Genomic DNA, 530,326 nt, shown 5'->3' with positions numbered 1-530,326 from the left:
TTAATTTTTGCCAATCTGGTGAATGTGTAATGAAACCTCAGTGTAAACCAGGGTTATTTTCATTTCCTGTCCCTCATTACTAATGACGTTGGGCATTTTTACATGTATTTATAAGCCATTTGGATTTTCCCTTTTGTGAAATGCCTCTTAAAATCTTTGCTTATTTTCCTATTGACTTGTCTGACTTTTTCTTGCTAAAGATATAACGAGATTTTACAAATCCTATTACAGATTGTGTTTTATTTTACATCTTCCACACAATAACTTCTAAAGGGTTTGTTTTATTTTTTGTGAAAATATACACAACAAAACATACACCCGTCCAATAATTTCTACATGTACAATTCAATGACATTGGTTACATTCTTCATATTGTGTCACCATTCTCATCTTCTCTACCCGTATTGTTTCAACACCATTAACTTAGACTCTCTGCCCCTTAAACTTTTCATCTGTGCTTTACAGTTACTGTTATCAATTTGATCTCATATAGATAATTCTTTATAGAAGTCTCAATTTTCAAGGCAAACATTCTTTACTAATTTACTAACTTGTTTAAAGATGACTTCAGGGAATAGTTTTAGTTCAAGGTTTAATGATTATCTTAGGGCAATAGATTCAGGGGTTTCCCCCAGTCTCAATGGGTCCAGTAAATCTGGTTTTCATAAGAATTTGAAATTGTTTCACATTTTCCTCCTTTTGACCAGGATCCATCTAGTAGGTCCTTGATCAAAATGTTAAGCAATGGTAGCCAGATATCATCCAGTTCTACTGGTTTAATGGCAAAGGAGGCAGTTGTTCATGGAGGCAATTAGACCTGAAATCTATTTCCTTTTCCGATTCCTAGGTCTCCTACTTCCTCTGCTGCTTCAGACAAATAGAGACCAATTGTTGTATATTTGATGGTAGTTTGCAAGTTTTTAAGACCCCAGCCACTACTCCCGAACTAGGAGGTAGAACACAAACTCTAAAAACATTAACAAACCAACTGGCTGGATAGACCCACAAAACAATGACCCTAGACCTTCAAACCGAGGAAACTAATCCCAGGAGGTGCTCGTTGTTGTTGTGTGCCATTGAGTCAATTCTGACTCATAGCAACCCTGTGGGACAGAGTAGAACTGCCCCATAGAGATGCCTAGGCTGTAATCTTTACAGGAGAAAGAAAATGAAGAATGTAAAATGATGTTGAAGAACAATAAAGTAGGAGAAATCAGTCTATCCCAATTTCATGACTGATATATCAACAGTGGAGTCCTGGTGGAGCAGTGGTTAAGAGCTTGGCTGCTAACCATAAGACTGGCAGTTTGATTCTACTAGCTGCTCCTTGGAAACCCTATGGGGCAGTTCTACTCTGTTCTATAGGATCACTATGAGTTGGAATTGACTCAATGGCAATTTTTTTTTTGTAGCAAAAAAAAAAATCAAGATCCTGTGATATTGACAGAGAGATAGACATATAGATCAATGAAACAAAATAGAGAACCCAGAAAACGACCCACACAAATATGCCCAATTAGTTTGTTACAAAGGTACAAAAGCAATTCAGTAGCATTTATTCTGTAGATCAAGTTGGGGAGAATTGACATCTTAATAATATTGAGTCTTCTTATCCATGAATATGGAATATTTCTCCATTTATTTATATCTTCTCTGATTTCATTCATCAGAGTTTTGTAATTTTCCTCATATAGATCTTGTACATATTTTGTTAGATTTACACTTAAGTCTCTTTTTTTGATGCTAATGTAATGGTGTTTTTTTTTTATTTCAAATTCCAATACTTTATTATTAGTATATAGGAAAGAAAGTAGAAAGCTAAAATACCAGAAAGATGTTTACCTGTGTTTTTGACTATGCAAAGGCTGTGTGGACTATAACAAATTATGGATAACATTGTGAAAAATGGGAATTCCAGAACACTTAATTGTGCTCACGAGAAACCTGTAACCAGATCAAGAGGCAGCCGTTTGAACAGAACTGCGTGATTTAAAGTCAGGAAAGGTGTGCGTCAGGGTTATATCCTTTTACCGTACTTATTCAATCTGTATGCTGAGCAAATAATCCAAGAAGCTGGGCTATATGGAGAATAACAGGGCATCAGGATTGGAGGAAGACTCATTAGCAACCTGTGTTACACAGGTGATACAACCTTGCTTGCTGAAAGTAGAGGACTTGAAGCACTTACTGATGAAGAGCAAAGACCACAGCCTTCAGTATGGATTACACCTCAACATAAAGAAAACAAAAATCCTCGCAACTGGACCAATAACCAATATCATGATAAACCGAAAAAATATTTAAGCTGCCAAGGATTTCATTTTACCTAGATCCACAATCAATGCCCCTGGAAGCAGTAGTTAAGAAATCAAATGACACATTGCATTGGGCAAATCTGCTGGAAAAGATCTCTTTCAAGTGTTAAAAAGCAGAGATGTCACCTTGAAGACTAAGGTGCTGACCCAAGCCATGGTGTTCTCAATTGCCTCATATGCATGTGAAAGTTAGACAATGAATAAGGAAGACCAAAGAAAAATTGACACCTTTGAACTGTGGTGTTGGTGAAGAATATTGAATATACCATGGACTGCCAAAAGAACAGACAAATCTGTCTTGGAAGAAGTATAACCAGAATGCTCCTTAGAAGCAAGAATGGTGAGACTATGTCTCACATACTTTGAACATGTTATCAGGACAGATCAGTCCCTGGAGAAGGACATCATGCTTGGTAAAGTAGTGGGTCAGCAAAAAAGAGATGGATTGACACAGTGTCTGCAACAACGGGCTCAAGCATAACGATGATTGTGAGGATGGTGCAGGGGACCAGGCAGTATTTTGTTCTGTTGTGCTCATAGTTGCTGTGAGTCAGAACTGATTCTACAGCATCTAACAACATAGGAAAGAAATTGACCTTTGTATATTAACATTATATTCTGCTACCTTGCTATAATTTCTTATTAATTCCAGGAGGTTTTTTTGTTCTTTGGGATTTTGTACATAGTTAATCATGTCATCTGTGAACAAAGACAGTTTATTTCTTTCTTTCCAATCTATATACCTTTTGCTTATTTATTTTTTTCTTGTCTTGTTCCATTAGCTAGGATTTCCAGTATGATGTTGAAGAGGAGTGATTAGAGGAGATATCCTTGCCTTGTTCCTGATCTTAGATTAAAACATCTATTTTCTTACCCTTAAGTATGATGTTAGCTGTAGATTTTGATAAGTGTTATCAAGTTGAGAAAGTTCCCCACTATTCCTAGTTTAAGGCGAGTTTTTGTTATAGAATGGGTGTTGGTTTTTGTTGAATGCTTTTTCATCAATTGATATAAGCATGTGATTTTTCTTTTTTAGCCTGTTAATGCGGTGGATTACATTGGTTGAGTTTCAGAAATTTAATCAGCCTTTCATCTTTGGTTATGGTGTATAATTCTTTTTATATATTGATGAATTCTATTTGCTAATTTTAAAGGATTGTTTTGTATCTATATTCATGAGAGATACTGGTTTGTAGTTTTCTTTTTAATACTATCTTTGTCTGGTTTTGGAATTAGGGTAATACTAGCTTCATAAAATGAATGGGGAAGTGTTTTCTTCCTTCAGTTTTCTAAGACAGATTGTGTAGAATTGGTGCTACTTCTTTAAACATTCATCCCGCCCTAGAGTGTAGCTCCCAACCCAAAGCGGGGGTAGTTTACCAGGATTCCTTTAATGAACCATGGATTCCAACTTTTGACATGTAACCAGGATTACCAAATGCCTCCAGTGAACCCAAATACAAGGCTCATCTCTTTGGATTTCTATGCTTTCTTGGGTCTTAAAGCTAGCAATTCCTTATTATCATGTTAGCTCTTTGATGCTTCAGAGATTTTTAACATATCTTATCCAACTTTTTAGTTATCTTCAGCATGCCCTTTAGAGGGATTTTTATGAATTACTTAATCTGACATTATCAGAAGTAGGAATTCTCCAGTTGTGTGTAGGTATGTGGTGTTGTTGTTTAATCTGGGAGAACGTATTTTGGGTGAAAAATGACTTTTTACTAAAAGGCCTAAAGGGCTACATCAAGGGAAAAACAACCCATATCCCTTGCTTACCTAGGGGTGTTCTAGCAAAGTAATTTATAAAGTCAATATTTTTTTATTTACATTCATTACAAAATCAAACGATCATTCAGACAAGGGTCATATTACTTAAAAGAAATGAGATAAAACTCAAACCTCATCCTAGTCTCCTTCACCAGGGGAAGCAGCTCTTCCCCCCTTACATGTAGAGGCTGTTTGTTCTTTTCCAAGGCAGTTTTGATGCTGTCACTAAAACTGAAGAAAAACGTTATTTTTCCTTAAAGACAGGTTCTTCTGGTGGGAGCTTCCTGAGATATCAAAAGGAGTTTAATTTCCTCCACATGGCCAACTTTGCCATCTGGCATTCAAGCCACGTATGGAATCAGAGCTAGGATTTAAGTTTTTCTTTTTAAAGATGTTGAGGACTGGTTAATTCCTGATTTAAGACCGCAGCTTCCTGTAGAGAAGAGCCAGATTACAAAGCCTAGCTCAGTACTATTCTTCTGTACAGGTCCACAATCCTTTATCCATAATCGTGAAATTAAAAAATCTCTGAAAATAAAGTTTTAAAAATATCTCATTTTGAGTATAAAACCTGAGTTAAGCTGAACTTATTTGGTAGCAAAACTTGACCTTGAGTAAGGCTATTTAAAGTCTTTATTTCTCTCACTTGGTGTCAATGCTTACTCATTTTGCTGCAAAAACATGAATGTGTTTAATCATTGAGTACTGCCTTAGACCCTGTTGAGGGTGTTAGCTAAGGGACAGGAAAGGCAGCAGATTACCTTTCTAAAATCAGGGGGTAAATATTGATTTTCAAAAAACTGTTCTCCATGAAGCAAAGGAGAGACTTTGTCATTCCTGGGATATAAAGGACAAGGAGGAGAAGAGGAAGAGAGTGGCTGTGGCAGATGACTTTGAGCTTTTACAATGTCACTCCTCCTGTGACTGCTTCTCCCGAACCTTCAGCAGAGTTTCTAAGCTAACAATATGCTTCTTTGTGAGTAAGCCTGCAGGTGTGTGGGAGCAGGTCAAGAGGGTTGGCTTTGTGCCTGCTTGGACATGGGTCTTCTTTCCTAAGAACGAGCAGGTGTGGATGCACAAACCCAGAGGCTGAAAAAAGAGTGAGAAAGGGAGTTCTGAGAACTCCAGGAGTTATAGGGGTAGGGTGGAGGGCACTCTTTTCTCACAAGGCAACGGAATTTGGGCTCTGGTAAAGTGTTACCAGTTATCTAAGGGGGCTGCTAACTAAGTGAAGATCTGATTTTCATCTGTATTTAAATTAAGTTTATTTAGTTTTATATTTTCTTCTGTAATTTCCTCCCTTTCATGTTCTCACTAGTGGAAGTAAAGCTTCTATCCTCTCTTGGACTTAATTTATAACCATTTCTTGGAAATAGGGAATTATTTATTTTAGTTGTATTTCAAACAATCATACTGCAAAAACAGATAGTATAGTCAAATGATTAAGAGCATGGACCTTACAATCAGACAAACTGGGTTTGAATCCTTTCTTAGCCAGAGCGCCCTTAGAAAAGTTACTTAATCTTTCTTAGACTTAGTTCTTCATCCGCAAAATGAAGGATAAATATCCCTACTTCTTTGTTGCTGTTCGCTGCCATCAAGCTGTCCCCTAACTCATGCGTGAAAGAACAAAATGCTGCCTGCTTCTGTGCTATTCCCATGATGGGGACTGTTGTGATCTGTAGAGTTTTCACTGGCTGATTTTCCGAAGTAGATCTTCAGGCCTTTCTTCCTAATCCCTCTTGGTCTGAAAGCTCTCCTGAAACCTGTTCGATATCACAGCAACACGCAAACCTCCAGTAACAGATGGTTGGTGGCTGTGCATGAGGCGTGTTGGCTGAGAATCAACGTGGGTCTCCTGCCTGGAAGGTGAGAATTCTACCACTGAACCACCACTGCCTCTACCTCTACCTTTCAAGCCTTCACACGTGGAGAGTGCTTAGCCCAGTTCTTAAGCACAGCTGTTGAAGTCAGTTTCAACTCATGGAGACCTCATGTGTGCAGGGTAGAACTGCCCCATAGAGTTTTCAAGGCTGGGACTTTCTGGAAGCCAATTGCCAGGGCCTATCTTCTGAGGCGATCCTAGGTGGGTTCAAACCATCAACCTTTTGGCTAGTAGTGGAGCATTTAACCTTTTGTGCCACCCAGGGACTCCTTTAAGCACAGTACATACACAATAAATGATAGCTTTAAAAATATTTAGAGGTTGCCCGAGTACCTGAATCCTGTGGGTGTGCTTCACATTCACATTACTAATCAAGGATACCTTTTTGCTTCTCACTCTGTAGATAGCCTTTCTGAGCAGGTCTCTGTTCACATCCTGTCTCTGGGCTCTTCTCACCTACCCTTGTGGCCAGGACTGGCTGATGCACACAACTAAACCAGTTTAAAGCCAGGGTAGTTGCTCTCACAATTGAATGTGGTCAGTCTCTTCTCTTGTGAGTATACAGGTATTAAAGAACACTGTGCTGAAAATTATTGTAAGTATCATGAAGTACTTTCTCATGATTGAGTTAAATAAATTGGCACAGCAAACTGGGGATAAAAAGTGAGTAGCTATTTGGGGACATAGCACCAGTGCCCACACCAAATACAGCTCCACCCAGGGCTGAAGAGCTTGAGGACATCTATGTTTCCATATAAAGTGAAGTTGACATCTAATTCCAGTTTTGGCATCGGTCACCAGAAAAGATGTAAGAATGAATCAGTTCTTGAACAAAAAGTCATGAAAGAGCTATGGGGTAATTCAGTGAGTGAGCAAAGAGCAGTTCCTTATTCAGATTTGTAGCTTCTCTAAGAGGTTCCTGCAATGGCTGAAAAACCTTGAATCAAAGGAGATTGTTTTAAAGACATGGAATTAGTTGGCCTTTGTTAGATCTTTAACCACCCAAAACACAGGCAAGCCATTGCTATTTTTATCTTTCTCAACACAATTACATATTTAACAATTAATTCTTGTGGTTGGGGCCTTTTTCAAGTCCTTGAGAACTGGGATTATTAGCCCCTTTTACACATGGGGATACAGTATATATGTGATTTACTCAAGATTATGCAGAATGACATGAATAAACCTAGGAACTCTGTCATTAACACGATGGTCTCTTTGCCATCAAAGATGTAATGATATTCTCCCTCTATAAAAGAAGCTATATAGTATATTTGTAAACAGTTGAGCACAAGGAAGAGAAATAGTTTTCTACTTGTAGGCAAAGTGCATGAAGACACAGGAATCATGATAGGGCCATTCTAAATACTGCAGTTTGTACCATGCTTAGTCTAGCTGGAATATTTTCTTTCTGCATCAGAAGTAATAGTTAAAAATCCACCATGTAAATTTACCTGTTGTCTAATATTTCATGTCTTACAAACTGCCCTATTCCCCAGAAATTTCTTTCGATTGCTCTTGTGCTGTTATCATTGCTGCCTGGACCTTAAATCATTGTTCTCACTTCAGTGTTGCCCCGAAGGCTCTCACATGAAAAACGATTTTCTTCTCAACATTCACTGCCACTTCAGCCCTTCCTTTGCTACTTCACATCAAGTGCACGTTGTAGCTTTTCATGGCATAAAAACCCATTGCCTTTGAGTGGGTTCTGACTCATAGCAACCCTATAGGACAGGGTAGAACTGCCCTGTAGGGTTTCCAAGGCTGTAATCTTTACCGAAGCAGACTGCTGCATCTTTCTCCTGCACAGTGGCTGGTGGGTTCGAACTGCTGACCTTTCGGTTAGTAGCAGGGCTCCTGATGTACACATAGTACTAAAAAATCATTGTTTCAACTTAATGAAGGAAGCACAATTAACCAGTTCAAAAAAATGGGTGTCTTATACTTGTATCACTAAAACCAATGTTGTTGTTAGGTGCCATTAAGTGGATTTTGACTCATAGTGACCCCAAGTGATGTAGTAGAACTGCCCCATGGGTTTTCTAAGCTGTAATCTTTACGGAAGATCAGCAGATCTTTCTCCTGCAAAAGCCACTGGGTGGGTTCGAACCACCAACCTTTCGGTTAGCAGCTGAGCACTTAACCATTGCACCAGCATTAAGATATAACTTTCATTTTTGCAAATTTTAATTTTAATTCCAAATTAAACTAACAGGTATTAAACTAAAAATAAATAAAAATTCCAAATTAAATACCTGACTCGGCAAAGAAACTTCTATATAAGCTTAGAGCTGTCCTCAAAGAAGAAGCGTTTACTTTGACAATTAGCTGTGAAAACAAGGTAGGAAGGAGAAACAACCATAATTTTCCATTTGTTTTTCCTACCAACACTGATTCTGAGAGTTACATTTCATCTATTTTTTCTTTGTTCATTTGTAATATTCAAGGTTTGCTGGATGCACATCAGTGTTTTTTTTGTTTGTTTTTATTTTACAATTAGAGCTCACAGAAAAATATAGATTCTTGTTGTAGATCTAGTACAATAAATAAGTCGAATAGTTGGGCACTTAGTATTTTCTGCTGATGACATCAAAGGTGTTAATTTAAGCCTGAGAAACAAGCACCTCATATAGATTCTTCATACGGCATTGGATTCTCTATCAAATCCAAGGAAAGGGATGCTACTCAGGGGGCAGTTGTGGACTGAATTCTGTCTGCCAAAAATATCTGCCAACTTGGCTAGGTCATGATTCCCAGTATTGTGTGATTGTCTACCATTTTGTCATCTGATGTGATTTCTCTATGTGTTGTAAATCCAATTACTACAATGTATTGAGATGGATTAGTGGCAGTTACATTGATGAGATCTACAAGATTCGATAGTGTCTTAATCCAGTCTCTTTTGAGATATAAAAGAGAGAAGCGAGCACAGAGACATGGAAACCTCATACCACCAAGAAAGTAGTGCCAGGAGCAGAGTGCATCCTTTGGACCTGACATTCCTGTTCTGAGAAGCTCCTAGACCAATGGAAGATTGATGACAAGGACCTTTCCACTAGAGCTGACAGAGAGAAAGGCTTCCACTGGAGCTGATGCCCGGAATTTGGACTTCTAGCCTACTAGACTGTGAAAAATAAATTTCTCTTTGTTAAAGCCACCCACTTGTAGTATTTCTGTTCTAGCAGCACTAGATGACTAAGACAAGGGAGCCTTTTCCTTCCAAGAAACACATTGCCTTCCTCTGAGTCATGAGTCCAAGTGTTGCTTCTGACTCACCAAGGGCACATCAGAGGCCAGATGTGAAGGCTATCTGGCTGCAACATCTGTTACCCCATGATTACCATAGGGTTGATTTGGATGTCTTTGCTTATTTGGCAGGAATTGGGGGTGGGGAGAGAAGATATCCTCCCCTAGCACTATTCTATTCCATTCTTATTCAAAGATATACAAGAGTTACAACCCTGGTGGCGCACTGGTTAAGAACTACAGCTGCTAACCAAAAGGTGGCAGTTCGAAACCACCAGCCACTGCTTGGAAACCCTATGGCAAAGTTCTACTCTGTCCTATAGGGCAGTATGAGTCAGAATTTTAAGTCCCTGGGTGGTGCCAACAGTTAAGTGCTGGGCTACTTACCAAAAGTTTGAACCCACCCAGAGGCATGTTTGCAGAAGAAAGGCCTAGAGATCTATGGAGTGCAGTTCTACTCTGCAAAACATGGGGTTTCAATGAGTTGGAATTGACTCAAGGGCAACTGTGTTTTTTGTTTTGTTTTTATAGAGCCCCAGCCTTGATCTTCTACTGCTGTTTTTAAATCACTTTACAGATGGCAGCTGTTATGGATTGAATCGTGTCTCCCCAAAATATGTATTGGAATACTAACCCCTGGCACGGTGGTTAAGAACTTGGCTGTTAACCGAAATGTTGGTGGTTCGAACCCACCATCTGCTCCGCGGGAGAAAGATGTAGCAGTCTGCTTCTGTAAAGATTTACGGCCTTGGAAACGCTATGGGGTAGTCTGCGCTGTCCTATAGGGTCACTATGAGTTGGAATTGACTAGATGGCAAGGAGTATTGGTATACCTGTAGATATAATCCCATTTGGGAAGAGAGTTTTCCTTTGTTATGTTAACGAGGGCTTTCAACGTAGGGTGTGTTTTAAGCCAATTACTTTTGAAATGTAGAAGAGCAGATTAGGCACAGAAGCAGATAGATGCCACTTGAAGATCATCAAGGAGCCCCAGAACAGAAGTTGTAAACAGACAGGGACCTTCCCCCAGAGCTGACAGAGAGAGAAAGCCTTTCTCTAGAGCCAGTGCCCTGAATTCGGACTTCTAGCCTCCTAAACTGAGAAATTAAATTTCTGTTCATTAAAGACACCCGCTTATAGAAACCACTAGAAAGTTAAGACACTGGGACATGGCATTCCGACGGATTCCCCTAATGGCAGTCAGTGTGTGTAAGTAGAAGAAGTGCCCCAACATGATGTGAATGTGACTGGGCTGCCAGGATGGTGAGTTAGGGCAGGGCTCCTTGCGATCCCTAACCTACCTTTCTTCTTGATTACCAGTCGCAAACATCGTCCTCATTTCAGCCAGGGCTGATGGGAGGCCAGGCCCCAAAGGTAGGAGGCTGATGCTCAAATCTCCTAATGGAGCTTGACAGCGGCAAGATTAAAAGCACAAGTGCAGCACCCAGAAAGGAGCGCAGGAAAGCATGCGCAGCCTCTCCATGCCATTCTCCTGCTATTGCCTTTTTCTTTAAGACAGCTCAACCATAAAGATACATCACTTGGTAGAGACAGAGGTTAAAAAGAAAAGAAAATAGTAATGAAAGAACTTTGGTAAGTGGGAAAAGAAAGAAGTAAACTGCTGTGATATTTTCTAGGAGCCAATAGTGGTGGATTTCAGCGGGGCTTGTTTGTAGAACAAATAAATCCCTTTTGGGAAGCAGAGATTTCAGTGCACTAAAGAAAAAACAACGGCTGCAGTAATGTGACTATGCTAGACTTGTTTATAAAACCAGGCCAAACTTGAAACAGCTCCTGACTATTCTCTCAGGGAAGGTAACAACTGTTATAGGTAAGTAGGCGCTGCCTTAGAGTGGCCCAGCCTGCGTGCTATTCTCTTCCCTGACAGCCTCAGCACAGCACCTCCTGGGTCTATATTTTCACTTTTGGCACTGCCCAGTTATTGAACCGTTTCACCTATGTATCTCTTGCCTCTTGAGGGAAACTCTAAGATGCTGGAGGGGAGAGCAATGCATTAAAAATAATACAAAAATATTTAGAGTGTCTATACTATATGCCTAAGCCCTGGTGGCATAGTGGTTAAGTGCTACGGCTGCTAACCAAAGGGTGGGCAGTTCAAATCCGCCAGGCGCTCCTTGGAAACTCTATGGGGCAGTTCTACTCTGTCCTATAGGGTCACTATGAGTCGTAATTGACTCGACAGCACTGGGTTTGGTTTTTGGTTTGGTATACTATATGCCTAGCTAAAGGGAATTCAAAGAAGTTGAAGGGCTCACGATTCGGAAAGCTAAGACACACATGGCTCATGGCAATGCAAGGCAATAATCGATCAAAGTCACGAATGTTGTTGTTAGGTGCCATGGAGTCGATTCTGACTCATAGCGACCCTATGTACAGCAGAACAAAACACTGACCAGTCCTGCACCACCTTCACAATCGTTGCTGTGTATGGGCCCATTGTTATAGCCACTGTGTCAGTCCATCTCACTGAGGATCTTCCTCTTTTTTGAAACCCTCTACTTTACCAAGCATGATGTCCTCCAGGGAATGGTCCCTCCTGATAATGTGTCCAAAGTACATGAAATGAAGTCTCACCATCCTCACTTCTAGGGAGCATTCTGGCTGTACTTCTTCTAAGACAGATTTGTTCCTTCTTCTGGGAGTCCATGGCATCTTCAGTATTCTCCGCCAACACCATAATTCAAAGGTATCAATTCTTTTGTGGTCTTCTTTATTTGTTGTTCAGCTTTCTCATGCATATGAGGTGATTGAAAACACCATGGCTCCGGTCAAGCACACCGTAGTCCTCAATGCAGCATCTTTGCTTTTTAACACTTTTAAAGAGGTCTTTGGCAGCAGCAGATTTGCCCAATGCAATACATTGTTTGATTTCTCGAATGCTGCTTCCATGGGTGTTGATTATGGATCCAAGAAAATGAAATCCTCAACAACTTAAATTATTTTCTCCGTTTCATCAAGATGTTGCTTACTGCTTCAGTTGTGAGGATTTTCATTTTCTTTCTGTTGAGGTGTAACCCATAGTGAAGGCTGTGGTCTTTGATCTTCATCAGTAAGTGCTTCAAGTCCTCTTAACTTTCAGCAAGCAAGGTTGTGTCATCTGCATATTGCAGGTAATTAATGAGTCCTCCTCCAATTTTGATGTGTGTTCTTCTTTATACAGTCCAGCTTCTCAGATTATTTGTTCAGCATACAGATTGAATAAGTATGGTGAAAGGATACAACCCTGATGCGCACCTTTCCTGATTTTAAACCACGCAGTACCCTCTTGTTCTGTTGGAATGACTGCCTGTTGGTCTATGTACGATTTCCACATGAGCACAATTAAATGTTTTGGAATTCCCATCCTTCACAATGTTATCCATAATTTGTTATGATTCACATAGTCAAATGTCTTTGTGTAGTCAGTAAAACACAGGTAAACATCTTTCTGGTATTCTCTGCTTTCAGCCAAAATCTATCTGACACCAGCAATGATATCCCTCGTTCCAGGTCCTCTTCTGAATTCAGCTTGAATTTCTGGCAGTTTCCTGTCGATGCACTGGTGCAACCGTTGCAAAACTGATCTTGCAAAAATTCTATCATGCCATCTCCAGTGTAGTTTCTATTACAAAGGCCATATTTTGCAACTACCATTCCTTGTTCTTTGTTTCCAACTTTCGCATTCCAATCACCAGTAATTATCAATACATCCTGACTGCATGTTTGATCAATTTCAGACTGCAGAAGTTGGTAAAAATCTTCAATTTCTTCATCTTTGGCATTAGTAGTTGGTGTGTAAGTTTGAAAAACAGTCATATTAACTGGTCTTCCTTATAGGCACATGGATATTATCCTGTCACCGACAGTGTTGTACTTCAGGATAGATCTTGAAAAAAAAATTTTTTTTTTGACAATGCGTGTGACTCCATTTGTCAAATACTTGGGGTATATAATGAATAGAAGTTTCTGAGTGGAGTAAATGGTTAATATGCTTGCTGCTGACCAAAAGGTTGGTGGTTTGAGTGATCTACTTCTGAAAAATCAGCCATTGAAACCCTATGGAGTAAAGTTCTACCCTGACACACCTGGGTTGCCATGACTTGGAATTGACTCGAAGGCAACTGGTAACTGGTACACAATGAATATATACCAAATTGCTTTAGAAAAGGAGACTACGCTTGAGACACAACAAGAGAGGGCTTTGAGGAGCAGCAACTCCATGAGGAGAAGCTTCTGGATGCTGCCTTTCTGCTGGCAGGAAGAGAAACAGAAAAGTGCATTCTGACCCTGTCCCTTTGAAGATGAGAGGAACTGTCTTTGTTATCTAGTGCTGCTGTAATAGAAATGCCACAAGTGGATGGCTTTAACAAACAGATATTTATTTTCTCTCAGTTTAGGGGTCCAAATTCAGAGCGCTGCCTCTAGGGGAAGGCTTTCTCTCTCTGTCAGCTCTGGAGGAAGATTCTTGTCTCTTTAGCTTCTGCTCCTGGGCAGTCTGCATGTGGCATGGCATCTCTCTTCCCCCATCTCTGCTTTTTAATCTCTTCCTTTTATTTTTTCTAAGAGATAGACTCAAGACACACGGTACATTAATCCTTTCTCATTAACATAACAAAGATAACCCAGTCCCAAAAAGGATTATAGCCCCAGGCATAGAGGTTAGGATTTACAACACATATTTTTGGGGGGACACAGTTCAATCCATAACATTTCACTTTTGGCCTCCCAAAATTCATCCCTTTGCCACATGCAAAACATATTCACCCCATCACATCATCCTAAAGTCTGAAATCCACTCCAAGTCCAAAATCTCGCCTTCTGAATCATCTAAATTAAATACTGGTGATACTTTAGGTGTTTTCCATCCTTGGGCAAAATTCCTCTTCATCTGTCAACCTGTGAAACCTAGACTACTAGTTACCTGTTTCTAAAGGTACACATTTTCATTACAAATGGGAGAAATTGCAAGGAAAGAAGGGATAATGGACAGCAAGCAAGTCCAAAACTCAGCAGAAAAATTTACTTTAGCTCTCAAGGTGTGAAAATAATCCCCTGTTCTCTGAGCTCATCTGGGCAGTGGCTTTGCCCTCCATACTCTGGATTGACCATGCTCTCTGGATTCCAGGTTAAGGCCTTTTGGCCCTCGGCTTCAGCTCTGCCTTCCAGGCCCACTGGGACGGCAACTCTGCCCCCTCTGCTTTGGGCGGCCCGATTTTCCTAGACCATTTGAGTGGCTGACCCCATCCCCTCAGCCCTGGCAGGCCCTGTTCATCTGTCTGTTGGGTATGACAGCCCCACCCTTTCAGCTTCGGGTGGTGGCCGTACCCACCCTCCCACCCCCCGCACACCTTAATGGCAGCCCTACACTCCAGAACTAAGTTGGCAAAGATCTGAGTTTTTGAAACCTGTGAGGCTGTGGCCCTACTCTTTGAGAACCAGGAGTCTGTGGCCCCACCCTTTAAAACTGAGACAGTTTTGTTTCCTGTGCTCCTTCCAACAGTTCTGCTGATCTTCGAGCTGCTCCAGGGACGATCCCGTTCTTTTCTTGCAGGACAGAAATAACTCTTTGGCCTGTTTCCTGCCTATAGAATTCCAAGAGGCAGACAGCATTCTTTCCTTTGGTTCTTTCCCTGTCCCCTTCAGTCTAAGCTGATGGGTTTTCTGCCATGGTAGTTGGTTAGGTCCATCAGGCACAGGCTTAATCTCTTTAACCAAAGATTGTGTAGCCGTGTCCTGGGCGAACATTCTAGGACACGTGTCCTTAGTTTGTACAACAGAATTTTCCAAATTTTTCCCAAGTTTTGTTTTCATTTTGCACAGTTCCATCTCTTTTCCTTTTGCATTTTACTATAAATGGCAGGGAGAAACCATGCAGCCCCTTACAGATCTTGCATAGAAATTTCCTTAGCCACATATCCAGGTTCATTACTTCCAAATTCTATCTTCCATCATACATTTGAACATAATTCAGGAACAAGTTCTTTGCCACTACATAGAAAGCACCACCCTTCCTCCATTGTCCAACCACATGTTCATCATTTTCCTTTAAAGCCTCACCCGAAGCCCCTTTAATGTTCAGATTTCTAGCAGTGGTCTGTTGCTGGTGCCATAGGTATTCTCTAAGACAACAGAGACTTTGTTTATAGCTCTCCTCACTTCCTTCTGACTCTCACCAGAATTACCTTTAACGTCCATAATTCTATCAGCAATCCCTTCAGGGCTTTGGTCTCCACCCATTACCCTGTTCCAAAACCGCTTCCACATCTTAGGTGTCTGTTAGAGGAGCTCCCCACTTGTCCAGTACCAAATTCTGTCTTCATTATTTAGTGCTGTTATAACAGAAATATCACAAGTGGATTGGTTTAACACACAGAAATTTATTTTCTCACGGTTTAGGAGGCTAAAAGTCTGAATTCAGAGTGCCAGCTCTAGGGGGATGCTTTCTCTCTGTGTTGGGTCTGGAGGAAGGTCCTTGTCTCTTCAGTTTCTGCTTCCTGGTTCCTTGGAGATCTCTATGTGTCTTGGCATCTATCTTACCTTATCTCTGCTTGCCCTTTGCTTGTTTTAATCTCTTCTATATCTCAAAAGAGATTGACTCAAGATACACACTACATTATTTTCTCATTAACATAACAAAGATGTCTCATTCCCAAATCAGATTATAACCCAAGCATAGAAGTTAGGATTTACAACACATATTTTTTGGGACACAATTCAAGCCATAACAGGAACCCTCTTCTCTTCCCTAAACAACTACTAATCAACCAGATGTGGACATGTATTTACTGAGAAGCTGGGGCTAACTGATTCCTTAACAGGGCTTATATGCTACATATATGCCCAGAATTAGAAACAAACATGGATGTATTGATTGGCAAGTGAGCTGACACCTTGAAGAATGGGACTATAGTGACTTGAGGACAAAAATCACTTAGCCCTCTTTCACTTCTGCTAGAGTATTTTACTTTGTACATTATCGAAGTGATTTGTATTTTTACCCCTGTGACTAACCTTTAGCCATTTAAGTGATTCTAATAGTGACAACCCCCACATGTCTATCATTTTGTCATACCGTGGGGGCTTGCATGTTGCTGTGATGCCGGAAGCTATGCCACTGGTATTCAGATACCAGCAGGGTCACCCATGGAGGACAGATTTCAGCTGAGCTCCCAGACTAAGACAGACTAAGAAGAAGGATCCGGGAGTCTACCTCTGAAAAGCATTAGCCAGTGAAAACCTTATGAATAGCAGTGGAACATTGTCTGATATAGTGCTGGAAGATGAGCCCCCCAGGTTGGAAGGCACACAAAAGATGACTGGGGAAGAGCTGCCTCCTCAAAGTAGAGTCGACCTTAATGATGTGGATGGAGTAAAGCTTTCAGGACCTTCATTTCCTGATGTGGCACGACTCAAAATGAGAAGAAACAGCTGCAAACATCCATTAATAATCAGAACCTGGAATGTATGAAGTATGAATCTAGGAAAATTGGAAATCTTCAAAAATGAAATGGAATTCATAAACATCGATATCCTAGGCATTAAAACAAAATCGTAGGCATTAGTGAGCTGAAATGGACTGGTACTAGCCATTTTGAATCAGACAATCACATAGTCTACTATGCTGGGAACAACAACTTGAAGAGGAATGGTGTTGCATTCATCGTCAAAAAGAGCGTTTCAAGATCTATCCTGAAGTACAAAGCTGTCAGTGATAGGATAATATCCATACGCATACAGAGAAGACCAGTTAATACTACTATTATTCAAATTTACACACCAACCACTAGGGCCAAAGATGAAGAAATAGGAGATTTTTGTCAGCTGCTGCAGTCGGAAATTGGTCAAACATGCAATCAAGGTGCATTGATAATTACCAGCGATTGGAATGCAAAAGTTGGAAACAAAGAAGAAGGATCAGTAGTTGGAAAATATGGCCTTGGTGATAGAAACAATGCTGGAGATCGAATGATAGAATTTTGGAAGACCAACAACTTCTTCATTGCAAATACCTTCTTTCACCAACATAAATGGCGACTATACACATGGACCTTGCCAGATGAAACACACAGAAATCAAATTGACTACATCTGTGGAAAGAGATGATGGAAAAGCTCAATATCATCAGTCAGAAAAAGGCCAGGGGCCGACTGTGGAACAGACCATCAATTGCTCATATGCAAGTTCAAGCTGAAACTGAAGAAAATCAGAGCAAGTCCACGAGAGTCAAAATATGACCTTGAGTATATCCCACCTGAATTTAAAGACCATCTCAAGAATAGATTTGACGCATTGAACACTGGTGACCAAAGACCAGATGAGTTGTGGAACGATATCCAGAACATCATCCATGAAGAAAGCAAGAGGTCATTGAAAAGAAAGGAAAGAAAGAAAAGACCAAGATGGGTGTCAGAGGAGACTCTGAAACTTGCTCTCGAACGTTGAGCAGCTAAAGCAAAAAGAATTGATGAAGTAAAAGAACTGAACAGAAGATTTCAAAGGGCAGCTTGAGAAGACAAAGTAAAGTTTTATAATGACATGTGGAGATGGAAAACCAAAAGGGAAGAATATGCTTGGCTTTTCTCAAGCTGAAAAAACTGAAGAAAAAAATTCAAGCCTCGGGTTGCAATAGTGAAGGTTTCTATGGGGAAAATATTAAGTGACGCAGGAAGCATCAAAAGAAGATGGAAGGAATACACAGAGTCATTATACCAAAAAGAATTAGTCAATATTCAACCATTTCAAGAGGTGGCATATGATCAGGAACCAATGGTGCTGAAGGAAGAAGAGCAAGCTGCTCTGAAGGCACTGGCAAAAAACAAGTCTCCAGGAATTGATGGAATATCAATTGAGATGTTTCAACAAACAGATGCAGCGCTGGAGGTGCTCACTCGTCTATGCCAAGAAATATGGAAGACAGCTTCCTGGCCAACTGACTGGAAGAGATCCATATTTATGCCTATTCCCAAGAAAGGTGATCCAACTGAATGTGGAAATTACAGAACAATATCATTAATATCACACGCAAGCAAAATTTTGCTGAAGATCATTCAAAAACGGCTGTAGCAGTACATCAACAGGGAACTGCCAGAAATTCAGGCTGGTTTCAGAAGAGGTTGTGGAACCAGGGATATCATTGCTGATGTCAGATGGATCCTGGCTGAAAGCAGAGAATACCAGAAGGACGTTTACCTGTGTTTTATTCACTATGCAAAGGCATTTGACTGTGTGGATCATAACAAATTATGGATAACATTGCAAAGAATGGGAATTCCAGAACACTTAATTGTTCTCCTGAGGGATCTTTACATAGATCAAGAAGCAGTTGTTCAGACAGAAGAAGGGGATACTGATTGGTTTAAAGCCAGGAAAGGTGTGCATCAGGGTTATTCTTTCACCATACCTATTTAATCTGTATGCTGAACAAATAATACGAGAAGCTGGACTATATGAAGAAGAACCGGGCATCAGGATTGGAGGAAGACTCATTAACAACCTGCGTTATGCAGATGACACAACCTTAGAAAGTGAAGAGGACTTGAAGCACTTACTAATGAAGATCAAAGACCACAGCCTTCAGTATGGATTGCACCTCAACATGAAGAAAACAAAAATCCTCACAACTGGACCAACGAGATCATGATAAACGGAGAGAAGGTTGAAGTTGTCAAGGATTTCATTTTACTTGGATCCACAATCAACAGCCATGGAAGCAGCAGTCAAGAAATCAAAAGACACATTGCATTGGGTAAATCTGCTGCAAAGGACCTCTTCAAAGTGTTGAAGAGCAAAGATGTCACCCTGAAGACTAAGGTGTGCCTGACCCAAGCCCTGATATTTTCAATCACATCATATGCATGTGAAAGCTGGACAATGAATAAGGAAGACCGAAGAAGAATTGACGTCTTTGAATTGTGGTGTAGGCAAAGAATATTGGATATACCATGGACTGCCAAAAGAATGAACATATCTGTCTTGGAAGAAGTACAACCAGAATGCTCCTTAGAAGCAAGGATGGTGAGACTGCATCTTACATACTTTGGACATGTTGTCAGGAAGGATCAGTCCCTGGAGAAGGACATCATGCTTGGCAGACTACAGGGTCAGCGGAAAAGAGGAAGACCCTCAACGAGATGGATTGACACAGTGGCTGCAACAATGAGCTCAAGCATAACAACAGTTGTAAGGATGGCTCAGGACCAGGCAGTGTTTCATTTTGTTGTGCACAGGGTAGCTATGAGTGAGACCTGACTCGACAGCACCTAACAACAACAACAAATAGTGACAACAGCAGAAACATGTCTATTTTATAGACATTCAGCAAACAAAAGACCAAAAGCAAACAAACCATAAACTCCCAAAAAACGTCCTCCCCCCAAAACTGTCCCTGGAAGATATGGGAATGGTATAAACTTATCTGGAGACTACAAATTCCCTGGGTGTCCTGGCTTCTGTACTACGATCAAGATGAAACCACAGGAAGGTAGGACAGAAGCAGCAGAGAGAAAAAATGAGAAATATCACCTGGCAGCACCCTCCAAAATACTCTTTCAGGTTGCAATGAGCTACTATCTAACCTCATCCTGTCAGCACCAAATGCACTCCAACAGGCACTTAAAACACAAAGCCCTTCCATTTACAATTCCTGGAAAAGTAATTTTTGTCTGCGGTGGCCAAAAATACAATCATTCATAACTCTGGATGACCTCTGCGCTGCCCTATACACACTCCCTGGACTCAAACTAGACAATTATAGTTTGAAAATATTTTTAGGAAAAAATAAATTTGGTATTGACATAGAAGGGACTTGGAAAGGTAATATTAATAATAGCTGTGTGCACACTCTGTGCCAGGCACTGATCTAAGCACTTTATCTGCATTATTTCATTTAACTTGCACAACGACCTTCCAGTACTGCCCCGTTTTCCTCCCCATTACACAGAAAAATCTCTAGAATGAGTTGTCTAACATTGCCTCCACTGTTTCACTCCCATTTGTCTTAGTAATCTAGGGCTGCTATAACAGAAATACCACAAATGAGTGGCTTTAACAAACAGAAGTTTATTTTCTCACAGTTTAGGAGACTAGAAGTTTGAATTCAGTGTGCCAACACTAGGGGAAGGCTTTCTCTCTATTGACTCTGGAGGAAGATCCTTATCTCTTTTGAGCTTCTTCTGCGTGATCTTGATTTGGCTTGGCATCTCTCTTCCCCTATCTCTGCTTGGTCATTGCTTATTTAATTTCTTTTATATCTCAGAAGAGATTGATTTAAGACACATCCTACACTGATACTGTCTCATTAACATAACAAAGAAAACCTATTCACAAATGGGATTATAACCAGAAGTAGAGGGGTTAGGATTTACAACATATTTTGGGGGGACACAATTCAATCCCAAACACCATTCATTCTTTTACCCATTTTAATAGATCTCCTCTCCCTACCCTCCACTGTTAAGGTCACCAGCCGTCTTCATGCTGGCAAATCCAGTGGGCACCATCCCTGCATCTTACTCCATGTTTACTAGCATTTTGGCAGCATTTGGCAAAGATGACTATGGTTTCCTTGAAACCCTCTCTTCTCTAGTCTTCCAACACACCACGCTATTGCTATGCTATTTCCCTGTTTAAAATTCTTCAAAGACTTCCTGGTACTTTTAGAGTAAAATCCTAACTCCTTACTATTGTGTGAGGACACCCTAAAACTGAGGCAGTTGACATAACAAAATGGCTAACTCAGATTTGAATCAAACTTCATTTTGTCCCCAACTCCCGCTTCTGTCTTAAAATAAATGTTACAATCTTGTAAAACTTTAAATGAAGATAAGGCAGGAATGGGGTTGTGGAAGCTCAGCAAATACTTGTCAGAAGACGTTTATCAAGAATGCTTGTGAAGCATGTCCCAGGAAGAATGTATATTTAAAATAGGTTTACTTATGTTAAGAAAGACTGTGATTATGCACACATCTTGTGACTATGGTTATGTGCTCATTCCCCATTTTACTGTATCAAAGGCTTACCCCTTTTTCCAAAAAGTTGAAACACTTTATTACTCCACATTATGTTTCCTAGTTCAAGCTGCCTCGTTGCTCAAATAAAACTGTTTGCTTTCACTTTTAACAATACTTAAGTTTTGTTTAATGCTACAAAATTTCTGGTGTCAGAAGTGGGATACCGAAGGTGTATTATCTTTTGTGACCCCTGAGGCATAGAGGATCCGGGCTCAGATACCAGCAGAGCCACTTGGGCTCTCTGCCTCCATGAGGTTTTGGGATTTGTCTTAAGGTAAATAGCCTCTTGGATCCTAGCTCCACTCCCTTGAGTCGAAGCTCCTGAGTTTTATTTTGAGCATTTGTTTTTGTTCCAGTTTCTGTTTGGTAATTGAAACCTAGTTTTGTATGGTTGTTATGGAGTATTCCCAGAGTCTCTTAAGCTTCAAAGCTGTGGGCACAGCTTCAGGCATTTAAGCGCCTGTTGGGCACTCACCACCAACTCGAAGACACCTGTGAAAATATAAGCTGGGTCATGAGATGGGCCAGAAGCATTAGGCTGCCCACCAGCTGCAAGACAACTCTCACACAAAGAAGGCACTTTGTAAAACAAAACACTGTCCAAAACCCTGTGGCAATCTTCCCATCAGGAATTTTGTTTGACTCTGAGAAACTGAAAGTAACGGCCTTTTTTTTTTTTGACCATATGTGTATTTTGTCTGACTCCTGGAATCATGGGAAATGCTATATCTAAGAGTGACTCAGGACTTCCTTCTGGGATTTCTGCCCACTATATGGACAAACATTTTGGCTCTCTAACGTGCATTTCTGTCCACCTGGCATGACTTCACTAGAGACAGTTCGGAATGTGACCACTTTGGGGATGTTTTGATCTTTCTAAATTGGGTTTTCTGCATAGTAAATTGGAAAATAAAGGCTCTTGAGTCAATCCCTCCATGGGATGCCTATTTCGATTGTTATCTAGAGGTCTCCAAAAGACATCAAGATGTCAAAATTGCTTCCCTGCATGATACTGTTTCCAAATTAACTAAACAAAATAAGGAGCTGCAATGTCAAAACTCTGCTTCTGTTCCTTCTGCCCCTCTGCTGGCAAACTCTCTCTCTCTATCCTTCTTTACCTTCTTATTCCTCTGACAATACTTTAACTGAACTACCTTTCTGTCCAACACAGACAGCTGACAAATCATTGCTAAAATGCCTTTTAAACTTCATCCTGCGGATGCAGAAGACTCCCCACATCACTTTCATTCCCTGGATGTGTTCAGAACTCTGTAGCATTGTGAAATATTTCCCAAACTGCATGATGATCTTTATAAATTTGCTGAGGAATTTAAAATTCTTGTTGAAGCCTATCACTTGGACTTTCTGATTTACATCAATTAATTCATATGATAACTAGACCAGGGGAAACCCAATTATGGTTGGAACAGGCTGAATGGGAAGATCCTGAAAGCAGTTTACCTTTTAAGGAGGATGGCTACCAAGCTGTTGGAGGACCCTTGAGCTGTGAATAAAAGATTACTGGAAACCATCCTGAGAGCATTTCCCCCATTGATTGATTGGACTAAAATACACTCTTGCAAACAAAAAACAATGAGAGTGTCTATGATTCTCAGAATTGTTTGTTTCAGAAATTTTCTGAATATTCTGAGCTTTCTCTAGATGCCCCAGGCACTACTGGAGCCCTTAATGCTGTGTTTATATTGGGTCTTAAACCTGAAATCTTAGCCTTAGTAAAAAGACATTGTTTGACCTGGGAAACAGCTCCCATTGTAGTGCTTACTAATCTCTCTTATAAATGCTCTCAAACTCTTGAAGCCCAAAAGGCCTCAAAGATGAATAACCTAATGGCTCTGTGTCATGGATTGAATTATGTCCCCCCAAAAATGTGTGTATCAACTTGGTTAGGCCATGATTCCCAGTATTGTATGGTTGTCCTCCATTTTGTAATCGTAATTTTTATGTTGAGAGAATTAGAGTGGGATTGTAACACCATCCGTACTCGGGTCACCTCCCTGATCCAATGTGGAGGGAGTTTCCCTGGGACGTGGCCTGTACCACCTTTTATCTCTCAAGAGATAAAAAGGAAAGGGAAACAAGCAGAGAGTTGGGGACCTCATACCACCAAGAAAGCGGCATCAGGAGCAAAGCGCATCTCTTGGACCTGGGGTCCCTGCGCCTGAGGAGCTCCTCGACCAGGAAAAGATTGATGGCAAGGAATCTTCCTGCAGAGATGATAGAGAAAGCCTTCCCCTGGAGATAACACCCTGAAGTTGGACTTGTAACCTACTAGACTGTGAGGGAATAAATTTCTCTTTGTTCAAGCCATTCACTTGTGGTATTTCTGTTATAGCAGCACTAGATAACCAAGACACTCTGCAGCTACAGCAATTACAGTCTCCCACTTAAAATAAAAATGTTAAACCTTCCGATAGCCCTAAGGTTGGCATCTGTCACTATTGCAAGAAACCTAGCCATTGGAAAAATTAATGTTTTAAGTTAAAAAATAAACTCAAAACATTCCAGCAGGCTACCCCTCAATCTGACCAAAAGTGAGGGGACTCGGGCAATACAGGATCTGTCCCTATGGCAGCACTAAATTTTCAAGGAGAAAGTATATATTAATGGACAGCCTTGCCAGTTTTTAATTGATGCCAGAGCCACTTTGTCTACCATAAACTTCACTTGTCTATGAAAGCCTCTGCCCCGGAGTACAAAAACCTCAAAGATAGTGGGGCTTAATAATCAGAAACAGACTTTAATCCATTCTCAACCTGTCCTAATATCTCTTGACCCCGTCGAAGACACTCACCCCTTTTTCTTAGCCCTGACATTCCTGTTAACTTGTTAGGAAGAGATCTTTTGTACCAATGGAATTGCTATTTACAATTTAATAAGAAAGGAGAAATGCTATTAAGTTTACCTGACGTTTCCAGACCAACAGAAGCAGATTTTGAAATCCATGAATGAGAGTAGGCTATCTGTTGCATGCTGGCACTTGTTATGCCTCTTCAAAATTCGGTAGGATCTAGCCTTCTTGCCCTTGATGTTCTTTCCTCAGTTCCTGAAAACCTATGGGCCACTTACCTCAACTGATATAGGCCAAATTTTGTCAGCAGAACTAATTAAAATCCAGATAAATGTATCCAAACCTTTGCCAAAAATTTCCCAATATCCTCCTACATGAGAAGCCAAAGAAAGATTAGTTCTCATTATACAAGATTTCTTTTCTAAAGGCTTAATTGTCCTCTGTACCAGTCTTGTAATACCCTTGATCCTCCTGGGAAGAAATCAAATAATAGAGGCAGGAAATTTGTTCAAGATCTGTGTGAAATCAACTGTATTATTACTCCCAGATATACAGTAGTGCCTAATCCTCACCTATTAGTTTTCAATGTTCCATCAGATGCAATTCATTTTACAGTTGTAGATCTCTGTAGTGCTTTCTTCAGCATTCCAGTACATCCTGAAAGTCAATATTTGTTTGCCTTCACTTGGGAAGGCCAACAATTTACATGGACTTTAATGCCCCAAATGGAGCAGTGGTGGTGCATTGGTTAAGAGCTCAGCTGCTAACAAAAAGGTCAGCAGTTCAAATCCATCAGCCACTTCTTGGAAACCCTGTGGAGCAGTTCTACTCTGTCCTATAGGGTCGCTGTCATGGATTGAATTGTGTCTCCCCCAAATATCTGTCAACTTGGATAGGCCATGATTCCCAGTACTGTGTGATTGTCCACCATTTTGTCATCTGATGTGGTTTCCCTGTGTGTTGTAAATCCTACCTCTATGATGTTAATGAGGCAGGATTAGAGACAGTTATGTTAATGAGGCAGAACTCAATCTACAAGATTAGGTTGTGTCTTGAGTCAATATCTTTTGAGATTTAAATAAGAGAAGAGACACGGGGACCTCATACTATCAAGAAACAAGAGCCAGGAGAATAGCACACCCTTTGGACCTGGGGTCCCTGCACCGAGAACCTCCTTGACTGGGGAAGATCAATGACAAGGACCTTCCCCCAGAGCTGATAGTGACAGAAAGACTTTCCCTAGAGCTGGCATCCTGAATTTGGATATCTAACCTCCTTAACTATAAGAGAATAAACTTCTGTCATTAAAGCCATCCACTTGTTATAGCAGCACTAGATGACTAAGGCAGAATTTGGCACCAAGACAGTGGGGGTGCTGCTTTGACAGATACCTAAAATTCAGAAGCTGTTTTGAACCTGTGAGTGGATAGAGGCTGCAAGATTTTTTTTATTGTGCTTTAAGTGAAAGTTTACAGTTCAAGTTAGTTTCTAAAATTTTAGTTTTGAACATTTATACATACATGGTTATGCGATCCTAGTTGCTCTCCCTATATTGTGACAGCACAGTCCTCCTTTCCACCCTTGTAGCCATCAAAGAATGTTTTCTTCTGTGTATAAACTTTTTCTTGAGTTCTTATAATAGTGGTCTCAAACAATATTTGTCCTTTTGCAACTGACTGATTATTCACTCAGCATAATGCCTTCCAGATTCCTCCATGTAATGAAATGTTCCGAGGACTCATCGTTGTTCTTTATCATTGCATGGTATTCCATTGTGTGGATATACCATAATTTGTTTATCCATTCTTCTGTTGATGGGCACTGTCATGGATTGAATTATGTCCCCCAAAAATGTGTATATCAACTTGGTTAGGCCATGATTCCCAGTATTGTGTGGTTGTTCTCCACTTTGTGATTGTAATTTTATGTTAAGAGGATTAGAGTCGGATTGTAACACCACCCTTACTCAGGTCACCTCCCTGATCCACTGTGAAGGGAGTTTCCCTGGGGTATGGCCTGCAGCACTTTTTATCTCTCAAGACATAAAAGGAAAGGAAAGCAAGCAGAAAGTTGGGGACCTCCTACCACCAAGAAAGCGGCACCAGGAGCAGAGCAGGTCCTTTGGACGTGGGGTCCCTGCACCTGAGAAGCTCCTTGACCATGGGAAGATTGAGGACAAGGACCTTCCTCCGGAGTCTACAGAGAAAGCAAGACTTCCCCCGGAGCCAGCACCCTGAATTCGGACTTTTAGCCTAGTTTACTGTGAGGAAATAAGTTTCTCTTTGTTAAAGCCATCCACTTGTGGCATTTCTGTTATGACAGCCCTAGATGGCTAAGTAAGACAGGCACCTAGGTTGTTTCCATCTTTTGCTATTGTGAGCAGTGCTGCAGTGAACATGGTTGTGCGTATATCTATTTGTGTGAGGGCTCTTATTTCTCTAGGATATATTCCAAGGTGTGGGATTGCTGGATTATATGGTACTTCTATTTCTAGCTTCTTAAGGACGTGCCAAATCGATTTCTAAAGTAGTTGTACCATTTTACATTCTCACCAGCAGTGTATAAGTGTTCCAATCTCTCTACAACCTCGCCAACATTTATTATTTTGTGTTTTTTTTGATTAGTATTAGCCTTGTTGGTGTGAGATGGTATTTCATTGTAGTTTTGATTTGCATTTCTCTGAGGGCTAATGATGTGAGCATTTCCTCATGTGTCTGTTAGCTGCCTCAACGTCTTCTTTGGTGACGTGCCTGTTCATATTCTTTGCTCATTTTTTAATTGGGTTATTTTTCTTTTGTTGTTGAGGTTTTGCAGTATCTTGTAGATCTTAGAGATTAGATGTTGATCAGATTTGTCTTAACCAAAAACTTTTTCCCAGCCTGTAGGTTGTCTGAATTCAGACTCCTAGCCTGCTATACTGTGAGAGAATAAACTTCTCTTTGTTAAAGCCATCCACTTGTGGTATTTCTGTTATAGCAGCACTAGATGACTAAGACAGCATCTAAACAAGACATTGAAACTTTCACTGTAAGACATAAAAACCACTGATAAATTAAAAAGGGCCTTGATAGAAAACCTGCTTTAGATTTTCTAATTACTCTTAGATTTTTCTTTGATTGTACATGAATATCTTCGGTGAACACATGTAAAAGCATGGAGACACCAGAGACCCGTAGGTCATTATAGCCTACAGCTTGACCCTGTAGTCAGGGGTTACCCTCCTTGCCTTCGAGTTGTGGCTGCTACTGTTAAGCTGATAGAGACCACAGCAGATATGTCATTGTTATTGTTATTAGGTGCTACCAAGTCAGTTCTGACTCACAGTGACCCTGTAGAACAGAGAACTGCCCCATAGGGTTTCCAGGGAGCAGCTGGTGGATTTGAACTGCTGACCTTTTGTTTAGCAGCAGCAGCTCTTAACCACTGTGCCACCAGGGCTCCTCAGCCGATATAGTGCTAGGAAATTTTTTAGATATTTATGTGCCCTATGATGTATCTGCTATATTTAATCCTGTTTTGACTCAGCACCTTTCTGCAAGCTGACGTACCTTCTATGAAGTTCTTCTTTTAGCTTCCCCCAAATGTCAGATTAATCCTGTAACTTGTTTAAATCCAGCTGCTCTCCTTCCTGAAGTGGACAGCAATAATTACCGTATGCATGACTGCCTAGGCTTAATTGAACAGCTTTTGACTTCTAAACTCCTTTAACTAACCCAGGTTTGATCTTGTTTGTAGATGGTTCTTCTTGAAACCCAATCCTACTAGCCCTCATTACTAGGCTGAATGTGCTGTTACAACTTCTACTGAGGTTCTTGAAAGCCAGGCGCTTTCTGAAGCTACTTGTGTCCAGCAAGCCAAATTGATTTCCCTTGCAAGCTTGCTGCAGGAAAGTCTGTCAATATTTATACTGAATTTGGGTATTGTTTTGGGGTCGTACATGGTATTGGAATGCTATGGGCACAAAGAGGATTTTTAACCTCTTCTGGGACTGGCATAAAAAATGGAACTTTACTGGAAGACCTTGTGGATGGTTTGCTATTCTCCTCTGAAATTGCTGTAATTAAAATACAACCTCACCAACCAAAAAGAGTGCCCCAAACTGAAGAATTAAGGGGAATGCTCTTGCCAACAGGGCACCCAAGCAAGCTGCCTCTAAAACTATAATTGATCCCATGGTAATTAAGGGAAAGGACCTTTTGAGCCAACTGAATGATGTCCAGACCCTCCTGAAAAGGCCTAAGGAAGGCTTTTAAAACACCAAAGACTAGCTTAAACTAATGAAATTGAGATTGGGAAGAAGGCAGGATGTTATCAAGACCCTTTCACTAAATTAAATAAAGACAAGACCAAATCAAAAGCCCATCTTACCCAAACTTTTTCATATCCCCATGATGTGGACCCTCCATGAAGGAACCCACATGGGATGAGACAAAACAATTGAAATCCTAAAGAAATACTGATGGGAAAAATTGTTTGAAGCTGCTGAGCATGTCGCCTCTCATTGCCCTGTTTGTCCTCATTACATCCCTGGGAAACACCTTAAAGTCTTACCTGGCAAATACCCTTTACCTTCCAGGCTGTCTTAGTTACCTAGCTGTAGCAATAACAGAAATACTGTAAGTGGATAGATTTAACAAAGATAAATTTATTCTTTCACAGTTTAGGAGGTGAGTAGTCCAAATTCAGGGTGCCAGCTCCAGGGGAAAACTTTCTCTCTCTGTTGGCTCTGAACGAAGATCCTTGTCATCAATCTTCCCCTGGTCTAGGAGCTTCTCAGCAAAGGGACCCCAGGTACAAAGATGCACTCCATTCTTATGGCTCTTCTTGATTGGTGGTAATGAGGTCCCTCTTCTCTCTGCTTGAGAATGACCTCAAAATACAACCTAATCCTGCAGATTGTGTCCTGTCTCACTAACATAACTGCCTCTAATCCTGCTTCATTAACATCGTGGAGGTTAGGATTTACAACACATAGGAAAGTTACATCAGATCACCAAATGGTGGAAAACCACATAATACTGGGAATCATGGCCTAGCCAAGTTGACATACATTTCTGGGGGACATAATTCAATACATAACATGGGCCAACGCTTGAATGGCAACTAAATTTCATTCAACTCCCACCTTCAAATTGTTATATATATATTTTTTTATATATTAGTAATGATTTTTAGGTTTTCATATTGTATGGACACTTTTCCTGTTGTCACACTACTGCCACCTTTGTAGCAAAGAAACTCCTTGAAATTATCATCCCCATTTGGGCAGCACAAAAGACACTTTGTAGCAATCAAGGAACTCACTTCGCTGGTCAAGTTATCCAAGAATTATGCCAAGTTCTCCCTATTTACTAAAGATTACATTGTCCCTATCAACTTCTGGTCTAGTACAAAGGACTAATGGAATAAAAAAAATCTCAGCTTGCAAAGCTTTGTGAAACTTTAATTTTATCTTGGACTAAAGTCCTCGTTTTAGTCCTTTTAAATCTGAGGTTCATGCCATTTGGACCTCATAAACTTGCTCTTTGTGAAATAATTACTTGAAGACCTATGGTCATTCCTTACATTACTTACACTCATCCTAACATTGTACAAACTGATTTACTGAAATATTGTCAACCCTTAATGCAATACTCTAAGAAGTATCTTTCACAGGTTAAAGAAGCCATTAATAACCAGGAAACAAGTGCTCCAGTCCTGTCTAATGTTACCCTTGGAGAATGTATATACTCAAAAAGACATCGATTGAAAGACTCATTAGAACTGCATTGGAAAGGAACCTATTTAGTTCTTCTTACTAACCCTTGTGCTGAAAAACTAAAAGGGGTTAAACTCTAGATTCATTTGTTGCAACTTAAAAGAGCTAAGATACCTGTTTTAACTTACCAACAATCTGAAGACTTAAAATTAAAGCTGAAACACCTAGTGGCCAGAAGCAGATGACCTCATAACTAGACAGCTAATCCCAAGATCACAGAACAAGACTCCATGCAAATTGTTGGAATTTTTGGACTTTGCTTGTATAATTATATCTATTCTCATGCTAGTTGTCTTATTTAGACTTGTGGTCTTATTTCCTGGTAACTCTTCTTCTCATGAAGGTTACTGAAACTTGTGGAACATACTTTATTGTCACTATTATTCCTATGCTGTTTGCCTTATTGTATTTATTTTTTTTTTAGTTTTTCTTCATTAGAAGCTCTTCTTAAATTTTATCTTTCTGCTTGTGATAATCCCCACTGATGCTTTAAAAAAAAAGCCTTTGTTAAACTAGCTTAATCAGTGGCTTGCTCTAGTAACCCAACTGACTGTCTTCCTTCCCCAAAGCCTATACATGAAAATTCAGATTCACCAACATTACCTCTATCTAACTACAGCTTTATACCCAGTGGTACTGTTAATTTCCATGCCACTATCAAATGAATGATACATGTCAGACTATGGCATCCCACTGGACCATTAGATCAACTTCAAATACCATGTTTTAACTTGATGCTAAAATGGTATGGCCGATACAGATACAAGATTTCATCGACAGATTATTCCCCTTGATCCCATAGTCCACACTCCCCTTCTTGCACTGAACTACTAAAACAAGCTATCACAATACAGTTAGGATAATTGTCTCCTTGCAACAATTTCTTATCAGAAAACTGGCCTAAACAAGTTAATCGATCCATTTTTCCATTAGTGGCCTTTTCTCCCTGGTCTAAAGGAGAGCTTCACACAATAGTAAAAGAAGACCAACAGAAATTCACTAGAGAATTTAGAATATTAATTGAGACTTATGAGCCTGGAATGCCAGACTTATATCAATTGATAAGTGTGCTAGTTGGGCCTGGAGAAGCCCAATTATGAATGGAAAAGGCAAGTTGGAAAACCCCTGAAAAAGCTCTAACAGTTGATGCTACAGTAACTGGAGCAGTGCTGCTAGAATAAACTAGAGCAGTTGCCAGGTTACTTTTAGATGCTATACCACAAACTTTCCTTTGAAAAATTGATTGGGCAAAAATACAAAATTGCAAGCAAGAAAAAGACAAATCTATATATAATTACAGAGACCATTTGGCTAGCATTTTTGCTGAACATTCAGGATAAAACCCCATGGAAGAAAGGGCTAGGATAGATTTCAATTCCATATTTTACCTGGCTTACACCAGGAATTATTTGAACAAGTTAAATGCCAAAGATTTGTTGGGAAACTGCACCCCTTCCCAAATTGAGAGATTTAGCACATAAACTAGCCCAAATTCAGAGGCAAAAGAAATAGGCCAAACAAAACAAATTAGTAATGTTAGAACTGTAGCAGTTGCAACACACTGATTGGAGAAAGGCTTTTAAACCAGGACCTTCTAGGGTCACAACTAATACCCACCCAAATTTACAACTATTGCAAAAATCCAGTCATTGGAAAAAGGATTGTTTTGAACTAAAAACCAAAGGCAGCATCAATTTATACCTAAATGAAGGGGCCCCAGGGAAAAATCAGAAGCCTTTCCCTATGGTGGCTTTAAATCCTCAAGGATAAACTACCATTATTGGTAATGGAAAACCTTGCAAATTTCTAATTGACACAGGATCCACTTTATCTGTTATTAACCCCATTTGTTTACAAGAGTCTCTTCTCTGAAGTATGGAAACCTCTAAAGCAGTGGAGGTTACTAGCCAAATATAGACTTTGTCTCAGCCAGTACCTATTTCTCTTGGATTTACTGAGGATCTGTACCCTTTCCTCATTAGTGCAGACACCCCTATAAATTTGTTGGGAAGAGATTTTTTATCTAAATGGAAATATATTAGATTGAATGAAAGGGAAAAAATTCTATAAGGTTTACCTGAATCCTATATGCAGTTAGGAACAGAAATAGAAAGAGAGGATGCTGCTTGTTATATGCAAGCTCTTACTCTGTCACTTCAAACTCAGACTGAAGCTGATCTGCCTCCTGGGGAAGTTCTTTCCTCAGTCCCTGAAACTTTATGGGCTACCACATCTACTGATGTTAGATGAGTTCTGTCTGCTGAGGCTCTTAAAATTCAAGTTGATTTATCTAAATAATTGCCAAAGATCCCCCAATGCCCTTTGAAATGAGAAGCTAACGAAGGATTAACACCAATAATCAAGACTTCCTTTCCAAGGGCCTTATTATCCCTTGCATTAGCCCTTGCAACACACCTGTCCTTCCAGTTAGGAAGCCAAACAATAGAGGCTGGAGATTTGTCCAAGATTTACAGGCAATTAATCAAGTAGTTATTCCTCGATTCCAAGTGGTCCCTAATCTTCATTTATTACTTTCTAGTGTCCCACTGGAAGCCACTTACTTTACAGTTATAGATCTTTGCAGTGCATTTTTTAGCATCGCTGTATACTCTGACAATCAGTATTTGTTTGCTTTTTCATGTGAAAAATTTAACAGTTTACTTGGACTGTCATGCCTCAGGGCTTTACTGAGTCCTCCTCCCCCCTTTGTTTTTCTTAGGTTTTGCATTCTGAATTGCAATCTTTGTAATTTAAAAATAGTTCCACGTTATCACAATACATGAATGACTTGTAAATGTATTCCCCTCCCAGGAGGCTTGCTTAAAAAATAGTCTCCTTTTACTTAAACATCTGGCCTATAGAGGTCATAAAGTATCCAAAGATAAATTACAACTGACCCGGTCTATGGCTAAATATTTAGGCCATTTAATATCAGCTTGTTGTTGTTGTTGTCGTTAGGTGCCATCGAGTTGGTTCCGACTTATAGTGACCCTATGCTGGAATCGACTCGATGGCACTGGGTACTGGGTTTGCACAACAAAACGAAACACTGCCTGGTCCTGTGCCATTCTTGCTTAGGGAACTTATACTGATCCTAAGAGAAAGGATGCTGTTCTAGCTTATCCAATTTCAAAAGCAAAGAAACAACAAAGAGGATTCTTGGGGTTATGTGGCTGTTGCCAGACTTGGGTCCCAGATTTCTCTTTGTTAGAACAACCATTATACAAGTATTTAAAGTTCTCAGAACTAAACTGTTTCCAACCTCAGAATTCCCCCAGTATTGTTCCGGGGGGACTATGTATATTGGAAGAGGCACCAACAAAAAAATTCATTAGAGCCTCGCTGGAAAGGGCCTTACTTGGTACTCCTCACTAACTTGTGCAGCCAAATTAGAGGGTATCAAGCCTTGAATTTGCTTGGGTTTGGGCAATTAAAAAAGGACAAATATTTTTGAACTTGTCAACCTACAAAAGGACTGAAACTGACATTCCAATGCGCAGGCAACCAGAAGCAGATGACTGCAGAAATAGACAGCTAACCCAAGAACACAGAACAAGACTTCATGCCAGTCTGGTCTGCCAAAATTCTTGGACTTTGTTTTCTCCTCACTGGATTTTTTTAATGATATTTGTCTTACAACATAAAGTAGATTTTACTGCCTGGTGAATTTGGCAATGCAAGCTCTTGAAATTGTTTCCCTTTGTCTAATAGTTATTACTTTTGAAGTAGCCTTATTTTACAAGTCGGAGCCCTAGTGGTGCAGTGGTTAAGCATTCCCCTGCTAACCAAAAGGCCAACAGTTTGAAACTACGAGCCGTTCCTTGGAAATCCTTTGGAACAGTTCTACTGGATCCTATAGGGTTGCTATCAGTCAGAATCAAGTCAGTAGCAATGGGTTTTGAGTTTTTTGTTTTACAAGTTAAAATTTGTTACCTGGTAAGATTTCCGTGTAAATAACCAAAGGGGTCTACTTTGTGATTGTAGTCATTTTTACAACCTTTACTTTATTGCTTATCTTATTTCATTATGAATCTCTGTTTACATTTTCTCTTTCTATTCTCAATAATATCCACTAACTCCTGGAAAGACAAAGCATTTGTTCAAGTTAGCTCAGTCAGCATCTAGTGCCAGTAATATAACCAAATGTTGGTTTTGCCGCCCTCACCCCAGGTCTGGGCATCCAAACTCAGAACCTTTAGGCATTTCTGTCTTCAATCATAGTCTGGTACCAAAGGCCACAATTAACTTCACTGTCACTTTCAAATGTGTCATACACTTTAGGCTATGGCATCTTCCTGAGTTAGCATTCCAACCTCAAGTTCCTTGTTTTAATCTAACCCTAATCACTGAACAACTAGTAGATTGCTCTGCTCTATCCAATGGTTCTCACTTTCAGAAAATGATATCTCCTTTTTTTCAAGGCCTAGAAAACCATTTAACACATTTCTTGGAGTTCATCTCCTCTCTCCAATTTTATACTGTCCTAAGTAGAGGATTCAACATGTCATCAACCTACCTGAGAAAAAACCCAACCAACACATATCCAAATAATTTGTTTGCTCTTTGTGCTGCCCTGTGGAATACCACTAGGCTCGGACCTTTGTCCATTCATAACAACTCTTCTCACTGAAAATTGGCTTCTAAAAATTAACTGATCCCTTTTCCAACCAAAGGCACTGGAAGACATATAACTTGTGTACCTTGTGGATATGTATTCTTGTATGGAGGATCTGACTGGGTTAGTGTCACAAACTCAGTCCCCACTGACAATAAAATTACTTGGGCATCATTAGCCTGTTTGGACAGTTAGACAATGAGAGGTCAATACACCCTAGGCCTTTTAGGAGTTCCTTTGGGTATCCATTCCTATGATGAAAACACACATTGGACTAGTGATTTAAGGATCATTCAAGGGAACTTACAGAATCTAATGAAAACTGTTTATCAGAAAGACCCAGAGATGGATGGGCATTCCTCTAAGCCCTTTTGCCACTTTATGGCATTCCTGAACTTGAGAAATCTATTCACAGTTTATCTGTCACTGTGGAAAAAATAACCAATGACATTGGTGATGGAATGGCAGTCCAACAAAAATCTTTAGATTCCCTCTACAAAGTTGTTCTAGATAACAGTATGGTTCTTGATTTCCTTCTAGCTGAACAAGGAGGTGTCTGTGCCATTGCCGACGCCTGCTGCTGTACTTGGATAAACTCTTTAGGGGAAATAGAATGAGATATTAAACAAATGCACCAGAAAGCTACTTGGCTTCATTCTATACCTCTTATGCCTGACTCTTCCTTTTTAGACATCTTTAGGTTGTTACCCAAAGGCATAAGATCTGGGCTTTGTTCTATTTTACAAACTGGTTTAATCAAACTCATTGTTTTTGTTATAGTCATTTGTATCATCAAATGCTGTGTGAGATGTTATATGTCTAATACATTCAAACAAGCTACTAACTGCAGTACTATGGGGAAAAAATCATGTATTTAGAAAAAACCAATTACTCACATGACTGACTTCTCACCATAGCCTTGCCCTCCTCATTATGTCAGGTGAGATCTCTTATTTCGGTCCAGCTTCTTACTCTCCCAACCCACTATTTAACATCCGATGGTGCCTGGCTGTCTAATTACAGCGTCTGGGACCTTAAATGTCTGTAGAGACAGACTGGCATCCTACAAGTCACTATTAAACTTCCAGTGGTGCCCGGCTGTCTAATTACAGTGTCTGAGGTCTTAAATGTCTGTGGAGACAGACTGCCATCCAATGAGAAAAGACCTTGCCGAAGATGAGTAACTCCTTTGTGGTGATCAGAAAAATCTGAAAATCAACTCACCCTGAAGATGAAAGTCCTAGCCCAGCAAGACAGATGAGTTAAGATCTGATCTTTCTAATGAGATTCATATCAAAAGGGGTGACTGGGTAAGAACATCCCAAATTAGGACTCCTGACATGAGATGGTGGCTCTGCTAAGGTCTGAGGCTAAAACTCCATCTTGAATCAAAAAATAACTACTGCATTGAAAATGCAGCCTGTCATTTCTGTATCTCTCCACTGTACCCTGAGAAAATTACCTGGTGAACAATTTTAGAGAACAATGTGATTTTGCTAGCTTGCTTAAGAATACACCTGCTTAGGAAACCAGCTCTCAAACAATCCTCAGAACAGATGCTTATTCACGATAAACTTTAGAATTATGCATGTCCTCCCTGCAGTCATGCAAGGAGGATCTCACGGTTGTTTCAAGCTCACATGTACTCAATTTAGCGATTACTCTGTAACTTAAAAAAATTAGAAACATATGTAATCTACCAGTCAGCTGTACCTTCACCCAATTTTGTAACCATTACCTAAATGTCAACCAATTACTGAATTTTTACTGAAGTTTCTTGTATTTTCTTATAAAAACACCCTGAACTCTCTCCTCCTCAGATCACTTAGTTCAGACCCCTATGGACCTTGTGAGTCCCTGTTTGCAAATTACCTTGCCTTTCAATGAAAGCTCTTTACTTTTAATTTCAACCAGACTCTACCGTTTTTGCTGTAAGACAACTGGGGCAATCACCAGTCTGACATTTGGGCTTCTTCATTCAGTTAATAAACATGGACCCTGTAGGTTCCATGAGCATGAATACTGTCAGTACCCTAGATCCTAGGTGTGTGTAATGAGTTTGAGGGAACTTGGGACTAATCAAGAAAAAGAGATATGACCACCAGATATTGTTGCACAACAAGCTACTCATTTATTAAGGCCAACACATTGATAGCTGCATGCAGGGTGGGGTGGGAGGTTGCCCCCCACAGAAGGATGACTGCCAGAGGCATGTGACTGCAGAGAGCCAACAGAAGGGGAAGAGGGCATGAAAAACTTTGGGGAAGAGTGGAAGAGAGTGGGGGAGCTTAGGTGTTCCTAGGTGATGTCCTCCTGGCTTCAAAGACAGTAGCACCTTGTTGTTGTTAGTTGCTTTTGATTTTCTGACTTTTTTTAACAACCCCATGACACAGAGTAGAACTGCGCAGTAGGGTTTTATAGACTGTAATCTTAACAGGAGCAGATTGCCAAATCTTTCTCCCGTGGAGCCCCTGGGTAGGTTCAAGCTGCCAACTTTTCAGTGAGCAGCTGACTGCTTAATCGTTGAGCCACTGAGGCTCCTTAGTAGCACCTTAGGGTTCTTATAACTACAGGATTTTATCTTATCTAGGGCTAGCACTCTATGGGGCAGTTCTACTCTGTCCTACAGGGTCGCTATGAGTCAGAATCGACTCGATGGCACTGGGTTCTGGGTAGGGCTAACAGATGTTAGGTGCAGTTTCACAGGGTCTGAAAAGCAGACAGGTTCTAAGAGGCTAAAAATCTGCTTATTTGGGCTATTTTAAAACAATAAAAAAAAAGATATGGAAAATTTGAGTTTGGCATTCACTGGCTTTTGGGGGGCTTCAGCTTGTTATAAAGTAAACAACTTGGCACCAATACACAGATGCCATTTTTGACTCATTTATAATAGTGTGTTCCAGGCACACGATAAACCCTTAACAAGTATTTGTTGAAGAAAACATTTATTGATAGCCAGCACCTACTCTACTGGGCACAGGCGAGAAAAAGCTGTATATTTGTCATCAAGGAGTTCATATCTGCTATACTTCTCAAAGTGTTTCCCCAAAACCATCAGTGTCAGAATCACTTGGGGTGTTTGTTAAAAATTCAGATTCCTTCAGGCTTAATAGCCTTCTGGATGACTTTTATGTATCCTGAGCTTTAGGAACCACTTATCTTCAGAGGCAGTTATTTAAACAGCATTTACAATAGAGTATGATATTTTCTAAAAAGTTAGCATGGGTTCCTGTCAGACCAAGAAGAAGACACAATCTAGACAGATGGGGGTAGGGTTGGTGGCTGGTTGCTGGAGGTTATGCCATGAGCTGAATGGGTCAGAAGAAGAAAGAGAGGAAAGCCATTCCAGGCAAAGGAAGCAATGTGTATAATGGCAAGGGGGGTGTTGTTGGAGGATAGATTGTGAGGGTGAGTGAAAACAGATGATGTAGCACAAAGAGGACTTGGGGCAAGATTGTGAAGGACCTTCCTTGTATATCATGTAGAGGAGCTTGTATTTACTCCTGAAGGTAGGAGAAAAACATTGAAATATTTTTAGCAGGGGACTGACATGATTAAGTTTGTCTCTGAGAAATATGAACTTGGTGGTAGTATGTAGAATAAATTTGAGCAGTTAAATCTGGAGAGAGGAAAAACAGTTAAGAGGTGATTGTAATAACAAACAAGAAATGGCAGCCGTACCCAAGGCTTTGGTGCTGAAGATGGGGGAGATTCATTAAGAGATATTTATGGGGAATGGACAGGGACTTGAGCAGGAAGTCAGTATCTGAATTTGTATCCCTCCCTCATTCATCACTTTGTATACTTGGTCAAGTTTCTTAGCCTTTTTGAGTTTCAGTTTCTTCAACTGTGAAGTGGAGAGACTAACACTGTTGTGAGGAGTGAGTTCCTGTTTGGTAACTTAAATTTTCTCTGTGAAGCTCGGTGGTTTCTCTAGGCTGGTGTGTTGTTGTGGGAGTGGAGAAGGGGTAGGGAGATTGAGGAAAATGGTAGTCTTAAGTAGCGATTGTGCAGAAAGGGATGTGCAGGTGCCTGGGGGAAAAAATGATTGCCAGACAGTGCTGAGGATCCAGCTAAGTTTGGGATCATTAGTTTGTAGTGGCACCAGTTTGCACCAAATATGATTTTCTCCAGCATCACATGGCATCTTGGCTCTATGAATGGAGAAGGTAGATTCACATTAATCTAGGGCTGGGTTTTGACTCATGAGTGCAGAACAAGACAAAAAGAACAAGAGAATTTAGAGCTGGCCAGAGTGGTTAGAGTGATAGATTGTATGGCTAGAGAGAGAAGGAAGGGAAAGGCAGAAAGAGTTGATGAGAGAAGTTAGGAGGTCAAAAGACCAGAGGCTGGCTGGGTAAAGAAGGTGTGTTGTGGGAATATAGAAGCAAAAGAGCCAGAATAATAGGTTGTAGTCAGAAAGCATGATGGTGGAGTTTCAGACTTCAGAAATTGAACAATTCTGTACGGCAATGAGACTCAATATAGCTGGGGGTATTAGTGGATGGAGTGAAGATGAACATTAATGGAGTCAAAATGAAGACACTGCCAATCTAAGTCATCGGATGAGTCTTCAACATGAATATTTGAGAGGCCCAGGACAATGGTGTGAACTGGGTTGGAGAGAAAGGCTACAAAGCCAGTTGGGTGCAAAGTCTTTCCCAAATATATATATATATACACATATATATGATAAAAATAAAAACCAGCTGCTGTCGAGTTGATTGTGACTCATGGCTACCCCATGTATGTCAGAGTAGAACAGTGCTCCATAGATTTTTGATGGCTGAGATTTTTGGAAGTAGATTGACATACCTTTCTTTAGAGGTACCTCTGAGTGGAGTCAAGCCTCCACACTTGTGGTCAGCAGCCAAACACATTAACTGTTGTGCTGTTTAGGGACTTCTAAATGATAAAGATACCATCATAGGCGTAGCGGTTAAGTGCTACGGCTGCTAACTAAGAGGTAGGCAGTTCAAATCCGCCAGGCGCTCCTTGGAAATTCTATGGGGCAGTTCTACTCCATCCTATACGGTCACTATGAGTCGGAATCGACTTGACGGCAGTGGGTTTCAATAAATATATAAAAGTTATTGGGAATTTGGATAGCCATCAAAAATATTAAGTTGAGTTCCTAAGTTATTTCTTAGTAAAAGTAAGTCCTGAATGGATCAAAGATATAAACTTAAAAACTATATCCTTTGCTTATAATGTTGGAGTAGGTAAGGCCTTTTTTTTGCATGACACAAAACCCAGAAGCCATACAAAAACTGTTAATAGACTACATAAATATTTATAAAATTCTACACATAAAAAATAAAGTATAAAGAGATCCAACAAATTATGTGTTTGCAAAATATGACAAATACAAAGAGTTCCTATAAATTAATTAAAAAAAAAACTCAATAGAAAAATAGGTAAAGGACATGTACAGAAAGTTCACCAAAAAGGAAAAGCAAACAGGCTTTAAACATGAAATGATGCTCAATCTTACATTTAATAAGAGAAATGCAAGTTAATCCTATGAAATACAATTTTTCATCTGTCAGGCTGATAAACATTAAAGTCTGCTTAATACTGACTGGACGAGGCAGAAATATGCACTCTGATATAATTTCGGGAGTATAACTTCATATAAATTGGGCTCAATTTAGCAATAGTTTTCAAAATTAAAAATGTACATACTATTTCTTAGGCAGGGTTCTCTAGAGACACAAAACCAGTGAAGCATATATATATATGGTGTAGTGGTTAAGAGCTTGGCTGCTAACCAAAATGTTGACAGTTCAAATCCACTAGCCACTCCTTGGAAACCCTATGAGGCAGTTCTACTCTGTCCTGTAGGGTCACTGAGTCCGAACTGACTTATCGGCACCTAACAACAACAACAAATATATATATAGAGAGAGAGAGAGAGGAAGAGTGAGTGAAGATGCTAAAGTGTTAAAGTGAAAGGCATGTACCTGTTCCCACCTAAGGCCGAGACCTCCTCTGTGCATTGCTCCCACCTCTCTCATCTTCTCAATGACTTCACTTCTGAAATATTCCTCTTTCTTTCCTGAATTATTAGTTGCTGTTTTCCTTCAAGATTATTTCATTGGCATACAAACATACCTTAATGTCATACATCTTTAAAAAAAGTTCCTTGGTCTACTTTCCCCTTCCCCTGCTGCTCTGCTTCTTTTCCTGTATATTTTCCATCAAAATTCCTCCAAAAAGTTAGTTATAATCCTTCTATCCCCTCTTCAACCCACTTCAATTGAGCTTTTGATCATACCATTCCTTGATAGTTATTAAGATCACCAATGACCTTTGCTTTTGCCAAACTAGTGGTCAATTCTTTGTCCCTGTCTTACTTGACTTTTCAGCAGCATTTGACATGGCTGACCACCCTCTCATTCTTGAAATACTTTCTTCTTTAGACTTTGGGAAGGCACAGGGTTTCCTCCTACCTCCATGGCTGCTCCTTCTCATGCTACTTATTTTTTCTCATAAGATTTATCAGTACTCAAAATTACTTCCTCTCCACACTAGAATGTAAGCTTATTGAGGACAGGGGCTCTGTTTTGTTCATTGCTTTATACCCAGAACCTAGAACAGTGCCTGGCACCATTCTCACTGGGTAAGAAACTGGAGGATTAAGGGAAATGGACAGAAGGGAGTTTTTTTTTTTTTTTACGTAGACCCTTTTGAGTCTTTTAGGTTTTGTTCATTTTGTATGTGTTAGCTATAAAAAAAAAATTACGCAAAATTCCCCAAACATTGGATTTTACAATATGGGAAGCTGAATTTCTAGACCTGTTAAGATTCTTGAGATGTCATTCACTTCTTTCTCCTACCTTTTACAGGGCCACATCAAACTGTTCTACATATTGTTTTACAGGAAAAGGAATAGAGACAGATGGGAAGTGATTTTTGTAGGGTGACCTTGAGAGTTAAGTTTGGCTTTCTTCCCATCTTATCTAAACCTAGATGTATTGTCTTTATCAGACATTGTCAGTAGCCATTCATGAATCTAAAAAAACCTTTTACTTGGGCATACTGGCATCTTTCATCAACCCTAAAGTCCTGGGAAAATATGCAGTGGGATTCCTTGATATTGTCCTTGGAAGCTGTGAGCCAGTTCAAGTTTTATGTAACCTGGCCCTGGTTCCTAGCCACAGTTGCAAACTTCTCCAATCTATAATTAAACAGCTGATAACTTTGCAGGGAAGAAAGGTGTCTTGGTGATTCGTGAGCTCAAGATAGATTCAGGATGGTATATACCCACCTCTTTGCCAGAATGTCAGACATGACCCCTTTGTAGGTTTAGACCAAATGGTGGGAGTCATTACTGAGATAAGGAGATCACAAATCATGGCAACAGATTGAGGCATATTGAGTCACTCCTCAGGATTCTTGTCATGAGTCATTCCTTCTTCTGGGGACCCACTGTTCTTGGGACAACCCTGGAGAGTTCGTGTTCTAATACTTGCCAAGACTAAGGTTGTGAGCAGCAGAGCATTTACATAATGCCGTTCAGTGCTGGAAATTTCTGATTTCCACTAAAATTCTTATTTCCTTTTAGATTAATCAATATTAATCCTTACATAATTTCTTTTATCTTGATGTATTTCATAACTATTATGAAGGAAAACTATTAGTTCCTAAAGGCTCAGATATAAATTGATATAGGGAAAGGAATGTAAATAACACTTTATTGAATACCTCCTGCATGCCTGACATGTTGGCATGAGATTGGAAAAAGAAATATGAGCAACCAATATATTTTGTAAATATTCTTCATGAAACATGAGTGGTGGACAGGAATTATTCCTTGAGTATAGAAGAGAAACCTCTGTATGGAGGGGAAATGACTTACGAGGAGAGGCATCTGGACTTCCAGATTCTGATTTGAGGTGTTGTCCCCTAACATCCAAAAAAAAAAAAAAAAAAAAAAAAAAATCCAGGCAGTCCTAAATATCTGGACTTGGAATATATAACTTCCTCCTTTCAGTATTATCCACACAACAGAGGGATTGTCCTCAACCTGTGGCATAGAGTGGGAATGGGGCACGGAAAATGTTAGAACTGGGAAAGTTCCAAGTTAGGTAAAATAAAACAGCCTTGCTCATAGGGTATTCCAGGGAACCACCAGATAGGTCTAATAATGACAGCTCTCTGATGATGGGGCTTTGAAGAGCCCAAACTCTTCTGTCCCCTTCAGTGGTTACCAGGCTGCTGGTTTTCACTGTGATTGCAGGCTGTTGGTTTTCAAGGCCACTGTGGAACTGGAGAGCAGGGAGTTGGGAATAGAGTAGGTTAAAACACCATAAAACTCACTGTTCTTGCAAAGGATCAACTATTTTTCCCGAATAAACACTCTCTGAAAAAGTTGATTCTGACAATTTTGCCAGTGTTTTCGTTGCTTTTATGGAGGAAAGAATTTTTGGAGATACTTACTCCAACAATTTCCCAGAAGACTTTAGGTCCTGAACTACTCGGTTGTTTTGTTCTCAATCTTAAACAACCAGTTAGGACCACTGCTCCCCTCTAAGAGACCAACTTACCTGTCTTTCCAATGCATGTCAAAGAAAACACCAACTTTAGCAAAAGAAAATGATGTATTTTTTGAGAAAAGGAGTTTCAATTAGTTATAAGTGATTCATTGGAGTTATGAAAATAACATTTTCTGTTTCTTAAGGGCTGGATGGAGATAAGTGAAGTTCAATATTCCTCCCATGTGGTCAGTTCTCAGAGTGTGGGGAATGTGGGGAAAGTCTCATAAACTCTGTGTGCTTAAATATTTGTTTTGATGAGTATTGCAGTGTAAGATATAGCTGGAGAGGCCAAGTGTCAATGGATATTCTCCTCTGAATAGACTCAACAACACATAAATAAAATTCCTGTTTAGAATTTTATTATTATGTCTTCGTGTTTGTACAAATAGAGTGGAGAAAAGGCTTGGAAACGGGTTGCATTTCTCTGATCTTTGGACTGTTTCCTTTTCAAGGGGAGATATTCTGATCCTCTCTATCCACTATGCCCTACTTTAAGCCTTCATTACTTGTGGGTAGATTATGAATTACTGCAATAACCTCTTCACCAGTCTCCCTGTTTTCAGTCTTGTCTCTTCCCAGTCTCTGCTTTGTATTTGGTGCCCAAGGTATCTTTCTAAATTGCATTTAAATCCTTCGATGGCTCCCTATTGCCCTCAAAAATATCATTTTTTTTTTTTTGGTATGGCTTGAAAGGCCCATTTTTATTTGGCTCCTGCCTATTTGGGCAGCCTTATTTCTCCATTACCCTATCTGCACACAATGATATAACCATGTGGATCTACTGGAGCTCCTCAAATACTGTGCCCTTGCTCCTCTCATCTCTGTACTTCTACAGATGTGGATCTCTTTGTCTGGTACATACCCACTGTGATGGTTAAGGTTGTGTGTCAACTTGGCTGGGCCATGATTCTCAGTGGTTTGACAGTTATGATGTAGTTTGGCAGCTATGTAATGATGTGATTACCTCCATAATGAGATCTGGTATAATATAATCACCTCCATGATGAGATCTGCTCTGAACAGACAATCAGTTGAAAGGGAGTTTCCTTTGGAGGTGTGGCCTGCATCCAATACATGTGGACTTTCTGGCAAAGCTAGCTGGCTTCTGCTTTCTCTGGATCCTGCGGCTGGCTCTTCATATGACCTCTATTTCTTGGAACTTGAGCTAGCAGCTTACCTGCCAACCTTGGATTTGTCCGCCTCCACAGCCTGTGAGCCTGCAGCCTGCCGTCTTACCTGCTGATCTTAGGATTTGTCAGCCTCTGCAGCCTGTAAGCCAAAGGTCTGCTGTCTGATCTGCCAGTCTTGAGTTCGCCAGCCCCTGCATCCATATGAGTCAGGAGAAGCCTCCAGCTTGACCCACAGACTTGGGACTTTCCAGCCTTTACAACCACATGAGCCATTTCCCTGATATAAATTTCTCTCTTTCTCTCTATATGTATACAGACTTCACTGATTTTGCTTCTCTAGAGAACCCAGCCTAAGACATTTGGTACTAAGAGTCATCTTATAAAAACCAAACCCACTGCTATTGAGTTGATCCTGACCCACAGTGACCCTACAGGACAAAATATAACTGCCCCATATGGTTTCCAAGGACCACCTGGTGGATTCAAACTGCTGGCCTTTTGGTTAGCAGTCGTAGCTCTTAACCACTACACCACCAGGGTTTCCAGAGTGGTTCTAGAGAAACAAAATTGAAAGGATGAGTTTTCTAAATTGGTCTCAAGTCTGGTTAGTCTTATTGATGACTCTGCTTCCAGTAGTAAAGAGGGCACTGCTAATACATGGCGTGAGGTAGCAATAGAAATGTGCAAAATGTTACCACCAATAGATCAGGTGTTGACGAGCAGTGAGACTCTTGGTGACTGTGTGTTTGATAACTTTCTACAAATATAAGCTGGTTGGTCAGACCTACTTTCAGCAAACAAATTGGTGAAAGAAAGAGACGACCTCCGGGCTTCAGAGTCAAAGCTCAAATCCTGCATAAATGACTTCAAAGTTTCCACTTGTGCCTTGGAAGAAAGCCTTATTTCTTGTAGTAACAGAGCTGATACTGCTGAAAACCAAACCCAGGGTCTTACCATAAGAGTGGCTGAATTACAATGCCAGTTGAATTCCCAACCTCAAATTGTGTCTGAAGTTAAAGTGAGGGCATTGATTGGGAAGAAATGGGATCCTGAAACTTGAGATGGGAACATATGGGTAGTTAATCAGGAATCTGGGGACACTGAGCCCCTAAATTCCAGTGAATCACTTCTGCCAACAGAACCAGTCCTCTCACTCCCATCTGAAGGGATTACTCCATGTTTGTCTGCTAATCCACCTGCCCCAGTAAAAGTGTTAGCCCCTCCACCCCCATCTAATGAGATTAACCCAGATGTGCCTGAAGACCGTTTGTCTGAGTCATCTCCTGGGGAAGCATCTGAGTCATTGCTTGGGGCATCACCTGTGGCAGATGCCTTACAAGATGTTGCTGAATGTTCTCAGAACACATCCCCACCACCCATTTTTGCTTCTAGACTTATAACTAGACTTAAGTACTGGGGAGCTTCAAAAGGTGAAGAACAAAGTGTGATCCAAGAGGAGGTATGCTACACTCCAAAAGAACTCCTTGAGTTTTCTAATATGTACAAACATAAACCTGGGGAGTATGTGTGAGAATGGCTATCAAAGGTGTAGGATAATGGTGCAGGGAACATAAAGTTGGATTAGTTTGAGTTGGTATGGGCCCACTAAGCAGATTCTTCATTCAATATTTCAGCTTAAGAGGTTAGGAAAGGATCTAGTAGGTTATTTGGTTGGTTTGCTGAAGCACGGATTATGTGGTGGCCCACACTAAATCAGGCTGAAGTGCCAGACCTGCCTTGGTATACTGTAGAAGAAGGAATTCAGAGGCTTAGGTAAATTGGCATGTTTGAGTGAATTTATCAGGTTAGACCCATAGACCCACACATGGAGTGCCCAGAGGACACATCTTGTCTTAGGCTGGGTTCTCTAGAGAAGCAAAACCAGTGAAGTGCGTATCTCTCTCTATCTACCTATAAATACATATATATATACATATATATATAGAGAGAGAGATTCATCTCAAGGAAATGGCTTATGTGATTGTAAGAGATGGCAAGACCCAAGTCCGTGAGTCGGGCATTGGGCTGGAGACTCCTCTCGACTCACATAGCTGTGGGAGCTGATGAACCCAAGATCCACAGGTCAAGCACCAGGCCACTGGCTCATAGCTGCAAAGGCTAATGAATCCAACATCAGCAGCTAAGTCAGCAGGCTGCTGGCCCAAGTCCCAAGAACTGGAGGTCAGATACTGATGAGCCAAATCAGGATCCTGAGGACAGCAAAAGCCCACAAGCCTTGCCAAAAAGTTCACCTATATTGAATGCAGGCCACACCCTCAAGAAAACTCCGTTTCAACTATTGGCCACTCACAGCAGATCCCATCATGGAGGTGATCATATTATATCAGATATCATCATGGAGGTGATTACATCATTATACGACTGTCAAACTACATTGTAACTGCCAAACCACTGAGAATCATGGCCCAGACAAGACAACACACAACCTTAATGATTACACACCTTTTACCACAAAATGGTGAGGAACAAATTTGTGAAGAGAGCCTCAGCATCCTTGGAGACAATTGTGATTGCAATTTAATGTAAGTCAGATTTGACAGTGGGAACTGCCCTAACTGAATTAAGACACCTAACTACAATGGGCCTGATTAGACCCCAGAGTGATAGGGGCCAAGTAGCCAAACTGAGTTGACAAAGACAAGGTGGACATGGTTACCGTAATGGGCAGCAAAATCAAAGCAGTAATCAAAATAGCCTGACTAGTATGAATAGACTTTTGGCATTAGCTACTTAGTCATGGTGTTCCTAGGGGTGAAACAGATAGGAAATCTACTAAATATTTACCTGGTCTGTACAAGTGGAATAATTATAGATTAAGTGAATGGCAGTCTAACTTGAATTGCCAGAATAGAGAGTCAGGGACCCCCAGTCAATTCCTAGACTTGAGCCAGTTTACAGATCCAAACCCCCCTGAATGAAGGGGAGCCTGGGTTACGTTGAGGAAGGACCCCACTACACTGCCAAAAATTTATACTGTTAATCTTTCTCTCAGCCTTTCCCAAAGGAATCTATGGCCTTTATGAGAGTTACTGTTCATTGGGAAAAAGGAAACAGACTTTTCAAGGATTACTGGATACTGGCTCTGAACTCACTACTAATTCCGGGGGGCTGAAAACATTACTGTGGCCCACCCATCAGAGTGGGGGCCATATGGAGGTCAGGCTATTATTAGCTCAAGTTCAGCTCACAGTGGGTCCAGTGGGTCCCCAAACCCATCCTGTAGTGATTTCCCCCATTTCAGAATGCATAACTGGAATAGATATAGTCAGCAACTGGTAGAACCCCCACACTGGATCACTGACAAGTGGAGTAAGGATTATTATGGTAGGAAAAGCCAAGTGGAAGCCCTTAGAACTGCCACTACCCAGGAAAATAGTAAACCAAAAGCAATACTGCATTCCTGGAGGAATTGCAGATTACCGCCACCACCAAAGACTTGAAGGATGCAGAGATGTTGATTCCCACTACATCTCCATTCACCTTGCTTATTTGGCCTGCGCAAAAAACAGATGGGTCTTGAAGAATGATGGTGAATTATCAAAAACTTAACCAGGTGGTGACTCCAATTTCAGCTGCCGTTTCAGATGTGGTTTCATTGCTTGAGCAAATTAATACATCTCCTGGTACCTGCTATGCAGCTGTTGATCTGCCTAATGCCCTTTTCTCCATACCTGTTTTGAAGGACCACCAGAAGCAGTTTGCCTTCAGCTGGCAAGGCCAGCAATGCACCTTTTACTGTCCTACCTCAGGGATATATCAACTCTCCAGCCCTATGACATAATTTAGTCATCAGGGGCCTTGATCTCCTTTCCTTTCTACAAGATATCACATTGGTTCATTGCATTGATCATATGCTGATTGGACCTAGTAAGGAAGAAGTTTCAATGACTTTGGACCTAGTGGTAAAACATTTGCATGCTAGAGGGTGGGTGTCCATCTAGTGCTACTGTAACAAATACCAAAAGTGAATAGCTTTAACAAAGAGACATTTATTCTCTCACAGTTTAGGAGGCTAGAAGTCCAAATTCAGTGTACCAGCTCTAGGGGAAGGCCCTCTTTCTCTGTCAGCTCTGGGGGAAGGTCTGTGTCATCAATCTTCCTCTGGTTTAGGAGCTTCTCAGCGCAGGGACCCTGGGTCCAAAGGACATGCTCCACTCCTGGCTCTTCTTTCTTGGTGGTATGCGATCCCTGTCTTCTCTGCTCAATTATCTTGTCTATATCTCAAAAGAGATTGACTCAAGATACAACCTAATTGTCTAGATTGAGTCCTGCCTCATTAACATAACTGCTTCTAATCCTGCCTCATTAACATCATAGAGGTTAGGATTCACAATACATAATATAATTGCATCAGATAACAAAATATTGGGAATCACAGCCTAGCCAAGTTGACACTCATTTTGGGGGGGCATAAGTCAATCCATAGTAGTGGGAAATTAATCTGACAAAAATTCAGGCACCCTCCACCTCAGTGAAATTTCTTGGGGTCCAGTGGTGTGGGGCATGTCGAGACATTCCTTCTAAAGTGAAGGATGAATTATTGCATCTGGCCCCTTCCACAACTAAAAAGGAGGCACAACACCTGGTGGGCCTTTTTGGATTTTGGAGGTAACATATCCCTCATTTTGGGTGTGCTATTCTGATCTGTTTATCAAATGACTTGAAGAGCTGCTAGTTTTGAGTGGGGCCCAGACCAAGAGAAGGCTCTGCAACAGGTTCAAGCTGCCATGTAGCTGCTCTGTTCCTTGAGCCGTATCATCCAATGGTGCTTGAAGTGTCAGTGGCAGATAAAGATGCCATTTGGTGTCTCTGACAGGCCCGTATTGGTGAATCACAGCACAGACCCTTAGGATGTTTGTGCAAAACACTGCCATACTCTGCAGTTAACCACTCTCCTTTTAAGAAACAGATTTTGGCTTGTTACTTGGCCTTAGTAGAGACTGATTGCTTTAACCATGGGGCACCAAGTCACCACATGGACTGAGCTACCCATCATGAACTAGATGTTGTTTGACCCACAGAGTCATAAAGTTGGACATGCAGAGCAGCACTGCATCATTAAATAGAAATGGTGTATATGAGATCGGAGCTAAGTAGGCCGGAAGTCACAAGTAAGTTGCATGAGGAAGTAGCCCAAATCCCCATGGTCTTCACTCCTGTGACATTATCTGCCCTCTCCCAGTCTGCACGTATAGCCTTATGGGGAATATCCTTATGATCAGTTGACTGAAGAAGAAAAAACTTGTGCTTGGTTTACAGATGGTTCTGCACAATATGCAGGCACCACTCTTAAGTGGACATTGGCAGCACTACAGCCCCTTTCTGGGACTTCCCTGAAGGACAGTGGTGAAGGGAGATCCTCCCAAAGGGCAGAAGTTCGAGCAGTGCACCTGGTTGTTCACTTTGCTTGGAAGGAGAAATGGCCAGATGTGCGATTGTATACTGATTCATGGGCTGTGGCCAATGGTTTGGCTGGATGTTCAGGGACTTGGAAAGAATGTGGTTGGAAAATTGGTGACAAGGAGGTATGGGGAAGAGGTATGTGGATAGGGTTCTCTGAATGGGCCAAAGAAGTGAAGATATTTGTGCCTCATGTGAATGCTCACCAAAGGGTGACCTCAGCAGAGAAAGATTTTAACAATCAAGAGGATACGATGACATAATCTGTGGAAACCAGTCATTTTCTTTCCCCATCCACTCCCATCATTGCCCCATAGGCTCATGAACAAAGTGGCCATGGTGGCAGGGATGGAGGTTATGCATGGCTTCAACAACATGGACTTCTACTCAGCAAGGCCTACTTGGCTACAGTCATTGCTGAGTACCCAACCTGCCAGCAGGAGAGACTAACACTGATATGGCACCATTCCTTGAAGCGATCACCCAGCAACTTTGTGGCAGGCTAATTACGCTGGACCACTTCCATCATGGAAAGGGCAGTGTTTTGTTCTTATTGGAATAGACAGTTAACTCTGCATATGGATTTGCCTTCCCTGCACACAATGCTTCTACCAAAACTACCATCTCTGGACTTACAGAATGCCTTATCCACCATCATGTTATCCCACACATCATTGCCTTGGATCAAGGGACCCACTTCACAGCAAATAAAGTGCGGCAGTGGGTCCATGCTCATGGACTTCACTGGTCTTACCATGTTCCCCATTATCCTGAAGCAGCTGGCTTTATACAGTGATGGAATGGCCTTTTAAAGACACAATTACATCACCAGCTAGGAGGCAATATTCTGCTGGGTTGGGGCAATGTTCTCCAGGAGGCTGTATATGCTCTAAATCAGCCTGCAATATATGCTGCTGTTTTTCCCATAGACAGGAGTCATGGGTTCAGGAAATCAAGTAGAGGAAATGGGAGTGGCACCATACACTACTACCTCTAGTGACCCACTTGCAAAATTTTTGCTTCCTGTCCCTGTGACCCTATGCTCTGTGGAGCTAGAGGTCTTAGTTCCAAAGGAAGGAATATTCCCACCAAGAGACACAACACTGATTCCACTGAAGTGGAAGTTAAGAATGCCACCTGACCACTTTGGGTTCCTTATGCCTCTGAATCAACAGGCAAAGAAGGGATTTACTGTATTGGCTGGTGTGAATTATCCTGATTACCAAGAGGAAATCACATTGATATTACCTAGTAAAGAGGAGTGTGTCTGGAATATAGGAAATCCCTTAGGATGTCTCTTAGTACTACCACGCCCTGTGATTAAAGTCAATGGAAAACTACAGCAACCCAATTCTGACATGACTACTAATGGCCCAGACCCTTCAGGAATGAAGGTTTGGGCCCTCCACCAGGCAAAAAACAGCAACCAGCTGAGATGGTTCATGAGGGTAAAGGGAATATGGAATGGGTGGTGGAAGAAGGTAGTTCTAAACATCAGCTATGACCACTTGAGAAGCTACAGAAATGAGGACTGTAATTGTTACAAGTATTTCTTCCTCGTACGTGTGCATCAAATATTTTTGTTTTCATCACTTATAAGATGTAAACAGGGCTAGTGAATTTTTGATTGTATGTGTATTGATTGTATGTTAGGTGTAAATATGACTTCATTATTGTCTTTATTTAGAGATTATGTGTGGTTTAGGGAGATGCATGTGAGTGCCAAGTTGACAAGGGGTGGACTATGATGGTTAAAGTTGTGTGTCAACTTGGCTGGGCCATGATTTTCAATGTTTTGCAGTTATGATGTAGTTTGGCAATGTAATGACATAATCGTCTCCATAATGAGAGCTGATGTAATGTAATCACCTCCATGATGAGTACTAACTATAAGCACCCAATACATGTGGACTTTCTAGCAAAGTTCACTGGCGTTTGCTCACTGGATCCTGTAGCTGGCTTCTCATCAGACTTCAGTTCTTGGGACTTGAGCTAACAGCTTACCTGCCAGTCTTGGGTTTGCCAGACCCTGCAGTTGCATGAGTCAGGAGAAGCCTTCAGTCTGACCCATAGACCTGGGACTTTGCAGCTTCTACAACTGTGTTATGGATTGAATTGTGCCCCCGCCTAAAAAAAAATGTGTGTCAACTTGGCTAGGCCATGATTCCCGGTATTGTGTGACTGTCTACCATTTTGTCATCTGATGTGATTTTTCCTAGTTGTAAATCCTGCCTCTATGATGTTAATGAGGCAGGATTAGGAGCAGTTATGTTAATGAGGCAGGACTCAATCTACAAGATTAGGTTTTGTTTTAAGTCAATCTCTTTGGAGATATAAAAGAGAGAAGTGAGCAGAGAGACAAGGGGATCTCAAACCAACAAGAAAGCAGTGTCAGGAGCAGAGCACATCCTTTGCACCTGCAGTTCCTGCGCTGAGGAGCTTTTAGACCAGGGAAAGATTGATGACAAGGACCTTTCCCCAGAACAGACACAGAGAGAAAGCCTTCTTCTGGAGCTGGTGCCCTGAATTCAGACTTCTAGACTACTAGACTTTTGTTTGTTAAAGCCACTCACTTGTGGTAGCTTTGTTATAGCAGCACTAGATAACTAAGACAAACTGCGTGAGCCATTTCCTTGATATAAATCTCTCTCTCTTTATATATGCTTCACTGATTTTTCCTCTCTAGAGAAGCTAGCCTAAGATACCAACTTTTTGTCTTATTTACCTATATACTCGTCTCTCAATTTATGTGCAATTAACTAAATGCACCTAAATTATAAATAAGTAATAAATTACTGCCTTCAAAATTATACATGCATTAATTTGCAAATTAAACTCATGTCAAAAGTTTTGGATTTTGTGATGGCCAAAGTCAGTAGGAAGTGTCCTCCTCACAGTATGGCAACACTACCAGCAGGATGCAAGGTGATTTCCCGGCAGGTACATACTTTTTCACCTGCCACATGATGCCATATGGTTCTGGTGTTCTCAGATTAATCTCTGTAAGTATACCTTCCTTCTGAGAGAATTTTTAACACACAAGAAAAAGAAATTAATATCCGTAAATCTCCCAGATGAAGTAGTGAAATTCTGTCCCTATTAGTGCACATAGGTAACAGAACAAAAGTTAAGGTTGCTGCCAAGATGAAAGTGCTGAGTCTAGAACATTACTTAATATTTCGATGGAAAAATAGAGGTTAATAGTTAATATAGTTAATGGGTGTTGGGCAATGTCTAAATTAAAACCTTTATTTAATAAACGTTTTGTAATGTATTTGCTTTTTTATAATGAGCTATTCATTTTCTGCTCATACTTATGACATCAAAGAATTCTCAAAATGTTAAAAACATAAATCTTCTTAAAAAGTAGTTCATTTCAGAATTTTTTTTTAAGTCACAGATAATGAACCCAGCAAGACAGCAAATCTGGTTTCAAACAAAATGTGAAAACCTTGGGTAGCACTTAACCACTATGCCACTAGGTTTTCTGAGGAAAAAAAGGAGTGCTGTGATACATTTGCTAAATTAGTTCAAAAACTGGTAAGTGTCCTACAGGTCAATAAACCATAAACTTTGGGGTTACCTTCTTTACATTGACAGAAAAGAAAATCATCTTTATGAACTCTATAGACTTGTAAAATATTTAGGCCATAAAACCTGGGCAAATTAAGTTACATTTACTAGGCAGGCTCCTTAGAAAATGCTCTTAGCATGACACAAAAGGCCATGTAATTATCTTTTACCTTATTTAAAGTTTTGAGTACTTTTTCTTAAACTGTTGACGCCCCCACCCCCACCCAACTGGTATGTATTTCCTTTTCTTATGAGAAGCTTTACTTTGATTTAAAAGTTTTTGAAATAATTTCCATAGACTAAAACTAGAGACAGGTGTCTGATTTTCAAGACTTAATGCCAAGGTGACTACTTTTGAGAAATTTTCCCTGCCGTACACCTTCCTCTCTAACAGTAGGCTGATTTAAAGACACTTTCTGTGCCCCCAAGATTCCGTGTGTGCTCTGTAATAAACTTATCACAGCCTATTGTGATTTCTTCTCTACAAATTCTCTCCACTCCTTCCCCGCCCTCTTACTAAACTGTGAGATCTTTGAAGACAGGAATTATCTTTTGTCTTCAGCATCCAGCACAATGCCTGGTATCCAGGAGGCTCAATCACTTAAACATTTATTCACAACTGGTCTTAATATCTCTTCTTCGAGTCCGTTCCATAGGTTAGTTTGGACTTTAGGAAGAGCTGGAGGCTTGTTTATCTTGGACGGAATCTTTCTCTAACAATCATTCTTCAAATCACATGTGATTAAATGAAGAAATTTAACACCTTTTTATGGGTAAAATAATGCCATGCCATGTTGCCATGTATGTCATTAGAAACAAGAAAAATACTTGCTGACATTTGTGTGAAAAAAGGGAGGATCTATACATACTTGTATTGTCTGTAATGCTAAGGTCAATGTAATGCTTCTCTCTAGCATACATCTCAGAATTATAGCAAATTTCCATATTAATTTGAGGAATATGATCTAAGGTCCTATGTTGTCCTGCACATTTAGAGCCTCATTTTCTTCATTCTTTCATTGGTCCTCCAAAAGGCAAACACGTCAGGAAGGGTTGTCTAAACTACTGTCATCAGCACGTTCCTTTTGATGGCTTTTGTCATATTCCCTGCTAGATCACTATGTGCCCTGGGAATTTTTACAGGGAAGAAGATTGGGGAATAATATTAAACTTTTAAAATGTGAAACTAGGGTCATTGCCACCTAGCGAGGATCTGGGTGGACTGTGGTGGGGAAGGCCAGGGCAGAGCAGGGGAACTTTGTGGCCAGTCATGGGCAGACTCAAATTATGGTCAGAAAATGGAAGTGAGAGGATGTTGAGGCTCAGTAAGGCTCACTTCCCATCTTTGCCAGGGCCAGCTCTGCCTTACAAGATTTGGCCAATCTGTTTAAGATTTCCCTCTCAATCCTCGGAGTATGAGCCAAGATATGCTGAGTTCTAGCATCCAGTTTTTTTTTTTTTTAAACAAGAGAAAAGAATAAGCTCTTGTTACCGGCATTTAGCTGATCCTATGCAAGTAAAATTTTGCTAGAGATAATTCAAAAATGGTTGCAGCAGTACATCAACAGGGAACTGCCAGAAATTCAAGCCAGATTCAGAAGAGGACATGGGATCAGGGATATCATTGCTGATGTCAGATGGATCTTGGCTAAAAGCAGAGAATGCCAGAAAGATGTTTACCTGTGTTTTGCTGACTATTCAAAGGCTTCAACCGTGTGGATTATAGCAAATTATGGATAACATTGTGAAGAATGGGAATTCCAGAACACTTAATTGTGCTCATGAGGAACCTGTACATGGACCAAGAGGTAGTCATTCAAACAAGGGGATAGCACATGATTTAAAATCAGGAAAGGTGTGCATATAGGGTTGCTATGAGTCGGAATCGACTTGATGGCAGTGGGTTTGTTTTTTTTTTGGTTTGGTGCATCAGGGTTGTATCCTTTCACAATACTTATATTCACTGTATGCCGAGCAAATAATCTGAGAAGCTGGACTAGATGAAGAACTGGGCATTAGTATTGGAGGAAGACTCATTAACAACCTGTGTTATGCAGATGACACAACCTTGCTTGCTCAAAGTGAAGAGAACTTGAAGCACTTACTGATGAAGATCAAAGACCATAGCCTTCAGTATGGATTACACTTAAACATATAGAAAACAAAAATCCTCACAACTGGGCCAATAAGCAACATCATGATAAATGGAGAAAATATTGAAGTTGTCGAGGATTTCATTTTACTAGGATCCACAAACAACACCCATGGAAGCAGCAGTCGAGAAATCAAACGTATTGCATTGGGCATATCTGCTGCAAAAAACCTCTTTCAAGTGTTGCAAAGCAAAGATGTCACTTTGAGGACTAAGGTGCGCCTGACCCAAGCCATGATATTTTCAATTGCCTCATATACTTGTGAAGGCTGGACAATGAATAAGGAAGACTGAAGAAGAATTGATACGTTTGAATTATGGTGTTGGCGAATAATGTTGAATATACTGTGAACTGCCAGAAGAACAAACAAGTGTGTCTTGGAAGAAGTACAGCCAAAGTGTTCCTTGGAAGCAAGGATAGCAAGACTTCATTTCACGTACTTTGGACAAGATTATCAGGAGGAACCAGTCCCTAGAGAAGGACATCATGCTTGGTAGAGTAGAGGGTCAGCAAAAAAAAGGAAGACCCTCAATGAGATGGATTGACACAGCGGCTGCAACAATGGGCGCAAACATGGCAACAATCATGAGGATGGCACAGGACTGGGCAGTATTTTGTTCTGTTGTACATAGAGTAGCTATGAGTTGGAACTGACTCAATGGTACCTAACAACAACAAGGGCTACTTTTTTCCTCCGTTAAGTCTGATGATAGCGGCATGAGGGTGCTCTGCCCTTTTAGTAAAGAATGAGCTCTTCAAGTTTCAGATCATGGAACCAGGAGGTTACACAGCCTGTGGCAAACAGGCCCGTAGTAAATTTTCCTTGAGTTAGAAAATGATGGCCCTCTAATTTAGTAACTAGTACTATACACATAGAAACCCTACTGCTGTAGGGGCTAAGTGCTACGGCTGCTAACCAAAAGGTTGGCAGTTCAAATCTACCAGGCACTCCTTGGAAACTCTACAGGGCAGTTCTACTCTGTCCTATAGGGTTGCTATGAATCGGAATTGACTCGACAACAACAGGTTTGATTTGGTTTTTGGTTTTACCATACACATAGGGCCCTGGGTGGTGCAAATGGTTTGTGGTTCGAACCTACCCAGTGGTACTGTGGAAGGAAAGCCTGGCAATCTGCTTCCATAAAAATTAGCCAAAAAAAAAAAAAAAACCACCCTGTTGCCAGTTGACACAATTCGAACTTATGTCAACCCCATGTATTACAGAGCAGAGCTGCCCCAAAGGGTGTTCTTGGCTGTAATCTTAACCAGATTGCCAGGCCTTTCTTCATGGAGCTTCTGGGCGAGTTTGAACCACCAACTTTTAGGTAAATTCAAGTAGTCAAGCGCAAATCGTCTGTGCTATCTAGGGACCTTTCTGTAAAGATTATAGCCAAGAAAACCATGCGGAGCAGCTCTACTCTGTAACACATGGAGTTGCCATGAGTTCGAGTCGACTCTACGGTAACGGGTTTGATTTTGGTTTACCATACACGTGGGCATGGTAAAATGGTTAAGCTGAGTGGCCAAACGATTAAGCTCTCTGCTACTAACTGAAAGGTTAGCAATTTGAGCCCACCCAAAAGCACCTTGGAAGAAAGGCCTGATCGTCTACTTCCAAAAAATCAGCCACTGAAAACGGTATGGACACACATGCGGTCCTCACTAGTCAGAACCAACTCCGTGGCAACTGGTACTGTGGTACCATTAACTACACATGCTAGAGAGTGCACCTGGAGAGAAGAGGGAAAGGGAGAATTAAAAAAAAAAAAAGGGGGCTTTGTAAACTGCCCTCCCCTAAAGATGCTTCTTACTCCATCTTCTGTTTTATGCATTTTAGCCCTGTTGTTCTACGCCTCTGCAATCTGCCAATAGTTTTCTAGTAGCAAGTGCGTGTTAAGACGGTAATTTCTGTAAACAGTAATTGAGGAACATATTTGTGCAGTAATACGTGGTTCAAAAATATATACTCAGCCGTTGAAGAAACATTATCATCCCAGCTGTGATGATTCTTTTCTCCTGGGACAGTCGGGGGTCGGGGGAGAGGATGATTCCTCACCCCTAATTGGCCTCTCCGCGCCCACGCACACTCTCACACACCCTCCCGCGCCGGTCCGCTTTCCTGTTGGCGTCAGTCAATCCACACTGACGCCAACAGGCTTTCTGTGCTTTAATTTATCTTTGCTGAGCTACTGCACTGGGGTCACCGACAGGTTAGAGCAGATGTTTTTCTCACTGCTCATGCTTAATATTCACTTTGTGTTTCTCCTGAGGGTTACCAGAGCAGGAAAAAACGTCGGGGGAGATTATGGGATATAAAGGGCACTTGAGGGCTGTAGTGCTTTCTTAGAAATGGGCAAATGTGGCTTTTTTCAGGGATTCTGGCCAGTCAGGTCCAATTCTCTCTTGTTTTATCATATGAGCAAGAACCTCAACCTCATTTTAAGGTCTTTCTAGGTAGGAGTATTTATTCTCATGTCCTTGGAGTTCAGCATAGAGCCTGGAACAGAGAAAAAAAGTTTTTGGTTAAATAGGGGGTGTCATGGATTGAATTGTATCCCTCAAAAAATGTATCAACTTGGTTAGGCCATGATGCCTGGTATTCTGTGGTTGTCCTCCATTTTGTGATTGTAATTTTATGTTTAGAGGATTAGGGTGGGATTATAATACCACCCTTACCCAGGTCACCTCCTGCCCCAATATAAAGGGAGTTTCCCTGGGGTGTGGCCTGCACTGCTGTTTTCTCTCTCTCTCTCTGGGGCGGGGAGGGGGGGAAGGAAAGCAAGTAGAGTTGGGGACCTCATACCACCAAGAAAGCAACACCGGGAGCAGAGTGCATCCTTTGGACCTAGGGTCCCTGTGCCTGAGAAGCTCCTCGACCAGGGGAAGACTGATGACAAGGAACCTTCCTCCAGAGCTGACAGAGAAAACCTTCCCCTGGAGCTGACACCCTGAATTTGGACTTGTAACCTACTAGCCTGTGAAAGGATAAATTGCTTTGTTAAGACCATCATCCACTTGCGGTATTTCTGTTATAGCAGCACTAGATGACTAAGACAGAGGCAATGCTGAGGGTGTGGGGAACATAGTAATTGCCTGGGCAGAAAGGAGAAGATGGTTGTGTGCCTTGTGCCAGAATGTCCCAGAACAAAGGGATCATTAAGGAGCCGAAAAGGTTGACAGTTTGAATCCACTCAGCAGCTCCACTGAAGGAAGACCTGGTGATCTACTTCCATAAAGATCACAGCCAAGAGAACTCAGTGGGGCAGTTCTCCTCAGGCACAAGAGGTCACCGTGAGTCAGTATCAGCTTGTGGTACCCGGTAACAACACGAAAACTCAGCGGGGCAGTTCTCCTCAGGCACAAGAGGTCGCCGTGAGTCAGAATCAGCTTGTGGTACCCGGTAACAACACAGGTGGGGGTAAGTGCGCTCTCCATCTCGGCCAATAACCTCCTCTCCAGGCTAAATGCTGTCAGTTTCTTGGAACGTTTGTCCTAAGACAAGTTGAAAGAGAGGAAATGTAACACATTGGAAAGGAGAATAGGCTTTCAAAATCATTCATTCATTCAACAAATATTTATTTGTATCTTATGTACTGTTGTTATAGCCTCTTGGGATACAGTAATTATGGACAAAAAGTCCTTCCCTACGAGGTTACGTTCTAGTTGGGGGAGACAGACAATGTGTAACGAAGAGAACGAGTGTTACAGTATGTTAGAAGTTAAGTGCTATGAAAAAAGGAAGTAGAGAAGGGTAAGGGAGGGGTCAGGAGTGCTGGGGTAATTCCTAATTTTAAGAAAGGTGGTCAGAGCCAGCCTCTTTGAGAAGATGTGGATACTGAGGGAAGAATGTGGTTGTTGTTAGCTAACCTTGAGTCAGGCCCCGACTCATGATGACCCCGTGTATTCCAGAGTAAAACTTCTCCATAAGGTATCTTGGCTGTAATCTTTATGGAAGCAGTTCACCAGGTCTTTCTTCTTCAGAGCTGATGGGTGGGTTTGAACTGCCAACCTTTAGGTTGTGCTTGTCCCACCCAGGCTCCTAAGAATAATAAAAAAAAAATAATAGCCAAGGTAAAAACCCCAAAGTGGTACCTGTTTATACTTAAGGAAAGCAACGAGGCCAGTGTGGGTGGGATGGAGCACACCAGGGGGACTTCAGAGATGAGGACAGAGAGGAAATGGGGGGGGGGCACATCATGTGGAGATAAAAATACAGAATCTCAGTTAAATTTGAATTTCAGATAAATAGTAATTTCTTTAGTATAAGTACATCCCAAATATAACATGGGACATATAACTAAAAAAAAATTATTTGAAACTCAAATTTAACTGGGCAGCCTGTATTTTATCTGGTGGCTGTCTTGTCAGCCACTATAAGGACTTCGAGTAAAACTGGGAGTCCTTGGAAGGTCCTGAGCAGAGGAGAAATACCATTCTGACTTACATTTTAAAAGGATCTTTCTGGCTACTTCATGGAGAACGGCGGGGATGGTGGGGGTGGGGGTGGGGCAGGGAACTAGATGAGACTGTTGAAGTGATCCAGGCTAGAGACAGTGATGATTCAGACCAGGGTGGTATGTGTGGAGGTGATGAGAAGTGGTCAGATCCGAGATATATTTTGAAGGTACAGCAAATAGGATTTCCTGGCTGACTGGATACCAAGTATGAGAGAAAGAGAGGAGTCAGTGATAACTCCAAGGATTTTGGCCTGTGTAGCTTGGTGGAGGGAGTTACTGTCAACTAGGTTGGGGAAGACTCTGTAGGTGGTGTGGCTTAGGGGTACAGATGGGGCAAAGATCATGGGTTCTGTTTTGAACATGCTAAACTAGAAATGTCACTTGGATATCTAAGGGAAGTCAAGAAAGCATTTGAGTCTGGAGTTCTAAAGAGAGGCTGAGCTGGAGATATGTGGGTTGCTCAGCTTAATGATGGTAATTAAAGCTGTGAGATTGAAGGACTCATGAAGAGAGTATAGCTAGAGAGTGAGGCCTGGTGTCCTCCAGCACTAAGAGGTTAGGGAAAAGAGGAGGAGCCAGTAAGAGATGCAAAGGATTGTGACCAACAAGGAGGAAAAGTGGATCAAGAGCAATCAAGTGTGCCAAATGCTACTGATCCGTCAAGTGCCATGCAGACTGAGGGCTGACTGTTGAATTCAGCAACATGGAGGTCACTGGAAACCTTGATAGGAACAGTTTTGTTGGAATGGTGGGGGTAGAACTGGAGTGGGCTTAAGAGAGAATAGGAGAAGAGTAATGAGAGACAATAGAGACAGCTCTTTTGAGGAATCAGACGTATTTAAGTTTTGCCACTTACTTGCTGTGATTTTGGATAAATTAATTTTCTGAGTCTCCAGTTTCTGTTCTTTTAAAAAAGGAATAGTAATAAAGGTGCTAGAAAATTAAATAAATATGTAAAGGGTATGGAATACAATACCAACCCACTAAACCCACTGCCGTTGAGTCAATTTCAACTCATAGTGACCCCATAGGGTTTCCGAGACTGTAAACCTTTACATTCTCCTGTGGACCCACTGATGGTTTCGAACCACTGACCTTTCAGTCAGCAGTCGATCACCTTAACCACTGCATCACAGGGCTCCTTATGGAATAGAATAAAAGAAAAAAATTTTTTTATAAGTACTTAGTAAATGGACATTATTATGACATAATATTAATTTCTGCCATAGTATGAGCAAGATTAAGTTGCCTATGCCTCAGTTTCCTTATCTGTAAGATGTGGATAAGAATAGTATCTATTCCATAGTGGTATTGTGGGGATTAAATGAGATAATCTATGTAAATTCCAAACACATTTTGCAAACTTAAATATTAGCTCTTATTAGTCAAGCAATTAATTGTCTTGTGAAGGCTGGTCTATCTCCTGTGTAAATGCAGTGCTGCCTCTGAAGTGAACAGGCACGCTGACTTATAATAAAATATCTCCCTTGTCTTAGATACGATCCTTCTGCTAATGGGATCTAAACTCATTAACTTTTGTTGGCAGCTGTCTCTGCTGCTTTGTGTCTGGTGAAAAAAAAAAAAGCCTTATTGCAAGCGGTGGATATTTATAACTGACGCATGGTCTCATCTTGAGCTATAACCACTCTCTCTGCACCACAGAAGCTGTTTGCCTTCACTTGAGGGTGAAGTCACAAGAGTAAATAGTTGTTTCCATCCCCACCAAGAACCTGGACAGCGAATGGTTTTATATCATAGGATGCAGAATTCCTGCAGACATTCTTAATCTTTTTTGAGAATTGAAGGAGGCCAAGGACCTTTCCACAGAAAAGTACACATACACACAACATTTAACATCCTGGGATGTGAAAATCCTCAAAATGTGCCTAGATTGTAAGAATTTTGCATTTTTCTATAGCATAAATTTATAAAGGAGGTAAAAAAAACACATCTATATAAAGTCCAAAATAAAGGTGGCAAGGTGATTTTTTTTTTCCTTAGGATTTTTCAGTGGAGCAAGATGGAATTAGTAGCTGTAACTTCCAAACGTGATTCAGAGCTTGTTGGTGTTTCCCCACCACCTTCAAGGAATAAAGACAGACACGCAGTATTAAAGCCTAGTTCCATTAGAAGGGAGAGAGAGCTCTATGGCAGCTTCCTGTAGGGTAAAATTACAAGGAAAATTTCTAAACTGTGGGTAGATCATCATATGAGAATTATTCTAAGACCCAGAACACTCACTTATAGAATCACTTAAAGAAAAAAAAAAAAAAAGTAAAAATGGGTTGGAAGAACTGAGCTCCAAGCTCCATTTCTGACACAAAGTATTTCAGTGAAAGGATTCTTAGTTAACTCTCTTGGCAACAGACCTGCTGTCCTAGAGCACCACCTAGCAGTGAGGAAAAAGCAAATTTTAATCTCCAGAGTTGTTGATTGTGGATCCAAGTAAAACGAAATCCTTGACAACTTCAATCTTTTCTCCATTTACCATGATGTTGCTTACTGGTCTAGTTGTGAGGATTTTTGTTGTCTTTTTGTTGAGGTGTAATCCATACCGAAGGCTGTGGTCTTTGATCTTTATCAGTAAATGCTTCAAGTCCTCTTCACTTTCAGTAAGCAAGGCTGTGTCATCTGCATATCACAGGTTGTTAATGAGTCTTCCACCAATCCTGATGCCCTATTCTTCTTCACCTAGTCCAGCTTTTTGGATTATTTGCTCAGCATACAGATTGAGCAGTCAGGAAATCAAAAGACGCATTGCATTGGGCAAATCTGCTGGCCAAAGACCTCTTGGAAGTATTGAAAAGCAAAGATGTCACCTTGAAGACTAAGGTTCATCTGACCCAAGCCATGATATTTTCAGTCACATCATGTGCATTTGAAAGCTGGACAATGAATAAGGAAGAGAGAAGAACTGATGCCTTTAAATTGTGGTGTTGGTAAAGAATACTGAATATACCATGGACTGCCAAAAGACGAACAAATCTGTCTTGGAAGAAGTACAAACAGAATGCTCCTTAGAAGCACGGATGGTGAGACTATATCTTACGTATTTGGGACGTGTTGTCAGGAGAGATCAGTCCCTGGAGAAGGACATAATGCTTGTAAAGTACAGGGTCAACGAAAAAGAGGAAGACCTTCAATGAGATGGATTGACATAGTGGCTACAACCACGGGCTCAAGTGTAACAACAATTGTGGGCATTGTGCAGGACCAGGCAGTGTTTCGTTCTGTTGTACATAGGGTTGCCATGAGTCAGAACAGACTCGACAGTACCTAACAACAACAACAATCTCCAGAGAACACTTCATTTGATTTTTAGAACAAAAAAAAAATTTTTTTTTTTAATCCAGCTTTGGTGAAATATTACCTTCATCAAATCTACTCTGAAGATAATTCAGGTAAAGAAACCCTGGGTTTATAATCCCCAAGTTAAAAATTCTAACCAGGTTTCACACATTGCTTTCACTTTCTCTTTCCCTGAAGCTCATCTGTGTCTAGTTTTTTTTTGTTGTTGTTGTTTCAATTTTTTTTTTTTTAAATAATAGCGTATTGTGTTTTAGGTGAAAGTTTACACAACAAATTAGGTTCCCATTTAAAAATTTTTATACAGATTTTTCCATGACATTTGTTATACTTTCCAAAAATATGCATCTGATTTTGAAGAAAGCTGCTTACGTCTGGGCTGTACTGCCAACAAACCCTCATCTAATGCCATTTGTGACTTCAGACTACCCCCTAACACTCCTGTAGACTCCATTCAGAGTGTCGTCAGTTGCCACTGAGTAGAATCAAACTCATGGCAACCCCAGGTGTGCAGAGCAGACCTGCTCTATAGGGTTTTCAAGGCTGTGATCTTTCCCAAGCATCCCCAGGCCTATCTTCCAAGGTGCCACTGGGTGGGTTCTAACCCAACTAACTGCCAACATTTTGGCTGGTAGTAGAATGCTTAACTGTTTGCACTACTCAGCAGACTTTCAAAGATTATAGGAAGTACAATTTTACTAAGGTTTCTTATCAAGTTTCCAATTGTATCAGTTTATCTTGCCAAATCAGTGTCTTTGCATTAACAAACAGCAGAAGAAGAGAGTCCCCACCAACTCTTGTGGAATGTGGTTTCAGCACTCCCCAGGATACCATAACATCTGGCCGTTCTTTCCCGCAGTGGGGAAAAAGACCCCAGCACAATTCAAGCATATGATACTGCTCACATCAAATCTTAACAACACTTAAGTAGGAAAATGCCAGTAAATGGGAGATGAAAGGGAATGGAATTTAGATATTTGATAATCAGATTAAGGTCAGTTGCAGTAATTAGTCTATGCCACTACCTTGTTTCATTTATTTAAAATAAAAATGACTTTCTAACACAATGGTAAACTTTTTACTCCTACTTCAGTGTTTCTGAGGGATAAAATGCTCCATTCTGTCACAGTGGCTCACTGTCAGTGATCCTCGCGAGATAAGCCGCCCGTGGCTTACATCACAGCGAAGAGCAGGGAAGGAGGGAAGAAGACAGGGAGCAGGGGCAGAAGGAGTAGTTTGAAAAGCTCTCCCCTCACCCACGCAGTGTACTCCTCTAACCCCCTCCTCTGAGGATCACCACTCTGAAGTTTGGAGTTTATGGAAAAAAGATCAGAATGTGTGTGTTTTTTTTTATCTTGTATGTATCTGGGATTATCCTCCAGCCCTAGTTTTCAGCCCTAGCTGCTCATTAGATTCACATGGGACCATTTAAGTCAGGCTCTCTGGGGGTTGGGGTACGGTCCGAACATTTTTTTTTAAAGCTCCCCACGTGATTAAAATGCATGGTCAGGGTTGAAATTTCTGCTGTACGTGCTGCCTTGGTAAGGGCTGGTTAGAAGGCATCTGCATTTCCTTCCCAGTGTGAATCTACAACTTATTCTTTGCCATCTAACAGAAATTTAAAGCTGATGGTAGTTCTCTGCTTGTTCCTTTAATTGCATTAGTAATTAGAAACAAACACGCGCATTTTCTTAATCTACTAGGCTGTTGCATTCAGAACAGAAAACCTCACAATTTTCATCTTTGCAGCGGATATATACTTAAAAGTATTCATGGAAGAAAGGCCACCAAAGAATACAAAGAAGTTTCTTGGTAAGAAGAGCAGATTCTTTGCTTGCTTTTGTTTTGCTTTTGCTCCCAGGGCCCATTATTTTGCGCAGCACAGAGCACTGCCACAGGTGCTACTAGCTCTTGTATTATTACACAACTTGATTCCGCTCTAAACCCAGGGACCAACTTGAAGGTTCACGACAAGCAATTCAAGTCCAAACTAATATGTTCACTCTAAAGGGCATCTTGAAATTAATTTCTTTTGGGTTGTTTACCCACTGAACTGAGATGTGTGGTGCTGGAAAGATTTTTTAAAAATAAACTGGGACGTCAGAGGTGAGCCTTCAAGAATAAAGAATGATAAACAAACTAAAAAGAGCCAAGTGGGTAAATCAAACTTTTCTGAAAGGAGGCTAAGAGATTGCTGTTACTGAGAAGCAGCAAAAATCAAACTGCCTTTATCTGGAGGACATGCTCTTTACATTCAATGCTAAATGCAAAGTTTACATAGGATGCTTGCTCACATTTGATTAGGCTCTTCCCAATAAAAGCTTTCTGTTTTAGAGAACACAGAATTTCAGAACACAGAATTGTAGAAAAAACCAAGATTTCAAATGACCTTATTTATACCCTATTTTCTGTCCCCACTTCTTCATTCACTCAGTAAAATTTATTGAGCATCTACCACATGCCAGGAAAGACATGCTGGCAGCTTGGTCTAGGGTGGTGGCAGTAGGTATAGAGAGAAATAGGCAGACCTTATAATGGATTAAACTTGGGATGAACGGCAAAGTGCAGTCAAGGATGATTCCACTCCCAGGTGTATGTCAGGGGCAACTAACTAGTGGATGATGGTGCCATTTACTGTCAGTGAGCACTGGGGTTAGAAGTTAAGCAGGGGCAGGAAGGTGATTTTCCTAAACTTTTTCTGTTCAAGAAAGTCTAGGGTAGCGTTTCCCATTGATTGGTTTCAGGAGTCACGAACCCCTTAAAATTGAAGGCACAATTTTGTATGGATGTAATGACCCTATAAAGGATTAAGAATCATGGTCTGCAGCATATAGATGTCAAAAAGATGGTTCTACCAAATTACTCAAACAGTCTTAAATGAGGCGGTTTTAAAAGTATTTCATGCTTATCTGGTACAAGGACAAGGTAATATCCGTAAGAGTTAATTTCTTTCGACTTGACAAAAAACTTTAGAAACGACAAAAATGCCATAGGACTTCCTCTTTAGCCTGGATATCAAAAGTTAGACTTGATACCACAAATTGACTTTCGCAATATGTTGGACGACTCTGTAAATCTGAAAAGATCCAAAGACAGGATGCATACTTACTGACAACAAATCACATGACAATTGCTACAACCTGATACCTCGATTTAGCTTTTATTATAAACTTACCATTTTTCCCTTAAATCAAGATTTTGAGGCAACTTTCCTGAACCTCATGAATCTGGGTAAAGTCAACTGTTGGACCAATTCCAAATAGAAACTAGATAAAGCCAAAGAATATGGTGGAGCTCTATTTCTGAGTTAAAAGTTTAGTAGAAATAAATCTGCATCAATTGCTGAAAAGGGTGTGGCAAAACATTATTGCCTGCCTGATTGCAGTGCAGTGAATTACTTGATATGGCCCTTCTAGCTATAGTCTTTGTGACTCCACAAAATGACTGGGTGGGATTATGCAAATATGGTTATTTGTGGCCCACCAAGGGGATTGGACAGACTGCTAAGAATGCAAATAAGGTGTATGGAACACTAACAAGGGGATTGCTCAGTTTTCCCGTCTCACTAGGCTTAAAAAAGAGAGCCAATCCCAGAGTGAGGAGGTTGAACCTCACTACCACCAAGAAGAGATGGAAGCGGAGTGTGTCCTTTGGTCCTGGGGTCCCTGAACCGAGAACCTCCTAGACCCAAGAGACAGAGAGAGCTGTAACACTGCAGATGGCACAAGACAGTAAAGAAGCAGTGTCAGAGAAATGGCAGCAGCAGAACTAGGAGAACGGTGCAAGACAGCGCAGTGGGCCTCCCTGCCCATGGAGCAAGGAGGTTATAGTGAGTGTAGTGACACATAGAGCGAGAGAGCCGAGCACCTTCAGGCCGAGGGCTACTGGTGGAGTGGGGTGCCTCTGGGCACTTATTGGCGGAGCTAAAGAGCTTAATAACACTTACCCAAGCAGGGCAGAGGGGCTGAGGCTAGAGAGAGGCCTGCCTGCAGGCATGGCTGAGAAGGAGCTGTCCCGATTGAAGAACTGAGTTGTTCCTGATCCAAAATTGTAACCTGTTACTTCCCTAATAAAGCCGATAACTATGAGGATGGTATATGCACTCGGTGTGGCCACTGAAAAATTATCGAGCCCAACAGAGAAGTAGAGAGTGCCGTGGGAGGGGCGGCTGGTGTCAGAATTGGTAAAAAGTTTGGAGGGTGGCAGTATGACTGACCTCCACCTCATAGCAATCAGCCTTGGGATGACGCTGATGGTGATTCTCTCTCCCCCTCATGAAGTTAGAGGAGGTCAGACGACTGCCACACCATTTTTACATTGATCATAATCAGACCCTCCACTGCCTAAAATATGATACATAAAAGAATGCTATCACTTAATTGTAGCCAAACTCCCATCTCTGTACTCAGTCTGTTTTAACTGTTATACTTTAGATTGGCATAGGAATACTATTACTCTGAAATTAAGAAAGGATACACTGTTGGCCCCAGTCCATATGCTGTATGTTTGCTTAAGTTTTATCCTTCCAAGCAAAGTGGAAGACAGATATCCATTAGGAGGAAGGTATCATCAGGAGATTTGGCGCATCTGGATATACTTTTCCTAATAGTTATTATCATAAATAGGTACACTCTGATTCTTATTTACCCAAAAGGTGTTTTCACATACATGATATCAAATGAGACTTCTAATCAGAATGTATGAGTCACAACACTGCAGAAACAGGATGCTCTTGTTAGGGACTCATTTGTTCTAGTAAGAAGTGTTTTTGGTTTTTACATATGGTTCAGTGGAATAACAAAGAAAAGTTTGTATCAGAAGTTGCTTAAATGGGGTTTGAGACTCACCTGGCAATAATCTGCTCTAAGTGGAAAAGCTGGCCTGCAGCAAAGGCTCTGTGTGAGGACTCAAGATATCAAGTGGGCAGCTGGAAAAGTGCTGAATTACACCTGTAGGATGGTGCTTGGTCTGGTAAAAGAGGATTTAAGACACTGGATGATGGCTTAGAAGGATTCTACATGTTGTTATAAACAAGAGGAAAAAAAAATGTAGCTGTCAGGTACTTAAGAAGTATCTCCAAAGTGAATGAATTTCCAATTTCATGGAATGAAAGTATTTATCTACACTATAGCAAAAGCTTACAAAGGCCAAACTGCTTAAAAAATAAAGAGGTCATGCCAAAAAACAAAGAAAAATAGTCAAGAAGAATGTCAATTCTGTTTTTACAACTACAAAGGAAAATTTCGTGTATTACTCAACTAAGTTCTTTGGGCCGCATATTTAAGTGACATTTTCATTCCTACAGAAACAACACCACAAAAGCTAATTCCAAAAAAAAATACGTATTTTTGACAAAACAAATTTCAACTTCATAAATATCTAAATAAATTTTAAAAAATGCTGTTTACAAATGCCAAAGATTAGGCTAATCATCACTTCTGAAGTAGCGAAAATGCATTGTCTTTAGTGTTTTAATATTAGAGAGAGAATATATTTTCTCATTTGTTTTAGTATAGCTGTATAAGCTGTGATTAATCTCTAGTCCTTGGAAAATGGTGCAGGCTCTGTTCAAAATACAGCTGAGCAGCCTGTTCCATTCTTAAACATAACACCCTAATACCTTACAACATGTTTTCCCCTATTCAAAATAGGTGATTAAGAGCTTATCATGACTAATGCCATAATGATGCTCTAAGTAATGATGCTCTAAGTAATCTCTAAACATTTTTTAATTGCACCAGCTGCACCAGTCTCTTCCAAAGGGGTGCGGAGCTATCTCAGCTCCTGTGGCCTTGGTCCCTTTTCTTCTTTCTTTCTTCTCTTGAGAAATGGCCTTCAGCCTGCAAACCGACAGGAAGGCTTTCTTTCTTGCTCCCTATCTCTGCCACAGTGGACTTGGCAAAACAGCTAGACTAGCCGAGAGATTCTTATGAGAATTTTTCAGCCTGTTACAAATATATTGATTAGAGTCCATATGCCTGACATGTTTAGTTTAATAAAGAGTTTTTGTATTGTTTTGTGATGTATAAGACCATCTGTGGACTACATGCTCAAAACGTTAGGTAACCCTGACCTTTCCCATATAAAACCCTCCCATCAACCCTTTAGGGCAGACAGAATTTGCGAGGAATTTAATCCCCTCTGTCTCTTGAATACCAGTATTCAATAAAGCCTTCTTACTGCTTACCTCCTCCTGTCTCAGTATTGGCTTTGCGGCAGGCGGCTCGAACCGCAATTTGTGGTAACACTTCTTGATCCCAGCAGCTTTCCATTAATACTGTAACAAAAGTTTAAAGAGCAGGATACGGCCATAAATTCAGTTTCTTCATCAGATTATCTTAATTGCACCAAGAAATAATAATCAAATAAACATTGTTTCTTGATAATTATTTTTTCATTAATAAAACAAACATATACATTTTTTAGAAATATAAAACAAAATTTATACCAAACAGAAAGCTAAAAGCATTTCTTAAAAGCTATGCTTATAAAGAAAATTTAGCTGTGAATAAATGCTCTACTCAGTTTTGGGGTGTGTCCAAGCCCTCTATTTCACATGAAAAGTAGAGCACAAGTTAATTGTGATTCTAAATATTAGGGAAGTCCTTGACTAAGCAGTAAAACATTTTCTGTCTACAGGGTTAAAATAACAAAGTTTAAAAGATCCTGGTTCCAGAAGACCACTGACACCAAAAACTTGCTAAGCTGACTAGTGACTGATTAAATGAGACAAGTTAATACCTACCTGTTAGGAATGGGGCTAAATTCAAAGTACACAGAGAGATGTAGCTGATACAGCTATCCTCATTGGTTGCCATTTTGGCAAAGGTCAAGGGTTACAGGAAATGAACTATTTTCAATATCTTAGTGGTGGCTCCTTCAAAATTATGAATAAGACATAGGGTGACTACGTCCATGGCACAGTATATATAAATGAGTCCTGAAAAGATTTTAGAAAAGCCTTGCTATGTAATATTAATGTTAATAAGAAGCTTCAGAAAGATTTCTCTGTAACACGTTGGTTTCTCATTCCTTATGATGCCGCCTTTTCATATTCTTTGGCTGTAGAACCGTCCCATTGTTCGTTTAAGCTATCTGCACTCAAGAATACAAGATCTTTGTAAAGCAATCCTTCTCCCCTCCAACACCATAGGTTTTTTTTTTCCAGCTATCAGAACAACCATTCTTTTGGATCTGCCAGATCTGTGTCTTCTGGCATCATTAAATAACACAAAATGGAGCTGCAACATTTTCCTATGGAAAGGGCACTGAGCTAGGAATCAGAAGATGTGGAATTCAAGCTGTGTGACCGCAGGCAAGTCAGCCTTTTTAGGCTTCACATTTCCTCGTCTAAGTTCCCTTCTAGATCAAACTTCTATAACTCTTAAGTCTCTAGGTTAGACACAGGCTGAATGTAGGCAGAAACCTCTAGTTATCACCATGCCTAGAAATGGGCAACTGGTTATCTCAAATGTGTGAGATCGATGGGGAAAGGCAAGGCTGGCTGCTTCTGGAACGGCCCATCTTTTTATTCCATGGGGGTACTTTTGGACAGGAGAAGGTATTGGCTACAAGTAACTGGAGTTGAAACCTGAGTGGCTATTAGTAAGCCCCCTCCCTCTTCTATCCCTAAGGAGTTTATAACCAGGATATCCTTACGTTCTTACTCCCATTCCCTCTCACAGGCTCTCGTTTCCCGGTCAGCATTTCTGGGGGACCTCCGCTGACTGCTCCTTAACACCAAAAATGTTAAGGAGGGGAATGTCAATCCATCTTTTAATAATAAAAGCTATTAATTTAGCCCTAAACCACAAAGGAGCTATATATCTTGGATCGTTAAGGTTGTGTGTCAACTTGGCTGGGCCATGACTCATGATTCTCAGTGGTTTGGCAGTTATGATGTGGTTTGGCAGTTGTATAATGACGTACTCATCTCCATGATGATATCTGATATAATGTGATCACCTCCATGATGAGATCCGCTGTGAGCAGTCAATCAGTTGAAAGGGAGTTTTCTTGGGGGTATAGCCTATATCCAATATAGGTGGACTTTCTGGCAAGGCCCATGGGCTTTTGCTTGCCCTAGATCCTACAGCTGGGTCCTGTTTGTCTCACCTTTGGTTCTTGGGACTTGAGCTAGCAACTTACCTACTGTCTTGCCTGGTAATCTTGGAATCTGTTGATCTCCATAGCCTGTGAGCCAGAAGCCTACTGTCTGACCTGCCAGTCTTGGATTTGCCAGCCCCTGCAGCTATCTGAGAGTCGGGAGAAGCCTCCAGACTGACCCAGAGACTTGGGATTTTCCATCTTCTACAATCATGTGAGCCATTTCCTTGATATAAATCTTTATATATATTTATACACTTAACTGGTTTTGCTTCTCTAGAGAACCCAGCCTAAGACATTTTTTGTACATTTCTTTCTTACTGCTGTTCCTGCCCACATACAGAAATGTAAATATGCATTTTCAAATGATCTGTTAAATCTGTCTGATGCTTTGGGCTAATATTTTAGTGGACTAGCAAACAGTCCATCTTTTGGGGAGAAGGTAGACAAACAGATTGTCAGATTGGTTGTCTAAGTCAAAACCAAGTAGTTAAAGGTTCATTTTTTTACTCTGCTGACTCAAATAAGATGTTAACTATTAATTACTAAACAAGCTTCTTTCAAAGTGTGTTGAGACTTATCAGTTTGGGATGGTTCTAAATTATTTCCTATCTGGCCATTTGCAAATGGATAGGATTCTGAAAGCCTTAATTATTTCATAAACCAAAAACCAAACCCACTGCTGTTGAGTCTATTCCAACTCAGTGACCTCATAGGGTTTCCAAGGCTGTAAATCTCCATAGAAGCAGGCTGCCACATCTTTCTCCTGAGAGTTGCTGGTGCTAACCTTTCAGTTAGCAGTTGATGACTTTAACCACTGCACCACCAGGGCTCAATTATTTCATAACCCCCATTTAACTTGCAAATTGTAAAATAAGTCCCTGTCAGGTTACACAGCCAGCTGTCAAACTTAACAAAAAGGCTACCCAGCTTTGGCAGAGTTCCCCTGGCAGCTGGATGGTATAATAAAAGAGTTTAATCTACTTAACATGAACTTCCATCAACCCTTCCACATTACAACATGTTGCTTCTACCAGATTCACCTCACCCCAAATCTAATAATTGTCTCTCTGGAGAAGTGAAGTATATTTCTCAAAGATCCCTTATTGGTTTCTTTTTTAAAAGGAAGAATTCCAAGAGGCATCATTCAAAAAAGAATTTTCTTCTTTAGAAACAAATAGTGGATAATCATATAGAACCATATGGAAAACATAGCTTCTCTAACCCATCATATCACAGTTGGGTTAACTGTCATATATAATATTTACCTGTTGTATGATATTTAAGTTTTTATTGACCAGTATAACTCTCCATCTATATTCTACTCCAATAAAGATGCTTTATATAAAATCGCAAAAGCCCAGATGAGAACCTGTTCTATCCGTTGGGTCAACTATCATCATTCTTATAAATGAAAAAATAAATACATTGTATTTAAAGGTGAATCTAGAGTTTAAAATTTTATCACATTAAACATATTTTCTCTAAGATTTTTAAATGGAAAATTATTAGTATTTATAGACTCTAGGTTTAACTTTGCTTCATGATGACATAATTCTAAAAAAGAAGGTCCAGCCAGCAATATTTCAAATGTAAAATACAAATTGACATTTATATTTACTCCCATCTCTCTCCCTTCCTTAATGGATATTTTATTAAGTAGGTGAGAGGGAAGGAGGAGAAATTCCTTATTAAAGAAAGACAAAGAGGAACTAGGGGACCAGCTCTGTGATTTAATTCTAAAACAGAAAGCCTCTGAAGAATAAGAGCCTAGTTGCATTCAGCATGCCAGCAATTTATCCCTCTTTCTCTGATTTTACTTCTAAGAGATGCGGCTGTATTGGGGGTTAATTCCATGAGGAAAAATGCTGTTGTCTTTAAAATATGGGGATAAGTCTGGTAGTTTACCACAAACAAATTGGTATCATTCAAACTCTTCAATTTTACCTTTCAGTATTTCCTTTTCTCCTGATGTTTTATACCATTAGCTTCAACAGAACATCATGTAATATTTCACACAATTTGACTTCAGAGAACACGTTATATAAATGCTTAAACAATACCACTGTTGAACTACTACTACATTAAGGCTCCTGGGCACTGTGATGACTATAGAGATGGCTCAGCTAAGTTTCAGCAACCAGTCTCTATAATTTAGTCATTAGTCTTCAAGAAATTGCTTTTACTGAAGAAGAAAAAAAAACCTTAATTTTTAAAAATGTGTTTATATGACCAAAGCTCCAGGGTGTGGATTTTCTTACTGATTATAATATTTAAAAGAAATAATAACGATGAGGATAGGAGCCCTGAATTACCATATTTTTACGCAAATAACGTGTGCCTTCTACATTTGTTTGTCAGTCACAACCTCCTCCTGCAAGGTATTTTTGTAAGTGCACTATGCTAATTTTTTACAGCAACATGTTATAAAAAATTGGCATAGCAGCACTTAGGAAAATACCTCCACGTGGAAGACACGGCTGGCAAAAAAACATGGAAGGCATGTGCTGTTCGTGTAAAAATATGGTATATTTCTCTATAATATAAAAGATTTCAAATTAGAATCAGCATCACTGAAATTCAGACATCTTTTTTTCTGGAGATAGAAATGCGAGAATATTTGTCTTGCTAAATATGGATCACAAAAAATTAGTTTTCAAATTTTCATTTATCAATCATGGTAAGAAAAACATTTACAAGAACACAAAAAGCACAGACACAAAAACTTTAAACCACTACATTAAAAACAAGGGTGAATAAAACAATACAGAATAAGAAACATCATCAATAAACATGAAAATTAACATTAAGTATCTATACTTACAAATCGAAGTGGACTCTTAGCATAATAAAGCTAACATAACATATAGTCACACAAAAAGAAAAAAGCATCAACTATCAAAATACTATTTTGCCTGAATACTCCCTTATTTGGGCCCAAGAAATCACCAGGCCCCAACCAGCTGGCTTATTTTTTTCTCCCTTGCTTCATGCTTCCATCCTTTTCATACTGGGGTACCAGTGTAAGAAGCTCCTTGATGTGGCCAGCCGTGCGGCAGCTCCTAAGGCAGCAGTGGCTGTACTCCGTGGAATGTAGAACTTCTGAGAAATCTGGTGCTCAGGAGACAAAATCAAAGAGATCTGTTCCATGGCTCCTTGACTATTGTCTTTGAAAAGTGTAATAGCACGGCTACTAGAAAAATCTTCATTCTCTAGGCTCCCTGGAGAGCTTTCTACTGAAAAAGAGAAAAAAAAATCTTTTCAAGGGATTCTCATACTGCCTTCCGTCTCCCATTCCTAGATCTTTATTAACATGTGTTATAATCCTCTTCTGTTAGGTGATGACATTACCAATGGCAAATCAGAGAGGATAAGCATTTGTGGGGAAAGAGTATCAGAAAGGAGGTAGCTGCAGAAAACAAGGGAGCTGGAGGTCTGCAAAGACCCTTGAGTCTTTGGCTGAGCAAGGATCTGTTCATGTGTGTGAGGAAATTACCGAGGCCAGGAAAAAACCAATTTTACAGGAGTGGACAGAGTAATCATTGGGGCTCACGCTGGGACAGTTAGTGTTCTGTCATGGATTGAATTTTGTCCACCAAAAATATCTGTCAACTTGGCTAGGTCATGATTCCCTTGTATGACTGTCTACCATTTTATCATCCGATATGATTTCCCTATGTGTTGTAAATCCCACCACAATGATTAGCAGCAGTTATACTGATGAGGTCTACAAGATTAGATGGTGTCTTAAGCCAATCTCTTCGAGATATAAAAGACAGAAGGGAGCAGAGAGACAGGGAACCTCACACTACTAAGAAAGCAGCACCAGGAGCAGAGCGTGTCCTTTGGACCTGAGGTTCCTGTGCTGAGATGTTCCCAGACCAAGAGAAGACTGACGACAAGGACCTTCCTCCAGAGCCGACAGAGAAAGAAAGCCCTTCCCTGGAGCTGGCACTCTGAATTAGGACGTCTAGCCTGAGAGAATAAACTTCTCTTTGTTAAAGCCATCCACTTGTGGTATTTCTGTCATAGCAGCACTGGATGACTAAGACACGCTTCCACCAGCTATCGTGTAAAGACCTAACACATGGGGCATCAAATTCCATCGATATCCTCAGAAGGGTATTGCCTAAAGTAGCAGAGCCAAATTAGACCTAGCTAAAGGTTGTTGGGACTTGCCTAATGAAACCTAAAGGAAACTCTGAAAGAATCAAACCAGTTTCAGGTTATTTAATTTCCCTACCTCCCTAGAAAAAAAGAAGGGAGGGAGGAAGGAAAAAAAAAGAAACAACCAACAATGTAAAATTTACAGTGTCTGACATCCAATAAAAATTACCAGGTATGCAAAGAAGCAGAAAAATATGAGAGGAGAAAAATCAATCAATAGAAACAGACTCGGTTATGATACAGATGATAAAACAAAACCCAATGCCGTCAAGTTGATTCTGACTCACAGCAATGCTATGGGACAGAGTAGAACTGGCCCATAGGGTTTCCACGGAGCAGCTAGTGGATTTGAACTGCCAACCTTTTGGTTAGCAGCCAAGCTCTTAACCATGGCACCACCAAATTAAAAAATACTACATAAAATAGAATCACAAGACAAGGGTGTTAAAATAGCTGTTATATAAGAATACTCCATATATTCACAAAGGTAAAGGAAAACGTGACTCTGACAAGAAGAAAAAGGGAAGATTTTTAAAAAGACTCCAATCAAACATCTACAGATCAAAAACACAATACTTGAGATGAAAATTACACTGGATAGAAAAGATTAGTGAACTTAGAGAATTAGTAATTGAAACTATCCAAACTATCCAAAATGAAACACAGACAGCAAAGACTTGTAAAACATAAGTGAACAGAGTATCAGCGAGCTGTGGAACAATATCAAGTGGCCTACCATATATGTAATTGAAGTACAAGAAGAGAGGATAATAGAAAAAAATATTTAAAGATATAAATAATAAATAATATTAAAGGAAAAAATCCAAATTTAATGAATACTACAAATTCAGACCCTAGAAGCTTAACGAACCCCAGGCAGAGGAAATATGAAGAGAACTACACCAAGACACCTTATAATTGAATTGTTGAAAAGCAATGATGGAGAGAAAAATCTTAAAAGCAGACAGAAAAAAAAGACATACAATGACAAGAATGGCAACAGACTTCTTGTCAGAAACAATGAAAGCCAGAGTGACATCTTTTAATGCACTGAAAAATCTGTCAACCTATAATTTTATATCCAGCAAAATAATCTTAAAGAAATGAAGGCAAAATAAAGGCTTTTCCTGATGTACGAAAGCTGAGAGAAAACAGCAGCAAATCAGCACTATGAGAAATGTTAAAATTCTTCAGGCAGAAAGAAAATATTACCAGATGGAAACTTGGATCTACCATGTGATGGCTACTATGGTCTGTGGCCCAGATCTGATCCACCACCTGTTCTTGTAAATAAAGTTTTATTGGAACACAACCATGCTCATTCATTTATGTATTGTCTATGGCTGTTTTCATGCTATGAGGACTGAGATTGAATAGCTGTAACGTAGGCTGCATGGTCTGCAAACCCGAAAATGTTTATTTTTTTAGCTCTGTACAGAAAAATTTTGCCAAACCCTAGTTTACACAATGGAATGAAAAACACCATGGTAAACATGTTGAGTAAACAAAAAAGACTTTTTCTCACTTTTAATTGCTTTAAAAGGTAACTATTTAAAGCATTTGTATACATATGTATGTATGTGTATACATATATATACTAGCATTTACAACATATGCAGATGTAAATGTATAAAAATAATAGCTTAAAGGCTGGGATGAGGGAAATATAAGTATACTATTTTAAGATTTTCATACTCTATGTGAAATGAAGTAGTATTATTTTAAGATGATAATTTGAAGATATAGACTATACACCTGATAGCAACCACTAAAAAGTAAAACAGAGAGGTATAACTACTAAGCAAATGAAGGAGATAAAAATAGGATCCAAAAAAATTATTAAAAAGAAGGTGGAAAAGAGGGAAAAGGGACAAGAACAAATGGAACAAATTGAAAACAAATAGCAAAATGGTAGATTTAAACTCATGCATATTGATTATCACAATAAGATCTAAACACCCCAGTTAAAAGAAGAGAATGTCAGATTGGATACAAAAGCAAGACCACATGATGTGCTATCTATAAGAAATCCCTAGATAGGCTAAAAGTAAGAGGATAAAAAATGATATGCCATGCTAATACAAGTCAAAAGCAGCCTGGAGTGGCTATATTAATATCAACAAAGTAGATTTCAAAGTAAGAATATTACCATGGATAAAGAGTGTAATTTAATAATGATAAATGAGTCAATGTATCAAGGACACATTATAATTCTAATAACAGAGCTTCAAAGTACTTTAAGCAAAAACTAATAGAACCGAAAGAAAAAGACAAATCAACAATTATAATTGGAAATCTCAATAATTCTCTCTCAATAATTTATTGAGGACGTATATAGAAAATTAGTGAGGATACAGAAGGTCCAAATAACACTACTTATCAAACTGGGTTAATTGATATTTACGAATACTTTACCTATCATCCAACTACACATTCTAAAGTGTACATGAAACATTCACAAAAACAGACCATAGGCTAGGCTATAAAACAAGTGTCATAAATTTAAAAGGACTGAAAGTATGTTCTTTGATCACAGTGAAACTAAATTAGAAATCAATAATAGAAAGATCTGAAAAATATCCAAATATGTGAAAATTAAACAACATACTTTTAGATGACCCATGGGCCAAAGAGAAAACTCACAAGGAAATTATAAAATATTTTGAACTGAATGAAAATAAAAGCACAACATATCAAAATTCATGGGATGCAGCTAAAGAGGTGCTTAGAGGGAAATTTATAGCATTAAACACATATTAGAAAAAAAAATTAGAAAAGAAAAACTCTATAAAATGAATGACCTAAGTTTTGACTTGAAAAATTAGGAAGAGAAAATTAAGCCCAAAATAAACAGAAGGAAGGAAGTAATAATAATAATAGAGCAAAAATCAATGAAATAGAAAACAAAAACAATAGAGAAAAATCAACGGAACCAAAAGTTGGTCCTCAGATCAATAAAATGGTAAGCATCCATCTAGTCGATGGATCAGGGGAAAAAAAGATGACACAAATTACAAATAACAGGAAGGAAAGAGTAGACATCACTACAGAATCTAAAATGATGAGAGTATTACAAGAGAAACGAAGATTTTCTGTACCATGGCGAAGCATTGTATTTGTCAACTGAGCATTCACATGTATACCTAAACCTACCTGAGCCAGAGTGTTTTCCTGGGGAATCAACCACTATAGGAGATGAATTGGGTGCTGCTGTGGATAGATGAATTTGCTTTGGGTGAGTCTGAATGCTGTTAGGCTCAAACTGGCTCTCTTCTGTTGACTGCTGTGAGTGGATCAGAGAGATGTAGAACTCTTCCAATGAATTGGGCAGTGTGGAAGAATCCAAAGAACCCTTTAAGTTTGGTTGCTGAAGAATGGGAAAAATGAGGCAAAAGCATGAAAAGTAACTGTTAGTATCATAAGGATAAGTATCATAAGTATCATAAAGCTCTCTTTGTTTCCTTACTTATATGTGAAAGATAAATATTTTCCATATCACGATTAATAAATAAAACTCTTCTAACGACCTAGACACGCTCTAGAAAAACAAGTCCTTCTCTAATTAATGATAATTCATGAAACATTTACTGAATATATACTTTGAGTAGCTATGGTCCTGAGTGCTGCCATACAAAGCTAAGAAAGAACGGCAGGAAATGAGAGAAATGACATTCATTGAGCACTCACTGTTAGGCATAGTGCTAGGTTATTTGCATGTGTTTCTTCATTTAAACATGAAAAACACCGTTCTAGGTAGGTGCTGTTAGGTATGCTTCATTATGACTTCTTTTGCTTAGCATAATGTTCTTTACAAAGTGGGTAATTTATCCAAGGTCAGTCAGTAAAGGGCAGGGCAGAGATGTGAATTCAGGTCAGGGTACATTTTCTGTGCTCCACCACACCACCTTCCAATAAGATCCAATCCCTATCCTTAAGGAGCTCACATCCTCAGTCAGGAAAAAGGCAAAATGCAGCTAGCCATGAAAGAAGGCATTAACTGCATTCTGCAGCATGAGTGACCCTGTAAGACACAGAACTGCCCCACAGGATTTTCAAGGAGTGGCTGGTGAATTTGAACTGCCAATCTTTTGGTTAGCAGCTGAATGCTTAACCACTGCACCACCAGGGGTCCTGAACAAATGCTAGTAGAACACAAATGAGTTAAAGGAAAGGTTCTTGGGTGACAAAATGGAGTATTAAGAACCAGTTTGAGAGAAAAAGATGAACTTCCTGGCTTATAGTTTCTTAGTGCTGCTATAACAAACATACCACAAGTGGGTAGCTTTAACAAACAGTAATCTATTTTCTCACAGTTTATGAGGCTAGAAGTCTGAATTCAGCTCTAGGGAAGGCTTTCTCTGTCCACTCTGGTGGAAAACTCTTGCCTCTTTCAGCTTCTCTTTCTTGGTTCCCTGGTGATCTCCACGTGACATCAGTCTTTCTGCATTTTGTGCTTCCTTACTTCTGTGCTTAATTGGCTCTTTTTATATATCTAAGAAGTGACTGACTTAAGACACACCCTACACTGATATGGCCTCATTAACATAACAAACAAAACCATATTCCTAAATAGGCTTACCTACACAAGAATAACCAAAAGCCAAACCCATTGCTGCTGAATTTATTATGACTCATAGCAACCGTACAGGACACAGCAGAACTGCCCCAAAGGAGTTCCAATGCTGTAAATCTTTACAGAAGCAGACTGCCACATCTTTCTCCCCTTGAGCAGCTGGGGAGTTTGAAACACCGATCTTTAGGTTAGCAGCCAAGCGCTTTAACCACTGTGCCACCAGGGCTCCTCATACAGAAGATTGGGTTTAGAATTTATAACACATATTCTTGGGGGACACAATTCATTCCAAAATACTTCCCAAACAGAGATTTAATTTGGGCTAAGGTGACTAGAAACCCTGGTGGTGTAGTGGTTTAGTGCTATGGCTGCTAACCAAAAGGTCGGCAGTTTGAATCCACCAGGTGCCCCTTAGAAACTCTACGGGGCAGTTCTACTGTCCTATAGGGTTGCTATGAGTTGACTCGACGGCAAGGGGTTTGGTTGTTTTTTTTTTAAGGTGACTGGAGTACCAAATTTAACTATTAGAAGTCAGATCCTACATTTTATCCTACCACAGAGTCATTGCTAAAGTAAGTATGTTGTTGTTGTTAGTGCCATTGAGTCAATTCCAACTCATGCTGACTCTATGTGTGCATAGTAGAACTGCTCCATAGGGTTTTCAAGGTTGTGAAAGTAGGTATCTTATCAGTGTTTATCTTCTGTGATATTAAAAGGTATTAATATGACTAAAGCGGGGCCCATTAGGACCAGACTATAACACACTGACTTAAGTGGCTCACAGTCTGGAATCTGCCTAGAGCAAGCTGAAATAATAATTACATAAACAGAAAATTTGGGTTTGTGTGTCTTTCAGGCTCATGTGTAGTAGGCATTTAATATCATTTGATTTTCTTTCTGTGGCAAAAATCTACAGTGACCCATTTTAAAAATCACTGGCATGACTGTGGCTTGTGTAATTACATAATATACAAATGGCTGTGTGGATACTCTTTTTTTTTTTTTTGGCAACAAAGACAAAACTCTAAAACTCCAGATAGCTATACAATATTATATGCTATTTAAGGAAACCAAAAACCTGATTTCAAATTTTCCCTTAGTCAATACAACTTCCATGTTATGCTTTAGTTACCCTTTAAGTTTATTCTCACTTAAAGTGAGACCAAGCATCAGTGAGCTCTTTCAATAAAGCTGTGATGGCAATTAAGTAAATATTAATATCACAAATTTTTAGAGCCAAGAAAGATCACTAGTCCAAAACAGTATTCGAAGATGGACAAACTGAGGTACCCAAAAGGTAACTTGCTCAAACTTGCAAATTTAGTCAGTGGTAAAGGAACAGTTCCCCCCAGATTATGGAACTCCCAGACCAGTGTCTTTTACACTATGCCTTGCTGCCTATTTTCAGTTGTTTAATAACAATCAAAATTAGAAACAATTTAAAAACTATCATTTTTCTGTCAGGATAAATATTTTAAAGAAAGATACATTGTTAAAACATATACTTAAGATGTATTCTGATAACTTTTCACCCTGAATGCCTTCTAAATTGGTATGACATTTTGAAAGGACATACTTGTGGTCAATTTAAGGAGCCCTGGTGGCACAGTTAAGAGCTCAGCTGCTAACCTAACCAAAAGGTCGGTAGTTAAAATCCACCAGCCACTCCATGGGAGAAAGATTTGGCAGTCTGCTTTCATAAAGATTAAATCAAAACCAAAACCAAACAAACAAACAAACAGGAATTTCCATAAAGATTACAGCCTGGGAAATCCTATGCAGCAGTTTTACTCTGTCCTATAGGGTCACTATGACTTGGGATCGACTTGATAGCAAGCTGTACCAAAAAAATCCATTGCCATCAAGTCAATTCCGATTCATAGTGACCTTACTGGACAGAGTAGAATTGTTCCACAGGGTTTCCAAGAAGCAGCTGGTGGATTTGAACTGCCGACCTTTTGGTTAGTAGCCAAGCTCTTACAGCAACCGGTAGTCAATTTAAGCCCTTAATTAAAAAACAGGAGTCTCTTCCTCTAGACCCTTGCTTCTCAAACAAGTATGGTTTCCAGACTAGCAGCATTGGCATCACCTGGGAGCTTGTTAGACATGGAGAACTTTGGTCCCCATTCCAGATATGCTGAATCAAAATCTGTATTTTAATAGGATTCTCAGGTGATTTATATGCACATTATAATTTGAGTAGCAATAGTTATCAACAGGGGGTAGTGGTGGTTCAGTGGTAGAATTCTTGCCTTCCTTGAGGCAGATCTGGGATCTTTACCTGGCGAGTGCACCTTATGCATAGCTACCATCTGTCTCACAGTGAAGGCTTGTGTGTTGCTATGATGCTGAACAGGTTTCAGTGGAGCTTCAGACTAAGATGGACTAGGAAGAGACGCCTGGCGATCTACTTCTGGATAAAATCAGCCAGTGAAAACCCTATGGAACACAATGATCCAATCTACAACTGATCACGGGGATGGCACAGGCCTGGGCAGTGTTTTGTTCCACTGTGCATGGGGTCACCATGAGTTGGAGGCCAACTTGGCAGCAGCTAACAACACAAAACAGTTATCAATGACTGACCCCCTCATAACTGTTTGGAAGTATACCTTGATGGAACTAGAGGTTAGTGTCAGACCTTTAAGAAAAATGTTCATGATTTCTTGAAATATGAACATATGCTATAAAAAGGATTGCCTGAAACTATAATAAGATACTACTTCACATACAGTAGGATGGCTATAGTAATAATAACAACAGTAATAATAAACAGATAATAACAAGTGTTTACAAGGATGTAGACAAATTGGAACCCTCACACATTACTGGTGGGAATATAAATGTTGCAACTGCTTTGGAAAACAGACTGGCAGTTCTTCAAAAGATTAAAACACAGAATAAGCACATGACCCAGGAATTCCATTCCTAGGTACACACCTAATAGAATTGAAAACATAAGTTCACACAAAAACTTGAGTATGAATATTAACAGCAGCATTATTCACAGTAGCCAAAAGGTGGAAACAACACAAACGTCCATCAACTGACACATGTCTGATGGACATAAAGAGCAGGACTAGCAAGCTCCTCGTTTACTGAACTCTAAGGTTAACTGGCAGCACAATGGTTAAGTGCTCAGCTGCCATCCAAAAGATTGGTGGTTTAAACCCACCCAGCCTCTCCATGAGAGTGAAAAACCTGGTGATCTGCTCTCTTAAAGATTATAGCCTACAAAACCCTATATAAGCTCTACTCTGTCACATGGGGTTGCTATGAGTCAAAATCGACTCAGTGCACACAACGAGATTGCATTAACTTTAAGAGGCATGAACAACATGTTTTTCTTTTTCTGAGCTTACTATTTACTTAAACTTTTCACACATGTTGCTGTTAAATTATGTTGGTTCCTTCTCATACTTTTTCTGGTGGCTTTTATTTATGTAAACTCAGGTGCGAGACCTCAGTTAACCAAACTGAAAAATAGGTTAAGGCAATGAAATGAATAAATATGGTGAAATTTAACATGTTTTATATATGTTGTTAGGTTTCCAACTTAGAGCAACCCTATGTATAACAGAAGTAAACACTGACCCGTCCTGCGACATCCTCACAATGGCTAGCTGTTTGAGCCCATTGTTGCAGCCACTGTGTCAACCCATCTTGTTGAGGGTCTTCCTCTGTTTTGCAGACCATCTACTTCACCAAGCATGATGTCCTTCTCTAGGGACTAGGCCCTCCTGGTAACTTGTCCTAAGTATATGAGATGAAGTCTCGCTTCCTTGCTTGCAAGAAGCACTCCAGCTGTACTTCTTCCAAGACAGGCTTGTTCTTCTTTTAGTATATTCAATATTCTTGCCAACACCGTAATTCAAAGGCATCCATTCTTCTTCGGTCTTCCTTATTGTCCAACTTTCCATGCATATGAGGTAACAGAAAATACCTTTTTTTTTTCCCTTGGGTCAGGTGCACCTTAGTCCTCAAAGTGACATCTTTGCTTTTCAACACTTTAAAGAAGTCTTTTGCAGCAGATCTGCCCAATGCAATACAGTGTTTTATTTTTTATTTTTTTCTTTTAATTTTATTGTGCTTTAGGTGAAAGTTTACAGTGCAAATTAGTTTCTCAAAAATTTATACACAAATTTTGTGACATTGCTTGCAATCTCTGCATTGTGTCAGCACTCTCCCCCCTTCTCTTTCCAGCCCAGGTTCTCTGTGTCCGTATGTCCAGTATTCCTGTCCCTTCCTGCCTTCTCATCTTTGTTTTTGGGCAGTAGTAGCCCATTTGGTCTTGTATACTTGACTGAACTAAAAGGCATGTTCCTCAAGTGTGTTGTTTTATAGGCCTCTCTAATCTTTGGCTAAAAGATGGACTTTGAGAATGGTTTCAGTTCTGAGTTAGCAGGATGTCCGGGGACCATAGTCTTGGGGCTTCCTCCATCTCTGTCAGATCAGTAAGTCTGGTCTTTTTTTGTTTGTGTGTGAATTTGAATTTTGTTCTACATTCTCCTCCTGCTCTGTCTGGGATGCTCCTCTATGTTCCCTGTCAGAGATATTGGTGGTGGTAGCTGGGCACCATCTAGTTCCTCTGGGCTCAGGCTGGTGGAGGCTGTGGTTTACGTGGCCCATTAGTCCTTTGGGCTAATATATTCCTTGTGTCTTTGGTTTTCTTCATTCTTCTTTGCTCCAGATGGGAATGGGACCTATCGATGTACCTTAAACGGCTGCTGGCAAGCTTTTAAGACCCCAGACAATACTCACCAAAAGTAGGATGTAGAACATTTTATATGCCCATTGACCTAGATGTCCCCCAAGACAATGGTCCCCAGCACTCAGCTCCAGTAACTAGGTACTTCAAGGTGTTTGGATGTGTCCAGGAAGCTTCTATGACTTTGCCTTGGTCATAAGTTGTGCTGACTTCCCCTATATTGTGTGTTGTCTTTCCCTTCACACTTGTCTACTATTTAGTGCTTTCCCTCCCTCCCCCCACCTTAACCATCAAAGATTTTTTTGTGTGTAAACATTTTCTTGGGTTTTTATAATAGTGGTCTTATACAGTATTTGTCCTTTTGTGATTAACTTGGCATAATGCCCTCCAGATTCATCCATGTTGTGAGATATTTCGCAGATTCAACATTGTTTTTTATCTTTGCATAGTATTCGATTGTGTATATGCACCATAATTTGTTTATTCACTCATCTATTGATGGGCATTTAGATTGTTTCCATCTTTTGCTATTGTGAATAATGTTGCAGTGAACATGAATGTGCATATGTCTATTCGTGTGACAGCTTATTTCTCTAGGATATATTCCTAGGAATGGGATTGCTGGATTGTATGGTATTTCTATTTCTAGCTTTTTAAGGAAGCACCATGTCATTTTCCATAGTGGTTGCACCATTTTACATTCCCATGAGCAGTGCATAAGAATCCCAATCTTCCCACAACTTCTACAACTTTTTTTTTTTTTTTTATTAGTGTCAGTAATGTCAGGGTGAGTTGGTATCTCACTGTAGTTTTGGTTTGCATTTCTCTAATGGCTAATGATTGCGAGCATTTCCTCATGTGTCTGTTAGCCACCTGAATGTCTTCTTTGGTGAAGTGTCTGTTCATATTCTTTGCCCGTTTTTTAAATGCATTGTCTTTTTGTTGTTGAAGTGTTGGAATAGTCTACAGATTTTAGAGATTAGACCCTTGTCAGATATGTCGTGGCTGAATTTTTTCCCCAGTCTGCAAGTTCTCTTTTTACTTTTTTGGTGACGTCTTTTTATAAGCGTGTTTCGTTTTTAGGAGTTCCCAGTTATCTTCTGGTGTTTATGCATTGTTAGTTATGGTTTATATTCTATTTATGCTATGTATTAGGGCCCCTACCATTGTTCCTATTTTTTTATTCCATGATTTTCATCGTTTAGGTCTTTGATCCATTTTGAGTTAGTTTCTGTGTGTGGTGTGGGTATGGGTCCTGTTTTTTTTTTTTTTTTTACAGATGGACATAGTTTTGCCAGCTCCATTTGTTAAAAAGACTGCCTTTCCCCCATTTAATGGACTTTTGTCAAAATCAGCTGACCATAAGTGGATGGATTTACAACTGAGTTCTTAATTCTGTTCCCTTGGTCTATGTGTCTTTGTTGTACCAGTACCTTGGGCTATACAGTAGGTTCTGAGATGATGTAATATGAGGCTTCCTACTTTATTCTTTTTCTTCAATAATGCTTTGCTTATCTGGGACCTCTTTCCTTTCCATATAAAGTTGGTGATTAGTTTTGTCATCTCATTAAAGAATGCTGTTGGTATTTGGACTGGGATTTTACTGTATCGATAGATGGCTTTAGGTGGAATTAACATTTTCACAATGTTGAGTCTTCCTATACATGAGCATGGTACGTTTTTCCATTTATGTAGGTCTCTTTTGGTTTCTCGCAATAGTGTTTTGTAGGTCTTTTACTTCCCTGCTTAGATTTATTCCTAAGTGTTTTATCTTTTCACTGGCTATTATAAATGGTATTGTTTTCCTGATTCCCTTTTCAGAGTACTCTTTGTTGCTGTAGAGGAATCCAAGTGATTTTTGTGTCAATCTTGTACCCTTCCACTCTGCTGCATTCTTTTATTAGTTCCAGTAGCTTTCTTGTGAAGTCCCTGGGATTTTCTTTCTATAAGATCATATCATCTGCAAATAGGGATAGTTTTACTTCTTCCTTTCCAATTTGGATGTACTTTATTTCTTTTTCTTGCCTTATTGCTCTAGCTAGGACTTCTAGCACAATATTAAATAGGAATGATGAGAAAGGGCATCCTTGTTTTGTTCCTGTTCTCAGGAGGAATGCTTTCAGCCTCTCTCCATTGACAATGATGTTGGCTGTTGGTTTTGTACAGATATCCTTTATACATTGAGGAATTTCCCATCTATTCCTATTTTATTGAGAGTTTTTATCAGGAATGGGTGTTGGATTTTATCAAATGGTTTTTCTGCATTGATTGAGATGATCATGTGATTCTTTTGTTCTATTTATGTGGTAGATTAGGTTGACTGGCTGTCTAATGTTGAACCATCCTTGCATACCTGGTATGAATCCCACTTGGTTATGGTGTATTATTTTTTTGATATGATGCTGAATTTATTGGCTAGAATTTTGTTGAGAATTTTTGCATCTATATTCATGAGAAATATTGATCTGTAATTTTATTTTTTTGTGGTGTCTTTGTCTGGCTTTGTTATTAGGGTTATGCTGCCTTCACAGAATGAATTCAAGGGTATTCCTCCTTTTCTATGCTCTGAAATAGTTTGAGTAGTACTGGTGTGAGCTCTTCTCTGATGATTGGTAGAATTCTTCAGTGAAACTGTCCAGGCCAGGGTTTTTTTTTGTTGTTGTTGGGAGGTTATTTATTTATTTATATCACCTCTTCATTCTCTTCTCGTTATGGATCTGTTCAGATTTTGTATTTCAGTTCATGTTAGTTTAGGTAGGTAGAAATTTGTCTATTTCCTTTTGGTTCTCAACTTTGTTGGAGTACAATTTTTCACAGTGCTGTAATGATACTTCTTGTTTCTGTTGGTTCTGTTGTAATGTCCCTCATCTCCATTTCTTATGTGGGTTATTTGTTTCTTCTCCTGTTTTACTTTTGTCAGTTTGGCCAATGGCTTGTCAATTTTGTTAAAAGTTTCAAAGAATCAACTTTTGGTATTGTTGGTTCTGTTGTTTTTCTGTTCTCTATTTCTGCTCTAATCTTTATTATTTCCTATCTTCTGGTGCCTGTGGGCTTCTTTAGCTGCTCCCTATTTAAGAATTGTAGGGCTAAAGTTTTGATTTTGGCCTGTTCTTTTTTGATGGCTGCATTTATTGCTATAAATTGACCTCTGAGCACTGCTTTTGCTGTGTCCCAAGGGTTTTGGTATGATGTGTTTTCATTCTCCTTTTTGACTCCCTCTTTCATTTCTTCTAATACTCAGTGGTTTTTACACAAAGTGTCTGTTATTCAGTTTCCATGTATTTGTTTTTTTTTTTTTGGTTTATGTTTGCTTGAAATTTTTTTCCATCCTTTGAATTTTAATATATTTATCTTTTTGTATAAAAGGTGTGTCTTTTGTAGATAACATATTGATGGCTCTGTTTTTTTTTTTATCCATTCTGCCACTCTCTGTCTCTTTACTGGTGCCTTTAAACCATTTACATTCAGTGTGATTAGCGAATGGTATGAGTTTATTTGTCATATTGTTGAGCTATTTTTGTGGTGCTGATGTTTTCTTTGTTCTTCCCACTTTCCTGTGCTGCTTTCCTTTTGTTTGTGGATTATCTTTTCTTTCATTATTATATGTTTTGTGTTGACTGAGTCTTTACGTTTTTCTCCATGTTAATTTTGATGAATAGGTTAACTTTCTTTGTAGTTACCTTCCTAAGTTTGAACCAGTCTTTCATTACTTGATATCACTTTGACTTCCTCTCCATTTGCGAGTTCTCTACTTATACTGTTTATTCCCCCTTTTATTGTTTTGACATTTTCATCATTTATAGATTGTTGTCTCTGTTTCCCTGGTTTAAGTCTTTTAGCTTTGTTTTATTATTGAGAGTTCTTTACCTAGGTTGGTATCTGGCTGATGCTATCCTGTGTCCTGGAATCAGGTTGTTGTCCAATGTTGTTGATTCTCTAATCAAAAGACTCCCTTTAATATTTCTTATTAATTTGGTTTGGTTTTCAAGAATTCCCTTAGTTTCTGTTTATCTGGAAATGTCCTAATTTTGCCATCGTAGTTGAGGGAGAATTTTGCAGGATATATTATTCTTGGCTGGCAGCTTTTTTCTTTCAGCCCACTGCCATTGAGTCGATCCTAACTCTTAGCAACCCCCTAGGGATTCCAAGGCTGTAAACCTCTACGGAATTAGATTGCCACATCTTCTCCCGTGGAGCCTCTGGTGGTTTCAAGCCACTGACATTTTGTTTGCCAATCACTTTAGGTTTTATGTATGTCATCCCATTGCCTTCTTGCCTGCATAGTTTCTGCTGAGTAATCATAGTCTTATTGTTTCCCCTTTATATGTGACTTTTTGTTTTTCTCAAGCGGTTCTCAGCATTCTTGTTTTGTCTTTGGTTTTGGCAAATGTGATTATGTCTTGGTGACTTTCTTTTCGGGTCTATCCTGTATGGAGTTCATTGAGCTTCTTGGATGGTCAGCTTTTCATCTATTATGATATTTGGGAAGTTTTCTGCAAAAAAATCTTCAACAATCTTCTCTGTGTTTTCCATTTTCTCCCGTTCTGAAACTCTGATCGCGCACAAATTTGCTCTTGATTGTGTCCCACATAATTCTTAGATTTTCTTCATTCTTTTCTGATTTTTCCTCAAACATGTATTTGTTTTCAATCTGATTCTGTCTTCCATTGTTTCAAATTTGCTCCTAAAACCTTCTATTGAGTTGTCCATTTCTGAAATTTTGCTGTTTATCTTTTGGATTTCTACTTGCTGATCTGTATGATTTCTAATAGTTTATTTTGACATTTTGTTTTTGTATCATTTTCTCGAATTCTATTGCTTTGTCCCTGTTTTCCTTGACTTTGGCCATTTTTTCCTTGGTTTTGTCTGTGTTTTCCTTTATCTCTTTCCTAATCTCTTGGAGAGCCCTAAATATTACTCTTATGAATTCCATCTCAGGTAGTTTCACTGCCTTCTTTTCTACTGGAAGGTTATGAGATTATTTTGTTCACTGCTGGAGCAATCTTTTCCTGCTTTTTTTATGTTTTGGTATTGTCTGGTGCCTCTGAGATATTGACATTATTTTATTTATTGATTGTATGTTTGTTTTTTCATCCTGCTTTTTGTTTTGATATGTCAGGGTGGGTGGGCTGGGCATGCTTTGCTGCTTGCTCATCTGTTTGCACAATAGCTGTTGCCATTTTGTCTGGGATGCAGGGCAGCAGCAGGCAGGGAGAGCCTTCTTTGCTGTACACTGGTTTGGTGAGGTGGCTGAAGATGCACTGGGTGGGTGCTGTCTGCCTCCTGATGTTGGTCCAGTGGTGTGGGAATATGCACAGCCCCTCGCCAGATGGGCGGGGGTGTAGGACTGGGAGTGCTATGGGTTCACCATTCAGCAGTTGGTAAAGGGGTGGGAGGGGAGGTGCAATGGAGGCCCGGTGCGGTGGTGGGCCTAAGCTCCAGAATGCTTTAGCCACGATGGTGTGGCGGGGGCTGGTGGGAAGGGGTGCAGGTACCATACGGGGCTAGGGGGAAGAAAGGAGAGAAAAAAGGAGGTGATGTGGCAGTAGCCAGGGTTTAGGGACTGGGGTGGATCCCGGCCAGCAGGAAGGGGAGTGAGGTGGCATATGAGGCAGAAGGGTGAGGGGTGGGAAAGCATGTTTCTCTGGTTACCAGGTGCTGTCTCCTGTTGGGAGCTCTGTGAAGTTGCCTTCCCATACTCCCTGTCCGGGGTTGTTGTTGGCTGTGCTCCAGGATAGCATCATTATGCCATGTTAGTTGGCAGGGGAGTTTGACTTCATATCTCTCCTTGTTCTCTGTTCTCCTTCAGTTTCTTCCATTCAATGTCTGATCTAGTTCTTTATCCCTTCTTTTGATGGTTAGGGTTCCAGGACTGATATTTGTATCTGTTTTAATTAGTTTTCCAGGTCTTTGCTGCAGAGAGATGGCATGGTGCATCTGTCTAGGGTGCCATTTTGGCTCTGCCCTTCCCCCGGCATTTTATTTCTTAACTGGTGTTTCCAAGGGTGTTGACTGGAACCAAGTAAAATGAAATCCTTCACAACGTCAATATTTTCTCCGTTTATCATGATGTTGTTTACTGGTCCAGTTGTAAGGAAAAGTGGTAAAAGTTGTAATCTGAAAAGGCATTAAAACCAAAAAAAACAAACCCACTGCCGTTGAGTCAATTCCAACTCACAGCAACCCTACAGGGCAGAGTAGAACTGCCCCATAGAGTTTCCAAGGAACGGCTGACCTTTTTGTTAGCAGCGGTAGCACTTAACCACTACACCACCAGAGTTTCCGAAGAGGCATTAAGGACCTGAAAATTTTAGGAAACAAAAAGATGGTAAATTCCTTAGCATCTCAAATGCTTCTCCTACCAACGGACTTCTGCGTTCAGTCTTAGGAATATTCTGGCTGACTCACAGTTTGGAAATTAGTTTTTAAACTAAGATTGAGACTATAGCGTATAAGCAATCAGCCTTAGCTGACATTTCATATGTTTAATTTAGCAATGTCTATCTTTATCAATTTGCTGTGTAATCCATACTGAAGGCTGCAGTTTTTGATCTTCATCAGTAAGTGCTTCAAGTCCTCTTCACTTTCAGAAAACAAGGTTATATTGTCTGCATATTGTAGGTTGTTAATGAGTCTTCTTTGACTCTTGATGCTGCATTCATTCTATATATGCATATATTGTCATGGATTGAACTGTGTCCCTAAAAAATATATGTCAACTTGAATGATTCCCAGTATTGTGTGATTGTCCACCATTTTGTCATCTGATGTAATTTTCCTATGTGTTGTACATCCTACCTCTATGATGTTAATGAGGCATGATTAGAGGCAGTTATGTTAATGAGGTAGAACTCAATCTACAAAATTAGGTTATGTCTTAAGTCAATCTCTTTTGAGATATAAAAGAGAGAAGCAAGCAGAGAGATATGGGGACCTCTTACCATCAAGAAAGTAGTGCCAGGAGTACAGCATGTTCTTTGGACCTGGGGTCCCTGCGTTGAGAAGCTCCTACACCAGAGGAAGATTGATGACAAGGACTTTCTCACAGAACAGACAGAGACAGTCTTCCCCTGGAGTTGGCACCATGAATTTGGACTCCTAGCCTCCTAAACTGTGAGAGAATACATTTCTCTTTGTTAAAGCCACCCACTTGTTGAAGGGTGACTGGAGAGCTTCCATCCAATAGATTCATGTGTTTTTTCCCAACTTCACATCACCTATAATTTTTGTTATAAGTGGACACCTTCTGTAACTTTAAACCAGTAAATGTCAAAATACTAGAAGGATATGGTTGAGAACACAGTACTGTTCCTTCTACTAGAGGTCAAACAGCTCCTCCTCTAAACTGTAACTGTCCACAAAGAAATAATGGGTGACATTCTCAAATGCTTGTTGAAGTCCAGCTATATAGGGTATATTATACATTTCCCTAACACCTGAACCCAGAAATTATTAAAGTAATGATATTAATGTTTATTCTTAGTGAATTCCCTCCAAGATCAGAAATGATGACCGCTGCTTCCTCTTCTAGATTTTCATAAATGATCTCTATAATAATCAATTATAGAACCTCAAGCCTGATGTTACATAAGCCAACTTATTCCCAATTTTTGAAAAATTACAGAAATTTCCCATATTTAATATCTAGGCCTTTCTCCAAATTGTTGCAACACCTCAAAAACAAAGAAAAAACATCGTGAATTCTTTTGAACACCTAGATGAATAATTTTTCAAGCTAGCACTAACCATATTAATAATACTGCCATTACTACTGTTGTTATTATTACTACTTCTATCAGCTGCTGAGTACTTACTATAAGCAAGGCACTACACTAGAGCTTCATCTCACTTAATACACCCAAAAACTCCAAAGGAAGTACATTATTATTACCCATATCACATGAAGTGGTACAACAAAGTTGTAAGACCTCACACTCTGGGACTACTTGAATTCAAATCCTGGCTCTACCACTTACTGTATGACCTGGGGCAAGTTACTTAATCTGTTTGTCTCATTTTTTTCATCTATAATGCTGAGTACAGCACCTTTTGGATTGTGAGGGTTAAATGATCTTACAGATACACATATGTAAAGTGCTCAGAACAGGGGCAGACAAATAATAAGTGCTTAATGTCAGAAATTATTAATATTATCTTATTGACTTGTCAAGATCACAGAGATAACTACTGGAAGCCACGATCTAAACCCAGAAATTTAACTCTAGAGATGTGACTCTTAATTACTACAAACTTCACAACTTCTTATGGGTTAGCAATTGGAAAATTAGCTTTATTAGTTGAAAAGGCCAGAATATATTTATTTAATAGGAATTCAATTACTGAGGATACAGAGAATCAGAGATGGATGTTCTACAAACCTTATGATTCCTGGACTTAAACCTATAAGTTGCTATCAAAAAAATAATGTATACTGAGACTTCCAGTTCCAGTCACGATGCAATAACTTAATCAGACTAACCTTCTCCCCTCAAAAATTATAACACTGGAGAAAAAGTATTTTGAAATGGTTGAAGGCACTGGAGAACAACCAACTCAGGGAGGACTTCGAAACATGAGGTGAGTTCCATAATGACCTCAGCTTTTTAACTGAAGGCATTTTCCAAATCACGGTACGGGGTACAGTCCAAGCAGAAAGCGGCAGTCTTACCAACTGAGGAAACAGAGATCAGAGTTTGAGACTGACAAAACAGCTGGGCCTTAAAGAGTACGATCCCAGAGAAAAGGGAATAGTGGAAGAATCTAAAAACCTGCTTACAAATCCTCTTCAAGTTTTTGACCAACTCCTAAACTGCATATACACAGAGTGAAATTACAAGAAATCAAGAAATCCAACAAAACAAGGCAGCTGGGAGGCTAAAAGATACGAGTAGAAATTTCATCAGCTGTGGTACGGAGGAGACAGGGTGGAGTTTGAGTCCCACCAAGGTGGAGGACCTTTGGCAAACTCTCCAGACTTTCAGCTAAGATCCCAAGAAGGACCATGCTTTAGGAGTCAGAGTCACACCTAAAAGGTAAGAACAAAAGTAACATAGAGCAGTCCTAACAAAGCCTAAAACCAAGTGTGAGATATATGTCAAGTTATTTGCTGGTATCTGTTAGCTAAAAGACAATTTAACCCTCTTTGGAGGAATATAACTCATCCAAGCTTCTATAATTTCCAACATTCAATTTAAAAAACCATGAAGCATGACCCTCCTCCCAAAATAACAGGATCAAATAAAGACAGAGTCAGAGAAAAGACAATAGGTGCAGACCCCAAAATGATTCAAATATTGGCATTATCTGAAAGGGACTTTAAAATAACTATGATTAACATGTTCAAGAAGGTAGGGGAAAATAATGGAAAAAATAGATGAAAATACGGAGAATTTAAACAGAGAATCGGAATCTGTAAAAAAGAATCAAATGGACATTCCAGAACTGAAAAATGGTATGTCTGAAGTCAAGAATTCAATGGATATGTTTAACAGCTGAATGGATCCCAAAGACGACAGAATTAAGGCACTTAGTACAATGGAAGAAGAATCCATGGAAAATCTCCAAACTGAAGCACTTGGCGGGGGGGAGTGGGAATATAAACAAAAGAACACAATCCAATAGGCATTTGGGAATCAACCATAAGTTTTGGCATATGTATAACTGAAATGACAGCAGTTAAGTAGAAAGATGAGGCAGAAGCACTATCTGATGAGATAATGGGGCAGAATTTTCCAAAAATGATGAAGCTTATTAACTTTCTAATTCAATGAGCTTAATGAACCACAACAGGATAAATCCAAATAAAATCACATCTAGATATATTATAATCAAATAGCTGAACACCAAAGCCAAAGAGAAAAATATTAAAAGAAGCTGGGGGCGGGCGAGGGGGGGGGGAGACATTATCTTCAAAGGAGCAGTAACAACACTGATAGCTAACATTTCAGAAGAAGCCAGAAGGCAATGGAATGACATCTTCAAAGGGTTGAAAGAAAAAAGTGCCAGTCTAAAATTCCATACCCATGGAAACACACCCATCAAAAAATAAGATTGTTTTAGTCATCTGGTGCTGCTACAACAGAAGTATCACAAGGGGATGGCTTTAACAAACAGAATTTTATTCTCTCACAGTCTAGTAGGCTAGAAGTCTTAACTCAGGGCGTCAGCTCCAGGGGAGGGCTTTCTTTCTGTGTTGGCTCTGGAGGAAGGTCCTTGTCATCAATCTTCCCTTGGTCTAGGAGCTTTTCTGCGCAGGACCCCCAGGTCCGAAGGCTGCGCTCTGCTCCCGTTGCTGCTTTCTTTGTGGTATGAGGTCCCCATGTCTCTCTGCTATCTTCTCTCTTTTATATCTCAAAAGAGATTGGCTTAAGACAAAACCTAATCTTGTAGATTGAGTCCTGCCTCATTAACACAACTGCCTCTAAGCTCGCCTCATTAACATCATAGAGGTAGGATTTATGACACATGGGAAAATTACACCAGATGACAAAATGATGGACAATCACACAATACTAGGAATCATGGCCTCACCAAGTTTTTTGGGGTACACGATTTAATCCATGACCAAGATTAAATAAACTTGAGCAAAATCTTGTCATCAAGGAGGCCTGCACTATAAGAAACACTAAAGGGAGTCCATCAGGCTGAAAGAAAATGATCCCAGATAGAAGTATGGAACCACAGGAAGGAATGATAAGCACCAGAACAAGTAAATATGTGGTTAAATATAAATGACTACTTACTCTTTAAAACATATGCCATACGTTAGAACACATTACAAATATAAAAAGGGGACATGAATACAGATTCCTCAGAAATTAATACATGATAAGCAACTTCATGCTAGTATTATTGTTTTTGCTTTAAAAAATTAATATTGTTAAGTGATTTTTCAGTTATATTAATTCTCATTAATAATTAAATAATCTTTATCAGTTAGAATTGGAATTGATTCAACGGCAACTGGTTTTGTTATTTTTGGTTTTATCTCTCATGGACATCTACACAAAAATGTTAAAGTTTTAACAAATTGAATCCAGTGATATATAAAAAGCATAACATATAATGATCAAATGGGATTTACTCCAGTAATATAAAGTTGGCCTAACCTTCGAAAGTAAATAAATGCACTTTAGCAGAATAAGGGAGGAAAACTGTATGATCACTGAATAGATTCAGATAAAATTACTCATAATAACCTCTCAGCAATCAAGAAACAAAGAAACAAATACATACAATAACCTATAAGCTAATATTATACTTAACATTAAAATATTAAACTCTCTGCCTTGAATGTCAGGAATAAGACAAGAAGTTCACTATCACCATTTCTAGTCAACATTGTCCTACAAGTTCTAGTAACTGCCATAATGCAAGAAAGAGAGAAACAGATATATAAAGATTAGAAGGGAAGACAAAACACTCATTATTTTCAAAACACATGACTGAATACATAGAACAAAAATCCAAAAGAATTCATATGTATCTACAATAAGAATTAATTAATAAGTAGCAAGGTTGTTAAATACAAGCTAAATATTAAAAACTCAACTGAATTTCTGTATATTAGCAAAAAAAAAAGAAAATGAAAATTTAAAATATCATTTATGGTAACAATAAAAATATTAAATATCTTGGAATATATCTAACAAAAGGTATGCAAAAGCCCAAAACTGACAACCACAAAACACTGCTGAAAGAAAACTTTTTTAAAGATTCAAATAAATGTAGGAGATAATATTATGTTCATGAATTGTAGGAATGAATGTTGTTAGGGCATTAGTTCTCCCCAAATTGGTGTACAGATTCAATCTAATCGCTTTTAAACCCCAGCAGAATTATTTGAGGAAACTGACAAGATTCTTCTATATCCTAAAATTTACACGGATATGCAAAGTCCCTAAAACATCCAATGCAATTTGAAGAAGTTGAAACTCTCATACACTGCTGGTAGGAATAGGAAATGGTGCAGCTACTCTGGAAAATAGTCTGGCAGTTTCTCAAAACGTTAAACATAGAGTTACCACGTGAGCTAGCAATGCCACTCCTAAGTATATACCTCAGAGAAATGGAAATGTACATTCAAACAAAAACTTGTATTTGAATATTCTTAGCAGCATTATTTATAATTGCCAGAAAGTAGAAACTGGCCAAATACCCATCAACTGATGAATAAATAAAATGTGGTATATCCTTACAATGAAATATTATTCAGCAATAAAAAGGAATGAAGTACTGGTACTACAATATGAGTGAACCTTGAAAACATTATGCAAAGTAAAAGAAGCCAATCACAAAAGACCACATATCGTATGACATTTATATGAAATACCTAAAATAGGAAAATATTCTATAAAGACAGAAAGCAGATTAGTGGTTGTCTAGGGCTGGGGGTCGCTATGAGTTGGAATCAACTGGACAACAACAGGTTTGGTTTGGTTTAGGACTGGGGGAGGATACGGAAGGGGAGTGACTGCTAATGGGTATAGGGGTATAGGGGTTTTGGAGGGAGATGATGGAAGTGTTCCAAAATTGTAATGATGGTTGAACAATTCGGTGACTATACTAAAAAATGTTTACTTGTACACTTTAAGTAGGTGAATGGTATGGTATGTAAATTATATCTCAATAAAGCTCTTATTAGAAAAAAACTACACAAGAAACAAAACATAAAAGTCTATTTTATAATAAAACTAAATCCATGCTCTTAAATGACCTACACTTCTGGAACAGGCTATTCTCTGTCATACAGTATGACTTTATCATTGTTACTATACAAAGTAACTGTATTCTATATGGAATATTTCACTCAGGATTCATCTTCCCCAAAGTTGCTTTTTCAACCTATCTCCTACACTTGAGCCCATTATTGAATGTAACACACAAAAGTAAAGAAGCCTGGTAGCCCAGTTTCACAATTCACACAAATTGTCCTGCTGTCTTCAGGATGATCATAATGTGTATTTCAGCAAAACAGATGTACTCTGTGTCAGTTAGTTCTTCTGCCAAAGCAATGTGAGAGAAGTAAACTGGGCTAGATGATACAGCAGATATACAGCTTAAAAATTATGGCTAAATTACAGAAAAATGTTTTCTAATCCTAATACTGAGGTTAAATGAACTTTAATTCTAGGCCCTGGATTTTCTTCTCGAGAGATAACTATATTAATTTAAATTAACTGAAAAATCAACTTACATTTATGTACATGTATTCTACCAAGTGCCAAGAGAAGGATCATTAATCAGAATTTTACTTTCTAAAAATGAAAGTACTTCTCTATGCAAATCTGTCACAATAACATTCATTAAACATTGACCTTTTGAATCCTGGTTGTGCCAGTATTTTTTTCCTGAGCACCCAATCCTTCTTGTTTTTGAACTTCTACTTTCATTCCATTCACAAGGCCTGAAGGCTGCCATGAATCATCCCATATATCATGGGGTGTAGAAAAACACCAATCCTATAGAGGGAAAAAATGCAACAATAGACCAAGACACAGTGCCACATGATCCAAATGGAGGAAAACTTGGGCAAAGTAAAGGCAAAGAGGCAAAGTACATTATATAAGAAAAGATATTTGTTAACTTTTTATATCAGTGCAACTTTTCCCCCTTGCTTTATTGGTCCATGCCCAATCATGAATTCCTTTGAACACCTGGATCTGAAAAACACAAATACAACTCTGTTGGTGGTATTTTCTTTAATATCGTTTTAATGGCCAGATGATTTTTCATTATTATCTAGTATTTAAAGGACACAAATACTAAGGAGCAACTTAACTGCAGGTATTTCTTTGTATTTATAACCAATGGAAAATAAATTAAATTTTAAATATATACTTAGGCCCCATATTAGCAAACATTCTCACTGCAGAGGCCCAGAGGTTATATTACAAGGTTAATTCAACAAAAAGTAAAATTAGTGAAAACAGTTCTTTAGATTATTTATAAATACCTGAAGCTGTGACTAGGGGGTCAAAGATAAAACAAAAATCACAATGACTGATAGGGTAGACAGATACATGGTCAATAAGTCCACGATCTATTCCCTCCTGCTCCATCCAGTCCCCCTCCCTACCATTACTATCTTCCATTAAAAAAAAAAATTCAAGTATTCTGAATTTTAGTCTGATAAATGATTTTGAATTCCAGGATATATAGCTTTCTTGAAGGTTAGTCAATTAAATTTACATTTCCTTCTTTCAGCAATGATTTGTTTTCTGTTTTTCCAAAGAGCTAACCTTCTGTGGTATTTCTTTACATGACGGATATTGTTTCTTTCCACCAAGGCTTGAGGTAAATAGATGTGAGGCAGCATTACCTCCTTTTCCCATTTTAGCCTGCAGAGGTAACCAGTTCTCATCCCAAATATCATCACCTATGGTCACCGACTCCAGGCATGGCATTCCAGTGGGAATCTCATCCTAGAATGTATCAGAAGATAAAAAACTACAATATACAGTTCCTGTAAGGACAAATTTTAAAATTCAGGTTTACAAATTTTTTCTCTTGCCTTCCAGGTAAAGATTGCAGTTTGAATGCACAGATTGGGAGAAAATATTTGCCAACCATGTATCCAAAAAAGGACTAGGATCTAGAATATATAAAGAACCCTCAAAACTCAATAGTAAAAAACCAAACAATCCAATTACAAAATGGGCAAAAGACATGAAGAGACATTTAACCAAACAGGATATACAGATGGCACATAAGCTATGAAAAATAGTACAGCCACTCTGAAAAACAGTTTGGCAGTGTCTTACAAAACCAAATATGCAATTCCTATACAACCCAGCAACTGCACTCTTGAGCACTTATCCCTGAAAACTTATGTTCACACAACAACCAGTACACAAATGTTTATAGCATTTTTATTCATAATAGTTAAAAACTGGAAACAGCCTAGATGTCTTTCAGTGGGTAAATGGTTAAACAAACTTGGTACATACATGCCATGGAATACTACTCAGCAATAAAAAGGAACAAACTACTGATACGTGCAACAACTTGGATGAATCTCCAGGGAATTACATTGAATGAAAAAAGCCAATCTTAGAAGGTTACATACTGTATGATTCCACTTATGTAACATTTTTGAAGTGATAAAATTTTAGAAATGGAGAGAAGATTAGTGGTTGCTAGGGGTTAGTGATGGTAGAGTTGGAAGTGGTAGGAGGGAGATAGGTGTGGTTATAAAAGAGCAACACGAGGGATCCTTGTTCAGTTATCTTGACTATGGTGCTATATGCATAAACCTATTAAAATTGCATAGAACTAAACACACCCACAATTAGTACAAGTAAAACCAGGAAAATCTCAATCAACATCAATATCTTGGTTGTGATATTGTACTATAATTTTGAAAAATGTTCCATCAAGGGAAACAAAGATTGTATGGCATCTCTCTGTATTTCAATTATCTCAATTAAAATTTCAATTATAAAATAAAAAAGAAAGAATACCAATTCTATATAAACTGTTCCAGAAAACAGAAAAGTAGGGAATACTTCTCAACTCATTTTATGAGGCTAGCATTATCCTGGTACTAAAACTAGGCAAAGACCAATATCCTTCATGAAAATAGATGCAAAGATCTTCAACAAAATATTATCAAATGGAATTCAGCAACACATAAAAAGAATATGTGGGACTTATCATAGGAGTGACAGACTAGTTTATATTTGAAAATCTATCAGTGTAATATACCATCTTCACGTACTAAAGGAGAAAAGCCACTTGATCATATAAATATCTGCAGAAAAAGCATTTAACAAAATTCAACATCCATTCATGATAAAACCTCTCAACACAATAGGAATAGATGGTAACTTTCTTTACATGATTTAAAAAAAAAAACCCAAACCTGTTGCCGTCAAGTCGATTCCGACTCATGGCGACCCTATGAGACAGAGTAGAACTGCTCCATAGTGTTTCCATGGAGCAGCTGGTAGATTTCAGCTGCCGACCTTTTAGTTAGCAGCTGACCTCTTAACCACCAGGCCATGAGGGCTCCTACATGATAAAGGGCATCTATATGAAAACTTTCAGCTAACATCATACTTAATGGGAAAAGAATGTTTTTCCTCTAAGATTAGGAACAGGACAAGGATGTCCTCTCACACAATTCCTGTTAAACATCATACTTGAAATTCTTGCCTGTGCAATAAGGCAGGGAAAAATAGAAAAGACAGATTGGAAAGAAAGAACTAAAGCTGTCCCAATTCTGACAACATTATTACCTATGTAGAAAATCTCAAAGGAATTGACAAAAAACCTTCAAGAACTATTAAGTGAATGTAGTTAGTTCACAAGATACAAAGAGAAAACACAAAAATCAGTTGTATTTCTATATTCTAGCGATGAAAACTGGAAATAAATTTTTAAGTACCATTTACAATAGCTCCCAAATTAAATGAAATACTTATGTTAAACCTAATAAAACATGCACAGTTTCTGTATACTCAAAATTATAAAAGAAATAAAAGAAACCCAAAGTATATTGAGAGAGATACTGTGTTCACAGACTGTAAGACTCAACATAGTATGTGTGTCAGTTTTCTCAAATTTGTCTATGGATTTAATGCAATTCCAATTAAATCCCAGCAGGATTTTTTTTAGATATAGACAAGCTGATTCTAAAATTTACATGGGAAGTAAAAGGAACTGGAATGTCAAATATTGTTTCTCAATACTAGTTTCTAATCACTGCATAATTCTTTAAGACTGCCCAAAGCTATGGGATAGTAACTAATACATCAAATCAGACAATGCCTTTTATTTTTTGAGATCAAGGCTATATTACCAACTTCAGTCTTTGTGGTTACTGAAGAAAGAATCTGTAATTCATCTGTGAGAAATGCTCTGGTTACAATGAAAGCTGTAGAATTTAAAGAGCTATTTTAATTAAATGTAATTAATAATATTGCATTAAAAAAAAAACAAACTTTTCCTTCTCCTACCTCATTTTCTTCCTTCAGATCCTTTGGCACTGAGTTGGGCCACTTTGGATCTTCTTCACAGCTTTTATCTTTGGTTTTCAAAGAACTGAATTCGGAATCCTTTAATGGCTTCTCTGACCCAGATTTAAGGTGACTTAAAGCCTTTTCATCATTAATACCCTGCTAATAGTTATGAAAGAGAAATTATTATTATTATTATTTTTTTTTATACTAATGCTGTTTCTAAAATCTACATTCCTTTAAATTTTGGGAGGAATTTTTTACTATGGTTCATACAATTCTACATTATTTTCTAACTTTATGACCCTGTCTTGCCACTCTGCTAGACTAGTTCAGGCAAACAAACATTTATTGAGTACATATTATGAAATGTCTAAAAAGTAGCTCTTTGGATACAAAGACGAATGTAACAGGTCCTAGCTCTAAAGGAATTCCAACTATAGTGGGAAGACATACAATCAGATAATCAGAATACAATATTCAACGTAGAGCCATCAGAGAGATATGACCAAAATATAATTTGGGGAAGAGATATAGTACCTAAGAAGATGTAATGAAGGAGATAACACAACTAACTATTAGGATACTTAAAGGATGAATACGAATTAACAGGTGACTGGGTATATAGAGCCCTGGTGGCACAGTGATTGAGAACTTGGTTGCTAACCAAAAGCTCAGTAGTTTGAATCCATCAGCTGCTCCATGGAAACCCTATAAGGCAGTTCTACTCTGTCCAGTAGGGTTGCTGTGAGTCAAAATCAATTCGACAGCAAAGGTTTGGGGGTATACAGAAGCAGGTGTATGTGTGTGTGTGTGTGTGTCTGTGTCTGTGTGTTTAGTATATAGACTGATGTGTTAAAATACAGACCGGGGTGGGATAAAGGGGTTTTAAGCCTTATCTCTTTGGCAGAAAAGGTGGCTTTATTTCATTTCCAGGACTGAATTTTGACTATTTGAAGACACTAACAGTGATGATAGAATTTTCTACAAAATTTTAAGACTGAATTAAATTCACTATTTAAGAACTAGGAAATACAATTCTTCTAATTCAGTAATAAAAACTAAAAAAAAAAAAAAATCAAGTTTTAAAATTGCTATGGACCAAACAAGGCCAATTAGTTTTAACGTAAACCAGAAATCTGAAATTCATATATTGTTTGAACATGCAGCAGTAAATATTCATACAGGTTAATCTTCAAGTAGTCAAAATAGCCTTTCTTTTCCATTCTTTCTAATAATCAGTAAATGCCCACTAAAAATTAAAATCATCTCTATAGATTGTACTTTAAAAGCCAGATATAAAAAACATTTTTAATTTTTAATATTTTATTCAAAGAAAATAAAAGACCTCAGGATATCCAAAAATATTTTTGTCTATTTGTTAAAATTAAATACAGTTGATCCTCATTATTCATGGATTCTGTATTTGTGTATTTGCTTACTCACTAAAATTTATTTGTAACCCTAGAATCAGTACTTACAGCACTTTGACATTATTTGTAGACAAGCAAGATGGCAAAAAATCTGAGATGCCTGATGCACACATTTCAGCTGAGGTCCAATGAGGCTGGTTCAGTATTGGCTAATTCAATATTTGTGGGAACATTATAGAACATAACTACTGCGAATAATAAGAATCAACTGTACATCCTATATTCTTAAGCCCAATACTTGCTGTCATGAGGAATATAAGATTCAGAGGATATGTTCATTTACTTAAAAAATATTTAAGCTCTTACTATGTACTTCACTTTCCACATTTCTAAAATGGGAATATGAAAGCACTAACCTGGCGAGGCTGTTGTGAAGATTTAAATTAGCTAATATATGTGAGTACTTAGAACAGTGCTTGACGCACAATACAAGTTCGATAAATATTATTATCATTAATACTACTGTGGATTAGAGTAATATACAGTAATATTATTATTACTGTGAACTAGAGTTGCCAAAAGGTTTATAGAGAGAGTAGGAAATGACAATACTTGAAGAAGAACTTGAGTAGTATAGAGGGAAGAAGAATAGCATTTGGATTAGTGTAGGGGAAGTCACAACTGCACAAAGGCAGCAAAAGATTTTACAGTATGAGAGAAGTCACACAGGAGAAATCATACAAGCATGACTGAAGCAAAGGGTTAAACCAGCTAATAATGAGAGACAAGGTAGCTGTTAAGATCACTCTGCAAAATTTCTGAACTTTCCTAAGACTCAGTTTCCTCATCTATAAAATGAAGATAATTATGATAACCATCTCACAGGGATTTTATAAGGATCAAATATCATACTTAAAATTCTTTTTATAGTGCTTGGCAAATAGTGAGTGTTCAATAAATGTTAATAATATTGGCAAAAACCTCTTACCAGGTTGTGTGGTTCACTCTCTTTTGATGGTGGACTTATCTCTCGGTCTTCATTAAAATAGTGCTGCTGGGAAGGATAACTCAGTTCTGTCAAGGCAACATCCTCTGGCCCTGGATTGGATTTAGTGTATAAAGCTAAAGGGTTGAGTTCTCTGAAACCCTAAGATTTAAAAAAAAAAAAAAAAGGAGGAAGGGTTTGATTACATGACAGAGAGAAAAACAAAGTGAAATAGTACTTCATAATTTTCAATTGCTGTGGAATGTATTATCTTCTAAAATTTAATGGTTAGAAAGTTTCTACATATTCATTTTTAATATTTTATTAAAAGAATATAAAAAATCTCAGGGTATCCAAAAATATTTTTGTCTATTTGTTCATATTAAATAGTTGATTCTAGTTACAAAAATTATCAACATCCATATTAATGGTCATACAGACATCACTATAAAATAATTGCAAAAGAATATTTATTCTTCTCTAGTTAGACCTCAGAGAATTAAATACCTTGGTGTAATATAGAATGCTCAACCAATTACTTAAAATAAAAATATTCATATTCTAAAGGACAGTAAGTCGAATGTAGTTTTCTTCTGGTCATCTGAAAATTAAGAGTGTCCTACATTTGGAAGGCAGGAATCTCATGGGTATCTTTTAGGATTAAAGAAAAATCAAATAACTTTCTTCATTAAATTCTCTTATACCCTGAAGTGTTGAGATTGAATAAAATATATTACAAAATACAGACAGCTCCACCTTAGAAGGGACATTTTCTTGGCATACAATTGCATGGCCCTCTGTTCTCAAAATATGATGGAAGTAGACATCTTCATTTGAGGATGTATCACACAGAAAAATGTTAAGGATTCCATCTATGTATTCATCCACTACTCCCACTAATGGTTTCAAACCACACAACTTCTGGAACTGCAGAATAGCTCTGGATGTCCAATGTTCCTGAAATATAATCGAGATATTAGATTTGGGTGACAGATTTAAACATGAATTATAATAACCACATAAAAAATGAATTCATGATGAACTAGAGATTTAAGATGAAAAATGAAACCACAAAAGTATAAGACTAATGCATAGGAGAGTATTCATGATTTGGGGGTGGGGAAAGTAGAATAATGGAAAAATGAGATTATGGGAAAAATTTAAATATCTATGTGGTAGGAAACTTCCATTTTCAGAACTGGTGAGCTAGACCATTGGATCAGCCCTCCCACAGAAAACAACTAAAAATTCTAGATAAAATATGTTAAAAAAAAAGTCCAAAAAAGGATGAAAGAACTGGAAAGATAGTAACAAATTATCAGGCCAAAATTGAAGGGAAAGTAGGAACTAGTTTTGCCTTGTGGTTTTCTGTTAATCCGGGTAAATCTGAATCTTGGTTTTGATGGTCTCAAAGGTCAAAGGGGACAAAAATCAAAGCCAGACTCCACTCAAGGTACAGATTCTAGAGGAGAACTTTCTTTCCTTAGGCTAGGTCCCTATATGGGTACATATTCAGGGTAAGAAAGAAATAAACCACCCTCCCAGGGATTTTCAGCTCAATTTTCACATTACATGGGTAGTTCACATATCCTTAAGTTGTTCATTTAAATTGATACACTAGTAGGACTCCTAGGCACCTGGCAGAAGCAAATACAAATCCTCTCTAAATGAAGGCAACCTCAGCCTATATTATTCAACCATTCTTATTCTCAAAGACAAAGAACAGTACATAGGCAAAGATAAAAAGGATTAAAAAAAAAACCACAATGCATCATGAGTGAGAACAAGCAGAAATGACAGATAACTGAAACAAGCTCTCAAAGACTTTAGATATTTGAATTTTGAGATAAATTATAAAACAAATAAGGTTACTATGCTTAAAGGAAAAAAAAAGATTAGCTTGAAGACTTCTGTAGAGATCAAGAATTTATGAAAATTGATCAGGCAAGATTAAGAAAGAATAAAAATAGAACTGTAAAAATATAATAACCAAAATTAAAAACCTAATAGGTTGATTTGATAGTGAATTAGATAGAAATCAAGAGTAAATTGGTGAAGTGGAAGATAATTCAGAAAAAAATTACCCAGAATGCAGCATGGAAACAGTGAAAGATGTAAAATACAGAAGAATGGTTAAAAGACATGGCAGATAAACTGAGGAGGTTTAATATACTTTTAATTATGGTCTCAGAAAAAGAGAGAGCTAATATAAATAGGAATATGGGAAAAAGGCAATAATTGAAGAGATAATGGCTGGAAATTTGCCAGATCTAGTTTTTTTTAGTGAAAACTAGAAAACTATGGACATAAACATTCCAATGAATAAATCCACACATAAACATACTATACCAAAATTGAAGAACACTAGTGACAAACAGAAAAATCTTAAAAACAGCTAGAGACAAAAAGGACTTTGCCTTCAAAGGAATATGCAGGTGACTTCTCAAAAGCAGTAAGGAAAACCAGAAGCCAGTGTAATGACATCCTCAATGTGCCGAAGATATCACTGCCAACCTAAAATTCTACCCCTAGTGAATATATCTTTCAAGAATAAGGGCAAAATAACGGTATTTTCAGATAAGCATAACTAATTTGGCTGTTAGCAAACCCTAAGGAAACTGTCTTACTTATCTAGTGCTGCTATAACAGAAATACCACAAGTGGATGGTTTTAATAAACAGAAATTTATTCTCTCACAGTTAAGAAGGAAAGAAGTTCAAATTCAGGGTGCCAACTCTAGGGGAAGGGTTTCTCTCTGTGTTGGCTCTTGCGGAAGGTCCTTGTCTCCTTTCAAAATCTGTGGGCCTGGCTTTCATTGGAAATCTCCATGTGTTTTGGTATCAGTCTTCCCCTGGGTATAGGAGGTTCTTAGTGCTGGGACCTCAGGTCCAAAGGACACACTCCATTCCTGGGTCCTCTTTCTTGGTGGTAGTAGGTCCTGCTCTCTCTGCTCGCTTGTCTCTCCTTTTATCTCTTGCAGGCCACGTGCCAGGGAAACTTCCTTTATATCAGATCAGGGCTGTGACGTGAGTAAGGGTCCTGCCTCCCATCCTAATCCTCATTAACATAACCTAATCCTGCCTCATTTACATAACAGACAGCTTGCTCCCAAATGGAACCATACCCACAGGCATTGAGGCTAGGATTTACAATACATCACAAAATGGAGGATAATCAGATCACAAAATGGAGGACAACTACACAATACTGGGTATCATGGCCTAGCCAAGTTGACACATATTTTGGAGGGATACAATTCAATCCATGACACAAATTCTAAATAATACAGTTCAAATAGAAGGAAAATGATCACAGATAAACGGTTTGAGCAGTGAGAAGGGACGAAAAACTAAGAAACTAAGAAATATGTAATTAAAATTAAACGGACATTATTATCTTTGCAGTCAATTTCTTAAGGGGCTAAAAACTATAACATTAATTACACAACAAAAATAAGTCAAATAAAGAGGTTAAAGAAGCTAGAGTGCTCTAATGTCAATTTGCATTGTTATACATATACATGTTGTAATTCCTCAGGTGATCACTAAAATAATATAGTGTATTACTTCTAAACTGATAAAAATGGAAAGATAAAAAAATCTTTTCAAAAGAAGGCATTCAAGATGAGAAGACTATGCATGCCAGATAGTATGCACACAAAAAGACATATTTAAACCCAAATATATCAGTTATTATAATAAATATAATTGGACTAAATGTTCCAGTTGAAAGACAAAAGGTATCAGCTTGGATTTTTTTTTTTTTAATAATTTTTATTGTGTTTTTTCTTTGTATCACCGTATTTTCGTCTCCATATGGAAGGTGTATGACTACATTTCTTAGTCCCTCTTTATTATTTTAATGTTGTCTTCTTTTATATAATAACATCATTGTTACCCTGTTTTGGGCTTTTTTTTTTTTTTTAAATAATCTTGCTTTGTTTTTTGGATTTCCCTGTTTGGGTTGTCTTCTGGTTGTTCTGCCCAGTGTTCTGGTATTGGGTTGATTGATATTATTGATTTTCTAACCAAAGAACTCCCTTCAGTATTTCTTGTAGTTTTGGTTTGGTTTTTACGAATTCCCTCAACTTGTGTTTATCTGAAAATGTCTTAATTTCACCTTCATATTTAAGAGACGGTTTTGATGGCTATATGATTCTTGGCAGGCAATTTTTTTCCTTCAATTTTTTAAATATATCATCCCATTGCCTTCTTGCCTGCATGGTTTCTCCCGAGTAGTCCAAGCTTATTCTTATTGGCTGTCCTTTGTAGGTGACTTTTCGTTTATCCCTCGCTGTTCTTATGATTGTCTCTTTATCTCTGGTTTTGGCAAGCTTAATTATGATATGTCTTGGTGACTTTCTTTTAAGATCTACCTTACGTGGAGTTTGACGAGCATCTTGGATAGATATCTTCTCATCTTTCACAATATCAGGGAAGTTTTCTGCCAACAAATCTTCAACAATTTTCTCTGTATTTTCTGTTATCCCTCCCTGTTCTGGTACTCCAGTCACTCGTAGGTTATTTCTCTTGATAGAGTCCCACATGATTCTTAAGGTTTCTTCATTTTTAAAAATTCTTTTATCTGATTTTTCTTCAACTATATCGTTTGTTGTTGTTAGGTGCCATCGAGTCGGTTCCGACTCATAACGACCCTATGCACAACAGAACGAAACACTGCCTGGTCCTGAGCCATCCTTACAATCGTTGTTATGCTTGAGCTCGTTGTTGCAGCCACTGTGTCAATCCACCTTGTTGAGGATCTTCCTCTTTTCCGCTGACCCTGTACTCTGCCAAGCATGATGTCCTTCTCCAGGGACTGATCCCTCCTGACAACATGTCCAAAGTATGTAAGACGCAGTCTCACCATCCTTGCCTCTAAGGAGCATTCTGGCTGCACTTCTTCCAAAACAGATTTGTTCGTTCTTTTGGCAGTCCATGGTATATTCAATATTCTTTGCCAACACCACAATTCAAAGGCATCAACTCTTCTTCGGTCTTCCTTATTCATCATCCAGCTTTCACATGCATATGATGCAATTGAAAATACCATGGCTTGCGTCAGGCGCACCTTCATCTTCAGGGTAACATCTTTGCTCTTCAACACTTTGAAGAGGTCCTTTGCAGCAGATTTGCCCAATGCAATGCGTCTTTTGATTTCTTGACTGCTGCTTCCATGGCTGTTGATCGTGGATCCAAGTAAAATGAAATCCTTGACAACTTCAATGTTTTCTCCATTTATCAGGATGTTGCTCACTGGTCCAGTTGTGAGGATTTTTGTTTTCTTCATGTTGAGGTGCAATCCATACTGAAGGCCGTGGTCTTTGATCTTCATTAGTAAGTGCTTCAAGTCCTCTTCACTTTCAGCAAGCAAGGTTGTGTCAACTGCATAATGTAGGTTGTTAGTCTTCCTCCAATCCTGACGCCCCATTCTTCTTCATATAGTCCAGCTTCTTGGATTATTTGTTCAGCATACAGATTGAATAGGTATGGTGAAAGAATACAACCCTGACGCATACCTTTCCTGACTTTAAACCAATCAGTATCCCCTTGTTCTGTCCGAACAACTGCCTCTTGATCCATGTAAAGGTTCCTCATGAGCACAATTAAGTGTTCTGGAATTCCCATTCTTCGCAGTGTTATCCATAGTTTGTTATGATCCACACAGTCGAATGCCTTTGCATAGTCAATAAAAGCACTTTTTTTTTTTTTTTAAACATCCTTCTGGTATTCTCTGCTTTCAGCCAGGATCCATTTGACATCAGCAATGATATGCCTGGTTATATGTCCTCTTCTGAAACCAGCCTGAATTTCTGGCAGTTACCTGTCGATATACTGCTACAGCCATTTTTGAACGATCTTCAGCAAAATTTTGCTTGCGTGTGATATTAATGATATTGTTCTATAATTTCCACATTCAGGTGGATCACCGTTCTTGGGGATAGGCATAAATATGGATCTCTTCCAGTCAGTTGGCCAGGAAGCTGTCTTCCATATTTCTTGGCATAGACGAGTGAGCGCCTCCAGCGCTGCATCTGTTGAAACATCCCAACTGATATTCCATCAATTCCTGGAGCCTTGTTTTTCACCAGTGCCTTCAGAGCAGCTTGGACTTCATCCCTCGGTACCATCGGTTCCTGAACATATGCCACCTCTGGAAATGTTTTAATATCGACTAATTCTTTTTGGTATAATGACCCTGTGTATTCCTTCCATCTTCTTTTGATGCTTCCTGCATCGTTTAATATTTTCCACATGGAATCCTTCACTATTGCAACTTGAGTCTTGAGTTTTTTCTTCAGTTCTTTCAGCTTGAGAAAAGCCAAGCGTGTTCTTCCCTTTTGGTTTTCCATCTCCAGCTCTTTGCACATGTCATTATAATACTTTACTTTGTCTTCTCAAGAGGCCCTTTGAAATCTTCTGTTCAATTCTTTTACTTCATTAATTCTTCCTTTTGCTTTAGCTGCTCGACACTCAAGATCAAGTTTCAGAGTCTCCTCTGACATTCACCTTGGTCTTTTTTTCCTTTCCTGTCTTTTCAGTGACCTCTTGCTTTCCTCATGGATGATGTCCTTGATGTCATTGCACAACTCGTCTGGTCTGTGATCACTAGTGCTCAATGCATCAAAACTATTCTTGAGATGGTCTCTAAATTCAGGTGGGATATACTGAAGGTCATATTTTGGCTCTCGTGGACTTGCTCTGATTTTCTTCAGTTTCAGTTTGAACTTGCATATGAGCAATTGATGGTCTGTTCCAGAGTCGGCCCCTGGCCTTGTTCTGACTGATGATATTGAGCTTTTCCATCATCTCTCTCCACAGATGTAGTCAATTTGATTTCTGTGTGTTCCATCTGGTGAGGTCCATGTGTATAGTCGCCGTTTATGTTGGTCAAAGAAGGTATGTGCAATGAAGGAGTCATTTGTCTTGCAAAATTCTATCATTCGATCTCCAGCATTGTTTCTATCATCAAGGCCATATTTTCCAGCTACTGATCCTTCTTCTGTTTCCAACTTTTGCATTCCAATCACCAGTAATTATCAACGCACCTTGATTGCATATTTGATCAATTTCAGACTGTAGCAGCTGATAAAATCTTCTATTTCTTAATCTTTGGCCCTAGTGGTTGGTGCGTAAATTTGAATAATAGTCGTATTAACTGGTCTTCCTTGTAGGCATACGGATAGTAACCTATCACTGATTGCGTTGTACTTCAGGATAGATCTTGAAACGTTCTTTTTGATGATAAATGCAACACTATTCCTCTTCGAGCTGTCATTCCCAGCACAGTAGACTATATGATTGTCCGATTCAAAACGGCCAATACCAGTCCATTTCAGCTCACCAATGCCTAGGATATCGATGTTTATATGTTCCATTTCATTTTTGACGATTTCCAGTTTTCCTAGGTTCATACTTCGTACATTCCAGGTTCCGATTATTAATGGATGTTTGCAGCTGTTTCTTCTCATTTTGAGTCATGCCACATCGGCAAATGAAGGTCCTGAAAGCTTTACTCCAACCACGTCATTAAGGTCAACTCTACTTTGAGGAGGCAGCTCTTCCCTAGTCATCTTTGGAGTGCCTTCGAACCTGGGGGGCTCATCTTCCAGCACTATATCAGACAATGTTCCGCTGCTATTCATGTTTTCACTGGCTAATACTTTTCAGAAGTAGACTGCTGGGTCCTTCTTCCTAGTCTGTCTTAATCTGGAAGCTCAGCTGAAACCTGTCCTCCATGGGTGACCCTGCTAGTATCTGAATACCGGTGGCATAGCTTTCAGCATCACAGCAACACACAAGCCCCCACAGTACGACAAACTGACAGACACGTGGGGGTCGAATATATTAGTGCCCAGTGATTTATCTTCGAGTTCAGAAGTTCTAGCTTCTACTTCCTCAATTCTGTTCTTCTGAAATTCTATTGAGTTGTCTAATTCTGTCATTTTACTGTTAGTCTTTGGAATTTCTGATTGCTGTCTGTCTATGGATTTTTCCAGCTATTAAACTTTTCATTATGTTCCTGACTAATCTTCCTAATTTCTTCAGTTGCTTTATCTGTGTGTTCCTTGGCTTTTTCTGCATATTGCCTCATTTCTTTCCTGAAGGGTTCTGTATATTAAACTTTTGTATTCTGTATCTGGTAATTCCAGGAATGCGCTTTCATGTAGAAGATCCCTGGATTCTTTGTTTTGAGAGCTTATTGAGGTGATCATGGTCTGTTTCTTTACGTGACTTGATATTGACTGTTGTCTCTGAGCCATCTATAAGTTATTGTATTAGTTTATGCTTGCTTACTATGTCATAGCTGGTTGCTTTGTTTTGTTTTGGTATACCCCTATGGGTTGGTTGAGTGAGCTAGCTTGATTATTTTCACCTTTGGAGCTCTGGTGTCCTGCCCCCAGCTGGCTAGAGCTGCTATCAGGTATATCAGTCTAGGAGTCCATTCAGTTTTCTTGTGTGAATTTAGCTCAGGTTTCCAGGTAGCTGGTCATCAAGTGTGTGGTACAGGCTCTGTCCTACAGTCTTAGAGGGGCGGTGATTGGCGTATATACCAGTATCTGACTGCAGCAGGGAGTCATTCTGTGAACGATGCAGGGGGCTGAGAACTGACCCCCAAGTGTCTCTGAGGGAAACACGTATCTGTTCCCTAGAGCATGCTGGTGGGTGGATTCTGCAGAGGGACCACGGGCACCCAAACTTTTGGGTTGTAAGGACTGGGAGGTACCAGTTATCTTTGGACCCCTGTCGGGGGTGGCTAGGTGACCTGAGTGGAGCTACCAGTCCTTAGGTCCCTGATGAGGGTAGGTAAGGACCTCGTTTAATAGGCAAAGCAATGTCAAACGTCAAACACCAACCTCTCCACCGCACTGCTGAAATGGTCGGAGTCTGCCAGCAAGGGCCTATTCTCCCGAAATAGGCCCACACAGGTCCATGCAGAAGGGAAAGGTGCTCAAGGTCCATGGACGGTTTATGCCTGGACAGGAGCCGCTTCTGTCCTGAGCTCCCCCAGTTAATGGAGCTAGCAAATTATCTTTTCCCCCCAATTGCATTTTTTTTTCCTTCCCCAAGGCTGGGAGGATGGCTCTAGGTGCTCACCAGGGTCTATCTCAGGCCCAGGGACTCAGCCGCTGAAGCCTGCTTAGGGGTGGTGGGGGGGCATGGTAAAATATATGCAAGCACTTAGCTTTTGCTGAGAGTGCCGTTCTCCTCAGGTTCCGGAGGTGTGAATGGGCTGTGTGGCTGGCTTCTTCTCCCTAGGAAACTGCGGCCGAACGCTAGTACCAGCCCACCGCCACCGCTGCTGCTGCCGCTCCGGGAATGGTGCTGAGGACTCCCTGCGATTCAGGTCCAGTAACTTTTTCTCCACTTCTGAACGGTCTCTTCCTCTCCCTGCCCCTCAGTTTGTTGTCTAAGCTTGCTTTGATGCTCGGGGCTCCCAGCTTGTCACAAACATACTCATTTCACTTGTTTTTTCAGGTCTTTGTTGTAAAGAGGGCTCGCCAGAAGCGTCGGTCTATTCCGTCATCTTGGCTCCCTCAGCTTGGATGTTTAGAGATACAACTTTGTGCAATTCATAAAAGATACATTTAAAACATAAGGATATGGAAAAGTTGAAAGTAGAATGATGAGAAAACATGTTCCAGGAAAATATTAACTAAATGGAGGGTGATGGAGTTTTAAAATCAAACCAGGTTTTAAGGCAAAAAATTACTAGAGATAAAGAGGGTAAATTTATAATAATAAAATACTCAGTTTGCCAGGAAGCTATAACACTTTTTATATTGTATGCACCTAAATAACATAGCCTCAATGTAAACAAATAAAAAACTGACTGAACTATAGGAAGAAATACGAAAAAATCACACTTCTCTCAATAATTGACAGAAAAGCAACACAGAAAAATCAGTACGGATAAAAAGTTTCACACAATCAACTTGACCAATGGATATATATAGAATACTGCACACAACAGCTACAGATTATACACTTATCAAGCACACATGATCATATACAAAAAATGACTATATACTAGTCCATAAAGGAAATCGCATATATCAGATGGGTGATATTATCTACAGTATGAGCTCAGGTCACAGTGCATTTAAACTAGAAATCAAAAGCAAAACTGTTAATTAGAAAAACCCATATTTTTAAATTAATAAACTTATATATGAGTCAAAAAAGAAAGGAAAACAAATTAGAAAATATCATGAGTTTGGAGAAAGAATAACAAATAACAAAATAAGCCCAAAAAAAGTAGAAATAAGGAAATAATTAAAACAAGATGGAAACTAAAATATAAAACACGCTTATAGTAGACAGGATCAAGAAAGCCAAAATCGGTTCTTTGAAAAAGCTAATCAAAATGGCAAATTTTGGTCATGCAAAAAGAGAGAGAGTACAAATAACATTAGGAGTGTAAAAGGACCCATCACTACGGATGCTGACAGTAAAAAGACAAGAGAATATTATGCACAATTTTATGTCAATAAAATAGTTCAAATAAACTAATTTCTTGAAAAATACAATACCAAAAGAGTTTCAAGAAAAAACAGAAAATGATAATACTATAAATATTGTATTTTAATTTTTGTTTCAGTATTTTTGATCCAAAAGAGCCCCAGTGGCACAGTGGTTAAAGTATTAGGCTGCTAACCAAAAGGCTGGCATTTTGAACCCATCAGCCAAGCTGTGGGAGAAAGGTGTGGCAGTCTGCTTCCATAAAGATTTACAGCCTTGGAAACTCTATGGGGCAGTTCTACTCTGTCCTGTAGGGCCGCTATGAGTTGAAATCAACTCTGATGGCAACGGGTTTGGTTTTTTGGTTTATTTTTGATACAACTGGCAAATGTTGACTGAAACAAAATTTAAAATTGTTCCTCTAAATTCACAAGACTAAACAAGTATATATTGAACTAAAAAACTAAACTTTCAAATGATGTTCTTTGAAGTTTGTAGCCTTTATACTTCTGAAGTTATTAAAACTTTAATCTACACTAAGTCTTTTGGGATACCTCTATATTACAACTACACATTATACACTTCAAAATACAGTATCGTGATTTTACTGTTAAAAGTTCTATGCCTTTTAAAGATGTTTGGAGAATAAACATAGTCTTTTATACTGACCCATCTATTAACCATTTTCCTTAATGTTCATTCTTTCCTGTAGATTTGAGTACTACCTGGTTTCATTTCCCCTCAGACCTGGAAGGAATTCTTGTAGCATTTTTTGTATTTCAAGATTGCTAAGATTGCTAGTGACACATTATCTTGTTTTTTTTTTTTTTTTGGTATATTTTTGTTTATCGTGATCAAGTATGTATGTATGTATATATATATAAAATGAGGCACCTGCCATTTCAACATTTTTCACATGTACAATTCAGTGATATTAATCATGTTCACGCTGTGCAACCATCACCACTATTTGTTTCAGACTTTTCCTTCACCCTTAACGGAAATTCATTGCCGCATAAGAAATGACTCCTTCTTCCTCCCTCCTTCCTTCCTCTGGTAACCACTAATAAATTCCCTCCCTCTCCATTTTTTCCCAATCTGTAGGTTGTCTCTTCACTTTGTCTATGATAAAGTCCTTTGATGTACAAAAGTTTTTAACTTTTTTTTCTTTTTTAATTTTACTGCGCTTCAGGTGAAAGTTTACAGCACAAAATTCTCATTAAAAATTTATACACAAATTGTTTTGTGACATTCGTTGCAATCCCTGCATTGTGTTAGCACTCTCCCCCTTTCTACCCCAGGTTCCCTGAGACCATTCATCCAGTTTTCCTGCCCCTTGCTGCCTTCTCATCTTTGCTTTTGGGCAGGTGTTGCCCATTTGGTCTTGTATACTTGATGGAACTAAGAAGCACTTTCCTCACTTCTGTTATTGTTTGTTTTATAGGCCTACCTAATTTTTGCCTGAAAGGTGGACTTCAGGAGTGGCTTCAGTTCTGAGTTAGCAGGGCATCTGGAGGCCACAGTCTCCAGGGTTCTTCCAGTCTCTGTTGGATAAGTAAATGTGACTTTTTTGTGTGTGTGAATTTAAATTTTGTTCTACATTTTTCTCTTGCTCTGTCAGGTACTGTCTATTGTGATCCCTATCAGAGTGGTTGGTGGTAGTAGCTAGGCACCATCTGGTTCTTCTGGGCAAAAGATTTTAATTTTGATGAAGTCCCATTTGTGTATTTTATCTTTTGTTGCTTGTGCTTTTGTTGTCAGATCTAAGAAACCACTGTTAAATACTAGGTCTCAAAGGAGTACTGCTACATTTTTCTCTAAGAGTTTTATGGCTTTAGTTCTTATATTTAGGTACCTGATCCATTTGGGGCTGATTTTTGTATATGGTGTACGTTATGGGTCCAAAACCAAAAAACCGATTGCCACTGAGTTGATTCCAACTCATAGGGACCCTATAGGACAGAGCAGAATTGCCCCATAGGGTTTTCAAGGAATGCTTGGTGGATGAGAACTGCCCTTTTGGTTAGCAGCTGAGCTCTTAACCACTGTGCCACCAGGGCCCCAACATATGGGTCTAAATTCACTTTTTTGCATGTGGAAATCCAGTTGTCTCATCAGCATTTATTAAAGAGGCTACTCTTCACCCATTGAATGGATTTAGCATCCTTGTCAAAAATGAATTAACCATAAATGTACGTTTGTTAAAACAAAACAAACCCATTGCCATCGAGTCGATTCCATTCATAGTGACCCTACTGGACAGAGCAGAACTGCCCCATAGGGTTTCCAAGGAGTGCCTGATGGATTCGAACTGCTGACCTTTTGATTAGTAGCTGAATCTTAACCACTATGCCACCAGGGTTTTGGACTCCAAATTCTACCCATTGGCCAATGTATCTGTCATTATACCAGTACCAGACTGTTTTGATTACTGTAGCTTTATAGTACATTTTGAGGTAGATGATCTCAACAAATGAATTAGTAATCAGTAATCAGAAACCTCCTCCCCATCCAAAAAAAAAAGTCATTGACCAGATGGCTTCACCAGGGAATTCTACCAAGCATTTATAGAACCCCAATCATTCTTAAATCTTCCAAAAAATAGAAGAGGAGGGAACCCTTCCTAACTCAATTTGTGAGGCTAGCATAACCTTGATACCAAAGCCAGTCAAAGACACCACAAGAAAACTATGGATCAATAATATCCTTTGTGAATATAAATGCAAAAATCCTCAACAAAATACTAGTGAACCAAATCTAAAAGCATATTAAGAGGATAATACATTATGATCAAGTGGGATTTATCTCAGGAATGTAAGGGTGGTTCAACATTAGAAAATCAATCAATGTAATACACCATATTAATAGTACACATGGAAAAGAACCACTTGATCATGTCAATCAATGAGAGGAAGCATTTGACAAAATCCAATACCCTTTCATGATAAAAAAAAAAAAAACAAACAAAACTCAGCAAGCTATAAAACAGAAGGGAAATTCCTTAATATGATAAAGGACATTTTTGGAAAAACCACACCTAACATCATACTTAATGGAGAAAAAACACTGAGAGCTTTCTTCTTATGATCTGGAAGCAATAAAAATGCCCACTCTTATCACTGCTAATCAAAATTGTACTGGAAGTCCTAGTCTGAGAAATTAGGCAAGAAAAAGAAATAAAAGGTATCCAAATGGGGAAGGAAGACGTAAAACTATCTCTGTTTGCAGATAACGTGATCTTTTACACAGAAAACCCCCGAGAATCCACAAGGAAGCTACCAGAGTTAACACATGAATTCAGCCAAGTGGCAGTATACAAAGTCAATACAAAAATCAGTCAGCTTCTATACATTAGCAATGAGCGTTCTGAAAGGAAATTAAGGAAAAAAATTCCATTTACAATAGCATCTAAAAGAATAAAATGCCTAGGAATAAATCTAACCAAGAAAGTGAAAGACTTGTATACTGAAAACTATAAATCAGTACTGAAAGAAATGAAAGAAGACCTAAATAAGTAGAACACTTTGTGTTTATTGATTAGAAGACTTTATATTGTTCAGATGTCAATACTACCCAAAGCAATCTGCAGATAAGATGCAGTCCCCATTAAAATTCCATCAGCCTTCTTTGCAGAAATGGAAAAGCTAATTCTCAAATTTATATGCAACTGCAAGGAGCCCCAAATACCCAAAGCAATCTTGAAAAAGAAGAACAAAGTAGGAGGACTTGCATGATCTCAGTTTTTATTTCAAAATGTCATTCCATTTAATGGGAAGATAGCCATCGTTTATATCATTGTTCCTCTTTATTTTCTCCCCCTATGGTGGTTTCAAAATTTTCTCTTTGGATTTTGGCAGTTTGTTTATGATGTGCCTAGGTATGGTTTTCTTTGTATTTATCCTGTTTGGAGTTTGTTGAGCTTCTTGGATGAATGTTGACATCATTCACCAAATTTTGAAGATTTTCAGCCTTTATGTTTTCTGTCCTAGTCTCTTTTTAGGACCCCAATTATACGCGTATTGAAGTGTGTAATATTTACCCACAATTTACTAAGTCTCTGTTGATTTTCTTTTCAATCTTTATTTTTACGCTCTTCTTTGGCTTGGATAATTTCTTTTGATCTATCTTTGAGTTCACAGGCTTTTTCTTCTGTCATATCCAAATCTGTTATTAAGGCTATCTAGTACATTTTCATTTGCTTTTTCATTTTACAACTCTACAATTTCAACTTATTTTTTACATTGCCTGTCTTTCGGCTGAAATTCCCTATATGATCATTAATTATAAGTACATCTTCCTTCCAGCCTTTGAACATATTCATTATAGCTGCTTTAAAAGTCTTTGTCTGGTAACTGCAACATCTGGGTCATCTCAATGTCAGTTTTTATCAACTACCGTAATTTTACACAAATAACGTGTTTTATATACATATATACGTATTTTTTACCAACTGTGCCCCCCTTGAGAGGTACTTTTGTAAGTGTGTTATGCTTATATTTTACATGTTGCTGTAAAAGATACCTTGTGGGGGGAGAGCACAGCTGGCAAAGAAAAGTATAACACGAGCATTATTTGTGTAAAAATACGGTACTTTTTTCCTTGAGTATGTTAAAATTTCCTGTTTCTTTGCATGTCTAGCGACTTTTAATAGGATAGTAGACATTATCAATATATTGTGGAGATTTTGTATTCTGTTATGCTCTTCTGAAGAGTGACATTTTTCTTTAAGAGTTAGTTAAATTGTCTGGACTCAAATTTCAAACTTTGTCTTTCCTGCAGTCAGTAGCAACTGAAATCTTTGTCCAGTTCCTTCGAATTCTAGCTGTTGATTCTTCACTAGAGCCACTGGGCTCTTCCCAGTGCCTGTGGAAGTTAGTAGTCAGTAAAGCAATTAGACAGATTGTATCCACTGATTTTGGAATTCATTCACTGTGTGACTCCCTGCTCAAGTATTTTCTCCTTCACTTCTAGCTATTCCACCAGCCCCAATCTGTCCTCTAAATTCAAGCCAGCAAGGCTGTAGATTAGGGAGTACTCTCTGAAAAGAAGCTGAAAAATTCCCAGTATACTCACTACCATTTGACTTTCAAGGATAAACAAAAAACTGAACCAGATTCCATCATGAGTTGTCATGATGACCCCATATGTGTTAGAGCAGGACTTTGCTCCATGGGTATTGTAATGGCTGTAGCCTTTGTAAGCAAAGCACCAGGCCTGTCTTCCAGGTTTCTGCTTTTTCAGCAGCTTTTGATTTTGTCTATGTAAGTATTAGTCCCACCATGTTACTTTGCCATTATCAAATGCATTAGTTATTTTTGAAATCATAAAAAAGAAACATAAATAAGGTGAGACACATTCATTTAATTAAAAAAAAAATTATTGAGCACCTACTATGGGTCAAATATTGATCTGGGTAAAGAAGACAATGTCCCTGATCTCAGGGGCTTAAATCTTGTGTGGAAAGAAATAAATGTGTAAACAAATAAATAATATCAGATAGTGATAAGCATTATAAAGATTAAACAAATAAACAAAAAAAGGTGACAAAGAATGACTAAAGTGGAAGAGTATACTTAAATTGGATGGTCAAGGCCATTTTTTCGGAAATAACATTTGGGCTTAGAATTGAATGAGAAGGAGTCAACCACAAGAATACTTTGACAAGCTATTCCAGCTATGAGAATGGGCAAAGGCCCTAATACCAGGAGGAGTTTAAGAAGTAAAGAAGAAAATAAAACAAAGATAGGAACAAAATATGGAAGCCATATGGCTGATATGAGAGTAATGAATATTGGATACAAGTGGGTCACAAATTTAGCCCTAAGCATCCTGATGGTCAAAGTAGTAAAAAGCAACCTAGTCAAGGATAAAATTCACCCTAAAAAACAATCTTGAATGCAGATTTGCACACAAAAAGCATACACTGTGTACATTATTATACTATTAAAAATTAGAAGCAAATTCAATGTTCAACAATAAAGGAATTGTTAAACTATCATGCACGTTTACTCAGTAAGTTACACTGAATCCATTAAAATTTTGAACTGTTATAACTTATCAATGTATTTATGCTACAATGCTATGTGAAAAAAGCAGAATGTAAAATACTATGATTACTATTATGTAACTCTGAAAACCCAACACAACTCTCACCTGCAATATCCAATAGAATAAACTGGAAGAACACACAGACCAAATTTCTAAATGGAATGTTTTGGAGTTTGAACTCTTTAATTATGCACACCATACATATTATGCAATTTTTTTGTCTGTTTAACCTAAATTATTCATCAATTGCTTATATGTAAATGGATTTTTCTTTTTAAAAATGTGTTTTTCATCCTAAAATGAGTATCTATTCCTTAAAATATCTGAAAAATACAGTAAAGAGAAAAGGGAAAAGAATATATAATTCTAATTAAGTGCATATGATAATTATAATTACATAAACAAATGTACCTATATGGATGAAAATGTTTTCTGCTCCATTCTTCTCCAATCAGCTCCCACAATACTAGAGAATTCTTTTATGAAACATACATCTAACTGTAGCAGTTCCCTATGTATACCCTTTGATTGTGTCCCAGCATCTAGAGGACAACGTTCAGACTCTTCAACATAGATCTCCACATTAGGTTCCTTTCCACTTCTCTGATGTCATTTACCACGTGCACAATCCAACCCATCCTATATTCTGTAGCCAAACAGAACTACTTAAATTTGAGATGTTTTATGCTACTCTGCCTTTGCCTGCAATGTCTTTCTTCACTTTTTTGTCCAGTTACATTGCTACTCTTCCACTTAAATGTACTTCTATTATGAGATCTTTCCCAATTACCGTGGACAGAGATGAGCACGCCTCCTTTTTGTACCTCTACCATTAACTATAAAATCTCTATTATAGCAAATTAACATGGTATAGGAATTTTTGTCTATATGTCTATCTTTCAAATATCTACAATGATTTCTTTTGAGGACTAGTTCCATGTTTTATTTTTATATCTGAGAACCCAGAATTATTCCTGGAACATAGAAAGCAGCACTGAAATGCTTGCTAATTAAATGGGAGACAAGCAAACATACCTCTACTGGTCTCACCCAAGCCAAAGAACAAGGGATGGCCTGCGCTGGAAGCTTTGTGTAGCAGCATCTGAAACAGATAATCAAATATACAAACATTAAATCATATTATTAAAACTGCATTTTACAGAATATCTAATCCATTTCTTTATTTCAGTTATTCCATTTTCTTAAAAGAGATGGACATTTAGTCTCATGGTCCATTCAAATTCAGTCATGTGAAAGAAGACAAAGAGGTTATAATCATTTATGAAACTAAGTGACCATTTGCCAAGTCTGTGCTAAGAAGGAAGATGGATGGATAGGAGTGAAAGATGGAGGGAGGGAAGGGAAGAGAAAAGAGAGATCCCAATGCCATAAATTTAAGGATTATGATTCAAAATTTAAATTGTCCATTGTGATTATTAAAATTTTTAACTCACTTGAGAAACCTCAGGGAGGACTTCTGAACGGTTCCAATATTTCCAAAGTCTGGATAGAACACTTCAACTTCCTGTTTCCCAAGGACTTGATGGATAATGACCCGATACCACCACTTATCCTCAGAAATCCTTACACAACAGAGATGTCCTGGTTGGATGAAATATTCTGGCATGACATATCGATCAGAAACCAGCTGATTAGAATAACAGCGCCTGTGGAATTTAAAAAAAAACCCATACAAGAAGCAAAAATTAAAGATCATTTTTATTGGTGTCTCAAAAGGAAGAAAATCTTGGCAAACAACAAAGAAAAAGTCCTGACTTTTCCTGATTTGATTTGTTACTGCTTATTAATTCCAATTAATTTTCTTTTCTTTTTTCTTATGCAAATCTCTTCAACAACAAACTTCTTCAAAGAGAAATTTATACACTCATTTTCTTATCTAACATTCTCTGCTGAACATAGTGTAACTCAACTTTATTCCTAGCACTCCCTGAGATGAACTTTTCTAAGACATCAATGGCCTGTTAATTCCCAAATCCAATAGCCTTTCTTCTCAGCTTTCAATATACTTGATCTCTCTGCAGCATTACCCTGATTCTGTCCTCTTTTAACCTCTATTCTACATTAGTTTCCAAGACACAATTCTCTCCTTCTTCCTTCTCAATAATTATTCCTTTATTGGATCTGTAATACCCTTAGAAGTGTGGGTTCTCTGGGGTCTTATTTTTAGGAAGTATAACACAGGAGCTCAGCCTTTGGAACCAGTAACCTTGGGTTCAAATATTGACTCCATCATTGGGGCCGACTGTGGAACAGATCATCAATTGCTCATATGCAAGTTCAAGTTGAAACTGAGGAAAATCAGAGCAAGTCCACAAGAGCCAAAGTACAACCTTGAGTATATCCCACCTGAATTTAAAGACCATCTCAAGAATAGATCTGACGCATTGAACACTGATGACCGAAGACCAGATGAGTTGTGCAATGACATCAAGGACATTATACATGAAGAAAACAAGAGGTCATTGAAAAGACAGGAAAGAAAGAAAAGACCAAGATGGATGTCAGAGGAGACTCTGAAATTTGCTCTCGAATGTCAAGCAGCTTAAGCAAAAGGAAGAAATGGTGAAGTAAAAGAACTGAACATAAGATTTCAAAGGGTGGCTTGAGAAGACAAAGTATTATAATGACATGTGCAAAGAGCTGGAGATAGAAAACCAAAAGAGAAGAACGCACTTGGCATTTCTCAAGCTGAAAGAACTGAAGAAAAAATTCAAGCCTCAAGTTGCAATACTGAGGGATTCTATGGGGAAAATATTAAATGACACAGAAAGCATCAAAAGAAGATGGAAGGAATACACAAAGTCATTATACCAAAAAGAATTAGTCGACGTTCAACCATTTCGAGAGGTAGCATATGATCAGGAACTGATTGTACTGAAGGAAGAAGTCCAAGCTGCACTGAAGGCACTGGTGAAAAACAAGGCTCCGGGAATTGATGGAGTATCAATTGAGATGTTTCAACAAACGGATGCACTGCTGGAAGTATTCACTCGTCTATGCCAAGAAATTTGGAAGACAGCTACCTGGCCAACCAACTGGAAGAGATCCATATTTATGCCTATTCCTAAGACAGGTGATTCAACCGAATGTGGAAATTATCGAACAATATCATTAATATCTGATGGAGAAGCAAAATTTTGCTGAAGATCAACGGCTGCAGCAGTATATCGAGAGGGAACTGCCAGAAATGCAGGCCGGATTCAGAAGAGAACGTGGAACAAGGGATATTACTGCTCATGTCAGATGAATCCTGGCTGAAAGCAGAGAATACCAGAAGGATGTTTACCTGTGTTTTACTGACTATGCAAAGGCATTCAACCGTGTAGATCATAACAAATTATGGATCACATTGCGATGAATGGGAATTCCAGAACACTTAATTGTGCTCATGAGGAACCTGTAAATAGAGCAAAAGGCAGCTGTTGGGACAGAACAAGGGGATAATGAGTGGTTTAAAGTCAGGAAAGGTGTGCATCAGGGTCTTATCCTTTCACCATACCTATTCAATCTGTATCCTGAGCAAATAACCTGAGAAGCTGGGCTATATGAAGAAGAATGGGGCATCAGGATGACACAATTGTGTCATGCAGATGACACAATCTTGCTTGCTGAAAGTGAAGAGGACTTGAAGCACTTACTGGAGAAGATCAAAGACCACAGCCTTCAGTATGGATTACATCTCGACATAAACAAAAAATCCTCACAACTGGACCAATAAGCAACATGATGATAAACGGAGAAAGGACTGAAGTTGTCAAGGATTTCATTTTGCTTGCATCTACAATCAACACCTATAGAGGCAGTAGTCAAGAAATCAAAAGACGTATTGCATTGGGCAAATATGCGACAAAGGACCTCTTTACAGTGTTGAAAAGCAAAGATGTCACCTTGAAGACTAAGGTGCGCCTGACCCAAGCCATGGTATTTTCAATCGCATCATACGCATGTGAAAGCTGGACAATGAATAAGGAAGCCCAAAGAAGAACTGACACCTTTGAATTGTGGCGTTGGCAAAGAATACTGAATATACGATGGATTGTGAAAAGAACAAACAAATCTGTCTTGGATAAGGACAACCAGAATACTCCTTAGAAGCAAGGATGGTAAGACTACATCTTACATACTTCGGACATATTGTCAGGAGGGATCAGTCCCTGGAGAAGAACATCATGCTTAGTAAAGTACAGGGTCAGCAGAAAGCAAGAAGACCCTCAACGAGATGGACTGACACAGTGGGTGCAACAATGGACTCAAGCATAACAACGACTGTAAGGATGGCACAGGACCGCGCGGTGTTTCGTTCTGTGGTACGTAGGGTCGCTATTAGTCAGAAGTGACTCCATGGCACCTAACAACAACAACATGACTTTAGGCAGGATACTTTATCTTTCTGTGCCCCAGTTTCTTTGTCTGTAAAACAGAGATAATAAAATCTACCTTTTATGGTTTCTGTAAAGGCGACATTAGTTAAAATATATGAAAGTTTAGGACAGTGTCAAAACACAGTAAACACTCAAATACTAGCTATTTATTCCTATGCTTCCTGTATATCTTGTCTCATCCATTTTCATCACCTATGCTACTACTGATAAATTGATGACTCCCAATCTCTCTCTCTAGACTCTCCATCTTTTGAGCTTCCAAACTTTATTTCCAACTGTATAAAGGAGATGCTAGTTGTCCTCCAGTATCCATTCTCTCTTTTTTCCCTAGTAATAGAGTCCCCAAATTTTAACTGGGCATATGGCCATCCAGATTGCCTAGTCTCCTTTGCATCTAAGTGTGGCTATGTAAATACTAAGTTCTGACCAATGGGCTGTGAAAAACAAGTATGCAACTTGAGGTTGTATCTTTCAAAGAAAAGAGCATGTCCTTCTCCCTTCCTTCTTTTTCCCCTTCCCAATGGCTAGAATGTGGATGTGGTGGTGAGCCATCCTTAACGATGTGGATGGGGCAACGCATTATTTGGAGCAGCAAGACAGAAAACACCTTGGTCCCTAGGACCATAGAGCTACTGTATCAGCACTGGACTGCTTATACTTCAACTATTATGAGAAGAAAAAGAAAAAAACGTTTATCTTCTTTATGCTTCTACAGTTAAATTAGGTCTTTGTAACAGTAGCTAAACCTAATCCTAACCAACACTGTCTACTTAACATTGCCAATTGACTATCTCATGGTCACCTTGTCTAAGAGGCACTATATGTCTGCATAACTCAAGGAATTCCAAATAACAAATGCATGATGTTATAAAACCATACATGGGTAAAAGATCCATCCAGGGCTGGCCTTGTTTGAGTCCATGCTTGGAAAAACCCTATTCTTGGTTTAGCACTCCGTTATTGCTGTCTTAAAATTCTTAATAATTTTTAAACAAAGAGTCCCACATTTTCATTTTGCAATTATGTAGCCAGTCCTGGACCCGTTCAAAGTACAAAAGCAATGCATGAAAAGGTCAAATTCCACATTGCAACTAATCTTTAAGAACAACCACTTGTCAAGTTTTGGTATACTATCAAAGAAGAAAATTCATAAATTTCTATAAATGCTACTAAAATACTCCCTTCTCCAACTACACAGCTGTGTGAGGCTAGACTTTTTCATATACTTCAACCAAAACAACTATCTCCATAAATTAAACACAGAAGCAGATATTAAAATCCAGCTGTTTTCTATTAAGCCAGACATTAAAAAAAAATTGCAAAAAATGTTAATGCAATTTTTAAGGCATTAAGTTTTCTAAATATTTTTGGGAAAAAGTTATTTTTCCCAAAAATATGTTATTTATACTAATACACAATGGATTTATTGTTATCCTTAAACAATAAATATTTTTTAAATTTCTATACAATAAATATTGACAAACAAAAGCTCTCTTGGGTCCTTAATTTTTAAGAGTCCTGAGACCAAAATGTTTGAGAACTGCCAGTTTAGAGTAAGATACATGACATATACACTGAAAAAAACAGGCTCCTACCGCATTTCAATCATCATGTCTTCGAGTAACTCTGATGAATCCCTGCTATAGATTCGGATGTAGAATTGACTAGGAGAGATGATATACTCCACAAAGACCCCCACAAGGGTACTGGTATCTAATGGTGGAAGTCTGTGTAATTTCTTGTCTCGTACAGCATCTGGTGGGACATCATGATTTGCCATTGCCAGGTTCAGCTGTGATTTATTTATTCCTACTTGCTACAAGTTAAAAAAAAAAAAAATCAAAGAAACCACTATAAATCTTTGGGTGACATTTCAGACCCTATGACAATATTTCTCAAAGTATATTCCATTAATCAACTTTATCAGAATCACCTGGGAAAGTGTAACAATGCAGACCTTGAGCTCTAACACAGACTTACTGTATCAGAATACCTTCGAGGAAAACTCCCCATGTGAGTCTTACCTATGTTAAAATATGAAAACTACTGACTTAAAATATGAAAACTATTGAAGCAAAGAGTTAAAAAGTATATTACACAACTGCCCTATACAAAATTCAAAACATGATACTTCAAATATTCAGGTTGAACTAAGATGGATTCCTACCAAACCCTACCAACAATCAAAGGTATCTTTAAGGAATGGATTAAAGTTCAGACTATACTTCAAATAAAAAATAGGGTTTCTTAAATACTGTTACTCTAAAATATATTACTTTCCTCTTTGCCATTTTATTGTCTTCTAGGAAATTTTTTTTTTTACAGGGTCTCCAAACAAAAAATTTTCCCCCATGAAAGAAGCCACGTACAGAAGGTAGAAGGAAAGATGCATAAGCAATTAATTACTTAATAACACAAAGTAAGTGATGGGAAATAAGAACACAGAGGGAAGAGTGTGTGGAGATGTAATGAAGGAGAAAAAAATAAAAGACCCTGAGATAACTGAGGATAGGTGTAAAAGCCATTTACAAAAGTTGAGCCATACGGCCAAAACAGAGCTCCTCAATTCTTCCCTTTGAAGCCCTCAAGGTTTTTCCCTCAAACCTACACATCGAAACACAATGATACAGAATCAGCAATGTCATCATGAGAGAGCTGTCAAATCTTCTAAACCATCTGAAAACTTGAAGATGAGACTTGAGGGAAAGTTACTTATATAAAAGATGGAAATCTAGAAGAAATGCGCAGAAGGTGACTTCAGACCAAAGATCTGGATCTCTTCCAAGAAATGGTATATCTAGAAATAAGATTTTTCCTAAAAAGAATCTTGGTTTAAAGACACATTCATCCTGTTACTTTCCATGATGTCAAATCTCCAGGGCACAGTTTGTAAACATCACTCACCAGCTGTAAAGGTTTTACCACAAGATTAGGTTTTTTGTAAATCTTCTGTTCTGGCTCTATAAGGTTCTTCAAAGGACTGTTCCATGTAGACTCCTTGATAGCAGTGGTAGACAGTGAATTTCTAGGGGGACTGGTTTTGGCTTCCGTTTTCTTGTCTGATAGAGCTAAACGCAAACTCCCAACTGATGAAAGAGCTCCGTCTGAAATAGCCAATAGAGTAGCCTATACATATTTGTTAAAATAATTTGTACAACTGTTACTAAGCACCTTTTATGTGCCAGGCACTGGGGAGACAATGATAAATAAGAGATATGATCCTGTCCTCACAGACCTTTCAGTGTGGAGAGATATAATGGAAGCTCTACACGGGGACAAATTTTAAATTATTTGAGTGGGGAGGTGATGTTATGGTCTGGTAAGGCTTCTGAAACTTTGTGCAAGTCTTTATTTTTCAATACCCTGATTTAATTTATTTCTTGTTCAGCTTAAGCAGTGAACATTCAGTGCTACAGTATATCTCTTCTCTTAATTTGACTACTTAATATTCCATAATATGATACTTTAATTCTTAGGGGATTTCCAAATCAATCACAAATTATGTTCAAATTTAAATGTGTATTTACCAGCACATTAAAACAGACTCCAAATAGACCTAAAACCATAGTCGCTCCTCCAGAAATAAACTACTAAGTGTACAAAGATGTAGGTACAAGAATATTTTTCACAATAGTGAAAAGTAGAAACAATCTAAATATCCATCAATAGCAGCCTGGTTACATGAATTATAATATAGCCACATAAAAGAATTCTATGTATTTGAAAAGGATGAAATAAACCTATGCATATTGACATGTAAAAACACCACAATATATGAAGAATAAAAATCAATGGCTTACACAATATTTATATAATACTGTTTTGTGTTACAAAATTTATACATGATTAATAACTGTATTATATAGAAAAGTTCCAAAAAGACACACTCTTAAAACTATTAACACCAGTGTACCTCTGTATTAGTGGAATTTTTTAAATGAGTATATATGTATTTTTTATACTGCTTTTCTAATTAAAAAAAATTCCAGATATGTTTATATATACATTGAAAAAAGTCTGGAAGGCTACATATCAAAACTCTAACAGCAATATTTCTTGTGGGTAAAATGATGGGAAATGTCCACTTTCTACTTTTCTACTCATCTATGCTGTTTGAATATTTTTAGAATGAGCATGAGTTACCTTTAATAATCAGAAAAATCAACAAAACATTTACATTTTTAAAAAACACCTATCATAATTGCTTGTATAACCCACCCACTGCCATCAAGTCGATTCCAACTCATAGCGACTCTACAGGACAGAGTAGAACTGCCCCGTAGAGTTTCCAAGGAGCACCTGGCGGATTCAAACTGCCGACCTTTTCGTTAGCAGCCGTAGTACTTAACCACTAAGCCACCAGGGTTTCCAATTGCTTGTATAGGCTTATAAAAATATAAGTACCATATTATACTATAGTTTTGTGGGAGTTGGATAAAGTTCTCTCTATTATTTATTATAAAACCTGTTGCCGTTGAGTAAATTGCAATTCATAGCAACCCTACAGGACAGGGTAGAACTGCACCATAGCATTTCCAAGGAGCAGCTGGTGGATTCGAACTGCCGACCTTTTGGCTAGTAGCCATAGCTCTTAACCACTGTGCCACCAGGGTTTCCCTTTATTTCTGACAACTGCATGTGAATCTACAATTATCTCAATAAAAATTTCAAAAGAAAATGTTCTACATCCACTTTGATGGGTGGCGTATAGGGTCTTAAGAGCTAGCAAGCAGCCATCTAAGATACATCAATTGGTCCCAACCCACCTGGAGCAAAGGCGAATGAAGAACACCAAAGACACAAGGAAAATATGAGCCCAAGAGACAGAAAGGGCCACATAATCCAGAGTTTCCATCTGCCTGAGATCAGAAGAACTAGATGACTGCCCTGACAGGGAACGTAACATAGAATCCCTGACGGAGCGAGAGAAAGGTGGGATGCAGACCTCAAATTCTAGTGGTCTGACTGAGACTGGAGGGGCCCCAAAGGACAGGACTCTCTGTTACCCCAAAGCTGAAATCATTCCTGAAGCCAACTCTTCAGACAAAGATTAGACTGGACTATAAAAATGATACTGGTGAGGAGTGTGCTTCTTAGCTCAAGGAGACACATGAGACTAGGTCCGCAGCTCCTGTATAGAGGTGAGAGGAGAAGGCAGAGGAGGACAGGAGCTGGTTGAATGGACATGGGAAATACAGGGTGGAGAGGAAGAGTGTGCTGTCACATTACAGGGAAAGCAACTAGGGTCACATAACAATGTATGTATTGGTTTTTGTAGGAGAAACTGACTTGAATTGTAAACTTTCCCTTAAAGCACAATAAAAAAAAAAATTTTTTTTTTTTCCCGAAAGAAAAAATAAACTAAGCCAAAAAACAAAAACCAAGTGCCCTAAATACAATACGGTATCCTGGAGTGGATCCAGAAACAGAATAAGGATATTAGTGGGAAAAGTGGCGAAATCTGAATAAACTCTAGTGCTTAGTTAATAGTAGTGCACCAATGTTAATTTCTTAGTTTCGACAAATGTATCAAGGTAATATAAGACGTTAATATTAGGGAAACTGGGTAAAAAAATATATGGGAATTCTGCACTACTTTTGTAACTTGTCTGTAAACCTAAAATTACCCCAAAATAAAAAGTTTATTAGAAAAAAAGTGCTGAGTCTCAACTCACACACATTTATTCTGAATTTCCAGGTATTTCTAAAAATCTTCTGATGCACAGCCAGGATTAAGAACCATTGAACTATTTAGTGCTTCCCCCTCAGATTACCATTTCAGAAAGCTGGTTTCCTTCAGAATTATCTAAAAATCTGGACAATGAAGAAAGTAAATTTAAAAAGTTCAGATAGTCTTTACTAATAATACAAGTTAACCTTATTACAACTAATATCACAAGAAGGTCATTATATACAAAACATTTTCATAGCTAATGCATGATCTGTTTGGTTGATGTGGTTATAATAAAAAACCCTATGTAACCCATGCCTTCTTTTTCCCTGTCCTTACAAGAGCACATTAAAAATCGGGTTTGCATCATATTGTGGTTCAACTCACCAGGTGGTGGAGACTTCATATCAGCATCAAACACTAGTAAATCTTGTTCTCCTTCCCTGAACTCAACACAGAGAATATCACTAAGAGCTCCAACAAGTTCTGTCACATTTAAGAAGCCCATTTTTTTTGGTGAAAGTTGCTCTTTAAAAGTTTCCTGTCACAAAAATAGAAATAACATTTTTAAAAAGTTAGATAACAGAAATACAACATATACGGGTACCCTCAGACAATGCTTTTAATTTGGACTTAGCCAGACTAAATCTGTAATGGTCAGTGAACACAAGTATTATAGTAAAGGCTTTCTTCCATGCAAGTATAATACAAACCAAGAGGCCTATAAGGAACCCTGGTGGCATAGTATTAAGTGCCTGGCTGCTAACAGAAAAGTCGTTGGTTCGAACCCACCAACTGCTCCATGGGAGAAACACGTGGCAGTCTGCACCTATAAACATTACAGCCTTGGAAACCCTATGGGGCAGTTCTACTCTGTCCTATAGGATCACTATGAGTCAGAACCTACTTGCTGGCAATGGGTAAGAGACCTATAATCCCTTATCATGAAAGTGCACGGCCAACTTCACTTCAAGTTACTTTTAGAGCACGTGGTACACTGAAATGAAAATTAGGAAGCCTTTTTACCTCTCATTTTTAACAATGTATGGTTATAAAGCAAAAGACTAGGAAAAAAGGAGAACCTACAAAATATAAAAATCATAATAAAACGATTGATATTTCTCTAATTTCAGAGAATGAGAATATCCACTGCCATTTCTAACATGCAAAAAGGTATTCCTGTTTAAAAATTTCCTTAAATTTTTTTTATTATTTCACCCTAGAAGTTGGCATAAATAAACAGGTGTCTATCAGTGTATTCCCTACAGAATACTGTTGGGTTTTCTTGCTTTGGAAAAGAAAAGTCATAGATAAGACAGAATATATATCAGAGATACTAAGTATGTTTTGGTTTAAATTGTACAGTGGATTGGTAAGTCTGTCCTTAATTATTAAGACCTAACATTAAAAAGTAACCTTTTATCTCCTTAGTCGAGATAAAACAGTTGAGCTAATTATAATTATGGTTCCCTTCCTCTGACCAGGTTTCCTTAGGAAGAAGATGGAAGGAATATACAGAGTCACTGTACCAAAAATAATCAGTTGACGATCAAACATTTCAAGAGGTAGCATATGACCAGAAACTGCTGGTACTGAAGCAGAAGTTCAAGCTGCTCTGAAGGCACTGACGAAAAACAAGGCTTGAGGAATTGATAGAATATCAATTGAGATGCTTTTACAAAGGTATGTAACCCTGGAAGCGCTTTCTCATCTATGTCAAGAAATTTGGAAGACAGCTACCTGGCCAACTGACTATGTGTACCCATTTCAAAGAAAGGTAATCACAAGGAATGTGGAAATTATTGAACATCATTAGTATCACATGCTAGCAAAATTTTGCTGCAAATAATTCAAACACAACTGTAGTTGTACATTGACAGAGAATTGCCAGATGCTCGAGTTCAGAAGAGGGCATGGAACAAGGGATATCATTACCGATGTCAGGTGGATATTGGCCTAAAGCAGAGAATACCAGAAAGATGTTTGCCTGTGTTTTATTGACTACACAAAGGCATTCAAATGTACAGATCATAACAAATTACAGATATCATTACAAAGAATGGGAACTATAGAACACTTCATTGTGCTCATGTAGAACCTATACATGTATGAAGAAGGAGTCATTCCAACAGAACAGGGGGATACTGCATAGTTCAAAATTGGAAAAAGTGTGCTGCAGGGTTGTATCCTTTAATCTTCCTTATTAAATCTGTATGGCAAACAAAAAATCACAGAAGCTGAACTGTGAAGGACATAGCGTCAGGATTGGAGGAAGACTCACTAACGACCTACGATATGCAGATGACACAACCTTGAATGCGGACAATGAAGAGGACTTGGAGTACATACTGATGAAAGTCAGAGACCACAGCCTTCAGTATGGGTTATGCCACAATATGAAGAAAATGAACATCCTCAAAATTTGATCTATAAACAATATCATGATAAATGGAGAAAAAAATTGAAGTTGTCCACGATTTGATTCTACTTGGATTGACAATCAATGCCCATGGCAGTAGCAATCAAGGAATCAAATGACATACTTCATTGGGCAAATCTGTTGCAAAAAGACCTCTTCAAAGTTTTAAAAAGCAAAGATGTTACTGTTTCATGATTTGCATGTTTATTCAAATTACGTACAGATATAAGCATATACTATTCAAACAAAGATATGGGTAAAATTCACTTTTTTTATTAAACATCTAACATCAACTGTTTGTTTGGTTTTTTGATGAAATTATTGAAACAAATTTCTAAGTCTGTAGCCTTATCAAAAAACTCTTGGTCTCCTTTAACTTTTCCAAATTCCTTCAAAGCCTTCATAGATGAAAACTTGTGTTTGACTTAAAAGCTCAGGCTCCTCTAATGATAGGTCTTTATCATCCACATCATTGTCATCTCTAGATTGTAAGTCTACAATTTCTTGCAGGTTTGTATCATCCATTTCTGTGGCAATTTCTTTGTCAATGTCAATGTAAGATTTTGTGAAACACCACTATAAACGTCACTTACGCTTCCTGAATTAGCATGATGTTACCAGGCACAATAACTTTCGTTTTGCATACTATCGCCACCGACAAATAAGAAACTGCTTAAGTTTGATGACTAAAGCATGCCTAACCTAAGCCATGGTCCTTTTGATTGCCTCATTTGCATGTGAAAGCTAGACAATGAAAAAGAAAGAAGAATTGATGCACTCAAACTGTGGTGTTGGCAAAGAATATTGCAGACTGCCAAAAACACAAGCATGTAAGTCTTAGAAAAAATACAACCAGAATTCTGCTTAAAAGTTAGGATGGCAAAACTTTGGCTCACTTACTTTAGACATGTCATCAGGAAAGACCAATTGCTAGAAAAGGGTATCCTGTTTGGTAAAGTAGTAGAGAGCGAAAACAGGGGAAACCCTAAATGGACATGGATTAAAACAACTGCCAAAACAATGGACTAAGACATACCAACTATCATGAAGATGGCATAGGACCAGGCAATGTTTTGTTCTGTTATACATAAGGTCACCATAAATTGGAGCTGACTGGATGGCAACTAACAACAACAAAGACTGCTTCTGACTTAATTTGCTTGGGAAGACTGACAAGAAGAGAAGTCTAACATACAAAAGGACTGACCTACTGATAGTGGGTGGTACAACTGCAGGGCACACCTTTTTGATCATGTGAGGCTCTGAGATCCAACTCAACTCCTTATGACTTCTCCCATGGAACACTTGTAAAAATGGGGACCCAACGTTAGTCCAGTTATGGCCCAAAAGGGATATTAATATTGTTTCTATAGTCAATCATGAGTATCTCAAGAGAGAAAGACTTGTCAGAGGACAGGGCAGGGGAGGTAGTGAATTGAAATTGGTATCTCTACTTCTTTGTACATTACATATTAAAGCTTCTTTTCTCTTTATCTTCATTAGTCTCTTTAATGGTCTCCTTACCTTCTCTGTAAATAAATGCCTGGTACTATGAAAATGCAATTCAATTGAACCTAAGGCTAAGTTGGGTAGAAATTTTTAAGAATATAAATTACCAATTTTTTAATAGTTAATGGTATTTAAAGGGTTCAAAAAGGTATACAGCAAAAAGAAAATCTCCAGTGCAAATCACCATTACTACAATTTCTTGTGCAACTTCCCAGAATTTGTAAAAACTGAACATGCACCATGAACATTATAAATGATATCTACTATACCTATCTTGCTTATTTTCAGTTCATATAGAAATAATTTCCTATCATGACATCAAACAGTCGAGTTTTGCTTTGTGATCCTGAGAATCAGTTTCATTTAACAGAGTAGTTTAGTCCATTCATTGATATGTCAGTATATTCTATCCTGATTCCTTGTTATGCTTTCTGCTTTATTGACTCCAAGCATGAGCAATGAAGAAACTGGTGTATTTCTCCTCCCATCCTTCCTTACTTCCCTTTCATCCTCAACTCAATTACAGTTATATATTTTTCCTTAGAGTTTAGATTTATACCTTCATATATGTATGATATATATGTATATATCATATATTTATGTATGTATATATAAACATATATATGAATGCATATATATAGCCCTGGTGGCACAGTGGTTAAGAGCTTGGCTGCCAACCAAAAGGTTGGCAGTTTCAATCCACCAGCTATTCCTTGGAACCCAACAGGGCAGTTCTACTCTGTCCTATAGGGTCACTATGAGTTGCAATGGACTTGACGGCAATGAGTTTTTAGTATATATGTATATATTCTATTACATGATTTATCAGTTTTAAATAACTTTTGACTCACTCATACCCCAGGAAGTCAGTAGACTTTTACTATCTTTCTCTCTTTTTTTCTCCTGGCTTCTATTATTTAAACCACTTCCACATTGGCAGAACTTGTACATTTATATTTGGTTCTGCAAATATAATACCTACATTTATTTTAGTCTCTTTCTAACTCAATGCTTAATATCTAGTCTTATCACAAGTTTCTCCATCCACTTCTTGGTTGACTGGAAGTGTTTCTGTAAGATTGGCTCACGGTGAGATTGGACACATTTGCTTTGTTCCTAATTTTAGGGGGAAAGTTCAGTGCTTTACCATTAAGTATGATGTCAGGTATAGGTTTTTCTTAGATGTCCTTTAAATTGAGGAAATTCTCTTCTATATCTAATATCTGAGGAGCCCTGGTGGCACAGTGGTTAAGAGCTCAGCTTTTGATTGCGAATGGGCATTGAATTTTGTAAATTCTTCTTTTTACATGTTTTTAAAATGATCACATGCTTTTTCTTCCTTATTCTGATAACATGGTTAAATTACACTAATTTCTTTTCAAATGTTACACCAAACTTGAATTCCTGGAATAAACCCCTCTTGCTTAAAAAAATACCAAACCCGTCGCTGTGGAGCCAATTCCAACTCATAGTGATCCTATAGGACAGAGCAGGACTGCCCCATAGTATTTTCAAGGCTGTAAATCTTTACGGAAGTAAGTTGCCACATCTTCCTCCCACGGAGCGGCTGGTGGGTTCGAACATAACCTTTCCATTAGCAGCCGAACCCTTTAACCATTGCACCACCAGGGCTCCTTCCTCTCTTGCTTAAGGTATTACTAAATTCAATTTACTAATACTTTGTAATAGTTTTTTGTGTCTATGTTATAAGAAATATTATCTAATTGTTTTTTGTAATATTTATGTCAAGTTTTAGTGTCAGGATACTTTACACATAGAATGAGTTGGAAAGTGTTCTCTCTGCTATTTTCTGGAAGAATTCGTGCATGGTTGTATTATTTCTTCCTTAATTGTTTAATAAAATTCACCAGGGAAATCACCTGAGCAGGAGTTTCTTCCCCCTTCTTGGTGGAACAGTTTTTTTTCCCCCTAAAAATAACAAAATCTATTTCTTTGATACCTATAAGGATATTCAGATTTTCTACTTCAGCTTGCCTCAATCTGGCAATTTGTGTCTCTTAAGAAAATTGTCCATTTCATCTAATTTGTCAAATAACAGGCATAAAGTTGTTCATGATGTTTCCTTATTGCCATTTTATTAACTGCAGGATCTATAATATAACCTCTCTTTCCTGGTAATTTGTATCCTCTCCTTTTCTTGATTTGACTAGCTAGTAGTTTATGAATTTTATTGATCTTTCAAAGAATCAACATCTGGCTTTGTTGATTTTCTCTTGATAATTGTATATTTTATTGATTTCTTTCTTATTTTTATCATTTTCTTTCTTCTACTTGTATTTACTTTGCTCCTCTTTTTTTTTAGCTTCTTTAGGTGGAACCTTAGGTCAATTATGATTTTATACCTTTCTTCTTTTCCAGTGTAAGCATTTAAAGCTATAAATACCCCTCTGAACTTTAGCTGCAGTGCTAACATCTCACACATTTTTCATATGCTGTATTTTCACTATCATTCAGTTAGAAATATTTTCTAATCCCTTGTGATTTCTTCTCTGACCAATAAGTTATTGAGAAGAGTATTGCTTAATTTCCAAATATTTGGTGGATTAGTTTTCAGGTATCTCATTGTGATTGATTTGTAATTTAATTCCATCTTTATCAGAGAACATATTCAGTAAGAGTTTAATATTTTGAAATTTATTGAGACTTATTTTATGGCTAAATACATGGTCTGTCTCCAGGAATTTTCCTTGTGTGTTTAAGTAGAATGTGTTCTCTGCAGTTGTTGGGTATAGTGTTCCATAAATGCAAAATAGGTCAAGATGGTAGAGAGTGTTGTTTAGGTTTTTTATGTCCTTATTTTTCTGACCAGTTATTCTATCAGTTGCTGAAAAGGGGGTGTTAAATTATCTAATTCCATATTTAGTTCTCTCCATTTTTAGATAATTTATTTTAAAGCTTTGTCATCAGGTAAGTGTACATTTATGACTGTTATGTCTTCCTGAAGAAATATCCTTTATGAAATATCCCTCTCTTTTTCTGATAATATTCTTTGTTTTGAAGTCTGCTTTATCTGATATTATTTCAGCTAATTCAGCTCTTTTATCTTACTGTTTATATAAACCAAAATCCATCGGTATTGAATCGATTCCAACTCAGCAATCCTATAGGACAGAGTTAGAACTGCCCGTAGGGTTTCTATGAGTCAGAATTGACTTGATGGCAGTGGGTTTGGTTTGGTTTTCATAGGGTTTCCAAGGCTGCAATATTTACAGAAGCAGACTACCACATCTTTCTCCAGCAGAGCCGCTGGTGGGTCTGAATTGCTGACCTTTCGGTTAGCAGCGAAGCACTTAACCTCTGCATCACCAGGGCTCTTACTGCTTATACAGTATATCTTTTTTATCTTTTACTCTGAATCAATCTTTATATTGTGTCTTTATAGTGTGCATCTTGTGGACAGCATATAGTTTTATCTTGTGGGTAATTTCTGTCTTTTAATTGCAGTATTTAGTCCATTTACATTTATGTAATTATTGATATAATTGGATTTACAACTACCATTTTGCTATTTAATTTCTGTTAGTCTCTATATTTTGTTCTTTATTCTTCCTTTCCTATTTCCCTTTGGGTTTACTGAATATTTTGTACAATTTCATTTTATCTATTGGCTTATTAGCTATAACATTGCCTTTTTTTTCCAGGTATTGCAATATATATCCTTAACTTTTCACAGTCTTCATGACTTCACATAAAATATAAGAACCTTGCAATCCAATAGTTCCATTTACTGCCTTACTTATGCTATGCTTTTCATACGTATTACATCTACGTGTTATAAACCCAACTACACAGTGTTATAAATTTTGCTTTTAAACAGTCACATATTTTCACTGATGAAACAAAAGTCTTTTATACCTGTCCACATATTTAACATTTTCCATGCCCTTCAATTTTTCCTGATGACTCATATTTCTACCTGGTATCATCTTCTTCAGCCTAAAGAACATTCTTAAAACATTTCCTGCAATGCAGATCTGCTTATAAATAACTCTCCATTTTTTATTATCTGATGATGTCTTTATTTTACCTTCATTCTTTTTTTAAATTGTGCTTTAAGTAAAAGTTTATAAATCAAGTCAGTCTCACATACACAAATTTATATACACCTTGCTATGATGTACTCCTAGTTGCTCTCCCCCTAATGAGGAAGCACACTCCTCTCTCCACCCTGTGTTCCCCGTGTCCATTCAGTCAGCTCCTGTCCCCCTCTGGCTTCTCATCTCCCCTCCAGACAGGAGCTGCCCACATAGTCTCATGTGTCTACTTGAGCCAAGAAGCTCACTCCTCACCAGTATCATTTTCTGTTTTATAGCCCAGTCCAATCCCTGTCTGAAAGGTTGGCTTTGGAAATGGTTCCAGCCTTGGGCTAACAGAAGGTCTGAACACCATGACCTCCGGGGTCCTTCTAGTCTCAGTCAGGCCATTAAGTCTGGTCTTTTTATGAGAATTTGAGTTCTGCATCCCACTGTTCTCCTGCTCAATCAGGGATTCTCTGTTGTGTGTTCCCTGTCGGGGCCGCCATTGGGTTATACCCGGGCACCATCTAGTTCTGGTCTCAGGACAATGTAGTCTCTGATTTATGTGGCCCTTTCTGTCTCTAGTTTACCTTCATTCTTGAAAGATAATACATATCACTGGATATAGAAAACTGGGTTAACTGTTTTTCCTTTGAGAACTTTAAAAATGTCATTCAACTATCTTCTGGCCATCATTTTTTTCTGATGAGAACTCAGCTATCATTGTGTGATTGTTCCCCTGTATGCAATGTGCCATTTTTCTTTGGCTGCTTTCATGATTTTCTAATTATCATTGGTTTTCTACAGTTTTGACTATAATATGCCTATATGAAGATTTTCTTCATATTCATTCTGTTTGCAGTTTTCTGAGCTTTTAAAATCTGTAAACCTATTTCTTTCTCAAAATTTGAGAAATTTACAGCCATTACTACTTCAAAAAAAAATTTTTTTCATCTTTGATTCTCTTCTCCTTCTTGGACTTCAATTAGACATACGGTAGATCACTTGAAATTGTCTCTCAGATCTCTCAGGCTCTATTTTTTTCAATTTTTTTCTCTCTGTTCTTCAGACTGGGTAATTTCTATTGACCTGTCTTAAAATTTACTAATGTTTTTCTGCCATTTCCAATCTGTGGTTGACCTTCCAGTGAATTTCTTATTTCATATAGCTTATTTTCAGTTCTAGAAAGTCCCTTAGTTTTTAGTTTTTGTTCCTCTACTGAGACATCCTATCTGTTCATTATTAATATTCTTTTATCTTTTAACATAGTCATAAGAGTTCTTTAAAACCCTCATTTGCTAACATTGATGGTTTTTTCTCTTCACCAGCAGTAACATTTTCTTGTTTCTTAATGTATCTAGGAATTTTTGTTTGTATCCTGGACATCATTGTAGATTAAAAAAAAGCCTCGTTGCCATCAAGTTGATCCTGACTCATAACAACCCTAAAGGACAGAGTTTTAGAACTACCCCATAGGGTTTCCAAGGAGTGGCTGGTGGGTTCAAACTGCCAACCTTTTGGTTAGCAGCCGTAGCTCTTAACCACTGTACCACCAGGTCTCCATCATGGTAGATGTGTCATAGAAACTCTGGAATCTTTTATGCTTCTTTGAAGAGTATTGCTTTTTTTCTTTATATTAGCAAGGAATCAATCTGGATGAATTTTAAACTCAAAATCTGTCTCCCTTGTGGTAGGCAGCAGCTGAAATCCCTTCAGTTCTTTTAGCCTTGGCTGGGCTGCTTTGAGTCTGCCTCAAGCATGCGTAGTACAAGGGTCAGCCAGAGATTTGGGTAATGTTCAGAAATTAGTGTAACTCTATACACTCCAAGATTTATCCTTTCAATTTTCAGCTGCTGTGATAGCCTCAAACTCTATCCTCTGGTTCTTTAAGTCAGTAACTACTGATTGCAATCCAAGTACCAAATGCCCAGCACTGCACAGGGCCTACCCTCAGGCCAAAATACATGTACATGAGAAAGGGAAATTTACCCAGTGTCATTCTCTTCTCCAGTTGCTGACTCCACTTCAGTTTCTGCCTGCTTTTGGTCAATTTCCAGTACCTCCAGATAGTAGTTTTTTATATTTTATCCAGAGTTTGTAACAGTTATCTGCAGGATTCCATTATAGGCTACTCAATAACAATACATCTTAATAATTTATATGCACATCTGAGTCTCTCACTAGACCTCACTAGATCTTTTACCCTTGAATTCACAATGCCTCCATCTCTTCTTGATTTTGAAAATGTTCCTCCTTTTTACCTACTATTTCTCTTTAGGCATTATCTGTTGTATTTTTTTGCTCCTCTCATGGTCTTTGTATTTAGTCTTCATTCCTGAAAATATATTTTTCCTTTATTTCAAATCCCTTCCTGAGTTCTGTCACCTCATTTCCAAATTCTCCTATTTCAGATTTATGTTGTTCTTTAACGTATGTTATCATATTACTAATGTTCTGTCTTTTTGAAATAGTAGGTTTTCAATTTGATCTGTATTGGGGACATGTATTTATGGCATGCTTTCATTGTCTATAGATAAATTATTCTGCTTCTTATTCTCTTTTTTCTTTTAATTATGTATAAGACTTGACCCTGATCCTCTTTTGTTGCTCACTTTATGAGAAATTAGTTTTCCTGGTTAAGGAATATATGGTATCTTTAAGAACTTTTCTGCTTTAGAGTTCCTTCTGTTGTTCAAAAATATAATAGCTTGTTACTGAGATTTTCTGGTTCTTTTCTCTTAACTCCACATATGGACTTCCTCTTTTCAATGTTTCTATCGAGCATCAGGGAGTCTCTGATGCTCTATTTCTCCTTAGTCTGTCTGGAAGGGAGCGCTGGATGGTCAGTCAAGGATTCACAGGGGCCACAGCATTTCCCTATATTTGAGTCCTCGTAGCAGAGTGGTTAAAGCATTTGGCTGCCAACCAAAACTTCAGTAGTTTGAACCCACCAGCAGCTCCATGGCAGAAAGTTGTGGCAGTCTGCTTCCAGAAAGTTTCACAGCCTTGGAAGCCCTAAGGGGCAGTTCTATTCCATCCTATAGGGTCACTATGAGTCAGAATCAACTCGGTAGCAATGAGTTATAGTGCTCCCGTTCCTCCAAGTCTTAATATGTACTTTCTGCAAAGGCGGGCCAACATGGTGCTATAGACGGAAGCACCACACCATCCCTAGACAGCAAAGACCTGAAAAACTGAGTAAAACAGAGACAAACGTCAATCCTGGAACCCTAAGCATCAAACAAAGAGATAAACAACTCAACCAAGCACCAAATGAGATAAGAAACTGAAAGAGAACAGAGAGCGAGGGAAGATACATGTGGAGGTCCCCTATCAGCTAACACAGCACATATTTACCATCTTGTACTCCTGTCAGAGATTGGTGGGCAGGAGTAGAAGAAAGTAGCTTCATGGAGCTCCTACCAGGAGACGGAGCACCCAGAACCCAGCAATACATATTTTCCCATCCCTCACCCTTCTCCCTGGTTGGCCTTTGCTGCTTTCCCAGTGGCCGAGTGACCATGGCTAGGGAGTTACTGGCTCTGTGCTGCTTGGATTCACCTCACCTATACCAGCCAGCTCCTTCAGTACCATTTCGTTGCTGCTAGTGTTGCTCTTGTTGGCTTCTTTTGGTTTCTTCCCTGCCTCTCACCTCCTTGCCCCCCTCCTTTCTCTTGAACACCTAGCACCATGCACCATCTTTGCTTCTTTTCTTAATTTTTTTAATTTATTGTGCTTTAAGTGAAAGTTTACAAATCAAGTCAGCCTCTCATACAAAAACTCATACACACCTTGCTATGCTCTCCTAGCTGCCCTCCCCCTGATGAGACAGCACACTTCTCCTCTCCACCCTGTATTTGCCGTGCCCACTCAACCAGCTCCTATCCCCCTCTGCCCTCTCATCTCCCCTCCAGACAGCAGTTGCCCGCACAGTCTCATGTGTCTACTTGAGCCAAGAAGCTCACTCCTCGCAAGTATCATTTTCTGTCCTATGGTCCAGTCCAATCCCTGTCTAAAGAGTTGGCTTTGGGAATGGTTCCAATCTTGAGTTAACAGAGGGTCTGGGGACCATGACCTCCAGGGTCCCTCTAGTCTCAGTCAGACAATCAACTCTGGTCTTTTTATGAGAATTTGAGGTCTGCATCCCACTGTTTTCCTGCTCCATCAGGGATTCTCCATTGTGTTCCCTGTCAGGGCAATCATCAGTGGTAGCCAGGCACCATCTAGTTCTTCCAGTCTCAGGCTGATGTAGTTTCTGGTTTATGTGGCTCTTTCTGTCTCCTGGGCTCATATTTACCTTGTGTCTTTGATGTTCTTCATTCTCCTTTGCTCCAGGTGGATTCAGACCAATTGATGCATCTTATATGGCCGGACCCCGGACACCAGTCACCGAAGTGTGATGCAGGACATTTTCTTAATACATTTTGTTATGCCACTTGACCTAGATGGCCCCTGAAACCATGGTACCCAAACTCCCTTCCCTGCTACTCTGGCCATTGAAGTGTTCCCTTGTATTCAGGAAACTTCTTTGCTTTTGGTTTAGTCCAGTTGTGTTGACCTTTCCTCTACTGTGTATTGTCTTTCCCTTCACCTAAAATAGTTCTTGTCTACTATCTAATTAGTGAATATCCCTCTCCTTCCCTCCCCACCCTCATAACCATCAAAGAATATTTTCTTCTGTGTTTAAACTTTTTCTTGAGTTCTTGTAATAGTGGTCTCATACAATATTTGTCCTTTTGCAACTGACTAATTTCACTCAGCCTAATGCCCTCCGGACTCCTCCATGTTAGGAGATGTTTCACAGATTCATCGTTGTCCTGAATAGTTGTGTAGTATTCCATTATGTGAATACACCAAAATTTATTCATCCATTCATCCACTGATGGGCACCTTCGTTACTTCCGTCTTTTTGTTATACTGTAAACAGTGCTGCAGTGAACATGGGTGCACATATATCTGTGCCTATGAAGGCTTTTATTTCTCTTGGATATATTCCAAGGAGTGAAATTGCTGGAGAGTATCGTAATTCTATTTCTAGCTTTTTAAGGAAGCGCCAAATTGATTTCCAAAGTGGCTGTACCATTTTACATTCCCACCAGCAGTGTGTAAGCATTCCAGTCTCTCCATAGCCTCTCCAACATTTATTCTTTTGTGTTTTTTGGATTAACGCCAGCCTTGTTGGGGTGAGATGCTATCTCATTGTAGATGTGATTTGCACTTCTCTAATTTTTAATGGCCAATGATCATTTTTTTTTTTTTTTTAATGATCATGAGCATTTTCTCATGTATCTGTTAGCCGTGTCAATGTCTTCTTTGGTGAAGTGCCTGTTCATATCCTTTGCCCATTTTTTAACTGGGTTGTCTTTTTGTTGTTGAGTTTTTGCAGTATCATGTAGATTTTAGAGATCGGATGCTGACCAGATTTGTCGTAGCCAAAAACTTTTTTCCAGTCTGTAGGTAACCTTTTTACTCTTTTGGTGAAGTCTTTGGATGAGAATAAGTGTTTGATTTTTAGTAGCTCCCGGTTACCTAGTTTCTCTTCTGGTGTTTGTGCATTGTTAGTAATGTTTTATATACTCTTTATGCCATGTATTAGGGCTCCTAGCATTGTCCCTATTTTTTCTTCCATGATCTTTATTGTTTTAGATTTTATATTTAAGTGTTTGATCCATTTTCAGTTAGTTTTTGTGCATGGAGTGAGGTATGGGTCTTGTTTCATCTTTTTGCAAATGGATATCCAGTTATGCCAGCACCATTTGTTAAAGACTGTCTTTTCCCCATTTAACAGACTTCGGGCCTTTGTCAAATATCAGCTGCTCATATGTGAATGGATTTATGTCTGGATTCTCAGTTCTGTTCCATTGGTCTATGTATCTGTTGTTGTACCAGTACCAGGATATTCTAAGTACTGTGGTGGTATAATAGGTTCTAAAAATCAGGTAGTGTGAGGCCTCCCATTTTGTTCTTCTTTTTCAGTAATGCTTTACTTATCTGGGGCCTCTTTCCCATCCATATGAAGTTGGTGATTTGTTGGTGATTTGTTTCTCCATCTCTTTAAAAAATCATTGGTATTTGGGTTGGGATTGCATTGTATCTATAGATTGCTTTGGGTAGAATAGACATTTTTACAATGTTGAGTCTTTTGCTTCTTGACAGGCTGTGAAGCACTTTTTGGCTGGCAACTTGTTCCCCGGTCCGTGCCACCATGCTGGTGGGATTCCCCAGGGCCTTTTTTGTTGTTGTTGTTTTGTTTTTTCTTTTCGCAGCTTAGGAGCCCCTTCTAGCCAGACTGCATTCTGTGGCTTGGGAGCCAATTCACCAGTCTGCACAGCGACACCAGTGAGATACCTGGAGGTGTTTTTTTTCTCCTTTCATGTTTCTTCATTTCTCAGTTTCTTGTCTCTCTCTACCTACCTTCTTTTCCTATCTCCTGAATATCTGGCACTCTGTGCCATCTCTGCCCCTTCTAGCCAGGCCATACCACGTGGCTTGGGAGCCACTTTCCTAGTCTGTGCGGCTGTGCCAGTGGGATCACCAGGGGCCTTTTTTTAAAAAAAAATTTAGTTATTTTTTCTTTTTTCCTTTTTGTCTTTCTTCATTTCTCCATTTTTCATCTCTACTTGTCTTCTTTTCCTGTCTCCTGAATATCCAGCACTGTGTGCATCTCTGCCCCTGCTACCCAGGCTGTACTATGCAACTTCAGAGCCACTTCCCCAATCTGTGCATCTGCACTGGTGGGATCCCTGGGGGCATTTCTTTCTTTTTCTTTTATATTATTTTTTCTCTTTTTCCGTTTTTGTTTTTCTTCATTTTTCAGTTTCCTGTGTCTCTCTACTTACCTTCTTTTCCTGTCTCCTGAATACCTGAAGCTGTGTGCCATCTCTGCCTCTTATAGTCGAGCTGTACTGTGCAGCTTGGGAGCCACTTGCCTGGTCTATGTAGCTGCACCAGTGGAATCACTGGGGCCCTCTCTTTTTTTTTCCTTTTTGTTCTTCTTCATTTCTCAGTTTCTCTGCTTTCCTTCTTTCCCTGTCTCCTGAATAGCTGGTGCTGTGTGCCATCTCTGCCCCTTCTAGACAGGCAGTGTCCCAAAGCCTGGGAGCCACTTCCCCAGTTGGCAGTGGGATCCCTGATGGCATTTCTGTTTTTTTTTTTTTTAATTATTTATTTATTTTTTTCTCTTTCCCTTTTTTATTTTTTGGTTTCTCATCCCTCCACTCCAAAAACAAGATGCCTCAGCACTTTTTTTGTTTCTGTTTTTTTGGCTCCTGTTTCCCTCTCCTCTCTCTCTTCTTTCCCTTACCCATCTTAGCTCCACACATCACAACCTCCCCCTTCCCTTCTGACTACCTGCACCGTGCACTCAACATCACACCCTCGAGCAGCACAAGCATGGCCTACAGGAACCTGCCATGTACTGACCCCCAGCCACCCTGTCAGCCCCAGTACATGCCCAAAACAACCCATCCCAGCCCCTCCCTTCAGCTGGGCATGCCCTGATGTACCATAGCTGAGCAACTGGCCCTGCCCATTGGACAAGGAGGTGAAAAGTACTGTGACCACAGAAGAGCAAACAAAAAACACACAGGCAACCTGCTCAGACATAACCCAATAAAACAAAAAAGCAGAATAAACAAATGTATAATCAGTAAGTGAAGAAAATAACTACTGAATGTCCCAAAGACAGCAGAGAGTATCAAAATATATATATAAAAAAAAACAGGAAAATACAGTTGCAGTAGGCATCCAAAATAAAACACCAGATGATTTTCCAGTAGAAGAAAAGGCACTAGAAGTACCTGATGGGGAATTCGAGTCTCTAATATTCAGAGATATCCAAGAACTGAAGCAGAAGGTAGACAAAAATGAGGAAAAAACGGTCAAATTCATGGAAAATATAGACAAAAAATGAAAGAATTCAGGAAAATAATACAGGAACAAAATATCAAAATAAATTCACAACTAAAAATTATACAAAAACAACAATTAGAAATCCAAAAGATAAACAAGATTTCAGAAACGGTCATGTCATAGAAGAACTGAGGAACAGGTGTGAAACAATGGAAGACAGGATCAGCAAACTGAAGACAAATCCCTGGATACAACTTTGTCTTAGGAAAATCAGAAAAAAGAATGAAAAATGAAGAAACCCTGAGAATGACGTGGGATATAATAAAAGCAAAATTTACAAGTGATCAGAGTTCCAGAACAGGGGGAGAAAACAGAAAACACAGACAGGATCATTGAAGAATTGCTGACAGAAAACTTCCATAATATCATGAACGATGAAAAGCTGACCATCCAAGAAGCTCAATGAACCCCATATAGGATAGACGCCAAAAGAAAATCACCAAGGTATATCATAATCACGCTCGCTAAAACCAAAGACGATGAAAGAATCCTGAGAGCACCTTGAGAAAAACGAAGTCACATACAGAGGGGAAACAATAAGACTAAGTTCTCATTACTTGGCACAAACCATGCAGGCAAGAAGGCAAAATGGGATGACGTACATATAAAACTTTGAAAGAAAAAACTGCCAACCAAGAATAATATATCCTGCAATACTCTCATTCAAATATGATGGTGAAATTAGGTCATTTTCAGATAAACAGAAAGTGAAGGAATATGTAAAAATCAAACAAAACTTACAATTATTATTAAAGGGAGTCCTTTGGTTTCAGAACAAACATCAGACCACAGCCTGAATCTAGGATGCAAGATTGCACCAGCCAGATACCAATCTAGGAAATGAACTCTCAAGGACCATTCAGTACCAAAAGATTTACAACACGGAACCAGGGAGATTAATCTAAGTGACAACAACATCAAAACAATAAAAGCAGGAATAAACGGTGTAGGTATAGAACTTTCTAATGGAGAGGAAGGCAAGGCAATATCCAGTAATAATAGACTGGTTCAAACCTAGGAAGATAAGGGTAAATTTCAAAGTAACCACAAAGAAAGTTAATTAACCTACTCATCAAAATAAAGAAGAAAAACATAAAGTCTCAGTAAAAACAAAATCTACAAAAACAAAAGAAATGAAAAAAAATTAACAAACAAAAGGAATTCAGCACAGGAGAATAACAGGAACAAGGAGAATGTCAACACCACAAAGAAAAGCATTACAAAATTACAGCAATAAACTCACACCTGTCAATAATTACACTGAACATAAATGCCCTACGTGCACCCATAAAGACAGAGTGACAGAATGGATAAAAAAACAGGATCCATCAATATGCTGTTTTTTTTAGAGACTCACCTTAGAAACAAAGACATAAATCTATTAAAAATCAAAGGATGGAAAAAAAAGTATCAAGCAAACAGCTACCAAAAAAGAGCAAGAGTGGCAATACTAGTCTCAGATAAAACAGACTTTAAAACAAAACCCAACATAAAAGACAAAGAAGGGAGCTATATAATGATTAAAGGGACACTCCATCATGAAGACATAACCATAATAAATACCTAACCCCCCAATGACAGGGCTCCAAAATACATAAAACAAACTCTAAGAGCACTGAAATGAGAAATTGACAGTTCCACAGTAATAGTAGGAGACTTCAACACTTCACTTTCGATAAAAGGCAGAACATCTAGAAAGAAACTCAGCAAAGATACAGAAGATCTAAAGGACACAATCAGCCAACTTGAACTCATAGAAATATATAGAACAGCCCATCCAACAGCTGCAAAGTACGTATTCTTTTCCAACATACATGGAACATTCTTCAGAACAGACCACATCTTAGGCCACAGAGCAACCCTCAGCAAAATCCAAAGCACTGAGATAATACAAAGTATCTTCTCTGATCACAACACCATCTAAGTAGAAATTAACAACAGGAAGGGCAAGGAAAAAGATCAATTACATGGAAACCGAGTAACACCCTGCTTAAAAACCACTGAGTAATAGAAGTCAGAGATGGAATACAAAAAATTCCTAGAATCAAACGAGAATGAAAACACATCATACCAAAACCTTTGGGACACAGCAAAAGCAGTGCTCAGAGGCAAATTTATAGCAAAAGATGCACACATCAAAAAAGAACGGTCAAAATCAAAACATTAGCTACACAACTTGAGCAAACAGCCCAATCCAGTGCCGTCGAGTCAATCCCAACTCTTGGTGACCCTATAAGACAGAGTAGAACTGCCCCATAGAGTTTCCAAGGAGTGCCTGGTGGATTTGAACTGCCAACCCTTTGGTTAGCAGCCGGAGCACTTAACCACTACGCCGCCAGGGTTTCCTTGAACAAATAGAGAACAGCAAAAGAAGCCCACAGCCACCAGAAGAAGGATATAATAAAGATCAGAGCAAAAATAAATGAAATAAACAAAAACTCAAAAAAACAGAAAATAACAAATGTTGCAGAGGCTGTGGGTAGATTGGAACTCTTATGCACTGCTGGTGTGAATGCAAAATGATACAACCATTTTGGAAAATGATATGGTGCTTCCTTAGAAAGCTAGAAATAGAAATACCATATGATCCAGCAATCTCACTCCTAGGAATATACCCTAGAGAAATAAGAGTCGAATTGACATATGCGTACCCATGTTCATTGCAGCATTGTTCACAATAGCAAAAAGATGGAAACAACCTAGATGACCATCAACAGATGAATGGATAAACAACCTATGGTGCATACACACAATGGAGTATTACACAACTATAAAGAACAATGATGAATCTGCAAAGCATCTCACAACATGGATGAATCTGGAGGGCACTATGCTGAGTGAAATAAGTCAATCTCAAAAGGACAAATATTGTATGAGACCACTACTATAAAAACTCATGAAAAGTTTTACGCACAAAAAGAAACAATCTTTGATGGTTATGAAGGAGGGGGTGGGGTGGGGATGGAAAAACACTAAACAGACAATAGATAAGTGGTAACTTTGATGAAGGGTAAGATGGTATACAATATTGGGGAAGCCAGCACAACTTTTCCAAGACAAGGTCATAGAAGCTCCATAGATACATCCAGGCTCCCTGAGGGACTGAATTGCTGCTCTGAGGGCTGTGGACCATGGTCTCAGGGGACATCTAGCTCAATTGGCATAACATAGTTTATAAAGAAAATGTTCTACATTCTACTTGGGTGAGTAGTGTCTGGGGTCTTAAATGCCTATGAGCAGCCATCTAAGATACTCCATTGTTCTCACCCCTTTGGGAGCAAGGGAGAATGAAGAAAACTAAAGACACAAGGGAAAGATTAGTCCAAAGGACTAACAGACCTCCACCAGACTGAGTCCACTACAACTAGATGGTGCCCAGCTACTACCACTGACTGCTCTGACAGGCATCATAATAGAGGATCCTGGACAGAGCTGGAGAAAAATGTAGGACAAAATTCTAACCCACAAAAAAGACCACATGTACTGGCCTAGTAGAGACTAGGGAAACCCTGAGAATATCGCTCTGGACACCCTTTTAGCTCAGTAATGAAGTCACTCCTGAGGTTCACCCTTCATCCAAAGATTAGACAGGCCCATAAAACAAAATGAGATTGAAGGGGCACATCAGCCCAGGGGAAAGGACTAGAAGGCAGGGGGGAACAGAAAAGCTGGTAATAGGGCACCCAAGGTCGAAAAGGGAGAGTACTGACATGTAGTGGGGTTGTTAACCAATGTCATAAATCAATACGTGTATTAACTGTTTAATGAGAAGCTGGTTTGTTCTGTAAGCCTTCATCTGAAGTATAATTAAAAATAATACGTACTCTCTGCTATTAGATATGTCAAAATGCTATCCAGTTTTAGCTGCTGTTCTCAAAATGGCTTGCTGTACTTTTTATTGAATACATTGGTTATTTTGAATTTCTTTTGTTCCCAGGCCCAATTACTATGTATTAGACACTGTTCTAAGTGCTTTATTTTTAATTCATGTAAACCTTGCAAAATCTACAAGGTAGGTATTATCCCCATTTTATATTATCATCTATAAAAACAGCACAGAGATGTGACATATCTTAACTGCTGTGCTACTCTATCTCACAATATATATGTTTTTATCTGCTATATACCACAGTGAAAGCTGGGAGAGCTGGAAATTGACGGGACTGCCTTGTTTTTCAGGGTCTCACGAGTTTTTTGCCTTTGACAGGGTGCAGTCTTACTGCTTTCCTATGGCTTGTTTTAGTGGAAAATATTTGAGTTTTCCTTCTCTGACAGGTTTCTGCCTTACACATGCTCTGGATTTCGCAGGTTTACTGTATATGCTTCCATGGCACAGCAGTAGAGACTTCTGAAGTCAGACTGCCTAGGTTCAAATCAGGGCCCTATTCATTACTAGCTATCTGGTCCTTAGGCAAGTTACTTCTCTGTGTCTGTTTGTTAAAATAAAATTAATTGCTTTATGAAAGGCCCTCAGAATAGAGCTTGGCACACAGATAACATACGTATAGGTCTTATGAGTGGGACCTGACTCGATGGCAATGGGTTTTGTTTTTTGGTTCACCATTATATTTAAGGAGCTCTGGTGGCACAATGGTTAAAGTGCTCAGCTGCTAACCAAAAAGTTGGTTTGAATCTACCAGCCACTCCGTGGGAGAAAGATGTGGCAATCTGCTTCATAAAGATTATAGCCTTGGAAACACCATGGTGCAGTTCTACTCTGTCCTATAGGCTCGCTATGAGTCGGAATCGACTCCACGGCAATGGGTTTAGTTTGGTACTCTTATTTTTTTAATTGGATATCTGGCCTTATTTGAATTATCCTTCTGCAGCTGGATTTTTTCACTCAAGATTATGGTTTTGAAACTTATCCATGCTGAAATCTAATTAATTTATTTTATCTACTATGTACTATTCCATTATATATCAATCTCAACTTATTTACCCATTCTCCCACTGATGACCATTTATTTTTTTTTTCAGGTTTTTACTATGCTACAGTGAACATCCTTCTGCATGTGCACACATGCTAGAGTTTCTCTAGGGTGCCTCTATAGAGGTGGAACTGCTAGATCACTGGGGATGCAAACCTCCAAGTTTGATACCTGATACTGCCAAAATGCTCTCCAAAGTGGTTTCATCCCATAAGCAGTATATGAAGTATTGCTTTTTCACATCCTCACTGATATGTGGTATTGTCAGACTTTAAAAATAAATTACTGTATTTTTACACAAATAACACACACATTGTATGTTTTCCAACAGCAAAAACCCCGTGGGTTATTTCAGTAAGCATGCTATGCCAAGTTTTTTTTTACATGTTGCTAACTTCAATTTTGATTTCCAATCATACAGAAACTTTACCTAAGGTAGGTATTGATTTTATATTACCTGAAATTTAAGCCAAAAGTCTTTACCAATAGATCAACTATTGAGCTAATGTGCTGTAATTATCAACTTAAATTAACAGAAACAAATGCACAGTTTCAACTGTTTAATTTCCAGTTACTGGGGGACTACTAAACTCGATCCATGACTTCCTGACCATGGCTTATACCTTTATTTATACAATTATGATCAAAAATAACATTTTTGGACTACTTTTATACAAAGAGGCAGGAAATTAAAGAAAATGAGCAGAAGGAAAGGAAAGGAACAGAATGATACGATTTACCTGTAATATGGCGGTACAGGTAATGAGGCTGAAATTCACTTCTGGAAATGTCACAAGACACGTGTGGTACATGCATGGGTGCGGTATGCTAAAATGGTTTCTACTTAGTTTCATCATTTCTGTGAATTATATGTGTGGGTTTGTTATTCATGTGGGCATGTCGTCTGTGAAAAAATGTGGTAATCTTTATTCTAATGATATTATGTGAATAAGTTGTAAAAGTATCCTTCCCGTGCATATTCAAGTATTTTTTAAGGACCATAATTCATAACTTTTAGATTGCAGATTTTAATGTTAAAGAAAAAGAAACTGAAATGCAAAGTAAGATGTTTAAGTAGTGTTAGATCACCGACTTTGAGGATCAATGGAGTACCAACAAAATTTCTGTCTATCACTATAAACATAAGCCACAAAAAGCTACACTTGGTGAAAAAGAATACACTTACCTCAAACTCTCCAAGCAGTTTAGAAATAAGCAAACCCTCTGGAAACTTGGATACAACCTAATAAATACAAAGTTAAATACAATATATACAATTGGAATTCTGAGTGACAAAATATCAACATACAGACAATATAACCTTAAATAGTAACAAGGGCAAAAAATAAACATTATTATAACAAGTGAATTATCATCACAGGATATTTCTTTAAAAAATCAGTTCCCAGTTTTTTAGGTTATAACAACATTAACAAAGAGACAGTGATTTCCAACATTGCCAGAGTTAAGAAATCTAGATTATTATACTTAAAATTTGTATTATTGTAAAATACTGCAATGCCCAACTCTCTAGAAATTCTTACATTTTTTTTTTTAGCTCAGCCCACACATAAAATTAATAAATACTCTATAGCATAATTACAAGCCGTTTCAATGTTAGAGAGAAATACAATGGACATTACAGGAATTCTGGAAAATATAGATAAGCAAAGACAAAACCACTCATAGATGACTATGTGCACATAAAAATATTTACATTTAGTAGAAAAATAAGATCTTTTTTTATAATCAGTTTTTTAATATATCATACCATAGGCATTTTCCAAGTTAGCAAATATGGATCAACTTATCTACTGGCTACATATTTTTAAAAATATTCAATATACCTAAATTTATTTATTCATTCCTCTTTTTTTTTTTCTATTTATGGCTGCTTCCTATTTTCTACCATTATAAATTATTTAACAAATATGCTCATACTTGTATTTTTGAACATTTATCCAATGATTTTTTTTAATGAACTCCTGGAACTGGACTTCCTCTATGCCAATAAAGTATAAAAATCTTTGTGTTTTCTTATATTTTTCTAGGTATTAAACATTTTATAAAAATTATAATCCAAGATTCAGAAAAATATAAAGTAATAATTATTCCAAAATCCCATGACCCAGAGACAATCATTGCTGCATTTCAAAAGATATCCTTTTAGAATCTCTTTATGCATAGACACACTCACATTGTTGAAGGTTTCATATGAAAGGATAATACTAAACATACTAGTCTATAACCTGCTTTTAAAGCCCAGCAAGATATCAAGGAGTTACTTCCCTATGAATTAATGTAGATATATATAAATCCTCTTACCAGCTGCATGATATTCCCTAGTTTGAGTGGATAATTTAACCAATCCTTTATCGAAGAATGCTTAATTTTTTCTGATTTTTTTGTTACATTAAAAAAGGCCATATTGAACATCCTCATACAAATAATCCTTGTGTATCTGCTAAATTATTTCCTTGGGATAAATTTTGTATAACATTATTGGCAGATAAAAAATATATGCAATCTCAATTTTAAATAATATTTCCAAATAGCTCCCCAGAAAGCCATCTCCCCACTTCCTAATATCTATCTCACCAAAGAGGGGAAGGTAACTGTCAGCAGTTCTACTCTTCGCTATGTGCCAGCTCTACTCTGTCCTATAGGGTCACTGTGAGTCAGAATCGACTCGACAGCAAAGGGTTTGATTATTAAAGTATCAGCAGTCTACTAACACGGCAACAGAGAGAAGAAATTTCAACTTCATGCCAAGCAACAAGAGAATAATTTAAAAGTTAAATTTTTCTTACAATATTCCTTTTACCAGAAATTTACTTAGTGCTAAGTCAACAATTCTATACATTTGCTTATTAATTTATTCAAGGCTGAGGAGAATCCTTTCCACAATAATTTAAATAGATTATTTTTTTAAAAAACCTAGGTTAAGAAAGCTGGTAGAAAGGTCATAGGTAAATGCCACAGATCACTAACCTAGGTAGTTATATTGAGGATGAGCATTAATTTATAAGTCAACAATTAAGGAGTGATTCCCAATTGCTGATGTTAAAAATATGTATCATTGGTAATGAAAATAAAAGGCCCATATGAAAAGTTTCCTAATAATCAACATTTTAAAACAAGTAGTCCTACTTTGATAAATATTAAAGTTCAAAATACCTGCAAATCTGATTTAGCAAGGCACCAATATTCATAAGTAAGTCATAGAAAAATCCACTGTTATCGATCTTTCATAAACTTTACCATCAGTAATAGTCAACAACAACAAAAAACCTAGAAGCCATTTAAGAAACAGAACTAATACTACCTCTTCCTTGGAAAGAAGAGCTAACGTTTTAGTTTAAAGGATTAAAAACAAAAAACAGGGCCTGGATGCAGCAAGAATTTTGCATTTTACCCACAGAACTGTGGCAGTTGTAATGGCGCCCTAATTACTTCAATCAGAATTAACTGCTTCCACCAAAATTGTTAGTGTATGTACCATCTGACCTAATACATAATAGCCCCCAACTCTCAGAAATTAGTGAGGCAAAGAGTAAACTCGGCCAAGGACAAGCAATTCAAAGATGAAATATAAATGGCTACTACATATGGCATATTACATATGGTTACTAAACATATGAAAACATGCTTAATGTAATAATGAAGAGGTATAAATGAAAATGATTAGACAGTAACACTGCTTAATACTTGGATGGGGTAGAGATACTTCAGTCTCATTCACTGTCACGGGGAGTATAAATTTGTTTAAACCTTTTAGAGAGCAATTTAGCAATACTCATCATCAGAACTTAAAATATATAATACCTCTGACTGGTAATTCCACTTCTAGGTAAATGTACGAGGACACTGACTGAAGCATTTTTTTTAAATACCCAAAGCTAGAAACCACCCAAACGTTAATGATGGGTCCCATAAATGAAATACGGTACATCAACACAAGCAACTGTTGAGAATAACCTCTGACACACATGTATATAAAATTGCTACTGGAAATATCCTGAACTGCTTATTAACAGTGATTTATTGAGGTGAGGCAAAGAAAAGAGAGAAGAGCACTTATGAAGGAATTTACAATTTCTAAATAATTTTGACACTGTTTAAAAATTATAGGAGTGTGTATTTTATTTATTTTTCTAATCCTAAAAGAATAGCCATTTATTTGCTGTATATCTGAAATGATCAGGTACAAATATAAAGTAAAAAATACTAATAGGCAAATTGAACTTAGCCATAAGTGATAGCTAAATGTATAATCAATTATTCTTATCTGTTTTCTAGAAACAAAATACTTACATATTTTATCTTTTGTTTTATCTCTGGATTAATAGTCCCTCCAGGTCCAAGTTGGGCAATAACTGATTTGAATGTGTTCTCCAACTACAAAAAGAAAAACAAGTTCAAATCATAGTCCCCCTCCTAAATAAAAAGTCAAAGGTAAATATAAACAGTACACAAAAGAAACATCTATCAGAGGAAATGTATTTTAATTAAATGCATAAAATACCATTCTTCAGAGAAATAAAAAAGAAGCACTGCGGCATTTCATACCATATAAAATACATTTAGGGTAGATAGAATCTTTACGAAACTAAATAATCTGAAATTTTCCAGAAGAATTAACATTCTCTAGAACAATTAAATTCTAGTCTTCAATTACTCAATCCCAAGCTCTTATCCAGAGAGGATTATTATTTTCTTCCTTTTTATTAAATGCATATTTAATAAACTGCGGCACTCTTCTTCTGTAAAGATTACAGCCTTGGGAACCCTATGGGGCAGTTATACTCTGTCCCATAGGGTCGCTATGAGTTGGAATTGACTTGTTGGCAACAGGTTTTTAAGCAGGGAAGAGATAAGACAGTGGAAGGGTCCCTGGGAGGTGGGAATGAGTGTGACCCAGGGTGCTGGTGGAAATACTGGTCTTGGGAAGAAAGGAAGGAAAAGCTCTTCTGTTATAATAGGAGCAAAAGAGAAAAGAACCAGCAGGGATATAGAAAGGCTTTGTGAATATGGAAGCAGGAGCGGGGAGAGTTACTATGTGACGGCTTCAATATTCTCTGTGAGTTAAGAAGCAATATTCCCTGTGAGTTACAAGTAGAAGCAAGGAAGAGTGAGGCCGCACATTTGAAAAGGCAGAATAAAGTAGAAAAACAAAGTAGAGGAAATAATGGTTGATAATCTAAGATCAAGAGGTAAGAAGGGAAGATGGGAGTGACCTGCTTTAAGACAGCAAGGGTCTGGGGATTTCAGTAGAGAGAAGCCAGAGACATAGAGATCCCAATAAGGTAAAATGATGATTACATCACTAGCTTTCACAGGCCTCAGCCCTGTGTATGTCATTAGACAATTCCCTAAAGCTCTCCCAGTGAATGACAGAAGAATCTAAAGATACAGGCAGTTCGCAGGTTACAAAAGTCTGACCTACATACAACCCGTAGTTACGAACCAACCCATGCAAAGCCTATTATATTATGCATCTGAGGTATATACAATGGTTCATGATAACCAATGGGAGCTAATTTGCGACACACATCAAAACATTATTATTATTACTACTGTATTATGTTAAAGATGTTTTAGTGTATCTGGAAGTGCTTCTTGAATGTTTTTTATAAGAGAAAGGTACACCATATACTACATACTAACACAAACATTTGACTGACTGATGCTAGATACAAAGTGTACCTAACTGTTCCAATTTACGTACAAATATGAATTAAGACAAACTTTGGAACGGAACTCATTCGTAATCCGGGGACTGTCTGCAACTGATTTTTCATATCCCAATGTACTCCCACCATTCGAAGATCCAATAGGACAACTTATTAAATTCTCATTGTGCTAAGTGTTTTGAGGATTAAAAAGGGTCATTTGTCAGTTTTCTCAAGGCACTTACAATTAAGTAGGGAAATGAGATAAATGCATAAATAGCTATAACCTAAGGCTGACTGTAAGAGTCATTAAAGAGGTACAAAACTACAGAAGGATAAATCACATTAAGTTGTAAATATACAGCAGGCTTCCTCTTAAAAGGACTCGAAGGATGAGGAAAATTTTGCATAAGAGATGGTAGAAGAAACTTCATGAACAAAGGGAAAAAAAATAGTTTGCCTGATGTCATTTAGGGAAGCAGTGGAAAACTGGAAAGATAGATTAAACTAATATTATAACCATTTGCCATCAAGTAGATTCTGACCCATAGCAACCCCATGTGTGTCAGAGTAGAACTGTGCTCCACAGGGTTTTTAGTGGCTAATTTTTTGGAAACAGGTTGGCAGGACTTTCTTCTGAGGTGCTTCTAGGTGGACTAAAATCTCCAGTCTTTCAGGGAGCAGCCAAACGCATTAACCGTGGACACCACGCAGGGTTCCAAACTCATATTACAGAACACCTTAAATGCCAGACTAAGGAGTGCTTATTAGTTGTGTAGACAAAAATGGATACTGATTTTTAGCAAGGGAGAGTACATTATGAGAACTGTAATCCGGCAGCAGAAAATTCGACTGGAAGGGTGGGGTAGCCAGACAACCAGTTAGGAGACCACCGTAACACTCTGGGAAAGAGGTTTTAACTAGAGAGCTGACAGAGTAAAAATAAAAAGGGGACATAACAAAGGTAGAATCTATAGAACTTAGCAAGGGAGGGCAATGGAGAGGAAGGAACTGCTGATTCTACAGGGGTGAACAAGAGACCAGGGAAACTGCCTCAAGGACCTCAAGTCTTCGTCAGGAAACCATTCTGGAGCATAGAAGTAGGCTGTTGATAGTTTTTAATCAATTTCAAGAGTTTGGGGAAACTGGGACATAAAGGGCAAGATGGTAGAAGAGGTAGAGAAGAGCTCTGAGCCAAAAAGATACACTCCTCAAGGAAATGGAATGTGTGACTAACTGCCTCCATGAACAATTGCCTCCTTTCCAATGAGACCAGAAGAACTAGATAGTGCCCAGCTACCATTACTTAACATTTTGATCAAAGATTCTATAGAAGAATCCTGATCAAAAGGGGGACAATGCCGAACAGAATCTAAAAGTCTTATGGAATCCAGATTTTCTGGAGCCATGGAGGCTGGATGAACCCCAAAACTACTGCCCTGAGATAATCTTATAAACTTAAACCAAAAATATCCCCCTGAAGTCTTCTTAAAACCAAAGTTTAGCTTAACAAGTAAAGAATTTCTGCCTTGAGCATCGTACATTTTTAAAATCTATCTATGAGATCAAATTGACAACAGCAACTCAAAAGATTAGATAGGAAACTTAAACTGCTATGTATATTCTCAACAACAAAAATAATTTAAAAAACAAACAAAAAAGAGATATGCTCAGAAAAATGGACAAAGACATGAATAGGCAACTCATAAAAATTAATCCTAAATAGCAAATAAAAGCATAAAGCTCAACTTCTAATAAACACACATTAACAGTCAGATATAGTTGTCTACCAAATTGAAAAAAATTTTTGAAAATATTTTATTTATTCATTCAACAAATAGGTACCGAGAACATACTCTGTGCTTTGTACCATATTGAGTGCATATTGTTGTTCCTATTGTATGCTGTCAAGTCAATTCTGACTTATACTGACCCTACAGGACAGAGTGGAAACCCTGGTAGCATAGTGGTTAAGTGTGATGGCTGCTAACCAAAAGGTCTGCAGTTCGAATCCACCAGGTGCTCCCTGGAAGCTCTATGGGGTAATTCTACTCTGTCTTATAGGGTCTGTAGGAGTCGGAATTGACTCGATGGCAATGGGTACAAAACAGAGTAAAACCACCCCATAGGGTTTCCTAGGCTGTAATCTTTACAGGAGCAGATTGCCAAGTCTTTTCTTACATGGAGGGGCTGGTGGGTTAAACCCTCAATGCAGCCAAGTGTTTAACCACTGCACCACCAGAGCTCCTTTAAGGGCATAACCCACTGCTGTCGAGTTGATTCTGACCCACAGCAACCCTGTAAGACATAGAAGAACTGCCCCATAGAGTTTCCAAGGAGCGCCTGGCGGATTAGAACTGCCGAACTTTTGGTTAGCAGCCGTAGCACTTAACCACTATGCCACCAGGGTTTATGCAGGGCTAAATAAATAAGATATGATCCCTCCCTTCGTGGAACTTGCAGTTTAGTGTAGGAAGACACATGAAACAATCCTACAAATAAACACGTAATTACAATTATGCGGTTATGAAAAACCACAGAATGACATGAACAGATAATATGCCTGAAGGCCGTTAGGAACACAGTGGTAGACCTAACTTAGATTAGGGACTGGGGAGACAGAGAGGTCAGGGAGTGGGACTCTGAAGAATGGTCCATTTATACTGAGCATTAGCAAAGGTGCAATGGACGAAACACACTCATATATATCTTAACATGCAAACTAAAACAACTTTTACAGGGGACCTAACTACGTATATGAAAAGCCATAAAAGTTCCCATTCCTTTCCAGGCAACAATTTTTTCTAGAAATTTACCCTGAGTATTAGTAGAGATTTGTGCAAATTTGAGCGAGGGTTTTCATCACAAGGTTATTTTTAACAGCAAAAATTGGCAACAGTCTAAATGCCTAGCCTAGGATACAAAGTAATTAAGACGCATCCATACTACTATTAAAAAATATGTTCAGAAGAATATTTTAAAGGGTGGAATGTTCGTAATGCATAGTTGTGCATGAAAAAAAGCAGGTCACAAACTGAGGACCAAAATAATTCCATTTCTATAAAAAAAGAAAAAAACTATTTTTCTGGGTGATTAAAAGCATAGGTGATTTTTATTTTCCTCTTTAGGCTTTTCTGTATTTCACATTTTTACCAATCAATCTGTATTACTTTTGTAAGAAGAAAAAGCTATTTTTAAAAACACAGATACCTGGTTGATAGTTTAGAAATGCGAGGGTGAAAGCGTTTTGGAAAGAAGATGCATGAGGCTAAAAGCAGAAAGGAACAGAAGTTCCATCTCAGAAAATCATACTACAGAACTTTTGGCCATATGGAAAAACATTAATACATTCCTGATAAAGATCACAAAACTGCAGAGAGACGTGTGGTAGTGATATTTTCAATTACTTAAATATTTGCTAGGTATCTCAATTGACTAAAAAAGCTAGGCAGTATGGAATCTGACTTGCCATCCTAAAACTTTATCTGAACTACTGGGAAAATAACTAGAAAAGCAGCTACTCTAAGTTGGCCAGAGTATGCAGCTTCCAGAGAATTGCATTAATTAACCCACTGAATTGTTCCTTCTGACTGTCATTGTTTAACATATGCAGTTGCTTATTCAGGATACTTTTGGAAAGATAGTTGAGTCAGGTCATCTGGTGAAATAAAAATGCTTCTCTTCCTATTTGTTCTTAAGCATAGCAATTACTTCATGTAAAAATACTCAGTTGTTTGGGTGCAAATTAAAAGAACGGTGCAAACTAAGACTCAGCCCTGATTTAAGCATTTACGATTGAAGATATTCTTTAAAAAGCTCAAGTTTATCTACTTTAAATCTCATGGTAAATGTTACAATAAAACTTTTCTAATGTGTAATACAGGGGGTGGGGAGAGGGTGAGAACAGAATACTTTTAGATGGTAGTAAGGCCAGAAAAGTTGAGAAATACCAGATTCATCTTTCTTGACCAACCGCTCCGCTTAAAAACAAAAAATCTGTAAATCAGAAGCAAAGTTAACACCATTCTTAGCTGTGGTCTAAGCCTTCTGAATTTGGAGAATTCTGATGAACTGGGCTAGAAACAGCACCTGAGGCTTCATCTACTAGAAAATATAGTTAATCCATATCCCGGACTTGCCCGTTCAAATTTTTACTCCTCCTCTGAACTTCCTCTTGAGAGATCAAAACAAAAGAAATTGAATAGAATTTAGATAAAAAGATTATTCATGTCTTGCCAAAAAAGTCTTAGATTATTCCAACTATTTGCTTTGTGAAAGAAAACATGGCAACGGACAGGGGAAGGATATTAATAACCAAATCTACCTGTTCCCTCTTGCAGGTGAAAAATGAAGAAACTAGACCCTCATTTTACAATGGAAAAACTGATTTTTTTTTAGTAACATATTTTGCTTATGACAAAAATCATGTATTTTTACTGTGGAAAGACTTACAAAATATAGATGGATCAAAAAGAAAATAAGAGTTATAAACAATTAACAATTTAAATTTAATAGTGTTAAACAGTTTTCTAGTCTTTCTCTAGGCATATAAACAAACATATACTTGTGGAGTTTTGAGGGAACATCTAGCAAACTGATATACAATTTTGAAAAAAAATGGAAAGTTGCACTTTTTTATTTGCATTTCGTACTTTTTGTAAATAGAATTGTTGATTATTTAGGGTCTGTACTATTAGAGAATTACACAATTTAACAATCAGCCCACCCCTCAGAATAAGATATAAATAATTCTGGTGGCAAAAGACTTCAACTGGAAATGAAACGTGGTTACTAGTTTCCATCTATGAGGAACTCTTGGAGCTGCAAAACGTAGGACAAAACTCAAAGGAAAATAAACTTAGAAGACGGTGTGTCTGTATCCCTCCCATTCTTCTACCTGGAACTACACCGTGAGCAAAGGCCCTAAACTTTTGAGTTTGTTATTGCCTGGCTCTGGCAGTTAAAAGGCAGTGTCTTCCTACTGAATACTATAGAGTTTTAAGTCTTTGAAAGAGAAATATGCAGTATTGTTATTTAATATTTTTCTGGAAGTTTTAGTCAGTTCAATAAATTTAGAAAATGAAAATGAGAATTCTAAAAACACTGGGAAGAATGAAGCAAAATTATGAATCATCAATGACAGGGCAGTCTACTTGGAAAATCTATGGGAAAATTATTAGAACAAACCAATTCAGCAAGTTAGCCAGTTTCAAAATGATATTTAAAAAAGTTTCTTTCCTTGTGAGCCATAAGCAGTTAGCATCCCATTCTCAATAGCAAGGAATGTCTTATACTATAAAATACCTAAGCATACATTTACAAGAAATGTGCCACACACTAATGAAGAAAACTACACATTTACAATGAAGGACACAAAATAATACCTGAAGAAATTGAGAGCTGCAACGTTACTGAGGGAAGGCATTTAATGTAATGTGTGAAGTCTCTTCAAATTTTTTTTAAACACCTTAACTCTAAGAGAAACCTCATTGTGATTCTGGAACTTAAAGAATAATTCTAAACTTCCAGGAAAAATATATTAGAAAAGAAAAATATGTCAAAAGAAACGAATTAGGGGAGACTTACCTGAACAAACTTTAAGGTGAATATAAACGTAACAAAAATTAAAAAACACTATAGAACTGGCACAGAAACAAGCACATACCCAGAATTATAATCCAGACAGATTAAAATTTTAAGTTTTCTTTTAAATCATAACATTAGTAGAAACATTTTAAACCTCAAAGTGGGGAAGGACTTGTAGGTATGAGATCAGAGACAGAAGTAAAAGGTAAAGACTAATAGATTTGATGGTTTGAGCTTCTGAGTCAAAAAACAAAGAAAAATGACAAACTAGAAAAATATATTTTAACACATGACAGCCAAAATTTCTTCAATTCATTAAGTGAATGTTAACTAAGCAAAGTTTCTTCAATTCATTAAGTAAAGTTCAGCATCTCAAGAGAAAAACAGGCAGAGGAAGAGAATGGATAATCTGAAATGTAAAAATGGCTAGTAAGCATAAAAAAAAATTCAACCTTGTTGGTAACAAAAAATGGATATAAAATGATTAGATTCTATGTGTAGCTTTTTGATCAGAGAAAATATTTTTGTACTTACTCATGTTTTCAAGAATTGACAATTTTTAATAGCCACATAAATGCATAAGGGTTAAATAACTAAAAGCTATGGGAAACAGACACTAATACAATATTAGCTGAAGAGTATATTGATACATTCTGGAGATCAGTTTGGAGGAAACCATTTTAAAAATTTAGATTTTCTTTGATGAAATTAATGAAAAAAGAGACAGTTCATGATGAGCTTCCTGATAAAGATAGGATGTGACAAGTAGGCGGTCAATTAGCTTACCTACAGAAGACGACAAAAAGGCTGGCCTCATGCCTTTCAGGTTCAAGAGAAATCAAAATAACCTAAACTAATGGGGAAATCACTATGACAGGAATAGGAGTAAACTCTATCTGGTAGTAGGACTATGAATAATTTTTTTTTTAGGCTGAGTTTTGATTAACCTTCACCATTCAGAGCAAAGTATGGTTTCCAACTGCCTTTCTTCTGCTATGTCTAATCTGTTAATCCTATTCAGACTACTTTTCATTTTAGACATTGTATTTTTCATCTATAGATGTTTCATTTGGGTTGCCATAAACTAGAAAATCAGAAAAAAGCCAAAAACAAAAAACCAATGATTTCCAGATAAGCAACAGATGGTATACAGCACACTCTCTTCCAGCCTGGGAAGTGTTTTCAGGGCATGGTGCAGAAAGAGGTAACAGAAACAGAGCCTGGTGGTCCAGATGAATGCAGGAGACAGATCAGAGTTTAGGGAGGAGGGGGAGGCTAAAATTTGCAGGACTGAGTATGAAAAAGAGCAAGTGACACAGACAGCAAGCAATGCTCTCGAGTTTCTAGATGAGTATTGAGCTTTGCGTGTATGGGCGAAGTTCTTTGGGGCTGCGGAAACAAACAACAAGAAACAACACACCTAATGATACCCAGAGTTTATATAGGGCTGGCAATAGTTAGTATTCCAAACAGCTACAGTAGAAGGACCTCTTAACACATGGAGTAGAATCCTCAGAAAGGTAATGCTCAATGGGGGGCCAAATTAGGACTAGATTAAAGGCTGTTCTAGAGCTACCCTAACAAAGATTAAAAGCAAGGATCACAATGATCAAACTGATTCCAGTAACTTAACTGTGTAAAGCTCAACAATAAAAAATTCACAACGCCTAACATCCGATCAAAATTTACTGGACATGCAAAGAGGTAGGGAAATATGATTACAACAAAGCTGAAAAATAAATCAGTAGAAATAAATCCAGAAATGACAGCAATTAGAAAAGTAGCAGATGGTCATTAAAGTTTCTTAAAACACTTACAAATATGTTTACATATGTAAGGAAATCACAACCATAACTGTCTTAGTTATCTAGTGCTGCTATAACAGCAATACCATAAATGGATGGCTTTCACAAACAGAAACTTATTTTCTCACAGTTTAGGAGGCTAGACGTCTAAATTCAGGGTGCCGGCTCCAGGGGAATGCTTTCTCTATCAACTCTGGTGGAAGATCCCTGTCTCTTTGAGCTTCTGCTCCTGGGCGAACTTCATGTGGCTTGGCGTATCTCTTCCTCCATCTCTGTTTCTTTAATCTCCTCCTTTTATATTCTGTAAGAGATTGACTTGAGACACACTCTACACTAATCCTGTCTCACCAACAAAAACAACCCATTCCCAAATGGGATTATAACCACAGGCATAGAGGTTAGGATTTAGAACACATATTTTTGGGGGGTCACAATTCAATCCATAACAATAATGAAGAGAGAAATGGAGGCTATAAAAAAGACATACATGGAACATCTAGAGATGAAAAATACAATGCCTAAAATGAAAAATAATCTGGATGGGATTAATAGACTAGACGCTGTAGAAGAAACGACTAGTGAACTTGAAGACAGCAATAAAAACTACCAAAAATGAAGCACACAGTAAAGAAAAAAAAAAAAAAGAGCAGAGCCTCAGTGACCTACAAGAAAATAACAGTAGTCTAACAGATGTAATTGTAATCCTAGAAGGAGAGGAAAAGCGTGAAACATATTTGAAGAAAAAATTTTCCAGATTTATGAAAATTATAAACCCACAGATACAAGAAGCTCAATGAATCCTAACCAGAATAAAGAAAACTACCAAGGAAATCATAATCAAATTTGGAAAACCAATGATAGAGAAACTTTGAAAGAGTGATAAAAATATATATATTATGTATAGAAGAACAAAGATTAAGAATTATTATACATTTAATGTCAGAAACTATGCTGACCAGAAGACGAAGGAACAGTATCTCTGAAGTGCTAAAAAGAAAAAAATACAAACAAAAATTTATCGACCTAGAAATTTATACCTAGCAAAATTATCTTCCAGAGGTGAAGACAAAATAAAGACTTCTTAAAACAAACAAATGCACACAATATTCATCATCAACAGTTAATGTTACAGGAAATGTCAACATTATCAAGGCAGAAGGAAAATAATACCAGAGGGAAATATGGACATAAAGGATGGGGGAAACGATAAATGTGGGTAAACATAAAACATTTTTTTTCATTTAGTCTTTTTAAAAGACTGAATGCTTAAAGCAAAAATAACAATCATTAAGCAGTATGTAACATCGGCAGAATTAAAAAGTATCACAAGAATAGCAGAAATGATGGGAGAAGAGAAATGTAAATCTATGGTTCTAATGTTCTTACATCATACGTGAGATGGTATAATATTATATGACAGTCAATTGGGATACCTTAAAGATGTATGTTGAGAACCCTAAGTCATCGAAAAAACATAAAAGAAGCATAACCATGAAACAAACAGCAGAGACAAATGAAATAAAAAATGCTTAATCCAAAAGAAGACAGGAAAGAATTTAAAAAAACAAAAAAAACCCAGAAGACATAGCAAAATCATACATTTAAATACAATCATATCAGTAACTACATTTAATGTAAATAGTCTAAACCCAGAACAAATATTAAGATGAAAGATTTAAATACAATCATATCAGAAATTAATTTGAAATGAGTAACAGACTAAATATAAAAACTAAAACGCTAAAATTTCTAAAAGAAAACATAGGTAAAAATTTCATAATATTGGGTTAAGTAAATCTTTCTGAAGCAAGAACCATAAAAGAAAAATATGAATAAACTGTTGTTATTAAAAAAAAAAAAAAAAGAAAAAAAAATTTTTTTTTTTAGGTGCTGTCAAATCAGTTCCAACTTATAGCAACCCTATGTAGAACAGAACGAAACACTACCCAGTCCTGCGCCATCCTCACAATTGTTGCTATGTCTGAGCCCATCGTTGCAGCCACTGTGTCAAGCCATCTGCTTGAGGGTCTTCCTCTTCTTTGCTGATTCTTTACCAAGCATGATGTCCTTCTCCAGGGACTGGTCCCCCCTGATAACATGTCCAAAGTACCTAAGACAAAGTCTCACCATCCTTGCTTCTAACTACATTCTGACTGTACTTATTCCAAGACAGATTTATTCGTTCTTCTGGCAGTCCATGGTATATTCAATATACTTCGCCGATACCATAACTCGAAGGCATCAATTCTTCTTTGGTCTTCCTTATTCATTATCCAGCTTTCACGTGCATATGAGGTGATTCAAAATACCATGGCTTGGGTCAGGCGAACACTAGTCCTTAAAGTGACATCTTTGATTTTTAACACTTTAAAGCGGTCTTTTGCAGCAGATTTGCCCAGTGCAATGCACCATTTGATTTCTTGACTGCTGCTTCTATAGGTGATGATTGTGGATCCAAATAAAATGAAATCCTTGACAACTTCAATATTTTCATTCTGTTCTACATAAGGTTGCTATGAATCGGAACTGACTCGACAGCACCTAAAGACATTTTCTTTGTTTATCATGATGTTGCTTTTTGGTCCAGTTGTGAAGATTTTTGTTTTCTTTATGTTGAGGTGTAATCCATACTGAAGGCTACAGTCTTTGCTCTTCATCAGTAAGTGCTTCAAGTCCTCTTTGCTTTCAGCAACCAAGGTTGTATCATCTGCATATCACAGGTTGTTCATAAGTCTTCCTCCAATCCTTATGCCATGTTCTTCTTCATACAATCTGGCTTCTTGGATTATTTGCAGACTGAGAAAGTATGGTGAAAGGATGAATCTTTCCTGACTTTAAACCACATAGTATCCCCTTGTTCTGTTCAAATGGCTCCCTCTTGGTCCATGTACAGGTTCCATATGCGCACATGAATAAATCAGACTTCATCAAAATTAAATAGCTTTGCTCCTCAAAAGCCAGGGTCAAGAAAATGTAGAGGCAAGCAGAAGCCCAGGAGTGAATATTTGCAAAACACATCTCTGATAAAGAACGTTTATCTAAAATATATAAATAATTCTTCCAACTCAATATGAAGACAAACAACTCAATTTTTTTAATTAACAAAATATCTGAAAAGACGCTTCAAAGAAGAAATATATAAGTGACAAATATGCACATGAAGATACCCAACATTATTAATCACTAGAGAAATGTAAATTAAAATCACAATGATATTAACACTACATATTCATTCAAATGGCTAATATTAAAAAACTACCAATACCAAATGTTAACAATGATGGATCTCTCATACATAGCTGATGGGAAAGTAAAATAGTACAGCAACTCTGGGAACCAGTTTGGCCATTTCTTATAAAATTCAACATGCACCAGCCATCTAAATCCCAGATATTCACCCAAGAGAAATGAAGTCTACGTCCACACAAAGTTTACACAAATGTTCATAGAAGCTTTATTCACAGTAAGCCCAAACAGGAAACAATCCAAATACCATCTAATGGGAAATGGATGACAAATGTGTTAAGTCAGTACAATGGAATACTACTCAATAAGAAAAAGGAACAAACTAATGCAAAAAAGTACAAACTACTGATACACATCACTACATGGATGAATTTCAAAAGCACTGTGTGAAGTGAAAGAAGCCAGATATAAAAGATTAGATACTGATTGATAACATTTATATGAAATTATTTAGAAGTCAAAATTATAGGAAGCAGTGGTTGTCTGTGGCTGCAGTTGAGGGGAGGAGACTGACTACAAAGTCACTTGAGGAGCTTTCTTCGGGTGATGGAAATCTTCTACGTCTTGAGTTTAGTGGTAACTGCATGACTAGATACATTTGCCAAAAGCCAAACTGTATGCTCAAAATGGACAAATTTTACTATGTGTAAATTAACTTACTAAAGGCACTATTTTGTCTTGAATTTAATTTCCACGTGCTTATTCTGAGCTCTGCTTGTTACATTGTTAACAAGGTTTGTTCGTTATATCCTAATTTTTATTCAAAGTCCTTCAGCATTATAGCCACAGAAAAATATCAGGATTGTGACGCTCAGAGCCAGCAATTCAGGGGAAGATATTTATGAGGTAGTTGCAAATATGCTTCAATAACTTGGGTGAGAAAGTGGAACGAGATACAGATTGGGAAATCATTTGCAGAAAAGAGCAGAAACCATGCAGTTGATAAAACTGTATTCTTTTCTCACTGCTACCTCTCGCTTCATACTAATCCACAGAATGTAGGAAATGCTTAGTCAAAAATGAAACAAGTGAAAAACTTCAATTTTTAAAAGATCAACTTTTCCATCAGATCTATGTAATAACCACTAAATTTAATAGCACATTTTACCTCGGGACTCATATATCTCACCTGGTTTAATTTTTCAGTGTGATTCAGCCTTGAAGTCTCCACTGCATTTGATCTGGAAGTCTTTTCCATGTTCAGTATTTGCTTTGGTGGTTCCATGTTTGAAGTGGGTTGTGAAAAGCGCACCCTTGATATAGGAGAGCCTGCAGAGAATGGCCCTTGTTGTTTCATTCTAAATGGCTGGGTAAAAATTTTACCTTTTATGAATAAAAGGAGAGAGAAAAATTGTCATTATCAACTTCTAATTTACTCTCTGGTAGTTAATATTTAGAGGTTACTGTGAGCTACTTGCCCTCAACTTAGAACTTAAAATTAAGAGAAGTTTACATTTCCATATTATGCCAGTAAAATTTACATACAATGTAAGTGATTAGACATCTATAGAAGAAAACCAAGAGATCTTAAGCGTGTTACTGAAGAGGCTGACATTATCAAAAACTCCACTTAAGGTCACCTGAATATAATTACAGAGAGGCAAGATTTAATTGTAAGCTCTAATTTTTTTGTGTTTTGAATTTTTTGATGATGGCATGTGTTTTCAGTAGTGGAAGCCATGCTTACTAATTGAGTGTGTTCAAATTTTTGGTTGACAATCTGGATTTAAAAAAATTCATGTGATACATTTTCCCACAAAACATTGACAGTACCACCAAAGACCACCCTGACACAGAACACAACAGAGAGTCCCTGATGGAGCAGGAGAAAAGTGGGATGCAAAACTCAAATTCTAGTAAAAAGACCAGACTTACCTAAAAATCAAACACCTATGCTTATCCAAAGGCTTCACCTTTGTGAAGTAAAAAGATTACCTACAGACTGGGAAAAAGTTTTTAGCTGTGACATTTCTGATCAGCACCTGATCTCTAAAATCTGTATGATACTGCAAAAATCCAATTACAAAAAGGCAAATAACCCATTAAAAAATGGGCAAAAGATGTGAACAGGCACTTCACTAAAGAAGACATTCAGGTAGCTGACAGATACATGAAGAAATGCTCACAATCATTAGCCATTAGAGAAATGAAAATCAAAACGACAATGAGATTTCATCTCACTCCAACAAGGCTGGCATTAATCCCCAAAACACAAAACAATAAATGTTGGGGAGGCTGTGGAGAGATTGGAACACTTCTACACTGCTAGTGGGAATGTCAAATGGTACAACCACTTTGGAAATTGATTTGGCACTTCCTTAAAAAGCTAGAAACAGAACTACCATAAAATCCAGCAATCCCACTCCTTGGAATATATTCTAGAGAAATAAGAGCCTTTACGTGAACAGATATATGCACACCCATGTTCATTGAAGCACTGTTTACAATAGCAAAAAGATAGAAGCAACCAAGGTGCCCACCAACGGATGAGTGGATAAATAAATTATGGTATATTCACACAATGGAATACTACGCATCGATAAAGAACAGTGATCAATCTGTGAAACATTTCATAACATGGATGAATCTGGAAGGCATTATGCTGAGTGAAATTAGTCAGTTGCAAAAGGACAAATATTGTATACGACCACTATTATAAGAACTCAAGAAATAGTTTAAACTGAGAAGAAAACGTTCTTTGACGGTTACGAGAGGAGGGGTGGGAGAAGGTATTCACTAATTAGATAGTAGATAAGAACTACTTTAGGATGGGAAAGACAATACACAATACAGGAGAGGTCAGCACTACTGGACTAAACCAAAAGCAAAGAAGTTTCCTGAATAAACAATGCTTCGAAGACCAGCGTAGCAGGGGCAGGGGTTTGAGGACCATGGTTTCAGGGGATATTTAAGTCAATTGGCATAATAAAATCCATTAAGAAAACATTCTGCATCCCACTTTGGAGAGTGGTGTCTGGGGTCTTAAACGCTAGCAAGCGGCCATCTAAGATGCATCAATTGGTCTCAACCCACTTGGAGCAAAGGAGAATGAAGAACACCAAGGACACAAGGTAATTACAAGCCCAAGAGACAGAAAGGGCCACATAAACCAGAGACTACATCAGCCTGAGACTAGAAGAACTAGATGGTGCCCAGCTACAATCGATGACTGCCCTGACAGGGAACACAGCGGAGAACCCCTGAGGGAGCAGGAGAGCAGTGGGATGGAGACCCCAAATTCTCGTAAAAAGACTAGACTTAATGGTCTGACTGAGACTGGAAGGACCCCAGTGGTCATGGCCCTCAGACCTTCTGTTGGCCCAGGACAGGAACCATTCCTGAAGCCAACTCTTCAGACAGGGACTGGACTGGACAACAGGTTGGAGAGGGATGCTGGTGAGGAGTGAGCTTCTTGGATCAGGTGGACACTTGAGACTATGTTGGCATCTCCTGCCTGGAGGGGAGATGAGAGGGTAGAGGGGGTTAGAAGCTGGTGAAATGGACACGAAAAGAGAGTGGGGAGGGAGGGAGCGGGCTGTCTCATTAGTGGGAGAGTAATTGGGAGTATGTAGCAAGGTGTATATAAGTTTTTGTGTGAGAAACTGACTTGATTTGTAAACTTTCACTTAAAGCACAATAAAAATTAAAAAAAAAAAAAGACCAGACTTAATGGTTTGAGACTGGAGGGACTCCGGAAGACCTGACTCCTGAACTCTGTTAGCCCAGAACTAAAACCATTCCCAAAGCCAACTCTTCAAAAGATTAGACTGGAGTATAAGACATGAAATGATACTTGTGAAGAGTATACTTCTTAGCTCAAGTAGATACATGAGACTAAATGGGCAGCTCTTGTCCGGAGGTGAGATGAGAAGGCTGAAAGGGACAGGAACTAGTTGAACAGACATGGGAAATCCGGGATGAAGAGGAGGAGTGTGCTGTCACATTATAGGAACAGCAACTAGGGTCACATAACAATGTGTGTATAAATTTTCGTATGAGAAACTAACTTTAACCGTGAACTTTTACTTAAAGCCAAAAAATAAATAAAACCTTGGCAGTAGTCTGACATAATGTTTAGTGGGCTCTATCTGTCCCAAAGATCTTTGGAGGGTGGTGCCTTCCATTTTGTTTCATTGATTTTCCAAATATGACACACATACACACACAAAACTAAACCCACCAGAGCTCCCTAACTATCACATACGAAGCCATAAACATGCTTACAAGGATTATCTAGTTGAACAAAAGCCAAAAGAGACAAAAATTTGGACAATCACACTTCTGGATGTACTGCTGCACACCTAAGCCTTCTAAGTGAATTTTTGTCAAAAAATGTTTCTTTCATTTTTCATCATTCCACAAGCCCCCACTTGAGGGCAGCATATACTTTTAGTGACACAAGCAGCCTCCCAAGAAACCTGAGAACCCGAAAATGTTTGTGGGCGCATTCTGTCCCAAGAAGCATAAAAAGGTTAATAGGTAAAAACCTAAAAAGCTGTATCCTATCTAGAAGACCAAAAAGTCTCCAAGTAGAGAGTCTGCTTAGAACTACACTTCTCAAACTGGATAACCACTGAGTAGTATGTAGGGAGTGAGGGCAAAGGAAGACCATCAGTGAGATGGACTGGCACAAGAATAGCAATGATGGACTCTAACATGCTGGAGATCCTAAGGATGACACTGGATCAGGTAACATTTTATTCTGTGGCACATAAGGTCACCATGAGTCAAAGTCGACTCAAGGGTAGCTTTCTATCTATCTATCAAGTATCTGGGGGAATCACAAAGCTATAAAGAATATTATTTTACAGTATAAATTTTTTCTTCAAATTTGCAGGGAGGGAAAATACCAGTGGAGAGGTATATTTTGTTTTGTACATTATGAAAGATATATCACTGGGCCTCACCATGGCCTAGCTCTTTAAGATCATGCTCACACACAAAAAAATTACTTCTAAGCTATCCTGATGACAGAAAGAAGGGGCCATGAATGAGGTATTTGAACAACCCAATCACTGGGAAAGAGTATCCACCCCCATTACTTAATAAGCTGGCAAGGTGCCTTATGCAACTCAACCTCTTATGAGTTTGATAGCATGAGTTGGCTTCCCTAAGTTTGACCACTGATACAACTAAGGGCTAGACTCTGAACCCTGAGTAGACCCAGAGTGTGCGAATCCCTATCATATCCTCATCAAACTACACTAGCCACCACACTTTAAATATTGGTTTGTAAACTCCTGACACAGAATTATGATCCACTTACATTAATCTAAATGTGGGTTCTGGAGGAAAAGAATCACTGAAATAGGCATAAGAATTCTCCCAAATAGGCTCTTACTCTGCTCAGGGTACAGACTACTGTACAGGTGCTAGAAAGATACTATACAATGATCATATGGGTCTTCTGAGCCATTAAAAAAGAAAACAAATGGGTTGAAAATCACTGGATGAGCAGTCATTAAGAACGGTGTACCTAACTCTGCTGTAGCACTTTCCAGCCATGTAACTGGAAAAGTCATATAACTTGCTAGAGCTTTGCTTTCCTTATCTGTAAGATGGGGTTACTCACTCAGCCTGTCTAGTATGGTAATGAGAATCCAAGGTAAAACGCTAAACAAGATGATTATCATTACCGTATGTGATTACTGCAGTGACTCTTGGAATATTGCCAGTGACGCTACAAAGATCAGATAGGCTAATGTTACTAGCTAGAATTATTCTTTAAAATTTTTCACTTTCCATGTTATGTCTTCTTTACATGAACACATACAACTAACGTTCATTTACTGTGTTCTAGACAGAGCTGGCGTTGTGTTTTCATAACAGTAAACACTTACTATGAGCTTATTAAATGCCAGGCACCAGACCAGGCACTTTACAGATATGATATTATTTAATCCTCAATACAACTCCAAGAAGCAAGTATTATTATTCCCATTTTAGAGATGAAGACACTAAGGCTTAGTCAGGCTAAGTAGCTTGCAAATGGTAGAGCCAGGATTCAACTTCAGACTGCTGTCGACTCCAAACTTGTGCAGCTTAGCCACCACATACTTCTCTATGTGTGCCACAGAAGAAACCACCACTGCTCCCAAATTCACTGATCCACAATACAGTTACTCATCCTAACATGCTTACCTGCTGGCCATCCTCTTTGTTTTTCCTCTGATATGTTCTTCTTCAGCGTCAACAAAGAACCTGCCCTGGTCTGCTCTACAGAAACGATATCTGAAGCTGCATTCAGCACTTCAAACATAGAAAGGAATCCATATTGCACGTACTGGAATGATCGTCCAAATCGCTTGGCAAAAGCCTTTTCAAAATCAGAAAGAAGAACTGGAGAAAACGCCAAGAGATCTTTCAACTCACTCTTTACAACAGCTGGAAGAATAGGGGGTACTCTCCCTCGGTAAGGTACTCTTCCACGAGAGCTTGGTCCAGGGCAAACACTGGCCCTTCCCTTTGGCATGGAGTTTCGAACTTTATGATTGCTCCTCTGTTTTGCAACTAAACTTGCTATTCCTTTGGTAGACTCATCTGGAATAGCTAAAGAGATAGTGAAAAAAGAAATCATATTTGGGTGAAAGACTTACTTCCTTCTTTGTTCTTTGTATCTGTGTTTATACAGACAATTTTTAACTATCCAAGGAACTGTTTCTCTAAAACCAAACCAAACCCAGTGCCATGGAGTCGATTCTGACTCATAGCGACCCTATAGGACAGGGTAGAACTGCCCCAGAGTTTCCAAGGAGTGCCTGGCAGATTCGAACTGCTGACCCTTTGGTTAGCAGCTGTAGCACTTAACCACTACACCACCAGGGTTTCTCTAGGCAGCACATAAACATAAAGCCTTGGTTCCTCCATTTCTTGCATTTTAGACAATGGCTGTTACCTCCTCCGCCAGAGGATGAAAAGAGAAAGGTAAAACCCACTGTATCATCATTACTGCTAATTGACTCCTGAAAAATTCCAAACACTTTTCAAAGTCTGAATGAACAACAAACTTCCCTCTAGTGTCATCTTGTGGTTCATGGAATTTAAAACATTATTTTATAATTAGAAATTTCCATTGTTATGTTTCTCTCAACTTAAAGGGCGATAACCTGAAATCATACGGAAAACATAGTTTTTGTGAATGCATATTTTCTGGGAAAAAAATTCTTAATTTTGCTGAGGCTCTAACTTTGCTCACAACCTCAAAGGGGCCAATACTCCCTCCCCCTGCAAAAACCCAAAAATTTTATAATCCACTGCCTGGAGCACAAGATAATTGCAAAGCTAGAACAATTCTTCACAAAGTATTTTTATTACAAAGTTTGTAGACCTTCAAAGTTTTAAACCTACCTTTCAGCGTAACAGTACCATCCCCAGAGGGGCAGACACTAACAACATCAGGCATGTCCAAAACCAGCTCCATAGTGGACCGATACCCAAGGGTTCGGAGCGGTAGATGGTTGCCAACCATTAAAAGGTACTCCTTTTCCAATTGTTGTGGGGTCAAACCATCTTTGGTGGAAATGAGAAGTGACCTTATTTCTTTCCTCAGGCATTCCTGTATTCTCTCTTGTTCAGACATTGCGCCCTGCAGGGTTTAGGTCAAAAACATTGCTCATGAGGAAAAACGGACAAACTCAAGATGAAAAAAAAATGTTTACAACGATCAATGGTGTGATACAAGCAACTCAACTGCGAATTTTAAAGGCGATGAGGCAGACTCTGGGATGTGAGGACCACAAAGCCTGCACACAATTTAAACTCAATCTCAACCTGGGTTTATTAAGCTGTGTCTGAAGAGACCTCTGCCACTGGCTAGTGTGTGTGAAGTCCGAGTTCCTGTCTCATTTTATCATTTGCCGAACGTTAACTCGGGTTTGTTGGGGATCTCATTCTACATTGCAAACTTCTTAACAGAATCTCTGTAGACTCTGTGGGAACCAGGAGTGGAAAATGAGGCAAATGCCTTCCCCAACGCTAAGGAGAAGACCCTAAGTAAAGCCTCTTTCCACCTGTACACACTTTCTCCATCCCAAGCCGACGGCCACGGTCCTGGCTTCCTCTGACCTGAAGTCAACGACCTCATCTTCGCCCGCCCAGACCCCGCTTTACCTGGCGGGACCCCCTTCCCACCCTCGCTGCCAACGTCTAGACCTCACAGCCCCATGCGGGAATGGGGTGTTTTTCTTCACCTAACCTGGGGGGTTCCCTCGACCCGGGGTGAAGAAGGCAGGCAGAAGGAGGCGGTGGAGCGCACCCTCTGCGGCCCAGCACGCCTGGCTGCTCCTCACAGGTCTCGGCGTCCGGCGTCGGCGCGGCCGTTGCGCTCCCGGGGGAGTTGAGGGCGCTCTCCCGCTAAGCGGCAAAGAAACAGCGGCTGCGACGGCGGCCCCGCGCGCCTGCGCACCGCTGCCCGAGGCCCTCAGCCTCTCCAGGCGCCGCGTTCCGGCCCGGAGCCACGCGGCCGGAGGGGCCGTTGGCCTCGCCAGCCGCCCGGTGCTCCGGTCTGGCGTCTGCCCCAGGCTCTGGGCTGCTCGGCCCGGCTCGCAGGCGGCTTGGACCACCTTCCGGGACCGCCCGCTTCTGTCTCTGCTGATTAGGCTTGAAGACGCGAGGCGGGGCCGCGGCACGAGTTTCTAGCCAACCACCGCTGGGATGGCGGCCGGGACCAGGGATTATCCCGTTCCTGGAGGGCTGCGTTAGGGAAGAAAAGAAACCTGCGTGCTTCTTAACCTGGTGTACATCAGAGTCACCTGTGGAGCTTAAGAGAGAGGGGAGAAAAAAAAAAGATGCCCAGGTCCGATCAGCAGAGGTTGTGATTCAGTAGGCCCTAGTTTATTTGGGGGAAATTACAGGCAAGTCTGATCCTAGGTTGAGAATAACTGCAGAGCCATGTGCAGTTCAGGCGCCTAGAAGAGAGGAAGGGGTGGGCCGAGGAGGGCTTTTTGGATGAGTGAAGAACGTTGCAGGTGAGACTAAAACTGAGTTGGGAGACTAAAGAAGACGATGTTATTTGTTTGATAGTTGGAATGAGCCAGATTTAGAGACTAAAGAAGACGATGTTATTTGTTTGATAGTTGGAATGAGCCAGATTTATAAAGTCACTGAAAACTAGAAAACAGTTTTCTCGTTTAGAATAAAGGGGCATAAAGACATTTACATTTAAATATACCATCTAATTAATGAAACAAGATAACCCAAAAGATAGCCAAAATATTTTAATCAAGTTGGAGACCCGACCAGACCTTCTGTTAGCCCAAGACAGGAACCATTCCCAAAGCCAACTCTTTAGACAGGGATTGGACTGGACTATGGGATAGAAAATAATACTGGTGATGAATGAGCTTCTTAGATCAGGTAGACACACGAGACTATGTTGGCATCTCCTGTCTGGATGGGAGATGGGAGGGTGGAGGGGGTCAGGGGCTGGCTCAATGGACACGAAAATAGAGACTGGAGGGAAGGAGTGTGCTGTCTCGGGGGAGAGCAATTAGGAGTATATAGCAAGGTATATATAAATTTTTGTATGAGAGGCTGACTTGATTTGTAAACTTTCACTTAAAGCACAATAAAAATTAAAAAAAAAAAAGATGGAGACCTAAGCATACACATCTACTGTATCTTCCATCTAAAAATCCCATAATGTTATATATTTAAAAAAAAAAAAAGCCCCAGGGAACACAAAATGCCATCAATGAGCCTAGAATATTGAAGAACCACTGAAAGACAAAAAATAGACAAGATTTATGGCTGAATAGCAAAATGGACAGGGCTGAATAGCAAATTAACAAGAAGGAAAACTGAGACAAGGAGAATGTATCCAGGCATGCCAACATTTCAATGACAGAAGTTATAGAAAGAAAGGACAAAGAACGGTAGTGGAGCATTCAGTTTATCACCTAATCCATGTTGTTGTTGGGTGCCACCATAAGTGGGTTCTGACTCATCGCAACCCTTCATACAACAGAACAAAACACTGCCGGGTCCTGCACCATCCTCACAATCTTCACTCTATTTGAGCCCATTTTGCAGCCACTGTGTCAATCCATCTCATTGAGGATCCTCCTTTTTCGATGACCCTCTATCAAGCATGATGTCCTTCTCCAGGGACTGATCCCTCTTGATAACATGTCCCAAGTACCTGAGAAAAGGCCCTCCATCCTTCTAAGGAGCATTCTGGCTGCACTTCTTCCAAGACAGATTTGTTTGTTCTTCAGGCAGTCCATGGTATATTCAATATACTTTGTCAATGCCATAATTCAAAGGCATCAATTCTTCAGTCTTCCTTGTTCATTGTCCAGCTTTCACATGCAAATAAGGTGATTGAAAATACCATGGCTCTCGTCAGGCACACCTTAGTCCTCAAAGTGACATGTTGCTTTTTAACACTTTAAAGCTTTTTTGCCACAGATTTGCTCAATGCAATACGTTGTTTGATTTCTCAACTGCTGCTTCCACAGGCGTTGATTGTGTATCCAAGTCAAATGAAATCGTTGATAATGTTAATATTTTATTATGATGTTGATTATAGGTCCAGTTGTGAGAATTTTTTGTTTATGTTGAGGTATAATCCATACTGAAGGCTGTGGTCTTTGATCGTCATCAGTAAATGCTTCAAGTCCTTTTCACTTTTCTGCAAGCAAGGTTGTGTCATCTGTACATTGCAGGTTGTTAGTGAGTCTTCCTCCAATCCTGATGCCCCGCTCTTCTTCATATAGTCCAGATTCTTGGATTATTTGTTCAGAACACAGATTGAGTAAGTATGGTGAAAGGATACAATCCTGACACACAGCCTTCCTGATTTTAAACCATGCAGTATCCTCTTGTTCTGTTTGAATGACTGCCTCTTGGTCTATGTACAGGTTCCTCATGAGCACAATTAAAAAAAAAAAAAAAACCCAAAACCCATTGCTGTTGAGTCAATTCTGACTCATAGCAACCCTACAGGACAGAGTAGAACTGTCCCACAGAGTTTCCACGGAGCGCCTGGTGGATTTGAACTGCCAACCTTTTGGTTAGCTGCCATAGCACTTAACCACTATGCCACCAGGGTTTCCATGCACAATTTAGTGTTCTGGAATTCCCATTTTTCACAACGTTATCCATAATTTGTTATGATCCAAACAGTCAAATGCCTTTGCATAGTCAATAAACACAAGTAAACATCCTTCTGGTATGCTCTGCTTTCAGCCACAATCCAGCTGACATCAGCAATTGATATCCCTGGTTCCACATCCTCTTCTGAATCCGGCTTGAATTTCTGGCAGTTCCCTGTCGATGTACTACTGCAACCACTTCTGAATTGTCTTCAGCAAAATTTTACTTCAATGTGTTATTAATGATATTGTTCAATAATTTCTGCATTCTGTTGAATCACCTTTCTTTGGAAAGGGCACAAATATGGATCTCTTCCAGATGGTTGGCCAGGTAGCTGTCTTCCAAATTTCTTGGCATAGACAAGTGAGTGTTTCCAGCATTGCATCTGATGCAAGAAACATCTTAATTGGTATTCCATCAATTCCTGGAGCCTTGTTTTTCGCCAATGCCTTCACTACAGCTTGGACTTCTTCCTTCAATACCATTGATTTTTGATCATATGCTTCCTTCCGAAATGGCTGAATGTCAACCAATTCTTTTTGGTACAATGACTGTAAGTATTCCTTCCATCTTTTTATGCTTCTTGCATTGTTCAATATTTTGCCCATAGAATCCTTCAGTATTGCAACTCGAGACTTGAATTTTTTCTTCAGTTCTTTCAGCTTGAGAAATGCTGAGCATGTTCTTCCCTTTTGGTTTTCCAACTCCAGGTCTTCGCACAGTTTCATTGTTATACTTTACTTTGTCTTCTCAAACAGCCCTTTGAAATCTGTTCAGCTCTTTTACTTCATCATTTCTTCCATTCGCTTTAGCTACTGTACATTCAACAGCAAGTTTCGGAGTCTCTTCTGACATCCATTTTGGTCTTTTCCACTAGTCTGTCAGTTTGTCGTACTGTGGTGGCCTGCTTGTTGCTGTGATGCTGGAAGTTATGCCACTGGTATTTCAAATACCAGTAAGGTCACCTGTGGTGGACAGGTTTCAGTGGAGCTTCTAGACTAAGAGACTAGAAAGAAGGACAGGAAGATCTACAAAATTGGCCAATGAAAACCTTATGAATAGCAGTGGAACCTAATCCGTATAAGTTCAGAATGTTGATGACAGTGACATTTTGGGCACCAAAAATTAGTGTTAACTTGGAATTAGTGGTAGTCACTGAAAACTTTGGTTATTTCCTTTTCTCCATTGCAGTTATTCATAAAGGATCAGAAGGCCTTTGGGGAGAGGCTGCAAGGAAGCTTTCTAGTATGTAGGTTTCAGAACATCCTTTTTCAAGAATATTTGGAGTACATTTGAGAGGCTTTGGAGGTGGAATCTGATTTAGTTCTGGTAATAGATAGGTATGGTAGGAACCCTGGTGGTGTAGTGGTTAAGCACTCTGACAAGTCATGTCTCTCTCACTCCTGAGAGGCCTCTGTTCCCCAGACCTAGAGTTGTGTTTTGTTGGTTTGTTTGTTTTTGTTGTCACACAAATCAAAAACTTAGAGGGTCATTTCTTGGGATCCTACAATTAACCAAAACCAGAGATCTCTGAGGGTCAGGCCAATTTGTTTTCCATCCTATTGCCTATTGCCTGAGCCCGCTTTTCTTCTGGTAATTAACTGCTCCCACCTGGCATCCTCTCATCCCTCCTTGCATGTGGGAGTGTATACCAAAAGCAGCTGCTCCTACCAGCGTTCTGCCTTAGGAAATAACCAGTAAAGATTTTTTTAAGTGTCTGGAGCTTGCTTTATTAATATATGCCTTATGACAAGGATGATATGAGAACATTTTGAAAAATTGAGTGAGTGAGTGAGTTAGAAGCACATGAGAGCCTATACAGCTTTCCGGCCTCTTAAATTTTTTAATATTTTGGGCCATTTGATGCTATTATTCAGTCTCATTTCCCACAACAATAACTCCAAGCCTTTGCCACCCTCTGTTATACCTCTTAAGGAGTGCTGGTGGAGTGATGGTTAAAGCGATTGACTGCTAACTGCAAAGTTGGTGATTTGAAACCACCAGTGGCTCTGCAGGAGAAAGATGTGGCAGCCTGCTTCTCTATAGACTTACAGCCTTGAAAACCCTATGGGGTTGCTGTGAGTCAGAATCAACTCAGTGGCAGTGGGTCTGGGTTACATACCTCTTACCCCACTCCTGCCCGACTCCTAAGAATGACTTTGCTCCAACTCCCAGAGGAAATGGAGGTCCTCATACGTGAACTCCCTCACCTTCGAGCCCAGCCCTCTAAACTAGCCATCCTCACATCTTTCCTCCTGGTCTGGGAGGGTGAGGGGGTGATCTATCCTACTCCCAATTCTATCTCTCCACCTCCTCTAGGGCCATGACCTTGCCCTTTGGTTACTCTTACACAGTCCTGTATATTCAACATCTCTTTATAGGCTCCTTTTCTGTAACATAAAATTATGCTCTGATCCCTTTTAGCTTACACAGAAAGGGAAAGAGAAACACTTTCTCTTGACCTTATATCCTCCTGCATCTACTGCCTTTTACTTCATAATCAAGTTCCTTGAATAAACAGTCTACATTCATTTTCTCCACTTTTGCAACCACCATTCACTACTCAATCCAAAACAATTAGTCTGCTATTCTGGACATGTAAAAATGGCATGGCAGTGGCATCTAACCTCCTGTAACTTCACAAGGAGGAAGGAGAATCAAGATCAACAGTCCAAGGCTGATTCCTATGAGGCAGAGGTCAGACATGCCTCCTCTCTCCGCCATCTTTACCAATTCTGACAATAGCTGTCCCTCCCATGGCACTCTCTATTTCTCTGCAGAGTTTGATAATTCGTTGCAATGGCCACACGGAATTCCCAGACAATACAATTATGGGAAGTAACAGGTTACATACAATTCAGGTTCAGGAACACACAATACAGTTCTTTCTTCAGGACAGCCTCTTCTCAGCTGTGCCCGCAGGCACGCCTCTCTCTGGCCCCTCAGCCTCTGCCCTGCTTGGGCAAAGTGTTACAAAGGTCTTTCAGCTCCGCCCGTTAAGTGCCCCGAGGCACCCCACTCCATGAGTAAGCATCGGCCCAAAGGTGCTCAGTGCTAGCTCCATGGATCAGCAAACCTAGCTCTACTAAGGGCCCAGAGGCACCCTACTCTGCCAGCAAGCCTCCTTCCCGAAGGCACTCAGCTTTCTTGCTCCCTGGGCTGGGAAGACCACTGCACCTTCTCCTGCCAGTCTGCTGGTTCTGCTGCCACTATTTCTCTGCTGCTGATTCTTGCCATCTTTGGTGTTAAATCTCTCTTTGTCTCTCTGTTGGTCTCCTGGTTCCAGGAGCTTCTCAGCAGGGGAATCTTGGGTCCAAAAGATGTACTCCACTTCTAGCTTTCCTTCCTTGGTAGTAGTGAAATCCTCTCCTCCTGCCTCTGGAATGGCTCATTTTAAGCCTAACAGGATGGCAAAACTGATTGATCCCTTCATTAGGGTTCCAAAGACCTTATTCGCATGATCCCACCCCGCACATGGGTGCCAGAACTTTATTTACATTATTAGCAATCTATCCAATCCCCTTAGTGGGCCACGATTACCTTCTTTGTATAGTCTCACCCAAGGGAGTTACAAGACCATGGCCAGAAAAGCCATATAAAAGCAATCCATCGCACCACAAGACACCTTAAATTAACCAAAATCACCAATGCTCTTCTAACTGACAAATCTCCTGGTCTTCTCAATCTTTTCATCTTACACACTGTCTGCTGTTTACTTTTGGTGTGTTCCACCCTTTCTGAAAATATCTCCTTTTTGGGTTTCTATGATGCTGCTGTACCAGGCTTGGCTCTAGCTTTCTATTCTACTATTTATTTCTGTTATTTATTCCATTAAATGTCCAGGTACCTCCAGGGTATGTTCTTGGCCCTTCTCCTTTTTACTCGTCCCTCTTACCCTGGGTGACCTTTTTCATGCTCATGGTTTCAGCTTTGGCTGATGCTTTCCAAAAGACATGTTCATTCATGCAATAAATGTCTTTTAAGCTCTTACTATGCACCACGCGCTGTTCTACAAGACTGGACAACATCAGTAAGCAAAATAAAGTTCCTATCCTCTTGGAGCTTACCAAAGATAAGCAATAAGCAAATAAATGCATATGATATCAAGTAATATTAAGTGTTTTAAGGAAAAATAGACAAGGGTAAGAGAGTAAGAGGACGGCTGGGTGGCACAAATGATTAAGTGCTCAACTACTAGCTGAAATTTTGGTGTTTTAAACTTTCCCAGAGGTGCCTTGGAAGAAAGTCCTTGCCATCTGCTTCTGAAAGGTCACAGCCTTGAAAACCCTATGGAGCAGTTCTACTGTGCACACATGGGTTGCCATGAGTCAACTCGATGGCAACTAACAACAAGAGAGTGAGAAGGGGCTACTCTGAACGTATGTTTAGAAAAGGCTTTTTTTGTTTGGGCTCTACGGCAATGGTTTTCAAAGTGTGGTCAGGATCAGCAGCAGCACCTGGGAATTTGTTAGAAATGCTAATTCTTAGGCCCCATCCCAGGCCTACTGAATCGAAACTCTAGGGGTGGGGTCCATCAACCTCCAGGTGATTCTTATGCCTGCTAAAGTAACAGAACCACTGCTCTAGAGCAGTTTCCCACCCCTGTACCATATCCTGCAGCAGTTAAGAGATCGGCTGCTAACCAAAAGGTTGACAGTTCGAATCCACCAGCTGCTCCTTGGAAATCCTATGGGGGCAGTTCTAGTCTGTCTTAAGGGGTCACTATGAGTTGGAATTGACTATTTGGCAATAGGTTTGGTTTTGGTGATACCACAAAGGGGAGCAAAAGGTTAAGGAGGTCTGCTGAGAAGACCTGACCCCCCCCCCAAAAAAAATCCACTTCCAAAAAATTAGCCATTGGAAGCAGTATGGAGCACAGATCTACTCTGACACACATGAGCAGTAATCGGCTCCATGGCAACTGATTTTTCTGGTACCCTGAATAGAGTACAGGTGTGCTGTCTAAAACTGATTCTCTCAGCCCAAAGAGAAACCTTGGAACGGAAAAGGTGGTGCTCAGAGCCTCCAGCCCAAAACGGCTTCCCAGGCTCTTCAAAAGGCAACCAAGTGGGGTCTGCTGGTATGTCCACAGGCCTCCAGGTAGCATGGTAAGAGCCATCCAACACTCAACTGAGCTGGTGCAAGAAGCTGAGTACTGCCGAAGATAAATAAGCCTCCCTTTTATTGCCGCCCCAGGTCAGGGCCTGTGAAGCTGGGAGATTTCAACTTCCGGGTGCAAGGAGGCTGCGGCAGTACCGAGGCCGCGGGGGCGGGGCTTCTGCCGGCCCACCTCCCAGCCAGGACCTGGAATCTCGTTCCCATCGATTTACTTCAGATGTTTGCGGAAACCTTGGTAGCATAGTGGTTAGATGCTATCGTTGCTAACAAAGGGGTCAGCAGTTTGAATCTGCCAAGAGCTCCTTGGGAACTCTATGGGGCAGTTCTACTCTGTCCTGTAGGGTCACTGTGAGTCGGAATGGACTCCACGGCACTGGGTTTGGTTTTTTGGTGTTTACTTGGACTCTGTTGGTGGCTGGTGGGCGCTTTTACGAGCATCCACTCTAACTGCCTCGTGACTGCTTTTGTTAATGCCATGTGTGTTGAGCTCCCTACACACATCATTATATTGAAATGCTTGTTATGGGAAAGTTTGAGTTTGAAACTCAACTGCATCATCACAAGAAATATCAATTATATTTGTTGGCTAACGAAAATATATTAGATTCTTCAAGTGTACCTGGTGTATATTTTTAAATGGTTTTAAAATTGCGTAAATGTCTCTTGTCAATGGTTAACTACCATGCGTGCTTTTTATCCTTACCATTGTCAGGACTAAGAATTTGCAAGTAGCCATTTCAAACACAAAATTTAAAATAAAAATTATATTTGCAGAAAGAAGCTCAAGGTTCTATTTTAACTTTTCAAAATATTTTATTTAGAGGTCTTATACAAATTTAATATACTAATATTGAATCCCTAATTCTTTGTATTTTATTTTTATCATAATTATATATAAAAAATAAAATTTTGTCACCAAGCCCGATATAAATGCCCTCAAATCCCCTTAAATTCACTCCAGCATACCATTAAAATAGTATCCTTTTGTATGAGTGCCATGACAAGAAAAGATTGGAAGCACTGCTCTAGGATCTGCTTCCCTTCTCTCTCTGTCTCTCTTGAATCCTAGTCCCCTCCACAACATAACTGAAACAGATAAGGGACAAAATAGAGTCCTTGGGGCCACACAAGCCACCAGAAAGGAGCTGCATCTTTAGTGATGAGTGCAGCGAGATTATAAACTGAAGTATATTGCAGCCAAAGTTGTGATCCCTTTTCTATGTGCTGTGTTCTTTCAGTGATGTCTATGATTCACTTCGATTTTCTCTGTGATTCACTCCTGATTTTGGGAGAGTGGTGTACCTAAAAGTCAAAGAACACCTCTATCCCTGAAAGACCTAACTGGCACTAGGATGGGAATCCATGATGTCAAAACCAGTGTGTGGGCCTAGGGAAGAGGGGCCTAGGGTCAGAACACCTGGTCAGCTTTTTATGTCCTAACAGAAAGAGCCAAGAGGGTCCTTCAGCCCCACAAAGTGTCTAACCCAGCTGATGAGGGTGAAGGACCAGGTAGGGATTCGGATGGGAAGCTCAAACCGGCAGTAGAGCACGTTTGTTGGAGAGTCTTTGCCTGTGTCTCTAGAGGATTCAGCAGAGGAGCCTGTAGCCAAAGTAGGCAACTGGCGAAGGGTTCAGGGTCATGGCTACAGAAACACCATCTGTCCTGAGCTTTAAACCTAAGTATTCAATAGTCTGCTGCACATTTCCAGACAGATATCCCATAAAGTTCTAGCTCAGTATGTCTGAAATTGAACTTACCAGGTCCACCTACCTTTAAACAAAATTTGTTTCTTCTCTTGTCTTCCCTCAGTTGGATGTCAGCCCCATTCACCCAGTCACTTTAACCAGAGTCCTGGGAGTCATCACCTTTTCCTCTGAACATAACTCAAATCTTTTCTCTCACGTGGGTTGCTGCAAGAGAATCCTCTCTGGTCTCTCTGCCTCCATTCTCTTCCCATTTCAGTTTACGTTCCCCCTTGTCCACAAAATGACTTTTCTAATTTGCAAATCTGATCGTATTATTCCTTGGTTTTAAAAAATACTTTGATGGACATTTTTTGCCTATAAGATAAAAATCCAAATTCCTTTATATGGTGTAAAGGCTTTCCATGTCTTGGCCTACTTACCTCTCTGGTGTCCGCTTTCACCAAACTACTGAATGACCTGACGTATTTGAGCTGCTGTCATTTGTACTACTTTGAAAGGCCTACTTCTTGAGGTCCACCTGTAGATCCACCACTCATCTCTTAATACGGCCCAAACTGGATCTCCTCTGACTCCACCTAGGTAGAATTACTTACTCTCTTTTGTGTCTTCACAGTAGCATAAAGATCAGTGGTTCTCAACCAGGAGCAATTTTGAGCCCTGGGACACTTCTTTGGAGATCATTTTTTGGTTTTCACAACTGGGAGTTGGATGCTACTGGCATCTAGTGAGTAGAGACCAGGGATGCTGCTAAACATCCTACAGTAGAACCACCCCCCACCCACAACAAAAAATTATCCAGTCCAAAATGTCAATAGCATTAAGGTTGAGAAATCTTGATATAAATCCTTTCATCATAGCATGGAAGCCCTAGTGGTACAGTGGTTAAGAGCTACGGCTGCTAACCAAAAGGTCAGCAGTTTGAATCCACCAGCCACTCCTTGGAAACCCTATGGGGCAGTTCTACTCTGTCCTATAGGGTCAATATGGCTCAGAATCGACTGGATGGCAATGAGTAATGGGTATCATAATATGCAAAACACTTTATCACATTTATCTGTCTTGTTTACATATCTGTCTCTCCCTGTTTGACTATGAGTTCCTTGAGATCATGCATAATATCTCACCTTTATATCCTCGGAGGTGAGCAACACTAAATACGTAGTAAGTGCTTACTAAATCCAGAGTGAATTAATAGGAGAAAAGTCATATAAGTCTTATCTTGTCACTGCATCTAGAAGTTAACAAACCAACACCTGCCATCTCCAGGCAAAGAAAGCAAGAACAGTTAGGGAAAGTGAGTCTGCCACAAACGAAAACCAAACTCACTGCCATCGAGTCAATTCCGACTCATAAGACCAAGTAGAACTGCCCCATAGGGTTTCTAAGGAGCAACTGGTGGATCGAAACGCTGACCTTCTGGTTAGCAGCCAACCTCTTAACCACTGCATCACCAGGGCTCTGCGAGTCTGGCACAGAATCTTGCATCTATGACTACCTGTTCACCCTGCCAAGGTTGAAATCTCCATCATGCCTACTACCCACTTCATAACCCCACGTGGTCACCAAATTCTTTTGATTCTCTACCTCAGAAATATTTCCTGAATCCAGGTCATCTTCACTGCCAAGGCCTTGGATCACACTCTTACCAGCATCACTTTCCTAGGTCACTGTTATGCCCTACACTGTCACCTAAAAATTGAGAAAATAAAATTAAGTAAGCCCCCGTAGTTTCTCCCAGTGCTAAAATTATTAGGTTTCCGAGTTTATCTAGTACCAGCAAATTCCAGCCTTCCCATTAAATCATTCATATGAATCAGTATTCACTTCATTTATCCATATGGATATAAAAGTTCGAAACACTAAAAAGACTACCTACCTACAGACTGGGAAAAAGTTTTTAGCTATGACATTTCCGATCAGCGCCTGATCTCTAAAATCTACATAATACTGCAAAAACTCAACTGCAAAAAGGCAAATAACCCAATTAAAAAATGGGCGAAAGATATGAATAGACATTCTGGTAGCTAACAGATATATGAGGAAATGTTCACGATCATTAGCCATTAGAGAAATGCAGATGAAAACCACAATGAGATTTCACCTCACTCCAACAAGGCTGGCATTAATCCAAAAAACACAAAATAATAAATGTTGGAGAGGCTGTGGGGAGATTGGAACACTTCTACACTGCTGGTGGGAAAGTCAAATGGTACAACCACTTTGGAAATCGATTTGATGCTTCCTTAAAAAGCTAGAAATAGAACTACCATACGATCCAGCAATCCCACTCTTTGGAATATATCCTAGAGAAATAAGAGCCTTTACACGACAGATATATGCACACCCATGTTCATTGCAGCACCGTTTACAATAGCAAAAACATGGAAGCAAGCAAGGTGCCCATCAACGGATGAATGGATAAATTATGGTATATTCACACAATGGAATACTATGCATCGATAAAGAACAGTGAGGAATCTGGGAAACATTTCATAACATGGAGGAACCTGGAAGGCATTATGCTGAGTGAAATTAGTCAGTTGCAAAAGGACAAATATTGTATAAGACCACTATTATAAGAACTTGAGAAATAGTTTAAACTGAGAAGAAAACATTCTTTTGTGGTCACAAGAGGGGGGAAGGAGGGAGGGAGGGAGGGTGGGGGAGGGAGGGAGGGTGGGAGAGGGGTACTCACTAATTAGATAGTAGATAAGAACTACTTTGGGTGAAGGGAAGGACAGCACACAGTCCAGGGGAGGTCAACACAATTGGACTAAACCAAAAGCAAAGACATTTCCTGAATGAACTGAATGCTTCGAAGGCCAGCGTAGCGGGGGCAGGGGTCTGGGGACCACGGTTTCAGGGGACGTCTAAGTCAATTGGCATAATAAAATCTGTGAACAAAACATTCTGCATCCCACTTTGAAGAGTTGCGTCTGGGATCTTAAACGCTAGCAAGCAGCCATCTAAGATGCATCAATTGGTCTCAACCCACCTGGATCAAAGGAGAATGAAGAACACCAAGGACACAAGATGATTACGAGCCCAAGAGACAGAAATGGCCACATGAACCAGCGACTACATCATCCTGAGACCAGAAGAACTAGATGGTGCCTGGCTACAACCGATGACTGCCCTGACAGGGAACACAACAGAGAACCCCTGAGGGAGCAGGAGAGCAGTGGGATGCAGATTCCAAATTCTTGTAAAAAGACCAGACTTAATGGTCTGACTGAGACTGGAAGGACCCCAGGGGTCATGGCCCCCAGACCTTCTGTTGGCCCAGGACAGGAACCATTGCCAAAGCCAACTCTTCAGACACGGATCGGACTGGACAACAGGTTGGAGAGGGATGCTGGTGAGGAGTGAGCTTCTTGGATCAGGTGGACACTTGAGACTATGTTGGCATCTCCTGCCTGGAGAGGAGATGAGAGGGTGGAGGGGGTTAGAAGCTGGCATAAAGGACACGAAAAGAGAAAGTGGAGGGAGAGAGCAGGCTGTCTTATCAGGGGGAGAGTAATTGGGAGTGTGTAGCAAGGTGTATATGGGTTTTTGTGTGAGAGACTGACTTGATTTGTAAACTTTCACTTAAAGCACAATAAAAATTATTTTTAAAAAAGTTCGAAACACTAAGTGGGAATAATTATAAAAATTTAGAAAGCCTTGAAATACTGTGTAACTTTTTGTGTTACAAACATAAACTCAAAAGTCAACGTTAATTGGTCTTCCCTTTCTTCTAGCAAGGAGTTCCCCACAGATGTCAGTCTCTTATGAAATCCAAACAAGGAGTAAAGTATTAAGAGTTTAAAAATGTGCACACATAATATTTTCAACAAAGGGATGACCAACACTTTCAATTAAAATGGAATCTAAAAGAAAACAGGATCATCGTTATAATTTCTTCATGTTAAACAAAAGTAGAATGAGGCCAGCCAGCTAGACTCCTACAGTTAACTCAGCAGATGCCTCCCCAATCCCCTCACCTTTGCTGAGTTGACCTTTTTACCGTGGAATGTGATGCACTTTATCAGATATTGTCATTCATTGTCCCAACAGACTACTGTTTTAAGTAGGTGTTTATATTGCTATTTCAGATGGATAGAGAAAATGAAGTTACAATTAAATAACTTGTTAGTGGTCCCTCAGCAAAGAAGATTGAGGACAGACACCCAGCACGGGCCCTGACACCCAGTAGGGCCTTTTCTCACTGGGTTTTCTCCTGCAAGAAATCTCTCTAAATCTAAATAATAAAGGGGTGGGAGGGAGAGAGAGGAAAGAGGTCCAAAAGAGTGTACTTTCTCTTTTAAAATGTAAACACTCCCAGGAGTAGTCGGATCACACGGTTACCATTACCTGTTAAGGCTTTCAGACAGAGTAAGGTCAGGATGTAAATTAAGACTGAGGGGAGTGGAAAAGGCACCCTCGGGAAGCCTCTTAAGGAAAAGGGGGGGGAGCGGGTGGTTTGGGGAGAGGTCTTCAATTTACCTTAACCCCAAAACCCAAACCTGTTGCCATCAAGTGGATTCCGACCCACAGCAGTAGAACTGCCCCATGGGGTTTCCCAGGCCAAAATCTTTACGGAAGCAGACTGCCCCATGTTTCTCCCACGGAGCAACTAATGGGTTCAACCCACGGACATTTCGGTTAGCAAGCCAGCGCTTAACCACTGCGCCACAAGGACTCCTTAATTTTACCTTAAAACCAAAACCAAACCTGCTGCATAGAGTCGATCCTGACCCATAGCGACCCTAGAGAACAGACTAGGACTGCCTCCTAGGGTTTCCAAGGAGCAGCTGGTGGATTTGAACTGCCGACCTTTTGATTAGCAGCCGATTCACTTACTCATTGAGCCACCAGGGCCCCAACTTTACCCTAAATCACCCTAATTCGATAACCTTTTGTATCCTCTTTGGCTCTCTGGCGTTACACTAGGACCACACACCGTGTTTCATGGGATTTTTACAAACAACGCAAAACGCCTTCACACCTTCAGGGACGCCCTCCTTGGTTTTTCAGGTAGCTGAATCTTAAGTATAGCCCAATTTAAAATTTATAGACACAAACTTTTAAACCCCAGACCTGGCCCAAGGGCTCTCACGTCAACGTTGCACCCAGTCTTGGGATCAGAGGCCCCTGTCTACAGCTCCTCTGAGCAACAGCTGTTCGGTCTCGCCGGGAGCACACCGCAGAACTCGGGCCGGTTCACCGGGGCCGCCCCCCTCTCCGCCCTGCCCCCCTTCCCGCCCCCATCCCTCCTCCCCGCCCCCACCTTCCCGCCCCTGCCGTCCTCCCCGCCCCCGGCCCCCCTCCCCGCCCCCGGTCCCTCCTCCGCGCCCCCGGCCCCCCTCCCCTCCCCTCCCCCGTCCCTCCTCCCCGCCCCCACCTTCCCGCCCCCGCCGTCCTCTCCGCCCCGGCCCCCCTCCCCGCCCCCGGCCCCCTTCCCCTCCCCGGTCCCTCCTCCCCGCCCCTGCCCCTCCTTCCCGCCCCTGCGCCCCCGCCCGAAGGTCTTTTTAGGCGTCGGGGCCGCCTTGCAGCTCCCTGCTTTTCGCGCCGCTGCTCCGGGGATGGAGAGGAAGGCTCAGAGCTCCTCCAGAGAGGCCCGCGGAAGAGGCGGCGGGTCCCCCGACAAGGAGAACAAAGTGGGGAAGGCAGAGAGGGGCCGTAGGAGCCGCGGGCGCAGCGATGCGCGGCCCGAGCGGCCGGGCTCTGGGCGGGCGCGGAGCCTGCAGGAGCCCCGAACGCCGGCCGCCACCGTGGTGGACGTGGATGAGGTCCGGGGCTCCGGCGAGGAGGGCACCGAGGTGGTGGCGCTGCTGGAGAGCGAGCGGCCGGAGGAAGGTACAGTGGGCAGGTCGGGAACCCGGGAGGGCTGACGCTCGAGGTCCCAGTAAATGACAGACGTGAGTCAGAGACGCACCGATCACTCAGTGATGGGGACGAAAGTACATCAAAAGAAAAACAGACAACAAACATCAGCTAAATACGCTCGGCCTCAGCAGCTAGTCATGAGAGGGATGTGGGAGGGAGTGTGGTCTGGATTGGGGGCCAGTCCACATGGCAAAGGAACCATGCTGTTGGTTTTTGTGGCCATAGAAGGACATATGGACACCTAATTTAAGTAAAGATATACATGACCTGGCGGTTCTGCGCAACGATGTGGCTTATTTTCCCCCTCAATGTTACCTTAAAAAAAAAAGGCATTTTAAACTTTCTGTGGGATGGTCACTTCTAAAAAGTAGAGGCAGCAGAACCAAGCAGGAAGGAGCTTGGGCTCCAGACTGTCAGACCTGAGTTTAAATGTGAGCTCAGCCACTTGCCGGCCCTGCCATCACGGGCAAGGAATCCAACAGTAAGTACCTCAGAAGGTAGTTATGAGGACAAAATGAGATAAGCACTTAGTGCAGGGCTAGGAGCAAAGAACACGCTCAATTACAGCAGAATTCTTTCAAACTAAAAGAAAGTATTAAACCAAAGGAGGGAATCTTTTTTTTTTTTTTTTTTGCCTCTGTGTTTTTTTTTATTTTTTTAAGTAAAGCAACTCTTTGGAACAAATTTATTTGCCTCCAGTACTTTTTATAATAGAGGGAAGAAGAAAAATTATTTCACCTTAAGTAGTAGAATGCAAAAAAAAAAAAAAAAAAAAAGAGAGAGAGAAAGAAACCAAACCCATTGCCATTGAGTCAATTCTGACTCATTTCAATCCTATAGAACAGAGTAGAACTGCCCCAGAGGGTTTCCAAGGAGGCTGGTGGATTCCAACTGCTGACTTTGGTTACCAGCCGAGCTCTTAACCACTTCGCCACCAGGCCTCCAGTAGTAGGATCAAACCAAACCAAACCCATTGCTGTCGAATAGTGAGCTGTATTGCTTTCCGCTGGCTATTAAATATTATTTAACATTTTCTGGTTACCAGCAATGCCATATATGCTGGATCATTGAAAGCTAGGATTTGAGAAAGATGCCTGCAGCTGGTGTGTGGTTAAAATAGCCAAGTGTCCTGTGGAGTTGATTCCAAATCATGACAATCCTGAGTATATCAGAGTAGAACTGTGTTCCATAGAGTTTTCAATGGCTGATTCTTTGAAATATCAACAGGCTTTTATTCTGAAGCATCTCTGGGTGGACTCAAACCTCCAACCTTTTGGTTAGCAGCTGATGTGTTGTTGCCTTTTCATCAGTCAGAAACTTCTGGTGATTAAATGGTTATCGGGCTCAAAACCAAACCAAACCAAACCAAACCCATTGCCATGAGGTTGATAATGCCCCAGTAATGCAGAGGTTAGAGGACTTCTGGCACTGGGTACTGGGCTTTAGTGCTGTGTGGCAGACCTCATTGGTGGGGTAGGCAAAGGAGGAAGCTCCCATTTATGGAGCCCGTACTAGGTAGCAGGCACACACTGGGAGCTTTACTGAGTTATTTAATTCCACACCAATCTCTGAGGTAGATTTTATCATCCCCGTATCTCAGATGAGGAAACATACTCTGAGAAATTAAGTAACTTGCCCGAGACCTAAATCAGGGAAATGGAGAAGATGTAATTCTAGAGCAAGACCGTCTGACTGACAAGCCCACGTGGTTCCCTTTATGGCGCCATCCCTGATTTCTGGACACAGTCTCAGCACTGCTACTAACTAGCTATGCCTTTGGGCAAGTAGCTTTACCTTTGTGGGCCTCAGTCTCTTTAACTACAAAGTAACTCAAAAAGGAGACCCTAAGCTGTGGAGAAGTCCCACTAAGGATCACGTGGCTGGCCTCTGCCACGGCCTTGTTGGGGGAAGTTCCGTGGTTCCCAGGAGGAATGGGAACAAGACACAGCAACAACCCCTCCTCTTTCTCTCTTAGCACCTTACTCCCATAGCCAGGCTACTTAATAAATTCTACTTAATAGATGCTTAAGGCCCTGGGGGAGAAACAAAAAGTTTCACCTTAGCCAAATGTTGGATGCAGCTTGACTTTATACCAGAACATGATTATTTTAGAATACATTACCTGTGTAATTGTATGTTTTATCTGCAGGCTTTTCCTGCTTTAACATTTATTATTTCACTATTCATTTAAAACACATATGACATTTGAGTATCTCACTCCATGAAGATAATATTTTGTGGGTAAAGCTCCAAGTTAGGTTTAGGTATAAAAATTAGTTTTCTATTCACATCTCTAACCAGTGTATGAAGAAATTTGAGGCCATTCTTATAAAATGGAATTTTGTCTGCATGTGGATTTATTTCTTTTTATTTGCCATGGCTATGCTGGCAACTGAAATATATTTATAAACTAATTAAAAATGGCAATGACAGTGTTAGTCATTTGCCTTTAAGGGAAAATATTATAAAAACTAACATGTTGCTACAACAGCATTTCCTAAAGTAGGTTATTTGTTATTTATGAGAAAGACATAAACAGTGGGTGTTCCATGGAGAAAACATTGCATGATCAAGCAGCTGGGAAACACTAGGTTAAACAAAGTTAAAATGCTTCTTTATTACAGGAATTCTCATAACTTCAATATGCTGATGTACATCAGGGATCTCCTGGAGGGGGATATGATACACAGTATTTCTCAAACTCGTTTGCCCTGGGAACTCTTCCTTCGTGGAGCATCCTGTGGGATTAGTGTCCCATGGAACACCCTTTGGGAACTGTTGTGCTATGGCATTTTGTGCTGGTGCAGCCTGGCCCTACATCAGACCATGATTATTTTAAAACACTTGATCTGTGTAATTGCCCTCTTCAAGTGATCTGCATGTCAGTTTGGTGATGACCTTTCCACTTATTTTCATGAAAATTAAATTTTAAGCCTACCAATTAGTTATGCTCTTCTTTTTTGTCTCTTAAAAATAGGCTTTTGAACATTTTCTAATCTTTAGTCAACTTCTAGTCCTCTGTGAGATTTTTAAACTGTCAAACGGTATCCCTTCGGCTAGTTTTCTAGTACCTGGAGATTAAAATTCTTCAGATTTCCATAACTATTACACTGAAATAGTTTTTTTATCATCCATTCCCTTCTTCCTTCCTCCATTGAACAAATATTTGTTGAGCACGCACTATGTGTCAGGCACTATTCTAGGCCCTGGGCAACACAACGCAAACAAGATAAGCCTCCAAGGAGCTTGTGTTCTTGAGATTAACTTTCCCTGCTAGTTTCATTTATCACCCAAGCAACCTGGACGCTTAGCATCACTCTTTTTACAGACATTAATGGGCTTATCGGTAGGTAAAGACTCTCTGGAGATCAACACCTTAACCCAAAAAAGGGCTGTAATGGAGTAATTCCAGACATTGAAGCAGGTAGTAAATGGGGAACTTATTTCAGGGAAGATGAGCTTCTGGACACATCTGGTCCAAATCACTCCAAATAACAAATCCTGACACACGTAAAGCACCGCTCAGCACTTTTTTCAGTATGTATGTATGTCATTTCTTCCTTACCCCAGCCCTATGAGACAGTGCTTATCATCCCTGTTGTATAGATGAAGAAACAGAAGTTTGAATAGGTTATGTGCCTTGATTAAGGCCACCTGGACAGTAAATGGTGGAGCCAGAACTGGAACCCAGATCTCGTACCCCAGATTCTGTGCTTGTTTCAGTGTATCCTGCCACCCTTCCATGAGTGTGCTCCACCTTCCACGGGCCCACATACAACTCTGAGGCCTGAACCCTTACTGCTCTGTTATCCCATTCATTCTAATATTTCCAGCAAAGTCTCCAAGCTGCTGTGACCCCAGAACTTGCTGGACTAACAAGTGGTAGTCATTGGATATGGGAAGTTCTAATATAATTATTCTTTTGCTTTCATTTTTTTCTTTAAAGGTACCAAGTCCTCTGGTTTAGGAGCCTGTGAGTGGCTTCTTGTCATCACATCCCTACTCTTCATCATCGTGACCTTCCCTTTTTCTATCTGGTTCTGCATAAAGGTGAGATTCCATGAGGACCCAGTAAGTCATTTCCTGATGCATCTCACTGACCACACCACGCCCACTCTCCCCACTGTGTTTTCATGTGTGCTGTCAGCTCTGCATGGAATGCCCATACCACTCCACCCATCTTCCAGGAGAGCTCTTGCCCCTTCAAGACCTTGCTCAAATACACTGGCCTGGGAAGCCTTCCTTGATTCCCGCCATGACTGCCGTTCCCTTCCCTGTGCTCCTGTATCACCTGGCTTTTACATTCATTCTAGCATTCATTACATGTGTGATATTTGCTCACAGACTTTTCCATCAGACTGAGAGCCACTTGAGGGTTACATCTAGTTCATCTGTACCCTTTAACACAAAGATTGGCCCAGCATGGCTCATGATGTCCACTCCTGACATTTTCCAGGAAACTTTTGAGGCAGCTTCTATAGACCATGAATGACAGTTATCTTTAGCCCAGGTAGTTACACATCCCTGTCCCTGTCACACATCCCTGTGAATGAAGACATGTGTCAGTTTGGGAAGCACATGCCAAGACTGGAATTAGAAGAGCCAGGGATTTACTGGGAGGTGTTTGTCTGTGAAAGATTGAGAGAGGGAGTAGAGTAGACAGGGAAAGCCTTTATTTAGGTAATGATGCAGGTCTGACACCTGTAAAATGAGAAGGACAAAGAAGGATTGGTTAGAAAGAGCCTTGGACTGTGTTGCAACATGGAGGGAGCAAGACTCAGCCAGCACAAAAGGGAACTCCAGAGCAAAGTTTCCCTAACAGAGTCATCCCAGGATAGGCAGCAATGGTTAGGCCCTAGAGTTCTCTTTCCTTTCTCAGTCATTGGCTGGAGCTTCAGGGAAGAACATGAAACACTATGATGGATACACTATGAAATGAAACACTTTGATGGATACAGCTGGGGCTGTTGCTGACTGCACTACTCTTCATGGCAGGCTCTCTTCTTTTTCTTCTTTGTGTGTGTGTGTTTTAATAATAGCTTTATTGAGATATAATTCATTCAGTGATTTTTTTGTATATTCACAGAGTTGTGCAACCATTTCTACCATCAATTTTAGAACATTTTGATCACCTCAAAAAGAAATCCCTTGCCCATTAGCTTTCACTCCTCATTTACCCCTTCCCCTACCTCCTTGGCAACCACCAATCTATGTTCTGTCTCTATGGATTTGCCTATTCTGGATATTTCATATAAATGGAATCATACAATACGTGGCCTTTTATAACTAGCTCTTTTCACTTAGCATAATGCTTTCAAGGTTCATCCATGTTGGGGCATTACTTCCTATGACTTTTTATGACTGTATGATATTCCATTGTATTTATCCATTTTGTTTATCCATTCAATTGTTGATGGACACTTGAGTTGTTTCTAGTTTTTGGCTGTTATGAATAATGCTTCTATGAACATTCATGTACAAGTTTTTGGGTAGACATATGTTTTCATTTTTCTTAGCTTTTTTTTTTATACACCTAGGAGTAAAATTTTTGGATCATACAGTAACTCTAGGTGTAATCTTTTGAGGAAATGCCAGAATGTTTTCAAAAGGGGCTGCACCATTTTTTATTTCCACCAGAAATGTATGAGTTCCAATTTCTTTACATCTTCATCAACACTTCTTATCAGCTACCTTTTTCAGCATAGCTATCCTCTCAAAAAAACCAAACCTGTTGACTTCGCGTCAATTCCAACTCATAGCGACCATATAGGACAGAGTAGAGCTGCCCCATAAGGTTTTCAAGGAGTGGCTGGTGGATTTGAACTGCTAACCTTTTGATCAACAGCCAAGCTCTTAACCACTGTGCCAACAAGGCTCCTTCCTGTTGTTGTTTTTAGGTGCCATCGAGTCGGTTCCAACTCATAGTGACTCTATGCATTACGGAACGAAACGCTGCCTGGTCCTGCAGCAACCTTATAATTGTTGTTATGCTTTAGCTCATTGTTGCAGCCTCTGTGTCAGTCCACCTCGTTGAGGGTCTTTCTCTTTTTCGCCGACCCTGTCCTCTTTTTAGTACCCTGCCAAGCATGATGTCCTTCTTCAGGGACAGATCCCTCCTGACAACATGTCCAAAGTATGTAAGACTCAATCTTGCCATCCTTGCCTCTAAGGAGCATTCTGGCTGTACTTCTTCCAAGACAGATCTGTTCATTCTTTTGGCAGTCCATGGTGTATTCAATATTCTTTGCCAACACCACAATTCAAAGGCGTCAGTTCTTCTTCGGTCTTCCTTATTCATTGTCCAGCTTTCACATGCATATGATGTGATTGAAAATACCATGGCTTGGGGCAGGCGCACCTTAGTCTTCAGGGTGACATCTTTGCTCTTCAACATTTTGAGGAGGTCCTCTGCAGCAGATTTACCCAATGCAATGCGTCTTTTGATTTCTTGACTGCTGCTTCCATGGCTGTTGATTGTGGATCCAAGTAAAATGAAATCCTTAACAACTTCAATCTTGTCTCCATTTATCATGATGTTGCTCATTGGTCCAGTTGTGAGGATTTTTGTTTTCTTCATGTTGAGGTGCAATCTGTACTGAAGGCTGTGGTCTTTGATCTTCATCAGTAAGTGCTTCAAGTCCTCTTCACTTTCAGCAAGAAAGGTTGTGTCATCTGCATAACGCAGGTTGTTAATGAGTCTTCCTCCAATCCTGATGCCCGGTTCTTCTTCACATAGTCCAGCTTCTCGTCTTATTTGTTCAGCATACAGATTAAATAGGCATGGTGAAAGAATATAACCCTGACGCACACCTTTCCTGACTTTAAACCAATCAGTATCCCCTTGTTCTGTCTGAACAGATGCCTCTTGATATATGTAAAGGTTCCTCAGGAGCACAATTAAGTGTTCTAGAATTCCCATTCTTTGCAATGTTATCCATAGTTTGAAATGATCCACACAGTCGAATGCCTTTGCATAGTCAATAAAACACACGTAAACATCCTTCCTAGTGAGTGTGAAATGGTATCTCAATGTGGTTTTGATTTGCCAATGGCGTTGAACATCTTTTTAGGTGCTTACTGGCCATTTGTATATCTTCTTTGGAAAAATGTCTATTAAGATTCTTTGGCCATTTTTTAATTTGGTTACTTATCTTTTTAATATTGATATAAAGGTTTTTATATATTCTAGATACCAATCCCTTATCAGATTTATGATTTTCAAATATTTTCTCTGATTCTGTGAGTTGTCTTTTTACTTTCTCGATGGTGTTCATTGAAGCACAAAAGTTCTTAGTTTTGATGAAGTCCCATTTACCTGTTTTTCCTTTTGTCACTTGTTTTTGGTGTTATATCTAATAAGATTTTGCCTAATGCAACATCACAGAATTTACTGCTATATTTCCTTCTGAGAGTTTTATAGTTCTAGCTCTTACATTTAGGTCTATTAATGATTTTTATATATGGTATGAGGAAGGGATCTAATTTGATTCTTTTGCATGTGGATATTCTATTGCTTTAGCATTATTTGTTGAAAGATTATCCTTTGGCCCTTTAATTATCTTTGCACCCTTGTTGAAATCAGTTAACCATAAATATAGGATTTATTTCTGGATTCTTAATTCTGTTCCATTAATCCATATACCTTTCCTCATACCAGCACCACACAGTCTTGATTACTATAGCTTTGTTAGTAAGTTTGGAAATGGATAAGTTGGAGTGCTCCTACCCTGTTCTTATTTTTCAAGATTGTTCTGGCTACTCTGGGTTCCTTGAATTACCAGATGAATTTTAGAATTAGCTTGTCGCTTCTAGAAAAAAGTCAGCTGGGATTTTGATAAGGATTGTATTGAATGTGTAGATCAATTTAAGGTGTATTGCCTTCTTAATGGACCCCTGGTGATGCAGTGGTTAAGAGCTCCGCTGCTAACCAAAAAGGTCAGCAGTTTGAATCCACCAGTGGCTCCTTAGAAGCTCTATGGGACAGTTCTACTCCATTTTACAGGGTTGCTATGAGTCGGAATTGAGTCAACAGCAACAGGTTTTGTTTTGTTTTTTTGCCATCTTAACAATGAACACAGGATATCTTTCCATTTATATAAAAATAGGTCTTCTTTAATTTCTTTCAATGATTTGTAGTTTTCAGAGTATAAATTTTACTCTTGTTAAATTCTTATTCCTAAGTGTTTTATTCTTTTTGATGCTATTGTAAACAGAATTGTTTTCTTAATTTCATTTTTGTATTGTTCATTATTAGTGTATAGAAATACAATAGACTTTTTATATTAATCATGTACCCTGCAACCTTGCTGAACTTGTTTTGTAGTTCAAATAGTTTCTAAATAGATTCTTTAGAATTTTATATGTACATGATCATGCCATCTGCAGATATAGTTTTCTTTGTTGCTTTTCAATCTGGTTGCCTTTATTTATTTATTTTTCTGGCCTCATTGCCCTGGGTAGAACCTCCAGCACAATGTTGAATAGGAGTAGTGAGAGCAGACCTCCTTGCCTTGTTCCGGATCTTTGGGGGAAAGCATTCAGTCAGTTAGCATTAATTATGATGTTAGCTGTGAGTTTTGAGTACATGTCCTTTATTAGGCTAAGGATGTTCCTTTCTAGTCCTACATTGGTGAGTGTTCTTATGAAAGGCTGTTGGATTTTGTCAAATGCTTTTTCTGCATATATTGACATGATATTGCAGTTTTTTTTTTTAACCTTTATTTTATTGATATGGTATATTATAATGATTTTCTGATGTCAAGCCAACCTTGTATTCCTGGAGTAAATCCTTCTTGGTCATGGTATATGACCTTCTTGTTTTTTTTTATTGTTGTTACTGGATTTAGTTTACTAGTATTTTGTTTAGGATATATGAGTCTGTATCCATAAGAGATACTGGTCTGTAGTTTTCTTATAATGTCTTTTCCTGGTTTCTTATAGTCTTTGCCTGGTTTGCCAAGGTAGTATTGGGCTCAGAAATTGAGTTGAGAAGTCTTTCCACGTCTTTTCCTTTTTGGAAGAATTTGTGAAGAACTGGTATTATTTCTTCTTTAAGTATTTTGTAGAACTGACCAGTGAAGCCATCTGATCCTTTTCTTTGAAGAAAGTTTTAAAATTACTAACTTAGTCTTTTACTTTATAGATATTTTCAGTTTTTCTGCTTATGTCAGTTTTGATAATTTGTATCTTTCTAAAAATTTATCCATGTCATCTAAGTTATCTAATTTTTTGACATATTTCTATAAGGTCAGTAGTGATGTCCTTTCTTTCATTCCTGATTTTCATAATTTGAGTCTTCTCTCTTCTTCTTTTCTCTTCTTCTCTTGGTCAAGTTACCTGAACACTTTTCAATTTTGTTGATGTTTTCAAAGAACTAACTTCTGGTTCTTTCTGATTTTCTACTCTCAGCTTCATTTATTTCCACCCTAATTTTTATTATCTCCTTCCTTCTGTTCAATTTAGGCTCAGTGTGCTCTTTTTTATCCAGTGTCTTAAGGTGAAAGTTATTTATTTGAGATCATTCTTTTTCCTTGTAGGTATTTACAGCTATAACTTTTCCTCTAAGCACCCCTTTAGTTGTATCTCATAACTTTTGGTATTTTGTGTTTCTACTTTCATTCACCTTAAAGTTTTTTTTCTAATTTCCCTTATTATTTCTTCTTTGATCCACTGGTTAGAGTGTATTGTTTAATTTCCACATATTCATTTCATTTCCCAAATTTCCCTCTGTTATTTCTAATTTCATTTCATTGTGGTCAGAGGACATACTTTGTATGGTTTCAACCATCTTAAGTTTACTGAGGTTGGACTTCGTATATTGTCTATCTGGAGAATGTTCCATGTATGCTTGAGAAGAATTTGTATTCTGCTGGTGTTGTTCAGTGGAGTTTTGTGTAAATGTCTGCTAAATCTGGTTGGTTTATAGTGCTTTTCAAGTGTTTTGTATCTCGTTGATCCTCTGCATAGTTGCTGTCTATTAAGGAAAGTAGGACTTTGCAGTATCTAACTCTCTCCCCAGGTTTTACTCTCAGATTTTGGTGTATTTATTGTTTTCCCCAATTGTAATATAGTGCCACAGGTGGCAGCAGCTTGTTCATTTTCCTTTCAATATTTTCATGGAACGCCCTCTACTTACCTGCATTTCTGCCCTGAGAGAATTTCAAGCTAGGTGAAATGAAGGAAGGCACCTTGTGTAAGTCCTTCAGAGAACTTCCAGAAAGGTCAAGACAGACAAACACAATTCCTTGGGAACAAAGTCTGCTCTGCTTCCCCTGGAACTATGTACAAACCCTGGGATTGCGAGCTGCCATCTCCAAGATCACTGCCATGCCAGGGAGATATGGGCACATGGTTAAGTAAAAATACCACAAAGCTCTCCTACCATGTTTAAATCTTCTTTTTCTTGATTTTGTGTTCTCTTGGTTGTTGTAAAGTTTTGACTATTTTTCAGAGTTCTGACGAAGTTCACTCTGACAGTTATTTATTTTTGGTATTTCTGTGGAGGGATGGACCCTTGGTTCTCCCTACTCTATCATTTTCACTAATGTTACTCTTGAAGTGTAGCTTTGGAACCTTAAGTAGTAATAGAAATGTTTTCTTGGTTCTCAAAGCAAAGAATTTCTGATGCCTTAGATCATTCTCATGGCAAGGCCTTTTGAAAACTTTATTTCATTCTGAGAGTGATTTGAAAGTCTTAAATTTCCCTTTAGGTTGTACAGGAGTATGAGAGAGTAATTATATTCCGGCTAGGACACCTGCTACCTGGAAGAGCCAAAGGCCCAGGTAAGAAACACCTTTTCTACCCCCATTAAAAAAAAAAAAAAAAAGTTGCCATTTAGTTGATTACGGCTCATAACGACCCTATGGGACACACTAGAACTGCCCTATAGAGTTTCCAAGGAGTTCCTGGTGGATTTGCACTGCTGACCTTGTGGGTAGCAGCCATAGCTCTTGACCACTACGCCACCAGGGTTTCCTTATAGACTTAACAATTTCTTCAATACCTGCATATTTGTAATATGGACCCCAGATTACATGAACTAACTTGATTCATGAGATCTGCTTGTTTCTTTTCTTTTTTTAATTGTGGTGAAAATATATACACCAAAACATTTGCCAAAATTAACAACTTCCACATTTATAATTCAATGACATTGATAACACTTTTCATGTTGTGCTATCATTATTACTATCTTTTTCCAAAATATCCCACAACCATTAATATAAACTCAGTGCCCCCCAAACAAAAACTCCCCTTTCCTTCTCCATTCCACCAGTGGTAATCATTAATAATCTTTGGTTTCTACATATTTGCTCATATAAGTGAGATCATACAGTATTTGTCCTTTTTGCAACTTACTTATTTCATTCAGCATAATGTTTTTAAGGTTCATCCATATTATGGTATGTATCAGGACTTCATTGCTATTTGCAGCTGCATAATATTCCATTGTATGTATATATCACATAAGATCTGCATTTTTTAATCTCTTGCATATAATGCAGGTTATTAACAAATTCTTCAGAGAATATTACTACCAGGTCACCAGTGGCCAAGGCAGAGTGTGGGTGTGGAGAGTTCACATGCTGGGTCCAGGCTGGTTGGAGTTGCAAGTAGGCCAGCGACTGGTATGAGAAATTGTGTATGGTCAGAGTCCTGTGGACTCTCAGAGCAAATGTGAGCTAGTTCAGAATTCAGGGTGTAGGCCAAACTATGGGTGATGGGCAAAGTTCAACATCCAAGTAGCAAACTGGCATTTGGTTGATGAAATATAAGTGTCTCAAACACTGTGCTAACTACCAGAGATATGGAGATGGACAAATAAGACATGGTCTCTGTTCTCCATGACCTTAAAATTTGCAAGAGTTGGTGTCCATAGGTCCAAGCTGGTTATGGGCCTCAGAAGGAGGTATGACTAGTCTGAAAAGTCTAGTAGTTGGAGTTTTGAAATCCAAGGCAGACAGGAAGGCATGCAACGGACCAAATTCCAAACGTGCGTATATCTGAGTTCCAAGCCAGACCTACAGAAACAGGTAGAGAACAGAAGCCAGACTAGGAGACAGGAATCAGAGTTTCTGGATTCAAAACCAACAGGTGGGTCCACACAGAAGTTGAACCAGACCCTGTAGTTCCAGGACAGGGACTGTCTGGCTGTGGCCCGGTTTTCAACAGCCTTCTGGATTGGTGCCGAGAAGGGCTAGTAGCTGGGCTATTCCTCAGAGAGGGTGTGGGCTCTTCGAGGTGGTATGGTTCTGACAAAGCTTTGGCTCCTTCCAGGAGCCCACAGAGTTCAGTAGGCTCTCAGAAAATCTCAATAAATCAATCTACAAACATTTTTTGCACATTGACCCTGTACATTATGATGGGTGGGTGAAGACCAACTAGCCAATCAGAATGTCAGTATCATGATATCGCCATTCTGATTACCTCTGGGTCTCATAGTTAAAGAAATATGACATGAAGTTTGCTGACTCTAAAGCTTGTTACCTGAATATGCTAGTGATTCAACAACAATATTACAGAGCCCCTAAAAGGCACTAAATTAGGTACTGAAGCTAACGCTAGTGCATAAGACACTCTACACAGGGAGCTTAGCTCTAGTGAAGGAGACACAACATGTAACCTGAGATCTGGAGGGGTCAGCTCTGTGTCTAAAATGACCCCAGTTTGCTGGGGATAATCCCTGTTTATACCTGTTGTCCTGGAGTAAGCTGTAACTCTCAAAAGTATCCTAGATTGAACAACAAATTATGTACAACCCATAGTTACGAACCAATCCCCATAAAGCCTGTTATATTAAAAATTCAAGGTACATACTAACAAGTGGGTGTTACTTTGCAACGTGTATCAAAACATTATTATTATTATTATTACTGAATTACGTTAGAGATGTTGTCTTAGGCTGGGTTCTCTAGAAAAGCAAAACCAGTGAAGCATATATGTAAGAGAGAGAGAGGTTTGTATCAAGGAAATGGCTCACGTGGTTGTAGAGGCTGGGAAGTCCCAAGTCCATGGGTCAGGCATCAGACTGGAGGCTTCCCCTGACTCACGTAGCTGCAGAGGCTGACAAACCCAAGATCAGCAAGTATGACAGCAGGCTGCTAGCTCAAGTTCCAAGAATCGGAGGTCAGATGATGACGAGCCAGATCCAGGACTCAGAGAGAGCAAAAGCCAGTGAGCTTTGCCAAAAAGTACATATATATTGGACGCAGGCTACACCCCCAAGGAAACAGCCTTTCAGCTGACTGGCTGCTCATAGCAGATCTCATCATGGAGGTGATTACATCATTACATAACTGGCAAACTATATCAAACTGCCAAACCACTAAGAATCATGGCCTAGCCAAGTTGACACACACCTTAACCATCACAGATTTTTTTGTGTATTTGGAAGTGTTTTCTTTAATGTTTTTTATGCATATAAATGTATACTATATACTAAGAAAAACATTTGACTAACTGACTTAGATATGAACTGTACCTAACTGTTCCAACTTACGTACAAATTCGACTTAAAGACAGACTTAGGAATGGAACCTCAATTGCAGTCCAGGGACTGCCTGTAAATGGTAACCTTGGCTACAACAAACACACTCTGGGGATGGAGGTGGGATTGCCCAGTGGCCTGTGTGTAGTTGGAGGCTAAGAAAAATGATGTAATTATCAACTTGTTGCTGAAAATGTAAACTCCAAACAGTTTCTATGATAGACGTTCACCTGTCATTGCCCGCTCCCCCTTATCTAGGCCTTTTCTTCTTTCTGCCCTGCCTGGATACGTACCACAAGGTTGACCTTCGTCTCCAAACCTTGGAGATACCCTTTCATGAGGTAAGCCTAGATAACAGCTCTGGCCCAGGGCAAAATAACTGTTTATGCTCAAAAGTAGATATGAAAAGTAGAGACAACATTCAGAGATTTTTTTTTATCAGTGATTCAGATTTAGAAGCCTTTCCTAAATTGTCTCTCATTTTTGTTTAGAGGTTCTTTCACATTCTGTCTTTTGGTTAACAGAAATGCAAGTAGAAACTATATAAAATTATAGGCTTACTTTAGAATATAAAAGTAAAAAAAAAGAAGAAATAAAACTTACCCTTAATCATACTACCCAAAAATAGCTGTTGATATTTTGGAGTGTTTTGTTTTGGACTTTTCTGTGTACAGTGGTTATTTCTACAAATGGGTTATGTATATCATACCATACATACTATTTTGTAACATGCCTTTTTGCTGAACAACCTATGGTGATCATCTTTTCTTTAGTAGCTATGCTTCACTCCATCATTTTACATGGCCACATGGCATTTCATTGTGTGGCTGTATCATGATTTACCTAATTCCCTATTTTTGAGTTAGATTGTTTCTAATTTTTAATTATAATAAACAATAACTTTGAATAACATCCTTGTAACTAAATCTTTGTAAATCCTTAAAATATTTTCTTGTGATAAATGTTTAAAAATGGAAATACTGAGAGCCTGAATCTTCTTATGGCTTTCTATGTGTGTTGCTAAATAGCTCTCTAGTGTATGCTCCAATGAGCACTTCGCCAGAGTGACCTGTTCCCAGAATATGCTTCTCTTTTAGCAGATTTTTGTTGTTGGCATCAGTTTAAAAAAGACCTGATATAGAAGGCAAGGTCATGGAAACTTCATAGACACATCCAAACTCCCTGAGGGACCGAATTACTGGGCTGGGGGACCATGGACTCTGGGGAAATCTAGCTCAGTTGGCATAACATAGTTTATAAAGAAAATGTTCTACATCCTACTTTGGTGAGTAGCCTGTAGGGTCTTAAAAGCTTGTGAGTGGCCATGTAAGATACTCCACTGCTTCCACCTTATCTGGAGCAAGGGAGAATGAAGAAAACCAAAGATAAAAGGGAAAGATTAGTCCAAAGGACTAATGGAGCATAACTACCACAGCCTGCACCAGACTGAGTCCAGCACAACTAGATGATGCCTGGCTACCACTACTGACTGCTCTGACAGGGATCACAACAGAGGGTCCCAGACAGAGCTGGAAAAAATGTAGAACAAAAGTCTAACTCACAAAAAAATACCAGACTTACTGATCTGACAGAGACTGGAGAAACCCTGAGAGTATGGCCCCCAGATACCCTTTCAGCTCAGTACTGAAGTCACTCCTGAGGTTCACCTTTCAGCCAAAGATTAGACAGGCTGATAAAACAAAATGAGACTTAAATGGGCCCACCAGCCTAGGGGCAAGGACAAGAAGGCAGGAGGGGACAGGAAAGCTGGCAATGGGGACCCCAAGATCAAGAAGGGGAGAGTGTTGACATATCATGGGGTTGGCAACCAATGTCACAAAACAACATGTGTATTAATTGTTTAGTGAGAAACTTGTTTGCTCTGTAAACCTTCATCTAAAGCACAATAAAAAGAAAAAAGATCTGGATAGAATCAACTGCATTTTTCATGCAAGAAGTTTTTTCCTGATTTTTCTTTTACAAAAGGATCTGCAACAGGATTTCTTTAAATTGTTGAGTTCTTTAGTACAGTTAATACAAACTTCATACTTTAAAAAAATGTATACTTTGAATAAAGGGTGGGCCAATTACTCTTTTTATTTTTATTTTTTGCTTGCTGACTCTATGGCAATGGGTTTGGTTTTAGTTTGTTGGTTTTAATCTTACTCTGAGAAAATTCCCTTTGAATTCATTTAGCTCCTCTATTCTCACATGCCTGCAGGATTGGGCAGTGTTTCGTTCTGTTGTACATAGGGTTGCTCTGAGAACAGACTCAATTGCACCTAACAACAACATCCTCACATGGAAAGGAGGCCAAGAATGAGGCCTGTCATCTAAACTTTTTTTCTGCCTAGGTTGTGACCAAAGACATGTTTATAATGGAGATAGATGCCATTTGCTACTACCGAATGGAAAACGCCTCTCTCCTGCTAAGCAGTCTTGCTCATGTGTCCAAAGCTGTCCAATTCCTTGTGCAAACCACCATGAAACGTCTCCTAGCACATCGATCCCTTACTGAAATTCTTCTAGAGAGAAAGAGCATTGCCCAAGATATAAAGGTACTTACATAGATTTGAAGTTGAATATGTCAAAATTTCTCCTTTTATTCATTTGTTCATTGGCCATTTCTTGAATCTTCCATCTGCCAAGTATTCACTGTTAAAGGTGTCTTTCTTTAAGGGGAAGCTTATAGCTAGGTAAGGGGAGATAGACTTGTAAGCAAATAGCAGTGTTAAAGGGGCTCTGATAGGAGCTGATAAGAGAGAACATGGAGGGTACAACACAAAGCAGTGTGGTCAACTCCATAGAGGAACAGAGAGAGAAAAGCACTGTAGCGTTAGTAATACATAAAACATTATGTTGCTAGTGGTTGACAATATCTCTAAACATTTTAAAAACTACCTATCTACTAGTAGGTGCCCAACCAAATCTGGGTGGTTGCCAAAGTGACCTTGAGTTAATCAGTCACCAGTGTGGCCCTGGTCAGTCACTCATTGCCAGTTTTTGCTTTCATGCCTACCCCAGGGACTATAGATTCATTATAAGCACACACATAGCCCAGAATATTAGGAGTGGGAGTTGGCAGGGTGGTGGAGCTGGTGAGACTGGGCAGGAGAAGTTGGTGGTATACAAAGGTGGTAAGACATGGTTCCTGGGAGCTTTCTTTGGGGGAAGCACAAAGTTAAAGAACGACTAATTTCAAATAACATGTTCAGATAAAAAGAGGTAAGATGTCACAGACCCTTTCATGATTAATGACCAAAAGTATAGACTTAACTCATTTGGAATTAGAGGAGGAAACAAGTGAGAACTGCCTCCAAAGCACCGTCACCTAGCCCACAGGCAGCAAGCTCAGCACCGCAAACCTGGCCGGGGTAGGAGTCTGCTCCTCACCCAGACAAGGTGGCAAAAGGTATTAGAAGAGAGATGAGAGTAAAGCAGGGTTCTGGACAACTGGCTAGTTAAACGGTATTACTGCCAGGGACGTAACCTTTCACTGAAGCCATGGGGGGACCCTGGCCCAGAGTTCAATGAGGAGGTTATGAGTCATGTCTAACTGAAAAGAGGAACCCAAATGAGGGACTCTACGAAATCAAAGGCATTAAGAATGATTGTGCCTCATGGAGCCTGAACAGTCAGCAATCTCAGAAAATGAATTATTCAAGTATTTGTGACTTCCCCCAACTTGTTACTGGTAAACCTGGGATTAGCATTCTAGTGGAAAAGAGACGAAATCAGAAAAAAAAAAAAAAAAGCTGGAGAAGAAAGTTAGAAGAGGGAGTTGCTGCTCTGGAATGTCTCTCAAGTGTACTCCCCACTGCTCCCCATCCTGTGCCCCTTGTTCATCCCTCCTCAAGAAAGGATAAACCCCAGACACCTGAGCAGGACATTCAAGCTTGCCCTTGTGACAATGAATTATAATTTATGTATTTATACATTTGTCTTCCCAGATTATGAACCCTGCAACGGGAGGGGTCATATTTTATTTATCTCTTGTCCTCAGCACCTGGCACAGGGCTCGTCACACTCAGCATATAATGTTTTGTGGATGAAAAAATAAATGGCTCAACTGTTCTGGCCTCACCTGTTGCCACCCACCCTCCCTGCGAATGTATCTTTTACTCCAGCCTATTTAGCATTTCTCCAGCATTCAGCACTTTTTTGCTTCTGTGCCTCTCCTTATGCTGTTTGCTCTGTATAGGATACTTCCCTTTTCTCCACAGGCAAATCTTATGTGTCCTTTAAGATACCACCTCCTCTGTGACATCTTTATCAACATTCCTTCCTCTTACCAACCCCCCAAATTAGTTCCTTCTTGGGGTTCTCAATGCACTAAGCTTACTATTTCTCTAGCCACTAAGAAGTGATCAGAGAATAAGTTAAAAAGGAAAAGAGTATGGGCCCACATGCAGAGCTCCCTGCACCTCCTTTCCAGAACCCACATTTCCAAATTTCCAAATTCATTTCCAAATTCAATCGTGAAGGGTGAGAAGGACTGGGAAGAAGGGAAAATCTTCCCCTCATTTCCAAATTCAATCGTGAAGGGTGAGAAGGACTGGGAAGAAGGGAAAATCTGATGCCACCCAGCAATAAGGAAATGAAAGGATCCTATAAATGAAAACCTGCCCTCCATCCGCCATTTGGAGGAGAAACTAGAGACTCTGGTTCTCTAATACATGCATTTAAAGCAGACTTTTTTTTTTTTTTAACAAATACATCGTCTGTATTACCTTCCTATTGCTGCTGTAACAAATTACCACACACGTGAAGGCTGAAGACCACACAAACTAGTCTCTGATAATTTTGGAGGTCAGAAGTCCAAAATCAGTTTCTTTGGCCTCAAGTCAAAGTGTCAGCAGGGCTGATTTCTTCAGAGAAGAGAATCCACTTCATCACATTGCCTCCTCCTCTTCTGTAGTCAAATCTCCCTTTGACTCCCTCTTATAAGGACACTTGTGATTACATTTAGGGCCCACCTGGAATGTCCAATATAATCTCCCTATCTCAAGATCTATTTAATCACATCTGGAAAGTCACTTTTACCATACAAGGTAACATTCACAGGTTCCAGGGATTAGGCATGGATATCTTTGAGTAACAACTCTTTGCAATGCACTGTGAAGTTAAACATAACAAAACCTGGGAGTAATGTCCTTTCAGCAGAAATATGTTCTCTTAGAACAACAGCCATCAGTGCATAGGGACATACTGCTCCCTCCTGGAGGTGCTCTCTGACATCTGAACTCTTCTCTGCAGGTTGCCTTGGATTCAGTTACCTGTATTTGGGGAATCAAAGTGGAGAGAACAGAAATGTGGGTAGGAAATTAACCAAGAAGAAAAATGTGATGAAGGGAAATATTTTGGTTGCATTTAAAATAATTTTAACAATTATTTTTATTGAATCAGTACATCAGACATGTTAGTAAAAATTGGAAAAAAAAGAGAAAAAAATTACCAAATATCTTATAGCCATAACATAACCACTATTAACATTACTTTCATGATTTTCTCTGTATGCATTAAAAAAAATTTTTTTTGAGATACAATTCACATTCACTATTTTAATCATTTTAAAGTATACAATTCATGGTTTTTAGTATATTCAGAGTTGTGCCACCATCTCTACAATCAACTTTAGAACACTTTTAATCACCTCAGAAAGAAACCCTGTACCCATTAAACAGCCACTCCTCATTCTTTCCTCTCCAAAGCACCTGGCAACCACTAATCTACTTTCTGTCTTTCTGAAGTTGCCTATTCTGGACATTTCATATGAATGTAATCACACAATATGTGGCCTTTTGTGTCTTGCTTCTGTCACGTAGCATAATATATTCAAGGTTCATTCATGTTGTATCATGTATCAGTGGTTCATTCCTTTTTATGTCTGAATAATATTTGACAGCATGCATATACCGTACTTTGTTAATCCATTCATCAATTGATGTACATTTGAGTTGTTTCCAGTTTGGGGCTATTATAAATAACGCTGCTATGAACATTCATGTAGAAATTTTTGTGTGGACAGATGTTTTCAGTTCTCTTGTGTATATACCTATGAGTGTAATTGCTGGGTCATATGGTAACTTTATGTTTAACTTTTTGAGGAACTGCCAAACTGTTTTTCCATAGATGCATTTTTCATAGTTATACAGGGTATAAATACAATTTTGTATCTTTATGCAATACATTAAGGATTGTTCCTATTTGGTCACTTCTACCCTTTCAAAATCAGTTCTTCACTTTTATAAACTTAGATAAGTTTCTGTTATCATATTATTAATAGTATAGCTCTTCAAAGCTGTTTTTTCATTATTTGAATTTAATAGTTGGGATTTAGATTTAACTTTAACTGGGAAAAGTTATCACAACTCACCATCACAAAATTTGTTGTGCTCCTGAGGACAGAATCACAGCTCTGGGCAGCATCAGCTGTATGTAATACAAATTAGCATTTGAGGCATCTACCTTTAAAGTGCTCTTTCCTGTGTACCTTCAACCTGAGAGGTTTAGGGATGGCACACTCCATTGAATCAGAATTTGCTACTCATTATGATACACCAGTAGAGGGGTTTGCAAGTCTGTATGAAAGCCCTGGCTACTAAAAACCACTATGTGCCTGTGTTCTTCCATTTCAGTAAGGATGTGAGGCTACCAGCTGGGCTTCAGCACTCACTGGCTGTGGAAGCAGAAGCTCAAAGACAGGCCAAAGTGCGGGTGAGCCAGCACTGAGCACTCAGTTCTCCCAGTGACGCTGCTCTTTGAGGAGACAGAGGATCCATAAGGCGGCCTCATGGAGGACACATCTCTTTTGCTTCCTTACTTCCATCCACCCAGCCAGTTGAAAGAAATCTGGCTTGCACCCCACCCCCCACTACTCTACTAAAATTGCTCTCTTAAAGTTTGTTAATAGCCTCCTAATTGACTAATGCAGACACCTCTCTTCATGCTACACCCTCTCTTTGAAGCAATGGATAACAGCGACCACCTCTAGCTTCTTTACTTTCTGTCCTTAAAGACATCCTTGTGCTCTTTGTTCCTCTTCTCTCACCTGGGTGTCCTCCCTGGGTAATCACCTCTAGACTAATGACACCCAGACCTATATCCCTTAGCTCTGAGCAAGCTCTGGAGGGACAGCCATGATTAAAAAAAACAGTGCTCTGAGCAAGCTCTGGAGGGACAGCCATGATTAGGGTCCTGAATTCCTCCAAGGCCAGGGTCAAGAGAAGACTGTGTTACTCATGTCCTCTATTCAGGCAAGCCAGTGAGAAGTAAAGATCTGGCTGCCAACAGCAACTGAGGTTTGAGGTGTGGGTAGGGTGGTGTGTTGCAAAGAGGGAAGAAAGGAATGAAGGGGAGGCAGATTTCTCTCCAAGAACAGAGAGTAGGTGAAAAAACAACCCCTAACCACATAAGGAGGGTCAGTAACTTTGGGGCATTGAAGGCGGAATGGAAGGAGGAGGGAAGGAGAGGAAGGTGGTCCTCTGGGCAGAGTTGCTTCTTGACTTCTGAGCCTAGTCCCTTTGCCCACTTTAAAGTAGCATTTGGGTGGTGAGCTTGATGCTTTCTCTTCTGAAATGCTTATCCATGCATTTTACCCAAGCTGGGAGCCACCTTTTCATGATTCTATGCCTTTGCCTGAAATCCTGGCTGAACTTTTATGGCAAAATCCTACTAATCTTTTAAGGCCCACCAGACATAATTAATAACACACATAACGCTTCATTTATACTTGTCAGGATCTTTAACAAAGTCTGCCTTAAATTATGACCAAGTAGTACAATCTCTCTCCCTAGATTGAAATCCTTGAGCAAAAAGATTGGGTCTGTTCTCCTTGTACCTCTTGTGCTTAACGGTGCCTGCCACACAGTAGATGCTTAGTGTTTGCTGAGTCACACTAAATAGTGATTAAAAGCTTAATGGAAAGAAGGAGAAAAATCATTTTTTTTCATGTCTGTTCTCTAGATGATTGCTGCAGAAGGGGAGAAGGCTGCCTCAGAGTCCCTGAGGATGGCAGCTGAGATTCTATCAGGCACCCCAGCTGCTGTTCAGCTTCGATACCTCCACACCCTTCAGTCTTTGTCCACAGAAAAACCTTCCACTGTGGTTTTACCGTTGCCATTTGACCTGCTAAATTGCCTGTCTTCTCCCAGCAGTAGAACTCAAGGAAGCATCCCCCTTCCAAATCCTTCAAAACCTGTTGAACCACTGAATCCTAAAAAGAAAGACTCTCCCATGTTATAGGGAAGGCCTAAGGTCTGTAAAAGGGCCTTTCATATAAAAGCTACATCACTGAGTAAGGCACTCTGTCCTCACTTCCTGCCCTTTCTTTGGTTGCCATATGGAATGCCATATGGGAGTCACAATGCAGCAACACATGAGAAGACAGTGAAATGATGTAATGACAGAAAAGTCATATAGTAAGTTTAGGTAGATTATCTATGGGAAAGAGCCTTAGCCAAGATTCCACTTTGGTAAGAATTTTGAGTGTACGTATTTTTACAGGTATGAGTTATGTATAAAAATGTTCGTGGCTAAACCAACAGATTTGACTTCTGAAGATGTAGCTCAGTGGCCATTTTCCCTATAGGCTCTCTGGCCCCTTTGGCAAGGTCTTTGCTGCTCCCATGGTTCTTTCTATATGCCTCTATCCTGTGATTATCCCACTCTATTGTAATCGTGTACTTAAGATGCAGGCTTCTCTCCAAATATATTATGAACACCTCAAGAGCAAGCCTTAGACCCCCCCCACCTTACTAAAGCTTTTGTGCCTCACCACCATAGTCCTCACACTTACATTAACCCTGATACCTGCACCACAGTGACACTTCAGTGTTGCCGAATGAATGGAAGAAGAGAGATATACTCTGGTTGGATGTAAAATTTTAAAACCTAATTAAAGAATTTAAAAGAAATTCTTCAAATGGAGTCTACATTTTTAAATAGAAAATGGAAAAGAAAAAAATTTTTTACCTGATACATGTTTAAAATTTAAGAAGAATCACTGTAATTACAGGGCTGACAGCAATGCGTTTTTAGTATAGATTTTACCAGTTTGTTTATTCCTTCAAACGGTAGTAACGTTATATGAACTGTACATGCTCTGAAGGATTCTTTTTTTGTACAGACATTCCTTTATATAGGTACATTCTTATAATTTAAATCTCATTTTTCCGTTAATTTGCCTTATACAAGAAAAAATGTGTATTTACCAAAAAAAAGAAAAAATTAGCCAAGGAAATGAGAGAGCATATATAACACAAATACCACCTAAACTTTTTTTTTTTTAATGCTAATTAGAATGGGAATTTCCATGTTGCTGGCATAGAGAGAGAGGGAGATGGTGGTAACCATCCCAAGTGCTTCACTGCTGGGTTGTTTCTCTTCCCTTTACTCTTCATGTTATCTGATGTTATTATTTACATTGGAGGTGTGTTCCTGTTATCCCCAGTGGGAAGGCAAAAATTTTGCATAACAACACCCATAAAGCGTTTTTGGCTCTGAATGTTAGCCCATAAGATCCTATTTAATATTATTTCAGTAAGAAAATGCATTCTGAGCTCCTAACAATGGATCTAGAAACTTCCATGGCATTTTGTCTGTTCAAGACCGCCTGTGTTCTATGTAACAGAAACAAGGCCCAAGACCCAGGATGCTTTGCCTATCCTATTGTCTCTCAGTCACCTCGACATTCTTTCCCTCTACCTTTCCTCCCTTCCAGCCTCCCTCTTAAAAAAAAAAAAAGCACAAAATATCCACAGCAGTATATTGCAAAATGATGCCAATCTTAGGATCATCTTTTGTCATTTGTCTCAACAGTACCACCTTGCCTTCACCTCCATCCATAGCTGGGAAGACCACACATTCAGGGCTCTGGGAGCCATTGTTAGCCCAGTCTTGCTAGGTACTTGGATTTTAGTCGAGCACTGCATCTTCCCAAGATCATGTAGGACTACTAGATAATTTCAAACCCACATTTTCATATACCCGCGACAACTTCATTTACTGATAAAACAGAATCTGCTTAAAAGGTTGTACGTATTGAGATAACTTTCAATACTGTTTTAACAGATGATTTCATCCAGTTCTGAAAAATTTTTACACATTTTATTAAAAGCCTCTGCAGTCCCTATTCCCATGGACCATATTTGGTTGTGGGGGAGTGGGAGTGCTGAAAGCCACTGACTGAGCAGTTCCTTCTGGAGGCAGTGTGAGATTCTGAACCCAGAGTAGCAGGTAAAGCTGTAAACCATGCAGAACTGCCAGAATACATACTGTGGAGTCCACAGGGCTGTCAATCCAAGTAAGCCAAAGGCAGATAACCAAGTCTGCCAGAGCCATAGGTATGGTACCAGAGAGCAGAGATAAATAGGATAGGGTGTGGGCTCCTGGGTGATTTCCTAGAATGTCTAATCTATAGTGGTGTATGGCTTGATTTTGTGGACCAGCCAGGGCATGGTCAGAGATGATCCAGCCCATCTAAAGACCCAGTGGCACATTAGAGCCTTCCTGGAATGGGAAGTGTGTGTTTTGGAGTGTTTTGGTCCATACTCATCCCAGCATACTGGCTATTGGTGTTAAGGTAGCACCAGGATTGTAGATCACTTTTTACCCCATATATGATGGTTCCTGATCTCAGGTTGGCATAAGCAATAAGGAAGGAGGTAGAGTCTTGCTGGGTCAGGCATAACAAGTAGCCAGGAACACAATTCTAAGTTGAATGCCTGGATAATGGCTTTTACGACCTGTAATAGTTCCTTGGGAGCACTGGTGGTGCAGTGATTAAGTGATTCGGCTGCTAACCAAAAGGTTGGCAGTTCAAATCCACCAGCCACTCGTTGGAAACCCTATGAGGCAGCTCTACTCTGACCTATAGGGTGGCAATGGGTCAGAATCAACTCCACAGCAATGGGTTTTAATAGTTCCTTGTAGCACTCATCTTTTTGTCAAAGGCAGATTTTGCTTACATATCTGGGGAGTGCCTATGGTACCTCCCGCTAACTGGTTTCTTCTGGTGTCTGGCTCTGGTCAAGATTTAAACTGCTTTCAGGTTGGCTTGAGTGCCTTGTGGCATCTTCAGGTATTAACCAGCTGTTGAGGTGGGAAGGCTTCATAGGAGGAAAATAATGGGGTAAGTTGCTATGAAACTGCGCTGTAAACAAGTGTAGTGAATAGTCCAAGGTAAATTCTTCAGAGACTAGCTAGGTGAGTGGATAGTGCTGTCTGCCAGATGTCCGGCAACAGAAGTCTTCTCTTGAGAGCAAAGTACGACATTCCAGCTGGTTAAGGATCTTGAAATGATGGATGGAAGATAAGCTGGAAAGCACTATCCAAAGCTGGAGTATGTGCTGCTACACAGTTTTTTTCTGAAAATGTAAGGTCCCTGGGGTGGTACAAATGGTATGTGCTCAACTACTAACCTAAATGTTGGTGGTTTGAACCCACCCAGGGGCACCATGGAAGAAAGGCCTGGCAATTTGCTTCTGTAAAAATTACAGCCAAGGAAACCTTATGGAGCAGTTCTGTTCTACTCTGTAACATGGGGTTACCATGAGTCATCATGAGTCAGAATCGACTTGAAGGCAACAGGTTTGGTTTGGTTTAAGCCAATGAAAGGGAAAAGGTGTTTCAATTTGGTGTTGGAGTACACCACAACAAGACGACAATGAGAGCAGAACAAGTGTATGACAGATTCTGTGATAATGGTGTTCTGGGTCATTAGGGAGTTGACAGTGATGTGGTAACACTTTGGTTTGCCTATAACCAACTTACACGCAGGTGGCTTAAGGATTGGTATACTGGAGGTTGTTTGGCTCAGAATCACCAGGAGGAGGCCTGACGACCCTAAGACGACTCCAAAGGCCCTCCTTAGAGTTCCAACAGCCATCAGGTTGGAGCTCTGCAGTCTGGACATTCCTAGCCAGGGGGCCTAGCAGGCAGTTGTGGTACAGTCTCTGCATCCTGCATCCTTGGCGGCCATGTCTGAATGGCTCTGAGTAAGTGTGCTCCTCCCAGCTAGATTGCCCCTGGTAGCTACAGAGTTCATTGGCAGGGGATCCACTGGAGATATGAGGGTCCTGAAGCCCTCTGGAATTCTGGCTTGTGTGTCATTGCTCAGTAGTTGAGCTGAGTAGTAAGTAGAGGATGTGGAACTCAAACCCTTTGAAAAGGGGTAATCAACTGAACTTCCAGCTTTTGCTGAACTTAGAGAAGCAATATAGCACTGAAGCTGAGAGCTAGGGTTATCCTGGTACACATATTGAGTTTGATCCAGGTTCCATCACACACTAGCTGCTTAACCTTGAACATGTTTACTAATCCTCTTTGAGTATGAATGGAAAAAAAGTAGAACCCTCCTCACAGGATTGTCATGGATAAATGAGATAACGTTTGTGAACTGCTTAGCACAGTGCTTGCACAAGGTAAGTGCTCAATATATACTGGGTATTACTATTATTCAGGGGCCCTGGTGGTGCAGTGGTTAAGCATTTGTCTTCTAACTAAAAGGTTGGCAGTTCAAATCCACCAGCTGCTCCTTGGAAGCCCTATGGGGCAGTTCTACTCTGTCCTATAATGTCACAGTGAGTCAGAATTGACTTAATGGCAATGGTTTTTTTTTTTTTTTTTGGTATTACTATTATTCTGGTTTTAACCCAGTAGTTCTAAAAGACAGTAATCAGGAGCCTGACCCCTTCCACGTGTTTCCCCCATGATTCAAAGGCAGCCCTGATGGCCAGTAGTTCTTGCTCCCAGGGTGGTTGATCTTAGAGCCTGTTTTCTTGAGAATTTGAAATGAGATCTTCTGTTTTAGACTCCCACTATGGTATTACAAGCATTTGTTTCAAAGGTGTACAGCTGTTTGAGATCACGGGAGAGCAAAAGCAAGACAGAAGAGACTTTATTCTCTTGGTGGGCAATAGTTACAGTCAGAAATCAGACAAGCCCCATGTCTTTCATTCTTGCTTAGGTTTGACTACTTGGGTGGCCAGAGTGGAAAGATGGAAGATGGATTACTCGCATTACCTCGTGACCTCTAGGATCTGGAATGGAGGGTTGGAGTGGGGATACCTTATTTGCCAAAAGGCAGCTTGCCTTGGCTAGATGGATCATAGGAACGATTAAACTTATCTTTAGACTTTCAAAAGTGTTTCTCTCAGCTAGCCTAGAGGTAGCCCATATTATGCTTCTGCCTACATCAGGAGCTCATGGGTGGCCCAAAGCCCCGCAAATACAAGAGGGTGCTCTCCAAACCAACAAAAGCCACTGCAATTCAGAAAGTCTTGCAGGAGCCCTTTCATCAGCCATTTGAGAACAAAAGGAGCACTATCTGACCAAATGGCACTGCTGAATATTGGGATTGCTCGGGGAACCTCATAAGGCTCTCTTCCATTGGTCATCTTCTTAGATACAGACCAGCTGCACAATCCAGGAGGTCCTACTTCTTGAAAACCTGCATTCTGCAAAGTTAATCCTTGACATCAGGGAGATTAATGGACTTGTTTAGCATGCCTGAATGGGAGACTGCCTTGAGGCTGTGGTAAACCTGGCTAGAGTAAGTTCTTATTTTTCTGAGGCAGAGATGGAAGTCCCGATGAACTCTAGGCCCTGCTTCATATCAATTTGACTACAGAGGGCCTTAGCCTTAGGTTCAGATGGCAAGCGTTCCTGTTTTGCATGCATGCAGGGCTTAGGCAGCAGGGCCATTGAAGTTATATTCCCAATTTTAGAGTAACTCCTCTGCTTCCCTGAGGGAAAACACTTGCTAGTAGTTGGCACACTTATTTGGAATCCAGAAATGGACAGAGGACAAGTCTCTGGAGCTTTGGGGCCTGCAGGCAAAATTTTTAACAGTCTTTGGAAGTGAAATGCAAATGCAAGGTGTAGGTTTCACAGGTAAAATCTGGATCACTGAGCTCCAACTGCGAAAGGCCACAAACAAGAGAAAATGCAGTCAATGTGTGCCAGAAAGTACGAGACAAGTGATCAGGCCATGGTGAAGTCAGTAGGACCAATTGTGTGGACCACTGTTCATATGCATGGAGTAGGTCTGGGTGGACAAGGGGCTTGCAAACCAAAATTTATAAGGTCCCTGAGCACACTGATACAGACCTTACCACCCTTGGCTCTACAGGGAAATGAACAATGTCACCACTGAGATTGAGGGTGTGTGAGATAAGACCCATACAGTTTCTTCTTTACTGAAGAGCCACAGCAACTTTCTGGCAGAGGTCATCATGGCTTTGTCTGACACCTGAGCACAAAATGGTTGGTTTCCTGCAGCAAAAGCACAACAGCCTCACCTGGAAGGCAGCAGGTGCCAGTGATGTACAGCAAGAGTTCCTTCATTTTGCTTGGGAGGCTACCTCATGGTCACCATGAAAAGGTGTGACAGAGTCTCGATAATACCTTAAACTCTTTCCCCACTCAGCTATTTGGGAGAGCAGTGCTGCCCAGGCTAACCTGCAGAGAGCCCTTGTGCAAATGTACTCCTGGTAGTGCATTTTTAAAAACCACTTAACATTCACTATGCCTTCCTAACAAGATCCTACTTTTCTTTGGAGGATTTCCTTTTTCCATATTTCATCCCATCTTAGTGAAATAATAGACCAAGGTATCCTTTCTTCCCTTTAAGGAAGCTAGGGAGATCCCTAAGTCTACTTCTCACCATCCCTGGTACATTCACGGGTGGTGTGTGACCCCAAAATAGCCTTTCTCAGTCTTGGGACTTTGAAATTTTGGCAGAATAAAGTAAGAATGGATGAAATTACTGGAGCACTGGGGTGATGGTGAAGCAATTCTTGCTTCTGAGATCTTTTAAAATTACCTGTTCTTGTCTGTTCCTAGCCTGATTCTTCAAGATTTCCCTTCAATCTCTGAACTCCCCCATATCCTTTCAGTAAATTACTTTTCACTTATATTTGCAAGAGTGAGTTTCTGTGGCTTGCAACAAAACCATCCCAACTAATATAGGTGCATGATGCCAAATGCTCTCATTCTAATTGTAGCGGCAGCAGGTATAACTCTGGCATGTAGAGGCTGACCCTTCCATCTGATGGTGTCCGACACAATCTGAGAGGCAAGGCTGTCACGTGCAGTAGTGGGGGCTGCTGATGTGTGTGGAAATGACTACTCATTCCTGATAAGTCAAAAATCAAAATTATTCTGCAGTCCCACAAAAGAAGCCCCCAAATTTGTTAGAATCATCCAGGAATCTCTTTGGGAAGGAGCAAGGGTAGGGCTGGCTATGCCCCCGCCTCCAGGTGGTAACTGTAAAGCACAAGTCAATAGCTTCAGCTTTGACTGTCAGTTGAGTCAGTGTACAGCCAGCTGTCTGGAATTCTTCACCCCAGAAGTAAAGAGTGGAATTGGCCAGACTTTAATTTTTTTTTTTTTTTATCCATTAGACCGAGGTAGATTCTAGGCACTGTGAGTTCTTAGATGGTGGCCAGGAACAGGCCCAGCTAGGGGCTGTAAATACTGGACTCACAGGGTTTCTGAGGATTAAGGAGCAGGTAAAGGTCTAAGATTCTAAGACAGAAATGCAGAGGAACACCAAATATGTGAAGCCAAAGCAGGTATAGTAATATTGGCATAGGTGTTTGGGGCCAGAGAGACAAGAGCAAATGCAGGTGAATTTGGAACAGTGAGGTAGGAGGGAACCCTTCCTATGTGACTAACCAGAACGTTCATTTGTCATTTCTAACTTATTTTTACAGGTTAGTTCATTTCTAATGCATGGATGGGTCCACGGTCAGGAACAGAGCAGGCAAATGAGGCAGTAAAAGCAAAAAATGGAAATACTAGGTGAATCTTCAGCAACACAGGCTTCTGTAAAGGAGACCATTCGTGCAATGGCCTTGTGGCCCTTTGCTGTTGTCAAACAGCGTAGCCATGAATCCAGAGACCTGCGGCTTACACCGATCAGCTCTGTGACCTCAGCATGTAACCATTTCAGGCCTCAGTTTCATCTTCTGAGCAATGGAGATAACAGTATGTCCTCCACCTACTTTATCAGGTTATTATAAAGGTCAGGTAAATCATAAGAATGCTTTGAGAAAGCAGAAAATGCTGCAGAAACCTAACAGCATTATCAGGATCCTCTCTTCTAAATTAGAAAAATAATTATTTTTGTTTTCCACTCTTCTCTGCAGAGTTCAAAGTCTTCAGAAAGCATTATTTTCTTAACAGAAGCTGACACTTTTCACAGACCTCTACTAGGAAATCAATTGAAGAAGCTAGTAAACTTTTGCACAAATGACTTTTTAATCTGGTCAGTAAACTAATGCACTGACTCCCTGTAGCCATCACTGTGACTTTTAAAGAAAAAAATGCTCTTGGGTTGTGTGTCGTGGCTTTTCTAATAGCTGCTGCAAAGGGAGTCCCTCCCGTTAAGCCACACTGTCAGCTCTCCAATGGGCTGTGTTCAGTGGGTGTAGCCATTGGGAGCCACTGGTCTCTATGGATGATGCTTGGGTTTGATTTTGTGATTGGATTTAGTCCAGGGTCTGGGTTTAGAGCTGTGATCACTCTCCTTGTGCTGTACCTCTGGAAAAAAAAAAAAAATTAGAATATTGTAGTAATTATTATATTTACAGAGGGCTTTTAACTTTACAGAGCATTTTAAAAATTCTATTTTGAGTAACCCTCAAGTTACCCACAGGCTGTGTGCCAAAAATTTGACCCTAAACTGGTTACTGAGATTTGGAATGCATTTTCTCAAAGTTTCAATGTGGCTAATTGCCTGAATTCTGGGTCCTGGGGTCCTAGGCCAGGGAACTGTGATAGAGCACAGAAGAAGAGAAAGAAGAACACTTCCTCCTTCCTTCTTGTACATATTCCAAACTTAGTGAAAAAAACTGTTGAATCATTTGGAATCCTCCCTATCTATTCTTGCACTCCTCTTCTGTCTCCCAGTCTCCTTCCCTCCAGTCTCCTATGCACAGATCCTATGCAGACCCTACCCCTGGGATGGGTGCAGGAGACCTCTCACCATCAAGCCTGCTCTCCTGGTATGTGCATCAAAAGTGGCTCCATGACACCAAGCTTCTCAGCTTGAACCCTTTAGACTGTCTGCTGCCATCTTTATCCCACATTCAGTCACCTTTGTCCATGCTTTTGTATTGCTTTTAATGTGTCCTTCCCAAATTGCATTGTGGCCCCACTGAGATCAGAAACTGAGCTGTATTCATTTTTGAAAACTCCCCTCTCAATTCTTTTCTCCTCTCACAGCTTTGAACACAGTGCTCTGCTAAATATTAAAAATATGAACATAAAGACAAAAATAAATACTTCTCCCTCTCTGGCATCTGCCTAGGACTTCTTTTTGCTCAGCATTCACAAGGCTCCTTCCTTTACCATAATATCACTTTCCATTCCGTCACTGCACAACTCTCAGGGGAAAATTAACTCACTGCACTAACTCATACGAATATGGCAGCATCTGATCGAGAGTGTCTGCATTTTTTAAAGGTGCTAACCTTAAGGAACATCTAACTTATGAACTTGTTGTTGTTGTTGTTAGCTATTGTCACGTTGGTTCCAACTCAAAGCGACCCTACGTACAACAGAACAAAACAATGCCCAGTCGTGCACCATCCTCACAATTGTTGCTATGTCTGAGCCCATTGTTGCAGTCACTGTGTCAATCCATCTTGTTGAGGTCTTCCTGTATTCACTGACCCTCTACTTTACCAAGCATGATGTCCTTCTCCAGGAACTGGGCCCTCTTGAGAACATGTCCAAAGTATGTGAGACGAAGTCTCACCATCCTCCCTTCTAAGGAGCATTCTGGGTGTACTTTTTCCAAGACAGATTTGTTCGTTCTTCTGGCAGTTCATGGTATATTCAGTATCCTTCACCAACACCATAAATCAAAGGCATCAATTCTTCTTCGCTCTTCCTTACTCATTGCCCAGCTTTTGCATGCATATGGGGCAACTGAAAATACCCTGGCTTGGGTCAGGTGCATCTTAGTCCTCAAAGTGACATCTTTGCTTTTTAACACTTTAAAGAAGTCTTTTGCAACAGATTTGCCCAATGCAATACGTTGTTTGATTTCTTGACTGCTGCTTCCATGGGTGTTGACTGCTAATCCAAGTACAACTTCTGAGCTTACAGAAGAAAAAGTTCAGGTCTTATACAGGACATGATTGCCTTGCTTAGGAGTCAGCTCCCCTAAGCTTTGTAAGGCTTCCTGTCCTCTACTTTAGGATCCCAGGCAATGACTCTAATGGGGATGTCTGGAAAGAGGGAGAAAGGTGGCTACTTTTTTGTATAGTTTATTGTTTATAGGTTGAGTACCAACTGTATATAGTTTCCTTCTACCTTAAATTATTAAAACTTTTCAGTTCTGGATTTAACCTAATCCCCAAGACCTTATGGTAATTGACAAAACTAAAGCCCCTCATTCCATATTGAAGGAGCCTCTCCACATTAACACACAGGCCTTCTGAATGGCTTGCATATTTATTTTTCTGTAATTTGGAAAAGGTCTAGTTTTCAAATCATCAGAATAAAATTGTATCCTCAGTGTGAGAGGATGAAATAAAATAATTCCTGAAAATTTTATATATTCAAACTCAAAACTAAAGGATTGATGTGCTTAGAATAAATAACATTTTCACCAGTTCAGAGTGAGAGCTCAGCTGTTTCCTCCAAATAGTGATACTTCTATACTGGGAGAAGCTGGCTAACTTCACTGTTTTTGCTGGGGAGTAGGTAGAGATAAGGGATAACAAAAGCAAACAGAAAGGAGATATCTTCCCTGTACTATTTCTTGACCTAGGAATGGTACTGGGAATAGATCACAGTTTGAAGACGAAAGCAAAGATAAAAAAAAAAAATAGCCTCCAATGTTGGGGATATTAAGAACTACTTGAGGGTGGATTACAACAGTAATTAGAGATAAGAAAATGAAGAGTTAAATTCCTTTTCTGTAGAATAAAATAGATTAGTTGTATCATAGAAAGGCCAACAAATACAAAAAAAATAGAAGGAAGATACAAATCTCATGAGTCTCCGTCACTCAGAAATAATGTCTTCTCAATATTTGGGCATATTTCTTTCTGGTCTTTTTTCTAGGCTTTTAAAAATTGTGTCATATGAGAGGCAGGAAGGGACAGGAACTCTGGACAAATGGACACGGGGAATCCGAAGTGGGAAGGGGGAGAGTGTTGGCACATTGCGGGGATTGCAACCAATGTCACAAAACCATTTCTGTATACATTTTTGAATAAGAAACTAATTTACACTGTAAACTTTCACCTAAGGCACAATTAAAAAAACAAGTTTACTGAAAAAAATCAAAACTTTAAACCATATTGACTAGCTGAATGCAAATCCATACTTGCGATTTTCCAGCGTAAATTAGTAATTTAAGGTGCATGGAAGTAAAACCAAATCTTGCAGATAAGAAAAATGGTTAAAAAAGAAAAAATTTTTTAAAGCATCTTTTGTTAAAACTCACATTTTGGGTTCTCTCAAGCTCCCGTATGTTAATGGCAAAGCATCAACTTGAAATTATGTCATTACATCCTGATAGAATGGGAGAAAAATGTGGAACAGAACCTCAAATTCTTAAAGAATCCAGACTTACTGGACCTGTTGGGACTGGAGGACTTCCTGAGACTACCCTGAGATACTCTTTAAACCTTAAACCGAAAGTAACTCCTGAGGTCACTTTGCAGCTAACTAACAAATTAGCTCGCAAATAACAAATATCCCTCGTAAATACTCTGCCCCTTTAAAAAAGTCACTTATATGAGACCAAATGGTCAACAATGACTTTAAAACGAAGATGAGAATGTAAGGATGCAGGAAAATTAGATTAATGGAAACAGAACAACCAGAAGGGAAATAATGAGAATGTTCATGAATTGTGAAGAATGTAATCAATGTTACTGAACAATTTCAGCAGAAATTGTTGAATGGGAACCTAAATTGCTATATGAACCTTCACCGAAAACACAATAAAATTATTAAAAAAAAAGAAACAAATGGTGTTATATCCTGTTTCTTGCTCTTAATATTTTAACAAGAATTTCTAATGTCAAAACAAACTCCTTGTAAACATCTTTTAATAGTTCTATAATATTCATGTGTATTAAAATTTATTTAATCTTTCTTCCAGGATTGAAAGGGTCGGTGTTTCTATTTTTTTTTCTACTAGATACAATGATACACTAAACAACCTTGTGCATTAATTTTTTTTTTTCTGTATTTAGGATCATTTCCTTAGACCAGATCCTTAAGAGTGAAATTATTGGGTCAAAGTATATGCATGTTTTTTAAGGCACTTCATACATATTGTCAAATTATTTTCTAAAAGGGTTCTATTTGTCCACTCACAAGAATTAACTGTAAAAATAACTATGTCATCAATTTTGGCTAGCATTGTGTTCTTTTGTTTAAAAAAAACCTTTGCCAGTTTCATAAGTAAAAATTTTATCCCATGATAGTATTTATTCTACAATTGTTGGTCATTTGGTTTTCCTTTTTGTGAGTTGTCTGAATAAGACAGTTACAAAGTTAAATGTGTGTGCATTCTTATGAGAAGAAGTATAAACTAGTAGATCATCACTAAAGACACTGATATTCTTCTAAAATATTGTGACCCAGTTAAGTTTACTTTAATAAGTACAAACTAAATAAAGTAAAAAAAAAAAAAAAAGAAGGCAAGCCTCACCTTTCTTTGGAGATTTTGAGGAACTAGCTACTCGCCTAACTTCTCCTTCTTCTTTGTCTTCTTCATCTTTGTATCCTTCATTTTCTTCTTCTTCTCTTTCAGGTTCCTTCTTTTTAGGCTTCATGAATATGTCTTCTAGTTCCTTCTCCAGTTCTTTATTTTTTATAAGGGTATAATGAAGTTTTTCATTTACCTCATCAAACTTCTCTTCTGCCTGTCTGGCTCTGCTTTCAACCTCCCTGATGTAGACAAAGTCCAGAGAAACAAAACAAAACGGAAAGGGTAAAAAAAAAGAAGTATCTTTGATCTAGAAACTCATTGTCTAAAAGGGGCAATGGGATTGGATGAATACATCTGAAGGGTATAGACAAGGGAAGCAGTAACACCAATGATTATCCAAGAATTGAGGGTCTGGGAGCTACTTCAAATGTTAATGTCAGTTGTAGTTGTGCTACAATTTAAGAATACAACATATTTATCATTTTTAAGTGAAATCTGGCTTTTGAGTGTTTGGAATTCTTCTTCAATAGCTATGGAACCCTTTTTTAGGAGTTGATTTTGGCTTCTTTTAATTGATATGATTCGATAAACCAAATTCAATAGTGTCTCTTTTTCTAGTACCTTTAAAATCAAATTTTGCAGTCAAGAAAACTAGTTTGAGATGTGCTTCTTAGAGCACATGGCATATGTCTCTATGCCTATGCTATTGGCATAGAGACATATGACATGTGCTCTAAGTTAAAATGCCTCAACCATTTTAACTTTTCCTAGTCTTTAGGCTATGTAACATTCCTTCTTGAGCCATAGTAGTTTCACCTAGCTCCTCTGTTTCCCTAAATCATCTCTTAGACCATACTAAATTGGATCACTCCAGACACTTCCCCACAACACACATACACACTATGACTTCTTCATCTCCACTGTGAGCAAGGACGGACATTCCTACTAGGATACTGTAGTTCACTGCCTCTAGAAATTTGGTGATACCCATCTCACTAGTGAGGATGAAGGAAACCTAAGTGTCAAAGGTAAGCCAAGAAGTTCAGATTTCCCAGCCAAGCCTCCTGGCCAGCAATCATCATCCTCTTACCATTCTGGTACTTCATACTTACTGTAACTTCTCCTGCATATGTTCAATTATAGTCATTGCTTCCATATACTTATTCTTTTGGGCCAGTGTACCTTGATCAGCTGCTTCTCTCTGACAAAGAAAATACGTGATATAAATGAACTTAGAGTCCTAGCAATTAATACTCTACTTCTTTAGGATATTCTGGGTCAAGCCTTTCAGGATATTTTCCTATGATCCATATCTATCTAAATAGATGATTAAACACACTGTTAACACCAAAAAAGAATAGAGATTGCCTGTGGCCAAATTATTCATGCTAAAGGTGGACATAAATTTGATTACAGTTATAAAGAAGAGGCAGGGAAAAAAATAACAACAACAACAAAAAGAAACATGTAAAGAAGAAAAGGTTTAAAATTTAAAGGGGAAGGTAAACAAACTTTTCTAATAAATCAAGTTAAAGATTAAGTAAATTATATCTTATTAATAACTGACTTCACTAAGAATATAACATTGCAAAATCCAATAAGATTTTTAATCTACATTCCTTAGAGAACTTCATAAATAACAGTTAAAGGTGTAAATTCGGCTATATAGTGAAAAACTTCTTTCATTTATTTTGATACTAGATATATTCCTGAAAAGGAAATAAATAAATAAATAAATAAATAAATAAGAGGAAGGTGACAGAAATTCAGAGGACAGAAATTACAAGCATACTTTTAAAATGAATATTATGGGTGGAGCCAACATGGCACTAGAGACAGAAACTCCACAGTGTCCCTCCATAGCAAAGACCTGAAAACTGAGTGAAACAGAGACAAACGTCAATCCTGGAACCCTAAGCATCAAGCGAAGACAAAAAGAACTCAACCAAGAACCGAATGAAATAAGAAACTGACATAGAACAGAGACTGAGGAGAGATGTGAGTGGAGGTCCCCTATTAGGTAACGCAGCATGGATTTGCCATCCTGGACTTCTGTCGGAGATCAGCAAACAGGGAGTACAGGAAAACAGCTTGACTGGGAGCTCCCAGCAAGACAGAGCACCCGGTAACCAGTGATACACACTTTCCCACCCCCCACCCTTGTTCCCCCTGCTCGGCCTCTGCCACTTCCCAGTGGGTCAAGGTCGTTTGGCTGGGAGGCGCCGGCTCCATGCTGCTTGGGTTCACCCTGCCTACACTGGCCAACCCCTTCAGTGCCATTTCTTTGTTGCTGCTGTTGCTTCTTTTGGTTTCTTCCCTGCCTCTCACCTCTTCCCCCTCCTTTCTCTGGAACACCTGGCTCTGTGCGCCATCTTTGCTTCTTCTTGATAGGCTGTGAAGTGCCACTGGGCTGGGGAACTGCCTCTCTCTGCTTACCTTCTTTTCCGGAGAAAAGACTAGGAGCCACTCCCCTGGCCTGCACAGCCACGTTGGTGGGATCCCTGGGGGCATTTCTTTTTTCTTTCTTTCCTTTTCTCTTTTTCCCTTCTGTTTTTCTTCATTTCTCAGGTTCTCATCTCTCTCTACTTTCCTTCTTTTTCTGTCTTCTGAACACCCGGCGCTGCGTGCCATAGTGCCTCTTCTAGACGGACTGTGCCCCAAGGCCTGGGAGCTACTTCCCTGGTCACTGGTGGAATCCCTGGGGGGCATTTCTTCCTCTTTTTTAACTCTATTTTCTTTTCTCTTTTTTTCCATTTCGTTTTTCTTCATTTCTTGGTTTCTCACCTCTCCACTCCAATGGCAGGCTCCCTCAGCACTTTTTTTTTTTTTTTTGGCTCCTGCTTCTCTCTCCTCTCTCTCTCCTTTTCCATACCCAACTTAGCTCTACACATCACAACCTTCCCCCTGCCCCCACGCCTATCTGCACCATGTGCTAAAAATTGCAAGCCCAAGCAGCACAGGAACAGCCTACTGGAACCTACTGGAACCTGCCCTGCACTGACCCCTGGCCGGCCCTGTTGGCCCCAGTATGTGTCACAAACAACCCATCCCAGGCCCTCTCCTTCAGCTAGCTCTGCTGGCTCAGCACCACAGCTGAGCGACTTGCCCTGCCCATTGGACAAAGAGGTGAAAAGTATCGTGCTCACAGATGAGAAAACAGCAAAGTACAGGCCCACATGCTCAGACATAACCAAATAAAACAAAAAAGCAGGACAAAACAAACAAAGCTACAACCAGTAAGTGAAGAAAATAACTACTGAATGACCTAAAGACAGCAGACAGTATCAAAACATAAAAAACAGGACAGGATGGTTCCAGTAGACATCCAAAATAAAACACCAGATGAATCTCCAGGAGAAAAAAAGGCACTGGAACTACCTGATGGGGAATTCAAATCTCTAATATTCAGAGCTATACAAGTGTTTATGCAAAAGCCAGACAAAAATGATGAAAAAATTAACAAATTCATGGAAATACAAACAAAACAACAGAAGAATTCAGGAAAATAATACAGGAACAAAATGTCAAAATAAATTCACAGCTAGACATCATACAAAAAAAACAATTAGAAACCCAAAAGATATACAACACGATTTCAGAAATGGACAGTGTCATTGAAGGTCTGAGGAGCAAGCTTGAAAAAAATGGAAGATAAGATCAGTGAAACTGAAGCAAATACTTGGATACCACTTTGTTTGAGGAAAAATCAGAAAACAGAATGAAGAAAAATGAAGAAACCCTGAGAATGATGTGGGATACAATCAAAAGCAAAAACTTGTGAGTGATCAGAGTGCCAGAACGGGGGAGAAAGCGGAAAACACAGAGAGGATCATTGAAGAATTGCTGACAGAAAACTTCCTTAATATCATGAAAGATGAAAAGCTGACCATCCAAGAAGCTCAATGAACCCCATATAGGATAGACCCCAAAAGAAAATCACCAAGATATACCATAATTATACTTGCTAAAGCCAAAGACAAAGAAAGAATCCTGAAAGCACCTCGAGAAAACCAAAAAGTCACCTACAGAAGGGAAACAATAAGACTAAGCTCTGATAACTCAGTGAAATCATGCAGGCAAGAAGACAATAGGATGACATATATAAAATCTTGAAAGAAAAAAAATTGCCAACCAAGAATAATATATACTGCAAAACTCTCATTCAAATACGATGGTGAAATTAGGACATTTCCAGATAAACAGAAATTAAGGGAATATGTAAAAACCAAACTTACAAGAATTATTAAAAGAAGTCCTCTGGTTTGAGAACAAACAACATCAGACCACAGCCTGAATCTAGGACACAAAATTGCACCAGCCAGATACCAACCTAGGAAATGAACTCTCAAGGACCATTCAAAACCAAAAGATTCACAACACGGAACCAGAGAGGTTAATCTATAAATGACAACATCGGCAGAACAATAAAAGAGGGAATAGTTTTTTTTGTTTTTTTTTTTTAAACAGTGTAGGTATAGAACTTCCTAATGGAGAGGAAGGCAAGACGATACCAAGTAATAATACATTAGTTCAAACCTAGGAAGATACAGGCAAATTTCAAGGTAACCACAAGGAAAGTTAACAAACCTACTCATCGAAATAAAGAAGAAAAACATAAAGTCTCAGTAAAAACAAATGGAATCCAGCACAGGAGAGTAAGAGGAAAAAAGGAAATATCAGCACCACAGAAAAAAAAAAAAAAAAACTACAAAATGACAGCAATAAACTCACTTATCAATAATACACTGAATGTAAATGCCCTAAATGCACCCATAAAGAGACAGAAAGTGACAGAATGGACAAAAAAACAGGATCCATCAGTATGCTGTCTACAAGAGACATACCTTAGAAACAAAGATGTAAGCTTATTAAAACTCAAAGGATGGAAAAATATACGAAGCGAACACCTACCAAAAAAGAGCAGGAGGGGCAATACTAATCTCAGATAAAATAGACTTTAAAACAAATCCACCATAAAAGACATAGAAGGGCACTAGATAATGACTAAAGGAATGATTAATTATGAAGCCATAACCATAATAGGTATCTATGCACCCAATGACATGGCTCCAAAATACACAAAACAAACTTTAATAGCAGTGAAAAAGAAACTGACAGTTCCACAATAATAGTAGTCTTCAACATACCACTCTCAGTAAAGGACAGAACACCTCGAAAGAAACTGAACAAAGATACAGTAGAGCTAAAGTGCACAATCAGGCAACTCAACCTCATAGACATGTATAGAGCACTACACCCAACAGCTGCAAAGTACACATTCTTTTCCAATGCACATGGAACGTTCTCCAGAATATACCACATCTTAGGCCACAGAGCAACTCTCAACAAAATACAAAACACTGAGATAATACAAAGTATCTTCTCTGAACAAAATGCCATGAAAGCAGAAATTAACAACAGGAAGAGTAAGGAAAAAAAAAATCAATTACATGGAAACTGAATAACACCCTGCTTACAAACCACTGGGTAATAGAAGAAATCAGAGATGGAATCAAAAAATTCCGAGAATTAAATGAGAATGAAAATACATCATACCCAAACCTTTGGGACACAGCAAAGGCAGTGCTCAGAGGTCAATTTATAGCAGTAGATGGACACCACAAAAAAGAAGAAAAGGAAAATATCAAAACATTAGTGACACAGCTCGAACAAATAGAAAGAAAAGAGCAAAAGAAGCCCATGGTCACCAGAAGAAAGGAAATAATAAAGATCAGAGCAGAAATAAATGAAATAGAGAACAGAAAAACGACAGAAAGAATCAACAAAACCAAAAGTTGGGTTTTTGAAAGAATCAACAATATCAACAAACCACTGGCCAAACTGACAAAAGAAAAACACAAGAGAATGCAAATAACCCAAATAAGAAATGAAATGAGGGACATTACAGCAGACCCAATTGAAATAAAAAGGATCATAACAGACTATTATGAAAAACTATGCTCCAACAAATTAGAAAACCTAGAGGAAATGGACAAATTTCTAGAAACACACTACTTACCCAAACTAACACAAAACGATGTTGAAAATCTGAATAGACCCATAACAAGAGAAGAGATTGAAGAGGTTATTTAAAAACTCCCAACAAAAAAAAAGCTCTGGCCCAGATGGCTTCACTGCAGAACTCTACCAAACATTCAGAGAAGAGCTTACACTAGTACTATTCAAATTATTTCAGAAGATAGAAAAGGAAGCGATACTTCCAAATTCATTCTATGAAGCCAGCATAAACCTGATAGTAAAACCGGGCAAAGACACCAAAAAAAAAGTAAACTATAGACCAATATCTCTCATGAATATAGATGCAAAAATTCTCAACAAAATTCTAGCCAATAGAATTCAGCATCATTTCAAAACAATAATACACCATGACCAAGTAGGATTCAATCAGGTATGCAAGAATGGTTCAACATTAGAAAATCAATCAATGTAATCCACCACATAAGTAAAAGGAACAAAAAGAATCACATGATCATCTCAATCGATGCAGAAAAGGCATTTGACAAAGTCCAACACCCGTTCTTGATAAAAACTCTCAATAAAATAGGTATAGAAGGAAAATTTCTCAACATAATAAAGGACATCTATGCAAAACCAACAGCCAATATCATTCTTAATGGAGAGAGGCTGAAAACATTCCCCTTGAAAACAAGAACAAGACAAGGATGCCCTTTATCACGACTCCTGTTTAAATGGTGTTGGAAGTCCTAGCTAGAGCAATAAGGCAAGAAACAGAAATAAAGGGCATCCAAATTGGTAATGAAGAAGTTAAACTGTCCCTATTTGTGGATGATATGATAATATACATAGAAAACCCAAAAGACTCCATGAGAAAGCTACCGGAACTAATAGAAAGATTCAGCAGAGGAGCAGGATATAAGATAAACATACAAAAATCAGTTGGATTGCACTTTTGATCCAAATTCCAATGACATTTTTTAATGTGTTTGAGAAACAAATCACCAACTTCATATGGAAGGGAAAGAAGCCTCGGATAAGTAAAGCATTACTGAAAAAGAAGAAGAAAGTGGGAGGCCTCACTCTACCTGATTTCAGAACCTGTTATACAGCCACATTAGTCAAAACAGCCTGGTACTGGTACAACAACAGGCACACAGACCAATGGAACAGAATTGAGAACCCAGATATAAATCCATCCACGCATGAGCAGCTGATATTTGACAAAGGCCCAGTGTTAGTTAATTGGGGAAAAGATGGTCTTTTTAACAAATGGTGCTGGCACAACTGGATATCCATTTGCAAAAAAATGAAACAGGACCCATACCTCACACCATGCACAAAAACTAACTCCAAGTGGATCAAAGACCTAAACATAAAGACTAAAACGATAAAGATCATGGAAGAAAAAATAGGGACAACCTGAGGAGCCCTAATACAAGGCATAAACAGAAGAATACAAAACATTACCAAAAATGATGAAGAGAAACCAGATAACTGGGAGCTCCGAAAAATCAAACACCTATGCTCATTTAAAGACTTCACCAAATGAGTAAAAAGACCACCCACAGATTGGGAAAGAATTTTCAGCTATGACATCTCCGACCAGCGCCTGATCTCTAAAATCTATATGATTCTGTTAAAACTCAACCACAAAAAGACAAACAACCCAATCAAGAAGTGGGCAAAGGATATGAACGCGCACTTCACTAAAGGAGATATTCAGGCAGCCAACAGATACATGAGAAAATGCTCTCGATCATTAGCCATTAGAGAAACGCAAATTAAAACTACGATGAGATTCCATCTCACTCCAACAAGGCTGGCGTTAATCCAAAAAACACAAAATAATAAATGTTGGAGAGGCTGCGGAGAGATTGGAACTCTTATACACTGCTGGTGGGAATGTAAAATGGTACAACAACTTTGGAAATCTATCTGGTGTTATCTTAAACAGTTAGAAATAGAACTACCATACAACCCAGAAATCCCACTCCTCGGAATATACCCTAGAGAAATAAGAGCCTTTACACAAACAGATATATGCACACCCATGTTTACTGCAGCTCTGTTTACAATAGCAAAAAGCTGGAAGCAACCAAGGTGTCCATCAACGGATGAATGGGTAAATAAATTGTGGTATATTCACACAATGGAATACTACGCATCGATAAAGAACAGTGATAAATCGGTGAAACATTTCATGACATGGAGGAACCTGGAAGGCATTATGCTGAGTGAAATTAGTCAGAGGCAAAAGGACAAATATTGTATAAGACCACTATTATAAGATCTTGAGAAATAGTATAAACTGAGAAGAACACATACTTTTGTGGTTACGAGGCGGGGGGAGGGAGGCGGGTGGGAGAGGGTTATTTACTGATTAGTTAGTAGATAAGAACTACTTTAGGTGAAGGGAAGGACAATACTCAATACACGGAAGGTCAGCTCAACTGGACTGGACCAAAAGCAAAGAAGTTTCCGGGATAAACTGAATGCTTCAAAGGTCAGTGGAGCAAGGGGGGCGCAGTTTAGGGACTATGGCTTAAGGGGACTTCTAAGTCAATTGGCAAAATAATTCTATTATGAAAACATTCTGCATCCCACTTTGAAATGTGGCATCTGCGGTCTTAAATGCTAACAAGCGGCCATCTAAGATGCATCAATTGGTCTCAACCCACCTGGATCAAAGGAGAATGAAGAACATCAAGGTCACACGATAACTATGAGCCCAAGAGACAGAAAGGGCCGCATGAACCAGAGACTTACATCATCCTGAGACCAGAATAACTAGATGGTGCCCGGCCACAACAGATGACTGCCCTGACAGGGAGCACAACAGAGAACAGGAGATCAGTGGGATGCAGACCCCAAATTCTCATAAAAAGACCAGACTAAATGGTCTGACTGAGGCTAGAAGAATCCTGGCAGTCATGGTCCCCAAACCTTCTGTTGGCCCAGGACAGGAACCATTCCCAAAGACAACTCGTCAGACATGGAAGGGACTGGACAATGGGTAGGAGAGAGATGCTGATGAAGAATGAGCTACTTGTGTCAGGTGGACACTTGAGACTGTGTTGGCATCTCCTGTCTGGAGGGGAGATAGGAGGGTAGAGAGGGTTAGAAACTGGCAAAATTGTCACGAAAGGAGAGACTGGAAGGGCTGACTCATTAGGGGGAGAGTAAGTGGGAGTATGGAGTAAGGTGTATATAAGCTTATATGTGACAGACTGACTTGATTTGTAAACGTTCACTAAAAGCTCAATAAAAATTATTATAAAAAAAAATCAGTTGGATTCCTATACACCAATAAAGAAGACAATGAAACAGAAATCAGGAAGAAAATACCATTTATAATAGCCCCTTAAAAAACTAAAATACTTAGGACTAAATCTAACCAGGGATGTAAAAAGACGTATACAAATAAAATTACAAAACACTACTGCAAGAAACCAAAAAAGATCTACGTAAATGGGAAAACATACCATGCTCATGGATAAATGGATTGAACATTGTGAAAATGACAATTCTACCCAAAGCAATTTACAAATACAATGCAATCCCAATAAAAATACCAACAACATTCTTTAAAGAGATGGAAAAATTAATCATTACCTTTAAATGGAAAGGGAAGAGACCCCGGGTAAGTAAAGCACTACTGAACAAGAAGAAGAATGTAGGCGTACTTGCACCACCTGAGCTCAGAACCTACTATACAGCTACACTAGTCAAAACAGCCTGGTACTGGTACAATGACAGACACATTGACCAATGGAACAGAACTGAGAACCCAGATGTAAATCCATCCACCTATAGTCACCTGATCTTCGACATGGGCCCAAGGTCCACAAATGGGGAAAAGACAGTCTTTTTAACAAACGGTGCTGGCAAAACTGGATGACTATCTGCAAAAAAAAAAGAAAGTAACAGGACCCATACCTCACACCATACACAAAAACTAATTCAAAATGGATCAAAGACCTAAATATAAAACCAAGAAGTATAAAGATCATAGAAGAAAAAATAGAATCAACGCTAGAGGCCCTAATACATGGAATTAACAGGATACAAACCATAACTAACAATGCACAAACTCCAGAAGATGAGCTAGATAAATGGGATCTTCTAAAAATTAAACACGCTCATCAAAAGACTTCACCAAAAGAATAAAAAGAGAACCTTCAAATAGGAAAAAATTTTGGCTATGGCAAATCCAACAGAGGTCTAATCTCTAAAATTTACAGGAAAATCCAACACCTCAACAACAAAAAGACAAATAATCCAATTAAAAATGGGCGAAGGTAATGAATAGACACTTCATCAAAGACGTCATTCAAGCAGCTAACAGACACATGAGGAAAGGCTCGTGATCACTAGGCATTAAAAGAGAAATGCAAATCAGAACCACAATGAGAGCCCATCTGTCTTAGTCATCTAGTGCTGCTGTAACAGAAATACCACAAAGGGATGGCTTTAACAAAGAAAAGTTTATTTTCCCACAGTAAAGTAGGCTAGAAGTCCAAATTCAGGGCGTCATCTCCAGGAGAATGCTTTCTCTCGGTCGGCCTTCTCATCAATCTTCTGCCAGACTAGGAGTCATTCTGTGCAGGGACCCTGGGTCCAAAAGATATGCTCTGCTCCCGAAACTGCTTTCTTGGTGATATGAGGTCCGCCTGTCTCTCTGCTTGCTTCTTTCTTTTATATCTCAAGAGATTGCCTCAAGATACAATCCAGTCTTATAGACTGAGTCCTGCTTCGCTAACACAACTGCCGCCCATCCTCCCTCATTAACATCATAGGGGCAGGATTTACAACATATAGGAAAATCACACAATACTGGGAATCATGGCCCAGCCAAACTGATACACACATTTTGGGGGCCAGGGGGGGACATAATTCAATCCATGATACAATCTCACAGCAACATTAATGGCACGAATCAAAAAAACAAAATGACAAATGTTGGAGAGACTGCGGGGAGACTGGAACTCTTATGCACTGGTGGTGGAAATGCAAAACTGTACAACCATTTTGGAAAATGATATGGCGCTTCCTTAGCTAGAAATAGAAATACCATATGATCCAGCAATCCCTCTCCTAGGAATATACCCTACAGAAATAAGAGTCATCACGCAAATAGACATACGCACACCCATGTTCACTGCAGCATTGTTCACAATAGCAAAAAGACAGAAACAACCTAGATGCTCATCAACAGAAGAATGGATAAACAAACCATGGTACGTACACACAATGGAGTACTATGCAACAATAAAGAACAATGATGAATTTGTGAGGCATCTCACAACATGGATGAATTTGGAGGGTATTATGCTGAGTGAAATAAGTCAATCACAAAAGGACAAATATTGTATGAGACTACTACTATAAAAATTCATGAAAAGGTTTACACACAAAAAGAAACAATCTTTGATGGTTATGAGGGAGGGGAGGGGTAGGGATGGAAAAACACTAAATGGACAATAGGTAAGTGGTAACTTTGGTGAAGGGTAAGATAGTATACAATGCTGGGGAAGCCAGCAGGACTTGTACAAGGCAAGATCATGGAAGCTCCACAGACACATCCAAACTCCCTGAGGGACTGAATTGCTGGGCTGAGGGCTGGGAGCATGGTCTAGGGGAACATCTACCTTAATTGGCATAACATCGTACATAAAGAAAATGTTCTACATTCTACTTTGGAGAGTAGTGTCTGGAGTCTTAAAAGCCTGTGAGTGACCATCTAAGATACTCCACTACTTTCACCTCTTTGGGAGCGAGGAAGAATGAAGAAAACTAAAGATACAAGGGAAAGATTAATCCAAATGACTAATGGACCACATCTACCACAGCCTCCATCAGACTGAGTCCAGCACAACTAGATGGTGCCCGGTTACCACCACTGACTACTCTTACAGGGATCACAATAGAGGGTCCCACAGAGCTGGAGAAAAATGTAGAACAGAATTTTAACTCACAAAAAAAAGACCAGACTTAATGGCCTGACAGAGATTGGAGAAACCCCGAAAGTATGGCCCCCGGACACCCTTTTAGCTCAGTAATGAAGTCACTCCCGAGGTTCACTCCTCAGCCAAAGATTAGACATGCCCATAAAACAAAAGGAGACTAAAGGGGCACAACAACCCAGGGGCGAAGACTAGAAGGCAGGAGGGGACAGGAAAGCTAGTAAAAGGGAACCCAAGGTCAAGAAGAGAGAGTGTTGACATGTTGTGGGGTTGTTAACCAACATCATAAACAATATGTGTACTAACCATTCAATGAGAAACTAGTTCTGCAAATCTTCATGTAAAGTATAATAAAAAATAAATATTGATATGTAACAAAAAAAGTAGAGTTCTACCCCTTGTCTCCCTTTATCACGTCTCATGACTTTTCATTCATACTGCTTCTTCTTACATCTTTGCCTCATACTCTTAGAAACATATTAACATTTTAAAGCTTGTTGAAAAGGTACCACTTTGGGAGAATGTGCTTGTGCAGAGCAACTCCTCTGCCCACCCACTCTCCCTACCCCAATTTTACCAGCTTCTGCCTGACTCTCCAGGTTAGTTTCTCCCAGATCTTCCTATTAGGGTTGGATCCTATTTCCTGCAACTTTTCTGAAGAAACACCCCTTGCAATTTGCCTCTACTTTGAGCCATGCCTCTATCTTAGTGATCTAGCTGCTACCCCCCACTACTACCCCCCACTACCCTCCCCACAGGTCCCTACACCTACACACACAACATTGCCTACTCAAACGGATCAGACCTCTAACATAAAATGTTTCTTAATTTTGTGGGTTGAGATATTTGATGAAACTATGGACCCTGCCTCCCCTAAGAAAATGCAGTTTGAACATGCACACAAACTGTCGCATACAATTTCAGGGGATTAATAGAATGAGGACCATTCTTGACTCCTAAAGTCAAGGAATCCTGTACAGAAAGAGATACTAATCTTGAGCCGACTTAAGTCTATCATGATTCCAGAATTTTCTGTAGAATAATATTAAATCTGCTTTCCTGCTGAGTTTTTATAGCCAAGTCTAAAGGTCTCAGTTTGGTTTCTAATTTCTCAATAATTCTTGTGGTTGGAAGTAGGTACTTATAACAGGCTTCGATAAAGTCTTCTGAATTAATATATTAAAAATATTGACCAAGAGTTTGTTAAATTAAGGAAAGGAATGAAATGTTAATTTTAAAATGAGATCTAAAGAAGTGAATGAGAAGTTTTTGTAAAGTTAAGGTAAGAAAATGAGTTTTCCAGGGATGATGCTAGGGGAAAAAATCTGTAAGACACATTACTCAGGAGCCCCTGGTCATCTTGGAGGAGCTAAAAGTTATATTAGACCCATATCATGTTCACATAATATTAAAGAGATTTGAATTACAAAGTTGGGTGTCAGGTACATACCCAGGAAGTCAATGTATCTCTTCCAAATAGAGTTTTGGTATGAACATTTTCATCTATTCCAACGGCTCGAATGAGTTGTTCACTCTCTGTAGATGTTGCAGGTTTCTGGGGTACAGAAACACCAAGGACCTATTAATGTGCCAGTGTGTGACAGTGGCATGGCAAGTCATGTGTTGCCATGTCTGAAACTTTAATTTTCCATTTACTTTAGTCATTCGAAAAGCATTTTTTGAGGACTTACATGTAGCAGAAACAGTGTGAGAAACTGGTGAGGGTGGAAGAAAGGGCATGAAGGGAGGTAGCTGTGGGGAAAAAAGTGCAGATTTGTCCCAGATCTCAGGAACTCACAGCACAGTAGGAGAGACCCGCCAAACCCATTGCCTTTGAGTCAACTCTGACCCATAGCAACCCTATAGGACAGGGTAGACCTGCCCCATAGTGTTTCCAAGGAGCAGCTGGTGGATTTGAACCGCCGAGCTTTTGGTTAGCAGCTGAGTTCTTAACCACAGTGTCACCTGGGCTCCATAGGAGAGACAGATAATAAATAATTATGGCAAAATATGATCACTATTACCACGGAGGTTTGTCCTAAGGGCTGTGGCCAACCAGAGAAGGCCCCTGCACTCTGCCTGGACATTCAGAGAAGAGGGAAACTTAGCATGCACAAAGTCCTAGAGGAGGAAAGATCTCAGCATGTTTGGAGCCAGGAGAAAGCACAGGGGAAATATGACTGGCAGGGCTCAATTGTGAAAACTTGGTTTTCCATACTAAGCACTTTCGATTTTTCCTCACATTAGAACACACAGGACCAACAGAGATTTCTAAAATGAGGAGGAAAGTATCAGATAAAGCTTCTGGAAGCATGAAAAGTGGATTGGAGAGGGCAGAGATTCTAGGCAGAAAGGCCTAGGAGGAGGACTGAGTAAAAACCCAGGCAAATGAAGGGCCTGAACAAAGGTAACAGCAGGAAGAGAGGAGGGGATATATTACACATTTAAAAGGTATTATGGCATTTAGTGATCAAGTTTCCACTTATACTTTGTCTTCTATATGCCAAGCACTGAGTCAGCTACTTTGTATTCATGGTCTCGGTCCTCACAACAATCCTCCAAGGGGGCATCACTGTTACTGCATGACAAATGAGAAAGCCAAGGCTCAGAGGTTTTAAATACAACTACTCCTTACTTATCGACTATCTTGATATTCAAAATTTCACATTTACGATAATAGAAAAAATCTACTCTCTGGCTATTTTGTGCACTAATGACATACTTCTGGCAGTAATGAACACTGAGGTGTGAGGCGAGAGTAACACTGGCTGTGATGGTTAAGGTTATCTACCAACTTGGCGGGGCCATGATTTTCAGTGGTCTGGCAGTTGTGTAAATGATGCAGTCATCCTCCATTTTGTGATCTGATGTGGTCAGCCTCCATTTTCTCATAACGTCGATTTTCACATAATGACCTGGCCTTTGGAACCTAACCATGTTGATAAGTGAGGAGTGGGTATAATTTGTCATATGTGGCAAAGTCCAGATTTGAACCCAATTCTGGCTGACTCCAAGGTCCATGATCTTTCGAATATTGTCTCTCAAATAGATGTAAAAGAAGAAAAAGGGAGAGGAATCAAAAACTCTATGGTCCCTGAGCTGGAGGACAAGCTGGGCTACAGGTGCAGAGCATCAAAGTCAGAAACCAAGTGTAGCATTTAAGTAAATAAAGGGAACAGGGCTGAAAACCTAAGACAAAGCCTGAGGTAAGGAACCCAGCATACTAGGAGAGAATAGGAGCAGGGTCTAGAAACAAAGGAGGATCCTGATAACTGTTTCAGACTGAGTGGAAGGGCCCCTAGTTTGCTTTAATGGTTATCAGATCCTGCATGCCTGGGTGGGCTGGGCTAGCTAAAATGTACAGAGAATGGGTAGCCATCAACATCTTCCTTGACCCTGCCTTCTCTGCAAATGCCTGAACCAAAGACTGCCCAGGGCTTATCCCCCAATGGTGCATTCCTGAGCTGGGAGGCAGCTTCCCGTGAGTTCGCCTCAAATCCATCCCTTTTCCGCTGTGCAGTGTCCCTACTTCCCCATCTTAACTTGTCAGGAATAATTGTGGAAGTGAAAGCTGGAAGTCAAGGAGGACCAGGCATAACAGGAAGTTGGAGAAGACTGGGTTGACAATCTCTAGAACCTTGAATGAGCCAAGAAGAATTTACAATCCAACGCTGGGAATGAGGATATCATGGTGGGGGACTTGAGGAGAATTGTTATGATTTGGATCAGCCCATGAAGTTAATGGAAGAGGGACTTAAGACGGGTTACTGAGCAGAACTAAGGCTCAGCTGGTGTTGAACATCATGAATATTGGTGACACAAATATACATGGTTATATACCTCTCTAGTGACTCTCAGCAGAGTAGATGAAACTAAAATGGGGTTGGGGGTAAGGATCATTAGATTGATGAGGAGATGGGGTTTGACAGAGTAAGTGTGGGGATTAACGGGGCTAGGAAGTGGTGGAATTGGCGAAAAGGAGGCTGAAATGATAGATCATGGGGTCTAGCTGCTTAGGGAAGAAACAGAAAAATAAACCATTCGAAAATTAGCAGAAAATGAAAGAATAAAGGGACTTGATGGAATCAACGAACAAGATGTTGGGGAGGAAAGGGGTTAAAAATTTGTAAGGATGGCAGATTTCAATACAAGAAATTTAAGATTTGAGACATGAACAAAGGTCAGGAATGTGGTTGAGGTAAAGTGGGTGCAAAAATCTCTAGAGTTATAGTAAAAAAAAAGAAAAATCAAACCCATTGCTGTCGAGTCAATTCCGACTCATAGCAACCCTACAGGACAGAGTAGAACTGCCCCAAAGGGTTTCCATGGAGAGGCTGGTGGATTTGAACTGCTGACCTTTTGGTTAGCAGCCAAATGCTTAACTACTGTGCCACCAGGGTGATGGGAAAGGTAACGCTGAATGTGGGTGAAGTGTGCACAACTTGACCACGATAAATGATGTCACCAAGAAGCACACAGGAATAAGGGACATTTTTTGGCAAATGCTATAACATATATAATTTTGCAACAACAGAAACAACGATCAAAAAATATGTGTGTGGGGATGGTGCCCGGCCACAACCAAGGACTGCCCTGACAGGGAACACAACAGAGAACCCCTAAGGGAGCAGGAGAACAGTGGGATGCAGACCCCAAATTCTCATAAAAAGACTAGACTTAATGGTCTGACTGAGACTAGAAGGACCCCTGTGGTCAGGGTCCCCAAACCTTCTGTTGGCCCAGGACAGGATCCATTCCCGAAGCCAACCTGTCAGACGTGGATTGGACTGGACAATGGGTTGGAGAGAGATGCTCATGAGGAGTGAGCTACTTGCACCATGTGGACACTTGAGACTATGTTGGCATCTCCTGTCTGGAGGGGAGTTGGGAGGGTAGGGGGGTAAGAAACTGGCAAAATGGTCACAAAAGGAGAGACTGGAAGGAGGGAGCAGGCTGACTCATTAGGGGGAGAGTAAATGGGAGTATGTAGTAAGGTGTATATAAGTTTATATGTGAGAGACTGACTTGATTTGTAAACTTTCACTTAAAGCACAATAAAAATTATTTAAAAAGAAATAGGGGAAATAAGAATATAGGTTTGCATCTGCTCATATCTGCATAAAAAGCCTGTAAGTACAGATAAGGAAGAAAAGTGTTTATCTATGGAAGCAGGAGGTTAAAGTGTGGATGTGGTTATGGATAGATGTGAGGCTTCTCAATTTATAACTTTTTATTTTCTTCTAATTTCTATGTGAATGTAATACTTATTCAAAAAATTAAATTTGATTAAAAGAACACCTGGAAAAAAAATATGTGTGTGGGTAGGTATATGTGTGTATATACGTGTGCATGCATAGGCGTATCTATAGGCATATGTATATACATGTATGTGTGTGCTGTATATATATGCATATATATAACAATGCACATAGGGGGCACAGTTGTGGATACTTTTTAGACATAACCCAATACCTTGTTGGATTAGTTTACTGGGTTTGAAGGCTTAGGACCATAGTCTTATGAGACAGCTCAGTCAATTGGCATAATATAGTTCATAAAGAGAAAGAAGGAAACTGAAGTTTCAAAGAAGGAAGCAGTCTACTGGACTAATAGCCTACACAAACCATGGCCTCATCTAACCTGATACCAGAAGAACTAGATGGTGCCCAGCTGCTACTACCAACCATTCTAATCAGGGACACAACAGATGGGCCCTGATAGAATAGGAGAAAAAAATATAGAACAAAACTCAAATTCTTAAAAAGTCTAGACTTGCTGGACCAGTTGAGGCTAGAGGAACTCCCAAAATACCCTTTAACCTTTGAACTGAAACTATTCCCAGAGGTCAACTTTCAGCTAAATGACAGGTTGGCAACAAACAATTGATAAACAATATCACCCATGAGAACTGCGTTCCTTTAAACAAATCATTTATACAAGACCAAATGGTCAACATTTACTCTAAAGCAAAGATGAGACGATAAGGGCAGAGAGGCAGGGAAACTAAATTAACGAAAACAGAGCAACCAGAATGGAAATAGAATGTTGACACACTGTGGAAAATGTAACCAATGTCACTGCACAATCTGTATAGAGATTGCTAAATGGGAACCTAATTTGCTGTGTAAACTTTCACTGAAAACACAATAAAATATCTATCTATCTATCAAATCATTAGAGTGGCATAGTTAAGGCGCTGGACAGATCAATCATATGGACTGCAGCATGACCTAAGATGGTGCTAGGACTTGGGGTAGGGAGGAAGACAATGACAAGGTCTCTAGTGAATGTAAGAAATGATCATCAATGATCACCAGTATTAACAATAATGACAAGGAGGATTGGCAGGTAGAATAACAAATGGGATAAGCCTTAAAGGCGGGGGAAGAAACAAACAAAAAAGATGGACATATTTATTGTGAAATAAAACATACACAAAATGCTGGTTAAAGGAAGCTTGAGTGTTGTATAAGATTTCTGTTCTGTTGTCCTGAATGTGAAGGAGCTCTAGTGGCACAGTGGTTAAATATTTGGCTGCTAACCAAAAGTTGGTGGTTGGAACCCACCAGCCACTCCATGAGAGAAAGATGTGGCAGCCTGCTTCTGGAAAGATTTACAGCCTTGGAAACCGTGGGCAGTTCTACCCTGTCCTATAGGGTCGCTATGAGTCGAAATCAATTCTATGGCAACGAGTTTGGTCCTGCATGTACAGTGAGGAGAGAGCCTAGGACAGAGTATAAGGTGATGCCAACATTTAAATTATATGCAGAGAAGAAAACCAGGGAAGTAAATCAAGATGTTGTAAGAGAGTTAGAAACTGATCATGAGTCCTGGAAGCCAAAAAATACAGGAATTAGGAAGTGTTCTTGTGCCAGACTTATCCGGGTTTGAATGCTGGCTCTGTCCATTATAGCTATAAGATTTAGGGTAAGTCATCCAACTTCTCTGAGCTTCAGGTTTTCCTGTGTATAAAATGGGGACAATAATATCTACCTTGGAAGTGTGTTGTATGGATAAGAGGTAACATGTACAAAGCATATGGCTCATGGTAGGCTCTCAATTAGTAGTAGTTATTGCAATATTTTATTATTATTATTACAAATCCCCCTGGAAGGGTTATTATTAAAAATGCCCCAGCAGGGGTGACCTAACCAAAAAAACCCAAACCTGCTGCCGTCGAGTCGATTCCGACTCATAGTGACCCTATAGGACAGAGTAGAACTGCCCCATAGAGTTTCCAAGGAGCACCTGGTGGATTTGAACTGCCAACCTTTTGGTTAGCAGCCATAGCTCTTAACCACTACACCAGCAGAGGTGAAGAAAAGTAAACAAGGAAAGATATAGAGAAGGGGGTGGGAGGGAGGGGAGAAGGCAGCTCAGAATGGGATCTGAAGAAGTGGAGACATGGAGTTTAAACTATTTGAAAAGTTTGGTGATGAAAGGAAAAAGAAATAGAATCAAGGTGAGAGGTAGATTACGTAGTTAATGGGAACGTGGGTACAAATGAGGTTAAAGGGAAATGGCTGGATTTAGAAAGGAAAAGGGACATGCCTTCTGAAAAGAAAGAGAAAACCCCATACCAAACCTGTTGCTGTTGTGTCAATTCCGACTTATAGTCAGGACAGTACAACTGCCCCACAAGGTTGTTCCCAAAGCTGTAATTTTTAAAAAATCTTTTATTGTGCATTAGGTGAAAGTTTACAGAGCAAATTAGTTTCTCATTCGATAGTTTGTGCGTAGTGTTCCATCACATTGGTTTCATTCCCCACCATGTGTCAGCACTCACCCCATTTCCATCCTAGCTTCCCCATTTCCTTTCTTCCTGATTTTCTATCCCTTCCTGTCTTCTCATGTTTGCTTCTGGGCAGAGTTGCCCTTTTGTTCTCTGTAATGGATTATTCTAAGCAGCACGTTCCTCTCGGGTGTTATTGCTTATTTTATAGGCCTGTCTATGGTTTGGCTGAAAGGTGGTCTCCAGGAATGGCTTCAGTTTCAGTACAGAAGGATGTCTTAGGACCATAGTCTCAGGAGTTCAAGGCTGTAAATCTTTATGGGAGCAGACTGTCACATCTTTCTCTCATGGAGCAACTGGTGGGTTCAAACGGCTGACTTTTCTGTTGGCAGCCAAGCGCTTAACCACTGTGCCACCAGGGCTTCTTAGGTAAGTATGCCTGCAGTTTTAGTTAAATCTGTATAAGGACAGGAAAGAAGTTGAAAGAGTTCACCCCAGATGACCTGTTTCTAGGCAGTTCTAGGCAGATGACCTATTTCTATTTTCCATGGTACCTATATACATTCTTCAAAAAGATAAAGAAAAAAATACTAAATACTCTTACCTCTTCTGCTTTCTCTCCTTCCTTTATTTCTTGACTTTCTTCATCCTCTTCAAAAGATTTGTCTAATTCAGGCTCAACAAATTCTTTTATAAAGTACTGTGAGATGAAGCAATATTATAATTACAGCTTGGTATATATAAATATTTTAGTACTATATTAGAAATAATTCACTTAAAAATATTCAGAGATTAATACTGCAACTTGGCACTATGCTATTAATAAGGATACAAAGGTTAATAAGAGTGGCCCGTACCCTTAAGAGGCTTATAATTTAGTGGGCAAAAAAATGGTATGGATATATATAGTCGCATAGCAAGAGCACCTAATCTAGACCCGGGAAATTTTCCAGGAGGAGATAATGTTCCACTTTCTTCTCGAAAGGTGAGTAAGGAAAAGAAGATGACACAAGGGAGTTCTAGGTAGTGGGTGCTGTATATGCATGATTGGTTCTGAGAATAAAATTACTTCAGTAATACAGAAACTTAGGAGCAGACAGAGAGAAGCACAATAACAGAGAAAGGGCTAGACGGTCATGCCAAGGAGACTGGATTTATCATGAAGGCAGTGAGGTACCAATAAATTGACTGATCTGTTTTGCATTTTAGAACAATCACTCTAGCAACAGTAAAATAAATTTAAAGAGGAAGAAAGAAGAAAAGGAGACAACGAGAGGGAAGAAGGACAGAAGAAAAAGACACAAGGAGGAAACGAACTGCACAGTGGTTGCAGAAATGAAGAAGGTGGAGATTCAAGAGATTTGGAAGGTAACTCTTAGTGGTGATTGGATGGATGTGGGGTGGTTAGGGAAAAGGAGCATCTTGAATGACACCAATTTTATGGTTTAGGACACTAGGCAGATGGTGGTGCCATTCACAGATATAAGACACAAAGCTAGGTAAACTGGTTTGGGGGGAAAGAGTTCATATTAGGTTGTGTAAGCTTAAGCTACCCTGAGACATCCAAGTGGAAATATCCAGTGAGCAGCCAGATATACGGATTTGGAGTTTAGGAGGAGGGGCCTGGGCTAAAAAGATTTGACAGTAACAGTTATCTGCATTTAGTTGAAGCCAACAATGCAAATTAGATCACCAAAGTAGAATTTATGAAGTGACAAGGCCTTAGGACAGGACCCTAGTCACATAAAGGGCTAGGGAAGAAAGAGGAACCTGCAAAGGAGGCAAAAAGTAGCCTCAGAAGTGTGAGAGAGGCTACGAAGAGAGCCAAGAGAGAAGGGGTCAACAGTATCAAATACTTTAAAGGAGTCTATTAAAATATTAACACTGAAAATGTCCTTTGGATGCTCATTGCGGCCATGTCTAAAAAGCAAAAGCTAGAAATAAGGGCATTTCCCACAATAGGAAAATGTTTAAATATATTTTAGTACAAGCCAAAAACAAATACTTTATAGCAATTTAAAACTATATTGTAGAAATACGTATATGGTGTAGAAAAATATCCAAAATACATTAGGATATTTTTTCAAGATATACTACTTTTTCCTGATAACATACAATTGCTATAAAATATTAAAAAACAATACAGAGAAATTAAGAATCTCAACTTTCAGAGGTCACAATTTCTATAAATATTTTGAATATTCTTCCAGACTGCTTTATGCATAAGTATTTTACTGTAAATGAGGTAATAATATATGTTGCAGTCTATAATCTGCTTTTCTCAGTAACATATCATGGGTTATCTTTATCCCACCACATAAACAAGTATACATCTATACTACATAAACATGTGCACAGAATTCCATTATATGAATATACAGTAATTTATATAATAAATCCCCTATTGGTAAACATTTATATTGTTTCTAGTCTTTTCCTATTATAAATAATGCTGTAATTAACTTCCTTACATAGATATATACTAGAATTATCGATATATTATAAAAGTTATATTTAACATAAGGAAATAAAAGAAATGGTAAGTACAAGTAAAGAGCAGAAGATGACAAAAATAATGAGACTTAAAAAATAACCAAATGGAGCTTCAACAATTGAATTCAATAAAAATGCTGAACAGCAGATTAGACTCAGCTGAACAGCAAATTAGTGAAGTGGAAGGTAAGGCAGAAGAATTATCCAGGATGCAATGCAAAGAGGCAAAGGGAAGAAATTATACACTTAAAACAAATGCTTGTTTATGGCTCTGATGGCAATGGGAGCTTCTTCAGAATTTACTGGAGATGAACTCCCTCAGAGACTGAAATTTAAAAAAAAATTTTGTGACTGCTGTTAAGTGCATGACATCCTATGATCTAGGATTCTTGGGAAATAGGTGGTAGTTGAAACCACAGAATGAACACAATAAGTATGTGTAGGGTGAAGAATGAGAAGGGAAAGCAAGCCAAGGCTAGAATATCAGCATTTAAGAGGCAGGAAGCGGTGGAAAATTAAAAAGAGAGTGAAGAGAAAAAAGTAGGAGGAAAACTAGGGAAGTTTTGTCTTGTGGGGAGAGATTTAAAAAGAAGTGAATGGTTAACAAGGTCAAATGCTACAGAGAAGTCAGCTTAAATATGGGATTGGTGATATAAGGAATCACTGGTGATCTTACAGTAATTTTAGTTTTAAGAAAAGTAATTGTGATGGAGAGGTATGAGAAAGTTCATAGTAGAGGAGACAAGATCAAGGAATGGGAGAAATAAGCATTCTCAAGGATTGGTTATAGGTGGATAAGATGGAACCATTAAAGAGGAAAATATTAAAGTTACATAAGAGAGAGGGCATTGGGGGTGGGATTAGGTGCTCAAAGGAAGAAATAACCTTAGATGGGAAGATTGAAACTAGAAGAGAGGAGGAAAGGGCAAATGCAGAAGAAAATAAGTCTGTGGATATCCCTCAGGAAGTGGCCAGAAGCTCCCATCTGAAAGCCATTCTTTCTGAAATTGGAGGCAAGCTCATCTGCTAAGAAGGTGAGGAAAGGTGTTTGGGTGAATGATTCTCTTCCTTAGGAGGACGAAGAGCTGCCAATTTTCCCCCTTCCCTCTTCTGACAGAGTAAGTGAATGGAAATTCAGAACAATGACTGGAAAAAGTCACTGAACCCTTACTTACTGAAATACAGCAAAGAATGCAAATAATGACCAGTGTAACTCATGGCAAATACCTCCTCTCCAAATAGGCTCTCTACTTCTTTGGGCTGCAATAACATTATTTTTCTGCCTTTGAATTCAGAAAGGAGAAGGGCACATGTACTGATCCAATCATAACATTCTTTCTGAGAAGAGATAAAAGATAATTACTAAGCAGAAAAAATCAGATTACACCAACTCATTCACTTACTCCTATGGAGGAGCTGCTAAGTGTAATTCCTCTAAATATAACTCCATACAATCAACTTTTTATCAGCTCAATTCAAAGATTTGTGCAGAGGTAGCCATCTATGAACACGGACCTAAATCACATCCTTTTTTATTGACAGGGTTTGGAATTTGGGTTGTAATTAGGTAAGAAGTGCTGAAGTACTATAAAATCAGATGCACAATTGCTGAGTTCACTAAGGCCTAAATGGTCTGCCCCAATAAATTTATGCAACTAGGATCAACTGTGACTGCGTAATAATAGCATACACTTACACGGCACTTAATTATATGCCAGGCTCTATTCTAAGCATTTTACATATATTACCTCATCTGATCCTTAGCATGAGGTATGTACTATTTTATCCTCATTTTTAAGATGTGTATATTTAAGAATAGAGCAGTTAAATATCTTGCCCAAAGTTTTATATATAGTTTAGCATGGTGCTTGGATTCTAATCCAGGGGGTCTATGCTCTCAATCATTACAAAATAGAATATACACAGCCCCAATAAAGTGAATGATTAAAGATTTGAAACACTGTTTTAGAAAAGATGCTCACCTCTTACCTATTAATACATAAGAAAGATCTGCAGCAAGACTCACCCACCTAAAGTGAAGAGTAAAACTATATTTCTTTACTAAAATCTCCCAACAGCTAAAATGTGGTTTCAGTGTTCAAAAGGTACATTATTTCTCGTTAGTGAGTAAAAGCAGGAGAAATGAAGAAACATTATCTCCTTTGGGAAAGGAAATCTGGTCACTTTAACCATCACAAACTGTACCATGTAATGCAATACTGACCCAATTTAGGCTCTGGATATCAATCACAAAGCAAAGTAGTATGCCTTATATTCCTTTTGTTATTACATGTATTTTTAATTATGGAGTTATTATGAAATGTTAAAACTAAAAAATCTTAGAAATCAAATCCAAACACCTTATGTTATAGATAAGGTAACTGAAGCCTATAGAGGTGAGACTACAGAGTCCCTGGGTGGTGCAAATGGTTAACATGCTCAGCTGCTAACCCAAAGTTTGCAGGTTCTAGTCCACCCAGAACTCCACAGAAGAAAGGCCTGCTGATCTACTTTCAAAAAAATCAGCCATTGAAAATCCTATGCAGCACAGTTCTACTCTGACACACATGGGATTGCAGTGAGTTGGAGTAGATTAGATAGCAACTGGTTGGTTTTAAGTTGCTCACAGCTTTGTTAATGTCACAGAGAAGTTCAAAGTCTGAATTCAAAGGGTTAGGATGATGCCTTATTGTACATCAGAAACGGTTCTGAATCCTAAAGCAATCTACAAATATAACGCAATCCCAATCAAAATTCCAACAGCATTCTTTAAAGAAATGAAAAACTAATCCTCAATTTTATATGGAAAAACAAGAGACTCCAAATAGCCAAAACAATCATGAAGAAGAATAAAGTAGGAAGCTTCACGTTTCCTTACTTCAAAACATATTACGCAGCTACAGTAATCAAAACAGCCGGCTGCTGGTTTCATGACGGACACACAGACCAATGAAATAGAATTGAAAATCCAGAAATAAATCAAACATCTATGGCCAATTGGCTTTTGAAAAGGAGCCAAATACATTTAATGGGCAAAGAACTGTCTCTTCAACAACTGGTGCTGGCAAAACTGGATTTCCACATGCAGAAAAACGAAACAAGATCCATACCACATGCCATACACAAAAACTAATTCGAAATGGCTCAAAGACCTAATTGTTAAATCTAAAACCATAAAGTTCTTTAAAGAACTCTGAGACCTAATTTTCTTCAAACATAGATTATCATACACAGCAACAAATGCACAAGCAATAGAAAACAAATAGATAACCGGGACCTCCTAAAAGTTAAATACTTATGTTCATCAAAAGACTTCATCAAAAGAATAAAGAGACAATCTACAGACTAGGGGAAAAAAAAAAAAAAAAACCTTTGGGAACGATATAACCAATAAAGGTCTAATATCTAAAATATATAGAAAACTTCTACAACTTAACAACAAAAAGACAAATAACTCAATTAAAAAACTGGGCAAAGGACATGAACAGACACTTGACCAAGGAGGATGTTCGAGTGGCCAACAGACACATGAGAAGATGCTCTATGTCATTAGCCATCAAAGAAATGCAACTCAAAACCAAAATGAGACATGATTTCACTCCCACTAGGATGGCTAAGATAAAAAATCAAAAAACAAACAAAAACCAGAAAATAATAAGTGTTGGAGGGAATGCGAAAAAATTGGAACCCTCATCCATCGCTGGTGGGAATGCAAAATGGTATAGCCGTTGTGGAAAACAGTTTGGCGGTTTTTAAAAAAACTAGAGGTAGAGCTGCCATATGACCCAGCAATTCCATTCCTAGGTATACATACACCGTATGGATCTAATAGAAGTTACACAATCAGACATATGCACACCTATGTTCTCTGCAGCACTATTCACAATAGCAAAAAAGATGGAAACAACCTAAGTGCCCATCAAAGGATGAATGGGTAAGTAAAATATGGTACATACAGACAATGGAATACTACTAATAAATAAACAGAAATGAGTTTCCGAAACATCTTGGAACATGGACGAACCTGGAGGACGTTGTATTGAGCTAAATAAGGCCAATGAGAAAAAAACAAATATTGTATGTTCTCACCTTTATGAAATGACATGAATAGGCAAATATACAGAAACTAATAGGTAAATATACAGAAACTACCAGGGACGGAGGGGAGAGAGTGATTCACTCTCTAGAGAGTAGACACTTGTTATTTTTGGTGATGAGAAAGGTAATGCCGAATGGGGGTGAAGTGTGCACAGCCTGAAGAAGGTAAATGATGTCAATAAGATGTGTTGTTGTTGTTAGATGTACACAAGAAAAAAGGACTTTTTGGTAATTGCTATGTCATGTATAACTTTGAAACAAAAGCAACACCAACCAAATATAATATATATGTAGGTAAAAAAAAAAATATATATGTATATAAAATAAGTATGTATATGTGAATATATATGTGTATATATAGATAGGTGTATGCATGTTGTTGTTAGGTGCCGTCGAGTCGGTTCTGACTCATAGGAACCCTATCCACGTGCAACAGGATGAAATACTGCCTAGTCCAGCACCATCCTCACAATTGTTGCTACGCTTGAGGCCATCGTTGCAGCCATCTCATTGAGGGCCTTCCTCTCTTTTTCTGACCCTCTACCAAGCATGATGTCCTTCTCAGGGACTGGTCTCACCTGAGAACATGTTCAAAGTATGTGAGATGAAGTCTCACCATTCTCGCTTCTAAGGAGCATTCCAGCTGTACTTCTTCTAGGACAGATTTGTTTGTTCTTCTGGCAGTCCACAGTATATTTAATATTCTTTGCCAACACCATAATTTAAAGGCATCAATTCTTCTTCAGTCTTCCTTATTCATTGTCCAGCTTTCACATGTGCAGGGTGATGAATCACTTAGTATATGGCTTTTCTCGATATGGTCTTGTAACTCTCACCCAGGTGATTGGGCGGGGCTGTGCAGATAAGATAATTGTGGCCCACCAAGGGCATTAGTGAGCTGAAATGGACTGGTATTGGTCATTTTGACTTAGACAATCATATGGTCCACTATACGGGGAATGACAACTTGAAGAGGAATGGCATTGCATTCATTGCCAAAAAGAACATTTCAAGATCTATCCTGAAGTACAACGCTGTCAGTGATAGGATAATATCCATATACCTACAAGGAAGACCAGTTAATATGACTATTATTCAAATTTACACACCACCACTAAGGCCAAAGATGAATAAATCGAAGACTTTTACCAACTTCTGCAGTCTGAAATTGATCGAACATGCAATCAAGATGCACTGATACTTACTAGTAATTGGAATGGGAAAGTTGGAAACAAACAAGAAGGATTAGTAGTTGGAAAATATGGCCTTGGTGATAGAAATGATGCTGGAGATCGCATGACAGAATTTTGCAAGACCAATGACTTCTTCATTGAAAATACCTTCTTTCACCAACATAAGCGGCGACTACACACATGGATTTCACCAGATAGAATACACAGGAATCAAATTGACTACATCTGTGGAAAGAGGTGATGGAAAAGCTCATATTATCAGTCAGAACAAGGCCAGGACCCAACTGTGGAACAGACCATCAATTACTCATATGCAAGTTCAAGTTGAAAGTGATGAAATTAGGACAAGTCCACAAGGGCCAAAGTATGACCATGAGTATATCCCACCTGAATTTACAGACCATCTCAAGAATAGATTTGACACACTGAACGCTAATGACCAAAGACCAGACAAGTTGTGGAATGACATCGAGGACATCATACATGAAGAAAGCCAGAGGTCATTAAAAATGACAGGAGAGAAAGAAAAGACCTAACTGGATGTCAGAAGATACTCTGAAACTTGCTCTTGGACACGGACTAGCTAAAGCAAAGGGAAAAAATGATGAAGTAGAAGAGCTGAACAGAAGATTTCAAAGGGCGGCTCAAGAAGATAAAGTAAAATATTATGAGGACACATGCAAAGACCTGGAGATAGAAAACCAAAAAGGAAGAACACGTTCAGCATTTCTCAAGCTGAAAGAGCTGAAGAAAAATTCAAGCTTGGAGTTGTAATACTGAAGAATTCTGAAAGGAAAATATTAAATGATGCAGCAAACATCAAAAGAAGATGGAAGGAATACACAGTCACTACACCAAAAAAGAACTGGCCAACATTCAACCATTTCAGGAGGTAACATATGATCAGGAACTGAAGGTACTGAAGGACAAAGTCCAAGCTGCACTGAAGGCACTGGTGAAAAACAAGGCTCTGGGAATTGACAGAATATCAACTGAGATGTTTCAACAAATGGGTGCAGCACTGGGAGTGCTCACTCATCTATACCAAGAAATTTGGAAGACAGCTAGCGGGTCCACTGACTGGAAGAGATCCACATATGCACCCATTCCAAAAAAAAGGCGATCCAACAGAACGCAGAAATTATCGAACAATATCATTAATATCACACATAAGTAAAATTTTGCAAAGATCATTCAAAAGCGGTTGCTGCAGCAATTGGGAGTATGTAGCAAGGTGTATATAAGTTTTTGTGTGAGAGACTGACTTGATTTGTAAACTTTCACTTAAAGTATAAAAAAAAATTTTTTAAAAAAGTGCTGCAGTACGTCGACAGGGAACTGCTAGAAATTCAAGCTGGATTCAGAAGATGTGGAATGAGGGATATCATTGCCAATGTTAGATGCATCTTGGCTGAAAGCAGAGACTACCAGAAAGATGTTTACCTGTGTTTTATTGACTATGCAAAGGCATTCCACTATGTGGCTCATAACAAATTATGGATAATGTTGCGAAGAAACGAAATCCCAGAACACTTAATTGTGCTCATGAGGAACGTGTACATAGACTAAGAGGCAGTCGTTCGAATAGAACAAGAGGATACTTTGTGTTTTAAAGTCAGGAAAGTTGTGTGCCTGGGTTGTATCCCTTCACCATACTTATTCAATCTGTATGCTGAGCAGATAATCCAAGAAGCTAGACTGTATGAAGAAGAATGGGGCATCAGGATTGGAGGAAGACTCATTAACAGCCTGTGATATGTAGATGACACAACCTTGAAGCACTTACTAATGAAGATCAAAGACTACAGCCTTCAATATGGATTACATCTCAACATAAAGAAAACAAAAATCCTCACAACTGGACCAATAAGCAACATCAGGATAAACAGAGAAAATATTTTAGGTGTCAAAGATTTCATTTTACTTGGATTCACAATTAATGCCCATGGAAGCCGGAGTCAAGAAATCAAAAACATTGCATTGGACAAATCTGCTGCAAAAGACTTCTTTAAAGTGTTAAGAAGCAAAGATGTCATTTTAAGGACGAAGATGCACTGGACCCAAACTATGGTGTTTTCAATCGCCTCATGTGCATGTGAAAGCTGGAAATAAATAAGCAAGGGCAAAGAAGAATTGACACCTTGGACTAACAGTGTTGGTTAAGAATATTGAATCTACCATGGACTGCCAGAGAGCGAGCAAATCTGTCTTGGAAGAAGTACAGCTACGATGCTCCTTAGAAGCAAGGATGGCAAGACTTCGTCTCACATCCTTTGGATATGTTATCAGGAGGGACCATTCCCTGTAGAAGGACATCATGCTTGGTAAAGTAGAAGGTCAGTGAAAAACAGGAAGACCCTCAACGAGATGGACTGACACAGTGGCTGCAACAATGGTCTCAAGCATAACAATGATTGTGAGGATGCTGCAGGACCAGGCAGTGTTTCGTTTCGTTGTAAAAGGGGTTGCTATGAGTCAAAACCGACTCGACGGCACCTAACAACAGAAGCATATCATCAGGAATTTCTTACGTGGTGCTGCCAGGTGGCTTTGAACCACCACCCTTTCAGTTAGTAGCTGACAGCAAACCATTTGTACCACTCAAGGACCTTAAAAATGGACCATAGACCAAAATATAAAACTTAAAACTATAAAACTTATGGAAGAAAACAGAGGATAAAATTTTTCTGACACTGAATTATGCAAAGATTTCTTAGATATGACACCAAAAATCTATAAAAGAAAAAAATAATAGACTGAACTTCATCAAAATTAAGAACTGCGCTTGGAAAGACACTGTACAGAGAAGAAAAAAGTCACAGATTAAGAAAAAATATTTGCAAATCACATATCTGATAAAGGACTTGTATTCAGAATACATACAGAACTCTCAAAAGTCAGTAATAAGGAAACAAACAACCCAATAAAAACTGGGCAAAGATAGGAACACATACTTCACCAAAGAAGACATATAGATGATAAGCACCTGAAATGATATTCAACATTATTGGTTATCAAGGAAATGCAAATTAAACCACAATGGCATACCATTAAAATTAATCGTACTTGTACCATATGACTCAGCCATTCCAAGGAAAGTATATATCCCTTCAAAGACTTGTACATAAATATTCACTGAAGCTTTAACGTAATAATAAAAACCTGGAAACAATCAAATTCCCATCGACAAGGAGTGGATAAATTGTATATATCCATAGGTGATGGTTAAGGTTGTGTGTCAACTTTGCTAGGCCATGATTTTCAGTGGTTTGGCAGTCATATGATGTGATCACTTCCATGTTGAGATCTGATACAATGTGAACATACCCATGATGGGATCTGGTGTGAGTAGTCAATCAGTTGAAAGGGAGTTTCCTTGGGCTTGTGGCCTGCATCAAATGTAAGTGGACATTCTGGCAAGGCTCGTGGGATTTTGCTCACTCTGAATCCTGCAGCTGGCTCCTGTTTGTCTGACCTCTGGTTCTTGAGACTTCAGCTAGCAGCTTACCTGTGGTCTTGCCTGCCAATCTTGGCATTCGTCAATCTTCACAGCCTGTGAGCAACATCCCTGTTCTCTGACCTGCCAATCTTGGGTTCGCCAGCCTCTGCAGCTATGTGAATCAGGAGAAGCCTTCAGCCTGACCCACAGACTTGGGATGTTTAAGTCTCTGTAACTGCGTAAGCTATTTCCTTGATATAAATCTCTCTCTATATATATTTATACGCTTTACTGGTTTTGCTTCTTTAGAGAACCCAGCCTAAGACACCATACAATGAAATACTACTCAGCATTAAAAAGCATGAACTTTTGATGCAAGCAACAAGATCCATGAATCTCAAAATCATTAAGCTTAGTAAAAGAAGTCAGACAAAAAGAGTACATACTATATGATGCCATTTATATAAAATTCTAGAAAATGAAAAATAATCTCTGGTGTTAGAAAGTAGATCAGACATTGCCTGGGAACAGAAAGAGATTGGAAGGAGAGATTACAATGAGGTGCAAGGAAACTTTAGGGATTGGATATGCCTGTGATCTTGATTGTAGTGATCACTGTATGGGTGTATGCATATTTTAAAACTTGTCAAATTGTACACTTTACATATGTGCAGTACATTGTAAATAACAAAGAAAACTAAGGGGAAGACAGAGTTATTACCTTCATATTATCCAGCTCCTGAAATTCTTGAGCAGGACTTTTTTGTAAGTGGGCTGTTTTACTCAGAGTCATTGCTTGTACCATCCCTTTGCAACAACTGGGGGGAAACACACACACACACATAGTATGACCTATTTATTGTTGGTTCCTCTCCTAACTGTTTAAAATCCAGATTCAGTGGAAGTTTAACATAATAATTCAGCTACTGACATACCAAGGAGAATAATTTGTCTCTTTCCCAATATCTCACCCTTGCCCTTTTCCTCTCCTCCATTCCTCTCACTCTTGGCCACTGGTAACACTGATTTGAAACGAAGGAAAAAACTGGATAGATTCTACGGAGTGTAAAAGCTAATTCTTGACTCTGAAGTAATTATAGTGGCAATTCCCTTTCTAGCTAATGAATTACAATTTTTCAGACCCCATTTTTATTTGGCAGAAATCTTGCAGCTTTTCATGTATAAGGTTTTCTTTCTTTCTTTTTTTTCTTTAAAGAGATGTTTTGACTGGCATTTAGTGAAGGCCCCCCCAAAAAAATACATTTAACTTTGCACGGAATTATACAGGAAACTATTAGCTTCTTCATAAATGCCCCACTCAGAATGTGCAAAGGTGCAAGAAGTAAATTATTTATGTGAGTCTGTTTTCTTACTAATTCTTACCCCTGTACACATTGACATTTTCCACCCTACCTATGCTAACATTATTTTCAAAATAATCCTAATGCCAAATTCTCGTATTCCAAATGGGCACAGTAAAATGGCACTAGTACAAATTAGACTAGTATTTATTTGGAGGTTTTTTTTTTTTTCAGCCACCTCTTATTGCAGCTACTTCACTGCCTTTCTCTTCTCTGCTTTATGTCACATTTCATCTTCAAAACAACAGCAATAAAGTAACCAGATATTTTCACCTGCTCAAATAGCTGCAGTATTGAGCCAACTTTCTTGCCAGGGCAACTGCGTCTAGCTCTAAATTTGCGATTCCTATATCATGTGTTTCAGTACTTTTCTCCTCAGACACCAGGAGAGTGTCTTGATCAGTACAGTCAGGTACCATTTTAATCAGCAAGTTTACCATCCACTGGACCATAGACACATGCAATTCATCCATCTGTTAAAAAAAAAAAATACAAATGACTATTTTAAATAAATCAAACACTAAAACCTGTACCAAATTTAGAAATAGAAATTATTATCATACCTGTGTCTAACTTTCAACAACACTACAGTTCTTAATGAAATTAAATCATCACCACCCAGCTAGTGTAGCCATATTTTCTTTTGCTTTTTATACTACATTAAACTACTCTCTTCCTCTTCTTTAGCTTGGTCAAGGGTATTAACTCATTAAAGCCTCAGTTTCCAAACTGCACACCAAGGCATCCCAGGGTACCACAGGGAATTCACAGGTATGCCATGGAATTTCAAATTCTCAAGGAAAATATGATACTCATCCTCTGTCAGAATCATCTTGAAGCTGACAGCTCAGTTTCAACATTCAATACACTACTTCCCTTTTGATGACATCATATCTTTGATGATCTGACTGTATTGGCAGGTGCTGTGCTAAAAACAAGTACTGTGTGAAGAAACTCAATCTGGAGCAGGAAATGAAGGTGGTGGTGTCCAGTCTGATTCCCAGGTTCGAGTAATTGTACAGTGCCCAACAAGCATACATACAGTATTAGTAATTTTGACTATACGAGAATAAAATAAAAGGTATTTTTTTTCATGGTTTTACTTTTCGAAACAGTACTATGTTGTCAAGACATAAATATTTAGTAAGTTGTTTGAGCTTACCTACTTAATAAACCAAACCATGAGTTATTTCTTTTGGCTTAGGAGTGTGCCATGAAAACACTGAGACATGAAGGTACTATGAACTGAGAAAGTTTGGGAATTTATGTATTACAGTGTTTACTGAGGCTGAATCCAAGAAATAAATGCAGAAAACTTTATGAAATGTAAACATCAGATATGCCATACTCTTTGAAAACCTTGCCTCCTTTCTCTGGCGAGTTCCTATGTATCCTTCTAGGGTTAAAAAAAAAAAAAAAAAAATTTTTTTTTTTTTTAGACATGATCTATTCTGAAGAAGATTTTTAACTTTCACTGGCATTAACTTGCTCCCTATGTTCCTATAGTGCTTTGTACATATCTCTATTATAATTGTTTGTATACCTGTATCCCCTATTATCCTGTGAGTCTCTTTAAGGCATGGACCACATTTTATCTCTTAATATCACACATAGTACTTAACAGAGAGTAAAGTGCTTAATAAATGTTTGTTGAATGAATGAATAAAAATCAAACTTGGTAGCCCAAAACTAAAACCAAACTCACTGCTGTCTAGTTGATTCTGACTCATAGCAACCCTATAAGGCAGAGTAGAACTGCCCCACAGGGTTTCCAAATCTTTACGGAAGGAGACAGCCACATCCTTCTATGCAGCGGCTGGTGGGTTTGAACTGCTGACCTTTTGGCTACCACTTTAACCACTGTGCCACCAGGGCTCCTCTTGGTAGCCCAACTGATACTCAAACCCAAACTTCCTGTCTCTTAACTCAGGAGGAAAGGTTGCTAATGACCTAATGCAATGTTGATTAGTATTATTTTACACCTGAATTAACACATCATGTAAAAGGTCAACCCGTCCTGAGGTAAGGGTTTAAAAAAGACTGCTATCTGTAACAAGTCAAAGATATTTCCCCTACATATTTCACCAGCTATGCCCCCGCTGCTTCTCAATTAAAGTAAATAAATTCCTAACTGTTCTTTCATGTACCAGTGGCCTGGATTATACAGTCATTGAAAGAACTCATTTTTGCTTACATAAAGTATTAATCAATCCTTGGACCATCCCTATAAAATAAATAGAAATAGATGTTATCTTCATTTTAAAGTTATATAGAGCGATCAAATGCTGGAATCAAAGTCAAGATTTGTTGTTAGTTTATGTTAGTATATTATGCCTTTATGTAGTCAATAAAACACAGGTAAATATATTTTTGGTATTCTCTGCCTTTGGCTAACATCCATCTGACATCAGCAATAATATCTCTCGTTCCACATCCTCTTTGCAATCTAGCTTGAACTTGTGGCAGTTCCCTGTAGATACTGTAGTCGTTTGTGAATTATCTTCAGCAAAATTTTACTGGCATGTGATATTAATGTTGTTTGATAATTTCTGCACTCCATTTGATTGCCTTTCTTTGGAATGGGCACAAATGGATCTCTGGAGGCAGAGCCAAGATGGTGGAATAGACAGATGCTTCCGGGGAGCCCTCTTACAACAAAGACCTGAAAAAACAAGTGAAGTAAGTATATTTATGACAAGCTAGGAGTCCTAAGCATCAAAGGCAAGCTTAGAAGCCAAACTGAGGGGCAGGAGAAGGAAGAGACGGTTCAGAAGCGGAGAGGAGTTACCAGACCTGAAAAGCGGGGAGCCCTCAGGCACCATTCCCGGGAGCAGCGGCGGCGGGCTAGTACTAGCATTCGGCTGAAGTTTCCTCAGGGAGAAGTAGCCAGCCACACAGCCTACTCATACCCCTGGAACCAGAGAAGAATGGCGCTCTTGGCAAAAGCTAAGTACTTGCGTATATTTTACTGCGCAACCCCCCACGCCCTGCTCCCAAGCCAGCTTCAGTGGCTGATTCCCCTGGGCCTGAGGTAGGCCTTGCTGAGTGCCTAGAGCCATCCTCCTGGTCTTGGAGAAGGAATAAATTTGCAACTGGGAGAAAGTATAAATTGCCAGCTCCACTAACCAGGGTAGCTCAGAAAGAAGCAGCTTCTGTCCAGGCATAAACGGTCTGTGGACTTTGAGTACCTTTTCCCCCTGCATGGACCTGTGTGAGACTATTTCAGGAGAATAGCCCCTTGTTGGCAGACTCCAACCATTTCAGCTGTGTGGCGGAGAGGTGGGTACTTGATGTTTGACATTGTTTTGCCTATTAAACAGGGTCCTCACCTACCCACATCAGGGGTCTAAGGACTGGTGGCTCCACTCAGGTCACCCAGCCACCCATAACAGGGGTCTGAGGATAACTGGTATCTCCCAGTCCTTACAACCAAAAACACTGGGTGCCCACGGTCTGTCTGCAGAACCCACCCACTTGTACAATCTAGTGAACAGGGAAATGCTTTCCTCAGAGACACGTGCGGGATGATTCTCAGCCCCCTGCCTTGTTCAGAGTGTGACCCCTGTTGCAACTAGATATGAGTACCTATACCAATCACCCCTGCCCCTCTAAGACTGTAAGACAGAGCCTGTACCACACACTTGATGATCAGCTACCTGGACACCTGAGCTGAATTCACATAAGAAAAGTGAATGGACTGATATACCTGATAACAGCTCTAGCCATCTGGGGACAGGACATCAGAGCTCCAAACGTGGAAATAATCAAGCTATCTCACTCAAGCAACCCATTTGGGAATGTAAGAACAAAACAAAGCAAGAAGCTACAACACAGTAAGCAAACATAAACTAATACAATACCTTATAGATGGGTCAGAGAAAACAGTCAATATCAAGTCACATAAAGAAACAGACCATGATCACCTCAACAAGCTCTCAAAACAAAGAATCAAGGGATCTTCTAGATGAAAGTGCCTTCCTGGAATTACCAGAGGCAGAATACAAGAGATTAATATACAGAACCCTTCAAGACATCAGGAAGCAAATGAGGCAATATGCAGAACGAGCCAAGGAACACACAGATAAAGCAATTGGAGAAATTAAAAAGATTATTCAGGAAAATAATGAAAAATTTAATAAGCTGGAAAAATCCATAGGCAGAGAGCAATCAGAAATTCCAAAGATTAACAATAAAATTACAGAAGTAGACAATTCAGTAGAAAGTCGGAGGAGCAGAATTGACCAAGTAGAAGGCAGAATTTCTGAACCTGAAGATAAAGCACTTGGTACTAATATATTTGAAGAAAAATCAGATAAAAGAACAAAAAAAAAATGAAGAAACCTTAAGAATTATGTGCGACTCCATCAAGAATAATAACCTACGAGGGATTACAGTTCCAGAACAGGGAGGGGTAACAGAAAAAAGAGAGAATTGTTGGCAGAAAACTTCCCTAATATTGTGAAAGATGAGAAGATATCTATCCAAGATGCTCATCGAACCCCACATAAGGTAGATTTTAAAAGAAAGTCACCAAGACATATTATAATCAAACTTGCCAAAACCAAAGGTAAAGAGAGAATTATAAGAGCAGCTAGGGATAAACAAAAAGTCACCTACAAAGGAGAGTCAATAAGAATCAGCTCAGGCTACTAGGCAGAAACCATGCAGGCAAGAAGGCAATGGGATGATGTGTATCAAAATTAGAAGGAAAAAAATTACCAGTCAAGAATCTTATACCCAGCAAAACTGTCTCTCAAATATGAAGGTGAAATTAGAACACTTCCAGATAAACAGAAGTTTAGGAAATTTGTAAAAACCAAACCAAAACTACAAGAAATACTAAAGGGAGTTATTTGGTTAGAAAATCAATAATATCAGGTATTAACCCAAGACTAGAACACTGGGCAGAACAATCAGGTATCAACCCAGACAGGGAAATCACAAAAATAAATCAAGATAAAAGAATGTTCAAAAAAGGGAAACAGCAATTTTATTATGTAAAAGAAGACAACATTAAAACAATAAAGAGGGACTAAGAAATATAGTCATAGATCTTCCATATGGAGAGAAAGACAAGGAGATATAAAGAAATAAAAGTTAGGTTTAAATTTAGAAAAATAGGGGTAAATAATAAGGTAACCACAAAGGTGACAAGCTATCCTAAACATCAAAATAAAATACAAGAAAAACATAGAGACTCAGCAGGAACAAAACCAACAACAGCAAATATGTGGAAAGGACAATATATAAAGATAACCTTACTCAGCACATAAAATTAAGAGGGAAAAAGAAACTGTCAACAACACACAAAAAAAGACATCAAAATGATAGCACTAAATTCATACTTATCCATAATCATGCTGAATGTAAATGGACTAAATGAACCAATAAAGGGACAGAGAGTGGCAGAATAGATTAAAAAACACAATCTGTCTAAATGCTGCCTACAAGAGACACACCTTAGAGACAAAAACAAACTAAAACTCAAAGGATGGAAAAAATATATATCAAGCAAACAACAATCAAAAAACACCAGGAGTGGCAATATTAATTTCTGACAAAATAGACTTTAAAGTTAAACCCATCATAAAGGATAAGGAAGGACACAATATAATGATTAAAGGGACAACATACCCAGAGGATATAACCATATTAAATATTTATGCACCCAATGACAGGGCTGCAAGATACATAAAACAAACTCTATCAGCATTGAAAAGTTAGATAGACAGCTCCACAACAATAGTAGGAGACTTCAACACAATATTTTTGGTGAAGCACAGGACATCCAGAAAGAAGTTCAATAAAGACAGAGAAGATCTAGATGCCACAATCAACCAACTTGACCTCACAGACATCTACAGAACACTCTACCCAACAGCAGCCAAGTATGCTTTCTTTTCCAACACACATGGAACATTCTCTAGAATAGACCACATATTAGGTCATAAAGCAAGCCTTAGCAGAATCCAAAACACTGAAATATTACAAAGCATCTTCTTGACCACAAGGCCATAAAAGTTGAAATCAATAACAGAAAAAGCAGGGAAAAGAAATCAAACACTTGGAAACTAAACAATACCCCGCTCAAAAAAGACTGGATTATAGAAGACATTAAGGATGGAATAAAGAAATTCAGAGAGTCCAATGAAAATGAAGATATTTCCTATCAGAATCTTTGGGACACAGTGAAAGCAATGCTCAGAGGTCAATTTATATCCATAAATGCACACATACAAAAAGAAGAAAGGGACAGATCAAAGAATTATCCCTACAACTTGAACAAATGGAAAGAAAACAACAAAAGAAATACTCAGGCACCAGAAGAAAGCAAATAATAAAAATTAGAGCAGAATCAAATGAAATAGAAAACAGAAAAACAACTGAAAGAATTAACAAGACCAAAAGCTACTTCTTTGAAAAACTCAACAAAATTGATAAACCATTGTCCAAACTGACAAAAGAAAAACAGAAGAAGCAAATAACCCAAACAAGAAATGCGATGGGCAATATTACAACAGACCCAACTGAGATTAAAAGAATCGTATCAGATTACTATGAAAAGTTGTACTCTAACAAATTTGAAAGCCTAGAAGAAATGGATGAATTCCTAGAAACACACTACCTACTTAACTAACACAAACAGAGGTAGAACAACTAAATACACCCATAATAAAACAAGAGATTGAAAAGGTAATCAAAAAACTCCCAACCAAAAAAAAAGGCCCGGCCTAGACGGCTTCCCTGCAGTGTTCTACCAAACTTTCAGAGAAGAGTTACCACCACCACTACTAAAGGTATTTCAGAGAATAGAAAAGGACAGAATACTGCCAAACTCATTCCATGAAACCAGCATATCCCTGATACCAAAACCAGGTAAAGACACCATAAAAGAAGAAAATTACAGACCTATATCCCTCATGAACTTAGATGCAAAAATCCTCAATAAAATTCTAGCCAATAGAGTTCAACAACATATCAAAAAAATAATTCACCATGACCAAGTCGGCAGGGGTGGTTCAACATTTTTATGCAGGGATGGTTCAACATTAGAAAAACAATTAATGTTATCCATCATATAAATAAAACAAAAGACAAGAATCACATGATTTTATCAATTGATGAAGAAAAGGCATTTGACAAAGTTCAAAACCTATTCATGATAAAAACTCTCAGCAAAATAGGAATAGAAGGAAAATTCCTCAACACAATAAAGGGCATTTACACAAAGCCAATAGCCAACATCATCCTAAATGGAGAGAGCCTGAAAGCATTCCCCTTGAGATCGGGACCCAGACAAGGATGCCCTTTATCACCACTCTTATTCAATATTGTGCTGGAGGTCCTAGCCAGAGCATATAGGCTAGATAAAGAAATAAAGGGCATCCAGATTGGCAAGGAAGAAGTAAAATTATCTCCATTTGCAGATGACATGATCTTATACCAGAAAACCCGAAGGAATCTTAAATAAAACCACTGAAAACTAATAGAAGAGTTCAGCAGAGTATTGGGATACAAGATAAACATACAAAAATCAGTTGGATTCCTCTACACCAACAAAAAGAACATCAAAGAGGTAACCACCAAATCAATACCATTTATAGTAGCCCCCAAGGAGATAAAATACTTAGGAATAAATCTTACCAGAGATGTAAAAGACTTATACAAAGAAAACTACAAAACACTTCTGCAAGAAACCAAAAGAGACCTACATAAGTGGAAAAACATACCTTGCTCATGGATAGGAAGACTTAACATTATAAAAATGTCTATTCTACCAAAAGCGATCTATACATTTAATGCAATTCCGATCCAAATTCCAATGACATTCTTTAATGAGATGGAGAGACAAATCACCAACTTCACATGGAAGGGAAAGAGGCCCCAGGTAAGTAAAGCATTACTGAAAAAGAACAAAGTGGAAGGCCTTACTTTACCTGATTTTAGAACCCATTATACCGCCACAGTAGTCAAAACAGCCTGGTACTGGTACAACAACAGATACATAGACCAATGGAACAGAATTGAGAATCCAGACATAAATCCATCCACGTATGAGCAGTTGATATTTGACAAAGACCCCAAAGCCGTTAAATGGGGAAAAGACAGTCTTTTTAACAAATGGTGCTGGCATAACTGGATATCCAACTGCAAAAAAATGAAAGAAGACCCATACCTCGCACCACGCACAAAAACTAACTCAAAATGGATCAAAGACCTAAAAATAAAATCTAAAACAATAAAGGTCATGGAAGAAAAAATAGGGACAACGTTAGGAGCCCTAATACGTGGCATAAACAGTATACGAAACATTACTAACAATGCAGAAAAAAAACTAGATAATTGGGAGGTCCTAAAAATCAAACACTTATGCTCATCGAAAGGCTTCACCAAAAGAGTAAAAAAGATTACCTATAGACTGGGAAAAAGTTTTTAGCTATGATATTTCCGATCAGTGCCTGATCTCTAAAATCTACATGATAATGCAAAAACTCAACTACAAAAAGACAAATAACCCAATTAAAAAATGGGCAAAAGATATGAATAGCCACTTCACTAAAGAAGACATTCAGGTAGCTAACAGATACATGAAGAAATGCTCATGATCATTAGCCATTAGAGAAATGCAAATCAAAACTACAGTGAGATTTCATCTCACTCCAACAAGGCTGGCATTAATCCAAAAAACACAAAATAATAAATGTTGGGGAGGCTGTGGATAGATTGGAACACTTCTACACTGCTGGTGGGAATGTCAAACGGTACAACCACTTCAGAAATTGATTTGGCACTTCCTTAAAAAGCTAGAAATAGAACTATGGTCCAGCAATCCTACTCCCTGGAATATATTGTAGAGAAATAAGAGCCTTTACATGAACAGAAATATGCACACCCATGTTCACTGCAGCACTGTTTACAACAGCAAAAAGACGGAAGCAACCAAGGTGCCCATCAACAGATGAATGGATAAATAAATTATGGTATATTCACACAATGGAATACTATGCATCGATAAGGAACAGTGATCAATCTGTGAAACACTTCATAACATGGACAAAATTAGTCAGTTGCAAAAGGACAAATATTGTATACGACCACTATTATAAGAACTCGAGAAACAGTTTAAACAGAGAAGAAAATATTCTTTGATGGTTACGAGAGGGGGGAGGGAGGGTGGGAGAGAGTTATTCACTAATAAGATAGTAAATAAGAACTACTTTTTTTTTTTTTTTTAGGTGATGGGAAAGACAACACACAATACAGGCGAGGTCAGCACAACTGAACTAAACCAAAAGCAAAGAAGTTTCCTGAATAAACTGAATGCTTCGAAGGCCAGCATAGTAGGTGCGGGGGGTTGGGGACCATGGTTTCAGGGGACATCTAAGTCAATTGGCATAATAAAATCTATTAAGAAAACATTCTTCATCCCTCTTTGGAGAGTGGTGTTTGGGGTCTTAAATGCCAGCAAGCGGCCATCTAAGATGCATCAATTGGTCTCAACCCACCTGCATCAAAGGAGAATGAAGAACACCAAGGACGCAAGGTAACTACAAGCCCAAGAGACAGAAAGGGCCACATAAACCAGAGACTACATCAGCCTGAGACTAGAAGAACTAGATGGTGCCTGGCTATAACCGATGACTGTCCTGACAGGGAACACAACGAGAACCTCTGAGGGAGCAGGAGAGCAGTGGGATGCAGACCCCAAATTCTTGTAAAAAGACCAGATTTAATGGTCTGACTGAGACTAGAAGAACCCCGGTGGTCGTGGACCCCAGACCTTCTGTTGGCCCAGGACAGGAACCATTCCCAAAGCCAACTCTTCAGACAGGGATTGGAGAGGACAATGGGATGGAGAAGGATGCTGGTAAGGAGTGAGCTTCTTGGATCAGGTGGACACTTGAGACTATGTTGGCATCTCCTGCCTGGAGGGGACATGAGAGGGTACAGGGGGTTTGAAACTGGTGAAATGCACACAAAAAGAGAGAGTGGCAGCAGTGAGCAGGCTGTCTCATTAAAAAAAGTCTCATTGGGCGACAGTAATTGGGAGTATATAGCAAGGTGTATGTAAGTTTTTGTGTGAGAGACTGACTTGATTTGTAAGCTTACACTTAAAGCACAATAAAAATTAAAAAAAAAAATCTCGAGGCCTCAAGTGTGGCTAGACACATAGGTTTATACGATGTTTTCAGGATCTGGTATCTATCTCTTAGCTTTGGTTTCTCTGAAATGTTTTCCTAGGCTCCCCAGTCTGTGTCTCAAAATAGCTTCTAGAAGCACCCAAGCTAAATCTTAGGTTCAATTTCAATAGGAGGAAAAAAGCAAAAGTCTCTACACCCAGCATTACATATAGAAGTCCTAAGAGTTATTCTAAATGGGATGAATTAGGTCCTGAGTAGAACTGTGCTCCATAGAATTTTCAATGGCTGATTTTTCGGAAGTAGATTGCTAGGACTTTCTCCAGAGGCGTCTCTGGGTGGACTCAAACCATCAACCTTTTAGTTAACAGCCAAGTGTATTTACCGTTTGCACTACCCAGGGACTCCTACTTAAAGGTTTAGGCCTTGTCATATGCTCCCTCCCTAGGACAAGAGGAAGAGTTCCCCTCCCCTGTCTCTCGACCAAGCGCTCTTGAAGTAAGAGTGGTAAAATGATGGATCTCCAAAGGAAAATCTGTGAGAAGACGTATACAACAAATGTTCAATACAGCTGTGACCTTCAACGTGGCAGCAGTGGGTTAAGACCTTCCCCCAACCAATGCTCATTTAGAGCAGCTAGACTCTTCGTAAGGAGCCCTTGTGCCACAGTGGTTAAAACGCTCAGCTGTTAACTGAAAGGTTGGTGGTTCAAACTCATCATCCACTCCATGGAAGAAAGATGTGGCAGTCTGCGTCCATAAAGATTTATAGCCCTGGAAACCCTATGGGCAGTTCTACCCTGTCACATGGGTCACTATGAGTCGGATTCAATTCAACCGCAGTGGGTTTGGTTTTTGGTCTGAGCTCTTTGTAAGCCTTTCTAAGCCTTCTTCACTGCATTGTCTAGCTCTATAAATTGCTCAAGGACAACAAGTGGGTGTGCCTCACTTCATCTTTCCTTTCGTACAGGTCTTAACTCAGTATAGAGCTCACAGCAGCACTCATCAGTGGACTATAGAACTGAATGAGTGCATAAAATCCATTAAGTAGTCTACTGTACTTTTAGAAACACAAATCAACAAGTTTAGCTAAATCAGCTTCTCTAACATAACAAATCCCAGGGATATAGCCTTCAGATTCTAATCTGATCATTCCATTCCCCAGTTTAAAACATTCTAATGGGTTGATAATGAGCCCTGGTGTTTCAATGGTTAAGTAGTTGGCTGCTAACCAAAAGGCTGGCAGTTCGAACCCACTCAGCGGCTCTGAGGAAGAAAAGCCTGGGGATCTGCTTCCATAAAGATTACAGCCAAGAAAACTCCTTGGGGCAGTTCTACTCTGTCACATGGGGTTACTATGAGTCAGAATCAACTCGATGGCACCCAACAACAACAGTGGGTTAAGGCATTTAGAATAAAAGCCAGTCTCTGTAACCAGGAGCCCTGGTGGCACAGTGGTTAAAAGCTTGGCTGCCAACCAAAATGTCAGCAGTTCTAATCCACCAGCCACTCCTTGGAAACCCTGTGGGGCAGCTCTACTCTGTCCTTTAGGGTTACTATGAGTCAGAATCGACTCAATGGTGACAGGTTTATACTATAACCTAGATGACCTGCATAATCTAGGCTTTACTTGCTTCTCTGACCTCATTTCCTCCCACTCCCTCTCATCGTGTCAGTCATACTAGGCTTTTCTACTCCTCATAAGGGCCAAACTCACTCTTACTTAAAGGCTTTTGCGCTCACTATTCCCACTATCTGGGAAGCTCTTTGTCAAAAATCTTAGGATGGCTGACTTTTTCTCATCTTTCAATTCTTAACCCAAAACCTTTTTCCTCAAAGATATCTTCCCTGACCATTGTATTTTGTTGACCACCCTCCTAGCCACTTTCTGTCCCATGACTCTGCTTTTTTCAAAGCACTTTCACCATCTGATATATTTACTTATTAGTTTATGTGTTTATCTGACTTCTTCCCCATGGAAAAATAAACTCTGTGAGAGTTCTGCACTGCAGTAGTCTTAATCCTCTAGAACAGTGTCTAATACAGAGCAGATATACATGAATGAATGAAAACAGAGACTAGGTGTTTCAGCCTTCTAAAGTGTAAAATTCAGTGGTTTTTAGTGAATTCACAGAGTTGTGCAACTATCACCATTATTGAATTTCAGAACATTTTCATCTTTCCCAAAAAAGCATCCATACACATTAGCAGGTACTCCTCATTGCTCCCACACTCTAGCTCCTGAAAACCACTAATGTACTTTATTTATTGATTTGCCTATACAGGTAGTCCCTGACTTATGATGAGGTTCCATTCCGACGACTCCATTATAAGTCAGTTCTGACGTAAATCAAATACCTCATTTTTTTTTTTTTCAGTTTTCATTATCATTGCCTTTTATTATCAGTCTCTTTATAAATCTGATCTTTGGGGGTTGGAAACATTACCTCTGAGAATGATAACACCAGCAAATTATATACCGCAACACTGTATGTAGTACATATTACTAATGATAAGATGCACAAAAAAACAAGAAAAAAAAAAGGACGGTCGTTAAGTGCAGTTTGTCATAACTTGAATATGTTGTTAGTCGGGGACTACCTGTACTGAGCATTCATCAATGGATTGCCTATACTATCTGCTCATCAGTTGATGGGGATTTGGGTTGCTTCCACTATAATGCTTATATGAACATTCATGTACAAGATTTTGAGTAAAGTTTTCAACTCTTTTAGTATATATACCTAAGAATACAATTACTGGGACATATGGTAACATCTCAAGGATCCCTGAAAGGGTTAAGTGCTTGACTACTAATAGAAAGGATGTTGGTTCAAACCCACCCAGAGGTGCCTCGGAAGAAAGGCCTGTTGATTGACTCTTGAAAGGTACAGCCTTGAAAACCCTATGGAGCGCAGCTCTACTCTGCAACACAGGGGGTCACCATCAGTTGGAATCAACTTGATGGCAACTGGTTTGGTTTGCTTTTCTTGTAATTCTATGTTTAACCTTTTGAGAAACTGCCAAACAGTTTTTTAAGTTTGCTGCACCATGTTACAATCCCACCAATAATGTATGGAGGTTCTAATTTCTCCACATTCTTGCCAACACTTGCTGTTTTCAATTTTTCTGATCATAGCCATCCTAACGGGGGTGAAATGGTATCTCACTGCAATTTTGATTTGCATTTCTCTTATAATGTTTAGCATCTTTTCATGTACTTATTGGTCATTTGTTTGTTTCTTTGGAGAAATGCCTATTCAAATCTTTTACCATTTTAAATTCAGTTATTTGTCTTTTTATTGTTGAGTTGTAAGAGTTCTTTACACATTCTAGATTAAAATAAAAAAATGAAACACATTGCCGTCGAGTCGATACTGACTCATAGCAACCGTAAAGGTCCGAGTAGAACTGCTGCACAGGGTTTCCAGGGCTGTAATCTTTTATGGAAGCAGATTGTCACATCTTTCTCCTGTGGAGCAGCTGGTACTTTCAAACCATTGATCTTTCAGTTAGCCACTAAGTGCTTAACCACTGCACCACCAGTGCATCACTACATTCTGGATACATGTCATTTATCAGTTATAAGATTTATGAGTTTTTTCTCCCATTGTATGGGTTATCTTATCATTATCTTGATTGTGTCCTTTGAAGCACAAAAGTTTTAAATCTTGATGAAATTCCATTTGTCTATTTTTTTCCTTTGGTTGTTTGTGCTTTTGGTATCCTAAGAAACCATTGCCTAATTCAAGGTCATGAAGATTCTTGCCTATGCTTTCTTCTACGAGTTCTATAGTTTTAGCTTTTACATTTAAATCTTTGATCTCTTTTGTGTTACTTTAATATATGGTGTCATGCAAGGGTCCAGGTTTACCCTATTCATGTGAATTAGCCAGCTGTCTCAGCATCACTTGTTAAAAAGAATATTCTTCCCTCACTGAATTGTCTTGAGACTCTTGTAAAAAAATGAATTCACCATAAATTTGTTTCATTAATCTATATGTCTAACCTTATGGCAGTACCACACTGTTTTGCTTACTGTAGTTTTATAGTAAGTTTTGCAATCAGGAAGCGTAAGTCCTCCAATTTAATTTTCTTTATCAAGGTTGTTTTGGCTATACTGAGTCCCTAGCATTTCCACATGAATTTTAGGATTGATTTACCAATTTCTGCAAAGAAGCCAGCCAGGATGTTGACAAGGATTGTGTTAAAGGTGTAAATCAATTTGGAGAGAATTGCCATCTTAACAATATTAAGACTTTCAATTCACAGACACAGGATGTGCTTCCATTTATTTAGGTCTTCTTTAATTTCTTTCAAAAATGTTTTTAGTGTACCAGTTTTGCACTTCTTTTGTCAAATGTATTCCTAAACATGTGATTCTCTTCGTGCTATTGTAAAAAGAACTGTTGTCTTAATGACATTTTTGAATGTTCATTACTCATGTATAGAAATACAATTTATTTTTGTATATTGATCTTGTATCCAGCAATGTTGCTGAACTTGTTTATTCTAATTTTTCTGTGGATTCCTTGGGATTCTCTATATACAAGATCATGTCATCTGAAAATAGAAATAGTTCTACTTCCTTTCCAATCTTGGTGCCTTTATTTATTTATTTGTCTTACTGTCCTGGATGGAGCCTCCAGTACAATTTTGAATAGAAGCAACAAGAGCAAATATCCCGAACTTATTCCTGATCTTGGGAAGAAACCATTCAGTCTTCCACCATTAAGTATAATATTAGCAGTGGATTTTTCATAGATAGCCTTTACCAAGTTAAGGAAATTCCCTTCTAATCCTGGTTTGTTGGTGTCAAATCTTTTCAAAAGCCTTTTCTGCATCTACGTTGAGATGATCATATGGGTTCTGGTTTTTATTCTACATTAATTGATTTTTTGATATTGCAGAAACCTTCCATTCCTGGATAAATTCTATTTGGTCATGGTGTATAATCCTTTTTATATGTTGCTGGGTTCACTATTCTAGTTTTCATGGAGAATTCTTGCATCTATAGCCATAAAAGTTTTTCTTCTATAATATTCTCTTCTTGTGATGTCCCTGTCTGTGTCAGGGTAACAGAATGAGTTGGGAAGTGTTCCCTCATCTTCTAATTTTTGGAAGAGTTTTTAAGAATTGGTGTTAATTCTTTAAACATTATGTAAAATTCACCAGTACTCCATCTGGTCTTGGGCTCTTTTTTAGGGGAAGTTTTTAAATTACTAACTCAATCTCTTTACTTGTCTTCGGTCTATTCAGATTTTCCATTATTTCTTTAGTCGGTTTTGGTAGTTTGTGTCATCTTAGGAATTTTTCCTTTTCAGCTAGATTATCTAATTTGTTGGCATACAGTTGTTCATAGTATTCCTTTAAAACCCTTTTTTATTTTCTGCAAGGTCTGTGATGTCCCCCTTTTCATTCTTGATTTTAAAAATATGAGTCATTTCTCGTCTTTTCTTGGTCAGTCTAGATAAACGCTTGCCAATTTTGTGATCTTTTCAAAGAAACAACTTTTGCTTTTATTTATTTTCTCTATAGTTGTTCTATTTTCTATTTCATTCATTTCCACTATAATCTTTATTATTTCCTTCTTTGGGTTTGGTTTTCCCTTCTTTTTCTATTTCTTATAAGTCAGAAGATTAGGTTGCTGATTTGGAATCTTCCTGCTTTTTTAATACAGGAAATCATAAGCTACAAATTTCTCTAAGCAAGAAGGAGAACAAAAGAAATTTGTGGAGAAAAATAAGGCCTTTGTGATTGGGATATTTTAGACAAGTAGCGCATAGAAGGCAGGAAGTGCTTGGACAAATGTGATGCACACAGGAGGTGAGGAAAGATGGTGAAGTGAGTGACCGCTCCTGTTTACTCCCTCAGCAACTAATTCACTAAACAATGAATAAAAACATGCACAGACTGACATCTCAGAACTCCAGACAGCAGCTGAGGTATTGGAGAGTTGGAGTGAGTCGAGAAGCAGGGAGAGGTGGAAAGGGTTCAGCTCAGAAGCCAGGAGATCCTACCCGCTAACATAGGGAATGCTCACTCAACAGCCAATTAAGGATGGGGCTGGCTAACACCCCATATACGGAAAACAGAAAAGGAGCTAATCTGAGGAAGCACTAGCTCAATTTTTTTTTTTTTTAAGGAAGTGTGAATTGGCTTTAGGAGTTCATAGGATGTGCAATTGGGAGGGGCTGAAGGGAGGTCATGGCATTGCATGAGAGTGCTATTGAAACTCACTGAGGCCCCAGATGGCTGGACACTAGGACCAGGAGTAACTGCAAGGGTAGCAGGGTGAGGGGAATACTTAAGACTGAAAGGGACAAAGGGCCTAGAGCAGGGCATCATGGAAGTGTCTGTGCAGGGGTGCCAGTGAGGAAAAGACACAGAGAGCCCCCCACCATCACAACAGGAAAGTCAAGCCCCACTGCTTATGGCAGAGTCACCAAACAACTAACCCTTCCACCCCCACATATCTATACTGAAATCCAGAGACCAAGAATAAACCAAAAAAAAAAAACAAAACCTGTTGCCGTGGAGTCAATTATAGAACGCCTAAAACAGCACTGAAAAAAACTAAAGATAAGAGTGCCATCTAGTGATTTTCAGGAGAAGATACCAGGCCTGCTGCATTGAGTCAGAATGACCCAGTGGCAAACCAGTGGAACTATGGGAAGTTGCCTCAGAGGGTTCCCAGGGCTGTGAGTCTTTGCAGAGGTGGTCTGCCACATCTTCCTCCCTTGGGGAAGTTGGTGCGTGCAGGCTCCAGCCTTCTGGTTTGCAGCTGGATGCCTGGCTACTGCACTACCAGGGCACCTAAGCAGAATTTAAAAAAAATCAGAATAGTTACCCACAATAAACAGAATAAAAAATTTGAAGCAAAATTGAAAAAAAGAGATAACAAAATGGCCCAAGTTTAACAAAAGTGAGTAAAACATATGAAATCACGAGAGAAGAAGGAACAATCAAAGACAAAACATGAAGAAGAGGAAATCTCTCATATAGAAGTCAGAATAATGCAAAGAATTGGTAATTTAGCACTATGGCACTAAATGTGTTTAAAGAAAGCAAAAAACACACAGAAAACAAACTAGCAGAGTCCAGGAAACAAATGGTGGAACAAAATGAGAGCCTTAACAAAGAAATTGAAAATATTAAAAAAAGGAAAAAGAACTGAAGAATAAAACATCTGAATTAGAAAAAGCAAGAGAAACATTCAACAATAGAGTGGAACAGACAGAAGACAGAATAAGTGAACCAGAAAACAAAATAACTGAACTTATCAAATCTCAAGACAAACAAAAGAAAAGCAAACAAACTCAAAAGGATATGTGGGATTCAATTATGAAATCTAACATTAGAATTATTGGAATCCCAGAGCACCATGACAACAACAAAGGCACAGAAACAATTTTCCAAGAGAGAATTTCCCAGACCTGAACAGAGAGCCAAGCCTGCAAGTACAGGAAGCTACATGAACCCCAATCAGAAGAGACACAAAAAGATAAATCCATGACATAGCCTAACAAATTCTTGAAAACTAAAGACAGGGAGAGAATTCTGAAAGCAACAAGAGAAAAACACAATATAACATACCAAGGGTCTTCCACAGAATCAGCGCAGGTTTCTCCTCATAAACTCTAGAGGCCAGAAGACAATGGAGTGACATACATAAAATACTGAACCAAAACAACTGCCAACCAAGAATTCTTTAGCCAGCAAAGTTGTCGTTCAAAAAAGAGGGGGAAATCAAGACATTCCCAAACAAACTGAAGCTCTGTGAATTTGCCACTACCAGACCAGCTTTGCAAGTATTATTCAAGGGGGTACTCCAAATGGGAAGGCAAGAGCATTAAGAAATAAATACAAAATAAACTTATTGAATATAGGTTGCATATTGATATTAATAGAGACACATCAACAGAAATGGGGGTGGGAGGAGCATATCAGGAATAGATTTATTATGGTAAGGTTGTATGCTAACTGTTGTTCATATGTTAAATGTTGTAACTGTAAGTTGCATAATGTAACATGTGGTAACCACTAAGAAATCACCAGGAAGAAGCATTCAGGAGATAAGAAGGAGGACCACAAAAAGGCTCATAACAGAAAGCATCCAAATACAAACAAAAATAGAAAAATTAGGATAAAAAACAAAGAAGATGCAAATCACTGAAAAAATAAATAGCAAAATGTGTGAGGTAGACGATTTGTTTTTGGTAATAAATGTATATGGTCTAAATGCTCCACGCAAAAGGCAGAGAGTGGCAGAATGGATTTAAAAAAAAAAAAAAGATCCATCCTTTTGCTGTCTACAAGAAACACACTTTCGGCATAAGGACACAAACAGACTGAAAATAAAAGAAGGGAGAAAAATATTCCATGCAACCTGTAAACAAAAAAAAAGCAGGGGTAGCCATACTGATATCAGATAAAATAGACTTTAAATCAAAGTCTATTACAGAAGATAAAAAAGACATTACATAATAATAAAAGGTTGATCCAGCAAGAAGATATAACAATTATAAATACATGTGCACCTAACAGCAATGCACCAAAATACATGAAACAGATACTGACCAATATGAAAGAAGAAATAGACAGCTCCACAATAACAGTAGGAGACTTCAACACACCACTTTCAATTACAGACAGAACATCTAAAAAGAAGATCACCAAGGGCATTGAAAACTTAAATAAAATCTTAAGCCAGCTGGACCTAAGGGGCATATATAGAACACTCCACCCAACATCAGAACAATACACACTCTTCTCTAGCACACATACATCATTTTCCAGAATAGACCATATGCTAGGAAACAAGTATCAACAATTTTAAAAAATTGGTATCATACAAAGCATCTTCTCTGACCATAACAGTATGAAGCTAGAAATCAACAACAGAATGAACAAGGAAAAAAGAATAAATACATGGAAACTAAATAATACACTACTAAAAAACTACTGGGTCATAGAAGAAACCAAATGTGAATTTAAAAAATTCCTATAATCAAACAAAAATGAAAAAACAACATATCAAAAACTTTGGGACACAACAAAAGCAGTACTCAGAGGGAAATTTATAGCAACAAATGCCTACGTTAAAAAAGAAGAAAGATCCAAAATCATTAACTTAAATCAACACCTTCAACAAACATAAAAGGAAAAGCAAAAGAAGTCAAAATCTACCAGAAAAGAAGAAATAATAAAGATCAGGGCAATAATGAGAATACTGATACATGGTGAAAATTGTAACCAATGTCACTGAACAATATGTACAGAAATTGTTAAATGAGAATCTAATTTGCTCTGTAAACTTTTACCAAAAACACAAAGTATTAATAAATAAATAAATTAAAAACAGAAAAACAATTGAAAAAATTAACAAAACCAGAAGTTGGTTCTTTGAAAGGATCAATAAAGTAGACAAACCACTGGCTAGATTGACAAAAGAGAAAAAACCAGAAGAGGCAAATAACCAAATTAAGAAATGAAATTGGAGCCATTACAATTGATCCAACAAAGATAAAAGATCATAACTGTATACTACGAAATATTGTACTCCAACAAATTTAAAAACATAGATGAAATGGGCAAATTCCTAGAAACACCCTACCTACCCAAGCTAACACAACCCCCCCCAAAAAAAAACCATTGCCATTGAGTTGATTCCAACTCAACGGCGACCCTGTAGGTGAGAGTAGAACTCCCCACAGGGTTTCCAAGTTGCAGCTGGTGGGTTCGAACTGTCGATGTTTTGGTTAGTAGCTGAGCTCTTAACCACTGCACCACCAGGGCTCCATAGAAGACCCTAAAGATTCCACAAGAAAACGCTGGAACTAATAGAAGAAGTTTAGCAACGTCGCAGAGTACAACATCAACATGCAAAAATCAGTTGCGCTCCTCTACACTAACAAAGACTACTAGAAGAAAGAAATCAAGAAAATGATACCATTTACGATAGCCCCCAAATTGATTAAAAAAACAAACAAACTAGGAATTAACCTAACCAGGGACATAAAAGACTTCTACAATGAAAATTATAAAACACTACTAAAAATGAAAATGAAAATTATAAAACACTACTACAAGAAACCAAAAAGGAACCTACAAAAATGGAAAGACGTTCCATGTTCACGGATTAGAAGACTTAATACAGTGAAAATGTCAATTCTATCTAAAGCAATATACAGATTCAACGCAAGCCTGACACAAATCCCAGCAACATTCTTTCTGAAATGGAAAAACTAATGACCAACTTCATATGGAAAGGAAAGAAAACTTGAATAGCCAAAGCAATATTCAAGAAAAAGAACAAAGCAGGAGGTATCACAATCCCGGATATCAAAACATACTATACAGCCACTACAACCAAAACACCTAGTATTGGTTCAACGATAGACACATAGGAATAGATGGGAGCCCAGAATTAAACTCAGCCATCTATGGAAAACTGATTTTCAACAAGGGGTCAAAGTTCATTCAGTGGGGCAGAAACAGTCTCTTTAATGGTGCTGGTAAAACTGGATATCCACCTGCAGAAAAATGAAACAGGACCCATTCCTCACACCATACACAAAAACTAACTCAAAATTGACCAAGGCCTAAATGTTAAATCTAAAACCATAAAATTCCTGGAAGACAATATAGTAAGAAAACTATGGGACCTAATCTTTTGTAAAAATAGAATAACAAACATCACAACAAATACACGAATACAAGAAGACAAAATAGACAAATGGGACCTCTTAAAAATTAAAAACTTATACTCATCAAAAGACTTTATTAAAATAGTAAACAGACAACCTACAGACTGGGAAAAAAAACTTCGAGAACGATTTATCTGATAAGGGTCTAATCTCTAAAAAATATAGAAAACTGCAACAACTTAACAATGAAAGACAAACAACCCAATCACAAAATGGACAAAAGACATGAACAGAACCTTCACCAAAGAGGACATCCAAGAAGCTAATAAACATATGAAAAGATGTTCACGATCATTAGCCATTAGAGAAATGCCAATCAAAACTACAATGAGATACATTTTACAAAATGTTGTTTTTAGGTGCTGTTGAGTGGGTTCTGACTCATAGCGACCCTATGCACAACAGAACAAAACATTGCCTGGTCTTGCACCATCTTCACAATTATTGTTTTGCTTGGCTCACTGTTGCAGCCACTGTGTCAGTCCATCTCCTTGAGGGTCTTCCTCTTTTTCACTGACCCTCTACTTTACCAAGCATGATGTCCTTCTCTAGAAACTGATCCCTCCTGATAACATGGCCAAAGGATGTGAGATGAAGCCTTGCCACCCTTGCTTCTAAGGAGCATTCTGGCTGTATTTCTTCCAAGACAGATTTGTTTGTTCTTTTGGCACTCCATGGTATATTCCATGTTCTTCACCAACACCATAATTCAAAGGTGTCAATTCTTCTTTGATGTTCCTTATTCATTGTCCACCTTTCACATGCATATGATGCGACTGAAAATACATGGCTTAGGTCAGGCATATCTTAGTCTTCAGAGTGATACCTTTTCTTTTTAACACTTTAAAGGGGTCTTTTGCAGCAGATTTGCCCAATGCAATGTGTATTTTGATTTCTTGACCCTGCTGTTTCCATGAGTGTTGATGTGGATTCAAATTAAAATTAAATTCTTGGCAACTTCAACCTTTTCTGTTTATCATGATGTTGTTTATCGGCCCAGTTGTGAGATTTTTGTTTTCTTTATGTTGAGGCATAATCCATACTGAAGGCTATGGTCTTTGATCTTCATCAGTAAGTTCTTCAAGTCCTCTTCACTTTCAGCAAGCAAGGTTATGTCATCTGCATAACACAGGTTGTTAATGAGTTTTCCTTCAATCCTGATGCCCTGTTCTTCTTCATACAGTCCAGATTCTCAGATTATTTTCTCAGTATACAGGCTGAATAAGTATGGTGAAAGGATACGACCTTGAGGCACACCTTTCCTGACTTTAAACCATGCAGTACCTCCTTGTTCTGTTGGAACAAGTGCCTTTTTATCTATGTACAGGTTCCTCACGAGCACAACTAAGTGTCCTGGAATTCCCATTCTTTGCAATGTTATCCATAATTTGTTATGATCCACACAGTCGAAAGCCTTTGCATAGTTAATAAAACACAGGTAAATATCCTTCTGGTATTCTCTGGTTTCAGTCAGGATCCATCTGACATCAGCAATGATATCCCTGGTTCCACATCCTCTTCTGAATCCAGCTTGAATTTCTGGCAGTTCCCTGTCAATTACTGCTGCAACTGCTTTTGAATGATCTTCAGCAAAATTTTACTTGCATGCGATATTAATGATATTATTTGATAATTTCTGCATTCTGCTGGATCACCTTTCTTTGGAATAGGCATAAACATGAATCTCTTCCAGTTGGTTTGCCAGGTAGATGTCTTCCAAATTTCTTGGCATAGACAGGTGAGCACTTCCAGTACTACCTTCCTTTGTTGAAACATCTCAATTGGTATTATATCAATTCCTGAAGCCTTATTTTTCGGCAATGCCATCAGTGCAGCTTAGACTTCCTTCAGTACCATCAGTTTCTGATCATATGTTACCCCCTGAAACGACTGAATGTTGACCATTTCTTTTTGGTATAGTGACTATGTATTCCTTCCATCTTCTTTTGATGCTTCCTGCATCATTTAATATTTTCCCTGTAGAATACTTCAGTATTTCAACTCGAGGCTTGAATTTTTTCTTCAGTTCCTTCAGTTTGAGAGACGCCAAGCATGCTCTTCCCTTTTGGTTTTCTAACTCCAGGTCTTTGCACATGTCATTATAATATTTCCCTCTGTCTTCTGTTCAGCTCTTTTACTTCATTATTTCTTCCATTTTCTTTAGCTACTCAACATTCAAGAGTAAGTTTCAGAGTTTTTTCTGACATCCATTTTGGTCTTTTCTTTCTTTCCTGTCTTTTTAATGACCTCTTGTTTTCTTTTAGCCAAATAGCAGAGTGGCACACAAAATAAAGGATATCACCCATAAGATCAGTGCCCCACTTAAAAACAATCAATATGAGACCAAAACATCAACAATTTCTTAAAAGCAAAAATGAGACGATAAGGGGACAGGAAAACTAGAGTACTAGAAATTGAACAAACAGAACACAATTAAAGAGTATGTTGACACGTTGCAATAAATGTAACTAATGTCACTTAACGATTTGTGTGGAAACTATCAAATAGGAACCCAACTTGACGTGTAAGTTTTCACCAAAAACTCAATAAAATATCATTTTTTAAAATGTGATGCACAAAAGAAATTTTATAACTTTTATTTCTATTTATATCTAAAAATAATTTTTTTTTAAAGAATTAAGCCTTGCTTAAAAAAAAAATTTTTTTTTTTTTTTTTTTTTTTTTATACTTTAACACACAGACTGACACCAGGGTCCTTACTCTGTCCATGAGTACCACCTGAAAGCAAAACGTGGAATTCCTCATCCAAGAGGGGTATTCAGTAGTACTTTGTTCACTTTCACCAACAGGACTGAAGATAATACAAATAATGGAAGTACAAGTGAATAATAAAATGACAGAGACACTTTCTTCTCTGATAGTATGAATACTTCTTCCTCAGCTACCTTTTAAAAGGTTAAAAATAGATGACCTAATTACACCAAAGAAGTCAATTGAAAGACAATTAAAATTTTTTAGAACCCTTTAAATACAGATTTATACCTAGAACTGTAAATGTTGACATCTGCCCTGAGTGTACATTACAGTTCAGATGAAAGCTAACAATAAATATGAAGCCATCTGTAATGGATTGAATTGTGTCCCCCCAAAATATGTGTCAATTTGGCTAGGTCATGATTCCCAGTATTGTATGATTGTCATCTGATCTGATTTCCCTATGTGTTGTAAATCTTATCACTATGATGTTAATGAGATTGGTTATATTGATAAGATTTACAAGATTAGTTAGTATCTTAAGCCAATCTCTTTTGTGATATAAAAGAGGGAAGCAAATAGAGAGACATGGGGACCTCATACCACCAAGAAAGCAGTGCCAGGAGCAGGGCATGTCCTTTGGACCCAGGGTTACTGTGCAGAGAAGCTCCTCGACCAGGGGAACATTGATGACAAGGACATTTCTCCAGAGCCGACAGAGAAAGAAAGCCTTCCCCTGCAGCTGACTTGTAACCTACTAGACGCGAGGGCACTGGGGTTGGGGAGACAGTGAGAGAATAAATTTCTCTTTGTTAAAGCCATCCACTTGGTATTTCTGTTATAGCAGCACCAGATGACTAAGACGCTATCAAAATAAAATATTTCAAACTAAGCATCCAAAGGAAAACAAACTTTCATCAATTTGACCATGCAGTAATTCAATCTAATACTTTACAAAATTTTATCAAACTTAAGGAAATATGTCTTGTTTTTACCAAATGACAGCCAAGGTTAAAAAATAACATGGCAAAAGTAAAATCTATTCTTTATTAGCAAATGCTGTTGGAAGTTGTAGAAAAATCATTGCTAAAGATTTAAAGAAATAAATATGACAAATTATACAGTAGAGTAATTTGCTATATAATTGGATGAAAGTACAAATGTTTCATGATATTTTCAAGATTCTGTATCAGTAATATCTGAAGAAGTATTTTTTTGTGAGGATATTTTCTCAATGGTAAATGGCTTCTTTGATAAAACAAACAAAAAAGCATTTTAGGGAAAAACTACTTTTTGGATTGGGAGTAAGTGACACACAGGGCACCACATGAAGAATCCAGTCACCACATATTCATAGGTTAGCTGCTGCCAAGAGAAGACGCTAAGGCCAGTGTTAAGTATTAACTAAAAATTTATGGCCTTTTTTTTTTTTTTTTTTTTGCTTTAACCAACAGGAATTTATTTTATCACAGTTCAGGAGGTTAGAAGTCCAAATTCAGGGCACAGGCTCTAGGAAAAGGATCCCTGTTAGCTGTAGGCGAAAATCCTTGTCTTAGCTTCTCTAGCCCTGGCGTTCTACCATTCCTTGGCAATCTCCTTTCTATCTATCTTTCCCCCATTTGTCCTTTTGTCTCTGTGCCAAATCTGCTCTCCTCCCCCTTTTTTAACTGTGCTTTAGGTGAAAGGTTATAGAGCAAATTAGTTTCCCATTCAATAACCCATTGCTGTCGAGCTAGATTCTAGCTCATGCAGGGTAAAACTACCCCACAGGGTTTCCAAGGAGTGGCTGGGGGATTCAAAGTGCAGACCTTTTGACATTGGTTTCATTCCCCACAACGAGTCAGCATTCCACATGTCTGCCCTGGTTTCCTCGTTTTCTTTCATCTGGATTTTCTACCCCTTCCTGCCTTCTCACTTTTACTTTTGGGCAAATGTCGTTTTGATCTCCTATAACTGACTGTTCCTCTCGAGTGTTTTTGTTTATTTTATGAGCCTGTCTATTGTTTGGCTGAAAGGTGGTCTCCGGGAATGGCTTCAGTTCCAGGTCAGCCATAGCTTGGGGGTTCCTCCAGTCTCTGTCAGACCAGTAAGTCTGGTTTTTTTGTGGATTTGATTTTTTGTTCCACATCTTTCTCCCACTCTGTCTGGGCCTTTTGTTGTGATCCCAGTCAGAGTGGTAAAAACCCTTTTCAAGAATAAATCAAGATGGCCATTTGTGCCAGGTACAAACCTTGACAGAACAATAGAGAATTTTTTTTAAGTGTTCTAACTGTAAAAACTTTTTGACAATAACAACTTGACAGCTAAAAATGTCTGACTCAACATACCAGACTCCAACAACTCCCAAAAGACAAGTGTACTTACAAAACCAACGAGAAATATCCCCACTTTGTAAGATCCTTCCTTTGATTAAAGACATATCTAAAAGACAATCATTATAATTTCCCTTCTAGAAATCCCCTAACTCCCTTTACAAACCCCTGTGTCTGTGCTGCTTAAGCAAGCACCTTACACCTTTCTGCTTGGATGCTCCCTGTTCTGGAACAGCTTCTCGTTTCAATTAAAAAAAAAAAAAAAAAATCATTGCCTTCGAGTGGATTCCGACTCATAGGAACCCTGTAGGGCAGAGTAGAACTGCCCCATAGGGTTTCCAAGGGGTGCCTGGTGGATCTGAACTGCCGACCTTTTTTTTTTTTTTTTAATTGTGCTTTAAGTGAAAGTTTACAAATCGAGTCAGTCTCTCACACAAAAGCCCATAAACACCTTGCTACACACTCCCAATTACTCTCCTCCTAATGAGACAGCCCCCTCTCTCCCTCCACTTTCACCAGCTTCCAACCCCCTCCACCCTCTCATCTCCCCTCCAGGCAGGAGATGCCAACATAGTCTCAAGTGTCCACCTGATCCAAGAAGCTCATTCCTCACCAGCAGCCCTCTCCAACCCATTGTCCAGTCCAATCCATGTCTGAAGAGTTGGCTTCAGGAATGGTTCCTGTCTTGGGGCAACAGAAGGTCTGGGGGCCATGACCACCGGGGTCCTTCCAGTCTCAGTCAGACCATTAAGTCAGGTGTTATTAGAAGTTGGGGTCTGCATCCCACTGCTCTCCTGCTCCCTCTGTTGTGTTCCCTGTCAGGGCAGTCATCGGCTATAGCCGGGCACCATCTAGTTCTTCTGGTCTCAGGATGATGCAGTCTCTGGTTCACGTGGCCCTTTCTGTCTCTTGGGGTCGTAATTGCCTCGTGTCCTTGGTGTTCTTTATTCTACTTTGATCCAGGTTGGTTGAGGCCAATTGATGCATCTTGGATGGCTGCTTGCTAGCATTTAAGACCCCAGACACCACTCTTCAAAGTGAATGTTTTCTTAATAGATTTTATTATGCCAATTGACTTAGATGTCCCCTGAAACCATGGTCCCCATACCCCTGCCCCTGCTACGTTGGCCTTCGAAGCATTCAGTTTATTCAGGAAACTTCTTTGCTTTTGGTTTAGTCCAATTGTTCTGACCTCCCCAGTATTGTGTGCTTTCTTTCCCCTCACCTAAAGTAGTTCTTATCTACTATCTAATTAGTGAATGCCCCTCTCCCACCTTCCCTCCCTCCCCCTTCTCGTAACCACGAAAGAATGTTTTCTTCTCAGTTTAAACTATTTCTCAAGTTCTTTTAATAGTGGTCTTATACAATATTTGTCCTTTTGCAACCGACTAATTTCACTCAGCATAATACCTGCCAGGTTCCTCCATGTTATAAAATGTTTCACAGATTCCTGGTAGATTTTCTTCATATATTGTCCTTTCCTCATATTTGTCGTTGTTGATTTTGTTTCTGCTGAGTCTGTATTTTTCCCTTGTATTTTACTTTGATGAGTAGGATAGTTTGTCTCCTTTATGGTTACCTTATTATTTACTCCTTTTTTTCTAAATTTAAAACTAACTTTTATTTGTATCGCCATTATCTTCCTCTCCATATGGAAGGTGTATGATTACATTTCTTAGTCCCTCTTTCTTATTTTAATGTTGTCTTCTTTTACATAATAACATCATTGTTACCCTGTTCTGGGCTTTTTTTTTTTTTTAAATCTTGCTTTATTTTTTTGGATTTCCCTGTCTGGGTTGTCTTCTGGTTGCTCTGCCCAGTGTTCTAGTCTTGGGTTGATACCTGATATTATTGATTTTCTAACCAAAGAACTCCCTTTAGTATTCTTGTAGTTTTGGTTTGGTTTTTACAAAATCCCTCAACTTGTGTTTATCTGGAAATGTCTTAATTTCACCTTCATATTTAAGAGACAGCTTTGATGGATATATGATTCTTGGCAGGTAACTTGTTTCCTTCAATTTTTTAAATATGTCATCCCATTGCCTTCTTACCTGCATGGTTTCTGCCGAGTAGTCTGAGCTTATTCTTACTGGATCTCCTTTGTAGGTGACTTTTCGTTTATCCCTCGCTGCTCTTATAATTCTCTCTTTATCTTTGGTTTTGGCAAGCTTGATTATAATATGTCTTGGTGACTTTCTTTTCAGATCTACCTTATGTGGAGTTTAATGAGCATCTTGGATAGATATCTTCTCATCTTTCACAATATCAGGGAAGTTTCTGCCAACAAATCTTCAATAATTTTCTCTGTATTTTCTGTCATCCCTCCCTGTTCTGGTGCTCCAATCACTTGTAGGTTATTTTTCTTGATAGAGTCCCACATGATTCTTAAGATTTCTTCATTTTTTAAAATTCTTTTATCTGATTTTTCTTCAAATATATTAGTGCCAAGTGATTTATCTCTGAGTTCAGAAATTCTAGCTTCTACTTGCTCAATTCTGCTCCTCTGACTTTCTATTGAGTTGTCTAATTCTGTCATTGTATTGTTAATCTTCTGAATTTCTGATTGCTGTCTCCCTATGGATTTTTCCAGCTTATTAAACTTTTCATTATGTTCCTGAATAATCTTTCTAATTTCTTCAGTTGCTTTATCTGTGTGTTCCGTGGCTTGTTCTGCATATTGCCTCATTTCCTTCCTGATGTCTTGAAGGGTTGTGTATATTAAACTTTTGTATTCTGCATCTGGTAATTCCAGGAATGCACTTTCATCTAGAAGCTCCCTGGATTCTTTGAGAGCTTGTTGAGGTGATCATGGTCTGTTTCTTTATGTGACTTGATATTGACTGTTATCTCCGAGCCATCTATCAGTTATTGTATTAGTTTATGCTTGCTTACTGTGTCATAGTTGGTTGCTTTGTTTTGTTTTGGTAAACCCCTATGGGTTACTTGAGAGAGCTAGCTCGATTATTTTCACCTTTGGAGCTCTGGTGTCCTGTCCCCAGCTGGCTAGAGCTGCTATCAGGTATATCAGTCTAGGAGTCTATTCAGTTTTCTTATGTGAATTCAGCTCAGGTTTCCAGGTAGCTGATATCAAGTGTGTGGTACAGGCTCTGTCCTACACTCTTAGAGGGGCAGGGGTTACTGGCGTATGTACCAGTATCTGATTGCAGCAGGGGGTCACTCTCTGAACAAGGCAGGGGCTGAGAACTGACCCCCACGTGTCTCTGAGGAAAACACGTCTCTGTTCCATAGAGCATGCTGGTGGGTGGGTTCTGCAGAGGGACCATGGGCACCCAAAGTTTTTGGTTGTAAGGACTGGGAGGTATTAGTCATCTTTGGACCCCTGCCGTGGGTGGCTGGGTGACCTGAGTGGAGCTACCAGTCCTTAGGTCCCTGATGTGGGTAGGTGAGGACCTTGTTTAATAGGCAAAGCAATGTCAAACATCAAACATCCACCTCTCCACCACACAGCTGAAATGGCTGGAGTTTGCCAACAAGGGCCTATTCTCCCGAAATAGGCCCACACAGGTCCATGCAGAAGGGAAAGGTGCTCAAGGTCCACGGACGGTTTATGCCTGGACAGGAGCCGCTTCTGTCCTGAGCTCCCCCAGTTAATGGAGCTAGCAAATTATCTTTTCCCCCCAGTTGCAATTTTTTTCCTTCCCCTAGGCCGGAAGGATGGCTCTAGGTGCTCACCAGGGTCTATCTCAGGCCCAGGGATTCAGCTGCTGAAGCCGGCTTGGGGGTGGCGGGGGCCGCGCCGTAGGCTGTGTGGCTGGCTGCTTCTCCGTGAGGAAACTGTGGCTGAACGCTAGTACCAGCCTGCCGTAGCCACCGCCGCTGCCGCTCCAGGAATGGTGCCTGAGAGCTCCCCGCGATTCAGGTCCGGTAACTCCTCTCCACTTCTGAACGGCCTCTTCCTCCCCCTGCCTCTCAGTTCGTTGTCTAAGCTTGCCTTTGATGCTCAGGGCCCAGCTTGTCATAAAATGTGACAGGTCTTTGTTGTAAAGAGGGCTCTCCGGAAGCATCTGTCTATTCCAACTGCCAACCTTTTGATTACCAGTCATAGCTCTTTACCGATATGCCAGCACGGTTTCCCCCTCAGTAAACCCTATCAACTCTAATTGATGTGTTAATCAAATTTTTCTTTTTGACAATTCTGGTTTCAGATGTGGAATTCAGAGAGACCTCCAACAGACTTCGTGGCTGGTGAGTAGCAGGCGCTGGTACCCAGAGGACCCCTTATATCCACTGATGCCTCACCAAGCCCAGAATCCGAGGGGCAAGTCTTCTGGATCTGAGTTCCCCTCCCTTGTGTTTTGAGCTCTCCAGTTTATCGAAGCCACTCAGGCTAGGCCCAACTCAGGCTTAGAGCCCAGCCATCACCTCTGTGAGTCTTTTTGTTCTATTTCGGGTAAGGTACATGAATCACCGTGCCTTCAGACAGCCACATGACAGAGACCTCAGTTTATATGGTGTTGTCTTAGGGATTCTAAGCATGGGCTCCCCCCTGCTGTAAATCTCCTTCTCCTCCCTCTCCTAAAATCCTGCTTCTCACATTTCTTTTTCACTCTAAAACTGCATTTTGTAGTTTCTTGGAAGTGGGCTGACTATACCAAGAATGACTTGACTTTATAGTGGCCACTTTGGGAAGCTGGGTTCCCATTTGCTTTGTCTTTTTCATTCTGGAGTTGCATACTGTAGTTTCTTGAAAGCAGATTGACTATACCAAGAATGACTTGAACTTGTAGTGGCTACTTTGGGGAACTGGGTTCCCATTTGCTTTCTTTTTTTCATCTTTGTTTGTTGTCTTTTGTGTTACTGTTTTCCATTTTTAAATAATTTTATTGTACCAGTTAATATGGATACAGACAGTTCCTCAAGGAACTTACAACCTTGCAAATTTTATACACAGAATAATTACGCTATAATAATGCAGTGTTATAATAGGAGTATATAAAGGTAATATTTAAATAATTGTATATTATAAAAATTTGAATTCTATCATATAAAAAAATTGAGCATATGATTCCATGGGGATAAATCCCCAGTGGTGTAACTGAGTAATTGCCAAAGAAGGGGTTAATGTACCAGCACAATAAGACACCAACAGTGCTGGAGTGTTCTTCCTTACTTCATTCAATGAATATCTACTGAGTCCCACTATGTGACAGGCACTTTGCTACCCTTTTCCTTCTTCGTTTTAGTTGCCTCCCAAGTCAAGGAATTTCTCCCAAGCCTGAGAATCCCCTAGTTTAATATATTTATTCCCCTGTTCTTGGTGTCTGAATGCTTACAACATTCTAATACAACTGCAATATAATATAACGCTTCATCAATAGTACTCCCATACAACACAATAGTCTCTGCCTTTCAAATTCCTCATTAAGGCAATATTAAAAAAATTAAATCAGCTTTATCAATTAACTAAAACCAAACCCACTGCTGTTGAGCTGATTCTGACTCATAGCTTTATCAATTAGGTAATATCAAATATTTGCATATTAAGTTTATTTTTAATAAGTGATTCTTGTGCAGACTTAGATTACAATTAATAAACTTGGAAGTGGAAGTAACTGTAGAAAACTAAGACATCCTTTGGAAATTATTATTTCAAGTTTAAAAGTCCATAGATGCAGTTCTTCAGCAATGCAGGACAATTAAATTTGTTCCAGTAATAAAAGACCATTAGTATTGGGCATCTTCTGCTTCCTCCTAGTAGCATGTTTCTGCCATCCTGTCAGTCAGTCAGGGGCACCCACATAAATACTTAAAAGGGTCACATCCCATATTAATGCTGTAGAGGAAAAAAATATCAGTATACTGAACAAAGAGTAAAGACAATAACTAGAACTCAAAAACTTTTGATCATCCTCAAAACTCCAGTGAGAGGTGGGAACACACAATATTGAAAAATCATTTGAGTAATTATTTTATAAACTCTTATTTTGCCCTCCTAACCTCCCTAATCTCCTAACCTCCCTGGTTTTTTTTTTTTTTTTTTTTTTTAACCTCCCTCTTCAATTTTGTCCTTGAAAACCTTCAGCCAAGCAAGCATATAACCTCAAAAATCTCTACAAGTACATACATGACGCTGAAGTTCAATGTTACTGTTGTCAATCTCGTTGTCTATCTTCAAAAGCCACTGTTGAATCATTTTAAATATATTTGCTTGGAGCGCTCTGAAGGAAAAATCAAGTAAAATAAAGATAAGTGACTTACTTAGAGTGTAAAAGCAACTACCGGCTAAAAGAAAAGGGTTTATTTGGCTTGGACTAGTAATCTTAGGGCAATTATTTGAGAATTGAGGGCAAGGTGACTCAAAGTCCTGAATTATCTGGTACAATAGGTTACTCACAGATACAACCTTCCTAATCCCAAGTAAGTATCAACTGGCAATGATGCCTTTCAGTCAATGTACATCTCACCTTCAATATTAGCTCTCTCTCTACTGTAAAAACTTACACCCTTTGCACTCACTTCTAGAACACTGGAATCTATTCATACTGAGAAGAGGGAATTTTAAGCTTCTCTCAAGAGATTGACTTCTGGCATGACAACCTGAGGTGCTCCAGGGACCTGATCCCCAGTGAAACTGGTGAAAATTATTATTATTATTTTTTCTAAACCAACCATTTAAAGCCTCTGGAAATAGTCCTAAGGGCAAACAGCAAAGGAAAAACATTTATTCAAAAAAAAATCTATGAAGATTCAAAAAAACAGGTGAGAGGTTATGGTAGTTGAACCAAGACTGCTCCCTCCATGGCCCTTCACAGTACAATGACTTGGAAACTTCATTTCAAACTGCTGCAGTCAAGAACACAGAGGTGTCTCTTTCCCCCACCTCCCAGTCAAAGGGCTTTCTTTTCAGGAGGAACAGGTTGTCAGTGTTCCTCATCCTGTCCCCAGCCACCTATTGTTGAGGTTAAGTCCCGGGAGAGTGCAGTTGAGAGGTTGGGGCTCCCTTCTTCCACCCAGTCCCTATTCATGGAGTGGAAACTCTATCTTAAGCACAGCACACTGAGAATACTGAGGACTTGATAGCTCTTCCCCTGACTTAGGAGGCAGTGGTTCCATGCCAGGAGAGGCAAGCTGAGAGGACCTTAGGCTGCTGTCCTGTCCTTTGACCAAGCTCTCAGCTCTTAGAGTAGTGGTGTCACTCAGAGAGACACCCCTACTTGACACTGTCCCCACTCCCAGCTCCAGAGCCCTGTCTCAGAGGTTTTGCCTGGAGAAAGACCAAACCAAACAAAACCATTGCCGTCAAGTCAATTCTGACTCATAGCAATCCTACAGGACAGAGTAGAACTGCCCCATAGGGTTTCCAAGGCTGTAATCTTTCAGAAGCAGCTGCCGCATCTTTCTCCCGCAGAGTAGCTAGTGGGTTCGAACCACCGGCCTTTTGGTTAGCAGCAGAGCCCTTAACTACTGCACCACCAAGCTTCTTCTGGGGAGAGAAACAGGCCATAAAACAGATAGCTCCCAATCTCTTCCTGAAGAAACTGACTTCACTTCCAGTTGAGTGTGGGGAAGTTCAAACCTAAGAGTGCTCTCAAGAAGAGTGGAGGTTGTTGTGAAGACAACTGGGAGATTTAAGATATAGCCTAAAACGTAGGACAGCTAGTTTTCAGGAGGTAACCAGGGAATTTAACAGCTGGGTCTTTAAGGATGGGGGCTATGGTATTTTCAACAAATGGTGCTAGGACCACAGGATAGCCACGCACAAAAGAGTAAAGTTGGACCCCTTCCTCAACCAATGTACAAAAATTAACTCACAATGGATCAAAGATCTAAGTGTAAGGACTAAAACTATGAAACTCTTAGAAAAAAGGCAGAGGAGTAAATCTTTATGGCCTTGAATTTGGCAAAGGATTCTTAGATATGACACCAAAAGTATGAGCAACAAAAAAATAGATAAATTGGAATTCATCAAAATTAAAAACTTTTGTGCTTTAAAGGACACCATCAAAAAAGTGAAAAGACAACCCACAGAATGACAGAAAATATTTGTAAACCGTATATCTGATAAGGAACTTGTATCCCAGGCAGTGGTGGTTCAGCGGTAGAATTCTTGCCTGCTATGTGATTTTTACATGTGAGAGGCCCAGCCAATGCACCTCAGGTGCAGCCACCACTCATCTGTTGGTGGAGTGTTGTGCATTGCTATGATGCTGAACAGGTTTCAGGAGAACTTCCAGATTAAGACTAGGAAGAAAGGCCTGGTGATCTACTTGCAAAAATCAGCAAATGAAAACCCTATGGATCACAATGAAAACTCTATGGTCTGATTCTGTTGTGCATGGGGTTCACACGAGTCACAAACAGCACAATAGCAGCAAACAACAACATCTAGAATGTATAAAGAACTCTTACAGTTCAGTAATAAAAAGACAACACAATTGAAAAAATGGCAGAAAATCTAAATAGACATTTCTCCAAGGCAGATATAGAAAAGGTCAATTAGCACATGAAAAGATCCTTGACGTCATTAGTCTTCAGGGAAATGTAAATCGAAACTACAGTGACATACCACTCTACACTCAATAAGATGGCTAGAATAATTGTTGTTGGGTGCCATCGAGTCTGTTCCAACTCACAGCGACCCTGTGTACAACTGAACAAAACACTGCCTCGTCCTGCGCTATCTTCACAATCCTTGCTATGCTTGAGCCCACGGTTGTTGCCACCCTGCCAATTCATCTCATTGAGGGGCTTCCTCTCTTTCACTGACCCTTTACTTTACCAAACATGACGTACTTCTCCAGGGCCTATCTCTCCTGATAAGATGTCCAAAGTACATGAGACGAAATCTCACCATCCTCACTTCTAAAGAGCATTCTGGCTGTACTTCCAAGGCAGATTTGTTCAATCTTCTGGCAGTCTATGGTATATTCAATATTCTTCACCAACACCACAACTCAGAGGCATCAGTTCTTCTTTGGTCTTTCTTTTCATTGTCCAGCTTCCACATGCATATGAACCAATTGAAAATACCATGGCTTAGGTCAGGTGCACTTTAGTCCTCAAAGTGACCTCTTTGCTTTTTAACACTTTATAGAGATCTTCTGCAGCAGCAGGTTTGCCCAATGCAATACATCATTTGATTTCTTGACTGCTGCTTCCATGGGCGTTGATTGTGGATCCAAGTAAAATGAAATCCTTGACAACTTCAATCTTTTCTCCATTTATCATGATGTTGCTTATTGGACTAGTTGTGAGAGTTTTTGTTTTATGTTGAGGTGTAATCCATACTGAAGAAGTCTGATCTTCCTCAGTAAGTGCTTCAAGTTCTCTTTGCTTTCAGCAAGCAAGGTTGTGTCATCTGCACATCACAGGTTGTTAACAGTCTTCCTCCAATCCTGATGCCATGTTCTTCTTCATATCATTCGGTTTCTCAGAGTATTTGCTCAGCATAGAGAATGAATAAGAATGGTGGAAGGATACAACCCTGACACGTACCTTTCCTGATTTTAAAACATGCAGTATCCCCTTATTCAAAGAACAACTGCCTCTTGGTCTATATACAGGTTCTGCACGAGCACAATGAAGTGTTCTGGAATTTCCACTCTTCACAATGTCATACATAATTTGTTATGATCCACACAGTCAAATGCCTTTGCACAGTCAATGAAACACAAGTAAACAACTTTCTGGTATTTTCTGCTTTCAGCCAAGATCCATATGACATCAGCAATGATATCCCTTGTTTCACGTCCTCTTCTGAATCCAGCTTGAATTTCTGGCAGGTTCCTGTTGATGTACTGCTACACATACTTTTGAATTATCTTCACCAAGATTTTACTTGCGTGTGATAATAAAGTCAGATAATAACAAGTGTTGGTGAGGATGTGAGGAAATCAAAACCCTAAAACATTGCTGGTGGAAATATAAAATGGTGCAACCACTTTGGAAAATAGTGTGGCAGTTCCTCAAACAATTAAACATAGAGTCCATATGACTCAACAATTCTACTTCAATGTATACACCCAGGAGAAATGAAAACATACGTCCATATAAAAACTTGTACACAAATGTTTATAGCAACATTATTCATAATCACCAAAGGATGGAAACAACCCTGTTATGGACTGAACTGTGTCCCCCCAAAATATGTGTTGAATTCCTGGCCCGTGTACCTGTGTATGTGATCTTGTTTGGAAATAGGATTTTTCCTTTGTTGTATTAATGAAGGCATACCAGTAGAGGGTGGTGAATCCTAAACCTAATGACTTCTGAGTTATAAAAAGACCAGAATAAACACAGAGACACACAGATGCCATGTGAGGATTGTCAACAAGCAAGGGAACGTCCAGGAACCAGGGAACACCCATGGCTACTGACAAGGAAGTAATCGACATGGCTGCAACCCTGATTTGGACTTTTAGTCCCAGAACTGTAACAAAATAAATTTCTGTTCCTTAAAGGCACCTACTTCTGGCATTTACATTAAAGCAGCACTAGGTAACTAAGACAAACCCAAGAGTCCATCAACAAAAAGTGGTATGTCTTATAATGGAATATTATTCAGCCATAAAAAGGAATGAAATACTGATACATGCTATAATACAAATTAACCTTGAGGGGATCATGCTAAAATGAAAGAACCCAGTCACACACACACACACACACACACACACACACAAAATCACATATTATATGACTCCTTTAATATAAAACATCCAGAGCAGGGAAATCTACAAAGATAGAAAGTACATTAGTGGTTGCTTAAGGCTGGGTAGGAGATGGAAGGATCAGGGAGTGATAGCTTAGAGGACTCAGGTTTCTTTTTAAGGTGATGCAAATGTTCTAAAGTTGACTATGGTGATAGCTGCACATATCTGTGAATATACTAAAAATCATTAAATTATATGCTTTAAATAGATGAATTATATCTTTTTTTAAATTGTGGTACAAATATATAGAACAAAACATTTGCCAATTCAACAATTTTTACATGTATAATTCAGTGACATTGATAACATTTTTCATGGTGTGCAACCATTGTCAATACCTTTTTCCAAATTATTTCAGGACCATTAACAAAACCTCTGTTCCCCTAAACATCAACTCCCCTTTCCTCCTCTCTTCCACCCCTGCTAACAACTAATAAGTTTAGGTTTCTATACATTTGCCTATTTCATATAAGTGCGATCACATAGTGTTTGTCATTTTGTGACTGACGTATTTATTCTGCATAATGTTTTTAAGGTTCACGCATGTTGTGGCATGTATCAGGACTTCATTTCTCTCTATGGCTGAGTAGTATCCCATTGCATGTATGCACCACATTTTGTTTATCCATTCATCTATTGATGGATATTTGGGTTGTTTCTACCCTTGGCTATTGGGGATAGGGCTGCAGTGAATGCCGGTGCATAGGTTATAAATTGTATCTTAATAAAACTGTTTAAAATATGTTCTCAAAAGGAAAGAGAGTTATGGGAAGGGGTTTATACTTACGAGCCAGAATCCACGTCCGCTTGCTGTGGTACAGTACCAATAATGCTTAACAATGTATCCAACTGAGATGCCATTTCATCAACTTTTTTGTCAAATCCTTCCAATTCTTCAAGAGGAATTTCAGAAAACCCCAGGAGGTTTTCCAATTTGAAAGTCCAGAAGTCAAGAGAACTGATCACATTTGGAAGAATTTTAGAGATACCTACAAAAGTGAGAAAAGCATTAATTTTTAGAAGTATTCCTAAGTCTAGGACTTCAATACTAAACTATAAATTCCTTATAGGCAAGGGCATATCTTTTCATTTTTGTATTATCGTAGAACTTGTCTAGCTGAGAGCCTTGCAAACAGTAGTTCCTAAATAAATGTTTATTGAATAAATACTGTGTAATTGTGTTTTTCTGACTAATGGGACACTTTTTGGACAACAGGTTATGTTCCAAGTTTCTTATCTTCTTAACAGAGAACCAAATGTATTAACTCCAGAAACTATCATCAACTACCTATTTCTTTAAAAGGCATTAACTCAGAATCATGCTGTTAAGCAGGGGCAGATTATCCAATAGGTGAGGTAAGCATGGTGATTACCTTGCTTACCTGATCATCTGTAGTGAACAATTTCACATTTTTTCACCACATCAAAGATTCTCCTTCCAGGTATGGCTGGCATTTGTGTGTCTCCCAATCCCATAGCACCTTTCTACAGACTCAAAACCTCTCATCAAGTTTACAGTCCCTGACGGGGGCGAATAGCCCAGTAAGCAAGGTAAGCATGGGCTTACTTGAGCCTACTTACTACTCTGTAGTGAACAATTTCACTACAGATGATCTGGTAAACACCATGCTTACCTTGCCTATTGGGTAATACACCCCTGATGTTAAAAAGACAATGACGATAAACAGCTTCTTCATGATTGTTGTTGTTGGGTGCTGTCAAGTTGATTCCAACTCATAGCAACCCCACGTGACAGAGTACGACTGCCCCATAGGGTTTTCTTAGCTGTAATCTTTATGGGAACAGGTCTTTCTTCTGTGGAGCCGTTGGGTTGGTTCAAACCACCAATCTTTCAGCTAACAGCAGAGTGCTTACCCGTTACGCTACCAGGGCTCCTTTTTCATGATTATGAGGTAGTTAATAACAGAGATGAGAATATACAGTGGTTTTTTAGTTCATTTTTTAGAATATTTATCAGGTTTTCATGAAGTTTATGGCTTTCAATCTGATCAAGGCTCAAATTCGAATCCTAATCTTTGACAATTTCACTAAGAAACCATGACAAAACATCCTCTTTGTCTTATCTCATTAGCAAAATAAAAAGTGAAAATGCTCCCATCTTAGAGATATACAAAGATATGTAAATTATTAAAAAGGAAACTTTTTCTTGTCCTTGTTGATAACATTTCAGTGCCTTCATCAATAAACATTGGTCTTTTAGGAGTAGTCAAAATACTTGTTAATTTCAGCATTATTTATCATTTTGACATCCTCATTTTTTTAAAACCATTTTTTCTCTGCCCACTATAGCCTCTCAAGGGTGAGCATTGCTGATTTATCTAAAATTATAATATTATCGATACAAATCATAAAGGTGTGTCTTCCCATCTAGAGTCAATATAGTCACTATAATATCATAATCAAAAACCTAAAACCTTTCCAGAATTTGAGGGCAAAATTTTACAAAGGAAATGCATTGAGGATGAGATGCCTCAAAAATGTGATCAAGATGATTATAATGTCACATATTAAGAAAATGAGGGTGAATTCCAAGTCTTATCAATGAAACAAAAACATAAAAAATGTAAGATAGACAATGCTTTAATTAGTTGGGCAATACGGTAAAGTAATAGGTGGTCTGCATGAATCTGGATCAAGGAAAGACAAAACAGTAAGGTTTTGTCACCATTTATTTGTAGACAGCAAAAAAGAGGAAGACTCTCAGTGAGATGGACTGACACGGTGGCTGCAACAATGGGGTCAAGTATAACAACAACTGTGAGGATGGCACAGGACTGGGCAGTGTTTCATTCTGTTATACACAGGGTTGCTATGAGTCAGAGCCAACTTCACAGCACCTAACAACAACAAAGAGAAGAAGGAGCGATACTGAGTCAACCTAAATAATTGCAATCTTTATTTCTTGAGTAGAAAAGGATGAATGAGACTATCATAGGTTGACAATATAATCTCTTAATATTAACTAATTCCCTTTATTTTTTCATTATTCCTGCCAAGCAATCCAGTTACATTTCCTGAGAAGATGTTCCTAACCAGAAGTAGTAGAAAGCTTCGACATACTGAAACAACTATTCTGGACTATCAATATAAATAAGTAACTTTATATTTTGGTTTATAGCCCAGCCTTTTATAAATTTAGTTAATATGAATAAATCCCCTAGAGAAGGAATAGGAAGTAGGTTTTACATTGATCAACCATGTCACTCAATGCATCAGGGTTGCCTGGAACACTCCAGTGGGAAGGATTCTTAAGTAATATATGACAGAGTGAGTAAAAGTGCTTTGATAGATTTTTTAAATGTCTTCCATGGTTTGGGAGGATATATTTTCAACATTTCTCATGGCAAACTGGGGATAGATGATCCCTCTATTGGGGGATAAAACTGAAGTCCAGAATCTGCTAAAGAGTAGAGGTCCTGGTAAACATACCAGGCTTTCACTTGGGACCCATGAATCCCTGAAAGGCTACATCTTAGAAGTAAGGGTAAAACAAAAATAGACCAGGCCTCACAAAGCCTGAAGCCATACTTAATTTTAGCTCAGTTAAAAATATCTGTCAACTTGGCTAGGTCCTGATTCCCAGTATTGTATAATTGTCTACCATTTTGTCATCTGATGTGATTTCCCTGTGTGTTGTAAATCCTATTACTGTGATGTTAATAAGATGGATTAGCAGCGGTTATATTGATGAGATCTACAAGATTAGATAATGTCTTAAACCAATCTCTTTTGAGATATAAAAGAGAGAAGCAAGCAGAGAGACAGGGGACCTCATACCACCAAGAAAGCAGTGATGGGAGCAAAACACATCCTTTGGACTTGGAGTTTCCGCAAGAGAAGCTCCTAGTCCAGGAGAAAGATTAACAAGAAGGACCTTCCTTCAGAGCTGACAGAAAGAGAAAGGCTTCCCCTGAAGCTGATGCCCTAAATTTGGACTTCTAACCTACTAGACTATGAGAAAATAAATTTTTCTTTGTTAAAGCCATCCACTTGTGGCATTTCTGTTATAGCAGCACTAGATAACCAAGACAGTCTGTTTGGATTAAGATGATCTGCCCCTAAATAACCTGCCAGAAGAAAAAGTAAAAATTCTTGCAAAATATAGCATCATCACCCCAGTGGTACAGTGGTTAAGAACTCAGCTGCTAACCAAAAGGACAGCAGTTTGAATCTACCAGCTGCTCCATGGAAATCCTATGAGGCAGTTCTACTCTTTCCTATAGGGTTGCTATGAGTTAGAATCAACTCCATGACAACAAGTCTGGTTTTGGTTTTACAGCATCATCCAGAACCTCAAATTATCTTTAGAAATTTCCACCAAAAAAAAAAGAAAAGCCAAACCCAGTGCTCTCGAGTCTATTCAGACTCATAGCGACCCTACAGGACAGAGTAGAACTGCCCCATAGAGTTTCCAAGGAGCACTTGGCAGATCTGAACTGCTGACCTCTTGGTTAGCTGCTGTAGCACTTAACCACTACGCCACCAGGGTTTCCTCACATACCATTAAATCGAAAATAGTCAGGCATATTAAAAGAATTAACTCAAAACCAAGAGTAAATACAGATAATAAAAGAGACCCACAGGAGAAACTGACACTAGCCAATTTTCAGACATAGATTTCAAAATTAACTCTGATTAAAATATTAAAATTTTAAATCATGAGATGAAGAATTTCAGCACAGAACTAGAAATTCTAAAAGTTACATTACATTGTAGGACTGAAAAATTGAAATTAAGAATTTAGTGAATGTTAAACAGCAGATTAAACAAAAGTTACTACAGCCAAGTTATAATTATATACATAGATGAAACATCTCTTTTAAAAAAAGGAAAATAATTTTCAGACAAAAACTAAGAGAACTGCTAAGCAGCAGACCTACACTATAGGAAACGCTAAAGAGTTCTTCACAGAGAAGGAAAATTATCTCAGATAGACACAGACAAGAAGGACAGCAATATGAGAACCAAACGGTTTTATTTTTCACATTCACAAAAGGGAAAGACTGACTATTCTTTGGCCATTATTGCGAACAAATAACCACAAAATCAGTTCAAAACCCCACCCAGTCAATCAAGAATGGCTTCTCATCATGGTCCACGCTTCTGAAAATCAGCTCATGAACTCAATTATTAAAAATATAATAGAATAATGTTATCAGAACACAAGATATTGTTGACATTAAAAATCAAAAAGGCTCTCAGTGAGTTTTCCCCATAAGATCAGAAAATAACACAAGGATGCCTTTTCTCACCACTGCCATTCAATATTGTTCTGGAAGTGCTAGCCAGAGCAATTAGGCAAGAAAAAATAAGTAAATAAAAGGTATTCAATTAGAAAGGAGGATGTAAAACTATCCCTATTTTCAGATGACATAATCTTATATACAGAAAAAAAAAATCCACAAGAAAGCTACTAGAGCTAACAAAATGAATTTAGCAAAGTGGCAACACACAAAATACAGGTCAACACACAAAAATCGGTTGCTTTTCTATACACCAGCAATGAGAAGTCTGAAAAAGAAATTAAGAAAAAAATTCCATTAACAATATCATCTAAAAGAATACCTAGGAATAAATTTAACCAGGGACATGAAAAACTTGTACACTGAAAACTATAAAACATTGCTGAAAGAAATTAAAGAAGACCTAAAGAAATGGAAAGACATTTCATGCTTATGGATTGGAAGATTTAATATTGTTAAGATGTCAATACAACTCAAGATATCTATAGATTCAATGCAAAACCTATCAAAATTCCAACAGCCTTCTTTGTAAAAATGAAAAAGTCAATCCTCAAATTTACATAGAATAGCAAAAGGCTCAGAATACCAAAAAAAAAAAAAAAAAACCTTCAGAAGAAAAAAATAGAACAAAATAGGAGGACTCCAGTTTCCAATTTCAAAGCATACTGGTCTGGTACTGGTATTGTCATTGTTAGTTGTCATCAAGTTTACTCTAACTCATGGTGACCTTATGCATAACAGAATAAAAATATTGCCTGGTCCTGTTCCATCTTCATGATTGTTGGCATATTTGAGTCCAGTGTTGTGGCTAGTGTGCTGATCCATCTCACTGAGGTTTCCCTTGTTTCCACTGGCCTTCTGCTTACCAAACATAATGCCCTTTTCTAGCAATTGGTCTTTTCTGATGCCATGCCTAAAGTAAGCGAGTTGGCATCTACTAGGAAAGGATCTCAATCAGTAGAATCAACCCCTCCATAGGTGCTACGTCCATCTAGTCCAATCGAGTCACAAACATGAGATACTTCTGCAATGTTGGCAAAGTGAAAGCCACTTTATTAATCACAGAAAGCAGACAGCAAACAACAGGAACAGTTTCATGGTGAGCCAGTCCCCCCTGGGTTCGGAAGGCTGTTCATGTGAGATGGAGACTATTTTACATATGCCCCACCTCACACTGTAGGAGAAGAACCCTCTCAAAGGAGACCTCACTCTTTCCAAAAACTGATGTTCACTCTTCCATCACTGGGCGGGTATGCTGAGACTCAGGGTTCAGCAGGTGCACTGAGGTTCAGGTGCTGTGTTCTCTCTTTCTCTCAGCAGTTCCTCTAGGTTGGCTCTGCCCCTGTTGCTGACTGGTCCAGCTCTCAACCAGCAGCCTCATGACAGCCCTGAGCTGGCCCCAGTTCTGGGCTGGCATCACAACAGTTCTTGAAGCAGAACTGCTCTAAGGGCGATCCGTGCATGGCGAGCTCCAGACTCGAAGGGCATATCCCTGCATGGGGCCTCTTGCCACTGCCTACCCTGCTCTTCAGGCCTCTCACCACAGCCACTCTGCTCTGCAGGATGGAGCAGGTGACCCCCTCCATGGGGCACTATCTAAGCCCATTGGGCCTCTCATCATCATCTCTGGGTCTCTTGCTGCTCCCACTTGTACTGACACTGCAGGCCTGCTTGCCCTGTCTCTGAGCCTCATGACTGCCCAGACTTCTTGTTGCTGCTTCCCAAGCCTGCCTGTGGTCTCTGCTGCTTCCAGTGCTGTCACAACTCTAAGCATGTTACAGCTCTTGGTCCACTCCTCTCCAAATGCTCTGCTACTTCTTTCTCCACTGGGTACCAGCTTCTGCTTCTCCTGGACTCTGCTGCTGTTTTTCCAGGTCACTGCTGACTGCTTTGCCTTCTACCAGGGTTTCTGTTGCTTCCGGTGCCAGTCCCTTCTCTGTTTCTTCATGAATTTCCAATCTCTTATCCCCTGAGCTGATGTCTCCACCCTGGGACAAGGATTAAGTGGGGAGGGTTTCCTTCAGCACAGAGATTCTGTGCCCCCAAGGGATGCTCTAACGCCTCCTGAGAGCCAAATGTTCACGTTCTCCAAGCCGGGAAGCTCCGACAAGCTTCCATCTTGCAAAGCCTTTACTGGCCTCACCACATGGCCTTCTGAGGCTTAGTCAATATTGCACCACAGGTGATACCTTTTAGTTGGGTTGGCCCAGCCCCAAGAAGACATAACAATTATGAACACATATGCATATAATGGCACAGCCAAAAAAAAAAAAAGAGCAAATATTGACTGAACTGCAGGAATAGACAATTTAACAACAAGACAATTCAATATCCCACTTTCAATAATAAATAGAATAAGTAGGCAGAAAATCAAGAAGAAATTAAAAGACTTGAACAACACTATTAACCAACTAGACACAATAGATATCTACCGAACATTCCACCCAACAACAGAAGAATATACATTCTTAAGTGCACTTGGAACATTTTCCAGGATAGCCCATATTACCCAAAACAAAGCCAAACCCATTGCCATTGAGTCAATTTTGACTCATAGCAACCCTATAGGACAGAGTAGAACTGTACCATAGGGTTTCCAAAGCTGTAACCTTTACGGAAGCAGACTTTCACATCTTTCTCCCACAGAGAGAAAGATGGGTTTGAACCACCTACCTTTTGGTTAGCAGCCAAGCGCTTAACCACTGTGCCACCAGGGCTCCTTCAGAGCCCATACAGGAGGCCAGAAACAAGTCTCAGTAAATATAAAAGAATTGAAATTATACAGTGTATACTCTCTGACCACAAGGGAATGAAATGAGACATCAATATGAAAGAAAATTTGGATTTGGATAAATTACAAATAAAAGAAAATTAAACAACACACTTCTAAACAACCAATGCATGAAAGAAGGGAAATTAGAAAATACTTTGAGGTGAATTAAAATGAAAGCACAACCTACCAAAATCTATGGGATGCAGCTAAAACAGTGCTTAGAAATAAATTTTAGCTGTAAGCCCCTATATTAAAAAAGAAAGACCTGAAATCAATGACCTAATCTTCCAACTTACAAAAACAGAAAAGTAAAACCAGACTAAAACCAAAGAAAGCAGAAAGAAGGAAATAATAAAGATTATAGTGGAAATAAATGAAATAAACCCATACATCTACAGTCAACTGATTTTTTTTAAGTGTGTCAAATCCATTCAATGGGCAAAGAATAGCCTCTTCAATAAATGGTGCCAGGACACCTGGATATCCACATGCAAAAGAATAAACCTGGACCCATGCCTCACACCATATACAAAAACTAACTCAAAATGGATCAAAAACCTAAATGTTATAACAAAAATCATGAATTTCTTAAAAGAAAACATAGGAGTAATGCTTCAGGACATAATTTTTTTTTAATTTACTTATTTGCTTACAGTGCTTTAAGCTAAAGTTTGTAAATCAAGTCAGTCTCTCATACAAAAAGTTATACACACCTTGCTATGAACTCCTAGCTTTTCCCCCTCAATGAGATAGCACATTCCTCCCCTCCTCCCTGTATTCCCTATGTCCATTCATCCAACTCCTGTCCCCCTCTTCCTTCTCATCTCACCTCCAAACAGGAGTTCCCCACATAGTCCCATGTGTCTACTTGAGCCAAAAAGCTCACTCCTCACCAGTATCATTATCTATCTTATAGTCCAGTCTAATCCCTGTCTTGAAGAGTTGACTTCGGGAATGGTTCCAGTCTTGGGCTAACAAAGGCCCAGGGACCATGACCTCCAGGGTCCCTCTAGTCTCAGTCAGACCACAATGATTGGTGGTAGCTGGGCACGACCTACTTCTTCAGTCTCAGGCTGATGTAGTCTCTGGTTTATGTGGCCCTTTCAGTCTCTTGGGATCATCTTTACCACATGTCTTTGGTGTTCTTCATTCTCCTTTGCTCCAGGTGGGTTGAGACCAACTGATGCATCTCAGATAGCCACTTGTTAGTGTTTAAGACCCCAGACGCCTCTCACCAAAGTGGGATGCAGAACATTTTCTTAATACCTTTTTTTATGCCAACTGACCTAGATGTCCCTGAAACTATGGCCCCCAAACCCCTGTCCCTGCTACTGTGGCCTTTGATGTGTTCTCAGGACATAATTTTAACAACAGATACTTAGACATGACAAGAAAAGTTCAAGCAACAAAAGATGAAATAGATAAATGGAACCTTAACAAAATTAAAACTTTTGTTCACCAAAGGACTTTATCAACAAAGTGAAGAGATAACCTATAGACTGGGAGAAAATATCTGGAAACCGATTTTATCTAATGAATATTTAATGTCCAAATATGTTTTTTAAAAACTCCTACAACTTAACAAAAGAAACATAAACAACCCAAACAAAAAATGGGCAAAGGACTCGAACAGACATGTCACCAAATAAGAAATACAAATGGCCAATAAACCTATGAAAAAAATGTTCAACATCATTAGCAATTAGGGAGATGCAAATCAAAACTAAAATGAAGTATCACTTCACACCTACTAAAATGGCTATGATTAAAAAACAACAACAACAGGTGTTTGTGAGGATGCAGAGAAACTAGAACCTTCATCCATTGCTGATGGGATTGCAAAATGGCACAAACACCGTAAAAGACAGTTTTGTAGGTCCTCAAAAAGCTAAATGTGTAATTACCATATGATCCAGCAATTCTACTCCTAAGTATAGACTCCAAAGAATTAAAAGCAGGAATGCAAACAGATACTTGTACATCAATGTTCACTGCTGCACTATTCACAAAAGCCAAAAGGTGGAAACAGCCTAAATGTCCATCAGCAGATAAACAGATACATAAAATGTGGTACGTACATACAATGGAATATTACTAAGCCATAAAGAGAAATGAAGTTCTGCTATGCTACAACGTGGATAAACCTTGAAAACATTATGCTGAGTTAAACAAGTCAGTCACAAAGGGACAAATATTGTATGACTCCACTTATGCAAAATATCTAGGACAGGCAAGTGTATAGAGACCAAAGTTTATTAGTGGTTAGAAGGGAGAAGAAAAGGGGGACTCACTGCTTAGGGGACACTAAGTTTCTGTTAAGGCTGATGGGAAAAATTTAGAGACAGACAATTAATGGTAATGGTTGAACAACACAATAAACATAACTAATGCCACTGAATTGTACATGTGAAGAATGTTGAAAAAGCAAACAATTTGTTACATATACATTTTCCACAATTGAATAAAAAAAAACAAGGAATATGTTAATTAATGGAAAAAAGAAAACATAGGCATAAATCTATGGACCTTGAATTAGGCAACTGTTGCTGTTAGGTGCTGCCCAGTCGGTTCCAATTCATAGCAACCCTATATACAACAGAAAGAAGCACTGCCCAACCCCGCACCATCCTCACAATTGTTATGCTTGAGCCCATTGTTGCTGCCACTGTGTCAATCCATCTCCTTGAGGGTCTTCCTCTTTTTCGTTCACCCTCTACTTTACCAAGCATGATGTCCTTCTCCAGGGACTGATCCCTCTTGATACCATGTTCAAAGTATGTGAGATGTAGTCTCTCCATCCTTGCTTCTAAGTAGCATTCTGGCTGTATTTATCCCAAGACGGATTTGTTTGTTCTTTTGGCAGTCCATGGTATGTTAGATATTCTTCATCAACACCATGATTCAAAGGTATCAATTCTTCTTTGGTCTTCCTTACTCATTGTTCAGCTTTCAAATGCATGTGAGGCGACTGAAAACACCATGGCTTGGGTCAGGTGCACCTTAGTTTTCAAGGTGATATCTTTGCTTTTTAACATTTTAAAAAGGTCTTGCAGCAGATTTGCAGTATAACCCCAAAAGAACAAGTGACAAAAGAAAAAAAAAGATTAACAGGATTTCATCAAAATTAAAAAATTCTGTGCTCTAGAAGGGTGTGATGTCATCAAAATTAAAAACTTTTCAAGAATGTGAAAAGACATTGTCTTAAGCTGGGTTCTCTAGAGAAACAAAATCAGTACAGCATATAAATATATATAGAGAGAAATTTATAAAAAGGAAATGGCTCACATGGTTGTAGAGGCTGGAAGGTCCCATATCTGTGGGTCAGGATAGAGGCTTCTCCTGATTCACATAGCCACAGGGGCTGGCAGGTCAAACAGCAGTGCTCTGGCTTATAGGCTGCAAAGACCAACAAATCTTAAGATCGGTAGGCAAGACGGCCGGCAAGATGGCAAGTAAACTGCTAGCTTAAGTCCCAAGAACTGGTGGTCAGACAAACCGAAGGTCAGCCAGCTGCAGGATTCAGTGGCAGCAAAAGCCGGCGAGCCTTGCCAGGAAGTCTCCTTATATTCAGTGCAGACCACATCCCCAAGGAAACTCCGTTTCAGCTGATTGGCTACTCATAGCAGGTCCTGTGATGGAGGTGATCACATTATATGAAATCTCATCATGGAAGTGATCATATCATCATTCGACTGCCAAACTATATCATAACTGCCAAACTACTGAGAGCCTTGACCCAGCCAAGTTGACACACAACTTTAACAATCACAGACATCCAGAGAATCAGAGAAAATATTTGCAATCATATATCTAGTAAGGGACTAGCATCCAAAATATTTAAGGAACTCTTACAACTCAATAATAATATGACAAATAACCCAACTATAAAATGGGTGAAGGATTTGAACAAATATATCTCCAAAGAAAATATACACATGACCAGCAAGTACATGACAAAATGCTCAATATCATTAGTCAGTAGAAAAATACAATTCAAAACAATGACATACACTTTAAACCCACTTTTGTTGTTGTTAGTTGCCATCAAGTCAGCTCCAACTCATGGCGATTCCCATGTATAACAGAACAAACATTGTCCAGTCCTGTACTATCTTCATGGTCATTAATACGTTTGAGTCCACTGCTGTGACTATTGTGTTAATCCATCTCATTGAGGGTTTTCCTCATTTCTGTTGGCCTTTACTTTACCAATCATGGTGTCCTTTTCTAGCAATTGGTCTTTTCCTGATGACATGTTCAAAGTAAGTGAGCTAAAGTATTGCCATCCTTGCTTCTAAGAAGCATCCTGGTTGTATCTTTTCTAAGACTGATTTGTTCATTCTTCTGGCAGTCCACAGTATATTGAATATTTTTCACCAACACCACCATTCTAACACATCAATTCTTTTTCTAACGCATCAATTCTTTTTCTGTCTTCCTTTTTTTCCAGCTTCAGCATGCATATGAGGCTGCTGAAAAACTCTATCACCCATCTCTCAGTTTGTCATTATGTGGTGGCTTTTGTGTTGCTATGAGGCTGGAAGTTATGCCCTCATTGGTATTCCACATACAGCAGGGTCTCCCATGGTAGACAGGTTTTAGCAGAGCTTCCAGACTAAGACTAGGAATAAAGGCTGCGCAATCTACTTCTGAAAATTATCCAATGAAAACCCTATGTATAACAACAAAATATTGCCCGATAGAATGTTGGAAGGTAAGCACTTCAGGTTAGAAGACACTTAAAACACACACTGGCTGCAACGATGGGTTCAAATATACCTACTATTGTAAGGATGGCATGGGACTTGGCAACAATACATTCTGTTATGCGTGGGGTGACTATGAGTAGGGGTTGACTTGAAGGCACCTAACAACAACAACAATTGGGGAAGAGCTGCCTTTTCAAAGTAGAGTCAGCCTTAATGATGCAGGTGAAGTAAAGCCTTCAGGACCTTCATTTACTGCTGTGGCATGACTCAAAATGAGAAGTAACAGCTGAAACATCTATTGGTAACTGGAACATGGAATGTATGAAGTATCAATCAAGGAACATTGAGAGTCATCAAAAATGAAACAGAACACTTGAAGGTCCATATCCTAGGCATTGTTGTTGTTGTCGTTAGGTGCCTTCAAGTGGGCTCCGATTCATAGTGACCCCATGTATAATAAAATAAAACATTTCCTGGTCCTGTGCCATCCACACAATAGTAGGTATGTTTGAGCCCATTGTTGCAGCCAATGTGTATTTTGAGTGCCTTCCAACCTGAGGGCCTCATCTTCCAGCACTGTATCAGACAACGTTCTACTGTCATTCATAAGGTTTTCACTGCCTAACTTTTTTGGAAGTAGATCATCAGTTCCTTCTTTCTAGTCTGTCTTTTTAGTCTGGAAGCTCCACTGAATCCTATCCTCCATGGGTGACCCTGCTGGCGTATGAAATACCAGTGGCATACCTTACCGTATCACCACAACATGCAAGCCACCACAGTACAACAAAATGAAAGACAGGTGGTGGTCCTGGAGCTGAAACTGAATTGGTATTGGTCATTCTGAATCTGACAATTGTATGGTCTATTATTCTGGGAACAACAAATTGAAAAGGAATGGTGTTGCATTCATTATTTAAAAAAGAACTTTTCAAGAGTACAACATAGTCAGTGATAGGTTAATATCCATACACCTACAAGGAAGATCAGTTAATATGGCTATTACTCAAATATTACCCACAATCACGAATGCCAAAAATGAAGGAACTGAAGATTTTTATGACTTGCTGCAGTCTGAAATTGACTGAATGTGCAATCAAGATGCATTGATAATTACTGGTGATTGGAATGTAGACACTGGAAACAAAGAAGAAAAATAAGTAGTTGGAAAATCACACTCATTAGGATGGCCATAATCAAAAAGATGGAAACTAACAAGTGTTGGCAAGGATGTAGAAATATTAGAACCCTCATACATTCCTCCTGGAATGTAAACTGGTACAGTTACTTCGGAAAACAGTTTGGCAGTTCCTCAAATGATTAAACATAGAGTTACCATATGACCCAGCAATTCACTTCTATCTATATATCCAAGAGAAATGAAAGCATAAATACAAACAAAAATTTGAACATGAATGATGAATGTTCATAGCATCATTATTTATAATAGCCAAATGCTCATCAACTGATGAATGGATAAACAAGAATGCGGTACATCCGTACAATACAACATCACTTGGCCATATAAAGGAATGAAGTACTGACACATGCTACACCATAGATCAACCTCGAAAACATTATGCTAAGTGAAAGAAGCCAGAAAAAAAACTTACAAAAAGGAAAAAAAAATACTATCTGCATGGGAATGGGAAGCAGTCTAAGAGCAGAATTTCCATCAGCATGGTTCTGCCTTCATGGTTCTGTCAGAAGCTTACTTTCACACTAGAGATCTATACCTCATCAACTATCAGTTAAATGAGGTGGCAGAATAAAGATATTTTTAGACATGCCAGGACTGAGAAACTTTGCGCTTCCACAGCTTTCATCAGAGATTACTTGATGATGTACTCTAGCAAAGTGAGGAAATAAAACATGCTAAAGAAAAGACATAGAAACCAGAACAATAAATAAAAACACAGGTATAATGTAAAGTCCTAGGATAGCACTGTGTTTAGCAGGACTACAAAGTCAGAATAACTTAAGGAAATAATAAAAAATAGACAATACAAGGGGGGATTAAAAACTACAAGAAAAAGAAAAAAACTGTTTAAAAAAGAAAGAAAATGTAATAATACTATTTAGCCATGCAGATAGCAAAATTTACATTGCCAAATTATACAATCACTATTTTCAATATTTAGAATCAATCCATACAAAAAGCATGGGTATCTTAATTATAGATACAGAATAAAATACAAACATCATCAACTTTCATAATATAAACAAAATATTCAAATGAGAAAAGTTAGAAGGTAGAAGAACATAAAATACGCAGAAAGGTTTCCACACATTGCTGTCAAGTCGATTCCTACTCATAGAAACTCTATAGGACAGAGTAAAACTACCCCATAGGGTTTCCAAGCCTGTATTCTTTACAGAAGGAGACTGCCACATCTTTCTCCCATGGAGCTGCTGGTGGGTTAGCAGCCAAGCAGACCTTTCCGCTAGCAGCCAAGTTCTTAACCACCACACCACTAGGACTCCTTAGAGAGAAGGTTAGGGATACTAATATCCTGATCTTACAAACTAGGGAGTCCAGAGATATTAACCATGGATAATGGAGCAAATATAAAGGAAGGAAGGCAACTTCTGGCATAACAGTATGAGGAGCTCCACTGACCCATTCCTCAATGAAACTGGTGAAAACTGAAAAAAAACAATAAAGCCTCTGGAAATGGTCCTAAGGGCGAACGGTAAACGAAGAATTTTTTTTTTTTTAATCTATGAACATTTGGTAAGAAAGCTGTAGTATTTGAATGAAGACCACTCTCTCCCTCCTCCCTCCCAGCTCCATTCCCAACTACTGCAGCCAAGGACACAGGGCTCCCTCTCCTTCCGCCTCCCCAGTAACAGTGTTTTCTTCTGGGAAGGGGCAGAAATCAGTGTTTCTCATCCTGCCCCAGCTACCTGTTGCTGAGGCTAAGTCTTGGAAGAGTCCAGGTAAGAGGTGGAGGCTCTTTTCTTCTACCTAGCCGCTACTCGAGGAACATAGTCTATCTTGAGCATGGCACACTGAGAATACTGGGGATCTGATTGTCCTTCCCCTGGCTCATGAGGCAGTAGTCCATGCCAGGAGAGGCAAGCCAAGAGGAACTCAGGCTGCTGCTCCCACTAAGCACTCAGCTCCTAGAGCGAGGGTGTCACTCAAAGAGAAGTTTGGTATTGTCTTCATTCCGCCTCCAGAGCCCTGGTTCAGATATTTAGCCTGGGGGCAGAAAGCAGGCCATAAAACAGATAGCTTTAATCCCTTCAGAAAGGAATTTACTTCATTTGCAACAGAGCATGGAGAAGTTTAAACTTAAGGATGCTCTCAAGAATCATGGGGGTTGTAGTGAAAGGCAATTGGGAAATTTGTAATCTAATGAAGACAAAGCCTGGAGCTTAGGCCAGCTAGTTTGCCGGAGAGAATGGAGAAATAAGACAGCTGGGGGAAGCCCTCCTGGTATCAGAAGAAATATCAAACGCTGACCTCAAGCTATTCCATCAAAGGAGCCGCAATTTGGCTAGATTAATTGGTAGAGGAATTTATGTGCCAGGGCATTGTTGGAAACAATACAGCAGTCTGCCAATAATTAGTAGATTCAACAGCTGGTGTGGTCAAGGAAAGGAACCCTGGTGGCAAAGTGTATAGGCACTTGGTTGGCAGTTCAAACCACCAGCTGCTCCATGGGGAAAAGATGTGGCAGCCTGCTTCTGTAAAGATTTACAGCCTTGGAAACCCTATGAGGCAGTTCTACTCTGTGCTGTAGGGTCATTATGAGTCAGAGTTGATTTGATGGCAGAGGGTTTGGTGGGTGGTCAGGGAAAGAGTGTTAGAGAGGCCTGCCAAAACCATTATCATCCCAGGGTAACTGTGGGTGCAACCAAAGCTGCACCTCCTGGGGGAGCAACACCAAAGGTTTAACACTGTGGAGGGAAAAAGACTTCACTAAAATAATCCAGCCAATCACTAAACAAAGAAACCAAACCCGTTGCCGTCAAGTTGATTCCAACTCACTGCAACCCTATAGGACAGAGTAGAACTGCCCCATATGGTTTCCAAAGAGTGGCTGGTGGATTTCAACTGCCAACCTTTTGGTTTGCAGTCGAATGCTTAGCCACTGTGTCACCAGGGCTCCTAAATAAGAACCCCTAAGGGAGGGGAACAGAGGGACCAGTACCCAGAGTTGCTACAGTACATATATATTCTACTGTTTTAAGCCACCAGTTTGTGGTATTTTGCTACAACAGCCCTAAAAAATCAATACAGCAAGGAGCTCCTTTTGTTTATTCTACATTATTTTAATTTTAAATATCAACTACATTGAAGATAATTACTCTTGAAATGCTTATAATATCAAGCAATCTAATTATCAGTGTGGCTTGCTTACCATTATCACCATTTATTCTTACTTCATATTCTTTGTAGAGTTTTCCTATGGTTTTGTTAATTTCCTCCATGTAGAGTTGCTCTGATGGCATATTCCCCTCCATATCTTTATGGCGACTAAATATCCCAAGCCCAATATCTGCCCAATTTTCCTGTAAATGTTTAATAATCTTGAGAGAATCATACTTTGAAACTAGAATATCCCCAGTATACTTTTCTTTATCATCATTCAGCATCTAGAAAATGAAAGGGAGGGAGAAGTAACACATTATTCACTAATGATTTTATCAAAGTCTACCCAGGTCCTTATTTCCCAGGGGCTCCAATTATTTTGGAGTTGTATGTCCTATTATTTGTTCATGCCATTTCTCATCCAAAGAAATGATATGTAATATACATTTTATTTTTGAAATTAAAATGAATTTAATTTTGATACTGTATGTGATAACCAGGAAACCCTGGTGGCGTCGTGGTTAAGTGCTATGGCTGCTAACCAAAAGGTCGGTAGTTCAAATCCGCCAGGTGCTCCTTGGAAACTCTATGGGGCAGTTCTACTCTGTCCCATAGGGTCGCTATGAGTCGGGATTGACTCAACGGCAGTGGGTTTTTTTGGTTTTATGTGATAACCCATAGTTTACCAGGATAAAAACCATTACACTAAATCCTATATGGATAAAAAATTATTGACAGACAGCTAAGTCCTAGAGACCTGAGCACATTTAATTAATACCTGCTTTTTTTTTTTTTTTAGTAAGAACATGTTATGTATATGTATCTGTTTACACGATCCCCACTACACTGGAAAAGTTCCCAAAAAGTACAGGTTGTGCTTTATTCTTCTGTTTAAACCCCAGTCCAAGTCCTATAAATGACATACCAATAAAGTTTTTGGAAAAAATAAAGTACAATTTACAGATAAACTTTGCCATCATTTGTGACTCAGAAAATGGAAACAAATCACCCACCCTTCAATAAGAATAATCACTAGAGGGAGGCAGTGTAGCTCAGCAATTAAGAGTAAAGATTTTTGAGTTGGAGAGACTTGGACTCAAATTCTGACTCTATCACCTACCATTTATAGATAACTTACACAAGTTATTTAATATTTCTAAGTTTCAATTTTCTCATCAGAGACGAGAATTATAAAACCTGCATCATATGGCTGCCATGAAGGTTAAGTAAAATAATGTATGGAAAGTACTTTTAGTTCCTGACAATGAGTAGGTGCTTAACAAATGAGAATTATTATTCTTCCTAATAATGAAGAAATATGAGTTTTTTTTTCAATTTTATCTATGCAATGTCAAAATTGCCAGATAAACAGTAAAAAAAAGTCAGTAAATGAGATATTTTGTAGGAGAACAAACATCTTCTATTCTGAGAATGTTTTACTCTAGTCATTTCAAGAGAAAAGAAAATGCCTTCTTGGGATCTGGATGAGGTTTCATCAGACCATGAGCTTGATGTTAACTATGGAGATATTTCAATGTCTTATATATTTTCCTTTGTCAGACTCCTATGTCATGATAGCAATTTGAAAAATGAGATCTATCTTAAAAGCTCAAACCCTTTTAAACAGATGTTATCAATTTTAAAAGTCTAATTTGTCCTTAACACAAAAGCTAGGTACAGGTGAGGCACAGATATTACTTACGTCTGACAACTGGGTGAAAGAATTACAGCTACCCTCACTGCCACCCAAGTATCTTTTCCCAAATTTTTTCTAGCAGCCTAACTTTACTTGACCCTAAAATCTGAAATGGAACTGAAAATACTCAAGTGTATTTTAAAAAGTCCTATGGCCTTCTTGTTTTCCTTTCTTTCATAAAACTTAATATGACATTTTTAAAGGATGAGATATGACTCAGTTGTAGGTTTTTGTTATTAGTTATCAAGCTGGTCCCAATTTATGGTGACCTGATGTATAATGTCCTGCACAACCTTGATGACCATTGGTATGCCTGAGTCCATTGTAGTGACTATTGAGCCCATCTATCCCAGTATTTTGATTACTGAGTTATTTGTTAGCAAGTCTTACCTTTACCCATAGCTTAAAGTCTGGATGAATTGGATCCAATATATCTCCCTGAATAAAAGGAGGCTTGCCTTTTCCACTGGAAGAAAAGAAAAAGAAATGGGTCTAGAACAAATATAAACAAAGAAAATTATGAATTTATACAATATATAACAATATTATGTCCACCCCTCCTTTATGATTTTCAAGGGCATTCCTCATGGGCATTCATCCTTAAATTTACAAATATAAATAAAAACTTAGACCTTAATTGGACCTGAGCAAAGAAGTTACAGAGCCATGGGCCATGGCAGTCTTAAAAGGGTGATCTCTGAGCATTTGGTGTCCAAAACTAGATCATCATAAGAATAATTCCTGTTGAATGCACCTGCCAAAACTGTATACAAATAGAAAGGGAGCCTAAGGAGTAACTGGGACTCAAGACTTAGGTCAGTAGCTCCAGTTTCTGGTAAGAGTTTAATTTCTCTGAAGTCTCACAAGGAAAGAAATATTGCTAGAGAAGTTTCTGAAGAGAAAAAGGGAAGAGGACCGCTGCCACCTGTGCTCCCCTCCCAGCTAAGAGTCAACACACATGGGCACATGACAGCAGTAACCAACTTGGAGATGTACCAATTCAGTTTCCAGACCTTCCAGATCTATTCACTGGGGAACTTCTTAGAGGGCATGAAAGTCTGAAGCCACTGTTAGCAATTTAAAACAGAAATGGTACCTAAATATGTCTCCTCAACAGAAAAATCATCTTAAATTTTAAAGACACCTTAGAAATCATTGAATCCAGCCTTCATCTGAAGTATAGATTCCCACTAGCCTTTGCCATGATTTAGTCATCTAGCCTCAACTTAACTACTTTATAGGCATTCTCTTTTATGGTCAGATTTTCTCTAATTGTTACAGAGTATGACATTCAGTCAAAATCAGGTATCCTGTAACTGCCACCCACTTATTCTACTTTACTCCACATGCACTATGCTATGGAATTTGCGGATGGACTCAGACATTAAACTTTGCCAAGTGGACTTTATTTACAAAAAAAAAAGAGGAAAGAAAAAGAATTGGACTAGTTGGGCAGGAGGATCATGACAGGCTAGAGAAACAATTATCACTACAAACTGCAGACTTCTTCAAGGTCCTAGCAGGATTGTGGCCTCGTAAGGGCTGCCTCCCCAAAAATCAATCTTAGAGTAATTACAAGGTAAAAGAAAGACAGATGGAGACAGGAGGAGAGGAAGGAGAAAGAGAGAATTGGACTGAGTTATCAGGCATGACATAGTATAATTAAATAAAAAAAAAAGATTCTTGGAGACTCACACAGTATTTTTTAAGAACTTCTCCCATTTCATAAGGCCATTCTTAACAGTTTGTAGTGTCTCCCTTGTAGACTCTTCACTTTGTTCCACCTCCTGTTTAAATGTATTCATTAAGTTTCTCCACTTCTGTGTCAACTTCTGCAACAGTGCAAGGTCTGCAGTGTCCTAGATAAAATGCATGGAATCAAACAACTTATTCATTTATTCATGTAGCAAAATAATTGTTAATATGGACCAAAACAAACAAACAAAAAAAACCAAACCCAGTGCTGTCAAGTCGATTCCGACTCATAGCACTTATTAATATTGTAATATTGGACACATCCATAGGAAATGGATCAAAATAACAAAAACAGGATTTCCGTTTCAAAATATCAGTGATATTACCACACAGTTCCTTTCATGATGGATTTTCCATGGTACATAAAGCATTTGGAACAAGATTTTTTTTCTTTTGCAACAGGAAACCCATTTTCCTATAGGTCTTTCACGGGAGGCAGTGTGGTACAGTGGCAAGAACAGGAACTATGAAGTCACACAGACCCAGATGTGAAATCCTAGCCATTTACTGGCTGTGTAACCATGGGGGAAATATATTTAATCTATATGTGACTAATTTTTATTATCCATAAAATAAAGAACATAATACATATCTCACAAGACTGCTATAGGAGTTAAATAAAATGACTATAGCATATGGCTTGACTCATAATAGAAACACACCAAATGTCCGGTCCTCTCCTTTTCTCCCTAGTGTGTTCACTGAATTTTCTTATAAAATTGCATAGAATGCATTGATAATGCAACTATTTCAATAAACACTGCTATTTTAAATAGAATGGTAACTATAATATTCGCAATGTTATTAAACTTAAATTGGTTTACAATAGAAAACGGACAAAAGGAAATAGTTTTTATTTTCTTTTCCTTAGACTTTTCATTCTACCTACAATAAAGCACAAATATAAAACTATACTTTAAAATCCATAAATTTTGCAAAGACCTAGGCTCAACATTCAACACCCACAGAGTCTCTTTTCCCATAACTTAGGTTAACCTAGATTTACCTTGGTTGACAGCAGTATGATGAAATGCTTAGTGTATTTATTCCAGCCTTTTTCATTGAGGTAAAGTCTTTTAGCCAATATGACTTTATTTCTTACAATTACCTATAAAAACATGCACTATAATCAGAAACCTAAAACATTAACAAACCATTTTAGTTTTTAAACCCAAACCAATTTCTTTCACATATTAATTTTCATTGGATCATTAACTCAACCAATATTTCTTACTTAAATCAAGAACTAACTTGAGTCATAAATTCACGTTTTCTAAAACCAATAAGCTGAAACAAAATTGAAATATATAGCAGAGGTTCTCAAACAATTTGGTCTCAAGACCCCTTTTTACTCTTAAAAATTGAGGACCCCAGAGACCTTTTGTTCATATGGATTATACCTATCAATACTTACTGTATTGGAAATTAAAATAGAAATCATTTAAAATATGTACTTGTTAATTCATTTAAAAAAACATTAATAACATGTTAACATAAATAACATTTTAATGAAAAATAACTATATTTTTTAAAAAATCAGTGAAAAGTGTCCTTGTTTTACATTTTTATAAATCTCTTTAATGTCTGCCTTAATAGATTATTCCTGCATTCTCATATTTGCTTCTGCATTCAATATGATGCAATATCCCGTGTCATGTAGCTTCTAGAAAACTCCACTGTACGCTCAGAGAATGAGAGTGAAAAGGGCAAATAACATCTTAGTAGTATTAGAAAACTTGCGTCGAGGACCTTCTGAAAGGGTCTCATGGACCCTCCAGGAGTCCCTGGACCACACCTTGAGAACCACTGATAAATCAAATCAATTATATAGTAATTTAATGAAAACTATTCCAGACACTATGGATATAGCTGTGAACAAAAAAAATAAAGTCCTGATTTTCAGGCAACTAACAGTCTAACTCTCACTTTGGGTTGGAAGGGATGTTAGGGATGATGTAACATAAAACCACAACAATGCTAGGTACTCTTCTACAGAAATCTCTCCCAGGGGTCAGTCCTCTATTGCTTAAATACTTCTAGATTAGAGGGCTCGCTTATCTTCCTTTTTCTCCTACTGAACATGTCTACTTCCCAGATTTATTATATATTTACTGTCAGGATTGTCTCCTCTGAACATGCCAATGCCCCTTTTTAAATTCTGCATCAGGATGCAACACTGTGTCCTTGATGAAGTTTGACCATCCTAGAGAAAAATGAGACAATTATCTCCTTCTTTTATTCTCTCTACTGGAGCCCTAGTGGCATAGTGGTTAAGCATTTGGCTGCTAACCAAAATGTTGGCAGTTTGAATCCACCAGCCACTCCTTGGAAACCCTGTGGGCAGTTCTACTCTGTCCTCTAGGGTCGGGATGGTTTAGAATCAACTTGACGGCAACGGGTTTGGTTTTGGCATTCTTTCTACTGCTATCCATGTAAGAGTCTAGCGTTGTTTTAAGAGCTACCTCATGCAGTTGGCTTATACCAGATTTGCAGCCATTTCAACATCACAGGTCCTTTTTCACACGGACTGCTCATAGTCTGGGTCTCTTACATCAGGTGATTGGCCTGAATTTGTCTGTTTTGCCTTGAAGACAGTACAGCGTGGTAATTGGGAGTTCATGTTCTAGAGCCATTCTTACTAGGTTCACCGTTTATTAGCTATGTGAACCTGGGCAAATTACCTCTCTGAGTCTCAGTTTCCTCATCTGAAAAATATAGGTAATGATAGTACTATTTTGTGAGACTGGCTATAAGAACTATGGTAATTACTCTCTTAGCAAAGTATCTGGCACCTAGTAATAACTTAATAAATTATTGCTGCTATTTATAATATTAATCATAGTAATCATTAACATAAATACTAATAAGAATAATCTATACATTTATCTCTACTAACATTTCATTTGTCTGGATAGGTCCATCATTCTAGATTGTTGAAATACATTTGAATATCTTATGTTTTTTATCAATAACTTTTTTATCAACAACCAACACACAGGATAATGTCTGACACATAACAGATCTCAATAAAGCCTGTTAAAAACAAAAGACGACTAGATCCTCAAAAATTATCATTTTTAATTAAAATAATACACAATTGTTAAAAGAAAGTCAAATAATACAGAAATATAAAGTAAAAACTCAAAATTCCTATCAGCCCACCCAACCTTAAAATTCAATTCACCAAAGATAAACCAAAAATCCAAACCCATTGCCATCGAGTCGATTCCAACTCATAGAGACCCTATAGGACAGAGCAGAACTACCCCATAGAGTTTCCAAGGAGCACCTGGTGGATTCGAACTGCCGAACTTTTGGTTAGCAGCTGTAGCACTTAACAACTATGCCACCAGGGTTTCCTCACCAAAAATAGTGTTATTAGTTTGATGTGTCATCCATGAGGCTTTTTTAAAAATGTACATACAAACTACATATATATAGTTAAAAAATATGTTTATTTTAGTTTTAACTAAATATATATAGCATTTTACAATAAATATATAACTCTAAAACTTGGCTTTTTTCTTAACAATTTATCATAGCCATCTTTCCATGCCAGTTTATATGTCTGCAACATTCTTTTAAAATTTTGTCATCTCCTACAAAAATCTCCAAAAAAGTTGTACCAATTTATAGTCCCATCTACAGTATATACAAGTGTCTATGTTTATCATCTATATAATACTTGCTAATATGCTAAGCTAAAACACCCCCACTGCCTTCGAGTTGATTCCAACTTATAGTGACCCCATAGCACAGAGCAGAACTGCCCCATAGGATTTCCAAGGCTGTAAATCTTTATGGAAACAGGCTGCCATATCTTTCTCCCACAGAGCAGCTGGTGGGTCCGCACCTCCGACCTTTCAGGTAGCAGTTGAGCACTTTAACCACTGTGCCACTGGGGCTCCTTGCTAAGCTAAAAGTGGTTTCTAATTATTCTTTACTTTCCATCTAGTTGATTATTGGTGAGGTTGGACACATTTTCACAAGCCATTTGAATTTCTTAATCTATGAACTATCCGCTCATATTCTGTGCCCATTATCTTACAGGGTCGATTGAATGATTGATTGGTTTATACGACCAGTTTAGTAATACTCTTTGTTTTATAAAGTACCAACATTTTCACCCAGTCTGTTACTTGCTTTTGTTTCTAGTGACTGTCAGAACATAGAAGTTTTTAATTCCAAGTTTTCATGTAATGCTTAGAAAGGGCTACCTCATTTTAATATTATAAAAATATTGTCATATAATTTATTCTATTTATAATTTTATTGTTTTTAATTTTTAATCTTTTCTGAGATTTACTTGTTTATGTGATGAGAGGGAGATGCAAACTTTTTAACAGCTGGATATACAATTGTTTCAATCCAATTAACTGAATATCCCAGATACACATGGGTCTATTTCTGAACTGTCTATTCTTTTGTACTTGTCTTTTCCTGACCAAGTACCACATTCTCAGTTACGTTGGCTTTATAATGTATTTTGATGTATAGAAGGAGAAGGTACTCCTTATAAATCCTCTTTTAAAATATTTTATTATTCTCATATTTAGATTCTTCCACATAGACTTTTCCATAAACTTGACACATTCCTGTAAATAACTGTTGATATTTTAATAGAATTGTATTGAATTTACAGATTAATTTGGAGGGAATTGATATCTTGATAATATTGATTCTTCCCATCAAGAGACATATATATAGCTCTCTTTTTAAGTCCTTTAGTATAGTTGTAGAGTTTTTAATATATAGGCCTTGCTCCTTTCTTGCTAAGCCTAGTCCCCCATTGTACTTCTAATTGTTTACTGTTGGTATAAAGGGAAATTGTTGGTTTTTGTATATTTATCTTGTACCCAGACACCTTTTTAAAGGCTAATTAATTCAAATACTCTTTATATTGACTTTTTTTTCTGTTTTTCTAGGTAGATAATTATAATTATCATAATTTTTCAGTTTCCTTTTAGTAAATAAGCCTCTTGAATTTGTTCTCATTTTCTCACCTCAGTTAGGACCTCCAGCAACAGCAAGAACCCTTTCTCCTCTCTTGAATGGGAATGATTCTAGTATGTCCTTATTAATTATGTTTGCTCTAGATTTCTAATAAATCTGTCAAACAAATGAAGTTTCCTAACTAAACAAGTCTTCATTTCACAATTAGTGTATTACCTTTCTTTGTTTTGGGACATACTTTGACAGAAAAAAAAAAAATTTTTTTTTTTTTAGTTTGACAGGTATCCTTTTTATATTTTCATCCAAAAAACTGACAAGCTACTATACATGGAAGGACCTATTACAGAAAGCGAATGTAGCACTTTGGAGATCTCCATAGAGAACCTAGTGACCTGGCATCAATGGGCCTTTGAAGCTATCCAAATGCACCATTTTTTAAACCTATTGAGGGTCCTAATTCACTATTAAATATCTATAAGCCCCAGATGTGGGAGTAGACAACTTACAAGTCAGCATTTTATAAAAATACAATATCGTGAGGACTTTCAGGAAGATGGCAGCATATGCAGGTCTATGAACTCACACACGCACCAAGAAGCAACTAAAGATTTGTTATCTCAACTCTCTAAGAACACTCAAAAGTAAATGGAAGGTTGCAGCAACTAACCAAATGCGGAAACATGAAAAGGGTGACTTTTAAATGGTAAAAAACTTTATTTTCTACTGTCTCTGCCCCTCCCCCTTCTTGTGTGACAGCCACAGCAGTAGCTGCAGCAGAAGTGAACCATGGTTTGTGTTCTTAGAGAGGGGTCCCAATCTCTAGCTCTGGAGCGAGAAGGATAGACTTTGCAGGCAGACTGTTAAATGTATTTGATTATCTGTCTGTGGCTGCCTGAGGACTGAAGCCTCAGTCTAGCCTGAACTGGAGCTCACACAGGGTGAAGGAGGGAGTGGTGAGGAAAGACTGAGGCTGTGACCACACTTAATTCCCTGGGACTAAATGGTGTGACTAAAGCAGACAATTAACTCCAAAAATCTGAAGGAGAAACCAGAATGAGAGTTTCTTACAGAAATTAATGCTTTAAAAAGCATTGTGCATATAGGGGAACTGAGAAAGGCACTCACATGCTCAGAGCTAACACACTGTAATAGTCTAATATGCCAGATTCGGCAAAAAACAAAAGCATACAAAGACACTAAAACTGGTGGCCCATGCAAAAGAACAAGACGAAGAGAGAGAAATCATCTCCATGAAAGCACAGATAATGCACAGACTAGAAAACTTTAAAACCACAGTGTTAAACATGCTCAAAGAACTATAGGAAAACATAGACAACGAATGAAGGGAAATCAGAAAAATGTTACATAAACAAAACGAGGATATCAATAAAGAAATAGGATAAAAAGGAGACAAGCAGAATTACTGGAGCTGAAAAATACAATAACTGAAATGAAAAAATTTAATGAAGGGGCTCAATAGCAGATTTGAGTTGGGAGAACAAAGAATGAGTGAACTAGAGGATGAGACAATCAAAATGACTGGATCTGAACTGAAAAAGGAAAAAGAAAAGTGAATAAAGCCTAATGTGATTGTGGAACATCATCAAGCAGGCTAACATATGTATCAGGGGACTTACAGAAAGAGAAGAGAAAGAGAAAGGGACAGAAATAATATTTGAAGAAAAATAGCAAAAAAGAAAAGCGTGGGATCATGTGATGTGGCAAAAGGAGGCAAGCCATTTCTTTTAGCTAGAAAACCAGTCAATGTAATACACCACATTAATAGAATGAAAGAAAAGAGCCACAGGATAACCTCAATTAATGCAGAAAAGACTTTTGACAAAATCCAACACCCTTTCATGATAAAAACACTCAACAAACTAGGAATAAAAGGGAAAATTCTCAACAAGATAAAGGATATTTATGAAAAACCCACAGATAATATCATACTTAATGGAGAAAACCTGAAATCTTTCCCCTTAAAATAAAGAACAAAACATGGATGCCTACTACTATTATTCACCGTTGTACTGGAAGTGCTAGTCAGAGCGATTAGGCAAGAAAAAGAAAAACTATCCAAATCAGAAAGAAAAAAGTAAAACTATCCCTACTCAGATGACATAATCTTATATATAGAAATCCCAAAATATTCACAAGAAAGCTAATAAATAAGTTCAAAAAAGTGGAAGAGTACAAGGTCAACATACAAAAATCTGCTGTGTTTCTAAGTATCAACACTAACCAATCTGAAAAAGAAATTAAGAAAAAATTCCATTTACAATAGCATCTAAAAGAATAAAATATCTAGAAAGAAATAGGACAAAGGAAGTAAGAGACTTGTATGTGAAAAACTATAAAAAGTTGCTAAAAGAAGTTAAAGAAGATCTAAATAAATGGAAAACGATCCTGTGTTCATGGATTGGAACACTTAATATTGCTAAGATGTCAATACTACACAAGTGATCTACAGATTCAGTTCAATCTTTATCAATATTCCAACAGCCTTCTTTGCAGAAATGGAAACACCAATCCTCAAATTTATATGAAATTGCAAAGGGCCCCAAACAGCCACAGCAATCTTAAAAAAGGCCAAGTAGGAGGAATCATACCTTCCAATTTCAAAACATACTACAAAGCTACACTAATCAAAACAGTCTGGTGCTGGTATAAGGACTGACATAGATCGAAGAATAGAATTGAGGGTTCAGAAATAAACCCATAAATCTATCTATGGTCAATTGATTTTTGACAAGGGTGCTAAGATCATTCAGTGGGAAAAGAATAGTCTCCAATAAATGGTGCTGGGAAAACTGGATCTTCAAATGCTAAAGAACGAAGTTGGACACACACCACACACCATATGTGAAAAATTAACTCAGAATGGACCAATGACCTATATTAAAGAATTAAAACCATAAAACTCTTAGAAGAAAACAAAGGGGTACTGCTTCATGAACTAGTTTTCAACAATGGATTATTAGATATGATGACACCAAAAGCATGAGCAACAAGAGACAAAATAGATAAACTGGACTTCATCAAAATTAAAAACTTTTGTGCATCAAAAGACTTTTATCAACAAAGTGAAGAGACAATCTACAGAACAGAAGCAAATATTCGGGAATCATATATCTGATAAGGGTTTAATATCCAGAATATATAAGAAGTCCTACAACTCAACAGCAAAAAGATAAACAACCCAATCAAAAAAATGGGCAAAGGACGTGAATAAACATTTCACCAAAGAAGAGTTACAAATGGCCAATAAGCACATGGAAAGATGCTCAAGATCATTAGTCACTAGCGTAATGCAAATCAAAACCACAATGAGATACTTCTAACCCTCCCACCCAGGACAGCTTTTATAAGGAAAATGGAAAATAACAAGTGCTGACTAGGATGCAGAGGAATTGGAACCTCTTGCATTGCTGGTGCAGTCAATGTGGAAAACAATTTGGTGGTTCCTCAAAAAGTTAAACATAGAATTAACATATGACCCAGTAATTTCATCCCAAAGTATATACCCAAAAAAACTGAAAGCGGGAACTCAAACAGATACTTGTACACCAATGTTCACTGAAGCAATATTCAGAATAGCCAAAAGATAGAAAAAAACCCGAGTCCATCAACAGATAAACAAAATGTGCTATATACATAAAAAGGAGTATTATTCAGCCATTAAAAGAAACGAAGTTCTGATACATGTTATGACCTGGTTGAATCTTAGAAACACTATGCTGAGTGAAATAAGCCAGACACAAAAGGGCAAATATTGTATGATCCCACTATATGAAATATTTACAATAGACAAATCAATAGAGACAAAACTTTATCAGTGGTTACCAGGGACAGGTGTGAGGAAGAAAGGGTAAGTTATTGCTTAAGGGGCACTGAGTTTCTGCTCAGGGTAAGGAATAAATTTCTAAATGGATAGTGGTGAGGGTCGCACAACATGGTGAACATAATTAATATTCCTGTATTGTACACATAGAAATGGTTGAAATGGCAAATGTTTTGTTATCTATAACAATAAAATATAGAATATTATGGAACTTTGCTATTTCCCTAAAGGATTACTATCATGGTCTGCAGGGCACCATAATTTAGTTTATTTGTCATACTGGTTTTCAAGGCAATAGAACAAAAGTGTAAAATCCAATGACCCTAATGAGGTTACATTATGCAAAAAAATAAGAAAAACATTTCCTAGTTTATTACTAGTATTAAATTAAGGCTTAAAATTCTAACATGTTCACAAACAACAGAAAAAGAATTCTTGGGCAACAGCCAGGTAAGTGGACAATAGAGAAAACAAAAACAAAACAAAACCTCTTTTGTTTTAAAGACAATTTATAACTTTCCCTTTTCAAGGCCCATAATAGTTACATGATTTCTCAATTAAATATATATTTTCATTTTTTTAAGTATTTTTTCTAGATTATTTATCTAGCCAAAAAAGAAGTCTGAGTTATGAGCCCAGGTGAACCAACCTTTAGAGCCAATTTATACGTGGCTGAACTCCATATATCTCTTTCTGTCATTAACAGTTTAATATCACTCTCCATCCTTCCTCGTTGCAATGTATATAAATCATGATATTCTTCTACAATTCTAAAAAAAATTAAGAAACAGCTATATAGAGATATATTTTAAAAATAATTTTAAAATTTAAAATTTTAGATTAAAAAATGTTCAAAAATAGACAATTTATTCCCTTAAAATTTATCATAAGGTAAATATTATGGTATAATTTCTGGATATATTGATAACATTTTATATACAGTGAAGTAGAAAAAAAATTCACATTTCATTTACAAATCTTACAAAACTCTTAGTAAAAGTAAAAAGCTCAGTATATTGTTCCCTGCTCTAAACACTTTTTCTTATTATTCTTTTCTTTATTTAGTCATTAGAACTCTCAAAATATAGTATCCTAAAACTGTAATAATACTATATCTAATGAAAATGAAATGGACTGGTATTAGTCATTTTGAATCAGCCAATCATATGGTCTACTATGCCACCATTGAAGAGGAATGGCGTCACGTTCATCATCAAAAAGAAAATTTCAAGGAGGCAGGGCAAAGATGGCGGAGTAGTCATACGCTTCCAGTGGTCCCTCTTACAACAAAGACCAAAAAAAACAAGTGAAATGATTATATTTATGACAAGCCAGGAGTATTGAACATCAAAGGCAAAGTTAGAAAATGGACAAAGCAGCAGGAGGAGGGAAAGATGGTTAAGAAGTGGAGAGGAGTTTCCAGACATGAATCGCCAGGAACCCTCAGGTACCATTCCCGGGAGCAACTGCAGCGGGCTAGTAATAGCGTTTCGCTGCAGTTTCCTCAGGGAGAAACAGCCAGCTGCACAGCCTACTCACACCTCTGGAACCAGAGAAGAACGGCGCTCTCAGCAAAAGCTAAATACTTGCATATATTTTACCACGCCCCCAGCCCCCAAGCCAGCTTCAATGGCTATCAATTTCCCTAGGTCTGAGATATGTTCTGCTGAACATCCTGAGCCATTTTCCTGGCCTTGGAGAAAGGAATAAATTCACAATTGGGGGAAAAGATAATCTCCAAGCTCCACTAACCTGGGGAGCTCAGGACAGAAGCGGCTCCTGTCCAGGCACAAATGATCCATGGACTTTGAATACCTTTCCCCACTGCATGCACCTGTGTGGACCTATTATAGGAGAATAGGCCCTTGTTGACAGACTGCAACTGTTTCAACTGTGCAGTGGAGAGGTGGGTGTTTGATGTTCCACAGAGCTTTCTCTATTAAACAGGGTCCTCACCTACCCACGACAGAGGCCTAAGGACTGGTGGCTCCACTCATGTCACCCAGCCACCTGCAACAGGGGTCCAAGGATAACTGGTACCTCCCAATCCTTTCAACCAAAAGCATTGGATGTTCATGGCCCTTCTGCAGAACCCAACCACCTGTGCACTCTAGGCAGCAGGGACGCACTTCCCTCACAGACACTCAGGGGATGGTTGTCAGCTCACTGCTTTGTTCAGAGCATGACCCCCTTCTGCAACCAGATACCTGTACTGACACCAATCGCCCCTGCCCCTCTAAGACTGTAGGACAGAGCCTGTACCACACACCTGATGACCAACAACCTGAGTTCAATCCATATAAGAAAAGTGAACGAACTCCTAGGCTCACATACCTGATAACAGCTCTAGCCAACTAGTGACAGGATGTTGGAGCTTAAAAGGGAAAAATAATCAAGCTAGCTCACTCAAGCAACCTATTTAGGCATACCAAAACAAAACTAAGCAAGGAGCTAGGATACAGTAACTAAACATAAAATAAACTAATACAATAACTTATAGATGGCTTGGAGGCAACAGTCAATATCAAATCACATAAAGAAGCAGAAACGATCGCTTCAACAAACTCTCAAAACAAAGAATCAGGGGATCTTCTGGATGGAAGTGCCTTCCTGGAATTACCAGACGAAGAATACAAAAGATTAAAATACAGAACTCTTCAAGACATCAGGAACAAGATCAGAAAAGAGATCAGGCACTACGCAGAATAAGCCAAGGAACACACAAGTAAAACAGTTGAAAAAATTAAAAAGGTTATTCAAGAAGATAATGAAAAATTAAATAGCTGCAAGAATTCATACAGAGACAGCAATCAGAAATTCAGAGGATTAACAATAAAATTACAGAATTAGACAACTCAGTAGAAAGTCAGAGGAGCAGAACTGTGGAAGTGGAAGCCAGAATTAGTGAGATTGAAGATAAAACACTTGGCACCAATATATTTGAAGAAAAATCAGATAAGAGAATTAAAAAAAATGAAGAAATGTTAAGAATCATGTGGTACTCTATCAAGAGAAATAACCTATGAGTGACTGGAGTACCAGAAGAGGGAGGGAGGACAGAAAATACGGAGAGAATTGTTGAAGATTTGTTGGCAGAAAAAGTCCCAGATATTGTGAAAGATGAGAAGATATCTATCCAAGATGCTCATCAAACTCCAAATAAGGTAGATCTCAAACAAGAGTCACCAAAACATATTATAATCAAACTTGCAAAAGCCAAAGATAAAGAGAGAATTTTAAGAGCCGCTAGGAATAAACAAAAAGTCACCTACAAAGGGGAGTTAATAAGAATAAGCTTGGACTACTTGGTAGAAACCATGCAGGCAAGAAGGCAACGGGATTACTTATATAAAGCATTGAAGGAAAAGAACTGCCAGCTGAGAATCATATATTCAGCAAAACTTTCTCTCAAATATGAAGGTGAAATTAAGACATTTCCAGATAAACAAAAGTTGAGGGAATTTGTAAACACCAAACAAAAACTACAATACTAAAGGGAGTTCTCTGGTTAGAAAATCAATAATATGAGATATCAACCCAAGACTAGAACACAGGACAGAGCAAGCAGATGTCAACCCAGATAGGGAAATCACAAAAATAAATCAAGATTAAAAAAAAAATAGCTCAAAACAGAGAAACAATGATGTCGTTATGTAAAAGAAGACAAAATTAAAACAATAAAGAGGGACTAAGACTTTTTTTTAAGAAATGTAGTCATAGATCTTTTGTATGGAGAGGAAGTCAAGGAGATACAAAGAAATAAAAGTTAGGTTGAAACTTAGAAAAATAGGAAAAAATATTGAGGTAACTACAAAGGAGACTAACAATCCTACTCATCAAAATGAAATATGAGAAAAAAATAGAGACTCAGCAGAAACAAAATCAAAAACAACAAATACGAGGAAAGGACAATATATAAAGATTAACTACTCAGCACAAAAAATTACGTGGGAACAAGAGACTGTCAACAACACACAAAAAAAGACATCAAAATGATAGCACTAAACTCATACCTATACATAATTACACTGAATGTAAATGGACTAAATTCACCAATAAAGAGACAGAGAGTGGCAGAATGGATTAAAAAAAAAAAAGATCCATCTATATGAAGCCTAAAAGAGATGCACCTTAGACTTAGAGACAGAAACTAAAACTCAAAGGATGGAAAAATATATATCAAGCAAACAACACTCAAAAAAGAGCAGGAGTGGCAATTTGAATTTCTGACAAAATAGATTTTAAAGTTAAATCCACCACAAAGGATAAGAAGGACACTATATGATTAAAGTGACAATATACCAGGAGGATATAACCATATTAAATATTTATGCACCCAATGACAGGGCTGCAAGATACATGAAACAAACTCTAACAGCATTGAAAAGTGAGATAGAAAGCTCCACAGTTATAGTAGAAGACTTTAACACAACATTTTCGGTGAAGGACAGAAAATCCAGAAAGAAGCTTGATAAAGACATAGAAGATCTAAATGCCACAACTAACCAACTTGACCTCATAGACATATACAGAACACTCCACCCAACGGCAGCCAATTATATATTTTTTTCCAACACACATGGAACATTCTCTAGAATAGACCACATATTAGGTCATAAAGCAAGCCTTACAAAGCATCTTCTCTGACCATAAGGCCATAAAAGTAGAAATCAATAACAGAAAAAACAGGAAAAAGAAATCAAACACTTGGAAACTGAACAATACTCTGGTCAAAAAAGACTGGGTTATAGAAGATATTAAGGATGGAATAAAGAAATTCATAGAATCCAATGAGAATGAAAACAGTTCCTATCAGAACCTTTGGGGCACAGCTAAAGCAGTGCTCAGAGGTCAATTTATAGTAATAAATGCACACGTACAAAAAAAAGAAAGGGCCAAATCAAAGAATTATCCCTACAACGTGAAAAAATAGAAACAGAGAGCAACAAAAGAAACCCTTAGGCACCAGAAGAAAGCAAATAAAAAAATTAGAGCAGAATTAAATGAAATAGAGAATAGGAAAACAATTGAAAGAGCTAACAAGACTAAAAGCTGGTTCTTCCAAAAGATCAAGAAAACTGATAAACCAATGGCCAAACTGACAAAAGAAAAACAGGAGAAGAAGTAAATAAGGGGAATAAGAAATGATATGGGTGATATTACAACTGACCCAACTGAAATTAAAAGAAGCATATTAGATTACTATGAAAAATTGTACTCTAATAAATCTGAAAACCTAGAAGAAATGGATGAATTTCTAGAAACACAATACCTACTTAAACTAACACAAACAGACACAGAACAACGAAATAAACCCATAACAAAAGAAGAGATTAAAAAGGTAATTTAAAAACTCCCAACAAAAAAAAAGCCCTGGCCTGGAGGGCTTCACTGTAGAGTTCTAAATTTTCAGAAAAGAGTTAACACCACTACTACTAAAGGTATTTTGGAGCATAGAAAAGGATGGAATATTCCCAAACTCATTCTATGACGCCAGCATACCCCTGATACCAAAACCAGATAAAGAAACCACAAAAAAAGGAAATTACACACCTATATCCCTCATAAACTTAGATGCAAAAGTCCTTCAACAGCATATCAAAAAAAAAAAAAAATTCACCATGACCAAGTGGGATTCTTATCAGGTATGTAGGGAAGGTTCAAAACTAGAAAAAAAAATTAATGTAATCCATCCTAAAAATAAAAGACAAGAATCACATGATCTTATCAATTGATGCAGAAAAGGTATTTGACAAACTTCAACACCCATTCATGATAAAAACTCTCAGCAAACTAGGAACAGAAGGAAAATTCCTCAACATAGTAAAGGGCATTTATACAAAGCGAACAGTCAACATCAGCCTAAATGGAGAGTCTGAAAGCACTCCCCTTTAGATCGGGAACCAGACAAGGATGCCCTTTATCACCACTCTTATTCAACATTGTGCTGGAAGCCCTAGCCAGAGCAATTAGGCTAGATAAAGAAATAAAGGGCATCCATATTGGGAAGGAAAAAGTAAAAGTATCTTTATTTGCAGGTGACAAGATCTTATACACAAAAAAACCCTAGAGGATTCTCAAGAAAACTACTGAAACTAATAGAAAAGTTCAGCAGAGAATCAGGATACAAGATAAACATACAAAAATCAGTTGGATTCCTCTACACTAACAAGATGAACATTGAAGAGAAAATCACCAAATCAATGCCATTTATAGTGGCCCCCAGGACGATAAAATACTTAGGAATGAATCTTAGCAGAGACATAACAGACCTATACTAAGAAAACTACAAGACACTACTTCAAGAAACCAAGAGACCTACATAAGTGGAAAAACATACCTTGCTCACAGATAGGAAGATGTAACATTGTAAAAATGTCTACTCTACCAAAAGCCATATATAGATACAATGCAATTCCAATCCAAATTCCAATGACATTTTCTAATGAGATGGGGAAACAAATCACCAATGTCATATGAAAGGGAAAGAGGCCCAGAATAAGTAAAGCATTCCTGAAACAGAAGAAAAAAGTAGGAGGCCTCACTCTATCTTATTTTAGAACCTAATATACTGCCACAGTAGTCAAAACAGCCTGGTACTAGTACAACAACAGATACACAGACCAATGGAACAGAATTGAAAATCCAGACATAAATCCATCCACATATGCACAGCTGATATTTGACAAAGTCCCAAAGTCAGTTAAATGGTGCTGGCATAACTGGTTATCCATCTGCAAAAAAATGACACCAGACCCATACCTCACACCATGTACAAAAACTAACTCAAAATGGACCAGAGACCTAAATATAAAATCTAAAAGGATAAAGATCATGGAAGAAAAAACAGAGACAACGCTAGGACACCTAATAAATGGCATACGCAGTATGCAAAACATTACTAACAATGCAGAAACACCAGAAGAGAAACTAGATAACTGGGAGCTCCTAAAAATCAAACACCTATGCTCAACCAAAGACTTCACCAAAAGAGTGAAAAGATTACCTACGGACTGGTAAAAAGTTTTTAGCTATGACATTTCCGATCAGAGTCTGATCTCTAAAATCTACATGATACTGCAAAAACTCAAATACAAAAAGACAAATAACCCTTAAACTACAACTACAAAAAGACTAATAGCCATTTAAAAATGGGCAAAGGATATGAACACGCACTTCACTAAAGAAGACATTCAGGTAGCTAACAGATACATGAGGAAATGTTCATGATCATTAGCCATTAGAGAAATGCAAATCAAAACTACAATGAGATTCAATCTCACTCCAACAAGGCTGGCATTAATCCAAAAAACACAAAGTAATAAATGTTGGAGAGGCTGTGGAGAGATTGAAACACTTATACACTGCTGGTGGGAATGGAAAATGGTACAACCACTTTGGAAATCAATTTGGCATTTCCTTAAAAAGCTAGCAATAGAACTACCGTATGATCTAGCAATCCCACTCCTCGGAATATATCCCAGAGAAATAAGAGCCTTTACCCAAATAGGTATGTGCACACGCATGTTCATTGCAGCACTGTTTACAATAGCAAAAAGATGGAAGCAACCAAGGTGCCCACCAACGGATGAATGGATAAATAAATTATGGTATATTCACACAGTGGAATACTACACATCAATAAAAGAATAATGATGAATCCATGAAACATTTCATAACATGGAGGAATCTGGAAAGCATTATGCTGAGTGAAATTAGTTGCAAGAGGACATATATTGTATGAGACCACAATTATAAGAACTCAAAAAATAGTTTAAACAGAGAAGAAAATATTCTTTGATGGTTACAAGAGTGGGAAGGAAGGGAAGGAGAGGGGTTTTCACTAATTAGTAGATAAGAACTATTTTAGGTGAAGGGAGAGACAACACACAATACAGGTGAGGTCAGCACAACTGGACTAAACCAAAAGCAAAGAAGTTTCCTGAATAAACTGAACGGTTCGAAGGCCAGTGTAGCAGGGGCGGGCTTTTGGGGACCATGGTTTCAGCGGACATTTATGTCAATTGGCATAATAAAATCCATTAAGAAAACATTCTGCATCCCACTTTGCAGAGCGATATTTGGGGTCTTAAATGCTAGCAAGCAGCCATCTAAGATGCATCAATTGGTCTCAACCCACCTGGAGCAAAGGAGAATGAAGAACACCAAAGACATGAGGTAATTATGAGACCAAGGGACAGTAAAGGGGCACGTAAACCAGGGACTACATCAGTCTGAGACCAGAAGAACTAGATGGTGCCCAGCTACAACCGATGACTGCCCTGACAGGGAACACAACAGAGAACCCCTGAGGGAGCAGGAGAGCAGTGGGATGCAGACCCCAAATTCTTGTAAAATGACCAGACTTAATGGTCTGACTGAGACTAGAAGGACCCCAGAGGTCACGGACCCCAGACCTTCTGTTAGCCCGAGACAGGAACCATTCCCAAAGCCAACTCTTCAGATAGGGATTGGACTGGACTAAAAAAAAAAACTATGGGACACAAAATTATACTGGTGAAGAGTAAGCATCTTCGATCAAGTAGACACATGAGACTATGTGGGCAGCTCCTGTCTGGAGGGGAGATGAGAGGGCAGAGGGGGTCAGAAGCTGGCCAAATGGACATGAAAACAGAGAGTGCAGGGAAGGAGTGTGCTGTCTCACTAGACTGAGAGCAACTAGGAGTATATAGCAAGGTGTATATAAGTTTTTATATGAGAGACTGACTTGGTTTGTAAACTTTCACTTAAAACACAATAAAAAAATTAACACAAAAATTAGAGCAAAATTAACTAAGACATTTCATGTTAAACAAAAGCTGAGGGAGTTTGTTACTACTAAACATGCCCTACGTGAAATGCTAAAGAAAGCCCTTCAGATTGAAACAAAAAGATACTAGAAGTAACTTGAAACTGTATGAAGGAAAAAGAATACAGTAAAGTTAATTTCATGGGCAAATATTAGGGCCTGTTTTAAGGTATGGGAAAAAAAAATTCCACGTAGATAGTAAGCAAAAGAGAGTAGGGTGGCTATATTACTATCAGACAAAATAAACTTTAAGTCATAATCTTTGAGAGACAAAAACAAAGCATTATATAACAATAAAAAGGTCAACCCATTAAAAAGAAACAACTATAAATATATAATTATAATAATATGTAACAATTATAAATATAAAACATATGAAGAAAACACTGACAGAATTTAAGGGACACATAGACAATTCTATAAAAATGGCTGGAGACTTCCATACACAACTTTCAATACTGGATAGAACTTGTAGACAGAAGATTAATAAAGAAATAGAAGATGTGAACAACACTATCATTGAATAGAAAAATTAATAACAGACACTTTATTTTGATTTCAAGGTCTTTATTATCCATGAAACCAAGTATTAATCATAAAAAGCTTGACCCAAACTGCAAAAACCTGCCAGAAACTGTTCTATAGGGAAGCAAAGTTGTCTTATCTTGCTAGAAAAGGATAGTCAACAAACCATTACCTCCTACGGAAAATCTCAAAACTTTCTTGGATGGAGGTGGGTGGAGGGCCTCATTACTGGTAGCCAGGCCGGAAGTAAACTGATATCAGTTGATCTCAGTAAAGGGGGAAGGCAGGTTGAATCAATCACGTTAAGATTAGCCAATGGATGGTCTTCTTGGAAACCCTGAGGAGCAGTTCTTCTCTGTCCTATAGGGTCGCTATGAGTCAGACTCAACTTGATGGCAACAGGTTTGGTTTTCATTTTCTTTTCTTTATAAGCCCCATTGTACCTCGCTTCTTTGAGCCATTTGCTTTTTCTGGAATCAAAATGGCCTCCCTATAGTCATATAAAATAACTGCTCAGAATAAACCTTATATTAAAATTTCAATGAGTTTTGATTATTTTTAACACTATAAACCAACTGAGGCACTGGTGGTTCAGTGGTAGAATTCTCACCTTCCATGCAGGGTTTGATTTACAGCTAATGTACCTCATGCGTAGTGACCACCTGTCAGTGGAGGCTTGAGTGTTGCTATGGTGCTGAACAGGTTTTAGCAGGACTTCCAGATTAAGAGGGACTAGGATGAAAGGCCTGACAATCTACTTTCAAAAATCAGTCAGTGAAAACCCTAAGGATCACAACAGTCTGATCCATCATCAATCATGGGTATGGCACAGGACTGAAACACTGTGCATGAGGCCACCATGAGTCAGGGGTTGACTTAATGGCAGCTAACAACAACAACATAAACCAACTAGACCTAACAGACAAATATCAAACACTCCAGCCAACAACAGCACAATACACATTCTTCTCCAGTGGATCATTCTTGAACATAGACCATATGCTAGATCACAAAACAAGTCTCAATATATTTAAAAAGGTTTGAATCATACAAAGTATCTTTGCTTACCACAATGGAAAACTAGAAATAAAAGAAAGAAAACTGGAAATTACACAAATATGTGGAAATTAAACAACACACTATTAAACAGCTCATAGGTCAAGGAAGAAATAGGAAAATACTTAGACATAAATGACAATGAAAGCACAACATACCAAAGTTTGTAGAATGTACTGAAAGCAATGCTCAGAGAGGAGTTTATATTGGTAAATGCCTACATTAAAAAAGAAGAAATTTCTCAAATCAATAACCTAACTTTACAACTTGAGGAACTAGAAAAAGAACAGTAAACTAAGCCCAAAGCTACCAGAACAAAGGAAATAACAAAGATCATATTGGAGATAAATAGAGAATAGAAAAACAATAGAATCAACAAAACCAGAAGGTGGTTTTTTGAAGAAAATCAATAACATTGACAAACTTTTCGCTAGACTGACAAAGAAAAATAAGAAAAGATGCAAATAACTGAAACCAGAAATGAGAGTGGGAACATTACTATCAACTCTGCAGAAACAAAAAGAACTATAAGTCAATACTCTGAACAACTATATGCCAACAAATTATATAACTTAGATGAAATAGACAAAATCCTAGAAATACATAAACTACCTAAATTAACTCAAGAAGAAATAGAAAACTTCAGTAGATCCATAACAAGTGAAGATACCGAATCAGTAACCAAAAACCTCCAAAGAAAGCAAAGTTCAGGACCAGATGGATTCACTGGGGAACTCTACCAAACATTTTAAGAAGAATTGACACTAATTATTCTCAAACTATTCTAAGAAACAGAAGAGTAGAGAATACTTCCTAACCCTAATACCAAGAAAACTATAGACCAATATCACTTATGAATATAGATGTAAAAAATCCTCAAAAAAATACTAGCAAACCAAATCTAACAGCAAATTAAAAGACTAAGTTAGATTTAGTCCAGGAATGCAAGGTGGTTTACCATGAACAATCAATCAATGTAATATACCACATTAATGACTGAAAGAAAAGAGTCACGTGATGATCTCAGTTGATGCAGAAAAGGCATTTGACAATACCCAATGCCTTTGCATGATAAAAAACACTCAACAACAGGAATAGAAGGGAAATTCCAATATGAAAAAGGGCATTTATGAAAAACCCACAGATAACATCATACTCAATGGAGGGCAACTGAAAACTTTCCCTCTAAGATCAAGAACAAGACTAGGATGCCCACTTTCAACACTGCTATTCAGTAATGTACTGGAACTTCTAATCACACCAATTAGACAAAAATAAATAAATAAAAAGTATCCAAATTGGGAAGAAATAAGTAGACGTACCCCTACAATGGCACATGCTACAATAGCAGAGTTGACCAGCTGCATCAGAAACCTTATCTCACTACCCGGTCCTTTACAGAAAAAGTTTGCTAACTCTTAAAATAGAATAAAAACATTACGACTATAGATTTATTAAAATCTAAAAAAGAACTAGACTCATCTACATCACCAATAAGAAAAATGCAAATGAAAACTGTGATAGTTAAGACTGTGTGTCATCTTGGCTGGGCCATGATTCTAAGAGTTTTGGCAGTTGTATAATGTTGTGATCACTTCCTGCTGAAATCTAATACGCAATCACCCCCATGATGGAATCTGCTGAGTGGTACCACCAGGGATGGGGCCTGTGGTGGCTCACCATCCCCTCAGCCTTCAACTCTCCGCCCTCTGCCACCTACTTCCTTCCTGTTTGCCTTGCCAATGCTTCTGGCTTGTTCTGGGTAGTGCCGCTGCCTCTTGTTCGTCTGACCTCTGGTTCTTGGGGCTTGAGCTAGCAGCTTACCTGCTGATCTTGGAATTCATCGATCTTTACAGCCTGAAAGCAAGAGCCTTGCTCTTGGGTTTGCCAGCCCCTGCAGCTATGTGAATCAGAAGACTCTATCCCAATCCACAGACCTGGGATGTTCCAGCCTCTACAATCGCGTAAACTAGTTCCTTGATATAAATCTCTCTCTCTATATATATATATTTATATGCTTTACTGGTTTTGTTTCTCTAGAGAACCCAACCTAAGAAAAAACCATATACGTTTCCATATTTGATAAAGGATAAAGAGAAATGGGAACTGTCATACACTGATGAGAGAATAAACTGGTACAACTACTTTGTGGAGTGCTTTGGCAACATCTAGCAAGAATGAGGCTATGTATATTCTATGACCTAGCAGTTCCACTTCTAGGTATACACCCCTAGACTCTCACACAAGAAGTTATTTACAAGATGTATATTATAACAAGGGAGCCCTGGTGGCACAGTGGTTAAAGCACTCAGCTGCTAACCAAAAGGTCAGCAGTTCAAATCCACCAGTCACTCCCTGAGAGAAAGATGTGACAGTCTGCTTCCGTAAACATTTACAGCCTTGGAAACCCTAAGGGGCAGTTCTACCCAATCCTATAGGATCTCTGTGAGTCAAAATCAACTCGAAGGCAGTGAGTTTTGGACTATTACAACAGTGCCTGGAAGAGTTAATGTACGTAAAGCACTTTGGACAGTGCCTGAGATATGTGCTCAACAAATATTAGCTATTGTTATTAACTGCAAAAACTGGAAAAATCTACTGAAGAATAAATGAATAAATTATGATCTAGTCAGAATAAATTATGGTTTAGTACAGAAGCAAAAATAAATTTGTTCTATATGCATCATAATAGATCTCAAAAGCATAATACTTGGTTAATAAAAGAAAATGTGAAAATATATAGTCTTGGATATATAAATATGTAGTAAAACATTAAAACATAGACAGGAACAATACATAACGACTGCTAACTGGTGATTACCTACAGAGAGGGAAGAAGGAGAATGGAGAGAGATATAAAAGAAACTTCAAATATTTCCATTTAAGATTTTGTTTCCTAAGAAAAGGTGTGACACTAACATGACATAATGGCTAACATTTAGTAATGCAGGATGAGTATACCTGAACGTTAATTATAAGGCTTATTTTTCTGATTGAAATATTTCAAAATTTCTAAAAAGGAATTAGAATAATATCTTATACTGACACAACACTGTCTAGGAGACACATATTATTTTCTTTAATCCTCACAACAATCCTGTGAGATAGGTACAATTATAATCCCCATTTTACATATAGAAAAAATGAGGACCAGAAAGGTCAAGTGACCTTCCCAAGATCACAAAGAAGTATCTCTGTGCTATGCACAGTGTTCCCTCCATACTTTCATCTAGAAAACCAGAAAGTAACAACCCACAAACATCATTCAACAAAATGAATAAAAGCCAACAATCTGTTTCCAAAAGAAGCATCATGTTTTATTTTCTTTCTACCCAGAATGAGAAATCAACTAAATTCAGGTAAAGTAATCTATATATGTTTTTAGAATTCAGAAAGTTAGTATCATATGTGTTTTTTCATATACTGGCTATTATATAACAGCCATAATACCCATAGTTACTGAAATTGGTTTAAACTATGTAAATATGTATATATATTTAAGGTTACAAATGATATTAAACAAGATGGCTCTTTAATAATGCAGACCATGCTATATACTGTTTCTCTGAAATAGTACAGATAAAGATAATTACAGTATAAAATAGATAAACTCTTGATTATTTACCTATTTCCTAAGGAGCAGTTTGTACTTTGGTAAAAAGAAAATTGTTGTAGACATAATAACACATAAGTGGAAGGATATTTAGACAGTTTTAGCAGCAGTTCAAGACTAGAGATGCAATGCATGCTGCAGAACTTCCATACACGCCTCTCCTTCTACCATATAAGCTATACAAACTTTAAACAACTCACTTTGCATTCTTTTCAGCATCTAAAAGAGCTTGTGCCAAGTCCTTATGGGCCTTCTCTGCTTCCTTTGTTAATTTTATATCATGTTGCCGAACCAGATACAGCTCTCTGAAATAAAAGAAATTTTATACTCATATTGGAGACTTCCAAAACATTTCTACTCAGGAAGTCAGGTTTATAGTCAGGCATTTTTCAGTTACCATATGTACCTCTCTTCTTGGTTTTTCCAACTCATAAGCCAAATACACTCTAGTGTACATTCTGGATGAAATCTTACCAGGGTTTGGCAATCAAATCTTGCTGTCTAGAAGAGGCACAAAGAAGATGTGGAGGATCCTCTAGGATGGAGTACTGGATCCTGTAGGCAAGTGCTGACAACCAGGGCTTCCAGGCTGCTCTACCCCACTGTCTGACATGTCTACCCTGTCCTCTTCATTCTTGCCACTAATCTCTTGCCACAAGTTAGATAATCACTAACCTTGTTTGCTAAATATTGCTTATTCTCTTTGGTATTTGAACCTCAACATCCATAATCATGGCCCTGCTTTATAACCTAATTAAGAGAAACATCTCTATCTTGGAAGGAAGAGCAAGAATTTTTTCCCTACCAGCTTTGTGCTAACCAAATGTAACCCAACTCTCTACATCTATATCTAATCTACATCCAGTTCTTTCTATTCTCTTGTTATACATGAAAGGAGGGCAAAAGAGTCCTCAGCTTTAACCAATTCACTTTCCCTATTAACTTTTCACTCTCTTTAGAGATATGGCTCTGATGTTTGTTTTTGTGTTTAAGATAATCACAATTTTTACCTGGTCAGTTCCTCAATAACATTCTTGAAATTATACAGTTCCTCTAAAATGCGCTGGTCCATTATTCGCTGAGCCACCAAATCTTTGTAGAAGTCAATCATCTGCCGGGCAATCTGGTCAAGCATTTGCACATACCTCTCTCTACATGAGAAAGAAGGGACACAGACATCGTAATGAAGGAAAGGAAAAAGGAGCCAGAAAATATGTGAGAGAGAAAATAATTTTAGAGAAAGAAATGGGAAACAGGCACAAAAGATATATGGGAAGAACAAGATAGAAAAAGAAAGGGATCTAGGCTGTGTATTCCTGTCATGCTCATACAAGTGAATGAACAATTATGGAGAACTGTAACCACAGCCATAAATATTCGGAACATCATGTCTGAGATGTGAGACAAAAATAATGACTTATTTTATTTCTTCTTCTAGATTATAAAGTCTATGAGGACAGAAACCATGTCATATACTTGTATCTTTACATCATCTAACAGAGTGCCTTGAATATAGTGAGATTTTGATAAACAGTTGAATTCATGAGTAAAACTAGTTTTCTCAAGTTAATCAAAATGTAAAAAGATACCAACTGTTATCAAATAAACAAAGAAATGCCATAAAATACAAAGAAGCAATTTCTTTTGCTTCTGAATAAAGCCAAACAAAATATTTGAAAATGATCACAGGTGATAAATTACAGAGACCATACTAAGCAGCATTCATTTATATTAAAAAGTGACCTAGGTGTTATACCCTAAGCCTGAGGTTCTAAATTGTAATAGCTTTGATTTGGAATGGTCATTTCATCTAATCTTTCACCCACTGACAGAAAGGTGGTCACTGACAAAAAAGGATTATCCAGTCCTTGCTTAAACATTTACACTGACTGGAACACTATCAGCTTGATATGAAGCTCATATATTGGAAAATACTAATTTTAAAGAATACCTGCTTTAGGACTTTCCTTCCTGGCAACATAGGGGACCAGATGCTCTGAAGGGCCCTCCCATTACCACACAATTAGATCCACAATACAGCACACTTTTCAAAGCATTACTGGAATTAGAGGAACAAATAGAGAAACCCTATGGGGCTTTTTTTTTTTATGGGGCAGTTCTACTCTGTCCTATACGGTCGCTAAGAGCTAGAATCAACTCAACGGCAATGGGTTTGGTTTTTTTGGTAAGGATAAAAAAGAAACAAAATACAATGAACTAAAAATGGGGCTGTCTCACAGATCACTAAGAGTGAGGCATGGAGTGGAAGGTGTTGAGCAGTATGCAGTAAGCAGATGCAAGGTCAGAGTTACCCCTGGAAAAAATATCAACACTAGGACCCAGAGACTATGCCTTAGGCCCACTTCAAAGTGGAGGACCTGAGCATAGGACTATTGCATGAGCCATAATTACAGAAGGGAGCAAATACAAATCCACTTTTGAGGAAAGCGTCTCTGATTTAAGCCCTGAGGACTCCATGATTAAGATTGCCCAAATATTAGTTCACAAGCAGACTGCAAAATACTCATATAAATAAACGATCATGAATGAGAATCAGAAGAAACAATAAAAAGTATATTTAGACACCAAAGGTCTTCATATATCAGAATTATCAGATTAGAATATTAAACGACTATGTGTGAAATATTTGAGAAATAAAAGATGGAATCTAAAAGTGAACAAGCAATGAGGAATTATCATATATGATAAGATATATATGGAAACAAATCAACAGAACTTTCAGGGAAAAATGCAGCTGAATTGTAAAATTCAATACACGGGTTACAGCAGAATAAAAAAAAAAAATTTTTTTTTTTAATAGACACAGCCAAAAAGGATATTAATGTCCTGAAAAAATTTCCTAGAATGCAGCATAGAAACAATGAGACAGAAATTATGAAAAAGAGATTAAGAGACAAAAAGGATAGAATGAGAATATCTAATATAAATCTAATTAGAGTTCCAGAAAAAGAAAACAGAGAGAATGAAGAGACATTACTCAAAGAGATCATTGTTAATAATTTCCCAAAACTTAGGAAAGATATTAATTCACAAGTATAGGTATAAAATAAATAAATAAATTTTTTTATATAGGTACAGGGAATGTAAAAAGAAATCCAGAGGAACTAAATTTACTCTCTTGCCTGAAACAACAAAAAATGGACAAAGTATGTGAAACAACAATTTTCAAGACACTGAATATCAGGCAATAAAAGAAAGTGATCTCTGAGAGACTGGAATTAAATAAGGTGAGTCCTACAACTGACCAAGCTTACATACTTGAAAGAATTTCCAGGCTATAGTGCAAGGAAAGGGAACCTAGGAGAATGTCAATGGAGTCCCTGTGCTAAGGAGGCAGATCTAAGAATCTAAAGACATGGAAGCAACTAGAGTTCATAGGACAGAGTACCAGAGAGGAGAGAGCTGCACAGAGAGAGAAGTCTGGGTATCCACAGAAGGTACTCCTCAAGTATGCGGCTAAATGCTGATCAGTGAATAAATGTGAAGAAACTACCTAAGATCAGAGAAAGAACTACTCAAAGGGATCAGAAGTAAGAGTCGCCAGCACTCATACCTGGCTGGAAATAGTGCCAGCTTCAACCAGCAGATTGGAAAAACTTCGTGATTTATGAGCATTGGGTATGGTACACAGAAAGGTCTTGCCTCAGTATTTAGAAATAATTATCCTTAGATTGAGCACTTCTCTTTTCTCATCTAAAGGTCTAGAAGAATCAAACTGTTTGCATGAAACTTGATTGCATCCCAGAACAAAGCTGGAGAAATACAAAAATATTCATCATCCATCAAGGTAAAGTTCATGATGTCTGTCAACCAATCAAAAATTACAAAGCATGTAAATAAGCAGTAAGACAAATCCATGAAGAGAAAACCAATCAACCAAACCAACCAAGAACTGGCATAGATGTTAGAGTTAACAGACAAGAGCATTAAAAGAGTTATTATAACTGTATTCCATATGTTCAAAAAGTTAAGTAGAGACATGGAAGATATTTTAAAAAATGAGTTTCTAGAGATGAAAACTACAATGTCTGAGATGAAAAATATACTGGATGGGATTAGTGGCAGATTAGATATTTCAGGAAAAAAAATTAGTGTACTTGAAGGTATAGCAATAGAAACTATCCAAAATGAAACACAGAGAGAAAAAAATAGGGAAATAATGTTCAGAACAACAGTAACCTGTGCGACAACTTCAAGTGGCCTAATACATGTATAAATGGACTCCTCTGAAAGGGCAGGGAGAGCAGAAAAATACTTGAACAAATAGTGGCCAAAAAATTCCCAAATTTGGTAAAAAAAATAAACCCCAGATCCAAGAATCTGAATGAACACCAAGCACGAGAAATGTGAAGAAAACTATACCAAGCACATCATAATCAAATTGCTCAAAACCACCAATAGAGAGAAAATCTTAAAAGCAGACTGAGAAAAAAGCTATGTTACACACAGAGGAATGAAGATAATAACAGCAGATTTCTCATTGGAAACAATGCAAGTGAGAAGACAGTGAAGCAACATCTTCAAAGTGCTGAAAAAAAAAAAAAAAAACTATGCCCAGTGAAAGTATCTTTCAAAAATGAAGGTGAGACATACAAAAGCTGAAATAATTAATCACCAGCAGACACACACAATAAGAAATGTTAAAATAAGTCCTGAAGAAAAATGATATCATATGGAAAACTGAATCTACTATCAGAAATGGTAACTACATGAGTAAATAAATTAATTTTTTCTTCTTATTTAAATTTTTAAAAAGATAAACAACTATTTAAACAAAAATAATAACACTATGTTGTGGAATTTATAACGCCATGTAAACAAAATGCATGACAACAATAACATAAACGTTTGGAAGGAAGAAATGGATGTATACCATTGTAAGGTTCTCATACCACACATGAAGTGGTATAATATCACCTGAAGGTAGACTGTGATAAGTTAAAGATGTATATTATAAACTTTAAAACAACTATTAAAATAAGAAAACAAAGAGTTATAGCTAGTAAAGACAATAAGAATATAAAACAGAATCATAAAAATATTCAGTCCAAAAGAAGACAGAAAAAGAGGGAAAAGAACAGATGGAACAAGTAGAAAGCAAATACGAAGAGGATTGACTCAAATCTTACTCTATCAATAATCACATTATATATAAACGGTCTAAAAGCTCCAATTCACAGGCAGAGATTGTTAGATTAAATTTAAAAAGCAAAATGACATTATATTCTGCCTACAAGAAACACATTTAAATATAAAGACATGAACAGGTTAAAAGTAAAAGAATGGAAAAAGATATACTGACATCTTTTAACTATGGGCTATAGTTAATGATAATATATCAATACTGATCCATTACCTGTAATTAAAATATCACACTAATGCAAGATGTTAATAATAGCAGAAACTGTTGAGGGGGAGGAGGGGAAGGGTATGTGGGAACTGCAAGTACTATCTGCTCAATTTTTCTGTAAATCTAAAACTGTTCTGAAAAATTGAAGTCTGTTAATTTTTTTTTAAGTGAGAACTTAAGCTGAGTAGGCAAGTCACAGACTGTGAGAAAAAAATTTTTTTTAAAAACATATTTTAAAAAAGACTAGTTTCTAGAATATCTAAAGGACTCCTACAACTCAATAAGAAAAAGACAAATAACTCCATTTAAAAATAGGCAAAAAAATTTGAATATACACTTTACAAAAAGAACATATGGCCAGTAATCACATTCAAAAGTGCCCAACATCCTTACTCAGCAGGGAAATGCAAGTTAAAACCATAATGACATACTATTACACACCCACCAGAATGGCTGAAATTAAAAAAGACTTACAATACCAAATGTTGGCAAAGATGTGAAGCAACTAGAATTCTTATACATTGTTAGTGGGAGTATATAATGGCACAACCACTTTGAGGAAAGGTCTGACAATTTGTCATAAAAATAGACTTAACAACTATCCTATAAACCAGCAATCCTACCCTTAGGTATTTACCCAAGAAATGAAAACATATTTTCACAGAAAGACTTGTACGAAAACAAGCTGTAGCTTTAATCATAAAAGCCCAAAACTAGAAACGGCCCAGTGCCCATCAATGGGAGAACAGATAAACTGTGGTATGTTCATACAATGGAATATTACTCAGCAATAAAAAGGAACAAGACAATACAAGGAACATATGGATTAATCTAAAAAAATTATGCCGCATGAAAGAAGCCTTACATTAAAGAGTATGTCGTATATAATTCCATTTATATGAAGTTCCTGAATAAGCAAAACTAATCTAAGATAGAAAAAATGTCAGAACAGTGGTTGCGTCTAGAAATGTGGAGGTGGGAATTTACTGGGAAGGAGCATGAGGAAACTTTATGGAGTGATAGTAATATTCTATATCTTGATAAAGGTTTAGGTTACACAGGTGTATTCGTTTGTCAAAAGTCAACAAATGTACACAAGATCTATGCATGTCAGTGTACATAAATTTTACTCAAAAAGAAAAGAAATATAAAGATTGAATTCTGATTAATGATACACATGATGAAGTATTTAGGAAGAAACACACTGATGTTTGCAACTTACTTTGAAATGCATGAAATTGATAGATGGATAGGATGGATAGATGGACAGGTGTGTGATAAAACAAGCAGACTAAAAAATTAATGGTAGAATCTAGGTGGTGAGTACATGTGTGTTCACAGTAAAAATTCAACTTTTCTGGGGATTTGAAAAATTTTCTAATAAAACATTAGAAAAAATAAAAACAATAACTAGAGAAAAAAAAGTCTGATGCCTGCAACAAATAGGTATTTACAGTGTCAACCAAAAAATAATTACAGCACCATTCCTATTTCTTGGTAAAGGGGAAGTATTGTTCAGTTCATACCCAACTGGCAGTTATTCTTCCCCCTAAAAACAAATATTATGAAACCCTCCTTCTGCAGCAATGGGCCTCAGAGGCAGTTGAGTGAGAAGCAGATACACATACAAGCTGATCAGAAAGTGCTCAATGAGAGAGCAGAAAGTACAGTAACATGCCAACAGAGAGAGATTATAAAAGGCTGACAGCATTTTCCAGGACATGGTGTTTCCAGGCACGGGTTTTTTTTATTGGATCCTCACAACATCCTACAGAAACATGTAGGATGGCAACTTAGGACAACAAAACTCTCATGGAAGGTGGACCCTGGACCTTCAAAAGAGCTCCTACCAAAATGCTGGCTACAAGATTATTCTGTTAGTCCTCTAGTTCTTTTGCCTTGGTTTCTCATCTATCCCTTCTGGCTTTGTTCTTATATTGACAACTGAGACCTTGATTGTCCCTATCCTCATGTAAATTGGCATTCTTCAGTTCTTGATGATGTCCCAGCTACTTACTTCTTAGTATCTAACCTTGGCTAGTTTCTTATTAATGGTGTTGCTCCTAGTTTCTCAGCACTGCCAGATAGAGGGGACTCGGCTTCAATAAATCAGACAGTGAGCGAAGAGGGTGTCTTAGTTATCTAGTGTTGCTATAACAGAAATACCACAAGTGGATGGCTTTAACAAAGAGAAATTTATTCTCTCACAGTCTAGGAGGCTAGAAGTCTGAATTCAGGGCACCAGCTCCAGGTGAAGACTTCCTCTCTCTTTTCCCACGCCGGGGGAAGGTCCTTGTCATCAACTTTCCCCTGGTCTAGAAGCTTCTCGGTGCAGGAACCCTGAGTCCAAAGGATGCACTCCCCTCTTGGTTCTTCATTCTTGGTGGCATGAGGTCCCTCTCCTCTCTGCTATATTTTCTCTTTTATATCTCAAAAGAGATTGACTCAAGATACAACCCAATCCTGTAGATTGAGTACTGCCTCACTAACATAACTGCATGTATTTCCGCCTCATTAACATCATAGAGGTAGGATTTACAACACGTAGGAAAATCACGTCAGATCACAAGATGGTGGACAACCACACAATACTGGAAATCATGGCCTAGCCAAGTTGACACACATTTCTGGGGGATGCAGTTCAATCCATAACAGACGGTAAATTGATATTATTAATTCTCATTTAGAAGAAACTGATAATTCAGAGAGATCTAAAATTTGCCTACGGTTCATGGAAAGTGAGCTGCAGATATGTAATGAACTGATTCTGATTCAACTATTCTTTTAGGCTTTTTTGAAAGTACCATAATCATAATAAGAATTATCATAACTAATATTTATCATCATAATAATTATAATTAAATTCATTGAGTACCTACTTCTGTACGCTCATTAAAACCCCACTACAATAAAAAAAAATTTTTTTTTTTTTTTTTTACAATCCTATGAAGCAACTTAAAGCTTGGCAGAAAGTAAACACTCAATAGATAACATTGATAAATTAACAAATAGGCAAATGAAAGCTTTCACGGTAGCTATTATTCTCATTTACAGATGAGAAAACTAAGGCCAGACTTTGCCAAGGTCACACACCTAAATGAAGATTTGAAACTAAATCCCAGATCTATCTGGGTGCAGAACCTACACTTCTTCTGTTATTTCACAGAACACTTTACTACCAATCATAAAAAAAATACAGTGTCAAACTTCTCAACAGAAACCACCTTGAGGAATTTCTCCATTACTATATCTTTACCATACAAAATATAGTAGAAATGTAATTAGGTTCCCTATTATCAACAGAACATAGAAGAGTATTTTTGCAGCTTTCTCAAAAGCAGATATAAACATATTCTAATATAAAATTCAAAAGGAAGCAGGGTTATTCAATAACAGCTCTAACCTGATTTTGGAAAGTAACTCTCCTCTATCTGCACAGTCCACACTGACTTGTCGAATAAGTTCATGAAATATTGTGTTGTAAATGCTCTGTTCCTTCTTCAACATATGTAGTAGTTTGTGCATCTGGCAGAATAAGACAACCAGTACTTATGAGTCATATCAGTAAAAGCCATTTTAGGAGGTACGTATTCTGAATGTGCGTAAGTTTTAGACACACCTTGATCAATTTGTTTCACTTACGTTTTCCTTTTTACATATATACAAAACTGATATGATTTTTAAAAATCTATGTATAATCATGTGCCTTTTTATATGATGCACTGAGAAGGCCACATCATCATTTCTGTGGTATACCTATCAAAAATGCAAACCCAGAATCAAATCCCGAGAGTACATCGGACAAATCCAAATTTACGAACACCCTACGAAATAACTGGTCTGTGCTCTTCAAAATACCAAGGTTAAGAAAAACGAAGAAAGGATGAGGATTTGTTTGAGATTAAAGTTGTTCAAAAGTATGTGACAACTAAAAGCATTGTGATCCTGGGGTCTGGAACAAGGGGAAAAAGTAGCTATAAAGACATTATAGGGACAGTTAATGAAATTTGAATACAGACTATAGTAGATAATACTAATGGATCAATGTTAAATTTCCTGATTTTGATACCTGTATGATGAATATGGTGGCGTAGTGGATAAGAGCTTGGCTGCTATCCAAAAGGTCAGAAGTTCGAATTCACCAGACACTCTTTGGAAACTCTATGGGGCAATCACTCTGTCCTATACGGTCGCTATGAGTCGAAATTGACTCGACAGCAATGGGTTTGGGTTTTTTTTTGTTTGTTTTATTATGAATACGTAAGAGAATGTCTTTGTCCTTAGGACATACACACTGAAATAGCTGGTGGTAAATGGCATGATGTCTCCAACTCTAAAACAATTCAGAAAAAATTACATATATAATCATAACAACATATACATGTTGTTGTGTGTTGGCAAGTCAATTCTGGCTCATAGTGACCATCTGTGACAGAGTAGAACTGTTCCATAGAGTTCTCTGGGTTCTAATCTTTATGCAAGCAGGTCGCCAGGTCTTTCTCCTGCAGAGCTGCTTTGCTGTTTTTGTTAGGTGCCATCAAGTCAGTTCTCACTCATAGTGACCCCATGCACAACAGAATGAAACACTGCCCAATCAATCCTGCACCATCCTCACAATCGTTGTCATGCTTGAGCCCATTGTTGCAGCTACTGTGTCAATCTATCTCGTTGAGGGTTTTCCTCTTTTTCATTGGCCCTTCACTTTATCAAGCATGATGTCCTTCTCCAGGGACTGATCCGTCCTGATAACATGTCCAAAGTATGTGAGACACAGTCTCACCATCCTTGCTTCTAAGGAGCATTCTGGTTGTACTTCTTCCAAGACAGATTTGTTCCTTCTTTGGGCTTCCTTATTCATTGTCCAGCTTTCGCATACATATGAGGTGATTGAAAACACCATGGCTTGGGTCAGGCACACTTTTGTCTTCACGGTGACATCTTTGCTTTTCAACACTTTAAAGAGGTCTTTTGCAGCAGATTTGCCCAATGCAACGCGTCTTTTGATTTCTTGACTGCGGCTTGCATGGATATTGATTGTGGATCCAAGTAAAATGAAATCTTTGACAACGTCAGTCTTTTCTCCATTTATCATGATGTTGCTTATTGGTCCAGTTGTGAGGATCTTTGTTTTCTTTATGTTGAGGTGTAATCCATACTGAAGGCTGTGGTATTTGATCTTCATCAGTAAGTGCCTCAAGTCCTCCTCACTTTCAATATGCAAGGTTGTGTCATCTGCATATCGCAGGTTATTAACAAGTCTTCCCCAATTCTGATGCCCCATTCTTCATACAGCCCAGCTTCTTGGATTATTTTCTCAGCATACAGATTGAATTAGTGAAAGGATACAATCCTGCCATACACCTTTCCTGAATTTAAACCACACAGTACTCCCTTGTTCTGTTAGAACGACTGCCTCTTGATCTATGTACAGGTTCCTCATGAGCACAATTAAGTGTTCTGGAATTCCCATTCTTTGCAATATTATTCATAATTTGTTATTATCCACACAGCCTTTGCATAGTCAATAAAACACCGGTAAACATCTTTCTGGTATTCTCTACTTTCAGCCAGAATCCATCTGACATCAGCAATGGTATCCCTGGTATCACATCCTCTTCTGAATCTGTCTTGAATTTCTGGCGGTTCCCTGTCAATATACTGCTGCAGCCACTTTTGAATGATCTTCAGCAAAATTTTACTTGTGTGTGATATCAGTGATACCTTTCAATAATTTCCGCATTGGGTTGGACACCTTTCTTGGGAACAGGCGTAAATTTGGATCTCTTCTAGTCAGTCAGTTGGGCAGGTAGCTGTCTTCCAAATTTCTTGGCACAGACAACTGAGCACTTCCAGTGCTGCATCTGTTCGCTGAAACATCTCAATTGGTATTTCATCAATTCCTGGCTCTTTGTTTTTTGCCAATGCCTTCAGTGCAGCTTGGACTTCTTCCTTCAGTATCATTGGTTCCTAATCATATGCTACCTCCTGAAATGGTTGAATGTCGACCAATCCTTTTTGGTATAGTGACTCTGTGTATTCCTTCCATTTTCCTTTAATGCTTCCTGCATCGTTTAATATTTCCCTGCTAGGTGAGTTCAAACCACCTACCTTTCAGTTAGCATCCCAGCACTTAACCAATGTACCACCAGGGTGCACTCTCTCTCTCTTTTTCTGTGTGTGTGTGTGTATATACATATATATATACATACATACACACATACAGAGAATGATAAATGGGGCACGATGTAAATAATTGGTGAATCCGGGTTAAGTTTACATAGGAGTTCCTTGCATTATGCTTGTAACTTTTCTGTAAGTTTCAAGTTATATCAAAATAAAAATTTACACAACAAAAATGAAAAAAAGAAATACCCCTCACAAAGAAAAAAATTATTTATATAAGACTGAAAGAATGCTTATTAAGTACAAAATAAAAATTATAAGTGGTAATAGAGCATGGTTTAATTGGCAGTGGTTTAACTGCAAGTATTTTTAAGTGGTACATAATAAGGGACTTACAATCAATAGGGTCTTTTATTTATTTAAATGCAGCAATAATAATACTAATAATTAATTATATAGCACTTACCATGTGCCAAGAACTGTTCTAAGCACTTTATACATTATGTCATTTAATCTCCACAACAGCCCTATGAGGTAGGTAACATTATTATCTCTAACTTGCAGATAAGAAAACTGAGGCATGAATACATTAAATGGCTTATCCAATGTCACCAGCTAATAAATGGCACAGCCAGGATTCCAGCTCAGGCATTCTGCTTCTAGAGTGCATGCTCTTAACCACTAGGTTACATTGAGCTTTGCAATTACCTGGGTTGGCCCTGTATATTCCTTATTTTCCACACCAGCCCTCTCTAGCATAGTATCCATCACGTCACTCAGCTGGAACACTTCTACTCTTCTATTAGGTTTCCTAAAAGATCAAGGTGGTAGAATTATGTAATTAGTGTTACAACAGATCATCCTCAAATAGCAAAAAAAAGTGTGTAAAGAAATATATATTACACAAAGTATTAATGCCATTTAAAGTATTAGACCTATATTTATTGATCTAATAGTATGTTTTCAGTGAGAAAAACAAGTGGTAGAAAAATGCAAATAGTATGACCCTTTTCTCATAAAACAAATTAAGTTTCTCTCCAAAAATTCTATATACACATTGTGTAGGATTGTAAGAACACAGAAAAAGATGTGGAGAGATAAACACCAAACTGTTAACATTGGTTACCTCATAATGTGAGAGAAGAAAAGAAGTAAAGGAGAGATAAGGAAGAAGACTATAGCAACATGAGAAAATATTAATGGCTAAGCGTAGAATATAAAAGTATTTACTAGTATTTAAATATTATTACAAACATGTAAAATTGAATATGAGATTGGACAAATGAAAACACTGATTAAATGATGGTATAATAGGTAATAATTGTTTTGGGTTTCTGCTATAATTTTAAGAGTCTGTCCAATAAAATACCAAGAAAATGAAATATATGCATATAGTTATTCTTTCCAAGAAACACTTTAGAAAATAAACTGTACTTACATGGATGGGAAGAGCAAGAGTCTGTTTTCACTATCTGTGAGCAGAGTAGTATATTTGCTACAATAAACAAGACAGGTAAATGTTATTTTAAGAAAATAGTCTGCCTGTTTATCACACAGTGCATGACAAACTTAAACTTCATGGAATTGAGAAGCTGAGAGACAATCAAAAGGCCCATCATTTTGCACATAATTGCACACTTAAATATCCATAGACATCTATCCAAAAACCCAGTGCTGTTGAGTCGATTCCAACTCATAGCGACCCTATAGGACAGAGTAGAACTGCCCCATAGAGTTTCCAAGGAGCGCCTGGCGGATTTGAACTGTTGACCCTCTGGTTAGCAGCTGTAGCACTTAACCATTATGCCACCAGGGTTTCCTAGATAATGACATTTATTATATTTGGGACATTTTTAAGGAAAAGAAATTTAATCACATCCCTCAATAATATGTTACAATATGAAATTTTCCTTGATACATTTTTTAAAAATACATTTTTCAAAGGTGAAAGGATGTTCTAAGAATACTGAGGTCAACAAAGTTAAGTAACTGACCAGTTTTCAAAACTAGTAAAAAGCAGAGATGATACTAGAACCCAGGTTTCCTGACTCCCAGCCACATTTAACCTCTGAAAGAGTTTATTTACAACTAAATAAGTATGACGATAAAACTGACTCCATGAACTCCATGGTAATCCTTTAAATTCATTATTATTTATAAATCTTTTTTTTCCCCTCGTAAATAAGCATTTCCTTTGGTTCTGCCCTCTGGATCACAGTTGATTAATAAGGTCTAGTTTCAGAATTTATACCAGTGAACAATCTCTGTGGAATATAAAGACTTGAAGTTTCAAAATGAGTGTGTGAAAGGGAGTAGAAGCAACGATACCCCAGGAGCATACCTGAGCACACCTAGCAGCCAGACCTTGGTTTCTAAGTACCATTCCCCACTAAAAGTAATCAGGGCTCCCTGGAGAAGTGACTCATGGCTCAATCCACAGCTGGAGTTGGAAAGTACAAGATAAACCTGGAAACCTTATTGAACCAAGAAATAAGAAAGTACTAAAAGAATGATAGGGACATTTCCAAAAAACATAAGACCCAGTTTGGAGCAGCTGCCATTGGCCAAATCTGGGACAATTTGAACATCAAAATAAATAATGATAGTAAAGAATTATAATCCATGGAATAAAATAGAAATCCAGAGCCAAATAGTAAAATGCCAACTAATAAATATAGAAAAAATGATGGAGTTAAAAAAAATCATCAAAGGATGGACAACTAGTGGATAAAATTTTGATGAAAGATGTTCACATAGTCCCAAAGTATCGCCCCCTAAAATACTTATTCCATACAAACGGAAAAATATTAATTTTCCAGTGGAAAACCTGGCAGGCACCAGCTGATCAAAGCTATCATCACCAATGTTAGGACAAACTGACATCACATCTCTCCTGATGCACTGAAAAGATCACAGCATTACTTTTTTGTAATGTTCCTGACAAAAATGTATTATTTGAATCAAACCACACAAAAACATCAGACAAACCCAAACTGAGTAACCTCCTACCCAGTAGCTGGTCTGTACGTTTCAAAAATGTCAAGGTCAAGAAAGACGAAGAAAGGCTGCAGAATTGTTCCAGATATAACTAACTGTATTATGCTAAAAAAAAAAAAAAAAAAGGCTAATTGACAAAATTTGAATGTGCATTAGATAATAATATTGCACCAACATTAACTTTTCTGATTTTGATAACTGTACTATAGGGTCGCTATGAGTCAGAATCGACTCAATGGCAATGGGCAACGGGTACTATTGTTATATAAGAGAATGTTTATGTTGTCAGGAAATATACACTAAATAAAAGTATTTAGTGTAAAGGGCCACGATGTCTGCAACTTACTCTTGAATAGTTAAAAATGTATATATATATATGTGTGTGTTTTATATATACTGTATTTTTACACAAATAACACATGCCTTTTTTGTTTGCCAACCGTGCCTTCCCCCTGTGAGGTATGTGTGTATATATATGTGTATATATACACATATACATATATACACACACACAGAATATGTGTGTGTGTGATAAAGCAAATGAGGTGAAATATAATCATTGAATTAGGATAGAAGGTAAAAATTAACTTATTTTTACAATATTTTGTAAATTTGAAATTATATAAAAATAAAAAGTTATCAAAAAATGAGTTCCATTTAGTTCTCTTTAGCAAAACATTATTTTGATACCCACCATCTTAATGAAATGTCACAGAAGATACATATTTGAATAAAGTAAAAAGACTGACAGCCCCTGGGCATTTTATTATAAAACCTTAGTCCAAAATGCTACATTTTTAAACTATAAAAAATTCAAGTGCTATCTCAGAAAATAAAAGCAAGATCCCACTTTCAGGCCCATAAACAGAAATCAAAGAAAACTAGAGATGACTGTTCTGTAGTCTGGAGCTAAGTCCTAAAGCATGCATTATGAGATTCTGGCTACTTTCCTTTGTCTCCATGATCATTGCTCAAAGCCATTCCTAAAGAGGCATAGTCAAATATTCAGAATAAAGTTCGATTTTTTTTTTTTTAATTTTAAAATTAAACAGCATGAAAAGACAGGAACTAATCACTAACATTCCAAACTCTTTTAAGGCTTTTTCATTGGTTTTTGGTATTTTTCTTAAATTGTACTAGGATAGCTAATCAAAACATTTCCTCATTTCACTGTTTATATTGCACAGGAACATGAGTGTACCACTGTTCATAGTTTCCTCTGTGTCTGGAAAAGAGGATAAGTAGTTCAACTTGTTAGGTATTCAGTACATGTCATAGTACTCACTCATCGTAACACTCCAAACCTGAAACTCCTGTATTTGACACAATATGAAATTCCTCAGGAATCAAAGTATCTGTTAATCTCTTAGGCTTAAAAAAGAACAAAGAAAAGAACAAATATATTAACTGGAAAAATTGAGTTACATAAATCATAACTCCTATCCTAAAGGGATACTATTTATTAAGTTGAGAGATTTTGATTAGAGAAATAATATTAGTAACATGGCTCCTGGCAATGGCAAAAACTCTTAGCAGAGCACACTTACATTTAAAAAAAAGAAAAAAAAACCTTCAGCTGAAGAACAGCCTTGGTTCTAATATTAGTTACATGTGTGTTCCATATATTCAGAAGTTTGTTGACTCGTCTTTTAAATTCAACAGGAAATTTAAAATTCACCTTAGTAAAACCCCCAAAATAAGAATTCTACAACTGGATTTGTGAATTTCTGAAAAAAAAAAAAAACAAAGAAATCTAGTCTCCTATACTGTATTTTCTAGATTAAAGTGGGTAACTGTGGTTTAGAAAATGGCTTAAAATATCTTTGACTTTTCCCAATTAAATACCCTTTTCTAGAAATAATTTAAAACGGCTTTGAAGATTATAAGCAATGCAGGTTATTGTTATACTAAGACACTTTTATATTTTGGGAAAATACTTTTTTAAAATAGAGAGAAAATTATTTGTCAAATACTTTATTTACCTTATGAGGGACAATGATACCATCTTGTGACTGTAATGAACGGTCCTTATGTGGGGGACAGACCGTATTCTCCCTAGTCTCTCCCTTTACATATTTGACATTATACAGAAATGAAATATCCCTAGAAAATAAGAAAAATATATTTACAAATAAATTTTCTGTCTGGCTACTGGATAAGAGTGGGTAAGGTCCACATACATCCTTCTGCTGGGTAAAAATAGGCATTTGTGTCAGCAAAGCTGATCTTCTTACCTCATCCTTTACTAAGATGACTGAGGCATTAGACATGAGTTCCCCCCATGTTCTTTGTCTTCTCTATTTGAAAATTCTTGTTCACATCACAAATTCTTTCATTTCTTTCAGTCTCAGGCTAAAATGTAATTCTCATCCTCCCCAAGATTATTCCCTCCAATTACATCCTTGATTTCATCTTTGCCTACATCCTCAAGGAGCTTATTCCATTAATCATAACTTCTGGGTATCTCCCCTTCTATTGGATCCATTCCCTTAGTCCATAACTCAAGCGTTTTATGGAAAATCTTTCCTTGACCATGAATCATTGTCATGTCATCATGGTGTTTGTCTCTCTCTCTCCCGCTATCTCTTTCTATTAAAAATAAAACTTTTTTGAAATTTCCGAAACTGTTCTCCAGAAAGCTGATGATGGCTTCCCACTGCCAAGTTAAACCCCCTGTTATCAGTTTTTATCTTCCACTACATCCATGGAATATTCTCCAGGATTGATTACCACACTTTTTCCAAAACACTCTCCTCGTCTATCCTCTGTTACCGGACTCTCCTGGTTCTTTCTTCCCATTCTAACTACACCTTCTCAGACTCCTCTGTGTCCTCCTGCCTATGAGATGGAAATTCTCCACAAAGTTCTGTCCTTATCCCTCTACCCTTCTATATTCTCTCCCTTGGAAAGGTCATCAAATCTCATCTTATCAGAGTTGTCATTTCTACGTACAAATGAATTCTTCTCTTTCCCTTCTAATTTTTCACCTTCCTGTTTTCACTAAGGAAACCCTGGTGGCGTAGTAGTTACATGCTATGGCTGCTAACCAAAAAGTCAGCAGTTCGAATCTACCAGGTGCTCCTTGGAAACTCTATGGGGCAGTTCTACTCTGTCCTATAGGGTCGCTATGAGTCGGAATCAACTCAATGGCAATGGGTTTGGTTTTTGGTATTCCCTAATTCTGTCGATAGCACCACCACTCATCAAAATCACAGCATCCGTTTTAGATTCCTTGTCATTCTTTTCCTCAACATTCAATCTATCACTGCTGTTTTTGTTGTTAGGTGCCACTGAATTAATTTTCAACTCATGGTGACCCCATGTGATACAGCAGTGCTGCCTCAAAGGGTTTTCTCGGCTGTAATTTTTTTTTAATCTTTATGAGAGCAGGTCACCAGGTCTTTCTCCCATGGAGCTTCTGTGTGGGTTCGAACCACCAACCTTTCAGTTAACAGCTGAGCACTTAACTGTTGCTCCACCAGCGCTCCTAAATCTATCGTTACCACTTATTAATTTTATAGCCACTGTCACATCATTCTAGCAGTACTTTTGTCACTTTCCAATGTCTTTATTACTTTTTATGTGGATTCTCTAGTCTCAGTATATTCTACATGCAGCTGCCAGATTCATCTCCCTATAGGATAAGTTTTTGCTTTTTGTTTTTTTTAAGGTTTTTTTTGTGTGTGTGAAAATGTACAAAGAAAAACATACACCAACTCAACAATTTCTACATGTATAATTCAGTGACATTGATAACATTCTTCAAGTCTTGCAACCATTCTTGCTATCTTTTTCCAAATTATTCCACCACCATTAACATAAATTCACTACCCCCGAAGCTTCTCATCTAACCTTCGAGTTGCTGTTGTCCATTTGATTACATATAGATAAAATTCTTTAAAAGAGTACAATCCTCAAGGCAGACATTATTAATTAGGCTAAACTACTGTTTGGCTTAAAGATGACTTCAGGGGACAGTTTTGGTTTAAGGTTTAAAGAATATCTCAAGGCAATAGTTATGGGGGTCACCTAGCCTGAATGGCTCCAGAAGTGCTGGATTCCATCAGAGTTTTAAATTCTGTTCCATACTTATTGCCCTTTTGATCATGATTAATCTATAGAATATTGACCAAAACAAATGTTTTGAGTCCAATAATGGTAGCTAGGCACCATCTAGTTCTTCTGGTCTCAGGGCAAAAGAAGCAGTTGTTCGTGGACACAATTAGACATGCATTCCAGTTCCTCCCCCCATTCCTGACTCTCCTTCCTCTGCTGCTCATGGCAAATAGAGACCAACTGTTGTAACCTGGATGACCACTTACAAGCTTTTAAGACCCCAGGCACTATGCAACGAACTAGGAGGTAGAACAGAAACACTAAAAACAATATCAGGCCAATTGACTGGGCTATCTCATGAAACCATGACACTAAACCTCCAAACCAAGAAAGCGTCCCATGAGGTGTTTTGTTGTACATAAGAAGTCCCTATAGCATAGTTTTAATCATGCCACTTACTGCACAAAATTTTCAGATGTGTATGATCCTCCCCCTATTTTGAGGTCATCTTTGATCTGTTTTAGGCTATCTTTCCATTCTCATTCTGGAGTACTCGCTTTCCTATACATTATTACATTCTACCTATAGTGGAAATCCACTGATTTTGCTGGCCAGGCATCCATTTCCCCCTCTTTAAAATAACTATAACCTGATTTCCCTCTGAGGAATCACCCTGCTCCCACTGTTCAAGAGGTACTATCAAAAAAGGTTCTTTACATTAGAAGAACTAAATACAGGAACTCACACTTCCTGAATTTAAAATATATTATACAGCTACAGTAATCAAAATATTCTGGTACTAGTACACCAGTAGACACACAGACCAATGGAATAGAATTGACAGTTCAGAAATACACCTACACTTCTCTGGTCAATTGATTTTTGACATGGTTGCTAAGTCCACTCAATGAGGAGAGAAGAGTCTCTTCAATAAATGGTGTTGGAAAAATTGGATTTCCACACGCAGAAAAATGAAACAAGATACATGCCCCACACCATACACAAAAACAAATTTAGAATGGATTAAAGACCTACATGTGAAAACTAAAACTGTAAAATTCTTAGAAGAAAATTCAGGGGCAAGGTTTTCAGGTCTAGCTTTTAACAAGGGATTATCTAATTAAAAAAAAAAACCATGAACTGCAAAAAACAAAATAAATGAGGCCTCATAAAACTTAAAAACTTTTGTTCACTAAAAGACTTCACCAAAAAAGTAAAAGACAAGCTACCAACTGGGAGATTATCTTTGGAAACCATATATCCGATAAAAATGTTAACAACCAAAATATATATAAAACTTTGACAACTTTACAACAAAAAGACAACCCATCAAAAAATGGGCAAAGGACTTGAATAGACATTTCATCAGTAAGGACATTCGAATCGCCACCAAACACATGAAAAGATGCTCAACACCACTAGCCGTCAGAGAGATGCAAATCAAAACCTCAGTGAGATACCATTTAACTCGTTTTTTTAAGATGGCTAAGGAAACCCTGGTGGCGTAGTGGTTAAGTACTATGGCTGCTAACCAAAAGGCCAGCAGCTCAAATCCACCAAGCACTCCTTGGAAACTCTATGGGGCAGTTCTACTCTGTCTTATAGGGTCGCTGTGAGTCAGAATCGACTCAACGGGACTGTTTGTTTTGTTTTGTTTTGTTTTTTGAAGATGGCTAAGATAAAAAAAAAAGAAGAAGAAAATAACAAATGTTGGTGAGAACATGGCGAAATTGGAAGCTTTACCCTTATCCACTGATGGTGGGAATGCAAAATGGCACAGTTGTGGAAAACTGTGGGGCGGTTCCTCAAAAAACTAAAAATAGAATACCATATGACCCAGCATATGGTATTCTGAATAGGTATATACCTGAAAGAATCAAAAGCAGAGGCTCAAAGAGATATTTGCACACCAGGGTTCACTGCAGCACTATTCGCAATGCCAAAAAATGAAAACAACAGATGCCCATCAACAGATGAATGGATAAACAAAATGTGGTAAATACATGCAATGGAATATGCAAAGAGAAATGAAGTATTGATACATGCTACAATATGGATGGAGCTGGAAGACACTATTCTGAGTGGAGTAAGTCAATCACAAAAGGACAAATATTGTATGATCTCACTTATATAAAAAGATAAGAATAGACAAATGTAGGGAGACCAAAACTTCTTAGTGGTTACTAGGAGTGGGGGAAGGGGGAAAAAGGAGGTTATTGCTTATGAAGCACTGAGTTTCAGTTTACAGTAATAGAAAAAAATGTATTAAGGGTAAAGTTGTTCAGCCAATTAATGCAATTGCTGTCAATAAGTTCAGAAACCCTGGTGGCATAGTGGTTAAGTGCTACAGCTGTAAACCAAGAGGTCGGCAGTTTGAATCTGCCGGGTGCTCCTTGGAAACTCTACGGGGCAGTTCTACTCTGTCCTATAGTGTTGCTATGAGTTGGAATTGACTTGACCGCAGTGGGTTTTTTTGGGTTGTCAGTAAGTTGTACACCTGTAAAAAGATGAATTGGTAAAAGTTGTGTGAGAGATATATTTACAACAATGACCAAAAAAAAAAAAAAGAGTAGCTGCCAAGGCTGTTTATGTACAACCAAACACCTTGTGGGATTTGTTTCCTCGGTTTGGAGGTTTAGGGTCATAGTTTCATGGAACATCCCAGTCAATTGTCCTAACATCATGTTTAGTGTGCCTGTTCTATCTCCAAGTTTATTGCGTAGTGCCTGGGAAACTTAAAAGCTTGCAAGCAGCCATCTAAGGCAACACAATTGGTCTCTATTCTCCTTGAGCAACAGAGGAAGAAGGAGAGTCAGGAATAGGAGGAAGAAATGACCTGTGTGGCTAATTGCCTCCATGAACCACTGCCTCCTTTGCCATGAGACCAGAAGAACTGGATGATGCCCGGCTACCATTACTGAATGTTTTGATCAAAGATTCTATAGCAGAACTGTGATCAAAAGAGGGAAAAAGGTAGAACAAAATATCAAATTCTCATGGAATACAGCATTTCTGGAGCTATGGAGGCTAGCTGAACCCCTGAAACTATTGCCCTGAGATAATCTTTAAACCTTAAACCAAAAATATCCCAGGAAGTCTTAAAACCAAACAACTAGTAAAGAACTAGTAAAGAATGTCTGTCTTGAGCATTGTGCTCTTTTAAGATCTATTTATACAGGATGAAATTGACAACAGCAACTTGAAGGATGAGATAGGAAACTCAGCGAGTAGTGAGTTTATGCTAAGGGGGGAGGAACAACTCTGGAAAGAAAGATGAGAATGGTTGCACAACATGAAGAACGTAATCAATGTCAATGAATTGTACATGCAGAAATTGTTGGATTGGTGTATGTTCTGCTGTGTATTTTCTCAACAATAACAAAAATAAAATAAATTATAAAAAAAGAGAAATTTTTTTTTCAAATAAGGTTCTCTACATTCGTGGAGAACCTAGTGAAATTATAATAAAGTCTGTAGCTTAGTTAGTAGTATTGCGTCAACATTAATTTCCTGGTTTTCATAAATTACCATGATTATGTAAGATGTTAATATTAGGGGAAACTGGGTGAAGAGTATATGGAAACTCGCTTTTTTTTTTTTAACGTTTTATTTTGTCTTTAGGTGAAGGTTTACAGAGTAAATTAGTTTCCCAATCAATAATTTATATACAAATTATTCCGTGACATTAGTTGCAATCCCCGCAATGTGTCAGCACTCTCCCCATTACTACCCTGAGTTCCCCATTTCCATTTGTCAGGTTTTCCTGCCCCTTCCTGCCTTCCCATCTTTGCTTTTGTGCAGATGTTCCCTTTTGGTCTCATATAGATGATCGTTCTGAGGAGCACTTTCCTCACAGGTGTAATTTATTTCATAGGCCTGTCTATTATTTGGGTGAAAAGTTATCTCTGGGCGTGGCTTCAGTTACAAGTTAGAAGGGTGTCTAAGGGCCGTAGTCTCAGCCATTCTTCTAGTCTCTATTGGTTCAGTAAGTCTGGTCTTTTTAATGAATTTGAGTTTTGTTCTACATTTTTTCCCCACTCTAACCAGGACCTTCCATTGTGATCTCAGTCAAAGCAGTCAGTAGTGGTAGCCATTCACCATCTAGTTCTTCTGGTCTCAGCCTAGTGGAGGCTATGGTTTCTGTGGTTCATCACTCCTTTGGACTAACTGCTTCCTTGAGTCTTTGGTCTTCTTCACTCTCTTTTACTCCAGCAGAGAGAGACTGATACTTCTATTTTAGATGGCCACTGGCAAGCTCTTAAGGCCCCAGATGCTACTCACCAAAGTATGATGTAGAACATTGTCTTTATGAACTGTTATACCAATTGACCTAGATGTTCCCTGAGACTATGGTCCCTAGCCTTCAAGCCCAGTAACTCAGTCTCATGAGGTGTTTGGTTACATCTAGGAAGGTTCCATGACTTTTCCCCTGTGTGTTCTATTATGTACATGAATATAGGTAGCACATACAAATATAAATGTAGAAATACCCATAGCTAAACCTACATATGCATATGAATGTACTCCCATACCCTCTCCCACACCTTGTAGGATTGTATATATTATAGTATTTACCATATAGTTCCTTTTATTCTTACGTACCTCTCAGTGTTGTCCCTTGCTTTGGCCATGTTGTGCTGATTTCCCCCTTACTGTGTTGCCTTTCCCTTCACCAAAATTAACACACTTCTACTATCTAGTTAGTGATTTTCCCTCCCTCCCCCTCCCATTCCTGGTAACCATCAAAGAATGTTTCTTTCTGTGTGTAAATCTTTTCTTAACTTTTTATGATAGTGGTCTCATACAATATTTGTCCTTTTGTGATTGGCTTATTTCACTCAGCATAATGTCCTCCAGATTCAGCCATTTTACAAGATGTTTCATGGATTCATCATTATTCTTTATTGTTGGATAGTATTCCATTGAGTGTAGGTACCAGAGTTTGTTTATCCATTTACCCACTGATGGACATTTAGGTTGTTTCTACCTTTTTGCTATTGTTAATAATGCTGCAATGAACATGGGTGTGCATATGTCTATTCATGTGATGGCTCTTATTTCTCTAGGATATATATCTAGAAGTAGAATTGCTGGATCATACGGTATTTCTATTTCTGGCTTTATAAGGAAGCACCATTCCATTTCCCACAGTGGTTGTACCATTTTACATTCCCACCAGCAGTGTATAAGACTTCCAATCGCCCCACAACTTCTCCAAACTTTATTGTTTTGTTTTTTGATCAGTGCCATTCTTGCCAGGGTGAGATGGTATCTCATGGTAGTTTTGATTTGCAACACTCTAATGGCTAATGGGAAAACCTGGTGGTGTAGTGGTTAAGAGCTACGGCTGCTAACCAAAAGGTCAGCAGTTTGAATCTACCAGGTGCTCCTTGGAAACCCTATGGGGCGGTTCTACTCTGTCCTATAGGGTCACTATGAGTCAGAATCAACTCGACGGCAATGGGTTTGGGTTTGGTTTGGAATGGCTAATGATCGCAAGCATTTCCTCACATTATCTGTTAGCTGCCTGAATGTCTTCTTTGATGAAGTGTCTGTTCATGTCCTTTGCCCATTTTTTAGTTGGATCATTTGTCTTTTTGTTGTTGAGGTGCTGAATTTTTCTATAAATTTTAGAGATTAGGCTCTTCCTGGATATGTCCTAGCCAAAAATTTTATCCCAGTCTGTAAGTTCTCTTTTTACTCTTTTGGCGAAGTCTTTTGATGAACGTAAGTGTTTAGTTTTTAGGAAGTTCTGGTTATCTAGTTTATCTTCTGGTATTGTGTATTTTTTAGTTATGTTTGATATTCTATTTATGCCATATATTAGGGCCTCTAGCATTGTCTCTATTTTTTCTTCCATGATCTTTAGAGTTTTAGGTTTTACATTTAGGTCTTTGATGCATTTTGAGTTAGTTTTTGTGTATGGTGTGAGGTATGGATCTTGTTTCATTTTTCTGCAAATGGGTATCCAGTTTTGCCAGCACCATATGTTAAAGAGCCTTTCTCTTCCCCATTCAATGGACTTTGACCTTTAGTCAAAGATCAGCTGTCCATAGGTGGACGGATTTATTTCTAGGTCCTCAATTCTGTTCCATTGCTCTGTGTGTCTGTCGTTGTACTAGTACCAGATGTTTTGACTACCGTGAGGTTCTGAGATCATGGAGTGTGAGGTCTCCTACTTTGTTCTTCTTCTTCAATAATACTTTGTTTATCCAGGGCCTCTTTCCCTTCCATTTGAAGTTGGTAATTCGTTTTTCCAACTCATTAAAGAATGTTGCTGGAATTTGGATCAGGATTGCCTTATACCTATACATTGCTTTGGGTAGTATTGACATTTTCACAATGTTAAGTCTTCCTATCCATGAGCATGGTATGTTTTTCCACTTATGTAGGTCTCTTTTGGTTTCCTGCAGTAGTGTTTTGAAGTTTCCTTTGTATAAGTCTTTTACATCCATTTAAAAAAAAAAAACTGTTGCCATCAAGTTGATTTCGAATCATAGTGACCCTGTAGGAAAGAGTAGAACTGCCTCATAGGGTTTCCAAGGAGTGACTGGTGGATTTGAACTGCCCACCTTTTGGTAAGCAGCCAAGCTCTTAACCACTGCACCACCAGGGCCTTATATACAGTAAGATTTATTCTTAAGTATTTTATATTTTGGGGGGCTCCTGTACATAATATTGTTTTTGTGATTCCCTTTTCAGAGTTCTCTTTGTTAGTGTAGAGGAGTCCAACCGATTTTTGTATGTTAATCTTCTACTCTGCCACTTTGCTGAAAACCTGTATTAGTTTCAATAGTTTTCTTGTGGAATCACTTGGATTTTCTATGTATATGATCATATCATCTGCAAATAGGGATAGTTTTACTTCTTCCTGACCAATTTATATGCTTTTTATTTCTCTTTGTTGGCTTATTGCTCTAGCTAGGACTTAAAGCAGAATATTGAATAAAAGTTGTAATAAAGAACACCCTTGTCTGGTTTCCATACTCAAGGGGAATGATTTCAGTCTCTCTCCACTGAGAATAATGTTCACTGTTGGTATTGTACAAATGCCCTTAATTACGTTGAGTAATTTCCCTTCTATTCCTATTTTGCTGAGAATTTATCAGGAGTGGGTGTTGGACTTTATCAAATGTCTTGTCTGTATCTATCGACATGATCATGATTCTTGTTGGTTGTTTTACTTATGTAGTGAATTACATCCCCCATGTGTCTGTCAGTTTGTCGTACTGTGGGGGCTTTCGTGTTGCTGTGATGCTGGAAGCTATGCCACCAGTATTCAGATACGAGCAGGGTCACCCATGGAGGACAGGTTTCAGCTGAGCTTCCAGACTAAGACAGACTAGGAAGAAGGACCCGGCAGTTTACTTCTGAAAAACATTAGCCAGTGAAAACATTATGAATAGCAGTGGAACATTGTCTGATACAGTGCCGGAATATGAGTCCCTAAGGTTGAAAGGTTCTCAAAATATGACTGAGGAAGAGCTGCCTTCTCAAACTAGAGTCGACCTTAATGATACGGACGGAGTAAATCAATATCCTAGGCATTAGTGAGCTGAAATGGACTGGTACTGGCCATTTTGAATCGGACAATCATATAGTCAGTCTACTATGCTGGGGATGACAACTCGAAGAGGAATGGTATTGCATTCATCATCAAAAAGAACATTTCAAGATCTATCCTGAAGTACAACGCAGTCAGTGATAGGATAATATCCATATGCCTACAAGGAAGACCAGTTAATATGACTATTATTCAAATTTACGCACCAACCACTAGGGCCAAAGATGAAGAAATAGGAGATTTTTATCAGCTGCTACAGTCTGAAATTGATCAAATATGCAATCAAGATGCATTGATAACTACTGGCGATTGGAATGTGAAAGTTGGAAACAAAGAAGAAGGATCAGTAGTTGGAAAATATGGCCTTGGTGACAGAAACAATGCTGGAGATTGAATGATAGAATTTTGCAAGACCAACGACTTCTTCATTGCAAATACTTTCTTTCACCAACATAAACAGCGACCTCACCAGATGGAACACAGAGAAATCAAATTGACTAAATCTGTGGAAAGAGACGATGGAAAAGCTCAATATCATCAGTCAGAACAAGGCCAGGGGCCAACTATGGAACAGACCATCAATTGCTCATATGCACGTTCAAGCTGAAACTGAAGAAAATCAGAGCAAGTCCACGAGACCCAAAATATGACCTTGAATATATCCCACCTGAATTTAGAGACCATCTCAAGAATAGATTTGACGCATTGAACACTAGTGACCGAAGACCAGACGAGTTGTGGAAGGACATCATCCATGAGGAAAGCAAGAGGTCACTGAAAAGACAGGAAAGAAAGAAAAGACCAAGGTGGATGTCAGAGGAGACTCTGAAACTTGCTCTTGAGCATCGAGCAGCTAAAGCAAAAGGAAGAATTGATGAAGTAAAAGAACCGAACAGAAGATTTCAAAGGGCCTCTCGAGAAGACAAAGTAAAGTATTATAATGACACGTTCAAAGAGCTGGAGATGGAAAAGCAAAAGGGAAGAGCACGCTTGGCGTTTCTCAAGCTGAAAGAACTGAAGAAAAAATTCAAGACTCGAGTTGCAATAGTGAAGGTATTCCATGCGGAAAATATTAAACGATGCAGGAAGCATCAAAATAAGATGGAAGGAATACACAGAGTCATTATACCAAAAAGAATTAGTCGACATTCAAACATTTCCAGAGGTGGCATATGTTCAGGAACCGATGGTACCGAAGGAAGAAGTCCAAGCTGCTCTGAAGGCAGTGGCGAAAAACAAGGCTCCAGGAATTGATGGAATATCAATTGGGATGTTTCAACAGATGCAGTGCTGGAGGCGCTCACTCGTCTATGCCAAGAAATATGGAAGACAGCTTCCTGGCCAAATGATTGGAAGAGATCCATATTTATGCCTATTCCCAAGAAAGGTGATCCAAACGAATGTGGAAATTATAGAACAATATCATTAATATCACACGCAAGCAAAATTTTGCTGAAGATCATTCAAAAAAAACAGCTGCAGCAGTATATCGACAGGGAACTGCCAGAAATTCAGGCTGGTTTCAGAAGAGGACTTGGAACCAGGGATATCATTGCTGATGTCAGATGGATCCTGGCTGAAAGCAGAGAATACCAGAAGGACGTTTACCTGTGTTTTATTCACTATGCAAAGGCATTCGACTGTGTGGATCATAACAAACTATGGATAATACTGCGAAGAATGGGAATTCCAGAACACTTAATTGTGCTCATGAGGAACCTTTACACAGATCAAGCGGCAGTTGTTCGGACAGAACAAGGGCATACTGATTGGTTTAAAGTCAGGAAAGGTGTGTGTCAGAGTTGTATTCTTTCACCATACCTATTTAATCTGTATGCTGAACAAATAATACGAGAAGCTGGACTATATGAAGAAGAACAGGGCATCAAGATTGGAGGAAGACTCATTAACAACCTGCGTTATGCAGATGACACAACCTTGCTTGCTGAAAGTGAAGAGGCCTTAAAGCACTTACTAATGAAGATCAAAGACCACAGCCTTCAGTATGGATTACACCTCAACATAAAGAAAACAAAAATCCTCACAACTGGACCAATGAGCAACATCATGATAAACGGAGAAAAGATTGAAGTTGTTAAGGATTTCATTTTACTTGGATCCACAATCAACAGCCATGGAAGCAGTAGGCAAGAAATCAAAAGACACATTGCATTGGGCAAATCTGCTGCAAAGGACCTCTTCAAAGTGTTGAAGAGCAAAGATGTCACCCTGAAGACTAAGGTGCACCTGACGCAAGCCATGGTATTTTCAATCACATCATATGCATGTGAAAGCTGGACAATGAATAAGGAAGACCAAAGAAGAGTTGACGCCTTTGAATTGTGGTGTTGGCGAAGAATATTGAATAATTACCGTGGACTGCCAAAAGAACGAACAAATCTGTCTTAGAAGAATTAAGTACAACTAGAGTGCTCCTTTTTTTTTTTTTTTTTTTTAGAGTGCTCCTTACAAGCAAGGATGGCGAGACTGCGTCTTACATACTTTGGACATGTTGTCAGGAGGGATCAGTCCCTGGAGAAGGACATCATGCTTGGCAGAGTACAGGGTCAGCGGAAAAGAGGAAGACCCTCAACGAGGTGGATTGACACAGTGGTTGCAACAATGAGCTCCAGCGTAACAACGATTGTAAGGATGGCTCAGGACCAGGCAGTGTTTCATTCTGTTGTGCACAGGGTCACTATGAGTCGGAACCGACTCGACGGCACCTAACAACAAGAACAAGTGAATTTCATTGATTGATTTTCTAATGTTGAGCCATCCTTGCCATGATAGTTGTTTGTGTGTCAACTTGGCTGGGCCATAATTCTTAGTGTTTTGGCAGTGATGTAGTTTGGCAGTCGTATAATGATGCAATCACTTCATTATCAGATTTGATATAATGTGATCACTTTCATGATGGGATCTGCTGTGAGTAGCCAATCAGGTGAAAGGGAGTTTCTTTGGGGGTGTGGCCTGCATCCAAAATAGGTGGACTTTCTGGCAAGGTTCACTGGCTTTTGCTTGCTCTGAATCCTGCAGCTAGCTCCTTTTCACCTGACCTCCAGTTATTGGGACTTGAGCTAGCAGCTGACTTGCTAATCTTGGGATTCTTCATTTCCTGCAGCTATGTGAGTCAGGAGAAACCTCCAGCCTGACACACAGATTTGGGACTTTCCAGCCTCTATAACTGCGTGGGCCATTTCCTTGATGTGTGTGTGTGTGTGTGTGTGTGTGTGTGTGTGTGTATACACACTTCACTGGTTTTGCTTCTCTAGAGAATCCACCCTAAGGCACCTACATACCTCGTATGAATCCCACATGGTTGTGATGTATTATTTTTGTGATATCCTGTTGTATTCTATTGGCTAGAATTTTTTTGAGAATTTTTTGCGTCTCTATCCAATTCATGAAGGATATCGCGCTATAATTTTCTTTTTTAGTGTTCCCTTTGCCTGGCTTTGGTATCAGGGTTATGATGGCTTCATAGAATGAATCTGGGAGTACTCCTCACTTTTCTATGTTCTGAAATGCTTCAAGCAACATTAGTGTCAACTCTTCTCTAAATGTTTGGTAGAATTTTCCAGTGAAGCCATCTAGGCCAGGGCTTTTTTTGTTGTTGTTGTTTTTGGGAGTTTTTTTAATTACCTCTTCAATTTCTTCTTTTGTTATGGGTCTATTCAGATTTTCTACCTCAGTTTGTGTTATTTTAGGTAGGTAGTGTGTTTCTAGAAATTTGTCCATTTCTTCTAGGTTTTCAAATTTATTAGAATATAGTTTTTCATAATATTCTGTTCTGGTCCTTTTTATTTCTGTTGGATCTGTTGAAATATCATCCATCTCATTCCTTAATTGGGTTTTTGCATTTTCTTCTTTTCTTTTGTCAAATTGGCTGTGATTTGTCAATTTTATTGATCTTTTCAAAGAACCAACCTCTAGTCTTGTTGATTCTTTCAATTTGTTCTTCTGTTTTGTTTCATTTATTTCTGCTCTAATCTTTGTTATTTCCTTTCTTCTGGCTGTGGGCTTCTTTCGCTGCTCTTTTTCTATATATTTGAGTTGTAGGATTAAGGTATTGATTTTGGCCTTTTCGTCTTTTTTAATATGTGGGTTTATTGCTATAAATTGCTTTCATTACACAGTGGTTTTTAAGCAAGGTGTTATTCAGTTTCCATGTATTTGATTTTTTTCCCTAGTTCTTCCTGGTACTGATTCCTAGTTTTATAGCATTGTGATCAGAGATGCTTTGTATTGTATCAATATTTTTTAACTTATTGAGCCTTGCTTTGTGGCCTAGAATATGGTTTTCTGGAGAATGATTCAAGTGCCCTGGAGAAGAATGTGTACTGTGCTGCCGTTGGGTCTATCGCTCTGTATATGTCTATAAGGACAGGTTGGTTGGTTGTGTTGTTCAGATCTTCTGTATCTTTGTTGAGTTTCTTTTTAGTTGTTCTATCCTTTATTGAAAATAGTGTGTTAAAGTCTCCTACTATTGTTGTGGAATGGTCTATTTCTCTTTTCAATACCGTTAGAGTTTACGTATTTTGGAGCTCTGTCATGAGTACATAAATATATAATATGGTTATGTCCTCAAGGCTGACTGACCTTTCAATCATTATATAGTGCCCTTCCTTTTTTCTTATGCTGAATTTTGCCTTAAAGTCTGTTTTATCAGAGCTTAATATTCTCTTTCCTGCTCTTTTTTGGTTATTGATTTTCTTAATATATTTTTTCCATCCTTTGATTTTTATCTTATTTTTTTAATTGTACTTTAGATGAAGGTTTACAAAGCACACTAGGTTCTCGTTAAACAATTAACACACATATTGTTTTGTGCCATTGGTTGCCAACCCATGACATGTCAACACCCTCCCCTTCTCGACCTCGGGTTCCCTATTACCAGCTTTCCTGTCCCCTCTTGCCTTCTCGTCCTCACCCCCAGGCTGGTGTGCTCATTTGGTCTTGTTTTGTTTTATGGGACTGTCTAATTTTTGGCTGAAGGGTGAACCTCAGGAGTGACTTCATTATTGAGCTATGGGGGTGTCCAGGGGCCATACTCTCAGGGATTCTCCAGTCTCTGTCAGACCAGTAAATCTGGTCTTTTTGCGTGTGTGAGTTAGAATTTTGTTCTATAGTTTTCTCCAGCTCTGTCTGGGACCCTCTATTGTGATCCCTGTCAGAGTAGCCAGTGGTGGTAGCCGGGCACCATCTAGCTGTGCTGGACTCAGTCCGGTGGAGACTGTGGTAGTTGTGGTCCATTAGTCTTTTGGACTAATCTTTCCCTTGTGTCTTTGGTTTTCATTTTCCCTTGCTCCAGATGGGGTGGGGCCAGTAGATTATCTTAGATGGCTGCTCACAAGCTTTTAAGACCCCAGACACTACTCACCAAAGTAGAAGGTAGAACATTTTCTTCATAAACTGTTACACCAGTTGAGCTAGATGTTCCCCAAGACCATGGTTCCCACAGCTCTAAGCCCAATAATTTGGTCCCTCAGAGAGTTTGGATGTGTCGGTGGAGCTTCTATGACCTTGCCTCAGACAAGCTGGCTGGCTTCCCCAAGTATATATACCATCTTACCCTTCACCAAAGTTACTAGTTATCTATTGTGGTTTTTAGCTTATTTTAATTTTTGTATCTAAGGTGTGTTTCTTGCAGGCAACATATTGATGGGTCATGTTTTTTTTTTTTATCCATTCTGTTACCGTCTCTTGACTAGTGCATTTAACCCATTTACATTCAACGCGATTATCGATAGGTATGAATTTAGTGCTCTAATTTTATTGCGTTTTTGTGCGTGTGTGTGGTGTTGACAGTTTCTTTGTTCTGCTTACTTTTCTGTACTGAGTTCTTTTTGCTCATGGATTTTCTTTTCATTCCCTTCATTGTTGCTGATTTTGTCTTTACTGAGCCTTTATGGTTTTCTTCATTTTTATTTTGCTGAGTAGGCACATTAATATTCTTTGTGGTCATCCTGAAATTTACCTTTATCTTCCTAAGTTTAAAACAGTCTACTATATCTTCATATTGCCTTGACTTCCTCTTCAAACAGAAGTTTTGTAACTACGCCATGTATGCTCCCTTTTTATTTTGAAGTTGTCATAATTTACAGATTGACATCCCTGGTCCCTGTTTTTAGCCTTGTAGCCTTTTTTTGTTTTTGAGAATTCTTTATCTGGGTTGGTATCTGGGTGATGCTGTCATGTGCCTTAAGTTCATGTTGTTGTTTGAGGTTGTTAGGTCTCTGTATGAAGGATTCTCTTTAATATTTCTCGAAAGGTTGGTCTGGTTTTTACAAATTCCCTTAATTTCTATTTATCTGGAAATGTCCTAATTTCACCATCGTATCTGAGAGACAATTTTGCTAGATATACAATTCTTGTTTGGCAATTTTTTTTCTTTCAATGTTTCATATATATCATCCCATTACATTTTTACCACTATGGTTTCTGCTGAGAAATCAGAGTTTAGTCTTATTGGTTTGCCTTTCTATGCTCCTCACCCAGCATCACTGGTGGCTTTGTATCAAGATGGCCATGCTGTGCTGAGTCAGCTGGCCAGGCCCCTCTGTTCTGTATCTCTCCTCGTTTGCTGTTTTCAATCAGTTTCTTCTTCTAATTGGCATTCAATTTAATTCTTTATCCTTTCATTTGATGTTCAGGGTTCCAGGATTGTCATTTTTATCTGTTTCACTTGGTTTCTTGGGTCTTTGCTGTCAAGGGATAGCAAAGTATGTCTGACTAAGTCACCATTTTCTGGCTGTCCTCATTACTATTTTTGCAACTTTTCTGTAAGTGTAAAATAATTTAAAAATCAAAACGAAATTTTAAAGTGAAAAAAAATGTCCTCTTCTAACCAAGGCATGGTCAAGTGGTCTAAGATTGGTCAAATACACCCACCCAGGAGCCTGAATAACTGAATCTTAACTGGAGATTTTCAACACAGAAAACAATAGGTACTAAGGCATCACCATAATGGCACCTTGAAGAGGTGATTCCCCAAGATCTGCCTTAGATTCTAATATTTCTGAAGTCTGGTTCTTCAAGCTTTTCTTTCAATTCTATAATCTTGTTCCAATCTTCCTGTAATAATATTTTCATTAACTAGATGGTTTCTTACTCAAGTATTAACCACCACTTAGAAGGCCCTACCAGACTCCAGAGTCCAAATCCTCAAAGTCCAACTCAAATGTTATCTTCATAAAAACTGTCCTGCTATTTCCAGTGAAAATAAATCCCCTCTACTCTGAGTTCCCTCTGTTCAGCGCTTGCAGTTTCCCAGAATTTCCAGAGCCATACTTTTCACATGGAAAACATAGTTAAACATTTGTGGGGTAAATGTGTTGAATGCCCATAATTTATCATCTAGATTTTGAAATTTCTAAAATGGCTATGGCCATTTTGTTATATAAAGCTACAGCAATGACCTAGGTCATTTCCATTCAAAAAATTTCAATCTCAGTGTCTTAGTCTGGGTTCTCTAGAGTGGTAAAACCAGTGAAGCATATATATAAATATATATAAAGAGATTTATTTCAAGGAAATGGCTCATGCAATTACAGAGGCTGACAGTCCCAAATCTGTGGGTAAGGTGGCAGGCTGGAGGCTTCTCCTGGCTCATGTGGTTGCAGGAGCTGGCAAACCCAAAATCTGCAGGTCAGGCCGCAGGCTGCTGGCTCATGTCCCAAGAACTGGAGGTTAGAGGATGGCGAGGTGAATGCAGGATCGAGAAAGAGCAAGCTTTGCCAGAACATCCATATATATTGGATGCAGACCACAACCCCAAGGAAGCTCCCCTTTCAACTGATTGGTTGCTCACATCAGATCACAAAATGGAGGATGATTACATAATGTCTGCGAAACTACTGAGAATCATGGCCTAGCTAAATTGACACATAACCTTAACAATCACACCTAGAGACCAAACACAAAAAAAGACTGGTAAATTTGACTGCATACTTTTTTTTTTAACTTTACTTGACAAAAACCACCAAAAGTAAGTACAAAAGGTAAACCAACAAACTGAGAAAATACATTTTCTAATCCTATCACTGACAAAGAGATAACTTCCTATAAATTCCTTCTATAAATAAGAAAAAAGCCATTAATCAATAGAAAAGTAAGCAATTCCCAGAAAAGAAAATAAATAAAAATAGTTCTTAAGCATATAAAAACATGTTCACATACACACACACACTTAAATAAATGCAAATAGATTTCAAGCAAATGAAAACATAGTCACTGTTGTACACAGTAAGAGAAATGTACATTAAAAATCCCAGAAGTACCATTTTTCATCCATCAAATTGGCCAAGACAAAAATACTTGATAACACACTGCATTGGCAAGGAGAAACAGGCACTGACATTCATCTTATACATCCTAGTAATGTACCTTTTCCCCCTTTTTTATGTTATTATACACAATTCTGCACCTTGGTTTTTTTTTCACTTAACTATTTTAGAGATCACTCCATGTCAGTAGATAATGAGCTTTTTTTCCCTTACCACATAGGATTCCATTGCATGTATATACCATTATTAACCTCCTATTGATAAACATTTTCAGGTTGTTTCCAATTTTTGCCATTACAAACAATACTGCAATTAGTATTTATGCCAATATGCCCAAAGCCAGAAAATACATCAGATAATTATGTTTCATGGGAAGGTCCAGAGGATACACCAAGGCCACCAGGAGTCACTAAGAGGGCTGGCAAGAAGGGCACCAGCATCACTAAGGGGTTTAATGGGCTTTATGACAAGGGCAGATAGGAGGAGAAGCAATTACAATATTAAGTTCACTGATAACAAGGGGAGATAATAGGACCCCCTTCCACCAAAACAAAAATAGAGGCCAGATGATAGTGCTTAACTATCAAAAGTCAGGTGTCTGCAAACGTGTAATGTACAATACAACTGGAGTGGCAGCCAAGGAGACCTGATCTGCTAAGAGTTATGGAGATGATTAATAGAACACAATGTCCCTAGGGCCAAAATAGATAAGCAGGCAACAAGGATACTACTCAACTTGTGCCATCAGGAGAAATAATGAATGATCTTGGCGCTGAGAGCAATCAGCCAATATAAAATCTAAATTCCTGTCTTAGTTAACTAGTGCTGCTATAACATCAACACCACAAATAGATGGCTTTAACAAACAAACTTATTCTCTCACAGTCTAGAAGGCTAGAAGTCCAAATTCAGGGTGCCAGCCCTAGGGAAAGGCATTCTCTCTGTGTCAGCTCTGGGAGAAGGTCTTTGTTATCAATCTTCCCCTGGTCTAGGAGCTTCTCAGTGCAGGAACCCCAGGTCCAAAGGACATGCTCTACTCCTGGCATTGCTTTCTTGGTGGTGTGAGGTCCCCACATCTCTCTGCTCACCTCTCTCTTTTATATCTCAAAAGAGATTTACTTAAGACACAATTTAATCTTGTAGATTTTGAGTCTGCCTCATTAACATAACTGCCTCTAATCCTGCCTCATTAACAATACAGAGGCAGGATTCACAACACACAGGAAAATCATATCAGATGACGAAATGGTGGACAATCACACAATACTGGAAATCATAGCTTAGTCAAGTTGACACGTATTTTGTGGGGACACAATTCAATCCATAACATTCCACCCCTTGGTCCCAAAAATTCACGTCCTTGCCACATGTAAAACATATTCACCCCATCATATCATAGCAAAAGTCTTAATTCAACTCCAAGACCAAAATCCAAAAACTCTTCATCTGTGAAATCTAGAATACAAGTTATCTGCTGCTAAAGTACAATGGTAAAATAGGCACAAGGTAGACATTTCCATTACAAATTGGAGAAACTGGAGGAAAAGATGGCATAACAGGTACCAAGCATGTCAGCAGAACGTATTACATTTATTCTCAAGGTTTGAAAATAACCCTCTGTTCTCTAGGACCATTCGGGCAATGGCCCTACCCTCCAGACTCTGGGTATTAGCCACATTCTCCAGATTCTGAGTAGAGGCCCCTCAGCCCTGGGCCTCAGCTCTGCCATCCAGGACAACTGAAATAGAAACTCTGCTCCCTTGAATTTGGGCAGACCCCTTCTCCTAGTCCACCTGAGTGGCAACTCCACCCTTTGAGACCCCAGAGGTCATGGCCCTACCCTTTGAGACTGAGGTAGCTCTGCTTCTTGTGTTCCTTGTCTCTTCAGCTTCTGCATCCTGGTTCCTTGGCCTCTTAGCCCCTAGTGCCTCACTGCCCTTGTTTGCCCTGCTGGGGCAGGCGTTCCAAAGCTGTTCGGCTCCACCGATAAGTGCCTGGTGGAGCTCCACTCCACCAGTAAACTTCAGCTGGAAGGCACTCAGCTCTCTTGCTCCGTGGGTCACTTCCAGTGCCGTCTTGCACTGGTCTCCTGGTTCTGGTACTGCCATCCCTCTGCCGCTGCCGTTTGTCTGCTGCTGCTTCTCACCATCTGTGCAGCCTCCAGTATAACAGCTCTCCTCACTTCCTCCTGTAGTCCTCACTAGAACTGTCTTCAATGTCCATAATTCTACCACCAGTCTCTTCAAGGCAAGCTAGGCCTTTACTATTAGGCACTTTAAAATTCTTCCAGCCTCTATTCATTCACAGGTTCGAAACCTCTTCCACACTGTAGGTATCTATTAGAGTAGCACCCCACTCCTGGTACCAAATGTCTTAGGGTGAGTTCTCTACAGAAGCAAAATCAGTAAAGCATATAAATATATAGAGAGATTTATATCAAAGAAATGGCTCATGCAGTTGTAGAGGCTGGAACATCCCAAGTCCATGGGTCAGGATAGAGGATTCTCCTGGTTCACATAGTCACAGGGGCTGGCATAACCCAAGATCAGCAGGTCAGAGAGTAGGGCTCTTGCTCACAGGCTGTGAAGATCAATGAATCCCATGATCGGCAGGCAAGATTACAAGTAAGCTGCTAGCCCAAGTCCCAAGAACTGGAGGTCAGATGAACAGAAGCCAGTGGCAGGATCAAGAGCTAGCAAAAGCCCACGAGCCTTGTCAGAATGTCCACTCAAATTTGATACACACCACATGCCCAAAGACTCTCCTTTTCAACCTAATGGCTACTCACAGCAGATCCCATCATGAAGGTGATCATATCATATGACTGCCAAGCTACATCATAACTGCCAAACCACTGAGAATCGTGGCCCACCCAAATTGATATACAACCTTAACCATCACAATCCCTTATGTAGTTTCCAAACCTAAGCTAGTTTTCAGATACAGAACTCACTAATGAAAGTGGGAGACTGGGTTACCAGGAGGAAAGACCCAGAAACACCATGGCAAGTGTACACTGTAATATTCCCCCAATCCTCCCTCAAAGTGACCTACAGCCATTAACTAGGTAACCGTACACTAGGGAAAGGAGGAAATCCAGCATTTCAAAGGTTTTTTTTTTTTTTTTTTTTTTGGATACTAGGTTGAAGCTGGCCAGAGATCATGGCCCCATGTTGGAGTAGGAATATGTGGGGCCAGGTAATAAATATGGGTCCTGACCAAGGTCAGGTTCACAGTGGGTTTATTTAGTCCATATTCCTACCTGGTGGTCATACTCCCAGTCCCTCAATGTATAATTGGAATAGAAAAACTCCACATAGCCCTCAAATTAGATCCTTGACTTGTGGAATAAGAGCTATCATAGTGGGAAAAGGCCAAGTAGAAGCCTCATAAACTTTCTCCCTCCCCCCACCCCACCACAACCCTGGCCGAGATAATAAACCAAAATTAATACATGTGTTTAAGGGCCCATTGATGAGGGGCATGACAGAGCATCTTATCCAAAGTAAAGTCAAATTATTGCATCTTTCATTTCCTACCACCAAGAAGGAAGCATGTATCTGATAGGCTTTTTGGGGTCTAAAAGCAGCATTTTTCACACCTGGTAACACGGCTCCAGCCGAAATACTAGGTGATATGAAAGACTGCCAGTTTTGAGGAGGCCCAGGACAGGAAAAGGGCTCTGCAATAGGTACAGGCTGCAGTGCCTGCTGCTTAGGCCATATGGCCTTGCAGACTCTATGGGATTCAAAATATCAGGTGGAAAAAGATGCCATGTGGAGTTTATGGCATGCTCCTATGGGACAACCAAAATGCAAATCCCTGGGTTTCTGCAACAAGGCCACACCATCTACAGCAGAGAATTATACGTCTTTCGAGAAACAACTCCTGGCTTGCTACTGAGACCCAACTGAGGCCGGAGGCATGACCATGGGACATCAGGTGACCAAGCATCCAGAACTGCCCACCGTAAGCTGGGTTCTGTTAGTCATAAAGCTGGCAAGGCTTAGGAACAATCATAAGATGGAGGTGATACATCCAGGATCAAGAACAAGAAGAGCCAGACCTCTATGTCATTCATTATTTGTTGCATCAGCACCCCTCCCTCAGCTCACACCTATGACTATATGAAGAAATCCCTTACGGCCAGATGATAGAGAAGGAAAAAGCCCAAGCTTAGTTTTCGGGTGGAGAGACCCAGTATGTGGGTACAAGCCAAAACTGATGGCAGCTTCTCTTCAGCCTCACTCAGGGGTGACTTTGAAAGGAAGTGGTAAGGAAAAATTCTCCTAATGGACAGAGGTTAACCTGATGATCAACTGTGAGTGACGGAGAAGTGGCCTGAAGTTAGAATACATGAAGGATTCAGACCCCTCAGGGATGAAATCTGGATCATGTCTACCAGGTAAGCCACTGAAGGGAGCAGCAGTGGTAGGTAAGGATGAGGACAATTTCAACTCAGTATGGTCCTAGACCAGCTGTAGCAGTGAAGGCTATAGTTTGTCACACTAATCTTCCTCTTCAAAATTTCCCCTAGAAAGAAAAGCCCACGAATCCTGAAGGAACTGTATATGAAGCAGTGATATGAGTAGTGCAAGTGGTGGACATGAAGATGTGGCAACTAGAAAACTCCCTTCAAAGAATGACTTGTTGCCCCAGCTGCTGGGAGCGCTGTCAGTGGACAACGTTTAACTGTCAGCACCCTCAGGAATCACCTCACCTGCTGAGAACATTACCTAAGTTCGTACACTTCCTGTCTCTGCCATTCTGGCCTAATGCAGGACAACTTTGATGGGCCATTTCAGTTCCAGAGACCCCTGCGGGATTGGCAAGTCTGTTGGACCTGCACTGCAGCTTCACTGTTTCCTCTACCCAATCCTGCTTCTTCCACTCTTTTCCACAGGTGTCAATCTCAAGGATACTCCCTAGTAAATATCCTGCATACTAAAATCCATTTCTGTGTCTGCTTCCTGGAGAGCCCAACCTGTGATAAGTACATAGAATATGAAAAAAATAACAGCTTCTAATTGAAAAGGCTGCAGATAAACTGGTATCTTCAAAGGACAGTCAGAGTTTAAGTTAAAGCAAGAAGGTAAAGAAAGCATTGAAAGAAGGAATTGAGTACATAGGGAACTATGCTGACGAAAAACTGAATTCTAGAGGATACAGTGCAGGGATTTGGGAAAGTGGAGGAATGGAAGACTGAACTTGATTAGCGAATGTGCAGGGCCATATGGGGCAATCAGAATTCTGATGATAAATGGTTTGGGAGGCATGAAATTCTGGTGATGATCTAGATAAACAGGCATGTACGGCAAGTGGAGGAGTCCCCGAGTGGTGCAAACAGTTAAGCATTAGCCAAAAGGCTGGCGGTTGGAATCCACCCACAGGTGCCTTGGGAGACAGGCCTGGCAATCTGCTTCTGAAAGATCACAGCCTTGAAAATGCTATGGAGCAGTTCTACTCTGAACACAGGGGGTCACCACACATCGGAATCAACTTGATGGCAAATAACAACAAGGCAAGTGGACATGTGGTCTTGGATGAAAATATGGGGTCCAAAGCCATCCCAAAGAGTCTGCTTGATTACAAATTTGGAGACTCTCTGGATGGTGAACTACAGATCACCTATGAAATACCATTCATTTCAGGAAATAATAATCTGATGTGAGCTACAAACATGAATTAAATCTGATAGAAAGGCCCCAAACTTGCTCACCAATCTAAACAAACATACAAAAAAACCCATTGCCATCAAGTTGATTCCAATTCACAGCAGCCCACAAATCTAGAGACACTGTATTTCTGAGTTCACACTTGGTATGAGCTAAAAACCAAGAATACTCCAGACTAGAGGGTGTTTCCAATGTCTAGAACAAGGACAAAACTAGAATACCATTAGATTTGGGTACCCTAGGTTCTAGGATTGTACATTAAAATGCTTAAAATTCTTTAATTTGCTCAGCAAATACTTATTGAGCACATTGTAAGTGGCAAAAAATGTGCTAGATGAAAGGGACACAAAACTTTTTTAAAAATACAGACACAATTCCTATCATTGTGAAGTTTTCAATATAAAGGGATAGAGTCACAAATAAAACAAAAATGTGTAAGATGATGACTATTATGATAGTGAACAAGGTGCTAACACCTAAATACAGTCTAGACTGAGTCAGGGAAAGCCTCAGAAAATAGTGGCAACTAAAAAATGAACTAAAAATTGAATTGGATTTAGCAAGTAAACCCCATACTTAGGAAAAGTATTTCAGGTAGAAAGAAACAAGTCACCACAAGGTGACTTCAGTGAACTGAAAGTTTAATAAAGCTTAAGTATGGAGAATAAAGATATTGAGATTGGAGGACTAAGTACAGGCCCAATCATGGAAAGCCTTGCAAGATACGCTAAAAAAATTGAGCTTTATTCTAAGGGAAGAAAGAATGGTTCTAAAGGTAGAGTGACTTTTTTTCCCTAATATTATTGTGGTAAAACATATAGAACATAAATTTGCCATTTAAACTATTTTTACTGTACGATTCAGTGACAATTATATTCATAATGTTGTACACCCTTGACCACTATCTATTTCTGATTCTTTCTCATCGCTCTAAAGAAAAACACAGTAACCTAAAGCAATAACTTTCCACTCTCCCCTCTCTCCTGCCCCTGGTAACCACTAACCAACTTCGGTCTCTTTGCATTTGCCTATTCTAGATATTTCATGTAAGGGGAATCACACAATGTTTGTCCTTTTGTATCTGGCTGATCTAGCTCAGCATATTTTCAAGGTTCTTTTATGTCATAGTATATATCAGAACTTTCTCTTTATGGCTGAATAATATGCCACTGTAACCATATACAGTGAAAACTGGGAGAGCGGGAACTCAAGGATACCGCTTCGTTTTTCTGGGTCTCACAAGTTTTCCACCTTTGACAGGGTACAGTCTTACCACTTTTCTGTAACTCGTTTTAGTGGAAAACATTTGAGCTTTTTTTCTCCACCTTACACAGGTTCTGGCTTTTGCAGATTTTACTGTATTATATTTTGCTTATCCATTCATCTGTTAAGGGGCACCTGAGTCATTTCCACTCTTTGGCTTTTGTGAATGCTGCTGCAATGTCCACTGGTTTGAGTTCCTGCTCTTATGTTTTTTGGCTATATAACTAGGAGTAGAATTGTTGGGTCATTTGGCAATTCTATGTTTAACTTTTTTGTGGAATTGCCTGTTTTCCACAGCAGCTGCACTACCAGTAAGTAATGCATAAGAGTTCCAATTTTTCCACATCCTTGTCAACACTTGTTATTTTCTGTTTTTTTCTGATAATAGCCATCCTAGGAGATGAGAAGTGGTATCTTATTGTGGCTTTTATTTACATTTCTCTGATTACTAATGATGTTGAGCATTTTTTTCACATACTTATTGGTCATTTGTATATCTTCTTTGGAGAAATGTCTATTACAGTCCTTCCTCCATTTTTAAATTGGGCTGTCTTTTTATTGTTGAGTTGTAAATTATTTATATATTCTGGATATTAAATTCTTAACAGATATGATTTCCAAATATTGTCTCCCATTATGGAGGTTGTCTTTTCGCTTTCTTGATAATGTCCTTTGATACACAAACGTTTTTAATTTTGATGAAGCCTAAGTTGTCTATTTTTTCTTTTATTGCTTGTGTTTTTGGTGTCGTATCTAAGAATCCATTGCCAAATCCAAGGTCATAAAGATTTATCTCTGTTTTCTTCGAAGAGTTTAATGGTTTTAGCTCTTATATTGGAGTGACATTTTAAGTGCCTTTTTAGAATGATCATAATAGTTGCAGTATGATGAAAAGGAGGGTGGGGGGCATGATTTGAAGGTAGTGTCATCTGGCAGCCAATGTGGCATACAAGCTGATGTTGGCAACAGGTCAATTCTAGTACCCTAGGAGGATTCTGAAATATACAACCTTGACCATAAAACATTTTTAAGGGTGCATATTGCTAGTAAGGAGCCCTGGTGGTACAGTGGTTAAGGCGCCACTGCTAACCAAAAGGTCAGTGGTTCAAATCCACAGCTGCTCCTTGGAAATCTTATGTGGCAGTTCTACTCTGTCCTACAGGGTCTCTAAGCGTCGGAATCAACTTGATGGCAATGGGTTTACTGCTAGTAAAAACTACTTTTTGTTATTGCTGTGCTATGCTATGATATTCTGGCTCTGTTGTATATGCCCAAGAGAGATAGCTTAGATCTTTAATTCCTACTCCTTGTGCTTGTTCCTCTGTGGCAGTTCTACTCTGTCCTACAGGGTCTCTAAGCGTCGGAATCAACTTGATGGCAATGGGTTTACTGCTAGTAAAAACTACTTTTTGTTATTGCTGTGCTATGCTATGATATTCTGGCTCTGTTGTATATGCCCAAGAGAGATAGCTTAGATCTTTAATTCCTACTCCTTGTGCTTGTTCCTCTGTTTCACCCTATCACGAGCTTGAGATAATCACAAAGATCTTAAAAGCTGTTCTCAGGATGGTGAGTGATTAGTTTTTATCACACCGATAAACACTGGAGAAGTTGGCCAATATAACTGTATTAGCTAAAAAAATAGTGAATTATTTCATATATATATTAGGGTTGCTATAAGTCAGAACCAACTCAACAGCAAAGGGTTTGGTTTTGGGTTTACATATAGACACACACACATATATGCACACATACACATACCTTTCTAAAGGAAATGTTGACTTGGTAAGTGTCATTGAAATTTTCTCAAAGAGTTGTTTTACGAGTCTTTCATATTTCTATTATTGAATTATTAGGTATCTTATATTTAGGGAAAACAGACATGCTTTATCTGTTGGAGTATAATTTTTCATTAAAAAATAGTTATGGATATGTTTTATTTCCTAATTACACTCTTGCAAATCGCCAGCATTCGTTTTTCTGGAAAATCTATATTTAAAAAAGAGAAACAGAAGAACTTTGATTCTTTCATTGTTGTTAGTTGCCATCGAGTCAGCTCCAACTTAGGTGACATACGTGTGCAGCAGAGCTGCATCTTTTTGCTTCTTAGCTATAACATAAAAACTGGATTTTATTAGACTTTTATTCTTCATCCCATTCTCCAGCCCTCAGACTATCAAACTGAGTTCAAATTTTTCTCCATGACATCCTTGGTTGAGTTACATGGATAAACAAGCATGTCTTTTATCTAAACATATTCCCTGACAGGGAATGAGGTATTTCAGAGAGGCTGTTTTCCAAATAACTGAGGTATACTTTTTAAGGTAATAAAACATTGAGTCTTTCTAAAACAGATTAAAACTTTTCAGCCTTTCAAAACAGAATATATTTAACATAATATACAATCTTTCCTTGATAACGTGGCTTATGAACGTAGAAGTTTCTTAAGGACTGTCGGGTTATATTTCTAAAGCCTAACGTATTGCTGGCCACACGGTAAGCCCTTGTGTGTACTGGATACCCTCTTTTGGGCAGAGAGGTTGGAAAGTGCTTTTCCAGACTCCCTTGAAGCCGAAGTTCTGGGTATGAATTCAATTCCACAAATCAGATGCACTCTTGCAAGGTTTGGAGGTAGAAGTGAGGCAAGAGCCATTTTTCCTGCCATGTTTTAGCTCATTCTGCCAGCAACATCACGGAAATGTGACTTTTCTAAAGTAGCATTCCAGGATCCATTCTCCCGCTACCCAGGTTTAGAGAGGCAATGCAGCACCAGCAACAGCAGTGACAGCTTCTTGAGTTCAGCTTTCTGATCCTGGGATCACAACTAAGGGGGTGTTGTAGACAGAATTATGTCCCCCCAAAATGTGTGTCAACTTGGCTAGGCCATGATCCCCAGTATGGTGTGACTGTCCACCATCTTGTCATCTGATGTGATTTTCCTATGTGTTGTGAATCCTGCCTGTATGATGTTAATGAAGCAGGATTAGAGGCAGTTTTGCTAATGATGCAGGACTCAATCTACAAAATTAGGTTATATTTTGAGTCCATCTCTTTTGAGACATAAAAGAGAGAAGCAAGCGGAGAGATGGGGGACCTCATACCACCAAGACAGCAGCACCAGGGGCAGAATGCATCCTTTGGACCCAGGGTTCCTGTACTGAGAAGCTCCTAGACCAGGGGAAGGTTGATGACAAGGACCTTTCCCCAGAACTGACAGAGAAAGAAAACCTTCCCCTACAGCTGGCACCTTAAATTTGGACTTCTAGCCTAGTAAACTGTGAGAGAATAAACTTCTATTTGTTAAAGCCATCCACTCGTGGTATTTCTGTTACAGTAGCACTAGATAACTTAATTGGGGGTATATATTTTTTATTGCAATATAATTCAATAAATAATAATAATTCACCTTTTTTTATTAACTTTTATCGAGCTTCAAGTGAACGTTTACAAATCAAGTCAGTCTGTCACATATAAGTTTATATACATCTTACTCCTTACTCCCACTTGCTCTCCCTCTAATGAGTCAGCCCTTCCAGTCTCTCCTTTCATGACAATTTTGCCAGCTTCCAACTCTCTCTATCCTCCCATCCCCCCTCCAGACAGGAGATGCCAACATAGTCTCAAGTGTCCACCTGATATAATTAGCTCACTCTTCTTCAGCATCTCTCTCCTACCCACTGTCCAGTCCCTTTCATGTCTGATGAGTTGTCTTCGGGGATGGTTCCTGACCTGTGCCAACAGAAGGTTTGGGGACCATGCCCGCCGGGATTCCTCTAGTCACAGTCAGACCATTAAGTATGGTATTTTTATGAGAATTTGGGGTCTGCATCCCACTGATCTCCTGCTCCCTCAGGGGTTCTCTATTGTGCTCCCTGTCAGGGCAGTCATCGATTGTGGCCGGGCACCAACTAGTTCTTCTGGTCTCAGTATAATGTAGGTCTCTGGTTCATTTGGCCCTTTCTGTCTCTTGGGCTCTTAGTTGTCGTGTGACCTTGGTGTTCTTCATTCTCCTTTGCTCCAGGTGGGTTGAGACCAATTGATGCATCTTAGATGGCCACTTGTTAGCATTTAAGACCCAGGCGCCACATTTCAAAGTGGGGTGCAGAATGTTTTCATAGCAGAATAATTCACCTTTTTAAAGGGTAAAATTCAACATTTTTTTGTATAGTCAGAGTTGTGCAACCATCACCACTGTCTAATTCCAGAACATATTTATCATCCAAAAAAGAGCCTCCTTATCCATTAGCAGTCATTCCCCATTCCGCCCTGGCCCCAGCCCCTGGAAATCAGTAATTTACTTCCTGCCGCTATGAATTTACCTATTCTGGATAGTTCATGTAAATGGAATCATATAACATGTGGCCTTTTGTGTCTGTAATCTTTCACTTAGCATGATGTTTTCAAGATTCCTCGATATTGTAGCATGTGTGTACGTACTTCATTCCTTTTTATGGCTGAATAATATTTCATTATTCAAATTCGCCCAAAGGCGTTTAGAAGAAAATCCTGGTGATCTACTTCTGAAAGATCACAGCCACTGGAAACCCTATGGAACGAATTCTACTCTGACACACATAGGATCACCATGAGTGAGAACTGACTCCATGCAACTGGTTTTTGGTTTTGGTATAGATACACCACATTTTGTTTATCCATTGATCAATCAATTGGTTGTTTCTATTTTTTGGCTGTTATGGATAATACCACTATGAACATGCAAGTACAAGTTTTTGTGTGGATACATATTTTTAATTCTTTTAGCTACGTACCCAGGAGTGGAATTGCTGGGCCACATGTTAACTCTATGTTTAACTTTTTGTGGGGCCACAGAACTGTTTTCCAAAAGGGCTGCACCATTTTACATTCCCACCAGAAATGTATAATTCTAATTTCTCCACATCCTCACCAAGGTTTGCCCATCCTTTTGGTTATGGCCATCCTAGCGGCCATGAAGTGACTTTGATTTTCATTTCCTTAATGATTAATGACGTTGAGCAAATTTCCATGTACTTATTGGCCATTTATATATCTTCTCTGAACGAGTGTCTATTCAAAGAGTATACTTTTGAACTCATACTTCTTGTGGCAGCCTTATTCCCAAAGGCACTGCTTCCTTTAGCCCTTCCAACAATTTGTAAATACCTAATTTCCTAAATTCAATTCTTTCCTGCTTAAAATATCTAGAGTGTTTTATTTTCAGCATCAAACTCTGGTGATAGAGCCCTCAAAAATATTACTCTGAGAATATTAGTTTGGTTGTTTCTTATTTTACTGCTGTGCTCTCGATGGTAACCTGAGGTTGCTGGACAAGTTACCTCTTGTTAAACTATGCTATTAACTGTGTATATGTATATTTGTTTTTTATTGCTGCCATAACAAATTAACACAAAGTTAGTGCCTTAAACAACACAAATGTATTATGTTACAGTTCTGTAGGTCAGAAGTCCAACATGTCCAAGTCTCACTGGTTGGGACTGTGTTCCTTTCTGAGTACCCTAGAGGAAGATGCATTTCCCTGCTCATTTGGGTTGTTGGCAGAATTCAATTGTTTATGGTTGTAGGACTGAGACCCCTATTCCCTTGCTGTTGTCAATGGAAGGCTATTCCCAGGTTCTAGATGCCACCCACATTCTTTGGTTAAAGACCTCCTTCCATCATCTTCAAAGCCAGCAACAGCAGGTCAAGTCCTTCTCAAATTTCAAATCTCTCCTCCTCCTTTTGTCTCATCTGTCTGACCCTCTCTTCTGCCTTCCTCTTCCACTTTTTAGGACTCATGTGATTAGACTGGGCCCACAATGATAATCCAGGATAATCCCCCCCATCTCAAGGTCCTTAACCATAATCACATCTGCAAAGTCCCTCTTCTATGTAAAGTAATACATGCACACTTTCTGGGGATTATGGTGTGGATATCTTGGACAGGGTGAGCATTCTTATGCCTACCACAATATGGACCTTCACATTTAAAACGTTCCCAGTCAGAAGTCATCTGACATTAAAATTTTCATGACAACTTATTGCCACATCCATAGACTGGTAATTATTTTTTTCAAAGTACTTCAAACATCTCATATTTACTAATTATTACTATTAATCATTATAACTGTGATCTGAAGGCATAAAATAATATACAGATACTTTATGACACTAAAGGCCCTAGGCCAAGTTTATGCCACTTTTTCTAGCACTGACACAGCTGAGTAATTATACCTTATAATTAAATAGCACTTTATAGTTTTACAAGTGTTCTCATATCCCTTAACTCATTTGTGCTTCATAATATCCCTGGGAGTTACAAAAAATGGGGCAAGTCTTTCATTATTTCAAATAAGAAAATGGAACTTCAGAAAGGCTACTGCTTACCCAAGTATGGTAAGTTTAAATATTTCTTTCAAATGAAGTGACATTTAAGAAAGGGGTATGCAGGGAGTAAATTGATAAATGGGCTGTACTTAGAAAATGGTCAGGTCACAATCTTCCTGGGGAAAATGCTGACATTTAGAATATTTTGGGGAAGGATATAAAAACAACAAATGGTATTTTAGGATTTGATCTGAAACAGGATAAGGGTTTAGTTTGAAGAGAACCTGGAATTACACACTTGCTCTTGAAGGTTTTCCACATGAAGCTACAATACCTTGCTCTTTCCTCTCAAATGTACAAAGAAAAGATATATATACAGATAAAATACATATTAAAGGCATCTGACCTGTCTGATCTTGTCCGTTTTAGTACAACAAGGGATAGGAGGGTATAGGAATAAGTACACAAAGGCATGCAAACAACAAATTTAAGCAAACCAGAGGTATGCAGAGCCAGAATCTATTGCCACCCTACTGATAATGATCATACACGGATTGTATTCTGATTCATCAAAGATACCACGAGCTATCAAGTCTATGTTTCTATGATTTTTCCAATCCTCCCCGCCCCTCAAGGAACTCATATACAATAAGAAAATGACATAGTATTTCTTTCCTCTTTTCCTCTGAATGTACTCCCACTATCCTCCTCCTTTACCTTCCAGCTCCTGTTAGGGAGACAGGATGGTCAATCAGGTATTTGAACTTGTTCCTCCGAACAGGGTGATGCCAGACATGGTCTATAGGGCGCAGAAGGCCACCCTAGGAAAAACCAAAAACACATAAATACACAGCAGAGGGCGCTCTAGTCAAATGAAATCTATTTTTAATAGTTTTGAGTATTTACATTAAGGGCATCTAGATACTCTATGGAAAAAAGAGCAAAATTCTTATTCCATACTATGGAGAAAGCCTGAAACTAGAATAGTTCTAGAGTAAAAGAAAAACATCAACACTAAGAGAGTGCAAGTGATTGCTAATGAGTTGTGGAAGAAGCCCTGGTGGCTCAGGGGTTAAGCACTCAACTGCTAATCAAAAGGTTAGCAGTTCGAACCCACCCAGAGGCACCTCAGAGGAAAGACCTGGCAATCTATTTCTGAAAGGTCACAGCCTTAAAAAAACCCTATGGAGCAGCTCTACTCTGCATACATGGGGTGGCCATGAGTCAGAAATGACTTGACTCAATGGCAACTAACAACAATGATTTTTTTTTTGTAAATTGACAATAAAAACAGACTAAAATACTCAGGCATTTACCTTGGAAATATATAGTCACACAAAAGATTTTAGTTTTCAATCTAGGAAATTTAAAAATACGTTTTTAAGACTATCTGGAGTATATAATGTATGCTCACTAAATACTTACTAAAATGAATATCAGAAAGGTGAATGTTCTCAAGTACTTCACACATATATATATATATTTACCTTTGGGGTTTTACTTTTCTTAGGAGGCAGTAAGTTTTCAGGACAAGGACCAGCACTGGCTGCATAGGTCAGAGAAAGAAGAACTTCCTCAGGTATGAACTCATTCTGGAGGAAAGTAGGAAGGGGTTTTGAGCGATCCACCATATTTTTTTTCTCTCTCAGTTCAGGAAGTCCTGAGAAAGTCATGGAAAAGAAAAGCTCTTACCACAGTATTTTGGAGAGTTAGATGGAGTTTCCCAGCCTGCCTCATCAATCCCATCTATGTTTCTAACAGAGAGAAACACTGCTTCTAGTTGACAAGAATAGTAACACAATGTTTAAAACACAGATGATCATCTAGTCGAGAAAAATGAACATATTCCCAGCCCTACTCACACATCAGACCCGGGTTCAAAAACTCAGATAAAAAGATGAACCTCCGTTAGCCCAAATTCAAGGTTAAAATTTAAACTCACTTCGCTTGCTCAATTAACCAGGATAGGCTTAAAATGATGGGAATACATATTTTCCTATGAAAATGACAAAAGAAGGCTCCACTCCTTCAAACTGTCAAGTTATTTAGTAATTTTTACTATATATGTCCAAAGGAGAGAACGATCACATTAAATTGTGGCATTTATCGAGTGAAAGGGATTTGAGTTGAGTTTCAAAATAAGACTACAATTGGGATAGCTGGAAATGAAGAGGGAAGACATTCCAGGTAAAGTGGAAAAACCTGAGCAAATTAGTGGACTAAGAACAATACAAAGTTTGACTAGGGCAGAAAGTTATAAAGGTAGGGTTAATGTGGGAAAAGGCCTCCTGTAAGTCAAGTATAGTTGGGTTGTCACTTGTTCTTAAAAAACTCTCCACTAATCTATGCCCCTCATGTATTATTGTTTACATTAATTTCTGTAAGAAAGTATCAGACTTAGATCACCATCTAAGGTTCACGTACCAAGTCTCTATCCCTGTAGAGCTTGGAATGGAGTCAGGTTATCAAAGAAAATGGAAAAAAAAAGAGGAGTGGGGGTAGAGGTTTAGTATAATCTTCCCCAAAAACAAGACGATGAGGTTGGAGAAAGTTTTAGCCTAACAGGGTTAGGGACAAGTACAGCTGAATTCTTTTTCTCGTACAGATCTGCATTTATCTATATGTGAATGAAAACCTTAAGTAAAGAATTAATCTCATTTTGAAAGATTACTAAATCTTACCTAAATTGGGCTGTTGTACTAGGTTGCATGTTGTTCTCTTATCTTTACTATTTTTAAAAGTTCTTTAAGTCAGAAACCAGATACCAAAAAGTGCTGTTTCATTAGTGTAAAATCAGGTATATAAATAGGGTGAATTTAAAACCATATAAAACTCAGCAGCATTTGAAAAATTGTAAATTACAGACCAAGAGTAGCGAAACAACTAAAAACTATCGTAAAAGGAACGGCTTTTGATTTTCTTTAAACAAATGTGTTAGAAAACACTACCTAGTTAAGGCACTCTGAAATCTCAGATTAGAGAAAAAGGTGACTGGGTTGTGGTTTCTGTCTATGGCCGTGGTTTTTAATATCGGCGGGATCCTTGAAGACCGTTACCTCTTGTCTCTTCCTTGGAGGCAGATACTTTTAACTTTTTGCCCTCAGGCGTTGACAATGTGGAGGGCGTTTTCGGGAGAGACATAATAAACAATGCCTCAATTACTCTATTTAATAATTTGAAATATTCCTCCGGAAAGGTAGCCTAGAAACAAATCAGCGCCATACTGGGACGTGAGGACTGCCACATTGTCCTGTAGGCAAAAGAAAAAAAAGACACCTATTAAGTGTTTAATATTGGGGTTTAGAATTCATCCAGCAAGGGTTTTTCCTCTTTTGGGAGACCTCTGTGTTCTCTCAGGTCGTCTGACACGACTAAGCAGCCTGTAGGTGTGTACGGGTCAGGCCCAGTCCGGGAAGGACACACCTGGCCCACGCCACGAGATCTCGGGCACCACCTAGTGGGCGCCCCTCGCTCCAGGCGCGTCTGCCGGTGTCACGACCCCGCCCCAGCCCCGCAGACAGCGCCGTCGCGCACACCCAGCTCCTCGGATTCCAGGGTTGGGCGGGGTTAGCACTGTTTCTGAATCAGAGGTGACGAGAAAGGGACACCTACAATCCGCACCCACAAATTGCGTTTCCCGCCAGGCAGCACCCGGCGTCGCCTTTTCCCGGAATGCCCGTCTGTAGTCATAGAAACCCAGGACCCGGACGCTTAGCAACCATCAATAGCGGCTGCCTTCAGCGGCGCCGGCAAAGGAGGGAAGTAACAAAAAAAATTCCTACAATCTCTCGGAGTTTCCATGCGTTTTAAGTTACAGCACAGGTTCAGTGGCAATATAAACTAAAAATGTCTAACCGGGCCATTCTCACAGAATCCGAAGGTGCCTCGATCGCGGGCGGCCGGCGGGGGGCCGGTGCCAGTGCGCATGCGCCGGAGTGGCCCCGCCCGGCGCGGGAGGGGAGGGGCCCCGGAAACGAGGGAGGGTCCCTGTGGAGATGTTGGCAGCGCTCTGTTCCTTTTTGTTGTTGTTTTGCATACTTTCCTAACAGACACGTTCAGGGGGAAATTGGATAATCTAAAACTCTGGGTTCCCATCGCTGGAGGCTTCATTGCGGCTGCTGTCCCGACCTTGGCATCTCGGTCCCGATTTCCCTGGACACTGAACCGCTGTCCTCTGCCGCCCAGCCCTGGAACAAAGCAAAGGCATTCCTCGGTCGAGGAAATTTTTATGCTGGAGGCCAACCCCAACAAAATCATTGGGTCTTCTTGGCTCTAAAACCTGCTCTCAAGGAAGAATGCGATAAGCTCATTAGCACAGAGGAGCCCCTAACTGCCGCCACCAGGGATTATTTTTTTAAGAGAGCCTTAATGCCAAATGGAAACACTGGTGGCGTAGTGGTTAAGAGCTACGGCTGCTAACCAAAGGTTGGCAGTTCGAATCTGCCAGGCGCTCCTTGGAAACCCTATGGGACAGTTCTACGCTGCCCCATAGGGTTGCTATGAGTCAGAAGCGACTGGACAGCCGTGAGTTCGGGTTTTTGGTTAATGCCAGATAACGAATGCTGGTGGAATTCAGGGTCTGCCCGCCCCTAATCTCAAAGATAAATTTGAGGAGGGAAGAAAACTTGGGTATCTTGTTCACTCGTCATATTCCTTAATACCAAGCACAGTGCCTGGCACAAGCACTTTGAATACATGACTGAAAGCCTGACAGTTCTGCTTTTGTGTTGACAGTCTTAAGGCTTTGGTTTTCAGATAATAGCAAAGAGAAACAACAGCAGAATCTCTATGACCCCTCAATTCTTGTAGTCGGATACCTTGGGTGTCTGAGCCTATCTCCCGTTACCCTAATTTTTCTCTGGATTTTCAAAAAACAAGTATTCTCATATAGCACTGTCTAGTTCATCTTAAAGATTGGTGATGGACAGAAGCAATGCACAAGTAGTGAAAGGTAATTTTCCCCAAAGTTTATTGCCTGCCTTCCTCCTCACCAGTTCTGTGACTCCACAGTATAGTTGGGAACCATAACCACATTACTGAACTTCAGAGATCCCAAAACTCCAGCTTCAGCTCATAGATGGTTTATCAAGCCTTCAGATACTAGAACAAAGTAATTCTTTTTTCACCTTCTTACCTAGTTCAGAAATCTAAAGATACAGAGGACATGGAGATAAGTGAACAGATTGAAGAGATACATCGAAAGGAAAATCTACAGGATTGGGAAAGTGATTGGATCTGTGGTGGAAATAAAAAGACATTAAAGATTATTTCTCATTTTCTCTCCTGTGCAACTGTCTAGTCATCGTGCCATTTACTGAGACTGGGAACAGAGGAGGAACAGCAGGCTGGAGGCAGCTTCGGAGGAAGTTCAGTTTAGGCCTTGTAGGCATATTGAGTTTGCAGTACCATTGCAACATCTGGGTATAAATGACAGGTATTTGATAATATATACACATGAGCTTGAACCTCAGCAAAGGTCTGGGCCAAAGGTGTAGAAGTATATAATCACAAGAAGAGACAAGAACATAAAAGCATTACAGTAAGACCATCACTATTGAAGAATTGCTACTCTTAGGAAACTTCGCTAGTAATTTTGAATTATACTAAGGAAATCCTAAGATGGACTAATGTAAAATATTAATGGCATCTTTGATGGAAAATACCACAACAAAATAGGACAAGCAGGTAAGAATTCTAAAAAATGTCAAGACATAAGAGTGAAGGTCAGTGCCACAGTTATAAACAGGGCTGTTTGTTGTTGGCATTGGCTGACTTCTGTGGCAGCCTAACACCAACTCAGCAGCAGGGTCACTCAGGGCCTTGAGTGGACATAACATCTCAGAAGACAGCCAGTCAGTGTGATCACAACCATGCCCTGAGTGGGGGAGGGAGCGGAAAGAGGGGACAGTGGGTGTGCTTTTGCATCTACCTTTTACCAACTCATTTTCTAAGCATGTGGTCAGGGATTATACACACACCTGCAGACATTTAAATAAAGCACACTAAACTCCCTGATGAAACCTGGGTGGAAAGTAGACTAGTATTTGGATTTACTATAGCTAAAAATGAAGGTATTAATAAAAGCAAATTTAGGTATGGCTCAGCCAAACCCTTTCCAGAGGATGAATCACTTCTAGTATAACTTCTACAAAGAAGGGCATCCTTAAAACCAGATGGTCCTGGTTTTTTGTCATTATTCAGTTCACCTCTCTACCCTCCTGATGCCGCACTGATGTGCCTACAGGAAGAAATATGCTTTTGTTTAGTTCACAAGTGTATCTTCAGTAGCCGGTACATGGTGATGATGCAGTCTGGGAGATACATCCTCTTCACTGTAAACTGGTCTTCTACAGAGAGTAAATGCTGATCACACCACCCTGATCATTACTGTGAGATTTATCATAAATTTGTAACTGGTATTCTAGTTTTATACATCAGAAGATGCATGTGCTTGATTAATTTACGCCCACACCAAACTAAGCCTAAAACCACGAGACCCTAAACTTTCATAAATTTGTCAAAAAAATAACACAAAACTGCCACATTGAGGCTTTGCCCTTAGTGGAAACGAAGTCACTTGGTCTAAGAAATAGGAGCACATTTAATTTCTGAAGGTGCTTTCCCCTCCTCACCCCACCTCTACTGCAGGAGTGCCACTAGACAGTGCTTCTTAGCATATTTTTGTCTCTGGAACTCTATCATCATGGTATTTGTGGAAAGAATGTTGCAATGTCAAGTACTAACCATAATAGATACATAGTGGGTTTGAGCCCTGGTTGGTCAGTGCTTAAGACCACCGTTGCAGTGGTTAAGCATTCCACTGCTAACCAAAAGATCAACAGTTCGAACTCACCAGGTGCTCCCTGGAAATCTATGGGGCAGTTCTACTCTGTCCTGTAGGGTCACTATGAGTCCGAATGGACTCGAAGGCAACAGTTTTGGTTTGATACGAGGATTGTTGGAGGGAGGGAAAGCAACCTATCTTGTTTCAAAACTGGTTTCCCCCAGTCTTGTCTTAAAAAGCACCCCTTTTCTGACCGACAGGTTTTTACCTTTCATTAGAAACCTACTCAATTGTTACCTTTTGGGGTGAGGGGAGTTTTCTTATAAAGATTCACTCGTATGTTTTAAAAGGCCAGCAGCAAAAAGAATCAAGCAGCAAATAATGAATGACCCATGATATGGAGAGGCAGTTGAAGAGTCAGTGTCACTTATTTTCTTGATGCAGATACAAAGTCACAAATGGGCCCCACCAGTTCTTTATAAGGAGCCTTGGGGGTGCAGTGGTTGAAGTGATCAACTGCTAACGGAAAGGTCAGCGATTGGAAACCACAAGCGCCCATGCAGAAGAATGTTGTGGCAGTCTGCTTCAGGACAGATTTACAGCCTGGGAAACCCTGTGGGGTCACTATGAGCTGAAACTGACTCAATGGCAGTGAGTTTGGTTTGGGTTTTATTTCTTTGTAATCTGAAACATAGCTCCCCCTCCATTAGCCTAGGCAAGAAAGTCCTGTTCCGTTAACTTGCCTTCCCTTTGGCTATGTGCAGCATATAAAGCTGCCTGATGATAAGACGAAAGCCTTCATGCACATGAACTATAAATACTTGTGTTTACAAATACAGTTAATACTGAATAAGCTTTAAGTTGCTTTTAAAATAACAGAGACAGTTTGTTTCTTCCAAATATATTTATTTACCATATTCTTCGCATATGCAGTATTTTCCCATTTTATATAATTTTCAGTTTAAAAAAATTTTAAATTAATGTTAATACAACGCATACCAAAGTCACAGTATCACTGATTAGACAAACTAAGATTTTACTGGGAAGAGAGGGGATGCAAGAGCTCAGGAAAAGAGCAGCCAAGCATTAGAACAGACATCTATTAAGAGAAAAACTTTTAAAACAATTTTGGATTTAAAAGACCCTCTGCTGCTGTCAGAACACCATGGATGAATGCATAAGCTAGAAAGGTACAGACACAGGAAACTACACTGGCCCAAATGGCAGTACCCTGACAGGGCCTGAGCCATCCCACCCAATAACTGGCACATCTGCATACAGGACTTCAAACTGTGTCTCTGAACTACTGGGCCCATGAGCTGTTTCATGTTTCAAAGGTGTATCACGCAAACTGAAAGTACACCTAACCACTTCATTAACACAAACGAACCCAAATCCCAAACCCAGTGCCATCGAGTCGATTCCAACTCACAGTGACCCTACAGGACAGAGTAGAACTGCCCCGCAGAGTCTCCAAGGAGTACCTGGCGGATTCGAACTGCTGACCTTTGGTTAGCAGCTGTAGCACTTAACCACTATGCCACCAGGGTTTCCAATACAAACGAAAAAAATCTTCCAAGCATGGTGAAGTAACTGCTAGCTTAAAAGTTAGCACTCCACTGGGAATGACATGTGGACAGCAGAAACGTGAATGTAGTTAAGGAGGAAGAGGGCAGAAAACATTTAGAAAAAAAGGAGTACACAGGTGGTTTTAGATTCTTTTTTTGAACCATATCATTTGTAAAATTAACCCTTTTTCTTTTCCTCAACTCTAAATTAGCTATTATAAAGTCTTATTATATTTTATAAGAAAAAAATGGAAACTTTACTAAAGATTTAGTAGAATATATGTTATGCAGCATTCCTATGAACCTGAAACTTATTAATATTATTATTACTGTCTACTAATTTTCAAACTGGGCATTAAATTCAGAGTGGGGGAAGATCATGCGGGTACCAAGCAAGTACGGACCGAGGCCCACTCTCCCCATCTCAGCCACTGTAGCTATATTTCATCTTTTATAAATTGGACTTAGTGTAAACATTTTATTTCAACAAAGGGTTCCAATATTATAATACCTGATAGAAACTTTATTGATGTTAGAAACTAACCAAATCCTTATATAGCTTCATAGATAACATTCATTTCATTCCTCAAAACATTTATGTTCTAGTTCCTTCACTTTCTTAGCCATAAACATAGAGCCTAGAGATAATGAGGATACATGAAACAAAATCAAATGTTCAAGGCAGATCTTCAGCACAAGATCAGTAAACATTATCATACAAACTTTATTAAAAAGTATGAACTATCTTCCATTAAGAAATTTATTCTGCCTTCCAAGACTATAAGCATTGTTTACACTGGCAGAAATAGGGCCTCATTATGTTCCTTCCCCTATATAAATTCTAAAACCTAATTATAAATTATAGACTATTTCTAAACACTTGACTTAAACATCTAGGTAATACCAGAAATGCACTTCTTTTTAGAAGTTTACCACCCATACCCTAATGCTAAAACAGTAAATCTGAAAATAATTTTGGTGAGGTGGAAACATGAGTGCCTTGTTGAGAGGAAAAAAATTTCCCCTACTTCTTCTGCTTACAAATGTTGATGCCATGGACAGGTAAAAGCTGGCTCAATTTTCTATCAAATTCTAGCATATGGCAAGCAAATTCATCTAGGCAATTGCAGTATTACTAAACCACCAATAAACAAAAACTCATTTTTATCTCATTATCCAGGAATTAGAATAGAAGCATGTAAAAAATTTATCCCACACATAAAGCTACTAATAGACCAAGTTAGAGGTCTAATGAGAAAGTGAAGTGAAATACTTAGTTGTTCTCTTGGATAATACCCACAAAATAATGGTTACTACTATCAACAGCTCTTAAAGAAATTCTCATTACTTTTCAGAAAGAAAAATGTATTGTCCTGCAACTGAAAATAATTTCACACAGAATAGTAAAAATAAATAAATCTTCTTGAAACATATTGGCTAGTTTTTACTTGTTTGTTCAGAGTGTAGGTGGTGGTTTAAGAAGATTTTGCTAAAAGCAGCTAGCAATAAAACAGGCTATCAAACTTTGCTTCTTTCACAGAAAGTGGCTTTCCTTCAATTATTATGACAGTCTTGGCATTCTAAACAGTCTATGGTTCAACACGGTATCATTTGTTGTGGCTCAAAATCCTGGAGAAAAATATTACTAATAAAAAGGAAAATGAGAGTTTAAGAAAAACATCCTCAATCAGTCCAACAAGTACAGTATTCAGAATCGTGAGAGTGACAAAGTCTTCTCATGAGAGTAAACATTTACAGTAATACTTAACAGAAATATAGATGCTAAAAATTCATTCTTCTTGACAACTGAAATTTTAGACAAAATCATTCTTGTTTCAAAAGACTGGCTTAGTAGTATTCAAGTCTTAGGCCAACCTGGTTTTCTCAGATCCCTCCTTATATTTAAAATGTAGTTATGAATTCAATTGATTTTTTTATTTTAACTTTTAAGAAAGATGGCAGAAATTTGATTTTTAATAAACTATATTAAATGCAGTTTTATTAGAAAGTTATGAGTCTGCTATAATGACAATACCACTGTACGAAATACTACCACTTGAGAACATATGGCATACTTTAAAAAAAAAAAAAAAAACCTCCTTTGAGGTTAATTTTTGTCTCCTGAAGGATTTCATTTTTGAAAACTCCCTAAGCGTACCTGGATCAAAAGGTAGAGTGATTAAGCTGGGTACTTTGGGTCTGAATTAAGTTGTGAATATTAAGAACCTGTGTTTACCTTCTTGTTAGACTCCAACTGAATTTAAAGCAATTCCAGAAAGAGTTCCCAAAACATTTTGAATAACAAGAAGGCTATTAGAATAGCAAGACAGCGTTTCAAGCTGGCTGCTCCACATCATAATAATCATTTGGATACTCATAAGTGTCATGTCTTTGGATGAGAAGTTGAATTATATGGCCTCTGATATCCCTTCCAATGTTTAATCTTTATAAGTATAATCATACCTCATACATACAAAATAATTCCTATACACCTCACACTGTATTAGGAATGGGCGTCTTAATAACACAGAAATACCATGCAACAGAGTACGTTTCCTTGGAAGCAATCACATTTAATTTGTTTCACCTAAAAGTATTGTGCCATTAAAATATACATAATAACTGAGTAATTACAAAAGCCAGCTTCTGTATCTTTAGTACTCATTTTAATATTAGTGAAGGTGATTAATACTTACATTTCAGATTAAATAGTCTGCAAAATAATTCAAGATAGGTCAATATTTATTAGACAATAACATAATTGTACCAAAGAACATTTCTAATAACTTCAAAGAAGTTATTACATTTTTTTAAAACCACTTTCCACAAAAGTTTCACAATAAACAAATTAATACATGATTGGCTCTGAACACCTTTAGACAAATTACTTTGGAAGTTATAAAAGAAAATGTTTTTCTTTCTCTTGTGCTGCTTTTTTTTCCCCCTTTCCCCTTCTGGCTCCCTCAGTAAATAATATTAGGTATGCAGACTCTGGAATTCCAGGAGAAAGAAATATTTTTGTATAGAGAAAAAAATGGTAAAAGTTGAGAATTGAACTTTTTTTTTTTTTTTTTTTTTCAAATTAAAATACAAAACTGGGTATATAAACAAGATAGTCTTTGGAAAATACATGGAATTTTCTCTTTCTAGTAGAATGTTAGCAACAATAGTTCTGCATTATTTTATCTTTCCCAATTGCATTTTTATTAGCATACATTTCAACTGTGTGCATGAAAGAAATTCTAAGTCAGACGTACTTAGATGATTTCTTCATTAAATGTTTTGGTTAATTCAGTAGCCAAGAAAATATGAGTTAAGAAACGAAAGACACACAGATATAATTACCAAGGCTTGAGCAGATATGACCTAGTAAAATCTGTCATTACCTCTGTTATGTTTCCCTTCTCCCAAAAGGAAAAAAAAAAGTCTTGCCAAAGTGAACAATATTCCAAAAGCTCAGCTTTGTGTGACCTAGGAATGGAGTGAGCTATCTGTAAAGCCTGGAGTGGTCCAAATAACGGATAACTTCCGTAACTGCTGGAGACAGCTGCTGGTCCCAAATCAGGCAGAATACTCAATCTTCAGTGACAGGAAAGGAAACAAAGTCCGAGCTTCTAAAACACATAATGGCACGTCCAAGAACGTGGTCGGACATAATCCAGAAATGTGGGCTACGAAGGTAAAAAAAAAGAGTGGGAAAAGTTTATTTGTGTGCAATGTGTGTATGGTTTGTGGGGCAGTGTCGTTCTGTGCTTCCGAGTGGTTTTGGACTGAGAGCAACCCCACGCTGCAAAAGCAGAACAGCCTCAGGCGATCTTCTAGGCTATAATCTTTAGGGAAGCAGGTTACCAGGTCTTGCTCCCTCAGAGCCACTGAACAGGTTCAAACTGCCAACCTTTCGGTTAGCAGCTAAGTGGTTAACCATTGCACCACCAGGGCTCCTTGTGGGAGGCAGGGTAAGAAATGTCAAATTATATATATTGGGGTTGTTATTTTTTCTCATTGCTGTTGTCAATCCCAACTCATGGCAACCTCATGTGTGTCAAAATAGAATTGTGCTCCATAGGGTTTTCAATGGCTGATTGCCAGGCCTTTCTTCCAAGGCACCTATGGGTGGACCTGAACCACCAACCTTCCTATTAGCAGCCATGCACATCAACCATTTGTACCACCCAGGGACCTCTTATATACTGTGTTGTTGTTATTAGGTGCTGTCAAGTTGGTGCTGTCTAGTTGGCTTTGACTCCTAGCAACCCTATGTACAACCAAACAAAATACTGTCTGGTCCTGCACCATCTACCCGTTGCTATGTTTGAGCCCCTAGTTGTAGCCACGTATGTATATATATATATATATATACACCTACATCTCTAAAGTATCTCTCAGCATTTCAGTGACCTTTAAGCTATAAGCAGCTAATTCAAAATACATTCAGTAATTTTATCTACAGTACAAACTTATTAATTTAGAAGCATTATGTGATGCTTTTGAAATCCAACAAACCTATAATCACATAATGGCATGGACTTTTTGGCAAATTCTAAGTAGGAACTACCTCTTTCTATATCTTGCCTTTTTCTTTTAGTAGCCTAAAATCTAAACGGTGGTAAAAGGTTACAGATGATTACGCACACATACACAAATGACTATAGTACAAGGTTTAAGATTACTGAATTATCTAAAGGGGGAACAGATGAAATACTGCAAAAGGTCCTTAGTAGGAAAGAGAAGTGAGAAAAGAATCTGAAAAAGTTTCATTGAAGATGTGGCATTCAACCTGGGCTTGGATAAGAAAATAGAGTCTGACACATGGACTATGAGTGTAAAAAGCAGCATGACCAGATACAATTACAGGGAGTCCAGAATCATCAGCAGTTAGTTCAGACACACAAAATGGATTAATGAGAAATGAGGAGGAAGTTAGTGTTAACCTAACAAAAACAGGGGACATAGAGAAGAGGCTTTGGGAGAGAGTGAATAATTTGATTGTGAATACTTTCAGTTTTTGGTGCCCAGCCAGATATACCAAAAAAGGCAAAATTCTTAAGAGAATGTATTAGGATGGGAGATTTAGATTTGGGAGTCACTAACACATAGCTAAAAGTCAAAGCTCTAAGGTTAAATGAGACTCATGGATGAGAAAGAAACAGCAATAGCAACAAAATAAGACCCACAGGCAATGGCACTCTAGGCATATCAAAATGGGGCTCAAAGGCATATCAGTGCTGCCTGGACATTTTTACAAAGATCACATTACTTTGGAATAAAAGGGGCAAAGATATTTAGGTGGTGAAAGGGAAAAAGAAACATACATACTACTGAGGGAAATCCTTAAGAATACCTACATTTTCAGGAGACAGGAAGGAAACTAGAAAGGAGCTTTAAAAAAAAAAAAAAAAAAAAGGCAGTAAAAGAGAAAAGACAGCCAATGGAGAGTTCAGTGTAAACAAAACTAAAGAGAGGAAAAATTTAAAGGACAGTGCAGTAAGACCAGATAATAAATTAATGCTTTTCCTTCATATTTCCCTACCCTCAACACTAATTCATTTTAACCTCCACTACTATTCTTCTCAATATTATCTATCAACTTTCACAAAGAGGGGACAGATAGGTTACTTTTCCACTCCATTGTGACTGAGGACTCACATTTTTCAGAGGACAATGCTGACGTGCATACCACTCTTGAGAATAAAAGCATAGAATAATTCCATGACCCACGAAAAGGGAAGTCCACATCATAACATTCCAAATTGGCCTTTTCCGACTATCGTTGACAATGAAGTTGAAAGCCACTAAAGTAAGGAAGAAGACAAAAAAAAATACAGTTATCAAAACAATCGATCAGAAGGCCAGTGTAGCAGGGGCAGGGGCTTGGGGACCATGGTTTCAAGGGACATCTAAGTCAACTGGCATAATCAAATCTATTAAGAAAACACTCTGCATCCCACTTAAGCGCTAGCAAGCGGCCACCTAAGATTCATCAATTGGTCTCAACCCACCTGGAGCAAAGAGGAATGAAGAACACCAAGGACACAAGGTAATTACAAGCCCAAGAGACAGAAAGGGCCACAGAAACCAGAGACTACATTAGCCTGAGACCAGAAGAACTAGATGGTGCCCAGCTACAACCGATGACTGCCCTGACAGGGAACACAACAGAGAACCCCTGAGGGAGAAGGAGAGCAGTGGGATGCAGACCCCAAATTCTTATAAAAAGACCAGGCTTAATGGTCTGACTGAGACTAGAAGAACCCCAGAGGTCATGGTCCCCAGACCTTCTGTTAGCCCAAGACAATAACCATTCCCAAAGCCAACTCTTCAGATAGGGATTGGACTGGGCTATGGGATAGAAAATGATACTGGTGAAGAGTGAACTTCTTGGATCAAGTAGACACATGAGACTATGTGGGCAGCTCCTGTCTGGAGAAGAGATGAGAGGGCAGAGGGGGTCAGAAGCTGGCTGAATGGACACAAAAACAGAGGGCAGAGGGAAGCAGTGTGCTGTCTCATTAGAGGGATAGCAACTATGAGTATATACAAGGTGTATATAAGTTTTCGTATGAGAGAATGACTTGGTTTGTAAACTTTCACTTAAAGCACAATTAAAAAAAAAACCACAATCAATCAGGAGATGAGGAGCCTCAGACATCTGCTGTCATTATTTAATAATCACAGTGAGCATCTACTATTCCTATACATATTTTATAACTCACTATTCTTATACATAAAAGTGAAACCTCAGAGTTGAATTTTATCAATGATTAATAGAAAATCAGAAAGTATTCAACAGATAAAAATATATCTCATGGAATTATTCATATTCTAACTTGCCGCTCTCAACCCACCCACAAAATGGTTAGTTTTCCAGGGGACGGGGGGAGTGTATACTGACAGTGCTTATGAATGGGGAAGTTGTTCCTACAGAGTTTTTAGGAGGTTATCTAATTCATTTCCCTACTTCAAAGTGTAAATACCCAGAAACATAGTTGTATATAATTGTTCCGATGGTCACTGTTCTTACCATCTGATAAACACTGGCTTGAAATGCAACATTACATACTATCTATTTTCTACACTGATTTTTACAGTTTCTTTTTTGTCTGATTTTCTCTTTTAGCATAATAGCCAGTACTCACAGCATGCCAACATACTTACTTCCAAAGAACATGAACAGCACGAAGAGCACTGGATAGAAAAAGCTCAAACAAAGAGCCAAGGCATACTCGTGCACTATGGCAGACACTGCAAAAACAGCTAACATGGCAGCCGATTTGAACCTCTTAGTGAAAAGCTAAAAAAAAAAAAAAAAAAAGAAGGAAAATATTAAAAACTAACAAAACATGAATTATATAAGACTTAATAATTGTCACATGCTAAAGTCACCTATTAATTATATTGGGTTTACGATTTACCAGCATAAGGGATGACACTCATTTTATTAAAAGCCTTTTCAAAAACAATAATGTTGAACAATCTGGGTAAGCTTTCAAAAACACTAACTCATATTTACAAGTCATAATGGCTGACAAAACAGTTTTCACATACAAACAACACATTGAGTCGTGATCTCTTAACACAGTATGGGAGAATAGGACAGGAATCCATTCTATTTTTATAGGTAATGAAAATAAGGCTTAGAAAGGGTAAGGGATGTGCTTTGTCTATATATGAAACTATAATTATAAATGACAGAACTAGCACTCGAATCCAGTGCTTTCTGTATCACAACAGGCTGTCACTTAGCCAAATGATGACCTGACATAACAACTAAAAAACAATATGGAAGATGCCAGGGTAAATCAGCCAGAAGATTTAAGATTGCATTTCATCAGTCTAAATACATTCTGCTCCAAAAACTGAATGTCATATTATGTCACTGATCGAAGAGATATAAATCAACATATAAGTGTTTCTCTACTTCTCTAACGAAATTTTTCTCCACTTCTTAAAAATAGTCTCCATTTCTTAAACAATAGTCAATTAAGTCTTGCTGCTTACCCAAAGGAAGTCGTTGTAAGCATAGTAATATAGCCAGTCATGGACTACCACATTCCAGGTCCTGTAATAGTTGGAGTATGATGTGGAGTTCCACCAATCCTGAAGAAAAAAGTAAAGGTATAAACTGAACAAAAAACTAAGAACTAAAACAAGCAAAAACCCTGCACATTCACAAAGAATACACTCATAACATAGTACCCAGAGTATATTATGATAAACTATGAGTCCATCTGGTGATTTCAGAAAAATCTTAAAAGACATTTTGATTAACAGTGTTCAATAAGATCTTAATCGTAGTTCTATATTATTAAAGCCTTAATTCATGTGGTCTAATTATCAAAAAAGTTATGATGGTACTCTCTTAATCTCTGCTAGTAAATCTGTAATAAAAACCAGGACACACAAAATCATTTAAATCTAATGTTCATTTAAACATTAATCAGTAAAACCTCCTCAGCTTGTGTTAAAGGCTGGGCTCTCTAGAGGAGCAAAACCGATGAGGTAGGTGTGTATATATGTATATATGTATATATATATATACACATAGAAAGAAAGAGAGAGAGATTTATCTCAAGGAAATGTCTCACATAGTTATAAAAAAAAAAAAAAAACATAGTTATACTAGTAAATCCCAAGCTCAGGGGTCAGGCATCAGGTCGAAGGCTTCTCCTGACTCATGTAGCTGCAGGGCCTGACGAAGTAAACATCAGTAGGTCAGATGGCAGGCTGCTGGCTCACAGGCTGCGGAGTTCAACGAATCCCAAGAACTAGAGGTCAGGTGATGATGAGTTGAAGGCAGGATCCAGAGCAAGCAAGTGAGCTTTGCCAGGATGCCCATATACATATATTGGATGCAGGCCACACCACCAAGGAAACTCCCCTAACAACTGATAGGCTAATCACATCACAGAGAAGACTACATCTTTACCAAACCAAAAAAACCAAACCCAGTGCCGTCGAGTCGATTCTGACTTACAGCGACCCTATAGGACAGAGTAGAACTATCCCAAAGAGTTTCCAAGGAGCACCTCGCGGATTCGAACTGCTGACCCTTTGGTTAGCAGCCGTAGCACTTAACCACTACACCACCAGGGTTTCCTACATCTTTACACAACTGCCAAATTACACCATTACATAACTGCCAAAGCTATATTATCACATAGCTGATGACTACTTCATTACATAAATGCCAAACCACTGAGATTCATGGCCCAGGGAAATTGACACATCACCTTAACCTTAGACATCACAGTCCACTCCTCGTCAACTAGGCATCTGTACACATCTCCTTAAGCCATACACAATCTCTAAATAAAGACAACTACAAAGTTATACTTGCACCTAACATGATACAACTAACATGCATACAACGAAAAATGCTCTAGCACTATTTACATCTTATATTTTGTAAGTGAAGAACACAAAAATATTTGATGCAGACATAAAAGAAAGAATTGTTATCATTGTTAGATACTGCCGAGTCAATTCTGACTCAAAGCAACCCTATGTACAACAGAAACCCTGCCCAGTCCAGCACCATCCTCACAATCATTGCTACAGTTGAGCCCACTGCTGCAGCCACTGTGTCAATCCTTTTCGTTGAGGATCTTCCTCTCTTTTGCTGACCCTCTACCTTACCAAGCATGATGTCCTTCTCCAGGGACTAGTCCCTCCTGATAACAGCATTCTGGCTGTACTTCTTCCAAGGCAAATTTGCTCATTCTTCTGGGAATCCATGGTATACTCAATGTTCTTCACCAACACCATCAGAAATACAACTGCAGTCTTCGTTTCTGCAACTGGTCACGTGGTCATAACTGGTATTTAGAACGACCTTCTTCCACCACCCATTCTGCATTACCTTTACCCTCAGCAGCAAGTGCCTCAGCTGGTTGTGGTTCGTTGCCTCGTGGGGTTGACACAAAACCTTCATTCCTGAAGGGTCTGGGCCATACTAGCCATGTCAGAATTGGGTTGCTGTAGTTTTCCATTACCCTTTAATCACAGGGCATGGTAGTACTAAGAGACACCCTACAGAATTTGTTGTATCTCATACATACTTTTTTTTAACTTCCATCATGCAATGTTGTTGTTGGTAGGTGCCGTCAAGTCTTTTCTGACTCACAGCAACCTTATGTACAACAGAACAAAACACTGACCAGTCCTGCACTATCCTCACGATCGTTGTTATGCTTGAGCCCACTGTTGCAGCCACTGTGTCAATCCACATCCTTGAGGGTCTTCCTCTTTTTCACTGACCTGCTACCAAGCATGATGTCCTTCTCCAGGGACCAATCCCTCCTGATAACTGTCCAAACTATGTGAGACATAGTCTCACCATCCGTGCTTCTAAGGAGCATTCATTAAGCAATATCAATCTGATTTTCTCGTGGTAGATTCAATCACATCAGCCAATATGGTAACTCCCATCTTTGCCTATCGATTCAGAGGCATGAGGAGTCCAAAATGACTGGGTGGCATTCTCAATTTCCAGTTCAATGGAATCCATGTTGTGTCCAGGTGGGAGCATTCCTCCCTTTGGAACTAAGATGTCTAGGCCCACAGAGCATAGGGTCACAGGGACAGGAAGCAAAAATTTTGGTTCATTAGAGTTAATAACGAGTGGCACCACTCCCATCTCCACCCTTTGATTCCTAGAACTGTGAATCCTGGCTATGAGTAAAACAACACCATATACTGGACACTGGTTTAGTGCATATACAGCCAGTCGAAACTGACTCAATGGTAACGGGTAATGGGTAGACAACATTGCCGCAACCCTGCATAGCGTTGCCACCTAACTGGCAAACATAACTGTGTCTTTAGAAAGCCATACCATCGTCCCATCAAGCTAGCTGCTTCAGGATGATGGGGAACATGATAAGACCAGAGAATTCCGTGAGCATCGGCCCACTGCCAAACTTCATTTGCTGTGAAGTGAGTCCCTTGATCAGAGGTGATTCTTTAAGGAGTACCACGATGGTGTATAAGGCATTCTGTGATTACATGGATGGTGGTTTTGGAAGATGACTAGCATGCAGGGAAGGCAAATCCATATCCAGAGTAAGTGTCTATCCCATTCATAAAGAAACGCTACCCTTTCCATGATGGAAGAGGTCCAAACGTAATCAATCTGCCACCAGGTTGCTAGCTGATTGCCTCAAGGAATGGTGCCATATCGGGGACTCATTTTTGGTCTCCGCTGCTGGCAGACTGGGTATTCACAGTGGCTGTAGCCAAGTCGGCTTTGGTGAGTGGAAGTTCGTGTTCCTGAGCCCATGGATAAGATCTATCCCTGCCACCATGGCAACCTGGTTCATGACCCCATTGGGCAATGACAGGAGTAGCTGGGGAAAGAGGATGACTGGTTTCCATAGAATGTGTCAGCCTATCCACTTGATTGTTAAATAAATGTTCCACTGCTGAGGCCACCCTTTGGTACGCATTCACATAAGACACAGATGTTTTCCCCTTTTTTGGCACATTCAGAGAGGTCTATCCACATACATCTTCACCAAACCTCCTTACCACCAATTTTCCAATCACGTTCCTTCCAAGTCCCTGACCATCCAGCCAAACCACTGGCCACAGTCCATGAATCAGTATACAATTGCACATTTGGACATTCTCCTCTCAAACAAAGTGAACAACATGGGTGCTGCTCGAAGTTCTTCCTCTTGGATTTCCCTTCACCACTGTCCTTCAGGAGGGTTCCAGAAAGTAGCTACAGTGCTGCTGCTGTACACTTTTCAGTGGTGCCTGCTTATCGCCCAGAACCTTCTGTAAGGCATGAGTTTTCTCTTCCTCAGTCAACTGATCATAAGGAAACCCTTATGAAGCCATAGGTACAGACTGGGAGAGAGAAGATAACTTGACAGGAGTGGAGACCATGGGTTTTTAGGGCCACTTCCTGTTAACTTGTGCCTTCAGGTCTTGCTAGAGCCTAGTCTAGTATGTAATACTTCTATTTAACAATGGAGTGCTGCTGTGGATGTCCAACTTTATGACTCTGTGGGTCAGACAACACCCAGTTCACAATGGGCAGCTCAGGCTGCATGTGACCTGGTAGTTCACGGTTAAGCGTTCAGTCTCTACTAAGGCCCAGTAACAAGCCGAAAGCTGTTTCTCAAAAGGAGTGTAGTTATCTGCAGAGAACATCAGGAGTTTGCCCCAAAATCCTAAGGGTCTGTACTGTGGTTCACCAACAGAGGCCTGCCAAAGGATCCAAATGGTATCTCTATCTGCCACTAACAATTCAAACACCATGGGATCAGCCAGATCACATGGCCCAATTGGCAGAGCAGTTTTCACGGCAGCCTAAACCTGTTGCAGAGCCTTCTCTTCTTCTGGGCCCCACTCAAAACGAACAGCTTTTTGAGTCACTTGGTAAACAGGCTGGAATAGCACACCCATATGAGGAATACATTGCCTCCAGAATCCAAAAAAGGCTGACTAGGCATTGTGCCTCCTTCTTAGTTGTAGGAGGGGCCATATGTAACAGCTTATCCTTCATTTTAGAAGGAATATCTCAACATGCCCCAAACCACTGGACTCCTAGAAATTTCACTGTGGTGGAAGGTGCCTGAATTTTTGCCAGATTAATTTCCCATGCTCTAGTACACAAATGTTTTACCGTTAAGTGTAGAGTCACTGACACTTCTTCCTTACCAGGTCCAGTCAGCATAATATTATCGATGTAATAGACCAGTGTAACGTCCAGCGGAAGAAAAAGGCAATCGAGGTCCCTGTGGACTAAAGTATGACATAGAGCTGGAGAATTGATATATCTCTAAAGTAGGCAACTGAAGGTATATTGCTGGCCTTACCAAATGAAGGTATTTCTGGTGTTCCTTCAAAACCAGAACTGAGAAAAAGGCATTGCTCAGACCAATAGTTGCACACTAGGTACCAGGAGATGTATTAATTTGCTCAAGCAATAAAACCACATCTGGAACAGCAGCTGCAATTGGAGTCACCACCTGGTTAAGTTTACAGTAATCCGCTGTCATTGTCCAAGATCCATCCATTTTTTGCACAGGCCAAATAGGGGAGTTGAATGGGGATGTGGTGGGAATCACCACTGCTGCATCCTTCAAGTCCTTGATGGTGGCAGTAATCTCTGCAATCCCTCCAGGAACATGGTATTGTTTTTGGCTTATTATTTTCCTAGGTAGGGGCAGTTCTAATGGCTTTCACTTGGCTTTCCCTACCATAACAGCCCTTACTCCACTTGTCAAGGATCCAATGTGGGGGTTCTACCAGTTGCTGAGTGTATCTATTCTAAGTATGCATTCTGCAACTGGGAAAAATCACTATATGATGGGCTCAGGAACCCACTGGACCTACTGTGAGACAAAACTGAGCTAAGACTGCACTAATAATCTGACCTCTATACGCCCTCACTCTGGTGGCCACAGTGATGTTTTGGGTCTCCTGGAATTAGTGTCAGTTCAGAGCCAGTATTCAGTAATCCCCCAAAAGTCTGGTTTTTTCCTTTTCCCCAATAAACAGTCACTCTGGTAAAAGGGCACACACACCTTTGGGAAAAGCTAGGAGAAAGATTAACAGTATAAATTTTGGGCAGTGTAGTGTGGTCTTTCCTCAAGGGCACCTGGCCTCCCCTTCATTCAGGGGGTTGTGGGTCTATAAACTGGCTCAAGTCTGGGAAGTGACTGAAGGGCCAAGACACTCTATTCTGGCGATTCAAGTTAAGAGTGCCATTCACTTGACCTAGAATTCTTCCACTTGTACAGATCAAGTAAATATTTAGTTGATTTCCCATCTCTTTCACTCCTAAGGACAGATGTCATGTCTAAGTAGCCAACACCATAAGTCCGTATGAGTCAGACTATTCTGATTACTGCTTTGACTCTGTTTTCCATTATGGTAACCATACCCACCTTGTCTTTGTCGACTGAGCACTGCCATTTGGCCCCTACCACCATGGCATGGTGTCCAATTAGCCCCATCATAGTTAGGTATCTTAATTCAGTTACGGCAGTTCCACTGTCAAATCTGACTTACATAAAATAGCAATCACAGCAGTCTTCAAAAGGATGCTGGGCCTCCCTTCACAAATTTGTTCCTCACTGTTGTGGTAAAAGGTGTGTCCTCTGGGCACTCCTCTGTGAGTCTGTGGGTCTAACCTGAATAAATCCACACTAAGAGGCCAAAAAAAAAAAAAAAAAAATTTTTTTTTTTTTAAGAGGCTAAGTTCCCTAAGCCTTTGGATACCTTTTTCTACAGGATACCAAGGCAGGTCTGGTACATCAACTTGATTTAGTGTAGAGTACCACATAATCCAGGCTTCAGTGACCCAACCAAATAACATTATTAGATCCTTTCCTAACCTCTCAAGCTGAAACAGTGAATGATGAATCTGTGCTTAGTGGGCCCATATCAATAAACTCAGACTGATCCAACTTTATGTTCCTTATACCATTATGCCACACCCTTAACAGTCATTTCAACATAAATTTCCCAGGTTTCTGTTTGTACATACTAGAAAAGTCAAGCAGTTCTTTTGCAGTACTCCTCTTGGGTCACAGTTTATACTTCACCTTTTGAGGCTTGCTAGGACTTAAGTCTAGTTATAGGTCTAGAAGCAAAAATGGGTTGTGGTGGTAGGTCTCAGGAACATTCAGCATTGACTTGTAACGCATCTACCCTCAGACAAAGACTCTTCAGGCACAGCTGGTGTAATCTCATCTGATGAGGGTGGAGGGGCTAACGCTTTTACTGGAAAGGGTGGATTAGCAGACAAAAATGATCTCTTCAGATGGGAGTAAGTGGGCTGCTTCTGTTGGCAGGAGTGATTCAATGGCATTTAGGGGCTCAATGTCCCCAGCTTCCTGATTATCTGCCCATATGTCCCCATCCCAAGTTTTAGGATTCCATTTCTTCCAATCGATGCCCTCACTTTAACTTCAGACACAGTTTGAGGTTGGGAATTTAGTTGGCATTATAATTCGGCCACTCTTATGATAAGACTCTAGGTTTGGTTTTCAGCAGTATCAGCTCTGTTACAAGAAATAAGACTTCCTTTCAGGGCACAAAGGGCCACTTTCAGGTCTTTTTGCAGCACCTGAGTTGTGACTCTGAAGCCCTGAGCTCATCTCTTTTTTTTACAACTTTGCCTATCAAAAGTAGGACTAACCAATCAGCTTCCCTATACTTTTCATTCTGACAAAACTGTAGAAAAATATCAAACATGATCACCCCGAGCCTCTCTTCTCACCAATACTTGATCTATTGGTGGTGATAATTTGCACATTAATATTGCCACCTCATGCCATGGATTAGTAGCGCCCTCTTTACTACTGGACACAGTGACATCAGTGCCTTTAAGACTAGTCAGACTTGAGAACCAATTTAGAAAATTGATTCGTATGATTTTGTTTCTCTAGAACCATTCTTGGTACCAAATGTCTTAGGCTGGGTTCTCTAGAGAAGCGGAACCAATGAAGCATATATCTATATATCGAAAGAAAAAGAGAGTTAAGAAAGGTTTATCTCAAGGAAATGGCTCATGTGATTATAAAAAACCCAAAAGGCTGGCAAGTCCCAAGTTCATGGGTCAGACATCAGGATGGAGGTTTCTCCTGACTCACACAGCTGCAGGCACTGACGAATCCAATATCGGGAGGTAAGACGGCAGGCTGCTGGCTCACAGGCTGCAGAGTTCAACGAATCCCCAAAACTGGAGATCAGATGATGACGAGTCAGATGCAGGATCCAGAGCAAGCGAGCTTTGCAAGAATGTCTGTATATATATTGGATGCAGGCCACACCCTCAGTGAAACTCCCCTTACAACTGTTGGGCTGATCACATCAGATCACATCATGGAGGATGACTACATCATTACACAGCTGCCAAACCACTGAGAATGTTGGCCCAGCCAACTGGACACAACCTTAACCATCATGCCTTGCTAAAAATAATGAGAGATTTCTAAAGGCCTTGTAGGCTAGATAGAATGCTAACACGAACACTTGTTTGGTATGCCAATGTTTGCTGCAACACTATTCACAATAGAAAAATGGTGGAAACAGCCTAAATGTCATCCAGCAACAGATGACTGGATAAACAAAATGTTTTACACACATACAATGGAGTACTACTTAGCCATAAAGAGAAACGAAGTTAGGATACATGCTATAACATGGATAAATCTTGAAAACATTATGTTCAGTGAAATCAGTCAATCACAAAAGGACAAATATTAAATGATCTCATTTATATAAAATAACAAGAATAGGCAAATGCTTAATAGTGGTTACCATGAGCACAAGGGAGAAGGAAAGTGGGGGAGGGTGGGTCTTTGTTTAGGAAGCAGTGAGTTTCTGTTTACAGTAATGGTAAATTTGACAATGATTATGGGTGATGGTTGCACAACACGATTAATGTAATTGATATCACCAAACTGTACATCTGAAAAATGTTAATTGTGGTCCTAAAAAACCAGTCAATTTTAAAGGAATGAACAGTCGGAGAAGTCTTGCAACGCACTGTGAAAAAGTGTTTTCCTACTTTAATTGCCAGTATGTCCTCACAGGATGCAGCAAAAACCATTTTCTGTATGAAGGCAGCATTTACTACATATATGTAAAAGAAAAGAAGGGGCTATGCTAATTAATCTATTATAGAATTCTGGACTTAATATTGGTAAAACTGGAATGGAAAAATATTTCACAATATTTATGTTAAAAAGCTGGTAATATTAGCCAACAGCACTTAAGCACTTAGCAAGGAGGAAGTAAATAAAATATAAAAAGAAAGATCAGTCTAAGTATAATACTACCTTATAAAACATCCTGTCACCAAAGCGTAACATCTCAGCAAAGGCATTGAGCCAGCAATGCAAGACAGCAAAAAAAGTAAGGAATAGAATCAGCACACCTAAAAATAAGATTAATAATATTTAGAGTCTCCAACAGCTCACATACCAAGGAATTAATTATCTGTCATCATTTGCTTATCCAGAATTATTTTGTAAAATAAAAGTTATTACCATTCCTCTTTATCCATTCCACAGGTACTACAGTGTTCTTTTGAATTTTATTGCTTTAATTTTATAAAAGAATAATTTCTAAATGGTTTTACAGACAACGGATAACCTAGGCTGTTTTTAATAGAAAGCCTTAGACGTATGGCTTAACCTGGTATACAAGACTCTTTAAAAATCTGGTACCTATATGTCCCTCTAAACCAGTTGTTTTCAACTGAGGGAGATTTTTGTCCCCCAGGGATATCTGGCAATTCTACAGACACTTTTGGTTGTCACAACTGGGGGTTGTGACGCTAGTATCTAGAGGGGAGAGGACAGAACGCTGCTAAATGTTCTACAATACACAGGACAGCCCCCCAAACAAGGAATTATCTGGCTCAAAATGTTAACAGCGACGAGATTGACAAACTCTGGTCTAAACTTATCTTTGACAACTCTACCTCCAGAGTTGTAAACATCATCTATAAATGGAATTCTAGCATTCCAAACTATTCCATGCCTTTGCATTCATTTCATTACCTGGAAAGACCTTTGCACCACTTCTCTGCCAAGCAAACACCTATTTTTTAAAGACCCAATGTTAAATGTTATCGCTAACAGGAAATAAAGTCCCTAAGCATTTTGTTTATCCTGCTTGTGTAGTATACACTAAACTATGTTGTAAAATATCCGTTTACATGTGTACCTCTTTCATTCGTTTATTTAAAAAATACTTATAGAGCATCTGTTGCATAACAGACACTATAGTAGGGATTGCTACTGGCTATAAGACACAATCCTTGCTCTCAAGGAATCTGTAGCCTAGTTAGGAAGACACATAAATATGTAACACATATACCATTCCAGAGACAGACACAGAGCCTACTGGAGTTAAGTCTCTTGGCAGACAGGAAGGGTTAGCTGGAGGAAGCCAGGAAGAGAGAAGGCGAAGGCAGAAAACATTAGCGATATTTAACAAGTAGAGAAAAGACAATGAGTAAGGGAAGGGAAATATAATCAAACTAAGTTCTCAGAAGGTAAAGATTAAGTATATCTTGGTCACTGCTGTATCATCAGCACCTGGCACACAGCGGGCACTCGTTTATCTCTAGTTAAAAAAAATAAGTTGAATGAATGCAGTTAGGACACTGAAGTATGGTCAAAGAGATTGGAGGAGAGATTTAAAAAAGCAAGTGGTCAACAGCATCCAATGCTTCATGGAAGTCAAAAAGAATAAGGGCTAAACCATCTGCTGGATTTAGAATCAGGAGGTTACTAATGATTTTAACAAAGGTCACTTTAGTGGCCTGGTGGGATTAGAAGCAAAAAAATAATGAGCTTAACAGGAAGAGAAAGCATAAATATGGACTGCCCACACTCCAGAGAAAGCAAAACTTGAGTGAAAGCCAGACGATAAATCTAAGAATTGGCCTGAGACTAGAAGGACAACACCTTATTTTTGAGATAAATGGAAAAGAGATCAAGATGGGTATAAATGTGTAGATGAGTTTATGAGGAAAGGGGAAGTATTACCCAAATAGCTTTTTATCTTCCCTGAGAACGTATGAATGACCACATTAACCAGTACCCATGTTACCTGGCAAGATGGAGTTAAACACACACAGGACCAGGACACGAGCGCTGAAGGGCTCCTGTTTGATATTCCGAAACAAGGGGGCACAAAGCCTTTCAAAGATGTAGTACACATAAAAAAAGCAACCAAAAATCTGGAATGTAACAAAGATATAATTATAATAACGGTGGCTTGATAAGGAAAGACTAAGGGTGATATTTTTTTCCTCCAAAGCAAAGTACATTTTTTTCTCTAAAGGAAAGTAATGTTTACATATATGTTCCATTTAACTCTAGCACATAAGATTGTCAAGGTCCCCGGGTAGCACAAACAGTTTGCAACCAACTGACTACTAATTAAAAGGTTGGCGATTCAAACCCACCCAGCAATGCTCTGGAGAAAGACCTGGTGATCTGCTTCTGTAAAGATTATAGCCAAGAACACACTCTGGAGCAGTTGTACTCTGTTTAACACACAGGGCTACTATGCATCAGAACTGACTTGATGCCAAGGTGTTTGGTTTTGGTATATAAGACTGCCGAACCATAATCTTTCAGAGGTTATTACTCAAGCTAGTTTTTACCATACCCTTTTCTAACCCTTTACCAAATGACATTTTAAAAAAATCAGACTCTTCTAGAACTTGTTATCCCTGCTACATGAAACCTACAACAAAAGAACTTATTTCATAAATGGTATTTGATTTAGACAAGAATATAAAATGGGATCTTACAGGATTTTTGATTCACGAAAGAACTTATTTCATAAATGGTATTTGATTCAGGCAAGAATACAAAATGGGATCTTATGGGATTTTTGATTCTGATCATTGGGAGTGGTGAGACAGCCCAAACCATACCTGCTTCACACACACAAACACACAAATTGGGGGATGGCTGTTATGTTGAGGAAACCCATAGAATTACTTTAACTTAAAATAATTTTTTTTTTTTTTAATGGAAGAAAATTACTTTTGGCATTAGTAAAAATGAATACCATTTACAGTACTGGGAATAGTTTAAAAGACTTCACTGTCTCAATAAAAAGCGTTCTAGAGCCCCTAGCGATTTACCAATACTTAAAATGGATTAAATTATTGTTATAAATAGTAATTCCTTTTTCCCACCAATCAATACATTAAGCATTAGTCAGTTAAAAAAAAAATGTACCTGTGCAAACTGTGTAGCAACATAACCCCATCTTATAGTAGGAGTCCTAAAAAGGAAGAAACAAAACCGGTTTTCTAAATAAATACTGAACTTTAATAAATACCTTCACAATTAATACTCTTTTTTCTATATAGAACATTGTTTATGATGATATGAAGTACCTGAATAATTCTGTCAAGAATTACTGTATCACTCCACTGGTCTCAACCCCTTCAGGAGCAAAGGAGAATGAAGAAAACTAAAGACACAAGGGAAAGATTAGTCCAAAGGACTAATGGACCAACCACATCTACCACAGCTTCCACCAGTCTGAGTTCAGTACAACTAGATGGTGCCCGACTACCACCACTGACTGCTCTGACAGGGATCACAATAGCGGGTCCCAGACAGAGCTGGAGAAAAATGTAGAACAAAATTCTAACTCACAAAAAAAGACTAGACTTACTGGCCTGACACAGACTGAAGAAACCCCGAAAGTATGGCCCCCGGACACCCTTTTAGCTCAGTAATGAAGTCACTCCCGAGGTTTACCCGTCAGCCAAAGATTAGACAGGCCCATGAAACAAGACTAAAGGAGCATACCAGCCCAGGGGCAAGGGCTAGAAGGCAGGAGGGGACAGGAAAGCTGGTAATAGGGAACCCAAGGCCAGGAAGGGAGAGGGTTGACATGTCGTGGGGTTGTTAATTAACTGTTTAATGAGAAACTAGTTTGCTCTATGAACCTTCATCCAAAGTATAATTAAAAAAAAAGAGTTATTGTATCACCTCCTAAAAATTAAATACTTATGCTCATTAAAAGACTTTATCGAAGTAGATAAGAATTACTTTAGGTAAGGGGAAGGGCAACACTCAATACAGCGGAGGTCAGCACAACTGGACTAAACGAAAAGCAAAGAAGTTCCCTGAATAAAGTGAATGCTTCGAAGGTCAGCAAAGCAGGGGCAGGGGTTTGGGGACTATGGCTTCAGGGGACATCTAAATCAACTGGCAAAATAAATTCTATTAAGAAAATATTTTGCATCCCACTTTGAAGTGTGGCGCCTGGGGTCTTAAACACTAGCAAGCGGCCATCTAAGATGCTTCAATGAGTCTCAACCCACCTGGATCAAAGGAGAATGAAGAACACAAAGCTCACGAGGTAATTATGAGCCCAAGAGACAGAAAGGGCTACATCAACTAGAGACTACATCATCCTGAGACCAGAAGAACTAGATGGTGCCAGCCACAACCGATGACTGCCCTGACAGGGAACACAACAGAGAGCCCCTGAGGGAGCAGAAAAACAGCGGGATGCAGACCCCAAATTCTCATAAAAAGACCAGACTTAATGGTCTGACTGAGATTAGAAGGACCCCGGCGCTCATGGTCCCCAAACCTTCTGTTGGCCCAGGACAGGAACCATTCCCAAAGCCAACTCATCAGAAATGGATGGGACTGGACAATGGGTTGGAGAGAGATTCTGATGAGGAGTGAGCTACTTGTATCAGGTGGATACTTGAGAGTATGTTGGCATCTCCTACCTGGAGGGGAAATGGGAGGGCAAGGGGGTTAGAAAAATGGTCACGAAAGGAGAGACTGGAAGGAGGGAACGGGCTGACTCATTAGGGGGAGCGTAAATGGGAGTACGTAGTAAGGTGTATATAAGTTTATATGTGAGAGACTGACTTGATTTGTAAACTTTCACTTAAAGCACAATTAAAATTAAAAAAAAAAAATTTTATTGAAAGAGTAAAAAGAACCTACAGACTGGGCACCAACATATCTAACCAGTGTCTAATAGCTAAAATATATAGAAAATGTCAACACCTCAACAAGAAAAACAATCCAATCAAATATGGGCAAAGGACACGAACAGACACCTCACCAAAGAAGACATTCATGCAACTAATAAACACATGAAGAGATGCTCGCGACCATTAGCCATTAACCAACCAAACCAAACCCACTGCTGTCGAGTCAATTCTGACTCAGTGACCCTACAGGACAGAGTAGAACTGCCCCACAGCATTTCCAAGGAGCAGCCGGTGGACTGGAACTGCCGACCCTTGGGTTAGCAGTCAAGCTCTTTAACCACAGCGCCACCAGGGCCATTAGAGAGATGCAAATCAAAACTACAAGATACCATCTCAACCCTGCAAAAATGGCAATGATTGAAAAAAAACAAAAACCACAAATGCTGGAGAGGTTGTGGGGAGACTGGAACTCTTATACACTGCTGGTGGGATTGTAAAATGGTATAACCGCTATGGAAAATGGCATGGCCCTTCCACAAAAAGCTACAAATAGAAATACCATATGATCCAGCAATTCCACTCATAAGTGTATATCCTAGAGAAATAACAGCAACAACACATTGACATATGCACACCCATGTTCACTGCAGCATTACTCGCAATAGCAAAAAGATGGAAAACAACCTACGTGTCTATCAACGGATGAATGGATAAACAAAATGTGGTACATACATACAATGGAATACCAGACAATGATAAAGAATAATGATGTGTCCACCAAACATCTTATGACATGGCTCAATCTGGAGGACATTATGCTGAGTGAAGTAAGTCAATCACAAAAGGACAAATATTGTATGATACCACTTTTATACAAAGTCAAGAATAGGTTGATATTCAGAAAGCAACGTTCTTTGATGGTTACCAGGGATGGGAGGGGAAAGGAAGAAGAATCACTCACTACACTGTAAACCCACTATAGACACGTGTCAATTCTGGTGAAGGATAAGGCAATACACAATATGGGGGAAGCCAGCACAACATGCCCAAGGTAACTGAAGACACTGAGAGGTACATAAGAATAAAGGACAACTACAGTAAATGCTGTGACATATATAGCTCTGCAACAGTAATAACAATCAAACTTTGTGAGTGGTTACATAGGTAGGCATGTATGCTCTATAGGTGTGAGAGGGAGTATGGGAGTACACACATATGCACATATAGGTATAGTTGTGGGCATTTGTATGTGTATTTCTACATGCTATATATATATTCATATATATAATAGAGCACATAGGGGGCACAGTTATGGAAACCTCCTACAGATACATCCAAATACCTTGTGGGACAGAGTTACTGGGTTTGAAGGCTAAGGACCATAGTCTTGGGGGACATCCAGGTCAACTGGCATAATATAGTTCATAAAGATAATGTTCTACATCCTAGTGTGGCGAGTATCATCTGGGGTCTTAAAAGCTTTCTAGCAGCCATCTAAGTTGCAGCCATTGGTCTCCTGTGCTCTGAAGTAAAGGAGGGTGAAGGAAACCAAAGACTCAAAGAAACGATTAGTCCATGGGGCTAATGGCCCACACAAACCACAGGCTCCTCTAGCCTGAGATCAGAAGAACTAAATGGTGCCCGGCTACCACTACGGACAGCTCTGACCAGGGACACAATAGAAGGTCCCAGTCAGAATGGGAGAAAAATGTGAAAAAAAACCCTCAAATTCATAAAAAAGACCAGACTTACTGGACTGATAGAAACTGGAGGAACCCCCGAGACTATGTCCTAAGATACCCTTTTAATCTGGAACTAAAGCACTCCCAGAGGCCACTTTTCAGCCAAATAATAAATTGGCCTATAAATTAAACAATAACACCCACGAGCAATGTGCTTTTTAGAACTATCAACTATATGAGACCAAACAGGCAATATTTGTCCAAAAGTAAAGATAAGAAGGCAAGGAGGGGCAAGGAAACTGGAGAGATGGAAACAGAGAAGGCAGGGTAGAAATGGGGAGAGTGCTGACACACTGCAGGGATAGCAACCAATGTCATGGAACAATTTCTGTATAAATTGTTGAAAGGGAAACTAATATGCTATGTAAACTTCCACCTAAAACACAATAAAGTGTTCAAAAAAAGAATTATTGTATCAAATCAGACTTCTAGAATCACCATCTAGGGCCTCCCATCCAGAGAGAAAATTCTCATTCTATATTCTATGTAGAGCCCTGCCAACTTCACTCATGCCACACTTATGGTGCTTATAACATTTCTACTCCATAGTGCCATTACCTGGGATAGCTGTCACGGTAGATGAGGGTAGGTGCAAACAAGAAGTACAAGTACTGGCTGACTGTGGGTATTGGTACAGTGCCTGGAAAAAGAAATTATGCTTAGATAGAGGCTTTTTGATATCTCCCAGGAAAGCTAAAAGGGAAAATAAGGAAGTGTACAACAGCCAAGAGTAAGACTCCTTCCCTTTACTCCTGACATCCTAAAATGACTTCTATTATTCTTTTATCAACTGACTACACCAACCTCTCTAAACAAAGTCATTTCTATGACTTTGATAACTAAATGGTGAAGCAGCACTTCAAAAACACAGAGTTAGCACTCCTGGGTGTAAAGAAGCTATTAACATTTCCTAAAAATAATGCTAAGTCATAAGAGTCAAATGATCAATTTTCAAAAGTATTACAAAGGCAAAACAGGAATAATTAGGAAACAATGAGATAGTCTTTCAAATAAATATGGATCCTATATACTTAAAATCAAACATTAATCTCTACAGAATGTAGTAATGTGCCATACCAGTAAACTCCAAAGGATGAAATACCCTATCAAGAATCCTTTGACTGAATAAAATTACATACTTGATTTCTCCTTAGCTGAATCCAGTACCCGAGGCACATTCTCCCTGATAAATGAATGAGCCTTCATAACAAAACGAATCTACAAAAGGAGGTAAATAATAATGACTTTTTTTTTTTTATCATTGTCTTGTCTCCTATAAGCAACTTAGAACAGAATTAGATCATACTCATTCAAAAGAACTTTTTAATTTTGCACACAGTAACCCAAATTCACTCTTACGAATAAGGCAAATCAAAAAACTTTAAGGACAAGTTGTGACTCTAAATTATTTTCCATCTAACAGTATATGTGTTACACTATGTTACAAATTAAATTAAAAATCAGTTTAAATAAAGTCGGCTAAAATGGTCCTTTCCCTTAGACAAAGAAAGATTGAATCCTTCTCTATACGGTATTTTGACATCATACGTGCTCATAGTTGAGCTTTTATTCACTGAAATTAGTGTTTAAAATACTGCTCTTCACTTTTCTTCTATTTTACTAGTTTAGGTGATCTTATGTAAACACTCGAAATGTTAATTTCATTTAAAAAAAAAAAGCAATTGTAAGTTTTTAAAACTGTGACTAGCATTATAAAAAGCCAGTAAGTCAGAAAATTCTGAAGAGCGTAGAACAAATTAAAATAAATCCTTTGTTTAGATGGAAATCATTTTATGATAAAACAATGATTTGACACATCAAAAGCAGTTTTTAATTATATAAACATTTTTATAATTTAGATGATTTTAATAAAAAGTGTTCAAGATAAAATTTTAATTTATCCGAACAGTTAAGTATAACTTAAGAGGTGAGATAATCTAATTTAACATTTTAGTTTTACCAATAATGGAACAACAAACCAGATAAGACAATTTATCCAAGTTAATACAGGTAAAAATAACAGAATATTTCTATTATTGTTGTTGTTACCTTAACTAAGCATAGCATTGCTTCGGACAACACTCAAAACCTCACCTGTTCAAGTATAACAATGAACCGGGAAGCTGGTGGCAGTGTATATGCCAGTACAACATATGTGGGTCCAAAACCTAAGCCTCCAATCTGGAAGAACATGAAAAGAGAGCCATGGACAAGAGAACGGAGCACTGGGTGGGAACTCTTCCTGTATCCATTGGCCCAATGTTGAAAGAGGAAATAGGGAATTGAAAGTGTAGACAGGAACATGGTCCACCAGGTCCAAACAACAATAGGAAATTTGCCAAAAGCATAGGACAGGAGACTGAACTCAAGCACCAGCCTGGAGAGGAAAAGCAGAGAGAAAGAACACAGAAGTGAATTTTTGATACAACTGAGTTCATAGACCTAAAACTTTTAACCTTAGGAAACATTACAACATTAAGTCATAGCTGTTACAATGCTTAACTCATAAGGTCTAGCCTTCTGCTTCACAATACATCTCAACAACAAATCTTCCTAAAAGCCCTAAGACTTTTAACTTCTCAAAGATTTGATGCTTACATTAATTAAATTCTTTAAACTCTATAATAATCTATAATAAATTTCTATAAAATAATCTATAATAAAATTAACACTGAAAGTATTTAAATAGCAATCACTTTTATGTACGAAAGGTGATTTTTTTAAAGAAGGAAATAGGTGTAAGAGTCAAAAATCTATTAATATACAATTACACCATTATCTCAAAATTTACTTTTCTAACAAAGCACTTAATTTATGATTACCATAGACTGTCTTTTTTAAAGTAACAATCTGATTTTTACATTAAAAGAATTAAACGTCATGTTTTTCAAACCTTAAATTCCAGTAAGCTATTTTTATTTATTTTTAGTAACTTAATCTTAATGCATCCCATAGTAGAAAAAGTAATATATCATATATACAACATTCTCCCATTTGGAAAAATTATCTAGAAACTACTACTGAAATAGACCATTTTAAAAATAAAAAGTAATGAAACTCCTAATTTTCATTTTGGTTATACTTTTCAGAAGGAATATCACCCTCAATCAGCTGCTCAGGGATTTCCTAGAGCAAATTTAACCAAATTACCCTTTAATAAAATTTAAAGACAGTGAAAACTCTCAATATCTCTCACATCAACTAACCAAGATACCCTTTTTGTTTGTTGTCTTACCTCCCTTCATCAATGTAATCTACTACCAGTGTGCTGAGGATAAAGATAATAAGGAGGGCAATAAACATGTGGTAAATCGTTCTGATGTGGTCCACCTCAAACAGCTCACTGTAAAGGTGGTTCAAAAGAATAAAATTAATAATCTATATTTAACTTAAAAATATGTTAAAAGACTTTTCTCTAAAGCAGTTCAGAAGATGCTTACTCCCCCCTCCATAAATATGTCAAAAACAAACAGTAATCACACCTTATACACTAAACCTTTAGTACACCAGACATTAAATGACATGGCCAAGATAAAAAAATGAATAGAAGAGCTCAAGACAAAGCTCTTTCCAAGAAAATGATACTGTCTCTTAGAATAAAACATGGATACAAAGCTCTTATAAACTGATGATTTATCTGCATTCTTGAGGACCTACCAGGAAGGATTGTTTTCTAGGTAAGCAAAAAGGCCACTGAAAGCAGGAAACAGAGAAACTACTGCAAATGCTAAAAAGACCTTAAAAAAAGTACAATGCTTACATTCTATCTCTTACACTTAATTCAACCAATATATATTAAAACCCATTGCTGTTGAGCCGATTCCAACTCATAGCAACCCACAGGACAGAGTAGAACTGTCCCATAGGGTTTCCAAGGAACAGTTGGTGGATTCAAATTGCCCAGCTTTTGGTTAGCAGCTGAGTTCTTAACCACTGCGCCATCGGGGCTCATAATTAGGTACCATCTATTTCCAAGATGTCAAGATTGATATAAGAGTTTCTATAATGATGATAATCATCTATAAAGGTTAACTATTTACCAATTATTTTTTACTCTATCCTTTTTTTTTTATTTTATTAAAACTGAGTTACTTTTCTTTCAGAGTACAGCAATGGCTTTCCCTAAATATCTTTTGAATCTAACTAAAACAAGTTCTTAACCCTGTTTTTCACAAAGATGTATGCCAACTTTCTAAGTGACTTTTTAGGGAATCTAAAATACTATTAAATCTCTGCATTAGAAATCTTAAAATTCTAATAACCCATCTGAGGTACCGAAAATGTGTCCTATTTCCTTGGTTAACTTTTTTTAAACTAAAGTATGATTTTAATTTTTCTTGGTACAATTTGTTTTTTGTACAATTCTATCATTAAACTCTTAGTTACAATACTCAAAATTGTTTTATTTTCCCTTTTATGTGAAAAGCCTTACTGATTTTCTCCCCCAGATGTAAATTTTAAATCTCTTCAAACAACAGTATGGCAAAACACTGAAATGGAATTTTACGTTACATGTTTAGAAAACTCTGGCCTTCTCACAAAGGTTAAGTAGTACATATCAATTTTATTCATAGACAGTAAATTTTGGTAAGCATAAGATACAATTTGAAAGAAAAGGACATTGAGACACTTTTCACCAATCCAACTATTTCAAATAGCCTATTCTAATGAAGGTTTAAATTTCAGCAGTATCCAAGTAAATAAGTAAATAAATAATCTACTCAGAGAACATAAAGAAGAATTATTCATCACCTACTAAAAGTGCACTTTTAATTTTAAGCTCACACATGAGGGGCTCACAAATAATTTATATTTCCTAATATCACTTTCACAAAATCCACACTATCAGGGTTCTTAATTAAGTGTCTTGGAAAACTATCAAAGCTCTACACTGGCCAGCCAAAGAAGAGATGAGAAGGAAAAAAAAACTACATATCAAGAAGATGGCAACTCCAAAACTCTCTGGAGTGTTTATCCAATTAGAAAACTTTTGTTCTAGTGCTTTGGGTAACCAGATCTCTGTGGCACAACTTGAATTTAAGGGATAATCTTACTATTAACCCCTCCTTTGAAACTAGATACAGAACCAGATGATCAGAAAGAATGAACAGGGGACAGCACATGAACAAGATTTATCATAACTTCATGTTGAAACAGAACAAACTCACTAAACATTCAAAGATTCAGCAATGATTCTACATCAGAGTACTGGTTTTTTGTTTTTTTAATTAAAAAAAAAAATGAACAAAAGCAACTGAAATTACTCACTCTAAGAGAGATCGCCTTACAACAAAAAGCTTTCCTTTTTCTGGAGGTGCCCTCACATCTCTGGGAAGAGCAAAAATTAAAACAAAATGTAAGTACTTCAAGTATTATAAAAAAGTTTAAACCTATTTATAAGAGAAAGAGTATTACCAACTTCAGCAGCTAACACTGTCTTCTCTCTATGAACCAGGTACTCTGTGTTAAGGGTTTTATGTGTGTTACCTCTTTTCCTCCCTCTGAACAATGCTAAGAGGTAGGTACATGCATACCTGTTAAGTAGGGAAGAGGTATTAGGAACACCTAGTGGAAGAGGCACTTAAAGGGTCCCCCGAGCTCAGCGTTCCTCACTTCACACACTGACAACCACTTTTCTTCTCCTGACCATCCCCTGAGGCCATGATGTGCCTCCAGCCATACTTTATCCCAGTTCATATATTATTAGCAGTCTGTCTCCTAAAACTTCACTGATGTTAATGATACCCTTCATAATATCAAAGGACTTCTAAAATCTCTAACTGCCTCCTGATCTTAACCACTAGGTTGCCTCCAGTTACTGAAAACTTGCATTTTAACATCTAGTATGATTGTCTTCTTTGGGGGCTTTCTGCAGTACTGCTGGCACTCTCACTTGCACACTTCTGTCAGTTATTACTGGTCAAAACTGTTCTCCCAAACAGAAGAGACTGGCAGAGACCAAGAGGTATAAAACTGAGGGAAGCAGAGAATGGCAAAGTGGCACACATTAGCCTTTAATAGCCTTCCTTATACTGCTCTGGATGACTGACTGATGGAAAAATATGTAACAAGCACACTGTACTTTATTTCAAGTATGTAGGAAGTACAATAAAATGGCAGCATAATGACATGGTTAAAAGCATGGACTCCTTATCAGACCGGTGTTTGTGACTCCGGACAACATTAAATGGTTCTGTGCTTCGGTTTCCTAATTTCCAATATTCAAATAGTTACAGTACCTATCTCACAGGGTCACCTTTTGGTTTAAATGAGTTAACCCATAAAAAGCACTTAAGAATTTTCATAGGCAGCACTCAAAAAACATTGGCTCAAATATTATTATGAATCAACACCGTCTTAAGTGAGGTATGCACGTTTGTTATAATCCACATTTTGAAATGAGGAAACTGACACTTCAAGTGGTTAAATAACTTGCCCAATGCAAAACACAGCCAATAAAAAGTGGTGCCGGGGTGTTAAGCTCAGGCATTCTTACTTAAGAGCCTACCATCATACCACTGGACTATACTAGACGATTACATTAAAAGAAATAATATGCATACTTACTTAGCTCTGTAGTTGTTTTTCTCTCCTTCAAGAACGGAAAAAGATGTGAGAGCACACCCACCATTGTCTAATGACGTTGATTTTTCAATGAGATTGGTCACAAAATCATCGAAGTGACTCCCAACTTCCTTCATAAAAAATGGCTTCAATTGCTACCAAATTTCAAAACAAATAAAGAAAACGTTTAAGAGACTAAACCATGCTTGTGAGTCTTTAAAATTTTCGAAACAGCTCTCTTAAACAGAGCTGGATCAAAAGAAAGTCGTGCTAAGTGAGTGAGCTCACAAGAGTTAAAGCAGAAAACTGGTTTCTATAGGGGATCTGAGGTTTCAGAAACGGCTACTGAAAAAGCAACACAGTAGATTTATACCCTTTTAAAAATGCATACCCTTTTAAGTATGAATCAAGACACCAAAGTGATCACCCACAAAGCAACAGAAGCCAAAGCAAACCAAACCCAGTGCCGTCAAGTCGATTCCGACTCATAGCGACCCTACAGGACAGAGTAGAACTGCCCCAAAGAGTTTCCAAGGAGCACCTGGCGGATTCAAGCTGCCAACCCTTTGGTTAGCAGCCGTAGCACTTAACCACTATGCCACCAAGGTAGCAACAGACGTGATAAAAATGGCAGACTATTCTTTTTTCTTCAAATTTCTATTTGAAAGAAAATAAACCAAAAGTCAGCATTATATAGCTATATAATGATCTCATTGTATAATTACATATAGACATAACTTTAAGTCCTCTTTCTTAAACAATCCCTCTACCCCACGTATCACTGTTTACATTTTACAGCAAGTCATTTCTATAGCATACCTACATTTATACAGTAAAATTTACTCCTACCTCCGTAGCTGTATTTTATCTAATCTTAAATAAAGATACATTTTTTCATAAGACAAAATTGTTAATACATTTAGGCCTAAGACCATTCTTAAAATCTTAAAACTTATACACCCACAGTATTTGAAAAGTATGAAACAGAAAAACATTTCTTCGGATTACAATAAGCCACCTACTGCAGATGCCCAAATTGTAAATTTGAGTATTTTAAAATTGGTAGGACTTACCAACATAAAGGAAAACAAAGTGTTAATTGCTAACTCTTCAAGAAAATAAGTGCTCTTTTTCTCTAAATTTTTTTTTTTTTAAGTTGGACTTAAAAGATCTGAAATAGCATTCTTCTAGGTTCTGTTACACCAAAAGAGTTGGAAAAGTCCTTTAGAAGTACAAAGTCTAAAGATACCAACATAACCAATGTAACTATATGAAGGCTTTTCAAACTTTGCTCTGTTCCTGAATGCCTACTGGGTCCTGGACAGTGAGAATATGCTATGGTCCCAGCTCTCACAGGAAAGCTGATGAAGTTGGAAAATAAAAGACATACACATATAAATAATACATAGCAGACTACCTAAGCACCACATGAGCTGTATAACTACCAATAAAGATTCCAAGAACACATTAAGAGTTTAGCAAACAAAGAAAGCAAGGGTGAGTTGACTGGAACTGGATTTTTTGAGCTGGGAGTTGGGCTGAAACCTCAAAGGATCAGCAGGACTTAGATCCCGTGAAAAGTGACAAGAAGAAATGAGAGATAATGTGATAAAAATCAGGGAGATAGAATGGTACAATGAATTTTAGCCAAAACAGAAGATGCAGGTTTTAGGGACAAAATATAGAGGGCTTATGTTCCCTGGAAGAAAAAAGGTTTTTAATAAAATTCTATTTTCATATTAAGGTTATGTTGTTGTTAGCTGCCACTGAGTTGGCCCCCAACTCATGGTGACTCCACACACAACGAGGTTGGACTGGGGTGGATTAACTAGAAGGCAAGGTATGCATGGGGTTAACTATGTTTACTTGCTAATCTGTAGTGCACAATTTAACATGGGTTTCCACAGTAATGTCAACAGAATGGGGTATAAGAGTCTTTGGAAGTTCTCTCATCTTTGGAACACTTTGATTCTCTAGTCAGAAGTGTTGCCCAATTGCAAACTGCATATTAAATAAACTTCAATTTCTATTATTGGCTTAATATGATTTTTATTTTAACAGCTCTTATATCAAATTCAAAGCAGGCTAGAGACCTCATAGTTTGTTAAGTGAGATAAGGCAGTAAGATAGTGAAAAAAAATCAGGAGAATGTAGTCATATTAGCCAAAAGAAGAAGATAAGATGTGACCAGGGTCAGGGAGAAGATACTAAGAAGGACAGCTGTAGTAGAGGCTGTTAGCTGTCAGCTTTATCATCCCCCACCCCTTTCTTTAATACTAGAACCCTAGATTTTTGCCCAGGCACATAACCACCCAGAAAAAATAAATAAATAAACTGGTACCTGTTCTTCACCCTTCTTCTTTCCCTACCTCGATTCTGCTGCTCGGAACTCAGATGAAACAGCTGGATCTCTAGAAGCCTATTTGGGCCATGATGAGAAAGAGAATCACTGCCTAGGAATGGTGAGGCAAAGAGCTGGAAGAGACCTGGGTGTCTGAAGGCCATGACAGCTCTGGACCTCCTATCTCTGGAGCTTATACATGAAAGGGAAATATACTTCTATCTCGTTCAAACCACTATTATTTTTGTATTTACCATTACAGCAAAACCTAATCTTAATAATAATCAAAGAATTTCTAGGCAGAAAATCCTTAGAGTTGTCTCTCCAGCAGTCTGACAATAAATCAGATAGATCAGCACTATCCAAAAACTTTTCTAGAAGGGGTTATTTGAACAAGCGACAAACCATGGAAAGACGCCCTAATTTGCAGCCATGTCATCTGATTCTTACTCAGTGCAGTCTGCTCACCTACTGGTTGGGCAATAAATAACATATGATATAGATGTGAAAAGCAGTACTTGAAATGCTATAAAGCAGCAAACAGTATGTTGCAATAAATAAGTATTCAAGAAGTACAGGAAATAATTTTTTTCTTATTTTCAATTTTTACATTGGCTATAACATTCCCTCTACAAAATCATGTACATTAGTGGAAAGAAGTTCTACAAATCTTAATAGTTAAGATACTCTCCCTATTCTTGGAAGTTTCCCCACATTTTCACTTTTCTCTGGAAATTGTCCTCAAAGTTGAGGACAGGCACCCAGAGGCCAGGCAAAGGCTGTACTATATCACCCTGCCCTTCTGACCAAAAGAAGTGACTCTGATTCTCTCTCCATTAATCTGAAATTCTGAGCTTTGAAACAGAGTGTCTGAAAAGAAATACCCAGCAAGATAGTTTCTGAACTCTTGCTACTAAAATCCCCTGTCTTTATCGTTCCCAAAGTCGAAGTGCTCAATTTCTCCCAGGGTTCTATGAGATAAACTATTATCAAATACACTCCCTTTATGCTTAAGTACCCAAAGTAGGATTCCGTTACTGACAACCAAAAGAGTCCATTTAACCTACAGAAAGTTAAAACAAAGCTAATTTAGTTAGCTGGGACTTAATCATTTGAATCTCCCTTGAACTATGCCAAGATCTTCTGATGTCTTGTTACAACACAGTTCTAAGGATTTCAAAAGGTCATGACTCAGAATTACGCAATTTTGTAAGGCCCTGCTAGCACCAAATCAAAAGTAAGTACTTAAAACTTTTTTATGACAGCACTTTAGACCTGGAAGTGACCTTAAGAGATTCACTCAGTTCCACCCACTAATGTCACTACTTACTTCAGTCTTGCTGACCTTCATATTTAGGGCAGGCTCAATACTTGACAACCTTCTTCACATCTCTCTTTAATACGAGCTCCCCTATCTACAAATCTAAAATTTTATGGACACTTCTTTACCAGATTCAGCAAATAAAAATACAGGACACCCAGTAAAATTTGAACTTCAGATAAACAATGAATGTTTTCAGTCTAGCATCTCTTAAATATTACATGAAGACTAAAGAACTATTTGTTGTTTATCTGAACTTCAAATTTAACCTGGAATGCTGTTTTTCATCTGATAACTCTAGCTCTGTGGAATACAACCAGCTACCCAATAGCATCTATAGACTACTCGTTCCTTTTACAATAGAAAATAGTGAACTAGAAGTAAATATTTAAGTTGGCAACACAACTGTGATAAAAACTGTACAGAGGAAGGGGACCTTGGAAATAGCTAGTCCAATGTTCTCACTTTCAAGGTCAAGGGAAGACTGCCCAATGAAGATGAGTAATGTCTGGGGTGAGCATGATACCAAGTTACAAATTGCTAGAGAGGCTCGAGATCTTCACCTGTTTGAAAGACATAACACACAAAAGAAAAGAGATTTGTTTGTGGAAGACCAAGAAAACTGCATGACTCTGAATATGTTTATAAACCTGTTAATGCAATCATTTTATGATAGTAAGTGTCAACCTATCAAGCAAAACACAACAATAAAATGTAACCAGAGACTTCTCTTGTAAATGGGATAATCCAAGGAAATTATGTACAATTACGTATATAAAGCACCTAGTACAAGTCTAAATGTAATTCCCTTCTCTGCCCATTTTCTCGGTCTAGAACTAAAACATTCTAATCGCTTCCTATCTGCTCTCATTGTCTCCAGACTGTAAGTTATCCTGAACTTTGACATCCAAATAGCATTCCTAATATACCTTGCTCAAAAACAATGGCAAAATGTTCAAGCTCAGTAAAGATCAAATGATTGCCCATTAAAACATTTTGACTTTTAAGTCAAATCACCTATAAGTTCACCAGATAAAATTTGGTGATCATTCAGAACAAAGCACTGTCTAATAAATACAGGGTATACACTCAGGGATACAGAATAGGGAGGACATCATTTCAAGCTGGGGTGTTTACAAAATTGTACAAGCAGCATTTGAGCTAGGAGATGAGTATATATAATATTTTCACTGGTTAAGTAGGAAGTGAAAAGAAATTTCAGGTAGAGAGAGCTGCTTGAACAAAGGAATGAAGGTAGGAAAAAATGCTTTATAATCTATCCCCAACTGTCCAACCTTATCTTTCTTTTCAATATGCCCCAACGGGAACACTAAACTCGACTAAGTGCCATTTCCAAGATATAGTGTCTAAGTTTTCTACCTCCATACCTTTGTCAAACCATTCTCTTCCTTAACATCAGGGAACAACTCTTGTACAACTCTGCAGCCCTTCTATCATTTGTACAATACAATTTAATAAATAATACTAGTTAAACAAATGTCTGCCTTTTCCTCAGTTTCTTTTCCCTTAATTCTCTTAATTTCTTTCTTCTCTCCTTTTAATCCTCCTGACTGACCAAACTAAAGAATTGAATCTACCTACCTATAGCTAACTGATGAATATATAAAGCAGGTGAGAACGTTCTCTCAAAAAAAAAAAAAAACCTTCTAAATTTATATCCCTGAAACACTTCCTCCATTCCTACTCTTCTTCTTCCTACACTCCCTTTCCCCTCTTTGGATTTTTAATTCTGCATATATAAACGTTCCCCTCCCACTTTAGATTTTTTAAATACACAGCAATGATTGCATGGAGAGACTGCCCCTTCACCTATTTGAAACTCTTCATTCACAAATAATGCCTAGGTCTAGAGGAATAAGAAAGGTCAAAAACACTCCAGTAAGCCATAAAAGCACAGATTTTTAAAAAATTTATTTTACTTGTTGCTGAGAATGTAGATAGCTGCATACACACCAATTCAACAATTTCTACATGTACAATTCATTGACACTGATTACATTCAAACTACCCAACCGTTCTCACCCTACTTTTCTGAGTTGTTCCTCGCCCATTAACATAAACTCACTGCCCCCTCAGTTTCCCATCTAATCTTTCAGTTACTCTTGTCAATCTGTTCTCACATACTTAGTTCTTAAAAGAGCATAATGAGCGCTCAAGGCAGACATTCTATACTAATTAAGCTAAACCTTTTGTTTGATTTGAAGAAGACTTCAGGGGATATTTCTGGTTTAAGGTTTAAAGATTATTTCAGGGGCTCATCCAGCCTCCATGACTCCAGAAAGTCTGGAAATCATGAGAATTTGTTCTGCATTTTCCCCCTTTTGATCAGGATTCTTCTATTTATATAATCTCCTATCAAAACATTCAGTAATGGTAGCCGGGCACCATGGAATTCTCTAGTCTCATGGAAAAGAAGTTAGTTGTTCATGGAGGCAATTAGTCACACATTCCATTTCCTCCTCCTATTCCTAACTTCTTCCTCTGTTGCTCTCTGTTGCTCCATGCAAACAGAAACCAATTGTTGTACCCTGGATGGCTGCTTATAAGCTTTTAAGATCCCAGACACTACGCAACAAACTAGCAGGCAAAACAGAAGCACTAAACACGATATTAGGTCAATTAACTGGGATGTCCCATGAAACCATGACCCTAAATCTCCAAACCAAGAAACCAGATCCCATGAGGCATTTGATTGTATGTAAGCAGCCTAAGCAGCTGCTCTTTGTTGTTGTTGTAAATACAAAACAAAAATCTTTCATTTTAATCAGTAAGTTAGCAAGGCTGTGCCCTTAAAACAATCAATACATGTGCCTATATTTTAAACAGATTTTTCTTTTCTCAGCCAAAATTATAAACTATGCCTAAGATAACTGGAAGTTGCTTGATCAAGTCTTTAAACAGTCTCTAATAACAGAGAAACAAAATATTCACTGGAAAAGGCATTCACGGAAATGACCTCAATCATTGCAGCTTTAGAGATCACATGGGCAACCTAGTGGAATCACTGAAAAATAAATAAATAACAAGATTTAACACATGTTTAACTAACAGTCTGGACGGTTCCAAGTATAACAAATATACCTTTTGATACGACTTTTAAAAGGCAATACAGTAAGTGATTATATTATAGAAATCACAAATACACCTACAGGATGGAAGGTGGAAAAATGTGCTAACATTAAGCAAAGGAGCCCTCGTGGGGTAACGGTTAAGTGCTCAGCTACTAAGCGAAAGGTTGGCAGTTCGAACCCACCCCATGGTTCCACAGGATAAAGACCTGCTGATCTGTTCCTGGAAAGACTACAGCCTAGAAAACCCTTGTTGATGGTGCAGTTCTACTCTGCCACACAGGGTTGCTATGAGTTGCAACTGACAGCGTTAAGCAAATGGGTAATGAAATTACTAGTGACAGCACCATTCCTGGACTCAAAAGTGCTATATGTACCTCTGATAAAAGAGATGGAAGTGAAAATGATATGCCCCAGGCCTTGGAAGGCAACTGAAAAGCCAGCTGTGATAGTAACAAAGACAATGACACCAAAGTGCACGTAAATAATCCGGCATGCATTTTTTTATGAATGTGATTAGAAAAATATTTCTCAATTAAAATTACTCTATATAAATGCATATATACACATATACATAGTAAATAATTTTTTTAAGGGCTATTTCATCTATATCACTGCGAGTTTATATAATTAAGTTCGCCAGTAAATTTTAAAAGTGATTTTCTCACTGGGAAAACAGGAGATTCTCTTGGATCTGAGGTCAGTTTATATTCAGGCACACACAGTATCAGATCATAATTTTAAAAAACAAAACAAAGTGTTCTTTGTCCTTCAGAATTTCCTGAGGGCACTGCTGAATTCTAGCTTGTAGAACTGTTTGCCTCACTTGAAATTACTCTATGCTGTTTTATTGTCTGAGTTGGTATTTCTTCTACTTTCCTGTCAGTGAATCAATCTGCTAGGTTCAGATTCAACATTTATTGGAGGTCATTATTTACTATGACCCAGGATAACTGCTTTCATAAAGCACTCATGCAGACATTCAACTGTACCAGCTTTTAACATGGTTCCTTGTAACAGCCAGAAGAGGACAGCGATGGGAGGAGGAGGGGGAGAAGGGATAAAAGAAAATTCTCATGTAGGATAGATGCCACCGTGGCAGACCTTGTTTTCCCTATTCTACAGCAAGATAATGTCAACTGATAAGAATTTTAGTAATTCTTTCAGCTAAATTGCATCAAGAATGTTACTGAACACAACTATTTATCCTAAAGCTACTTTTTTGTTCCTAAAAGAGTCACTTACCTCTGCCTCTACTGTCAATTGTATCTTCTTTGATATTAACTGATTTATATCAAGCTGACCTAAGGGAAGAAAAAGAAATATGACTTTTAAATTAATAAACAGTATTGCTAGTAACTATATCTAAATCTGAAAGTTGAAAATCAAACAAGCAAATATAGAGTTGACTGCATAAACCATGGAGCCCTGGTGGCACAGTGGTTAAGAGCTCAGCTGCTAACCCAAAGGTCAACAGTTTCAATCCACTAGCCACTGCTTGGATCCTATGGGGCAGTTCTGCTCTGTCCTATAGGGTCGCTATGAGTCAGAATTGACTCAATGACAACAGGTTTGGTTTTTGGTTTTATATAACCTATGGTGCAACCAAAAGCATGATGCACCTATTAAAATGATGCATGAGCAATATAAATAGAAGGAAATTTGTACATGAAAATTTTAATAGAAAATAACAGATACTGTAAGTTCATACGTTAATTACAAACACTGATATGATGGTCCAGATCCTTCCAATTCTGACAGTATGGAAAATCAGATGTCCTGAACGGACCCTCCACCTGAGACTACTAAAATGCGAGGTAAAATATCAAATACTAATTAAAAAAAATAAAAAAACTTATTACTAAGCTAGTATAATTCAGCATAGGCAAAAAATAAAATGAAACAGGAACCCTCAGGGATCTCCAAGAAATTTAAGGATTTCTGCCCAACTCTAGAAACTTTAAGCTTCTACACTGACAGCAACACAGGGTAGAGAGAACAAGATGGCCTGCCCAAGATGGGAAGTCTAACAGGACAACTGTGCATAAAGCTGAGAACCCAAGCGTCTACATCCTCACCGTACAAGACAGAAACCCACAACAGAAAGGAGTAGCAAGGAAACATGTCTGTCTCTACTGTGATGTTGTGTAGACAAAGAAAAAAATTTCACTGAGAGCTCATTACTCAAAATCAACCCTCACTAAAGTCTGCAATCTAAATTAACACTATTTGTATAGTGTGAAAAACCTCAAGAGGTGACTAAATCAAAAGCAAAGAAGTTTTCTGAATAAACTGAATGTTTTGAAGGCCAGCGTACCAGGGGCAGGGGTTTGGGGACCATGGTTTCAGGGGATATCTCAGTCAATTGGCTTAATAAAATCTACTAAGAAAACATTCTGCATCCCACTTTGGAGAGTGGCGTCTGGGGTCTTAAATGCTAGCAAGCAGATATCTAAGATGCATCAATTGGTCTCAACCCACCTGGAGCAAAGGATAATGCAGAACACCAAGGACACAAGTAATTATGAACCCAAGAGACAGAAAGGGCCACATGAACCAGAGACTACATCAGCCTGAGACCAGAAGAACTACATGGTGACCAACTACAACCAATGGCTGCCCTGACAGAGAACACAACAGAGAACCCCTGAGGGAGCAGAAGAGCAGTGGGATACAGACCCCAAATTCTCATAATGGTCTGACTGAGACTAGAAGGACTCTGGTGGTCATGGCCCCCAGACCTTCTGTTAGGAAGACAGGAACCACTCCCAAAGCCAACTCTTCAGACAGGGATTGGACTGGACTATGGGATAGAAAAAGACGCTGGTAAAGAATTAGCTTCTTGGATCACATAGATACTTGAGACTATGTTGGCATCTTCTATCTGAAGGGGAAACGAGAGTGCAGAGAGGGTCAGAAGCTGGTGGAATGGACACGAAAAGAGGGAGGAGGCTGTCTCATTAGGGGGAGAGCAATTAGGAGTATATAGCAAAGTGTATATAAATTTTTATATGAGAGACTGACTTGATTTGTAAATTTTCACTTAAAGCACAATTAAAAAAAAAAAAAAAAAAACCTCCAGAGGTGAATTTATGTTAAGGCAATCCCAATAAATGTCAGTTAACAATCACAGTGTGTACGTATGTTTTGCACAGAATGAAATGGAGAGCTGAAAAAGTAACGAAGTGTATAAAATATAAGATCACAACTTCTAGTTTGCTGTCATTGTCTCCGCAATCAATAAACTATGATAAAGTAACTATATGATTTTGGTAGTATATTTTTTAAAATCAGGGTTCCTTTTTAAAATGAGAACTTTTATTTTCTCACCTCTTCTACTTGGTGAAATTGTGTATTTTTATTTCAGTATCAACAATCGCTATTGTATATTTTGCCTAACGAGGGTATGAACAAACCTCATCTTTATAAGGACATTGAAATTTCTAAGGAAAAAGTGATTTCCCAGAAATAGGAGACTATTCACTTTGCCAGAATGAACCTTTAGGGAGATAGCTGGGTTAGTTTAAGGTTAGTAACACTCCCTTATTTTAAAAGTAATCTTCACTATGGAAAATTCATCCCCACCTCCCCCCCAAAAAAGTCACAGAAAATCCCCCATCATCCTATGATGTTGACAACTAATGTTAATATTTTCGTTAGTATCATTTGTTCCTTTATTTTGGTAAACAAACATGTTTTAATAAAAATGGGTTTGCTTATACATACTGTTTTGTAACTTTTTTTTTTTTTACTTTATCTCTTATGAGCATCTTTCTGTGTCATTACATCTTTTTCTACTTCATTTTTATTGGATTATATTGTTTTTATGCTCTAACTACAGATCAATCCTCTATTGTACATTTATTTAGACTACATCTTTTCACACGCTTCACTTGAGAGGGTTTAAAAAAAAAAAAAGGCATGGAGAACGGAGAGTGGAAAAGGTCCAAAATGCATCTGATCAGAGTCCTATAAGAAGGGATACTATTTGAATAATGGCTGAGAATTTTCCAGAATTGTTGAAAGACACCAACCCTCACTTAAAGGCCAAAGAATCCCAAACAGGAGAAACAAAAATCTGCACTTAGCTATATCATAGTGAAACTATGTAACACAGAGGTTTTAAAAAAAAAAAAAATCTCTTAAGCACCAGAAAGAAAATACCACCTAAGAAAGAACTGCAATTACCATGAATGCCTGACTTATCGACAAAGCCAGAAGATAGTAAAATAGTATCTGTAAGTGTTGATAGGGATAGTGGCAGAGTTTGAGTGGGAAGGAGCCTAGAGGTCCCTACCATGAAAAGCCTTGTGTACCATAACAAGAGCTTTGGGGAAACTAATACTTTCTGTACACATGGGGTTGCCATGAGTTGGAATCAACTAACAACAAAACCAAGCTAATGGCAGTGAGAATGGATAAGAGAAATCAATTTTGAAGATAACCACAATTTGGTAACCGATTAGGTAAGACATATGAGGATAAGACAAATATTCACTTGGTTTTTCTATGAATTGTAAGAATATACTTTTTATCTTAGTTCTCTATGGTCTATGACCAGAGTTTCATAAATAAGCCATTTATTTCATAAATAAATGAATATAAAATCTTCTTCCTTTCAACTAATTCAGTTACCACAGTGGTGGGGAAGTGGATGGGGAGGAAGACATTTTAAAAGATTAAGTCTCACGATTTTTATACCACTTCCAAAGGGAATCTTTCATTACATAAACAACATGACAACCATCGCTGCAAACTAGCTTAGATGAGAGGCAGGGTTGGGGAATAAGGAGAGAGTTTTTGCTCACACTCAGACTAGAACCTATGAACATCTCTTGAAAATGACATTAAAGTTACATAAATGAAATATATATATATATTTTTTTATATATACACAAATATATGAAAATTCATTTTTCACCTTAAAAATAACTCTTCATACAATATTCAAAAGAAAGTATTTACATTCTTGCTACCTAAATTTTTTTTTAATTAGCACAAAAGCTAAAAAAATACTGCCCTAAAAGTTAACATCCAATGCTTTAAAAAACTATGTACAAACAACCACACAAGTCAACTCAAGGCTTCTAAATTTCTAAAACACTGACCCTGAAACAGTGATAAACCAGAACTGAAGGTCATGCCATTTCTGAAATATTTGCCTAGGTCTACTACTATCACTGGCTGTTAAAAATAGGAGACAATTTTTTTTAACTGAAATATTAAGTTTACATTAAGTTATATAGCACATCTTGATTCCAACTATTAAAGAACCCAACACTAAGTCCTAAAGGAAAGCTACTCAAGATTTTTTTTCCCCCTAATTCTGGTGTCCAAGAAATCAGGCTTCTAACATTTGTCTCCATGAATAAAAGCTACCTAACACTTGTAAAGTCTACTACAGTAATATCTCAGTTAACTGGAATATTTAAATTTTACTCCTTATTCCTAGAACTGTCAAAAATATTTTAACTAGTTTTGATAAAGATCTTCATAAAATTATTACATGATTTAAACCACAAAAACCAAACCCATTACCGTTAAGTCAATTTAGACTTACAGGAACCCTACAGGACAGAGTAGAACTGTGCCACAGGGTTTCCAAAGCTATAATCTTTAAGGGAGCAGACTGCTATATCTTTCTCCTGTGGAGCAGCCAGTAGGATCAAACCGCCAACCCTTCAGTTAGGAGTCGAGTGTTAACCATTGTGCCCTAAAAAACAGAGACTTTACCCTACATAACTTTAATACAACTAAGAGTGACCATTTATTGTACTGCACTCTTATAGTGATGCCTTTAACACAAACTGAAATGCAGAAAACAGTCAAGTCCCAGGGAGTGCTGACATTCTTGCTGGGCTACTTCTTCATTTCTTTTTACCAGTCAGCTTCCTGTAACAATCCACGCTTCTACCACACCATATCTACTGCCAGTGTGACCCAGAAGAAAAAGAGGAACAAGTTCGTTAAATTGGTAACTCCTTTATTCATTCACTTTATATGTTCATTTATTAAATAAATGCCCGCTGAGGACACAATATGTTCAGGGAATGGATTCCAACCCTTCCTTGGGGCTCTCTGAAGAAAAATACACAAACACTGATCATCACAATACACAGAACAGCTGTGGGAACATGGGCGTGGAGAGTTTTTAGAGAAGAAGTCAATATCTGAGCTGAGCCACAAATGACAAAGAGAAATCATGGTAAAGAGCTGTTGGAAGGATTATTTCAAGCAGAGGAAATAATATAGATTTGAAAAGACTTGGATTTTCTGGGCCTTGAATCTGAGTCAAATGCCTCCAAATACCAATACTCTTTGCTTTACAATACTATATTTACATAATCAACAGGCTTTTTGCCTAAGGGCTGTATTTACCTACTTACTTTTCAGGTTACGGGTTGCATTCTAGGAGCCCCGGGTAGCGCTAGCCAAAAAATTGGCTGTTCAAACCCAAGTAGTGGCTCTCCAGAAGAAGTGGCGATCTAAGTATAAAGATTACAGCCAAGAAGACCCTATGGGGTAGTTTTACTCTGTCACATGGGATCACTATAAATTGGAATCAACTCATACATTCTCCACCAGTGCTGTCCAACAGAAATATAATACAAACCACATGCATAATTTTAAATTTGCTAGGAGTCACATTAAAAACTAAAAAGAAACAGGTGAAAGTGAGTCTCTGAAATCTGGTATATATTTTACACTTACAGCACACCTCAGTTCAGACTACCACATGTTATAGTGGCTACCATATCAACCAGTGTAGTTCTAGACCAGGGGTCAGGGTAGCCAGTTCTGTAAAGGACCAGATTGTTAAACTGGGCTTTGTGGACCATGTGGTCAGCAACTATGTCACACAGACTCAGTTCTGCCTTGACTCTGCTGTTGTAGTGCAAGATCAGCAAACATAAACCAATGTCCATTGCTGTGTTCCCAAAAAAACTTCATTTATGGATGGTGAAATCTGACTTTCTATAGTTTTCACATGTCACAAAATATTATTATTGTTTACAGTTTTTCGATATATAAAAACATAAAATCATTCTTGGCTTGTAGACCAATGGCAGGCCAGATTTGGCTTTTGAGCTGTAGAGTTTGCTAACCCATTTCTAGGTGGCTGAGTTTACCATAAGTGTGTTTGGCAAATAAAATCAACATGTATGTACATATTATTTTTTATAATCTAACTAACATAGCTTTGGTGAACACTGCTATGAAAGGTTAGCCTTAAAAAAAAAAAGATGTACCACTCCTTCCTCTGATACAGAAAAAATGGAGGAGAGGATTAAAGAAAGTGAAAATTAAGAAAGAGAGAAGACATTTAGGGAGTTGACACCAAAATTCAACAACTGAAGGTTGTTCCATAGGCTGGAGCTTGCTTCCCCAGCAAGGGCGTCTGCTTCATTCCCCTTGCCTGTAACTGATTTAAGAATGGGCATAAGTATCAGTATGAGTAAGCTAAAGATGGCCCACTCAAGCTGGTCTACTGAGAAGAGTTTTAAAAGAGTCTATTTATAAATGTGTGGGCACAGTTTAAGAAAAGCAACAAAGGACAGTGTGGAATTCCAGGGCTAGTAACGAATATCAGGAAAACTATTATAGCCCTTAGGCCTGAATGGACAAAGGAGGAAAATGGTTATAGAACCCAAAGAGAGCTCCTCAGAGAGAACTATTAGACAGGAGTGATGCCACCCAGTAGAGAGGGAGCCTACCTTACAGACACACCCACCTCACTCTTTACCCCTGTATCTCCTGCCAGTGCCTCCCCATTGGCAAACCCTACCAGAAACCAGAAGGCATAGGAGTGTGCTAATGTCCATAAAGTCAGCCTTTTGAGGCACAAAGTAGGGTAGGGATGGGTGGAGACCCAAAAGGAGGATATTTAGCATACCTTATAATCTAATGTTAGCCAAAGAGATGTGAGAAGCCTGTTGAAGAATTTCTAGGAAAAGTTTTGTTACTGTAAAGATAAACATAAAGAGACAGTTTTTCTTCTGATGTAAACTGTTCTTTTGGTTTACCAGTCTCCTTAACCTAGCCTGGACTTGCTAAACTTCTGTCATTATTTCTAGCCTACCCTCTTCATCATCACCAATTTCCTGGACCCGCAAAATCCCAAACCCAGATATTGCCTGCTATTCTCTTTCTTGGATTCCAAACTGCCATGTATAGCTGAAATAATTAAGAGGATGGTCCATTATAAATTGATGCTGTCAAGCCCCAACCAGGCTCACAATGACAGACATAATCTTTGCCTTTGCCTCTTGATGAGTTTAACATTCCTCATGCCCTAGTTCCAAATCTTTTTCACCTTCTTCAAGCTCCAGGCCTATCAAGCAACCTTCAGTTGTTGATTTTTTGGTATCAACTCCCTAAATGTGTTCTGTCTCTCTTAACTTTCACTATCTTTAATTCTCTTCCCCGTTACTTCCATGTCAGATGAAGGAGTAGCCCATCTCTTCAAGGCTAACCTTTCAAACTATTGTCTTAATCCCTCCCATATCCTTTAAGAAACTGTTTAAAAAGTTCTCTCCCCACCCCAAGAGTATGGTCCTCAGACACCCTTTGAACTCTGTACTGAAGTCACTGCTGAGGTTCACCCTTCAGCCAAGGATTAGACCCATAAAACAAGCAAACAATACACATAGCTCAACCACGTATATGAGACTAAATTAGCATACTAGCCCAGGGACAAGGACGAGAAGGCAGGAGGGAACAGGAAAGCTGGAATAATGGAAATAGGGACCCCACGGTTGAGAAGGGGAAAGCGTTGACATGTTGAGGGGTTGGCAACCAATGTCACAAAACAATATGTGTACTGTTTAATGAAAAGCTAACCTGTTCTGTAAACCTTCATCTAGAGTACAATTTAAAAAAAAAAGAAAATGAAATGTTAGAAGTAAAAAAAAGTTCTCTCCCCATTGAAGCATTTGTATGTCCACATTTATATTCAGAGACAGTCTATTCTTTAAAAATTATGTTCCTGAAATTATGATACAGATGTCATCAGTGGAACACAAGATTAAATTTGTGGTATCACCAACATTTATTTTGTTAAATATTTATTGTTTTAGGAAAAAATACATAACTGACCATCAAACCCGTAACTTTATAGAATTTAATGCATAGGATGAAGTCGTTTGTTTGGTTTTTTAAGTAGATTTTTAAAAAATGTTCCATAAAAACAGATGCAGTATACAGACAATTGTAAAAAGTACAAATAACTGAAATTTTAGAAATAAATTTCTCATAATTTCTCATCTGTTCATAAAGAGTTCTTTAAAACAAATAACCTAAAGGTCCCCTTACTTCTCACGACCCAACCATTCTGCTCTTTTTCTTTTACCATAAAATGTCCTGGAAGAGTAGTCTACACTTCCTATCCTTACTTGCTCACCAGCAATTCATTATTCCCAAATCCTTCATGCAACTTCTTCTTCTCTATGGTCACTACAGCTTTCAGATTTCTATATCCTGTCCTCTTTAAACTTTCTGCAAAATTTAATACTTATGATGTATTTCTGATAATCGTCTCATTAATTCTTTATAACAACCCAGTGAAATAAACAGGGTAGGAGTTATCATTCCTATTTTAAAAGAAACTAAGATTCAAAAAAATTAAACATCCTGCCCACAGTCACATAACCAGTAAGTAACAGACCTCTAAAACCCCATGTCTTCTGACCTTTAGCTATGCACCATTAAAAAAAAAAAGGCCTACTGATAGTGACTACAGATGACTAAGGAGTACTAAAAGCAGTGATTAATAACCATTTTTTCAAGTTTCAGTTCTAACAAACATTTTCTTTGTCTCCTTGTGGCAAGAACAAAATTAGCTAATGTACAGGCACTGTCTAGCCATTCTGGAATACTATAAACTTAGATCCCAACTCATTACTATTCAATATAAATTTCAGATCAACTATTTGAATATTAAAAACACTGTAACATATTAAAAATTTATGTTTTTCTTTTCCATAATCGTGGATTTCTAAGCATGACAAGAAACCTAGAAGCAACAGAAGAGAAATATCTGATTACACAGAAACTAAACATGGCAAGGCATACCATAAAACAAAGTGAAAAGACAAATAGCTAGTTAGAAAATATTCACAAGACATGACAGTCAAAGAATTATTTTTTTTTAATAAAGAATTCTTAGAAAAAAATAGCCACCAGATTTTTTGGGGGGAGAGTAGGTTGAACAAGAGCATTTACAGAAAAAATAGTCAATAAATGTATGAAAAAAGTTCCCTATCTCACTTATAATTTATGAGAATTCTACACTATATGCTATACTGTTTTTCGCCCACCAAATTAGCAAACTTAAAAAAAAAAAAAAAAGGATTGGTCAAATCAAAACCACAATGAGATACCACTTTACACCCATTATGATGGCTTTAATCAGAAAAATGGAAACAAAAAAATTAGAACCCTTATGCATTGCTGGTGGGAATCTGAAATGATGCAGCTGCTGTGGACAACAGTTTGCTGGTTACTCAAAAAGTTAGGCACAGAATTGCCACGTGACCTAGCAATTCCACTTCTAGGTATATACCAAAGAGAAACTACATTCTTATTATAGCATTATTCACAACAGCCAAAAAGTGAAAACAACTCAAAATCCATCAACAGATGAAAAAAAAACAGATGAATAGATGAAAAAATTTGTGATTGATACATAATGGAGTATTATTCAGCCATAAAAAAGAACTAAGTACTGATAGACCTACAACTTGAATGAAGCTCAAAAGCTTTATGCTAAGTGAAACAACCCAGACACAAAAGGACAAATACTGTATGATTCCACTTACATTAAATACCTAGACTGGACAAATTCATAGAGACAGACTAAAAAATCCAAACCAAACACATTGCCGTCAAGTCAATTCCGACTCATAGTGACCCTATAGGGCACAGTAGAACGGCCCCATAGGGTTTCAAGGGAGCGCCTGGTGGATTCAAACTGCCAACCTTTTGATTAGCAGCCATAGCGCTTAACCATCACGCCACCAGGGTTTCCAGAGCCAAACCACCAAAACCCAGTGCCGTTGAGTTGATTCCGACTCATAGCAACCCTATAGGACAGAGTAGAACTGCCCCGTAGAGTTTCCAAGGAGCGCCTGGCGGATTCGAACTGCTGACCTCTTGGTTAGCAGCCGTAGCACTTAACTACTACGTCACCAGGGTTGACTAGGCAAATTCACAGAGACAGGAAGTAAAGGTTACCAAGGGCTGAATGGAGGGAGGGGGGACGAATGGGGAGTTATTGCTTAATGGGTACAAGTTTCTGTTTGGGGTAAGGAAAAAGTTTTGGAAACTCTAGTAGTGACGGTTACACAACATTGTGAATGTAATGTCACTGAAATGTACATTTAAAAATTGTTAAAAAAGCAAATTTTATGATATATGTATTTTACCACAATTAAAAAATGAAAAAAACATTGGTGAGAAATATTAACAAGAGTGTGGGGAAATACAGATGGGAGTGTAAACAGATATAAATTTTTGAAAGGAAATCTGGTAATATTTATCTAAATTTTAAATGCAAAACTCTTTGATCCACTAATTTCACTTTTAAGAATTACCCTACAGGTACACTAACACAAGTAAGCAATTATACTGTTTCAAGAATGCTCTTTGCAGCACTGCTTGTAATACTAAAAGCCTAAATGTCCATCAATAACAGACAAGTTAAATAAATGATCCAACATCTACACAACAAAATGTTCAGTAAGAACGAATTACATATACTGAATAAAAAAGATGTCTAAGATTTACTAAGTATAGAAAAAGCAAGTTGCAGAAGAGATCCTAAATATGATCCCATATGTTAAAAAAAAAAAAAAGTGATTACTTGGCAGAAGAACTTTATGACTTTATACAGTATTTGAATTTGTTCAATGAATATATATTACTTCAAAAAATATAAGCATATTTCAACAATCTGCTTTTTATTTCTTGAGCAAGCATTAATGGTAGAGTTAATAGACCCAAGTTATTTAGCATAAGGACAACAGATGCAGATTTTTAAAGCACATTATAGGTAACATACAAGGGCGATAAATGGACATAAAAATCACACTTCATCTATATCCTTTTTAAAGATGTAAACAGATTTCTGTTCTATAATTACAATCATCTGGGAACTACATTACTCAAGGAGAGTTAACTTTGGTTTTTCTTTTATCATCACACCTGTATCAACTTTGTGGGTTGCCCATACATGCAATAAAGAGAATTAGCCTTATTACAATTAAACTCTTATTATTTTAAATCAAGAGACAGCTTCTAGTAGAATACTAGAGGATTTCATGTAGATTATAATTCTTAATTGATGGATGAAAGAGCAAAATTTGATAACTGCTAAATGCAATTTTTATTCTAAAAGAATCTAGAATTTCATGGTTTAACTTTTGATAAAATTTTTTTTATTTTGTTGTTTTTGAGAGATGCCTGGTAGTGCAGGGGTTAAAATGCTCAGGTGTTAACCAAAAGGTCAGTGGTTCAAATCCACCAGCCACTCCATGGAAGAAAGATGTGGCAGTCTGCTTTCATAAAAATTTACAGCCTTGGAAACACTTTGGGGCAGTTCTACTCTGTCCTATAGAGTCGTTATGAGTCGGAACTGACTCGACAGCAGTGGGTTTCGTTTGAGGTTTTTATTGTTGTCCAGATAGTTACTGACAATACCTAGATTCCACAATGTTCTTAGAACAAAGATTTAAAAAAATACAAGCTCTTTCCCCATACTTCTCATCCCTTCATACTTCTATAAACTGTACTCTAAGAAAGTGTTTGTTTTCACTTGGTAAGAAAGTGTCAGACTGCTAAAAATAGATTTTTTCCCAATCAGAACATCATTACAATTTGAGATATATTCCTGCTCCAGGGCTTGACAACATATAGAGGTAAGAGCAGGAAGGAATATCTCATAAGAACCAAAAGACATCGACAACTCCCAAGAACAAGAAAGAGAAGAGCAAACTAAACCTAAACCCACCAGAAGAAAGGAAAGAAACATCAAAGCAGAAATAAACAAAATTGAAACCAGTAAAATCAGAAGTTGGTTCTTTGAAAAGATCAATAGAATTGACAAACATTTAGCTAAAGTGACAAAGCAAAGCGGAAAATGCAAATAACCAAAATAAAAACTGAGAAAGGAGACATTACGGCTGACCCAATAGAAATAAAGAGAATTTTGACAGATTATGAACAATTTTGTAGCAACAAACTGGATAACCTAGATGAAATTGACAAATTCTTAGAAGCACACAACCTACCCAAACTGAGTCAAGTGGAAATACAAAGTCTCAGTAGACCATTACAAGTGAAGAGATCAAATCAGTGATCAAAAACCTCCCAACAAACAAAAAAGTCCTGGACTAGATGGCTTCAATGTGGATTTCTACCAAACATTTAGAGAATTGACACCAATACTGTTTAAACTCTGCCAAAAGATAGACAAGGAAGGACTAATCCCTAATTTATCCTATGAACCAAACATAACCCTGATACCCAAATCAAAGATACCACAAGAAAAGAAAACTACAATATCTCTTATGAATATAGATGCAAAAATCCTTAACAAAATACTAGTGAGCAGAATCCAACAGCATATTAAAGAAGTCATACACCATGACCAAGTAGGATCTATTCCAGGAATGCAGGGATGTTTCAACATTAGAAAATCAATCAACGTAATATACCACTTCAATGGAACAAAGGAAAAGAACCACATGATCATCTCTATGGATGCAAAAGAGCCATCTGATAAAACCTAACACCCTTTCTTGATGAAAACCCTAAGGAAAATTGAAATAGAAGGGAAATTCGTGTGGTTCAAGGCACATATGAAAAGCCAATTGCCAACATTATACTTAATGGAGAAAGACAGAACTTTCCCCTTGAAATCGGGAATAAGACAGGGATGCCTGCTTTCACCACTCCTATTCAATATTGTAGTAGATGTCCTAACCAGAGCAGTAAGACAAGAAAAAGAAATAAAAGGTATCCAAATTGGAAAAGTAAAATGATCTCTATTTGTGGATGGTATAGCCTACATGTAGAAAATCTCAGAGTCCACAAGAAAGCTTCTAGAGCTAATAGAGGAATTTAGCAAGGTTGCAGGGTACCAGGTCAACAAACAAAAATTGGCTGGGTTTCTATACATCAATAATAAGAAATCAGAAAGGGAAATCAAAATAGCATTTAAGAGAATAACATACCTACAAATAAATCTAACCAGGGAGGTGAAGGACTGATACAATGAAAACTATAAAACATTGCTGAAAGAGATTTTAGAAAACTTAAATGGAAAGATGTTCCATGTTCATGGATTGGAAGAGTTCATATTGTTAAGATGTCAGTACTACCCAAAGCGATCTACAGTTTCAACGCAATTCCAATCAAAATTCCAGTACACAGATATAGAAAAAAAACAATCCTCAACTTTATATGGAATGGCAAGAGGCCCTGAATAGCTAAAACAATGTTAAAAGAGAAGAACAAAATAGGAGGACTCACACTTTCTGATTTTAAAACATACTATAGGGTCACTATGAGTCAGAATCCACTCAATGGCAGTGGGTTTGGTTTTTTTGTTTGTTTATGCAGTGGTTAAGAGCTTGGCTGCTAACCAAAAGTTGGCAGTTCAAATCCACCAGCTGCTCCTTGGAAAACCTATAGGGCAGTTCTATTCTGCCCTATAGGGTCACTGTGATTTGGAATTGACTCAACAGCAATGGGTTATACATACAGCTACAGCAGGGAAAACACCCTAGTACTGGTATAACAACAGACACACAGACCAATGGAATAGAATTCAGAGACCAGAAATAAACCCACCCAACTGATTTTTGACAAGGATGCCAAGTCCATTCAATGGGGAAGGAAGAGTCTCTTCAATAAATGGTCCTGGGAAAACTGGACTTCCACATACAGAAAAATGAAACAGTTCCTGTCTCACATCATACACAGAAACAAATTCAAAATGGATTAAGAACCTAAATATGCAAACTAAAACCATAAAATTCTTAAAAGACCGAGCAGGGGCAACAAGCCTAGCTTTCAACAGTGTACTATCTAACGTAATAACAAAAGCACAAACCACAAAAGACAAAATAAATGAATGGTACCTCATAAAAAGTAAACTTTTGTTTTTCAAAAGATTTTACCAAAAAAGTGAAAAGACAACCTACCAACTATGAGAGTATTTTCAGAAACCATGTATCTGACAAGAATCTAATAACCAATATATATACAAAACTTCGACAACAACAAAAAGACCAATAAACTAATCATAAAATGGGCAAAGACTTGAATAGACATTTCGCCAAAGAGGACAATACATGAAAAGATGCTCATTGTCATTTAGCCACCAGAGAGATCCAAATCAAAACCACAGTGAGATACCATCTCACTCCCACTAAGATGGCTGAAAAAAAAAAAAAAAACAGAAATTTATTCATTGATGGTGAGAATGTAAAATGGTACAACCTTTGTGGAACAGTGTGATGGTTCCTCAAAAAACTAAAAACAGAATTACCATTAAAAAAAAAAAAACAGAATTACCATATGACCCAGTAATTCCACTCCTAGGTATATACTCAAAAGACTTGAAAGTAGAGACTCAAACGGACTTGTACAACAATGTTCACTGCAGCAGTATTCACAATAGACAAAAGGTGGAAAACAACTTAAATGCCCCTCAACAGATGAATGGATAAACAAAATATGGTACATACACATAATGGAATACTACTCAGCCAGTAGGAATGACATCTTGATACATGCTATAGTATCCATGGAGCTTGGGGGCATTATGCTGAGTGAAATAAGCCAATCACAAAAGAATACTGTATGGCATCACTTACATAAAAAGACAAAGTACAGAGACCAACGTTTATTAGTGGTTGCCAGGAAGGAGGGGGAAAGGGGTTAATAGTAAGGAAAAAAACCACATTAAGGCTAGGATTGCACAGCCAATTATTGTAATTGCTGTCACTAAGCTGTACACCTGTAAAAAGATGAACTGGCAAAAGTTTTGGGACACATATATTTACAAAAAAAAAAAAAGGTAGCTGATGAGGCTGCTTATATACAACCAAAGACCTCATGGGATTTGGGTCCTTGGTTTGGAGGTTCAGGATCATGGTTTCATGGGACATCGCAGTTAATTGCCCTAGTTCAGGGTTTAGTGCTTCTGTTCTACCTTATAGTTTGTTGCATAGTGCCCAGAGTCTTAAAAGCTTGCAAGCTGCCATCCAAGGAACAAGAACTGGTCCCTATTCCCCTGGAGCAACAGAGGAAGAAGGAGAGGCAGGAACAGGAGGAGGATATGCAATGTGTGGCTCACTGCCTCCATGAACAACTGCCTCCTTTGCCATTGGACCAGAAGAACTAAATGGTGCCCTGCTACCATTACTGAATATTTTAATCAAGGATTCTATAGAAGAATTCTGATAAAGGGGAAAAAGGCAGAACAAAATTTCAAATTTTCATGGACTCCTGGCTTTCTGGAGCCATGGGGGCTGGATGAACCCCTGAAAACCACTGACCTGAGATAATCTTTAAAACTTAAACCAAAAATATCCCCTAAAGTCTTCTTAAAACCAAATAATATTTTAGCTTATTTTTTTTAGTAAAAAATGTCTGCCTTGAGCATTATGCTTTTAAGAACTATTTACATGGAATCAAAATGACAAGAGCAATTCAAACAATTACTCTAACGATTAGATAGGAACCTTAAGGGGTAATTAGGTAAGAACCGTAAGGGGCAGTGAGTTTATGTTAATGAGGGAAGAACTACTCAGAAAAGGATGGTGAAATGCACAATTCCAAGAATATAATCAGTATCATTCAACTGTACATATACAAACAGTTGAATTGGTGTATGTATGTTTTGCTGTATAAAATTTCAACAACAATATAAATAAATTTTAGGTGAAAAAAAGCAGACAAATATAGGCCTCTTTTTAAAATAGTACAATTACGCCTCATATCCCATTAATTAAAAAATGAATAGACCCATTATGCCTAGACAAAATTGTACTCATGATTTTTTAGCACTTAAGCAATTCTCCTAAATGATGAATTTGACCTCGCATACATGACACTTCAGGGGAAAAAAAAAATCATTTTGTTTGTCCTCTTAAAATTTAAAAAAGAAATATTTTCAGGACTGTTTATTCTGCATGACTTTAGAAAAAAACATTAAAAAGTTGTCAAAGAAAGTCTCAGCTAGTATCTTCTATTTCTCTTGACCAATCTTCCTGACTGGAGCCCTGGTGGCGCAGTGGTTAACCACTCAGCTGCTAACGGAAAGGTCAGCAGTTCGAACCCACCAGCTGCTCAGTGGGAAAAAGATATGGCAATCTGCTTCGATAAAGACTAGCCCTGGAAACCCTATGTGGGCATTGCTACTCTGTCCTACAGGGTCGTTATAAGTCAGAATTGACACAATGACAACAGGTTAATTTTCCTGTAACCAACTAAGACATTCAAACCCATTTTGTTGCCTTCACACAGTACTACTTATTCTGTTGACATTACAAGGTACTACTTAGCTATCCAATCACTTTACTACTGATGGTGATTATGTTAGTTCTCATTGTTTAATGCATTTTTCAACTAAGTAGAATTCTTTACCTATAAAAATACCATTTCAAAGCAGTCACATCACCAGACTTAACAGTCTGACAGACTAGAGGGACCCCAGATGACACGGCCCCTGGACTCTCTGTTAGCCCAAAACTAAAACATTCCTGAAGCCAACTCTTCAGACAAAGATTCGACTGGACTATAAGACATTAAATGATACTGGTGAAAAGTGTATTTCTTAGCTCAAGTAGACATACGAGGCTAAGCCGGCAGCTCCTGTCCAGAGGTGAGATGAAAAGGCAAGGGGGACAGGACCTGGTTGAATGGACACAAGAAATACAGGGTCGGGAGACATGTGCTGTGACATTATAGAGAGAATAACTAGGGTCACGTAACAATGTGTGTATAAGTTTTTATATGACAAACTGACCTGAATTGCAAACTTTCACTTAAAGCACAATAAAAAAAAAGTTTATTAAAAAAATAAGAAAGGTCACATCATCCATGACTGGAGAAAGTATGAAGAAACAGGCATTTTCGTTGCTATTGAGGGTGCAGTATTTCCAGAGGGCAAGTTGGGGCTATCTACCAAAAATCTCATACATGCATGCATTCCCTTTAACATAAAAATGGTTTCTAGGAAGGCACCCAAGGAAAACGTGAACATTTGAACTTTTGCTTATATGGATTTGCTAAAATGAACATGTACTGCTTCACCATAAGGAAAAAAAATGTACTCTTAACCTTCTCAGTTGATCAAAGATCTATGTGAACCTGGTTAGTTTCATGATTAGATTCCGATGCTGGATAAAGGGACATAATTACAGAATAATAATATTATTATAATTCACTTTTTCTCATGTAAAGGCACTCTCAAAATCTGTTACCAAAGGCATGCTATCCAGATATTTAAAAATTGAATGCAACTATATTATATGCAGTAGCGTGGCCAAGCAGTCTGAGGCGGTAAATTAAGTATCTAGTCTCTGCAGGGGCATGGGTTTGAATCCCACTGCTGCCAATTCTTTGGGACCCTAGTGGCACAATGGTTAAGAGCTCGGCTGCTAAACAAAAGGTCGGTAGTTTGAACCCACCAGCCACTCCTTGGAAACCCTATGGGGCAGCTCTACTCTGTCCTATAGGATTGCTGAGTTAGAATCAACTCAGTGGCAATGGGTTTGTTTTTTTATGGTACATTAACAGAGCTAACATTTGTAAAACACTTAAAACGGTGCCTGGCAAATAATAAACCAATGTTAGCATTTGCTATTATTAAATCAATCAGTTTTCAAACGAAGGGAGTTGCAGAATAAAAGGTACTTAAGAATAAGCTCTATCTGTAAATTAGGAGAAAGGTAGTAAACTTCCTCAATCTAACAAAAGCCAAAACCAAACCCACTGCTGTCCAGTCAACTGCGACTCATAGCACTTCTACAGGGCAGAGCAGAACTGTCCCTGTAAAACAGTGCAAAACTGCCCTACTGGGTTTTAAAGCTATAAATCTTACAAAAATAGACTGCCACATCCTTCTCCCACGGAGCAGCTGGTAGGTTCCAACCTCCAAACTTTCCATTAGCAGCCAAGTGCTTTAACCACTGTGCCACCAGGGCTCCTTAACCTAATAAAGGGTATCTACAAAAAAAAAGACCCATGTCTAACCTCATACTTAATTGTGCAACACTGAAAGTTTTCTCCCTTAAATGAGAAACAAGATAAGGATGCCCACTCTCACCACTTCTATTCAACACTGTACTAGACTTCTAGCCAGGAAAGTTAGGCAAGAAAATGAAATAAAAGGTATCCAGATTAGAAAAAAGTAAAACTAACTCTATCTGCAGATGCCATGATCTTGTATATAAGAAAATCCTAAGAAACAGACATATAACACACGCAATTAAGCTAATAAATGAGTCCAGCAAAGTTGCAGGATACAAAATCAATATACCAAAATCAGCTGTATTTCTATACAGTAATAATGAACAAGCAGAAAATGAAAATTAAGAAAACAACTCCATTTATAATAGCATCAAAAAGAATCCTCAGCAATAAATTTAACAAAAGAAGTGTAAAACCTGTATTCTGAAAACTACAAAACATTGTTGTAAGAAAGTAAAGAGCTAAATAAATTAGAAAGACATCCCATGTTCATGGATTGGAAGATTTAATATTGTTAAGATTATGTATTAGTTTCCAATGGCTGCTGTTAAGAAATTACCACAAATTTGGTGGCTTAAAACAACAGAAATTTATTCTTTCACAGTTTTGAAGGTTAGAAGCCTGAAATCAGTTTGACTTAGGCAAATATCAAGCAGGGCTGCGCTCCCTCTTGGGGATCTAGGGTAGAATACATTCCTCGCATCTTCCAGTTGCTGGTGGCTGCCTGTATTCCTTCGGCTTGTGGCTATATCTCTCCAGTCTTCAAGGCCAACATCTACAAATCTATGTCTCTCTGCTCTTCACATATCATTCTCCTCTGTATGTAATCAAATCTCCCTCTCCCATCCTCTTATAATAAAAGATGTGATTGCATTAGAGCCCCACCCAAACAATCTGGGATAATCTCATCTCAAAATTCTTTTTGCCATGTAAGATAACATTCACAGGTTCCAGGGATTAGGACATGGATATCTCTTGGGAGAGGAGAACATTTTTCAGCCTACCACAGATAGCAATACTCCCCAAATTGATGGACAGATTCAATGTAATTTCCACCAAAATTCAAACGGCCTTTTTTGCAGAAATTGACAAGCTAAAGCCTAAAATCCCTATGGAACTGGAAGGGACCCAAAACAATCTTGAAAAAGAAACACAGAATTGAAGAATTCACACTTCCTGATTTCAAAACTTACTACAAAAGTAAAGTTATAAAGACTACGTAAGGATAGACATATAGATCAATGGAACTGAATTGATAAGTCCAGAAATAAACCCAGGTATCTATGCCCAACTGATTTTTAACAAGGGTGCCAAGACAATTCAGGAGGGAAACAAGAGTCTTTTCAACAACTAGTGCTAGAACAACTGGATATACACATCCACACAAATGAATGTGGAACACTACCTCACACCATATGCAAAAAGTAACTCAAAGTGGATCAAAGATCTAAATGTAAGATCCAAAACTATAAAATTCTTAGAATAGGTATAAATCATCATGGCCTTGGAATAGGCAAAAATTTGTTAAATGTGACATTTAAGGTACAAGCAATTAAAAAAAAAAATTGGGCTCATGAAAATTTTAAGAATGTATACTGCAAACACCACCACCAAGAAAAGGAGAAAATATCTGCAAATCATGGATGTGATTAAGAGTCTAGTATCCAGAATAAAGAGCTCTTACAACTCAACAATAAAAAGACAAGTATACTGCAAACACCACCACCAAGAAAAGGAGAAAATATCTGCAAATCATGGATGTGATTAAGAGTCTAGTATCCAGAATAAAGAGCTCTTACAACTCAACAATAAAAAGACAAGGATCTGAATAGACATTTCTCCAAAGAAGTACACAAAGGGTCAATAAGCAGGTGAAAAGATACTCAACATCAATGAGATTACCACTTCACACAATCTATACCCACCCTCTAGTATAGCTATAAGAAGCCCTGGTGGTACAGTGGTTAAGCACTCAACTGCTAACTGAAAGGTCAGTGGTTTAAACCCACCAGCCACTCCTGGGAGAAAGATATATCAGTCTGCTTCCACAAAGATTACAGCCTTGTGAACCCAATGGGGCAGTTCTACTTTGTCCTATACAGTCATTGAGTCAGAATCTATTGGATGGCACACAACAACAACAGGATGGCTATAATCAAAAAGACAGTAATAACTAGTGTTGGCAAAGATGTAGAAAAATGGAACCCTCACACATAGAATGTCAATGTAAAATGATGCAGCTGCTTTGGAAAGCAGCCTGGCAGTTCCTTAAACACTTAAACAGATTTATGGTTATTACCCAGCAATTTCCTAAAGAGATGAGAACACATGTTCACACAAAACCCTGTACATGAATGTTCATAGCGTTACTCATAATAGCCAAAAAGTGGGAAAAGACTATATAACACAAATGTCCATCAACTAAAGAATGAATAAACGAAATGTGGTAAAACCTATCGTATGGTTATGCAGTGGAATACTATTCAGCCATAAAAAGGAATGAAGTAGTGATATATGCTATAGCATGGATGAACCTTGAAAACATTAAGCTAATAAGCCAGACATAAAACACCACATTGTATGGTTTCTTTTATACAAAATGTTCAAAATAGGCAAATCTATAGTGACAGGAAGTAGGTTGGTGATTGCCAGGGCTGACGGGGGGCGGGGGAGAGAGGGACAGAAAATAACTACTAATGGGTATGGAATTCTTTTGGGGATGATGAAAGTGTTCTGGAATTAAAAGTGGTGATGACTGTACAACCAGAGATGCCAATCAGTATCATCCAGCAAGCTTTTTCAAACTTAACATTCCTGAACACTCCCCCTGGAGATTCTGACTCCGTTTATCTACAATGGGGTCCAAGAAGCTGTTTTTGTGGAATGATTTGTTTTTATTCCACAGGTGATTTTCTTGCACACTGCAAATTAAGCACTGCCACTCAAAGCAGTTTCTCAAACTGTAACCTGTATATGCATACCACCTGGCGATCTTATTAAAATAAAAATTGTATTCAATAGCTCTGAGGTAGAGCATTTTTAACAAGCTCCCAGGTGGTGCAGATGTCATCTGTCCTGGCTGGCAGGCCACAATGACTGGCATGGATTGGTATCCTTTAAGCCCTTGCTGCTCCAAGGCCACATTTTATCCATCCCCTTACTCCCCAAGGTGAATACACGTGGAGAAAACAAAAGTGGAAAAACATTCTATTTTCACACCAGCATTACTTACATTAAACCAATGAGGTCATACTTCTTGATTTAAGCTAAGCTGTTCAATTTTTAACATCTGCACTAAACCCGGAATGATTAAAACTTAATGAACCAAGGAATAGTAAAACTATGTAGAAATTGGAGTAATTCAAAAGCTTTTTTTAATATTGAGACATAAAGAGAAGAATTATATTTAGTGACAGAAAGTTCCAACAGAAATAACTTTTCTGTCTCTAAGAACTGAAGAACAAAATAACATGAAGCTTCTAATGCATGGTAATGCAGTCAAGGAAAACAACATGGATTATCGCCAAGTCCCCACATCACGGAAGGGAATGTTTCTCCCGATGTTGGCTCATCCCTTGTCACAAATTTCATACTTCATATCACATTAAACCTAGCCAATACACAATATAAATATTCCATAAATTGCTAATTAAGAGTCTAACAATCAGGTTGAACAACGTGATGAACATAATGTCACTGAACTGCACACGTGATGATTGTAGAAATAGCAGATGTTCTGTTACCTGTATATTTACCATGATTAAAAAAAATTCTTTACGAGCCCAAGAGACAGAAAGGGCCACATAAACCAGAGACTACATCAGCCTGAGACCAGAAGAGCTAGATGGCGCCCAGCTACAACTGATGACTGCCCTGACAGGGAACACAACAGAGAACCACTGAGGGAGCAGGAGAGCAGTGGGATGCAGACCCCAAATTCTCATAAAAAGACCAGACTTAATGGTCTGACTGAGACTAGAAGGGCCCTGGTGGTCATGGCCCCCAGACCTTCTGTTGGTCCAGGACAGGAACCATCCCCGAAGCCAACTCTTCAGACATGGATTGGACTGGACAATGGGTTGGAGAGGGATGCTGGTGAGGAGAAAGCTTCTTGGATCAGGTGGACACTTGGAGGGGAGATGAGAGGGTAGAGGGACTTAGAAGCTGGCGAAATGGACACGAAAAGAGAGAATGGAGGGAGGGAGCGGGCTGTCTCATTAGGGGGAGAGCAATTGGGAGTACGTAGCAAGGTGTATATAAGTTTTTGTGTGAGACTGACTTGATTTGTAAACTTACACTTACAGCACAAAAAAAATTAAAAAAAAAAAAAATCTAACACCCAATAAACTTCACTATGAAAACTTAAGCAGCAATATTTACATTCCTGATGGAATCCAGCGGCTAATATTTACAATCAAACTTAAGTAGGAGGAGCAAAAGAATACTTCTTCACAACTACCACGGCCTCCACCAGACTGAGCCCACCACAACTAGATGGTGCCCGGCTACCACCACCGACTGCTCTAACAGGGATCACAACAGAGTCCCCAGCAGAGCTGGAGAAAAATGTAGAACAAAATTCTAACTCAATTAAAAAAAAAAAAAGACCGGACTACTGGTCTGACAACTGGAGAAACCCTGAGAAGATGGCCCCCAGGCACCCTTTTAACTCAGTAATGAAGTCACTCCTGAGGTTCACCCTTCAGTCAAGGATTAGACAGGCCCATAAAACAAGACTAAATGGGCACACCAGCCCAGAGGCAAGAACAAGAAGGCAGGAGGGGACAGGAAAGCTGGTAATGAGGAACCTAAGGTCGAGAAGCAGAGTGTTGCCATGTCATGGGGTTGGCAACCAATGTTACAAAACAGTATGTGCGTTAATTATGTAATGAGAAGCTAGTTTGCTCTGTAAACCTTCATCTTAAGTACAATAAAAACAAAAGAATACTTCTTTATCAAAGAAGTCTTGGTATGACAAAGACCACCTGTCTCAGAAAGTGCCACCCTATTAACCAAACAAGCCTCAAATTTCAAATCCTCATTGAGATCAAACCTAAACAAATATTATTGCAAAAATAAATACTGTGATGCAATAGATGACATCAGTAAGAGTTGTGTTTACAGGTCTATGAATCTTAACTACAAACCTTGACCTTAAGAATTGTATCAAACTCTTCTTTGTAGTCATGCATTCGGCAAACCTGGCGTAAGAACCGATAAAATTCCCTCAGCTCTCCCTCTCTCCCAAGAGTTATAGGTCAGTACTGAATCGGTCAACTGTGTCTTTGGTAATCCCTTTAACTGGGTTAGGTACCCTGCTAATTACTCTCATTACACACATCATACCTACTATAAGAGAAATCAGGGTCCCTGGGTGGCATAAAGGAGCCCTGGTAGCTCAGTGGTGAAAGCACTTGGCTGCTAACCGAAGGTTGGCAGTTTGAACCACCCGCCGCTCCTCAGGAGAAAGATACGGAAGTCTGGCACCGTAAAGGTTTATGGCCTTGAAAATCTTATGGGGCAGTTCTACTCTGTCCTATAGGGTCACTATGAGTTGGAACTGACTCAATGCAGCGAGATTTTTTTGGTTTTGGGTGGCATAAATTGTTTGCTCTTGGCTACTCTCATGGATTGAATTGTGTCCCCCAAAAAATACATGTATCAACTTGGCTAGGCCATGATTCCCAGTATTGTGTAATTTTCTACCATTCTGTCATCTGATGTGATTTTCCTATGTGTTGTAAATCCTATCTCTATAATGTTGATGAGATGGGATTAGCGGCAGTTATGTTAATGAGCAACATCATGATAAACAGAGAAAAGATTGAAGTTGTCAAGGATTTCATTTTACTTGGATCCACAATCAACAGCCGTGCAAGCAGCAGTCAAGAAATCAAAAGACGCATTGCATTGGGTAAACGTGCTGCAAAGGACCTCTTCAAAGTGTTGAAGAGCAAAGATGTCACCCTGAAGACTAAGGTGCGCCTGACCCAAGCCAAAGTATTTTCCATCGCATCATATGCATGTGAAAGCTGGACAATGAATAAGAAGACTGAAGAAGAGTTGATGCCTTTGAATTGTGGTGTTGGCGAAGAATATTGAATATACCATGGACTGCCAAAAGAACGAACAAATCTGTTTTGGAAGAAGTGCGGCCAGAATGCTCCTTAGAGGCAAGGATGGCGAGACTGCATCTTACATGCTTTGGACATGTTGTCAGGACGGATGAGTCCCTGGAGAAGGACATCATGCTTGGCAGAGTACAGGGTCAGCGGAAAAGAGGAAGACCCTCAACAATGTGGACTGACACAGTGGCTGCAACGACAAGCTCAAGCATAACAACAATTGTAAGGATGGTGCAGGACCGGGCAGTGTTTCGTTCTGTTGTGCATAGGGTCGCTATGAGTCAGAACCAACTTGATGGCACCTAACAACAACAGTAACATGTTAATGAGGCAGGACTCAATCTAAAAGATTGGATTGTGTCTTGAGCCAATTTCTTTTGAGATATAAGAGAAGCAAGCAGAGACATGTGGGGCCCTCTACCACCAAGAAAGCAACACTGGGAGCAGAGTGCATCCTTTAGACCCAAGGTTCCTGCACACAGAAGCTCCTAGACCAGGGGGAAGACTGATAACAAAGACCTTCCTCCAGAGAGGACAGAGAGAAAGCCTTCCCATGGAGCTAATGCCCTGAATTTGCACTTCTAGACTACCTAGACTGTGAGAGAATAAATTTCTCTTTGTCAAAGCCATCTACTTGTGGTATTTCTGTTATAGCAGCACTGGATAGTCCACACAGCTACTAATCAAAAGGTTGGTGGCTGGAATCTACCCAACGGCATTGCAGAAGGCAGGCCTAGTGATTTACTTCCATAAGATTACAGCCATCGAAAACTCTGTGAAGCAGAGTTCTACTTTGACACACATGAGGTTGCCGTGAGTTGCAATCAACTTTACAGTCAATTGAGGGGAGGGGTGTAGAGGGAACAGATACCTCACCAGTAGTACTTGAGGCAGCAGTGACTGCAACGTAAATCAAAGTGCTCCCTTTCATTCTCTTTACCAATTTATTTTTTCCTCCTGCATCTTTACCCATTTATACAAGCAGCACCCATTTACAATGAAGAGAGCTGAAGAGAGTAATCCCTGTCCTAGAAAACTGATTTCGTTCTCTATTCCATTAATTCATTTCAAAAAATTAAGTCTCACCATTATTAAGCATCTTTAGAGCCTCATTTTTAGGCTCTCTCTCGTCTTCATCTTCCTCAGGGTTTTCACTGGGCTTGAAGAGCCGGTTTCTTAGAAAAGTCTTCTCTTCACCCACCATTGTGTTATCTATAAAAGACATAAAAAGTTTTGAACTAAGCATCCAGTTTAGGCAAACTTCACAGTAGCAACATATTTAGGGGAAGTCAAAACTGATTACATATATAATCATTCTATTCTCTTCCTTGTTTTACTTTAATCATATGTTTAAACATTTCCAGTACAAACAGAATTTTATAATCACAAATACAAAGAAATAAGCCCTGTAACGCAGTTAGCTGCTTACAATTAGCTGGTTTCAAAAGGCCTTATTTAAACATTGCTGCTTTTTTTTTTTTTAAATAACACCTTTACTGACATAATTCACATACCACACAATTCACCCATTTAAAGTGTACAACTCAATGATTTTTAGTATATTCACAGTTATGCAGTGTCATCACCAGTCAATTTTAGAATATTTTCATCACCTCATGAAGAAGGGAGCCCTGGTGCCTGCAAACCAAAAGGTCGGTAGTTCAAACCCCCCAGCCACTTCGTGGGAGAAAGATGTGGCAGTCTACTTCCAAAAGATTACAGCCTTGGAAACCCTATGGAGCAGGGCTACTGTCCTGTAGGGTCATTAGGAGTCAGAATCAGCTCAGCAGCAAAGGGTGTGGGTTTTGGTGGTGCTGTTTTTGTGTGTGGGTGGGGGGGAGGATGGTTAAGAAGAAACTCCATACTTTTTAGCTATGACTGCCCCTAGCCCACCAGCCCTAAGCAACCACTAATCTCCCTTCTGTCTCTTTACCCGTTGCCGTAGAGTCAGACTCCTACTCGTGGCGACACCATGTGTGTCAAAGCAGAATCGTGCTCAGTAGGGTTTTCAGTGGCTGATTTTTCAGAAGACCACCAGGCTTTCTTCCCCAGGTGCCCCCGAGGAAGCTCAAACCACCAACCTTTAGTCGCAGCTGCTTCTCCTCTGGCCCTTCTGTATCTAGTTAACTCCCACCGACCGTCCCACCGACCGTTCAAAATAACAAGCGTCATAGTAACAGCAGGAGCAACATCAACAACAGCTTTTATATAATAAGCACCTTTTACGAACCTACCAGGCACTGTGCTACAAATCCTTTTAATTTTTCTATTTAATCCTTACAACTTTAGAAGATAGGCATTATCATTTTACAAGTGAGAAAAATACAGTTTAGGGAGGTGACTTAACTTGCCCCTAATCATATAATTCTACAACAGTAGAAATGGGATTCAAAACCAGGACAACCTGATTCCATAGCCTACCCTCTAATCACTAGGTTAGAAAGTATGTACAAACTACAAGTATTTCAGTAACTCAAATAGATAACTATACATTTATCACACAAAGAAAGCTATACAGGCTAACTAGAACAATGTTACTTCACTTTTAGCTGAGACTATATCAACTTCGCTATGAGTCGGAATCGACTTGATGGCACTGGGTTTGGTTTTTTTTTTTTTGGGTATATCAACTTAAGGAGCCCTGGTTGCACAGTGGTTAAAGCGCTCGACTGCAAACCAAAAGGTCAGTGGTTTGAAACCACCAGCAGCTCCACACGAGAAAGATGTGGCAGTCTGCTTCCATAAAGATTTACAGCCCCGGAAACCCTATGGGGCAATTCTACTCTGTCCTACAGGGTCACTATGAGTTGGATTCAACTCAACAGCAAGTGGCTTTATAACAACTCAGTGAAAAGAGTTATTTCATGGTGATTAGAAGCAATAATGAAAATGCGGATTAAAAAAAATAAACCATGTTTGACAGACAGACAAATACTACTTGTTTAAAATGCAAAAAGAAATTTTGAATATGGGTACTGTGTCCAAAAATAATAATTGAAGAAATCCTTGGTGATGAAAAGATTAGGAACCATCAATCTAGTCTAGAGAATAAACCTGACTTCAAAAGCTAAAACTCAGATACTGAGTTTGTACAATTAGGCTGCCTTTAGGAATCTAGTCTATTTATTTTAGAAGTGAGCCAAAGAAGAAATGTTCTCTTCTTAACAAAATATTTCATGTCTACATTAATATCTTTTGGCCTGATTTCCTCGACCTAGTAGAAGTGAGAACTGCAATACAGTGGAAAAACACAGGACTTGGCACCAGACTACCAATGTTCAAGAGGTTTAAGTCCCTGCTATGCCACACCACGCATCCTTGGGTAAATCCGCACTCTCTCTAAATATGTTTCCTCATCTAGAAAATGGAAATACTACCTCACAAGGTAATCATAACAAAGTAAGGTAGTATGCACTAAAGTGCTAATGTTTTATTATTAATAATGAAGTTTAAAAAATTAAAGGATCTGATACCTACATACCTACCTTCTTTCTGTATACTAAATGATAAGTCAAACATTAAGCCTTATCCATCAAATTCTATTTACGTTTGCTCTTAAGATGTACCAGATGAGAGTAAATGAAGTGCCATGATTATATGCCTTTTCAACACCGTAAACACCATATGGCCTCCAATGAAAGATAAATTCTTACTGTCATACATACTGATGTTCACAAGGAGAACTATTACTTAAAACAACTCACTTCAATTTTTCCTCAGATCATATAAATCACAACATTATGAGATTACGTCTGACCTGAGCTCCTTCTGCTATGCATGTCAGCTAATAATATTGTTTATCGTTATTAACTGCTCAGGAAACAGATGTAAGTTCTAGTAATACTCAGTCCTAGAAAGAAGGATCATTTTGGCCTCTGTGTGGAGCACAGACCACAAGAGGAGCAAGAGTGTAGTAGGCAAGGGACCAGTTAGCTACGCAGCTACACAATCATCCAGGTGAGAGATGATGATGGAGAGTTGAACTTTCTGACTACCCCATCTAAAATAAGACCTCTGTGACTCTTTCCCCTGACCAACCTAGACACTAGCTAGGCAAACCGCTTTAGCTGTGATGAAGTCAAAAATTCAAACTGTAATCAATGCTAAATGGAGTCTAAGAGCTAACATACATGTGAGGTGAACCACAGTATTTTTCTCGCCCTCCCATATACGACAGGTTTGTTCAGGGGTAGGTGTTATCTTCCTTATTTCCTATTACTTCCAGATCACTGTTCCTCCCTCCCTTCCTTAAAGTCCTAGTCATCAGATTATTACCCCTGATACCCCTCCTTGTTGCAGGCATATACAGTTTTCCTGGTCACTCCCCTCATTCACTGAGGACGTGAACACCTGGATCCTCCCTCTCTCCCTACCATTAATTTTTCCAACCCTTATTTTACTTCAACATCCGTGTATACAGATCTACCCAACACTCTGGCTCCTTGACTTCTTTCTGGCTCCAACAAGCTGTTCTTACACCTATTGGTCATACCTTCCCCTAGAACTTGCTGTTACTAATAACTGCACCACATCCATTAATCCCAATTTCCAGCATCTAACCTTCTCACCAGGGGCATTGGTGGTTCAGTGGTAAAATTCTTGCCTTCCATCCAGGAGACCCAGGTTAGATTCCTGGCCAATGTACCTCCTGTGTGCAGCCACCACCTGTCTGTCAGTGGATGCTGGACAGGTTTCAGTGAAACCTCCAGACTAAGGCCAACTAGGAAGAAAGGCCTGGGGATCCACTTCTGAAAATCACCCAGTGAAAACCCTATGGATCACAACAGTCCAATCTGTAACCCATCTTGGGAATAGCACCATTGTTTATGGGGTCACCGTGAACAGGGGGCTGACTTGAGGGCAGTTAACAACAACCCTCTGACCACCAGCAGTTCACTTACTCCAGTACCTCCATACCAATTCTTTGACGCCCCCTACCCTCACCAGGCCCAGACTTCCCTGACTTCTAGCCTCATCTATTCAACTGCCTACTTGACACCTTCATTTAAAGTCTTATAAGCATCTCAAACATAACCAAAACTGAACTCTTAATGCTCCCCTCAATTCCACTCTTCTCACTATCTTGCCCATCTCACCATCTCTGCTAATGGGACTAGCAGTCACTTTTTGCCCAAATTTAAAAAACAAACAAAAAACCTAAGAATCATCCTTGATGCTCCACTTCCCCTCATTCAATCCAACAGAGTTCATTTAACTCTGCCTTCAAAAAATATCCAATTCTAAATTCTAGCCACAGGCACCACTTCCATCCTAGTACTAGTCTAAGCCACTATCACCTCTCACTTAAGACTGTGGTAGCAGCCTCCTAATTGGTCTCTGTTCCATTCTTTCTCCCTTCTGGTCCATTTTTCACATAGCACTCAGAGTACTCCTTTTAAAAGGTTAAATCCGATTAAGTCACTTCCCTGCTTAAAACTCTTTCAAACATTGGATTTTGTTCTAAGTCTTCACCATGGTCTAGTAACTCCTACATTATCTGCCACTCCCCAACCCTAATCTCATTTCTTACTGCAACTCTCTCACTTGCTCTCCAGTTACTGTGGCCTTCATGAACAAGCCAAGGTCATTCCCACTTCAAGGCCTTTGCTGATCCCTCAGCACAGAACATTTTCCCCAGATAGCCTCATGGCTTTCTCCTTCACTTCATTCAGGTTCTCTGCCTGAAATGCTCCCTTCTCAAAGACTTCCCTGTCTATCCTATCTACACACTATTACTCTCTTATCCCCTTATCCTGCTTTATTTTTCTTCAGAGCACTTATCACCCAACATACTGTTTACTGTCTATCTCCCCCACAAGGCTGTAATACCCTTGAAAAGTGGAATTTTGTCTTGTTTACCAGTTTATCCAAGTATCTAGAATTGTGCCTCAAACATATTCTACACTCAATAAAGTTTAATGAATTAATAAAGACACAGGCATTTTCACATTCATTAAAGAAATAAAACAAGACTGTCCATCACATGTTCACAAAGTTATCGTTTTAAGCAGCTAGCATGAGAGAAGTGATTTTCTTCACTTTTATTTCCAAATGCACCCATTCATATTATAAGATAAAGTACAATTAATGAGGACATTTATATAGCAAGATTAAAGTTATAGGTATGTACATAAAAATGATCTGTTTTACAGCTTAAGACTTTTCAACAACATCAGCCGTTAAGGACCAATTATGAATTTATACTGTCTAAAAGAGACAGAGAAGACTAAAAAACAATTTGCTGACAAATGCCATGCCACTGAAAAATCTCTGAAACTCATCCTGAAACAAATTAAATAATTAGAATAATTATGTTATAAGAGTTATTAGTAAGTTCCCTTTTTAGTGGGTACTTACTATTTGTCATACTCTCTGGTAAAACCTTCATCGTCCCCTTTAATCCTAATAATAATCCTATAAGGTGGGTAACTGTTCCCATTTTCTAACAGAAAAAAGTACTGATTGCCAGAAGCACAGCTATAGGTGACAGCAAAGGAGGAGAGAAAATTTCAGACACCAACATTTAAAAAAAAAAAAAAAAAAGAAAGAGCATAGGTCCTTCAGTGTAGGAGCAAAGAGGTTATATCCTATCGGTCCTTCACTGTGTCACTGTATCAGAGCTGAAGCTCATGTTTTAATGACCCTGGCGCATCTTTAAAAGGCTACGGTAGTTCAAACATAAAAGGCAAGGAAAACATTTTTTTTAAGTTTGCACTGAAATGATTTTTAAAAGTTCTGACAACTAAAAGGTATGTGCCAATGATCTGGAAAATTCATGTATATTAAGCACCTCATTTTACAATGATGTTAGATAAATGTGTAGCAACAACACAGAGATCTGTCCCATTGTACTCTTTATATATCCTCACACGCAAAATTTGTCAAGAGATGATATCATTAAATATTTGGGAGAGTCAAACAAGTTGTCACATAGGAAGTGACTTTAGAGCCAGGGTTAGAAGATGGAACAGCGTGCTAGACATAAAAACGAGATGAAGGGAAGACGGCACTCCACGAAAAACATAAGGAAAAGTATAATCCCTGGTAATAATAATAAAAAAAACCCCACTGCCATCGAGTCAATTCCAACTCATAGCGAGACCCTACAGAACAGAGTAGAACTGCCCCACCTCCATAAGGTTTCCAAGGAGCAGCGGGTAGATTCGAACTGTCGACCTTCTGGTTAGCAGCCCAACGCTTAACCACTGTGCCACCAGGGCTCCAAAACCTTGGTAATAGATTCCTTCATTCAAGCACCTTATAGAGGCCTACAATGTGCAGGAGGAAGGAGTCCTGGAGGTGCAGTGATTAAGCGCTCAACTGCTAACCAGAAGATTCGCAGTTCGAACCCACCAGCCACTATGAGGAAGAAAGATGTGGCACTGTGCGTCCATAAAGACTAAACTCAAAACCAAGCTCACTGCTGTCAAGTCAATTCCGACTCATAGCGATCCCACAGGATAGAGTAGAGCTGCCATATAGGCTTTCCAAGGAACGGCTGGTGGATTCGAACTCCCGGCCTTTTGGTTATCGGCCAAGCTCTTAACCACTGTGCCACCAGGGCTCCATCATAAAGATTAAAACCAAAACCAAACCCACTGCTGTAGAGTCGATTCCTATAGGACAGAGTAGAACTGCCCCATAGAGTTTCCAAGGAGTGCCTGGTAGAATCTAACTGCCAACCTTTTGGTTAGCTACCTCATAAAGATTACAGCCTAGAAAACCCTACAGGGCAGTTCTACTCTATCACATGAGGTCGCGATGAGTCACAATTGACTTGACAGTACCCAACAACTACAGTCCCTGTGGATACAAGAATGACTACAACAGTCCATGCTCTCAAGCAGTGTAAATCTAGTGGGAGAAAGACATAAAAACATAATCATAATACCTAGTGGTATTACAAAAGAGTGACAGAGATTTAGACAGTGTATGACAGGAACACAGGCCCAGTGCCCAAAAGAATTTAAAGGCAGTTAGGGAAGGTTTCCTGAAGAAGGTAAAGTCTAGATTAAATCTTAAAGGAAGAGAAGGATTAAACTGGGGCACAGGGTGTATGGAGACAAAAAGCAGGGCAAGGACACCAAACTTCAAGGTACCTTAGGGGCCATTATAAGGAATATGGAGATAAGAGAGGTTTTTAAACAAAAGAATGACTTGATATTTGTCTGTTAGGAAGGTAACTCAGGCAATAATGTAAGAGGATTTGCTTGAGAAAGAAGAAAATTGAAGGGAAAACGAGCTCAGACAAAAAACTGATGTTCTTGTTGTCAGGTACCATCCAGTCGGTTACAACTCGTAGAGACCCTATCTACAATAGAACAAAACTCCACCCTCACAGTCATTGCTATGTTTAAGTCACTGTGTAAATACATCTCCTTGAGGGTCTTCTCCTTTTTCCACTGAAATAAGGCTCAAATGACAATGTTTGTTAAATGAACAAATGAGTTAATGAAGGTGAACAGATAAGGGAGATGAGATAAATTTACAAACATTAAACTGAGGAGCCTATGAGATATCCAGGTGGCTATACCCAGAAGGCAGTTGAAAATATGGATCCAAAGTGGGTTTTCCAATTCAGCTGTCTGAGTGTCCCATTAATAAAGCTAAGTAATTACAGGTGGAAGAGAAAGAGCAAATCAGTTCAATAAGATGTACCTGTGGGTCAGTCAAGTGGTAATATACAAGCCTAGGCTAAAGAGAAAGACCTGGGATTCATCAGTGCACAGGCAGCAGCCAACGCCAATGTACATGAAGGAAATATCCCCGGGGAGAGACCAAACAGTTAAGTGTTTCGCTGCTAACTGATAGTTTGGTGGTTCAAACACACTCAACAGAAAGAATTGGTATTCTACTTCCGTAAAGATTACAGCCAAGGAAACTCTATGGGGCAGCTCTACTGTCACATGAGGTCACTATGAGTTGGAATCAACCTGACAGCACCCAACAAGTCTCTGGGTGGTGCAAATGGGTTTACATACTCTAACTGAAATGTTGGTGGTTCAAGTCTACCCAGAGGCACGCGGGAAGAAAAGGCCTAGAAAGACATTCTACTCCAGAAAAAAAAAAAAAAAATCAACCAATGAAAAGCCTATGGAGTGTAGTTCTACTCTGACGACACACATGGGGTTGACATTAAGTTGGGATCAACTCAACAGCAACTGGTTTCAGGGAATAATATAGGATATGACTCACTTAGGAACCCTGGTGAGCAGTGGTTAAGCACTCGGCTATTAACTGAAAGGTTGGCAGTTTGAACCCCCCAGCCACATCTTTCTCCTGTGGGGCGGCTGGTGGGTTCCAAAAGCCAGCCTTTTGGTTATTAACCACTATGCCAACAGGGCTCCTGATAAAGGTTAACCCGTTGCTGTCGTAAAGGTTACAGCCTTGGAAACCCTATGGAGCAGTTCAACTCTATAGCAACGGATGCATGGCTCACTTAATCCTATGCACTAGATATCTATGCAGTAGACACTATTATCCCATTTTACAGGTGATTAGGTAACTTTCCCCATGTCAGGGAGCAATTAAAGAACAGTAAAAATGAAGGAAGCAAAGCCTCGAAGAGATTGGAGAAGAACCAGGAGCAAGCAACGTTGGAAATCAAGTTCAGATGATGCAAAAAGGAGTAAGCTGTGGTCATATTATGAAAAATGGAAAAAGAAGGGGTAGAACACGGGATATTTCACAATTCAGGGACATTAAGAGCTACCATTTATTTAACTGCTTGTACAGTTTCGGGACAAAGTACAAAGAAGTATCTCGGACTAGCTTGGTAAAAGAGTTGAGGAAGTTAAAACAGTGATCATAAGACCAAGTCTCTAAAAGGTCCAACAGTGAAGGAACCAAAACCCAAACCTAACCCACTGCTTTTGCGTAGATTTTGAGTCATAGCAGCCCTATACAACAGAGCAGAACTGCCCCATAAGGTTTTCCAAGGCTGTAAATCTTTACAGAAGCAGACTGCCACATCTTAATCCCACAGAGCAGCTGGTGGGTTCAAACCACCGTCCTCTGACCTTCCAGTCTGCAGCTGAGTGCTTTAATCATTGCACGACCACGCACTAATGTTTACTGAACCACTAATATTTATAGTGCCAGGCTCCATGATGGGGGTATCCCGTGCCTCATTCAATATTTCCATTTTAAAATATGTGGAAGATTCAGAAATGCTAAGAGACTTGTTCAAAGTCACGCAGCCAGTAAGCAGCAGTGAAATATTTACACCCGAGGTGACATAAAGATATGGCTAGATAGCTATTTAAAAGTACAATGACGTGCTGACTGAACAAGAATTTTAGAACCTCATCTGTGCACTGCAGCCTTGTAACATTCAGTGTGATAATATCTAACTTGCCTTAGGAAAGCAAAACAAGAAGAATGGTTTGAGAAACAAGTAAACCATGTCGGAAAGAAGTATCAACTTTAACCTGCCTGCAGTGTTATCACTAATAAAGCTTTCAAAAGAACCTGGAAGTTGGATACTGAGCCAGGTCGGTGTGATTTCAAAGTTCATGCCCTTTCAGCCATGGTCCCTGCTTTCCTGTTTTGCCTAGGACATTTGGTTCTCCTGGAAGCACTGGGAAACTATCTGTACAATGAGCATGACTGACAGGGCTGGTCACTTTCAGTGAGCAAAAAGAGAAGAGAAAATGTCTGATACCAAAAAGACTTGGGAGTGGAGGCTTCAGTAAAGGCGGAGAGGGCAGGAAACAAGAACGCAGGTCCTCATAGTGCTGGAGGGAAGAAAGTAAAGAGGGATGGAGTAGTTTCTATGACCATGCCTCAGAGCCAGGCTTAGTGTAAGCACCACACTGTCTACAGCGCCTCCCTGCAGCCTTCACCAACCTCACTCTCTGCTAGCACTTTGAGGCTGGGCATCTCCATCTGGCTCTCACCTATGTGCAGTCTGTTGGTATATAATATATGAACAGTTATGTAAGGTCAGTATATACGTACTGTGGTCCACCTCAAGGGTCTTGAGATAAGAAGTTCCCACTGAGATAGGATGCTACTAAGGGGGGGGGAGAATTGTCCCATTCCTTCCCTTTGTATTCCTCACAGAACCCAGAAGACTGGTGAGAACAAATAAATGCTCAAATAAAAATAAATAAATAACCTGTAAGTCAAGTAAGTATTGAGCTCCTATCCTGGGTGTGGAACTGTACCACATCAACCCCAGATTCAGTGGGAAAAAGAAACAATTGCATATGAAATTTACAATGCAGAACAAAATTTCTACCCCTTCCCTTCAAAGGTTTGTCCTCCTACAACCCTACAACTTTTTACATATCTAAGAACTAAAGTCATTAAGTCAATTAGCAAAAGTGAAGAACACAAAAAACTTTTCATTTACATCTGTATGGCTAGTATAACCATTTATCCTAAAGTTCAAAAACAAAAGGCCTCATTTTCGACATATCAGGGTTGACTGGCCTTTGTTAAAAACTTTTTCCATTTCTTTCCCAAGGAAACAGGCACTCTTCCAGAACACTGTCTTGCCCTAGTTAGTATTTCCCATTCAAAAGTTTCTTGGTTTGAGGTCCTAGCCAGAGCAATTAGGCTAGACAAAGAAATAAAGGGCACCTGGATTGGCAAGGAGGAAGTAAAATTATCTCTATTTGCAGATGACATGATCTTATACACACAAAACCCTAAGGAACCCTCCAGAAAACTACTGAAACTAATAGAAGAGTTTGGCAGAGTCTCAGGTTATAAGATAAACATACAAAAATCACTTGGATTCCTCTACATCAACAAAAAGAACATCGAAGAGGAAATCACCAAATCAATACCATTCACAGTAGCCCCCAAGAAGATAAAATACTTAGGAATAAATCTTACCAAAGTTGTAAAAGACCTATACAAAGAAAACTACAAAGCTCTACTGCAAGAAACTAAAAAGGACCTACTTAAGTGGAAAAACATACCTTGCTCATGGATAGGAAGACTTAACATAGTAAAAATGTCTACTCTACCAAAAGCCATCTATACATCCAATGCACTTCTAATCCAAATTCCAATGACATTTTTTAATGTGATGGAGAAACAAATCACCAACTTCATATGGAAGGGAAAGGAGCCTCGGATAAGTAAAAAAAAAAAAAAGCATTACTGAAAAAGAAGAAGAAAGTGGGAGGCCTCACTCTACCTGATTTCAGAACCTATTATACAGCCACAGTAGTCAAAACAGCCTGGTACTGGTACAACAACAGGCACATAGACCAATGGAACAGAATTGAGAACCCAGATATAAATCCATCCACATATGAGCAGCTGATATTTGACAAAGGACCAGTGTCAGTTAATTGGGGAAAAGATAGTCTTTTCAACAAATGGTCCTGGCATAACTGGATATCCCTTTGCAAAAAAATGAAACAGGACCCATACCTCACACCATGCACAAAAACTAACTCCAAGTGCATCAAAGACCTAAACATAAAGACTAAAACGATAAAGATCATGGAAGAAAAAACAGGGACGTTAGGAGCCCTAATACAAGGCATAAACAGAATACAAAACATTACCAAAAATGACGAAGAGAAACCAGATAACTGGGAGCTCCTAAAAATCAAACACCTATGCTCATCTAAAGACTTCACCAAAAGAGTAAAAAGACCACCTACAGACTGGGAAAGAATTTTCAGCTATGACATCTCCGACCAGCGCCTGATCTCTAAAATCTATATGATTCTGTTAAAACTCAACCACAAAAAGACAAATAACCCTATCAAGAAGTGGGCAAAGGATATGAACACACACTACACTAAAGAAGATATTCAGGCAGCTAACAGATACATGAGAAAATGCTCTCGATCATTAGCCATTAGAGAAATGCAAATTAAAACCACGATGAGATTCCATCTCACTCCAACAAGGCTGGCATTAATCCAAAAAACACAAAAGAATAAATGTTGGAGAGGCTGTGGAGAGATTGGAACTCTTATACACTGCTGGTGGGATTGTAAAATGGTACGACCACTTTGGAAATCTATCTGGCATTTTCTTAAAAAGTTAGAAATAGAACTACCATACAACCCAGAAATCCTACTCCTTGGAATATACCATAGAGAAATAAGGGCCTTCAACACGAACAGATATATGCATACCCATGTTTACTGCAGCTCTGTTTACGATAGCAGACAGCTGGAAGCAACCAAGGTGTCCATCAACGGATGAATGGTTAAATAAATTGTGGTATATTCACACAATGGAATACTACACATCAATAAAGAACAGTGACGAATCTGTGAAACATTTCATAACATGGAGGAACCTGGAAGGCATTATGCTGAGTGAAATTAGTCAGAGGCAAAAGGACAAATATTGTATAAGACCACTATTATAAGATCTTGAGAAACAGTATAAACTGAGAAGAACACATACTTTTGTGGTTACGAGGTGGGGAGGGAGGGAGGGTGGGAGAGGGTTATTTACTGATTAGTTAGTAGATAAGAACTACTTTAGGTGAAGGGAAGGACAATACTCAATACACAGAAGGTCAGCTCAACTGGACTGGACCAAAAGCAAAGAAGTGTCTGGGATAAACTCAATGCTTCAAAGGTCAGCGGAGCAAGGGCGGGGGTTTGGGGACTATGGCTTAAGGGAACTTCTAAGTCAATTGGCAAAATAATACTATTATGAAGACATTCTGCATCCCACTTTGAAATGTGGCGTCTGGGGTCTTAAATGCTAACAAGCAGCCATCTAAGATGCATCAATTGGTCTCAACCCACCTGGATCAAAGGAGAATGAAGAACACCAAGGTCACACAATAACTATGAGCCCAAGAGACAGAAAGGGCCACATGAACCAGAGACTTACATCATCCTGAGACCAGAAGAACTACATGATGCCCGGCCACAACTGATGACTGCCCTGACAGGGAGCACAACAGAGAACCCCTGAGGGAGCAGAAGATCAGTGGGATGCAGTCCCCAAATTCTCATAAAAAGACCAGACTTAATGGTCTGACTGAGACTAGAGGAATCCCAGCGGTCATGGTCCCCAAACCTTCTGTTGGCCCAGGACAGGAACCATTCCCAAAGACAACTCATCAGATATGGAAGGGACTGGACAATGGGTTGGAAAGAGATGATGATGAAGAGTGAGCTACTTGTATCAGGTGGACACTTGAGACTGTGTTGGCATCTCCTGTCTGGAGGGGAGATAGGAGGGTAGAGAGGGTTAGAAACTGGCAAAATCGTCACGAAAGGAGAGACTGGAAGAGCTGACTCATTAGGGGGAGATTAAGTAGGAGTATGGAGTAAGGTGTATATAAGCTTATATGTGACAGACTGACTTGATTTATAAACATTCACTTAAAGCTCAATAAAAATTACTAAAAAAAAATTTAAAAAAGGAAAGGGAAGCAAGCAGAGATTTGGGCACCTCATACTACCAGGAATGCAGCACTGGGAGCAGAGCACATCCTTTGGACCCAGGGTCCCTGCACCTGAGAAGCTCCTCTACCATGGGAAGATTGAGGACAGAGACCTTCCACTAGAGCCGACAGAGATCGAAAGCCTTTTCCTGAAGCTGATGCTCTGAATTTGGACTTTTAGCCTACTTTAATGTGATAAAATAAACTTCTCTTTGTTAAAAAAAAAAAAAAATTTACGATAAATTATAACAAGATCAGCCTTATAAATAAAGTGGATTATTGCTTACATGTGATAAATCAGGAGCCACTTTCACTCAGTCCGCTTGCTATTCCATCATGTAATATCATTTATCACCTAGGAATGGCAGGTCCCATGAGCAACTGCTATTCACTATCTATGCTGACCTTGGAGTAAAACTTTTCATTTTTCCTCATTCTGTAAAAGAAAATCCACACTTCAAACAATAAAAAGGGAGTATTTTACTGATATTTCAAAAAAAAAAAAGTTTCTTGGTTTGTCCTCCAACTCATTCCTTCTTTCACTGTGCCAGGTGGTGAGCCAGACCCTGAGGCCAAAACCCAAACCCAGTGCTGTGGTGTCATTTCCAACTCAGAGTGACCCTTGAGCACAGAGAAGAATTGCCCCAGTGGGTTCCCAAGGAAAGGCTGGTCGATTCGGACTGCAGGCCATTTTGGTAAGCAGCCATAGCTCTTTCTTAACCACTGAGACACCAGGGCTCCACATCCTGAGGCTCCAGACATAAATAAGACTAGCCCAGCCTTCCTGAATCTTATGAGTAGTAGAGGAAGTAATTAAAACATCTAATTAACTAACACAACTCATTATAATTGATAATTAACTGCTGCTAAGGAGAATATGGAAACCCTCGTGGCCTAGTGGTTAAGTGCTACGGCCACTAACCAAGAGGTCCGCAGTTTGAATCCACCAGGTGCTCCTTAGAAACTCTATCGGGAAGTTCTACTCTGTCCTATAGGGTCGCTATGAGTCAGAATTGACTCGACAGCAGCGGATTTTTTTTTTTTTAGGAGAATACAGAATGCTAGGAAGGCGTAACAGAGATGGGGTGGCTTTCCTCAGGAACTGATAATTGAACAAATATATGACGAATGTACAGGAGTTGGGAGAAAGTAGGCAGAGTATTACAGATGCAGAGAGCCCTTGAAAGGCAGGGGACAGGAAAGAGAAAGAGGCTTTCGAGGGGCAAAGATAAAGCCAATGTGTCTTGAACCCAGAGCGCCAGGAGGAAAGTGGCCCAAAACAAGCTGGAGATAGGAAGAGTGAGATCATTCGGTATTTTGGTCTTTATCCAAAGAGAGTCTGAAATCTTTGACGAGTTCTAACCAGATGATGCATTGAGACACGTACATTTTTAAACGACTGCTCTTAAATGCATGAGTTCTTCTATTTTAACAACACAAAACTTCCCTAAGGATTCATGGATACCACCCAACTAAGAGTAAACAACAAGAATACTTCAGGTTGAATTCCACGTCAAGGGAAAAGAAGGCAAGTAAGTACTATGAAGAAAAACAAAAGTAGTTTAAACAGACGACAGCCACTTAAATATTCATCTACATGTAACTATGGACAATGAAGTTTACAGTTGTTTCCCACGTACAAAGAACTTCTAACTATCATATCATTTAAAGTGTGCGGCTGTTAACATTTAAGGACAAACGGCAGAAATATAACAACTGTATCCTAATATTTAAAAATAAAATCGGAATCTGATTAAAGGCTATGGTGCCTATACAGATTTCGCTGTCTTGGAATGCCATCCTCCCCTTCACTCACTTCTTTCCTAAATCCGTTAAAAAAAAAAAAAAAAACTTCCCGAATGCATTTTTAGTTTCGCTTTTTTTAAGGAATGAAACGTCCTCTAATTCATAACTTTCTTTACTGCCGGCTTGAAGGATGCCAACGGGATTTGGTGGATACCAAAGGAAAGTGCAAGGTTTAAAAGGCTGGCAGTTACTGGGCGCCTGATGGTAACTTTCCCGCCCTTCCCTGCCCCCCGGCCCCCCAACTCCCTGGGGCTCGTGGAGCCTCCCCTTCCCCGGCTCCGGGCAGAGTTGCGGAGCAGCACGGCCAGGCCCGCGGGCCGGGGTTACAGCCGCCACCTCTTTCCGTGCCTCTCGGGCTGCGGCGGATGGAGCTGGGCAGGCTGTGAAGAGGCGTTCCGGTGGCCCGGGCATTACCTGGGGCCGGAGCCGGCTGCCGAGACCTCGCCAAAGAAGGCAGAGCGAGAAAGTCTTCACTGTGCGGCCGGCGAGAGGCGGGAGGCGGCTCGGGACAGCTCTCCGAGCGCCCAGGGCCAGTCACGCCGCCGGCCCAGCCGCGGAGGAAGATAAAGCGCGGGAGTCCCCCAGCCCTCCGCCCCCCACTTCCCAGCCCCAGCCCCCTCCGCTGCGTCACGCACACCGCGAGCGCCGGCTCGGGATTTCATTGGTGGTCCCGCGGCCGCCGGGCTCCGCCCACCGCCTGCAGCCGCCCCGCCCCCTTCCGGCTGCGGGAGCGCCCAGCACCAAGGAGCCCAGCGGGCCTTGGCGCTCAGCTGGGTAAACTTCACGTGAGCGGGCCGTGACACCGGCGACAACAGCGTGCTGCCCACTTGCACCCCAGCGATCGAATTTGCGGCAGAAACGGGAACGAGACAGCCTAGACGGAACAACTTCCTGCAAGTCGGAAGCAGCACCCTGCATGGTACTGGGGGACTAGAGAGTCTGGCGCTTCTCCTGTAGAGTCGCAGAAGCCGCTTCAGGAACCGTGCGGCATTGGAGTGTGAGCCGATCCTCTAGAAACAAAAGACAAGGGCTGGCCAGAACCGTCATGGGGTGCTGTATGCTTGGTAAACCGTACTTGGCTGTGCCCTTCAGCAACATGCAAAACTCCAGTAAGGCACATGAAATAAAATTTGAACAATTGAGTAATTAAAAAGGCTCCAAGCCTGCTCCTTGGAACTTCATAATCAAAGAAGAACTAATGATGCAGAGAGATTTAGCACATTGATTAGATACAACAGTTAATCCCTTAGATTTTGTGCAGGAAAAGCTGTAGATGAAGTCAAGATAAAAGAAAGTGGGAAACGGAACGTTGGGAGGTGCAAAGACTGTAGGGCGACATTCACAGTCTGCAAACAAGTACGAGCTAAGCTGACCTGCTTATTCACTCCATCCCTCCTCAAACAGGTTGAGATGGCCACCCCTGACCAGGTCAGGCTGCCCCGAAAAAATGGATGGGATTTTCCTGAACTGGCCTTTTAACAGAGTGGATTTATACCGGTTACCCTGGCCACCCACGGCAGGCAGCAATATCCATGCCAAAGTAAGAACAGGCCTCAGCATTGGGTTGAGTTCAGTACTAACAATCATTGGCAGGCCTGCCCCCTTTTGCCTCGTCTACAACAATTGTGATTGCAGTTTCTGGCAACTGGATGGGGGAGAGAGGGTCAGTAGATCCCGACGGGTTTTGTGCTTTTAAAAAATTAAAGAGCGGTGGAACACAGGAATTCCTTTCTGTTGGGACTCTGCTGGCCACCTTATATACACACCAAGAAGACGCTTGCCTTTTCGTTATTTCGCTTATTCACTCAAAAAATATTGTTTGTTGTTCTAGGTGCTAGGGATACATAAGTAAATAAAATAGAAAGGGCTGCTGCCCTTAGAAGCTTGTGCTTCTAAGTGGGCGAGATAAATGATAAAAAATGATTTAAAAAAAAGTAAATAAGATGATTTCCTTTAGTGATAATGTTAAGGAAACAAAACAGTGAGTGGTCAGGGAAGGTCTTTCTGAGGGGGCAATCTGAGCCAGCCAGGCCAAGCATGGGGAGGAACAGCATTCTAGACTGAGGACAAGAGGTGAAAAGACCCTGAGGCTGAACAGGTTTGGCTTGTTTGAGAAACAGAAAGCCAGGACGTTTGAGCATGGTGAGTAGAAGGTATGAGATTGAGATTGGAGAGTAAAGCAGGAACCAAATCATGTTGTTTGGATTTTTGTTGTTGTCATTAACTGCAAATGAAAGCTAATGATGTCTTTAAACATAGATAAATAAGCCTGCTTCATAGAAATCACTTGGAGGGAAGCAGGAATGGAACCAGGAAGAAGCCAGAAAACAATAGGACAAGTCCATGGAAAAGATGATGGTGCCTCCCACGGAAATAGAAGTAGAAGGATTTCAAAATATTTCCTTCAGGTGCAGGTGTGAAGAAAGATGGTAAACATAGTGACTCCCAGGTTGTTTCCTTATGCAAGTGGGAAGGTGGCAATGCCATTTAGTGCAAGGGGGAATACCAAGATTTAAGCCTCTCCCACCACCAACTGGAAAGTCTCACATTGGTCAGTCATTGGGATCAAAAAAAATAAAAATAACAGTTAAATGCTAAAATTGGCATAATTTTATTCAAAAAAAGAAAAAATGTAGAGAATCTGTACTAGGTCCTGGGGATGTAAAGCACATAGGCAGTGATTGGTGTGTCACTGAAAACTCCTGGAAGGCTGGAATCCTGTTGCTTATGTATTCCCAAGGCACTTAGCATAATACCTAAAAGTCACCTGACAAATGTATTAAATGAATGAAGGGCCTAAGCCCCTGGAGTGTGGGTGAATCCCAAAGACAGTCAGGGTCAGACATTATTTCATTCCTTCTGTCATCACTTGTTTTTCTATAAACATAAGTCTTAATATACAAGGGAGGCAGCAACCTATCCCAGTTAAGTGGGCTTGGCTCCATGGAGTCTCTCTAGCCCTAGTGATATACAGCGAAGTACATTCTAGGCACCACCATAAACATAAGAATATTTCAAGGGATGTACACACATAAGGAAACCCCCTCAAGAGTTCCTGAATTACGACCAGTGAATGGGTACTACTACCTGACTGCCCTCTATAAGGGTAAAAGAGCTGAAATACAGCTCTGCTGATGACCTAGTTCATCTTTCCTGACATTAGTACTAGAGATTGTTTCCTGTGATATTCAGCCTTTGCTCCAAAAAGTACTACCCCCATTAAAAACCTGGCTGCCGTCCAGTCAATTCCTACTCATAGTGACCCTATTGGACAGAGTAGAGCTGCCCCATAGGATTTCCAAGGAGTGGCTGGTGTATTCAAAGTGCAGATCTTTTTGGTTAGAAGCTATAGCTCTCAACCGTTGTGCCACCAGGCCTCCCAAAAGGTACTAATTCCCTTTACTAGCCTAATATTTTTACTCCACAAGGAAAATAGATTTATTTCTGGTTAGGTAAATAATACAAGCCTGTTGAAAATGATTGCAACAACAATCGGTAAAAGTACAAAGGAAGAAAGTAAAAAGCTCCTAAAATTCCACCACCCTGATATAACCACCATTAACATTTTGGTGCTCATTTTTTGATATGATTCTTTACATATATAAAACCAAACCCGTTGCCATTGAGTCGATTCTGACTCATAGGGACCCTATAGAACAGAGTAGAACTGCCCCATAGAGTTTCCAAGGAGCACCTGGTGGACTCAAACTGCCAACCTTTTTGGTCAGCAGCCATAGCTCTTAACCACCATGCCACCAGTGTTTCCCTTACATATACAGACATAAATAAATCTTTTTTTTTCACTGTGGATTTTACATATATGAAATGATATTTTATTATCCAGATTTATTTATTAATTTATTGGTGGTCTATTGCTCTTCTTGAGGTAATTAATTTATTATCTGGTAAGCAAAATAGAACCTGGCTTTATTTGGCGCAAATATATATCTCTTTCTTAGTTCAGAGGGTACCTCTTAGTCGGATTTTTATATTTAGTGAACTTTTCTTATGACTTTATATACTTTAATCACATTCCTTCTCAGTCTTCATTCTTTCAATGTTGAAAATTCCCAGTCTTTCTTGACTATCGTATTACAGATTCTCTTTTAGCCTGCATGACCAGTGAATAACTTTCTTGACCCTCCCCATACCTTCCGGCAATTATGTCTTTCTTAAGATTCAGATGGTTTGATGCAATAGTAGGATGTGTTTGTTCACGTCATGTTTTTCTTTATTTGCTTTCTGTACATTTCCAATATTGTTTACCCTGGAGTCCTTTGAGGCCGCAGGAAAGCATCCAACCAGTTGACAGTGACTCCAAGTCACCTTTCTACCAAATCAAAAACCATCAAGTTGATGCCGACTTATAGCAACCCTGTAGGACAGAGTAGAACTGCCACCGTAGGGTTTCCAAGGTGTCATGGATTGAATTATGTCCCCCCAAAAATGTGTGTATCAACTTGGTTAGGTCGTGATTCCCAGTATTCTGTGGTTGTCCTCCATTTTGTGATTGTAATTTTATGTTGAAAGGATTAGGGTAGGATTGTAACACCTTACTCAAGTCACCTCCCTGATCCAATGTAAAGGGAGTGTCCCTGGATGTGGCCTGCAGCACCTTTTATCTCTCCCGAGATAAAAGGAAAGGGAAGCAAGCAGAGAGTTGGGGACCTCATACCACCAAGAAAGCAGCACCAGAAACAGAGCATGTCCTTTGGACCTGGGGACCCTGTGCCTCAGAAGCTACTTAACCAGGGGAAGACTGATAACAAGGAATCTTCCTCCAGAGCCAACAGAGAGGGAAAAAAAGCCATCCCTTGGAGCTGACACCCTGAGTTTGGACTCGTAACCTACTAAACTGTGAGAAAATAAACTTCTCTTTGTTAAAGCCATCCATTTGTGGTATTCCTGTTATGGCAGCACTAGATAACTAAGACATAAGGCTGTAAATCTTTATGGAAGAAGATTGCCACATCTTTCTCCTGAAGAGCGGCTGGTGGATTCAAACTGCCAAGCTTTTGATTACCAGCCAAGTGCTTAACAACTGTGCCACCAGGGCTCCTCAGGTACCTTTCTAGGACCATAGGTTACATATCAGAGCCCAACTATACTGAGTATAATTTTCACCAGTCTAACTCATTTTATACTTCTCTACATTGAGATTCATTTTGTACCCATTGACCAAGCTTCCTGAGATTTTTTTTTTTTTGCCATCAGATTGATATTTCTCTGCAAAGAAAGCTTAAAGTTATGAGTACACTTGTTTATGTATTTCTACTTCTAAATCATATCTAAAAATATTAGATGAAACCCAGACCCAGGGAACCTTACCCTTTGTTTTCTATTTCTAACATATTTTCTTGCCTAGGGAAAAACAATATTAATGGTATGCAGTGACTGTTTTGTAACACTTGCCCAAGCAGGGCAGAGGCCAGCCCAAGAGGCCCGAGGGCCAAGGAGAGGCCTGCCTGTGGATACAGCCAAGAAGCTGTCCTGACCTAAGAACTGTATCCTGAGTGGTTCCTGATCCTAAATTGTAACGTGTTACTTCCCTAGTAAACCACATAATCATGAGTATACTGTGTGAGAGTTCTGCGTGGCCATTGCGATGAATTATCAAACCCAGCAGAGAAGTAGAGAGTGCCGTGGGAGGGACAGCTGGTGTCAGAATTGGTAAAAAGGTTGGAGAGAGGAGTTATGTCAGACCTCCTCTTCATAGAAATCAGCTTTGGGCCGATGCTGACGGTGATTCTTCCTTCCCTTTGTGAAGTTAGAGGAGGTCAAATGCCTCCACCACACTATTTTTATGTAGCATTTCCTGTGTCTTTAAAAGGCTTTTTCAAAAACAAACTTTTATCTGTGGTTCCCACTTTCTCAGTTTTATTTATTTTAGGACATTCTTTCCACTCCACCTGCCACTGTCCTACATCAAGGCCTCATTACTTATCACCTGGGCTGTTGTAATAGAATCCTACCAGGTGTTCACGCCTTTGTTCTTTCTTCTGCAACCAAACCAGTCTTCTTAGAATGATGCTATGATTATGCCACGATCCTACTCAACATGCTTCTATGGCTGCCTGTTGCATAGTCATCTGGTTGCCTACTCAATATTCATTTTCTCTTTTTCTTGGTAACAGAACCCAGATTTTATTCTAGACAGTATAGTGCCTGGCTTAAAGACCTCAGTTTCCAGCCTTCCCTGCAGCTTGCAGTATCCACTGAAATCATTGAGTGAGCTTCTAGGAGAACTCCTGAAAGAGGTGATGACCCATCTGGGGACTGCACATTCTTGCTATCCATCTGTCATGTATTGAATTATGTCCCCCAAAAATGTGTGTATCAACTTGCTTAGGCCATGATTCCCAGTATTCTGTGGTTGTCCTCCACTTTGTGATTGTAATTTTATGTTAAAGAGGATTAGGGTGGGATTTTAACACCCTTACCAGGTCACATCCCTGATCCAATATAAAGGGAGTTTCCCTGGGGTGTGGCCTACACCACCTTTTATCTCTCAAGAGATAAAAGGAAAGGGAAGTAAGCAGAGAGTTGGAGACCTCATACCACCAAGGAAGCAGTGCAGGGAGCAGAGCGTGTCCTTTGAACCTGAGGTTCCTGGGCTGAGATGCTCCCAGACTGAGGGAAGACTGATCTATCACAAGGACCTTCCTCCAGAGCAAACAGAAAGAGAAAGCCTTTCCCTGGAGCTGGCGCCCTGAATTTGGACTTCTAGCCTACTGGACTATGAGAGAATAAACTTCTCTTTGTTAAAGCCATCCACTTGTGGTATTTCTGATATAGCAGCACTAGATGACTAAGACACCATCCCTTTTTCTTTATTCATTTCTAGAAAATAAACATGATGTTTGGAGCTCCAGCCACCATTTTAGACCATGAGGTGACTGAGAATGAAAGCCACGCGCTAAGAAGAGTAGAGCAGAAAGGTAGAATGAGCCTGGGCACTTGATGACCGTGGAGCCTTCATGCTAGTCCTGGACTATCTATCTCCAGACTTCATTATGTGACAGAGAAATCAATCCAAATGTTGTTTAGCCATTTATGTAGCTCTCCTTTTAATGCAGCTAAACCCAGTTCTAATTAATACACTGACCTTTAACTACTGAATTAGGTGTAAATTTTTGAGAACAGCGTTAAAGGCCTTTCATGGTATGGTTCTAAGATTTTAAAAAGGAGATAAAATCACTATGCAGATTTTTTTACTCGTATCTCCCACTATTCCCCTACTCATACCCAGTCAGAGTAAGTATACTATTTCCCACCTCTCTGTCCTGGTTAATTCTGTTCCCACATCTGCAGTTCACCTTTAACATCATATCCCTGCCTGTTGAAATACTTAAAGACCTAGTTTAAACGCCACCTCCCCTTCAAAACCCTTATCTTTCTAAAAGGTTTTTTGTGAGTTAGTGCCTGCTTACTTCACCAGCCTCATCTCACCACGTCCACACTAAAAAACTCAATTTCAGCCATCTGGAACAAGAGGCAGTTCCCACAATGCTTCTGGCATTACCTTACCTTCAAGCCTTAGCATATATTGTTCCCTCTGCTTGGAACATTTTTATCCCACATCTTCCTATCCTGCTTCACCTGGATAATGACTCAAGTTTAAGCAAAGCTAAGACATCAGTTCTTTCCAGGAGCCTTCTTGATCCCCCACCAAGACTAGATTAATGCCCTCCGATGTACATCCCTAGTGCCCTATTCTTCCCCAGCAAAGCATTTAATTCACCATGTTGTTTATTGCCTGTTTACTTATCTGTGTTTCATCCTAGACAATAAGTTGTATAAGAGTACAGACTGTGTCTTATAAATACTGTATACCCCAAACCTAACACTGTACCAGGTGCAGGGTAGATGCTTAATAAAATATCTATTGAATTTTGAGTGAACAGACCACTGTAGCACTTGATATAACTTACATGGTTAGTACTTCACTTATAACTGGGCAGGAGAGTCTCCTGCTCTGGTCCCTGTGAATGGGACCCCCCTAAAAAACCAAACCTGTTGCCATCAAGTTGATTCAGACTCATAGGAGCCCTACAGGACAGAATAGAACTGCCCTATAGGATTTCCAAGGCAGTAATATATATATATTTTTAAATCTTTGCATAAGCAGACTGCCACATCTTTCTTCTGAGGAGAGGCTGGAGGGTTTGAGCCACCAATCTTTCGGTTAGCAGCCGAGTGCTTTAGCCACTGCACAACCAGGGCTCCTTCTGCATACCATACACATAATAAAGTTCTAGTATATTTTTATATACTAGCAACAAACAATTAGAAAATGCATTTTTTAAAATACCATTTGCATAACAATGAAATATCTAGGAATAAATCTACTGGAAGGTGTACAAGATAGCTATACTAAAAACTACAAAACACTGCTAAGAGCAATTAAAGAAGAGTGAAAGAAATTGAGGAATATACCATGTTCATAAATTGGAGCACTCAGTGTTAAGATACCAGTTTTTCCCAAATTGATCCGTAGATTTAATGTAATCCTTTAAAATTCCAAAAAAGTTAGTTTTAAGGGGTTTACAAGTAGGGGGTTCATACAATCCACATCAGCAACATTTTTAATCATACCGTGCAGGCGCCAGAATTTTCACAGGGCAGGCCAAGCAAAGGAACTGCAACTTTAATGCAAAAATGCAGAGGCCAGGTAAGCAATGAGGCTGAAATTCTGATGCAAATTGTGAGGCCAGCCCAGCAAGCTGCAGTGGAATTTTCTGCAGCCTGGGGACCTCTGTATTATAAGGATAGACAAATAACACCAATAAAAATCCCAGAATCAGACCATTCATTTACAAGGTAGCCTCTGCCATTTAGTAGGGAAAGGATTATCTTCTCAATGAATATTACTGGGTAAATTTTCTGTCTATACGTGAAAAAAATGAACCTTGACTGCTATCTCAAACCATAAACAAAAATTAAGTTGAAATATATTATATATCTAAATGTGAATGATATAACTTCTAGAAGAAGTGATGAGAAAATATTTTCATGACTTTTGGATAGGCAAAGTTTTGTTAAACAGAACTCAGAACTAACTGTAAAAGAAAATATCAGTAAACTGTACTTCATTAAAACTAACAAGTTTTGCTCATGAAAATACAACAAAAGCAAGACAGACTGGGAGGAGATAATTGCAATACATGTATCCAATAAGGAAACCCTGGTGGCATAGTGGTTAAGTGCTACAGCTGCTAACCAAAGGGTCAGCAGTTTGAATCTGCCAGGTGCTCCTTGGAAACTCTATGGGGCAGTTCTACTCTGTCCCATAGGGTCGCTATGAGTCGGAATCGACTCGACGGCACTGGGTTGCTGGTATAAGCAGTAAAGGACTTGTATACAGACTATATTAAAAAATCTTACAAATGGGAAAGATTGTCTGATTTTTTTTTAATGTGTTAAAGATGCTATAAGTACTTCACAAAAGAGGATATCCAGCTGGTCAATAAATGTATAAAGAGGTATTCAACATCATTGGTCATCAGAGAAATGCAAATTAAAACCACACTGAGATACTAATATACCCCGCAAGAAGAATTAAAATTAAAACATTGTGAGAGTATGAAACAATTTGTGTACATTGCTGATGGGAGTATTAATCTGCATAATTATTGCCAATATCTAAAAAGACTAAAAATACATATGCCTTATTATCCAGCAATTGTATTCCTGCTTTATACCTAAGAGAAGTGGTTTCGTTCACCAGAAATCATGAATAAGAATAATGTAATTAATTATAATAGACAGTGTAAACCTGTATTTTTCTCCTTTGTTCTCTTAAATGATTTGAATATCAATTGTATAAAATAATGTGTGTGTTATATTGTTGATTTTACAAAACATAGAAATGTCATATATTTGGCAAAGCACAAAGGAGACGAATGGGAGCAAAGCTGTATGGGAGTAAGACGGTAACTCTGGAGTCGGCAGGAACAAATGAAGAGGACCATAATGATAACTAAGAAGGTTAATATAACAAACTCTATAAATACATATTTTCTCTCTTTTTCTTTTTCAGCATTTTTCAATAGATGCAAAATTATATAAAGTAATAATTACATATATAAATGTAACACATATAACAATATTAGCACAAAAAGGGGATACTAGACTTGTATAGGAGTATCATTTCTGTGTCTCACTGGAATTAAATTGCTATAAATCTGAAGTAGTTTCTGATAGATTAAGATATGGTAAGCTGTAGAGCAACCACTAAGAAAATAACTTTTTAAATATAATGAAAAGATCTCTAAAGGAATTAAAATGCTACACTAGTAATATTCACTTAATGCAAAAAAAAAGTAAAGCAGGAGTGGAGAAACAGAAAGTCGTGAGACATGTAGAAAACAAAAAGTAGAATGGCAGACATAAATCCAACTATATCAAGAATTAAGATTAATGGATTGAGCAATCCATTCAAAAGGTAGAGATTATCATCCTGGATAAATAAGACCAAACTGTATACTGTCTATAGGTGACAGAGTTTAGATTCAAAGATACGAATATTTTGAAAGCAAAAGGATAGAAAAAGATACACCATGCAAAAAGTAACCATAAGAAACCTGGAGTGGCTATACTAGTTTAAATTCAAACAGAATAGACTTTAAAGTAAAAAATAATAATAAAATGGTACAGAAAATTTGCCAAACACTCTTGGCAGTTCCTCAAAAGGTTAATGGTAGAGTTTTCACCCAGCAATCCCACTCCTACGTATATACTCAAGAGAAATGAAAACTATATCCACACAAAAGTTTGCAGCAACATTATTCATAATAGCCAAAAACTAGAAAGAACCCAAATGTCCATCAATTGGTGAATGGATAAACAAAATGTAGTGTATCCATGCAATCAAATATTAATCAGCCATGAAAAGGATTGAAGTACAGATGCATGCTACTGCATGGAAGAATCTTGAAAACATTATGTTAAGTGAAAGAAGACAATTAAAAAGAACCACAAATTATATTATTCCATTTATATGAAATGTCCAGAATAGGTAAATACATAAAAAAAAAAATTTTTTTTTTTTTTATAAAAAAATACATAGAGACAGAAAATAGATTGATAGTTGCCTAGAGCCAGGAGGGTTGGGGGAAAATGCAGAGTGGCTGCCTATGGATATGAGGTTTCTTTTTGAGGTGATGAAAATGTCTTAAAATTGATTCTGATGATTCACAACCTTGTGAATACACTAAAAACCACTGAATCATACTTTAAATGGCTAAATTGTATGATGTGTGAATTATATCTCATTAAGGTGTTTTGCTAGCATGTGATATTAATGATATTATCCAATAATTTCTTCATTCTGTTTGATCACCTATCTTTGAAAGGGTCATGCATATGGATCTCTTCCAATCAGTTGGCCAGGTAGTGGCTGTCTTACAAATTTCTTAACACAGACAAATAAATGCTTCCACCATTGCATCTGTTTGTTGAAGCATCTCAGTGGGTACTCTGTCAACTCCTGGAGTCTTTCACCGATGGCTTTATGGCAATTTGTACCTCTTGCTTCAGTAGCAGCAGTTCTTGATCATATGCTACCACCTGAAATGGTTGAATGTTGACCAATTCTTTTTAGTACAGTGACTCTGTATATTCATTCCATCTTCTTTTGATGCTTCCTCTGGCATTCAATTTTTTGCACATAGAATCCTTAAAAAATGCAACCCAAGGCTTGAATTTTGTCTTCAGTTTTTTCAGCTTGAGAATTGCCGACCTTGTTCTTGCCTTTTGTTTTCTAACTCCAGGTTTTTGCACATTTCATCATAATGCTTTGTTTTATCTTCTTGAGCCACCCTTTGAAATCTCGTGTTCAGCTTTTGCTTCATCAGTTCTTCCCTTTGCTTTAGCTACTCTGCATTTCAGAGTAAGTTTCAGAGTCTTTTCTGACACTCATTTTGATCTTTTCCTTCTTTCCTGTCTTTTTAATGCCCTTTTATTTTCTTCTTGTATGATGTCACTGATATCTTCCCAAAATTCTTCTGGTCTTTGGTCATTAGTGTTTAATGCATCAAATATCTTCTTGAAATGGTCTATAAATTCAGGCGGAATGATTTTGCTAAGATAGTTCAAAAATGACTGCAGCTGTTCATCAACAGGGAACTGTCTCTATATATTTTGGAGTCCCTGGGTAGTACAAATGGTAAACACACTTGGCTACTAACTGAAAGGTTAGAGGTTAGAGTCTACCCAGAGGTGCCTTGGAAAAAGGCCTGGTGATCTACTTCTGAAAAATTAACCATTGAAAACCCTACAAAGAACAATTCTACTCTGACACACATGTGGTTGCCATGAGTTAGAGCTGGCTTCATGGCAACTGGTTTTTTGTATATATTTTAAAGCCCCGCTGTCTTAAGTATCTAGTGCTGCTATAACAGAAATACCACAAGTGGATGGCATTAACAAAGAGAAATTTATTTTCTCACATCTAGGAGGCTAGAAGTCCAAATTCAGGGTGCCAGCTCCAGGGGAAGGCTTTCTTTCTGTGTCAACTCTGGGGGAACGTACTTGTCATCAATCTTCCCCTGCTCTAGGAGCTTCTCAGCATAGGGACCCCGGCTCCAAAGTGTACGTGTTATGGATTGAATTGTGTCCCCAAAAAATATCTGTCAATTTGGCTAGGTCATGATTCCCAGTATTATATGATTGTCTACCATTTTGTCATCTGAGGTGATTTCCCTGTATGTTGTAAAGCCTAGCATTATGATGTAATGAGATGGATTAGTGGCAGTTATATTGATGAGATCTGCAAGATCAGATAGTATCTTAAACCAATCTCTTTTGAGATATAAAAGAGAAAAGCCAGTAGAGAGACAGGGGGATCTCATACCACCGAGATAGCAGTGCCAGGAGAAGAGTGTGTCCTTTGGCCCTGAGGTTCCTGGTGGAGAAGCTCCTAGGCCAAGGGAAGTTTGAGAAGGACCTTCCTCCAGGGCTGGCAGACAGAGAAAGCATTCTCCTGGAGCTGACACCCTAAATTTGAACTTCTAGCCTACTAGACTATGAAAAAATAAATTTCTCTTTGTTAAAGCCACCCACTTGTGATATTTCTGTTATAGCCCCACTACATGACTAAGACAATGTGCTATTCTCCTGGCTCTGGTTCCTTGGTGGGATCAGGTCCCCCTGTCTCTCTGCTTTCTTCTCTCTTTTTATATCTCAAAAGAGATTGACTTAAAACGCAACCTAATCTTGTAGATTGAGTCCTTTCTCATTAATATAATTGCCATTAATCCTGCCTCACTAACATCATTGGCACTAACCCTGCCTGATTAACATCATAGAGGTAGGATTTACAACACATAGGAAAATCACATCAGATGACAAAATAGCGGACAATCACACAATACTGGAAATAATGGCCTAGCCAAATTGACAGTTATTTGGGGGGGACACAATTCAATTCATGACATTCCACCCTTTGACCCCCCAAAATTCATGTCATCATCACATGTAAAACACATTTACCCCATCGTATCATAGCAAAAATCTTACATCAACTCCAAGTCCAAAATTTAAAAATTCCTTTTCCTCTGTGGACTCTAGAATACAAGTTATCTGCTTCCAAAGTACAATGGTAGAACAAGCACAAGCTTCCAAAGTACAATGGTAGAACAAGCACAAGCTAGACATTTCCATTACAAATGGGAGAAACTGGAGGGAAAGAAGGGATAACAGGTACCAAGCAATTCAGCAGAACACATTACATTAGCCCTCAAGGCTTGAAAATAATCCTCTGTTCCCTGAGACTATTTAGGCAATTGCCCTGTCTTATAGACTCTGGGCATTGGCCACACTCTTTGGATACTGAGTGGAGGCCTCTTGGTCCTGGGCTTCACCTCCTCCTTTCAGGCCCACTGGAAGGGCAATTCTGTTCTCTTGGCTTTGGGTAACCCCACTCTTCTAGGCCATTTTAGTGGCAACTCCACCTTTTGAGACTGAGGCAGCTCTGCTTCCTGTGTTCCAAGTCTCTTCGGCTTCTGCTTCTTGGTTCCTTGGCCTCATGACCCCTTGGGCCTCACCAGCCACATCTGCCCTGCTGGGGCAAGTGTTCCAAAGCTCTTTAGCTCCACCTAAAAGTGCCCGGAGGCACTCCACTCTGCCAGTAAACTTCGGCCAGAAGGCACGCAGCTCTCTTGTTCTGTGGGTCAGCTCCAGCGCCATCTCGTGGTGCTCTCCTGGTTCTGCTGCTGCCAGATCCCTGCTGTTGCCAGTTCTCTGCTGCTGTTTGTTGGTTCTCTGCTGCTGCTTCTCACCATCTGCCCGATCTCTAGTGTAACAGCTCTCCTCATTTCCTTCTGAGTGCTCACCAGAATTGTCTTTGACATCCATAACTCCACCAATAGTCTCTTCAAGACAATCTAAGCTTTTACTATTAAAAAAACTTTAAAACTCTTCTAGCCTCAGCCAAAGTTTGAACAGTCCCATGGAACAAAACAAGACTAAAGGGGTGCACCAGCCCTGGGGCAGGGACTGGAAGGTAGGCAGGAACAGGACAGCTGGTAATATGGAACCCAGGGTTGAGAAGGGAGAGTGTGGACATGTCGTGGCATTGTTAACCAATGCCATACAACAATGTGTGTACTGTTTGATGAGAGACTAGTTTGTTCTGTAAACCTTCATCTAAAGTTCAATTAAAAAAAAAAAAAAAAAAAACTCTTCCAGCCTCTATCCATTCACAATACCAAAACCACTTCCACATTTTAGGGACCTGTTAGAGCAGCACCCCACTCTCTCGGTACCAAATTCTGTCTTAGTTATCTAGTGCTGCTGTAACAGAAATACCACAAGTGGATGGCTTTAACAAAGAGAAATTTATTCTCTCATAGTCTAGGAGGCTAGAAGTCTGAATTCAGGGTCCCAACTTCAGGGTAAGCTTTCTCTGTTGACCCTGGGGGAAGGTCCTTGTCATCAATTTTCCCCGGTAAAGTAGCTTCTCAGCGCAGGGACCCTGGGTCCAAAGGACAAAGCTATTCTCCTGGCTCTTGTTTCTTTTTTTTTCTTTTTTAATTTTTATCGTGCTTTAAGTGAAAGTTTATACATCGAGTCAGTCTCTCATACAAAACCTAATATATACCTTGTTATATACTCCTATACTCCTAGTTGCTTTCCCCCTAATGAGACAGCACATTTCTTCTCTCCGCCCTGTGTTTCTGGGTCCATTCAGTCAGCTTCTGTCCCCCTTCACATCTCCCCTCCAGACAGGAGCTGCCCAGGTAGTCTCATGTGTCTACTTGATCCAAGAAGCACACTCCTCACCAGTATCATTTTCTGTCTTGTAGTCCAATCTGATTCACTAAAGTGTATCCTTTGGCACAATGAACAATTTATATAGGTAAGAGCTTCACTGACTCAGCAGGCCAAAGTGTGGTACTGAAACATCTGTCTCTTTGTTGTGTTTTTTAGAATGAGAGTTAGGAAGACATTAAAGTGTATACTCTGGAGAAAAAAATACATATAACATCCTCTTTGCAATATTCTACCAGTTTACCTTTTAGTTGCACTGGAATCTTACTCTGTAGAAATTGCCAGTAAAATTCAAATAATTTTTAGCTGTATAATGAATAGCCAGCCACCTATTAGGAATTGGACTATGATTCCTTAATAGGCTATGGGGATGAATTATATATATATAACATTGAGCAATAACTAATTCCACCAGACTGCTACCAGCTAGAAACAATATAGTTCTCATTGACTGAGTTTGCACTGTTGTGATGTCAGTTGAAACAATGGGTCCAAGTCTTCAAATTTCAGGTCAAAAGGCATACTTGCACAAACCTAAAAAGGCTGACTCCCTTCTGTGAGAACACAAAATCCTGCTGCTTTTAGGCAAGAACAAGGTGGCTTGTCACCTACTTCCTTCTTAACAAGTATATTTTGTGACTTGAAAGGTTTATATTGGAGATAAAAGAAAAAAAAAATTTTTTTTTTTATATTGGAGATAAAGGCAAGAGCAAAAGCATGCTTAAGTGCGTGGCTGCTAAACGACAGGTTGGCTGTTTGCACCCAATGGGGATCCATAGAAAAAAGCCTGGCAATCTGCTGCCATAAAGATAACAGCCAAGAAAATTCTAGGGGTAGTTCTACTCTATCGTATGGGGTTGCCTTTAGTCGGAATAGACTTAACACCAGCCAACAACAACAACGTTTTTCAATAAATTTTCTAAATTTGTTATAAATATCTTGTGCATTTTTGCAAGATTTACTCCTGAATATTTTACACTTTTTGTTGCTACAGTAAGGCTATCATTTTTTTAAGGCTATCATTTTTTTAATTAATTTATTTTTATTATTGTACTTTAGATGAAGGTTTACAGAATAAATTAGCTTCTCATTAAATGATTAGTACACATATTATCTTGTGACACTGGTTACCAACTCCACGACATGTCAACACTCTCCCTTCTCAACCCTTGGGTTCCCAATCATCAGCTTTCCTGTTCCCTCCTGCCTTCTAGTCCTTGCCCCTGGGCTGGTGTGCCCCTTTAGTCTTGTTTTGTTTTATGGGCCTGTCTAATCTTTGGATGAAGGGTGAACCTCAGGAATGAATTCATTACTAAGCTAAAAGGGTATCCAGGGGCCATATTCTCGGAATGTCTCCGGTCTCTGTCAGGTCAGTAAGTCTGGTCTTTTTTTGTGAGTTAGAATTTTGTTCTACATTTTTCTCCAGCTCTGACTGGGACCCTCTATTGTTACCCCTGTCAGAGCAGTCAGTGGTGGTAGCCAGGCACCATCTAGTTGTGCTGGACTCAGTCTGGTGGAGACTGTGGTAGTTGTAGTCCATTACTCCTTCGGACTAATCTTTCCCTTGTGTCTTTGGGTTTCTTCATTCTCCCTTTCTCCTGAGGGCTATCATTTTTAAATAAATTTTCTATTTGTTACTGGTATAATCTTACATTCAGCAATATTCCGAATTGCTCTTATTAATTTGTTTATAGATTCTTTTGAGTTTTCCATATATTAAAGCATATTATTTCTAAATAGTGAAAGGGTCATATCTTACTTTCAAATTCATCTATTATTTATTCTTTGTCTTGCCTAACTAGGCCTGCAATCGCACTGGGTAGAACCTAGAGTACTATGGTGAGGAACAGTGGTGATAATGGATGTTTTTGTCTTTTTCCTGATTTTAAAGGAAATTTATGTTTCACCATTAAACATAATGTTTAGGGTAAGTTTTTGAAACTAGCCTTTATAAGGTTAAGAATTTCTCCTATATTACTTGTTTAATTTCCACTTACTGGTGTATTTTACTGTTTTCTTTCTGTTATTAATTTCTAGTTTCATTCCATTATGGTCAGAGAAGATACTTTGTATGATTTCAATATTTTAAAATTTATCAAGACTTGCTTTGTGACCTAACATATGGTTTATTCTGCACAATGATCCATGTGCACTGTAGAAGAATGTATATTGAGTTGCTGTTGGTATATTACTTTTTGTGGATTAAATTGTGCCCCCTGAAAAGTTATGTTGACATCATAACCCCTGTACTTATAAATATGACCCAGTTTGGAAATAGGTGTTTTCTGGTGTTATGTGAATGAGGTCATATTGGAGTAGGGTAGGTCCTAAACCCAACCCCTTCTGAATGGTGTCTTTTAAGGAGAGCAAAATGGACACAGACACACAGGGGGAGACCCCCATATGATGAAGGAGGCAGATACACCTATAAGTAGCAATGAAACACCAAGGATTACCAGCTGTCACCAGAAACTAAGAGAGAGGCCCACAGAGGGAATCAACCCAGCCGAGACCCTGAATAGGACTTTTGGCTTCCAGAACTGTGAGAAAGGAAATTTCTGTTCTTTAAATCCACTCACTTTGTGATATTTTGTTATGGCAGCCCTAGAAAACTAAGACATTACTAAATCGCCTAGACTATATTTTTTCTGTATTTACCAGAGACAATCATACAGATTTTCTTCTTTTAAGTTATATGGTGCACAGCCTCCCAGATGGCCCACAATGGTCCACATCTCTTGTTATTCACACTATTGTTTAGTCCTCTCCCACGTTTTCCCAGAGTTCATCTGTGTGATCAATAGAATATGGCAGAAGTGATGATATGTTACTGCCAAAATTAGGTTATGAAAGGCATTGTGGCATAAAGATAGACATACAAATCAATGGAACAGAATTGAGAGTTCAGAAATAAATCTTACATTTATGGTCAATTGATTTTCAGTAAGGGTGTCAGGTCAACTCAACGGGGTAAGAATAGTCATTTCGACAAATGGTGCTGGGGCAACTGGATATCCACATGCAAAAGAATGAAGTTAGACCCCTATCTAACACTACAGACAAAAATTAACTCCAAGCAGACTAAAACCCTAAGCGTAAGAGTAAAGAGTATAAAACTCTGAGAAGAAAACATAGGAGTAAATCTTCATGACCTTGGATATGGAAAAGGATTTTTAGATATCACACAGAAAGCATAAGCAACAAAAGAAAAAAATAGATAAATTAGACTTCCTAAAATTCAAAAGTTTTGTACTTCAAAGGGCATCATCAAAAAAATGAAAAGACAACCCACGGCATGGGAAAAATATTTGCAAATCATATATCCAATAAGGAACTTGTATCTAGAATACGTAGAGAACTCCTACAACTCAATAATAAAAAAGACAAATAACCTAATTTAAAAATGGAAGTTTGGCAGTTCCTAAAAAGTTAAACACTGAGTTACCATATGACCCAGCAATTATGCTCCCAGGTATATACTCAAGAGAAATGAAAATGTACATCTACACAAAAACTTCTACACAAATGTTTATGGCAGCTTCATTCATAAAAGCCAAAAAATGGAAAAAAAAAAAAAAGTATATCAACTAATAAATGGATAAACAAAATGTGGTATAGTCATACAAGGGAAAGTTATTCAGCCCTAAAAAGAATGAAGTACTGATTCATGCTACGATATAGATGAACCTTGAAAACATTATGCTAATTCGAAAGAAGCCAGACACAAATTCTTTGACTCCATTTATATGAAATATCCAGAGTAGGTAAATCCATAGAGACAGAAAGTAGATTAGCAGCTGCCAGGAGCTGCGGGAATGGAGAGTGACTGCTAATGGGTATGGGGTTTCTTTTCGGGGTAACAAAACTATTCTGGAATTAGAAAGTAGTGATGGTTATACAACACTGTGAATATACTAAAAACCACTGAGATGATCTGACAGGCCTTTAAAAGAATAAATTTTATAGTATGTAGATCATAGCTCAAAAAAAATTGTATGAGGAAACGATGACGTTGTGGTTTTGTCTTGACCTCTCTCTCTGCTCGTTACCTCTGGGGTAAACCAGCTGCCATATCATGAGTAGTCCTATGGAGAGGCCCACATGGTGAGCTACGAAGCCTTCTGCCAGCATCCATGTGAGTGAGATTGGAAACAGATCCTCTCACGGCAGTAGTTTGATTCTTTACGTGCCTTGAGAGATTTTAGAAACTGTATGCTCTTATTCCTTATGAATTCTCTGAGGCCCAGGTTTAAAGTACATTCTTCTAGAAAGTATTTGAATTTGTTTCTGTCAGGTGCCTCTGGCAGGAGCCCTGGTGGTGCAATGTTTAAGTGATCAGCTGCTAACCAAAAGGTTGGCAGTTCGAACCCACCTAGCAGCTCCAATGGAGAAAGGCCTGGCAATCTTGTTCTGTAAAGATTACAGCCTGGAAAACCCTGTGGGGTAGTTCTACTCTGTAGCATTGGTGTCACTAAGAGTTGAAATCGACTCAATGGCACCTAACAACAACAACAGGTGTCACTTCCAGGTGCTTCTGCCAGGTAGAACAGTACCAATCCAACTTTAAACTAAACAAACATTCAAGTAGGGGTTTGTTTTGTTTTGTTTTATTTTTGCTTGGTTAGGAATTTTCACAAGAGATATAATTCCCCTTCAACTAAAGCTAAGATGGAGATGGACAAGGGTCCCCAACAAATCTTTCTGCGTTGTATTTTAGGACACCCACGGAGAGAGATACTCCCAAAACAAACACCAACATCACAGTGCATTGATGATTTCAAGTTTTCCTACTAGCTTGGCCATATGTAAAGCTTTAAATATATACATTTTAAAACCTTAAAAATATAATTTACTCAACATTTTTAGATTTTCTATGACAGGAGGATTTCTTTGTACACCTAATCTGTCATAATGCCTTAGTTACTAGGACTGCTGTAACGAAAATACCACAAGTGGATGGCTTAACAAAGAGAAATTTATTCTCTCACAGTCTAGGAGGCTAGAAGTCTGAATTCAGGGTGCCACCTCCAGGGGAAGTCTTTGTCTTTCTGTTGACTTTGGGGGAAGGTCCTTGTCATTATTCTTCCCTTGGTCTAGCAGCTCCTCAACGCGGGGACTCTGGGTCCAAAAGACACATGCTCCTGGCTTTACTTTCTTAGTGGTATGAGGTCCCCATGTCTCTCTGCTTTATTCTCTCTTTTATATCTCAAAAGAGATTGGCTTAAAACACAACCTAATCTTGTAGTTTGAGTCCTGCCCCATTAACGTAACTGCCGATAATTCTACCTCATTAACATCATAGAGGTAGGATTTACAACACATAGGAAAATCACATCAGATAGCAAAATGGTAGACAATCGCACAATACTGGAAATCATGGCCTAGCCAAGTTGACACACATTTTTAGGGGATACAATTTAATCCATAACGTTCCACCCTTTGGCCCCCCAAAATTCATGTCATTGCCATGTGTAAAGCACATTCACCCCATCATGTCTTAGCAAAAGTCTTAAATTGACTCTAAGTCCAAAATCCAAAAATTTCTCTTCATCTATGAAACCTAGAATATAAGTTATTTGTTTCCAAAGTACAGTGGTGGAATGGGCACAAGTTAGACATTTCTATTACAAATGTGAAAAACTGGAGGGAAAGAAGGGATAACAGGCACCAAGCAAGTCAGCAGAACACATTACATTAGCCCTCAAGGCTTGAAAATAGCCCTCTGTTCTCTGAGCCATTTCGGCAATGGCTCTGCCCACCAAACTCTGGGTGTTGGCTATACTCTCCAGATTCGGAGTAGAGCCCCTTGGCCCTGGGCTTTTGCTCTGCCTTCCAGGCCCACTGGAGTGGCAACACTGTTCCCTCACATTTGGGTGGCCCTATTCTCCTAGTCCATCTGAGTGGTGACTCCACCCTTTGAGACCCCAGAAGTCGTGGCCCTACCCTTTGAGACTGATGCTGCTCTGCTTCCTGTGTTCCATGTCTCTTCAGCTTCTGCTTCCTGATTCCTTGCCTCTCGGCCCCTAGGGACTCACCACCTGCATTTGCCCTGCTGGGGCAAGTGATCCAAAGCTGTTTTTAGCTTTATCGATAAGTGCCTGGAGGCACCCCCACTCTGCCAGTAAACTTCAGCTGGAAGGCACTCAGCTCTCTTGCTCCTTCGGTCTTCAAGCCTAGCTCCACCAATTAGTGCTCAGAGTCACGCCACTCCACCAGTAAGCCACCAGTCAAAGGCACTCAGCTTTCTGACTCCATGAGTTGGCTCCAGCGCTGCCTCGCACTGGTCTCCTGTTTCTGCTGCCACTGTTTCTGTAATCTTGCTTCTTGCCATCTTCACCGTCTTCCATGTAACAGCTCTGAGTCCCTACCAGAATCATCTTTGATGTCCATAATTTCACCAACACTCTCTTCAAGGCAATCTAGGCTTTTACTATTAGGCACTTTAAAACCCACCCAGCTTCTACCCATTCACAGTTTCAAAACTGCTTCCACATTTTAGGTATCTGTTAGAGCAACACCCCACTCTCTTGGTTCCAAATTCTGTTTTACTTATCTAGTGCTGCTATAACAGAAATACCACAAGTAGATGGCTTTAACAAGGAGAAATTTGTTCTTTCACAGTTTAGAAGGCTAGAAGTCCAAATTCAGGGTGCCAGCTCCAGGAGAAGGCTTTCTCTCTCTGTCGGTTCTGGGGGAAGGTTCTTGTCATCAATCTTGCCCAGCTGAGGAGCTTCTCAGCACAGGGACCCTGGGTTCAGAGGACGAGCCCTCCTTGCTCTACTTTCTTGGTAGTATGAGGCCCCCATGTCCCTCTGCTCACTTCTCTTTTATATCTCAAAAGAGATTGATTTGAGGCACACCCTAATCTTGTAGATTGAGTCCTGCCTCGTTAACATAACTGCCGATAATGCTACCTCATTAATGTCATAAAGGTAGGATTTACAACACATAGAAAAATTACGTCAGATGACAAAATGGTGGACAATCACAAAATACTGAGAATCATGGACTAGGCAAGTTGACACACATATTTGGGGAACACAATTCAATCCATAACAATGCCCAAAATGAAAACTCTAACACAGCATATTAGTTGTGCAAAAGTTCACACTCCCCGGCCCTCGCTTTCTGAAAAAAAAAAAAAAAAATTATATAAACAGTACTCTCTGGGAAAACATCCCACACTATTCTGTGACTTCTTATACTCCCTGGACATCCTTGCGTCAATCTTGGTTTGAGAAACACAGGAGAGGAGTGGAAGATTAGTTTGGAAAAGTTAATGGAGGTCATATTAAAATGACCTGAAATGTAAAATAGGAATATAGGAATATTTAGATTTCCAAATTGTCACTTTTGTGATTCAATCGATTGAAACTCCAGGGCAGACACACTTCCAAATGACAACCGTTACCTGTTTTTCAAATTGTTTTTTTCATAGAAACTGTCGAGTGGTTCCCACATGCCTGACACTGGGTTAATGCTGTGTGGAATAAGAGAAATGATAAAAGGCATATTTACTGCCCTCAAGTAAGTTAGCAATAAGCAATTCCAGGAAACTTTTCCTGTTTACGAAGAATTTCCACATAAAGCAAAATGAGATGTGAGAGTTTAAAGAGGTAAAGAAGTTTAAAGTAGGAAGCAGTACTTCCGACTATGGATGGGGGTAGGCTGACCGACTGCCCTGGTTTGCTGAGGACTAAGGTGTGTCCTAGGATAGCAGAATTTTCAGTGCAAAACCAGGAACAACCCCAGGCAAACCAGGTCTGGTTGGTCATTCTAACAGAAGTAGGGAGGTAGGAGAGTCAGAGGAGGCCTCAGGCAGAACAGGAGATGAAAGTTGAAAAGGACCTTGTAGAATTAGTTGGATTGGATTGACTACCCTCAATAATACTCTAAAATAAATACAACCTAACTACCCCCTCTGCATTCACCTAGGGAATACTTAGAAATTGTGTAGCGATTCCATCTTTGTGAGTATATATATTTTTTTTTTCCTGGAAAGCTTTGTTATGTTACTTGGCAGGGGAGGAGGGTACAGCAAACATGGGCAGGGATGCACTCTTTCCTTCTTGGCAGCCGCCTTCCTCATGGCGGCCAGGATATTGCTCAGCTCCTCTCGCTTCCTCTTGGCTCGGGTGTGTGTCCCCACTCTTTTCTTGATGAACTCGAGGGTCCGTTTGTCCTTGGAGACCGTGAGGAGCTTCATGGCATGCCTCTTGTAGAGGGCGAAGCCGCGCGCCTCCGGGATTATGTCCCTCACGAATTTCGTGTGTTTGGTGAGGCTCCCATGTGGGCGGGTGTGCGTCGGCTTGCTAACGTTCTTGGTCACCTTGTGGCCCTTGCGGAGGCCCACAGCCATGGGGTAGCGCACAGCCATGGCTGCTTTTCTTCAATGACTGCTGTCGTGGAAGCTGAGTACTTTCCTTTGATTGACATGGATTGAAATATTTGATTGAACCATCGGTTTTTGGGGACCCTGGCGGCACATTGGTTAAGGCTTTGGCTGCTAACCAAAAGGTCGGCAGTTCGAATCCACCAGCTGCTCTTTGGAAACCATGTAGGGCAGTTCTACTTTGTATAGCTATGAGTCGGAATCGACTCAACGGCAATGGGTATTTTTGTTTGTTTTTTGGCTTTCGCTATGGCACATGTCTATGATAGATAAACCCATCGCTGTCAAGGCGATTCTGACTCAATGACCCCATAGGACAGTGTAGAACTGCCCCATAGGGTTTCCAAGAAGCAGCTGGTGGATGCTAACTACCGATCTTTTGGTTAATAGCCGAGCTCTTAATCACTGCGCCACCAGGGCTCTCCTATTGTGGATAGCTTTGTAATTTCCAGTTGCTGTATTTCCCTTCATTCTAAAAGAAAACTTTTTGTAGTATTTCCTCCTCTCCAAATTTATTAACTTAGAGTCTTTCTTTGTGGCAATTATGCCCTTTATCAATAATTAGAAGGAAGGCTGCTTAGAAACATAAAAATGGTCTTCATTTGAGTGCAGATTTTCATAAGCAAAAGTTGCCCTGACATAAAACTGAAGGGAGAAGGTGTTCACCTTTGTAGAATACTATAAACTGGGGCTTCTCAAACTTTAATGTGCATAGGAGCTACCACTCTCCTCCTCTCCTCAAAATGCAAATTCTGACAAGTAGGGCTGGGGTTGTTGTTGTTGTGTGCCGTTTAGTCAATTCCGACTCAGAGCGACCCTGTAGGACAGGTAGAACTGCCCCATAGTTTTCACTAGTTTGAAATCCTTACGGGTGTAGATCACCAGGTCTTTTCTTCCACAGAGCAACTGGTAGGTTCAAACTACCAACCCTTCAGTTAGCAGCTGAGCACTTAACCATTGTGCCACCAGGTCTGCTGTCAGGGCTGGGGTAGAGTCTGAGATTTCTAACAAGTTTCCAGCTGATACCAGTGCTGCAGGACCTATGACCACACCAAGTAACAAGGCCGTAAAGCAGAAAAGTCCTTTCATCCACTTCTCCCTTCTCAAGCTTCCCTACATTCCCTGAAGTTCTTTTACCTTGCTGCTGAGTCTGAAATTTCACTTTATATTTTTGTGAAACAGGGTGCAGATTTATTCACAACTTAATATTAATTCACTCAATCAGATCGTTTTCTCATTATACCCACTGTATTTGCAACTTTGAAAAAGAGCGCTGATTTTGGTGGGTAAGGAAGAAAGAAATTTGAATAATGAGACACTGTATTAAAAAGTAACGAAAAGGTAGGGCATGAAGGATTAGAGAAAGGTGGACTTTGAGTAGCTCAGAGTATTGTGAGAGCAGGGACACCAAGGGTGAGGGCAAAAGCAATATGACATAGGAGGAGGTGAAGAGAGACAGGTGGGAGGCTACCTATAACAAACCTGTAGCTTTAGAAGCCTTGCCTCAGGCCTGTCTTCTGATCCTATTCAAAGCAGCAAGTCTAATCCTAACTTTTCTTGTAGAAAGATAATATGACACTTGTATAGCTAGGTCAGGAAAGATTCATTGTTTTTTCTTAATTTGGTTATGTAGTTTTGAAATGCAAGAAGTCTTGCCAAATGCATAAGCCAGTTGAGACTGCATAGGAAATTTCTTTTAATAAACATTAAAGATTCCAAGATAGGATTTAGAGGTAAAGGTATGATTGATGGATGACAACATAATAACAGACCTGAAACAAGTCAAAGGTCATCCAGCCATTTTACTCTATGGGATGAAGAAACTGAGAACTGGGGGATTTAGGTGGATTGCTCACTACCATTCAGATAGTTAATGAAATAGCCTGAACTTGAATCCCAAGACTCTTGACTCTTAGTCAAGTGCTTTCTGCAACACTACATACTACTTAAAAAAAAAAAAATCCAGGTTAACACTCCCCAAGAGACTTCAAACTTTCTTTTCAATAAGTTATTTTTTAATGCAAAGAAGCACTTCTGTACTAAATAATAATGTACTTAATGATTCAACTAATTTTGACTAATCTCTCTTTTTTTTTTTGATGGGGTCCGTTTTCATTTTTAGGCGATCCTTACAATTTATTATATCTAAGGCCAAAACAGATAAATTCATTTGTTTTCTGAGCATTTTCAAAGTGCACTAAACCAAACCAAGCCAAACCAAACCCGCTGCCATCGAGTCAATTCCAACTCACGGGAGCCTTCATTTTGATAAAGCAGTGAAAACTTGCTCTCCTATTCTGAAAGTAAGCTTGATTTTCTTCTGTATTTTACCATTCAGGTCATAAAGCAGTGAAATGTATCACTAGAAACAAACTAATGGCACAAACTAATATCTTACCTTCTCAAGCTCCATCTTCCCTCTTATCATAAGGCACTCTGATAGCAAGCGTTTATTCCCAATATGAATTTAACTGAATTTATTGTATTTTCTAAAAAATTGGATTTTACACGTCAGTGCTAATCTAAGTATTAGTGACAGAAGCCGTTTTATTCACTGTAGATATCTGTAGAGGGCATTATTTGGCAGAGAAGCTTTCCAGAATCCCTAAAATCACACTGGGTAGGCAGAATATACCATGGACTGCCAGAAGAAGGAACAAATCTGTCTTGAAAGAAGCACAGCCAGAGTTCTCCTCGCAAGCGAGGATGGAGAGACTTCATCTCACACACTTTGGGCATGTTATCGGGGGTACCAGTCCCTGAAGAAGATATTATGCTTGGTAAAACAGAGAATCAGTGAAAGAGAGAAAGATCCTTAATGAGATGCATTGACACAGTGGTTGTAACAATGAGCTTAAGCATAATGAAGGAGTTTTTCTGTTTTTTTTTTGTATTTCAATTGTGCATCATATGTCCCAGCACCACCACTGTATACGGGGAAGAGGGGAAGCAGAATTTGCAAAAAACTTGTTTTCCTAATTCAAAAGTCATCAGACCACAAGAAGCCATATCCAGTCCTAATAGAGAATACTCAGAGATCCTGGATTTTGAACTTGGTGCAATGACTGGAAAGGATTTTGAGTTGTCTGCCTTGGTGGAGAAGAGTGTGTTCTATATATGGTAAAAGGAGTGAAATGGATATTTGATGATCAGAAGAGTGGACAGTGGTATAGACAAACTCATTTCCTCTTCTCTCTAGGACCATAACTAGACTACATTTCCTAGCGTCTCCTGCAGTTTTTTTTTTTTTTTTTTCCTGCAGTTAGGTGTGACCATATGTCTGAGAGATATAGTAACTTCTAGGCCTGGTCCATAAAAACCTCCAAGGAATGATCCTCCACGCTTTCTCTCCCTTCTGGATAGCTGGAAGGTGATGATCCCTAGAACATCCTTGGGAGCCACATGTTGAAGATGGTGGAACCACATGATGGAAGGAGCTTGGATCCCTGAATCAACACTCAGAGGAGAGCTACCTATGAATGCATAACTTTGGACTGTTACGTGAGTGTTATGTTAAACCACTGAGATTTTGACGACTCATCTAAGGCAATGATTCTCAAAGTGTGGTCCCCGGACCAGAAGCATCAGTATTACCTGGCAACTTATTAGAAATTCAAATTTTCAGTCCCCAGCCCAGATCTATTGAATCATAAACTCTGCCCCCACTCCCCAGTAAGCCCTCCAGGTGATTCTGATGAACACTCCAGTTTGAGAACCATTGATCCAAGGAAACAATGAGTGTTACTTTAACTGAGAAAATGACCAAGTGGGCAGTCTCTAAAGCAGGGCTTTGAACAGGTTCATTCCAGTTTGACCCTCTGCTGAAAATTTGCATTTCCACTCCAGATGTACTGAATCAGAATCTGCATTTTAACAAGAGCCCCAGGAATGTTGTTAAAATGTAGATTCTGATTCAGTTTATCTGGGGTGGAAATGCAAATTCTCAACAGGAGGTTGAACCAGAAAGACCTGGCTCAAAGCCCTGCTCTAAAGTTAATCAGTTCACTTTTGCTATGATTTCTCACTGATGCTAGATACTGCTGTTGATCACTGGCCTAACTCTATTGACAGAAAATTCTGGTACACTCCTGACCCTAATCTCTGCATAGGCCATGATTTGGCCTAGGGGTATGATGGTCTTAGTTACTCTGTGATAGGCCCAGTTGAGGGTGGTTTTCAACTGGGCTCTAACTGGTGCTTGCTTTTTCCAGATGTTGGTATCCATCATTACAGAAGCACTGAGTCAGGGTGACTAATTTGTCCCAGTTTACTTGTGACTCTTTCAGTTTTAGCCCTGAAGGCCCCATGTCTCTGGAAACCCCTCGGTCCTGGGCAATCCGGGATTTTTGGTCACCTTAGTCAATATCGGTTGAGATGTTCACCCCTTATGATCTTCCCCTTTTCTCTCACAAGGATGGCCCGTGACTCAAGGAGTCCGGTAACTTTTTATTTTAAATTCTCAAACATGAAACTTCTAATTACACAATCTTTCCCAGACAATTGACCCACTCACCTTGGAAGCCAGATGGCCTGATTGCCTCCTGGGGTTTCTGCACACTCCCTCTTGTAGGTGTGTGGTGGTTGGGAGGGGATTTCACTTTCATGGTCAATGAATAATTTGCCCTCCTAAAGGTGACCAGTGATTAAGAGCTATGGCTGCAAACCAAAAAGTTGGCAGTTTGAATCCACCAGCTGCTCCTTGGGAACCCTATGGGACAGTTCTACTCTATCTTATAGGATCACTATGAGTCGGTGGTAAAGGTGACAAAGGCAACTTTCCAGCTAAAGGGGTGGTAGGGGTTAACAGCTAGTTCAACATTCCCTACATATTTAACTCTAGTAGAAGGTGTGATGGAGCCCTGGTAGCGCAGTGGTTAAGAGCTCGGCTGCTAACTGAAAATGTTGGTAGTTTGAAACCATCAGCTGCTCCTTGGAAACCTTATGGAGCAGTTCTACTCTGTCCTGTAGAGTCACTATGAGTTAGAGTCAATTCAGTGACAACAGTTTTTCTTTAGAAGGTATGATAAAAGGAGCCCAGGTAATGCAGTGATTAAGCACTTGGCTGCTAACCAAAAGGTTGGCGGTTTGAACCCATCCAGCAGCACCATGGAAGAAAGACCTGGCAATCTGCCTCTGTAAAGATTACAGCCAAGAAAACCCCATGGGGCAGTTCTGCTCTGTAACACATAGGGTTGCCATGAGTTGGAACCAACTCAACGGCGACTAACCACATCACCATCAACACGCATAATATACAATGAGAGTGCAGGAAGAGGAAAAATAAGAATCCTTCTTCCATTAATTTCCACAGGATTCATTCAGAGCAGTGGTTGTCAGTAGTGGGACCAGTGCATGTCTGAATTACCTGGGGGAGATTTTTTTTTTTTAACTGAACTTTAGATGAAGGTTTACAGAACAAACTAGTTTCTTATCAAACAGTACACACGTTGTAGTATGACGTTGGTTAACAACTCTACGACATGTCAACACTCTCCCTTCTCAACCCTGGGCTCTCTATTACCAGCTTTCCTGTTCCCTCCTACCTTCCAGTCCCTTCCCCAGGGCTAGTGTGCCCCTTTAGTCTTGTTTTGTTCCATGAGCCTGTTCAATTTTGGCTGAAGGGAGAACCTCAGGAGTAACATCATTACTGAGCTGAAAGGGTGTCCAGGGACCATAATCTCATGATTTCTCCAGTCTCTGTCAGGCCAGCAAGTCTATTCTTTCTTTTGGAGTTAAAGTTTTTTTCTACATTTTTCTCCAGCTCTGTCCGGGCCCCCCTATCGTGACCCCTTTCAGAGCAGTCAGTGGTGGTAGCCGGGCACCATTTAGTTATATTGGACTCAGTCTGGTGCAGGCCGTGGTAGATGTGGTCCATTAGTCCTTTGGACTCATCTTTCCCTTATGTCTTTAGTTTTCTTTATTCTTCTTTGCTTCTGAAGAGATGAGACCAGTGGAGTATCCCAGATGGCTGCTCACAGGCTTTTAAGACCTGGGGGAGATTTTTTGAAGTACAAATCCCTCACTGATTTACCTTGGGTTGGGGAGGGGTGTAGTGATGTATGTTTTGTAAAAACCTTCCAGGTACTTTTGATCTGTCTCACACCTTTTGAAAATCATGGCATTAGAGCAGGTTTTCTCAACCTCAGCACTGTTGAAACTTTGGAAGAGCTAATTGTTATGGGGAGCTATCCTGTACATTGTAGGATGGTGTCATAGATTGAACTGTGTCTCCCAGAAATATTCGTCAACTTGGCTAGTCTGTGATTCCCAGTATTGTGTGGTTGTCCACCATTTTGTCATCTGATATGATTTTCCTATGTGTTGTAAATCCTACCTCTACAATGTTAATGAGGCAGGATTAGAGGCAATTATGTTAATAAGGCAAGACTCAATCTACAAGATTAGGTTGTATTTTAAGCTAATTTCTTTTGAGGTGTAAAAGAGAGAAGCAAGCAGAGAGACAGGGGGACCTCATACCACCAAGAAACAAGAGCCAGCAGAATAGCTTTGGACCTGGGGTCCCCGGGCTGAAAAGCTCCTTGGTTGGAGAAGATTGATGACAAGGATATTACCCTGGAGTTGACAGGGAGAGAAAGAAAGCCTTCCCCTGGAGCTGGCACCCTGAATTTGGACTTCTAGCCTCCTAGATCGTAAGAGAATAAATTTCTCTTTGTTAAAGCCATCTACTTGTGGTATTTCTGTTATAGCGACACTAGGTAACTAGGACAAATGGTTAATAGCATCCCTGGAGTCTACCCCCTAGATGGCATTAAGCATCCCATCCCCAGTTATGACAACCAAAAATGTTTCCGGACATTGCCAAATCTATAGGTAGGACTGCCGGATAAGCTACAATAGGTGGGATGTGTGCAATATGTGGGACGTATTTATACTAAAAAATTACTCATTGTTTATCTGAAATTTGAAATTAACTGAGCATCTTGTATTTTTATTTTCTAAATTTGACAACCCTGCATGTAGGACAGAATTGCCTTCAGTTGAGAACCAAGAACTACTACATTAAAGAAAGACTAGGAATGGTTTAATAAATCCATAGATAAAAATAAAAATAAGTACGATTTAATACCAGCTCATTAGAGACAAATTTAGATGCATGCTTTAAAGAAGGGCATATTTTAGACATATACTTTAAAGAAATGACCAGAGAGAAATTGAATGATAGGGACTCAGAAATGTAAACTGAACTCATGAAACAATATATAGATTCATGAAGGCAGGGATCTTTGTTTTGTTTACTGATATACCCCAAGTGCCTGGCACACAGCAATTAAACAATAAATATTTGTTGAATGAATGAGGGAAAGGGTTGGTAGTGTTAAATGTGGGATGACAATGTCCATATGATTGTACATTTCCCTGTATGTAATGCATATTTGTATCCTTTCTCCAGAAAGAAGATGATTCTTCAGAAAGCTCCAGAAACAGAAGGGATCACAGTCTAAATGAGAGATGTTTGGGGAAAGGGCAGGGATAAGAACTGGAGCCAATCCAGTCTGAAGGCTGCCTATCTTCTTTTGCTCTAAAAAAGTAGAGATCAGAGTATTTTATTTTACTTTGCCTTTAAACCCAGGTTATTTAGTCCTTAGGAGAAATGAATATTTTGATCAATGAGAGAATGAATTCTGGCAGATAAATGGCAGTTTGACCAGTTCTGCCTCTTTTCATGCCCCTTCCTTCACTCTCCCCACTGGAGTTCTTTCCCGTGGTGAACCAGTCAGTATAGGAGCACTGACTGGGCATTAGATCCTGCCTACTTCAAACTCATGAACAAGCTAGAGTTGGTTCCAGGACCCACTTCAGCTTTTGGGAATAACTATTTTAAATAACAACTTCAATGTTCAGACCCATAATTACAAATTCTAAAATGCACTGTCATGGTTTGGATTTACCCAAGTGACACCTGATACTGTTTTACTCCCGCAACATGGACTTGTTATAGTAAGTACCCTTTGTGGTAAAAGAATGATCACATTTGAAGATAACCTCATTACTTCGTAATTACTTGATAGCGTCATTAGCAGCTGGTTAAACTCATGGACTATAGAGCCAAACTACCTGACTTCAAATTCCAGCTCTGCTGCTTATTAGGTGTGTGACCTTTAGGCAAGTTATTTAATCCCTCTGTCTCCATTGTCTTACCTGTAAAATGGGAGCAATAATAGTATGTATATTACAGGGTTGTTATGAGGATTAAATGAAATAATGTATGTAATGGACTTTGAACACTTCCTGGCACATAATAAGCCCTATATAAATGTTTGTTAAATTTAAATCACAGAAGTAGATTGAAGGAGACACTGTCAAATACCCCTTCATGAGCATTTTTAGAAGTAGGATAGAAACTTGTTGCTGTTGAGTTATTTCTGACTCATAGTTGAAACTGCCCTATGGGCTTTCTTGGCTATAATCTTTACAGGAGCAGATCACCAGGTCTTTCTTTTGCAGAAAGAGCTGCTGGGTGGGTTCAAACCACTAACCTTTTGGTTGGCCACTGAGTGCTTAACTATTGCACCACCAGGGCTCCTCTAGAAGTCCCATAGTTCCTTTTCATTATAATTTAGATGTGTGCCAGCCTGGAGGAAAGGATGGTACAGGAAGGACAGGAGTCATCATACCATCTCAGGACTTCTCTCACAACTTATAATTATGTCCACCCTACACTTGTAAAAGCATTTATATCTAAGAAACTCAAAGCATTGTTTATATATAACCATTAAGTAGAAGGAGATTATAAATAAGAATCATTTTAAAAAATCTATAGTATTTCCAAATTACTGACTATGGATATATAATTAGATAATGCAACAATACGCGTTTCTTCAGCCAACAGAAATGAAGAAAACAAGTATTGGCACCATGTGACATGTGGTCCTTTCCTTGCCCAAGGCCTATCCTTTCTCCAAGGACCATGACAGCCTTGAAGAGAGGCTATAGACCATATAGAACACAAGAATACAAGGCAAGTGAGAGTGACCAGAAATGAAAAAGGGGAAAAAAAAAAGATAGCTAAGGATGCTTTTTCAAGGGAGACAGCACGGTATAAAATAGTGACCATTTGCATGGACTCCAGAGCCAGACTGACTTCTACACGTCTCTGTCTCACCACTTCGCAGCTATATGATCTTGAGCCAAGTGACCTGCTGTGTCTCTTTGCACCAAGAAGTGGTAACAACCACTTCACGTTTCCTCACATCTCCTCTTGTCTGGACTTTTTTTTATCTCCTCCCTTTGGCTGCCTTGGTTTTGCTTCTCCTAAAGAAAACATCAGCATTTAATCTTGGTCTCTGACTCTCTATTTTATGAAATGTAGGATAAAATAAGTACAAATCAGTTGTCATGGACTTGATTCCAACTCATGATGACCTCATAGTGTTGGAATAGAACCGTGCTCCCTAGTGTTTTCAATGGTTGATATTTCAGAAGTAGATCATCAGGCGTTTCTTCTCAGGCATCTCTGGACCACCACCTTTTGGTTAGCAGACAAGCGCATTAAATATCTGCACCACCCAGGGAGTCCATAAAATGAGTACTATGGAGAAAAACCAAGGGGTAGATCATCTGTCGCGAGGAGTAAATTATGTAATAGACATAAACCCTTGGAACAGTGACTAGCAGAGGATAAGCACAGTATGAATTTTTATATTATTAGAGATCTGAGAGGCTTTTAATTATTTCCTCTACATACATAGGAGTTAGCTTACTTAAGAAAAGAACTCTACAACCAATCAGGCTGTGATGTAAAGGCTTTGTAAAGTCACCTTAGCCCTAAAAGGTGTTGACAGGTCTGTCTGAAGAACATAGAGCAGCAAGACTTTTTGTATCCCTACACTGGCTGTATTACTTGCCTGTTGCTGCTGTAAAAAATTCTGGAGGCTCTAGGGAAGAATCTGTTTCCTTGCCATTTCTGTCTTCTAGAGGCTGCCAGCATTCCTTTGTTTGTGGCCCCATATCACTCGACCTCTGCTTCCATCATCATATTTCCTTCTCTTACTCTGAGTCTCCTGCTTCTCTCTTCTAAGGGCCTGTGACTACACTGGGCCCATCCAGATATTCCCCCATCTCAAGATCCTTAATCACATCTGCAAAGTCTTTTTTGTCAAGTAAGGTAACATATTCACAGGTTCTGGAGATTAGGATGTTGGATGTCTTTGGGAGATTATTACTCGCCCACCACTCTGGGCAAGCGGTTACCCCAACTGTGAGTGACACATTACTCTGAATCATACCTATGTGATCTAGGCCATGGCCACTTTCTTATGGCTTTTCTTTTCCAAAAGAATAGCAGCAGGCAACACAAAATGTCATGTCTTTAAAAGGAGAGAGCACACGAGAGAAAGAGAAGGGAAGTAGTATACTGTCTCTTTAAATGATTGAAGAAGTGGTGATATGAGCAACGATTTTCTGAGAACATGCAAAGGTTGTCTAAAACCCTGCATTGTTAAGAGTTTGATGACATCACAGTCACAACTTCTAAGACAAGTAGAATTCAGTCAAGCAGACATCCGGAACCTGGAAGTGGGCTGCATGGCTACTTTATACTTTTGCTTATGCTTCCAGATTGCACATGACAGTGACAAATGATTGATAAATTATAGCATAACACATAAGAATACAGTCTCTGGAGCCAGACAAGCCCAGAATCCTGGCTGTGCTGGCTCTGCCATTTATGAACTGCATAACATTGGACAACTTGCTTAACTTCTCTAAGCGTAAATTTTCTTATCCGTAAAATGAAGATAATAATACCTCTTAAGTTTGTTTTTAGAATTATATGAGATAATGTGTGCAAAGGGGTTAGCACAGTGCCTGGCACATGGCAATTAGTATTCAGTAAATAACTATTATCTTAACTGGAATAAACCTGAGGAAAGATGTTGCAGGGTAATGCTATTCAGGTACATACATCCCGTCCTAATGGAATCAGCTTTGCTCTTCCCTGAAGCCTGCAGGGGATGAATTCGGGATGGACTCAGGCTAAGGTACAAGGCCGGGAGTGGCATGACTGGGCCAGCTGCCAAGGCTGAGGAATGCCTTAGCAACAGGAAGGAAAACATCGGGGCCTGCACATGAAGTCCCTGGGAACACTGACTGCCCAAGGACATGGGAGAAAAATAATAAGCTTTGGTTCCAGCTAGAATGGTACATGAGCTTGTGTCCTTTGTTAGGTGGTTGTGGGGCGCTAAACTGGTCCAGCTGCCACCCTGGGCCACTGTCGTGTAAGTAAGCTTTCCAAATAAACCATACATACGTCGTGATCACTGGTTCCAGAGTCTTTCTACTGTCTGTTGGAGATGTGGCTGACCTCGGGTTCAGGTGCTGCTGCTGGGTTGTTACCTAATAGATGTTAAAGCAGGATTATACCATCTAACACACAGCAAAACACCCCAAACATCCTCCTTGCTCATTTATCTCCCCCAAAGTCCCACTCATCACAGAAGCTAGCCCCAAAATGACTCTTCTGTGTCTCTGTGGAATCTCCCACCCTCTCTGGGTCTTTTCTTTACGGCTGCTGAATCTCTTCTGCTAGGCACCTCCCCACTGGACTCCTATTTAGGCTTCTCTACCCAATTTAAATCAATGAGTATAATAAAGGTGCAATAGTTAAGCACTAAAAAGATCATTTTTAAAAGGGATAGAAGTAGAGGAAACACATCTATGGATATTTATACTAATCTATTCTTGCCCAGTCACTTTATTTATTATCCTCATACTCTTCCAGCTTGCAACCTTATTCATATGTGCCAAATATTTGGAGAACCGTATAAATCGAGCTTATTTATGTTCACTTTGGAATTTGGAGACATGCATTAGACCCTTTGACCTATGTTGTCTAGAGAAAGTGTATTTCTTCTGTAGTGACTTTTTTTTTTTTTTTTTTAGTGACTGCTCTGGAGAAGTCCTCAGTTATCAGCAAGAGGAAACGAGAGGTTTCCTCAATGCAAGGAGGACACCTAGAGGCTTTGTGTAATGTGGTAGCCTACCCTGAAATGCTTTCCCACAGTCTTCCCTGGACAGATCCAATCATAAATCAGTCCAAGTAGAATAAATATTAATAAATACTTTTTTTTTTAAGGGAGAAACGAATCTAAAGAGGTTAAGTTTATTTTCTAGGCACAGTAGAAGTAAATTACAGGGTGCGGAAGAATTTTTAAATGTGATAAGGGTGTGGGGGTAAGTGTGGGTCAGGAACTGCTATAAAACATTTTGGGGACAGTTGGGAGAATTCGAGTGTGGACTAACGGTTGATTGAGTTAGGGTTGATTTTCTTAGGTGTGGTAGGGCATGATATTTGTGTAGGAGAAAGTCCCTGTTCTTCGGCCATGAATGTTGACGTATTTAAGGGTAATGTGTGAGGATGTCTGCAACCTACTTTCACATGTTTTGACATAAGGGAAGTGCGTGGATACATATAGGGAGAGATGAAGCAGGTGTGGCAAGATGTCAACAGTTGTTAAATCTAAATGGGGAGAAATATGAGTATTCATTATACAGTTTTTTCAACTTTTCCCCCTTCATGGATTGAACTGTGTCCCCCCTCCCCCAAATATCTGACAACTTGGCTAGGCCATAATTCCCAGTACTGTGTGATTGCCCGCCATTTTCTCATCTGATCTGTTTTTCCTATGTGTTATAAATCCTATCTCTATGATGTTAATGAGATGGAATTATCGGCAGTTATGTTGATGAGACTCAATCTACAAGATTAGGTTGTGTCTTAAACCGATCTCTTTTGAGATGTGAAAGAGAGAAGCAGAGAGTAGAGAGATATGGGGACCTTATACCACCAAGAAACAAGAGCCAGGAGAACAGCACGTCCTTTGGACCTGGAGTTCCTGAGCTCCAAAGCTCCTTGTCCAGGGGAAGATTGATGGCAAGGATCTTCCTCCAGAGCCAACAGAGAAAGCCTTCCCCTGGAGCTGACGCCCTGTATTTGGACTATGAGCCTACTAGACTGTGAGAGAATAAACTTCTGTTTGTTGAAGCTGTTCACTTGTGGTATTTCTGTTATAGCAGCACTAGATAACTAAGACATCCACATATATTTTTCAAAATAAAATTAGAATGTAAAAGCATTGAAAAAAGTCAAGTAAATTGTTCTTGAACTTGTATCTAACTGTTGTGACTTCTCTTGTGTTCAAATTTAGCTTTTTGTGTCCTACATTCCCACAATATTGAAATTGCTCACATGATTAACCTCTGCTCTTTGTATTTTCATAGAGCACACAGCAAATACTCACAAATATTTGCTGATGTTAGAAAAAAATGTGATGAAAAACCTTGTAGCTCCCCTTCGTGCCATGCTCACTTTGCCTTACTGAGGGTCTAAAGAATGCTTCCTTCCTACCTTCCCCCACCCTCAGCTTCCCTGGCTGACTCATATGCATCCTCCAGATCCCCATCCTAGGGGAAACCTTCCTTGGCTCACCTCTGTGCTCTTAGGTCATTTCCTCTATCATTTTTTTTTTTAGTACTTACCACAGCCAGACAATGAATAAGGAAGACCGAGGAAGAATTGATGCCTTTGAATGATAGTGTTGGCGAAGAATGTTGACTATACCATGGGCTGCCATAAGAATGAACAAATCCATCCTGGAAGAAGTAGAGCCAGAATGCTCATTAGAAGCAAAGATAGTGAGATTTTTTGTCACATACTTTGGACATGTTATCAGGAGGGACCAGTCTCTAGAGAAGGACATCATGCTTGGTAAAGTAGAGGATCAGGGAAAAAGTGGAAGACCCTCAATGAGATGGATTGACACCCTGGCTGCAACAATGATCTGAAACATAGTAACAATTGTGAGGATGGTTCAGGACTGGGCAGTATTTCCATCTGTTGTATGTAGTGTTGCTATGAGTTGGAACTGACTAGAAGCTACCTAACAAGCACTTATCACAATCTGTTTTCATGACTAAATTCCCCACTAGACTAGTTTTCTTAAGGAATTTTGTGTCTTTTTAGTTGTAAACTTATTTCCCAGTACAGTGTCTAGAACATAGTAAGAGTATAATAAATAGTAAATAAATGGCCACTGATAGGTTGACCAACTTTTCAGAGAGCCAGCCTGGAACACAGCCATACCAGGCCCCACCTTCCCAATAAACACACACGTACATGCATGTTATTGCTTTCATATGAAATACGAAAAATAGGTTTATTTGGTATCAAAGAGGCTTTTAGTAGAATTGTAGCAAAACAATTTCTTACACAGAATTTATATATTTCATAATACTAATTCTCCCTTCTCAGAAAGAACTCTCTACTTATTAAGTTAATCTTTATAGTCTTTATTACAGTTTTATACTTATTTCCCATTTAATACTTACGTTTCCGATCAGATCTCTAGGTTTTTTTCCCACAGAGCTACTGGGATATTTTTGAACTATCAACCTTGCAGATAGCAGTTAAGTGTTTAACCATTGTGCCACCAGGGCTCCTTCCTCACTTCTTAGGGTTATTTATTTTCTCATCAGTTTCTTTAATTTCTATTTTATATATTTGTATATTTTTCTTATAATTCATTTTATTTTTTGTTGTCGTTGTAGAGAATACACATAGCTGAACATACACCAATTCAACAATGTCTGCATGTACAATTTAGTGACATTGATTACATTCTTCAAATTGTACAATAATTCTCACCCTTTACTGAATTGTTCCTCCCCCATTAACATAAACTCACTGCCCCCTAAGTTTCCTATCTAATCTTTCAAGTTGCCATTGTCAATTTGATACCATATAGATCTTAAAAGAGCACAATGCTCAAGGCAGACATTCTTTGTTAGTTAAGCTAAACGATTGTTTGGTTTTAATAAGTCTTTAGGTGATATTTTTGGTTTAATGTTTCAGGTTTAAAGATAATTTCAGGGCAATAGTTTCAGGAGTTCATCCAGCCTCAGTGGTTCCAGTAAGTGTGGACTCAGTGAGCATTTGAAATTCTGTTCTGCCTTTTACCCCTTTTGATCAGGATTCTTCTATCGAGTCTTTGGTCAAAATGTTCAGTAATGGTAGCTGGGCACCATTCAGTTTTTCTGGCCTCATGACAAAGCAGGCCGTTATTCATGAAGACCATAGCCACACATTCCATTTCTTCTTTTATTCCTGACTTTCCCTCTTTCTCTGTTGTTCCAGGTAAATTATTGTATCTCGGATGGCCACTTGCAAGCTTTTAAGATGTGTAAGAAATTTTAATTTTTTTATATTAGCTTAAGGAACCTTGTGGTGCAACAGTTACACGGTCAGCTGCTAAGCGAAAGGCTGCTGGTTTGAATCCACCTAGTGGCTTTGTGGGTGAAAGATCTGATGATCTGCTCTTATAAAGATTACTGCCTAGAAGACCAGATGGGGCATGCTACTCTGTCACATGGGATCACTAAGAGTCAGAATCTACTCGATGGCACCCAACAACAATTATACATTTAACTTAGGTTATTATGCTCATTTCATTAATTACTTCAGAAAATAATTAAGAAGCTGATGGCCAATTTTCCCCTCAAAGTTCTACAGATAACCCTTTCCAGTTTTAACATTTTTTTTTGTTGTTTCATTGCAAGAAGGAACATTCCAAAAGGTGAGGCTAGACACTGCAAGGTGACCTAGCCTCAGAAATCAGAGTCAGTTCTGCCATATCTGTTGGTCAAACATATTGCAGGACCAGCCCAGATTCAAGAAGAAGGGAAATAAACTACATACTCTGAAGCGCATTGGATGTCATCATAAATTAAAGCTCTCTTTCTCAGGGAAAATGGTTTTCAAGTACAGAGGTAATATAAACTTGTGAAACTGAACTTGTATTCTAAATAAATTACACTTTTAAACTGAAATTGAGAAAGTCTTATTTAATTTGACTGTCCTTTTCAGGTGACATATTTTGGGGGATCTGAAGCAGACTTAGTTCCAAAAAATGAAATCATTCTTTCTTCCACTGATTTTTTAAAGTTGTGCTTTAGGTGAAAGTTAATTTCTCATGCAAAAATTTATACACATATTGTTTTGTGACATTAGTTACAGATCCCACAATGTGACAGCATATTCCCCCTTTCCACCCAGGTTCCCTGTGTTCATCGGCCACTTCTTGTCCCTTCCTGTGCTCTCATCCTGTTTCTAAACAGGAGCCACTCATTTGGTCTTGTGTATCTGATTGAACTAAGAAGCACACTCTTCACATGGCAACAAGTTTATAGACTGAATGTAATTTGCTAAATTTTGTGTTTACACTGTCTACTGAATATGCAGATAGACAAGCAAAGTTTAGTTTGTATTTGGACAAAATTTCAACAAACTTATATGTGTTCTGCAGTTGAATTAAAATCTTCATAGAAATAAAGAAAATGATGTGAAACTTCATTAAAAAAATTTTTTATTGTGTTTTACATGAAAGTTTATAGTGTAAATTAGTTTTCCATTCAAAAATTGTATACAGAGGTTGTTTTGTGACATTATTTGCAATCCCTGCAATGTGTTGGCACTCTCCCCCTTTCCCTTTCCAACCTGAGTTCTTAGTGTCCGTTCATCCAGTTGTCCCCCCTTCCTGCCTTCTCGTTTTTGCTTTTGGGCAGGAGTTGCCCATTTGGTCTCATATACTTGTTTGAACTAAGAAGCACGTTCCTCACATGTGTATTATTTGTTTTATAGGCCTGTCTAATCTTTGGCTGAAAAGTGAACTTCAGGAAAGGCTTCAGTTCTGAGTTAGCAGGGTGTCCAGGGACCATTGTCTTGGGGGTTCCTCCAGTCACTATCAGACCAGTAAGTCTGGTCTTTTTTTGTGTGTGAATTTGAATTTTGCTCTATATATTTTTTCACACTGTGTCTGGGACCCTCTACTCTGATTCCTGTCAGAGCAGTTGGTGGTCGTAGCCAGGTACCACCTAGTTCTTCTGGGCTCAGGCTGGTAGAGGCTGCGGTTCATGCGGTCCACTAGTTTTTTGGATTAATATTTTCCTTGTATCTTTGGTTTTCTTCATTCTCCTTTGTTCCAGACAGAATGGGACTGATAGGTGTATGACCGCTCGTAAGCTTTTAGGACTCCAGACACTACTCACCAAAGTAGGATGTAGAACATTTTCTTTATGGACTATGTTATGCCAATTGACCTAGGTGTCCCTTAAGACTGTGGTCCACAACCTTCAGCTCCAGTAATTCAGTCCCTCAAGGTGTTTGAATGTGTCTAGGAACCTTCTATGATTTGGCCTTGGTCAAGTTTGCTGACTTTCCCTATATTGTGTGTTGTTTTCCCCTTCATCAAAGTTGATACTTGTCTACTATCTAGTTAGTGATTTCCCCTCCTTACCCTCATAGCCATCAAAGATTGTTTTTTTCTGTGTGTAAACCTTTTCTTGGGTTTTTATAATAGTGGCATGATATGATATTTGTCCTTTTGTGATTGACTTACTTCATTCAGCATAATGCTCTCCAGATTCATCCATGTTGTGAGATGTTTCATGGATTCGTCATTGTTCTTTATTGTGTAGTACTCCATTGTGCATATGTACCATAATTTGTTTATACATTCATATGTTGGTGGGCACTTAGGTTGTTTTCATCTTTTTGCTATGAAACTTAATTTTTTAAATCAAAGTACCTAAGAGCTAGGGAGAATATTTTTGTTGTTGTTATTGTTGCTCCTGTAACTTGAGGCATCTCTCGATATACTGTAGAAAGCATGATTGTTATTAGGATCTGTCAGAACCAGCTTTACACACTAAGGGGCCAACACATCTGTTATCAATATTTCCCCTTTGTTAGCTAAAAGGACATTTTAGTTGCAACCTCTGAATTAGGAAATGCCTTCATTGAGCAATCAAGGGAAAGATACAATAATGCATGTTGATGTATGTTTGTGTGGTATGCCCAAGCTAATTCAGCTGCAACTGTTTTCCAATGAGCATTTGGTATCTTAAAACTTTTGATTGATATAGAAATACTTGCCTGTCATCCTACGCTTGTGAGATTCCACTTCCAAGTAAGTGCTTTCATTTCCCCTTCACCATGCCCAATTCCCAATTCTTTTCTGCATATTGTGCAGTATGCTCTGCTTTGGTTATTTACCTCCCTAATCCTGTTACAGAAACCCTGGTGGTGTAGTGGGTAAGTGCTACGGCTGCTAACCAAAAGGTCAGCAGTTCCAATCCACCAGCCCTCCTTGGAAACTCTATGGGGCAGTTCTACTCTGTCCTGTGGGGTCACTATGAGTTGGAATCGACTCAGTAGAAACGGGTTTGGGTTTTGTTTTTTTTAAATCCTGTTATGGAGCCCCTGGGTGGTGCAAATTGTGAATGTGCTAGGCTGCTAACCTAAAAGTTGGAGGTTCGAATTCACCTAGGGATGGCTTGGTTAAGAAAGGCCTGGTGATCTACTTCTGAAAAATCAGCCATTGAAAACCCTATGGAGCACAGTTTTACAGTGGCACACATAGGGTCACCATGAGTTGGAATCAACTTGATGGCAACTGGTTTTTGGAGTTTCTGGGTGATGCAAACATTTAACACACTCAGCTGCTGACAGAAATGTCAGAGGCGTGAATTCACCCAGAGGCTCTTCAGAAGAAAGGCCTAGTGATCTTCTTCCAAAAAATCAACCACTGAAAACCCCATGTGGGTCACCATCAGCTGGAGTTGCCTGTACGGCAACTGTTTTTTAAACCTGGACATCCTGTAATATATGACCTTATCGCTATCATTAAAATAATACGGTTGGTTAGCCCTCTTTTTTAGTGATGTCTAGATGATGCGGAGCCCTGGTGGCATAGTGGTTAAGAACTTGGAAGATGCAAGGACCTTCTCCCAGAACCCACAGACAAGAGAACCTTTCTCTAGAGCCGGGGCCCTGAATTAAGACTTTCAGCCTCATGAACTGTAAGAAAATGAATTTCTGTTTTTTAAAGCTGCTCACTTCCAGTATTTCTATTATAGCAGCACTAGGAAAGAAAGACAGAAGGCTGCATGCTTAAAAAAAAAAAAAAAAAAAGTATATGTATATTTGAGGAACTATCAAGGAGGTAGAACTAGGTTTAGATTTAATCAACAGCATGAAATAGACTCCAAGAGCCCACTTGTTTCAACCTTTCAAATGTCTAGCTCTTGTATTTTCTTTCCCTACTTTACCTGTTTCTTGGCCTCATTGAGCCTCTTGATCCCATGATTGTCTCCCAGCTTTACAGCTCCCTCTCTGGCTCATTTTAAAACCTTATTAAGCTTCCACTCATCTTTTGAAATAACAATGCTCAACATACCCCACCCCTGCCCTATTCACCTTCTGCCACTTCTGCCTGCTACACTCCAGCCTTGGATTAGTCTTAACCTGCCTTCTCTTCTACACAGAAGCAGCTAAGTTCCGCCCAATGGTGAGAGGCGGTGCCACTGCCAAGTCATGTTTCCCATCCAAGTTAAACCCTCAACATTGTTCGTCAATCCTTTTACTTACTTTTGGTAAGAACCCCTTCCCAAGTCCCTGCATGACACCTTGCAAACCTTTGCCATTTTTCTCAAACTCCCTAAAGAATCTGTGCCCACCTCACTCTCAGATTACCAAAGTCTTTTACTTCACTAAGAAAATAAAACCAACAAGCAGTTGTCTTCAAGTCGATTCCAACTCCTGGCAACCCCATGTGTGTCAGAGTAGAACTGTATTCCACAAAGTTTTCAGTGGCTGATTTTTTTTTGGAAGAAGGTCACCAGGACTTTCCTTCTGTGAGCTGCAGGGTGGACTCAAACCTCCAAGCTTTAAGTTAGCAATTGAGTGTGTTAACCATTTTACACCACCCAGGGACTCCCCCAAGAGAATACAACAAACTAAATCCATTGCTGTTGATTCTGACTCATAGTGACCCTACAGGACAGAGTAGAACTGCCACAAAAGGTTTCCAAGGAGTGGCTGGTGGATTCGAACTGCCATCCTTTTGGTTAGCAGTCATAGCTCTTAATCACTACACCGCCAGGGCTCCCCACCAAGAAAATTAAAAATAAAATAAAAGCAATCAAATCAGAGTGCTTCCAACTTTCTGGTACTACTCTACAAACTCACCACCATTTGGACTTGTTTTTTCTTCCTATCTCAGAAAAGGAGGTGTCTTCCCACTCAATCAGGATTAACATCTGCACATGTGATCTGCATTCCAGTCCTTTTGGCTTCCTTGGGGATTTTGTGTGTGTGTGTGTGTGTGTGTGTGTGCTGCAGGTTAAAGTTTACAGAGAAAACTAGTTTCTCATTCAAAAATTTATACACAGATTGTTCTGTGACATTGGTTGTAATGTGTCAGTACTCTCCGCCTCTCCACACGGGATTTCCAATTTTCATTTGCCTGTTTTCCTGTCCTTCCTGCCCTCTTGGCTTTGCTTTTAGGCAGGTGTTGCCCATTTGGCCTCATCTATTTGATTTATCTAAGAAGCACGTTCCTCATGTATGCTATTGTTTGTTTTATAAGCCTGTATAATCTATGGCTGAAAGATGAACTTCAGGAGTGACCCAGTTTTGAGTTAGAAGGCTGCCTAGGGGCCATAGTCTCAGGGGTTCCTTCAGTCTTCATCAAACCAGTAAGTCTGTCCTTTTTTGTGAATTTGAATTTTGTTTTCACATTTTTCTCCTGCTCTGTTCGGGATCCTCTATTATGATTCCTGTCAGAGCAGACTGTGGTAGTAGCCGGGTGCCATCTACCAAGATGTATCTTAGACAGCCGCTTGCAAGCTTTTAAGACCCCAGGCACTATTCACCAAAGTAGAATGTAGAACATTTTTTTCATGAACTATGTTATGCCTATTCCTTGGGAATTTTGCTTCATTATTAGTCCTGCTTGTATCTTCAGCCTCTCCCTCTCTACTAGCTTCTTTCTCTCAGCTTGCAAACTTTTTCAGGTTTTTCCCTTGCTTAATGCAACAACAACCACAAAACATCATCAACAACATAACATCAACAACAAAACAAACTCTTCTTGACCCTGGATTCATTTCCATTTCTTCCCTATCTTTCTCCAATCTCTATTTTTGGCACAAAGAATCCACAGTCTACTCTGATAACTCCGATTGCTCATATCCCATTTACTCCTGGATGGTCTGGTGTCTGCACCCTAAACTTTACTGAAACTGCAAGTGCTATCGACGAAGTGTCAGTTGCCACATGCGATGCGTGTTTCAAGGGTTTCTGCTCTACCCGAAAGCCATGAGTTCTGCAAATTCACCCTAAAAATAGCAGAGCATGTGGGAAAACAACTCAAAACCTGTAAACTTTGTAACTAGAATCATGACAAAAACAATAACAATCCTGATACAGATGCTAACATAGTAAAATCTCCACTGACGTTTCCGTCCAGAATCACAGTCAGTCCATCCTGGGCAGTCACATTCTCGGGGGTTTGTGCTTTCTTTTTGGAGATATGCTTCCGTTTTTGAGCTTCTCGAAGACATTTGCTTCTAATGGAGGCAGTTTCATAAAAGTTAAAAATGCAATCTTATGATCCAGGGAGAATCTTTTTCATCAGTCTTTTTTAAAAAAAAAAACATGGGAAATATATTCGTAGTTCTTTAATTTGCACTACTAGCTTAACTCAACGAAAACTATACTGGTTCTTTTTTTTTTCCCATTCATTCACCAATTTAGTCATTCAAAATGTTTACTAAAGCCAGCTATGGACCACACCTCATGCACAATTTTATGGCACAGAATAGGTTAAAATGATGCCCAGCTCTCTAGAACATCATTTTCTGTGGTGAATAGTTTCTAATGCAATTACATGTGCTGTTAACAATGCAGCCACAGAAGAAGGAAACTGACTTCAAGAGGAGTTAGAGAAGTTTTGTCCAGCATCCGATACTTAAGATCAGTCTTCTCCTTGCCTGAGGAGGCTTCCAAATGGTGAAAAATAAGAAAAGGCATTCTGAGTAAAGAGAAGACTATGAACAAAGTTCTGGCTTTTTTCCCCTACCTTTTTATAGCAATTACAATAATCAGCTGTGCAACCCTACCTTTAATCAGCATAGTATTTCCATCACTGTTATCTGCCCCTTTCTGCCTCCCTACATTTTTTTTTTTTAACTACTCCTCTTGTTGTTATTAGGTGCTGTTAAGTCCATTCTGACTCATTGCAACCCCATGTACAACAGAAAGAAACACTGCCCAGTCCTGTGCCATCTGCACAATTGTTGTTATACATGAGCACATTTTTGCAACCACTGTGTCAGTCCTTCTCATTGAGGGTCTTCCTCTTTTTTGCTGACCTACTACTCTACCAAACATGATGTCCTCCTCCAGGGACTGGTCCAAAGTATTTAAGACAAAGTCTCACCATCCTCTCTTCTAATGAGCATTCTGGCTATACTTCTTCCAAGACAAATTTGTTTGTTCTTCTGGCGGTCCATGGTATATTCGATATTCTTCGCCAAGACCATAATTCAAAAGCATCAATTCTTCTTCAGTCTTCCTTATTCATTGTCCAACTTTCACATGCATATGAGGTGATTTAAAACACCAAGGCTTGGGTCAGGAGCATCTTAGTCCTTAGAGTGACATCTTTGCCTTTTTAACACTTTAAAGAGATCTCCTGCCGCAGATTTGCCCAGTGCAATGCGTCATTTAATTTCCTGACTGCTGCTTCCATGGGTGTTGATTGTGGAGCCAAGTAAAATGAAATCCTTGACAACTTCAAAGTTTTCTCTGTTTATCATGATGTTGGTCCAGATGTGAGGATTTTTGTTTTCTTTATACTGAGGTGTAATTCATACTGAAAGCTGTAGTCTTTGATCTTCATCAGTAAGTGCTTCGAGTTCTCTTTACTTTCAGCAAGTAAGGTTGTACTACCCCTGGTAACTACTAATAAGCTCTGTTCTGTATACATTTGCCTTTTCTTGTCTTTTTTTATGTAAGCGAGGTCATACAATATTTGTCCTTTTGTGATTGACTTATTTCACTCAGCCTGATGTCTTCCAGCACCATCCATAGTGTAGGATGTATCAAGACTTCATTTCTCCTACTGGCTGAGTAGTATTCCATTGTTGTAGGTACCACATTTTGTTTATCCATTCATCTGTTGACGGACATTTAGGTTATTGCCACCTTTTGGCTATTGTCAATAGTGGTGCAATGAACATTGGTGTACAAGTCTCTGAGTCTCTGCTTTCAAGTCTTTTGGGTATATACCTAGGAGTAGAATTACTGGGCCACATGGTGGTTCTATTTTTTTTTTTTTGAGGAACTGCTACAACATTTTCCACAATTTTTCATTCCCACCAGCAATGGATAAGGGTTCCAATTACCCCACATCCTTGCCAATATTTGTTATTTTCTGTTTTTTTTTTTTTAATCTTAGCCATCCTACCCATTAGCATTGAGTTGATTCCAACTTATAGCGATCTTATAGGTCAGAGTAAAACTGCCCCATAGGGTTTTCAAGTAGTGGCTGGTGGATTCAAACTGCTGACCTTTTGGTTAGCAGCCAAGCTCTTAACTGCTGTGCTACCAGGGCTCCTAGCCATCCTAATGGAAGTGAAATTGTATCTTATTTTGTTTTGATTTGCATATCTCTAGTGGCTAATGACACTGAGCATCTTTTCATGTGTTTGGTGGCCATTCGAATGTCCTCTTGAGTGAAATGTCTATTCCAGTTCCTTTGCCCATTTTATGATTGGGTAATTTGTCTTTCTGTTGTTAATTTGCCAAAGTTTTACATATGTTTTGGTTATTAGAAAATGATATTGGTTCTTAAAGTCACTAAACTAGCCACTTATTCACTAAAGGCAGGTACTTTTGCAGGATTTTAAGCTTTTTTTTTTTTTTATAGAAAAAGTCTTCATATATTGCTAAAGCTTTCTCTTTGGTTGTGAGAAAGCTTGTCACTGATCATATCAAAATATTAACAGGCTGGGAAAGATCCCAATGAAGTAATACAACTACTCGCTCTACTGACGTCATTCTCCCATTTACCAATATGGATGAGTAATTTACATTAAATAAACATGGTTGTAGCAGAGCATTTACATTGTTTGTATTAGTTATATTGATTATGATTATGACAGAAAATCAACTCAAACTATCTTAAACAAAAAAATCGAGTGTAAGTGTTATTTTACCAAATCTAAGGTGTCTTAGATGCTAACATGACCCATTGGTTTATGAACCACTCTCTAGTGGCATAGTGTTTAAGAGCTATGACTGCTAAGCAAAAGGTCGGAAGTTTTAATCCACCAGCTGTCCCTTGGAAGCCTTATGAAGCAGTTTTGCTCTGTCCTATAGGGTCACTGTGAGTCGAAATCAACTCGACAGCAACTGGTTTTTTTTATTTAAGAAAAGAAGAACACTGACAATTAAACTGTAACACACCATCCACTCCGAGAGACAACTTATTTTCATAGATGCTAAAATAACGTGAAAAAGACGCATTTTAGGTTCAATAAAATACCACAGTGTAAGGATACAGTAGTATCCTATAGGATCTAAGCACAGAAATGCACCCAGCACAGGAACAACAGAATCAAGAAGTCAGATGCTCTTCTTTCTCTCTCTGCACACCAATTCCCTCTTCTTCTCTAGTCCAAACAAGGGGAAACATGACTGCCAAAATATCTTTCATTTTACATTTCACTGACCAGGTTCTCGAAGAAAGGCTGGTCTTAGTTCTAACTTGAAAATTCCCAGGGAAGAACTGTAATTGGCCTAGCTTGGGTCAGTTGACCGTCACTAAGCCAATCACCTGTGGCTGGGGGTGAGGGTGGGTAATTTTATACCATTCTAAGAGATTCATATATATTAACTCACGCTGTTGTTAGTTGCTGTAAAGCTGGCCCTGACTCATGGCAACCCGATGCACAACAGGATCAGACCATTGTAATCCATATGGTTTTCATGCTGATATTTGGAAGTAGATCTCCTGGCTTTTCTTCCTAGTCTGTCTTAGTTTGGAAGCTTCTCCGAAACCTGTTCAACATCATAGCAACATGTAAGCCTCCATCGATAGACAAGTGGTGTTTGAGGTGCAGTGGCCAGGAATTGACCCAGGCCTCCAACATGGAAGGCAAGAATTCTACCATTGAACCATCACTGCCCTCATATTAATGCTTAACAACTCTTTAAAGTAGACGCTATTATTGACCTCATTTTATAAATAAGGAAACAGGACATTCCCAGAAGGAAGGAGTAATCAAAGTAGCAAATGATGAAGAATACACAAACAAGATGGTAGCAAGCCTGATACCCCCTCTTCTTCTGGAAGCTGTTCCTCACTACCCCATCCAGAGAGGCCCCCATGTTGTTTTGTGACTTAAAAAATTTTTTTTTCAGTATACTTTGGAGATCTTCCTAAGTACTTACAAATACACCTTCCTCATCCATTTTTTTCTTAACAAGTACTTAGCAATATATTAACTATTAATACATTGGTGGACATTAGGTTGCTTTCAATTTTTTACTATTAAGAATGTAATATTGTCATATTGTGACCATACTTACGCATGTATATTTGTGTATGTGTAAAAGTAATTTCTGAGAACTACTGGGTAAAAGAATATACGCATTTCATATTTTGCCAGATACTGCTGAATTGCTCAGCAAAAATGTGTTCCAGTTACACTCCCACCCACACATAGGACAGTTTGTCCTTTTTCACACTAACTTCAACAAACCCACACCAATAACTTCCAAAGAACAGGATATGTGCAATGGTTAATGTGGGCCCAGAGAAGGGACACCTAACCCAGTCATCAGTTAAGGCTTCTTGGAGGAGGTGACTCCTAAGATGAGTTTTAAAAAGGCAAGTAGGGGTTAGGCAGTAAAACAAGCATGGACACCAAAAACACAATAAAAAAATTATTTAAAAAAAAGTGTGAAATGGATTAAAACAACAACAAAAACATAAAAACTACACAAAATGTATAGTGTTAGTGAGATTGTAAACAGCCAAAACTCTCATACACTGCTGGTGAGACTGTAAATTGATAAAACTACTTTGGAAAACTATTAGATAGTATCTACTAAAGGCAACCTATTGCCATCGAGTCAATTCCGGCTCATCGTGACCCTATAGCCCTGGTGGCGCAGAACTTAAAGCACTCACCTGCTAACTGAAAGGCTGGCAGTTTGAACATACCAGCTGCTCTGCAGGAGAAAGACGTGGCAGTCTTCTGTAAGGATTATAGCCTTATGGGACAGTTCTATTCTGTCCTAAAGGGTCGCTATGAGTTGCATCAACTTGACAGCAATGGGTAATGTACTAAAGTCAAACATCTCATATCTTATGTCTTAGTTAAATACCTAATAAAATGCATACATATAGTCACCAGAAGACATGTAGTAGCATACTCATAACAGCACTAATTGTAATAGCCCCAAATGAAAACTACCTTAAAGTTCATCAAAAGTAGAATGAATAAACTGTAATGTATCCTCACAAGAAGCCCTGGTGATCCAATTGTTAAAGTACTCAGCTGCTAATTGAAACATCCATGGTTCGAACCCACCAGCAGCTCTATGGGAGAAAGATGTGGCAGTCTGTTTCCATAAGGACTGCAAACTTGGAAACTCTAAGGGGCTGTTCTACTCTGTCCTATAGGGTCGCTATAAGTCAGAATCAACTTGATGGCATTGGGTATAATATATCCTCATATCATGGAATACTATACAGCAATGAAAAATAAATGATCTGTGGGAAAATATTAAACAACACAGGAAGCATCAAAAGAAGATGGAAAGAATACACAGAGTCACTATACCAAAAAGAATTGGTTGGTGCTCAACCACTTCAAGAGGTAGCGTATGATCAAGAACTGACGATACTGAAGGAAGAGGTCCAATCTGCGCTGAAGGCATTGACAAAAAACAAGGCTCCAGGAATTGACAGGATACCAACGGAGATGTTTCAACAAATGGATGCAGCATTGGAAGTATTCATTTGTCTTTGCCAAGAAATTTGGTAGATAGCAACCTGGCCAACCACTTAGAAGAGTTCCGTATTTATGCCTATTCCAAAGAAAGGTGATCCAACCAAACATGAAAATTATTGAACAATATCATTAATATCACACAGGGGTAAAATTTTGCTGAAGATCATTCAGAAGCAGTCGCAGCAGTACATCAACAGGGAACTGCCAGAAATCCAAGCTGGATTCAGAAGAGGACGTGGAACCAGGGATATCATTGCTGATGTCAGATGGATCCTGGCTGAAAGCAGAGAATACCAGAAAGATGTTTACCTCTGTTTTATTGACTATGCAAAGGTATTTGACTGTGTGGATCATAACAAATAAATTAGGGATAACATTTCAAAGAATGGGAATTCCAGGACAGTTAATTGTACTCATGAGGACCTGTACATAGATCAAGAGGCAGTTGTTCCAACAGAACGAGGGGATACTGCGTGGTTTAAAGTCAGGAAAGGAGTATGTCAGGGTTGTATCCTTTCACCATGCTGAACATGTATGTTGAACAAATAATCCAAGAAAATGGATTATATGAAGAAAAATGTGGCATCAAGATTGGAAGAGGACTCATTAATAGCTTGCATTATGCAAATGACACAACGTTGCTTGCAGAAAGTGAAAAGGACTTGAAGCACTTACTGATGAAGACCAAAAACTTTAGCCTTCAGTATGAATCTCAACATAAAGGAAACAAAAATCCTTAACCACACCAATAAGCAACATCATTGTAAACAGAGAAAGGATTTCATTTTACTTGGGTCCACAATCAACAGCCATGGAAGCAGCAGTCAAGAAACCAAATGATGTATTGCATTGCAAATCTGCCGCAAAAGACCTCTTTACAGTGTTAAAAAGAAAAGATGTCACTCTAAAGACTAACGTGAGCCCGACCCAAGACATAATGTTTTCAGTCACCTCGTACGCATGTAATAGCTGCACAGTGAGTAAGGAAGACTGAAGAAGAATTGATGCTTTTGAATTATTGCATTGGTGAAGAATATCGAATGTACCATGCACTACCAAAAGAAAGAACAAATCTGTCTTGGAAGAAATACAGCCATAATGCTCCTTAGTAGCAAGGATGGCAAGAGTATATCTCACATACTTTGAAGGTGTTATCCAGAGGGATCAATCCCTGGAGAAGGACATCATGCTTGGTAAAGTAGAAGGATATCAAAAAAGAGGAAGACCTCATTGAGATGAATTGACACAGTGGCCGCAACAATGGGCTCAGGCAAAACGACTATTGTGAAGATGGTGCAGGACCAGGCTTCGTTCTGTTGTATATAGGGTCAGTATGAGTTGGAACCAACTTGACAGCACCTAATAGCAACAACTGTAACTATAAACAAAAATATGAATGAATCTCACACATCCGGTAAAAGAAGCCAGACACAGAAGAGTACGTACTTTATGATTTCATTTACATAAAAAGCAAAAACTAATTTGTGTTATTGGAAATCAGGACAGTTGTTACCTTTGGGGTAAGGGGGTAAACAGAGACTGGAAGGGGCATGAAGAGGACTTCTGGGGTGCTGGTAATATTCTGCTCTCTTGACCTGAATGCTGATGGCATACATGTGTTTAGTTTGTGGAATTTACCAAGCGGTACACTTTTGATATATACTTTTCTGTATGAACATTATACTTCAATAAAAAGAATGAAATAAAACAAGAAAGTATGGCTTTCAAGGCAGAGGAAACAGCATAAGCAAAGGCACAGAGGTACAATGAGCTCACCAAAAATAGCCCATAGAATGGAAAGAGAAGGAGAGCTTGGGGTAGGAAGGGGGCAGAGGAAACATTCAGTAAGAGTAAGATTGCCCTAGCTACCTTCCCATTCTAAGAATCCATGCTTTTATGATTAGCCCAAGGCCATACAGCTAGTTACGGATAAAACTAGGACAGAACCATATGGTAGACTGAAAACATGGCCATGTTGTTTTGCTATTCTTCCTATTCTATTTCCTCATCCTTTAAAACTGGGCTGGCCATGTGACTTGCTTTGATCAGTAGAATATGCTGTGAGAGTTTTGGAGTCTAGCCCTCAAGGGAGCCTGCAGCTTCTGTTCTTGCTGTATTAGAATTCTGAGATGACCACGTTATGAAGAAGCCCAGTCTAACCTACTGATGAAGATCAAAGACTTCATCCTTCAGGGGCCACAAAAAGGAGAACTGAGTCGCTCTAACAGACATCCAGCCCCAACTGCCTGATACGTGAATGAGGCTATCTTGTTCCTTCCTACCCAGTCGACCCTCCAGCAGAATGCGGTTATGTTCATGAGTGAGTTCAGGTGATATCAGTAGATGAGCTATCAAGACAGCCCACAAAATTGCAAGAAATAGTAAATCACTGTTCCTTTAAGCCACTAGGTTTTTGGGTGGTTTGTTATGCAGAATAGATAACTGATACAAGTCCATTTCAACCAGGCCCAGGTCCACTACAGTATAGTTAGTGCTGCTGTTGTTGTTAGGTGCCATCGAGTCAATTCTGACTCTTAGCTAGTCTACGTACAACAGAACGAAACAATGCCCAATTGTGCACCATCCTCACAATCGTTGTTATGCTTAATCCCATTGTTGCAGCCACTGTGTCAGTCCATCTTGTTGAGGGTCTTCCTCTTTTTTGCTGACCCTCTACTAAGTAAGTTAGTGCTAGGCTGCATTTTAAATAGATTGTTTAGTCAGCTATCTCATTATTATCACTGAAAAGAAAGTGAGTATTAACTTACAACTTCTCCTCACTTATTGACTATCTCTTTATCCAACATTTTGCATTTACCACAATAGTAAAAAAATCTACTGACTAATTTGCACAGTAACAACGTACATCTGGCAGTAACGAATGCCAAAGCATAAGGCAAGAGTAATGCTGGCTGTGATGATTAAGGTTAAGCATCATCTTGGCTGGGCCATGATTCTCAGTGGTTTGGAAGCTATATAATGATGTAATTTGGAGTTATGTAATGATGTGTTTTTCTCCATTTTGTGATCTGATGTTGTCATCCTCTATTTTTGCATTACATTGAGTTTGCATAAAGGTTTTTGGAACCTAACCACGTCAGTAAGTGAGGAGAGGGTGTATTAATTTAAAATGAATAGATATTATTATTGCTACTGGTAACATTCATGCAGCACTCTGCCAATTGTTTGAAATAGTCTCTTAATAATTTATGAAGTTTTTTAATCAATGTAATATTGAATCATAGACTCTTGGGACTAAAAGGAAAGATAAGTCATTTAATCCATCTCCTTATCTTCAAAGAGGATGTCTTAGTCACTCCTACCCAGATAAGAATCATCACCATTCTTATCATCATCATTATCATCATCCAAAGAATCTTCAAAAAATGTTAATCTGTAAATGGAACAGTATTTGGCATTTTATAGGCTTGTAAAGATTTAATGATGCAGAGACAAACCACTCACAAACAAAATCTAAAGTGCTGCACATACTAACTGCTTAAGAAAAATGCTATACATAAAATGACAGCAAAATTTTTTCTTCCAATTTATCTACATAAACACTTTCAGCCTATGTAGACAAATACAGACACAGATGAGCATAATTTTAACCATGCAGGCATATTCATGTATAAAGAAAAGATTTGAGGGGGAACAGGACAATTTTCAAATATTGAAAGATTGTCATGTGGAAACCACCACCTGTCTGTAAGTTTGTCATACCGTGGTGACTTGTGGTTGCTGTGATGCTGGAAGCTCTGCCACCAGTGTTTTAAATACCAGCAGGGTCGTCATGGTTGGTAAGCTTCAGTGGAGCTTCCAGACTAAGAGTAGGAAGAAAGGCCTTGAGACCTACTTCTGAAAATTAGCCAATGAAAACTTTATGGATCACAACAGAACATATCTGACTATCTTGCTTTGGACACGTAATCAGGAGGGATCAGTCACTGGAGGAAGATATCATTTTTGGTGACATAGAGGGCCATGAGGGCAAGGGAGACCCTTGGTGAGAAGGATTGGCACTACAGCTGCTATGATGGACTCAGACAAGCTGTCAATCATGAGGATGATGCAGGACTAGGCAATGCTTCATTCTGTTGTACTTGGAGTCAACTCGATGGTAGCTGTCTGGTTTATCTATCTATCTAATGTAGAAGAAAGGTTAGATCTGTTCAGTGTTTAGTTTTACTAAACTAAACTAAATCGGCAGTGAAACAGGCGGAAGTTTCGTGGAGGTATGTTTCAGCAGTTCTACTCTGCACGCATGCAGTCGCCATAAGACAAAATCAAATCAAAGGCAACCACCCCCAAAAACAACATATCACTTTATCTTTATGAAAATTTTTTTTAACAATTAAAACCCTTCACAATAAAAGGATTTCTCACTGTAGTTACCGCATAGAGGATTCCAGGAGATTGGCCTAGATGACCTACCTGTAAAGTCCTTTCCAACCTTATGGCATTGAGCCATGTGCAAAATTAAACATATTTGGGGTGTAAGTGAGTCTTATAGGCAAGGAATTGTTACCAGCTGTGGTGGCTTTAAGGAGACCTGGTGGAACAGTGGTGCAGTGGTTAAGCATTCGGTGTTAACCAAAACATCAACAGTTCGAATCCTCCAGCTGCTCCTTGGAAGCCCTGTGGGGGCAGTTCTACTCTGTCCTATAGGGTTGCTATGAGTCGGAATCAACTTGAGGGCAACTTTTTTTTTTTTTTTTTTGGTGGCACAGTTGCTAAAGTACTCAGTTGCTTACTGAAATGTTGATAGTTGAAGCTCACAAGCTGCTCAGCTGGAGAAAGATATAGTAGTCTGCTTGCATAAAGATTATAGCCCTGGAAACCCTATGGGGCAGTTCTGCTCTGTCCTATAGGGTCACTATGAGTCAAAACCTACTTGACAGCGACTGGTTTTGGTTTGTGGTGGTTTTAGGTGTGGACTGAGTAGATTCCATGGAAACCGTTAGGCCTCTATTGATGAGTCTGAGGTTCCCTTATGAAGGAGGCAGGATCTGAGGAGAATTCTGACTGGTGTAATGGGAGTCACTTGGTAGTCATATTGGGGAGAACATGATTGTTGCAAGTAATCATATTCATAAATATTAATTATTATATGATATTTATTGTTCATAAATATGGTTATTTATAATTTATCTTGATAAATGAAGAAGAAATTGAAGTTGTCAAAGATTTCATTCTACTTGGATCAACAATCAATACTCATGGAAGCAGCAGTCAAGAAATCAAACAATGTACTATTGCATTGGACCAATCTGTTGCAAAAGACCTCTTTAGAGTGTTAAAAAGCAAAGAGATCACTTTGAGGATTAAGGTGTGCCTGACCCAAGCCGTGGTGTTTTCAATTGCCTCATATGCATGCAATAGCTGGAAAATAAAAAAGGAAGATTGAAGAAGAATTGATGCATTTGAATTGTGGCGTTGGTGAAGAATATTGAATATGTCGCAGACTGCCAGAAGAATGAACACATCAGTCCCAGAAGAAACGCAACCAGAATGCTCTTTAGAAATGAAGATGGTGAATAGTAAAAAGACGGAAGCAACCTAGGTGCCCATCAATGGATGAATGGATAAACAAATTACAGTATATTCACACAGCGGAATACTATGCAACGATAAAGAACAAAGATGAATCCATGAAACAAAGCACAGATGAATCTGGAAGACATTATGCTGAGTGAAATTAGTCAGCCACAAAAGGAAAAGTATCATAGGAGACCACTATTATAAGAACTCAAGAAAAGGTTTAAACACAGAAGAAAACACTCTTTGATGGTTGCGAGAGTGGGGAGGGAGGCAGAGGGCTATTCACTAACTAGATAATAGACAAGAACTGTCTTAGGTGAAGGGAAGGATAACACACAATATAAGGGAAGTTGGCACAGCTGGACTAAACCAAAAGCTAAGAAGTTTCCTAAATACAAGCAAATACTTCGAGGGACAGAGTAGGAGGAGCAAGGGTCTGGGAACTATGATTTCAGGGGACATCTAGGTCAACTGGCATAACAAAGCTTATTAAGAAAACGTTCCGCATCCCACTGTGGTGAGTGGCATCCGGGGTCTTAAAAGCTAGCAAGCAGCCGTCTAAGATGCATCAATTGGTCCCAGCCCACCTAGAGCAAAGGAGAATGAAGAACATCAAAGACACAAGGAAAATATTAGCCCAAGAAACAAAAAAAGGCCACATAAACCAGAGATCCCATCAGCCTAAGACCAGAAGAACTAGATGGTGCCCAGTTACTACCAATAACTGTCCTGACAGGGAACAGAACAGAGAGTACCTGATGGAGCAGGAAAACTGTGGAGCCCAGAACTCAAATTTGAGTAGAAAGACCAGACTTAACGGTCTGACTGAGACTGAGGGAACCCCAGAAGACATGGACCCCGGACTCTTTGTTAACCCAGAACTAAAACCATTCCCAAAGCCAACTCTTTAGACAAAGATTAGACTAGACTATAAGACATAAAATGATGCTTGTGAAGAGCGTGCCTCTTAGCTCAAGTGGGTACATGAGACTAAATGGGCAGCTCCTGCCCAGAGGTGAGATGAGAAGGGAGAAGGGGACAGAACGGTTGAATGCACACAGGAAATCCAGGGTGGAAAGAAGATGTGTGCTAACATATCACAGGGATAGCAACTAGGGCCACATAACAATGTGTGTATAAATTTTTGTATGAGAAACTGACTTGAGCTGTAAACTTTCACTTGAAGCACAATTAAAAAAAAAAAAAAGAAATGAGGATGGTGAGACTTAGGCTTCCTTACTTTGGACCAGGAAAGGCCAATACTAGAAAAAAAAAAAATTGTGATTGAAAAGGAAGCCTTGGAGTGAGAGAAAAGACCTGCAGATCTGTTTCCATAAAGATTACAGCCTAGGAAACCCTATGGGCGGTTCTACTCTGTCTTATAGGGTCACTATGAGTTGGAATTGATTCACTGGCACACAACATATTATATACTATGTATATATATACCACACACAGTCACACATACATATACACACAGATCTTTTTCTCTACTGCCTGAGCCATTCCCTTAGACAACATAAGTCAAGGATGAGTAATTTCTGACTCAAATTACTGAGGGGCAGCCAAAATGAGGGAAACCCTCAATGAGATGAATTCGTACAAAAGCTGAGACAATGGACTCAAACATACCAACTATCGTGAAGATGACGCAGGACTGGGTGACATTTCACCTGTTATACATAAGGCTGCTATGAGTTGGAGCCAACTCAACAGCAACTAAAAACAACAATGATTATTGAAAAAGTCATAGCTAAAAAGGAGACATCTCAGAAAAAGGCTAATTGGATAAAACATGTATGCATGCCATGGGAGGTGTGGGGGATTTGAGGAACAGGAGATGAAGAACATTAGGCATTAAAATCCAAGGTGTCCTGAAAAATAACTTTGAAACATCAGATGAAAATTTTAGATTTTGTACATAATGAAGGGGAGACATAGTCAAAGCAGTGAGAAGAAAAAAATTTTTTTTGTTTTATGAATTGCTTTGTGGAAAAAGTGAGGAATCTAGGAAGAAAAGCTAGTAGTAGGAGAATGCAACAGAGTGATGACTAAGCCTAAACTAAGACTATGGTCGTGCAGATGTAAAGAAAAGTACATCTGGGAGATTCTGTAAAATGTGGCAAGAGCCCGGGAATGCAGACTGGTAAAGACAGGGATCAGTGAAACGTTGCTTACAAGCTCCTTGTTTCTGGAAATGGTGGTATTGCTCCTAGTGATAGAGAAGTTGAGGATGATGAAAGTCTGTGTCTTCAGCGTGCCTTGGTGGTGCTAGTGATGTGTCTGGTCTTTCATGCCAGCTCCTGGCCATCAGTCAAGTAAGGCTGTCCCTGTGCCATTCCTGTTACTTAATTTTTCTGTTTCCGATGCTGCCTGGAGCTCACAGCTGTCTTCAATTCAGTTTGGGGTGGTACTACTTGGGATTGTTTTAAATATTGAGCTGTGGCAGTAACCATTCCTTATGATAATGAACCTTATGTAATCCTTGGGCAAATCACTTTGGCTTGGTTATATTGGTGTGAAATAGTTTCC

At 38.9% G+C, this 530,326-nt stretch overlaps 5 protein-coding genes across 17 annotated transcripts; 1 reads left to right on the top strand and 4 right to left on the bottom strand.

Moving 5' to 3' along the window:
- Window positions 1–73,927: 73,927 nt before the first annotated feature.
- Window positions 73,928–176,092, bottom strand: TDRD5 (tudor domain containing 5). Of its 7 annotated transcripts, none has more exons than XM_049868402.1 (18): window positions 175,752–176,092; window positions 174,905–175,142; window positions 173,699–174,106; window positions 168,687–168,880; window positions 155,563–155,646; window positions 152,435–152,491; window positions 130,829–130,982; window positions 127,675–127,874; window positions 126,366–126,586; window positions 121,822–122,034; window positions 121,403–121,469; window positions 104,613–104,813; window positions 103,860–104,018; window positions 101,499–101,660; window positions 98,781–98,963; window positions 97,857–98,000; window positions 78,413–78,626; window positions 73,928–74,328 (listed from the first exon to the last, which is right to left on the bottom strand). In XM_049868402.1, exons 2-18 carry the CDS (start codon window positions 175,134–175,136, stop codon window positions 74,081–74,083), a joined length of 3,141 nt encoding a protein of 1,046 aa, XP_049724359.1. In that variant the 5' UTR covers window positions 175,137–175,142; window positions 175,752–176,092; the 3' UTR covers window positions 73,928–74,080. The 7 variants fall into 7 exon arrangements, with proteins under 7 accessions (XP_049724359.1, XP_049724361.1, XP_049724363.1 ...); XM_049868404.1 differs by having other exon boundaries at window positions 73,928–74,325; XM_049868406.1 differs by having other exon boundaries at window positions 173,930–174,106.
- A 14,871-nt stretch (window positions 176,093–190,963) lies between these two features.
- NPHS2 (NPHS2 stomatin family member, podocin) lies at window positions 190,964–221,442 on the top strand. 3 transcript variants are annotated; one of them, XM_049868448.1, is made up of 8 exons: window positions 190,964–191,314; window positions 195,291–195,394; window positions 202,054–202,126; window positions 205,090–205,172; window positions 207,186–207,389; window positions 210,088–210,143; window positions 211,470–211,548; window positions 220,983–221,442. In XM_049868448.1, exons 1-8 carry the CDS (start codon window positions 191,041–191,043, stop codon window positions 221,112–221,114), a joined length of 1,005 nt encoding a protein of 334 aa, XP_049724405.1. In that variant the 5' UTR covers window positions 190,964–191,040; the 3' UTR covers window positions 221,115–221,442. The 3 variants fall into 3 exon arrangements, with proteins under 3 accessions (XP_049724405.1, XP_049724403.1, XP_049724404.1); XM_049868446.1 differs by lacking the exon at window positions 220,983–221,442 and adding an exon at window positions 212,797–213,773; XM_049868447.1 differs by lacking the exons at window positions 210,088–210,143; window positions 211,470–211,548; window positions 220,983–221,442 and adding an exon at window positions 212,797–213,773.
- Window positions 221,130–389,188, bottom strand: AXDND1 (axonemal dynein light chain domain containing 1). Of its 5 annotated transcripts, XM_049868414.1 has the most exons (26): window positions 388,881–389,182; window positions 388,325–388,518; window positions 386,756–386,928; window positions 385,986–386,089; window positions 354,102–354,222; window positions 353,405–353,490; window positions 350,561–350,617; window positions 349,831–349,933; window positions 346,403–346,524; window positions 338,639–338,779; window positions 337,829–337,933; window positions 324,275–324,395; window positions 315,838–315,939; window positions 314,772–314,935; window positions 313,467–313,542; window positions 311,430–311,664; window positions 295,104–295,305; window positions 289,732–289,825; window positions 258,046–258,245; window positions 257,133–257,229; window positions 248,909–249,019; window positions 245,793–245,888; window positions 238,907–239,011; window positions 226,627–226,715; window positions 225,515–225,753; window positions 221,130–221,376 (listed from the first exon to the last, which is right to left on the bottom strand). In XM_049868414.1, exons 2-26 carry the CDS (start codon window positions 388,407–388,409, stop codon window positions 221,288–221,290), a joined length of 3,117 nt encoding a protein of 1,038 aa, XP_049724371.1. In that variant the 5' UTR covers window positions 388,410–388,518; window positions 388,881–389,182; the 3' UTR covers window positions 221,130–221,287. The 5 variants fall into 5 exon arrangements, with proteins under 5 accessions (XP_049724371.1, XP_049724368.1, XP_049724367.1 ...); XM_049868411.1 differs by lacking the exons at window positions 353,405–353,490; window positions 354,102–354,222 and having other exon boundaries at window positions 389,124–389,188; XM_049868410.1 differs by lacking the exons at window positions 353,405–353,490; window positions 354,102–354,222.
- A 6,519-nt stretch (window positions 389,189–395,707) lies between these two features.
- SOAT1 (sterol O-acyltransferase 1) lies at window positions 395,708–472,318 on the bottom strand. Its single transcript, XM_049868437.1, has 16 exons — window positions 472,126–472,318; window positions 456,609–456,734; window positions 431,383–431,441; window positions 423,390–423,541; window positions 422,091–422,150; window positions 420,058–420,165; window positions 418,917–419,199; window positions 417,962–418,040; window positions 417,381–417,462; window positions 413,348–413,393; window positions 412,203–412,332; window positions 410,420–410,517; window positions 401,619–401,717; window positions 400,776–400,911; window positions 399,267–399,412; window positions 395,708–397,291 (listed from the first exon to the last, which is right to left on the bottom strand). The coding sequence occupies exons 2-16, from the start codon at window positions 456,724–456,726 to the stop codon at window positions 397,235–397,237; spliced, it is 1,653 nt and encodes a 550-aa protein (XP_049724394.1). The 5' UTR covers window positions 456,727–456,734; window positions 472,126–472,318; the 3' UTR covers window positions 395,708–397,234.
- Window positions 472,319–494,086: 21,768 nt separating this feature from the next.
- On the bottom strand, window positions 494,087–495,364 carry LOC126066693 (60S ribosomal protein L36-like). Its single transcript, XM_049867936.1, has 2 exons — window positions 494,998–495,364; window positions 494,087–494,109 (listed from the first exon to the last, which is right to left on the bottom strand). Exons 1-2 carry the CDS (start codon window positions 495,356–495,358, stop codon window positions 494,087–494,089), a joined length of 384 nt encoding a protein of 127 aa, XP_049723893.1. The 5' UTR covers window positions 495,359–495,364.
- Between the last annotated feature and the right edge of the window lie 34,962 nt (window positions 495,365–530,326).

Source organism: Elephas maximus, chromosome 24 (assembly GCF_024166365.1).
Source record: "Elephas maximus indicus isolate mEleMax1 chromosome 24, mEleMax1 primary haplotype, whole genome shotgun sequence".
NCBI classification, from domain to species: domain Eukaryota; kingdom Metazoa; phylum Chordata; class Mammalia; order Proboscidea; family Elephantidae; genus Elephas; species Elephas maximus.
This window is presented reverse-complemented; position numbering and strand designations above follow the sequence as displayed.

Coding starts and splice junctions, on each gene's coding strand:
- TDRD5 (XM_049868402.1), bottom strand. CDS start 175,136: ATGTCTGAACAAGAGAGAATACAGGAATGCCTGAGGAAAGAAATAAGG. Junction 127,875..130,828: donor TATGAAGTCTCCACCACCTG/GTGAGTTGAACC, acceptor TGGCTATTTCAG/ACGGAGCTCTTTCATCAGTT. Junction 101,661..103,859: donor AGAGTGAACCACACAACCTG/GTAAGAGGTTTT, acceptor CATAACTATTAG/CAGGGTATTAATGATGAAAA.
- NPHS2 (XM_049868446.1), top strand. CDS start 191,041: ATGGAGAGGAAGGCTCAGAGCTCCTCCAGAGAGGCCCGCGGAAGAGGC. Junction 202,127..205,089: donor TGGAAGAGCCAAAGGCCCAG/GTAAGAAACACC, acceptor CCCCTTATCTAG/GCCTTTTCTTCTTTCTGCCC. Junction 210,144..211,469: donor AAAGTGGAGAGAACAGAAAT/GTGGGTAGGAAA, acceptor CTTCCATTTCAG/TAAGGATGTGAGGCTACCAG.
- AXDND1 (XM_049868414.1), bottom strand. CDS start 388,409: ATGTCTCTCCCGAAAACGCCCTCCACATTGTCAACGCCTGAGGGCAAA. Junction 386,090..386,755: donor AGAAAAGTAAAACCCCAAAG/GTAAATATATAT, acceptor GGTTTTTCCTAG/GGTGGCCTTCTGCGCCCTAT. Junction 354,223..385,985: donor TCCCTAACAGGAGCTGGAAG/GTAAAGGAGGAG, acceptor CTTATTTTCTAG/GGATATTTCATTTCTGTATA.
- SOAT1 (XM_049868437.1), bottom strand. CDS start 456,726: ATGGTGGGTGAAGAGAAGACTTTTCTAAGAAACCGGCTCTTCAAGCCC. Junction 420,166..422,090: donor GTAAGGCGATCTCTCTTAGA/GTGAGTAATTTC, acceptor CCACCTTTACAG/TGAGCTGTTTGAGGTGGACC. Junction 417,463..417,961: donor TTCAGCTAAGGAGAAATCAA/GTATGTAATTTT, acceptor TTCTTTTTCCAG/GCACTGTACCAATACCCACA.
- LOC126066693 (XM_049867936.1), bottom strand. CDS start 495,358: ATGGCTGTGCGCTACCCCATGGCTGTGGGCCTCCGCAAGGGCCACAAG. Junction 494,110..494,997: donor GTACCCTCCTCCCCTGCCAA/GTAACATAACAA, acceptor TTTTTTTTTCAG/AAAGCGAGGGCCGGGGAGTG.